At 47.4% G+C, this 568,976-nt stretch overlaps 9 protein-coding genes, 3 long non-coding RNA genes and 1 other non-coding gene across 42 annotated transcripts; 5 read left to right on the plus strand and 8 right to left on the minus strand.

The window, feature by feature from the left end:
• Positions 1-1,915: 1,915 nt before the first annotated feature.
• On the plus strand, positions 1,916-196,612 carry PHF21A (PHD finger protein 21A). Of its 18 annotated transcripts, none has more exons than XM_053899788.1 (19): positions 1,916-2,450; positions 29,978-30,018; positions 31,423-31,534; positions 37,149-37,292; positions 42,396-42,428; positions 44,759-44,824; positions 143,277-143,480; positions 149,928-150,179; positions 151,413-151,499; positions 155,319-155,612; positions 174,773-174,871; positions 177,412-177,463; positions 178,241-178,320; positions 178,785-178,845; positions 181,341-181,600; positions 187,934-188,089; positions 189,551-189,626; positions 190,235-190,338; positions 191,730-196,612. In XM_053899788.1, the coding sequence occupies exons 4-19, from the start codon at positions 37,239-37,241 to the stop codon at positions 191,985-191,987; spliced, it is 2,136 nt and encodes a 711-aa protein (XP_053755763.1). In that variant the 5' UTR covers positions 1,916-2,450; positions 29,978-30,018; positions 31,423-31,534; positions 37,149-37,238; the 3' UTR covers positions 191,988-196,612. The 18 variants fall into 18 exon arrangements, with proteins under 18 accessions (XP_053755763.1, XP_053755759.1, XP_019267834.1 ...); XM_053899784.1 differs by having other exon boundaries at positions 1,917-2,450; positions 31,408-31,534; positions 151,410-151,499; XM_019412289.2 differs by having other exon boundaries at positions 1,917-2,450; positions 151,410-151,499.
• Positions 196,613-196,754: 142 nt separating this feature from the next.
• Positions 196,755-202,559, minus strand: LARGE2 (LARGE xylosyl- and glucuronyltransferase 2). Of its 2 annotated transcripts, none has more exons than XM_053899796.1 (15): positions 202,286-202,559; positions 202,033-202,191; positions 201,825-201,934; positions 201,417-201,499; positions 201,055-201,148; positions 200,613-200,784; positions 200,381-200,485; positions 199,783-199,895; positions 199,582-199,707; positions 199,349-199,504; positions 199,059-199,219; positions 198,349-198,627; positions 197,844-197,993; positions 197,527-197,722; positions 196,755-197,270 (listed from the first exon to the last, which is right to left on the minus strand). In XM_053899796.1, exons 2-15 carry the CDS (start codon positions 202,127-202,129, stop codon positions 197,061-197,063), a joined length of 2,052 nt encoding a protein of 683 aa, XP_053755771.1. In that variant the 5' UTR covers positions 202,130-202,191; positions 202,286-202,559; the 3' UTR covers positions 196,755-197,060. The 2 variants fall into 2 exon arrangements, with proteins under 2 accessions (XP_053755771.1, XP_053755770.1); XM_053899795.1 differs by having other exon boundaries at positions 201,025-201,148.
• Positions 202,560-205,442: 2,883 nt separating this feature from the next.
• PEX16 (peroxisomal biogenesis factor 16) lies at positions 205,443-212,735 on the plus strand. 4 transcript variants are annotated; one of them, XM_019412308.2, is made up of 11 exons: positions 205,455-206,500; positions 206,700-206,735; positions 207,508-207,584; positions 207,901-208,034; positions 208,171-208,271; positions 209,197-209,367; positions 209,454-209,606; positions 209,708-209,780; positions 209,901-210,020; positions 211,888-211,952; positions 212,549-212,735. In XM_019412308.2, the coding sequence occupies exons 1-11, from the start codon at positions 206,389-206,391 to the stop codon at positions 212,605-212,607; spliced, it is 1,101 nt and encodes a 366-aa protein (XP_019267853.1). In that variant the 5' UTR covers positions 205,455-206,388; the 3' UTR covers positions 212,608-212,735. The 4 variants fall into 4 exon arrangements, with proteins under 4 accessions (XP_019267856.1, XP_019267853.1, XP_019267857.1 ...); XM_019412312.2 differs by having other exon boundaries at positions 205,456-206,426; XM_019412309.2 differs by having other exon boundaries at positions 205,472-206,500; positions 209,287-209,367.
• A 1,762-nt stretch (positions 212,736-214,497) lies between these two features.
• Positions 214,498-216,721, plus strand: FREY1 (Frey regulator of sperm-oocyte fusion 1). 2 transcript variants are annotated; one of them, XM_019412316.2, is made up of 3 exons: positions 214,509-216,087; positions 216,304-216,377; positions 216,564-216,721. In XM_019412316.2, exons 1-3 carry the CDS (start codon positions 215,984-215,986, stop codon positions 216,683-216,685), a joined length of 300 nt encoding a protein of 99 aa, XP_019267861.2. In that variant the 5' UTR covers positions 214,509-215,983; the 3' UTR covers positions 216,686-216,721. The 2 variants fall into 2 exon arrangements, with proteins under 2 accessions (XP_019267860.2, XP_019267861.2); XM_019412315.2 differs by having other exon boundaries at positions 214,498-216,377.
• Positions 216,722-216,794: 73 nt separating this feature from the next.
• MAPK8IP1 (mitogen-activated protein kinase 8 interacting protein 1) lies at positions 216,795-235,806 on the minus strand. Of its 2 annotated transcripts, none has more exons than XM_019412300.2 (12): positions 235,499-235,806; positions 224,919-225,024; positions 222,685-222,975; positions 221,018-221,099; positions 219,891-220,703; positions 219,636-219,711; positions 218,865-219,037; positions 218,552-218,661; positions 218,328-218,444; positions 218,164-218,234; positions 217,945-218,043; positions 216,795-217,617 (listed from the first exon to the last, which is right to left on the minus strand). In XM_019412300.2, the coding sequence occupies exons 1-12, from the start codon at positions 235,597-235,599 to the stop codon at positions 217,545-217,547; spliced, it is 2,112 nt and encodes a 703-aa protein (XP_019267845.1). In that variant the 5' UTR covers positions 235,600-235,806; the 3' UTR covers positions 216,795-217,544. The 2 variants fall into 2 exon arrangements, with proteins under 2 accessions (XP_019267845.1, XP_019267847.1); XM_019412302.2 differs by lacking the exon at positions 235,499-235,806 and adding an exon at positions 226,097-226,528.
• A 2,571-nt stretch (positions 235,807-238,377) lies between these two features.
• CRY2 (cryptochrome circadian regulator 2) lies at positions 238,378-272,300 on the minus strand. 2 transcript variants are annotated; one of them, XM_019412264.2, is made up of 12 exons: positions 272,060-272,298; positions 264,408-264,516; positions 261,488-261,630; positions 259,689-259,873; positions 258,861-258,949; positions 254,048-254,188; positions 252,559-252,870; positions 252,163-252,314; positions 251,838-252,040; positions 251,416-251,508; positions 250,068-250,209; positions 238,378-240,638 (listed from the first exon to the last, which is right to left on the minus strand). In XM_019412264.2, exons 1-11 carry the CDS (start codon positions 272,275-272,277, stop codon positions 250,070-250,072), a joined length of 1,785 nt encoding a protein of 594 aa, XP_019267809.1. In that variant the 5' UTR covers positions 272,278-272,298; the 3' UTR covers positions 238,378-240,638; positions 250,068-250,069. The 2 variants fall into 2 exon arrangements, with proteins under 2 accessions (XP_019267809.1, XP_019267810.1); XM_019412265.2 differs by lacking the exon at positions 238,378-240,638 and adding an exon at positions 249,358-249,772 and having other exon boundaries at positions 272,060-272,300.
• Positions 272,301-301,242: 28,942 nt separating this feature from the next.
• On the minus strand, positions 301,243-309,002 carry SLC35C1 (solute carrier family 35 member C1). Of its 3 annotated transcripts, none has more exons than XM_019470202.2 (3): positions 308,912-309,002; positions 306,747-307,273; positions 301,243-303,448 (listed from the first exon to the last, which is right to left on the minus strand). In XM_019470202.2, the coding sequence occupies exons 1-3, from the start codon at positions 308,941-308,943 to the stop codon at positions 302,889-302,891; spliced, it is 1,119 nt and encodes a 372-aa protein (XP_019325747.2). In that variant the 5' UTR covers positions 308,944-309,002; the 3' UTR covers positions 301,243-302,888. The 3 variants fall into 3 exon arrangements, with proteins under 3 accessions (XP_019325747.2, XP_053755772.1, XP_053755773.1); XM_053899797.1 differs by lacking the exon at positions 308,912-309,002 and adding an exon at positions 308,611-308,787; XM_053899798.1 differs by lacking the exon at positions 308,912-309,002 and adding an exon at positions 308,514-308,621.
• Positions 309,003-310,975: 1,973 nt separating this feature from the next.
• Positions 310,976-311,874, minus strand: LOC128776092 (ubiquitin thioesterase OTUB1-like). Its single transcript, XM_053899216.1, has one exon. The coding sequence runs from the start codon at positions 311,864-311,866 to the stop codon at positions 311,141-311,143; it is 726 nt and encodes a 241-aa protein (XP_053755191.1). The 5' UTR covers positions 311,867-311,874; the 3' UTR covers positions 310,976-311,140.
• Positions 311,875-360,604: 48,730 nt separating this feature from the next.
• On the minus strand, positions 360,605-363,493 carry LOC109279241 (uncharacterized). Its single transcript, XR_002086100.2, has 2 exons — positions 362,222-363,493; positions 360,605-361,141 (listed from the first exon to the last, which is right to left on the minus strand). It is a non-coding gene; the product is annotated as an uncharacterized LOC109279241 (long non-coding RNA).
• A 46,347-nt stretch (positions 363,494-409,840) lies between these two features.
• Positions 409,841-415,724, plus strand: LOC128776149 (uncharacterized). Its single transcript, XR_008421148.1, has 3 exons — positions 409,841-410,850; positions 413,266-414,959; positions 414,996-415,724. It is a non-coding gene; the product is annotated as an uncharacterized LOC128776149 (long non-coding RNA).
• Positions 415,725-425,889: 10,165 nt separating this feature from the next.
• Positions 425,890-443,418, plus strand: CHST1 (carbohydrate sulfotransferase 1). Of its 4 annotated transcripts, none has more exons than XM_053899801.1 (4): positions 425,890-426,370; positions 438,783-439,122; positions 440,019-440,115; positions 441,252-443,418. In XM_053899801.1, the coding sequence occupies exon 4, from the start codon at positions 441,294-441,296 to the stop codon at positions 442,527-442,529; it is 1,236 nt and encodes a 411-aa protein (XP_053755776.1). In that variant the 5' UTR covers positions 425,890-426,370; positions 438,783-439,122; positions 440,019-440,115; positions 441,252-441,293; the 3' UTR covers positions 442,530-443,418. The 4 variants fall into 4 exon arrangements, with proteins under 4 accessions (XP_053755776.1, XP_053755777.1, XP_053755774.1 ...); XM_053899802.1 differs by having other exon boundaries at positions 438,995-439,122; XM_053899799.1 differs by having other exon boundaries at positions 439,001-439,122.
• Positions 443,419-452,864: 9,446 nt separating this feature from the next.
• TRNAR-UCG (transfer RNA arginine (anticodon UCG)) lies at positions 452,865-452,949 on the minus strand. Its single transcript has one exon. It is a non-coding gene; the product is annotated as a tRNA-Arg (tRNA).
• A 21,157-nt stretch (positions 452,950-474,106) lies between these two features.
• Positions 474,107-475,892, minus strand: LOC128776093 (uncharacterized). Its single transcript, XR_008421022.1, has 3 exons — positions 475,744-475,892; positions 474,754-475,402; positions 474,107-474,448 (listed from the first exon to the last, which is right to left on the minus strand). It is a non-coding gene; the product is annotated as an uncharacterized LOC128776093 (long non-coding RNA).
• Positions 475,893-568,976: the final 93,084 nt, after the last annotated feature.

Genomic DNA, 568,976 nt, shown 5'->3' on the forward strand with positions numbered 1-568,976 from the left:
AAACACCTTCATATCCAAGGATCTCAAAGCACCTCTGGTGGAAACACATAGCAAGGTAAAGGACGTCTGTTTATTTTTAAATACTGTTTATTTCTTGGAGGAAATACTATTTAATGGGAAAGATGTGACTAGTAACAAATAGAGTCTAAGGCTATTTCTGGTTCTGTCAATGACTCACTTTGACTTTGGGCAAATCATCTCACCACTGTTGCTCTTTATCTGCAAAAACTGGACTTCATGCCTATGGGAGTTGCATGGCTAATCAATGCCTGGAAAATGCGTAGTGGCAGATGCTACAAAAGTGCTGAGCCTTAAAAACAAAACCACCCCCACCCCCCATTTGTATTCAGTTGAGGCTGGGGTTTATTGTTATTTAACATTCGAAGGCCAACACTACGTTAAGTCCATCGTGCTGCACAGACCAGATAATATCACTGTCCAGTAGGGATTTTTTCCTTTAATGTAGGATTCTGGACTTTTCTTTTTCTTTATTGTGGTTGAGTGTTATTTTAGAATCTAGTAGTATATCCACACAAAAACATTAAGCTTTAAGTTGAAAACTATCGATTTGAAAATCTAAATAACCCCCCACCAAAAATTAGGGGGGCCCCTCCCCTCCCCGCCAAGAAATCTCTCAAAACAAGAATTCCTCTGATGTTTTTTTTTTTTTTTTCTCCCTGCAGTTCTCCATGTTACAGTCCTTGGAGGTAGAATAGGCATAAAATACTTTCACTAATAAAATATGACAAACCGCCGGATTATACGTGGCCGATTCCCAGTGATTGCCCTGCTACACAAAGCAGAAAAGTAAATGCCATCATCCCCCTTAGAACAAAAGAACTTAGGAATAAAAAACATGGAGAGGGGGGAGAAAGCAGCAATAAATAAAGGTGAGGGAAGGACCCCGTCCCCCGCCCCTCCCCGACGCGAGTGTGGGACTAAGTGTGGCTAATAAAGTGGTTCAAGGGTAGTTATTTGGAAAGGGGGCGGGGTGGCGAGGGGAGGGAGCGGGCGAGCGGCGGCCGGGGATTGCATGTTGCATTCGACTTGAGGTTGCATCTTTCTCCTGTTGCCTGGACCACGCTCCCCCATTGCAGTGCTTCCCCATTGCTTCCCTTCGCTCTTGCCCTCGCGGCTTTTTTCCCCCCTTAAAACTGCTGTTGCACGGGAGGGAGTTGGGGCCGCTCCGGAGCCCCTTTGCAGCTCCTGCTGGCGGGAGGGGGGGAGTTGGGCTCGGGCCGCGGAGTTGGGGGGGCCGCAGCGGGCTCCGGCCTCGCCTCGGCTGCAGCTACATGGGAGCCGAGCTGCGGCGCTGCACGGGCCCATCATTGCGGCGGCCCCGGAGTTTGGCCGCCGCCGCTCCGTGCTCAGCCCCATCACCGCCGCCGCCGCCGCCGCTGCACTGGAGTTTGGCTGCTGCTGCCCTACTTCACTCTAGTTTAGTTTCACTCACTTTACATCCGGGTTTTTTCCCTAGGCAATGGGGGCCGCAGCACACCCCGTTCCTTAGGCAAAGTGAAATAAATTCGCCGCACCGACACGTCAAGTAGTCCGCCCGCCCGAGCGCCGCCGCGGGCCCCCGCCGCCCCTCCCGCCGCCGCCCCGTCGCCCCCGGGGGGGCCCGTGCGGCCCAGGAGCCGCCGGCGGAGACGCGGGGGCCCGGGCCGGCCGCCGTACAACTCCGCCCGGCGGCCCCCTCCCTCCCCGCCGTGCCCCTCTACCCCGGCGTCTCCTCTCCCCCCCCGCCCTCGTCCCCGCTTTCCCAGCCCCAGTCCCTCTCGCCCGGCTCTCGGGAGCGGCGGGGGCGCGCACGGCGGCGGCGGCGGCGGGCCGGCGGGGCCGCGCGGCGGGCTCCCGCGCGGGCGAGTGTGTCTGGGCCTGGGCGGAGGGATCCCCGGGCTGAGGCGGCGGAGGTGCTGCGGCCCGGGGCCGGGTGGTGAATGGGCTGGTGGTGCTCGCTGCTGCTGCTGAGAGGAGGAGGAGGAGGATGAAGAGTTGGGCTTGTTTGTCTCCCACAGTTTCTCTCCTGCTGCTCTGATTCCCCCCCACCCCTATTCCGGCCCGGGGCCTGTGTGTGTCTCTCCTGGAGGAGGAGGAGGATCCAGTTCCTCCCCCCACCCCCTCCTCCCCACCCCCCCTTGCCTGGGGAAGAGGAGGAAAGAAACAGCCCAGAGAGAGAGAGAGGGAGAGAGAGAGAGTGAGTGAGAGAGAGAGAGAGGGAGAGGAGAGGAGGAGGAGGAGGAGGGAGAAGGGAACAACCTACCATCTTAACACACTAATATCTAAAAAGTGCGAGAGGCCCAGAGCAGCAGCAGAAGCAGCAGCAGCAGCTCCAGCTTCTTCCCTCCCTCCCCATGAAGAAGAGTTCCCTCCTCCTCCTCCTCCTGCTTCTCCTGCTCAGAGTTCCTGCCTCCAGCTGCCAGGGGGGACAACCAGCCAGCAGCAGGAGGGTGCAGTATCCCAGCTTTTCCATTCTCTCTTCTCCTCACTCTCCTCTTTTTTTCTTGAGTAGCTCTCTTTCCCCTCCCTCCCCCCTTCCCCCTCTCCCCCTCTCCCTGTCTCTGTCTTGTCTCTGGTGTTTGTCTCTGGGAGGAACTGGGGCTGCCTGCTTGGAGTTTGTTGTGGGGGGGAGGTAGGGGGAGGGGAGGGGTGTGTGGGAGGGAGGAGGGAAAGGGGGGTGTTCTCGTCAGGACCCCTCAGTCAACTTGAGATTTGAGCAATAACTTCCCCTTCGGGGCGCCCCCCTGCGTGCCCTTCCTATTCCTCCCCCCCTAAAAAAAAGACAATGGAAAAACCTTGTCTCCCCCTTCCTTCCCTCTGCCCTCCACCCCTCCCCAGGATAAATTGGAAGTAAGTTTATGAGCAGCCTCGGGAGCCTGGGCGCTGAGTGCTGGGCCGAAGCGGGTGACAGAGGCGGCGCGCCGGGGGTGGCGGGGAGGGGGCGTCACATTGTCCCGGCGGGGGGCCGGGGAGGGGGCCGCCGGCGGGGGCGGGGGGCGCGGAGCCTCGTCCGCCCCCTCGGCTGTCCCTCGGCCCGGGGATGGTCGCCTTGGCTCCTTCATCACCCTGCCCCCCCCCCCCCCCCGGGATGCTGTCGGGGGGAAGTTTTTATTATGATTATTTAATTAATTAATTAATTTTTTTTTTTTTTTTTTTTTTTTTTTTTTTTGGAAAACCATCTTGTTTGGTGACTGAGGGATCTGGTTAAAAAAAAAAAAGCTGCGGCTGCTGACGCTGCCGGGCCCGACTGTGTGTGTGTGTGTGTGTGTGTGTGTGTGTGTGTGTTGGTGCATTTGTCTTGGGTGGCCGGAGCAGCGTTGGGGAAATTCCGCTTATTCTTCTTCTTCTGCAACTTGTTATTCCGGAGAGTCTGCCTGCACCCCTCACCCCGGGGCCGGCCCTCCCGCACTCGCCCCCGCCGCCTGCGGCCGCGGGGCGCCCCCGGGACCCCGCGCGGGCCGGGGCCGGCAGGCCGCTCCGAGAGGGGCCGCGGCCGCCCCTCCCCCGCCCGCGCCCCCGCTGGGGGGAGGGGCGCGCGGAGTGGGACTCTTTCCGTTTGGTCCAGCCCCGTCGTGCACGCAGTTCCCAACACTTCTCGTCATCCTCTCTTTGGTCTCTTTATTCTGCTGAGCGGTGCTGTTAGGATTTCTTTTTTTCCCCTGACCACGTTCGCTATGGTGGGTAGCAGCAAGGTGGCCCTGGTAGGGGAGGGGTTGATACCGAGATTGGGCACCAGGGGAAGAATGTCTCGGTTCAACTTTGTCTGTGGCTTGCACCCCCGGAGAAGGCCACACGCCGGTTGTAGGGTGCAGATGTGCTGAGAGTGATTTCTAAGTAGTTGAGTTGTTGAGATGAGGGTAGGACTGCTAATGGTAGGCAGGTTTTGTTTTCATTGGTGAATCCGGTGTCATCATATTCAGGGCATATGTTGAAATATTCTTTGTTTAGGTCTTGAAGTAGAGGATCTCACTCTGCACGTCCACATTGTGTTGTTTTTAAATGATGTCTGCAAGTGTGGCTTTCTAGAATTTCAAATGTGAGTTAAGGTCCGGGCGTGTGTGGGCCTCAGCATTGGCCTTGACAGTGAACTTTGTGGCTGTGTTTTGGATTTCAGAGATTTGCCCCATAGCCGGGATGTAAGCTGTACGTTTTTTGTTAATGGTAGGTGTCAGGAATGTAGATGCTTAAGCTGGGGACGTTAAAGGGAGAACATTCCTGTATTAATAATTGATAGCTGAATATTAGAATCAGATTAATTTGGGTTGTGAAAGTTTTTTTTTTTTTTTTTCTCTCTTTTTGAAGCAGCTGTGCACTCTAGGAAGGAAGCCTTTTCATAGGCACACTTTATAGGAGTTCTTTAGGGCAGGGAGCTAGAATATCTCCTTTTGGAGAGGATACTCATGAACGTCTCTGGCTTCATCGAGGGCCTGGTAAGGGGACTGAAACTGGGACTAAGACATCTAAGTGTACTTTTCAGTGTTTATGTTGTTTGTTTACATCTGGTGTTGTCTCACATTTGGGCACTAGAAATAAATAGGTCAGTTTTGCTTTTGGTTTTTGAAGAGTAGCCCCCCCTCCCTTTTTTTTCTTAAGTTTCACAATTTACTTGGTTTCACAGCATTGTAGGAAACTGTTACTACATTTTTACTGGAAATACTATTATTCATTTTGATTTTGGTAAGTTCCTTTCTATTCTTTTTTTCCTGTCTTCACTTGTAAATGGACTCTACGTTGTGGGCTTAACACTAGCTTATTAGGGGCTATTAAAAATGTCTGAAGAATACATTTTAAAATATCAAGACATACTTCTTGATGGAAGGAGGAAATTTTTGTGTGCAGTTATACTCCTGTTTCAAAAAATTTCTGTACTTAAAACTTAAGTAGATAGACAACTATCCTTAAAGGGAGCATAGTAATAGTGCAGAAAATTCTCAAAACACAAACTTCTGGCTAATATGTTAAAAATATTCCAGGTGCTTTTTTTTTTTTTTTTTTATCAGACTTTTGCTTTTGTTAACATAATGGTATTTGAATATGACTGGCATTGCTTGACTGGCCGTAATAAAGTCTTTTGCTTGAGTGCTTTTGAAGGCTTTTAAAGGTAGTTTGGAGATAATTTTGCAAGCTTTATTTAAGCATGTTGCACTTTGGACTCAGGCGGGTCTTTATGGAACCAGAATAGTGATAGATTAAAAAGAGTCGTACCAATGCCAGATTTTTCTCTTTAAGAGATATAAGTGATGGACAGGGCCCTCTTTCTTTTAGCTTTGAAGGGTTCATCCTTTTCCCCATTCAGTCATCTGGGAGAAGCTGCCTCAGAAATACTCTTCTTCTGCTTACATGAAGAACTCTAAATGCTATCCAGCAGGAGGTGCTACAGCAAGATAGAGCCAATCTCTGAATTCTGAGGGTCTTGCTACTTACTATAGCTCTATTAGCTTCAACTAAGCAGCAGGATTAACACTTTAAAGTTCCAGAAAGAACTTTGAGTAAGTCCATTTAAAAAAGTCCATTAATAAACTGTTTGTTATTTGATACTGAAATGTTTGATTGCTTTTTACCTGCTTACAATATTATGCAAAGTAGCTTTGTTATTGTGGACACACTTACGTACAGAGTGCTCTTAGAATTATTTTGATGATCAGTTAGTTTTGTATTGGTGAGTGGGGTGTTGAACACTTATGTGAAAAAATTACCGTGCACTGGCTATAAACAAAAGAAGTTGGTCTGACTTGGGGCTTTAGGTTTTTGTGTCATCCCTGTAACATTAATATATTTAGGATATTGGGTACTTGAAATTCTGGAAAGGGAGATACTGTATGGAAAAATTTTAATTTCTGTGTTTATGTCTCACATCTATGGACAGTAATCCTAATGGATAAATTCTTAGGCACTCACCTTCATAAATACATGTATGTGGTTGATGTCTTTGAGTTGGTCTCCAAAGAGATTCTTGAACTGTAAGTAAAGTTATATCTGTGAGTATAGGTCATTGCTGATATGTACATTAGTAACAATAACTGCATAAAGGTGAAAGTAGTTTCATAGCATCTACAGCACACGCTCCTTTGAAACCCTATTAGTGTTAGGCGAGTTGATTTATCCCTGGAAATATGCGACGGTGGTAACTTGCAAAGTTTTATATCAAAGTTTTAGAAAGTTAGAAATGGGTAGAAAATCTGATGAACCTGCTTTGCATTTCGTCGGTTTTCTAGGCATAATACTGTACTTTTTTTCTCAGTAAGATCAAATGAGATAATACATTGTAAAAGTTCTTTGTAAATTATCAGAAGCCATGCAGATGTTGAGATGGGTAACTAATTAATACGTGGACAGAAACTTCTGTCTTTAAAATGTTAACTTTATCCCCATGATTTGGGAAATGAGCACGTTAAAAGTGTACCCCCCAACACTTTCTGATTTTTTTTTTTTAATGCTACTGTGGTTACCAAAAAGCTCTTTGTTAACAGTCTTGAAGCTTTGTTTAAAAACTGCTGTGGAGGCAGTTTCTCATAATTAAAAAATAAAGATCATTTTTCTTTTTGTAGATCCTGTGAGATGTGTATCCTCCATTAAAATTTTCCTTCATTTTTTCATTGATGTGATAGTAGTTGATTTTAGTGAATATTTAAATTCCTGGATTCTTCTATAGACTCTCATTAACACACAGAGTAACAGATGTCACAGTTAAGGTTTTGATTGTTTTGAGGGATTCTGTTAACTTTCTGAAAAATTCGTACTAACTAAAGCCTTCAAGCTTGTTTCAAAGTGAAAAAGAAGTATATCTGTATGTATTAGTATTAGGTACATGTGTATATCATTTTGCCTCTTTTAGAGGGATGCTTGAGGAAATGACTACTCAAATCTAGAGGAGTGCACTGAAATGTTTTTTGCGCAAAAATAACCCCAAAGTTTAAAACTCAGAGCCTTGATTTGTAGCTTTTTTAATAGACTCTGCTCACAAATTTGTACTAAAATAAAATAAAATAGAGATAATTGGGAGTCCTGGTGTTTATGAGCATTTCAAAAGGTTTAGTATCTTAAATTTTAGAAGTGACTGCTCTTTATGAAATAGCCCCTTTAATTAGAAATTAAATATAGAAACTTGTTTCTGTGTGAAGTGAGAAAAACATTTGACTGTTTAGATAAAAATGAAACCTCCCAGGGTAGTATTAACTTTTTTATCCTACGGACAGTGAATGCTTAAATTTGGTTTTTTGTTTTTTTGTTTTTTGTTAAGGAAATACTGAAGTTAGGGTTATGGTAATATGCTTTTAAATTTTGTATTCTTAGTATTTTATTGCCGAAGTCTTTTGTATTTAATTGCTATTCGAAGGGAGAAAAGGAAGGGATTAAAGTTTTAGGTCTCTAACCTTTGACAGAATTCCTTCATATCTATATTCAGACTTGATTTCTTGAAGTATGTTTGAATCTTCATGTTAATTTGTCCTGGGAAATAATCGTGATTTTTGTTGACTTCTCAGGAACTTTTTGTACATAGGCTTTTCAGTAGGCTCTAAGTATTCTTTAGGAGCATAGCAGTATATTTTGATCACTTTAACTTTAGCAGGTGTGTATTTTTGCTGCTTTGAGATTTTTTTTTTTTTAAGGAGGTAATATGCTAACGCTGTTTTAAATTTATTGTAGATAATTACTTCTTAAATAGCATATGTTTTCTTGTTGTGTGTATATGTGGCTTGCTCTTTTTTAGGCTTTCATATAATTCTTATTTGTGTATTAAATTTTTGGAGTTATCTTTTGTGAGAATGCTGAAATAGATGTTTAAGAATAACTTTTGATTTACTTGTCTATCAGTTCAGTGTTAAACTGGGGGTGGTGGTGAACTCTTCCCTTTTCGAGATAATATATGAGGTTCAGTCAACCTTTGGGTTTTCTATAGCAACTTTCTTACACTAGACACTTGTGTGGCAGTTTGAATACCCCTCCATTTCTCTTCCTCCAATACATTGCAAGGCCTCCCCCTGTTTTAAGAAATAAAAAATAGCAGGTCTCTGTTGAAGGAAACTGTTCTTTCCTATATTTTGGAATCATCAATGGAAATGTTTTCAGTTTTTTTAAATAGACAAGTGAATCGGTAATAGGGTCTAGATAGGAAGGGAATGGGGCCTAACAGGTTGGTGATCTAGGCTTTATTTTGACTCTGTGGGCCTAGGGGACAAAAAAGAACTTAAACACAGAAGCCAAAAAGATGGGTTTTGTTTTATTGTTTTGGCTGCATTGAGAATACAAACTGTCAGTACTTGAGGAGAAGGAGCAGCAGAAAGGAATTGATTTTTTTCTGCTGCAGATCCAAGTATTGTTAACCATGTGCATCTCTAAAGCAGCATACTTGCAAATCAGACAGTAGTTGATTCATTCATTCAATTAACAGTCAAACCCTAGACTGTTTTTTTTTTTTTTTTTTAGATTTTTAAATAAGTACCAAAAACTTCAGAATAATGACAATAATTTCCTGATAAAAGTGGGTGATAGTAACCATGGCAACTGCTATCTCTGGCCTTATGGACAGTATGTTGTATTGATGAAGCTTCAGATCCTGTAGTAGCCTGTCACTTTTATGGTGAAATGTAGTAACATGTGTTGCAGGTGATTTTTAGCTGGATTGTGTTAAATTTGTGTGCCAGCTTATCTTTCCTTGTTAGGAATTTCTTGGACTGTATTCCACAGCATGTTTGTGAAGGTGCTGTTGCCTGAAAATAACCCACCACCTGTGTTAGGCCTCCTGATGCAGATTGCACTTAGTTTTTTCCCAGCCTCCTTCCTCAGTCTTGCAGAAAATAAGGATGTGTGTAGAAACTGTAAATACATAAATAATGGCTCAAAGTTACCTGTTTGGGTTTGGACATGTTATTGATAGGCAAAAAAAATCTTTTGTGTTTTCAGAAGAGGTCAGTGGATGAGAGAAATGAGTCTGTACTTGGAATATTTTTTTCCTAAGTGTTCTTTCTGGAAACGTGTATGTGTGTGAAATGAGGGGCTAGGAGTGGAGGGCAAAAATAATTGAGTAAGGACTTGACAAAAGAGAAACTTAAGTATTATTGTTTTTGTGTGTGTGATGGTGTTATGTGTATGTATTACTTTAAGAATATATTTCCTAATGTGCATTATTAGAGTATGGTAAATGTTTTTGTATGAGAATTTTCTGTGAGAAAAATTACATATAAAATATAACTTGAAAAACTGTTAAGAGAAAACCTGATAAAACAATTAAAACTTTTTTGGGGAGGGGGATAGAGAGCTTCGGTACTGATCCAACCAAACTTAAAAAAATGGCTTTGAGTATCATGGTTTAAAAATTTTTTTAATTGTATAAAACCTTTTTTTTCTTTTTAAGCATTTCTTTTATATGCTTATCCTGTATGAGGTTTTTCTAATGTGAAAATGTTGTTCTAAATATTGATACTTTTCCAATATGTACTAAAGAAACTGCCGGAGCAGAGAGCAAACAAGTTAGATCTGAGTTTGACTAGGCCCTGATAATAAGATCTCGTCAAATTGTGGTGGAGATAGTTCAGACTTTCTTGAAACTTACAGTGATAGAATGAAGTGGTTTACTTACTACAAGTCCCAGGATGCATTTCGGGTTTTTGCTTAACTTCGGATTAGAGCATTGCATGCTGGGACCTGTAGTTGATTTAAACAGCACAGAGAACCCTTCCCTCTTGTCTACTCCATTTTATACAAACAGCTTTCCAAGCCTCTAAGAACTTTCTGCTAAGTAAAATTTGATTGCTAATATTGTAATTATCATGGTGCTGTTATTCTAAAGTGAGTCTTCAGAAACACTCTGCTGTTTTAGTTTATCTTGGATTAGTTTGTTGTTGTTTTATCGGCTGCTGTAAGATTTACATGTACAATAACTGATACATGTGTATATGTGTGTGTTTATATATTTAAAACTTAGCAGTTGTAAATTTTTTTGTTGTCTGTGGTGGTGCTAGATCACTTTACAATTACAGCATATAGATTGCTCTTATGGGCATCAGGAGCTTATAATCGTAGGGCCTGATATATGCTGTTCTCTTTGAATGGGGCCAGTTATTCAGTGCCCGTATTTAAGCTCAGAGGTTTTTTATTATTATTATTCTGTCGTAATTGTCAACATCTTGCATCTTAGTATTTATTATTTTTTTTATTTAAAATTGTTTTATATTTATTTCCGTGCACATACAAGTGGGGGAGGGGCAGAGAGAAGGAAAGACAGACTCCCAAGCAGGCTCCACACCATCAGCGCAGAGCCCCACGTGGGGCTCAAACCCACAAACTGCGAGATGAGATCATGACCGGAGCTGAGATCAAGAGCCTGACCCTTAACCGGCTACGCCACCCAGGCACCCCTTGAATCTTAGTATTTTTAAAATGGAAGACAGATTCCTGAAACTTAATGTAGTTTTAGTGTAAATTTACCACTCAAAGATGTAGTCTGAAAGAGAAAAAGGTAAGGTTTCTTTAACAATTTGTTTATATTTTCAGTTGTGAGTTTAAATTCCTATTCTTTTTGTTCTTTAAAGTTCTGATTCTTTTATTAATGAATATCAGTATGTTGTTGCAGGGAGTAAATGTTAAGGTCTGTGAAAGCGCGTGGCACAGTGCCTGGCACATAATAAAGCCTCAGTAAATGTTCAGAAGTAGCAGTAGCAGCAGTAGTAGTGGTGGTTCTTGTTACTAAATAAACATCGTGCTTCCCATTTTCCCCTCTCTTTTGACGTTATTATCTGATTAGAAGCCTAGCCTGTTTCTGATAAGACCTTGAGATTTTTGTCCTATGGTGATGATGTGGCAATTCCTTAGAAGTTTTTGCTGTACGTAAAATGTCTTTGCACCTCAGTTTCTCCCTAAGTGATACGTGCCTCAAGTCAGACAACCAGCCAGTAGCAGAATTTTGACCAGGATTCAGCTCTTGGTCACTGTACCGCAGCCCTTGGTTGACTTTGGAAAGTTCAAAAAAATAATGAAAATTTCTTCATTCATAATGCGTGCACTGGTAAAATATCCAAAGTAGTTTGATTAAAAGAAAGTAAGACGCTGCAAAAATGTTCCTCACGTCACAGTGTAAGTAACCTTGGAAAAATTCTGTTGTGTTTAGAAGCACGAACCAATCCATCACCACAGTTCACGGTGTTACAGGATTGATGTATTGGAGGCCAGTGAGCAGCCCCGGAAAGAAAATGTAGTTTCAGGTCTGTGGGTTGTACTTAAAATGTTAGGTTCAAAAAAATCATAAGTCTTTACATTCTTTTTCTCTTTTAGGACACTAACTTCTTTTAGGCTCTTGAACTTGTAGGATATTTTTATCTCCATGGCTAGTCTCTTTTAGCTTTTGAGAAGGGAAAGAGACATCTGGGAATATTGTAAAATGTAAGCATAAGTTGTGATGTATGTGCTTTAGTTTGAGGGTATACGGAATCAAGATCGTGTCTTTCTTACCTGCCTGGCCAGAATCTATTCCAGCTTTTTCCAGCTTGAATGTAGTTCATGGGATATTATTGCTGAGCGCTGCTGTGTTTTTAAGGAAGATTCTGCCTTTAGTAGTAATTATTTAAGTACTCGTTTACACAACAAACCAACGCACTATAATAATACTAACCTTTTTTCTCTCATAAATATGAACTGAAATTTGTTAATATTTTGATTCTTTAGATGTGTCAAAAATTTGTGGGATCTGATCGGATATGCTTCCACATTATGAGTGGTTTTATTTATCTTATATTAACTTTTTAAGACCCAACATTAAAATGAAATAAATTTCAGTGGTTACAAAGAAGGGAAATACAAAAGGCTAAGTTTTATAAGGGGTAAAATAATCTCTAGTATTAATTGGCCAATGCAGGAAAGATCAGATTTGGATGAATTCTCCTTATCTACATTTTCTAATTACACACGTGTAATTTTTGAAATACCAAAGTCGGAAATAAGGAGAGTAAAACTGGGCAGCCGTGAGTAATCCCTGTAGAGTCCTCTGACACACCTACAATATTGAGCACAGTTTTCTGTCTTTTTTTAATGAAATGTCCCAGGCCAGTGGAAGTGAAACAACTGTGATGATGTCAGAGGACTTGGCTTTTGAGACCAGTCCTGTCACTAGCAGTGTGCTCTTGGGAAATTCAGCCTTGCTGGGCTTTAGTTTTCTCTGTGGTACAATGGGGATAATGGTAAAAGCCTGTTTCACTATGCTGTTCAAAGGACCGGGTGAGATAATACTTATGAATGTACTTTATAGACTAAAGTGGTATGTATAAATCGAGTTTTTAATCACTAGTAGGTGCCTGGATTTTAAGATGTTTGTCTATGTCGTGTTAACAATGTTAATATTTTTAAAAAATTTTTCGTATATGAGTTAGAGTCATCTGAGTACCCCCCTGTCCATGGCCAACAGACAAGTTCTTAACTTGTTCTAGCATAGTTCTTGACAGTGTGCCACTGATACATTTTGTGTGTGTGTGTAATATATATAAATATCATAAATGTACTGGTGTGTTGTTATGGTAATAAAAACTTTCAATTATGGGCTTTTATATTTAAAAGTATTTTTATACGTTAATATACAAACTTACACAGATATATGTATTTGTTCTTGGAAAAGTGGCATAAATATAAGACTCTTTGGCAGGTTGTGAACGGCTCTCATACCGTAGGGTTATTTGTTGTCTTAATAACAACAATAATAATAAGGGTTTAACATTTACCGAGTACTTATTATATATAGTGCTAAGCCTTTTTACATATAGGATCTCATTTAATTGTAATTCTCATAGCAGTGTTCTGAGGATTTACTGTTCTTACGCTACCCCCATTTTATAGATGAGGAAATGAAGGCCTCCCTGGGATCACATAGGTGTAGCAAATGCTACCACCTGAATTCAAGCCCAGGTTTGAGTCCAGAACCTTTCCTCTTAAGTGTCCGTAATATTGTGTTAAACTATGTAATAATTCCTGTTAAAAACCTAGAAAATGAATTACTAAAGAAGTTTTTAATTTAGTGAAATGGCCACAGCTATGCTATATCATTTTGAGAATGTTTCATGTTGATTTTGGTTGGGTTAGATTATTTTGGGAATAGTGAGCTTTGGAATGGAATGGAAATGAAGGCTTTTGAGATAGTGCCTGTCTTGTTCATCACTGTATGCCAGTTGTGAAGCACAGTGCCTAGCATGGAGTGGGGACGAAGATCTATTTCTTAAGGTTTGAATTTGAGCACTTTGGCATGGTAGGTTATTTCATACATTTTCTGAGTAAGTGCAAATATTTTACACTGGCGATTTTAATTAGTCCTTAGGTAACTGTCAGAGTTTTAGAGGGTTTGATGAGAAATGGCCTTTCTTTTAAGACATATTATAAAGGCAGTGCATCTGAGTTAGTCTAACCATATAGTTATTATAAAGTAGAAAATTAAAGTCATCCCATTCTACTTCTAAATTTTCTTGTGTTTTAAATATGTACTATATATATCCATTTCAAAAATAAATAGAATTATACCATGATACCGTCCTGAAGTTTACTCTTTTTCAAGTGGCTATTTAAAAAACTTGTTCTTGAAAATACTGCTCATTAGGAAGTGGGAGTGAGGTAGAAAGGAGAGAGGTAAGGTTTATACATTAAGGTTATAAACCTGCACTCTAGATTGATGGTTACCTATGGGGCAAAAAGCATTTTAAGTTCTTTTTACTTGGGCCAAATGCCTTAGAGATGGTCATTGTTATTTTTAAAACTTTCAAAAACGTTAACCAATTTAAAATGACAACACCATTTTCTGTCCTGTGCAAGTAATTTAGGAGACATCATTTCAGAATTAAGTTCTGCTAGTTTATTCTGGTAGCTACTATTTATAAAGAGATCAATTATGGTTTCACATAACTTTTTTTTTTAAACTGGTGGGCTCTCTTCTTGGTTGTTAGGAGACATTCATTCAACATTTACAAATCAGAATAGTGTTTTAAAGCTGAGGAAATAATTTTAATATTTTAATTAATGGAACCTCAAACCAGTACCGCTTAATCGGCACGTAGATAGGTATCCTGCATGGGAATTAGTTATGGTACTCTCATCTTTATGTGAAGAGTGTTGGCTGACCTTACTCCCATTCCCATCCCTACTCACTTAACCACTACCAAATGTTACACTGAAAACCCCCCATTTTAAAAAAAAATTTTTTTTTAATGTTTATTTATTTTTGAGACAGAGACAGAGCATGAACAGGGGAGGGCAGAGAGAGAGGGAGACACAGAATCTGAAACAGGCTCCAGGCTCTGAGCTGTCAGCACAAAGCCTGACGCGGGGCTCGAACTCACGGACCGTGAGATCATGACCTGAGCTGAAGTCGGACGCTTAACCGATCAAGCCACCCAGGCGCCCCTAAAACCCCCCCCATTTTTTAAAGCAACAAAAGAAGGAAAAGAAAAATTATCCGAGTGCCATTTGTTTTTCCGGCATTGTGTAAAGTAAGACATAGGCAAGGCCTTATAATCTACATTAAGGCTTTGAGAGTTTTATCTTGGTGCTAAGGTTATTAGTCATAATTCACCTTTGTAATTTTTAAATTAAAAAAATTTTCTTTCATAGGTAATAAACTTTTCCTTATTTAAAAAAAAAAGGCCTTCCTAGTTCTAGAATGCACTCCTTGTGTCTGAGGTGCCTTCATGCTTCTTTAGACTCATATTTAGTAGTGCTGAAGCTTGGCTTTAAAATCCAAGAATTGGATCTGCTAGGACATAGCAGTTTACTTTATTTATTTTTAATTTGTTTTTAAGTTTTATTTTATTTGAGAGAGACCGAGATGGTGCAAGTGGGGGGGGGGGCAGAGAGAGGGAGAGAGAGAATCTTAAGCAGGCTCCTCACTGTCAGCTCAGAGCCTGATGTGGCCCTCGAACCCACAAAACTATGAGATCATGACCTGAGCCCATACCAAGAGCTGGATGATAAACCGACTGAGCCACCCAGGTGTCCTGGGCAGTTTATTTAAACTACAGTATAGTCAGTTTTAGCAAGCTAGTTCAAGAGTTTTCTCATCGGTAGCATTCATATGTGCTTTTCACTTTGTGTGGCTCGGAGCATGCCCTCGAAAGTATTTTATTATTTCTCAAAATAGTCTTATAACTGTACAGAAGGCTCAGTTCATGTCATGGATGGTCAAACTGAGGCAGAGACAAGAATGTGAGTAAGTTAATGGCAGAGCCTAATTTTCCTCTCTTACTTTTGGCCTTTGTAGCCTCTTGTCTCCAAACTTTAAAAAATTATGACTACCAGTAAATGTATATTTGTATGTAATTTTCTGAATTACTGTTTTATGTATGTTATAAAACATACGGGAAAGCTGCAATTTAAAAAAGGCTGATACTGGGGCGCCTGGGTGGCTCTGTCAGTTGAGCATTCGGCTCAGGTCATGATCCCAGGGTGGTGGGATTGAGCCCAGTGTCGGGCTCTGCTATGATCTGAGCAGGGAGCCTGTTTAGGGATATCTCTCTCTCTCTCTCTCTCTCTCTCTCTCTCTCTGTCACCCTCTACTCCCTCCCTCCCTCCCTCCCTCCCTCTGCCTCTCTCCCCATGCTGGAGTATGCTTTCTCTCTGTCTCAAAGAAAAAAAGTTAAAAATATATATATATAAATATAAGTTGTAATAATTCCTTCCATGGCCCCCTTCCATGTGCAGGGTGTGGGTGCACCCACTTGGTGACTAGTGCTCCATTCTTCCGCAGAAGAGGCAGCCATGGGGACACCTGGAGGACAGTTGGCACAAGGTGTGGGGCTTTTAAGTTGGAGTGATCTTTTGCAGCTTTTTAATTTTAAAGAAACAGCCTTTCTTTCTGAGAAAGGCCGAAAGATTGAGAGTAAAGGCCTTGGGAGAGGTGAGCTTAAGAGACAGAAATATAAGCCTTATTTGTTTTCTTCTAGTTGACCAAAGGGAAGAGGCTGCCCACCCTGACAGCTCTTACTCCCACTATAGAGATGGCAGTGCCTTTTTCTGTTGTTGTTAGGCAGTTTATAGAACGCAGGATAGCTTGGTAAGCGTCTTCTCTGTGCCTGATATGACGTAACATTGTGGAGTATGCAGCATGCATGTTAAGTACAAGTGGTTGTATTTGGCTTGTTGCTGCAGCATTTTTGAGGATGTCATAAAAAGCAGTTCTCGTTCGGTGGAGTTGGATACGTGCAAATTATTGAAATCATCATTTCATGAAGACCAAACTTTGTCACTTGGATTATTCTATTTAGTATTTGTTTATTTCTCTCCTCTCCTTCCCCCCACCCCCCTACCAGTACTTCAGAGCAGAAATCTTTTTCTGAAAGGAACAGATGCTGTTAACTTATCAGGACCTGATACTAAAAAGCCTACAAAAATCTTTGTGCTGCTTATTTTCTTTATTTAATCTATATGCAAAGCATATTGTAATTATTGCTGTTAGAGGGTTTTAAACTGATGGTTCCCCACCCTTTTTGTGCACAGGGGAGATAGATGAGGAATGCCAAATGGACAAGTTGGTATAAAGAAATAATGACCACTGAAATAAAACAGGAGTTCAAATAAAAAGCAAACCACATACAAATGTAGAATGAAAATATCTTTTAGTAAAATGTTAGCATGCTGTACTTGGAACAGATGCCACATTAATTCAAAAGAGAGCCCAGAAAATGTGGCAACTTTACGATGTCAATGGAGGGAGCTGCATAGTTCCTTTTCTCATTGTGTCAAGTTCTCAGCACCTCTAGGTCCAGTCCTGTTCTTCTGTATTTATTTGTTTTTACCCATAACTTGTTAGTATACCAATATTAAATCCATGCTCATTTTTACTTATGTAATTAAACACATTGTCATAGTAGTAGATATTAGGGTGAAAAGCCCAGTAACTTGTAATGCAACAGCAATGATTTTTGTTTTAAATATGTGTATGAAAATATTCAGAATCTGAGGTAAAAATGGATTTTTCGCTCACCTTTCAAGGCACATTTATGATAATAAGATAGTCTTAAGAATTGAGACTTTCAAAGAGGGCTAGGCTTTTTTTTTTTTTTTTTTTTTTTTTGAGGCCCATCCTTTTTTGAATGTAGAATTTGGACAAGTTACAAAACTATGAGAATTTTGCATTTTTTTTCTCATTTAAATTTGTAGTTATCATTGGACATTTGTTATGATTTTTAAGTAGCTTAGATTCATTCATTCCTTTTGTGGTGTTTTTTATGGTGTTTGGGAAGAACAAGAAAGGGTATTGGAAGGGTACTACTATACACACTTGGATACTTCCAGAGTGACATTCATTTTATAGGAGATTGCACTGGGACATCTCTGAATTGCCTGTTCCTTGCAGTGCATGGTTAGCGTGGGTCTGAGTGTGGAGAGAGATGGGCTAGGGGCTCTTAACCAGATTTACAGTGTGCCACTTCCTGAGCAGTGCAATGATCTAATCACTAGGGGCGTATCCTTTGTGCCTATAAAGAGGTCTGGTGTGCATGCTTAGAAGAGTACTGCTACTTTTCTCTTAATTAGTCAAAGCACGAAGGCTTACAATTTAGTAATTTTGTTGGAAAGGTTAGAAGTTTTGTTTTCATGCCATTCGGGTGAAGGGACGTTTTTAGCATGGAAGTAAATGAAGATCACTGGTCAAGTATCAGGTAGACACAGTTTGCATGGGTTCAAATCCTGGCTTTGCCACTTTACAGTAGCTCTGTGATAATGGTCAAATCACTCACCCTCTGTGCCTCTGCCTCTCTTTCTTCATAAGTAAAACATGAATAATTAATAGTGCCCATAGCTCGAGAGGCCGTTAGGAGGAATTGGTAAGTTAATGTACAAACTACGATAAGTTCTTGACACATAGTGGTACTAAATAAATGGTAACTGTTGTTAGGTATGAGAACTTAACCTTAATTCCCAACTCCTTTCTTCGCTTCTCAAGGCCTCAGACAAATGTTGCATAGTGGGAAAAGAGCCTGAGCTTTGTGGTCTGACCCCTGGGTTGGAATCTCTGTACAACCGCTTAAAGTTGAGTGTGTGACCTTAGACTGATTATTTATGTTCCCTTCAACAAAGATGTCTCTTATACGAGCACTGTGCTGTTCATTTGGACTTCAGTTTCTTCATCTGCAATGTGGGAATGATAGTACCAACCTTCTAGGATTGATGTGAAGATAAAATGAGGAAATCTTAAGACACTTGATAAGCAATAGCTGCTGTTAGCAGTGTTATGGTTATAGTCCCACTAGAAGATTATGGGGAAAGAGTAAATATGGAGGGCTTAGCTGGAAAGGAGGGGTTTTTTTTCCCTGAAATGTCATGGTGAGAAGAGGTATGGATGGGAAAAGTGTATCTAATGAGTTCTTGTCTGTGAAAGTTCCGGGAGAACTAGAAAATATGTGGGAATATGTCAGTTTTAACAGACTTTAAAAAAATATCTCAGGGCACTTTATGCTTACTAAAAGACTTAGTGATATAAGCCTTTTTTTTTTTGCATCAACATAGTAATGTGGTTTACAATATGTCACTTAGCATGGAGTCAGTAGTAGACTAGGCATTATAACTCAAAAGTCTAAAGTCCTAATCAGCTGGTAAGTCCACTGGGTCGGCTGCTCAGGATAAATTATGTGTTTAACCCTTGAGAACACAGGCTTGGGTGGGATAACTAAGGGAAACAATTGTAGAGGCACACACACGCTTTCTAGTAACGATGGACATCATTTATTTGCCTTCTGATTTTGGGCATTTTGCCTTTGTGAAATTTCCTCTCATCTGGTGCCTGGTCTTTTCTTATGGTAATTGTTATTTTCTTTCTATATTTAATTGTCATATGTTACCTATATTGAGCCTAGAAACTGGGCCTAAGAATAAGCTGATCATAAGAAAAGCAACTCTTTAAGTTTCTTCCTTACAGTGATCTTAGAATTAAGATGTTTTTTGGTAAAGTAGTTGAGTTTTTAATATGTCCATTAGTGTGTGTGTGTGTGTGTGTGTGTGTGTGTGTGTGTGTGTGTGTGTATCTGTCTGGTAAGTGAAATTAGTAATTGAGGGAGGGGGAATGATCATTAGTGTGAAATAGAATTAATTTTATTCATTCACTACGAATTCGGATCTGAAACTTTTTGATCTTTGATCTGTAGAGTTTTTTCCCTAGGATTCAACAAATGTATTTTTAACAGCTTATCACAACACACTGAATATGGCATGTGTTACCACCGATGAGCATTTGAGTTAAAGTAGAATAATAGCTTCCATTAACTTTTTGTTCTTATTTACTCAACTGTACCAGTTCATAAAGGCCTAGTAGGTGGGTAGAAGCATTTACTAGATTTTATTTTGTCTGTGTTCCTAAAACAGTGTTTCTGCTTTCTGAGCAGAAATTCCAACAAGTTTGTTTTGATAAAGTGCTGTACTTACCGTATGGTTTTCTTTCAATTAAAAAAAAAATGTAATGTTACTTTACAATTGCTAGAGTGGTCAGTAAGTGAAGCCTTGTAGTTCTAGAATTAGCATAGTATATGCACAGTATTACATTTTATTCATGTAGGGCTTATAAAAGTTGGCTTCTCTTGGGTGAATGGAATTTTAGAAAGTTTAGAAGTGTATTTTCATCTTAATGAATGCAGGAGTTAGAAGTAGACCCTATGAGGTCTTTGGGGTTGATTTAAAGAATTGCACAGTTTTGAAAATCAGTCTGTCTCTACCCGATTTGTAAAAGGTGGGCCACTGCTGCCCGGGCTGAACTGTTAGACTTACGTGGAAACCTGCCTGGTTCAGGGGTGCGTTAACTGTGTTATAGAGAGGTGCACATCTATTACGCATACTCCCTCTGTTGCCTTTCGTTTCCCCTTTTCTTTACTGTCTCTTTGCCATCTCTGTGTACGCTATCCCGTCTGCTGTTGATCAGTCCCTCCAAAGCCACCACCATCTTATTCTGTCTCTCTTAAAAACAAAACGAAATGCTATCGTAATGATTAGTTTTTAAATGTTTTTATTAAATTTTTAAAAAATATTTATTTTTGAGAGAGAGACAGAGACAGAGCGTAAGCAGGGGTGGGTGTCAAGAGGGAGAAACAGAATCTGAAGCAGGCTCCAGGCTCTGAGAGCAGTCAGCACAGAGCTCGACAAGGGGCTCGAACCCATGGACCACGAGATGATGACCGGAGCCGAAGTCGGACGCTTAACCGTCTGAGCCACCCAGCTGTCCCTAGAATTTCTTTCTTTAGTCTGTAAAGTACAAAATGTGGCTGTGATGCCTTGTTTTTAGGCATTGTTGGCATTTCATTAGTTGGTAGTTGCAAATAGACCTTTTCCAGATTTCTCCTAGTGGTTTTGAACTGTTAACTGGATTGTTTTGGTAAGAAAAGTAAAACTTGGAAATTAGCTGTGGTTAAATGTTAATGGCTATATTGGATTTAAATTCAGTAGCTTCTAAGATCTATCCAAGGCATTTCATCCGTTGCATAGTTATACATACTGAAAAACATATTTGAGAAAAGAGTTTTCACTTTGTAGGATTTTTAAAAACCTCTTTTCATGGAAATTTAAAAACATATGTAAAAGCATAGTGAATAATATTAGCAAACCCCACATACCTCTTAACCCAACTTCAACAGTTATCATTTTGCCAATGTTTACAGTGTGTGAAACATAACAAGGAAAGTAATTTTATGTTTTTAAAACATGCAGTACAAGTAGATCTGTTGGTATACTGGAAAAAAATGTGTGTGAGAATGTTAACTCTTTTCATACATTGTAAATTTAATACTGGTAACCACACTTTAGGATAATACTGCTTTCATAATTTGTCTTTGAACTTATTAAAGACATCAGCCACTACTGCTAGAAAGATTTTAGTTTTCTTACCCCTTCTGTCTTTAGAAACTCTGGATTATTAGTTTTGAATTTACTATCCTTGTTAGTTTCATTTTATTTTATGTACACTTGCCTGTTGGCAACTTTTGTATGGGCTACCAGTAATGGTCTTTTCTAGAATATGTAGGGCAACTTAAAGTTGGAAATTACAAAATCTTGTTCTCAGCATTTTATCCTTTGAACGTTCTATTTCTGTGTCACCTGGTTCTATTTCATCTGCGTGTATGTATCAATTGACTAAGGAATACATGTTATTACTTGTTAAAATAGTTTGTTGAAGAGGGAATTTTGATTATCTGCTATCCCTGGACCTGATAACAGTGATTAGGAACTTAAGTTATTTGCTCCCTCGTTCGCTTCTCTTTGGAGTAGTAAGTTGTGCCTGTGCCTGCAGTTGTGGGGCCTGCTCATTTCTAGTCACTGCAAGGTGATGGTAGCCTTATTTCTGAATTTCCTTGCTTTTATTAGTTTAAATTAGACCCATAGGAGTAATTATTCTACCCCAATGCATGAGGAAGCATAGTCATTGGGTGTTGTGCATCTAAACCCGCATGCAGTGCATTGAAAAGGTATCTTCAATGTTATGATGCTGTCTGGCATATTTAGTTTAGTGCAAGGAGTGTACGTATTTAATAGGACCTGTAATAAGCTTCCTTTATACCAAAGATATATTTTTAAAAATTATACCTAAAGACGACTTTATAGTATTCCCCAGTAGAGTTCATCTAGAGCAGCAAAATCTTTCTAAAATAAAACTTATTCCTTTAACCGGTATTCATTTAAGTGGGTTTCTCTGTACTTGGTTTCCATGGAAATAGCGAATAGCTAACGTTATTTATAAGGTGAAAGTAAAATAGGGTGCCTAATGGGACCCCATGCTGCTCTGATGAAGAGACTTAGGAAAAAAATCCATGCTCATGGGATTTTTTTTTTTTAACAAGGTTAATGGAAGCCCTGATTTCAGTCTTCTGTAACAGAACATATTTTTGGTTTTAAAGGCTAGCATTAATATCAAGCAAACTTCTTTTTTTTCTTTTGGTGTATATTGCTTTCACTTTCAACTTTTAGGACCACTTACTTATCAGCATGATTGAGGCTTTATGCTTCAGACTCGTGCTTCTTTGTGGTTTTTGTTTCAAAAGTTAAAATCTCCAGCATATTGTAGCTTTTTCAGTTTCTCATTGACATTTCAAAACACAGATAAAAAGCTAAATGTTCATTAATGATAGCAGTGATGATAAAGAATCAATATGTTGGACTACATAGGTTTTTTTTCTTTTTTCTTTTTTTACTATGAGTGTTTGGAACCATTTTTAGTTTTCAGGCCTTAAGTCAGGGTTCTCTTTTATTTGTGTTGTGGAGCTAAACCTGTGTAGAGAGAAAAGATTCTCATTTTCTTTTGGGGTTAAAAACGGGGCAAATCTTAATTTCTCTCTCTCTCTTTTTTTTTTTTTTAAAAAAAGGATTGTTGCCAAAGCATTTTAATTGAAATGAATGTTAATTCTTTCAGTCTTTGAATGTGGATTTGGAGTAAACCTTTCCTTTTTCCTCATTTCTTCGGTGAGGCCTACTCTTAGTTTTCTAGGCCTACAGCAAAGCCTTGCATCTCTTAAACCCCTTCAAGTGAAAGAATATCATTCTCTTTGTGTTTGTGTTTGTGATTGGGGTGTGTGTGTGTGTGTGTATGTGTGTATGTGTGTATGTGTGTGCGTGTGTGTGTGTGCGTGTCACTAATTTTTCTATAGCCTGAAAGGCACCTGCTCATTTTCCAGCCTGGTGAGTACAGCACTGCTATATTGAGAAGTGAGGCAGTATGGAACACAATAAGGTGCAATAATTTTTATTTAGTTAGTTTTGGTCGTCCTTGGCAGCTTGTGATTGTTATCCGTTTGTCTGGAAGTACTCTGTGATTATTCCTGGCTAACAGTGCAGCAGGAGTTTTCTTCTGTGTTTCAAAAGCAAGGGTTGTAGTGTACTTAGGGCTCCATCAGGGGAGGAGTTTTTGTTTTGTTTGTGTGTGTGTGTTTCTGGCTATAGTTGGATTTACTGTGCTCTAATTTTTAAAAATTTGGCTGTTGAATTTTTGCAAGAGGTATTTTGTCCCCAGCAATTCACTAGTTTCTTCTGTGCATGTTGGTTGGTGCTATTTTATAAAATTTCCTCAGTGTGTCAGTTGTTGTAGTTTAGCCTTTTCCTGTATATTTTTAAAGTCAGGTGTTTACTGGTGACCTTCCTTAATGACTTCTGTCTGAATTATCTTTGTGCTTTCGAGACATAGGAATTTGGGTCTATTATCCCATTTCTGGGAGAACAAGTCCCAGTAGTTGCAGTTAGCGCAGTAGGAAGGGTTTTCACAGATGCAGTGCTGGGCATTGATCCTCCTCCTTGGTGCTTATGGTTTACACCCAGAACTCCCATTAGTGTTAATAGGAGACACTTGCTTAAATCCCTGTACACCAGCATAAACCCAAACTCCTTCGTAACGCCTTATAGATAGCTGAGTTGTTTTTTTGTTGTCGATGGCAAGAGTTTTGGTCCTGGGGTTAACTGATTATTAAGATAAGAGTTTGAGTTATCTTGGGATATGGGTGATTTACTAAGTCTGATCTGTAATTAAGAAGTTTATGTTATGATTAGACTCCAAAAACATTTACAGCTTTGTGAGCTGTGGAAGCTTGTGAATAAGGATTTTTGTACTTTATAGCATGATGAAGCAAGATTTCTTCTTCCCATTTATTTCTTCTAGTACTTCTCAGCCACAAAATAAATGATTCTACAGGTTTTTATACAAATTGCAAGAGGACTTGGTAAAAGTTGTGTTTTTATTTGTGAGCCTTCCCACAATTACTCTCTGACCTCTTAAGTCTTTTGTCAGCTAATGTTGCTCACATTTTCAAGCATATAGAAGCTAATAACGTGCACTTTCTTAGAGGTTGGACATTGCAATCACTGGTCAAGTATTAGGAAATCACTGTTTACTGTGCCTATATGTGAACTGTGGATTTTTATTACTTTCATTTATTTATGCACGGTGTAATGGAAGGATTCCTAGATTGAGAGCAGTAAATCTGGGTTTTAGGCTGGGATTTGCCTCCTGCTATCTTTGTAGCTTTTGGCTAGTCATCTAGACTTCTTGGATTGCTGTTCCCCTGTGGAATGAAGGAATGGTTTTGGTACTCTGGGGTGTCCATTCTAGCTGTAGGCTATTTGAAGGCCTACTTTCCTAGGTACTAAAGGAAATAGAGGACTAGAAGGCAACGATACCTAATCCTGGCTGCCCATCAGACTCTTCTGGGGGAAGTTAAAAAAAATACAGCTATCTGAGCTCTAAGTCAGACTACATGAATTCAGAATCATTAAGGGTAGAGCCTGTGAATTTATGTATTTTTTGAAATTTTAGAGTTATCCTGATCAAGGTTTGAGAATGACTTATACAAGGCATTAATTCTAGTCTGCTTTGTGTGTGTGTGTGTGTGTGTGTGTGTGTGTGTGTGTGTGTGTATAGTCAGGGAAATAAGACCTGTAAGTTACAATGTGAGACCGTATGTGGTTAAATTTTAAGATGAATGTGAGTGATGATAAACTATCTGGGAATTCAAAGAGAGGAATCGCTGGGATTTGGGATGGTTATAGGGAAGGTCTCCATTTATCACTGAGTCTTTATCTGGACCTGAATGACTGCCTGAGATTTGGCTAGGTGGAGAGAAGGTGAAAAGGGTGTTGTTGGTAGAAGAAAGAACATCCTCACAGAAGTTTGGGGAGAGGAACAATTCTGATGACAGTTGTAGTGTTTATTTTATTATTCTACTCCTGGAACTGCTGTATATTTCCTAAACATTTTGAAAGAGTATACCATGAAGATATTTGATAGAAGAGAGTGTTCCAGTCACAGGAAAAAGCAAGTGGAAGAGCCTTGAGAAGGGAACTTGTTTGGAGTTTCTGAAGTACAAAAAAGAGGTCAGAATGGCTGGAGCAGATTAAGCAGTGGGGAGAGGGGAAGAGATGGGGTCTGAGAGTAGCAGAGGCCCAAATCACTTTGAGTCTTGTGGGCCATTACAAAATTTTTTAAAATGTTTTTTTAAAATTTATTTTTGAAAGAGAGAGAGCATGCACGTGTGCAAATGGGGGAGGAGCAGAGAGAGAAGGGGACAGAGGATCTCAAGCAGGCTCTGTGCTGACAGCAGAGAGCCTGATGCGGGGCTTGAACTCCTGAACCATGAGATCATGACCTGTGCTGAAGTTCGATGCTTAACCTACTGAGCCACCCAGGTGCCCCTCTTGTGGGCTATTTTAAAGGACTTACGCTTTTTTTTCTGAGTATGATGGGAAGCCACTGGAGGATTTTGAATAGAGGAGTGACCAAATCTGTCTTGGATTTTGAAGAGGCACTCTGGGGGCGCCTGGGTGGCTCAGTCGGTTGAGCGGCCGACTTCGGCTCAGGTCATGATCTCGCGGTCCGTGAGTTCGAGCCCCGCGTCGGGCTCTGTGCTGACAGCTCGGAGCCTGGAGCCTGTTTCGGATTCTGTGTCTCCTTCTCTCTCTGACCCTCCCCATTCATGCTCTGTCTCTCTCTGTCCCAAAAATAAATAAAACTTGAAGAGGCACTCTGGCTGCTGAGAGAATAGACTGTGGCAAGACAAAGATGGAATTGGAGAAGGAGGTTAGGAGGCTATTGTAATAATCTAGGTTAAAGGTGATGGTGGCTTGGACCAATGAAGTTGTAGTGGAGGTGACACAAGTGGTCAAAGTCTGTGTATTGTTCAGGTAGAGGCAAGATGTTTGGCTGTTAGATTGGATATAGGATGTGGAAAAAAGAGAAGTCAACCATGACTTTAAGGTTTTGACCTGAACGGATAGGTAGTCCAGAATTTAGTTTTGAACTTGCTGAGCTTGAGAAACCTATTTGACAAGTGTTGAGTGGGCATTCGGGTGTATGAGTTTGGAATTCAGGGGAAAGGTCTGAGCTGGAGATAAAAATTTGGGAGTCGCCAGTGTACAGGTCCTTTTATAGCCATGAGAGTGGGTGAGATTACCTAACAGGAAGAGTTCCAAAAACTGAGCCCTGGGGCAGTTCAACATTTTGAGGTCTTGAGAGATGAGAACGAACCAGCATGAGAAATCCAGAAGAGTGGCCAGAGAGATTAGGAGGAAATCAAGATCAAGTGGTGTGAACATAGAAGTGAGGGATGAGACTTTTCTGTTGGCTGTAGCAATGGGGAGGTCATTGGTGATCTTAACGAGAATGGAGGGCAAAGCCCTAATGGAGTGAGTTCAATGGAGGATGAGAGGGGAGGAACTAGAGACAATGAGTATGGTTAAGTCTTTCTGGGAGTTTTGCTATAAATGGGCGCATAGACATGGGGCGGTAACTAGAGAAGGATATGGAGTCAAGGGAGACTTTTTTTTTTTTTTTTTTTTTTTTAAGATGGACGAAACAGAATGATCCTAATGAGGGGGAAATTGATGCTTCTTGAGACTGAGGGGAGAAGTGCTAGAGACATGTCCATGAGAGTAAGATTAAGAGGGATGGGGGGACACAGGGATGATTATGACATCGAGACCTAACGGACTAAATCTCATTAAGCAGGATTCTGTTTTTCCTTTTGAGTACTTACTTGCATTTTAATTTATTTCAAACTTACTATGCTTTCTGTTGGAAGTTAGGAAGGGCAGATAAAAAGCAGTAAAACTTATTGTATATAAAATCAGTGTATCAGCTTGGTGTAGTAGAGGAGAAGAGATTGAATCTTCTGCGTAAGGTGACATTTTAAAGTGTCTTTGAATGACAATTATCTGTGCTATTCTAGTCCCTTATCAAAATTTATGATTGAGCACAGACTATAAACTTAATTGTTCAAACTTGTAGTGGGGTGAATTTTAGCCTAATTTAAAACGATCTAATGTTAAACCTTTTTTCTGTAGAATTTGTTTATATTTTTCATATACAAAGGTTTTAGATATTTTTACAAAAGGTACTTAAGTTGTTATTAATCATCTCTGATTTATTGATGATATTTTAAATTTTACAACCATATTAGAAATCTGAATGATTCATTTCTTTACCAGCTCTAATTAAAGCAGCTACCTGTGAAGTTCTGGAGAGGTGAACCATCTCCAGTTTGCAAAAAATCATGGGAAGTTACGTTAGCAAGATAAAATTCATCTGTAAAAGCAAAGATAATTTCATTTAGTTCCACTTGTATGTTTTGAGTGTATTTTTTAAGAAAAAAATCTATATTTGAACATTTTCAGCAGATACGGTTCAAATTTGTAACTACCTTAGCTATGAGTGTCAAGAGTATGTGAGAAACAAATTAAGCGGACTTTAAATCAGCTTAACATGAGGAAATCAAACTTGCATTTCAGACTTAAATACATTTTACATACAGATAGTGTTAAAATACACATTTACATACACATCTTTTTTGCTCACTCTTACTAAATTATAGAAATAAAATCTTTTCTTTTTCATCAGTTTCCAAAGGGTAGTTGATTAATAATCAGTCTTCAGAAGAAACACTTTGGTAGTTGTGATGCGTAGTGTTTAAGAATCACTAGTCTAAAAATAATTGACTTTTTTTTTTTTTTTTTTTGGTATCTGAGCCTCTTTGTAAACCTTATTAAAGCTGTGGGTCCTCTTCCCAGAATTCTTACACATACAGAACTTAACATATAGTATTGTAGGGTTGGTAGACCACTCTGAAACCCATTCATGAGGATCCCTTAGGCTTAACAGAGCTCAAATTTTAAGACCTGCCCTACATAGCTTACTAATATGATTTTTCCTTAAAAATTTATATGGAGACTTTTCCAAAGATATTTTGCCAGGGTTTACTATAGTTTGTTTCTTAGAAGTGTTACTGCTGTGCCTGGTTAAGAGGCGGTGAGGTCTAGTGGAAAGGCCAGCTCAGTCAAAGGAATCTCCAGGTCTGTAAGCTTTTCTCCAGCTTTACAACCAATTGGTGTGTGACCTTCGGGGAAGTCACTTAACCTCTTAGGCTTTGATTTCCTATGTGCTATCTGCAGTCCCTGCAAGCAGTTTTATGAGTAGTTTTATGATACATTGGTTTCATGATGTCATGGTAAAATTCTTTATCAATTTGGGATTAACTCTGAGATTGATTTTTGGAGAAAATGCCCTAGAGATAAAGTGTACATCCATTGTGTCTTTTTACTAAATATGACTGTTTAGAAGAGTTGATGTGACTCTACTTTCTCAAATGCCACATAAGTAAAAGTAAAAATCCTAATTCTATCCTGATCACTTTGAGTTTCAGCATATTTTATATGTTCTGGTTATAAACCATTGTTATATGTGTTGGAATTGTCATTTCCAATTCTGTGGCTTGTTTTTTCATTCTCTTAATGGTGTTTTTTTTTTGATGAACAGAAGTTCTTAATTTAGTACAATATATCAATCTTTTCCCTTTCATTATGCTTTTAAATGGTAACATCTCTACTGTTTTTATCCAAAGTCATTCACTTAACAAATAATGCTGTGGGAGATTGATGCATAAGAAATTATCACCAGCATGAAAGAGCTAACAAGAAATGTTTAATAGGGAAAATAAGTGAAGAGTTAAGGGTCCACTCAATTCGCTCATTTAACAGATATTAATTGAGAATTTACTACATGCCTGGTACTGTTCTGAGTAGTACAGAATCCTGTAGGTACCATCTGTAATGTTAATAAATCCCTTTTTTTAAGTGGAGATATTATTGACTCATATAACATTATGTCAGTTTTAGTTGTACAGCATAATGATTTGGTATGTGTACGTATTATGAAATGATTACCACAGTAAATTTAGTTAACATCTAAACTTTTAGTTAACATTTAGTTACCACACAGTTACAATTTTTCTTTTCCTTGTGAAAATCTTTTTAATAACCACATCATTCTACAGACCTTTGCATGATTTTTTTTTTCATTGAAGTCATTCTAATCTTGGTGATTAAAATAGCCATTTATGTGGACTTGAGAACTTTCAGAAATACTGCTGCTAAAGAAAAGGCAGGATAAAACGGCAAATTGAATTTCTTTTGGAAATGTTAACTGCATGAATTGGGGCCCTTTTAAATTATCTCACTGTATGTTTGGTGTGACTATACATGATTGAATAAAAATTTATAATCTGGGTAACAAGATTTTTTGAAATATCCCTTGAAATGAGAACACTATTGGAGTAACATCAGTCAACAAACATACTGTGTTTAAAGCATGAGGAAGTTTCAGAGCATGTCATGTGGAATTTATATAACTTAATACTAAAATATTAGGAGAAAAGTTTTAATTTTTGTTTCCTAATTTTTTTTTTAACAAAAAAGAAGTTTGGGGTGGGGGTGAGTTAAAAATAAACAATATAGCCTGACTTGACTTTTCTAACTTTGAAGTCAGCTTAATGGAGTTTAGTTAATCTTAAAAAAAAAAAAAAACAAAAAAACACAGTTGATAAAAGCGTCATTGAGCATTAGATTGAGATCCCAAAACCTTAATTTTCTTTCTGGCTCTATCACTGATTAAACGTGGCATAGAGAAAGGCACGTTTGTGTTGTGTGGTTTACAGTCTGAAGTGGTGAGACTTGAAGGATGTGAATGAAAAGTGTAATTGAAATTACGATATGGGTAAAATGCTGTCAGTTTTAAAGGCTTATATAAGACAAGTCCATTTTGAGATTAATTGAAAAAAAGCCTTTTAAATAGACCAAACTAAGGGCCAGTGATGTTAGCTTCGTTTGCTGGTATAAAGCCATGAACAGTGAAGGCCATTTGTTGGAGATGAGCCTGTATTTGTGTGTTATTTAGATGAGGTACCTTTTATTTCTGTGTGTCTCTTAGGAAAGGGAAACCGTCAACTACTTTTCCTTGTCTTGAAAAAACTGTGGAAAAATGAAAAATGGAAAATTAGAGATTTAACTGCCTTTGAATTTTTTCCTTGCTGTGAAAACTATGTCTCTTCCGTTTTGGGGGATTGGGGGGGGGGGGTGGGATTGGTTAAAAGCTTTGGGGATTTTTGTGTGTTTTGTTTTTTTCTTCTTAAAATCTGATAGAAATCTTTTAAGTCTTCAGCTTTTGATGACATGTCCTAAATCTGTGTTTATAGTCTAATTCCATTTTCCCCTTCTTCTGCTGTAGGGAGCAAGAGAGCTGAAGGACAGCCAGTTTCCCCAAAATTGGTAAGTACTTTCTTGAGGCAGGCCTAGTGTGCCTGATGCTAGTTGGGTAATAATTCAAATGTTCAGTGATTTTTTTTTTTTTTTTTTTTTGCAAAAAAGCTTTCTCCCAGAAATGAGGCTTTACTGTTTGCACTGAGTGAAAGTGAATTTTTGTCTAATTTCACATAGCTATATCGCAAATGCATTTGTGTTTCTAATAATACTGCTAGGCTTGCATGTTCCTACATTCGATAACCTGTTAAAATGTAAAGGTCCCCTTTGCCAAAAATGTCCTTAATGCAGTGGTTAGAGCTGAAAATTCTGAAGTCAGGAATTTCAAAAGTTGAGGTTCCTATTGTGTTTTGTATTACTTAATATGCTGTTAAATTTGATGGCCTTCGTATATATGTGAAATGGCTAGGTTAATGTAACTATGGGAACCTTGACTTTGAAATTTGGGACTCCTAAGCATTTATATCCTTAAATTTAATGTTGGATTGGCTTCGTGTCTGACAGTACATTTTCAGTGTGTGTTGTTTGTATAATTCCAAATGAGGAAAGAATAAAAAGAGAGAGAGAGTGAAACGTAGCACTGTGAGGGCATAGAGGCAAACACATTTTTTCCTTAATATCTGCTTTAATATCTACTCTAACAGCTTATAAGTTGTCACACTTCAGTCATTTTTTTGAATGTCTCATTCAGGATTGCACATTGCGCAGGGCAGTCTAGTGACTAAGAATCAAACAAATATCAACCTTATTTGGAGAGCATGTATTATGATAAAAAAAAAATAAACAAGAGAGCTGGAATAGGATAGTTCCCTGATGCAAGGCTACTTCTTTTTGTTTTTGTTTTTGTTTTTTAAATTCTCTCTCTCAATTCATAATTAACTTAGTGGCTGGAGTAGATATTTGGTTAAGGCTTCGTTTTGATAATTTACTGTCCTTGAGGTGTTTCTCTTATCTTTTAGGGATTGGGCTTTGAACATGAAAGGGAGGCATTTGAACCAGTTAACCTTACATCTGACTACCTTTTTATTCTACTTGCCTTTCCCTCATGGAACATTTTTAAATAAATAATCACGAACCTATAGCCCTTTTCTTTGAGATGTGATAGAATCACAGAATCTTAGAGAAGGGACCTTAAGGGCTTTCTCTTCCAGCCTTTTACCAGTGTGGCAATTTCTTCTCCTGTGTCCCTGTCAGATTGTTATTCGGGTACATATTGAATACTACATTTTAAAAAATACTACATTAAAAAAAAAGTGTAGCTCATTATTTTCTGTAATGTATTCTGAGCAATTCTAGTTCCACAGAAATGAGTAAATATTATTGAGGTGGGGTGGGGGTGGGAAAAATGTTCTGTGGTCAAATAATTTGGGAAATGCTGCGTTAAACAAAGTTAAACAGGTTTCTTTACTGCAGGACTTCTCAGAACCTTTAATATGCTAATGTGCATTGTGAATCTCCAAGAGGGGGATATGATATGCAGCATTCTTGAATACTTCTAATGACAGGGAGCCCACTACCTCATAAGGTAACCCATTCCTTTTTTGTACAGCTCTAATCCTTAGCTCTTCCTTAAATTGATCTGAAATCTATCCTCCCATAACTTCCACTTCTATTAAATTCTTACTGGTTATGCCGAGACCACCACATACTCTTGTGTTACCCTTTGTGTAGTAAATATGTATATGATTCTGGCCAGGACTGTTTTTAATCATTAAATAGCATTCTAGTAAATGTGTCAACCAACTCTAAAATCTCGGCCTCATTGTCACTATGTTCTTAGACACTCCTCTCCAGCCTCCTTCATTCTGAATTTCTTTGAGTTTTTAAATTTACTCCCAGTGTTCTTGTTGTTGGGTATAGTTGGGATGATTTTAGTGGATGTGCTTGATTTCTGTAAAGGGTAAGAAATAGAAGAATGTGTGTGTGTTGGCTAGGCCTGGGCCTGGGAGGCTGAGGTAGAAACTACATATCAGAATGAACGTCGGTGGTAGGGAGAGATACAGACCCTGCAGTGGACCTGGGAAAGAGAGGGTGCTGTTGGGAAACCTGACTTCACCCTGTGTTGCAGTGGTAGGACCTGTGTAGGTATTCCTTTTCTTTTTCTAAATGAGGATCTAGCCTCTCCCCCAAAAAACCAAAGCACGGAGAGGAGAGATATATATATTCAAACACATTCAGACATTGTCATAAATCTAATTGTGTGTGTATGCATGTATAACTCTCATCCCGTGGTTAGGAAACATCAGTCTCACTAGCTGAGGTGATTTTTGTCAACAGCTATTAATACCAGGATTTGAGCAGAGGAACTTTGGCAGCTTCAGAAGGTAGCCTCTGAAATCAGGATTGCCAGGCTCTTTGTGCAGTAGCCTTTACTGTTGACATGTGGAGTGTCAGCAAAGAAATGCCACCATGAAAATAAGAAACAAGCATTGCATTGTTTTCTTAATGTAATTTTTATTCATATTAATAAGTGTTAGGTTTTTTTAATTAATTTTTTTTTTTTTTTTGAGAGAGAGTGAGAGCAGGGGAGGGGCAGAGAGAGAGAGGGAGACACAGAATCCGAAGCAGGCTCCAGCCTCTGAGCAGTCAGCACAGAGCCCGACACAGGGCTCGATTTCACGAACTGCCAGATCATGACCTGAGCCAAAGTTGGATGCCCAACTGACTGAGCCACCTAGGTGCCCCAGATGTTAGTTTTCAATAAATGTTTCTAAAGAGTTTATTATTTTTAGTATCTGTAATAACTTTTAGCACTATTAGTTAAAAGTTAAAGATATTGTATCTCTTAGCATTCTAGATACACAGTAAGAAATGACTATTTTGTACAAATTGAAACTTAATATTTTAGTATTAGACATATGATGAGTAAGGACACATAAATCTGTCAAGACTTTCTACTTTTTTTTTTTCTTAAAGTAATCTCTACACCCAACATGGGGCTCGAACCTAACAACCCTGAGAGTCGCATGTACTGATTGAGCCAGCCAGGCACCCCAAGACTCCACTTTTGATCTATGTATTACTCAGAATACTCTTTAGAGTAGGTTTAGTTAATTTTTTAAAAAAAGAAGTAGAGGGGCGCCTGGCTGGCTCTGTCAGTAGAGCATGCGACTCTGGATTTCAGGGTCATGAGTTTGAGCCCCATGTTGGGTGTGGAGTTTACTTTTAATCAAAAAAAAAAAAAGTGGAACCTTACACCAAGTAAATATTTGGTATAGAGAACATTGAGCTGTCCATTTTTAGGGAATGCAGTCTGAGGGCACAGTGATTTATAGTCTTAATGTTAAAGAAAACTTGATAGATGACTTGAGTTTTGATTGGAAAAAAGGTTTATTCCAATTCAGGAGCAGAGCATTGTTTCTTAGTAGTCAGTTCAGAGGTACAGCATCACTACATCATTAGATTGCTAATGAAAGACCTAGAGGTCACATATTTCTAAGCAGGACTATACCTGGTAAAATAGTTGGAATTCCCTTTCTTAGAGAATTGGATAACAGGAAACCCTACATACAGTCTTCTCAGCAATATACTGTTTTGAGAAGTTTATTACAAAGTTTGTGTGTATGAACAAGAGTTAAGTATGTTAAGAATAGTGTAGAACTTTGTAGTTTACAAAGGGCTTTTCATAGAAGTTCATCCCTTTTGAAACTTCTAATGCTTTGATGAAGTAGATGATAACTGTTCCCATTTTTCTGAGAACCCTGAAGGCTGAGAGTGGTTACACAGCAAGTAAATGAAATTTGTTTGTTTGTTTATTTGTTTTTTTGGGGATAGTGAGTGTTCTTTCCAGATAGCACAGCTCCTTTTTTAGTGGGATTTGGTTACTACTTTTATTTTGTTGGTTTGTGGAGTTTTTATTTGTTCATGTTTTTGTTTTTTTTGTTACTTGAAGGTGAGAGGCCGCTAGGTGTCCCAGTAGTTTGACATGTACCGTTTTGAAGGTAACAGATGTTGGTATATTGTGCTAGGCAATTGCCCTCTGTGATGGTAGCATTTAGAGCTTCTGGGTATCTCCATAGAGTGTGTCGATTACTGCTTTGTGAGTTTGTTTATATTTACCTTGTAGCAACTGGTTTGTTAGTTTTAACTTACTGGAATTGGTCAAAATATGATAAATCATCTTTTTACAAATTTAGTAAATAAAACCTTTTTTTATGATCCCATTAACTGCCCCCAAATAGTCTTCATATGACAGCACATAAGTTGTCTATGCCCCCAAAATATTTTTTAAAAGGATTTAACACATTCTTGCCTTGTTTTTGTAAGCTATAAATATATGTATATAATTTATTCCTAGAGGTTGAGACCAGTCTCTTAAAACTGCTATCCAGAAAGAGAACTTTTTGAAGAAGTAGGATATAAAATGAATCTTCTAATCCCTTTGTAAGTTTTTCTATAACAGGCCACTCACTTTTTTAACCCTTCAGTGTTATTTTGAAAGAAAAGAAATAATTGGCATTTAGTCATTGCCAAATAAAATTTTGTGCCTCTTTGTGTCTCTAATGAGCAGACAACAATCTGATGAAGGAATAAAAGCTGTCAGCTCCTCATTAACTTGAGTTACAGGCTTCATATCCTGCGAGGCACTTTTTGACATTTAGAGCCTTCAGGTTAAATCCTGGTTTTACTTTTTCTTTTCCTGAACACTTTGTTTCATCACTACCAAATTTTCTGAGGCTTTAGCTATCCTCAGTTAATTTTTTTTTAATTTAAAAAGAACTGCATATTTTCTGTGGAAAAATTTTAAAACATCAATACTCTGAAAAATTGAAAGTAAATAACCTTTAGTGCTACCACCCAGAGAAAACCAGGAGCAAATTATGAAAGTGCCACCTGACCTGTCCTCTTGACAGCTCAGAGTATTCTTATTTCTACAAGTCTTTGTCAGTTTGATAGACAAAACTTACCTTCTTGAAATTTACATTTCTGTGACTATTGAAGATGGATGTTTTTCATGTTTGTTGGCCCTTCTTATTCTTCTGAGTTGCTTTTTCATATTTTTAAAGTTAATTTGTGAGCACTCCCAATATATAATTTATGTTAACCCTTTGTTATGTATAAGTTTCTATATTGTAAATTTTCCATGTTTTTAACCTGCCCTTTGTTTCCAGAGTTTTTATCTTGACTCGAAGTGTGATGTTTTATGTTACTACCAGTAAAAGTAAATATGGCCTTTCTATTGTTGAAAATATCCCATTAACTTCAAAGTGATTCTTAATTTGACAAAAATTATAAGGAATCAATTTTGGACATATTTTCTGATAGTACCTTGCAAAAGTTAAAACTAACTCAACTAAATCAGGTACTGTTTTCAGGAATAACTCTAATACATATAAGTTACAAGTTTGAGTAGGGAGATGGTTTTTAGCATTTAAAATGAAACTGGGGGCACCTGGCTGGCTCAGTTGGTAGAGCGTGTGATTCTTGATCTTGGGGTTTTAAGATCGAACTGCACATTGGGTGTAGAGATAACTTACAAATAAAATCTTTATAAAAAAAGCAAAATTAGAGTGATAGTATAGTCTTAGCATTTGCTTTTGTATGTAAACTTACATGACAGCAAAAACAGTTATTAGTCTTGGTAACTTTATGATTCGGATATTTATTACAGCTCCTTAGATTTTCTAAGATAATAAGTAGCTAAAAAACTGCTTTTGTAGTTTGTTCATCAAAATATGTCTCCTTTTCCAAATTATCTCCCCTAAACATAATGCTTTTTTTGGTTGATAAGTTTTTTGGTCGATAGTATCATTGTACAGTGGTCCTTTCCTAGTCTCCATATATGTAAGTTTGAAGGAATTTTACATTTTTGAAACTTACTGTTTTTTAAGTTGGAGTATTTTGAGATTACATAACATAGCACATAAATCCTAGGGGAGAGATTGCCAGTGATGTTTTAAGTCTAGTGAGATTAAGCAAATGTAATGAAAATTAATGTTCACAGGAATATATTGTACAGTTAATGATTCTACTATAACTGTTAAGTCAGGGAAAACTTAGGTTGAATACGGACTTGATTCATAGATAAATAATTTTTGGAAAGTGCACAGATTATGAATCTTATTGAATTGGTTTAAGGAGTAGTGGTTCTTCTAAGTTCCCGATTGTTCCCTTCCTCAGTTTGTAAGAATGCTGAAAAGCTGCTCTCACTACTACAGGTTTTATAGTTACAAAGAAGAAAAGAGAAAGAAGTCAAGTTTAAATTTATTCCGGCAAAAGCAAACTTTTGCTTTGGGAGGGTACCTAAAATCACGTCTAAGGCCACATTCAAGAAAAAAAACGAAAAGAGAAATTAGCCGTTGAGTTCATGTAAATTGTAACAGTGATGAGCAGAGCAGAACGGGAGGGTTCACATTCACAAATCTAGACTTTTGACATTATCCCACTTGCAGTTACACACACAGCCACAAGAGATGCGCTGACGGGTTTGAAGAAGATGGTGTTCGTTGTCAAGCTGAAGCGTCTAATCTACTGCTAGACCACCACCTCTATAGATTTATTTTTTAACATGCCTGTCTTAACTTTGTGGAAAGCACAGTTACATTGCATTGTGCCTGTGTAAAGTATTAATTTGGTAAATGTAAACCTTTAAGGGACACCAGAATTTTCCTGTTTTCAGTTTTATTTTTAAAATAGTATTGAGAACCCATCCAGATGAAAGTACCCTGGCCTTCTTTAACCTCTGAGAGACCCTGAACTTCCCAGTTCACTCTGTGTGATGAAAAATCTAGAACCCTGTTGTTATGTGTCTCTAAGACCGTGTGTCCTGGGTGGTTGTAGTCTCGCCCTCTAGGTTCCCAGCTCCTCTAGGGCAGAAGTGGTCTTGTTCAGCTCTGTATCCTCAGAATGTGTATGTACCACAGTGCTGAGCATCTAAGCATGCTTAGATGCCTTCATGACCAGAGTACACACTTTTCCCCCCATTTCTTACTTATTTGAAGTGTTCTGTAGAGGAATGTTCAAAGAATAAAATCCAGAAAGTTTTGATACTAGTTCAGTATAAAACTATTCATTTTGGGAAGCAGTCTGTTTAGGAAGTGTCATGCCCTGTGTTAGAACATCAAATAATTTTCAACTAATATAACTTATTTAATATGAATATTTCCTTTGTTACCAAAAACATCTTATGATCTCTACAGCTGCAGTGAGAAGAGGAGTTTGTTATTTTAAACGGAGGCTGAAGAAACTGTAGACTTAGCAGACATAAGAGAAAGTGGAGAAGGTGGAGGATGGAGTTGCAGACTCTACAGGAGGCTCTTAAAGTGGAAATTCAGGTTCACCAGGTATGTTCCATTATTGGCTTCTCCCATGTTGTGTTATTAAGTAATGGCTAAGATTAGTAAACTGGCCCATCTCTGAATTTCAGTAGTTTTTAACCGCATTTCAGACAGTTGTCCAAGAGCCATGTCGTTGGCTTTCTATCACTGTGTAACAAACTCACTGATAATACTTTTAAGAACTTTACTTTAGGGGAACGTGAGGGGCTCAGTCAGTTAAGCATCTGACTTCGGTTCAGGTCATGATCTCGTGGTTCATGAGTTCAAGCTCTGCGTCGGGCTCTGTGCTCACAGCTTGCAGCCTGGGGCCTGCTTTGGATTCTGTGTCTTCCTTTCGCTTTGCCCCTCCACCTCTGTCTCTGTCTCTCTCTCTCTCAAAAATAAATAAACATTTGCAAAAAAATTAAAAAGAAAAAAGAACGTTAATAAAATATTCCTGACTTCCTTTCTAGAGAAAACAACGGCATGTTTTTTTCATATGCCAAAGGTGTTAAAAAAAAAAAAAAAAGCTATTTTTATCCTGTGTTTGGTTCATCTGAAGACTTTGTTCATGTGCCTTGACTTGTATGTTTTAAGTAATGAGACATGTTTGACTGTCATTTATACCAAAGTTTTTATGCATAACTCAGCTTTATGCCTTGATTCCAATCTCTAGTAAACAAAACATCCCATGTTTAAATTTCAAATTTCACAATTCTTACAATTTACCTCAGGTATACATAGGCTAAACAAATCTTAAAAGTATATAAGTAAAATTACATTAATAATTACTTTTATATAATATCAATAAAAATATTAAATATGTATATTTTATATGTATATACATCTTATTTAATATAACTGTAACCCAGACATAAAGCTATCCTTAAATAACAGCATCATTAATATTTATTTTTGTAAGCAGAATATCACTGTCTATATCCCTTTTCTAGACATTAGCTGAATGTGGTCCTAGGTTCAAGATAAATGCATACACACACACACAATTAAAAGTGGTAAATGATGATGAATTGACTACTTTTGAATGTTTGGGGCGTGGGAGTAGAAAGGAGAAGGGGACTAATTTTCTAAAGGTGTTTTTCCTAGGTATAGTTTCTCTTGTTTTACCTGAATAGTTTAAGGTTAACTTCTGAAATTGTTGGTAACACACCTTGGGGGTTTGATAACTACTAAATTTGCACATTGCTTAGATTAAGGTGGATGAGAATTTACAGGAAAGCTTCAAAGGCATACACACACACACACACACACACGCACACACACAAAGTCTCTGTGTATTCAGAATCCCTGCTGCTGCTTTGGATCTGTTAAACTCTTGCTCAGCAGTAGTCTTACGGTTTGCTATGTACAGGTGGGCTTTTCTGTGTGAAGAGTGTTTTGTTTTATGGTAATTGTAAGAAATTTAGTATATAATAAGTTATGCACATTTTATTTCATTTGGCCTTGCTTCTGTTAGTAATTGGGAATAAAAATCCGTTTATAAAAATAAGTTTGTCTTTTTCCCAGGTTGTAAGTATTTTAACCAAGAGGTGTGTGGAATACTTAATTTGGCTGAATGGAAAATGACAACAGTTAAATTCACAATTTGTTCAAAGCTTACATCATCACAGAGGAAATTGCTGGAGAACAATAATCAATCTGAAATTTGTATGGATCAAAGATATTTAATAAAGTTGTACATGATTTTAGGAGATAGTCCTCCTCTCAAGAAACAAATTGAACTAAATTACTAAAAATGAGAATTCTTAAATATTATTGGGGCACCTGGGGGGTGCCTCAGTGGCTCAGTTGGTTAAGCATCCTACTTTGGCTCAGGTCATGATCTCACAGTTCATGGGTTCAAGCCACATGTCAGGCTGTGTGCTGACAACCTGGAACCTGGAGCCTGTTTCGGATTCTGTGTCTTCCTCTCTCCCTGCCCCTCCCCTGCTTGTGCTCTGTCTCTCTCTCTCTCAAAAAAAATAAACATTAATTAAAAAATTACATATTATTTTGTTTTATATTTTCCATTCAAGCATAGCATTTTATGAAAATTACAATTATGAAAAAATTTAATGTTTTTTCTTTTAAAATCTAATTTAATTTGTTGGCTCAAAAGGGATATATATAATATTCTTCTGAGAGTTATCCCAGTGTCCTAATATTTACATCGCCTGTTTCCCCTTATATTTAACTATTTTTTAGCATAAATCGGAGCTTTTATAGTCATCCTTAATTATTACATATTTTGTTTGTACAATAATAATCATTTATATGTTGATGGATAATATTTTTAACTTATATACTTACAAAACATATTTTCACTGTAATTACATTTGGAATATTATTTTGGGAAAAAATTAAGTATTAACAGTAAATACAAGTGACCTGTCTTGTTTGTAAATCTGATGTTGTTATTCTGGTTAGGCATGTGTTAAGCTCCATGATCACTGATCATGACGAGTTCGGGAATGCCAGAAATGACATCAAAGTAGGCACTGGCTATTAGGCTGAGGCCAGAGCCAGGTCATATATTTGACTAAATGCCGGAGCAAAAACCACCCCTTTTGTATTTCCAGTAAGGGATGGAATTAGGGCTGAAACGGAGTTTACTGGATAGACGCATGTTAGGAAAATATTGCTGCGGTAGACGTATATTTTTGTTCTTTATGGACAGGGAGATGGCTAAGAAACTAGCAATGTACACATGGTTGATGGGGAGTAAATGTTTAAATCATAATGGTTTGTGATGGGCATCTCATCTCTTTTGAGCAATTGCCTTTTGATTATTCTCACACAGATTTGATAGAAGCCGTATTTGAACTTTTGGAGTATTTACTTTACATGAAACGGAGAATAGTATAAAGCAGAGGTTAGCAAACTTTTTCTGTAAAGGGCCACATGGTAAAATTTTTTATACTTTGCGAGTCATTTATGGTCTCTGTCACTACTCTGCTGCTGTACAGACAATGCAGTGTCCCAATAAACTTTATTTATAAAAACAGGTGGTAGGCAGAATTTGCCTATGGGCTGTAGTTTATGCCCACCTTTGGCATAAAGTATGTCCTCATAAAAATTGCTGCATTCTTGCAAAAGGAAGTAGCTTAACGTTGATAACACGGTGTCGGCTTAAAGTCACTAGGGATTTGGATGGTCTAGTTAAGTTGCCCAGCTTGTCCTGACCTGCCTCTGATTATCTCAAATGCAGCTTGACTACTTATAGATAGAAAAATTGGTTTATTTATTTCCTCCAAGAATGAGGACCTAATGTGGTTATCAGTTGGTTTTTAAGTTCCAGTGTCATGGAAGAAAACCTTTTTTTGGCTTTAAAAAGGCAACTTTAGTGTAGTAGCCAACTCTCTAGTAATTAAGGTAAAAAAAAAACAAAAAACCAAGGACCTTTTTCATTGAAGAGTGTGGCTACCCTTGAGGCTGCACTGGCAAAAATGTGTATGTATAAGGCATGTTTGAGTTTCACTGAACTCTTAGAATGTGTGTTATTACTGTTTTGTAGATTAAGGCCAGGATGTAGAAGAGTTACTACTGTCACATATGATATAGAATATAGTAACATATACCTTCTGTTGCCAACCTCGGCTATCCAGAATGTATCTTAGTACCTGAAGTAAGACTCTTGACCGTCTACAGTAAATATTAGAAGTCACTCACGAGAGAGTATACATTTTACTCAAGGGGCATTTCTTAAGCTATTACAACCTATTCGATCATCTTAGAATTAGTTCATTGAGCATATCACACAGCAGATCATAAGTAGCAAATTTGAGTTGGGGTTCAAGGGCTCTTGGAGGAGACATAATAATATTAGCAAGATTTGCTAGCTAACTCCTTGGCATTACAGAGTAGACTGAAAGGGGTGCCTGGCTGGCTCAGTCAGTAGAGCATACAACTCTTGATCTCAGGGTTGTGAGTCCAAGCCCCAGGTTGGGAGTGGAGCCTATTTAAAAAAAAAAAAAAAGTAGACTAAAAAACTAAAATGCAGACATGAGAACTCCTTAAATCATAGCAGTGAGGGGCCTTTATTGTAAGGACCTATTGTGTTGTTTATGGAATAGTATACTAATTGATATAATCATGCCTGTATCAATAAAAGCTGACTTTTGTTTCTATTTAAGAAGGCAGATTAAGTATATATTTTAGAAATATTTTATGACTAAAAAATGTAAAAGTACCTTGTCACGCAAAGAGAGGGACAGATTTTTTAGTTACATGAAAAATTCACTTAGGGAACAGCTTATTCCCAGATACTTTTAGGAATCAGCCTGGTATTTTTTTATCCTTCAAATTCTTCTCTCCCTGGGTATTGTTACCTTTGGGCAGTGATGCTTTTAGAGGTTGGATTAGGTCAACAGACATCCATTTTTCTTTCCTTTTCATTTATTTGGACTTCTGCTTTCCTAAGTAAAGGTCTTTCTCGTTAAGTATTCTGGTAGCACTCTCCTTTCCGGAGGAACCCAGGTAGGTACAGTTTTGTCTTGTTCCTTCACTTCCTTACTTTTAAATAAATACTGAGCATCACTGCTCCACTTAGTACACCCCCCCCCCCCCCCCCAGAGGATAGTGGCAAAGTCGAATCTGACACTAGGCTCCTTTTGTGGTTAAGAACCAAACCAACAGACTTGCCAAATCTGTACTTTGCTGTATACAAACAGGCCTGTTTTGTTATGGAAGCAGCTTCTTTCCAGGCCTTTTGGGACTCTAAACAATGACAACATTTTAAAGGGATGTTTGGCTTTTGGAACATCCAGCTTGCTTAAATTGCTTTTTTAAAGCCCCCATCCCCCACTACATCTCCAGTTTTGTTAAAAGCAGGAGGTTTTCACTTCAGAGTGGTAGTTTTATATATGTATAATATAATATAATATATTAATATGTTATTAATATATAGCAATATAATATGTTAATATAACATAATATATTAATATTATATATATGAGGAAGAGTATCTCATTAACCTTTTATATGGATCATAGACGCTTTTGGTCTATTCTGATTGCATGTTTTTCATTTTTTTGTGTGGACTTAAAACTTTAGATTTTGGGGGCCAAGTCTGATTAGCCATAGTGGGTTAATATGTAAGACTAATGGCTCTTTTTCTCTCTTTATCACCAGAAACTGGTTGCTCAAATGAAGCAGGATCCACAGGTAAAATACTACTTTTATTTTTTTAATTTTTAAATTAAAATAATTTAAAATAAAGTAGCCATAACATACTAAAATACAGACCAGCACTTAAGTTTTAAAAACGATCTCATCTCTGACAGCAATTATTTTTAGCATATTGGTTTTCATGTCATAAGGGTTGAGAAAAATCCAGTCATTCTATTATAGTGTAGCTATTATCATTTCATCTTTGTTTCACCATCACTTTATATTAATTGCTTTGAGTATTTGGGAGAAAAATTGAGAGTTAATACTCTTCATGTAGCTTAAATTCTATTTCCATAAGCACACTTATTTAGATTCAGAGTTTATGGGGCTTTCTGTAGTCTCCGAATTATTGTATATGGTCCAGAACCATTCTCATCTTGTCATAGTTTATAGTACAGAACACTTAAATACTTAACTCTATGGCTAAATAACTTCAGAATAATTTTTAAAAATCTTAAAAAAAATTTTTATCTTTGAAAGAGCCCTTAAAGAGGGTTTTAAAAGTACCTTATGTAACAATCCAGCAGATCTTACCTTCTTTCTAAATTCTCTTAGGAGTTTTTGACTTAGGCATTTTATTCTCTGTCCCTGAAGAGAAATCTTCCTCAAATGTTATCTGGTCTTTAGGGTGCCCGAGTGGCTCAGTTGGTTAAGCACCCAACTCTTGATCTCACCTTAGGTCTTGATCTCAGCTCAGGTCTTGATCTCAGGGTCAAGAGTTCAAGCCCCATGTTGGGCTCCGTGCTGGGTGTGAAGCCTACTTTAAAATAAAAAAGCTATCTTGTCTTTGATGATTATATTTATTGTTCAGGAAGTGTCTCCTTTGCAGCCGTTGTTAGTGGGTCATAAGTTTGGAGAGTATCAGACCCTCAGGATTTGTTTACCCATAATCTGTTTACAGAACACTTAGATCCATTATATATATACGTAAATATATCTATATATATATATGTAGATATTTTTAACTTGTTAAACATGCCATACACACCTTATTGTAAAATTAAGAAAATAAGTTCTTGGTTGAAGAATGGTACTGAAACAGATTGATTTTTGGAAGTGGGAAATATATCCATTTCTACAAAAATTTAGCAGCCGGTGGCCTGTCGTGTTTTAACATAATCCATTGACTTTGAGAGCTAGCGTTGATAGCCCATACTTAACTCCTGTTTGACAGTCCAACTTCTTTGAGAAGCTTTTCCATCTTTATTTATTGTTTAAAGTATATAAAAATTTAAATTAGATTTAGAGAATTAAGAGGCAGTAGACCTTAGATAAATAGTCTCTTTTATATTTAATATGGTAACCTACATTGTCAGCAACTGAAATATTATTAGAAAATATTAGCATTTCTGATATAGCTGGTGGTCCTGTAACAGAGCAGTCTTAACTCAGAGCATCTGAGGTGGGCAGAAAGTTGTTGAACAATCTTATGAGTGATCTCGTTAGAGAAGCTTTATATCAAATACACTTATAAAAAAGACAACATAGAGTAAACATAAGGGGGGGGGGGGGAGGATGTATGCCCTTACCCTGGCAGAAGACCAAGCAGGGGTGAATTGAAAGAAAGCGTACAAAACAATGAAGAAAAATTAGTCTTTTATTGGAGTGATATTTAGTCTGTTAGTAGGCTGTCCTTCTACATTAAGCATTTGAAAATTTTGATTTTGGATTTTTTCCCCCACTTGAATAGAAAGCAAGCATGTGCAGTGTGTATCTCATCTAAAATAGTATTCCTTTTTGATTCCTAGAATTTTAGAACTGAGAAAATACCCTTGTAGTCAGTGTGTTAATTTGAATGATGTAGTGTTAAGGCAGGTGCAGCACTGACAGCTTTTCAAACCTAGGCTAAAATAACAAATGTGCTCTATGAAATAAGAGAGAGGGCAAGTGGAGGAAAAACCCTTATCTTTATTGATAATACCATTAAGTATGCGGTGTATGCATACTTACAACTTCCATTTTCCTGCTTTTGTCTGATTAGCAAAGCTTTAGGTTTTTTGTCAACTGATACTTTCTATAAAGAATAACAATATTTCAATAGAAAGGAGTACTATTACTTTGCAAGATGCTAAAGTATAAAACTTCTTGTAGTTTGAAACAATTGCAAAGAAACTGCCCCTGTTCTAGTGCTAGGAGCTACATTTAGGATTTGTCCATTAGGATTTCGGTGGTAGTATGACTGCAGTTTAATGCATGGCAAAGTTGATTGGCTAAATGCTTAAGATTGCTTCTTCATTTGTAATACAGTGTGCATAAGTCTTCTTGCTACTATTCTGTTAACAAATGAAATATCTTTCTCACAGATATTTTTTCTTTCCAATCAGAATGCTGATTTAAAGAAACAGCTTCATGAACTCCAAGCCAAAATCACAGCTTTGAGTGAGAAACAGGTAGGGGAAAAAGGAGGGGGGGCATATTTTTAACATTGTGTTCTAAAGATATGTCTGCTCGAGGCTTCTAGGAGAACTGCTATTTTTCCTCATGTGTGAAAATAAGTGTGGGCAGCCAGACTCAGTTTTAATTTTGTTTGAGCTCTGTTTATCTATTTTTATTTTTGGTTGAAATCAGCGTCTAGAGTATCCCATGGGTATATGTTACTGGCAAATATCTAAAAGCAATGTGCAGGCTGCTGTTAACTGTGTTAATTAAACTCTATAGCTTACCCATAGGGGACAGAGGTAAAGAAAGTTAGTGGGAGTACGTGATAGAGAATCTTGTAGTTACTGGATGTGTCTTGTTAACCCGTTTTAAAGGCTTGAAATGACATTTAACTTACTGTGGAGAAAATGGTTGTAAATAAATTACTCTAATTGTAGGTCTCCTATTCTCGTTATCATCATACCTTTATATTCTTCTTTATTAGATAGTGACCTATTATGTAAAAAAAACTTCGGCGGAACCTTGTTAGATTTATTTATATAAAAAGCAAGAGAAGAGCATCTTGCTTTTTTTCCCCAGGACATCTGGAAAGTGTTCTTTGGGATTTCTTGTGTAATGACCTCTCCTTCACCAATTCAGGCAGCTCCTGCCACCAGGTGGAGTGTGACAATTGATAGAGCTCTAAGTAAACGTCCGTGGTATTCCGACAAAGCATTTGTGTTCTTATTCCTTCTCCACCACCCTCCCTTTGGTGAAAAGGAGCAGTTTTCTGTCTTGGAGTAGGTGACTGTGTGTGAACCAAAAGGATGAGGTGATTTGCAATCCATAGTTCCTGCTAGTGACATGTTACTGAAGATTTTTGACTGAATAGTTCTCAATAATTGATTTTTGTGTGGTTTTTTAAACTTTTATTTCGTGAAATAATAGTAATAAGAGTAATTTATTCTTGGAGATTTCTGATTGTGTTTGTATTGTGTGTTCTAAGGGGCGAAAGAAATTTTGAGAACTATGTGGAACAGATACGAGTCACTAATGGTTCAGAATAGAATCTTTACCCAGGCTGCGTGAACGATGGCTTTTTTTCTCCCCACTCCTGTTCTTCTGCTTCTGCGTTTCCCCATCTTGTCTTCTCCAGAGACAGGAGGTATTTTAGATTAGGGAATTGCCAAGCTAAAATTGGGAGGAGGTAGCATGGTAGAGAACAATTTGTAAGGAAAAAATATAAACAGAGTTCGTTAGTATGTATTTGGCTCTGAAAGCGGTTCAGTTCTCTAAAGTCAAAATGATGTGTGTTAGTGAAAGTGTTCTAGCTTTGGAATTCTGTTAGCACTGAGCCGCCTTATAGTTTCAGGGTTAGTTTGACAAGATGCCAATGAATGACTCACTTTTGCTGAAAAATGCACGTGTTCCAGCAGGGAAAGAAGGTGAGAACTGATTAGTGGAGTAGGGAGTGGGGGATGTTGTCACAAAGTTAAGACAACCTAAGGCTACATTTGGGGAAAATGGGGCAATTGAAAAATTGTATTTATTTGAAATTTTTGTTTGTCAGAATTGATGTAAAGATTTGGTTTATTTTTGTATCTTTTTATTCTTTAATTTCTTTTTCCTACTAGGGGCCTCACTTAATAGAAAATTGCAACCATTTATGTTTATGTTCAGTAAGACATTTCGTCAAATGGCAGACTCTGTCATCTGAACGAAGCTTGAGTTTTAGAAATTAGAATTTTAAAAAACGGGCCTGGCATCAGGAAAATCTTAGGTATAAAAGTAAAGAGAACAGAGTCAGAAGCTAAAATGCAATCTTGGCAATTTTTAAAAATTTGCTTAACTCTTAAAACAACCTTTTTGATAGAACAGAAAATATAACATTTTTAGGTAAGCTAGTTCTTGAAGGAAGCACAGCAATAAAGTTCAAAAGCTGGTCCTTCTTCAGACTCATATCCGACACGAAACATTGATAATTAGTTTCAGATAGTTTTATTTTACAGCAGATGCCTAATGTTGAATGCCTAGCATTTTTCTTTTCCTTCTTAAAAGATCTACTTAAGCCTCTGGCAAAACACTGATTTGCCTTTTACTTTAATAACTAAAATCTGAATTACCTTACTCACATAACAACTATTTTAATTTAATATTAATTTTTTTTGGTTGTGAGAGAAATGCTAAATATAGCAAAGTTCAAAGAGTGCTATATTCCAGAATTAACAACTATTAATCCTTTGTCATTATTTCTTCTTATTTTTTTATCTGCATGCACTTCTCTGCAGTCATTTTTTCTATATCCACTTGAAAACTTAATTTACACAAGAAATAGATGCATACATTCTTTTTTTTTTTTTTTTTTTTTTTTTTTGCTGTATTAAAAAAAAACCAAAACATTGCAGATAGTCATTAATTCTTATGCTGGGCACTTACTAGTTCTTATTTGTTATTGCTGCCTCAATCTTTGGTACTCTTTCAGTTTCCTCCTCAAGACTAATTGTGAAATGTTATGCTCCATTTGGGAAAATATGCTTTTTAGTGAGCATCTTTCATGACGAAAACTCAGTGAACTTCATTGAGTTCTTGGTTAGAAAGTTCCAGTGTTTTCAAACTGCAACTTGAGATTTCTGAAGAAACTCTCCATTGCAGATTTTGAAGTCAGCCCCTTGACCCGCAGGGCTTTAATTTGCGGTTGATAGTTTTAACTCAGGAAATCTCCTGACTTGATTGGCTAAACAAATTATATGTTATGGAACCATTAAAAGTCGTGGTTTCAAGAATATGTTAATGATCCAGAGAGTGCTCGTGATAAAGCAAGTGAAAAACACATCAGCTTCCTGTGCATCACGGTCCTGCTTTTTAGTGTGTTGTATGTATATATATGTATGGAGGCATGTAAAATACATGGAAAACAGTGTCATAAAACGTTGGGAGGTGATGAATTTACGGGTAGTTTATTTTTTCTTTATAGTCTTAGTATATTTGCTTTATTCTCCACAATAAATATGTTTTCTTTTTATAACCAGAAATAGACAAGAAACATTATTTTAAAAAATTTTAACACCAAACTTTTGTCTGTTTCAGGGAGAGTTAGCATTTAAATACCTAATGACATTCTCCTCATGGTATATGAACCACTCTAATCAGGGAATCCAGCTATGTCAAACACTAGTAATACTGAAGTGTGGAAGCAACTATTAATTTCCTTAACAGAGTTCATCCTCGTTCGGCACCCCTCCCTCCTCAGTTTGGCACGATGTGCGGTCGGTCTTTTGCTTGTCAGAATAGAGGTTCTGATATTGGAGTCCATCCATCTAGCTCCTTTACTCCTCACTCTGCTTTTATTCCGTTTCACTGTAGAAGCAGTCTTAACATCCCCAAATTTGTTGCTTGTCCCGGTGGTGACTCAGGCTTAAGTCATAGAAGTTGCGTCTTTGATTTCCCCTGCCTTGGACAGTTTGTCACCCAACCTCTCTTCACCTGGTGCTCTCCTGGCCGAGTGTTAGGTCACAGCTTAAATGTTACTGCTTCAGAGGACCTGTCCCTTAGACGCCTTCCTCCTGTCAAAATCAACTGTTTCTATTATGATCTCTTATTGAACCCTTCATTTTTCTTTCATAGCTGTGCCAGTTAGGATTAGGTTCAGCTGTGAATGACAGAAAACTAAAAATGAAAATGGCTTAAACAAGGTAGAATTTTCTTTCTCTCTTATGTAAAAGCGCTGTAGGTGTACGAGGACTGATGATAGTGGTTCCACAGTGTCAGGGAACCCAGGCTCCTCCTATTCTGTTGCTCTGCCACTCTCAGCGTGAAGCTTCCACATCATAGTCCAAAATATCAGCTCCATCTGGTGAGAAGGGGGAAAAACAACAAAAGCAAGCCCTTTATTTTTAAGGATGCTTACTGGAAGTTGTATATACCACTTCCAATTAGATCCCATTGGTCAGGGCTTAGTCATGCGGGCCCTGCTAGGAGCAAGGAAGGCTGGAAAGTGTAGTCTATTCCAGGCGGCCATAGGCAGATGAAATTCAGGAACTCTGGTACCGAGTAAGAAGGGGGAAAGAAACAATATTCTGTCACAGTAGCTTATCACCATTTGTAACTACACGTGTATAATAATTTCTTTTTTAAATATAGATCTTCTTCAATAGACTGTTAGTTTCGAGAGGTTTTAAGGAACAGGGGCGCCTGGGTGCCTCAGTTGGTTAAGTGTCCAACTTCGGCTCAGGTCATGATCTCACGTGAGTTCAAGCCTTGCATTGGGCTCACTGCTGTCAGCTCAGAGCCTGCTTGGGATTCTCACTCTCTCCTCTCTCTCTCTGCCCCTCCTCTGCTCGTGCACGCTCTCTCTCTCTCTCTCTCTCTCTCAATAAGTAAATAAAGTTAAAAATAATTAAAAAAAAAAAGAAACCGTTTTAGGGAACATGTTTGTCTTATTTACTTCTTTATTCTGAGTATAGTATTTTGTATAATATTTAGCATAAAATAATATTTAGTACAGAAAAGCATTTGTATTTCTTCAGTGAATTATTTTATCCACTTTATCTTTTTCTCTATTTTTAGATAATTTTTTAATTTTAATTTTTTATTTAAAAAAACTTTTTTTTGAGAGAGCATGTCAGTGGGGGAGAGGGACAGAGGAAGAGGGAGAGAGAGAGAATCTTAAGCAGAATTTATGGGAGCCTGCTTAAGATTCTCTCTCCCTCTTCCTCTGCCCCTCTGTCTCAAAAAAAAAAATAGTCTTGCTTTTTATGCCTTTTAAACTGAAAGTTTTACGAGCATTTTACGTTTTTGAGTATTTTTTTAACATTATTTTTATGGGTTCAAATATTTAGTGGTCTAGCTAGATTATAATTTAGTTATTCCTCTAATATTTGATGATAGGATGTTTCCAGTTTTTTTGCTATTGTAAATATTGCTGTGATTGACACACTTGTGTGTGAATCTGTTTCTCTCTGACTGCTTTTAGGATAAATTCTTAGGTGTGAGATTACTGGGTGTATTTGTCAGCTATTGCTGTAATAGTTCTGCATAACAAACTGGTGTTTTTTTGAGCGGCTTACAATACACTGGGTCTGTATATCACATGGGGTATCCCTGATCTAGGCTGAGCGTGGCTGGACACATCTACTTCAGTTTGTGGGTTGGCTGGCCCTCCCTCCAGGCTGCAGGTTGGGTTAGATCTGTTCTATATGTGTTCATTCTGAGGCCTACCACAAAGGGGTGGCAGCCACCTGGAGCATCCCTTTTCATGGTTTATCACCGAATACAAGAAGCAGGCCAAACACCCAAAATACATTTTAAGCCTCTCCTGGCCTCAAGACTGTTGACATCTCATTAGCCAAAACAAATCATGTGGCCAAGTCCTGGAAAGCTTCATGACAGAGGGTGTGGATGTATAATTTTGTACGAATATAAAGAATTGAGAACAATAATCCATCTACCATAGTTGGTCAAAGTTAGTATAAAAGAAGTTTAGTATATTTAAAAACAACAACAGACTTTTACTACTTATTTCCAGATAGCCTCCAAAAAATGTTGTGTCAGATTAACAGCATATATGAGAGTACCTTGTTTTTCCCAGGAGATACCCTGTAGGGGGAGAAAACATATTGCTAGGAAGATGGAGTAATAGGTATCTGATACTTCTCTGGAGGTGTGTTTTTCAAGCCATTTGTCCGTGGTATAGATATTCCATAGTATTCCTTACAAACATTGTAGTTTTAGGATTTATTTTTCTTTTACCCTTTCTCTTATTTTTCTTGTTCCTTTTTAAAGAGGTAGACACCTTTATAGTCTTTGGTCTTTGCTACTGGATTGTTTTTCTGCTTCTGTGTTTAAAAATTATAGTCTTTATTCCATACAGATTGCTTAACCTAATACAAGATGAAATACTTTTCTGAGTTTAATAAATAGTTGCCATGAAACCATTCTTATTTTAAATTTGAACATGTTTTACTAAAATGGATTCTGAAGCCTTTGGGAGAGAAGTTTCTGTTCCTGTCATAACTAATTATGTTTCTGATGCATAGAACAACATAATTTAAGCTAAGTAGGTGATTTGAACAATGGACTGGGGGGGGGGGGGTGAAACTGGGAGTTTGATTCTATTCCTGATTCTGTAACAGACTATTTTGATAGATTTTGAGTTAGTAATTTAATATGTCTCCTTCCTTATTTATGGAATGCTTGGATAGTGCCTTTTAGGAATTAATGAACATGTATATGTTTTGAATGTACTGAATGTTTTTGGAGGTAAGTTCTGTTTAAATGGAAATTGTTAGCTTTAGTCATGGTGGTTAACTTCATCTCATATGGAACACCTTTACCCTTACATGTCAAGTACTCCTTTTGTTTTCAGGTACTACTTTTTTTTAAGGACTTAGAACATTTAATACAGTCATGAGTAAGTACATCAGTGTAATACATAAACTGAGACATGGACTGTGACTTAGCTATGATTATATATATAATTAATCAGTATCTGATTCAAGACTAGAATCCAGATCACTGTATGTATTTTGTTTAGTTTTATTGAGTTAATTATATTCTTAAAGTACTCTGTGGACCCTTATCAAATGTTTTTTCAAAAAGGACGTTACTCACAATAGTTACATTGCCTTTACGTGTCATTGCCTTGGAGTCAAGTAGGTAAATTCGTTCTTGTTGTCTAATAATGGTAACCTGATACATGACTACCTCCAGCCTCTGATGCCAGTGACCGTAGAATGTTACCTGTTCTCATTCATAATCAAACTAGTGGCATATCACATTAAAATTTAAAGTTGTTATTTTCTTAGAGTAGAGATCCTTGAATTATGATGGGAATCTGACCTCATCTTTGTCCAAAGCTTAGGAGTTCCCTAGGGTTCAGTCAAGTTCATCCCTCCTGCACAATTATTTATGGGAAACCATTGGTCCAGTTGTTTGTTGAGTTTCCTGCCTCTTGTGTACATAGGACATCAGCTTCTTCTCCCTGTTGTTTTTTAAACCTTTATCTTGGAGTACAGTTGTCACTGTTGCCAGTATTGTACCTAACTAATCAAGATATGATTATCTCTTTAAGATAGAGAAGCTTGATGAAGTTATTCATATTTTAATAATGCGTGCCATGTTATTATAGAACATTTTACCTCAGTGTGATGGAGGAAATAAGTAAGTTGGTGATTTCTACCAAATGCAGCAGTCTGCTTCTCTTAGTAGATTAGGGCAATCTTCTCAGTTCGTTTAATCATTTACTTTTGATGCTGGCAAATGGAATGACTTTTTTTTTTAAGTTTATTTATTTATTTTGAGAAAGCACATGAGCAGGGTAGAGGCAGAGGCAGAGGAAGAGGGAAAATCCCAAGCAGGCTCTGTGCTGTCAGTGTGGAGCCCAGTGTGGGGCTTGATATCACAAACCACGAGATTGTGACTTAAGTGAAATCAAGAGTCAGATGCACAACTGACTGAGCCACCCAGGTGCCCCTAGAATGACTCAAAACAATTTTTTTTAAATGTTTATTCATTTTTGAGAGACAGAGAGAGAGTGTGAGTGGGGGAGGGGCAGAGAGAGAGAGACAGAATTCAGAGCAGGCTCCAGGTTCTGAGCTGTCAGCACAGAGCCCAACACAGGGCTCAAACCCACAAACCGTGAGATCGTGACCTGAGCCGAAGTCAGACGCTTAACTGACTGAGGCACCCAGGTGCCCCTGGAATGACTTTTTAAATTCAATTTGAGGGGCGCCTGGGTGGCTCAGTCGGTTTAAGCCTCCAACTTCAGCTCAGGTCATGATCTCACCTTTTGTGAGTTCAAGCCCCGCATTGCGTGGGGCTCTCTGCTGGTAGCTCAGAGTCCACTTCAGATCCTCTGTCTCACTCTCTGTCTCTGCCCCTCCCCTCCTCTAGCTCAGTCTCTCTCAAAAATAAAATAAACATCTACAAATAAATAAATTTGAAATTCTTAACGCTTGTCATCAGATGTTACATTAAACTTGACACTAAACTACTAGAATCTATTGTATTTTCCCCCTTCTTTGCTCATTTCTTAATTATCAAAGAACATTTGCCTCAAGCAGTGAAAGTCTAGTCAAAGTCGAAGTTTGTGGAACTTTTCCCAAACCCTGTATTTAGGGACTCTTTACTTTGACTCTTTGAAGAATATTAAGCTAACTTTTGACTGGTAGGATGTTGTGCACAACAAATGCTTATTTAACAGGGCCTTTGTCAGCATAATTCTGACTTCATTATTCTATATTAGGAAATTAATTTGTGCTTTTAAATATTCTGTTCCTTTCAATTTATTCCCTTCTCCCTAGGATCTGTGTTTTTTGTTTGTTTGTTTGTTTTTTTCAAAATGTCTCTATCATTCTAAGATTCTGACTCTTCTGTTTATTCTGCACACATTCATTGTGACTTTTCTATAGCGAAAAGCATGGTACCAGGTCCACGGAGGGTACAAAGAATGAAAATCTTGCAAATAACATACCCGATAAAGGGTTAGTATCTGAAACACATAAACAACTTATAAAAACTCAGCACCAAAAAAACAAATAATCCAATTAGAAAATGGACAGAAGACACGGACAGACATTTCTCCAAAGAAGATATCCAGGTGACCAACAGACACATGAGAAGATGCTCAACATCACTCATCAGGGAAAAGCAAATCAAAACCACAGTGAGATAGCACCTCCCATCTGTCAAAATGTCTAAAATCAAAAACTCAAGAAACGACAAATGTTGGTGAGGTTGTGGAGAAAAAAGAACCCTGGTGCACTGTTGCTGGGAATGTGAAGTGGTGCAGCCACTGTGGAAGACCGTATCGAGGTTCCTTAAAAAATTGAAAAGAGGATGACCCTGTGATCCAGTAATCTCACTACTACTTACCCCAAAATATGAAAACAGTAATTCAAAGATATATGCACCCCTGTGTTTACTACAGCATTATTTACAGTAGCCAAATTATGGAAGCAGCCCAAGTGTCCACCGATAGGTGAACGGATAAATATGTGGTTGATACATGAATGGATAAAGATGTGGTTTAAGCATACAGTGGGATGTTACTCAGCCGTAAAAAAGAACAAAATCCTGGCATTTGCAACAACATGGATGGACCTAGAGAGTATAATGCTAAGTGAAATAAGCCAGTCAGAGAAAGGCAAATACCATATGATTTTACTCATATGTGGAATTTAAGAAACGAGACAAAGGAAAAAAAAAAACAACAACAAAACAAGACCAACCAATAAACAGACTCTTAACTATAGAGAACAGGTGGTTATCATACGTGAGGTGGGTAGAGTAATGGGTGAAATAGGTAAAGGGGATTAAGAGTCCCCTTTGATGAGCACTGAGTAATATATGGAACTGTTGAATCACGGTATTGTATACCTGAAACTAATGTAACACTATGTTAACTACCCTGGAATTAAGATTTAAAAAAAAAAGTCTTGCAGTGTTACTTCTCTGTGATTGGCTATCACCCATAAGATGTTCAAGCTCATGAGCGGTGATGCCTTTAGCAGCTCATTCTTGATTGATTCTCTTGTATCCTTTCCTGCTTTATATACTCCAGAAATTCCCGGGTGTCACCTGTATTTACTGGGCTTACTCAGTTCTCTATGCCTTTATGTATGCTATTCTCTACAGCCGGAATTCTCTTTCCCCTTTACCTGGTAAATTCCTTATCCTTTGAAGACCCAGTGTAAGCAAAGATCCTCTAGAAAGTTTTCCTTGACTTCTTGCCACTCTCCAGGCAAAGCCAGATACCCCTCTTCTGTGTACTCGTGGCGTTTGTGTCCACCTCTCTAATTTGTACCCAGTGCACTGTGTTGTAAGTATTTGTAAGCTCCTTGAGGAGAGAGAATGTGTCCTGCTCATATTTGTACCCCTCAAGGCTAGCGTGGTAGATACGTAGCAGTTGTTTTGGAATGTATTAAATTGTTATGCTTTCAAGAAGCTAGCAGTCTAGTAAGGTGGCCTGTGATGTGATGGCCCAGTGTGATGGCCTGTAATGGCTAATGCATTTTACCATTAAAAGATTTCCCACTCAAATAGTTCAACTTCCTGTCTTTGAGAAAAAATATTCTCAATAGTCTCCTACCTGAATGTTTTAAGAGTATTCAATAACATGTTAAACTGTTTCAATTCAGAGCAGCTTTATCTTGGTTTCAGAAAAGAAAAACTTTTATAAAGTGAAGTGGTATAAACCAGTAAATGAGTCGGGCCATCAGTCTGGAAACCTGATCTATCTAGACAGTCTTCTCTGTGGTGTTGCTACAGCAGTTATCTGTCTGTTGTACCTTCTTTGAGTTCTCTTTAGGCTTTTTGTCCTGATCTTCTAAGACATGCTTGCATCTCTTTTATCCTCTTAAATAACAAAAATTCCTCTGTTTCTTAATTTCTTTCTGCAGTTGCCCTCTCTGTCCTTTTATTATTAATGTTCCTAAAAGTTTCATCTCTATTGTCTTTATCTTAGTCTGCATTTGATGTTGCTTTTTCCTAACTTCCAACCCTTTATAACCCACTGCAGTCAGTTTCCGTCCTCATTCTCTTCTAGTGAGCTCACTGAAACTTGCAGTAACAAAATTGCCAGATCTAAAGTACATTTTTTTTCACTTCATTTTACTTGAACTAATTGTAGCGTTTCGGATTAATGACCATTTTCTTCTTCAGAGAACCAAGAACCTTCCTTTCCTGGTTTTCTGACCTCTTTGAGTGCATCTACTCACTTTCCTTATTAGGTACTTCCTCCTCAGCCTACCCTTTAAAAATTTATATCCTGTGGTGTTTCATCCTTGATTTCTTTTTCATCTTGTTCTGTTTTCCCTCTGTGGGTGACATACAGCTTGAAATCACCACTGGATGACACCTCCACATCTTTATTTCTTCTTCCTCTCTCTCCAGATCGATGTGCATTGTCAGCTTCTGCCAATTGGATGTCCCAGAGCTCCATATTCTCCAGATGGAACCCCAAATCCACCCCCTTTAAATTCTGCTTCTCTCGCTTTTTGGTTAATGACACTCCATTTGTCCAGTGGCCACGCGAAACCTGGAAGTCATCATGGGCTTTTTGTCTCTCTCTCAGTCTCTCATCATAATTACAAAGTCCTATTTATTCAGTCTCCTTACCACATTGCCCACGGCATACTCCCTTTCCATGACATTCCCTTGTATCCAGTCCCTTTCTTTTATCATCCAGCTTTTCACTATTATCAGGAAGATATTAAATACAACCCTTGTATGTTGGCTTTTCTGCTTGTGATGCTTCAGTAGCTCCCTTTGCCTTAGGCTCTAGGAAAAAATCCAAACTCCTTATGGTGGCTCTGAAAACCCTTCATTATCTCACCCATAAGCCTCTCCATTGAAGTCATATATACACCTTGTCCTCCAGACTTGACACATACTTAAATTTTCTTGGTTATGTTCTATTGTTTCTTTGACCTAGAATATTCTTTCCTATCTTCTTTGTTTAGTACTAAATCTGGGGTAATCTTCCAACCTTTGATTTGGCAGGCTCCTTTACAGGACAATATAGTACAGAAATGCCCACACATGAAAAATTGGAAACAACTACAAATATATCAGTGTGCATTAGCAAGTAATACATAAGAGTTAACAATATATGCATATTATGAAGTACTTAACTGAATGGAAAGATGAATGGAAGATTAAAAAAAAGCAAATTGTAAAACATGTACAGTATGATTTATTATTTAAAATACAAAATACTAAAAAATCATTTGTGTATATGCATTTGTGGTCATTTATACTTGAAAATATGTGGGAAAAATTCTAGATTATCTAGAATGGTTTGCATTCTAGATAAATGGAGCTGTTAACAGTAATTTCCTCACAGAAGTGTGGGATTCAAGAAAGGTGACCAAGGTAGCTGGCACTTTTTAACTTTCTATACTCTTATTGTTTGTATTTTTTGTAAGGAACATATTAGTTTTTTGAACTATTGAAGTAATATAAGTGTAGAAAACTACACATATATGTATATATATTTATGTGTATGTATATATGCTCGATACATTTTTATAAGCTAAAACACCTGGATAACTAGCACCCATGTCAGTATCAAATGTTTTACCCATTACTACAGAAACTTTTTTGGGTTTTCTTCAGTTCACTCCAATTCCCTTCCACCAGAGAAACCACTGTCATGACTTCTAAGAGCATAGATCAATTTTGCCTACATATGAAATCACATAGGGTATACTCTTATGTCTTTCTCATTTTGTTAAACATTGTGTTTATGAGATTACATCCGTTTCTTTGGAAGTTTTTAAAAAAATGTTTGCTTTGACATATAAGAATCATATGAAGTTGTCCTTTGAAATTTTAGAGAGAAAAAGTTTAGGGGCGCCTGGGTGGCTCAGTCAGTTGAGTGACCGACTTTAGCTCAGGTCATGATCTCAACGGTTTGTGAGTTCGAGCCCCGCGTCGGGCTCTGTGCTGACAGCTCAGAGCCTGGAGCCTGCTTCAGATTCTGTGTCTCCCTCTCTCTCTGCCCCTCCCGCACTCATGCTCTGTCTCTTTCTGTCTCAGAAACACTTAAAAAAAAAAAAAAAAAGTTTTTTTTCTCCTGGATATACCCATCCCTAACATATTTTGGCATAGTTGAATGCTTTCTTTTGTGAATCAATAGCTCCTTGCTCTGTTCCTACATTTAACTGTATGTTTATCTCCCTTCTAGACTGGGAGTCTCTACGAACTGCATTCCTTTCACCCTTAAAACCCAGTGTATACCTAGTGCTTCACGCATAATGGAACTTAAACATTTGTTAGAGAAAAGCAAGCAGTTCTAATCCTGACTGTGCCACTTACTGACTGGCCTTGTGTCTGTTGACTTTTCTCTGAACTGGCTTCCTCATCTGTAATTATGGGCATTATAATTGTGTCAGTTCGGACGCTTTTAGCTGTATGTAACTGAAAGGCTAACTAAAAGTGGCTAAACAATAGCTGGACTTACTAATTCACCTAATAAGTTGCTAGAGTTGTCCAGTTCGGCAGCTTAGGAACACCGTGAGAACCCACGTTCTGGTCCTCTTTCTGCTCTGCCTCCGTCAGCGTGTCAGCAGACATTGCTCATGGTCATTGTTGTTATGTCCAGGCTTTATATACTCACCAATGAACATTCCAGGGCAAAACAAGGACTAGTTATTCGTAAGTGTCTCTTTTTAAGAGACATTTTTTAAGGCCCTTCAACAGACTTTGCATTTCATTGACCATTTTTGTCACATGCCAGTGACTGATGTATGTTCTAGAGCTGAGGATTCACCTCTCAAGCATTCTGAGGCTAGACACCCAAACAGAATTGGTTTTTGCTAGTAAGGAAGAAGGGATAGAGAATAGTGGATGTTGAAAAAGCAGTCAACAGTGTCTGTCTCCATCTATCACCGTAACAGTTTTCTCTACTAATGTAAATTAATAATAACGTACATCTGAAGATGTATGAATCCTCAAATACTATAAAGTTAAAATTTCCATTAATGCTTCTTACTGGTTTTGTGGATTATTTTTAGAGAAGTCTCCCTTTGTCACCCTAGCTGGCAACCTGCTTTAGGGCAACGAATACAAAAATAATTTTGCTCTTTGCCAAAGCAATATATTATAAGAAGGTAAATCTGTTATAGAAAATAATGTAATTTATTTCAAATGTGAGCTATACAAATTATTTTTGAAATTGTTTGATATTTAAAATACTTGTTTATAAACTATATCATCACCATTGTTATTAATATTGATATTCCATGCCTTTGAAGCATGGCAGCCTGGATGTCCCTTCGTTAACAATACTTTCACACCTATGTGATTTCGGAAAACCAAAGTTTGTCAAATCCCGATGGTACTTATGGATTTCAGTTTTTTAAAATGTTGAACACTATAAATGAAGGCCAGATCACAGATTCCTGCATTTCTTTTTCCCAGCAGATGAGGGTGAGAGAACCAGACAGAAAAAAGTAGTTTACTCTTACTCTTGGGCTGCTGTTTACTCATGGTAGCTGGTTAGAGAGGTGCCCTGTAAAATTATCTTCACACAAGACATGTTCCCCAAAGTTGATTTACTCTGAACTCAGGAAGCAAATGTTTGTGTGAATCAGCAGGGATTGGCTAACCTCTCTCTGGCTAGCTCTATCTGAAAATGACAGCGATTATTAGTTTCTGTCGGTTAAGCACCAAACATTCCTTTGCTCTGAAAAATGAGGCCTTAGAAATCTTCAACTGATGTGTTTAATTTGTCACCTTTTCTCCTACTCCCATCTCCATCACCTTTTAAAAAACCTTTCTACCTTTTGCCAAAACAAATTACATCATTTTGACTAAGAAGACAACTAAAGGTAGAGATCAATTCTGAACCTAGTTCTTTTAATGAGCAGTGAATGATTATTGCTGATCTCATTTTATCCAGTGCTTCTGTCATCTAATATAGTAATTGGAAAAGAAATTAGTACTCCTTTCCTGTGAAGTCAGGAAGCACAGATAAACTTATCCTGAAAAGTTATAATGCCTGAAGGAAAAGCATTCAGTGAAGTTGGGGAGTGTGTTAATTGACAGAACTTAAGATTTGTTTTCCTGAGCATGTATCTCATTTATTACAGATTGTAGTAATTGGTCATGCATTTGAGACAAATTTGTAGAAGATTGTGAGTTAATCCATCTTTTAATTAGAGGGGCACCTGGGTGGCTCAGTTGGTTAAGCGTCTGACTCTTGATTTCAGCTCAGGTCATGATCTCACGGTTCATGGAATCCAGCCCCACACTGATGGTGACAGCGTGCTAATGGTGTGGAGCTCCCTGCTGACAGTGTGGAGCCTGCTTGGGATTCTCTCCCTCTTTCCCTTTCCCTCTGCCCCTCCCCTGCTCACGCTCTGTCTTTTTCTCTCAAGAATATATAAATTAAGGAAAAATCTGGAGTGACCTCAGGCAAGAGAAACAAAAGCAAAAGTAAACTATTGGGATGACACTGAAATAAAACCTTCTGCATGGCAAAGTAAACCATCAACAGAATGAAAAGGCAGCCTACTGAGTGAGAGAATGTATTTGCAAATGGTATGTCCGATAAGGAGTTAATATCTAAAATACGTAAAGAATTTATACAACTCAACACCAAAAAACCAAAAAATCCCATTTAAATTGGCAGAGAACCTTGAATAGACATTTTCCCAAAGACGTGCAGATGGCCATCAGACACATGAAAGGAGGCTCAACATCACTAACCATCAGGGAAATGCAAATCAAAACCACAATGAGATATCACCTGATATCTGTCAGAATGGCTAGAATCAAAAAGACAAGAAGTAAGTGTTGGAAAAGATGTAGAGTGAAAAGAACTGCCTCGTACTGTTGGTGGGAATGTAAATTGGTATAGCCACGGTGGAAAAACACTATCAAGGTTCCTCAAAAAATTAAAAATAGAAATAGCATACAATCCAGTAATTCCACTACTGGGTATTTGCCCAAAGAAAACAAAAACACTAACCCAAAAAGATATGTGCACCTCTGTGATTATTGCAGTATTATTATGATAGGCAAGATACGGAGACAACCCAGGTGTCCATCAACAGAGGAGTGGATGATAACACACACACACACACACACTGGAATATTACTCATCCATAAATAAGAATGAGATCTTGCCATTTGTGACAACATAGATAGACCTAGAGGGTATAATGCTAAGTGAAGCAGAGAAAGACAAATACCATATGATTTCACTTCATGTGGAATCTAAAGAATGAAACAAATGAACAAACAAAAAGCAGAAACAGACCCATAAATAAAACAAACTGATGGTTGCCAGAGGGGAGAGGAGTGGGAGGCACAGACTTCCAGTTATGGAATGAGTAAGTCACAGGGACAAAACAGAACATAGGGCATCTAGTCAATGGTATTGCAATGAAGTTCTATGGTGACAGATGGTAGGTACACTTGTGGTGGGCATAGCATAACATATAGACTTGTCAAATCACTGTTTTAAATACCTGAAACTAATGTAACATTGTGTGTCAGCTATACTTCAGTTAAACAAATTTGGAGCAAAATCTCCCAGACTAGTACTCATACCTTAAAACCCCCAACTAAAGTCAAGGTAGGCAAAAATAACAGTTGGAAGCCATTTATAAACACCTGTCACAAAAGCTTCTGAAGACCTACTTTTCCTGCTCTGATTTCTGTTTGTCGTAGATGTGAGTTTATCAGACGAGACACTTTTTGCAAGCTGTCAGAAGTGTTGCCCCTGCTGCTAATAGCAGAACGCTTTTTAGGTTTTCGGTATCCCTTTTTCATGGCTCCCCTTTACCTTTTTATTTGCTTAACTGTCTTCTGTAGGTATAAAGCATTTTATAGCCATCGCTTCTGAAGAGAAATTGATTAGTTCTCCAAAGATGGAAAGACTAGTATGATTCTCTAGAGCAGGGATTGGCAAACTATGGCCTGCACCTGGGCCAAATCTGGCCGCCTGCCTGTTTTTGTAAATAAAGTTATTGGAACACAACCACATCTTTCATTTACATATTGTCTGTGGCTGCCTTTGTGCTACAATGGCAGAATTGAGTAGTTGTGGCAAAGACGTAGCTGTTTATAGAAAAAGTTTGCCAAACATTACTCTAGAGAAATTTAGCCAGAGAGAAACTTGATTCAGAGATACTAGGCACAGTAGAACAGTCTAGGGCAGGAGGGAGTGCGACGCTGAAAATGAGAAGACCCTCTTATGTCAGCCCCACAGTTTTCTTTCTTCTTCTTTTTTTAAAACTGTTTATTTTGAGAAAGAGAGAGAATGTGTGAGCAGGGATGGGGCAGAGAGAGAGAGAGAGAGAAAAAGAATCCCAAGCAAGCTCCACACTCAGCACAGAGACTGACTTGGGGATCAGTCTCACAACCATGAGATCATGACCTGAGCCAAGATCAAGTTGGACACTTAACCCACTGTGCCACCCAGGTGTCCCCAGCCCCACAGTTTTCAATTCATTTTTAATGCCTCATTTTTTTAAATACCTCTTTTATTTTGGATACTTTTTCTCTCTCTTATTCCCATTTTCCCTCTCTCTTCTAGATTTATTGAGGTGTAATTAATATGAAATAAACTCACACTTTTAAAAGGGTTTAGTTCTTGACAGGGTGAAACCATCAAATCAAGATAATGAGCATATCTGTCACCTCTAAAAGTTTCCTTGTATCCCTTGGTAATCTCTCCCTCCCTTCTTCTCACCCCCCAGCCACATCCCCAGGTAAATATTAGTTTGCTTTTTGTCACTATAGATTAAGTTTACGTATTTTAGAATTAAAAAAATTTTTTTTTAATTTTAGAGAGAGAGAGCAAGAGGGGGAGTGAGGGGCAGAGAGAGAGAGAGAGAGAGAGAGAGAGAGAGAGAATCTTAAGCAGGCTCCATGCTCAGTGCGGACCCTGACATGGGGCTTGATCCTTTGACCCTGGATCATGACCAGAGCTGAAATCAAGAGTCAGATGCTCGAGGAGCTGAGCCACCCAGTGCCCCCATATTTTAGAATTTTAATAAATATGCATATACAGTATCTACTCTTTGGACTGTTTCTAGTTTTTAGCTATTAGAAACAAAGCTATTATGAACATACATATATAAATAAGCCTTTGTGTGGAGAGATTCTTTCATTGCTCTAGGTGTGGCTGGGTGGTATGGTAGGTGTATTTTTAACTCTAAAGAAACTGCCAAAATGTGTACCATTTACATCCCCACCAACAGTGTATGATAGAGTTTTAGTTATTCCATCCACATCCTTAGTCCTTCTTAAATACAAACATAACAGCCAAGAATCCCAGGTATATAAGGGAAGCCACTAAAATGAGAATCAAAACACACCCAGAAAATTGGAAGGGACAGTTCAAAATAACTATGATTTTAGATCCTCATATCAGTAAGAGAAGATAATGCATCTTTGAAACAAGAACAGGATGTTAAGAAGAAGGGAACAATTAGCAAACAAAAAGAATTCTTGATGATAAAAACAGGTTTCAAAGATGAAATTGGAATAATTTCTCAGTAAATGGAAGAGATGAAGGGATCAGTGACGGAAGAGAAAAATTTTAGAGCATCGCACCAGAAGGTCTACTTCCTGACCAAGAGAACAGAAAATGGAGAAGAGAAAATTATCCAATAACTACTACGAGGAAATTTCTCAGAACTGAAGACCATACGTTCCAGATTAATAGAATTTACCCCCATACCGACAGGCGCATCATTGCAAAACTTATGAACAACAAACAGGAATAGGATTTTAAAAGCTTCCTCAGAGGGAAAAAACAGTTGCAAACAAGGATTGGGAATCAGATGACATCAGACTTCTCAGTGGCAACACAGGAAACTGGAATGTGGAATGATGCTTTTGAAATTCTGGAAAACAGTAATTTGCAATGTGGAATTCTGTATCCAGTCCAACTCTTGATCAAGTCTGAGGGCATAATAGAGACATTGTAGACACGCAAGGTCATAAGACTTACCTCCTTACAAGAAAAGGAACCTGTAAAGATGAAGCCGTGGATCCAGAAAACAAAGAATCCAATAAAAAGAGAGATGAAGAAAATCCCGTTGATGAATGAAAGACCCAGATGACTGTTACACAACAGGTTTAGAGACCCGCCAGTTTAGTTTGGACAGGGTGGAGGTCTCTGGGAAAGATGTAGCCAACGAAAAAAATAGACTGATACATTCTGTGATGTGGGTTTTTTTATATTTTTGTTGTTTAGTGTTTATTTATTTATTTATTTTTAACGTTTATTTATTTTTGAGACAGAGAGAGACAGAGCATGAACGGGGGAGGGGCAGAGAGAGAGCAAGACACAGAATCAGAAACAGGCTCCAGGCTCTGAGCCATCAGCCCAGAGCCCCACGCGGAGCTTGAACTCACGGACTGTGAGATGGTGTCCTGAGCCGAAGTCGGACGCTCAACCGACTGAGCCACCCAGGCGCCCCTGTTTGTTTATTGTTAAGAGAGAGCGAGAGGGGGAGGGGCAGAGAGAGAGGGAGACAGAATTCGAAGTAGGCTCCAGGCTCTGAGCTGTCAGCACAGGGCCCAGTGCGGGGCTAGAACTCAGGAACCTCAAGATCATGACCTGAACCGAAGTTGGAGACTCAGCTGACTGAGTCATCCATGTGCCCCTCTATGATGTGTTTTGAGCCATCAGTTAGAGAGGTTTTATAGCCTCTTTGGAGAGCATGGGGAAGAATTAATGATGGGAATAGAGAAAACCAAGCAAATAACAAAGCAAAGCATTTTCAGTTCCAGGAACAACACAATGTACAAGAAAAGTATAATCAGTGTATACTAATTGTCTCATTGATTAATGTTATTTACGTAATTCTAATAATACAAACCTTAAATATGGATTTAATTGAAAATTGTAGTATGACTGTAATGGTAGTAGGAATTCAGTAGGTAATGATAAACGTGAAAAATTGGGAAATCACAATGAGTATGTATTTTATTTTATTCATGTATGTATGTATGTATGTATGTATTTATTTATTTATTTATTTATTTATTTAAAGTGAGAGAAAGGAGAGTGCATGCACACAAGTGGGAGAGGGGCGAAGAGAGAGGGAGAGAGAGAGAGAATCCCAAGCAGGCTCCTCACTGTCAGCCTGGAGCCCAGTGTGGGGCTCGAACTTACAAACCTGCCAGATCATGACCTGAGCCGAAGTCAGATGCTTAACTAACTGACTGAGCCACCCAGGCGCCCCTTATTTATTTATTTTTAAGGTAATTTTTTTGAAAGTTCATTTATTTATTTTGAGAGTGCGGGAAGGGAAGGGGCAGAGAGAGAGGGAGAGAGGGAGAATCCCAAGCAGGCTCTGCATTGTCAGCGAACAGCCTGACGTGGGACTTGAACCCACAAACCACGAGATTGTGACCTGAGCTGAAATCAAGAGTCGGACGCTTAACCAGCTGAGCCACCCAGGTGCCCCAATGAGTATGTTTTAAAATAAGAAGATAAATACCTGAAGAAATCTCTTAAAGATTTGCAAGTGGTTTCCTGAAAGGAACAGAAGAACTAGAGATTTGGAGAGAGTTGGTACAAGGGACTGCTATTTGTGTTCTAAGTCTTGCATTGCGATCTTTTAAAGTTGTGTGTATATATTACTTCAATTAAAAAATTAGAAAAATGGAAGTTGACTCGGCATTAGATAGGATGTTTAGTCTTTGTGGGGTACCGTGGATTCCTGAGGCATATCATCCTGATTAAGTCTTTGGCCTTCCACTCGTCCCCAAACTGCTGGGGTCTCTGCTTGGGCCTAATTCTCTCTTGCCATTTTTCTTAGTACAAGGCACACACAACTCTGCAGTTTGGTTAAAGACAGTCCTTAGGAATTTACCAGAGAGATGAACACGTCCTTGGGTTGCGTTTCTCTTCTGGGTGGCGAATAGATGTCGGCTCTGATAATGATAATAATATAAAACATAATAAATGCCTGTTATTACTCATGAGTTTAGCCTCATGGGATATTCTGTCTCTTCTGCCCTTAAACTGATACCTTCTGGTACCATACTCGGCCCAGAAACTCTAAACTCCATGAGGCCAGGGATTTTTACTTGTTTGTTCATTAATGTATTGACTCTCAGTCAACATTTGTTGAATGAATGAATATTCCCCAAATTATTTACATTCTGGCAAATGTGTACCTAGAGCCTACTCTTGCTGAGCTTAGGCTTTTTTAGGGAATATGGATCTGTCAGCAATTACAATAAATTTGAAGTCAGAATATGCAGGTACCCAGAGAGATGAGATTCTTTGGGTGAGAATAACTTCTGGAAGCCTTCACAAATGAGCTGATACTGGAGTTGAGTGTTGAAGGATGAGTAGCAGTTTGCTAGGTGGGCAGATGTCTTCAGGCGGAAAGAAGGGAGCGTGCAAAGGTATGGGAACAGCGAAGCATATTCAGGGACTACAAGTAGTCAGGATTGCTGGAGCAGAGGTTCTTTCAGGTGAGGATTAGAAGGTGAGCTTGTATGGCTTGAAAACAAAGCACTTTGCACTATTGATTTCCTTACTTTTCACGTTTAACATTGTAGTGTTAGTAATAGTACAGTTATATAGCACTTACTATTTGCCAGACGCGTCTCTGTGTGCTTTAAACACGCTAATTTAATCATTGCCGTGACCCTAGGAGGTACAGGTATTGTTAGCCCCATTTTATGGATGGGAGGTTGAGTCACTTGCTCAGGGTCACAGAGCTGGTAAATGGTAGAGCTGTACATGAATCCGGGCCATATGGCCCAGACTGCTTGAATTTCAAATAACATCAAAGAAAAATATGAGGTTACCTTTATTCAGAGGGGTGGATGGATAGATTGTACTGGTTGAGAACATTATTACAGATTGTGAAGTGAGAGGGAGAACATTGGGAAGTATAAAAATAAGACAAACCTAGATCACAGGGGGGCCTTATATACCCATTTCTTTGACTTTTATTTGATCTGCTTGTTCAGGGCAGCTTGATTTCTGAAGCTTGCTCTGTCTGAATCTTTACTAAATTATAAATAATGACTGGGAGGTCATCTTTCCTTTCCACCTCAGTGGAATGAAGACCTTCCTCCTCAAATCCATCTACTCAAAAATAGTCTCTGTTGTTTAATATCACTGAGTTAATTGTTAAAGAAAAAAACTAGTTACCACAGTATAGCTGTGTGTGTGTATGTGTGTGTGCACGTGCACATCCCATAGCTGTAAAAGGAGACTAAAATATTGGTGCTGGGGGTTGTAGTCTATCATGTCTTTCAACATTTTATTTCATTTTTAGAAAAGTCATGAATGTTCATTTGGAAAATTCAGCAAGGAGAAAAATCAAATTTAGCTGTGATCTCACTTCCATGTTTTACATCCTTTTTTTCTTTTTTCTGTGCCATACATTTGTATTAAAAATAAAATTGAGGTTGGCATTATGCTTATTATATTTGAAATACCTATTTTTTAATGTGTCTTGTGCATTTCCTCACATTTTAAAATATTCTTCAAGAATATTAATTTTTAGTGGCTTGATGTTATCCTATCATATGGATACAGGTTTTCTCTGCTATTTGAAAATAGAGCTTTCCTGTGAAACCTTTTATAAGCCAAAATGATGGCATAAAGTGAAGCCTATCCCCTACTTTCTGAAAGTTTGCATTATACCCTCTTGATCTCATGAAAAAGACCTACATTAATATGGTAACAGCTTTTTTCTTAAAAGCAAAAATCCTCTTCGGATTTGTCTCAGTTAGTGAAAACAGGTAATAATATAGGTCTTTTGTGAAAACAAAGTGGTGGAACTCAAACTTTCGGAAAGTGGGAGATTATAGGATTTGTTTAGTTTTGGTTCATGATTTTTAGATATTTGGATTGTTCTCCGTTCTCCACTGTTTCACGTCTAGCTCTGCAGTATACATCCTGGGACATAAACACTCGCACATAATTTTGATTATTTCTTGGAAGTAAAAAGTGACAGGACAAGGAGTAAATAAATGTCTACATGTCTTTGTGAAGCCTTTGTTGTGTGTGAAGGAATCCACCTCAAACTAGCTTAAGCATAAAGGGGAATTTATTGGAACCATGTTAGAACAACTCAGGAATCCAGGAGCAGCTTTTGGGACTAGAACTGGGGAGTTTCTGTCTCTTGTCTCTCTCTGTTCTCCTCTGCATCTGCTGCGTTTCCGCTGTCTACAGACAGGCTTTCTCAGCTTCTCTGTATACTTGGCAGGCAGAGTCTTCCGGGCACTGTATATAGTTCCTAAGGTTGTATCTTTGGTAATGAGCCTGGTTCGACCAGTTATCTAGTCCTCGTCCAATCAGATTTGACCAGGGGACCATGTCCCTAGTACAGCCCTGGCTATATCAGGGAGTGCCTCTCAGAGAAAGGGAGTTGTGAATTAGGCTGGTACCCCGAAAAGTTTCCGAAGCCTTGTATATTACCTGCTTGCTCTCTGGCAAGATCGTGCCCATTTGGGGGGTTAGTTTCTTAAAGGATAAGCTATTTAACATGCTGCATGGAACTCTACCTTGAGTATAATGAAAAACTTTAACAATTCATTGATTTGGCAAATACTTATTGAGTCTGTTTCTTTATACCAGCTATCCCTCCAGATGCTGAGAATATTTCAGTCCAACAAGACTAAGTTGAGGCCTTTCTTTTAGTCACGTGTGAGAAGTTGGACATGCTTTGAGCTGACCTTCAAAATAGCCTTTTAGAGTCGTAATCAGATTTCATTTTACCAACAGTATAATAAATGAAGCATAGTTTAAAAAGTAAACACGCATAATGTTTTCTTTGTTGGATATATCCATTGATTTTTTCCTGAGTAAGTGATTAGAAGTTGTGAGGTTATGATACTTGACATCTTAGAGTTTTGACGATTTATTTAAAGTTTTTTTCAATATGTATTTTTGAGAGACAGAGCATGAGCAGGGGAGGGGCAGAGAGAGAGACAGAGAGAGACAGAATCCAAAGCAGGCTCCAGGCTCTGAGCTGTCGGCACAGAGCTCAACATGGGTCTCGGACCCAAGAACTGTGAGAACATAACCCAAGCCGAAGTTGGACACTTAACCGACTGAGCCACCCAGGCGCCCCAACTTTTAACAATTTAACCTTTAACCTCCTCCTTTGCTCACCCCTGTGGGAAGGCAGCAGTAGAGTGCAGCTAGGTGTTCAGGCTCTCTAGTCTCTGTTCTACACAGATTTGAAATCCTTTCCATTTAACTAGACTTTCTTATAGGTAAGATGCTGCAGGACAAGAGTTCTTCTCCAAGTTGGAAAATTAACTGACAAAAAGCTTTGCAAAGTAGGAAAAAAGGTGTGTTTGGAATTTCCATCAAAAATCGATTAGACTTTTTTCCAGATAGTGCTTTGTACCCATCAGTCAGGTTAGCAATTAAGCCACCCCGTGACAAACTTGAAAATGTGCTGTGCAAGCCTCGAGTTTTAGAGGAAAATTTCCCTAAGAATCCTATTTTTATGCTTTTCTGCTCTGAGTTGGGTTTCACCTGGAAAATCTGTGTTGTGTTTAAGCCAAGTTCGTGGGTAGTGCCTTCTCATAAGACCTGATCTCAGTTTGGATGGGGCAAACCTCCTTAAAGTGAGCTGGGACAAGTTCTAGAACAGGCTACTGATGGTTTGCACTTGTGAGACCCCTCACTGCTATTGGAGTTCGAGTGTTAGTTGGTTTTCCTTATTTCAACTTGAGCCATATTTAACATTTAAAAAAAATGTTTATTTTGAGAGAGAGTGAGAAAGAGAGAGAGCATGCACAAGCAGGGGAGGGGCAGAGAGAGAGGGAGAGAGAATTCCTAGCAGGCTCTGCATTTACAGCATGGAGTTCTGTATCACGAACCATGAGATCATGACCTGAGCTGAAATCAAAAGTCAGAAGCTTAACTGACTGAGCCACCCAGGACCCCCTCCTCAATCTTTGACATTTCTAAAGAGACACCAATTTTTTATTTTTTATTTTTTGGTCTACTTAGAATAAACAAAACATGAAGAACAAAAAGTGTTGTTTTCCTATGTAATTCAATAAATTTCATTCTTTTATACAGTTCCTAAACAAGACTGAGTTTGGTGGGAAAAGTAAGCCCTAATGTGCTTGGTTTCCATTATGTGTATTGAATTAATATTTTGATGGGACTAGAATGATAACAGTTATGTACTGTACTGTGGTAATTGAGAAAATAGTCACTGAAATAAGTTTTTGTGTTCTGTAGTTCAAATGAGGAATCTTGGGTGAGAATGGCTATTCTAAAGATGATAGGATACCCTGTCTTGTAAAACTGGGGAGATGCTCAAAGATTATAGCTGTGGGAATTGTGCAGTGATATGGTAACTGCTTATGTTGTTCTAAGATGGGAAACGAAAAGGCCTCAAGCATTAATAGCCCACTGGCCGTGATCTAGTGGAAAGAACTATTCTATTTCCTTTAATCAAGCACAATATGAACTCAGGAAAAATCCTCGGTTACAGTTTTTATGTAAACCAAAACAGATTAATACTAATAATAACTTTGTTTATTTTTGGTGCTAATGTTTTGGGGTTTTTTTCCAACACTTTACCCATCTTGATTTTTTTTTACTCTATTTAAAGCAAATAAAATCAGTTATCTTTGTAAGATATGGCACTTGATTAGTTTTTAAAATAGATAAGTAACAAGCCTATTGGCTCAGCAAAAAACTAAACTGTTTACACTTGGCAATAATGTAACTGTTTTATGGAACTGAGCCCTAAGGGTAGGGACAGCACGTGGTTTGTTTACTAACACAAAGTACAAAGATTCTGTAGCTAATCTTAAAGTTCCCCTGTCTAAATTTCTTTAAACAGGAGCATCTATGAAATCCACATTACGTGTTTACAGCTAATTCCTGGTTCATTGACTGGGAGAGCTGTTGTTGGAGAAATAAACAACACAGGTTAAAAAAGGTTTCATGGGCAATAGAAATGACATATCTATCTTGAACAAGTTTAGATTCCTAGAAATTGACAGTTGTTAACAAATTTATCCGTTATCTTTAAAAAATATGTTACCAAGGATATATTTTTTAATAGTCTAGGTCCTTGTTTTGAAATCTTGACTATGATACTAGCTGAGACTAATTTGAAAACAATCAAGGTTTACAGATCCTTGAAGTGAAAGTTTTCCTTTTGCCGTTGTCATTGCTTCCATATTTAACCTAGAAATAATTTGAATTAATTTGTTATGGATGCTGGCCCACATAGCCCAAGCCAGTGAAAATGCAAAGTCTATTTTGCTTTTGGAGTTTTCTGCCAGATGTCCCATGGAATAAGGTTGGAGTTACTAGCTTTGTTGGGAAAGGCTAAATTAAAAACAAAATTGCTGCCTAATCTAAAACCATTTTTAATAGTTCTGTTTTATTCTTATAAGATAAAATTCAAAATCTGTGGTTTTATTACCTGGGAGTAGGGAGCAAGAATGCTCTAACTTTATTAGAAACAACTTTCCATGGGAAACTTGTGTTTGAAAAGGTACCCCATTAGCTATAGAGAAGCAAGAATATTTTAAATCTTAAGACTTTCAATAAAAGGTACATTGTAGAGCCTCCTGGTGGCAGCGGTTCTTTGTTGCCAGAATGTCCTCATTTGAGACACCTGCCAAATGGGAGCTAATTCTGAATTAGCAAAACAGACCAATTCTACTTGTCTGTATCCTTTTGAGGCTTTTACTACCAAGGCTGTAAGTAAAGTAATGCGTCGAGCATTTAAAACATTCTGATTTTAAGCTCATCTTCTATTATATTTTAAATGGATCCCCTAATAGTTAACTTATAAATGCCTTCTATGTGAATTAGCCTGGATATACCTTGTCATTAAGAGATTCCATGACTCCTGCTTCCTGTGTACCTGATGGTCCACTGTTGATGCAATATACATGCCTGGTGATACTTTTCATTGGTCTCAGTTCAGATGATCTGCTAGTGAAGGGATGAATTGACTGCTCTGGGAATTGGAAAGGTCAGTGGGAAGAAACCTGTGGCTAGCATTTGTATAACAGTAAAAGCTCTATGCAGAGAAAAGTCTTAACTGAGTCACTGGGTTAACTGTCACTTGTCACTCCTGCTGATGCCTGTGGCCAGTAGGTTGCTGTCTAGGGTACTCACATATATTTCCCATCAGTTGTGGAATGCTCATCAAGAGTGAGTTGTGTTTGTTTCTAAACCTGTTTATGCCGTTTGTTCTTGTTACTGTAATTATGTAATTTAACTGTTACATAAACCAATGACTTCTGAAAAGGCAAGTTGTTCCCAAGAAAACGAAGTGAAATGTTTTTGGAAAAGAACAGATAAAGGTGAGTGAGTAAAAAATTGCTGCCCAATCACATTTGAGTAAGACAGCTGTAAAAGAATGGGGTATATAATAATTTAATTATTTAACAATACTTTAATTCTAGAAGGATTCTACATTCAGATTGCTTCAAAGTATTTGAAGTTCTCACCATAATTTAAAAACCACAAGTGGAGTTGGTGGGAATGCAAACTGGTACAGCCACTCTGGAAAACAATATGGAGGTTCCTCAAAAAGTGAAAAATAGAACTACCCTGTGATCCAGCTGTTGCACTACTAATATTCACCGAAAAGGGTACAAAAGTACTGATTCAAAGGGACTCGTGCACCCTGATGTTTATAGCAGCATTGTCAACAATAGCCAAATTATGGAAAGAGCCCAAGTGTCTATCATCTGATGAATGGATAAAGATCTGGTGTATATGTATACAATGGAATATTACTTGGCCATAAAAAAGAATGAAATCTTGCCATTTGCCAATGATGTGGATGGAGCCACAGAGTATATTGGCTATGTGAAGTCAGTCAGAGAAAGACAAATGGCATATGATTTCACTCATATGTGGAATTTAAGAAACATAACAAATGAACATATGGAGAAAAAAAGAGAAAGGCAAACCATAAAATAGACTTTTAACTATAAAGTGTATAAAGCGAGGGTTGCTACAGGGGATGTGGGTGGGGGGTGGGCTAAATGAGTGATGGAGGTTGAGGAGGCTACTTGTGATGAGCACTGGGTGTTATATGTAAGTGATGAACCACTGGATTCTATACCTGAAACTAATATTACACTGTATGTTAATTAACTGGAATTTAAATAAAAACTTGAAAGTACAAAAAAAGTCACAACTAAAAATGGTAGAGGATGCATTATGGAATAAGTTTTACAAATTTTTTTAAATTTATTTATTTTGAAAGAGAGAGGGAGAGAAAGCACATGCATGAGCGTGAGCAGGGGGAGGGGCAGAGAGAGAGGAGAGAGCGAGTGAGAGTTCCAAGCAGGCTCTGTGCACCGAGCACCTCAGTGTGGAGTCCTATTTGGGGCTCGAACCCACAAACCATGAGATCATGACCTGAGTCAAAACCAAGAATTAGCTGCTTAACCAACTGAGCTACCTAGGGGTCCCTTGAATATATAGATCCATATAAACAAAAGACCTGGTCCTGTCTTACAACATTAGCAAATGAATGTTCATTTAAGTTAAAATGCTTAGGTATGTGTACAGATTTTTATGTTTACTGATTTAGGTGACCCTTTTTTTAAAAAAAGTTTTTTTAATGTTTATTTTTGAGAGAGAGAGAGAGACAGAGTGCAAGCAGGGGAGGAGGGATAGAGAGAGAGGGAGACACAGAATCTGAAGCAGGCTCCAGGCTCTGAGCTGGGGCTTGAACCCACAAACCACGAGATCATGACCTGAGCCAAAGTCGGATGCTTAACCAACTGAGCCACCCAGGCTCCCTGACCCTTTTTTTTTTTCTAACTGGTCCTGACCATTATCAGTTTAAGAGAGTCTCTACCGTATTACTTCAAACTACTAAAACTGAAGTGTACTTTTTAGCTTTTAATTCATCCATCCACAAATATTTATGGAGCACCTGTTCATGTGCCAGGTATTCTGGCTTCAGTGCTGAGCAAGGCCGACAGGACTTCTCTTCTTAAGGAGCTTACCTTCTAGCAGCACATTGGTGGAAGTACAGAGATTTAAAGAGTAATGGTTTTTCTCAGCCGTTATAGAATAGTTACCAAAATAAAATCTAGTCTATAAATTGAAGGTCAGAGCCACATCTCCTTGTTGACTAGTGGTTTTCAACACTAGTTGGTACCCTAGGATAACCTGAAGAGTATTTGAAAAATACTGCATCTGGGCCCCATCTTAGACCAATTAAGTTAGAGTCTCTGGGAGTGGAGCCCATACACACAAAGATGTGTAGGAAAAGGCAAGTTGAGTTCAGTTAAAGTTTTTTGATGTTGTTCAAACTAAATCTGATAACCCTGAGCCAATTTGACATAGCATTTTTATTCCTGAATAATCTGGGAACAAATCTATATGGTGTTGGCTTGTTAGAGTTAATGATTTGTTTGACTTTTGCTAGAGAATAAACTTTACATAATATGGTTTGTAAGGACAATTATTATATCAATAGTCTGACTTTCAGCTTTCCCCTTTGAAAAAAAATTTTTTTAAATGTTTAGTTTTGAGAGAGAGTGTGCAAGTGTGGGAGAGGCAGAGAGAAGGGGACAGAGGGTCCAAAGCGGGCCCTGCGCCGACAGCAGAGAGCCCGATGTGGGGCTCGAACTCACGAACCATGAGATCGTGACCTGAGCTGAAGTCAGATGCTCAACTGACTGAGCCACCCAGGTGCCCCTGGAAAAAAAAATTTAAAGATGAGTTAACTGAAATTATTTTTTGACTCTTCTCTATAGTTGGAAGTGTACAGTGTTTACGAATGTATTTTAGCTTTCAGAAACATTTTAGTGAGTTAGAAACCTGAAGAAAAGCATCATATATTTTATTTGCTTTAAAATATTAATGTTCAGCTTACATGAAACATTAAGGTTAGAAAATGCTGAGCCTTGGGGTTCTTTTTACCAGGCATAGCATGTAGTTATAATTTTATGTATAATGAAAAAGCTAATTGATGTCAGAGGTATTGAAAATATCCCGAAATAAAACCTCCTCTTCAGAATGATTCCATTCATGCTTAATCTTTAGGCCCAGAAACTTTGAAAGTTGAAAGTGTAGTGCCTTCATTATTTTTATTCCTAGCTCTCGCGAATATAGTCGCAAAGCACAGTTGTGCTTTTCTTGTTTACTTATCTTCCCACTTCCATTACTCAAAAGAGGACTACACGTTAGTACTTTCACTTCTAGGTATTCGTTTCACTAATAATCCTTCTTTCCTATTGATGTTTTGTAGATCAGGTACATTTTTACAGAAGGCTTTTTATTCTTTTTGATATTCATGAGAGATGTGATCTAGTGTTCTGTGAAACCAAGCATTTATCAGACCACTACAACAAATTCCAAAATACACATTATATTTAATTATGAATTTTGACTTGAAAATGTGATCTTAATAGCTCAGTTTTGCTCTTAGAATACAAATGCTTCGGGGGAAGACGTGGCGAGGCACGTTAGTTGAGGCACTTAGATTTTCATCTTGTGTAGTGGTAGCTTCTTTTCATCCCTGATTTGCCTTCCTGTGAGAATTCTTCCTTTACCTCCTCTCCCAGTGCGTGTGTATGCATCGTCACTACACTCACGCGCACACATACACACATGCGCTCTCTCTCTCTCTCTCTCACACACACACACACACACACACACACCCCTTAAAGATGATACTGTTTATTTTCCCTTTCTGTGATCCCTTTGCTTATCCATTGCGGTAAGCTACCTGTTAGGTAGCTTGGTCAGAGATGTCCAGGAAGGTGGAAAAGTCTTGTCAGTTGAAAGTGAAGGGAAAATACTTAAAGATTTTACTAGGTGATTAACAGGGTTGATAAAGATTCCACAGGCCCCACCGGGGCAAATGATGAGAAAACTAATAGAAGTAGAATGTTATCTTATCAGCACTAGCAGCTAGGAGCAATTTAGCCCCATGAATATCTTATTTCTTGTATCTCTACTTTCTGTTTTAGTTAAAATATCAATGCCTCCTGTGTAGTACTTAGCAGTTTTCAATTCTATAAGGTAAACATGTTTTTTTGCCTCCTCCTCAGAGTTGAGAAAACTGACATACAATGAGATTGAATGCTTTGTCCAAGGTTATTTGGCTGGCTTAGTAATGTGAGGACTCTTGGTGTCAAGTGATAGAAAGTGAACTCAAAGTTGTTGATGCAAAAAAGAGAATTTATTGGTTTACGTAACTAGTAAATTGAGGGACGTGGCTGGATTTAGGGTCTTCAACTATGTTTTAGAACACTTTCTCCTTCTTTTGGCTCTGTTTGTGTATAGCCTATCTTGTGCTGGCAGTGCTTTTTTCTGGCAGCTCTGGTAGGTTACAGCCTACCATTTTGTCAACCCCAAGGAAGAGAGAACGCTCTTTTTCTTTGGAAGTATCAGCACAAGACATGGGCATGATTTTCAGTCCACAAACAGTAATCCTCCAGTGTGACCAGAGAGCTGGAGGTGTCTCATTGATCAAACCTGGGTCCCATGCCACTCCTGAAGCAGGATTGAGATCATTCTTAGATGAACAGGGAAAGAGTAGTTCTCCAAAAAGGTACTAGGCAGGCAAAAAATAATTGGTAAGTTATTGAACCTAGATTTCTGATTCAAAGCTGATGTTATTTTCTGTTTTATTACGATTAAAAATGGCAAGAAAAGTGCAAGCACAAAAATACAGTTGGCTGAAGATGGGGCATATAATCTTGAATTTTTAAATTGTTTAATATCAAAATCCATTGTCCTTCTTTGTGGCAAATTGAGTATCATCACCTCGTAACATCTTGGAGTCCAGATACTATTAAGTAATCTGATCTCATTTTGCTTATATCATAGGAACAAACTTTAGGAGACCGCCTTAGGTTTTTAATTCTACTACCAATCTGAAATACATACGGGGAAAGGAAGCTTGACAGAAGAGCTGTGGTTGGATTGTTTGAATGTTCTAGCATTGCAAGAGACCCCTGATTTCCAGACAGAAGGATTTTTCTTCCACCCTGTCTTCTCCTGCCTGTTTCCCCATCCCCATCATCCCCCTTTTCTTTTTTGGTTTCTTGGCTTGTGTCCATTCCTTCCTCCAATCCCCCCACCCCTAGAACAAAGACTGAACAGTTTTTCCTCTCCCCCTTGAGTAGAGGCATCATGACCAATCTCTTCCTTTAAGGAAAGTACTACAGAAGGGAATTGTATGTTGACATGGTTAAAGAGAACTCACTTTGTGTGGACAAGAAGTTTTGTGTCTTGAGAACCAAAGTCAGAGTATGCTGTCTCAGATACCCTTGGGCAGCTTCAACATGGGTATCTCTGGAGGCCCTAGAAGCAGCCTAGATGCTGGGGATGTAGGCTTATGGGCTTCTGTCAACTCTTTGGTGCCCAAGATGGCTATGAGAATAGAGGCGGGAGGTAATGTTAAATGCTCTGGTTTTCATTCCTGCTGTCACCAGAATTAAAAATGATCTAACTGTATTTTGGGCCCCCAGGCAGCACAGAAATGACATGCCACCTGCTGACCTAATCCATTTCATTTCTGGTACTAGGATAGCTAAAGCAATTTGCTCAATTTGCAATTGACTATTTACTCTAAAGCAGCAATGATTAAAATCTAGTGTAAGAAATCACATACTCTATTTATCAAGAATTAAAACTTTAAAGATGGAAAGTTATCCTTTTTTGGGGGAAACAGTCATTTAAATATGGTATACTTTACCTCATAGACGAACTATGCTTTTAGAAAACTACTTTTTGCTGTTGTTCCCTAGGAAGAAGTACAATCTGCTGATGAAACTTGAGATAACAGAAGTGTTTCTCAGTAGCAACTGAATGGAGCAGACAACTAGGAGACTGCTATATTTATCTTTAGGTAAATTTTGCAGTTTACTAGGGAAAAAAGTCTGAATAGCACATTAATTTGTGTTAATGCAACAGCTCCTTCTCTGGCACATAGAGGGGTTTGTTGCTGTAGTCCTGCACACACACTCAGGTGCTGGACATCCTTCCTTTGTCTCAGAAACTATGCCAAAAGCTACCTGTGCTGATGAGTTCCTGGTTTTTTCCATTTTAATTAAAAAAAAAAAAAAATCAATCCCATTTTTTTCTCTTCCCCCGTCAAGACGAAGTGATTAAAACTTTTCACAGTGTTGGTTTCCGGAGCTTGGAGTCTGGTCTTGATCACTGTGTTGAACAGTTATGTACAGTAATGCAGTTGATGAATTAGAGTTTTAGAGGCACCCACTTCAGTCCCCTCCCAGAGATCCTTGTATCGGTGAGTAACATGCTGGCAGAATTAAGGTGTCTGCTTCCAGTTCAGCCCTCTTTTCTTTCTTGTTGCTTTCTGTGATTCGGCAGCTATGGAATTTGCTTCCCTGCATGGGCCTCTCAGAAGCCAGCTCTCCTGCTCTCCCCAACACGCTCACAGTCAGCAGAACAGGGAAATCACACTGATCAGCACATCACTCGGTTGATCAAAGGAAGCCAGCCACTTTCCTTCAACAAGACCCAGCGGTGTTAGTCACTGCGCCTTCTCCTGCCGTGAGCAAGGCCACTGGAACTCTGCTGGCAGCATTAGTCCGTGTGTAAAAAGCTGCTTATATTCCCTCGCCTTGGCTTCTGCTTCGGCCTGGGAAAGTTGAGGAGAAAGAAAAATGCCCCCGAGAACCGGTATCTCTCCTTTCTAAAATTTGGTGCGAAGCATTTCCCTCTATTGGCAATCCCCCATGGCAATCCCTAACTCTGTTGGGAAAAGACTTGCTAATTTTCTTTTAATTGTAAAAGAGCAGAGCCCCACAGCATACTGAACGTGTGGTGAGTGTGTGAAATATATGACACATTACAATACATTGATTGAGTTAATCATAGGTCTGACAAATCTATAAAATTAAAATAAGCCATGTTTTTTTAGTACTTAATCTTTTGATTCTGTTGCTTTTTAATCTTTTCTGGGTAGTCTTACATTATTTTGTAGGGAACCTGTGGGTCTCAGTGCTAATTTGTTGGCTATAGGCAGCAGTTTACTACCCCTGGCTTTAACGTGTGTGTAATTCCCTTTCTTGTAAGCAGTTGGCATTTCAGTACAGTTTACAGTATGGAACATGGAAGGGACCCCCTGAGTAGGACAGTGGCTGCTCTTTGTCACTTGCAGCTGTGTGTGCAAGGGAGCGTGCTGGCAACCAGCAAGGAGAGTGCTGTGACAGGTGGGAAGAGCAAAACCAGAAAATATGCTTCTCCTTTCTCTTACCCTCTTTCCAGTCCCTTCTTCCCCCCCCTCCCCCTTTTCTACCTGACCTTCTGTTTTTCTTCTCTTCCCCTTTTAGAAGCCATCTGTTTCCCTCTACCAGTTCTGTTTGGCTTGCAGATGCCACAGGAATACACTGTGTTGGAGCTAGCGTGTGCTTGACCTGTGTTGAACGTATGTATTTGGGCTGGCCTCAGCCTGGTGCACTGAAGGGAATGCTGAGGGCCTGGCATACCAGATTTCATAAATTTTGCATACCAGTTCTAGAGACTTAAACGTATTTTATCACCTGGATCTGAGAGGTGATAGAGCGCTTTAAAAAAAATTTTTTTTTAATGTTTGTTTTTGACAGAGAGAGAGAGAGAGAGAGAGAGAGAGACAGAGCATGAGTGGGGGAGGGGCAGAGAGAGAGGGAGACACAGAATCCGAAGCAGGCTCCAGGCTCTGAGCTGTCAGCACAGAGCCCGACGTGGGGGTTGAACTCACAGACTGCGAGATCATGACCTGAGCTGAAGTTGGACGTACAACCGACTGAGCCACCCAGGTGCCCCAGTAGAGTGCTCTTTAAAGACTGGTTCTGCTTGGGGCCCCTGGGTGGCTCAGTCGGTTAAGCGTCCGACTTCGGCTCAGATCATGATCTCACGGTTTGTGAGTTTGAGCCCCGAGTCGGGCTCTGTGCTGACAGCTCAGAGCCTGGAGCCCGTTCCAGATTCTGTGTCTCCCTCTCTCTCTGCCCCTCCCCTGTTCATGCTCTGTCTCTCTCTGTCTCAAAAATAAATAAACGTTAAAAAAAAAAAATTAAAGACTGGTTCTGCAAGTTCTGTATTACTTTCTATTAGAGATGGGAGCAGCATTAGTCTGTGCTTCAAAAGCTGCTTTATGTACTCTTGGCCTTAGCCTGGGCCTAGGCAAAGAGGGAGAGATGGAGGACAATGCCCCAACAGCCAGTATTCTTCTTTCTAAAACTTGGTGTAAAACATTTTCCTCCTGTCGTCAGTAACACAAATGGTCACTGTGCGGAGCCAGTTTAGTTGCTCCCTGAGTGGGCACCCAGTTCATAGTGTCCCTGCTGTGGTCCGCCTTCAGTTACCTTCTCCTCAGGCCCTGCTGGTGGGGATGTGTGATGGTGCAGCCACTTCGGAAAGCAGTCCGGCAGTTCCTCAGAATCTCAATCTTGAGTTACCGTGTGACTCAGCAATTTCACTCCTAGGTATATATTCAAAAGAAGTGCAAACATACGTCCGAACACAACTTTTACACAAATACTCAGTGCAGCGTTATTCGCGATAGCCGGGAAGTGGAAGTAACCCGCTGCCTGATAGATGGCTAAATAACATGTGGGATACCCATACGATGGATTACTGTTTGGCAGTAAAAGGAATGAAGTGCTGATACATGCTACTACATGGATGAATCTTGAAAACGTTGTGCTAAGTGAAAGAAGCTGGTCATGGAAGGCCACATATTTTATGATTCCACTTATATGAAGTGTCTGGAATATACAAATCTATAGAGACAGAAAGTAGATTAATGGCTTCCTGGGTGGAAAGAAGTGTGTGTGTGTGTGTGTGTGTGTGTGTGTGTGAGAGAGAGAGAGAGAGAGAGAGAGAGAGGAAAGTGGGAATAGGGAGTGACTGCTAATGTGTTTGGAATTTCTTTTTGGGGTGATAAAATGTTCAAAAATTGATTGTGGTGGTGGTTGCACAAGTCTGTGAATATGCTAAAAGCCATTGAACCATACACTTTAAGTGGGTGAATTGTATGGTGTGTGAATTATATCTCAATAAAGCTATTTTAAAATTTTCTTTTTTAACGTTTATTTATTTTTTTGAGACAGAGAGAGACAGAGCATGAACCGGGGAGGGTCAGAGAGAGAGGGAGACACAGAATCCGAAATAGGCTCCAGGCTCTGAGCTGTCAGCACAGAGCCCGACATGGGGCTCGAACTCACTGACCGTGAGATCATGACCTGAGCCGAAGTCGGACGCTCAACCGACTGAGCCATGCAGGCGCCCCATCAATAAAGCTATTTTAAAAATTATTACCACATACTTCATTTAGTCCGAGGGCACTGAATTGTCTTTCCTAAAGTTGTAGAGGTTAGGAGAACCCGTATTCTCAAGAATATTGAGATCTCATAAAGGTAATCACTTATTTACACAGTGTGTCATTGTCTTACCTGTAGTCTTCACGCACTTTATCTAATTTGACCTCCACTGAACCCCGGTGTGCAGATGGAAGTGACACACGTGAAGAAAAAGTGACTTCTCTTAAGATTATATAACTAGTAAATGGCAGAGCAAGTATTTAATCTTAGGCTTTCTGATTCCTAGTTCACTGCACTCTTGTCAGAATAATGTCAGAATTTCAGAGAAAGTGATGGTGACCCTTGATGTTTCTTATTCTTATTGTGCTTAACCCTTTCACCTCTTGAATATGGCTGGAAAAGCCACTCACTCTCTCGTCTTGCTTTTCATAGCTGGAAAATGGAGATAAGAATACCTCCCATCTCAAAAACGTCACTGTCTTGGTTTCTTTCTTTAGAAGAGGGAGCTAGGAATGTTTCCTATCTCCTGGGCACATAATAAAGACTAATAAAAAATGGTTCTAAAACATCTCAGGCCATAAAAATTCTTCATAATAAACTATCAAAGAGTTGTTTTTATCTTTTTTTTTAATGTTGTACGACCTCAGAACCTCAGTGGGATGTAGTCATAACCACTTGTATCACTTTTCTCTAAGGAGCTCAAAGTACTTTACAGACATTATCAAATTAATCCTCCCTACATCCCTGTGAGTTACATAGGGAACTGGTATCAGAGGAGCTAGAGCACAGAGAGGTGAAGTAACTTGCCTGAAGCCTTTATCTCGGGCCGGGTTTATACTATACCGATTGCTCATTTATTTGCCCCTAGTGATATTTCTTTGGTCAATTACACTTATTCTCTATGAGTTTGTCACTAGTTAAAGATGAAAAAAAAATGCTTGTATAGCCCTCCTGAATCACTGTAGGTCAGCTTAAACTTTATTGGGGGTAAAGCTGTTTATTTTGATCTGTATCATCCTTGATCTGTACTAGAAAAAAAACTCAGAATTCCTGAGTATACGCTTTTGACTTCAACATTCACAATGGGGAACAGTGCCAACTGCGTGTCCTGCTGTGTAGACAGGAGACTTCCTTGATGAGTCTTGGGAAAGATCTCTCATTTGTCTGGACACTCTTCACAGAGTGAAGGCAGACTTCCTTCCAAGTCGTTGAGTTTTACAGTGTGTTTACATGTAGAAAAAGCCCATTTACCATCTGGATTGCAACCTAGATCTTTACCACCGCCATCATCATGTAATATTGTTTTGGTCTTATGGCTTAATCCCATTACCAACCCTTCTGACAGAGAATATATATGAAGGGAATGTGTAAGATGATTAAAAGGCCTGCATGAAACTGCCTTAGAGTGGCTTCTAATAACCCAGTAGAAAGCAGAGTAAATCTGATCCATACTGGGGAGACACTGGATTCTGGCTTTTCTCTTGTGTTAACGGAATCTCTGGCTTCTTGCTGAGGCTGTCCTGGCAGGGTTTTGGGTTTGGGTGTGTTTGGTATTTTTGGTTATTTGTTTTTTGTCATCTGGATGTCTCCCTTGATGGGGACATGCTTTTCCCCACCAGAAGGGGATTTTCCTTGCATATGAACCTTGTTGGTGTGCCACCTCAGGGGAGTCGGCCCCCGTACTATTGGCACTGTCCTGTGTACAGTTCGTTAAACCGCCTGCTGTGGACCTGGGTTCCTGCTGCCGCTGTTCACTGATGTGTGTGAATTGGGTGAAGCACATGTATACAAGCTGAGGTGCACTCGTGGAAACAAACCCTGAAAATAGCAAACGATAAAGGTGGGGTAAAGCCTTCGGCTTTTAAATGAGCTTGGTAATCTGGCTAAGCTGAATGCCAGAGCTCACAAAGCTGAGAATTGCATTTCTGAAGATAAGACAGCCCCTTTTTGTGTTTTTATCTTTTCTTCCCAAAATATATTGAGTTTTAATATGGTGCTTTATCTCTCTGAGCAAGAAAACAGAGTCCGTGGTGCACTCATGGGCCACTGAGTCCAGCCCAAAGAGGAGTTTCTCCTCACGTCTGTGGTAAGTAACTACATCCCAAGAAGGTAAACCTTGACCAGAGTCGTCTTCCCAAGACGTGTAGCTTCCGTATCCTCACTGCAGCGTAAAGGAATCAGGCAACTCACAGAAGGCGAGAGTAGGGCTTTCTAAAAGTCTGGTAGTCTGTACGTTTTAGAGAACAGGTGGTGGTTTCCTTTGAAGTTGGGCCCCTGCCCTTTTTCATTAACTAAATGTACAAAGAGAGAATCTTGATTTCCAACCATTCTTTTTTGAAATGCTTTGTAGTGCTTTGGATCTTTCTTGTGATTCTGTTCACTAGGACCTAAAATGCTTATTTAAGAAGCTCTGAACAAATTTTTTCTAATTCCTAGCTTTCTGACTTAGGTAAAGTATAGCAAGTGATCAAGTCGGGGTCATAGTAGAGTCTTAAGAACATATCAGGCAGTCTCTCTGTTTTTTCCTCCACCCATCCCGACTCCCCCTCAGCAAATTTCAGCTATGTGTATTTATATAGAAATCCATCACCCAGGAAGTGTTTTTTCAGCCTTTCTTTTGTGTTGGTATCTGATGAGTGTGCTAATACAATATGTACGTTCTTTAGTGTGGAGAAGGGAATAAACACACACGGTAGAACAGGACACTGTGTAATAAAAGTCAGTATGTGGTATAGATAATGAGGAGAGAGGGCAGGGAAGGCTTGAGAACCCAGGTGGGATTTGGATCCAGAAAGACAGAGAGAACGGAGGCATTCTAAGTCTGGGAAATCATGTGAACCAAGGCAAAGATATAGCAGTGAGTGATATGTAAGAATGAACCTAAGAACTTTGCTGCATGCTGAGAATTTTTCATAGTAAGTGTTGGGAAACAAACACGCCAAATTAAGATTGAATAGTTACTCTAGGGCCTGGTACTAGAAGGCTTTAATTGACTATGCTGTCCCTTGCCTACAACTAGACTTGCTTAGAAAGCTTTGATCAGTACCTGCCTTCCTGATCTTTGGTTACTACCTATAAACGCTTTAGCATTTGAGGGGTATAATAAGTTTGTATTTGGAGGAAGTAAAGATTTCATTGGCCTGTTTGCGTTTGTGTTGCTAAAACACTATAGTCAGGAAACTAAATCAATTAGCTATCTTGTAGAAAGAAGTAACGTCTATAGTTAAGAGAGCAGGCTTTTCTTCCTTAAAAGGAATTTTGTTTCCTAATTGTGAAATCTTGGTTGGCCTGTTTGTTTATAAATGAAAATGTTTGTGAGTGAGAAGGCAGGTTTAATGTTTAAAAGAGTTTGGATAGCTGTTGCAGAAGCAAAATTGATTTATAACATTGCTTCCTCATCTGGGATTGCCTGAAGGAGTAAGAGAAATCCTGCATTTACCTATGATAAGTTGCACGGGCTGTTACTTAGAAATGATGCTTGTTTGAAAGAGAAAATATGAGATCCAAATGGGGGTGGTAAGGGTAGGGGAGGTAGGAGTCCAGGAGGCCAGGGCAGTGTAAAGATTGGGAGTTTCTGTTATAATTACAGATTTGAGTAGGAACAGATGACTCTAAAGTTTTCAATGACATCTTTTGCCTTAATATGAATTTTCTGATAGTTATTTTTCCACTTATTTAAGGTACATTTCGTTTAATAATGTATTTTCAATAAAGCCAAAGAGAACCTATAGCTGTAACGTAGGTAGAATTTTGAATAGCAGTTTGATTTATTTTCCAGTTCCGTTTTGCTGTATCTTGTGTTATATTGATAGTTGCTATTATTTATCTCATTTAAACAGTAGTGCTTAGGTTGAAACTTGATTCTAGTCAATTTTATTATGATGGGTTTACCATCTTCTCAAATGCAGCACTCCTCTAATGCATTGTTACTATATCATGAAGGTAAAAACAAATTTACAGCCGTTATAACCACAAACCTAACCTTTCATCAGTTTGCTTGATTTACTACAAATTAAATTATATTATGCCTGATATAAATCATTAAATATATAATTTAAAGCAGTTGCTGTGATCCGTCTTTTACTCTTTTCTGCCCTCACATCCAAACCTGGAACTTGAAGTCTGAAAGGCAGTAAGATGATTAGAAAGCTGCCCTTCTGGAGTCCTAAGTGAGCATTCATTTCCATGTTGGGATATGACAGCGGGATCCTTTCAGCTCTGAGCTACAGATGCACACATTGCATTCAGGATGGAATGTTTGCTCCTTGACTTGTCTGCCTGATTTAAATATTCATACTTCACCAGAAGGAAAAAGCTGCTGACTTCTAAAAGTGGGTCAGTTTTTTTTTTTTTTTAATGGCCCTTTTGGCACTTTGTAATGTGTTAATACTGCCTTAGAGCTGGGGAATAGTTTGGCAGATCTCATCTTTATCACTTCAGGGGCCAAGGCTTCACTAGGCCACTGGAAGGAGAGAGCATTGCAGATATTAATAGCTAATAGACTATGATATGGGCTTTATTTGCCTTTCTGTTTGCTTTTATGGGTGTGGAATATAATATGTTAACCAGGAAGGATTAATTTGAGAAAAATCTTTTTATGTGTAGACAAATGATAAAGGTGATGATGTAAGTAAACAGCAGTAGCCTGTCTTCAGAAGCATAGTGTTTCGGAATAAATTCCACAATTGCATAAATTTGTTTTATTTGTCTGTTTGAATGTGATAACTTTCGAAAGAGGTCTTTGGATAAAATGAGGTCATTGGTAGGTTTTGAATCTTATTCCTACATCATTTATTTCAGCTTAACGACTATATAAAGTATACTTCATATCGATTTGAGTTTCTTGCATCTAAGGGACCCAGATAGCATTTTAAACATGAATGTCATTTTTTCCTCACAAAATTAAAAATGTAAATATATTTTATGGAAAGGAAGGGCAGGATGTCGGATGACAAAGGGAGGATCAGAATAGTAGGAGAGACCAGAAGGAGAGAGAGCTTCTGGAGGTCCCACCATGTCTTAGTCATGGGACATAGGTGAGATTGAGCGAGTTCAAATTACTTGTCCGGGAGAGATGTTACACATTTCACTGGTTTACTCCTTCACTTCCTCAGGATTTGCAAAACTGACTCCATGGTTTCAGGCCAGTTTTATAATGTATCCGTGGCCTGTCCTCTAGCTTACCCTAGACCAGCTCAAGTTGTAGTGGATTCTCCCAGAATTATGCTTCTCACACAGGCCAATATGGCTTCTTTTAGGATCTTCTTTTTTTTTTTTTTTTAATTTTTTTTTTAACGTTTATTTATTTTTGAGACAGAGAGAGACAGAGCATGAACGGGGGAGGGGCAGAGAAAGAGGGAGACACAGAATCGGAAGCAGGCTCCAGGCTCTGAGCCATCAGCCCAGAGCCCGATGCGGGGCTCGAACTCACAGACCGCAAGATCGTGACCTGAGCTGAAGTCGGACGCTTAACTGACTGAGCCACCCAGGCGCCCCTCTTTTAGGATCTTCTTGATCGTTGTCAAATTCTAGCTCCCACTTTAAAATGGCCAAAGACTTATTTAGGTCATTCCCTAAAAGTTTGGTTCAGGTGTTTCTAAAAATCTGGAATGTGCCCTGTTGAGGAATATGTTTGGTCATGTGTCTCTCTCCCACAAGTCTGAGATGTGTTTGCTTTTATCAAAATGATATGGACTCCATTTGGTTCCCTGACATCCTGAAAAATTCCAAAATATTATTGAGCTGGTAATGCTGAGGAATTAGTTGTTTACTTTTCTTTGGACATTAATTGTGTTCCTGAAGATTGGTTTGTAAATCTCAAAACGTATTAAATACTGTAGGGGAAATTGATATTTTAATAGTTAAACAGACTTATAGGATTTAAAAAATAAATGAGATGAATCCTGTTCTCAGAGATCGCTTACTGTAGAACTTTAAAGAATTCTGGGGTACATCTTTATTGGTAGGCACAGAATCTGTCTGTAATAGGAATGCCTACTACGGAAGTATATAAAGATTAAACGTCATGTTGTCTGCTTTCAGGTTGTTCATGGGGGGAAAAGGATACGTGATGATTTGGTGGAAGGTGGAAGGATATATAGATACTTGGTTTATTGAAGGGATCGTTGTACTGTGCGTTGAACTTTTCTGTGTGTTTGAAATTTTACAAAATAAAAGGTCATAAAAATAAGTGCTTCCTCATTTATTTTAAACCTGGGTCTTCATGGATTAGGCATGTTTATAAAGCAACAAATTGGGCAGAACCTGTACCTTTGGAATCCTGACATGCATGCTTCACTAAGTAGATCACACATCCCCCGAATGAAGCAGGTGATCTTGGCCCGCCTATAATTGGAACCAAGGAAAAGAGACTTCTGACTTTTTAACCCCTTGGTTGACATTTCCAAGATAAATTTGACCCAGGTGATTAAGAAATAATCAATTTTAAGCGTGTTTGGTAGCGTACAGCAAAAATGTTATTGCTAGAACGAAATACCACAAATATTGAAATCACTGTCAACATCATACTTTATCTGTACATCCCAGATGTTTCTAAGATCTCATTTGTTACTGACTTGTCTTTTCCATCCTCCTTTTTTTTTCTTTTTAAGTGACTTTTACCGTGTATTCTTAAAAGCATTTGTGTGTGTTGAGGAAATTCAATTTTTAAACATATGAACGTTCTATTTCTGTGTTTGAAACGATGTTGAGGGTGGGGGCAATGAGGAAAGAGGTGATGGAGAAAAGAGAGAACAGGAGATTGGATTTTTATATGTGTTTTAAAAGAGAGGGAGAGAGAGAGAAATAAGTTCATGTATCTAGTGCTCACTGTATTATCTTCACCATTAAAATTCAGCAGGAATGACCTATTTACTCTGTATAGGCATGTTCAAATCTAGTACACTGATAAAAGATGGGACCAACCTGGGAAATCCTTTCTCTGACTAGATCAAGAACCTTAATGTTGTGTATGGGTGTGTGTGTGTGTGTGCATGTGTATGTGTATATAGTGTCGTATGAGCTCTGTCACTGTAGTTCTAAGGTTGAATAGATTTATATTTAACCAAAGAGGAAAGGGGGAGCTATTCCTGGGTTACTATTTACTTACTTATTTTAAATTTTTTTTAACATTTATTCATTTTTGAGAGACAGAGAGAGACAGAGTGTGAGTAGAGGAGGGGTAGATAGAGAGGGAGACAGAATCTGAAGCAGGCCCAGGCTCCGAGCTGTCAGCACAGAGCCCGACGTGGGGCTTGAACTCACGTACCGCAAGATCATGACCTGAGCTGATGTCGGGCACTTAACTGACTGACCACCCAGGCGCCCCTTGGGTTTTTACTATTTAAATAATCAATTCATGAAAGAGAATTGGAGCTAAACAAAACAAAACAAAACAAAACAAAACCCTGCAGTGGTGTTTAAGCTTGAACATATACAGAAGCCTCCTCTCCCCAACATCGGATGCAGTTTGATATAAGATACTTCGGGACTGAATTGTAAACAACTATTTGTTACCAGCAGGGCCTCTTAATGAAGTCTTTTAGCATTTATTCTTATTTTCCATACACTAAATTGTATTAATTGCTAAACTCTAATTTTCTACTATGCCACAACGAGTAATCCAGCTATTTTACTCTCAGAGTCATCTAAGATTGTACAAAGCCCCAAGCCCTCACTCCTCCCTCGTTTTAAAAAATCACTATTCAGACATCATCTCTTCTACTTATAGATTGCTAAGTTATTTTGGGATTAAAGAATCCCTAAAAAACTTTATGTAATATGCTGTTTTTCTTTATTTATAACCATAAGTAGTATCATCACTCTGTAGTGTAGGTATTTCCTTCCACCACCACCCCACCCTGCCTCCATCCTTCCTCCGTTCTCCACTGTTGTGGGACCACTGAGTTTAATGAAATTCCATTTCCTATGTGACTAGTATTATGTTCTACCCACTATAATACAAGAGTAGAGTGAAAAGTCACTTGGGATTACTGCCAGAGATTGTTCAGAGGAAACCACATCTAGTAACCCTGTTATATCTGGCTGAGTTCATACTCAGAAGCCAGCACAAAAAGACTTGGAAGGTTAAATTCTCCTACTGGAACATTTTCAGTTACATGTGCTTTAGGCTTATAAAAGACCTAATCTCTTTTCAAAAAAAAAAAAAAAAATGCTGTTCCTATCAAATAATAGTAAACTTATTTGAGTGGTTTTTTTCATAGATGTGTTGCTTGAAAGTCTTGGGAATCTGCAGAAAAGGAAACAGATTGATAAGCACTCCGTATTTTTCATTCATGCAGATATTTTTAATCGCAGGAAAATTTTAAAATTATTTTCTCTGACTTTAGTCAAGGACTCTAGAAAGCTGCAGATTGTGCAGTTTTGACTGAGATCTTGATAGTGATCGGTAATTTTAGTTTGCTCTTTATAATATTGACCTTTTTGTCTTTACTACTGAGAAGGTTGGAATGAAATACAGAACTGAATTCAGTCTTTGTAGATCTATAGTTGAGCCTGTACCTATCCTGATTTTTGAGATAATTGACTCATTTCAAGAGTGTGATGATAAGAGAATAGGTCTCTAGGTTTAAGTTCGAGTTCTCTATGCTGGCTGTGCCTGCTTCCTGAGAATTAATATTGTAATAAAAATTATGGTGAGCTGCTTCAAAACAGGCCTTATACTTGTCTGTTTTCACACTTGCCCACACATTCACTTGCCTGGGACAAAGCCTTCTGGACTTTTCATGGCCAGAAAATATTGATTGTAACTAAAACTTGATTTGAAAGTATAAGCAGATAAGAAAAACTTACCAGTTATATGAAGAAAATCAGCAGCTTGAAGCTGAGCAGTCAAAACAAATTCCCCACCCCACCCTTACTAAAACAGGTTATGCTAGAAATGGGAGATAAGTTTTTAAATTTTTCATCAGTATTTTCAGTGAGGTTTGAGAGGATGTTATTTCATCAGTAAAACAAAAACAGGCTCACCTTCTTACCCCCTGAATAAAACGTCAAGTCCTTACAGTGGCCAGGAAGGCCTGATAGCCTGTCCTCATTTCCTGCTCTGCTCCAGCCACTCAGGGCTCCTTGCTGTTCCTTTAATGTGTTGGGCCGCGCCTAGCCTTCAGGATTTATAATGGCCATTCTCTCTGCCTGGTAAGTTCTTTATATAGTCGCACAGCTAACTCCTTTAACTCCTTCAAGAGCCTAGAATGGTTATCTGGCACATTGGTAGGTACTTGATAAATAGTTTTTGAAAGAATGAAATCAATAGGAATATTAAAAAGTAAACTCAATGGAGATAGTGAATAGCAAAATGGATTCTGCAAGGCATTGAATTAGTAAATGAGAAGAAAATTAAGAAATTGTATAACATAGCGAAGAGTAAAAGAGATGGCAAATATAAAGAAAATAAATATGGAGATTAGATCTAAGAGATTTAATATCTATATAATAGGAGTTTCAAAAGAAAAGCAATGATTAAAGAAAGTATAGCAGGAAAAAATTACTGAGCTGGAAGAAGCCTCAGATCTTGAGATAAAGCTCTTAGCATCAAGCAAGATTATTTGGGAGGAAAAAAAGTTATCCTACTGCTAGAAATTTTAAGGGTTTTTAAAAAAATGTTTATTTGGAGAGAGTGAGAGAGAGAGAGCACATGTGAGCAGGGGAGGGGCAGAGACAGAGGGAGAGAGAGAATCCCAAGCAGTCTCCACGCTGTCAGTGCAGAGCCCGATGTGGGGCTCAGTCCCATGAACTGTGAGATCATGACCTGAGCTGAAATAAACAGTCAGACGCTCCACTAACTGAGCCACCGGGTGCCCCTAAAAGTTTTAAGTTCTTAAATAAGGAGAAAAGTCACACAGACTTCTCAGTAGTTAATAACAACAACCAAAAAAGTTACTTATAAAGTAATGAGATAAACATTACAATTTTCATCAACAGCTCTGAATGTTAGAAGATAGTGGAACTTCATAGAATTCTGAGGGAATAGGATTGACACCAGAACTTTATGATAAGGAAAGGAATCATGTGGGTATAAGGATAAAAGAAAGGCATTTTTGGTCTCACAAAGTATACTTATTCATATAGCCTTTCTGAGAGATTTTGTGTCTGAAAAATTTTGGTTGGATGTGCTCCAACCAAATTAGTCAGAACTAAAGAATCAGTAAACAAAAGTTGATTCTTTGAGAAGATTGACAAAGTTAACAAACCATTAGTGATACTGACAAAGGAAAAAAAGAGAGAAGACTATTCTCGATATTCTAGGTAGTACAACAACACAGGAAAAGGAAATGAAAAACACTACTGGAACAATAGATGTATATTGTCATTATTTGCAGAAGATGTGATTGTCTACCTAGAGAAACCAGGAAAATCAGTGAACATTATTACAAGTAATGACGGTAAGATGGTCATATACAGGTGAAATCAAGAACTTTCCTTTATATCAGCCATATCCTTTGAGAAAATACTAATGGCAAAAATTGTCTAGTCACAAAAGAATTCTTTTAAAACACAGAAATAAATTTAATAAGCAATGTTTAATACCTGTACCTTTTTGTTTTTAGTTTGAGATTTAAAATAAATAAATGAAGACCTACACCTTCTTTATGGCTGGAAAGATTCAACATTTTAAATAAGTTAGGGGCGCCTAGGTGGCTCAGTCTGTTAAGCAGCCAGCTTCGGCTCAGGTCATGATATCACAGTTCGTGGGTTCGAGCCCCGCGTCAAGCTCTGTGCTGACAGATCAGAGCCTGGAGCCTGCTTCAGATCTGTGTCTCCCTCTCTCTCTGCCCCTCCCCTGCTCATGCTCATGCTCTGTCCCAAAAATAAATATTTAAAAAAAAAGTTAATTCTCCTGAAATCTATAAGTGTAATATTACTCCATATAAAAAAATTCCAATGGATATTTTGGGGAATGTGTCAGAACATTTTAAAGTTCATCCACATATAGCCGGGGAAACTTTGGAAAAGACAAGGAATGCTGCATTTCTGGCCCAGACCTGTAATCCAGCTGCTACCAGATAATTTCACTGGAATGTCCCACAGGCTCCTCAAATGCAGTGTATATCCCAAACTTGAATTCGTTATCTTCTCTTCACTTGTTTGCCACGATGTTCCTTATTGTAAATGTTACCACTGGCTGCTGTAATAATCACGCCTGAAACCTGAAAGTCATTTTTGACTCTGCAAGGCATCCTTGATTGTTCATCTCCAAAATTTAGTCGTTAGGTCCTGCCAGTCTTCCTCTTAAATATCCTCTCTCCAGGGATGCCTTGGTGGCTCAGTAGGTTAAATCGTTTGACTCTTGATCTCAGCTCAGGTCTTGATCTCAGGGTCATGAGTTCAAGCCCTGTGTCGGGCTTTGCGCTGAGCATGAAGTCTACTTTAAAAAAAAGAAGAAGCATACTCACATCATCACTGCTTTGTGTCCACACCGTCATCATCTCTTGTGTGATTTATTAAAAAAAAAAAAAAAAGCCTGTTTGCTTCTCTTTGCTTCCAGTTTTCATCCCTTCCAATTACTGTAGCTAAAGTGACCCTTCAAAAATGCAAATCAGAACCAGGGCTTAGCATGCCTCAATGTCTTTGCTTTGCTCTTAGGGCCAAGTCCAAAATCCCAAAATGACTTAAAAATCTGTATGATAACTACTTTTTTCACCCTCTCTTCTTTCTACTCTTTTTCTCTTTCACCTCAAACTCCAGCCATTTGGGGGCATCCCTAGGCCTTTGAACTTACTATTCTCCCTTCTGAGGTACTGTTCTCCCCATCTTAGTGAACTCACATCCATCCTGTAGGTCTCAGTTTAAAAACAACATCCTCCTGGGGCGCCCGGGTGGCTCCGTTGGTTAAGGGTCTGACTTCAGCTCAGGTCATGATCTCACAGTTGACGCTCTTGAGCCTCATGTCAGGCTCTGCTGACAGCTCAGAGTGTGGAGCCTGCTTCAGTTTCTGTGTCTCTCTCACTCTCTGCCCCTCCCCCGCTCTTGTTCTGCGTCTCTCTCAAAAATAAACAAACATTAAGGCAAAAACAAACAGGGGTGCCTGGGTGGCTCAGTCGGTTGAGCGTCCGACTTCGGCTCGGGTCACGATCTCGCAGTTGATGAGTTCGAGCCCCGCGTCGGGCTCTGTGCTGACATCTGAGAGCCTGGAGCCTGCTTTGGATTCTGTCTTTCTGTCTCTCTCTCTCTCTCTCTCTCTCTCTGCCTCTCCCCTGCTCATGCTCTGTCTCTGTCTGTCTCAAAAATAAAGGTAAACATTTAAAAAAAACCCACAAAAACAAACAAAACCCCGCATCCTCCTGGAGGCCTTCCCTGACCTCTAGATCAGGTTAGGTCCAGCTGTTGTATGTCCACCTAGTGCCTCCTATTTTCCTTTTAACCTTATATTCATTATATTTTAAAGTCACTTTGCATCTTTTCTTCTAGGTTTTAAACTCCATGAGAGTCAGGATATCATCTGTTTATTCAAGGCGATATTCTCCACGCCTAGCACAATGTAATATATTTAGTAAATATGTGTAGCGAGCGCATTAGTGGCCAGAGTCCAAACATACTAGCAAGTTACAATCGGTGAAACAGTGTGTGATGCTGGCAGGAACACACAAATCAGCAGAACAAAACCAACTCAAAACTGAAACTTTCATATAAATGGGAATTTAATGAGATAGAGGAAGATGGATTATTTAATAAGTGGTGTTAGAACAGTTGGCTCTCCACTTTAGGAAAAATATCAAGTGAGATTTCTACACCGTCAGAACTGTTTTGATTGCACATTACAAACTCAACTCAAACTAGCTTAAGCCAAAAAGAGGATTTATTGGAAGAATTTAAAAATATCCGTGAAAGGAAGGAGTAGCTGAACAACTAAGCTTCAGGAGTGCAAGAAGCAGCAAACTTCTTCAGTCCTCACAGACTCGAATGCTGCTAAAATATTATTTCTCTTACATCTTCTGTCTGATGTTCTCAGCTTCATTTTCTCCTACTGTAGACTAACTCTGTGTGGCAGGGGATGTAACCTACAGCAGTTTTCAGGACCAGAACTGTCACCTTTTGAAGGAAAGTGCTCTCCACTTTTACCTCCATGTTGAAAATCCCTGAGGAAGTACTTTGATTTGTATGTCTGGGTCACATGTTTGCCCACCAGCCTCATCTGAGGCTTAGAGCAATCACTGTGTCCAAGGAGACAGGGTGGGGTAAGCCCCTGCCTTGACTGGTGTTGGTTTCTCTGGGGGCATGTGAGTGTGTGCATCGTGGAGAAGATCATGGTGACAAGAAAGCCTCCTAAGAAAAGGAGGTGGGTAGCGCAGCCATAGCCACTAGGGACTTGTGATAAGTTGATTAGTTGGTGTTAAGTTTTGTCTGCTCTTATTTCACATCATGCTCAAAAAATACATTAAAAGTGGATTAGAGGGGCGCCTGGGTGGCTCAGTCGGTTCAGCATCCGACTTCAGCTCAGGTCACGATCTCGCGGTCCGCGAGTTCGAGCCCCGCGTCGGGCTCTGGGCTGACGGCTCAGAGCCTGGAGCCTGCTTCCGATTCTGTGTCTCCCTCTCTCTCTGCCCCTCCCCCGTTCATGCTCTGTCTCTCTCTGTCTCAAAAATAAATAAAACGTTAAAAAAAAAATTTAAAAGTGGATTAGAGATGGGGCTGGTGGGTGGCTCAGTTGGTTAAGCGTCAGACCTCGGCTCAGGTCATGATCTCCTAGTTCGTGGGTTCGGGCCCTGTGTCAGCCTGTGCGCTGACAGCTCAGAGCCTGGAGCCTGCTTCAGAGTCTATACCTCGCTCTCTCTTTGCCCCTCTGCCATTCAAGCTTTCTTTCTTTCTCTCTCTCTTAAAGGTAAGTAAACATTAAAAAAATTTTTAAAGTAGATTGGAGATAAAATATAAAATTATAAAAATACTAGAATAGACAGAGTTTTAGTGTTTTTAAAAAGTTTTAGACTTTAAAAGACCTTCTTTAGCATGCTAAGAAGACCAGAACCTACACAGGGAAAGGCTTAACATTAAGGGGAAAAAAAAGAAGAAAAACCTTAAGGCAAAAGCAGTAAAAATTGCAAGAACAACAATAAAAAAAACGAGAAAAATATTTTCAACACATGTCTGACAAAGAGTTTTTAGTCTTCATATAAAGAGTTCTTCTGAACCTCTAAGAAAAGGACGAGCATCCCAAGGGAAAAGTAGGCAAGGGACATTAATGATCAATTCACAAAAGAAGTGAAAATGTTAGTGTATGTCACAGAGAAGGAAACATCAATGAACAAATATGTGAAACTTCATCAGAGTTATTAGTATTTAGGGAAATGAGATTCAAAGGCTAGTGAGATACCATTTAGCGTCTGCCAGATTGGCAAAAATTACAATATCCAACAACAACAACAGTTGGCAAGGATAGATCAGGAAAAAACTGTGTATGTTGATGGATGAAATGTAAAATGGTTCCACTGCTATGGAAAGCAATTTTGGGAGCGCCTGGGTGGCTCAGTTGGTTAGGTGTCCGTCTTTGGCTCAGGTCATGATCTCATGGTTCATAGGTTTGAGCCCCGCATCGGGCTCTGTGCTGACTGCTCAGAGCTTGATGTCTGCTTTGATGCTGACTGCTCAGAGCTTGATGTCTGCTTTGATTGTGTCTCCCTCTCTCTCTGCCCCTCCCCCACTCACGACGTGTGTGTGTGTGTGTGTGTGTGTGTGTGTGTGTGTGTGTGTCTCTTTCAAAAATAAACATTTAAAAACAATTTTGTGGGGCGCCTGGGTGGCTCAGTCGGTTAGGCGTCTGACTTCAACTTAGGTCACGATCTCGCGGTCCGTGGGTTCGAGCCCTGCGTCGGGTTCTGGGCTGATGGCTCGGAGCCTGGAGCCTGCTTCCGATTCTGTGTCTCCCTCTCTCTCTGCCCCTCCCCCGTTCATTCTCTGTCTCTCTCTGTCTCAAAAATAAATAAACGTTAAAAAAAAATTTTTTTTAATAAATAAAAAATAAAAACAATTTTGTATTTTCTACCAAATTAGAAGATAAGCATACATTATGACCCAAAAGTTCTACTCTTAGATGTATACGCTAGAGAAGCACAAACCAATAGAAATAGAGCAGAAGCCACATATGTAATTTAAATATTTCTAGTACCTGTATTACAAAAAAGTGAGTAGGTGAAATTAGTTATAATTATAATTAATCTTAATTATATTTTACTAACTATACATTTTATTTAGATATAAATGTATCTAAAATATTATCACTTCAACATATAATCAGTATTAAAATGTTTTACCTTCCTTTGAAATCTGGTTTTTATATTTTACATGGACAACACATCTCAGCTCTGAAAGAGCCACATTTCAAGTGCTCAATAGCCATATGTGGCTAGTGGGTACTGTATTGGGCAATGCAGCTCTAGAGACACTCTTATACTAGTGTATTTATAGCAGCCTTGTTAGTAATAACACAAATGGAACCTATTTAGATGTCCTTTGACAAGATCGATAAATTACAATAAATTCCCACAGTGAAATACTTAAAAAAAAAAATGAATGAACTACAGATATACATATCAACATATACATACTGTGGAGGATTTCACAATACTGGGTAAAAAAGAAATACAAGTTGCAGAAGAATATGTAAAAACTAGTAAAACATTATGTATGGATAGATATATAAACGGTAAAGTTATAAAGAAAAAAAAGAATGATTGGGGCGCCTGGGTGGCTCAGCCGGTTAAGCATCCGACTTCAGCTCAGGTCACGATCTCGCGGTTCGTGAGTTCGAGCCCCGCGTCAGGCTCTGGGCTGATGGCTCAGAGCCTGGAGCCTGCTTCCGATTCTGTGTCTCCCTCTCTCTCTGCCCCTCCCCCATTCACGCTCTGTCTCTCTCTGTCTCAAAAATAAATAAACGTTTAAAAAAAAAAAAAAGAATGATAAAGTTCAGAATAGTAACTACCTCTTGAGTAGGAGAGGGATACAGTCAGAGAAGGGCTCACAGGGCTGCAACAATGCAGATAACAGCCTGTTTATTAGAAATGTATGTATGCACATATACATACGTGTATGCATGTGTTCATGTAGACACATGCACTCACACTCCTGTAAATCATTGGCCGTATTAGAATCATTAATGGCCAGTAAATATGAAGTGATCCTCAGTTTCACTAATCAAAGAATTACAAGTTAGTACAATAATGAAATATTTTTTTGCTTCTCAAACTGGTAAAAATTTCTAAAGGTGTCAAATCCAAGTGCTTACAAGGGATAGACTAGTAGGCAGTTCACCCACGATTGATGATAATACACAGCCCCTCTGGAGAGCAGTTTTGGAATAGGAATACAAGTTCTAAATTGGATTACCCGTTAGCCCAGCAACTTAACTTCTAAGAATTTATTCTTAGGAGAGATTCAGTAATGAATAAAGATATATTTACAAGGATATTCATTAAAGCTTTTTAAAATAATAGAGGAAAATTGAAAACATTCATTGTAGGGGATTGGTTAAATTAAGTATAGTGTATTCATGAGTGTATGTTAAGAAAAAGAAGTAGATGATACATGTACTGATGTGGAAACGTGTCCATGACATGTTGTTAAATAAACAAAATAAGGGCAGAACAGTCACTGTTCAGTATATAATCCTAATGCTGTTATATAAAATTGGAAAAATGAAACAACAGTGCTTGTCCCTGAGGCAGTTGGATAATTACACGGTATTTTAAGTTTTTGAAAAATTCCAAGTAAAATTTACTACATTTATAAATAGGAAATCAAAGGATATCTTTATCTTATGAGATTGGCATCATTTTGTGCAGTAGGATGCTAACGATACTGGATATTGCTCTGGGCTGATCGAAATCAAACTTTGATGCCTTTCCTTTTGAAAAGTGTATAGATTTAAGATAATTTTCTTTCTTTTTAAAAAATGTATTTTTATTGAAGTATAGTTGACACACAGTGTTACATTAGTTTCAGGTGTACAACATAGTGATCGACAGCTGTATATGTTGTGTCACGCTATGCTTACCGCAAGTGCAGTTACCGTCTGTTACCATACATTGCTGTTATGATGACGTTGACTGTATATTCCCTCTACTATACCTTACATCCCTGTGACTTATTCATTGCATAACTGGAAGCCTGTGCCTCCCACTCTCCTTCCCTCATTTTGCACAGCCTTCAGCCCCCCTGCCCTTCGTATTTGAGTCTGATTTTTGTCACTTTTTTTTGTTCATTTATTTTGTTTCTTAAATTCCACATATATGTGAAATCATGGTAGTTGTCTTCCTCGGATTTATTTCACTTAGCATTATATCCTCTAGGTACATCCGTGTTATCAGAAATGGCAAGATCTTATTTTTTATGGTTGAGTAATATTTCATTGTGTGCGTGCGTGTGTGTGTGTGTATACGCATGCCACATCTTTATCCTTTCATCTGTGGATGGACACTTACGTTGCTTCCATATGCTGCCTATTGTAAATAATGCTGCAGTAAACATAAAGGTGCATATATCATTTTGAATTAGTATTTCCATTTTCTTTGGGTAAATATCCAGTAGTGGAATTACTGGATTACATTTCTATTTTTAATTTCTTGAAGAAAGTCCATACTGTTTTCCACAGTGGCTGCACCAATTTATATTCCCACCCACAGTGCATGAGGGTTCCTTTTTCTCCACATCCTCACCAACTTTGCTTATTTCTTGTCCTTTTGATTCTAGCCGTTCTGACATATGTAAGTTAATATCTCACTGTGGTTTTGATTTGCATTTGCCTGATGATTAGTAATGTTGAACATCTTTTCTTGTGTCTTTATGTCTTCTTTGGGAGAATGTTCAGGTGCTCTGACCATTTTTAAATCGGATTTGTTTTGGTATTGAGTTGTATAAGTTCTTTATATATTTTAACTATTAACTTATTGGATATATCATTTGCAAATGTTTTCTCCCATTCACTAGGTTGCCTTGTTGTTTTTGCTGATGGTTTCTTTCACTGTGCAAAAGCTTTTTATTTCAGTGTCGTCCTAATACTTTGTTTTTGCTTTTGTTTCCCTTGCCTGAGGAGACTTATCTAGAAAAATGTTGCTAAGGCTGATGTCAAGGATATTATTGCCTGTGTTTTCTTCTAAGAGTTTAATGGTTTTTCATGTCTTACTTTTAGGTCTTTAATCTCTTTTGAGTTTATTTTTGTGTGTGGTGTAAGACAGTAGTTCAGTTTTACTCTTAAAGCTGTCCAGTTTCCCCAGCACCATTTTTTGAAGAGACCATCTTTTCTCCACTGTATATGTTTGCCTCCTTTGTTGATTAGTTGACCGTATAAGTATGGGTTTATTTCTCCACTCTCTATTCTGTTCCTTGATCTATGTTTTGTGCTCTTACCATACTGTTTTGATTATTATAGTTTTGTGTAGTATATCTTGAAATCTGGGATTGTGGTACCTCTAGCTTTGTTCTTTCTCAAGATCACTTTGGCTGTTTGGGATCTTTTGTGGTTCTATATAATTTTTAGGATTATTTGTTCTGGTTCTGTGATACTAGTATTTTGGTAGAGAGTGCCTTGAATCTGTAGTTTGCTTTGGGTAGAAGAGCATTTTAACAATATTAAATACTCTAGTCCATGAGCATAGTATACTTTTCCATTTGTGTTGTCTTCAGTTTCTTTCATCAGTGTTTTATAGTTTTCACAGTATATGCCTTTCTAAGTTCATTACTATGTATTTTATTCATTTTGGTACGATTATAAATGGAATTGTTTTCTTAATTTCTCTTTCTGCTACTTCTTTATTAGTGTTTAGAAACTCAACATATTTCTGTATATTAATTTTGTATCCTGCAGCTTGCTTGAATTCATTTATTACTTCTAATAGTTTTTTTGGTGGAGGAGTGTTTTCTTTTTAAAGCAGCATTTAACATTTGGCTTGTGATTTTGATTTAAGCTATCAGCCAGTAGAACTATGATTTTCATTTTGGTGTGGGAGAAGAGAGAGAAAGATGTGCATTGGCAAAAATTGTGTAACTGTGTCACCCAATCCAATTTGGGACCTTGGACCCATAATGGTGCTGCTAACTTTAATCAAACATTTGTGTCTCACCCCATTTCCACACTCTCTGAGTAAGTGTCACTCCTGAATACTTAAGAATAATTTCAGCTTTTGAGTATAGTGTTAATAAAGTCTCTGGGGAAAAAAAATAAAGATTATTGCTTTCTTTTCTGGACACTCTTAGGCCTTGCAGACAAAACCAGAGGAAGAGTCCCAGCCAAATCCTTTTGATTTGACCTGCTTCAGAGGGCCTGATAATCTAAAGAGAAAAGGATCTGCTAACTAAACAATCTAAAATATATGTTGCCTATGTGGATCCTGAGAAACTTAACAGAAGACCATGGGGGAGGGGAAGGAAAAAAAAGAAAAGTTAGGGAGGGCGCCAAACCATAAGAGATTCTTGAAAACTGAGAACAATCTGAGGGTTGATAGGGGGTGGGAGGGAGGGGTGGGTAGGTGATAGGCATTGAGGAGGGCACCTTTTGGGATGAGCACTGGGTGTTGTATGGAAACCAGTTTGACAATAAATTTCATATTAAATAAAATAAAATAAATATATGTTGCCTTGTTACCATGTTTATCATAAACTTTTTAGAAAGATAATGAATTTGTATAGTCTGCATGAGCAATTACATTAAATCCTACGAGACCTCTGCCTCATTGGGTCCTGAGACTGCCTTTGGGTTCCTGTTTCTAGGCTTCAGTTCCATTATCTTCCTTTTCCCTGTCTCTCAGCAGATGGTTTCAGGGACCACCAGGGCTCCTTCCAACTGTAACAGTCTATATGATTCTTGCTTTATTTTTTAAGCAAGAAGTGATATAATCAATCTGAGTTATGCTTTCATGAAATTAATTTGGCAGCTGTATATGGACAGGGAAAAATGGGGTGCTGAAGTATACTTAGAATTCTGTTCTTGCAGTTTAGGGGTAAGGAGGTTATTTCTGACAAGTGAGTAAGGGGCAGCGGGTATGAAGCGGGAAGCTTAGAATAAACGGTACTGCAGGTACAAGACAAGAACCTACAGGATTAGTAATTGATTGAAACTGGGCCACAAGGCAGAGGGGGAAGGAATGAGATGATTGTGAGACTTTGAGCTTGGAAAGCTAAAAATGTGTGGCGTGTGGCTCAAGAGCACTTGTTTTAGTGCTGCCCCGTGCATAAATTTCTTGGTAGAACTTCTCACTGATACAGTCTCTAGCTCCTAGGGTTCTGCATTATTTGCTATTTAAGACATTTATTTACTTGTGAGCAAATATGGATGGATGCTGCTGTGCTTTTTCTGGTCAGTCCTCCCATTCCACCCCAAAATAGCAGAAATTGCTAACAGAAACACACACACACACACACACACACACACACACACGCACATGCACGTGCAAAATGTGGCTCAAAAGAAATGATATTCAAAGTCGGAAAATTGCAAGTGTAAGAAATGTAAGCAGAAATAGTTGAATGAGAGCATAAAATATTACTTGAAAGCAAATTTGAGATTTAGTGAAAAAATTGGTTTATTATGTTTATGTTGCAATTGTTTCTTTAGAAGATCTAAGAAGAATGTCTTTGAAGGTTAAAAGATCTTTCCGAGTTTTGAGTCCAAGGTTGTTTAAAAGTTAATTAAAGACATTTTCTTTAGTGTTTACTCATTTTTGAGAGAGAGAGAACAAGCAAGGGAGGGGCAGAGAGAGAGGGAGACACAGAATCTGAAGCAGGCTCCAGGCTCTGAGCTGTCAGCACAGAGCCCGAAGCAGGGCTCAAACTCACCACAAGATCATAACCTAAGCCAAACTTGGACGCTTAGCCACCCCGACACCCTTAAAAGTTAAGTTTTAGTAACATTCAGGGAGTAGACTAACGAGAAAAGTAGCTTATTGATACAAAAAGAGTACTCTCTCCATCGTTTGTTTTTTTGCAGATTCTTATTTTGTTAAGTGCTAGTATTGAAATCAGATTTTAGTTCACACTGGTTGGTTCAGAGAGGAACCTCATGATTGTTAGACAAATGTTTAAAATCTGGGCAAATCATATAATTAGGATAAAAGACTTTGCAGTGTCCTCTTCTAATGAAAGAAGCATTCTTGATTGAAGCAAGAGGTCTTATGGAGAGAAGACTAATTTTTTTTTGGTTGTTTGACACTCAGAGAAGTCAGAGAATAGAAACTAAAATGTAGCTTGGTTGTACTCGCTGGATAGTTCATTTCAGAGGCTGAGATTCTTAACCTGCACTAGCTTTTAATGCATTAGCAAGATGTTCTCCAGATAGAGTCAGCAGTGTGCCCTATTGTTTAGTAGTTGATTCTTTGTCCAGAGCCTGTAATGAACAACAACTGACTGTATTAGTTGTATATGTCAGGGCTTTCTTCTTGCAGCAGAAGGTAGTGTGTTAACATTTCAGTTTTGAGAATAAGTTTCAGTGAGAAGGATAATTACCAGATCAAGTCATAAAACACCATCCAAAGTCTTTTAAAAACGCTTTCATAATTAAGAGTATTTTGTCTGTCTCCCCCTCCCCAATTCAGGGATTCACATTCCTATTTCCTTTTATGCCTTTCTTTTTATTTTTACTGTGTAACTGCAGGATAGGTAAGGTGGACTAAAGTTAAAATACTTTTAACTAAAAAAGCATTTCAGTGGTTGGGGCGCCTGGGTGGCTCAGTTGGTTGAGCTTCCAACTTCAGCTCAGGTCATGATCTCACGGTTTGTGAGTTCAAGCCCCACGTCGGGCTCTGTGCTGACAGCTCAGAGCCTGGAGCCTGCTTCGGATTCTGTCTCCTTCTCTCTCTCTGCCCCTCCCCACTTGTGCTCTGTCTCTCAAAAATAAATAAATGTTAAAAAAAATTTTTTTTAAAAAAGCATTTCAGTGGTGATTTGTTGTTTTTTTTTCCAGGTACACTATTGGAAATGACGTGGAATTTATTGCTAGGTTTTTAGGTTATATTTAAAGAAATACAGTTTAACAGTGAAGACAGTGAAGAACTTTTTGAACCTTAAAGGGACATGTAGGACAAAAACAGTCCGTTTTCAGAACAGTTACTTAGTTGGGTGTCTAAATACAATAGAATATTGTTTTGGGAACCCATTATGTGAGGAAAAATTCAACTCAAGTAATTGTTAGACTTTGCAGAGCTCAGTAAGTATCAAGCGGAAATAATCAGTGAAAGAGAATCTCAGAACATTAAGTGCAAAAAACTTGCTAAAGATTCTGGGACAAGAAGTTAACATTACCTTTTGGGTTAATACTTCGATTTCCCCAAAGTTTCATCCATCGTGGCAGACACCACTTCTTTAGGAGCTCCATTATGTTTTGAAAGGGTAAAGTTCAGATTAATAAACCATGATCACATCAGTTTTGGACTTTGGTTCAGTTTGGAGATCCAATAAGATTGAAAGTGCATCTAACGGTCTGCAGTCATCCTCTGTTTGTGTGTCCTTCGGGGGTGTAGTCATACCCACTTCAAGCTAATGACAAATTTAAAACACCTTTAAAAGACACGCTTTCGGGGTATAAAGAAAATATTTCAGCATATAGACTTTTAACATGAGCATTATAGGAAGTCTTAAAGTATAAGGAGGGAAAAGATTTTCTTTTTTACCAAAAGTAAATAGTGTAATTACTATTCTAATTATGAAAACAACATATTTTTATTGTAAACCTTCAACTAAGTCAGCAAAGCAAAAATTGCCTATAGGCTCAGCACTCAACTGTTAATATTTTGTTGGGTATAATATCATTTTTATCAAAATTAATGTGAGATGATTCTGAAAGAACCAAGACTTTACAGTTAAAAGTTCAGAGTCAACTGTGTGTGCATGTACTTGAAAATTGAAATAATCTTGTATCCTGACACCAAACAAATGCTGGAAAGTTGACATTTTCTTGATAATTAAGAAACAAGTATAGTTTTGTACAACTTTTTCAAATCCTTTTTTGTTACAACCCTCAAAGCCCACCCTTCAAAACAAAATTTGTCCCCTGAGATTTCCCATCTCGAGCATTTAGAGAATTAAATACCTGCCCATTAAATACTTCCAGCTATAGTAACTGTTATCCTGTATGTGTCATTAGGCTGAAGTGAACTAAATTCCTTATTGACAAGGAAAATGGTAGTTTAGGCTGCTTTCCTTCAGCATAATATAGGGTCTGTCATGGATAGGGATTGACATTTTTGTGGTAGCCAAATGGGATTTCTTAATGTACTTACTATAAACAAGAAAGTAATATATTGGCCACTTTGCTTATCAAGTATCTTCCCAATGTGAATTATATGCTGAAAGCAGGATAACGAGAGGAACGGAATAATTTTTTAAAAGGTGTCCCCTGCATACTGATTTCTGAGAAGGTAGCTTTTCCATCTGGGAACAAAAGATGTCTCCTCATAGCTTTGGCTGTTAGTCCTTATGTGATGGAAGATGAATTGGGAATGTCTTTAGCACCTGGGTATTTTAAAGATCTTAAGCAGTACATTTAGTTGATTGGTTTGCTTCATTCTCGAAAGAGTTGTATGCATTAAAGACTTCATCAAATTGCATTGTATTTTGTGTGTTTTCTGTACAGGCGTCTGCATTCAGGTGTAGGTAGTACTCTTTCCCAAGCCTAGAAAGGGCAGGGTGCTCAGTTGCCTTTATAAAGGCAATTTCTTGGTTGACTGCGATTGAGTGCCGAATTGTAATACTGAGGGCCTAATTTATAACAGAAAATGCAGGAGCGCAAACCTGTTAAACCTCTTATACATGTATAAATAAGGTAAACAATGGCAGATTAGCATGGAATATTGTTTGATGTGAATAATCTTAAAAACAAATTTCCTTGGCCCGTGCATGTTGTACCTGTTAGCACGGAGAAAACTTGTAGCAATCTGCGCATCATCTTTGAAATATAATAAAATCAAGGAGAAAAAGCAGAGCGATGTGAGGCAGCTGCTGCTTGGATTGGCAGCCTATTTATAATCTGGGAGGCGCGTAGCTAGATTGCTGTGCTGTGTGCTGTGCTCTCACACATCAGATAGGAATGATGATTTGCGTGCATATGTGTGTGTGTTCCTACTCTCAGACTTTTAATTTTTCAGGAAAGGCTTCCTTTTTCTGCATAGAAATGGAGCATGGCTAGCAAAAGCAGATTTTCTGAGTTCCAAACACTCAACAGTCTCTCCCCAAGACCTCTTGGGCATTTATCAGTGCTGGGGGAAAGACCTTTGGTGGGCTAGGCATTTCAAGATATAAGGCCTTCTCAGCATTCTTCATGAGGCTGCCTCTGCTGAGTGAGTCATGTGGGACAGAATGTCGCATTTCAGTACCTTTTGGCTATCTGTGCACGTTAGACAATAACGATTGCCAAGCCAACGTGTCTCAGGTTTTTTAATTACGGATTTAAATGCCCACAGGAGCACTGCTCATATGTTAATTCCACTGTTTGACTCTAAAGGATTTTTTTTTTTTTTTGCATTTTCTAATTCAGATTATAAAAGGCAGTCAGCCATTCAGTATGGAGACAGTTTACCACATAAACTTGTTTGAGGGGCAAACAGGGTATAGAAGAGGTAGCTAAAGCTTTTCCCTGTTTTTATTCTGAGAAAGGGATAAACGTTCCTCAGTACTCTTCCTCAGGTCTTATTTTAAAAGGCCAAAAAGAGGTATATTAATAAAAATAACCTCGACAGGTGTTTCTGCAAAGGATCGTGAAGCTTCGGGATGACGTTCTTAAATACACGTAGTGTCAGCTTTCAGGCACCTGTGTGTGCTATAGCTACATCATGGATTGTCTGCAACTGAATTTTCCACCCAGGGCCGTTTTCCCTGAGGCACACTCTACTACAAAAACACATCCGATGCCACAGAGCTTGGGTGTTTCAGAACACTCTAATGGAATTTTAATTTTAAAACTCGGGCAAAACACAATTATGTAGGTACAGCTGACCCCGAAAGCACTGGCCATTTAAAAGCCAAATACAAAAGAATTTTGGATATTCTGATATTGTGGTTTATCCTTAGTCCAGTTTGCTGACACAATCCTGAATAATCAGAAAGCTGACTTTTTCTGATGCCCTATCAGAGAAATAGAGAAAACAGGATACATTTAAATAACGTACCCGGCATCATCTGGGATTTTCTTTCGCTTAAAGGACATTATTGGGCCATTGGCAAAATCTATTTGAATAAAGTCTGTGGATAATAGTATTGTATCAGTGTTGATGTTTCTGGTTTTTTCCCTAACATCTTATTATGAAAAAATTCCAAACATAAAGTGGAGAGAAGTTTATAATGAACATCTAAACAGTTGTATGCCCGTTACCTGTCGTTCCATCACACGTGTCTTTGAATCCATCTTATTTATGTATTAGCAAAATAGTAGTAAACACATATCATACCTGCAACTTACTCGCAAAAGGCTCAGGGAAAATAAAAGTGTGTGTGGGTGGTGGGGGAAGAGAGAAGACAATAAAACAAATATGGCAGAGTTAATATTTGGGAAGTCTGGGTGAAAGGTATACAGGAACTCTGTGCCATTCTTATAGGTTTTTCTTCTAAGTCAAAAATTATGTCAAAATGAAAATTTTAAAGAAAAAATAAATTGAGATTATAAGAACATAATCAGGGCTCCTGTGTGGCTCAGTCGGTTAAGTGTCTGACTTCAGCTGAGGTCATGATCTTATGGCTCGTGAGTTCGAGCCCTGCTTTGGGTGAGCCTGCCCCCCTCTCTCTCTCCCTTTCTCTCTCTGCCCCTCATAGGATTCTCTCTCTCTCTTTGCCCCTCGCTCACTTGAGCCCTCTCTCCCTCTCCCTCTCCCTGTCTCTCTCTCTCTCTCTCTCTCTCTCTCTCTCTATATATATATATATATATATATATATATATATGAAAGAAAAAGAAAAACATAATCAAATCAGAACATTCTCAGGGTACCAGAGAATCACTCCTTCTCAAATAAAAGGATTTTTGTAGTTCAGAATTATGTATAAATGGTGAGGGGTGTATTGTCTTATTAGGAGGATGATATCACTACTAACTTAACCTATTATGGAAGGTGTAAAACTTAGTGCTAAAACAAGAATAAAGCGAATATATCTGTTCCATGAGCAAGAATTTGACTTTTACCTAAAAACCAACTGTAGTGTTCACCTGCCTATCGGTCATGTGTGAAGGGGACACAATGAGTTTGGGCCAAGAAATAAGTCCGTGGTGATAAGCTATACAAACTCCCCCCCCCCCTTTGTTTAATCTATTGGGAGATGGAGAAAAGTTTTAAAAAATAAACTTTATATGTGTGACTGAGAGAAAATTCTTTCCCTTCAGCATACCCATGCCAGTGTTCTCCCTTTCAGAGAAAACTCCTTGTGGGTAGGCAGTGTATACTTACTTGCGTAAAGTGTCTAGAACCACGACAAAGCTGGTTAGTGCTGTCTGGTGGTGACAGGACTGAGAAGCAGGAAGGGCACACCACATCATCATGCTCCTCTTGAGTAGCTTCTTGTGAGGAATTATTTACTGGAAGGGATGAATGTTCAATAATAAGGGATGGTGGCTTTATAGACCAGCCTGGAGGTAGGGAGTCATGATGGCAGAGAACAGGGAAATTAAAGAGCCATCAGAGCAGTGGGTTCAGTCTTAGAGAAGTCCCCAAGTCTTATACACATAAATTAAAGTGTAGAGTAAAAAAAAAAACAGAGGAGAATCTGAACTTAGATGATTACATCAGAGAGAAATTTAATATGAAGTAAAAAGCAATGACAAACATTGTTTAATGGAAGAAAAGTGATGTTGCTTATTCATAAATGGAAAGCACTTTTATGGGAGAAAGAGGACTAATAAGAAAAAGGGGGAGGTGGAAGGAAGAAAGGGATGTGAGGAGAGAGGGGAAGGCTTTGAGAGCCTAGATGAGTAAGTGGGAGAATTAGGAAAATCGGAGAAGATCATAATTTAATGGGAGGTAGATTTATGCCTGGATCAAGGCATAAAAAAGAGAAGAAAGAGAACAAGAAAGCAATCAGCATCTCAGTTGGCCCAATATATATAAAATCATAAAGTTGGGACACATCCCCAGACACCACCTTGTCCTTGTCTTCCTTTCACATTCAGGTGTACCTAAACCAGCATTTCCCAAACTGTGTTCCTTTGGTACATTAGTGTTGTAACGATGTTAACAGGTTTCCACGCAAAAAGCATTCTGTAATTAGAAAACTTTAAGAAATGTTAACATACTCTCTGCCTTTCAGAGATTCTTAACTCACATTATCAATTGAAGACTCTGGAATTCTGTAATAAATTGTTGGGGCACTTGGGTGGGTGGCTTAGTCGGTTAAACATCTGACTCTTGGCTTTAGCTCAGATCATGATCTCACAGTTTGTGAGTTCAAGCCCTGTGTCGGGCTCAGCGCTGCTGGTGGAGAGCCTGTTTAGGATTCTATCTCCCTCTCTCTCTTCCCTTCCCTGCTGTCTGTCTGTCTCTCTCTCTCTCTCTCTCTCAAAATAAATAAATAAACTTTAAAAAATTAAGAAAAATTGTTTAACTGTGTTTAACTTGATATTGGCAAACTTCTTTTTTTTCTTTTTTTTTATGTTTATTTATTTCTGAGACAGAGAGAGACAGAGCATGAGTGGGGGAGGGGCAGAGAGAGAGAGGGAGACACAGAATCCGAAGCAGGTTCCAGGCTCTGAGCTGCCAGCACAGAGCCTGACACAGGGCTCGAACCCACAAACCGTGAGATCGTGACCTGAGCTGAAGTCGGTCTCTCAACCTACTGAGCCACCCAAGCGCCCCTTTTATGTCATTTTCTCATTTGTTTCTCTCCTTACAGCATTTGTGTCTCTCTTAAGAAGATATCATTGACTTACAATTAATCTGTTTCACTAGCACACCCCACATGCACACACGGGTCTTTTTCATCCCATCTTAGTGTGATGCCTGCATTTATTTTCTTTTCTTGTGCTGGTTTTTTTCCCTTGCAAAAGTGAATTATTCTGCCCCTCCTGAGGAATTCTTGAAATGTGAGCTCAAGAAAGATAAAGGTCTCTGTCTTTTGACTGTTTTCTTTGGCACCTTCTGTGATGCATGGCCCCACATGACACCGTTCCCAGATTCATGACACTGATGGAGGTGGTGGTATATACTTGCTCATAGTTAAAAATTTGGTGAAGATGATTTAAAAATCTAGTGGTTCCTTTCGTGTATTTGAAATGCTTTGTTTAGGGATAATCTTTTTAAATTATGACTGCCATGAGTTCGGCACATCAGCATTCAAATCAGGTTACCTTTGAATTTGGGTGCAGGTCCTAAGACATAACTTAAGATATAGGGAGCTAGGAGTCATAGGAGTCATGTTCATATTAGAAATTTCATAACTTCTGGAGGTAAATAGGACCAAAGAGAGTATGATTTTATATTCTCGGTCATCAGACGGTGTTAGAAACAAGGGGGACAGAAAAAGTGAAAGTGGGAGCCAGTTGTGTTGAGGGCCTGCTTGAAAAGACATGGCAGTAATACACATGCCTCGTGAGACTCTCGCCCCCTGCATATGTACGAGGTACTTCCTTCCTGCTGCTGCATGAAGCCCAATCGAACAATGTCAGAGCCAGCTCTCCTGTTCCTTCGTGGCAGTTCTAATGAAAAATTGGTTTGCTGCAGGATATCAGCAGCCACTTAAGGGAATTCTAGTATTGTCCCCAAACATGTCACAGGATCTTACTCTGCAGATGCAATATGTGTGAATGAAATGCCATGTCTGAGAATGTCAACAGGGAACAAAAGAAGACATTAGGAAATGACTCCACTGATGGCCACAAAATAGAGACCAGATCCAAGAAAAAGTAACCATATTGCTGATCAGAGTATTTTTGAGGGGCAGAGTTGCCCGTTGACTGGTAATAAACAGCCAGGGTAAATAAAATAGAGTAATGGAAAACAGTGCTTTCACTAGAGGATCTTTGCTTTTCAAGAGTTGGCCTAAGTTCCTGTCATTCATGTTAAGCAACGTCTTCAAATTGATGGTCAAAAAAAGGGAGTTAAAACATTGAGAATGCTGGTATGCCTTTGAAGGAAAGGATTTGAGATGCTATGACATGAGAGCTAAGATTATTAGGAACCCTGAAAGTCAGGCATGCTGGGTTTTTTGCTGCTTACGGTTACACGGTCCTTTTCTGCCTGGGAGGTATAACTCTCACTTGCTTCTGTATTTCAATGTTGTGCTATCATTTCTAGAGCATAGCTGCTGCTTAACTCTCAAGCAGAAATACAAAAACAAAGGAGCCAGTCAAATCCAAACAGACTGATCAGACTCAATTTCATTGCTAAGATTGGAATGCAGTCTAACTGCCTAAGTTAATTCAAGAACGAAGCATTTAAGTCTCTAAAAAGTTTGTTTCAAGTGGATTGAGTGCCATTTATAGCATCAGTAAGAACACAATACTTTGTGATACCAACTCCAGAACTTATTGAGGAGTATGGCAGAGTGTCTTTAAATTCCTCTGATCCCTACTTTAAGCAGACTTTGCCTGGATTGGCCATCTACGGGTGCTGTGTGAGCCTGGGTTAATCCTACTTAGTTTATAAAGGCCATCTAACCTTTTGGCATGACATGAATATTTACCAATAAAAGTTAGCTTCTAGGCTAATCTAGGTCTCAAATGAAAAAAATGAAGATTGATTTGGTGTGATGCTTAATTTTGATATGACTTGATTAGAAACTCAGAGCCCAAATTCATCAAAAAGTGCTTTTACTGCCAAGTTCAAAGCTGACAGTCTTTTCTTCTGTCTCCTAGAAAGGCTTAAAAAGCAGTTCTTTCTTTTCCTCTTCAAAGGAGATAAAGCAAAAACCAGTAACTGAGAAGTTAGCCTCCACAAAAGTTTGAAAATAGAGTATGTGAGTTGCAAAGGCTCCAAATTAAAAACAAAAACAAAAACAAAACGCCAAAGTAGACTAAGTTTCCAGAATGGGAAGGGCTTATTTTATTCTTCTTTTTCTTGCCTTCTTTTTGATCAAATGAGTTTGTCTTTAAATACAATTTTAGCTTCTTACATGATTTGTGTGTTCTTGCTGCTTACAGTGATGATACGTTGATTTTGTCATAAGAAGTCTTGCACCGGGTTGCATCGCTCTGAGATGTTATTTTAGAAATTGGTGATGTGCATCTGTGAGAGTGTGTCGTGGTATGCAGTAAGCAGTGTCATTAAGCGGGTTATTGCCATCTGCTCCTACCTGCAGTCATTCTCAACACAGCAACGTTGTTTTTTTCCTACAAGCATCAATTGTTGTCTTTTTCATTTTCTAATATAATTTGGTGTCCATTTCAGGATCTTGTTCATATTCGCCAAACTGTCTATTTCCAAATCGTGTGATATATACTTGTAATTGTATGGAATCCCTTCCATAAGAAAATGAGTCAAATAGGTTAGTGAGATTTTAAAGGAGTTTGAGTGGACACATAAACTAAATTATGCACAGACAGCTCTTTCAGGATAGGTGTTTTCTCTGAATTGACAAGAGATCAAGTCCTCAGGCAATTTTCTTTCAATTTTAGAAGATTTTTTTTTTTCATATAGATTGTGCAGCTGGCCCAGTACATCAGAGGCTAAATGGTGATAGTATGTGTTCTTCTGAAGGTGATGATAAGCTTGAGCCCAGACCTTGAGGGTGCCCAACTATCAGGTCATTAGGGCATTCTGGGGAAGTAGATTTTGATACTTTCCTAAGGGAGCTTTTGGAGCATAGGACACACACATTTTTTAACCCCTACAGTTAGAGAAGTGAATTTAACTAACCAAAGTAGCAAATTTTCCTTTTTGCACCAGTTGAGATTACAAAATTGGAAAGGAAAAGTATAATATGCAATTCAGGCAGCTGATTGCATTGCACTTTGCTACTGGGTAGTCTTTTCTGTTGAACCCTGGCTTGTTTTTAAGGAAAGGATTAGTTTTTCCTACCGGTCTGCATATTTATAATTAACAATTTTCAGGGACAAAACTATTGGCATTCTGATTTGTGTGATATTTCTTAATTTTATAGAAATTATGAAAAAAGCGTTATAGTGAGTAAGGATGATAATGCTCCTTTGCTCAGTTTGGTGTTCTTTTTAAGAGCAAATCCTGAAGTGTTACTTATAAATCTAGAGTTCTTCATAGTCAGGAATTTTAGCTTACCAAATAGCTTCATGGAGGCCTGCCTCCATGCAGATAGACAGGCTATCCTATGTCCCACTCACAGGCAAGAAAAGAGCATATCCAGGTACTGTCAGCAAGGAATGGTCTGCATTCCCATTAGCTTTTAGTATCCTCCGACATCTCCTGTATCTTCACTCATTCTGAGTCTTGCTAAAAAAAAAAAAAAAAGGCTCATTTTTCACTGTACTAGAAGTATGAGACGATAGCAGATGTATTCTGCAAAAATTAACAAGTATACATTTTATTGATTGAAATATCAATTTATTTTTCTCTACATATTTCTGTTTGTTTAATTTTATTTTTGCTGATTTTTGTAGGCATCATGGTATTTCCACCCTGAGTAAATACTTCAACATTTATCTCCAACATAACCACAGTATCACACACAGGAAACTTAAGATTGATGCAGTACTATTCTCTAATAGAGTACTTCTCAAACTGCTTGTGGTAAACGATCTGTTTTTAAATTTCCAAACCAGGGGCCCCTGACTGGCTCAGTTGGTGGAACATGCAACTCTTGATCTCAGAGTCATGGGTTCGAGTCCCACATTGGGCATGGAGCCTACTTAAAAAAAAATTTCCCATCAATTGTTTATACTTTTGTAAAATCCGTTAAAATGCAATACTAGAAAAAAGAAACTTAAAAAAATAGCATATGTACAAAGTATCTTATTATTAAGTTTAACAGATATAAAATTACTTTGCCACATTTCTATAAAAGTTTCTAAATGTTTACCCTCGATTTTTGTACTTAACTCACTGCATATCAGTAACAGTTTACAGATCAGCATGTGTTCGTGGAATATACTTTTGAGTAGCTCTAATCTCATATTTACATTTTCCTGGTAGGCGACCATTATGCCTTTTTATTTTTAATCCAGGATCCCATCAAGGATCACACATTGCATTTGGTTGCCATTTCTTGATCTTTAACCTACCACAGTTTCATGGCCTTTTTGGGGGCAGAAGGTGGGGGTGATGGATGAGAATGTTTCATTTGTTGACATTTTTGAAGAGTCCAGGCCAGCTGCAGTACTGAATGCCCTGCAGTTTTATCTGGTTGTTTCTTCATGATTAAATCCACATTCAATGTTTTTTTTGGTGGGAGTACTGCTTAGAGTACATTGTGCCTTCTTCACAGCAGGGCACAACATGTCCATTTACCTTGGTAGTCATTCGTGATCATTGATCATTGGTTGGAATAGTGTCTGTTTACTTAGTTTTTTTAAGTGCTGTGGGTCTGCATTCTAGGTGATAGAATCATGTAACTGCTCTGTTCAGTTTAACAAACATCTGGGAGGGCTACCAAGTTCCAGGCAATGGACTACAAAAATGAGTAAGACCTAGACTCCCTTGTTCTCAAGGCACAGGCAGCATAGAGGAGACAGATGTTTAAACTACAAATTGAGGGGCGCCTAGGTGGCTCAGTCGGTTAAGCATCTGACTTCGGCTCAGGTCATGATCTCACGGTTCGTGGGTTCGAGCCCCTCATCCGGCTCTGTGCTGACAGCTCAGAGCCTGGAGCCTGTTTCAGATTCTGTGTCTCCCTCTCTCTCTGCCCCTTCTCCACTCATGTTCTTTCTCCCTCTGTCTCAAAGATAAATAAACATTAAAAAAAATTTAACTACAAATTGAAGCATAAAATAAATCACGATACATACCATCATAGAGTTATAAGCAGGGTGTTCTGCAGATATGGAGAAAGGAGATATTAATCCTGAGTAGGGGATAAGGGAAGGACTTATGTAAAAAAAAAAAAAAATCATGTTTGTTCTGGATCTTCAAGAATGGATGGGATTAGGCAGGTAGGAGAGGTGTTGGCTGGGAGGGAGGGAATAATTTAAGCAAAGGTGCAGACTCAAGAAAAGGTATTTCAGGTTCCAGAAATCTTGAATAATTCAGTGGTTGAAGGAATGGATATAGTGGGAGATGAAATACAATTGTTAAGGGTCTTTAATGCCTCACCCAGGAGTTTAGGCTTTATTCCATAGTTACTAGGGAGAAGACATGGGAAATTTTAAGCAGAGAAATGACAGATCCCTTTTTTTGAGAAAGACTGTTCTGTCAGCAAAAGGATCTATCTGCTCTTAGATGGGAGAGATGCCATTTAGGAAGATATTATCAATTGTCCTAGTAAGAGGCCTGAATTACAGTAGTGGGACAGAAGTACAAAACCGTGCAGGGACTAATTAGATGTAAAGAGTGAGTGGGAGGATGATGTGAACATGCCTAGGATTCCCAGCTTGAGCTATTAGAGTGTTATTAAGATAGGAAACTGCAAGAGGGGAAGAATGTGCTGTGTGTGGTTTTGAACAGGCCAGGCCAGATTTGAGGTGTTGGTGAGGCATTAAGATAGAAATGTCTGTCTTACACTTAGAAGGGGGTTTTGAGAGAGGCCAGAGCTGGAGATCCAGATTTTTATTGACCTCTGCTATTCCCAGGCACTGCGCTAGGCACTTTATATAGTGTTACCTCTTTTAACCTTCACAGCAGCCCTATGAAGTACATACTGTTATCCCCCTTTAAGAGGTGAGTAAACTGAGACTGAAGTTAATTAACTTACATGAAGCCAGCTGGTCATCCAGGCCAGAATTCTTTCCAAGGTATGTGGTCTTCCATTGTTCCATGGAGATACTTGAAGCATTGAGATTGAACGTAGTTACCCAATGAATAAATATAGAGAAGGAAAGAAAGAGGCCCAGGCTAGAAACTTGAAAAGCATCTGATTATAAGATCTAAATTTAAAGGAGCTTTCAGTGCCACGGGAAAGGGAATCAAGAAAATAATGACAAATGAGAGAGGGTTCCAGGAAGAGCATGCTGCACAAAGAGGTCCAGAAAGAGATTTGCATCGTGTTTGAGGGAAATTGATAGGTGATCGCATAAGGGCAAGTAGAAGGTAGGGGTAAAGATGGCATGAACGCAGCCTCCAGAAGTAATGAGCAGCTTGGGAGTAGGGATTATCAGGGTCGAAAGGAAGAGGAAGTCTGGTGAAAGGGAGGGCATGATGGAAGTATTTTACCACGGGTCCCAGGATGCATAGGAGGTCCTGAAGCTGCGACTGGCCCATAGTCTGGAAGTCTACATAAGGTGAAGGACCTGGAGTGTGCAGTTTGCTTCTAATTTTTGTGCATAAAGTTTAAAAAGTACTGCTATACTAAAGAAGCTTTTGGTCTTTCTGTTTTGCTGTATTGCATATACAGCTTTAAAATTAAAAGAAGGCAAGTGTTAATAGTAATTCCTTTACTTTTGAAGTCAGTCAGTAAATAAAAACTGTTCTAAAACCCCCCTCTGCCAAACTCATGGACATCCACATTTTTTGCTTTGGGGAAATTTTGTTAGCTAAAGACATTGCCTGAAATAACATCTCTATTCTGCAGAAGTCAGAGAAGAAAAAGGATCTCGGCCAAAACTCTTTCATGAATTTAGGAATGAAAAGCAATGTTTAGTACCAAGTGGGAGATGTCATGAAATACTCGACTTCAAGAACCAGAAGGTATCTTAGAAATCGCCAGTCTTCTTACTTCAACAATTGGTTCATTGAACGCTTCTTAAACACCCTATCACTAGCCAGGCTGAAAAGTGAAGTTGCCAGTTAAAACAGGTCATTCTTATCCTCAAGGAGCTCAAAGTCCAGGGGAAGGTTCAAAGAGCCCACTAACTCCATTAAGAAATTTCGTGAAGGTACTCAAATATTTGTTAAATGAATGAAAAAAATCCATATTTTAATTGATATCCTCAGGCCACATGGTTTTCAACTTCGGTGATTATATAATCCAGTACAGCTATCACATGCTTTTCTAATAAAAACAAAAAAGAAATTTAGGGATGATGGGGAATGAGAAGTATAATTTAGTGGGTGCCCATTTTTTTTTTTTTTAGGCACTCTGCTGATTGCGTATTTCATTTTCACCTCTCTGGAAAGAGGAGAAAGAACAGCAGACAGAGAGAGAAAGAGAGAGGGAGAGTTTTTTATATAAAGGAGATTGAACATGCTTATTTAGAGTTGGAGGGGACGGAGTCAGTGAAGAGATACTGTTCACTGTCTGACTGCCTTGATTGCTCTAGTGCAGCTGGCCTGCTAGCCTTACAGATCGGCTAATCGTTATTACCCCTCTGCCCACTGGGTTAGTTTAGAGTGGGAGGTTAGTTAGGGGAGGGGACAGTAAACTTCCAAAGTAAAGGGAAAAGAGAGGTGCAAACATAACATTTATTTTGACTTCTTGTTCTCTAATTCTGTAGGCCAAGGCTTTGCACACTAGCTTAGGAAATTTGCTATTTGTTTCTTCCAGAGCCAAGAGTATTTTTATTTTTGTTTTATGATTATTGCTGACTTGCAGTACTATAAATTACCAAAAGATGAGACCCAAAAAAGCATACCCCAAAGTCAAATATAATTTAATTTTGAGTTATCCACACCACTATTCCCAGCACTGTTGTAAAGCAGAAAGGAATGTCGGCATTAGAATCAGAAAACGAAGACTTGGGTCCTGTTTCTGTCATGTAGCAGTGTCATTTTGGACAAATCACTAAATCTCCTTGAGCTTCATTTTAGTCATCTTTAAAATAAGTATCTTCCCAGGATTGTTGTGAGGTACAGATAACATGTATTTAAAAGAAAAGGCTTTGTAAACTGTAGTGTCAGTCATATTTACAGGATGCTGACATTTTTAAAATAGTTGTATATCTTGGACTTGTGCTGTACCTGGTCCCAGAGGACTTAATCATGGAATTATTAAATCTCCATTATTAATTTTCTTTGCAGATACTCAAGAGTTTGCTTTGTGGATATGCATATAAATCTAGAGAGAGCTTTAGTTTCTGTCTTTCAGAGATTATTCGTATTCCTGCAACCAACTCTCAAACCAGGCACATTTTTTTTTGCCATTTTAAAAAGTAATTTATTGTTAAGTGACTACATGAATGTTCCTCGGACATCTCCAAAGTTTTTTATTCTGGACTAGAAGTAGGAATGATCTTTTATTGGAAGCTGACCAAACTAGGATATTTATTTAATGAAAATGCTGGAGTCTGAAATGCACTGTAAAGTTGAACTTCTTTCCCCAGATTATAGTGACTGATGGTCCATCCCGACTTTCAAGGAAACCCTGAGTACCTAATTGTATAGCCCAGAAAAACACAAGGTGGTAAAAGAGTTACGCTAGATGTAATGCCCTTATCCTCAGGGATCACACATTCTGGGTCAAAAGACAAAAGCATGTGTTTAAAACATGTAATGTATGGTAGATAAGAGTGTGGGCTCTGGAACCATACTGCTTAGAGTTAGAATCCTGCTTTCTGGCTCTGCCACTTACTACCTTTGGAACCTTGGGAAGTTACTTAACTTTTCTGTGCTTCAGTTTCTCTATCTGTAAAATGAGATACTAACATTTTACCTATTTTTTAAGATTCGCTTTACAGATTAATTCTGTAATACATATATGTGTAATATATAGCGTGCTTAGAGAACTGTGCCTTCCAGTAAGCATTATACAGCTGTTTTCAGCTTCTGTTACTGTCATATGCTTAGGTGTCAAATTGTATGGTTCAGATACTTGGTGTCCGATCATTCTAGGCAGGCAGAGTGAAGGAAAGTTTTATGGAGGAGATGGGACTTACAGACAGAGCCCTCAAGGATGGATGGACAAACAGAGGCAGAGGAGTGAAAGAAAGGTACTTCGGGCCCAGGGACCATCATCAACAAAAGCTCCAACGTGGGAGCCAATTTGTGAAGTTCACTTGAGCTGGGAAGAGACAGATCTTATTGAAGGATCTCATTAAGATGGAGGGAGAATATTGGTCATTTCAGTGGTGGAATGAGAGTAGATAAGGTAGACAAGATTATTACGCTGAAAATCGCATTTTTCAGTTTGCATTTATGTTTATTCACTTAAATTTAACTCTTACTCAGATATATGTAAGAGACATATACATTATGTTATTATTACTGTTCTTATTTTACAACCAGATACACAAATAAATATAGGTATATAGATACGAGAGATACAACCTTGTCCAGCAGCTTAAGATTTTCATACTCCAAACCCAGCCCCATTTCATCATCTCTCCCTTTAGTAGGTATACATATAGATTTGATAGGCAACCTAGCCAGTCAAGGTCGACACTTTCCCCATCTTCTACCTTTGACCCATGGAGTATCTTTCAGGCCATTGGCATTTTTCTAGTGAAGCAAATCTAGGTCAATATGAGATGTGTTATCACCCTTTTCGTGACTCCATCAGGAAAAGAAGAGAGTTTAGATTAAATTTAGCTAATCTTTTTAGAACCCAGGCAATATAAGGTTCATAGTGGCCCAGATATGCTTTACGGTATGGAATTCACTCTATAACTTTCTTTAATAAGGACACACATGCATCACATATGCGCGCACACACACACACACACAGAGCACACAGAATTTCCATGTCCTTGAAGATCCCACAAATGTTGCCAAATGTAATTGAATTATCATCTAAGCATTATTATATATTATTAGTCTAATATTTGACATGGTAGAGTATATGGGGGAGATGTGTAAACAAATACACAGTGTAGGGGAAGATGCTGAAATCTTAAAAAGTTAACATTTGCACTTGTAAAATGGAGTAGTTTCCTGAACATTACTTTATATTAATCCCTACCTACCAGTGAGTAGGGAAACAATGAATGCACTTTACTTGAAGTCCTTTTATGTGCTTACCTGGAGCATGGTAATCCCCAGAAGTTCAAAACAACTGGCATAAGCAGATACACTATTAGGAGGGTAAGTAACACGTGGTAACACTGATCACTGTGCCAGGGCCTGTGCCTTATGAGAGAGTCTGACATTCCACTGAGGAGCAAAGTGGAGAAGTCCATTTTCCTAAGATTTGCAAACGATAAAAATAAATCATATTTGTGGAAATTGAAGAAAGCATATTTCCATTGTTAGGTTATGAAGGGTACACATCTTTTTTTCTCATCAATTTTTGGTTTAAATTATGTAACTCAAAATTATAATGGATTTAATATTCATGTTAGCAGTTCATTTTTAATGTGAAGAAAATTAACAGTAAAACTGTGATAAAAGGTAGTTGTAAGTATCCTCTGTAAGGTGCTACCAGTTCCTGGCTCCAGAGCTCTCTCTGCCTGGGATCCTTGAAAGGCCAGGTCCCTTCTTCATCTCTTAGAACCTCATCATCACTTGACATGTTTCTGGGCACATGGTAAGTATACAGTGAGTTAGTGTTGGTAGATGAGACATTCACATCATAGTCATATGAAGAAAAATCACTTTTTGGATTAGTCACTTCAGATTTAAGTGTTATCGTAACAGGGAATCATCCGTAGAGCAACATTGCAAGATAGCTTTAAAGATGAAAACTTTGTGAAGTGCCTGGCATATTGCTAAGCACATAATACATAAATAATAGGGTTTTTTTTTTTAATTTTTATTGACTGGATGTTGTTTTGAACTTGGCTTTGCTTTTTTTCTGAGATCTTTGAGAATATATACCAGTAGTACATATTGATTAACATTTTGTGACTTTGAAGGAAAGAATAGAAATATTACTCCCTTCTAAGTGAGGATTGCTGATCTTAAAATATTTTTTGTGCCATTTGTATTGTAGGCAAGCTTCCCACATTCTTGTAGTAGGCATTCAAGATAGTACACTTGTTAATACAAGTGCATATTTTTAAAACAAGATATTTGACCAACTGAGTAGATTGTGGTAACCTGGAGTAAACTAGATTCAGTTGAAATCTCACTGATCCCACTAGATGGCGTTAATTCATTAAGTGATAACTTCATCCTCTGGCTGAGGCAGACAGCCGCCTCTGTGGTTGAACTGATTTTGAGTATTTTTAGAGGCTGAGTGTAGCAGTACATTCTTAGACTTCTTGCTGTTTGTGTAGAGTGATTTGTGGAGGTTATTCGGAAATATTAGGAAGATCGGAAAGCTGAGAGCAGATTTATTCAAACTAAAAAACTGTCATCTACAATATTTTGTTAGATGCTTGTGTTAATTCTAGCTTTGACTTAGCCTTTGCCCTAATTGTATATCCTGCTGAAAGATTCTGAACTTACTGTTCTCTCATAGTTTATTACCCTATTATCATACTTCTAGTTTGAGCTTCTGGAACCATTGGAAAACGATTGAAAACGGGAAGCAGATACTTCTTAAAGCTCATAGTTCATAACAGATTTAATGTTTAAGGTCATTTGATTCTAATTGATAGGAATCGGATCAACAATGACCCATGTGTAGGTTATTCTGGTTCTTTAGTCATAAATGTAAACAAAATGAACATCCCAGTTCTTTTAATTCTTTCTTTCTTGTTTGAATTTGAATTATTTATTATCTATAAAGACCCATTTTCTACTACACATTAGTCCATTTTCAAAGTTTAAAAACTGTGCTCTACTGCAGGCATTTGTAGGCTCTAAATAATGAAGCTCTTTAAAAAAATTTTTCTTTTAACATTTATTCATTTTTGAGAGGCAGAGACAGAGCGTGAGCAGGGGAGGGGCAGAGAGAGAGAGGGAGACACAGAATCCGAAGCAGGTTCCAGGCTCTGAGCTGTCAGCACAGAGCCCAACGCAGGGCTCAAACTCACAAACTGCGAGATCGTGACCTGAGCCGAAGTGGGACACCCAACCGACTGAGCCTCCCAGGTGCCCCTAATAAAGCTATTTTATTTGTATGTTTTATTTTCTTTCTGTTCTTGAGCGTTTTGAAGTGACATTTTTTAAGGAAATGATGGATATATTTCACATGCAAAAAAGTTGTTCCACATTTCATTAGAAGTTATTTTTTTTCTTTATGCTCAGATTTATACAGCTAGAGTAAAATTGTTTCCAAATTGACAGGATGATCTATCTTGAGCCAGAGGCTTAATTGTGCTGCAGATATTATTATTTTATTCATTGCTCATGGGGAGTAAGTGGTGGCTGCTGATTGTTCCCTTAATGTTTAGTTAAATATTCCGGTGTGAGGCAGTTCAGATTTCTTAGTAAAAAGATTGCCGATAGTTTCATTCACTGGTTGTAATGAAAAGCTGTGAACAATCCGGGGCTTTTGCCAATACAGTGAAAATAACCTGTTTTGTAAGTCAGAACAGGAAGGTCTGAATATTTGGTGCCCATTAATGAAATTAATAGCTCAAGTGAGGATTTTGCTTTTTCTTAGGATCTGAGAAGCTTTAACCAAAAAATAGCAACTGCTTAAGGTTATCTTAGGAATGTAGTATATACGTGGCCTATTGTGTGACTGATTTTTTTGTGACTTATAAAAATAAGTTCATTTCCTTCTAATCATACTTTATGCACATATTTGGACTCACAGATGTGGCACAGGCATGTATTAAAATTTAACTGCATAAAAAATTTAACTGCATAATCTCATTTCCCATGTTCAGAGAAGTTTCTCAGGACTGAGGAATACTGTTGTAAAGGGGAAAAGTAAATAAACATTGTTGCGTGGCACTCTACTTGCCTTTGTTTCTCTTTGGGAGTAGACATGAGAAAGAAGAGGAATAAATTTTGTATATGCAGGTGTATGAGAGTAGTGAAAAGAGGGAGCAGTCATCTTTTTAGAAGACATTAACTCTGTTTTACAAACAGATTTCTGGGTGGTAAGTCCCTTAGTCTTGAGGAGACAGTTTAATGGAATGCTCTCCAGCCCTGGCAGGATGTAGCACCAATCCACAGTAGAACTTAAGTACTATAACAAAATACATACTCCTGTGCCCTGCAAACCACTGTGAAGGAAAATGAATTTCTGTTGGGTAAGAGGTCAAATGAACACAATTCTTTAAAACTGTAATGTTGAAGGAAAAGATATAAGATGTTCTGTTATAGCCACTGATCAAATGTTTTAGTTCATGAAATGTCATCACTTACATGTTTTAAGTAGCTTTTAATGTAATCTTAGAACAAGGATTTCCTTCCTTTTCCTCTGCCCCTCGCCCTTAATGTCTCTTTTCTTTTTTTTTTCTTTTTAGTGAAGTACAACTGACAGATAACATTAATTTCTTATTTCTTGCCTATTAAAAGTAAAGTCCTTTTCCTTTAGTTAAAAATACAAATTTTTTGCTGTGTCCAAGGCATCTCAGATTGAATCACTCAGTTGTACAGCACCACCATCCATGAAGCCAGACCATTTCTGAGAATATTGACTGTTGTTACAAGCTCTTTTGCACTGAGTTATTTGATTTTTATGAAGATAAAATCTGATGAAATTTCTTACCGTATGAATAATTTGGTGATTTTAAGATTTTAAGGAAAATACATTTTTAAAATTTTAAGTGAAACAGGGAAGGGAGAACGTTAATCTTTGGTATGTCTTTTTAATTTTCTACTTTGTGACTCCATTAAAAAAAGAAACCAACTCTGTAATTTTGAAGTAGAGATTCTGAAATTACCACTTTTCTAAAAATACCACTTACAGCTGAAACTTAATATATCTAAGCATTTTAGTTCTGGGGATGATACATATTTTCATAAAGATGTATTTCCAAATGGAAATAGCACTGAGGCTTCTGAAATAGGGAACCTTTCCAAAACAGGCTTGTGGTTGCCTGGGTGAAGAATATTAGGTTGCAACACTCAAAAAGGAAATCCTGGCATAGGAAGCAATTGATGAAGGGCAAATATCCAGAGTCTAATGATGCTTTTAGAGGCACTTGTGTGGGCCTGCACGCAAGGCCTCGCCAATACCTCTCAAATTAAATAGCGTATGCCCCGTAGTGTGCTGCGCCATGCGTATGCTTCCATCTTTGTTTCTGTTCTACATAATCTATCATTCTTATTTTTAATCTTCTATAAGTACTAGTCATCGTCCTAGTGAGAATTGCAGCCTTTTCTCGGTCTGCCCTTTGTGAATATGTCATTATAATAAAGCAGCAGGGCAGCTTTATGGTGTTTTCAAAATCAAGTTCATCAGCACTTTTAGACCATCGGTTTATTATTTAGTGTCATTATTAGGACTAGGAATACTGAATATTTTATAACTCTAATTTTATGAAAGATTTTTCTCCTTTTTCTCTAAGTGTGGTCAGGGGTAGAGAGGTGGTATTCTCATTTTGTAACAGGAAGCTAATGCCGAAGAGAGGCTGCGTGAAGACTGGAGTCACATAGATGGGGGGAAAGGAAAACCAACATCCTGGTTTGTAAAGTTTTTTAGCCTTTAGCGCAAGTTCTTTCCTTGTACAACGGTAGAGGTACAATGTGTTCCGGGCTATTCTTGTTTAAATGGAACTCTTTATATACAGATTTTCTTTTCAAAACAAGAAACATCTGAGTTATAAAAAGGTTTGACCGAGGAAATGATTCTGGCCCTGTTTTTACAACTATCTCCGATCTCAGAATCTCTCAAAATAATTTTTAAATTGGTTTATGCCATTTGGGAGGAGAAGAAAAATTCACAGAAACAAACTTACCTGATTGTGCAAGTCCAAAAGAGTTGAAACTCACAGTATTCAAGCTTTAGTAACATTGCTGCAGCAGATACCTACTTATTAAACTATTTTATTTTATTTTAATTAAATTTGACCTCTGTTTTAAGTCAAAAGGTACCATCAGTCTACTTAATGTTGAAAATGTTAAGGTTTTTTTTGTTTGTTTGTTTTTTGGAGACTTCACTTATTACAAGTATGGAATTTTGGCTTTGGGGAAGAGGGGACCTGAACCAGGATGTGAACTAGATGCTACGGAGGGCATTCGGGGGAGGGCTCTAAACTCCCTGAAATATGTGCAAAACATTGGGGGGGGGCGGGGCAGGTTCTTTAGTTCTTCATTATGATCTCAAAAGGGTAAGTGAGACATACTCCCTCTCCCTAGTGGTAAGATCCATGAGCTAAATCAGTCCTTATATAAGGTTGGAATATAAAACATTGTATTTTCCCCCTCAAATGAAGAGGGCCACATATGAATCCTTTTCTTCAAAACGGTGCTTTAAAAGCCAGAAGTGTTTGCTGGGGATTGTTCTCAAACAGATCATAATTTATAAATGGAAAGAGATATGGTAGATTACTCTTGCATTCTGTCGGAAAGTTAATAAACTTCACAAGCTGTAGTAAGTACGGGTTACAAATTAGTTCCTTTCTGAAACATTAGCCATTTCACAATTATTTTTGAGGACTAAGTACTCTAGTTATAAAAGCCAAACATAGAAACAAATCTTGAGGCTGGAGCAAAGGGAAAAGTCCCTCAAAGGAGCTCAACTCACCATTAAAACCCAGCCAGTGTGCCAGATTGTAATGATTTAAATCACTAATGAAATTCATGTTATTTGAGACGTTTTTTTTTTTTTTTTTAACATTAAGTGTGGTAGTAATTTTCCAGTAGTCAAATTTAATGAAAACATTTACTCATGTAAATCGGAGCTTTATTTTTATATATTAGCTTTACTGTTTTATTTGTTTTTACTAAAAATAGTCACTCTCTTCTTTATATTTGCTCATGGAATCTTTCAGAACCACTTCTAGAAATGGCATCATTTTGCCATAAGTATTTTGTTTTCTCCCCCATCTAGTTTTTATGAAGTAGTGCTAACTCTGCCTTAATTTGATTTGGCATCCCTGCAATTGAACATTTGTAAGTATCGTGTATTATGGCCCATCTGGGTTGTCATAGAAACCAAAGACCTCCATCCTCTTCCCTCTAGTTAAAAATGGAATGCAAACAGGGCTTCAAAGTGACGTTTTTCTAGTACGAGTGACAGCCCTGTGAAGTGCAGAACAGAAAGGTTTCTTATTGGTTTTATTCTCCCATGGCCTACCGTACCGGTTAACTCTGATGCGCAGCTTTTCTCTTGAAAATCTGGCAAGATACTAATGGAATTTTTAAAATGTAAGCATCAGGGGGGGAACAAGAATGCAGTTAATCCTCTTCCTGCTCTTTTCTTAGACAAAAATGCAGTGTTGGCTGGCAATGTTTTTGTTTTCTTCTCTGTGTTATTAGCTGGTCTGTTGAAGCTGTGGGACACGTGGCGGAAGCACGGATTAGTCACCACAACTGCGGCTTTCATTATCAGGCTTGTTATTTATTTCTCAGGTCAGGTGAATGTGGTTTTCTCTCATTAGAACCTACAGGCCCATTGGTTAACTACATGGCAGTAATTTATTAGAGCAGAAATTTGTTGAAACGGCAGCTGTAATGGCCTGTCATTGGACCTGCTACTAAAATATCGTAGAGCCCCGTTTCCACCACCTGGGTAGTCACAGAATCCTTGCCTTTGATGGTTTTTCAACTTCTGCGTTCCCTTCAGCTTCTGTATCAGAGCAGAACGTGACTTCTGTGATGTTTTGCTCCTAAACAGCTGTGTTAATAAATTCTAGTGTGTGATTTCAGTTGTGTTAGCAAAATATCTGGGTCTGATGGCCAGAGAGACGTTGAACTGTTTGGTGTGGCATTACTCAGAGTTTAGAGTGTCAGATTCTTATTTTGACATAGGTTTTGAATTTAGAAAATGACACAAATAGTGACCTCTGACTGTGAAACAAATAATGAAAAACTGGCATCCAAATGTATATCCTAGTAGGAGTGTTGCAGAAACGTTGGACTAAAATAATTAGTTGCAATGGATAAGTTTTTGGTCCGTTTTAAATCTGCTTGTTTTCAGAAGTAAAACATTGAAGTCCTTAACATACAATTTGACTGTTAGCTAGTTTCTGGTCATTGTGTACTTTCTTATTTTTAGTCCCACATCTCAACTAATGGTAATTTTTAGCAATGAATTCAGAAGTGTTATGAGTATTATCATATATTGATGAAAGACACCCAGCAACTCCTAGTAGAGTATACGTAAGAGGTAGGGGTTTAGTGGCTATTCTGTCTAAAGGTAAGAGGATGTAGGGGCGCCTGAGTGGTTCAGTCATTACGCATCTGACTCTTGATTTTGGCTCAGGTCATGCTCTCACAGTTCATGAGTTCAAGCCCTGTGTTGGCTCTGCACTGATAGTGTGGAGCCTGCTTGAAATGCTTTCTCTCTCTCCCTCCCTGTCTTCTCCTCCCCATTCTCTCTAAGTGAATAAATAAACAAACAAACAAAATGAAAAAAAATAAAGGTAAGAGAATGTAGTTTCCAAATAACGCTGTATTCCTTGGCGTGTAGTGTGGAAGTGAATAATTTGTTTTCATAGCATAGAGTGGGAAATGAAGTAGCAGTTTCTTCTTGTTAAGCATGTTGCTTTCTTCTTTAAAGTTTACAGTCTTTGCTTATGATTTGATGATGCCATTTGTTTTTTGGTTTTGTTTTTGTCTTTTTGCAAGTAGCAAGTGGTTGGAAGTGTTAATATGCTAGCCTCAACTCTCCAGTCAATTTAAAAATTAGAATCTTCCCTCGATCATTATTTCCATTTATCAGGATCTGTTAAAAACAACAACAACAACAACAACAACAACACAAGACTAGGGATGTTGCCGGTTGTTTAGTAAATGTCATATTACCACCAGCCTTGCAGAAGGTTGTGACTTTGCCTTAGCACAAAGGAATGGGACAGGCATTTCTATTTACCGTGACTATGACTCATCCTCAGGAGAAAAGTTAAGATATTTGTGTACATAGGAAACAGTAGGGCCTTGAATGAAATGAAATGTGATGAATTTCTTATTCACTAAGAGGCAGAAATTCTCATGTAGGTATCAGTCTCTCCTCTCTCTCATCCCTCTGCTTTGTCATCACCGGTTACTGGTTGCTAATAAGCAACATAATACTTGCTTAATACTTGTCTGATCTGTGTTTTTAGGTATATTTTTGCGCAGTTCTCCCTTCTCTTAACCACCAATCTAGTAGCTGTTCAGCTCTTTTTACATTACATATTTTTCTTTCGGGTCCTGCACAGATACATTTTTTAATTTCCTTTCTAAAAATAGACATCCATTTTTCAAGTACAAGTATTAGAAACAAGATAGGTTAATTCTATATTTGATTCTTCAAGAGCAGTCTTCTAAAATGTAAAGAATAGGGCCCAATGGAAGTGGATATATATGACTTTCATTGGGTCCATATTTGTTTATCTTCATAATAAGGGGCCTATAATCAGTCACTAGCATCTGTGTTTGCCTTAGTCCATTTCTCCAAAGTAATAGTTTTAATTATTATTGATAGCCTATTTTAAAATAAAAAAAAATTTTAACGTTTATTTTTTGAGAGATAGAGACAGAGTGTGAGCAGGGGAGGGGTAGAGAGAGAGGGAAACACAGAATCCGAAGCAGGCTCCAGGCTCCAAGCTGTCAGCACAGAGCCCGACGTGGGGCTCAAACTCATGAACTGCGAGCTCATGACCTGAGCCGAAGTCGGACACTTAACCGACTGAGCCATCCAGGCGCCCCTGGATTTTATTTGTTTTAATTGTTTTTATTTTATTTTATTTTAATGTTTTTGTTTTATTTTATTTTAATTGTTTTTCTTCCCCCAAGATTTCCTTGGAGTTAGCATTGCTCAAAATGTACACTGTCCCGGGTTTGATCTTGTCCTCTGCCCGTGGCTCCACTTCTTCTGTTGCTTGCTCTCTGTTTACATATTTTTAAAAAAATCTTCCAATAATTTTGCTTATTAATATTCCATAAGAAATGTTATAGTTCTTTTGCACATACATCTTCTATTTCCTGAAACACTGTGTAAACTTTTGAAGACTATAACTTTAATATTATACCACATCAGCAGATACAGTCCTGTATACTCTGTAGGTAAGTTCAATAAATCTTGTCCTCAAACCTTATACTCCCCACCATCCCATTCATAGCCCTAACATCCTTTCAGATCTAAGATGAACGAGTGATTAGCAAAGTAAATACAAAACAGCAAGCAAATTGTTAGTTGTGTTTGATTCAAAGGATGTTCTGAGAACCTTTTCTAACACTGCTTTAAATGTGTGTGCTAATCACACAGATGGAAACCCATCTATGAGTAAGTTGCCTATCTTTAAAACAAGGAAGGCTAGAATGGTTTGTATTTGCAGTCCATGCCCTTGTCCTCTGTGATTCAGTCATCTTTTTAGCCTCTCACCACAGTAGTACATGTATATTCCTGAGCAGCAGCCTGATTGCTGCTGATGGTACTAAAATGTTTTGATAGGAGCAGAAATGCGCTGCCACCTTCCTCACGGGCCCAGCGTTCAGAGATGACCTGTTTGCACGTGGGCCTGCGGTGTATCATTTTTTTGTACGAGAGCAGGAGAATAAGGTGTGACTCTAGTTGATTGAAGTGGTAGTTTTAGATTCCAATAAGAGGACCTATTGCTGGTGAGGGAGGTTGAAATTGCAGAATGAGTTTGCAGCGTGAGGCAGGTCTGCCCAGCGGCAGGTTGATTTCCACCGGGCAACAAGCAGCACACGTAAACAGATGGCCCAACAATGAGTCAGAGCGACAGATCCTGAGCAGATACATTGGCTTTCACCTGATCCTTAACATGGTTATAGAGAAGGGAACTTTAATTTGTCTGCCACTCTCAAAACTGAAAAAAAGTACTTAGTGAATGAAATTTTATTCACTGGGAAATGGAAAATATGCATTAGTAGGCAGAGAAGAAATCTGATTGTCACTGGATCTGGACATTGAAAAACCAATGTTTTCAGGAGCTGCTTCCTTAGGACTAGGTTTGCTTTATCTTTCGGCATATCTTTTGGCATATTCACCATCATTATGCTGAATGCTTCAGCATGTAATGTGCAGCACGAAAACATTAAAACTGTACCTTAGATATTGGGTTTTAAGGAATTATGAACTTTAGTTGGAAGCACAAATCTGATACCTGTGTTAAGAAAAGCATTTTTAAAAAAAAATTTTAATGGTTATTTATCTTAGAGACAGAGACAGAGTGCAAGTGGGGGAGGGGCAGAGAGAGAGGGAGACACAGAATCGGAAGCAGGCTCCAGGCTCTGAGCTGTCAGCACAGAGCCCGACACGGGGCTCAAACTCATGAACCATGAATTCATGACCTGAGTCGAAGGTGGGCACTCAACCGACTGAGCCACTCAGGCGCCCCAAGAAAAGCATTTTTAAAAAGAATACTGTAATACTGTAAGTATCTTCAAAAAACATACAGTTATGTAAGTTTGTAATGGTATTAAGCAAAAGGAAAATATTAATGGAAAAAAACGTTTAGTTTCAAACATAAAGCATAGAAAAAAGGAAGAGGTATAGTAGAATTCCCAGATCTAATCATCCATCTTCAAAATGTAAATATAAACAATCATTTCTCTGCCAGACATTTTCAGAAGTACTAAGCATCTCATTAATTTTCAAAAACAAGATTCTGCTGTAGTTTTATAACTCTAGAACAGTGTTTTCAGTATAAGATTTGATGAAGGAAATACTGTACCACTTGAGTTCCTATGCTTTAATTCTCTCGTTATCAGGTTACACTTACCATAAACCAATCTTCAGTTGTATACACTTGCCACAGAAAGCGAGGTAGTAGTGAGTAGCATCGTTGGGATGTGAATAGCATCATTGACCTTCCTTAGGTCACTGTGGCTAGGGATGTACCCAGAAACACAAACTATCATGATGGAAACCTTATTCTGAGATGTGTGAGGACTGTGGATGCCATTAGTTAAGGCAGAGGTATAAATATAGCTACCTTTTGTTTCCCAAATAATTGGGATCCTATTCAAGATTAATTGTGCCAGCACCTACTTCCCCAATTGGCTTTCGGTTTATCTGCTCAAGCATGTAACACGTAGCCTTTGCTCAGCCACTAATCTACCTTTTTGCATATGGAAAGTAGCATTCCGGGTGCTGCATTAAAAACTACAGGAGAATGAATTATTAATGGAATAGGTCTCTTTCTTTCTCTCTCTCAAAAAGGGAAATCATTTATGTGGCCACTGTCAAGAAGGATAGAGATAGACTTAGTGCTAGTTCTTAACCAATTTTTTTTTTTAAATGAGTTAGTGGGGAATATGTAAGGAGAAATACCTTCGCACGTATATTACCTTCACAACGTGCAGCTTTGTAGACACCAGTGTGATCTAATTGTAATATAGATCACCCTGTTAATTGTGTCACCCTGTAAGCTTTATTACACCGAGTACATTTCTTACAGGATCCCACGTTATCAGAGGTTAGAAAAACAACAATAATAAACCTGGAGTTTTCATATTGTAAAGATGACCAGAGGATTTTCAAATCACTTTTGGTTTAAATCAGTTCCCATTATCTGTTTGCTGGTTTCGGGCTTTACATGTTCAGCTTGTTTTTGTCCACACATGTATAATTGAGCTGAGTATGTGTGCCGATAAGTAAAGGAGCCGTGGAGCTGCCTTGAGCTTCTGCTTAAGTCTGCAGCATTAAAGTGTTTCTTTTGTTGCGTGTGCTGGTCTTGCAGACTCTGTAGAGCCTTATCAAATGCAGCCAGTTGGTGCTGCTGGTATGAAAGCACAGGGGAGCTCTCATGTGGAAGGTTAATGGAGTGTAATTATAAAGAAAAATGAACTGCTCAACCACTCTATCTCACTCTACCTGCACCAAGAGTGACAAGTGCTCTGATCTTTTGTAAACCCGGGAGCAGAGGTTTAACTATCTAAAATTATGACAGTATAACTGTCACACAAACAAACACCCTGTGAAGTATAGGCATGCACCCCTGTGTGGGAATGATTCCTTCCTGTTACAGGGTGTCTCACTTAGGAAAGGAGCACCTTCAGCCACCAAGAAAAGCTGCATGTTAAACATTGTACTTTCGTGTCACTTCTTCTTTTCCAGTCAATTTGTTCCATTTTCCTTTCCTAAATATGCCTTCTCCCCTCTGATTAGTGGCAAGGCTGACAGCCTGCACACGAGTAGGTCCATTCCGCTGTATCCATCAGACAACAAATACCCTTGCTTTCTCCAAGAAGGCCCATCTTACCTGCCCTCACAGCCACCCTTAAAACAACTGGGTTCTTTTAAAGGAGATGGGAGCAGTCATCTCTCCTCACTCGCAGCTCCCAAACAGAGTAGGCTATAGGAAGTTCAAGTACCACCTGACAGGTCTTTCTCCCAGGATCTATGTGTGGCAGAGAGATTACACACATTTCTACAGGCTCGAGATGGAGTTAGACCCTTATGTCCTTCCGTTGAAAATATTTCACAGGAAATATTTAGTAAGGAAAATTGCAGCTGGGAGAGACAAGGACAGAGAAGGACCAAGAAGACATTCAAAGGGTGTGATGACTAGACAGATCTCTGTTACTCGTGTGTCACATTGCCAGTGAACGTTGCAAAGTCGTCCTGCTACTGGAACAGCTGAAGGGTAAGCGGAGCGGATTGCAGAGCTGGGTTGATTTAGTGCTTTTGCCAGCTCAGCACAGAGTTGAAATAAGGTGTTGCGGAACGATGCAACAACACAAAACCCCTGACACCTTGTTCTTACCAAGTCTGAAGCACAACCACTCTTGGCGAGGCCGTGCTGCCTACTGAAATAAGCAAATGCAGCATCACGTCCATTAGGCCTGTGGAGACTAAGCAGAAGTGATGGCTGTGTCACTTGCACAGCAGTCTTATTGACTGAGCCCTGGTCTTACACGATGGGTGGGGGAGGAGCATCCGGGATTCCTCGTAGCAGCTCTGAAAGCGGGGAGGCTGATTTTAAAACCTCTCTGTGTGGTTTATAATGCTGTTTCCCCAGTCCCTTTGCATCTGGGTTTTGATCATCTGTGCTCTGTTTTAAAAGCAGAATAGCTGTATGGTTTTTATGGCAGTATGATAAATCTGCTAGTGAACAGAAATTTTAAATCCAGCTTTGTATTAGTGGCTGAGGGGTAAAGTTTGCTGTGATATACTCCTTTAAAAACCCACTGGAACCCAACATTTAACCAGTTTAAATGTGGCCGGTGTCCATTCCGTTTATTAAATTGAAGTCATTGGTCCAGAAGTGAAGCTTTGGCTTGAGGTGGAAAGAAGGTTAGCAATAGAGTCTTAAAATTGTCCATCATACTCCATAGGTGAGGAAGCGTATTATTCTTGTTGGTTTGGCTTCAGCGTGTATCCGGTGTATGCTCCACTGCCAGAGAGAATATCTTTGATGATAGCAATACAATCTCTGACATTTGGGAGCAAGTTATCCAGCACTGCCCAGCTCGTTTAAGAACACTCCCAGCCTTTCCAAGTGCCGCGGGCAGTTTATAGGAAATGTGCCTCAGAGTGGGCACAGTCCGTGTAGTTGGCTCCAGACCGATCTCTTGAGCTGTCCATGCCTCACCTCTGGCGGTCCCATTTCCAACCTTGACTGCGTCCTACGGCTTCTCTCCTGCTTGGCGCCTCAGTTTGTTGCACAGCTTACTTCCTTGGCTTTCAACAGCCTGTCATTGTTTCCTGGCGGTTTCCTGTATCTAGAGACTGATGTCCAGCAAAGGACATCTCTCCCCCTTGGCTCATCTCCCCACACCAGTATATTCTACATTCAGTCCACTTGGATACCACCCAACCTCCTGTCAGCCCCAGAAGTGTTGGCTCAGACAAATGAGCTCCAGCTCTTTGTTCAGTGAACAGAGCTTCATTCAGACTAGTTTCCAGAGGATAAGGATTCCATATTCTAGTGCCTGTTTTACTATTAGGTAACTGTGTAACTTCTGGTGAGCCATTGCTCACCATATGCCTCAGTTTCTCTGTCTGAGTCCATGACGCTTGCTCAAATCCACCCTACCCTACACAGTTGTGAAAATCTTATTTGGTAAGAGGGTAAGAAGATGTACAAGTGTAAAGTGTTATGTACATGTACGAATGATTACTTCAGCTAAAAATATCACACCATTAGGAAAATTGTGGAAAGCGGTACCATCATTTTTCATCTAGGGTTCACTCAGAAAGTTAAATTCTTGAAAGTTTATTAAATAATCCGTATGTTGATAACGTGAATTCCTCTTTTCTTAATCACATAAATTAAATGATTTTGAAAAGTCTCAGTACTCAAAAACAAGAACCAGTCAATGGAGGAGACGTTTCTAGTGTTCTGGTTGGATTCCAGATACCAAATCCAAGTGATGATGTTTTGCTTACGATAATTCCCTGGACAGCTTCAACAAGGTAGTTTTCATTTTTCTGACCTCTGCAATGTGGCTGTTTTAAGCAGCTGCTTTCTTCAGCCCTGGAGACAGCCCCAGTTGGGTGGTAGAGAAACTGATTCCAGTGCATTCTTAGGTCAGTGTCACATGATGGGGAGAGGCTTAAATTATCTGTAAGGTCCTTTAAGCTGTTGTGATAAAGTTAGCACATTTATGGAACACATTATTACTAAATTTTTCATTCTTTTATATTTTGCAACATCATTTGTCTCTCTTCTGTCTTCAGATATTTTATCTTAACCATATTCTTCTCAGTGCCCATTGATTACTTGCTTCGTATGTCTGCACCTCTCCCCACAGACATCACACCCCAGCCCTTTTAAGGGGTAAGATTTTAATTAACCAGAAAGCCATTTTAATTTTCTGGTTATCTGAAATCCTTTTTGACTCCCCTCCTATTGTTGAACATTTTTCTGAGTAATGGCTGATTTCTCTCCTAGTAACTACAGTTTCAGTGAATGTAATTACTGTTAAGGGATTGAAAACCGGTAGCCCCTGGGCTTAATCTAACCGGCAGAGATACTTTGTTTGCCTGAACAGCATTAAAAGCAGTTCTTACATTAGTGCCTTTACAGGGCTCTCCCTCTCAAGTTGACCTTAGTCCCTGTCACTCCTTATTATCTCATAGCTGGCCTGCTTCGTTCATATACATTTACCTGCCTGTGAGTTTTCAGTCCCAGACTGGAACATTTTTTAATGATTTAGCTTCTTTGTAGTGTGTCGAGATCATCATTATGAGCATTAGTTTTCTGTGTATGGCACTTATAGAAAGTATAGATCAAGAGATTGTATTCTTGCCATTCAGAGATTCGTAGAATTTTAAGCAGAAGAGGATGTTGGAGACTGAGTGGAAAAGCTGAGCCTAAGAATAGGTAAATGTGTGTGTGTGTGTGTGTACAAAATATTTACGAGGTGCCTTTGTGGCTTGCTATACCAGGTAGTATATAGATGTGAGGGTTCCAAGTCCTTACAAACAAGTGAAATAATTAGGGGGCATGCGGGTTGGGTGTGGAACTAGATATGAGGAACAAGAAGTGTTTATTAAGTCTGACTCTACCCCTGGCTTGAGACTTAGGACAAGTCACATAGATGCTCAGAACCTTAGTGTGTCCTACCTGGCAGGCAATATCTATCTGACAAGATTGTGGTTTTCATTGTAACCATGATAGAACTCGCCAGTGCCACATTAGACTGTACCTAAAAGTCAAGAAACTGCTCTGGTACATCCAGACAATGGAATATTATTCAGTGCTTAAAAGAATGAGCTATCAAGCCACAAAAAGACATGGAGGAAATTTAGATGCATATTAGTAAGTGAAAGAAGCCAATCTGAAAAGGCTGCCTGCTACATGATTTCAACTACATGGCATTCTGGAAAAGGCAAAATTATGGGGACAGTAAAATGATCAGTGGTTGCCAGGGGTTAGCAGGAGGGAGGGATGAATAGACCGAGCTCAGAGTGTTTTTTTAAGGCAGTAAAGCTATTCCATAGGTTGCGATAATGGTGGATAAATGTCATTATACATTGGTCAAAACCCATAGAATGAATATACATTAAGAGTGAATCCGGGGCGCCTGGGTGGCTCAGTCGGCTAAGCGTCCGACTTCGGCTCAGGTCATGATCTCGTGGTCTGTGAGTTCGAGCCCCACGTCGGGCTCTGTGCTGACAGCTCAGAGCCTGGAGCCTGCTTCAGATTCTGTGTCTCCCTCTCTCTCTGACCCTCCCCCATTCATGCTCTGTCTCTCTCTGTCTCAAAAATAAACAAACGTTAAAAAAAAAATTTAAAGAGTGAATCCTAGCATTAACTATGGATTTGGGGTGATAGTGATGCGTCAGTTTAGGTTTATCAGTTTTAACAAATGTACCGTTCTGATGGGGATATTGATAGCGAGGGGGAGGGGGTACAGAGGGTATATGGGAATTATCTGTACTTTCTACTCAATTTCACTATGAATTTAAAACTGCTCTAAAAACTAAAGTGTGTTTTTCTAAAAATCAAGGGACTGATCTTATGTTCAGTACGTGTTCTCCTGTCTTCTGACCCTGCACCTCAGTAACTTTGTTGGATGTGGAAACTGGAGAACAGTAGAGGTAAGAAGGGTGAGCTCCACCTTTCGTACTAAGAAGCATGCTGAAAGAAGATAAGAGCAACAAATCATTTTTACTGCAGCCATTCCATCTTTTCTAAACCTTGGAGAGAGAGAGAGTGTGTGTGTGTGTGTAAAAACTAAATATTCGTATAGAGTTGGATTTAGTGGTTTTCATAGCCTGTGAAAACTGTTTTTCTTCACACTTAGGATTTAATAAAATACTTAAGTTCTTTAACCAAATGCTTTTTATTCATTCAGAGATTACTCATGCTTTTCTCCCATGTTGCTGAATCTCTAGCTCTCTTTAACAAAATTTCTAGTACTGACAAGTCAAAACAAAAAAAAGGCAAACCTGCTTGGAAATTCCGAAAGAGGAGTTCAAGTTTCTTCTGTCCCTGATGCAGAAAAGTCAGACTAAACCCAGAGTAGGGCACCTCCCCCTTTGTCACGAGTCTTGGAAGATCCAGTCCCTTGGAGTTACCGTCTCTCATCTTGGCGGCCTCCGTAGGTCGTGGCGTTGCTCCTCTGCGTTGTTTCGCGTGGGGTCTTGTCAGAAAGCAAATTCATAACGCTGTTCGTTTTTCTCTTCACGTGATTGTAACAAATACTTAGTGATAAGTTAAACTACTGAAATAGCGACTACTTTGTGAAATTAAGAGACACTCAGTAAGTAGCTTTGGAATTTTCTTTTAACCCGTGTGTTTAATGCTGTCATGGCAGATGATAACAGTTGGTTTTTTTTGTTTTTGTTTTTGGTTTTTTTTGTTTTTTTTTTAAATTTTTTTTTTTTAACGTTTTATTTATTTTTGAGACAGGGAGAGACAGAGCATGAATGGGGGAGGGTCAGAGAGAGGGAGACACAGAATCTGAAACAGGCTCCAGGCTCCGAGCTGTCAGCACAGAGCCCGACGTGGGGCTCGAACTCACGGACCGCGAGATCATGACCTGAGCGGAAGTCGGCCGCCCAACCGACTCAGCCACCCAGGCGCCCCGATAACAGTTGTTTTTAAACATCCAGAGTGTTGTTCAGGATATACTTTTGTTAAGAGATTTCCCAATTCAAAATGTCAGTGTTTAGTGATTGGTAGGACTTCCTTTTATCGCATGTAAGGAGAATATTACATATCCTCAGAAAATATTTTCTACTTGATGTGTCCTGACATAGTGTATTGTTATAATACTGTTGTCTTTTTCTCTCTTTTAAGAAAAAAAAAAACTGCAGAATTAAGGATTGTTAAAAGATCCCCGCCTTTACCCGTGATTGATTTGTGTCCTGGTACATGCATTCTGCGTAGAATTTGGTTATCTGTTATATTTACCTCTTCCGGCATCTTATTCTATCTTGTGTTTTTGTGGAAAGACGAATTCCTCTCTCGTTGTACCCGGGGCTTGCACAGAGGCAAAGCCATCTTTTAACTGAGCAGTGTCCCATAAAATGGTAGAGGTTTGGGGTTTTGTTCCTCCTTTTCCCTCCGCCCACGTAAGGATCATTACTGTACTTAAATTGTATTTTCATATCCAACTTGTCAGGGACAGCTACTACACAGCAGCCTCCAATCATAATTCTCCTGTGAGGAAAACCAACCAGAGCAGCTTCAGGACAGACCAAAGAGAATTTCTACAGTGTGTGGAACAACTCTGACACTAACAAGGCAATGCTGCCTTCTAAGTTGGGGGAGAGAGCCAGGGAATGATGAATGACAGTCTGCTGGTGTGTGGAGCTCTGTAACACATAGGTACAGAGGGGCATGCATTTTGATAAACTGGAGCCTAATTTGCAAATTAATAGCCTCCATGTCATATCTCGTTGTGGTACAAACACATAGATTCAGGCTCTTTCTTATATTGGCAAAGCAGCGAAATTGTGCAGATTATAAATGGTTCTCATGTGTTTTGTTTTTCTGCTATTCTCATTACTGCATCTAGGGTGTTTGCTGGGTCAGGTTGCATTTAAATTGGACATCTATTTTATGCATTCAGAATATGGCCCTGAACTGCTGTAGAGGTATAAGAAATCTGGGCTGGTACCTAGATTTCTGTACAGGGGAATATACAGGGAAATATTCCCTAATGTGTTTGATTTTTGAGATAAAAAGGCGACAAGTAGCATTCTGTTTCTTAATCCTGTACTTTTTTGGGTGATTGTCATTAAAAAACTAACAAAAATATTTGATTAGATGTTAAAAATCAAGTGATTGAAATACAATTGACATTGGAAGAGAAAGTCACATTTAGTTAGCTGTTGCTCTGAGTTAAAAATTCATACTAGACAAACTCTGTTGTTCACTGGTTACGCATCCCTTATTTTCACATTGCCCTCAATAGTTTTCTAAAGCATTCCCTTCCATTAATTCATTTGATCCTCAGTATTTTTCCGAAGTAGGCAGGACAGTATAGCTTAATGCTTCAAGAAACATGGAGAACTTAAATGTAAACCAAATGGGTTCTGATTTTGGCTCCCTTCGTCTTTTATTGTGGAGAACTATCTTACCGCCACCATTCCCAGCATGCAGGGCTCTTTTTAGTCTGTCTCTGTGTTTATACTATTTTGCCCTCACCTCTGGGTGTGTTACATATTGGAGAACCGTAGTGCTCCGGGGGCCACATCTCTCTCGAGTATAGCAACTACATTTTTTCTTATTTGGTGCAAATAAAGGCAGTTCCCAAGTTCTTAGAAGGGTCCCTCGATTTGGGCAGAGTTTGACTACAGCAGTCTTAGTCTTTTATAGTCACGCATGAGAAGGGGTGGAGTTTATCTGTTAGAGCATGAATGGACTAAGTAAGAAAAATGTAAACCGCATTTCAGTCAGGCTCTCAAATAAAGGGTCTAATCCCCTATGGAGATGGAATATAAATCCCATTGATATGAATAAAAGGTCTAATCTCCTCTGGAGATAGGACGTAAAAACCTACTGATGTAAATGTCTGTGTGTGTGTGTGTTGAAGGAAAAGTAAACCCCAAAGAATTTTTTTTAATTAAAAAAGTAAGCCAAAGTCTAATCAGTACCAAGACATGTGTACTCTCCACCATCTGTTAAGCATCCATGTAGAGAATTTTGAACTTTATTGAAAAAACCGGTAATTCCAACAGCTGCTGTTTCTTAATTCACGTATATTGTACTCTCCTAGTTCCGTGACACTTTGCAGAACTATGAAACGAGTATCAGTGTTCGCAACTCTCTAAGACCAAGCAGACCCTCTTTAGTACACAGCATAAACAGTTCGGTGTATAAGATGAGATGGTTGTAGATACTGCTTCTGTCAAACAGGTGGTATGCTTAAAGGGTATATCCCTTTTTAAAAGGTGTTTTAATAGGTTAGAAACTGTTTAATTTTAACCCCGAAACTGAGTATCGGAGAGTTTGGGGAAAACTTTCTAGTGCCTTACAAAAACAAATAAAATGCAGTTATTTTTAGTTGAGTATATTTTTATATCTGCTGCTGCCAATATTCCTCCTCCTCCTCTGTCAAAATCCTGTCCTGCACGTCTCCCCTAAACATTCCCTCTAATAACTTGAGTGCATATTCTTTCCTTGAATTGCACTTAGTGCATTAGAAAAGGGAGTTTATTGTCCTTTCCTTGTGTTCTTGTTCATGAAATGGTAGACCCTTCACTCAGAGTTCTGTGTGTTTTTTTTTTCCTATTTTCTTTTATTAAACACACTTTTTACCCTGGATTTGATTTTGTCATTAATTTTGTGTCAGTAACACATACACTATTCTTCAGAGCATAATCTGCTTCCTGTGACTTCAGTGTTGATGTATATTGGTGTTACTTATAAATGCAGTGGTTGAATTTCAGACAGTAGAAAACGTGTGTGTGTGTGTGTGTGTGTGTGTGTGTGTGTCCGAGTAAATTCTGACTTCAGCAGATGTAAGTTTCTCCGTGTTAGTTTTTCTATTCACAAAAATTTAGTAGCCCTTGTTCCCTGAGCAGTTGGTACCTGCAAAATTTTTTCACTGCATTTTAGGTAGGAAGATAGGTAAGATTTGTTCTTGACTTTCTGTATTTGTGAAAAGTTTCTGTCTCTGGCATGAAGGGTGCAGGTTCTGTTTTCATATTGTATGACTGATTCGCGCAGGGGACAATGGATGCATTTTTAAGGCAGTACCGTGTAAGATGTCTGAGTGGGTGTGGCCCTCTCATAATTGATATAAAACAGATAATGCAGAATGGAACACAGACAAGTTGAGTGACTGATCCCTGACATGCAATTATGGAGGGCAGGGCCCTGCACCTGGAGTTCCTTTGGAGAGAAGCTTTCTAAAATTCGTGTGACAATTTGATGGAAATAAAGTGGTGGCTTGATTGGAGGCGTGGGGGCTGTCCTGCCATCTCTCCATCTCCCTTCTGTATTGACTGGTGCCATGGGACTTGGAGTGATTGACTTACGTAGCTGAGACACGAACCCGAGTTTCTGTTGAGTTGGACCTACAGACTTCTGCGTTTTTCTTTGGGATCCGTCTTGCTGTTGTGGGAACACGTTGATAGTATCGCTGAATGTCACAATATTGATCACCGTGACTACCTGTCTCAGAAACTGCGACTTGAAGTGTTACAGGCTCTGTGAACTCTTCTGCCCGAACAAGCCTTGATAAAACCTAGTGATGAGAATGTCAAGGGAATCTGAGGCTTGGAATTACATGCTGGGTTTACGGAGCAGTTCTTGACAGATGAATTGATTGGAGGGGGCGGTCCTAGCCATTCTGGACACTGGGCCCACTGGCCTATTGTTACAGAAAATACATTAAGGAAAGAAGATGATAAGTTACTGACTTTTCTCCCTCCCTTCTGCCTTCATTCTTTGCCGTTTTTCCTTCCTCATTGCCTTCTCTCCCTGCTCCCTTTCCTTTTTAACTTTCATTAACTTATTAGTCAGTGACAAATGGCCAGTTTGTGACACTTAGCCTTTTTTCAAAGCTTCAGGTTAATGTTCCAAGATAATTAGCTACATTTCAAGGTCTCCTTTATATGTGAATAGCATTGAAAGTACCAAATTGTTTATTTTGTATAACCTTCACTAATGACCAGCAGAAGTCCTTGCCGAATCAGAAGTCATGATTTCTTTGTTTAAAACACGTAATAATAAAAGTATAGGCTCCTTTCCTGTAGAGATGAGAGGATGCTTAAGAACTTTGTTTGATACAGCATGTAGCTAAAATTTACGAAATTTGGTAGCAGTATGCTCTCACTGCCACCCAGAACTAGTACTCCTCCAGGTCAGGGTCCTGCTGGAGTTAAAGTGACTGGTGTGTTTGCCAGCACTGCAGGACTAAGCTCTAGAACAAGACTGGACTGTGGAACTTAGAGAAGCCAGCTAAAGTGCACGACAACTCTCCCTTTATTAGCTAGTCCTTAAAAGAGTATACAGGGCTTCTGCACACCTGAATGCCTCCACTGCTAGAGCTCACCTAACTTTAGATTGTTGGTTTTCAAAATGCGGCGATAGATGTTTAAGTGACAGAAGGCATCAGTGCTTCCCTCAGACCCTGATTTTTTAAAAAAATTTCATAGGCATACACAACCCCACACTTGGTATTCCTCTAATGCGAACATAGCAAGGAGTGCAGGAGCAATGCATTTTCTGTGTGGCACTCTGAAATATACCAGAATCTTCTTTCAAAGAAAATTTTGCCCAGTTTGTACGACCTGACCTGTGTCCAATCTGCAGGGCTTTCTTCTCTTCCTGGTTTTTTGTTTTTTTGGTTTTTTTTTTCCTTCTCTCAAAGACTAATCTAAGTTTGCAAGTATTTTGATCCCTATGCCTCCCCACTGGTTCTACAGGCTTTGTTTCAAGCCCTGGGGGAGGAACAGTTGTGAATGTACTGTGACTCACTGACTCCCACTTTCGTGATTCTGGTTCTGATTGGTCGTCACCTTGTTCTAGCCATATGGCTGCCTAGTACTCTAGCCTGCATCCCTTTCTCGTTCTTTCCCCTACTGTTCCCTTCTGTTGTACACAACACCGGGAGTGGGTTCCGGGCTTTGTCTCTTGCTTCTGGTTTACCCCAGTTAGGCAGTAAGTAGGAGGGTGCACTGTGTTTCCCAAGGGTGGCCGTAGAGGAAAAAATACCCTTTCCTTTTGTGCCTGGTATAGTAATTACTTCGTTTCCTGTGCTGTTTTTGTTCAAAGTTTATTTTTTGGCAGGTGTCACATTTGTGTTATATTACTTCCTCATGGTTTCTCTCCTTCCCCTGATTTAAGCTATTTTTTCTTTTTCTTTTTTCTCTTTTCTTTTTTCTCTTTTCTTTTCTTTTTTCTTTTCCTCCCCTCCCCTCCCCTCCCCTCCCCTCCCCTCCCCTCCCCTCCCCTCCCCTCCCCTCCCCTCCCCCAACTTATTTGTTACTGTGTTTCTTTAATGCTGGTTATATGTTAGGGAGGGGAACTGAAAGCAACTGTAAATAATTATTTAATTGTTACGTGTCTTACTGTTCTGGCGGTCACCGCAAATCTACACGTGATACTCAAAATTATCTGTAGCACCATCTCTACCACTTTTCCTTCTAAACTGTGTCCGTTCAATTACTCTTTCTTTTATACTGGAGAAATAGGATTTTGAAGACCTGAAAGTTAATTTTTTATAAGAATTTGATATTTTTATTAATTTGCATTTCTATTCTGCAGACGGCTTCTGCAAAGACTTTGGACTCTGCATCTTTTTTTTTTTCCTTTGTAATATTTAACTACTCAAAGAGGCAGTGATAGCAGAGTATAAAGTTTAGACTTTCCCCACCAAAAGTGGCCTTTATATGATATTTTCATTGTCTAAAAAGTGTGATAAAAGTATAAAAAAAAAAGTCTCTCAAGGACGTATTTTGTACTGGGGCTCCTGGGTGTCTCAGTCAGTTGAGTGTCCAAGTTCAGCTTGGGTCATGATCTCCCAGCTCATGAGCTTGAAGCCCCACATCAGGCTCTCTGCTGACAGCCCAACACAGAGCCTGCTTAGGATCCTCTGTCTGCCTCTCTTTCTGCCTCTCCCGTTTGTGCGTGCGCCCAAGCACGCACGCACGCGCGCTTTCTCTCTCTCAATAATAAATAAACATTAAAAAAAAAAGGATGTATTTTGTACTGACCTAAAGTTTTTAAAAATCCATTTTGTAAATATTTTAATATTCAAATATGTTAAGCAAATAACCTTACAAGTTTGAATTCTTGGGAGAATATGTGCAATGAAATTGGTTAGAATCATAAGCAGGAATTTGAAAATCAACCTGGCCATATGGTTTTACTTAATCCTTTATTTAAAGATCTTCACTTGCTTATTTTTCTCCGTTCATAATCTGTATTGGAAAATGGCAGTCTCTTTGATCAGAAATAGCAAATCTCAGCTGGTGAGCTCACTTGAACGTGTGAGGAGTGCCGTTTATACCTCCTTCCAGCCATTAGGGCAAGAGAAGCAGTCCAGGTCTGGCCCCAAATGGTTGTGTTTTGGTTTTGGTTTTGGTTTTATATTACATGTTCTCGGAGTCATTTGCTGGTCTCTGGTCCCGTCACTTTATACATCCTGTGAAGAGACATTTACTTAGCCGCATAATCCTAGCCCAGAGCATAGTTGTGAACAAAATGCCCTTGCTTCATGGAGCCTACGTTCTGTTGAAATATATTAGAGTAATGAAAGTATCCAAATACGCATTTTTCTGGGGTTGGAACAGGGTCTAGAAAATTCAAAAAAACCTTAGGTTTAAGTTTTTCATCCCACGTAAGTAAATTGCTCCTCTGCCTAAACAAACGTGTGTTTTCACAGATCCTACCCCAGCAAAGAGGTCCTGCTCACGCGTTACACATTTAAGTAATTTAGAATGACTATTGTTCGTGTTGCATATTTCTGGGATCAAGTTTTCTCTGTTTAAAAGTCTGCTTAATGTTCGAAACTGAGATAGAAACATGTCTGTTTGAATAACGGAAATTAGTATGGCCGGTGTCTGTTTTATCAGGTATAAAAAGTAAAATGACCAACAATGTACCAGTCACAGTTGTGAGTACTTTACACCCAGCAGCTTGTTTGGTACTCATTAAGAACCCTACGGATATTGTTAATCACCACATTTTACGGAACAGGAAATTGAGACACAGATAGGTTAGGTAACTTGATGAACATAGAACTGGTAAGTAGCAAAACTTGCAAAAGCAAATTTGTATCTCCAGAGTCATGTCTTCAGTGCTGTGCTGTCTTGCCTTTCCAGACTAGCATGCCAAGGTAATAACAGTCAAGGAATCTGAGCTCTGCTCTGTGATCTCCATTATCTTTCCTTCTCATCCATGTGGCTCAGTTTCCCTCCATACATAAACTGTTTCTCATGGCATCAGTTCCTCGTATGTGGACTCTGTGAATTTTAGATGTAACAAGTTCTAGATTAAGCTGGTTACAGAAAGACGTCAGAGGCGTATAGTTGCTGCACGTTTTTAGAGCTGATAGGACAGTATCCTGATAGATATTGTTTCTTTTTGTCTTCGTTGGGTAGAAAAGAGTAGTTGAACAGCTGCGGAAGAACCTGATAGTAAAGCAAGAACAACCAGACAAGTTCCAAATACAGCCATTGCCACAATCGGAAAACAAACTACAAACAGCACAGCAGCAACCACTGCAGCAGCTACAGCAACAACAGCAGTACCACCACCACCACGCCCAGTCAGCTGCACCCTCTCCCAACCTGACCGCTTCACAGGTAAAAGTGTGGATGGAGTACCGCGGGCTTCCTGTGGTGGGCTCATTTCCTCTTGGCCACGTAGAACTGGGGTCTGTGTAAGACAACACTGAGCCCCGCTTGGACTAGACAGAAGTTGTTTTGGTTACTTTTTTTTATACTATGAACCGGGGCCAAAATCACTTGAAATTCATTGGCGGAAGGGAATGGTGTTACTAAGGCGCAGAAGTTACATGATTGCCCACCTGCCTAAAGAAGAAGGGGAGCGTAGCCAGTGGCAGAGGAAAACCACTTCTCTGAATTAGAACAGAACTACGGTCTTACTTTGAATTTCTGGAAGTTTTTTTTTTGTTTTTTTTTTTTTTTGCACTTGTTCTAAAAGTCTGTGTGACTCTGCCTCTTCTGGAATTGTTTTTCTGGAATTCTTAGCAGTGAGATGTGGGAATTCCAGGAGCAGCGCCTTTGGAATCAGGTAGAAAGACATTCAGAAGAAGGGTGATACATTTCCATTATTCAGAGAAACAAAATGAGCATATGAATCTGAAGGAGATCTGAAATGGATGCTGTAGGTCTAAACTAGAACTAAGAACTGGAAGCTTACTCACATTCTAACTTGGTACAGCCCCGCAGATGTTTGTACTGAAAAGGCCATTTAAACTAGCGTGTAAGGATAGAAAGGCAATCAAGATACACAAAAGGGACCTATTTGCGAACAAGGTTCGGTTAAGAACACTACTCAGGCTTGATCTCCACACACCTACGTGTGATGTGGGCATACCTTTTAAAGTGGGATGGTCGAGCAGTGGCCCCTGATTCGTAGGGGTCATGACCCCTTTAAGACTTCGTTGAAACCTGTGGGTCCTCTCTCCAGAATGATACACATTCACACCTAATACACTCATTTTTGCACGTGATTTCGAGGACATTGGGATGTTCTGAAGCCTAAGCATGAGTACCTCTCACCCACCAGTATCAAGTCTTCACCATATCTTTGTATGTGGAGAAAAAGATTATAGTTTACCCGGTTATTCACTGTGTACGGACATTGGGCTGGTTCATCTGTAACATTTTGCAAGTGAAGAGTACATTACTTCTAAAAATACTAAAGACTATTAAAGAGAAGTAACATTTAGTGGAGGTTGCTATTTACTGCCATTCTCCTATATGCTTTACGTAAATAACATACAGAGTCCTTACCTGAACCCTAAAAAGGCTATTATTATTATTATTATTATTATTATTATTATTATTATTATATTTTTTGGAAAAGAAAACCAAGGCATAGAAAGATTAAGTAATTACCGAAAGTCATAGAGGTGGTGTATGTGGTAGAGCCAAGGTTTGAACCCAGCTGTTCCGGTGAAAAAGTCTGTCCATCCATTGCTCTTCTGTACTGTCCTATAATACCAAAAAAAGAAATGCCAATGTTATAGAAAATGCCAAAGTAAGAAAAAGAGTAATTCCTTTGTAAATCAGATAGCTGGAGTATAAATTTTACCATCATCTCCACTTCAAGGCTATTTGAAAATGAGGCATTCAGACCCACTTTTAAAACCCCCTGGCCAGGATTTGTATTTCTTCCAAAGGACTGCTTATCAGATTACTTTTGTTGGAGTTGATTAGTTTGTTCTCTTGGAAAAATACAGTTTGACCAGAAAGTGTTTACATGGAAGGAGTGTGGTAGAATTCATTGTTTCCTAGCATGTGGGAGTTTTCTCTCTTAACCCGGGAACTTTCTGTTCAAGTAACATTCCCTGTCCTACAAATCAGAGGAAACACTTATGGAATACTTCCGATAGCTGTTCCCTTCCCTAGTAATCTCAGTTCTGTGCTGCTTGGGGATGGTGAGTGACGGTAAGGGGGCCAGGGGCTATCCTCAAAACTGTTGTATGGCATCTCTCCACCTGGTAGCCCACCTGATATATTTAATAGATTTAGCTAAGCTTGTTTTATATTATTGTTTTGTTAAATGCAGACCTTTAATGTTAAAAGCCAAAAGACTCTCGAGTTTTTGGTTTCTGTCTTTACAGTAAACCGTCAATATTTGTTGGATGCTCTCGGTGTGCTAGATTCTGGTGGTCCTGGTCCCTGCCTAGAATCTAGTCTATTACCATCATTTTCATTCATTCTGTAAATATTTACTGGGTCTCTATTATATGCAAACACCGTACTAGGCAATGTAGAAGGTAGATTCACAAATAAGACAGAATCTCTGTCTTCGAGAATTTTGAAAGTTTAGAGGAGAGGAAAATGTAAACCACTAGCAAAGAAGAATAAAATGAAAGTACCAGTGAGGAACTGTGAAAAGACCACAGGACAGAGTAGTTTTAACTAGACGGATCAGAGATGCTTCATAAATGAGGTGGCATTTGAGCACGATGTGGACAGATGAATGCAATTTCAGTGAGGGAGCAGAGGGGGGAGAGCATCACAGATGTAGAGAACAGTGCGGACAAAAGCATGGAGTCACAACAGTAAATGCGTGCCCGAAGAACAGCAAGGAGGCTGATGTGGCTGCAGCATGGACTCTGGGAGAGAAAGGGAGAAAGGGAGAAAGAGGCTAGCTTGTAGAAGCCCTCCAATGCAGACAGAACCTTTGGGGTTTGGGGCAGTCATAGGGAGTCATTAAAGGTTCATGAACTCAAGGACAAATGAATGGGAGGTTGCATATGTCCTATACTAAATATCTAAATTCAGAAAGGAATGGCTATTAAGTAGCAATTAAGGCAGACAAAGAGGAGATGCTAAGAAGAGAAAGTTTTTTATTCTAGCATGGACCAAGGCATGGGGAGTGGGGGGACCAGCTCCCTTTACTCAGTTAACTCAAGCTCATCCTTGTATGTAGATTTTGACATTTTTTCAATCTATAGAAAAAAAAAAAGAAGAAGGAAAATAGAAAAAAATAGGAAGAGTTGAATGCAGGTATACCCTTCAACTTCTATTCAACTTCTCACAACCCTGTCATTTTTAACGATGTAATACAAATGTAAAGAAGCATGCAGTTAAAAAAACCAAATAGAAAATAAACCCTTAGGGACAAAAAGGGGGTTGGGGTGGTTCTATTTGCAGTCGTCTGTGCAACAGTTACCTTCCACTCAGAATTAAACGAAAAGAGTCTAAAATAGGTATGGAAGTTCATTAGAGCCCATAGTAATAATCCCTCTAACTTCTCATTTGTTCATTAGAGCCTGTTTTAAGTCAGTACCTCATGTTCTGCAGGTAAACGACAATAATAACTTGGTAAAAAATAAATAAATAAATAAGAAGGATTTTGCTTTTAGTGCTTCTTGGCCTGTATTTCGGCATTAACTTCCAGTTGGTGCACTTTGGCTTTTGTCAAAAGTAACCTCTTCATGAAACCGTGTGGAAACTGCTATCTTATCTTGAAGCTGATCACAATTGGGTGGCATCAGCCAGCCAGACACTAACCACAGCTTCCGGAAAAATAATTTTATTTGTTGTTGGACACCTTTCCTCTCTGTGTCTTCTCTTCTTCTTGCCAAGAAGGTCAGAGGTTTTCGTTAGGTTTGGATTTCAAAATTCTGGATTCTCTTTGTCATCTAAAGTCGAACACTCCCAAGAGTTGTGTGTATATTTCCAGGTACTTAGAATACAGTAAGCACCAGAATGGGGTAGAGATTTAAGCAATACTTGTGTTAATACCTGGTGTCAATAACTAGTTAGTGAATATATTTTTATTTTTTTTAAGTTTATTTATTTATTTTGAGAGAGAGAGAGACAGAGGGGTGGGGGGAGAGAGAGAATCCCAAGCAGGCCTTGCACTGCCAGCGTAGAGCCCGATGTGGGGCTCGAACTCAGGGGCTGTGAGATCAAGACCTGAGCTGAAATCAAGAGTAAGACGTTTAACCGACTGAGCCACCTAGGCGCGCCCCACAAATACATTTTTCAGAAAGTTTTCACTGGTGAATATAGCACCAGGTCTTGTGCCTGTGTATACAGAGGATTATGTAGATGCTAGAATACATGTTGTGAAATTGGCTACAAATAAATATAAACTAGAATAAAATGCTAACCTAAGATGCGAACAAACAAATTTGTTAGGTTTCAGGGTTTTTTAAGTGTTGCGGTTAATGGTAAGTATTATAATTCAGGTGAGTTTGAGGTTTTGCTCCGTTTTTTAGCATAATCACTTTAGGATTATTCAAAAATATTGGTGATAATTTACGTGAACCAAGGACGCCTCAAACAAAATTACATGACCTCTTTCAAAGCAGCGACAGTATGCACCACCATTTTTTTAAAACCCATGTCAGTGAGTTCTGCTGATTAGAGCTTTTACTTCCATAACCTGTGCTGGGAACAAGATGGAATGTCATCTGTGTGACTTGCTTACCGCTTGAAAAGTTCTTTGTGTTTTAATGTCTTAAACTGAAAGATAGGGCTGATACCACACCGGGTTATGCTCTGTCTCTCTCTGTCTCAAAAATAAATAAACGTTAAAAAAATTTTTTTTGTTTAATAAAATAAAAATAAAAAATAAAAACACTTATTATAAATAGCTGGCAATGTAAAGTCAGTCCTTCCTGCTACACTCCTGTAATACTTCTTTTTTAAAAAAATATTTTAATGTTTATTTATTTTTGAGAGAGAGGGAGAGACAGAGAATGAGCGGAGGAGGGGCAGAGACAGAGGGAGACACGGAATCCAAAGCAGGCTCCAGGCTGTGAGCTGTCGGCACAGAGCCTGACGCGGGGCTTGAGCTCACGAACCACGAGATCATGACCTGAGCTGAAATCTGACACCCAACCAACTGAGCCACCCTGGCACCCCTCCCGTGATATTTCTAATGACATATAGCATTTAGCTTTGGTTTGGTTTTTATCCTGGATAGATAGCAGATGACCCACTACTTCCCAGGATAAATATCAGCATTCCCCTCTTACTCCCATTTCACCTTTGAGGAGGTGGTGGCAAGGACAATGAGATGCGCCTGTGTTGTTGACTACAGAAGAGGAAACAAAGATTTGGGTGATTTTAATTACAAGCATTAATAAGGATTGCTCATAGGCTACGATGGGTTAGATGAGGCGAGGTCATTAATTGTTTTCATTGAAAGAAAATAATTTAAAAGATAACGTACGTGTGTGTTTACAGCAGAACATAGAAATCATTACCTAGAAAAAAACAACTTAATACACAAGTTCTGACACAGCCACTGAAATAGAAATGCACAAGGGGATTTGTCCAGATCTCTTTCGGGGACAGCGGGGTCCTTTTCACTGGTCTGGAGCAATGCTGTCCAGTAGAACTTTCCGCGGTGTTAGAAATCTTCACTGTCCAGCTTGGTAGCCACTAACCACAAGTGGCTCTTGAACACTTGAAATGTAGACAGTGTGACTGAGGAACTGATGTTTTAATTTTATTTTGCTTTAATTTGAATTTAAATAGCCATGTGTGGCCGGTAGCTACCAAATTGGACAGTGCAAGTGTAGAATAAGAAGAAAAAGGTGGAGTCGTGTTAAAATCAGAACGAGCATATTGGACCAGATAAACTTTCACGTCCCTGAAACGTTTGGATCTGGAGTGAGTAGCGGCACGAGAGAGGCATGTATGCCACGTAGCAAGGTTGTTTGCGTTTTCTTGTTTCATAGCTGGCCCCTTTAATTACTCTAGTCAGAAGTCTGGAAACTGCGGCTGCAGAGCCACAGTGGCACTTCGGGGAGCATCAGTCAGCCCCGCCACCTCTGTTCGTCCTCTGATCTATAAGCCTTTTTGAAACGCAGGTGTTTGTTTCCACCTTGTCATATCTCACTGGATCTTTGATCGCTTCTGCAGCAGTCCTCCAGAGAAGAAATGGTAGTCAGTGACTCACATCCCTTTGATATCGAGAGCTGGTGTTTACAAAACTAGTCGGTCAATAGGTTTTCCTATCTAGAGTTTGGGATTTACTGCCTCTGAGGCAACAATTGTGCAAATCCTCACGCGAGTTTCCCTTCCTCCTCTCTAGGGTGACACTCGAATGAAAAGACACTGTCCTTTCATCCCAGCTTTTGTGTCACAGGAGGCAGATAACCAGAATTATATGATGGCTTTCTTCATATTGATGAGGTTGTAGCAATTAAAGATAGACATGGTGTGTACCTCATTGATTTGCAACTTCTACAGAGTTTAAATTAATTGAGAGCAAGAAAAGAATAAAAAACCAGACTAAATAGGTATACTCATATTCTTTATCTGTAAACCCACCCCATTCATTGTTGAAAATCCTGTGCCCATATCTGTCTGTAGTTATTACTATGAACTGGAAGCTAACTTTGAAAACCCTGGCACAAACTAGAGATTATCCTTCCCTATAGTAAGAAGCGTGCTGTGCGTACCCATAAGAAATGTTCTAGTGAGAAACTTGATCATGAGAATCGTTGCATTGTTTTCTTCTGGGGATTAGCAGCATATTGTTTAGCGGGGTCACACTTCAGTGTCCTAATATCTGTTCTCCATGTCTCCTAGAAGACTGTAACTACAGCTTCTATGATTACCACAAAGACACTACCTCTCGTCTTGAAAGCAGCAACTGCGACCATGCCTGCCTCTGTTGTGGGCCAGAGACCTACCATTGCTATGGTGACCGCCATCAACAGTCAGAAGGCTGTGCTCAGCACTGATGTGCAGACCACACCGGTCAACCTCCAGACGTCTAGTAAGGTCACTGGGCCTGGGGCAGAGGCTGTCCAAATTGTGGCAAAAAACACAGTCACTCTGGTAAGCCAGCAGCTGCTACTCATGTGTGCCCACATGAGAGGGTTCAGGATATGCATTTGTAGAGTATATCCATTTTATGCCCCTGCTGGATTTTTTTAGTCTCCGTCATTCAACCATACCAAGTTTTGCCTTTGGGGCTGACAAGGGAGTATGGCATTCCTGCCGGGTGCTCAAACAGCTGTAGAAGTGTCCTCGACACCAAGGACCAAAACGCATGCAGTGCGTTACCTGAGGTCAAAGCATGACCTGGCTTGTGGGGGAACGTCCTTCATAGCAGCATGCACACTGTTTCATGTATCTCTCTCCATCCTGTTCGCAAACCTTCCTGTGATACTCGAATGCTTACACTCTCTGGTTCTGTATTACCGATTTGGGGAAAACTCCCTGCTGAATTCCTTTAGCTCAAATTTAGTTTAGTTGAAATGGGCTGCACCCAGGAAGTCCCAGAGCAAGCTGAGGCGCTTTACAAATATTCGAGAAATCCAAAAATTAACAATGTCCGTGTCCAAGGTCCATCAGAAAAAAGATCCCTTGAAGAAGAAGTACTTGAACCAAAATTGTCGATGAGAGTCTAGGGTAAAACCATTTAGAAACTGATGCTCTCTGAAGCTTGGGGGAAATAGAACCAAATTGTGGTTTGGAAAAGTCCTTTCTTAAAATGCCAGCTAAGAGCTCTTGGTGGTTTTTGAATGATGACCAGTGACGAGTGAAACTAGATAGCAGTGAAGTGACGCTTCAGCACTTACCAGGAATCTTGAGAGAAGCAACCAGCTATCTCAGCCAAATGCTGAGAGTTAGAGAGAGTTCTCTACAGGAACAAAGCTATTCACCGCTAGATAAAGCTCTTCTATTAGGAAGAAGCCCATTTGGCCAGGCAGCAAGTTTGATTTTACTTTGGATCCAGTCTTGATTTTTATAATACGTACATGCAAGGGTTCTTGAATGTCAAAGGAAATTGTCTAAGATTGCTGAGCCTGCTGTGTTTTACATGAGGCAGGTAAGGAAAATGAAATGCGGTTGGTTCATTTTGTAGGCTGGAGCATGCAGGTGAGAGAGTAAGACAGTTTTCTCAAGGCAGAGTCAATTCAGATGGGTAATTCTACAATGAAAACTTTTAGAAAGGATTATCTGACCCAGATAATAGCGATGCTAAAATTACTTGAAGAACGCCTAAGCTTTGATATTGAACAATTATTGTCCTCTGGTTCATTTATGTTTCCCATTTTTTAGCAGGTTCAGGCAACACCTCCTCAGCCCATCAAAGTACCACAGTTTATCCCCCCTCCTCGACTCACTCCACGTCCAAACTTTCTTCCACAGGTGAGTAAATTAGTGACAGGCCCAATGATGGGTTAGCCGAGACAGAAGTCCTCATGGGCCCTTTCTAAGCAGCCTGAAGTGTGCTTATCAGCTCAGCTGTGTTCAGATCTGACTTGGCTGAAGATTCTACCTGCTGATTTCTGTACCATGAAGAGGCGTATTTTATCACCAGGGTTTCTAGGCAATGACCAAAGGCAGTAGCAGAGGGATGAGAAGAAAAAGAAAATTTAAGATAGCACCATTATAAACCTTACAATGTTAACTTACTGGAAATTTAACCAAACCTGCCTACCAGTGGGGAAGGAATATAATTACTACTTTTTTTTTCCCCATATGCCAAAGAGAGTAGGGAAGGAAACAGTAGCCAAACTAACTCGTAGAAACCATTTAGTTTTACTGTGATAGGTGATGGCATTAAGCATCATACCTAAACACAAAGCCTTGCCTATAGAGGTTTAGACTAGGGGTCTACACAGGGAACTTTCTACCTGGGCTCAAGCAGCTCTGCTTGCCCATATTCTCCTGATAATCGGACTGAACTCACCATTCTCATTACAGAATGTCAGGATTGCCCCAGTCTGGGTTTTGAGGGGACTTGACTAGAAAGGGGACTGGAGGGGACTGGACTGGGGACTGGAGGGGACTGGAAAGGCTAGGAGTTCCCATCTGAGGCCCCATGTGGCAGGCAAAGAGAGAAGAGAAAAGAAATTCTGTGTTCAGTGGCCATAAGTGGTTTCTGAATTGCCTGTGTGGTAGGGATGGGCATTGCTAATGTGAGAGAAGGTGATTTCAGTCATTTATCAGGTAGATCCTTAATAAACACCTTGCATATCAAAAAAGGCACTAAGCACTGTGGATATGCCAGTTTTCAAGATAGCCTGTTCTCTGTCCTCAGAGAGCTTCAGACATGTGTTCAGACAATTACAGTGGCCATTATGGAAAGTACAGTTGAGTCTGACCACATGTGGGAGGGACACCCAACTCATTCTTAAGTTTTATAGGAAGTTTCATGGAAGAGTTGGCATTCAGTCTAAGACTTAAAATCCTAGTAAAGTTAGCCTGTCCAAATTTTGGGGGAAGAACAAAAATGTCCCAGGCAGAGGGTAGAGCATATATGCAAATCCAGGATGGAGAGATACATGTAAGCTTAAGGAACCAAAGGAGATTTGGTGTGGCTGGGCATAGTGGGCCATGTGGCTGACTCAGGCTAAGGCAAGAGGTGAAGCTGGAGAGGTCCATTGTGCCAGATCTTGTGGCCTTCTAGGCTGTGTAGGAATTTGGGCACAAGGCCCTGGGATAAACCCAGGAGCAGTGGGGATCCATGAAAGCATTTTTAAACAAATACTTGAAATGATCAGATCTTTGTTTTAGAAAATTCCCTCTTGCCACTGTGTGGAGAATGGATTGAAGATGATCAAGACTGTGGGCAGGAGGTATAGTTAGGACATCATCAACAATAATAGGAGCTAATGTTTAGAGACTCCCGCTATGTGCCACCTACTGTGTTGGGCACTTTTTATGGGTTATCTATTTTAATCTTCACAATAGCCTTGTGAAAGTTAGGTATTACTTTTTTTTAGACAAGGAACGTAGGGCTTAGCCCATGTTTTCCAGACGGTGGGTCATGACCCATTAGTAGGCTGTGTGAAATCAGTATAATGTATTGTAACCAGAGTTTTTAAATAAAATCAGCAAAACAGAATGTGAAATGGTAGAGTACCTAGCACACATGTAATGTTTCGTGAAGTTTTGGTTTTGTAGAGATACAGATATATGTCTATATGTGTGTGCTGGTTACAGTGTGAAATGTATTCCCTACTGTGTGTCTGCAGCAGCCACCACCGGCTCTTCTTTTTTTTCTTTTCTTTAAAGTTTATTTATTTTGAGAGAGAGAGAAGGCGCACGCGGGGGAGGGGCGAAGTGAGGGAGACAGAGAATCCCAAGCAGGCTCTACGTTGTCAGCGCGGAGCCCGACGCGGGGCTCAAACCCACCTACCGCAAAATCGTGGCCTGAGGAGAAATCAAGAGCCCGACACTCAACTGACTGAGCCACCGAGGCGCCCCACACCACCGGGGCATCTTAAGTTCAGCTAAATATTCAGACTCACAAGACTGCCCAGGCCCATACTTGGTACCAGTGTGCTTGGAACAATGTGAGACAGAAACCAGGGCTTACCAGCAAGACAGCGTCAAGACATTTTGCTTCAGCCCGTATAGCAGTCTCTGCAGCCGTCTAGTGATTGCTGAGATGCGGGGACATGAGATCCTGAAGAAGACCGTGGTAGAGCCAGCCTGGCACAATAGTCTTATGCTTCACAAGAGCCAGTGTGTCTTGTAACAACTCTGTAGGCATGGCTTTCAGGGTCCTCCCAGTGGACGTGCCCAGTTACAAGAGTCACCCCGCTGCATGAAGCCCAAAGCAGAGCGTCCCATCAAGTATTTATAATGCTCCCTGTTCAGATTCAGTTCGGATTCAGTTTAGCAGCGAGGGATCATTTTTACCGTAAGCGATGTTGCCTGGTAACATAGTTGACATTCTTACCCTTAATCAGGTTCCCAGGGGAACAGAGCTGGAGCGTTAACTGAAGGTCAAAATTTCATGCATTGGGGGAAAGGATTTTGCCCATAGGGTCACTGTATAGAAAATTTGAAAAATGCTGGCTTAAATCAGGTATGTTACTGAGGCTACCTGGCTAGTAAGTGGGAGGAACCAGGATTTGAACCCAAGCAAGGCTGACCTCGTGTTTTTCATTGTAATTTTTGTTACTGTTTCAGTAAGCCAAACATAAGTGGCAGTAAGGACCTAGGAAGTAGCCATAATTGAGAAGGATTTAGGAAGTAGAGGTGAAGTAGGAAGCATCAAGAATGGTTCTGAAGTGTATTTAGCAAGAAGGCCACTTACCAAGGTGATGGTAATAGGAGGAAGAGAGGGTTAGAGGAACAAACAGGTGAGTTTTAGACATGTTGATTTTGTTGTAGATGTTGTTTTGAAAGATTTTATTTTTAAGTAATCTCCACACCCAACATGGATGGGGCTAGGACTTAACAACCCTGAGATCAAGAGTCTCATGCTCCACTGACTGAGCCAGCCAGGTACCCCTAGACATGCTGATTTTTAATTTCTTATGAGATTTCCAAGTAGAGATACATGCCAGGAAGTTGAGTATATTCGGAAATGTCTGGTCCTGAGATGCAAGTGTGGATGGACGTCTTCAGTACATATAGATGGTAACTGAAGCCATGAGATGGGTGAAAAACCCCAGGAAGAGTGAGAAGATTGGGGAAAAAAGAGGTTCCAGAACAAAACTCTGAGAAATACTTAATGTTTAGGATTGGCCAGAGGAAGAGGAAGTCCACAAATGTGACTTAGAGAGGGAGTGGCCGAGACCAGGGAGTTAGAGAGCAAGGAGCTGGGCTGAACTGAATTCATGGACATGAAGAAATTTAGAATGTGAATTAAGATCGATGGCCGCATTATTACCATACTGGGCACAAGTTCTGGGTGAGACCAGTCTCTGGATTAGGCATTTGATCTCAACCTGAGGAAGCAGCATGGTATGGGAGAAGGAGCTAAGGTTTGGATCCAGAAGAACCATGTTGTAGGGTAGCGTTTGGACACCGTTAAGAGCTGACGAGTCTTCTATAAGATTATATATCCTGATATGTATAGGACTAATAACACCAAAATGAATATTAATAAATATTGGTACTCAATACCATTTCACATATATAGTATAAAAGACCTGGCAATGTTTTAGACTTACAAGGCTTATGAAATTTCTTGAAGTAATACAGTAATTGTTCTCTCTTTCCCCATAGGTTCGACCCAAGCCTGTGGCCCAGAATAACATTCCTATTGCCCCAGCACCTCCTCCCATGCTTGCAGCTCCTCAACTTATCCAGAGGCCTGTCATGCTGACCAAGTTCACCCCCACGACCCTCCCTACCTCCCAGAATTCCATCCATCCCGTCCGTGTCGTCAATGGGCAGACTGCAACCATAGCCAAAACGTTCCCTATGGCCCAGCTCACCAGCATTGTGATAGCTACTCCAGGGACCAGACTCGCTGGACCTCAGACTGTACAGCTTAGCAAGCCAAGCCTTGAAAAACAGGTACAGGCAGAGTGTGCATCTGCTTGGGGACAGTGGCCTTGCCATTGAGGCCGGGCTGTCTCTAAATACATTCTCTCAAGAACTCTTCTCTTTATCTCAGCACCACTGTCCGTAACCTGTTGCTTATCATGTGATGGTTTATCCATAATGCAAAAGGGCCAGTCTTACTGAAGAAAGTTGGGTTGTTTTTCCCACCATCCCTGCGCAGAGGGATTCAGATTCCCGTGTGAGTGAGCTCCCCCTGCTGGTTCCGAAGCAGAAATTCACAGATGGGTTCTGCTGGTCTCAGTCAGGAAGCACAGAGATATAATGCAGAGAAAATGCCTTATTAGTTTCGGCCCAATAAGAATCCAGATGAAGATACGGCTGTGAAAGTCAGGAAGAGTAAACAAAACAAGGGAAAGGATTTCATTTGAAAGATTTCCCCTGGTTATTACAGATAATGAAGAGCCAAATGAAAAAATTAAAATTTCTAAAAAGCATTTTTTAACTCTAGAGAATACAGACATTTTATTTTAGCTCAGATGTTGAAGCCTCTCGTTTATATTTCTAAAGTCAGATTTTCTCTTAAGAATTCAAGGCTAGAGAAATACAAGTAACCTCCAAAAATACTTACGAGTTCTGTAACAGAAGACTTCTAAAAACAAGGAAAAGGATTTATAGGCAGTTACCATATTCTATTTAAAGAAAGACCAGTGATGAGAAAAGAATTTTGCAAAGAAAAGCATCGTCTTTTAAGAAAGTTGCTTTAAAAAGTCATTGACCTATTTCTAATTGCTCAGGCTTGAGTTCTCATTCATCTGAAAATAGTCTCTAGTGATCCTGAATCTTCTGCTTCTGGATGGCTGACCATGATTCAGAGAGGCTGGCCAGATGGTGGGGTATGAGAGGCTTCCTGCTGCCTTGGCCTTCTTGAACAGAGGATCCTTATGCATAGAGCACCCGGCTTTCTATCCAGACAGCTCATAAATGCAGCAGACCTTCCACTAAAAAGCTAGGTATTAAAATCTTGTGCTCAGAAAACACAAGGGAAAACACATCTGTTTTCCTGGAAAGCTTACTCAGACCCCAGAAAGTGCTTTGAGGAACATTTCAGAAATAGTTACACCTTTTTAGATACACCGTGTTAGATAATGAGCTTTTAAACTCATTATCGGCAGAACTTCATTATTAAAACATAAAAGTAAAATACTGAAGCTGACAAGTTTGGGTAGGGGCATGTCTGGAGATCATCTCCCCTCGTGTCCCGTGCTGGCTCTCAAAGAACACGAGGGGCCTTAGAGTTCCAAAGAAGGTGGTTTCAAAACACTCCTTTAGATTACTAAATAGTATTTTTCTTTGACCTCTCTTTCGATATAGATACTTTTGGGGGACCTTTTTTTTCAGTTTCCTTTTATTTTTGCATTTCTTATTTTTTCTGATCACATCTGAGATAATGCATATTAATTATGAAAGAAAATTCTAACATTCTAGAACTATATAATGTACAAAGTGCATCCACCCCGTAATGTGTGGGAAGAGTAAACTTCCCCATAATTCTAACTCCTGACTCTTGAACAGTATGAACAGTTCAGATTATCTTCCTCCATATTTTCTCTAATACATTTTTAAAGCAAAAAAAACAATCTATATTTTGTAACTTGCTTTTTTTCACGTTAGATGTTGAATATCTTTTCATGTTTTGGACTTATATGTTAATAGAGCTTTTAATTTTAATTATAATGCTGTAAAAAGGTTTTCAGGAAATCTTGAAAAAGCTTTTCTAAGCAGTAAATTCCATGGTCTCTCTTTTTGTTCATCTAATAGAGGAATCAGCCGTTGCTATTTTAGTTTAGCAGACCACCTGCCATAACGGGCTTGCAGGTTAGCAAGCTCAGTCAGCAGGGGTGCTCTTTAGACTGGACTCCATTCTCAGAATTTTCTTACTTTAGATCTTTCTGCTATCCTTCTTTTCTCTTCTGTGTTTCATTTCCAGTATCACATTTATAGCCATTAGGGGATCTCAGAGATGGGCTAAAGAGTAAAGCAATGTAAATATGTAGCCACAGAAGTACTACTCAGCGTCTGCTCACAGAGTTACCAGAACCTGCGTCCAGCATTCTCTATGTGACAAGGATAGATGGGTTCCTTTCTGCTTTCTTCTGTTTCTTTTAGAAGATTCGTTCTTTTAGAACGAATGATAACATTCATTTAATAAAAATACGTTGATTACGTGCCAGTTGCTATGCCGAGTGTGATGCCTAAATACAAGGGTGGATAAATGAAAGCCTATACCCTCACAGAGCTCAATCTGTAGTGCATTTCGAACAGGTATGGAGGCTGTGCCTCCGGGGGAGGAAGCATGGCAAGTTGTATAGTTTCAAAGGCCTCCCACCTTGGCATAGAAAAGGAAGAAGGGAGTGTCAGTTACAACAATAGTGCCTCACTTCTTCCCCTGTCAGGCGTTGCCAACTTCCTTCAGCCCAGATAAGAGCTCCCTGTCTTACCCTCATTAGAAGCCACATTACACTGCGACTCTGAGAAAATGAGTGCTAGAGTTTGAAGAGCTTTGAGGCTGGAAACATGTTCTAGGCAGAAAAGTAGATGGAACCAGACAGACTTACAGCCCCCATACCGCTGACTTTTATGTCCCTGTCCTCTCTAGCACTCTACAAAATGGGGCTAAACACCTGTTAATGATGGAATGAGCTAAAGCATTTAATTTAAAGTCCATTAGACTGCGCCTGATGCAGTTAGTTCTCAGGAATTATGTTCATTTCTTAATCCACCACGCCCACCCCTGCAACAAAGACCTCTGTGTATGTCCCCAAGGCTAAGCTACTGAGAAAAAAGTGCTGGGTTCCCTGTGTGTCTTGGATAGGAACCTACACAAGATCCTCTAAACAGGATCTAAACAGTGCTTCCAAGATGAGAATATTATCCAACGTATTCTCCTCAACTTCCATTCTTCCCTCTTAGTAAACGTGAGCTGGTAACTCTTCACCTTCCATTTTAACACTGGTGCTCTAGCAGGGAAAAGAGGTCCGAGTGACCAGAGATGGATTTTGCTTTGCCTTCTTCAATCCAAATTTATTCAACCTCGATTGGTGAAACTATTTGGGCATGTATTTATTTGCAAGTGACTAACTTTGATTATTCGTGCAGCCAAGTCTCAGAAGGTGAATTTGGAATTCAGGGTGTAAATGGTTAACCTAATTCTAATCTTGTTCGGAGTGTTTGATTTCTATCTTTGTAACCAAAAAGAACCAGATTTCTAAATTCAAATAGTCACGAGTGTGAAGCAGTAAATACAAATGAGTAAAGCAGGCTGGAAGTAAACACATGGACTTTTATTTTTCAATTTTCAGTGGGAGCGTGAGTGTAAGAGATATCCCACTTTTATTCTTAGTTTCTGTTTAAAGTAGTGAGGCAAGCATGACAAAATTTAAATTTGGCCTTGGTATCAGGAAGACCATAGAATGTGGAAGAGACTGTAGTCAATGGGAAAGTAATACCGTCTCAGGAGGCAACTACTGCTTGATAATAGCCAGTTTTTATCCTACAGAAATATTTCCAAGAATGGCCAGAGATCCCGATGTTTTGAGAAGTCACCTAGTTTTAAAAATACTGGTAACTGTTTAAACACTATGTAAAGCAAAAAAATATCTGCCGGGCAACTTCATCTCTGGACAATAGTTTGTAATCTCTGATAGAGACCAGACTTTTAGCTTACTCCATTTTTGGTTTTTTGTTTTTTGGTTTTGGTTTTCCCCCATTTTTTTTTTAACTGAGGTGAAATTCATACCACGTAAAAATGAACATTGAAATGAACAATTCAGTGGCATTTAGTACATCCACAGTGTTGTGCAACCACCACCTCTGTCTAGCTCCAAAACCTTTTTATTACCCTAAAATAAAAACCAGTATCTAGTCAGTAATTATTCTCCATCCACTCCTCTCCCTCCCACTGGCAGCTGCCAGTCTGCTTGTTTGTCTCTCTAGATTTACCTATTCTGGGTATTTCATTTGGATGGAATCATATAATATGTGACCTTTTGTGTCTGGCTTCTTTCAGTTAGCATAGTGTTTTCCAGATTCATCCACATTATAACAGGTATCAGTACATTTCCTTTTAATGGCTGAATAATAGTCCATAGTATGTATATACCATAACTTGTTTATCTGTTCATCCATTGATGGACATTTGGGTTATTTCTACCTTTTGTCTATTGGGAATGGTGCTCCTGTGAATATTTATGTACAAACATTTGTTTGAATACCTGCTTTCCATTCTTTGGGGGTATATACATACCTAAGAGTACAATTACTGGATCATGTGACGATTCTGTGTTTAACTTTTTGAGGAACTGCCACACTGTTTCCACAGCAGCTGAATCATTTTCCATTCCCACCAGCAATGTGTGAGCCTGCTGTTTGCTCCACATCCTTGGTGATACTTACTGTTTTCCCTTTTTAAAAATTATAGCCATCCTAGTAGGTGTGAAGTGGTATTTCATTGTGAGTTTGATTCGCATTTTGTTAGTGATAAATGTTGTTGTTGGACATCTTTCATGTGCTTTTTGGCCATTTGTATATTTTCTTTAGAGAAATATCCAAGTTCTTTGCCAGTTTCTATATTGGGTTGTTTGTCTTTTTGTTGTTGAGTTGTGAGGGTTCTTTGTATAATCTGGATACTAGACTCTTATCAGATACATGATTTGCAGGTATTTTCTTCCATTCTGTAGGTCGTCTTTTCACTTTTTCTTTTCTGGAAGCCTGTGTTGTCTTCATTTTATGGATAATGTACTTTGATGCCCAAAACGTTTCAATTTTGATGAAGTCCAGTTTATCTGTTTTTTTCTTTTGTTGCTTGTGTTTTTGGTGTCCTATCTAGGAATCCATGCTGACATCTAAGATAATGAAGATTTACCATAACCTAATTTTTCTTCTAAGAAGTTGTACGGTTTTAGCTCTTAAATTTAAGTTAGTAGTTCATTTTGACTTAATTTTTGTATGTAGTATGAGATAAAGGGTCCAGCTTAATGATTTCACATGTGGATATGCAGTTGTTCCAGCACCATTTGTTGAAGATACTGTTCTCTCCCCATTTGAATGATCATGACACCATTGTTGAAAACCAATTGGCAATTGATGTGTGGATTTATTTCTGGACTCTCAATCCTATTCTTTTGGTCTGTAGCTCTGTCTTTGTGCCAGTACCTACCACACTCTCTTAATTACTGTAATTTTGTAGTAAGTTTTGACATTGGAAAGTGTGAGTCCTCCAACGTTTTTCTTTTTCGATATTGTTTTGGCCATTCAGGGGTCCTTGCAATTCCTGCGTGATTTTGAGAATTGGAAAAGCCGATTCTTCCGACAAGAAAAAGCTGTTGGAATTTTCAATTCTTGAAAATGGATGTCTTTCCATTTATTTAGTTTTATGTCTTTCAGCAGTGCTTTATAATTTGCAGGGCACAAGTCTTTTGTCTCCTTAGTTAAATTTATTCCTAGGTATTTTATTCTTTGGGATGCTATTATAAATGTAATTGTTTCCTTAATTTCCTATTGCAATTGTTCATTACTGTTATGTAGAAATACAGCTCATTTATCTTGTACCTTGCAACTTTGCCGAATTTTTTTATTAGCTCTAGTAGTTGTTTTGTGGGTTCTTGGAATTTCTATATGTAGGATCCTCTGTAAATAGAGATAGATTTACATCATCCTTTCCAATTTTGATTCCTTTTATGTCTTTTCTTTCCTAATTGTTCTGACTAGAACTACCACCACAATGTTGAATAGTCATGGTGAAAGTGGGCATACTTCTCTTGTTCCCGATCTCGGAGCGAAAGCATTCAGTCTCTCACTGTTAAGTATGATGTTAGCTGTGGTTTCTCATAAATACCCTGTATTTATAAAGTTGAGGACGTTTCCTTCTATTTCTAGGTTTCTGAGTGTTTTATCATGAATGAATGTTGGATTTTGACAAATGCTTTTTTCTACATTTATTGAGATGATCATGTGTTGGGGAAGAGTTGCCCTCATTTACTAATGTGGTATATATTACATTGGTTTTCTTACATCTTTCGTTCCTGGGATAAGTTCTGCTTTGTCATGGTGTATCTTTTGAATATACTGTTAGATTCAGTTTGCTAGTATTTTATTAAAAATTTTTGACTGTAGGGCGGAGCGCCTAGGTAGTTCAGCGGTTAAGCGTCCGACTCTTGATTTCTGCTCAGGTCATGATTTCACGGTTTGTGGGATCGAGCCCTGTATCTGGCTGTGTGCTGATAGTGTGGAGCCTGCTTGGGATTCTCTCTCTCCCCCTCTCGGCCCCTCCCCTGCTCACATTCTCTCTCTTTCTCAAAATTAGATACATTAAAAAAAATTGAAAGAATGTTTCACTATATTCATAAGGGGCATTGGTCTGTAATTTTCTCTTTTTGTGGTGTCTTTGGCGTTAGTATCAAGGTAGGGCTGGCTTCATAGAACAAGTTAGGAAATGTTTTCCTCCTATTTTTTGGAAGATTTTGAGAAGGATCAGTGTTAGTTCTTTAAATGTTTGGTAGAATTCACCAGTGAAGCTGATTCTGAACTTTTCTTTTTGGAGAGGATTTTGATTACTGTTTCAATTTCTTTAGCTGTAACAGGTCTGTTGAGATTTTCCAGTGCTCGAGTCAATTTTGGTAATTTTTATATTTATAGGAATTTGTCCATTGCATCTATATTATTTAATTTGTTGGTAATTCTTCATTGTACTCTCTTCTAATCCTTTTTTTTTCTTCTGTAAGATAGGTAGAATGTGTATTCTGTGGTTGTTGAGTGGACTGTGCTTTATATGTATGTTAGATCTTGTTGGTTTATAGTGTTGTTCATGTTCTCCATTTCCTTATTGATCTTCTGTCTACATGTTCTTTTCTTTCTTAACTTTTCTTTTTCCTTCCTCCCTCCCTCCCTCCCTCTCTCCTCCCTTCCTTCCTTCCTTCCTTCCTTCCTAAAAGAATTTTAAGTAATCTACACCCAACGTTCCCACTTGTGTTTATGATTTTTGTTATTTGCATTTTGTTTTTTTAGTCTGTGCAACTAAAGGTTTCTCAATTTTGTTGATCTCTTCAAAGAATAAACTTTTAGGGCACCTGGGTGGCTCAGTTGGTTGAGCATCCAACTGCGATTCAGGCCATGATCTCAGGATTTGTGAGTTCAGGCCCCGCGTCGGGCTCGCTGCTGTCAGCTAGAGCCTGCTTCGGATCTTCTGTCCCCTCTCTCTCTGTCCCTCCCCCACTCGCTCTCACACATTCTCTCTCTCTCTCAAAAAGAAAAAAAAGAAAAAGGAATAAACTTTTGATTTCATTAATTCTATTGTTTTTCTGTTCTCTATTTCACTTATTTCCACTGTAACTTTTATTATTTTCTTCCTTCTGCTAGCTTTGGCTTTAGTTGTTTTTTTTCTGGTTTCTTAAGGTTTTTTTAGTTCTTTAACATTTAAAGTTAGGTTATTGGTTTGAGATCTGTTTTTTTGTTTGTTTTGTTTTGTTTTGTTTTTAAGTAAACTGTTAGAGCTATAAATTTCCTCCCGAGCACTGCTTTCACTGTATCACATCAGTTTTGGTATATTATGTTTTCATTTTCATTCCTCTCAAAGTATTTTCTAATTTCCCTGGTGATTCCTTCTTTGACCCATTGGTTATGTAAGAGTGTGTGTTTAATTTCCACACGTTTTTAAGTTTTCTAGTTTTCCTTTATTACTGATTTCCAGCTTCTTTCTCTTGTGGTCAGAGAAGATGAGATACTTTGTATGTTAAGTCTTCTGAAATTTATTAGGATTTGTTTTGTGACCTCAAACATGATCTGTTCCAGAGAATGTGTCATGTATACTTGAGAAGAATGTGTATTCTGTTGTTGTTGAGTGGACTGTGCTTTATATGTATGTTAGATCTAGTTGGTTTATAGTGTTGTTCACGTCCTCCATTTCCTTATTGATCTTCTGTCTACATGTTCTTTTCTTTTTTCTTTTTCCCTCCTCCCTCCCTCCTTCCCTTCCTTCCTTCCTTCCTTCCTTCTTTCCTAAAAGATTTTTAAGTAATCTACACCCGGCGTGGGGCTCAAACTCATGACCCGGAAATCAAGAGTTTCATGCTCTACCAACTGAGCCAGCCAGGTGCCCCTTCTTTCCATTCTTTAAAGTGAGGTATTAAAGTCTCCAATTATTATTATTATAGAACTATTTTATTTCTTCATTCAGTTCTGTCAATATTTGTTTCATATTTTAAGACTCTGTTGTTTGGTGCATATATATTTAAAATGTATCGTGTCTTCGTAATGAACTGACCCTTTTATCAATATATAATGACCTTCTTTGTCTCCTGTAACAGTTTTTTGACTTAAGGCAAACCATTAGTATAGCTATCCCTGTACTCTTTCGGTTACTGTTTGCATGAAATATCTTTTTTCATCCTTTGCCTTTCAACTTTTTTGTATCTTTGGCTTTGAGATGAGTCTATTATAGATAGCGTATATTTTGGATCATGTTTTGTTAATCCATTCTGCCACTCTCTGTCTTTTAATTTGTGGGTTGAACTCAGTTACATTTAAAGTGCTGATAGGAAAGGACTTATGCCATTTTGCTATTTGTTTTCTATACGTCTTATGTCTTTTCTGTTCCTCAGTTACTCCAATACTGCCTTCTTTTGTGTTTGGTTTTTCTTTCTAGTGCATACTTTTGATGCCCTCATTTTCTTTTCTGTGTACATTTTAGTTATTTTCTCAGTGGTTACCATGGGGATTGCAGTTAACATTCATAAATCTTTAACTGTGTCGTTTGAATTGATACAAGCTTAGCTTTAATAGTATACAAAAACTCTGTTCTATACAGCTCTGCCCCTCCTTTCTGTTGTCACAGATTTACATCTTTTGTACATTGTATGCCCACTAATATAGATTTATAATTATTGCTTTATGCATCTCTTTTCTAACTCATACAGAAAACTAAAAGAGAAGTTACAAATCAAAGATACAAAAATACTGGGTTCTGTTTTTACCTGTGTAGTTTCCTTTACTGGAATTCTTATCTCTTTGTATGACTTGAAGTTACTGTCTAGTGTCTTTATTTCAGCCTGAAGAACTCCTTTAGCATTTCTTTTAGGGCAGATCTACTAGCAATGAACTTCCTTAGGTTTTTGCAGGATATAGCATTCTTGGTTGATAGTGATTTTCTCTCGGCACTTTATGTAATCCCCCTGCTGCTGGCCTCTGGTTTCTGGGGAGAAGTTGGCTGCTAACCACATTGAGGACCTTTTCTGTGTGATGCATCACTTCTGTCTTACTCCTTTCAAGACTCTCTCTTTGCCTTTGTCTTTCAACAGTGTGACTACAATGTGTCTCACTGTGAATCTCTTTTATTTTATTTATTTTTAATCATTTTTATGGGAACACACATTTTATTTTTTTTATTTTTAAAATTTTAATTATTTTATTTTTTAAGCTTTTATTTTAATTCCAGCTAGTTAACATACAGTGTTATATTAGTTTTAGGGGTACAATATAGTGAGCCAACAGTTCCATACATCACCTGTTGCTCACCACAAGTACACTCCTTAACCCCTTTCACCTATTTCACCCATCCCCCACCCACCTCCCCTCTAGTATCCATCAATTTGTTGTCTATAATTAAGAGTCTGGTTCTTCATTTGTCTCTTTTTTTCCCTTTGCTCATTTGCTTTGTTTCTTAAATGCCACACATGAGTGAAATCATATGGTATTTGTCTGACGTATTTCGCTTAACATTATATTCTCTAGATCCATACATGTCATTGAAAATGGCAAGATTTCATTCTTATGGCGAAATGATATTCCATTCTGTGTGTATGTGTGTGTGTGTGTGTGTGTGTGTGTGTGTGTGTGTGTGTACACACACCATATCTTCTTTGTCCACTTATCCAACATAGGGGTGTATGTATCCCTTTGAATTAGTGTTTTTGTGTTCTTTGGGTAAATACCCAGCAGTGTGATCACTGGATTGTAGGGTAATTCTATTTTTAACTTTTTGAGGAACCTCCATACTGTTTTCCAGAGCAACTGCACCAGTTTGCGTTCCCACCAAAAGTGCAAGAGGGTTCCTTTTACTCCACGTCTTCGCCAACACCTGTTGTTTCTTGTGTTATTGATTTTAGCTTTTCTGCTAGGTGTGAGGAGGTATCTCATTGTAGTTTTGATTTGCATTTCCCCAATGGTAAGTGATGGTGAATATCTTTTCATGTAATGTGTTGGCCATCTGAAAGTCGTCTTTGGGGAAATGTCTCTTCGTATCTTCTGCCCATTTTTAATTGGATTATTTATTTTTTGGATGTTGACTTTTATAAGTTATTTATATATTTTGGATACCAGTCCTTTATCAGATAATCCTTTATCATTTGCAAATAGTGAAAGGTTTACTTCTTCCTTATCAATTTGAATGACTTTTACTACTTTTTGTTGTCTGATTGCTATGGCTAGGACTACCAGTACTATGTTGAATAGAAGTGGTGAGAGTGCACATCCTTGTCTGGTTCCTGACCTTGGGGAAAAAGCTCTCTTTTTCATATATGGCTTTTATTGTGTTGAGGTATGTTTCCTCTAAACCTACTGTGTTGAGGGTTTTTATCATGAATGGATGTTGTACTTTGTCAAATGCTTTCTCTGCATCTACTGAAATGATCTTATGGTTCTTACCCTTTCTCTTATGATGTGATGCATTACACTGATTAATTTGTGAATATTGCACCACCCTTGCAACCTAGGAGTAAATCCCACTTGGTTGTGGTGAATGATTTTTTTAAAGTATTGTTGAATTCGTTTTGCTCTTTCTTTGTTGAGGATTTTTACATCTAGTTTCATCATGGATATTGGCCTGTAGTTTGTTTGTTTGTTTGTTTGTTTGTTTGTTTGTTTGTTTTTTAGTGGTGTCTTTATCCAGTTTTGGTATCAGGATAATGCTGGCCTCATTTGGAAGTTTTCCTTCCTTTTCTATTTTTTGGAATAGTTTGAGAAGGAGAGGTATTAACTCTTCTTTAAATGTTTGATAGGATTAACCCATGAAGCCCATCTGGCCCTGGACTTTTGTATATTGGGAGTTTTTTGATTACTAATTCAATTTCTTTGCTGGTTATTAGTCTGTTCAAATTTTCTATTTCTTCTTGTTTCCGTTTTTGTAGCTTATATTTTTCTAGGAATTTATCCATTTCTTCTAGGTTATGCAATTTGTTGGCATATAGCTTTCCACAATATTCTCTTATAACTGTTTGTATTTCTGTGGTGTTGGTGGTTATTTATCCTCTCTCATTTGTGATTTTATTTATTTGGGTCCTTTCTCTCTTTTTCTTGGTAAGTCTGGCTAAGGGTTTATCAATTTTATTGATTTTTTTTTCAAAGAACCAGCTCCTGATTTCATTGATCTGTTCTATTGTTTTTTATAGTTTCTATATCATTTATTGCTGCTTAATCTTTATTATTTCCTTCCTTCTACTGGTTTTAGGTTTTGTTTGTTGTTCTTTTTCTGGCTCCTTTAGGTGTAAGGTCGGGTTGTTCATTTGAGATTTTTCTTGCTTCTTGAGGTAGGCCTGTATTACTGTAAACTTTCCTCTTAGAATCTGTTTTGCTGCATCCCAGAGGTTTTGCACCATTGTTTTCTTTTTCATTTGTTTCCGTGTACTGTTTTGTTTCTTCTTTTATTTCCTAGTTAACCCATTCATTGTTTAGTAGCACGTTATTTAACTTCCATGTATTTGTGATCTTTCCAGGTTTTTTTCTTGTTGGTTGACTTCTGGTTTCATAAAGTTGTGGTCAGATAAGATGAGTGGTATATCTTTGATCTTCTTGAATTTGTTGAAGCTTGTTTTGTGGGCTAATATGTGGTCATTCTGGAGAATGTTCTGTGTGCGCTTGAAAAGAGTGTGTATTCTGCTGTTTTAAGATGGAATGTTCTGAATATATCTGTTAAATCCATCTGTTCCAGTGTGTCATTCAAAGCCACTGTTTCCTTGTTGATTTCTGTTTGGATGATCTGTCTGTCAATGTAAGTGAGGTGTTAAAGTCCCCTATTATTATTGTATTATTATTGATTAGTTCCTTTATGTTTGTTACTGTTTTATAGATTTGGGTGCCTCTCTGTTGGGTGCATAAATATTTACAGCTGTTATATCTTCTTGTTAGATAGTACCCTTATTATTATTATTATTATTATTATTATTATATAGTGTCCTTCTTTATCTCTTGTTACAGTCTTTGTTTTATAAATCTATTTTAGGGGTGCCTGGGTGGCTCAGTCAGTTAAGCGTCTGACTCTTGGTTTTGGCTCAGGTCATGATCTTGCAGTTCATGAGTTCGAGCCCCACATCAGGTTCCACTCTGACAGTGCAGAGCCTGCTTGGGATTCTCTTTCTCTCCTTCTCTCTCGCCCCTCCTCTGCTTGCTCTCTCAAAGTACATAAATAAATTTAAAAAAATAAAGTCTATTTTATTTGATATAAGTATTAGTACTCTGGCTTTCTTTTGACCTCCATTTCATTTGCATGATAGATGTTTCTCCATACCCTCACTTCCAGCCTGTGTCTTTAGGCCTAAAATGAGTCTCTCATAGACAGCATATAGATGGGCCTTGTTTTTTAAATCCACTCTGTCACCCTGTTTCTTTTGATTGGAGTGTTTACTGCATTTATATTCAAAGTAATTATTGATCGATAGATATTTATTGCCATTTTATTACCTGTCTTGTGGTTATTTCTGAAGATTTTCTCTGATCCCCTCTTGTCTTTCTTTTGCTGATTTTCTTTAGTGACATATTTGGATTTCTTTGTCTTTATTCTTTGCATATTTATTAGTGGTATTTGATATATGGTTACCATTAGATTTGTATATAACCTCTTCTGCATATAGTGGTCTGTTTTAAGTTGATGATTGTTTAAGTTTGAACCCATTCTTTTCTACTCTCCTACCCACATTTTAGGTATATGTCATTATATTTCACATCCTTTTTTTGTGAGTTCCTTGACTGATTTTTTTAATAGAAATATTCACTTTTACTTCTTTTGTGTTTCCTACCTCTGTACTGTCACTTTTGGTCTCTCCTTCTACTCAAAGAGTCCCCTTTAATATTTCTTGCAGGGCCGGTTTAGTGGTCATGAACTCCTTTGGTTTTGTTTTTTTAGGAAACTCTTCATCTCTCTATTCTGAATGATAGCCTTGCTGGATAGAGTATTTTGGGCTGTAGAATTTTCCCGTTCAGCACTTTGAGTATATCATGCCACTCCATTCTGTCTTGGAAAGTTTCTTTGGAAAATCTCCTGAAAGCTTTATGGGTTTTCCCTTGGAAGTTACTGACTTCTTTTGTCTTGCTGCTTTAAAGTTTTTTTCTTATCACTATTTTTGCCAGTTTGAATATAATATGTCTGTGTATGAATCTGCTTTTGTTGATTTTGACGGGAGTTCTCTGTGCCTGCTGGATCTGGATATCGGTTTCTTTCCCCAGATTAGGGATGTTTTCAAATACTTTTTCCTCAAATAAGTTTTCTGCCCCCTTTTCTCTTTCTTTTTCTGGGACTCCTACACTATGACTGTTACTATATTTGATGGAGTCACTGAGTTCTCTAAGTGTATTCTCATTTTGCCTAGTTCTTTTTTCTTTCTTTTGTTCAGCTTGATTATTTTCCATTACTCTGTGTTCTAGGTCATTAATTCATTCTTCTGCTTCTTCCAGCCCTCTCTTCATTCCATCAACCTATTTTTCATTTACTGAGCCCTTTATGTCTGCTGTGTTATTCCTTATCTCCATGTTAAGGGTCTTCCACTCTTTTCTCAAGTTCAGCGCGTATCCTAATAATCATTGCTTTAAATTCTTTGTCAGACATGTTACTTATATCTGTTTTGCTTACATCTCTGACCATGGCCTTGTCCTGTTCTTTCATTTCAGATATATAAATGTCTCTCACTTTGTCTGCCTCTCTTTTTCTGTTTCTGTGTGTAAGAAAGTCAGCTGTGTCTTCTGCTCTTGAAAGTAGTGACTGTATGAAGAAGAGGTCCTAGAATGCCCTCTGCAGTGCAGTGTCCCCTGTTCACCAGAACCTGGCACTTCAGGAGAGTATCCTGTGTGTTGCTTACGCCCTGCTGTTGTGTCTGAGTCACTTTTCCTTTCACTGCAGTCGTCTGTACTGACTCTCCGCCTCTTGTGGGCTGTGCTTGCTGTCTGTGGTGTTTGTGGGACCCAAGCAGACCACATCTGAGAGGTCGTGCCCTCTGGGGAACTTGTGAGGGGGATGGTAGTGTTAGCACAATTTGCGCTGGGCCACTAGTCCTGTCCTATGGGGAATCTCCCAAAGCATTTGGGGACTGTGTGCCAGGCTGGCCAGGGGAGTGAGGTGGGCACAGCTGGGCCTGGTGCACGATGGCAAGGGCATGCTGTGGCAGCTGTGCACTCAGTGGCTGGGCGGGCATGTACACTAACAAAATTTGCCCTGAGCCCAAGGCCAAGGCTAGCAGGCTTAGAGTGGATGAGTCCTCTGGAGAGCTCGTGGGTGTGGTGCCCCTGCCAGCTGGTTAGGTAGCAAGTGTCTATGCAGTGCTGCCTCCTGCAGGTGGCTCTGTTTATGCTGTGGGTTGGCGGTGGTGGGGAGAGGCGTGGAGAGAATGGCATCTGCCAGCTCCCTTGTTTTCAGAGAAGTCCCCCAACACACTTCAAAATCAATGTGAACGGATCTGTCTCCCATTTGCCCCCAGCGTTGTGTTGTGCAAATTGCCGTTTTTATGTTTTCTTGGCTCAGCCTGCTCTCTTTAAGGATGGCGACCCAGCTTTCATTCACCCTCACCCTGGCTCACCCAGTGTTGAGTCAGCTGACTTTTAAAGCTTCAGGCTCCAAGTCCCACTGGTTTTAAAACTCATGGAATTCAGCCCTGTTTTTAAAGCCAAATGTTATGGAGATCATTCTTCCACATGTGAGCTCCCTGGTACGAGGGCCCATTTTTCTCTCTCCTGCACACAGCTCTCTCCCTCCTGCCGGCAGCCTCCCTCTGCCTTTCTGACCTTCCTGACCTTTCAGGTGCAGCTTCTTCTCTATATTTAGTTGTAGAATGTGTTGCTCCAGTCTTCAGATTGCATTCCTGTTTATTGACTTGGATGTAGTTAAAATCTGGTTGTAAATGTGGGGACAGGGAGAACTCAGGGGCCTCCTGCTCTGCCATTTTCCCACATACTGTGAATGTCTTTTGAGTTTATTCTACGTGGATGTCACTGAGCTTCTTGGATGTGTAGATTTCTGTCTTTCATCCCGTGTGGGAAGTTTTGAGCTATTAATCCTTCAGGTATTATCTCTGCTGCTCTCTCTCTCTCTCTCTGCTTGTCCTGTCCCCCTGGGAGTCCATAATGCATAATGCATATGTTGATGATATCCCACAAGTCCCTTAGGCTCCATTCATTTTTCTTCATGTTTTTCCTTTCTGTTCCTCAGACTGGACAATTTCCGTTGTCCTGTCTTGGACTTCACTGATTCTTTCTTTTGCCTGAACCCTTCTAGAGAATTTTTCATCTCAACTTGTATACTTTTCAGCTCCAGAGTTTCTATTTGGTTCCTTTCCATAATTTCTATCTCTTTATGGGTAGTGTCTTTTTTGGTGAGAAATTGTTCTCCTGGTTTCTTTCAATTCTTTGTCCATAGTTTCCATTAGCTCTGTGAGCATATTTAATTAGTTTTTTTTCTAGAGAGTCCAGGGCTGGACTGGGCTTCCTTAAGGCCAGTTTTTGTTGATTTTGTTTCCCTACAAATGGGCCATACCTTCCTGTTTTCTTTGTATGCCTTCCAATTTTTTGTTGAAAACTCTTCATTTTGAAATTACAATGTGATAACTCGAGATTAGATTCTCCTCCCACCCCAGGGTTTGGTTGAGGACTGCAGTTATCTGTTTAGTGCCTTTACCAAACTGTTTTTGCAAAAACTGTATTTCTTGTCATGTACAGTCACTGAACTCTCTGTTCTGTTGTCTCAGTGGTCAGCTAGTGACCTGACAGATTTTCTTAAACAACTGGAGCCAAAAAAACCAATAATAATAATAATAATAATAATAATAACAACAACAACTAAATTTTTTTTAAAAAGACACAACACAACTTTCCCAGTCCTTGCACATTGGCTCTGAGCAGGGTTACTTCGTCAGTTCTAAGCCAGGCCATCTGTAACTCTGCCTTAGCCTTCACCTCTTCCTTGGATACAGCTCAAAGATCAGCCAGCAGTGCAAACCTAGAGTTCTCTCACATCTTTTCTAAACATGCATCTAGCCCTGGGAATGTGCGGTACATTCTGGATGCCCCAGTATATGTGATAGCCCTTGAAAGCCACCACTCTTCCAGGAGTCGTCTTCTTCAGCCTCCTCCTTCCCAGGCCTTTGGGTCTGTCTGCTGTATATTCCATCCACCATCTCCCTTACACCAGGTGACTATGGGTAACATATATCTTTAGATGCTTTCATCAGATGTCACCCCGAAAGCCACTTTGGCCTAATAAGGTGGGCAACACAGAGGTCAGCCTCTGTACCAGTCCTCAGGGAACCACCACACAGATCAAAACGCCCAACCACGGGTGTTTTAGAAGGTCCATATTGTTTCCCTTAGCACCAGCAAGCCACGCTGGGAACACAGGTTGCCATCTGCAGAGCCTCTGCCCAAGCTGTGGAATGGGGATTTGTAGATAGGTAAGGAAAAAATGCTTTCTTAGTGAAATTTAGCAGTTTCTTTCTTCAGTCAGTGTCCCCCTGGTTGCTATAAGGTTTTTATTAGATTCCAGAATTCTAAAAAGCGGATTCTGTTTTTGCCAGCTTAATGATTGCTTCAGTGGAAGGACTAATTCTTAGAGCTCCCTGTTCTGCCATTTCTGTCACTCCCCCAGCCCTAATGTTTTTGGTTTGCTTTAAGCAGCTTAAAACAACAAATATTTTATTATTCCCTATAGCTTGTGAGGGTCAGGAATCAGTTTGCCTCTTAGCTGGGTGGTTCTGTCTCAAGGTCCCTCACAAGTTTGCTTTCAAACTTGTACGCCAGGGCTGTAGTCCTCTCAAGGCTCCACTGGGGGCTGGATAATTCACTTCCCAGCTCAGTCCCGTGGTTGTTGGCAGGTCTCACTGCCCGCTGGCTGCTGGCTGGAGCTTCGTTCCTTTACCGCACAGGCCTCTGCGCAGTGCTGTTCACAGCATGGCCTGGTTTCCCCCGAGCAGGAGCTCCATGAGAGAAAGATGTCTCCCCAGTGTTTTTTATTGTTTTAATTTTGTTTGGATGCTTTTGGTGTTTTTTATCCAACCCTGAGATAATTGTACTCTTCTTGAATGAGAGAGCAAATTTGAACCCAGATTCAACTGGGTTGAATTCAACTCCCAACTCTTAGTGGAGAGGAATTGGCTTGTCCTTTCCCAGAGGCATTGCCACTGTGTGTGTCACTCAGCCTTAGAGGTGGAACCAAGAGACCCCCCAAAATTTCACACAACCTTGGAGTGGATCAGCAGACCCTTCCAGGTGACCTTCTCTTATCTCCCCTCCCTCAGACTTCCTGCCCTTCCTCACTTAGAAAGCTATGAAAATAAGCTTTCTGGACACCCAGGCCCTTAAAGATGACACTATAACCTACTTCCCCATCGTGTACCCTTATAGATGTATTTGGTGGTTTGTTTTATGGAGGAAATGTGTCCTTTTTGGTTAAAAAAAATGTGAGAGAGAAATACGTGATTCTTCTGGAAGGCATTGTACTAGGTAGGCACAGAGGACTGCAAATGTGTATAGAACAGTGTCTTCTCTCAAGTAGCTTATCATAGAGAAGGAAATAGAATAGGGCATTGGTAAAATATAAAATATCATGGGGCACCTGGGTAGTTCAGTCAGTTAACCTTCCAGCTCTTGGTTTGGGCTCAGGTCATGATCTCACGGTTTGTGGGTTCGAGCCCTGCATCGGGCTCTGCACTGACAGCACGGAGCCCACTTGGGATTCTCTGTCTCCCTCTCTCTGCCCCTCCCTGCTCACACATGTCCTTGCTCCTTCTCTCTCTCTCAAAAATAAATAAGTAAACATTAAAAAAAAAATCAGGCAGCATTTGCCCCAGAACAGTGGTTGCCACAGTATTGATAATGGCAGATGCTTACAGTCTCCTAAAATAATAAATATGAGAAGCAGAAGGAAAATATGGAAGTGGCTAGGAAAGAAAGTGAAAGATCTTTGTGATTGTATGTGTTCTTCAGATCTAGTAACATATTTCACGACATAATGATTTTTGAGAACTTTTGCTGTCCTGCTCACAGGACAGAATCCTACTCATTAATAATCACACAGTTTTACCCTCATTTAATTTCTTGTTACCATACAAAAAGACCATTAGCATCCACGTGTTTTTTATTTGAAAAAGTAAAGTAGGTTTGTGTTCACAGTTTTTGTATCCACTTTTCTAATATCATTTCAGTATTTCCAGAGGGGTTCGTAAAATGAATTAGCCATTGGATCATAATAAGAATAGTAATGCAAACTGAGCCTACCAGTTTGCTAGGTGCCATTTGTTCTTAAAGATGATAACGATACTGGTGTTCTTTTGTCGGAATGGATGCATCTGGAAGACAAAGTTGGGGGTAATCGGATTGTTAGCTTCTTACAAGATGACCTTTTCTTGGCAAGCGCATCTCTCCTCTAATGGATGCTACAGGCAGGTGTTAAATATCCCAAGTGAGGGTAATTCTGCCTCTTCTCTTAGGTGATGATCGGAATTGGAAAGAGAAGAATGTGTACGCAAGATTTTTTTTTTTTTTTACGTTATTCAGATTTTAAGCTTGCAGTGGACTGGAGCTTGACCTATGTGTAATAAGAATGGGCTTGCTCTGGAAAACTGTCCCTACATCCTAAAATACATTGAAATCAGAGCAGCCTATATTCATTTTCATACAGAGGAATTAAAGTGTGGATTTTTCTTTTTGTGTAGTTTAGACTATTACAGTTATAGATTAATATCTACTCTAGTTAAACAATTTAATTATTTCAACTAGGGCCTTCCAAAATATAATCCATATTATCTCTTTTATTAATATGTTTCCAATTTGAGTATGTTCTTTTTTCCTTCTTTGTTGTCTACAAACTATGTTTTCATTTTTTTAACGAAAAGCGAATTCTGAATTTTCATTTACTTTTCCTTCCTTAGACAATTAAATCCCACACGGAAACCGATGAGAAACAAACAGAGAGCCGTACCATCACTCCACCTGCTGCACCCAAACCAAAACGGGAGGAGAACCCTCAGGTAGGCTTAGCCCTCCAAAGGCATGGCTCAGTCTATGAGATGTGACTTATTCTCATAAACCAGGAGAGACACCTGCCCTCTCAATCACTTGATTTTCCTTTTCTTGTGCTTCCACACGACTCAGTAATGTTATTGCCAAGTCAGTTTGGCCTAAGGTAGATTAAGAGTGGGTCCTGGCGTGTCCCTGAGCTGGCATACAGACATTTCATGCACATGTTACAAATTTGAAACGTAAGATTAGTGATCATTTTCCCAGGTATCCCATTGCATTCCTCATGATAGTTATGTGTTGTCTCAGCCAGCATTTCTAAGAGGTCCCTACAGTTCACTCAGCTGAGGTCTGCTTATGTTATTGATTATAGTTGTTACATGTGCACTTTTGTTACTACTGTTAAATTGCACCAGATTCTCAAATCCCAGATAAACCAGTAGCCTAAAAGGAGTTCATTGAAGCATAAAAGTAGGGATGAAAATAGTAACATATGTACCATAACTTAGGATAGAATTACAGAGTCACATAGTAAACAGGACTGGTACAAATACAGAATGTAAATTCACGTGTCCCCTTAGACGAGGGAATTTTTTAGTTTGGCTTTTGCATAAGCAGCTCTAAAAGAAAAATGTGTGCAGGTAATACGATGATGAAGATATAATAGTTGGATTTTATTAGACCAACACTCTATTTCCCTGTATCCTCAGTGCATTCTTTTTAATGAAACCATTCAGATCGTGGCAGGAAGCCATCAAAGCTTCATGTCCTTTTTTTAAAAGCAGTGATTTATTGGGTGCAGGTTTTTCTAAAACAAGTATAAATTATAATTCTTTCTGATATGAAATGGATTAATTTTTAATACATCTTTGAAAAAGAGACCAAAACTTGAGCCAGAAAGAAGGACCAGTGATGCAAATTGCTGAGGACCTTACGAAGTCATCCAGAAAATTATCAAAGGAAACCAAAGGATATCTTACGTTAGTTGCCCAGTGTGGGCAAGCAAGTACCACCATGTGTAGTCGTGTATATTTCACCTTCTGACTGGTGAAATCACTACCATAAAGAGAATAAATTAGTTCCTGGCACACGTGTGATACACAGATGAGGCAAAAGTTCTTGACAACTTTTTATTCTCTTTATCACTGAAAATCTGTTCCAGAGGAGAGGAGATTTTTTTTTTTCACTTAATAATTTTTTGTGAGCTTGATCTAGACTGGCAAAGATGAGTTGGATGTGACTGGCCAAGACGAGTACTGTTACTTGATCAAAAGAAGCTGCCTCTGAATGTCAGTCCACATACTGTTTTATTAACAGAGAACAGTTGGCAGACAGCCTCCTAATCTTGATTAGGTTGTGAAGAATATTCGTGGAAAGCAGGAATGTAGTTAATTGGCAATCACAAAATGTATGCTATTTCAGCATGGCAGCAAGTCCCAAGAGTGCTTTTCCTTGCTGACGTACCCTGGCTGTCAGGGGGATAGGTGCCCACCTGTTTTTTAAATAAGAAATAAAATAAAAACATTTCTTCAGAACTCTGAGGATACCACTAAAGGACACTTCTGTGTTCTCAAGTGCCTTGTTCAGGGACTGTTTCTTCCTAAAACACTCAGTATCTTAAATAGCTTGAACCTGTCACTTCAGGCCAAAATATCATTTGTATTGAATGTTGAGGGTTGAATAGATCTTGTTGCTGTTGAATAGGTCGGGATTTTTAAAGACCAAACTATGATATAAACAACTCTACAGGAATATGTCTCCTAACAACTGCTGATGTTTTCTGTTATCTGTGAGAGAAATTGATGATGTATTATTTGGCATAGATAGCAACCACAGGCAAAGATGTGCTTTCTAGACCACATGTAACCACAGAGCAAAACAGGAATCAGTATGTTGCTCCCTCCAACTTTAAGCATCTAATGCTCCAGCTTTGGGGTTCAGTGTTCTAATCAATTTAACTTCTGATGGAGCCCTGAGAGTGGTCTCCAAAGAGAGACTGCTCTGTAATTTTTAGGTCCACGTTTCATTTAAAAATCATAGTATTAAGCAGAACCATCTGCTGTTGTTCCTAAAACTCATTTAGCCTGAAGTTAGCACTGTCCGGTCATTGGCAGTAACAGTGTCAGAACCCTTGACCTGTCAGGACAAGTGAAGTACTTGGAATTTGGAGCTTGTTGTATGGGAAGCTCTTTGTAACCCTCTGCATGTTTTTGAGTGTGATATCGTCTTCCTATCTAAGAGGCTTTTTTGGAAAACAACAGCTACAACAACAACAACAACAAAACTTAGGTCACTCAAAGATACTGATCTCTGTCATTGAGAAAGTGGAACATGCAGGTCCCAGTCCTTCTCTTTTGATCCCCGTAAGACCAGAAAGCCTCCAGAGCGGCTCTAGAAGGTGTTTGTTCTTTGGTCACCTGATCTCGGCCTCCTTCAAGTGACCAGCCAGTCCAAGCCTGTTGGACTGGCTTTGCCTAGGAGTCTAACTAGGAACATGCAGTTGGCTTTGTGAGAACCCAAACTGAAACGCATTCTTGTTTCTCTGGCACAGAAACTTGCCTTCATGGTGTCTCTAGGATTGGTAACACATGACCATCTAGAAGGTAAGAGAAGATATTTGTGGTGCTGCCTTATTTCTGGCCCAGAGCTTTATTCTTGAAAATGGGGTTGACTTAAAAAAAAAAGAAAAGAAAATGGGGTTGACTTTATTGCTAAGATATATAGAACACTGAAACGCCAACAGAGTATGATTCAACTAGTGTGGACTTTATTTCCTTTGGAGTCCAACTTGCCTTTCCTCTATCTAATATTCATCCCTTCCCCTCCCTGTGGTGATCCACGCTGCTGTCCAGGGGAGACTCCCCACTTGCCTGGATTAAAGCGACTTTTTTTTTTTTTCCTGACCGCATGGAGTATCAAATGCCCCTCTGACAAGTCTCTGTCTGTATTTTTCAGTCACGCTAGGTTATCAGAATCCTAAGAACAGTTACCAGGCTATACCTGTCCTAGTCATTTAATTCAAGAATGGTGAACTATGGTTATTCAGTCCAGGTCTATGGATAAAGTTCATCCACCCCTATATTAAAGTGACCTAAAAATAGATGAGGATAGCTTATTTACACACGCTGTCCACTGTTAAGCTCTTGGTCACAGAGAGCCACATTATAGGACAGCATGGTCTCGCTTTCTGAGAGGTGAGCATAGATGGTCCTACATTATTTGCTCCCAGTGGTATGCTTGCCTCTGCTGAGGCTGCAGTGAAACAAAGAGATTTGCCCCATTTCTGATTTGTCCTGGGAAAGCCAAAAGATAAAAAATGAAGTTAAATTTTTGAGGCTCTCCATATCTCTTTTCTAATTCAGACCTTTTGCTTTCCCAAGAAATCCAAAGCAAGAGGCAAGAGCGAAAAAGAAGAACAACAGCCAATCCAGTATACAGTGGAGCAGTCTTTGAGCCAGAGGTATTCCTGGCCAGAGCTTGGCCCTTCCTGTTCTAGTTTTGTTTATGATTTTTTCCATCACCTCCCATCTGAAAACCTGCTGAAGAGCAGTACCCTGATTGTACTTGGCCCGCTTTGCGAAATGATGGGTTTTTCTCCAGCTGATCATCCTGTTTCATTTTTATTATTCACTGCTTTCCCCTTAGTTTTTTTCCTAAGTTTGAGCAAATACAGACCCACCTTAAAAATGTAACTCCTCTTGGCTTCAACTCAGCCGTCATCTGAAGCAGAGGCAGACCTCTCTGGAATATTCTCTCAGAGCCAAGTATATATAATAAAGCCCATTTAGCACTGAGACCTTGGGTTGACTAGCACTAACTCGTTGGCATGTTGACAGGCGTGCTACGCCTGGTCTATAGCTTGTGCCAGTATCGGTGGTAACCGTGCTATTCAACCAGTTACCTTTCCTTCTTCAATCCTCAAAGCGTAAGAAGAGTGCAGTCACATACCTGAACAGTACAATGCATCCTGGGACCCGGAAGAGAGGTGAGTACCTTTTTGTAGCTCTCCCTTGCTGTTGCTTCTGCTTTCTGTGTTGTGTTTCTCCCCCCACCCCCCTGCCCCTTCCTCCCCTTTGTCCTAGAGCCTAACTCCTAAATCCCTTGAAAATAGTTTTATTATTGTCATTCTCTGAAAATGGGTGGGGGGAAGACAGTGAGATTTCTTATTAGAGTTCTGTATACTGAATCAAAAGTTGCCTTTCCTTGGATTCTGGCAAGGCTGACTCAAGGAGGTGGCTTAATACAGCATTTCTGCCCCAGGCCCACCAGGCTGTCCTTGAATAGCACAGGGAACAGAACATTGTGCGAAAGGAAGCATTTTAGCATCATTGAGCATAACAGAGCACTGCTGTTGCCAAGGTGCTCTTAGTAGTGTCTAGGTCATCCTGCTGCCAGCGAGACCAGAGCATGACTCGAGTTTCCATGAGCCGCAGACTTTCCAGGAAGGAGAGAGGTGGCCACACCAAGAACTTAGGATCTAGGAGTTGAGGGCATCTCCAGCTAAGGAAGAGAAGGTCGTTGTCAAAACTGGCTCCCCGAAGCAGAAGTTTCTAAAGAGCTCCATCCCCATATTTCAGACCTCCCAGGGTGGGCATTGCACCTTAACTCGTGGGCAGAGGCCGCAACACCCTCCATGCAGGTCTAAATAGGTCTTAATAGCTCAGAGTTTGAGCTCATAAACAAGGTTCTGAAATTGTACTTTGATGTCAGTAATACATCCCAAGGTCCCTTTCTCCACATGATAATGTGTCCCTGAATTATAGTTCCAGGCTAGAAAGGTTGCAGAGTGAGTGGAGTAGCATACTAATTTTCGCATATGCACACACTGTCTCAGGAGCGGTTGGAAGCTTAGGAGGTCATCCACGCTCTTTTCTTTTGTCTTCCTTAGTCAAGGCTACAGCTGTACCATTACCACGTCCTTACCCGAAAGAGATAGCGTACCCACCCTCAGTGACCCATTCTAACGTTTCATTAGCCCTGTCCTTTAAGTAGCCAAAAATATTTCCAAGGGAAACCCCAAGTCATTGCCTCCTGTCGATTCCTGGGTCACAGTAACCAGTGCCGTGGGTTATTTTTTGTGGTTTTAATTTTGGCAATTTTTAGTGACCTCTGACCCGGTTCTCAGAAAGGAGCCCTCAGTCCGAAGCCTCAGTTAATTGGTCTGCCGGTGGGGAGTATCTGCTAAGAGGACGGGGGTTAAACAAGCCAGAAAGACCTTGGCATTGCTTGCCAAGGTCAGAGGATGAAAGCCTGTATTCACAATGCCTAGGATGTGCTTCTGAGGGTAAACAAAGAACATTCATCTTTTACTTCCCTTTTGGGCAGCCCTGATTCCCTAGGAAAGACAGCCTGTATGATCTGTCTTTGTACTGCAGACATCACCAGTTTAACATAGATAGGTAATATTCGTGTAATGTCTGACAGAACCGTGGCTCTGATGCATAGTCCCGATATAATTTATAGCTGTTGGTAAGGTTCTGATCCTCTGCACCATTCACTAGTGCTCGTAGGCAGTTGTGAGCCTCTCTGGCATTTTTTTTTTTCCTCCTCTTTTCCCTTTGGTGTGCTGAGCATATACTTTTGATCACCCAAAGCTTAGAAGCTCTGATCCTGGCCCTTCTGACAAGGATCCTGGCTTGGATGTACCATAAGGCAGGAGTGAGTAGTTGACCAGTCTTGCCATAGCCAGTAGGGTCCGTTTATAGATCCTCTGGAGCCATGAGGCTTGATTCCCAACGCCCTGGGTCAAATCCGTCTTTCAGCAGTGTTGCTGATGGCAGGGCCTTTTCTGAGCTTTGGTAATAGACCCAGGTCCTTAGACATGCAGTTTACCAGAATGTTTGTGATGGAAGCGGGGAGACAGTTTTTGATCAACCGGGGATGGTATCGGACTCCAGACACCCTTAAAATCACTGTTAAGCTCAAAACATCTTTTTAGCTTTTAGGTTCCATCTAGTCCCAGCATATCTTTCCCGCTAGCTTGGCCAGCAAGGGGTAAGAATAGTTAACTTGAATTTTGCCTCCTGTTTGCCTTTCTCCACCCTCACAGGCAGTGAAATGACCAAAATATAGATAGGAGAGAAAAGGAAAAACAGAAATCTTAAATATATCTATGAGAACTGGGAATCACTAATGATTGTGAGAATGATGGTTACAGAGAAACCTTGGAGACCAATACTTAGAAGGTGTGGAAAAACAAATTCTTATTCCTAGCTTTGACCCCCGTTGAACTTTGACATCTTGTTCTCACATCAGAAATCTCAAATTGTAATAGTCCAGGAACGTCACCATGATCTGCCCCAGGCGAGGTCCTTTAACATGACGCAGCCACTCCTGTCATTCTCCAAGGCTCTCTTATCCTCCTTTCTTTTGAGACTCATGCAGTTGTTTCTAATGACATTTAAATCTTTGCTTCCCTTCCTCTCTTTGGGACTGTTGTATTAACCTCTGTCTGCTACCTCACTTCCTTTTCCATGCTAGCCAATGAGGAACACTGGCCAAAGGTATGTAAGATCATTTTTCCCCCTTTCTTTCCCTCCCCCTTTTTCCCTTTTGTTCCCTTCTCTTGGTATATAGGTCGTCCTCCAAAATACAATGCAGTGCTGGGGTTTGGAGCCCTTACCCCAACATCCCCCCCATCCAGTCATCCTGACTCCCCTGAAAATGAAAAGACAGAGACCACATTCACTTTCCCTGCACCTGTTCAGCCTGTGTCCCTGCCCAGCCCCACCTCCACAGACGTAAGTAACTTGGGAAAAGCACGCTGTCTTCCTGAGAGCTTAACTTGGGGAAACCGTTGTCATATGTTGTCTGCTTACCAGCTGCATCTCCTTGACTAACCCTGGAACAGCAGTAATCCCGACAGGACACGGTATATCGTGTAAGGTCCTGCCATGTCCTTGAGAATCATGTACAACATCAGGAGGCTCAATCAGTTTTTAAAAATGTGGATTTGATCTGCTGTGAATGAGCTCTCAGGAAGGGGGATGGGGTGGGAAGTCAGCTCATAAAATTGAAAGGTGCTCAGTTTTCCATCGTCCGTGTTTTGGGATGAGGAAAATGAACAAGGCCTACGTTCCCCTAGCAGTCCTTGTTTCCTGCTTCAGGTAGAATTCAAGAAGTGGAAAACTTTTCTTTCAAGTAACTTTATTCATCAGATTTGATCAAACAGGTTCCTGAAAAAGTGTCGGATATTTAGTAGCTCATCATGCAGATAGTACAGGATTGTAAACGAGTGCCCTAAGATTTTATTTTTTTGTTTATTTTATTTATTTTTAGGTTTTAAATTTCAATTCCAGCATAGTTAACATGCACTGTTATATTAGTTTCAAATGTACAGTATATTCTGTGATTCAACACTTCTATACATTACTCAGTGCTCATCAAGATAAGTGTACCCTTAATCCCCTTCATCTGTTTCACCCATCTCCCCCCCCCCCCACATCCCCTCTGGCAACCATTAGTTCTCTATAAAGTGCCCTAAGATTTAAAAAAAAAAAAAATTTTTTTTAACGTTTATTCATTTTTGAGAGACAGAGAGCGTAAGCAGAGTGGGGCAGAGAGAGAGGGAGACACAGAATCCGAAGCAGGCTCCAGGCTCTGAGCTGTCAGCACAGAGCCTGACATGGGGCTCAAACTCAAGAGCTGTGAAATCATGACCTGAGCTGAAGTCGGGCACTTAACCGACTGAGCCATCCAGGCGCCCCATAAAGTGCCCTAAGATTTTAAATGAACATTTAGAAAGCAGTGCATTCACCCAGCAAATACTGAGCACTTTGCTGCGCAAGTGCTATTATTGAGGCTAGGGATAGAACATCTCCCTGCCCTCAGGGAGCTCGTATTATATTATACATATTATGGGCAGGTGATAAGCAAATGAACATGTCAAAGGTAGTGATAAGTGCTCTAAAGAAAAATGGGACAGAATAAGGGGGATAAGGAGTTGTAGCAGCAGGTTCCTATTTTACGGAGAGTGGGAAGAGAAGGCCTCTCCAACAGGAAGTGAACTGTGTCTGGGGGAGCATTCCATGCAGAGGGAACAGTCTCGCAGAAGCCCTGAGGTGGGCGTGTACGTGGTGGTGAGCCAAAGCAAGAAGGCCCAACAGGGCCAGGATGGCTGGAAAGAGGGAGCGGTGAGATGGCGGGAGAGGAGATCCCAGAGGTGACAGAGTCAAGGGTGCAGGGCCTTGGGGCTTTTGCTCACAGTGAAATGGGGGACCGCTGGAGGCGTTTTAAGGAGAGGAGTGACGTAATTTTTCAAACCTACGAGAAGTTGCAGTAAAATACAAAAGATAAATATATACCTTTCGCGTAGATTCACTGTTACCGTTTTGCCACATATGCCCCCCACACACACACTTTTTTGCTGAATTAGTTAAGAAGTTGCAGACGTCATAAATCTTCGTCTTAAAAACCTTCAGCATATATCTTCTCAGAACAAAGGTATTCTCTGATATAGCCACAGTTGTCAAATTGAGGACATTTAATATTAAGTAAATATTATTATATAATATATAGTCGATATACAGATTTCTCCGGTTGTTCAATAATTGCTTAAATGGCACTTTGTTTTTTCTGCTCCAGAATCCAGTTTAAGATCCCTCTTGATATTTGTTGTCATGGTATTGTCTCTTTCTTCTCCTTACTCTGGAACAGTTTCTCGGCCTTTCTTTGTCTTTCATGACACTGACATTTCTTAAAAGGTAGGACAGTTCTGTAGTGTCCCTCCATTAGGATGGGATTGTTTCCTCAGGAGTAGATTCAAGGTTTACATTTTTGTAGGAACACTAAGTACGAGGTGGTGAGTCCTCGGTGCATCACAAGCGGCGTGTGTTGTCGGTCAGTCTGTCCCATTGTTGGTGATGTTAGCTTTTATCTCTTAATTAAGATAGATCACATGAAATTTCTCCACTTGTAAAGGTGCTTATTTTCTCTGGCAGAGATAGCTTTGAGTCTCCAAAACATCCAGTTCTCCAACAAACTGTTACCCGGTGGTTTTACCATCATTTGATGGTTCTTGCCCGCATCTACTATTTTTAAAGGTGTTTAAAAAACCAGCTTGGGTTTTAAAAGGACCACTGTGTCTGAAACTGGGAGAAGAGACTGTGGAGAGGAAAGGATGGGAGCAGGGAGACCAGCGAGGAGGCTGGGGCGGTCATCCAGGCAAGAGCCGAGGACGGCTTGGCCTGATAGGGTGCTAGAAGGAGAGATGGAGACACATGGCCGAGTCTGCATGTAGTTCGAAGAGCCAGCAGGATTAGATGATGGGCATGAGAAGAAGAGAATAGTCAAGTGTGAAGCCAAAGTTTCTGGCCTAAGCACCTAGAACTAAGATGAAACTGTCCTTTACTGGAGATGCCAAGAGGGGCAGGTTCGAGGAGGGAAAGCCAGAGTTTCATTTTGTACATGTCCCATTTCTTGTGTGGATTACAGAGCTTGTCTTTAGGGTCATCTTCAGGTAAAATGTCCCTTGAACTGGAAGGTTCTCAGTGCTTACTAAAGGTCTTCCCTTTGCCAAAGAACAAAAGAATACCATATGCACGTTCTGAGTGAAAATTCCAGAAGCAGCAAAGGAAGAGTCCTCTTTGGAGGACCAGGTCATACTGGAGTTCTGTTCCTTGGCAGGCTTCCTTCCTTGGACCTAAATGGTGACTACAGGCTCATTCTTGCTCTCGACATTCAGCATTTCATCCAGCCTGTCCGACTTTTTGGATTAGTAATGGATAAAGGTGTTCTGCCTGCCCTGCCTCATGAGTACCAGGAGTCCCTGTCAGAAACCTTGTTTGCTGGCACCAAAGATTGTCCCAACTCTTCTTCAGCTGAAGCGTTGCCAAAGGGATTGCCAGCTCATAAGCTCCCGGCAGGGGTCTCCCACAGGGTGGTGTACAGATGCTGGAGGACAGAGGATTTTGTGGTTCTGCCTGTGAGTCTCTTTCCTAAACGTTGTTTTGGTTTTTGTGCTTTTTGGCTGGTGGGGGTTTATGGCGTTCTTTGAGAGACTGAACCCAAAGGATCTACTCATCAAATCACAAAGGAAAAGCTTCTGCCAGGTTTCGTCTTAAAACGCAAACACTGTTCTTTTGAGAAATCCAAAGGTAAAAGAAAGCTTTTCTTAAACCACTAAATATGTTAGAATTTTCTAAGTTAAACCTAGTGGAATGGATTTTTTTAAAGATAATTGACTCCTACTTTTGTCATATCCCAACAGTGGCAGTGATTAAAATCAACACACTGGACTCTGTATGTTTGCTGCTGGGTAGCACAAGCCCCAACAACATTAATTAAACAATCACAGTTGAGAGGCAAGCATTTCCTGAGGATCAATAACCATCTAGAAGGACTTGGAGTACAAAACCCAGCCAGGCACTAATCCTCAGGATATACCTTGTTGCCACTATCATTTTAGGAGCAGGGAAGATGTGTTGACTTTGTTGGAAAATTCTTTTAGCAAGTGACGGAGTTGCAATTGATCTAGCCAGGGTGTTTCCAAACACCATATGTCCTCAGCTCCCAGCAGAGTGCCCTGGGTCAGCCAGCTTTCAGTTTAACGTTGGGTTTATGGTAGTAGTTCAGTCACCAGAGCCTGAGCCTTTTTACCTAGGGCAGCACCTCCATGGGAATCCCCTGCTCTCTTTAAGCTAAGCAGAGAACCAATTCTGGGTAGATAAAGTCTGTACGTTGGCATTTTATTATTCATTTCTATGGGCAGTAGTTCTCGAAGTGTGGTCCCTGAGACTCCTCGGGGGTCAAAACTATTTTCATGATAATATTGAAATATTCTGTGCCATCTTCATTCTCCTTCTCTCAAGAGTAACCGGTGGAATTTTCCAGATAATATATGACATGTAACTATGTCATAACTCTGATGGCTTGTGGAGTGTGCACTTGTGTGTTCTGGGGCTTTATAATTTTTCAGCATCCTAGTTTTGTAATGTGCTGTGATTCTATAATTATTTCAAAATTTGAAAGTTTTAGAATTTCTAATATATTAAATATCAACAAATATAATTCACATAAACAAAAGCTCTTTGAGGTCCTTAGTAATTTTCAGAGTGTAACGGGGTCCTCACAGCAGACAGACTGAGAAGTGCTGCTCTAGAACATGGAAATGGGATCAGAGGTTCTTTCCTGGAGATTATTTACCTACTCTCTGCTGTCCACTCCTTGACATGCTCCTTGCTCGAGAGCAAAGGGAAGTGAGCAGACTCTTTACCCGACAGAATGAGATGTCCAGTTTGTTTTGCTTACTTTATCACTCATGGTGTATCTAGGATTTACCTAAAACAGTCTCTGAAGCCTTAAAATTTTTATACACTTCATAAAGATGCAGACTGACACAGGACTAAGGTTCAAGAAAGACCGCTTCTCTAGAGAAGAGTGTCCTTCAGCTTGATTTTAAGAATGAGAGAAGAAAAGGGGTGCCTGGGTGGCTCAGTCGGTTGGGTGTCCGACTTCAACTCAGGTCATGATCTCACAGTCTGTGAGTTCAAGCCCCGCGTCGGGCTCTGTGCTGACAGCTCAGAGCCTGGAGCCTGCTTCGGATTCTGTGTCTCCCTCTCTCTCTGACCCTCCCCCATTCATGCTCTGTCTCTCTCTGTCTCAAAAATAAATAAACATAAAGGAAAAATTTTTTTAAAAAAAAAGAAAGAAGAAAGTTACCGTTAATCGAGGGATGGGACCTTAACCTCTTTTGTTGCCTCAAAGCTGAACTGTGAGGGTGCATTCTCATGCAGTATTTTTGCTCGTATACTGAGGGGTTTTTTTGTTTTTGTTTTTTTGCCCAGAGATAACATTTTTTTTACTAAGAATAATTTAAAATCTGCCCACACCGATTATCTTCCAATCTATTGCAGCCAGTTTTCTAGGCTATGGATACCCTAGTGAATTATAGAGAAAGTTTTCTTTTCTTGAGAGAGAAATTGTAGGCCTGGGAAGATATGTGCCTTCAACAGTGGTGGTTGAGGGGGTTACACATCATAGAAAAGAAGAAGTGAGCATTGCTGTCTATATCATTGCTTCCTGTGTGGATTTTCTGTGTTAGGCCTGCTGGCAGAATAGCCTAGAAATCTAAACCAACACACTGGAAGTGAAAAGGGGTCTGCTCCAGACTATGGCGCTGCTCTGCTGGCTAACCTCCAGCACATCCCTTCTTCAGTGTTCTCTTCCCTCCTGTCTTTATCCATCCCGTTCTCAGAACAGGCCAGGGATTGACCTGCTGAAAAATACTTTTTACCTAAATGCCTTTTTCCCCCCTAGTGTTCTCCTCTCCAATTTAAGTAGATCTGCTTTTTTTCTGATGGTGCCTTCTGTTCAGAGGGCTCTAGCAGACTTACCTGAGTACCAGAACTCTCCATGGTGAGGGAGGGGAGACAGGCAGCGTGCACTGGGGGCTGCTCATCTATTCCCATGTGATGACATATTTTATAGGGAGAAATAAAGCCTCCCAGAATAGAATGGTCCGTTGAACACCAAGTGCAAATACCGGTTTTAAGAGAACATTGTCAGCTGTTGCTTTGGCTTTTTAAATTCATGTTAGAAAGCTCACTCGAGTTTAATTTGTTCCTGACTTAATCTTTTCCCATTGAACTTGCACTGTATTTTTCCTCCCTGAGCAAGCAGAGTTTATTAAAATTCCATATTCCGTTCCTTGTCTGTCCTCTTTCCCAATCCTAAACTCCCCTGAAAAATGGTGGGTAATGAGAATTGTTTGTATCATATCGTGGAACACTTTGATGAATGGATTTCAGTGTCTTCAAACTTTATGATTTGTGGGTCGGATTCTATCAAAACATAATAAATGCTGAGCTATCACCTGTAACGTTAATTTGGGCCTAGGTGATTTACACAGCTTTTCTGTAAACTCTAAGAACCCCGTCCCTGTCAGGGAACCTCAGCTTATATGGAGTAGGTGGGGGCTGAGTCATTAGTAATTCCTACTTTCCTTGAATATTTTGGTAACATGTTGGAGGGGGCACAGCTGATTGTCCTAAAACACATGTATCCAGAATGTGCATGTTAACCTGCAAATTTTTCCTTTTTTGTCCTTTCTCTTACCTTTCCTCTCAATTTCCTAGGGTGATATCCATGAGGATTTTTGCAGCGTTTGCAGAAAAAGTGGCCAGTTGCTTATGTGTGACACGTGTTCCCGTGTGTATCATCTGGACTGCTTAGACCCTCCTCTGAAAACGATTCCCAAGGGCATGTGGATCTGTCCCAGATGTCAGGACCAGGTATGGACTATGGGTGGGTCAGTCAGAGAGACAGGCTGAGGAAGAGACAGTGCGGTCAGGAGGACCTCTGTTCCCCTCGGCTGTGGGGGGAGTGGCAGAGTCTCTTCCCTCTCCCGGTAGTTCTGCAGGCCACCTCTGGCCTGTTCATGGCACCGCACCCACCCACACGGTGTCCATCCTCTCAAGGATCTCTGTCCTGTACTGAGGTGGTGATTCTTGTATGGGTGGAAAGACCCTAACTGCTTCCCTTTGTTCGAAATGACTTATCTTCTCATGACCTTGCCCCGTCAATGCCATAAGACTTTCTGCCCCTTTCTCTAAGAATGTGGTTTTGAGACTCTTCTTTTAGAAGTAAAACCCTTACAGGAAAGTCCCCAATTGATTGTTTAATTCAAATAACAACAGTTTCACCTTTAACCTGTGTTGTCACCAGGATAAGAGAACTCACCGTAGAGTGGCTATTGCATGGACTTGAAAGCAAACATTAACTGTCCTAGCCTCTTCCCTTCTTCTCTGTTTAGTTTCCGGTCTCTTTCTCTCAACTATCTACGTACCTTTATGTTTTTATTATAAGCTGTCTCAGCCTGTTTTGGAAGTCGGCAAAGCATAAATAATGAACAGGCCCAAAAGCTCAGCGAGCTTTGGGATGCTTCTTGGTTCTTTGGAATCCTGTTTGGGAGAATCCTGGTTTCCCGCCTTTAATCTTGGTCCTCCTCCTCCTGTCTTCGTGACGTGGTGGAGACCGTTCTCTTTTGTTCTCTTCCCGACACTGCTCTGTGACCCTCTGATAATTTTTTACACAAGATCTAGATTATACTTAACTATTTGGAACTGATATGTAATTTCTTTGGTCATCCTGCCTTTGAGGGAAATATAAAACTAAAATTGAGACAGGAGGGGCACCTGGGTGGCTCAGTCGGTGGAACATCCGACTTCAGCTCAGGTCATGATCTCAGGGTTTGTAAGTTCGAGTCCCATGTCGGACTCTCTGCTGTCAGCAAGGAGCCTGCTTCGGATGCTCTGTCCACCCCCCCCCCCCCCCCCGTATCTCTCTCTCTCTCCCTCTCAAAAATAAACATTAACAAAAAAATTGAAATTGAGACAGGCAGATCAAGGCCGAAACTGCCAGTGGCTGTTGCCATTGTGCAGGCTTGTAGCTTATATGCTGGTGGTTCTGGTTGTCAGAGCACTTGGGTGTTGTGTGGCACATATGAGGAGATAGGAATGCCCAGCCACGTCCCAGCCTCTTTTTAAACTGGGGCTCGGGTGGCTTGACTTCTTCCCACCATTGAACCTCATTCTGTCAGACTGGTATCTAGAACTTCAGGGGTTTTGCAAGCCTGTCACCATAAATCCTTCCTGGATTTTGTCTGCCAATTGCTACAGACATGTTGCTTGTTGCTGCACAGGGGATGTGTGTTTATACCTCCTTTCAAGGTAAAATTCTAAACTTCATTTCAGATGCTGAAGAAGGAAGAAGCAATTCCATGGCCCGGAACTTTAGCAATTGTTCATTCCTATATCGCCTACAAAGCAGGTAAAGAATCATCCACATCCCCTTTTGTGGTAAGCCTCCCCTTGCTTAAAAAAATGTACTAGAAGGCAGCGTTTGTTTTGTTTTCAGAAGGAAATTTGAGGTTAAAAATGAAAAGCTTTTACTGAAAAAACTGAAAAGCTTATATAGTACTTTTCTTGGGGAGGAAAAATGAGAAAGCAACATCTTATTTATGTACAGCCAAGCCCACACCACTGCGATCTGTCTTAGCATACCTGTACGCATAAGAAGGAGGGTCTGGGAGTGCCTGGGTGGCTCAGTCTGTTGAGCATCTGGCTCTTGATTTTGGCTCAGGTCATGATCTTGTGGTTTGTGGGTCTGAGCCCTGTGTCGGGCTCTGTGCTGACAGATGGATCCTGCTTAGGATTCTCTGTCTGCTTCTCCCCAGCTTGTGCACACACTTTCTCTATTTCTCTCAAAATAAATATTTTTTTTTTTTAAAGGCAAGGTCTAGGTGGGCATGTTCTGCACAGTGTCTGTGGAGGTCAGGGGGAGCTTTGGGCAAAATACCTTCTTCGGTCAGCATTTTGAACACAGTGGCCTTTTCAAAGAATGTATTGTTAAAAACAGTTCCTTTTTTTTTTTTCCAGCAAAAGAAGAAGAGAAACAGAAATTACTTAAATGGAGTTCAGACTTAAAACAAGAGCGAGAACAACTAGAGCAGAAGGTGAAACAGCTCAGCAATTCTATAAGTGTAAGTAAAGTAAGCTCATCCCTTTGGTGGTGGGCGCAGATACGGTCCCTTTCACCCGCATGACAGTACTTGGGGCTCCCAAGGGCCCTTTCAAGGCCCTCCAGCTTGTCGCCACAGTTAACTTGGGCAGACACCAAGTTTGCCTCCAGTTACGGTTTTGGCCCTGAGGACAGGTAGCCGGTTGGTAGATGGTGCCCTGGAACCTCCTGTGGGCTTTGACCGGAGAGTGGATTTTCAGTCTCCGGGCTGAAGATGCGAAGCAGCAGCTCCCGCAGTATGGCCATCAGCCCTGTGTGTTCCCGAGCGGAAGGGGTTTGGGAGGGGTATGGAGCCTCTCCCGATGCCGGGCCGACACAGATCCGGCCCCTGCATAGAAGCCTTTCTCACCGTCCTAGTTAGTGGTCTTTCCGCATGGCCCTCCCATCCCGTCCTTTCTTCCACACCCTGCTGATTGCGTCTCCAGGTGTTGCTGACCCGCCTGAGGAAGAGAGGATCCTGGAGACAAGTACTGGAAATAAATATTGCCCAGCCTGGCCTGTCCAGGTGGGAACCAGGGGTGTATTTGCAGCGGAGATTCTGAGGCCCCTCCAAAGCAAGTTTTATTTCTCAATGAGTAGGTCGCCCTCCCCTTGTTGGAGTGAGGTAGCTTCAGCCCTCACGGACACCAGGTAGTACCCTGAACTTGGTGACAGTGGAGCTGTCCCATTCAGCTGCTTTCCCCTCATCACCATACTACCCATGGCATGTAGCTTTCACATCCCTTTCCCTGCCTAGAACAGAAGCCAGCAGCTGTGGGAGACCTTGGGCAAAAGGACAAAAAACCACAAGTCCGTGACCGAGCCGAAGGGTTTCTGTTGGCTGTAGTCTCTGATTCTCCCAAACATCACCGTGCTACCCCAGGCCCTGCCTCTAACTCCTTGCTGACCGGGCCATCCTCAATAGGCCCTCACATTGGATTCAGACACCACCATTGGCTCGTTCCTTCCCTGTCCTGGATAGCTCAGTCCAGTCCTGAACGTATTAGCACCCATTTGCATACCAAACAAAACCTGCCCAAACCAGCTTCAGCGCAGCTCTGGGAATGTTGTTTTGAATGACTTTTATTTTGTAGTCTTAGAGCGGCAATTCACATGGGGTTTGAAGTCCTAGTGTCAAGCAGGGTCGGTTGGCTTTTAAACCACTCACTTGCCCTCTCCCTCCCGCCCGTGGGGCCTCCTCCTCCGTGGGTGTGGGTGGCGGGTGGCGTGGCGGCAGAGGCCCCTCCAGTGCAGCGCAGAGCAAGGGGCAGGGGCTGCGCCCAAGCCAGCAGGTTCTTTTACCCGGAGAGGGCTGCCAGGCCTGTCGGAACAGCCACAGAGGCTCAGCGCCACTGCCCTTCTCATTTGCTGCAGAAATGCATGGAAATGAAGAACACCATCCTGGCCCGGCAGAAGGAGATGCACAGCTCCCTGGAGAAGGTAAAACAGCTGATCCGCCTCATCCACGGCATCGACCTCTCCAAACCCGTAGACTCTGAGGCCACTGTGGGGGCCGTCTCCAACGGCCCGGACTGCACCCCCCCTGCCATTGCCGCCACCTCCACGCCGGCCCACTCCCCCTCCTCCCAGAGCTGCACAGCGAACTGTACCCAGGGGGATGAGACTAAATAACAGAGCCCCGCGAGGAGAAGCCACGGGATCCCGGCGGCAAGGAGAGCAAAAACACTGAAGACTCTAGAAAAGCAAAGCCGGATTTCTTCTGGAAAGTACAGAATTCTTTTGGTTCTTTGGTTCCAGAGAGAGAGAAGATGCTTGTGCCAGGTGGCACCAGAGTTTGCCAATTGATCCTTCTTGTTCTGTGTGTACATGCAAAGATTGGACCATGTTACATGAAATAGTGCCAGCTGGAGGTTCTTTGCCAGCATCATGCCAAGTGAAATAATATATTTACTCTCTCTATTATACACCAGTGTGTGCCTGCAGCAGCCTCCACAGCCACCATGGGTTTGTTTCTGTTTTGTTGGGTGGGGAGCAGGGACGGGCGGAGGGAGGAGAGCAGGTTTCAGACCCTTATTTGCGGAGCCGTTTGTTTAGGTAGAGAAGACGAGTCCAAAGAGTGTGTGGGCTTTCCTGTTTCTAAACTTTCACTACTATAAAACCAAAAAAAAAAAAAAAAAAGGAAATCGAGATTTAACCAACCCCAGTGCCCAGAGGAGGGATGGGAGGGAATGGGAGGGAGCCAGGGTGGGAAAAATATATCAAGTAAGCAGTATTTCCTATCGCCTGGGGAGGGGCACGGTACACGGAGAGGTGGACGGCAAGAACAGCCACAAGGTTCTTCTCCCGCGCACTCTGCTTCCTTCCGTGGGCGCCCCCACCGCTCCCCGCGTTCCTTCCCTGCTTTGGCAAATTGGCGCGCATCCCCGTGGATGATCCGGTTACCTTCCCTCTCCAAGAACGAGCAGAGCAGGCCCGGCCTCGGCTGGCCATTGCCCGGGCAGGGAAGAAGGGTGTGTGTGTCGTCGAGGAAGGAAAAAAGGTGGATCAGTGATTTTTACTTGAAAACAAGCTCCATCCCTTTTCTATATTTATAAGAAGAGAAGATTCTGAGCGAAGCAGCACGCGACCCAGGTGTGTGTGAATTGAATGGAGATGTTTCTTTCCTCTTTTTTTAAGTTTTTGTTTCTGTTTTTGTTTTTCTTTAAGAAAAAGTTTTATTTTGTTGTTTACTTTACTTTTTTGGTAACAAAAACTAAAATAAGGAATAGAAAAGCTGTTTTTCAGGCTGACAGTCAATTAAGGGTAGTCGAGGCCGTGCATGGTAGAATAGGAATCATAGTGTCAGTGAGGTCCAGTGAGTCCGTGTGAGTCCTGTGTCATCGTTCGGGGCACTGTTTTTATGCAAGGGCAAAAATCTTTGTATCTGGGGAAAAACAACAACAACTTTTTTTTAAATTAAAAAGGAAAATAAAAGATATTGAGGTCTTCCTAGTGTTACTTAAATTAAGATCAAGGTAAGAAACATTGTAAAAAAAATTACAAAAGTGCTATTTGTTTCCTAAAAACAGTGATTTCTATTAAAAAGGTGTCAGAACTGGAGAAAATGCTGTGTAGTTATAATTTTTTAGCACAGAACCTGCTGATCATGATGACATTTTGCTGTGTTTGTGTCTCAAGACTGGTGGGCTAGTCTCCATGACTTCTGTCCTCTGGACGCTGCGGCCTTGAGGGGCAGCACGAGCCCTCCCACCACTCTCCCCTCCTTGGAAAGGACTGTCCTCCCTTCTTGGAGCAGGGGTCTGGGCTTCTGTTTTCAAAGCTCAAATGGAGTGTGGACGGTATCAGGGCCCTACCCTACCCGTTTGTCTCCTCGGATTTTGCTAGAGCAAAAGGCTGGTGCCTAAATAAGATCCCTTCCTTTGGTGCTGCTTTCAGTCTTTCAGCCACCAGCATTGTGAGTGCCTGGGGGACAACTCTGAAGGACTTGGCCAGTGACTGCTAGCCTTGGCGAGGGAGGGTGCAGGGGGCAGGCTGGCTGCATCAGCCCTTGGTGCTTAGAATGAACAAAGGAGCGAGGAGTCTTGAGGGTGTGTGGTGTCTCTGAGACAAAGAGCCCCAGGGTGGCCTTTGTGTCTGTCTTGCCTTTGGAGAGGTCTGAATCTCCAGCCGAGTTCTCTGCCTGCTGGCTTCAGGTACAGGAGACGGGTTTACTGCCCTTTGCACATTCACAAGCTTCCTGGGTGACCTGTGGCTGGAATCCCTGTGCTTGCCTTGGCTCGGCCGGTCTCCTTGAGAAAACCAGGGTTCTGAAAGACTTGGATCATGTCTGTCATCTTGCCTCGTGGGAAGTAAATTTGTCACGTGTGTGCTCCCGCCGGAGATCGTGGCCCCGTCGCATGCCTGGGCCAACAGAAGGAAGGCAGGCGCTCTGTGCCCCAGCCCTCCCGGGACCTCTTCTCTCAAGCCCGCCCCCTACTCCATAATGGCCAGGGTCTAGGAGGGGCGGACGAGGCCATGTTACTTTCTCCCTCACCCACTTAGGCCCAGAAATCCCAGTTAGAAACCTGAAAGCAAATGCAAGAGAAAGAGACACTTCTTAGGTCAAATATGCCTCATCCCTACTGGCCATTTCATCTTCCCAGGAGTGTTAGGGGGTTAAGGGTGGCTACACAGGCCTCAGAGTCCGACCCTGGCTGCAAAGTTGCCTGAGGGGGACGGAGGAGCTCCCTTTTCTCCTGCAGAAACCAAGGTGCTACGACTAGTCGGGGAGCTTTGGAGATGCCTGGACTAGTTGGAGGAATAGTTGGCGGAGGTTCAGAGCCCAGCAGCAGGCTGTGCGCCCGCTCTTAAGCTCTCGCATTGGACTTGTCTGGGCCACACGATACCTATCCTTTCTTGAAAGAAGTTCGGAAACGATCATCACTAGGGGCCTTTGCTCAGGAAGGAGCCGCCTGAGAATTGTCGGGGTGGCAGGGGGGACAGGGGTGAGGGTAGAGCTAGGAATCGACCAGTATTTTGCCTGTTGTGAGTACTCACACTCTCGCCTCGTCCGGGGTCGGGGTACGGATTCTTCCTAAGTGCGGCTAGGAGCTGTTAGTGTAGAGTACAAAATGCAACCCTGCCCCCAAACCCACATTCTAGACTCAAATTCCAAAACTCTACTTACTGCCATCAAAAGGCCCCGGTCACCCCATCTCCTTTTCCTTTATTGTCCTGCCAAGAGAAGACCTTCTCTGTGTCCCCCAGACCTGTGGGTGCTTGTGACGACCTGAGACACACGGTCATGACTGCCTCACCTGGGCTGTCTCCACTTCCCTCTTTTCTCCTTCCCTCTGCCGCTCGTTCCCCATGACCGGGTCTAGCTGCTCACAAGACACATCTCAGACCAGCTGGCTTTGCAATCACTTCAGGGGCCAGGGAGTGGCTGGTCTGGGACTGGGAGGAGGCTTCCCTCGAGCCGTTGGCCCTGGCCAGTCCGGTGGCATGGGCACTGCACCCCGGAGGCAGTGAGGTCATGTTGCTGTCATTTCCCACCTCCCAGTCTTGCCAATGCCGCCCGCGGGGCCTTCTTCTTTCATGGGGCCTGCTGGGTCTTGTCTCGCCTCTGCTGAGCTCATCCAGAGTTCTGTTTCTCCCTTCCTTATCAGGCCCTTGGGGGCAGCCGGGCTGGGGGCAGCCCCTGGTGGGGCCATCCCTGTGTGGTGCCGCCACACTGCGGCCGCAGCCCCCAGCTGGCACCCGTCCGAGTGCCCGGTTGCCCTGCAGGGCCTGCCTGTCCCTGCTTCTTCTTGGCTCAGGCTCAACAGGCAGCACGAACGGGCACAACTAACTGCCGCCCCCAGGCCTCTCCCCGTAAAGGAGGGTGACTGTGTCCAGCTCACCCAGTCTGCGTGTACAGCTGCCCCTCCGGCCGTCTCTGATACTTCCTCTTGGGACCAGTGGAGCCCCTCTGGGCTCTCGCTCCCAACCTCTACGCGGTTTCCTCCCTTCACTCCCTTTTGGGGTGTGGTCTTTCTTATTTATCCAAAGGGCTTAATTTAGGAGACTTTTACCCCAGGGGTAAAAGGCTCTTCTGGGTAGTAGGATGGACGGTGGGCCCAGGTGTTTTCCAGGCCCTGAGTTCTCCAGATTCCACGGCTTCCGCTGGATGGGGGCAACTCTGCTCTGCGTAAATGACTGTGGGCCTCACCCCCACCCCTCAGCTGGGCACCCTTGGCAGGAAACAGGAGACCCATTTTCACCTTGACTTACAGCCGTCCTCAGTGCCAGCTCCTCTCCAAGGGAGGGGGCGGCCCCTGAGAAGATTCCTCTGGCCCTCTGGCGACAGTGAAGGGGAGGAAGCTGGGGGTCGCCCCCTCCAGAGAGCCAGGGTGGAACTCTTAAAAATAGCCCTCGTAGAGGAAGGGCAGGGCTCACAAATTCCACTTTGCTCCCCCCTCCCAGAAGCCCTTCCTCCCTGAGGACTCCGCCATCCCCCACAGCAGTCTCTGGCCCCTGCACCTCTGTGTCGTTGGGTCCTCAGCCCAGGGTAAGCTGCAGTCAGGCAGGACAGGATGGGCAGCCAGAGGTCAGCAAGCTCCGAGCAGAAAAGAGCCAGCCAGCCCCCAATCCTGTCTCTTGTCCACGCCCTTTGTGATTTCAGTCTTGGTAGAACTTGTATTTGGAGTTTTGTGCTTCAAAGTTTTTGTTTTTGTTTGTTTCATTTTTGTTTTGAGGGGGTGGGGGGGGATCCAGAGCAGCTGATCAATTTGTATTTATTTATTTTAACATTTTACTAAATAAAGCCAAATAAAGTCTCTCAGCCTCATGGTGTTGGGTCTGGGGCAGGGGAGGGTGGGCCGCCGGGGGAGGGTCCGGGCCCCACTGCGACTCCAGGGAGACTCCGCACCTTCCCGGCTGACCCACACCCTCATGCCCCCAAACCAGAAGGAACGTGCAAAAGGGCTTTAAAAACTTTTAATTACGAAAAAGAGATGTACAGATGAAGCTAGGGGAACCAGCCCCCAAACCACTGGGGCAGAGTGAGACTAGACCCCAGCCATAGCAGCACGGGAGGCCCCCAGGACCCACCCCACAGGTGCTCCAACTGAAGCCCTTTCCACTGAGACCTTCAATAATTTAAATAGCAGGGAGGGTGGGATGGGTGGCAAGGCCGCTCCGGTGTCTGCAGGGAGCATGTGAAAGCCAAGGTCGTTGGGGGGGGGGTGGGCAGGGGTGAGCCGCTGCAGGCCCAGCCTGGGGGGGTCAGGCGGGGCCTGGGGGTTGCTGCAGGGCAGTGAGGTATTTGAGGGCAGCAGCCCCGTAGTGACGGGACAAGTCCTGGTGGAACTCGTCCTTCAGGGCCTGGAGGCAGTCACGATAGGCGGGGCTGGAGCGGAAGCGAGAGATGTCCAGGCTCGGGGCATGTGGCAGGTGGATGGTGAAGGCCTCGGGCAGCACCAGGAGCTCATATTCCTGCAGGGGTGGGAGGCAGATGGACATTCTGGGCTGAGGGCAAGATTACAGCTCTGGGGGGATGGGGGGGGCAGGCTTATTCAATAGCCCCTTACAGCCAAAGGAAGGGTCGAAGGGCAGACGATTTGAGTTCTACCCAAAGGTGGAATTTCTAACAGTACTGCCTAATGGCGCACTTGCCGCGCTGAGGCATAGTGAGCTCCCTGGGCCTGGAGGCATTCAAATTGAAACCAGAGGCAGCAAGGCACGCCCTCACCTGTGCATCCAGCTCCACGATGTGGGCCACCTTGTTCCAGCCGAACCCCACAAATCGGGGGTCGTACCGGGGACAGTCACGAGGCACCACCACGTAGGGCTCATAGTCAGCTGCCCACTGCACACGGTACGGGGTCTGAGCCTCTCGCCAGCGGGCATAGTCTGTGGGCGCGTGGCCCCGGGGCCACTCGTGGTACCTGCGGAGCAGGAGAGGGCAGAGAACCAAGCTGAAACCAGGAGCTCAGTGAGGGGGTAGGGGGAGCGGTGGGGTGGGGGGGGGGGGAGAACGGAGCCGAGCAGAGCAGTGGCCTCTCCCACCTGAAGGTGTAGAGAGAGCCCGAGTCCAGCAAGGCCAGCAGTTCGGCCTTGGAACTGGGGAAGCTGAAGCGGTAGTGCAGGGTCTCGAATGCCGGCACCACCAGGGCCACTTTGCGCTCACTGTCCAGCTTCAGCTGCTCGATGGAGGCCCTGTCGGGGGAGCACCCATGAACAGAGAAGAGGGAAGCCTCTGGGCCCAGCGATTCCCTTCCTTTTCTTAGCCGCAGGCCCCAAAGCTGGCTCGCCCAGACGCCCCGCAGGAGACGGACGGAAATGGAGCTGCCATGGGAAGCGGGCCCCAGCCTCCCGCGCTCTCCTACGGCAGCCCAGAGAAACGAGGTGGCCCCCCTGCCCCAATACAAACCCCATCTTACGGAGGAAACTGAGGCCCAGACGTCTCCCGGGCGACGACATACTTGCCCGGGGTCCTGCGGGTACCCCCCCCCCCCCCCCGCCATCCACACCCACCCATACACCGTCCCTCTCCCTCCCTCCTCAGGCCCACCTGAGGTAGTCGTAGAGGGAATAAGCAGGCAGAAAGTCAATGTCGCTGAGGAAGACGTAAGGCGTGAGGGCTTGGGCCAAGGCCACGTTACGAAGCTGGTTGACAGGGTAGAGGGGACCCTCACGATACACCACGTGGTAGGCCACGTCCTGCCGGGCGGAGAGCACTGCCGAGGCCTCGACGAAACGCAGGAACTGCTGGGCCTCTGCATCTGTGAGGTACAAGGCCAGGCTCATGGGGCCTGGCCAGTGTCTGCACAGGGCTTCCAGCATCTGCAGCCTGGGACAAGGGGGGTGGTCAGCCCAAGGACGGCTGGAACCACCGCCCCCCCCCCCCCAGGTCAGCCGCTGCAAACACCCCCTTCAAGTGACTTATTAAGCACCTTCCCAGTGCTCTTTAAGCTGGTCTTAATCTTCACAACTACCCCACAAGGTGGGTCCTTTCTCACAGAACAAGAACACCAAAGGCCAGAGATACTAAGACTTGCCCGTGGTCCCACAGCTACAGAGGGCATTTCCAGGCATTTCCAGGCACCTACACGATCCCCAAAACCCAAGCTCTTAACCACAGCCAGTGTCTCCAAATCCGGGAACTCCTCAAGCACCAGGCAATGAGAGCTCTCCCCTCCGCCCATTGAAACCGTCCTCTCTGGAGGAGGTTTCTGGAAATTCCCAGGCCTTGCTCCCTGGTGCGGTCCTTGGCACTCTCACCGGTCCATGGAGAGCTGGGCCACCAGGGTGACGTCGTGGGGCCGGGGAGGCAGCGGCTCATGGGGCAGGAAGGAGATGTGCACCCGGTGCACGGTGAGCTGTTGCTGCCGGAACTCAAAGCAGGCATCTTCCTCGTCCAGTTGTGCCAGGGCCCGCTGCAACTGGGGACATTGAGGGGAGAGAAGGACCGGGGCTGGGGCAGGAGGATAGGTCCCCAGGCAAGGCCAGGTCCCCCCAGAGCAGAGAGGGGCAGAGCCTCCCCAAGGCAAGGGAAGGCGGCTCCCTCTCACCTGCTCGGTCCCCGGAGGGGGCGGGCTGGGGCACCCGAAGAGCTCTCTCCGCAGCAGGTTCCCGTCATACTCCAGGAAGGTCAGGTAGAGGTTTCGGAAGTATTCCACGTGCTTGTTCTTCACACGCAGCTTCTTTGGTGAGTTCCAGTGGATCACCTGGAACCCAAGAGGGTTTTGTTGCGGGGCTAGGAGCAGGGAAGAGGAGCCCACCGCTCAGCCCCCACCCCATTCACCTTGAGATCAGATGCCTCCGAGTAGCAGCGCTCAGCCAGCGTGTGGTCTGACAGCTGAACGTTCCAGACGCAGGGCAGGGGCTGCACCAAGCCCGGGTGCTCCTTGATTACGGCATTGAAGATGTCCTGGGCGGAGACAGCCATCACGTCCCGGCCCAGAGCCTGCCCCACCCACCCCCCCTTTCAAAAGCTCCCACAGACCTGGTCTGCCAGTGAGGTGGCGGGCAGGGTGAGGAGCTCGCGAGTGGCGGTCAGCTTCCACATCTGCCCCCAGCCGGCCTGCCGGAGCCTGTCCAGCCGCAGGAGGATCACACCTGCCCAGGGGAAAGGCTGTCATGCCCACCTGGGCTAATCCAGCTCCTGGCTCCAGGGGTCATGAAGGCGTCTTTTGAATGGTTATTTTTTGACCCATTGGTTTTTTCTGTCTGTTCAGACATAGCGTGGACCACCTCGGTCAATAATTATTCCTCTTGGGGGTAAAGGGGACGCGCTGCACAGCTTACGGAGCACCTCCACAGCCATCTTCTCACGCTCAGTGATCCCAGGGCTGATAAAATCATCCCCATTTAATGGATGAGAAAACTGAGGCCCAGAGGGACCAAGTGGCTTGGCCAAAGTCATCCAACACAAACAGCCATGGTCGGAACTGTTTTCTGGCTCTTCTCCCAATGTTCTTTCCACAGCACTATTCTTCCTGGGGGGGGGGGGGGGGGTGTTCCTAGCATTCTGTGCCCTGCCCAGTCCCTGGGGCCTGAGGACAAGTGGCCACCCCTCCTGCCTCCCACCACCACTGTCCCACCTGTGTTAAATCCCCGGCCCAAGGCAGGCCAGGGCCTGTGATTCCTCCAGAGGTTGCCCAGGTACCAGTCGCTCTGGTTCTCCACAAGACCGATCACTTGCTTGTCTGGGAGGGGAGGGCACGAGGCAGCTGCCTGAGGCTGCCACAGGACCTCGGCTCAGGGCTAGGCCACAGCGGGGCCTGGACAGGCCAGGGAGGGGGGCTGGCTGGGGCTGGGTCCCAGACCTCTCACCAGAAAAGTGAGCAAAGAGCGCCCAGAGCTCTGCGATATCAGAGGCGAAGGTGACATCTGTGTCCAGCACAATGACACGGGCCAGGTCAGGGGGCAGGGCACCGGGCAGCACTAGCTTCATTAGGCCATACAGGCCAGAGTAGTGCTTGTTGGGGATCCAGGAGACCTGGGGCTGCGGAGGGTGGGGGGAAGGACAGGGCATGAACCTGGCAGAGAAGGGCCTGTGAGTGTCAGAACGCACCCAGGAGGGGTGAGGGATTTGAGCTTCTGTAGGTGTGATGGGACGGGGGCGGGGGGGGGGGGGGTCCCAGGCAGCTCTAACCTTTCCCCCACACCCTCACCCCGATGCCCTGGGAGGGAGGAAAGGGCTGTGCGCAGCCAGAAAGGAGTGCAGAAGGGCCAGGGCTCCTGCCTTGAGCTCTTCCAAGTCATAGAAGCTGACCCCGACAGCAGGCACCATCCACGTGTGGAAGAGCATCTCCAGAATGTTCCTGGCCACAGCATCAGTCACCAAATGGAAATGCAGTGGATTTTTCCTTGGGGAAGGACAAGTGAGGAAAGCTGATAGGCCCGAGAAGGGAGAACATGGGACAAGACCCACTGGAGGGGCTCAGAAGCGGCAGCACTAACTTCTGCAAAGAGCCGGTCCATACCCGGCTTAGGATATTCTTAGAACCACCTTCAAGGGAGGAAGGGACACTGTCCCTGTGGCGCAGATGGGGGAACTGGAGCTCTGAGATCCTGCCCAAGACTTTGTTCCCCCCACTCCTGCCTCCCCACCCCCACCCTGACAGCTGGTTATACCTGTAGAAGAGCACAGATTTCACCAGGGTGTTGAGGTCTCGGCTGGAGTTATGTCCCGCGCACACGATGGCCACGTGCAAGAGCTGGGGAGGAGGCGCAGAGGTGGGCAGCAGCCCCTCCCCCACTCGAAGGTGAGAGCCCACGACTGGCCTGGCCTGGCCTAGGGTAGTGTAGCCCCACCCGGCAACAAGAGCTAAGGAAGAATGGGGTGGGGGGATGTGGAGTAGGAGTTCACCTCTATTTCACAAATGGAGAAACCGAGGCGGGAGCCCGGGGACGCGTCGTCCCCGGCTGGGTGGTCAGTGTCTGGGCCCACGCCAGGTGTCGTGATTCCCACAGGTGCCCGGGTGGCCCGGCTGGGGCGCGGAGCCCCGGAGATTCCCGCCGCCAGGGGCCGCGCGCGCCTACCTCGCACTTGGGCGGCAGCGGCCGCGGCGGGACGCAGTCCGAGAGGTTGTGGCCCCCGCGGCCCGCCGGCGGGTCTCCGTCGAGGGCAGCAGCTCCCCGCGGTCTCTCGTCTGGAGGCACACGTGGCGTCAGCGGACAGAGGAAGGATCCCGGGGCCCCCCCGCCCCCCCCCCCCTCCCCCGCTCGCCTCCTCGCTCGCCGCGCTTACACTCCAGGTCCCCGCCGAACAGGAAAAATCCGATCAGAAGCAGCAGGAGCAGCAGCGCCGCGGCCCCCAGCGCCCGGGGGCGCCCTCGGGGCAGCATGGCCGCCTGCGGGGGCGCTCAGGGCGGGGAGCGACCCCGGGCTGCGGGCTCCATCGCGGTCCCTGCGGACCCGGGAGGGAGGCAGGAGGATCAGCCTCGGGCGGCGGGGCCCGACGGCTGCCCGATCCTCCCTCCCGCACTGAGTCGCCACCTCACCTGCTCCAGGCGCTCGGGGACCCAGACTTTCCCCTTCCAGAAGCCGGCTGGAGGAAAAGGGGGTGGAGGCGCAGGCCAGCCCCGTGAGGAGCAGGAGCCAGCCCCGCCCCCAACCTAGGTTCAGGTTTCACCTCTGCTCCGCGGAGCCCGTAGGGGCGGGGAGACCCCTGGGGACCTGGCCCCGCCCCTGCCTCGGCATCCAACGGCTCCCCCAGCCCTGGGAACGAGCCGGATGGCTGGAGGGAGCCGGGGCAGCCACCCAGGAAGGCCTAGTCCCCGCTACCTGCCCTGAGCCCATCCCCCTCTTCCCAGCTCTGGGGCCCCATCTCTTCCCCTTAACCTCCCACCGTTGGGAGGGGCCCGTGACCCCCGGCCCCGGATCAAAGGGACGGCGGGGGTGAGGAGGAAGAAGTGGAATGCGGGGCCTCGAGGGTCAGGGACACCTGCTCTGGGGACTAGAGGCCGGGCTGGCGGAGACCTGCCCGGGAGCCGCGGAGCACCTGGAGCTCCAGCTTTTCTTCCTGCTCCCGGGCTTTCCACCCTCCCCCCGCCCTCCTCCCCCCCCCCCCCCCCCCCCGCAGTTCTGGCGGCGCGGCCCAGACAAAGCCACCTCCAGGTCTACTCCTGCCCAGGAGCTGGCAAGGGGCCTCACCGATGCCAGGAACCCCCACCATTGCCTAGACCCGCGCATTGTGAACCGGGGCTGGGGCTGGATTTCTAATTATGCCCCACCTTGCACCACACAGCAGGCCGCAGCCTGGCCCCCTGAACCACCACGGTGGACTGAGCGTTTATTCTGCGCGCCAGGCCCCGTGCTGAGGTTTGACAAGCCTCTTCTCAGTCACCCCTACCCCCAGCCTGTGACACACACGCATTCTTCTCGTCTGAGAATTGAAGTGACCTGTTAGAACACTCTCCCACCCCTTTCCCAGGTCCCTTCCAGGCTCTTCCCCGAAGGCAAAGTTTCCTGCTACTCTTCTCTAAGGGTTTCCTGCCTGAGGTCTTGCCCTTGATATTCCTTCTGCCTGCATTCTGCCAGATTCGCACAAGGCCGGCTCCTCCTCTACATCCCTTGGTTTATTTTATTCCTATAAAACTGACCTTGCTGACTTGTGTATAGCCGGTCGCCCCCCTGGAAGAAGGCTGCTCATGGGGATAGTGGATGGGAGGCATCAGGCCTCTCCGTGACACAGGTCCTTTAGCCCAACTTCACCTATAAAAAGTGAGGGCTGAGAGACCCTAACCCCCAAAGAAGCTGTGGAAAGCAGCCCAGGCTGAGACCCCTCAAGTCTCCTCCTCCAAGAGGCCTTTCTCTGAGAGATGAGGGTCTTCCAGGAAGGTCCAGTTTTGGAGGCCAGGGGCGGTGGTTGCCATGGAGACTTATGGTGGCTCCCTGCACATCTGGCAATTAAGAGGAGATGCAGGGATGCAGGGGCCATTCTGGCGTCTGAAGCTTTGAGCCTCCACACGAGCAGGAGTGGGGTTGGGCAAATCCCTCCCCAACACCCTCAGTAGCCACAGGGCGGGCGGCAGGAGGTGAGGGGACGGTATAAATGTGAGGGAGAGGGTAGAGCACACAGTCAGGGCCTGTCCAGGGAGCTTGTGGGGGACCTGGGGCTGTAGAACTTACTGTGGCTATTCACAGTGCTGGCCGCACCCCTCTCTTAACCTTACCGTTCAGAGAAACCTGTCTGATGAGATGCTTGCCAGGCCTCCAAGAGGTTGTTCTGGGACATCCAGGGGGCATGGGAGACAGGTATGGGCATATGAAAGGTTACTGGTCTTCTAGGCCTGAGACGTAGTTTGGCCCATCTCTGCCCAAGACTTTGCTGTGTGACCTTAGCCTAGTCAGGCTCCCTCTCTGGGCCTCAGTGTCTTCCTCTGTACTTGTTAGACTAGTCTAGCTCTCTTCTCCTGTGGCTCAGGGCAGACTAGAGGGAGGGAGGTTCTGGCCCAACTTGCCCAGAGGCCCTTCCAGCCCAACCAGGTGACGAATTCCAGGCAGGGACCCAGCAGGGAGGGGCTGTCCTGGGTGGCTCCTGCACTCACGGCCACTCTTTGTTTCTGGGATCTAATCGGCAGCGATCTGGAGAGGAAATTCAGGCAGCAACTGGTTGAGCCCATGAGCCCCTCCCAGTCCTGAAGGGAAGGAAGAGAAACAGGCGCCAGCCCCAGCGCCCTTCATTCTGTCCGGGGGAGGCAGTGGCTCTGTTCTCCACACTTTGTTCCTCCCCAGAACCACAGGACCATCAGCCCTGGGAGTATCAAAGGAACCTCACACACTCCACACTCTCTCTCCACAGCTGCTGAGGGAGAGACTGGAGGAGTGCCCACTGGTGAGGTTGGGGGAACAAGTTCATTAAGATGGTGGGGTGCAGGGAGAAAGAGCCCCATACTGAGTAGCCTGAGTCCTAGTTTTAAACCCAGCTGCCAATTTGAGTCAAGACCAAGTGGTCTCGATGCACCACCCTTCCTGGGCTATGGGCAGCAGGGGAGAGGACAGTGCAGTGGGAGGCACACATGGCGGTCCATTTGGCCAATGCCATGCCACGTGACCTGGGACAAAGTCCTTTTCCCTACTTGGGTCTCTAATTCCCCATCTGTGAAAAAGAGCTCATACCGAGCTGGCCAGGTTGCCAGGAGAAGTGGTGTATGAGTGAGCCTGGCTCCCAGGAGGTGGTGAGAAATGTTGAGAATGCCCACGACCCCCTCCGTTCTCCAAGACCTTTAGCCTCTCCTGAGGCCCCTGGACACATCTCCCCGAGTCATCGTTGCTTGGCATGAGTCGGGAGGGCAGCTATGATTCCCCACTTGATATAGAAAAAAACTAAGCTGGGGAGGAGGGGGAAGGAGGGGGTAGCGAAAGGAGGGCAAGTGAGGTGTGTTGCTTAAACCGCCTAGATTCTGTGGTCAGACTAGACCAAGATTCAAATGTGACTCGGCATTCTTAAGTAGATCCTTTCCTCGCCTGCAGATAATAAGCGGCAGAGGGAATTGGGTAAAACACTGTATTGCTACTCTCAGGGTAAAAGGACTGGCCAGGTCCCCAAGGGCTCAGCAGCGCGACCCCACCCATGCCCCGCCCCCTTCCCCACAGCCAATTAGTGGCGGCCTCCCCAGAGCATCAACCTCTGGCCGCTCCTCTCCCATCACAGCCCCTTTCTGGGAGGCTGCCCCATTTGGGAGGAGATTCCCAGGAGTCTCCCCCATCCCTTGGGGAGCAGCTGAGGACCGGGAGGTGCATCCGAGGGCCGAAAAGAGCTCTGAGATTGCGCCTGAGTTCAAGGACCAAGTCTTTCCTTAAACCATTTTACAGATGGGGAAACTCGAGATCCAGAAAAGGGAAACACTCGATCAGGTCACCCCGAGCCAATAGCAGAAGTCCGAAACAGTTTTCTCTGCGAAGATGGGAGTGAAGGTCCGCACAGTCGATGCGGGAGCTGTGGCTGAAGCCCAGCACTAACAGTGCTGACCAGGGAATCCAGACTGCGTGGAAGGCTGTACTCTTCCTTGCCTCAGTTTCCCCCGCACTACCTCGGGGAGGACGGCAGACGAGGCAACTGGTCAAACGCGCACCTGCCAAGACTCTCCCCGCGCCTCCCAAGTCTGATGGAAGTTCCTTTTGCGAGCTACCTCCCAGCCCTTTAAAATCCGGTCCTCCAGCTCGAGCCTCTCGGCGTTCTATTGGAAAGACTCCAGGGTCCTGGTCCATTCTCTAGGATGAACTGCTAAGACTACCGCGGGAGCCTTCCTGGAACTGCTAACTGCGCAGGCGCGAGGGCAGCCCACCCGGAAGGCGGAAGAACCGGGCCCCAACTTGTTGGGTGGGTCGGGGGCGGAGAGTGTGTTAACCAATGACCTGAAGGATCAGGGAGGGCAGGTTTAGGCCCTCCGTTGCTAAGCGCTATTCTAGTGGGAGGTGATTTAAGAAATGGGGTGAAGGGTAGTCCCAATGGCCCTTCACGTCAACATCCTTCGGGCCCGCGGAAGTTAAGCAACCAAGAGGCGGGCCTAGGACCGGAAGCAGGAAGGAGGGCGCAGGAAGCAGGGCGCTGCAGCCAGTCGTACTGTCGGTGCGTGAGTCTGTCGGTTCCGAGGGCAGGATGGAGAAACTGCGGCTTCTGAGCCTCCGCTACCAGGAGTACGTGACTCGCCACCCGGCCGCCACGGCCCAGCTGGAGACGGCAGTGCGGGGCCTCAGTTACCTGCTGGCAGGTGCCACCCTGACCTATCTATGCCCGATCCCTTCGAGGCTCTGACCCCACTAGCCCCGTCCCTTCGGAGTCAGGGTGGTGGTCGCTGTGCTCGAGAAGTTCCTTTCAGGTTCCCACAGGGCATAGGGAGGGGACGTCCAGGGCCCGAAGCCGCAGGCTGAGTCAAACCCTTACCGTCGCCTCCTGTGCCTTCTCCCCAGGTCGCTTCGCGGATTCGCATGAGCTGTCAGAGCTGGGTGAGCGGGGCTCTGGGGAGGGTGGGGGGCGGCGGGGCTTCCGAGAGAGGTGACCACCCGTAGGTTTTCCATTACATCGTCCTGTGCTGTGACTGAATCGGACAGAGGTCCAGCGTTCACCGTCTTGGGCCCTCCATGTCCCCATAGTCGAGAGACAAATCTGGGGACCTTGACTGGTCAGGCGGCTGGCCCAAGCACTTTTCCTGCCTTTGCCCAGTTAATCCCTCCCCTATAGTCTTATGAGGTGGGTACCGCTACCGCTCTCAGTGTCCAGTTAAGGGAACAGAAAGGCAGTGAGGTTAGGGAACGGCTACCGATGATCCCAGAACCAGGATTCAAACCTGGATTTCCCACATTCTAGGATCCCCAGGCTGTAACTGCCTCAGTAGTGTTTGCCCAGGGAGCACTGGAGGTAGTGAACGGTAGAGGTGGAGCAGACTTTCAGGGACGGGCTGCAGAGAACTAAGGCCAGGAGGTGAGACCACACATCTGTGGCTGCTGAGAGCGATGGGCAGTTCTGGGCGGCTGGATGACCAGTGCTGTCCAGCAGGGTTTGTCACGAGATCAAACTATCCTTTCTTGTGCCAACCGCCCCCACGAGGTCATACTGGGGAGTGTGGAGCTCTGAGGAGGTGGGTGGGGAGGCAGGTTGGTTTCCACAGAGTGGTTGGTGGAGCCCAGCAGGTGACAGGTGAGCCCTGCGGCTCTGGAGAGAAGGGGAGGGCCTGGAGGCTGCCACACCAGCCCCTCAAGGCTGCGCTCTACCCCTCAGTGTATTCCGCCTCTAACCTGCTTGTGCTGCTCAATGACGGGATCCTGCGGAAGGAGCTGCGGAAAAAGTTGCCTGTGGTGAGGATTCTGTCAGGAGCCGAGGGCGGGAAGCGTCGGGATTTGGGAGTAAAGTGGTAACAACCAGCCCGCGTGGGTGGCAGGTGTTTTGGTCTCAGAGTATGAGCTTTAAGCCGTCTGGTAAGGCGCAGGGTCGAGCTGTTAGCGTCCCCCTCTCTGAGTTCCAGAGACATAGGGTAGCCTGTCTCCCGTGGAGAACGCAGGCCTACGTGTGCAGCCTTAGGGGAAAATCCGTATCTCCTGTCAGAGGAATCCTCTAGGGGGAGGGCCTGGGATTGGGGCCCCTCCCTGACCTCTTGGCCTGGGGTTCCTGCAGTCGCTGACCCAGCAGAAGCTGCTGACGTGGCTGAGTGTGCTCGAGTGCGTGGAGGTGTTCATGGAGATGGGGGCCGCCAAGGTGTGGGGTGAAGTGGGCCGGTGGCTCGTCATTGCCCTCATCCAGCTGGCCAAGTATGTCGGGACTGAGGAGGGCAGGGCCTGGGTGGGGGCATCTCAGGCCAGCGGTTCGTATGGGGTTCAGCAGAGCACCCCTGACCCCCTGCTGGCTAGCCACCTCCCCCGCAGCCCTGCCATACTCCCAACCTAGGGCTGTCCTACGGATGTTCCTGCTGATCTGGTTCAAGGCTGGCCTCCAGACCTCACCCCCCATCATTCCGCTGGACAGGGAGACCCAGGCACATTCCCCGGGTAAGGTGCTTCCATGCTCTGGAGTGGCCTGGGACACGGGATTAATTTGTGGGTTGAGAACCGGCCACCATGAGTGGAGTGTTGTCTGTTTAAAACGAAATTTTTTTAACGTTGGTTTATTATTGAGAGACAGACACAGAGCATCAGAGCATGAGCAGGGGAGGGGTAGAGAGAGGGGGAGACACAGAATCCCAAGGAGGCTCCAGGCTCTGAGCCGTTAGCACAGAGCCCGACGCGGGGCTCGAACTCACAAACTGCGAGATCGTGACCTGAGCCGAAGTCAGTCGCCCAACGAACTGAGCCACCCAGGCACCCCGAGTGTTGTCTGTTTATGGAGCACATCTGTCCCTATCAGCTCAGTTTGCTCTCGTCACCCTGTATTGTACAGAGGAAAAGAAGAAAGGTTAGGCTAGGGGCAGAATCAGAACTTGAACTCAGGGCTTCTGGCGCCAGAGTCCTCCTTCTTTTTGGTGGGCAGCAGGAACAGGGGACGGCTTGAGTAGGAGACAGAGGTCCTGCCAACCATGTCTTTGGGCCTCGTTCTATCTATCAAGAGGCACAGCTTCATGAGGCAGGGTACCTGGCAGATCTGTCCCTTCAGGGCTTTGGACTCCTCACCGGTTGGCCTCCAGGCCTGACTCTCCTGGCCTTGAGTGGGGACAGCTCTTTGCTTCTCCTTGTGGTCCTACTGAAAGCCACGGACTGAGAAGACATGGTCGTTCTGGTGCTGCGGTCCCCACAATTGTGATTGGGCCGCTTTAGTCCCTGGGAAGCCTGGGTTCTTGGCTGGCTCGCCTGCCACGGGTGATGCTGACCTTTCCCCCAGGCCAGGGAGAATGTTGAGCCGCAGTGCCTGGCTACGGTGTCCTTGCCTCAGCCACGGCCTTAGTACACGCTTATCCGCGCTCATCCGTTCTCCCCTTAGCCCGCGAGCCTTCACTGTGCACCTGTTCTTTGCATGCCCTCCTGGAAACATGTCCCTCTGACAGTACGGCCTTCTGTCTGTCCGTGCTAGATTGTGACCAGAGCCCCGGCAGCCAGGAGCAGTCATACGTTGGGAAGCGGTCAAACCGAGTGGTACGAACCCTCCAGAACAGTAAGTGTAGGATGTAGCTGGACTGGGAACCTCAGTGCTCAGGTCAGCCTGGGCCTGACTGCTCATCTGCCCCCCCTGTGTTCTAGCTCCGTCCCTGCACTCGAGGCACTGGGGAGCCCCCCAGCAGCGGGAGGGACGACAGCAGCGGCAGCACGAGGAGCTGAGTGTCCCCCCCACCCCGCTGGGGCTGCAAGAGACCATCGCAGAGTCCTTGTATATCGCCCGGCCCCTGCTGCACCGTATCCTTAGCACGGGGCTGGCCGGCGCTGCGGGGTGGGCTGGATGGGGAGTGGGCGGGCGGGCCACGCGCTGGAGACGTCCTTGACACCTTGGCCGTCAGTGCTCAGCCTGGGCCTGTGGGGTCAGCGGTCGTGGACGCCCTGGCTCCTGTCTGGTGTCGTGGATGTGACCAGGTGAGCCTGGGCCCTCCTGGGGGCCCCGCTCCCTCTGCCGGGCTCTGGGCTGCAGGCCTGTCCTCACCCGAGCCGTCTGCTTCTCTTGCTGCCCCTGACCGTGTCCCCTCCTGCCCCCAGCCTGAGCCTCCTGAGTGACAGGAAGGGCCTGACCCGGAGGGAGCGGCTGGAGCTGCGGCGCCGGACCATCTTGCTGCTCTACTACCTGCTGCGCTCCCCGTTCTATGACCGCTTCTCCGAGTGAGGACCGGCCACCGCAAGTGGCAAGGCCCACCCTCGGCCGCGTGGAGGGGAGGGCAGCAGGGCACTGGTGTCCCAACCCCCGAGCACGTCTTCTCCCCTCCTCCCTCCGTCCTCCATCCAGAGCGAGCACCCGCTGTGTGCCGTCCTGGGTGCGGCCACTTCCTCATCAGATGCCGGCCCGCCCAGCCCTGCCTCAGAGCCATCAGCCCAAGCGTGCAGGAGTTAAGGGGTGTTAGCACGCCAAGGGCAGGGCCACTGGGATGGTGGCGGGTGTGGGCGCGATGGTTGAGTAGTTTGGATCCCCACTTGTCAGAAGAAGCCTTTGAGATTCAAAGAAGCCGGGCACCTGAAACAGAGCCGCCCAGCTGGCCAGTGGCAGATCCGGGTGCCACCTCCATGCTGTCTCTTAGCCTGCCCCTACCTCGCCCAGCCTCTGTGCCGTCACCTGTGAGCGTCCTCAGCTGGACACAGGGCTCCCTGGCAGCAAGTAGGGGGTGGCTTGGGGCCACGCTCCCCAGGGCCTGCCAGGCGACTGCCCCAGGTCACACTGAGATCCGAGGCCCCTGTACAACGACTGGGGCCATGAGACGGACCGGAGGCTCCCCAGACCCCCTCTGTCTACATCTTAACAAGGAAGACTGAAACAGTAACTAGAATTACATTTAACATTATGGCCCCACAACCTCCGGCTCTGGTTTGGCTTGGTGTGTTTTTGAGGCAACAGGAAGCAGGTTTGGGCCAAACTTAATACCACCTTGGCGAAAATAGCTTGGCCTGGCAATTGCTGTTTTCAGATAAGTTTGGAAGCTCACGAGGTTCTAAAGCCAAGTCGTATTCCTTGCTCTAGAGAAATATTCCAGAGACTTACGTGGACCGTGTGACCTCCCCCCTCCCCCTCCCCCACTCCCAGATGGTCTGCACTTTGCAGAGAAAGCATAGCCCCCCAGGAACCGAGGCATTTTGGGGCAACAGTGACGGCAGAGGGGGCTCCCCAGGCTGCGTGCCTCTAGTGTGGCGTGCATTCCTGCAGAGACCAGACCAGCCTCGCACCCTCACAGCAGTGGCCCAGACTGAGAAAGGTCTAGAAACTTATGCCCAGTATGTAGTAAGCACTTAGTGAGTGCCGGGAATCTTATCACTTCTTTTTCTTTTCTTTCTTTTTTTTTTTTTAAGTGTTTATTTATTCTTGAAGGAGAGAGAGGCAGAACGCAAGCAGGGGAGGGGCAGAGAGAGAGGGAGACACAGAATCCAAAGCAGGCTCCAGGCTTCGAGCTGTCAGCACAGAGCCCGATGCGGGGCTCGAACTCACAAACGGCGAGATCATGACCTGAGCCGAAGTCGGACGTTTAACCGACTGAGCCACCCAGGCGCCCCTTATCATTTCTTATTATCATCCCCAACACCATCGCCTCACCCCAGGTTCTCCTGTGGGGAAGCCCTGTCTCTTAAAAAATAGGGCTTCGGCCCTTGTCCCTTCCTCTGAGTGTGCCCCCCCTCAGACTGCATGCCCCGTTGGGGCCTGGTCACTCTCAGCGTGGGCCTGTGAGGTTTCAGTGTGGCTCAGCTCTTCTGGCTTACTGGGGGCTTCTCAAAGGCAGGGTGGGACTGTCCTTCCCTCTGGGCCATCTCTGTCCCTGCTTGGGGCTCCATGAGTGTTTGTGGGCTCAGGAGAAGGAAGGGCAAGACGAGGGAGAGAGAGGGGTGGGAGGCGGTGTCTGTGGGGTGCTGGGAATATGCCACCCGTCCGCGGCTGAGCTGTGGGCGGCCCAGGCCTGTGGCCCAGAGCTCTCATCCTTTTGTGTCGGGGTCTGCAGGCACCCAGACCCCCTCCTCAGCCTGCGCCTTGTTTATCTTCTCTTTGCAGGGCAAGGATCCACTTCCTTCTCCAGCTACTGACAGACCATGTCCCGGGCGTTGGCCTGGTCGCGAGTAAGTGTGGGATGGTGGGATGGTGATGACTGGGTATCACAGATCTTGTGAGTGGCCCACATCCCTGACTGTTTTCTCTTTATCTCCTTGCAATCTGATTCTTGACAGGAGAGAGAGCCCAGAGGTCGGATTGGGTGGGTGACAGCTCCTGGGCGTGAGCCAGGCTGGCCTGTAGAGCCTCAGGGGTGGCTGGAAGAGGGCGTCCTGTCGTGGGAGGAGCGTCAGGCCACATTGGGCTGTCAGCCTTAGTCCTGCCTCAGCATCCTGGAGCGATGTGACACTGGCTTCTCTGAGTGGGGATTCTATGGCCAGGCTGAAGCCCACTAGACTGGAGCTCGTACCTCAGCAGACAGGCTGTCGCCATCCATAGCTGGACAAGCCATATGGCTTCTCTGAGCCTGAGAATCTTTGTTAAGGGGGACGGGGATCACCGCGATGCTGCCTCCTTATGGGCTGACAGGTGGGAGAGTCAGTTGGGCTCCTGGCTGGGCAGCTGTGGGCAGCTGTATTGGGGCAGCAGTGGCCGAGACAGGCCTCAGGTAGAGCAGAGTCAGGCTGGAGTCTGGCTCTCAGCCCCGAACTCTCTCTCATTGCAGGGCCGCTCATGGATTACTTGCCCACCTGGCAGAAAATTTATTTCTACAGTTGGGGCTGACACACCCCGGGAGCGGGTGCAGGGAGGGGCGGGGTGGCGCGCCCTGCTGCTGGGGGCAGGGGGTGCCTCGGCCCTTCATTCCCCCGGGGCCCCTCTGCTATAATAAAACTGACTCCGGCGGTGTCCGAGCATGTGGCCTCTTCATGCCCACTGCCCAGGGCACCTGGCACTCCCATGTGGCCAGGCCCGGCCCACCGCCCGGCCACCAGGGCACCCCCCTAACATCCTCTCAACCCTTCCCTCTTCGGTGATGGAGCCGCTGCAGCCCGTACCTCGTCACAGGGCCGAGAAGCCTCTGCTGGGACTGGGCCCCGCTCTCCTCCAGCCACAGAAAGCTGGGGTTTAGCCCCATCGCGTATAGGGAGCCGCTTGCTGGCAGCTGCAGAAGTCAACTCCGCTTCCCTGTCACCGGTCCGTGTTGACAACAAACAAGGCCGAACCTGGGCGGTGGATGACATCGGCCCGCGTGTCTGCTGGCCAGAGCCTCTGCGTGTCCCTTCCCTGCAGGACCGTCTTGCTCCCGCTGCCCTTGGCGGTGGCCGCCTGTCAGCCTCTGTGCTGGAGCCTGACAAGTGGTGGGCCCGGCTTGCCGCAGAGGGGCACCTCAAGCCCTGAACCCCCGGTTGGCGGCAGCGGGCTTCTCCCATAGGCCAAGTAGGTCAGCCGCCAGCCGGTACTGGGGCTGATGCTGGGAGCCTGAGAGGCTCTGGGGGAAAGCCGGGTTCGGGTTCAGGGGGTGTGAGCTGGGGTCTCCTCACACTCTCCCTGCCAGCTCCCTCCGGGCCGAGTTTCCCAGGCCCACACTCGCTGCTGGAGAGGGTGCAGGGACCCAGACTGAGCGACTGAAGCCTGGTCTTTGTGCGTGTTCTGTCCCCAGCCTCAGCCTCCGTTTGCCCTGTGAACGGACCATACCCTCCTGCCGCTTTCTAGCCAGATGAACGGCCCTTTAAGTTCTGAAGGTTCCATCTGCACAGGTGTCCACCCTGCCTCACCTCCTCTGACACCCTGGGGGGAGCCACTGTAGGAGGGGCCAGCCTGCCTCTGCTCCCCCCCCCCCCCAGATCCTTCTGGGAAAGGCACACCCAGGTCCTGGGCCGGAAAGTGAAGGGACCAGTCTTCAGGTAGTCACAGCTTGAGGCCCTCGACCTCGTGTTGCGTAGAATGACTGTGGCCAGGCACTTGCCCTGTAGCGGCCCTGGGCCTGGTGCTGTGCATTCCGCAGGGAGTAAGTACAGGTCTCCTTGTCGGCCGGCTCTCAAGGACCGGCGGAGTCACGTGTAAGTGCATGCGGCGTGCCAGGATAGGTGGGCATGTGGACGTGCGAGTCTAGGTCATGAGAGCTAGGTCGGAGGTGGGCGAGTGGGGGATGCTTGCTGCCTAGACTGGCGCCTGCGGAGAGCGCACCGGTCGAGGAGGCCTCCCTTCAAGCAGGCTTTCAAAGCGGTAACGTGTCACAGTCACAACAGTCACAGCCGTGTGAGCCGCTGCTGGGGTGGAAGGGATGGGAGGGCGGGAGCAGAAGGGATGAGCGGGAGGGGAAAGGCAGAGCCAAATCCAGCAAGCCATCGCAGGCCGGGTGAGAAGCTCGGACCTGCCTCCGGAAGGCGGGGGGGGGGGGGGGGGGCGGGGGGGCGGGGTGGGCCACTCTGAACCTCATCCCGGGGGGCACCTGGGTGGCTCGGTTGAGCGACCAACTTCGGCTCTGGTCATGATCTTGCGGTTTGGGAGTCAAGCCCCGCATCAGGCTCACTACTGTCAGTGTGGGCCCACTTCTGACCCCCCCGTTGCCACCCCCCACCCCGCTCTCTCTCAAAAAGAAACTTTTGTTTTTTTTAAGTTTACGTATTTTGAGAGAGAGGACCCGTAGGGGAGGGGCAGAGAGAGGGGTACAGAGTCTGAAGCAGGCCCCGCGCTGACAGCAGAGAGACCGACACGGGGCTCGAACTCACGAACCGTGAGATGGTGAACTGGGCCGAAGTCGGACGCTTCGCTGACTTGAGCCACCCAGGAGCCCCAAAAAAGAAACATTAAAGAAACCCCGAACAGACCCAGTGGCCTGGTGCAGGGGTGCTGGTGGCAGACCGTGCTGGAGGGGGAGCACGGTGACCCTGGCGGCAGAATGGGGCCGGACTAAGGCCGTGGCAGGGCGATGGCAGGGTGTAGGTGGAACCCAGGCATGCCTTGGGACCCGTTGTGGATAGAGGGGAAGACTGGCATCTCAGAGGCAAGGAGTGTGCGCGATGAGGGACTGAGTTGGGCAGTGTCCAGAACCCGTGGTTCCCAGCGGTGGCGAACTGTGGTGAGGACGGAGGGTCCCGGCACAGGTTTGTGAGGGACCGTTGTGTGCAAGATGCAGAAAGGGAGATGACCACGGGGAGCTTAGTGTGTGGGCTCAGCACACGAGGACAGTCTGGACTGAGACACCAGGGCTTGTCAGCCTCGGGGCACTGAGGACCAGGAGCCCAGGCCGTCCCTCTCTGGGCCTTGGGCACCTTGGCAGTTACCGGGGTGGGGCTGGACCCCCAGTAGGTCGCCGTCTTAGAAGCGGCCGGGTTTCCAAAGTGCAGAGCCCCACTCGGCCCTCGGGGTCTGATTCCACGGGTCTGGAGTGGGGCCGGGGGTCTCGTGTTTAAAGTCTCTGAGATTGCGAAGTGAGCCGGGTCTGCGTGGCACTAACGGGGCTGAGCGGGAGTCAAAGAAAGGGCCCCATGGCGGGCTCTCAGCCCGAGAAGAGCCTGTCTGCATGCTGTCACGCTGCATTGGTTCATTCAACACATATTTATTGAACGTCCGCCGGTGGTGGTTGGGGGTCCTGCAGTGAACAAAACCAGTTCCTACCCTTGGCAAGCTTCCGCTCCGGGGCGCAGGTGGCAGGCTTTGCCACCAAACTTGGACCCTCCCTGCCCGGCCTCGGGAGCGGTGGCAGGACCCGTGGAGCCCTGGGGCCACGGCGCTGGAAGCTTTGGGGAACAGTGGGGAGGTCCCTCGGAGCGGGCTCACTGCCAGTGGCATCTCTGAGCAGGTCGAGCGGCCCGCTCTGGCTGGCAGGACAGTCCTGGCATCGCTGAGGGAGAGCAGGTGGGGACGGCCGGGGCTCTGCGTGACCTCCCCGTGTGCCACACGTTGGGCACATACGTAGGTACCTCACCTCACAGGTGAGGAAACTGAGGCCCGCAATTGTGACATGTCCACCTAGCAAGAGGCAAGGCTGGGGTTTGAACCGAGATCAGACTCCAAAGGTTTGTGCCCTGAACTCTTGGGCAGTGACACCGAGCCCTGGAACTAATCCCCTTTGTGAGGTGGCCCTGGGAGTTGGCAGTGGTTCCGTCCTGCTGGGGGAGGGGCAGGCAGAAGCCAGGGTCAGGGACCTGAGGAGATGGTTCTCGCCATGCTGGGGGCTCTGTACCCGAGGGCCGGGCTGAGCCTCTTCCTCCTGGACCTCGTCTTGGCAGCCGCACTCCTCGGCCCCCAGCCACCGAGGTATCTCCCGGGGTCAAAGGGTCAGGGGTCCACAGGGCCGGGGGGCCTGGAAGGTGGGTGGCTCTGCCATGCTGCCTCCCTCTCCCCTCCCCTGAGGACAGGCTGGTGCCATTATGCTGGGCGTCGAGGCTCACCCTGTCCCCTACCCTGGGCCTTGACAGGGGAAGTGGTAGTGGCTTTTGGGGCCAGGGCTGAGCACCCCAACATCTCCCACAGGCCTCAGCGATCTGTTCCTGAAGAACTTTCAGGCCCTCTAGAAATCTCGCAGCCATTTTCCGGCCTGGTGGATGGTAGTATCTTTCAGCCCTGCCCTGCCCCGCCCCTCCCCCACCCCATGCGGGACACATGCCCTAGGGGAGGGGCCCCCCGGGTCCCTCCTCTAGGTCCTCTCATCCGTAACAGCTCTGTTCCGGGGCGGGGGGTTGGGGGGACTTCAGTGGAGTCCTCCTACCACGCACGCCCTCTTCTCTTCTCAGACTATGGGATTCGACCCAAGCACCCCTGGCCACGAGGGCCTCGACCCCTGCTCTCCCAGGCCCAGCAGCGCAAGCGGGACGGGCCAGACATGGCAGAGTATTACTACGACGCACACCTGTGACGGGAGCCCCTTATAAAGCTATTCTGGGCAGCAAAGGCTCGGCCTTTCCTGGGATGGACACCACCTGGGCGAGGGAGGGGGCCCAGGCAGACACACCCACTGCGGTCCAGACAGGAAATGGCACTTTAATAGTTGTGGCCAGGGTGACAGGACCAAGACGGGGCTACAGCTGGGGCAGCCAAGAGGCCCTGGCTGGCCCGGGCCGGTCCAGAAGCCTCCTCTTCCCGCTGGGACGGGGCCCCGCTGCAGCTCTCTCCTTCCCTGGTGAGGTCCCACACGTGCCAGGGGCCAGCATGACAGCCACCCAGAGGCCACACAAGTGACGGAGCTGGGAACAGGGACTGCACCCCCACCTGCTGCCGTTTCCTTACTGTGAAGTCCTCGGGAGGTGGTTGGGCTCAGCCTGAGCTCAGGGCCTTCGGTTGGGGCTGGGAGTTGGGGATGGGACGGGGCGGGCACCAGCAGGTGGCACGTGGGCTTTGTCGAGGCAGGAGTCACGGCCAGAGAGCCAGAGGCCCCGGCAAAGGAAGTGACGCCAAGGACGGGACAGAGCCCTCTGCTCCTACCGTGGGCATCCTTCTTGGCTAGAGGCCTGACACCCCTCCAGCCCCGCCCCTCCCCAACCCCCGGGCAGCCTGCTCCGTCCTCCATAGATGAATCTAGTCCCATATATTACAATAAACTGCGTTCGTCTCTCCCCATAAACCCCGCCCTCCCCCACCCTCTGCCAAAGGCCCCCACTTCCCCACCCTCTGGTGGTGATGGGCCCCCCTCCTCGAGCAGTGCCGAGCCCCGTCAGCAGCCAGCTGGCCCGGTGCTGGCCCGAGGGCCCGGGGATGTAGAGGGCGGGGCAGCGCCGCTACTCCAGGTAGATGTCTTCCGTGGGGCAGGTGTACTCCACGAACTGCTTGTAGAACTGCTGGAACGCTCTCCTGGGAAGCAGGCAGACACACAGGTGACGGGACGAACAGGATCTCCACCCAAGGTTTTCGGGCCGGAGCCTCGGGGTCCCCGGGTAGGGATCCAGTTCCCCCCGGCAGAGCTGCTCTGCTCTGTCGTCTACACACGGAGCTTCCCGGGTGCCGCTTCAATTCAAGGAAGGGTCCAACCGCCAAGAAGTGTGGGAGCCACTCCTCGACACCACCCAGCCCTGACTCCAGGCCACGAGGTGTGCAGGGCAGTGGGGACTGGGGTGGGCCAAGCATGAGGGGCGCGCTCTGGGGCCGGGTGCTTGGCAGGATCCATACACGCGGACGTACCCCACGGATTCCGCCAGGGCTTTGGTGGACTCCTCGGACACAAAGACGTGGCAGGCAAACCGGTGGTCAGCAGGGTGCTTGGTGATGAACCCAAAGTACCTGTGGGAGGACAGGACGTGGGCTCAGCCCCCCTCCCCCCACATACTCGCAGGCCCAAGTCCTACCATGATAGCTCCAGGCCACCCCTTGACATTTCAATCTCTGTCCCTTCCCACTTACTTGTTGTTCTTTGGATGGTATCCACAGAAAGAGATGTTTTTTAACTGGAAAAAGTGGCTACATTTATTCCCCTACAGAAGGGAGAAGAGAAGCAGGGGTCAGTGGCATGCAGGGGCTACAGAGATCTGGTGGGGGGGCCTGGGGGCTGGGACCGGGGAGGTCACCTTGGCCTCCTGGGAGTCATCAGCCTTGACGCCTATCTTCACGCCCCGCACGCTGATCTCCAGGACGCAGCTGGATGGCGGGTTAAAGTGCACGGTGAGCCGGCGGGTGGTGGCGATCTGTGGGCGAGGGATGAAAATCAGGCGCTGGATGTCCCTCTCCCCAGGAGAGGACGGGGACCGGGCTGGGGATGGGCGCCCATCCGAAGGGAGCGGGGAACAGGCACCTTTTGCATAGCAGCACAGAGCACGTCGTTGCCCTTGTGATAGGGGACCTGGACCGAGCCCAGGAACTTCACCCGGAACTGGTCCACCCAGTCGCTGTTTTTGGTCAGGGCTGGAAAGCAAGCGGGAAGTGAGGAGTGGCAGAGCCAGCAGAGGGTGCCACAGTCTGCGGACGTCCCAGCTCAGCTGGGCCTCGCTCTTCTCCCGTTGTGAAAGGGACCGAATGTCACCTCCGCGAGGGCCCTCCCCGGTGGGTCACATGGGGCCAGGGCGGAGGTGGGGCCTGGTGGCACCGAGTAGGGGAAAGGACGCTACCTGCCATGTGTTCAGGCTCCTTGGTGACCTCGATGGCATAGTAGGCGGGAAAGACGCCCCGGGCGCCTGTGCGCATATTGTAGGCCTCATACCAGTAGTCCTCGGCCTGCAGCTCCACCAGCAACGGGTCATCCACCTCCAGCTCAAGTTCGTCTTCGTGTCGAGGCACAAACCTGTCCCCAGCAAGGGCACGTGAGGAATTCACCACCAGGGCCTCCCCAGCCGGGCCAACAGTCTACTCCCCACCCCGCTCTGGGGTCAGGCGCCGCAAGAGCAGCATTAATTCAATAAACACGTGCAAAGTCTCCTGAGCGCCTGTTAACGGTGCTGGTCCCTGCGGAAGAGCGAGGTCACGCAGACACACACCTGCCATCGAGGAACTTGTGGGCTAAGGGAGGAAGTGCCCAGAGCCATTGGTAAAACAGAGGGAACAGGAAGTGAGCACTTCTCTGTGGAGGAGGCTGGGGGGTGCGCCCTGTGTGCGGTCAGGCACGGTCTCTGCCGGGCACCTTCCTGGGCTCCTGCCCCCCCAGCCAGACTAGGTGCTCCGTCCCCGGGCCTGGCAGCGCAGCACTGCGGAGGGCCATGCCGTGCGAACCCATCGCACCATCACCCTGCTCGGGAGTTCCGACACGGTGGACGCCATCCCCCTGGGGCCGAGCGGAGGGCTGAACGCCAGCTCCAGGGGCTGGGTCTAGGCACACAGTGACGGCAGAGCAGGGAGGGGGTGTCCCCGCTGCCGCCTGGCCAGCCCGACCCCTCTGCTCTTACCTGAATATGGCCCGGTGTGTCTGCTCCTGCTCCTCCCCGTTGATGACACAGGAGAAGAGCCCGAAGGACTCCGCACCTGCAGGTGAGGGGGATGGGCTGGAGGAGAACGGTCCCACCTCTAGCCGAGGTTTAGGGGGCAGGTGGCAAGCTCTTGGTCCTGACGCCTTGAAGCAGATGGGTGAGGCCACCTCCAGGAACACCCTCGATTCGCCTCTCCCCCTCCCAGGCCCCCCACCGCTCCTGCTGCAGACTCACTGGAGGAGCGAGAGCGGCCACTCATGAAGACGTTCAGGAACTTCTTGGAGAAGTGGACGTCGGGCTCGTCGGGGGTGGAGTCCTCGGAGAGGCAGGCAGCGGGCCGCGGCCGGGGGGCCTCCTCATATTCCTCCCCAATGGCTGACTCATAGGGCGAGGAGGCAGAGGCGCAGTTGTCATAGACGGTGGCCGAGTCGCTCTCGTCGCTGTAGTCTCCGAAGCACGGCCGCAGGCTCACCAGCTCCAGCTGCGCGTGCTCGTCCACCACCAGCGTGTACTTGACCGAGTCGTAGGACAGGGCGCTGGTGTCCGAGCTCAGCGAGGCCCGCGGAGGCGGCGGTGGCTCCCCCAGGCTCCCCCGCCACCCTCCGCCCGGGGGCTCGGCCCGCTCTGGAGACGACAAGCAGTCGAAGCCCTCGTCCTCCTCACTGATGGAGGGGTGCGGCCGCCCTGCAGTGGAGGGGTAGGCGGCAGGGTCTGGATCGGAGCTGACCGACATCCGGCTCTCAGCCGGTGGCAGGAAGGCGGAGGTGGGCTCTGCAGGGTCCGGGGGCCTCTGCACAGGCGTCAGGTAGATCTCCTCGGTGGCCTCTAGCCGCACGTCCGCCTGGTAGTGGATGCGGTCTCGATGCGAGTGGCCGCGGCTGCTCGGTGGGGCAGCGGGGGGGCCACCGGGAGGTGCCATCTGTGTGGCGGCGCTGCGGCGGCAAGGGCTGTCGGTGGAGGTGCCTCGATCCTTGGTGGTGGCGGGGCTGCTGGGGGGCGGCAGCTCATCGCTCAGGCAGATGTGTTCATGTGGCGGCGTCTGCTCCCCTGGAGGGCAGGCGGGTCAGTGTCGGCGGTAAAAGCGGGGAGCTTCGCCCCTGACTCCCAGGCCACCTGCCCCCTCCACTCAGCATGCGGGACACGGAAACCAAGGTGAAGGCTCCCCGGCAGGAGGCCACGGTGGACTCTGGGGCCGGTCCTCTCACTGCCACCCCAGCTGACTTCAGATGGGCCCGCTCAGGGCTACGGGACAGGCAGTTCACCTCAACTCAGCAAGACGGAAACTGCCGGGCTGGCTCTCTAGAGGGGGAAGTGAGACAGGGTAGGTGGCGGTCCAGGTACGGGAAAGGGTCCTGACTTACCTGTCTTCAGGGGTGAGGATGATCGAGACACCCGATCCTGCCAACTGTGCTTCTTGCCCAGAGAATTATTATTCAGTGTGTCCTGTGCAGAAAACAAAAGGCCCTTGTGACAGAAGCAGTCAACAGTGCCCGGCACAGGGAGGCCCCGGCCCTGCCCCCATCAGGCCATCCCTAGGCCATTTGCTGCGCACGCACCCCCAACCCTCCTCGAGCAGGCAGGAGGGGTGGCCAAGTCCCAGCCCTCCCAGCCAGACCTACTGGCTCTAGACGGCTCTCCCTCCTGGCTCAGGGAAGCTGGCCCTCGGGGGAGATGCTCTTATCAGCCTCAACAAAGGTAGTGATGGCCAATATGTGTGGTGGTGAGTGGGGGAGGAGTGGAGGAGAAGCAGGAGCCATCTGGGGACAGAGCCAGACCCCCAGTCCCAGACACTGAGGCTATACATATAGATGCTCACTTCCAGCCAAGTCCTGGAGCTCAGCAAGCTATAGCTTAGGGAAGGGACAGGGACATTCTAGTAGAAGCTGGAAAAAGGATGAGGAAGGGTCTCCCAGCAGCTGGCCTGGGGAACTGGGATGAATCATGCAAATGATGAATCAGTAACATGGTTCCCAGACCCCTCCAGGAGCACATGACTGAGTTATGACAGATGTAGCTGTCAGTGGCCTGCCTTCCTGGATCTCCAGGGCTGCCCATCCCACATCATTGGTGCCCTGGAACCCCTCTCCACAATGCCTGCCAACGAGGCTCCCCACAAACTATTTAGGCCTTCTCCCCTGGGAACACTCTCATAGGCCCTCACATTCATGAGTCTGGCTGCCAAAATCCACCCCAGAGGATTCTGGGAAAGGGACCAATCCTTTCCCTGCAGCCCCTGCACCCTCCACCAACAGCCCCACCTCCCTGGGCCCCTCCTCTACACCTCTCCAGCCGGGGCCTGGAAGACAAAGGGCCACAGCCGGCTCTCCCCCACCCTATTCAACCCTCCTTGGCATCCAGCCACCCAGCCCAGGGGCCCCAGGCCCCCAACTCAGCCAAGCAGCTCCACCTCCCATGTCTCTTCCCTGCCTTCTGGGAATTCCCAGCTGCCCACATCTCAAACTGGCGGCTGCTTCTGAGCTCCCCATCCCCACCTCTTCACAATTCCCCATGACCTTTCCCGGAAACGACCACTTTAGCTGCTCTCTTCTCCAGGCCCTGCTTCTGCCCTTCACCAGGAGCCCCACACCCTAAAAGGGAAACCCTGCTCCAGCCTGAGGTCCAAAGCTCCAAATCCCTGCGACCCCTCAAAGCCCTGTTCTGCTCTCCTAGGCCCCCACTGCTCTCCTTACCCAGATCCTTCCACTGTCCCCCTCGGCTCCTTCACTCCTTCAACCCTCTACGAGGCTCCAAACCCTGTCGGCCCCACCTGGCTCCTCTCCTTTAGGGCAGATCCCACCTGCCCACCGAGACCACCTCCCCTGGGGCCTCCCACTTGGGAAGTCTCACCAGGCCGACTTCTCCCAGTGCCGGCCAGCAGGTCCCTCTCCCGCAGCCTCTCTTCGCGCCTCCAGCCTGCCGGCCTGCCCACCTTCCTCCTCCGCGAGTTGCTCTGCGCCCCCTACGCCTCGCGCGCCCAGTCCCCGGGGCACCACCCCTTCAGCCCCGCCCCACGCTGCTCGCGCCTCACCTGAGACCGCGGCACCTGCGGGAAGAGGTTGAGCGTGGTGGGCCGCTTGGGCCGATATGTGTCCCCACTGCCCTGGCCCTGGCCCTGGCCGCGGGGCGCCGGCTCTTGGCGGGGCTCGGCCTCAGGCGGCCCCGCTCCCGGCCGCCGCGCCGCGCGCTCCTCCTCCTCGTCGTCGTCCTCGGCTCCGGGAGTGTCCCCCGCCGCGTCGATCAGGTCCATCTGCAGCATCTCGGCCTGCAACCGGCTCCCCGCGCTGCCGCCGCCCCCAGACAGCAGCCCGGCGCGCGGGGGCTGCGCCGCACGGACGGAGGGGCGTCAGGGGGCGGGGCCGCGTCGGGGCGGGGCCGAGGCCGCCGCGCACCGCCCCACCGCCCGGGCGAGTCCATTCCGCGGCCGCAAAGGGGGAGGGAAGGGGACAGGGGCAGGTGGCCGGCGAGAGGGGGCCGCGCCCTCCCGCCCCTCGCCCCTCGCCCCTCGCGAGGACTCGCGAGGCCGACTCCTCCCCAAGCTAGTCGGCGCCTTTGGCGGTCTATGCCGCCCCCCTCCCCGCGCTGCCCCCTTTCCTGACTCTCTGCACCCTCCCGTTCCCTTGGCAACGGCCGGTGACCTCACCGGGGTTGTAAGCCGAGCCCAGAGTGAGGTCACCGCTGTTGCCATGGGGACGCAGGGTCGCCAAGGAGTTCGGGCCCCACAAGGGATGGAGGAGGGGGAGGTTAGTATTTGAAGGGGGCAGTGAAGAAAACTGGGAAACCAGTCCCAGCCAGGCGAAGGATGGAGGAAAGGCCGCAGTGCAAACAGAAGAGGGATGCAAGGGGTGGGGGGTGGGGTGGGGGGTGGGGTGGGGAGGGAGGGGGGAAGGGCAGGTGGGGGCACCGCCACGCGGCACCTCTCTACAGTCCGAGGACCCTCTAACCTGGGTTTTCTCTCAGGCCATCCTAACCTTGATCATTCAGAGCCCCAGTCTAGTTTCAGCTTTGCCACTAACTCCTTGGCACCTTGGACAGATCCCCTGACCCTTCAATTCCCTCTCCAGTTAACTGCCTCCCAGCTTCCCAGAGAGGTGAGGGCTTACTGGCAAGAGTGTGTGAAAGCCCCCTAGAACTTGTCTAAGTCCCCACAGGGTACACCTCTAGCTAGTACTGCCTCAGGGCCCTGGCTGGTGGCAGGGACCACCCTCTCCCGAACTCTGCTGGTGCATGTTGGGTGAAAGGGTGGTGTCGGATTCCGGAACAGGTGTATGACCTTAGGGAAGCTATGTCAAGGCCCTGGGACCATTCCTCATCCTTGCTGGCCTGGCCGTGGGGGTACTGGAGGGTTATCCTCATCCCTTGGTTTCCCTTTGCCTGGCAGAGCTTACAGGATCTCTGTAACAGGCAACAGGAGTTCAACCCAGAGACAGGCACCCCACCCAGCTCACACCGCAGCTCTCCTTTGCTAACCATTCTCCTCTAATACCATCTCCACTTTAGCCACCCATCCTCCTGGGTGCTGACAGAAGCTCTGGACTCTGCAACCTAGTCCCATGCTTTGCCTCCTATTTCCTGGCCAATGGTTCCTTTCTTCCTGTTCTGAAAAGACCTAGGGGGATCCCTATCTGACCCAAATTACCCGCATGCTGAGGACCCCCTGGCAGGATTCAGAACTTAGGGAATGGAGAGAGCCATCTGTCCTATGATAAAGCCAGGAGGCCAAAAGCAGCAGCAATGCTCGGGTAACCCTCCAGAGGATCCTTTAGAACTGCAGTCCAGGGAGGGTCTGTGGGGCTATGTGGTGTGATTTGGTGCAATGGCAGCCGAGGGAGTGCCTTGGCTCTTTTTTCCTGTCCCAAAGCACTGCAGACTCTAACAGACTCCACCCTGCTCTGCCTCAGGCCCTCTGCCAAGGCTGCTCCGGAAACGGTTTAGGGTAGTGCTGATCCTTCCCTTAACTCTAGCCCTAACTGCTACTGCCCTACATCTGAAGACCTCCTGTTCTCTCCCTTCTTGCGGGCAGTGGAAGGAGCTGCCTCTTGCCTTAGCCCCTGGCCCAAAAAAAAAAAAAAAAAAAAAAAAAAATTCTGATCGAGCACCCAAGATGTGCCACGCATCGTACTGGATGTGTTTCTTGGATGTCATTTCATTTAATGGGATGCCATACAGACCCTGAAAGTCCTTTTGTAGATGTGGGGATGCCTTCACTCCTGTCCCTACCCATCCTACCATCCCACTCAGGGACTCCTGAAAGCCCACTCTTACCCGCAAGGACAGGGTGTCTTTGCACTGCAGGCTGATGCCACACTCCTCGGTGATCTCTGAGAGGTCTTCATCCTCAAACTCCTCCAAGCTGATGTCGTGGGTGAGCCTGGTGAGGACAGGAAGCCAAAGTTACCAACCCAGGAGGACTACTTAGTTCACTGATGTCTCCCTAGTACCTCTTCCAAGGGGCAGTCCCTCGAAGGCAAATCACAGCCCCCAGAGGATGGAACTTATCCACATGAGCCAAGACAAGGGGTAACAGGCAGAGAGAGGGGAGGCTCCAGGCTACTCTAGGTTATTCCATTTGGTTGCCAACCAGGAGGCAGTGCCTAGAAGGCCCAGCTGGTCAGAGCCTCAGTTCTGCCAGAGAAATGCCTCCCAGGGTCAAGGCAGGTGCCAAGGCCAATTCACCCATGGAGAAGGCAGAGGTGAGAAGCGACAAGGGATGCCTGGAGTAGGAGGGCTCCCCGTGCAATCCCTGCAGCGACAAAACCTGAGGTGCTGGCAGAGGCCCCTCCCCAGCCTCAGAGGAGTGCTCCATGCCCCCAGCCCAGGAAGACCGATGCCTCGTGAGCCCCGGGAGCAGGTGAAGGGAGATCTGGTGTCAATGTGGCTAGTTTCAGCCTGTTCCAGGAGAAACTACAACCCCATTCTGTGTTCTTCATCTCATCTCTTCAACCACAAAATCGCCTTGCCCAGCACACAGATCCTGAACAGAAGGCTGCAGAGGGTCAAGGAAGGCCTGGGGCTGGGGCTGGAGGTGTCGTGAGCTCAGGAGACAGACCACAGCACAACTCTTAACTGGCTGTACTAGAACCCTCTACCCCCAGGCCAGCCCCCACCCCACTGTAGTGACTGTCCGCTTGTCCCCTACACTGGCTCACCCCTAGCCCTGGGCACTCTACATGGCTTGGTGTGGGTGGGACATGTGAGAGAATTCTGTTGTGGAAGTTGGGGAGAATTCTGAGCCTTTTCCTAAGTAAGGGAGATTGAGGCACAGAGCAAGGGAGACCCAGGAGTCCAAGGTCAACCAGGAGAGGTGGTGGCCCAGCCCCCAGCCCCAGCCCCAGGCCCACATCCCCTGCCTCTTGCCTCTGTCAGACCAAACAGAAACCCAGAGCTCCACGGAGCTGCCCCCTAAATGTCCCCCCGCCCCCACCAACCCCTCTACCCCCTACCAGCGCTCCCACTGGTCCTCCAACCAGCTGTCATTGTCTGGGCTCGAATCCATCTTCGGCACCAGCTTCATGGAGAGCCCTGCCCGGCTGGGGGGCTGCAGGGCCCCAGGGCCACCCTCTCATGCCCAGAAGGGTTGGGGGGCTAGGGCTCAGGGCAGGGCTGGGGCCTCGGGCCTCCACTGCCGGGGCCTGCCTTTCTGCGTCCTGCCCGCAGCAGAAGCCTGGGGAGCTCATTAAAAATAGATGGGCCAGGAGAAGAGGCAGTGGCTGCCGACCCAGGCCCCAGCCCCAGCGCTTCCCAGCCCAGCCCTCAGCTGCGGGCGGCTTCCTTCCCGGCCTGGCCCGGCAGTTGCAGTTGCGCTGAAGCCGCTGCGTTGCCGCCTCCCCCTCGGGATCGGATCAGGTTACTGCAATCGATGCCACCTGCCCTTCCAATGCCCCTGTCGGGGGCTGGGGTGGCCCCCCTCCCTGGACCAGGCTTGTAAGCAGATGGCAGAAATCTGGGATGTCTCCCCCCAAAAGCCAACCCTGATCTGCTTTAAAGGGCCAGCGCCACACTCAGGGCATCTGGTGGTGCGATGGGGTGGGGGTGGGGGGGTGCTTCTGAAATTCTCCATGAATGGATGCCCCCACCCACACAGCAAGGCGCTCAGCCCTCACACCTCATCAGAGAGGCTTCCGTGGGGCCAGGCAGCATCCAGACAGTGCTGCCCGAGGTGGGTCCGGGCCGCCTCTATTGACAACCTGGATGCAGGAGAGAACTCTGTCACCTCCCGGGGGTTTCATCTTTCAGCACTCAGGAAGCGCCTATGGGTACAGGAGGTTCCACGGCCAGGGCTAAAGGCAGACCCTGTATGGACCCCTCCCAGGGGGGCTGGAAGGTAATGAGCTTTCTGCCACTGCGGAGTGCCATAAACAGAGGCTGGTAGGCGCTGAGGGGACGGCAGAGAGGGGTTCTGACCAGGACAAGGGAGCTGGACAGACAAGGTGCTCTTTAAGGCTTCTTCTGACCTGGAGCCTGAGGGTGGTAGGCTCTCAGGGCTGGGGGATGGTGTGGTGTGGAGGTGGGGGTAGGCTGCGGACGATGGTCTGGCCCAGAAGCCACGGCAGCCCCGTTGTCTGACCAGTGCGGCGCGACACCTCGGGCCTCGGGACGAGAACCCAGCGGCCGGCGCTAAGTAAGTGGTCAAGACACATCGGCTGCCTGGAAAGTCACAGAGAAGACCCACTCCTGCGACTCAGCCAGCATCAGAGAGCTGCAGGGCGCCTGGGCATCTGACCCAGAGGTGCCCTCAGGCGCCCTGCTCTGCCAGTAATCCTTACACACATCCGCATCTCCTCCTCGCTGCCGGGTCCCAGCCCAGCTCCTGCCTCTGCAGCTCCAGACCTCCCCACTGGCCTGCTTGCCTCAGTGTCCCCATGCCGGGAGCGCTCCACCCCACCGACCATCAGGGGAAGCTGCCAGAAACACCACCCTTCTGCCCCTTACTCAAAGCCCCCTAAGGTTCCCTGCTAGTGGCAGGCCCCTTGGCTTGGCATTCAAGGTCTCCAGTTCCGCATGTGACTGCCTGTACCTCCCGCACTTGCCTCCCCAGGGGTCTAGTCCAGTGCTCGGATGGAGCACCTGGCAGGCAGGCTTCTCAACCTGTGCTTGCTGGGAGAAGGCTCGGTTAAGCCCACTCCTCTGGGAAGCCCTCCCGGTCCCCCGTCATCCCTCACCTGTGCCTGGTGTCACCACCTGCGTGGATGCAAGGCAGTGTGGCGGGACAGACAGGACCAGGCCTCCCTCAGACAGCCCGCCAGGCTGCTCCAGAGGTGGATGGAGCTCACATCGCCCACCCCTGTGCCGAGCAGGTGATGGCACACGGGTCCCCACCCTCCCCGCTCCATCTGGACTGTATGCTCCTGGAGGGTAGAGCTCGTGAGGTCACCTGGCACACACGAGGCCCTCAGGACACGCCTGCCACGTGTTTGTCGAGGGACATCCTTAGCGTCCACCTGCTTCTCTCAGGCCAGAGTGTTCAGGGCAGGCCCGCAGCTCATCTCTGCACCCCCCGGCGTCCCACTGTATCCCACTTCCGGGGACGGCGGGTCTGGGGGCTGGCAGGCCCAGCCGTGAGGCCAGCTGTGGGACACGGGGGGAAAGAGCACCGGGCCGGGCTCGAAAGTCTGCACTGGTGTCCTGCTGTGGTGGGGTGGGTGAAGGGAGCTGCTTATCTGACCTCTTCCTCCTCACGGGGCAGGATGGCAGAATGGTCACCATAGCAGGCTTGGAGACAGGAGGCGCGAGACCAGGTCCTGACTCCGTCACTGATGAGGCTCGGGGCCGCCAACCCTCTTCGTGCCCTGCATCTCCCCGAATCCTCACTGCAACCTTGGGAGAGGGTTTTATTTTGCCCCTTTTCCAGATGAGGAACCCTGAGGCGCACACGGAGGGCGCCGAAAATCTAGTTTCCCCACATGTAAAATGAGCACCACCCCCCCCCCCCCGCCCCCGCCCCGACCTCAAAGGTGCTGCTGAGGTTGAACACAGTGGAGCGTGTGGATTGCAGAGCGCTGTGAGGAGGTCACGACCAAGGAACGGTGGACAGACAGGTCAAGCAGGCCCCTTGGTGAGTCACCCCCGGCCCCTGCCCTTAGCTCCCGCTCCTCCGGGCACCCATGTCCCGGGTCTCCAGAGGAGGCCCTTTGTGGAGGGAAAGCTTAACGGACCCTTGGGCCCTCCAGGTTCAAGGAAGGCAATTGTCGGGAGGAAGGGAGATGGAAGGAAAAGCTGGCGGGGAGGAGGGAAGAGGAGAAGGGAGTAGGCCCCCAGATCCGGCGGCCTTGGCGGCTTCCCTCCAGAGGCAGCTGCTCTTGACCAGTCAGGCCTGCTTTGCCCATTCGGGTGAGATGGTTCCTGAGGTCTCATCCACAGTAACATTTGGTGACCCCGTGTCATGGGTTTGCTCTCCGGAGACCTCCCTGACCTTTGGAGTCTATAGATTTGAGGCCCCCCTCTTCCTGTAGTGCGCTCCCCCAAACGAACAAGCATGTCTTTGTGCTCTGGTGTTTATTACGTGGCCTTCTCCCTTCTACGTGCCGTCTTGTCTCCTGCTCTCCTCATCCCGCTGATGGCAGCCTAGTCCTCTCCCGTTTGCCGTCGCAGCCGGGCAGCAGGCTGAGTTAGGAGTGTGCGCAAAGTAAGGGTTAAGTGGCAAAGTGCTGAGGCTTTAGCTGAGCAAGGCCAAACCCGAGCCAGGGCCAGGCATGTGGCTGTCCGGAGGCCATTCCTGTCTTCCCCTTCCTGGCTCTCTGGAAGTGAGGGAGGGATGCCAGCGGAGTGACCTTGCGTCCTGGCCATGGTGCCCCACGGGCCCCTCTCACAACAGAGAGAATCTGTGGTTCAAGCGCCCAGCCTGTCTCTCTGCCGCCCTGTGCGTGCTGGGCAACTAGCCGGTTCCCAGTAGTTCTCAGTTAGGCTGGTTTCCCATTTCCCTCTGGCTCCCCTACAGGCCATTCTCCACTGGGCAACCCAAACAAGCACATGACATGCAAATCTGGTCTAGAAACCCCTCCCCAGCTCAGAATCCCTTAATAGCTTCCCCTGGCACTTAGGGAAAGGGGCCAAAATTCCCTGTGGCCTGAGGCTCCTTAGGGCCTCCCCGAACTCTAGGGTATCATTGCCTCCCCTACCCGGGTCCCTCGAGGAAGCCTTCCCTGACCTCCCTGACTAGGCCAAACAGCCCTGCTCCTGGCTTTCTCAGGCTCACTTACTGGTGGTTCTGGATCACTGGGATTAGACCTTTGGTTTCTGCGATCAGTGGGGTGGGGTGGGGGGCTCTACGGGGCGGCGGGGGAGGGCTCCCCTTAGGGGCTGTTGGTCCACAAGGGCAGGACCGTGTCTGTCTTGATCAATGACGTGGTGCCTGATAGGTACCTAATAAACGTTGGCTGAATGAACCACTGGCCTTTCTGGGTTTTCTCCTTAAAATTCTCTAAGTCAGGTGCCCTTTCAACTCAACTTCCTGTGGCCCACCGACGTCAGGATCTGGGGCAGAATGTTCAGGCCCCCAGGGAGGTGCTGGCTGAAACGCTGGGGTGGGGGGAGCCAGCCCAGCACCCTCAGAACTCCCACCCCATGCCACCGCCAGCTCTGGGGGGGGGACACTGGGGCCAGCTAGCTTTGTTTCTCTCGTCTCTAATTCCCTCCCTGACCGTGTCCACACTGTGGACACCGGTGAAAAACGGAGTCCAGCCCAGGAAACAAGTCCTATGGGACAGTCCCCAAGTATGGGGTTAGAATGTGTCCGATCTGTTTGAAGCTCTCGGTGCTGATACGTAGCCGGGACTCCGGGATCTGGTGATTTGACTTTTGAAAAGCCGCCCTGAGAAAACAACCCCTCATGCGGAAAAGGATGCGTGTACACAAGGATGCGTATTTCTCCTAACAGCAAACGAAAACAATTAATAGCTCAGCACCAGCGGGCTGGTTAAACCGTGGCCACCCAGGGCATGGAATAGTATGCGGTCTTTTTGTCGGATATTACGGAGTCTGTGTGTGAATGCAGAAAATGGCAACTACTCTAATGAGCAAACGGAACATAATGACCTCATGGCTTCACATGAGGAATCACACGCAGGAAGAAACACTAACACGGACGCAGCCATGAGACATGGTGGCATCTGGGGAGATCTTTTCTCCTCCACTCCCCTGGATAAATTTTCTGTACTAGGTCAGACCAGCCTAGCGCCAGGCTCTTGCTCCTGATTCTGGGGCTGCTGGCCTTGCCATGGAGCGGTTTCCTGAGGGCAGGGGGGTCATCGTGTTCAACTGGCACCAACTCCCTACCCCTGTTCTAATCCATGCACAGAGCCCAAGACCTCGTACACCGTAGGTACTAAATAAACGTCTACTGAAGGAAGTGCCACGGCACCGGCAGCTCTGGGCGCCAGAACGCGGCAGGGCCTACAGTTAATGTTGGTAGAGACTTTTTTGAATGAATACAAGGGTAGGGCCACGGGACAGAGGTGACATCCTGGAATGGGTAAGAACCCCTAAGTGCGGATGGCGGCAGTGACCCCACTTTGTGGGATCCATGGAGGGCTCAAGCCAAGAACTCAGAGACCAACTTTAAGGCTCTGCCATCAAAGAAGTGGGGGTGAAACCCTGTCGTGGCCATTGTCTGCCCCCCACATTGGGGGTTCACTAGGAGCCAGGGTTGGGGGGGGGGCTGCCCAGGCCTTAGGGCTGGGGGAGGGTGGCTCCAGCAGCAGCAGCTGTTCCGTTTTCCCTCCTCCCACGGAAACGTCTGCCGGAACAGGCCAGGCTCCGGGGCCCTGGGCCATCTCCCTGCTCTCTGCTGCCCCTCGGGTAGTGATGTTCTCTCTGAGGCTTCAGTGGCCTTCTCTCGAGACTCCCAGGGTCTCTGGCCCCAGCCCAATCCTCTCTAGTGATGCCAGGCCTAAAAACAACTGCCTGTCTGAATGCTCCAGCTGGGTCCCCAGTGGTCACCAACCTCAAGCTCCGTAGGCCTCCTACTAATTTCGCCTCCCTGCCCACCAAGCCTCTCATCTCCCACAGGGCACCCCATCTCCAGGGGGCCCAGCATCATCCTGGGTTCCTGCCTCCCCCACCCCTTATGCCAGATACCTCACCAAGTGAGCTAACCCGCCCCCGAAATATTCCTCATGTCCTCTCCAGCCCCTCCTTGTCACACACAGGATGGCCAGTCTCCCAGTGGTCTCCCTGCCTCCCTGTCCGCTCTCTACCCAGCAGCCTGAGTGACCGTCCCAAGACAGCGACCCAACGCCGTGGTTCCTGCTAAACCTTTGCCGCTTCGCACTGACCCGCTGGCCCCGGCAGCCCTGGGCCTCTGACCTCAGCCACCATCACACCAGCCAGCCCGTCTGGTAAGACCTTGTCTGTCTCCCCTCTACACGGTCACCTGCGTGATGGCCAGGCCCGTGTCTGTGCCTCTGGAGCGTCTCCCCAGGGAGCCCGCCAAAGCGCAAATGTTTGTTGAGTGAGAGATAAACGAGGAGGCCTCTGCACCTCTCAGGTGGCCGTATCTGTCATCCCCAAGGCGGCGTGGTGAGGTAAAAACCACGGCATCCAGACAGTCATGAGGCCTGGGTCCTGTCACTCACCTGCTCTTCTCAGGGCAGCCACTCACACTCTCTGGTCTCCTCCTCAGTAAAAGGGAAGGGGGTTTGGATGAGCTGAGTTTTGAGGCCCCTCACCCACAGCTCTGCTCCCACATACCCAGGGTGAGCCGCTCGCTGTACTTTTCATAAGCACCCTTTGTCCCTCCCACATGGACTGCCCCTCTGTCCCTCTCCTCTATCCCACCTACCCAGCTCCGTGTAGCCACTGGGCATTTTTCTAAAGTCTCTTTTCTAGAGTTTCCCCTAGAATGAACATGAGCCACTTTAATTTTAAATTCTCTTTTCTAATGTTGTAAGTTACAGAAGTAACCTAGGCTGCTTGTAGAAATGAGAAGTCCAATAATAACCCAAGTATGTGACATCAGTGACAATTCCTCCTCTGATACCACATCCAGAGGTAACTACTAGTAACTGCTTGGAGCATTTCTATAATCAGAAGGAAAAAAAAAAAACCACCAAACAGAACACTTATTTAAACCAACTACCAACAAACAAATGCTCTCCACCTCTCCATGTCCACACCATGCTTTCTCCCTGCACATGCTCTCTCCCTCAGGGCTCTCTCTTTTCAGGGTGGCTCTGAAATCAGACGTCCTGAACTCAAACCCCATATCTGCCATTTACCTAGTCTCTTTATGCCTCAGTTTCTTCATCTGCAACGTGGGGATAATACTCTCGCTCTGCTTCTATGGCTCTGGCGAGCATGAAACGCTCTTGCGCAGAAACCAGGTAGAACAGGGCTGGGCAAAGGGAGGGCCTCCCGGGGGGCTCAGCACGTCCCACCGTGATTCTCTGACAACATGTTCTTCTCTGAGCTCCAGGAGGACAGCACACAACTTACCCTTAATAATCAACCAAGAAGGCATTACTGAGCACCTACTCTATGCTGGGCAGCGGGCAAACCAAAGTTCAGATGTTGACTCCTTATGCCTTCTGGAAGCTGACAGTGGTGCTGGGGGCACACGTCTAGTAACAATACCAGCCCTGCATGAAAGCAGCTCCCCGCAGCCCCTGAAACAGTCAACGCGTGTTGTCCCATTCAGGTCGGCCTGAGTGATCCACCTCAGGACCACCCTGAGCAGGAGCCAACACTGGCATCGGGGAGAAGAAGAAACAGAGGCGCTGGGAATGAAGTGCCCAGTCTTGGGGCACGCAGCTAAAAAGGCTGGGCCACACTGCAAACCCAGACCGGCTGGATCCATGACCCCACCAAAGAGCCATGAGAGAGCGGTGACCATCCAGGGTTAACCCGAGCTGGGTGAAGGGCTATGCAAGGCAGAACAAGGGAAAGGTCAGCAGGGGCTTCTGGAGCAGGCAGGGCAGACCATGTGGGGCCGGAGACACTGCCTTTATTATTCCCACGTGCTGGCCTTGTCCCCACAGCCAGGCCACAGTGTCCTGGAGGGCCAGCCCACGCCTCAGCCTTGGCACACTGCCGTTCTCGCCCACCTGGCCGGGACTGGACACTCGCCGGCTGGCATCCACCTCGTCAGTTCCTCTCACTAAAGCATCCATGCTAACCTGTCTGCCGGGGGCAGGGTGGGGTGGAGGGCACTGTCACCCCGGGATCTGGAAGCAGGTAGAGGGAGGCAAAACTGTTCTCTGGGCCAAAGACAGGGCCTGGAGGCAACGTGGACTGAACACACACAGAAGGCCCCAGGCTCTGACTTCCTCAGGGTCCTCAGGCAAGTCACTGCCTCCCTGAACCTCAATCTTGTTATCTATAAAATGGGCAGACCAATACCCATGCCCGTGAGGGTAAATGAGCCTGCTCTAGGAATGCTTTGAACAGTAAGGAGCCATACGGAGGACGGACAGCATGGAGGGTGGACACTTGTTGAATACCGACTTCATGCACACTAAGGAATCAATATTAATTAGCTCGCCTAATAGATGGGATTGTCAGGTCAGCCAGCTAGAAAGTGGTGGGGCTCAGATTTGAACCCAGGTTCCTCTAAGCTGTTCCACTGTGGAGGGGCCTCCTGGTACGAAGGCAGTATTTGCCCCCTGGCTGGGCGTGTTATACCAGGTGGAATTGGTCTGGGACCTCAGCCGTTACCCAGAGGCACTACCCACGGAAGCCCCCGCCCTGGAGCCCTCACGCTTGGCCTCCTCCATCTGGTCCCCTCCCTCTGGTCTTCCCGGTTTCTGAGCTGAGGGCCTCCGGGGAGGTTTCTAGTGCTGATGATGCCATTAGAGAGCCCCAGGGGTCTCCACACACCTGAGGGCCAGGGAGCCAGCAACCCCTTGGTCAGAGAGAGGCTGGCGCCAGAGCCCAGCTGGGGCCTGGCTGGGGTGGGGTGGGGGGCAGGAGAAGGGAAGGCGCCAGCTCATTAGATAGAGAAACAATGGGGTATATGTAGGCCTCCTCCTAGGCTCTGGAGCAGTTACACCCTCTGCTTCCCCCTCGCCAAATGGGCCCAGGATTATGGTGGAAGGACATCCACCCTTTGCCCATAACACCCGCTGTCCACTTATCTAGAATCCATCTCCCAATTGCCTAACACCAGATAGTGGGCAGAGAGAGGGGTGAAGGGGGACTCAGATCACAGACCTGGGTACTTGCTCCAGCAGGGACACCTTCCACCCAGTGTCCTTGGCTGCTCCAGGTATGCTCAACCCAGACCTCCCCCAACTACAGCTGGGCGTAGTGTCTCTAAGCCTTCTGCACGTGCACACACCTGGCCAGGTCAGTGCTTGCCTAATTCTATAGAGGGTCCTGGCCACGCCAGGCCTGGGAGTTAGGCCCCTCTGACCGGGCAGGGCTGGGGGAAGGGCCCACGGCTTCCTCCTTCCAGCACCAAGGTTGCCAGTTGCCCCAAGAAACTGAGACCCACGGGGCGCCCCAGCCTGCTCCCATCTCTATTCGGAAGCTTTCCGACTGGGCATAGGCAAAGCCCTAGCCTGCCTGCCTCCTCTGGGATCTCAGTCCAGACCCCAGGCCCTGCCGCAGTACCAAAGTGGGGGAGAAGGCGGCCTGAGCGCCCCCTCCTCCAATTCCAGTTCTGAATCTCCTAGCCTAGGGCATGGAATGGCGGAGGGAGCTGCACCACGGCTATGCAGCAGCTATCAGCCTGCACTTGAGGCTGAGGGGTTTTCTGCGGACCCTGTCCAGGGAGGGAACCCCATCATCACGCCGCCCTCCCGTTCCAGGGGTCAGGGTGTCTGTGCTGGGGGATGGGGGTGGGGGGTGGGGGAAGCCCGGGCTCCTCAGCCCCGGCTGAAGGGCGGGGCGCGGCGGCCGGGGACTCTCACCTGAAATTGGGCGGCGACGCGATGTGTAGCCCCAGGAACGGGGAGGCGGCAGGCGGGGACGCGGCCCCCCCGCCCAGGCCGCCGCTCTCTCGCTCCGCCATTCTCCGGCACAGCCCTGGCCATCCGGGCGGAGCGCGGCGCAGAGGCGGCGGCGGCGGCGGCGGCGGCGAAGGCGGCGGCGGCGGATGGGAAGGAGGCGGGGGCGCGGCGAGAGGCCGCCGCCGCCGCGGGGCTCCAGCTGGGGCGGGTGCGGCGGACGCACCTGCGCAGGGCAGGGCGCGGCTCTGGACCGCGCGCCGCTCTCGGGACTGGCGCGAGCGCCGCCGCGCGCCCCCGGGCCCTGGCTAGGGTCTCGTGCGCCCCGCCCCCGCCCCGCCCTCGGCCCCGCCCCTCCGGCGCTCTCCGAGGTGCTGAAATCGCGGCCCCCGTGGTCCCTGGGCTCGGCTCAGCCGGGCTGAGTCCCACACTGACTCTTGTGCCCTCTTCCCCCTCGCTCAAAATCTTCGTGCCCGTGGGGGCTCTGCCCCTCGGGTGGCTCTAGCGCTTGGGTATCAGGGAACTAATGGCGGGACCCTGGTCCCCAGGGCCCTAGTTGGTCCCCAGCAGCAGACAAAGAAGGCGGACAGGAAAAGAGGGCCGTGGAGGAAGGCAGAGAACGGTGAGATGCTGTCGGGTGTGGGCTCCTAGAGCAAGGCAGGTTTGGAGTCAGATGGCGTGAAATCACAGCCTGGCTTCCTAAGTGAATAGGTGGTGTGGCCTTCCATCAGTGCTTTTACAGTCCTAAGTTTGGTTTTCTCATCTGTGAAATGGGGACAATAATGGCCCCTCTCATGGTTGTTGTGAGGATGAAAAGTAGTACAAATATGTCGTCACCAGAGGCAGGGAACACCCCACCTCCTCACTAGGATCCGGGTCTTACCCAACCCTGTCCCCTTACCTCTCATGGACTCTCCCTAGAGGGTCTTCTCTCCAAAGATTGACCCAAGCCCCACCTTTAGCCCCAAACAGCTATTAATGGTGAACTGAACCTTTCCTCCTGGTTTTTCTGTTTCTCCTCCCTCACATCGGGACTTTCTCAGATTTCTCTCCTTCTCACTTGTCATCCCAATTTCATTTCCTGCAGAACACCTCTCTCTTGCATGCCATAGCTGGCTTCTCACATTCTTTATTTTTAATTTATTATTATTTTTTTTTTAAAGCAGGCTTGCCCAGCGTGGAGCTCAATGCAGGGTTTGAACTCATGACCCTTGGATCAAGATCTGAACTGAGATCAATAGTCAAAACACTCAACTGACTGAGCCATTCAGGCACCCCTGGTTTCTCACATTCTAAGACTAGGAGCTGGCCTTTCCTCCTGCTGCCATAATTGACTTCTTGGGATTCTTCTAATGGTTCCTCTGTTCCCTCCAGCACCTCTACCCCTGCTAACTTCGGGCCATGGCTCCCTCCCGGTCTCTCCCCTAAGAAGTCTAAGCCTGTGAGTTATTTTACAGAGCATGGACTGCTGGACACTCAAACTGCTGGCCAAGCCTAGGGCCCCAGCTTTGGTAGGTCACAGAGCCTCTGACCAAACCTCACTGGTTTCTCTGGTCTCCTGAGAACTGCAGAGGTCCTGTCCTCTACCCCTGTCCTTACCTCTCTTAGAAAAAGGGGCAAACTATTTCACAACTTGTGGGATCCTATTTGCAAATCTGGACAGCCAACTGGTCAAATTAGCCCCTTTTCCTTTAATGTAGCTCCCAGAAAGCTCTGTAGAAACAACTCCCCCTCCAGCACCGAGAACATCCCGTTACCGAGTGCCAAAGGTCTTTTCCCTGCCTGTGGGCCTAGAGGAGTGGCCACTTTACCTTTTCTGCTATCTTAGCTCAGCCTCCTTTCATAGGACCAAACGGCAACCACCTGCTGCTCAGATGCCTGGCTTTTGCTCCCAGGAAAGCAGTCATGTCATAATGGCTAATAATTGTTGCTTAAGAGTGTGTGCTTGCCTCAACTAAGAGCCTCCTCAGGTCAGGAGTGTGCATGTGTGAGACAATTCCATCTTCCAGAATCTTTTGCTCAAGAACAAAGGTATCTTAGCTCCTGAGGCCAAGCCAGAGACACATTAGAGAGAAGCCAGGAGACGGGAGAGAGGGAGGGACAGGTCCAGGTCTTGGTGGGAAGGAGTTTCAAAGCAGAGTTAAGAATGAGATGAAACCCAGGGCCAAGTTTCTCTCCTTTTCCACTTTCTCACTCTGTGCGGGACAGCTTGTGTATTCTTGGGCCCTGCCTGAGCCCCTGCCCACGAGAAGCTGGTGTGTGGTGTGGGCTAACAAAACTCTTCCAGTGATCCAAGGCTAGAAGTCATCATAGGAAAGCCCACACACACTGCAGAGAGGGGCCACTCTCTGGCCAGATGGCATGAGGCAAAAAAGCCGGGCAGATGCTGATCACCTGGTTAGAGTCAGAGTTCTCGCTGCCTGCGTCCCCTTCACACCACACAGTGCTTAAGTGGCTGAGTCAAGATAAAGGATGGACTGAGGACCTGGAGAGAGCCCTGCCTGGACGGACTGATCCTCAGCCCTGGGGGGCTTAGGTGGGCCAAGAGGCTGAGTCACTGCAAGATAGAATCCTGGGCCTGGAGTGCTCTGTACCCTTCTAGGTGACTGACCCCCCAACTTGGCCAAGCTGTGAAACTGCCACTAGTCTGCTCTGGCCACTCACCTAGGGACCTCCCACTTCCTCCATCTCTACCCATCCCTCTCCCTCTTGCCAAGTCTCAGGCAGGGTGAGAAGCTCCTGGTTCCAGCACAACCAAGATGGTCTGGCCTAAGGCTTCATTCAGGCTCAGGCTCACTGATTCCTGGTTACCGGACCTCCCACAAGATTGACAACAACACAGCTTTGCTCAGACAGTATCAGACATTTATGAAACAAGTGAATATTCACAAAATGTGGGAGAAACACACCTTCTCAGTAAGAATAAAATCTCTGTATAAAGTGCATTTTGCCTGCGACCATCTCTCCCCCACGCTGGCCCTTGGATCGGGATTTGGGGCAATACGCTGTGGCAGCCCTGCGAACACCTAGGCCAGAAGAGGGAAGGCATGAAGCCATCTCGGAGCTCGGGGCCACCAGACGCACCCTCTCCTCACCCTGACCCTCCCAGCTCCAGGAGTGAACCACTCTATTCCACTGGGGATGGGCCAGCTTGCCAGGGATGGTGAAGTAGGGGGAAGAGAGCCATCATCTAACAGGCAGGAAAAGGGAATCATCCTCATATTTGAATGTGCTGCTAAATAAATACTGACTCCGGCCTTCTCAAGTTCTCAAAACAGCCTTCCAAGGCTCGCTCTACTCCCCTTCTGACAACAACCCCGAATTCTCTTTCCTCCTGGTTGGGGCTGGGGAACAGAGAAGACCCCAACCCAATGCTGTGAATATACACCATCACCTGTGCCTTGCTTCCCCCACAGGATTACGGGACATTTGTAGTGAGGGTGACAGACATACAACAGTTGGACTCTAAAGGCAGCTCTCTGGCTGAGAAAACCTGAGGACATCTCAGGAAGAAGCCTGTCGATGTGCCGGACAGCTGTAGGAGACAGAAGCCTGACTCCAGGGTTCTGGTCCGAGGACAGAGGAGGACAGTGAGGGACAGGGCTAGGGCCAAGGGAGTTAACAGCTATGAGGCTAGGAAAGGTCACAGGGGAGGTAGAGAGGAAAAGGCCCAGAGGCCAGCCTAATGTTACAGGTGAGGACACAAATCCATAGAGGAATTAGCCTCTCAGTTACGCACGCACCTGTACACACACACACACACACACACACACGCACGCGCACACACACACTCTCACTTTGTGGCTCAAGTGCAGGCCACAGGGTGGAAGGAAGACTTGCTCTAGCTGACCACACAGTCCTTTTCATTATGTCTTTCTCCACAGGCCTTCAACAGTGGGAGGGTTGAGGTGGGAGGCCAGGCCACTTCTGGAATGCAAGGCCTTGGCTTCTCGGGGTCAAACCTCCCACCTGCTGCTTCTGGAAGGGTTGGTGTGCTGGGTGGGGTCTCTACCTGGACATTTCCCAACTGTCCCTGGCAGTTCCCACCTGAGTCTACCTGCCGGGGTCCTTGGCATCCAGCTACTGCGAGAGCTGACACAGCACTTGGATGCTGACCAGCCCCAGGCAGGCCCCAGAAGCCTACAGACCACAGGATAGAATGGCTTTCCTGGCTGTCAGCTGACCTCAGGCAGCACTGTGGTACAGCCAGGGGAGCCAGGGGGCCTTCTATCACCAGGAACCTGGCTTCCTCCTGGTGGAGGCGCTGACTCCACAGTCAGCACTCGGGCTGGCTCTCAGCTTCTGAGGAAGGAAGAGTAGAAGCTGGGATTCCGTTCCGAACCTTAGGTTTTCAGCCCCAGAAAGGCAGATGCTCTTTTTAGGCTACCGTCTCCAGTACTATGTATATGGCACATCAGTCAGGTGGCTGGTTGTACCTCCCCATGGTGACCTCAAGTTTTCAGATCTGTTTACAGCCTCATGCTCAGTCCCAGATGCCCAAGGAGGGGTCTCGAGGAGCCAGTGGCAGGAAATCTTAAAATAAGAAAGAAGCCGGGCCAGGTGACTGTGTCTGGACAGCATCTGTCCCCTCCAGCCTGCCCAGCCTCCAGGGTCATAAAGCAGGAACTCAGCAGGGCTGCTTCTAGGATCCCAGGCTCTGGACCAGAGCCAGCCATGTTGCCCTCCCGCTCGCTCCTCAGTCTGATGTGACGAGAGAGGGAGGGAGGGCTCAGGGTCGGGGTGGGGGCAGAGGCCAGGATCCCAGCTAGGGTCCTTCTACTCTTCTATTCAGACAAGGGAGCTGGCTCACAGGGACAGGTTTGGCTGAAAGTCACTGCCATGACCTCTAGCCTGGTGTCTGGAGGCTGAGGTGAAGCTGCTATATGTATTCCTCCAGCCCCAGCAGCGTTCGGAATCACAAGAGTGTAAACAGAGGCATGCACACGCAAACAGGCACACCACTCCATCCTCCGCGCACGCGTACACACATGCACACTCGCTCTCTCAATCTCTGTCGGTGATCAGCTTTTCTGCAGGTCGCGCTCTGCTGCCACGGTGGCTGCTCGGGCACCCAGGCTTCGCTCGTGGAGCTACAGCGCTGCAGCTGAAAGAGAAAAACAAATGCAAAAAGGAGCATTCAGGAGGCCGCTTAGTTGCCCAGGGACACAAACTCCTCTGTCTGCTTCTCGGGGGACACTCAGGCTGGGAACTGAGAAGAGCCTAGAGTGAACTGCACAGGCCTGGGGACGAGGCTGTTGCTGGGATGCCACCGGGTGCCTGAACACTGCCCCTCTGAGGTGATGACACAGAACCAGCTATCCCCTGTAGACCCTCTGGGCCTCCTTGGCTCAGGGCAGGAAAGGAGGAGGAGAAGGCTCTATGAGACTCAACCGAGGCCTTGGATGACACTTGCTCTGATAGGACAAGGGCAGTTTTCACAGCAAGGCACAATGGCTGCTGCCAGAGATATTCAGAAAAATATGGCTGGAAGAGAAGCCAGCTGGGACCAGTAATTTGAAGATGAAGACAAAGACTGAGTTTAGAATCAGCCAGTGAACAAATTTCCACATATAGATAAAAGAACCCTGGCGAAGTGCTAGAAGATGGGGGGGGGTGGGGTGGGGGTGGGGGTGGAGACACCAGGAAGAATCATTTTAAATATTTATGACATTCTGAATCTGGGGCAGAGAGAAGAAACGGACTCATGTCTGCTAACAGAGGACAGGGTAAGCCTGTCTTAGTGCTGGGCTGCCTATTTGAATGGGTCCAGTGAACCTGAGAGTGCACAGAGACATGCAGGGTTCCATTAAGAGTTTGTACAGTTTCGGGGAGCCTGGGTGGGTTGAGCATCCAACTTTGGCTCAGGCCATGATCTCACGGTTTGTGAGTTCAAGCCCCACATTGGGCTCTGTGCCGTCAGGGCCAAAGTCGGACGCTCAACCAACTGAGCCACCCAGGCTCCCCGTGATCCTGTTAATCCTGAAGACATGGCCTCCAGTTTTACAAATGAGAAAACAGAAGGTAGACAGGATAAGTTGCCTAGGACGATAGCATCAAAAGGGGCAGGGCCAAACCATGAAACCCAGGTCTGATGCCGACACCTGTATTTTTGCCATTAAGTAATCTCTATGTTCTAGTATTGCTCATCAAGACTTTTAGGGACTATAAAAAGAAATTCAACATGGGAGCATGGAAACTAATATGCATCCAAGCAATATAAATGGAAGTTTAGAATTTAACGGAAGAGGGAAAATGCTCTGAAGAGTCAAAGATTCAGAATCAGTCTTCTGACACATGCAACTCTTTTAAGACAAATGTTAAATCTGAAGATTTTATCCAGATGATGATACGTTATCCAGAAGCTGGGTGAAATAAAGAGCAAATGTAAGAGTGATACCTGAATGAGTCAGTACTGAGTACCCCACTCTTTTTTTAAGTTTTACTTACTTATTTTTGAGAGAGAGTGAGAGAGAGAGAGAGAGAGAGAGAGAGAGAGAGAGAGAGAGAGAGAATGCGTGCATGAGTGTAAGCAGGGGAGGGGCAGAGAGAGAGAGAGGGAGAGAGAATCCCAAGCAGGCTCTGTGCTGTCAGCACAGGAGCCCGATGTGGGGCTCGATCTCACGAACTGTGAGATCATGACTTGAGCTGAAATCAAGAGTCAGACACCTAACTGACTGAGCCACCCAGATGGTCTGAGTACCTCATTCTTTAAAATGTACATTATTTTCAATAATTTTTCCTTTAAGCTTGTACCAAAATGACCTAGCCATATTTTTCCTAAAAATAAATGTATTTGTTTCTGAAGTATACATGTTTATTGAAACATGCTGTGATATATATTTTACACACAGGTCTCTCTGTGGCCCCTGTTAAGCCAGAGATGACTTTTCTTCTGAAACTGAAAAACTCGGGATTTTTCCTGAATGGAATGGAGAGTGTACCATACAGGTCCTCTTACCCAATACCTCTTTTTATCTTGTTTTCTCCACCTTTAAGGGATGGGGGAGGATAAAGAGTGCATGAAGATTCCTTAGAATATGGGCTCTAACTCTGGGGTTCTTGGCCCCTTTGTGGTCCAAGGATAGGATTAAGGGGCAGTCCATGAGGACCCTGAAGTTCTGTGCACATTGTTCTGTGTGTATGAATAGCTACAACTTTCTGGGGAGGATCGATCCTTTTTTTTGTTTGTTTTAATTTTTAAATGTTTTTATTGTATTTGGCAGAGAGAGAGGGAGACAGAGTGCGAGTGGGGGAGGGACAGAGAGAGAGGGAGAAACACAGACTCTGAAGCAGGCTCTAGGCTCCAAGCTGTCAGCACAGAGTCCAACGCGGGGCTCGAACTCACAGACCATGAGATCATGACCTGAGCTGAAGTCAGACACTTTACTGACTGAGCCACGCAGGTGCCCCTGGGGAGGATCCATCCTTTATCAGACTCTCCAAAGCATGGGTAACCCAAAAAAGGGTTTACGAACCAATGCCTATATATGGTTGGAAAAAAAAAACATTTTTATTAAATTAATTTCACTTTTTCTTTTTACTTTTTAATGTGGTTACTAGAAACTTAAAATTATACTTGTGGCATGCATTGTGTATCTGACAGGACTGTTCTAGAGTTTGAAGCAATGAAATCTTTGTAACGGGGAGAGAGAAACCCCCCCCTTTTCCAGATTCTCTGATCGAACACTAGGCAGCGTAATTGTGTAAGCAAATTGCTTAATTGTAACCAGTGATCGTCACAGCTTCTGGCAAACTTGTCTCTAAGTACTTATGATTGTTGCTTATAGAGCTAGGGCTTAGCAATAGAAGATGAGTGAGTGCCTTAGAGGATTTGGGGTATGTATTAAGGGACTAAGGATTTCCAGGCTCCCTCTCCATCTTGACCATACAGGGAGGAGACATGCCCTTATTTCAACGGGCAATGGCACTCCATAGCGGTTGTCCAGGGTCTATGGGGCCTTTATGGAAGAGTAGACAAGAGCCCTGCCTTCACTCCTGAGATGACCTGAATAAAGAATGGATCCATGTACTTGCTAACAGCATTGACTTGCTTTTGGTTAAAAAAGCCCTTTTCAGGTGCCTGGGTGGCTCAGTTGGTTAAGTGTTGATTCTTTTAAAAGAATTTTTTTTTAACATTTATTTATTTTTAAAAGAGAGAGAGACAGAGGCAGAGTGTGAGTGGAAGAGGGGCAGAGAGAGAGGGAGACACAGAATCAGAAGCAGGCTCCAGGCTCCAAGCTGTCAGCACGGAGTCTGACGTGGGGCTTGAACCCATGAACTGTGAGATCATGACCTGAGCCGAAGTTGGATGCTTAACTGACTGAGCCACCCAGGCACCCCCAAGTGTCTGACTCTTGATTTCGGCTCAGGTCATGATGTCATAGTTCGTGAGTTCAAGACCAGTCTGCTTGGGATTCTCTCTTCCCCCCTCTCTCTGCCCCTCCCTTGCTTATACTCTCTCTCTCTTAAAATAAATAAATAAAACTTTAAAAAAAAATGCACTTTTCAGTGACAGGTTTAATTCAAATGCTTAAACTGTCTTTTCATTGCAAAGTATCAAAATCCTTTCTCTCTCTTTTTTTTAGCTGCTTATCTTCATTATGTTTTCTCAGGGGATGGCCTAAGACTTCCCAAGTCACCATATGTATAGAAAACATTATTTTGGAATTAATGTGACTTTGCAAGTATCTTTAATCAAATTTATAAGATTATTTTCTAATATGCTTTGCCTGTCAACCTTCTTAATGATTGTTTTACGCCCCACAGCGACAATGACCCATCATACAATCTGTGGATGGCATTCATTGAATTAGAATTAGGCTTATAATAAATCTCACATAAAGTACAGTAATCAAGAGGATATGTTATTTAATGTGCAACATTTCCTGTCTGCATCTGGTGCACACTGGCAGTGAGTGGGTATTCCAGTCTGCTGTGACAGCATAAGATATGTCCTGTTGCCTGCACATCTAAAATCTGAGCAATGTATTTGTCAGCTCCTCAATTATTCTGCATCACAATTAAACATTTTCCAAAGGAAAGCAACAATACAAAGAACCAATGCCTAGAATATAAGTAGTCAGGTGGCTATAATGCTAGCACTTCAGACCTATGTAGACTTGGGCGTGACTTCGCTATGGGGCAGGCTCAGGAAGGGAGATGGCAGCGTGTGGGCCTCAGATAAGCCCCTGTGACCCAAGTCCCTCTGTGATGGGTTCAAAAACACAAATACAGAAAACCAAGGTTTGGAAGAACCAGGATGTGCTTGTCCACGAAATCAGTCAAAGGCCTGGTCAACTAGTTACTCAAGCTCCTTGATCAGCAGGTAACTAGGTAGTTCCTGTGCTCTTGTTCTCAAGCCAGGGCATAAGTCTGCAGAAAAAAACGTGGGCTGGGGAAATCAAAGGAGGCCCTGCAAGAAAATGACGACTGCAGCATTAAAAGAAAGGGAAGAACAGGTAGGGGGAGGCACCAAGGGAAAAATCAACTCATAAAACATGCACTGAAAAATCAATCTCTCAATTGTCCAACTCTTTCAACCTGTCATTAAATGTAAGAAACACAGAAGCAGCAGCTGAACACAAAGTAAGTTAATGACTGCCTCCCTCAGTGCACCCGCTGTTCGAATTACCCCCAGGCTACCTGTGAGCCAGATGTTAACAAGAAATCCAAGTCTGTGAGTCTACCCTTCCCCTGACCCTAGCCCAGAAGGGGCGTGTGGATGATGTGCACGCAGGAGCTTACATCAGCAGAGGATACCCCAACAGCTCAAGGTTGGCGGAAACTTTGGAGCCTGCAACCAGGTCTCGGTGCCCAGGAGTTTGAAAGGGGCAGATGGTTTGCCATCAGCTCGCAAGTTAGGAAGAAGGAGGAACAGAGGCGCAGCCGGGCTTGGATGGGCTGAGATGGGCTACAAAGCAGGGCTCTCAGCTCCGTCTCATTTCTCATGTCAGTGACACCCTTGCCCTTCCTGCACCATACAAATCCTGCAGCAAGGGGAGGGGATGTCAGCCAGCCAACAGCTACTTGGTTGGGAAAGTGCAAAGGGACACTGAGTCCCAACTTCTCGTTTCCAGGTCAGGAAGTGAGAAGTGGAGAGGTGAGGAGAGGTGAGGCAACTCGGGTGAAGGCTCCCAGGCAGTGAGTGCAGGATGGCAACGCAGACACTGGTCTGAGCGTAAGACCAGAGTACCACTGTCTCCACATCTACTGTGTAGCATTTTAGGTCACCCGCTGCCTTTCCCATACGTTGTTTCACATGAGGGACACACAACAGAAGTGCCAAAACGACAAGGAAGAGATTCCAGACGTCAGGTTTTCTGCAGTGAAGCCCCAGGGCTAACCAAGCTTGGTGACCTGTGGGCAGGGGAGGGGAAGAGGTGACCCTTGGCCAGGAGACTTCTGTATTCAATTGGGGCTTCTCTCAACAACCACTGTGTGCCAGCCGATGGGCAAATGGATCATGTGCGCTGCTCCCCCATGACAAAGCAATTGGACCAATAAGAAAAATCTGTACACAATTCGAGGCTCATGGAATCCTGAGCAGTCAGCAGCTTTAGGGATTATAGGGAAGCCTCTGAAATGATAGCTATTTGGAGACTGGCTTATTTTTCAGTTTAGTGAACATTGTACAATACCACCAAATGCAGAACAGACACTGGTGTGGGTTTTAGGTAAGCATGAAACCTACTGATATCAAGGCATGTTTTACACTGTAAATTGTTGTCTGTCCTGTGAACTGCCATAGCTCTGAGGCATTAGAAATAATGGAATCACAAAGCCACAGAGCTCAGAGCTAAATGGGGCCTCAGAAGATTCAGGATGGAGCCTTCAGGCTGGTGAAGAATGATTAGTCACACCTTACAGATGCAGTCTCAGAAAGGCCAGGTATCCTGCCCCAAGTCACACAACTAATGCTGACCAAGAGAAGAGGGGAGAAGGGTAAGTCTCCTGCTTCTCAGTGTCCCGTGTCAACTCTGGCCACGTGGCCACAGCTCTGTGGTTCACTTAGCCCGGAGGGCTGCCTCTGGCTAAAGTAACAATAACACAATTCAAGACACCCTGAGAAGCATGTACAAGATGGTAATGTGATTTCATCTCCATGGTGCATTTGACCTTGTTCAAAGGCTTTTTTGCACATACGGGTTTTCATTTTCTTTCCCTAACGTGTGCTCGATTGGCAGGGCAGGTGACAAGATGCTATTATCACTGTTTTACAGATGAGGATGCTGAATGTCTTGGGGGCCAGGCACTACCACCAGCATCCAGTGAAACCCAAGTATACTCTCTTCTCTCAGGGTTTTCAAAGAATACGTGCATTCTTCCCCAGTCTGTCTTGTCCTCTGACCTCCTAGCCCCCCACTTCCAAGCAATTAGCCATGATTAAGGGCATAGTAAATCTTGAGAATCAGTCCTTAAGATCCCAGTTGGCCAACGGATACTCTCCTGGGTGGCCAGGCCAGAGACAGGCTGACGTCCGCACCCTTGTAACGTTTTTACTTGGAGTCACTGCTATCGCGTCTCAGCTGGCTCCCCCACTGCCACTGTTTCCTCTGCAGACCCCAGCCCAATGCCTTCCAAAAACGCCTGTTTGATCAGTTCACTCTCCTGTTCCAAAATGCTCCTTAGTGTCCAGAGTACAAGGACTCACCTGCCTGACATTTAAGACCCTGCAGGCTCCAACCCAACAGTAGCCTTATGTTCTTCTAAAATAATAGTGATGATATCTATAATAATAGCTACCATTTACTGGATACTTACGAGCCAGGCATTGGGCTAACTGCCTTGCCTATTACCTAGACGCTGTTAGCTGCCTACCAGTACCCACACTTCCTAGCTACCAAAACCCTGATTCTGTTCAGTGGGTCACGGACCGGCACAGACAGTGGCTCATGATTGGTCTAAGTCAGTGAGTCTCAAAGTACAGTCCCAGAACAGCAGCATCATCGGCTGCTGGGAACTTGTTAGAAATGCAAATTCTCAGGGCGCCTGGGTGGCTCAGTCGGTTAAGCGTCCGACTTCAGCTCAGGTCATGATCTCACAGTCTGTGGGTTCGAGCCCCACATCGGGCTCTGTGCTGACAGCTCAGAGCCTGGAGCCTGCTTTGGATTCTCTGTCTCCCTCTCTCTCTGACCCTCCCCTGCTCATGCTCTGTCTCTCTCAGTCTCAAAAATAAAAACATTAAAAAAAAAGAAAAAAAAGAAATGCAAATTCTCAGGCCCCAGCCCAGACCTACAGGATCAGAAGCTCCGGGGGTGGGGCCCAGCAATCTGTGGTTTCACAAATCCTCCAGGGGATTCTGTTTCTCACTTAAGTTGGAAAACCAATCCTGATAACCTGGATCCCTACTTCCCACACTGGAGGTGGCCTTGTGACTCAGCGTGGGCTCATGAGACCAACATGAAAAGCTGGGAGAAGGGTATTCTGGGAAAGCTTTTATTTTCTTGATGAAAAGGGAGAGAGGCATCCCCTCCCAATCTTTTTGTTTGTTTGTTCTTCTCCAATCTTAAAATTGCAACCCCCCACTGTGGGCCAACCTTTACTTTCTATCTTCTTACCAACGTTATTTTTTTCTTCATACCACTTAGAGCCTCTCGACTATATCTACTTGTTTACCGTCTGTCTCCTCCCACCAAGATGCACCCAAGAGGGAAGGGCCTTTGTCAGTCTTGTTCAGCACGTCTCAGTATCCTCATGTGCACAAAAGTGTCTGGCAAACTGCGTTCACTTGGTGTGTGTTTACTGATAAATGAGCACAGTGGTCTCTTCTTTCTTGCTTTGGATGAGAAATTGATGGCTGAGGCTGTGGCAGCCACCTTGACACCACAGAGCAAGAGAATCTCAGAAAAACTGGCTCTGACATAGTTGAACCAACTCAAAACCAGCAAGGCGCGCATTAGGGCCTCCTGTTAGGTGAGAAAAACAAACCCCTGTCTGCTCGAGCCAGAGCAGACAGCTTTCCTACTCCCAGCAGTGCCCCGCGCTCCTATCAGACACATAAATGTAACCATTTAGCCTTTGTAACAACCTACTTTATAGGTAAGGAAACTAAGTCTCATAACAGTTAACTAACTTGTACAAGATCACATAATCATTAAGCTATTTTTCTTGCCCAAAATGCCCTCCTTGTGGTCTAAATCCAACTTACCTTTCAGCCCCAAGTGTAAACTTCTGTACTGTATTCCCTGATCACTCCAGCCCACCAACCGCTGGCTTATGACAAGCATGTAGAGTCTATATCATCTGTCTAGGAATTAGGAGTTATTTGCCTTCTTTTTCTAAGCAGACTGTTAAATGCCGGTGGGTGGGCATCATCACATATCTTATATGCATATACTCCCCTACCTCACATAGCTCCTGGCAATAATTTCATGCTGAATTGGATGCCATTAGCTTACTGAGCAACCTTGATCCAGACATTTAACCTCTCTATTCTTTGATCTTCTCACCTGAAAGTCGGGAGTGACAGCCTGGCAAGGTCCAGATTTGTAAGGCAGAATGAACTTTGCTTAGTATCAAAGAGCTAAGAGATAACTAAGAGAGTAGTATCTAAGCCTGCCAGTGCTTCTGGAACAAGCCAGCACAAATCTATCAGTGACGTCTATGACCAAGAGCCTCACAGGGTAAAGGGCACAAGCATCAAACAATCGTTGTCTCACCCAGCACTCAAGCTTAGCCGCTCAAATCAGATGGCCCCACCTGGCCCTGAAATGGAAGGGCGTGGAAAAAAGAATCCATGGGCTCCATAGAGAAAAAGCATCCTCTCCAATCTAATGACGCAGACATGACACATAAAGAACAGCCTGGGATGATGACTCAAAGAGAAGAGTAATTTATATTTCCCCAAGAAAGGCATAAAAGTCCTTTCCTGCTCTGGGGAGGGAGCCAATTTTTATTTTTTAAATGACATTCAGGGGGCTTCCAAGAAAGCTGAGTGCTGACAGGGAAGTGCAGAGCCAAGGCCAGGAGGAAGGTGAGAACAGAGGAGTGGCTTCAAGAGGCAGAGACCATGGGCAGCCAGACTCTACTGGTCCTCAGGCAGGGCTGGGCCTGGCCAGCAGTGCCCAGCCCTCTGCTTGTCTTCTGAAGGTCAGTGCTGCCCTCCACTGGCCTGCCTACGGAACACAGCCCATCCACGAGGGCAGAAGGTCCAGGAGCATCCTCAGATCCTGCCATGGGGCCATTTCTCCTACAGCTTCCTCTCCGGGTCTCTGCTTTCTTTTTGTGGGATTTGCCTCACTTTGATAGGTAGAAAGAGCCAAAGGGGGGGGGGGGGGGGGAAAGAAAGGTTTTTCCTTAGCTGGTAAAGAAAGAAAAACGCTTTACTTTTAAATTTCTTTTTAAAATTTAAGAGGTATAGAAGTCAGAATGGAAGAAATTTAGAGCTGAAATCCTAGAAAAAATCATGCAGTCGCCACCAGGTTTTCATCTGGTTTGCTGGGTTTTAGCCTTCAGCTGGCAGGGCAGTAGTTTTCCAGACCCCTGTCCACCTCTCCCACCTCCTTCCTCCAGCTGAATCTGCGCTGTCACTCACTCTCAGACGTCCCTGCTCGGCAGCTCTGGGGCGGGCAACCCTGCCACCCTCGCCCGTTTGCTGAGTTCTTCGCCCGGTGGCTCCTCGGCTGCTTCCAGCTTGCGTTTCGGGGACGCTGGGCCACTCGGTAGCGGTCTTGGGCCTGTAGAGAAGCAGGTCAAAGTGTCACAAGGACCCTGCATGGAGCCAAGAGGACCCGACACTGTGCCACGGCAGCTCTTCCAGGGGCAGGGAGCCTGCCTCAAAGCCATGCCAACGAGTTGCTCCTCAGGTCCGCCCCTCGGTCTTCTCTCAGCAGCGACCTTGCCTGGAAATGTCTAAGGAGGGCATGACCAGGCCTGCTGGAGGCAGGGCCAGCTTCTGGGCCCCAAATCCCACGGGCTCCAGGCCACAGACTGCTCTGGCGTGTCTGCTGCCCTTGCTCTGAAGGTCAGGCATTCCCTCGGAGACGCTGGATCAGCCTCCTGAAGCAGGAACAAGCAGCACCCTCATCTGTGGAGCTAGCCTGGCTTGGCAAACTAGAAAAACCCCTGGAGCTCTTGCTGGTCTCTTACTGACATTGATCCCAGAGCTGAAGGGAGGAGGTGAAGAATTCGGCAAGACTGCCTCACCTCTCTTTGCTGCCACCACCGGACTGTGCTGCCCCCTCCTGCCTGGACCACCACGGTTGCCTCCTTTCTAGTCTCCCTGTCCTTGGGCCTGCCCGCACCGCACTGTCCCTTCCACACAGCAGGCGGAGGGAGCTTTTGAAAACACAGGTCAGGTCACACACCTTCACCCTGCTGACCACCCCTCAGTGCCTCCTCAGTGCGCTGATGACACAATCCTACTCCTCCTGGGGGGGGGGGGGCATGTGACACCGCTCCTGCCACACCTGGTCCCCATCTCACTCTAGCTCCTCCCTCGGGGTATGCCAAGCAGCACGGGCTTCCCTTCCTCTGTGCCTCGAATGGGCTAAGCTCGTTCATCTCTGGGTCTTTCCCTGCTATTCCCTTTGCCTGGAATGTTCTTCCCCCAGTTCTTGGAAAGCCTGGTTCTGCTTGTTACCAGGGTCCTGCTCAGAAAGGGGTTTCCTGACTAATTCTGTCTAAAGAGCCTGAAGGAATCCCCCTTCCCCAGCCCCTCTTTTACCAGGTCATTCAATTTTATTTTCCCCCAAAGCACTTCTTATCAAAAATGCTCTTACACAGTTCCTTTACTATTTGTCTCTGCCAAGAGGAATATAAGCTCTCTATAAGGGCACAGATTCATTCCTGCCTCTGTCCTCAGTCCTCAATGACTGAACTGGTGGTAGTTCTGCAGTGTCCTCCGGGTGGACACGGGCCCCAGGAGGCCAGCTGCTACTCACCTGCACTGCTCACATTCCCAGTCTGGCTTGAGCTGGGCTCTGCCACCGGGTTGCTGAGGTCTTCCACACAGGAAGGGACAGAAGCCAGCAGACCTGGGAGAGAGGCAGGGATACGATCAGAATGTAATCTCGCAGGACTCTAGAGGGCCACCAGGCGGTTGAAAACAAGATGCGGTGGTGGGAAAGGGGGTGCTGGGCCATGACACTGGGGCTCCATCGCTTTCCGCTGTGGCCACGACGAAGAGAGGCCCCGTCCAGCCTGGCCTACAGTGCCCTGTGCCCTGGGAAGTCAACTTAACAGCTCAAAAGAGAGCACTCAGTCTCCCTTTGCAAGTATCTGGAAATCCCCTCTGAGCCCGCAGGTAGGTGCTGTCCTGCCCCTAGTGAGCTAGGGGATGGTGGTGGGAGTAGCGGCTCCTTACAGAGTCCCCGGTAGCGGGAGAGCTGCTGATAAATCTGCTTCATTCGCTCAATGTTGAGCCGGCTGGTCTCAGCATGGTTGACAATGGGCCGGGGATAGTCCACACCAATGATGCATTTGGCTGCCTTCTGAATGGACTCTGGGGCATTCCAGGGCTCATAGATGTATCGAGAGGGGAATCCTTTCAATATGGGCAGGTATCGCCTGAAACACATACATCGGACAACCGGTCAGCACACTGGCACTCTCCTTCAAAGGGCCAAGGCTGTCTCATCCTAGGAGCGGGCCACAGCAGCCAGAGCAGAGAGCCTGGACCGCATCCTCACCTGATGTAGTCTCCACTGGGGTCCGTGCGGCGGCCAAAGCCTACAGGGCAGTAGCAGTGAAAGAACTGTTGGAAGAAAGCGCTGCAGGACAGCCACATCCAGCTGCCCGCGTTCACACTGAAATCTGCATCCAGGAGCAGCTCATCAAATACCTAGATGGGGACAGTGTGGGACAATCAGCCACCTTGAGGACCTCCTGCCATGATTCTCCCCAAGTTACCACACATCTCCCCATGGAGGAGAGCCAAAGCCCTTCTGTGGAGGGCAAACCAGAGAGGATTTGGAGGGGATGCCCAGGATCCAGGGATCCTACCCCATGCCCCAGCCCAGAAGAGGGCTGCCCCTGCTGGGCCTGACAAGAAGGAACAGGCCAGCTTCCCCCGAGAGAGCACTCACCCGGACCCCGCTCTCCCAGCTGACCCAGAGGTCTCCGCGGGTGAGGAAGCAGGCCACAGCGTGCCGGGCCAGATGGTGGATCCAGCCCTCCTGCCTCAGCTGGGTCATGATGGCGTCAATCCAAGGGAAGCCTGTCTTGCCCTCGGCCCACTTGGCCAGGGCCTCAGGGTTGCGGTCCCAGGGGATCTGGATGCAGATGGGGTTCCCCTCCATGCGGTCAAACCTGGGGTTGTTGGTGGCTGCCGTGTAGAAGAACTCTCGCCACAGGAGTTGCCCAAACAGGGAGAGGGGGGGCGTGCTGTTCCGCTTCACCTGGGGTTGGGGGTAGCATGTGGATGCAAATACCCACCCGGCTCTCAGCACCATGTCGCTCAGGCCTCCCCCACAAGGGAATCTGGAGCTGCCACGAACGTGGTGGCTCCAAACCCCGTAGACGTGTGGCGGGACTGTGCCTTAGCAGTGGTCCAGCGTGCCCACAGGCTGAAAGCCCAGGCCCTGGCTGTGCCGCTGCTCTGCGCGGTGACGATGGCTGCAGAGTCAGGCAGTGGGGAGGGTATTGCCACAGGGCTCTGCACCGGGAACCAAATTCCCCAGGCCTGGGCCATGATCCTCATCCTCAGGGGTCCCTGTTTGGTTCCACTTTCTAGAGTCAAAGGGAGTTTTCCTATCAGCACACATATAAAATGCTCCATCTAGATGTTGGTTAAACAAGTTACACACACTGGCCTGGATCTGGGGATGTGAGGGAATGAAAAGATCAGACCTCCCAGAAAATAGTGACCTTCCTGAAATCACAAGATTCCAAACTGACAAAGCCACCCCATGCCACAAAATCCCGCCACTGGCAAGGACACGGAAGCAGTGTGAAAGGACAGACAGAAGGATGATCTGATGAACGCGGATAGTTGGGTGGACAGTCAGATGTATTGCCCTCTTTCCTTCTGGGCGGTGGGGGCATGACCACAGGGTCACGTGCCTACCGTCCACATGGCACAGCCCTGCACTCAGCCCTCCAGCTCATTTCCTCATTACTGGTAGGCAACGGCTGCTCGTGGACCCCCCAGCCCACCCACCGGACACAGCCCCACAGAGCGCTCCCGTGCTCTTCGGCTCAGGACTGGCTCCGGCCCTGCCCTCCCGGGCTCCCAGCCGGAGCGCCTGCCCCTGTCCACCTGCCGGCAGCAGATCTGCCACCTCAAGGGCCACACCCTGAGGTCAGCTTTTCTGCCTGACCTGTTCTACCTGGTAACACAGATTTTATTTAGATCGGCGGTCTGGGTGGCGCTGGGCTCCGCCACCTCCGGCATGTGGACTCTTCCCGACCTCCTCTGGACCGTACACAACCTGAAGCACCTCCAGCATCCACAGCCCAGTCTTCATCCCCAGGGTCAGAGGGAAGGGCCCCTTTTCAGGTGCGTGACTGGCCCGGAAGCCCTGTTCTGCTTGGCCGTGACCGGGCGCAGGGTGCACTGCCCTCCCCGCCCCTCACCTTTTTGTACAGGTCCCACAGGCGGTAGTAGAAGAGGCGGCACGAGAGGCAGCCAAAGCGCAGGTAGGGGCTGAGGCCCGTGGGGCTGGCCAGCAGGGAGTTGGCGTTCATTCGGGGTCTCTCATAGTTGGCAACCCAAGCCTGCAGTGGGAAGAGAAGGCGAAGAAAGGAAAGGCCGGGATGCTAGAGAAAAAAACCCCGAGGCGCCGGCACGGAGCGTGACTTCAGAGCCCGCTGTCATACACGTCCTCCCATCTGATCTGAACCATCCTCTGAGGCGGCATTTCTCAGCGCCTCCTTTTGGAAACGAACAACGAAGCCCAAAGGGTGATGTGCCTCTTCTGGGGTTACAGAGGCGGTAAGAGACAGGGCTGGGGGGCACTTAGCTTCTGACTCCAGACTCCACCGACATCTAGTAACTATTTTCTCTTGCTCCACGCCTAGAACCTCTTTCTCTTCTTGATGACTCTTTCACAAACTTCACACCCTCTTCAGACCCCCTACGCCACACTTCCCCGCCACCCTCCAGCAGACGACTTTCCTTCCCAACAATAAGGAAACGGAAGCCCTCAGGAGAAAAGCTCCTCAACCTTTAGCCACCGAATCTACAAACTCGCCTGCATCTACGCCTACCCCCTCTTGTGACCCTGCCCAAGGCCAAGGCCTCTGCCTGGCTCTGGAGCCCGCCCCTCTTCCCTCTCTTGCATGTTCCGTATCTTTCTCTCCAGTTTCTACTCCAAGAATATTGGGGAAGTCATCTCACTTTTTCGCAAACCAAAGAAAAAAAAAATGAAGGACTCATCGGGTCTGGCTTCTGCCCTCACCCACTCCCACCAAGCTGCCTCCCACCAAAGTCTCTGTGGTTTCCAGGCCACTGAGTCCTGCAGGCACTTCCTGTCATAGTTTTGGACCTCTCGGCACATCTCACCCTGCTCCCGTCTCCATAACCCTCTGTTCTGTTGGCCTTTGGACTCCACACACTCCTGGCTGCCTCCCCTCCCAACCCCCTCAGTGCTGGCATCTCAGGGCTCTGTGCTGGGTCCCCTACTCAACTGTGTTCCTGGGGGAGAGCGTCCAGTCCCGTGGCTCCCAACACCACTTCTTTACGGAGGATCGGCATGTCCGTGGCTCCAGCCCAGGATGCTTAGCTGCTACTTAGCTGGATTCCCAGATCACTCCATCCACCTCCCTGCCAGGATTTCTACTTGACTGCCCTCCAGGCCCCTGGAAGTGTAACAACTCTTTTCTTCAAACCACCCTTCCACGGGCATCCTTATCTCGGAAGATGCACCGTCATCCACCTGGGTGTCCACGCCAAGGCCTGGCCATCACCTGTGACTTCTTTGTGGCCAAGTCCTGTCAATTCTACTGTTCAAAGATTCCTCAAATCTGTCCTTTTCTTCCCATCACTCTTGCCACCAACCTGGATCAGGCTAAGATGTAGACTCGACGACTGTGACAGGCTCCCAATTGATCTCCCTGCATCTATTCTGGTCGCCCTCTAATCCCCTCTCCACACTGGGGGCAGAGTCACTGTTATTTAAGTTTTTTTTAGTCTACATACTTCCTGTCATTTCCTTCTTTCCCTTTAAGGTTCTCTGCGAAGAACCCAGGCCATTTGACTTGTACTGATTCCCGCAGTCTACATTTTGCTGATTGCACACGCACAGTATATTGCTGCAAACTGGTGGCCGGTACCAGAGACTGGGTTGGACTCAGATTTGACTTCTCTGGCAAGACTGCGGGGGGACACGATGCCTGACTGTCTCTCTTTATGGGGTTAGTAGTCATTGATGCACAATGAGTCATCATTGAAGGTTGCAAAATGTTCCATCATTCCTTTCTCATTTAAAAATAGGGATACTGAGGGGCACCTGGGTGGCTCAGTCGGTTAAACGTCTGATTTCGGCTCAGGTCGTGATCTCACGGTTCATGGGTTCAAGCCCTGCGTCAGGCTCTGTGCTGATGGCTCAGAGCCTGGAGCTACTTCAGATTCTGTCTCCCTCTCTCTCTGCCCCTCCCCCACTCGCACTCTATTTCTCTCTCTCAAAAATAAACATTAAATAAAATAATAAAATAAAAATAGGGATAATTTTATAAAGACATGCTTGCCCTCATCTACTATTTTGGGGAACCAGGGATAAAGATCACACACTGTCTCCCCTTTTTGGTGACAGCACCTAGTTTCCTTGCAGTGATCCAACCTGCCCTAATCTCAGTCCAACTGGGTAAAGTGGAGCCGAGCTCACCTTCTGACTCTGGGAGTAGTCTGACAGGGAGACACCCCTTCCTCGGCCGTGGTGATTGAGTCAGGGACTGTCACACGACCCGATCCAGAATGAAATGAAAACACTCCTCGGGACTTTTCTCAGAGCTTTTAGAAAAGAGGCACACTACTTCCTCTGGTGTGCTTAGCAGACCGAAAATAAGCTTCTGGTGACCACTTTGCCACTGCTCAAGGAAAGCCTACCTCAGAGCTCAGAGATGGAGAATGTGTTCCTGGTACCATTACTTGGACACCTGGATCCACCTAAAGGCTACACCTTGGACTCCTAGTTAACGGAGTTCAAAAACTCCCTTTTTCAAAAGCCAACTTGCAAATACAAACTGATTAATAAAACTCCCTTCCTCTTTGCTCCCCTAATACTCTGAACTGCTCTTTTCCTAACCCTCAGAGTACGCTGTAATTCCTTGTTTCATGTCTATCATCTACAATAGACTAGTTCTGGAAGCGGACTCTCTGCTTGCCTCATTGGGCAGTCTTTTTAGTAGCTAGGCCATCCTGACACAAGTAGATGTTCACCTCAGATTTGGAGAACTGAAGACTGAAATAAACCTCCTGAGACAAGGTCACACTCTGCTCACAGGCACCTTCTCTTCTCCTAGAATGTAGGACACAGTGTTCCCTCTGACCACCACTGAGTCTGAAGGGTCCTGACACAAGGCCCCACGACAGACCACACCCTCCAGGGGCATGTGGAAAAGGACCCTGACTTCATGATCTAAGGGGACAGCCCTCCACAAAATGCTTTTAAGGTGATGATAATCCATGAGATCATTAAGTTAGCTCTTTATGCTTGTCAGTCTTATTCTAGTCCTGCCATCCCATTTGTGATCTCTACCACTCTGCCCCCTGAGCCCAGCCTGTGTTCTTGTGTACCCAAGGATCTTTGGGTAAAGCTCCTTATGTGGACAGGGACAGCTGGTCCTCCCCATAGCCCTTGGACATCAGTCTTATCCTTTTAAGTTGGTGGGGCTGGCTGGGGTGGCTGACGGTAACACGAAGATAGGGCCATCCCAAGGGAGGTGGGTCCTGTGGCACATTTTCACTGCTGGTGAGGCACCTCCAGGGCTGGGAAGCATTCTTCCCTTGTAGGTCTGCCTTAGTCTCCTTGTTCCATTGTTATCACCTGGCTCCTGGGCCAAATGCCCACCCATCTGAGAATACAAAAAGTTGAGAACCAGTCTATCAGTCTATAAAACAGCCGCGGTGGGCAGGAAACCAGGAGCTGACTCAATCATGAGAACCGTCTCTGCTCCTCTAGTCCTAGGGTCATGGAAGCCGTGTGACATTATTAAGGAGTGCCTTTGAGGCCTCCACCTCTTTCCTTCCCCTTGCCAATTCCCACTTTATTGGGAGGTGGACCATTTGTTCTCTGTGTCCAAAAATACAGAAATCAATGCTGAGGGGGCCCAGCAAAAGGTGAAGATGGGACACAGAAACACAAAGTAATTAATCTTCTGGACTTCACTGACCAGACACCCTCTCAGTAAGGGGAGCCTGTACAAAGATGAAAGAAAAGCAACCTAGTATAAGTTTTAGAATCACGTAGAACAAGATCTCACTCCACTACTTGTTAACTGTGTGACCTCAGGCAAGTTACTTATCCTCTCTAAACCTTAATCTCCTAATCTGTAAAATGGAGAGCTTAACACCTACCTTGCAGGGATGTTGAAAAGAAAATAGGAAATAATGCAAGCAGATACTTAACTCAGAAATACTCAGCCCAGTGACCAGCATGTGGTAAACACTCATTAAATGGTAGTTGTTATTATTGTTGTTACTGCCATCAGGAAGATTTTTCTTTTTCTTTTCAAAATTTTTAAAGATTTTTATTAAAAATTTTTTTTACTGTTTATTTTTGGGAGAAGGAGAGACAGAGTGCAAGCAGGGGAGAAGCAGGAAGAAAGGGAGACACAGAATCTGAAGCAGGCTCCAGGCTTCAAGCTGTCAGCGCAGAGCCTGACACAGGGCTCAAACCCACAAAGTGCAGGGTCATGACCTGGGCCGAAGTTGGACGCTTAACCGACTGAGCCACCCAGGAGCCCTAAAGATTTTTAGTTTTTAAATTTTTAAAAAATTTATTTATTGAGAGAGAGAGAGAGAGAGAATGAGAGAGAGAGAGAGAGAGAGAGGGAGGGAGGGAGGGAGGGAGAGGGAGGGAGTGCCCATGCGCACAAGCTGGGGAGACAATCTGAAGCAGGCTCCCCACTGAGCATGGATCTTCAGACCGTGAGATCATGACCTGAGCCGAAATCAAGAGTCTGAGGCTTAACCGACTGAGCCACCCACATGCCCCTAAAGATATATACTTTTAAGTAATCTCTAGGCCCCACGGGGGGCTCATACTCACAACCCCGAGATCACAAGTCACATGGTCCACTGACTGAGCCAGCCAGGTGCCTCGGAATATTTTTCATTTTCAACCACTCTGAGGGAAGAGGCACTAAGGGACATGAAGCTGACTCTCATATCCTCTGCTGCCTGGATCCTGGCATCTGAAGTTGTGTGTCACAGAAACGGGGGCCATACCTTCCGTTCCAAATGCTTATCCAGGCGGGCCAGAGCTTCTGTCTCTCCTCCTTGCCAAACAGCCGGGCCAAGTCCTTCAGTAGGGAACCCTACAAGAGGAGGAGCAGGTCACGGAACCAGAGGTCAGGCCGTTCCAGTGACAGCTCAACAAGTCTCGACACATTGTGTTCTTTGAACCTTGTGGGAACTGAACTATGTGTTCTAGGTGCTGCTGGCGCTGAGATCATCCTAACATTTCAACATGGCCAGGTCATCCTGGTTCTCTTTCCACTGTCACGTTTTTATCTCCTTTCCCTTGCCTTCCCTATCCCGGCCACTCCTCATTCAAGACAGATGAGAACAATCCTGTACAGCTTGCCCTATCAGGTTGGCTGGAAATGACTGTGGTTTTTAGGTGAGAAAGGCTAATTTTGTTCGGATCAAAAAACGCGGGATGGGGGAGGAAGGGGAGAAAGGGTACAGTCAGTGACCTGAGGGGCTGACAGACCCCCTTTCAATGGAAACGATACTAGTTATCTTGGTGTCGGGGAGCCCACTGATGCCAGCACTAGACTGTGCCTGTATGTTCTGAGAGAGAAAAGTACAAAAACAGGAGCATAACATAGGATGATGTATATGAGTAAGAACAGAAAAAAAGACTGGAAGGACATGCTCCAAAATCAGTAGTGGTCATCTCTGGGCAGGGGGGTAACAGTGATTGTTATTTCCATTTTTGTTTCACTGTTCCTTCTATAACATCTGTAATAACACGCATCACTTTGACAGAGGAGAAAAAACCCAGTAAGTTATCTTACAAAAAAGAGGAGGTTTGGGTCAGGAAGTACGCACCCAGCTCCTCCAGGGAGGGCACGCCATAGGCTTCATCATGGTTCTCCTGGATCTCGGCCCTGCAGCTCTCCATCTGCTGGCTCGTGACGGAGCCCACGGGCTTCCTGGGCAGCTCCATGCGGCTGATGATGGCCTGAAAGCGCTTGTAGGTAAGGGGTGGCTTCTGCCCGTTCAGGTCGATAATCCTGGGAATCCCAAGGCACACCTGATGTCACGCATGAGGCCTTTCACTTCAGGTCCCTGCCCTCCCAGAAAACGGCCCAGACTTGAAGGGCTTGGAAGGTGGCTTTCCTCATCCACTCACAGGTCCCACCCCTAAGTGGAAAGGAAGGGGCAAGGGAGGCTACATCTCCATTTTACCGAGAGGGAAAATGAAGCCCAGAGAGCTGGAGCAGGTGCCTCAGGTAATGGAGCAAGGCGGGGCCAAAGCTGGGACTCAATTCCAGGTTCCCTGGTGTCGACGTGGAGCCTCCTAAAGACAGAGACTGACCGGATCTCTCTAATCACAGAAAAGTCCCCACTAGCCTTCTTGGTACTCAGCCTGCGTGTGCACGCCATGGGAATCCCCACGGCCCTTCCTGTCTTTCCCGGCATAAGCCTTCAGGAAGTCCTTTGACAAGAACTGCAAGCATGTTCTTCTGTTGAAAAATCATTCCCTTCTTGGTCCCAATTTGTTAGAACAGAGACATGGAGAACAGACTATCTTTCCTAAATCAGAGATCGGGGCTGTGGTCAATAGCAGTAACTATTTAAAGGGCGTTTGGCAGTTCTCAAAGGTTTTTGTTGTTGTTGTTGTTGTTTTCACGAGCAAGGGAAACAGAGACAAACTCAGGTTAAGGAAAGAAGATATAGGACTGAGGAAAACTGAGGCCGTTTATACAGAATGCATTGGGGTGGCCTGGAGCCAGATTCCCAGGGCTCTTCCTGTTGGCCAAGAAGCAGCTTACGCAAGAACTGGCTGGCTGGGTAGGTTCGCTGGGGATGTGAGGTTGGCTGCTGCCCCTGCAGTCACCTCCCCTTCGGCTGGCACGTGGCAGGAGGAGGAGCTCCACACCCAGCCGCTCCTCCTGAGAGCTAGCTCACGTGCAGAGATGTGTGACCTGGCCTCCTGGCAGCCACCACTAGCTTGGGGGGGGGGGGGGGCAGGGAGCAGGGATGGCTGCTGGCTTGGCAGCAAAAGCAGCGGCAGCAGCAGGAGGGTGACAGCTCTGCCAGGGAAGGGGAGGGGAGGGGAGGGTTTCCTCCTAGACACTCTGAAAGCACACAGGCCTGTCCCTAGGGAAGGAGGCTGCTCTGTAGTTATCAGCCCCCCGCAGGGATCTCTAGAGCCTCCTGCACAACATCTAAATACATGGCCTGGAAACCCAGATAGCCAGGGGAGCCCGGGGAACTCACATTAGATACAGAAATTGGGTATATGAGAATAGAGCTCTGTCAGGAAGGTTACCAGGTGGGGTCCATTGAGGTCAGAGGGCAGCCTTTCAGGAGCAGGACACAAGTGGGAGTGCGAGTGGACGGGACAACAGATTAGGGGCAGATCTGTGAAGACCTTGCATGGGGATCCTCACTGCTTCCATCCCTCGGCCTTAGTGAGCCTCTTTGCACCCAAATCGGGTACAGCTCTTTGTGATCTGTTCCACAGGCCCCAACTCGGGCCCATTCTCTTCCAGATTCTAGAAAATGCCATACCTCATGTGCAAGGTGGCTCTATCGGTAAACCTCCCAGAGTTCTGCTCAGCAGGGGCCAGAACCACCAACTCCCATAATTGGCAAGCTGAGCCCAGGGACCCATTTCTCACCTGTCCAGGTCATAGAGAGTGTGAGAGTTCTCAGTCACCACCTCCACACCGGCCTCCTTGGCCATCTTCATGATGGCTGCGTCACGTTCTTTCCCAAAAGGTTCAGAGTCGTATTCAAAGGTCAAGCGGGTCACCCCCCATTCCTGTGGGGAGAGAATCTGTTATGCTAAACACTGTTTGGGGAGGAAAATGAAGCAGAGAACTCTGCTCCTTCCTTGCAGGAAACAAATCTGGAGACCTGTCAGAGTGAGCTGCAGAACAAACTAGGGACAAAGATTTGAACTGGAAAGCCAACAGTCTGAGGTTCACAGGTTTGAGGAGAGCAGGTCTTTGAGGTGAGGCCAACAGCATGGCGACAGTGGAGCCCGAGACTGGTGGAATCAAGAGAGAGGTGGGTAGTCCTGTATGCTTGCTGGGTCCTGGGGGTAGGAGATTGCAGCAAGTGGCTATAAATACAACGCTCCCAGGGGAGGCCTACTGGTGGAGACAGCGCCCAGCATGCCTTTCCCGGAGCTCCTCAGGGCCCTGCAAACTTCTGGCTTGGTTTTCTTGGCAGACTTGTGCTATGTGAAGTGTCCTAATGGTTTCCACGGCAACACTCCTGAGGCCAGTAGCAAACAGAGCTCACAGGCTCTACCCAGCTCTCTCAGCAAGTCGGGGAAGGAGGCGTAATTCTTAGTCCAGAGGTCAGAGAAATCAGACCAGAGGGGCCACATGCTAAAAAATAAAGGAATTCTTTTCTAAGTCTTTAGTGTTTTCTAGTAGAATTTTCTAGATTTCCTTGCAATACTGGGAGAAAGCTGGCCCAGTAAAAGATTGTACAGATAACTCACAGAAAGCCCTAGAACATGACTGTCAAGAAGAAATCCATATTCCAACCAAAGTCTCTGGCCATGGTCCCTTAAAACTCTAACCCCCCAGGGCAAATGCCCTTTCCATAAGGGACCTGACTCAGCTCTGTCTGTGGTGTGGGTCCTGAGAGGGCTGACTATCCCTCATCTAGGATAACAGGACTAAACATTTATTGAGCCTTTACCATGAGCCAGGTACCGTGTTTAGCAATTCATATAGATGACATTGCTAAATACTCATAACTCTGTGGATAGTAATAAAATATTATTAGATGCCACCTTCTCCAAGCAGCTTTCCTTGACCTTCTCTTTCAATAGGATTTTCCCGCACCTGGCGCTTTTTCCATCACAGCATTTACCATATGGCAATGAAGCTGCCCATTACTTGTCTATTTCCCACATTAGCGTGTGAACTCTCAGAGCAAGAATGCTGTCTCATTCAGCATTACCGTAGTACCTAGCAGGGGGTCTAGGACATACTAGAAGCTCAATAAATATACTGTAGTCACCTCTGATCTGAAGGGGATGTGTTCCAAGACCACCAGCGGATGCCTGAAACTGCAGATAGCACTGAACCCTACATATAGTACTGTTTTTTCCCGACACGTACTTACCTATGATAGAGTTTAATTTGTAAGTTAGGCACAGGAGATTAACACAACAGTAACTAATAATAAAAGAACAATTAGAAAATATACTGTAATAAAAGTCATGTAAACGTGGTCGGTCTCTTAAAATACCTTATTGTACTGTACCCACCCTTCTCTTTGTGATGATGTGAGATAAAATGTCTACATGAGATGGAGTGAGGTGAATGATGTGTTAGGCGACCGAGTGACCTTCTGACATACAGTCAGATCATCTGCTTCCAGACTACAGTTGACAGTGAGCAACTAAAACAGTGAGTAAGGGGAAGGAGGACTATTATATGCGGAATGGCTCAATGAATGATCTGTCTGAATTTCTGGGCTATTGCTGGGTTGGCCTCTGAGGTGCTAGGAGGAGAGGAGACAGGGGACACAATGCAGAGCAAGAAGCGAGGCACATGTGTTTAACGGTGTGGGGGTTAAGAACACAAATCTGGAGTCTGAGAGCGGGGCTCAAGTCTTAGATCACCACTTAGCTGCATGACCATGAAGTTATTGTTCCCTCATCTATAGAACAGGGACAGCAGCAGGTACTCTTAGGCGGCTATGTGAATTAATACATGTAAAACACTTAGAATGCTGTTTGACTCACAGTCTGCCCTCAATGAACGCTATTTTCAGCACTATGTGATTTGTGTGTGTACGTGTGTGGGATGCGGGGAGGTGAAGTGAATGAGAAGGTATTTAGTAAGCTGCTTATCTTGACATGAGACCTCTCCTCTGGTCTTACCCCCCAGGAAGAGTAGGGAAGGGAGCTGGGGTGGAAAGGGGCATAAAAACAATCCTGCCCTGCTGTGGATGAGGACAGACTGTCCTAGAGCTCTCTGTCCGTGAGTACTTGTGCCTCTGTTTGGACCTTGAAATGTGCTTTAAAAAGAAAGCGGCTGGGGGTGGGGACAAGTGGACTGGCTACCTGACAGAACAGACAGAGGCCTACATGGTACCCAAGTGAAGATTTGTATCAATCATTTGCCCCAGGGGAGGCAGGGAGCTCCCTCAAAAGGGCTGATTTTGTTCCCAACAAGAACACAGCAAGACAGGAAAACACCCTGTGCTAAATAAAAAGGAAAACTTGTCTTCAAACTCCTGGCATAGGAAGAGCCCTAATAAATCTTGCTGGCTTGAGCCAAGAAAACATCTAAGGAAGCCAGTGGCATCCGGGGTGGAATAACTTGCCACATCCCTTGTCTGGATTGAGCTGGGAACTTTCCAACAAGACAGTGGTTTCACAGAATTTTTCCTTTAACACAGTTTCCATTCTGTCGGCAAGCTGATTGGCTTTGCTCCCAACTTCCCTAGAGGCAGCAGTCAGAGCACGCTGACCGGTTCCATTCTCTCAGTCAGAACATCACCTCATTCGGTCTGCGGGGACACTCTGGAGAACAGCATCTCACCGTCTTCTCTAGGACTCTGCACACGTACCTTGAATAGCCTTGGGAACACGTCAGCGGGCTGTCCCCGGACTACAAACAGGCGAGAGTTCAGTTTCCTCAAACTTGTATCCAAATCTTCCAGAGACTGAAGTAGGAACCTGCAGAACCCACACAGGCCTTTTAGAGGTGACATAATGAAGAGGCATTCTTTTTCCTAACAAAGCAGGGAGAAGCTTACACTATGCTGAACAAGTAGCATCATTAGTACCAGGACCAGAGAGACCCGGGCACTACTCCAGCCATTACTTAACCTGTTCAGCTTTTTTCTTCTAATCTGGAACATGGAGCTGATGTTGGTACCGAGCTCCTAAAATTGCTAAGAAAAGAAAATCAAATAATGTGTGAAAAACATTTAGTGCAGTGCCTGGCTTATAGAAAGGCTGGGACAGATGTGAGCTGCTCCTCCTCGGGCTGTTTCTCTGTGGATCTGAGGGAAGTCACTTACTCCCTTGCAGCCTCGGGCCCTGTGTATGAATATTCACCCATTGTAAGGCTGCTGTGAAAATCAAAAGGGAGAACAGGGGAGAAAGCCATCTGAAAAATAAGAGCAATATTGTGTGGAAGCCTGAGGTCTTACCAGAGAGGAACAAGACTGCGAGAGCCCTGGCAAACCCTACCTCCCCGGGCCCATCGGACCCCTGCCTTGTGCATTCATGCTCTGGGCTGCACCTGTCTACCTCCGCAACCCCACAGCCTGGGCGGGTCCCCAGTTCTCAGGGTTTTGTTTGGCAGGTGGTTCATTCTCCAGGCCTCCAGCTGCCAGATTCTCACCCTAAGAGAGAGAAGGCCTTAGAAGGTACTTCTCTATAGGATACCCTCACATGCTTTTGGGGGTGGGGACCCCAGATACTCAAGAGACCTAGTCTTGAGAGCTGGATCACCACGGGGAAGGAAAAAGCATTTGCTGAGTGCCTTCGGTGTTCTATTTATTATTATGATGTGACCGCAAACATTTATTTACTGTTCGGTTAGGCACAACCACCTTTCTGAGAAATCTATCAATACCTTTTTATGACATGTGTGTGTTTTTTTTAAGTTTATTTAATTTATTTAGTAATCTCTATGCCCAACATGGGGCTTGAACTCACAACCCCAAGATCAAGAGTCGCATGCCAGCCAGGCACCCCTGACATGTGTTTTATTTTTAAATTAAATGAAATCAACATTTTAAAGATAACTATGTAATTCAAAATTCAAGTTGTAAAAAGTTTACAGGGTAAAAAGTCTCCCCTTTGTCCATGAGGGATTTAATTCCCCTCCACAGAGACAAACAATGTCATTGTGTTATTATGTATCTGTTATGCTTTTTGACGTGTTTTCTTTTTAATTCTCTCAATACATTTTGAAGGGAAATATCTTCATTTTATAGATGAGGAAAATGAGACACTGAGAAGATAATTAATTTGCTTAAGATCATAATCGTTAAGTGACAAAGCTGGGATAGGAACCTGTGCCCCATTTCTAAAGCCTTTTAGTGACACGCCCGACACTCTTCCAGGGGCTGAGATGCTGCCAGACCTCATGTGTTCGGAATCTCTCTGACAAACACAAACCTGACTTTAGGCAACTCACTGACACTCTGATCTTCCTCAGGAACTAAGCCCTGACAGGTCAGCCTGGTTCGCAGATACCACTGCTATCTATATTTTGGTATCTCCCACCCATCTCTGTCAATGACGGAAATCACTAGGTTTTTTTTTGAACGCAACGAAACCCTGTGCCTCTTCCGCAGCACACATCACATCCCCTGACGACTGCAGACTTAGAGAAGCAGCCACCGTTCCCAGGCTGCCAACTAGAACCAGTCCCCACTGCTGAGTCTGACGTCTGCGATATGACACTCCCATGGCAGCGAATGCCACAGGCCCAGATTCCAGCATGAGCAGAGTCCTGGGCTCAGCCCAAAGCATCATGCCAGCTAGCAGAGACTCTCCAAGGCGATGGGAATGGAGACTGTTGCTTCATGCAAACCCAAAGCTCCGCCTCTGTGAATTTCTGTTTTTGAAAAACCGACGCCCTTAAAAAAGGAAAGCTAAGCCGGGAGTGACGCACTTGTGTCGGCCTCCTCCCAGGCTGCACCATTCCTCTCAAGAGGAAGATAGGAGAGACCGATGTAAATAGCCTCGTGCCACCTGAAACCTGGGCCCTGCCAGCGAGAATGCTGCAGGTGACTGGAGACCTAAATTCCACAACCTCAGGGCAGAAGGTCCTTCGTCTGCGGCTCCCAGGAATGTCCTTGCCATGCACTTCGGTGGCCTCCTCCCTCACAGTCCCCCAGGCTGCACAGGCTTTCAGTCTGAAGCTATAAATAAGGCTGACATGCACACGAAAGCTAGCTTCCAGCTGTTTCTACAGAACTTTATTTCCAGACCTCATTTACTGAAAGGAGAGATTCCTTGCAGCGGCTCTCAAGGAAGATAACCCCACGAGAGCCCTTTTCTTCTTTGACATGAGATGTCTACAGCTGAAGCAGGAAGCAGAAGGCCCAATTCTGAATTCAGCAACCAAATGATAATAATGATGACAGCAACAACTAACATTTGATGAGCATTTACAATGAACCCAGCACCAGTCTACTTATTTTACATACATATTCTCATTTAATTCTCAAACTGACCTATGAGGTAGATACTATCATTATTCCCATTTTATAGATGAGGAAACCGAGGCACAGAGTGGCCAGAATTCAAACCAGGCCGCCAGGCTCCATTGCTTCTTGACCAGGACTTACGATGTGAGTGCTGAGGCTGTGCTGTTCAAGACGCAGCCGTCAAGGAGAACCACAGCCAACAACTTTGCTACCAGATCCTTGCTCCTCTGAGGATCAATGGCTGTGAATCTTCCAGAAGCTTGATGAAATGCAGAATCCCAGACAGACCTCCAGGATCAGAATCTGCATTTTAGCAAGAGCCCCTGGTGATTCCTTTGCACACGAAAGTTTCACAAGCACTGTTCTAGAAAGCTGAACTTCACTTCTAGCTTCTGTTTACAAGTTGCCTTTCTTTGCTTCTAATTTGTTTCTACTAAACTTTCTCTGAGATCCTGGTTTCTGCCTCTCCTTTGGTGCTCTAGATATGCTTTGCTACTTCCAACTTCCCCCGAGTCCAGCCCTACAGGGCTTCTCCAGGAAGGAGGTTTACAGGATGGCCCCCATAAGAGGCAACAGGCCCCCAGGAGCCCCAGCCTCCAGGCAGCCAGAGAAAGAGAAGCCACTGCTATGGTGGCTCACCTCACCTGCCAGGTGACAGCTTTGCGTAACACCAAAGAAACAGGGAGCTGCACTGCTACTGGGCAAAGGTTCACTGGGGCCGGTGTGTCCATTCTTTCACTGGAGAGAATTTTGGGCCTTTTGCCTTCCTTTAGAGCCCTCCTCTCCACATGGCCAGTTTCTCTTTACTCCAATAAGGGTGGACTCTAAAGAAAACTGGCCTGTGCACTGGAGATACCAGTGTTGGGGGCTGGCAGCTCACCCTTGGCAGCTCTAAGCTGAGCTCACATGGCCGAAATTTAGAGCACACGGTCCTATGTGAGCAGTTAAAGCTCACCCTTAGGATTAGATAACACGTGCAACTGAATTATATTACGTAAGTCCTCTGGAGCTAGAGGCAGACAGAACTGGAGAAGGCCAAACAGGGACTTCCAAAAATACAGAAAGGACTCTGTAATTCAGGGACTCCATGGGGCTAGCATTTTAGAATAAGACAGGCGGATTTTTAGAGAAGACCTTCCCCAGAGATGGAAGATTCTGTGTTGAGGAATATTTTATTTGTTGTTAATAGGAGGAGGGAGGATGACGGTGAACTCTTTTTTGGGTCCAGATTGCCCTTGACCAAATTCCTCTGCTTCAAGCCAAGGTTATCTAACTACATGATGATATCATAGGCCTGCCCAGACTGACTACCTAGGATATTAATAGAAATTAATTTATCCTAAGTCAGAGAGTGTAAGTCCCATGGAAAAGGATAACCTAAATCCACAATCCATAGCAGGGATTGATCTCTCACCATCACTCTGAAATTAGGAAAGAATAAATATATTTTTATCTGAGAGAAAGATGAAGGTTTTTATCCCTTTTCCGGCAAATGGAAACATTTCCTCAGCAGCAGAACAGTAATGTGACTCGCTTGGATACCAGTGTGAAGAGCTCAGAGAAACTCACATTTCTCCCCCAGTAGACTACAATGCTCAATCCCCTGCTTGCTGACCGAGTTCCAGGGAAGAACCGGCTAAATCGACAGTCTCACAGTGATTAGCTCCCAGCACTGGGATGAGACACACTTGTTCTCATCAGGCATGCTGGGGAGGTTCCAGTTCACCTCACTTATTAATTCTGAACTATACAGGCTTATATCGTATTTCTACCAACTCCCCCTGTCCCAGAAGCTCCTGAATGCACCTGCAGCACAGAGCTAGGGAGAAAATGATTTAAATAAAGGTTTTAGTGAATTGTTGCCAACACCCGATCTAAGTTGCAGGAGCAAGAGGAAGGCAATACCCATTTTTAAATCCAGAAGCTGATTACCACCCCCCCCCCTTTTTTTGGGTGGTCCTCACTGCAGAACCTCCTTCCAAATGCAGCAAATTTGGGGAAGGCAGGGCTGGGGAAAATGGCAAAGGATTAAGCCAACTAGCGCTTGACGAAAAAAAAGTCCTGAGGCTTATTGAGCTAGAATTAGCCCATCAACTTCCCACTACCACCAAGGCAAGGAGTAGGCTAGCCCTTCTGCTATGCTAATAAATATACAGATTTCTTGGTTGCCTTTCTCTGTCCTGTTTTACTCTTAGAAAGTGCCATTCATGGTTATTTTAATCTGATTCATCTGCTGAAAATGCTATGCGGGAGTAAGTGTAGGAAGTGCAGGAAGAGAACAGAATCTCAGATCTCGATTCCCCCCACCTCTTGCAGATGGCCCACGGCCCACCCTTTCTCGGGAGGCTTCTCTGAGGCAGCAACTGAAGTATCTGCAGAGCCTGGATGTTATGCTGCAGCACAGTCCTCCCAGACGACTCCCAGAGCCAGAAACAGCCGCTGGAAGATTACACATATTGAAGTTACGCAGAGGTACAGCTGGCTCCATCACTCTCCCAACCCCCAACCGAGTGTGTAAAACAGTCCCACAGCTCTGCCCTGGATCTGACCACGGGAGCAAAGTGTACGATGGGGGTGGCAGCAGTGCGACTGCTTCCAGGTCCAGGAGCAGTTATCGTATTCGATCTGTCTTGTGTTTTTTCACCTCTTCCTTCTGAATGCCAAAGCTAATTAGCCTCCCTGCCAATGCACTGCAACACATCTCCCAAGCTGTCGGGCTTGAGCCTGTGGTTCTCAGGCTTCACTGCACATGAGAGCTTTAAAAACCCTGATGCCCAGGCCGTAACCCAGAACCATTAAATCAGAATTGGGGGAGAAGGAAGTCCAGGCATCTGTTAAAGATCTTTTAGTGATTCCCATGTTCAGCAAGACAGATGCTGCTCTGGTCCGTCCCCCTATTTTATTTATTTCGTGGCATTCAGTTCTCCTGAATCGCGATTGTTTACTTGTCCTCCTTCACTAAAATGTAGGCTCCAGAAGCTCTGGACACCACAATGGCTTGTTCATTACTATGTCCCAGCAGCACCCAGAGCGGCGCCTGGCAGATTTTAGGCCCTCATTAAATCACTGTTCGATTAATATCTACATGCCTACACGGCCTTTGACTTCAGGATTTAACTCGGGCATGCGAGCTGGCACGTTCCTCTTCTCCTTCACTTGTTCAAAAGCACAATCACAAAAGAGTGACCCACAAAAATCCATACACACCTAGATCCTAGCAAACCTGCGTTTAAACAGCAGCAGCGGTTTTGGTGTTGAGTTTTAATCTCCACTACCACATACGTGTCAGCAGTCTTATGCGATGTCCCCCAATATCCGGCAAAATGAAACGAAACAAAACAAAACCTCTTTCATGACCACGCAGCAAGTAGGCGGTCAGACTGTATTTACTATGCTCTAATCGGCACACTGCCATAAGGAGAGGGGCAAAGTCTGAGGCCTTGTTTAACGTCCATACTAGGGACGGTCATTTGAGGATGTTTGTCAAACCCAACCTCCTATCTATAGAAACTGGAGCAGAGGCAGAGCAATAGAACAGCCCTGAAAACTGTGTGGGCAGGCTCTCCACAGGACTATCTTTAGTTGTTCTCTCTACATAAATGGGGCAGGAGGGGGCATTTAATAGACCCACTGCTAGGGGCACTCACTCTCCTAGCAGGGCACATGCCTTGGAGAGGAAAAGAATGGTGAGCTGACAGCCACTGTATCTTGGGGATAACGCTGCCCACCCGTGCAACAAGGCCACAGGCAAACATTCCCCAGAGCAACGCAAACAAACCAAGGGACAGCTGCGGGGTGTTTTAAAGAGAGACGGGTACACGATGTCTCAAAACCTCTTGGTTTTAAACCCTGGTTACAGAGAAAAGACATCAGCTACCTATCTGTTAATCGTTCCCCATGATTCTGTCGACTGCATCTTCCTGGGAATCATCAAAGAGGGGTCTCCTTGATATCACAGCTATCCTGCTCCCTAACCTCAGCGCATCAGTGGATAAAAATCCAATGTATAGAGGCTCAACTGTCCTTTAAAATTAATCTCATGAGAAGAGGAGGAAACAAGTGACACTTTGTTTGCTTCTCCTTCCTTCCTTCCTTCCTTCTTTCTTTCTTTCTTTCTTTTTTTTTTTTTTTTATCCTAGCAAGCTCATAGCTAGCAGCTGAGGGAATTCTCCAAAATGGGTTAGCATTTATCTAATGCTAAGCCAGAGCATTTGGAACGTGGCAGCTCGCATGGCCGAGTTAAACCCTGAAGTCAAAGGCCCTGTAGGAATGGAGATATTAATCGAACAGTGATTTAATGAGGGCCTAAAATCTGCCAGGCTCTCTAGCTCAGGACACAAAGTGCCTCTACCTGGACCAGCCCTTGGCGTTTTTATCATAAAGGGTAGACTGCACCTGCCTTATCTAATGCTAAGCCAGAGTCTCTAGACACCTCCAGAGGCAGGAAGGTTTTGGTGGAGGGAATTCAAGCAAGCCAGCTTAGAGATGACCTTCAGGAGCCCAGCAAGGGGCTCTTTACTTGAAGAAGGCCAGAGCACCTGGTGCACTAGGACTCAGAAACCCGTCCTTGCCCTCACATCACAGTATCTGCTTTCTTCCCCTCCCAGAGCACACCCCTAAGAGCCCTAGACCAGGAGTCCCTGCTCTGCCACTCCCTGGCTGCCAAGTCTTTGGGCAGGCCAACTTGTGTCTCTAGGCCTCAGGAGTCCCTGATCAATGGAGGGAGAGCACGATCTCTGTCCCGCAGGAATGCTGTGGGGCCCCAAAGGGGCCAACACACAGTGCGAACGCGGCCGTCAGAGGTCGAGCCCTGGCCCACCCAGGCCATTACTGAGATGACGAATTGCTTCCCCAGCCCTGGCTTCTCCCTTCTGGAAACCCGGTTCCGTCTCCCTGTCCCACCTCCCGCAGGCCGGGGTCTTCCGGCCGTGGGGACTGAGGGGCAGAGCCTCCCTGTCTATGGGGCGGAGGCGACCCGGGCTGTTCGCGGGCGCCCTCGGAGCCAGGCCGCTGCCCCCCGGGCCCCGCGACCCGGCTCTGGACCCCCTTACCTCCAACGATTGATCCCCACTGAGGAGGAGGCCGCGAACCAAGGGTCCAGGATGTAAACGCAGCGTACGCAGCGCGCCCCGCGCACTGCCGCCAGCAGCGCGGGGTTGTCGTGGAGCCGCAGCCCTTTGCGGAACCAGTGCACTGAGGAGGCGCCATCCGCTCCGGCTGCCGGCGCCGGGGCCGCCGCCGCCGCCGCCGCCACCGGGGCCGCCGACATCACTGCTCAGACTGCTCAGGCCTCCGCCGCTCCGCCTCCGTCGGCGCCGCGGGCCCCACCTCCGGCCCGCCCAGTGACCTATGACGTCGCCGCTCCTCACTGTGGCCCCGCCCCCGAGGCCCTAGAGTCCCTCTCCCATTGGTTGGGCGCCTCCCGCCGGGCGATTGGCCCAGCGACGCCGAGTCCGGCACCGCCCCCTCACGTTCCCACCATGTGTCGGTCGGGCGCTTTGGAGGCGCCGGGCTGGGCTGGTGACGCAGGCTGGAGATCCCTGCAGAGGTCTGGGCGTGGAAGGAGTCTCGAGGCCCAGCGGATTTCTCACATGCGTCCTGTTCTAAACCTGCCGCTGGAAGCGGTCTGGGCTGGTGGGGAATTGCTATGACTCCAGCCAGTGACTTAACCAGCATCATCTGCTTCTACCTCTGTTACATCATCTGCAACATTCTACTACAGGGACCATTTATTGAGTCCATTTTATATACCAAGCAACGTGATAATATCCCTACATAGACTATCTCATTCACTATTCTTAACGCAGCCCGGTTGTGTTCACTCAACAGACCTCAGTGAATGAGCTGTTACTATTCTCAATTTAGAGGCAGAGAAATCTGAGGCTGCCACAGTGGAGTCACTTGCTTGTATCATAAAGCTAATAAAAGGATCCCACCCAGATTATTCTGAATCCGAAGCTTCTCCTTTTATCCACAAAGCTCTACTTTTATCTTTGTGAAGCTCTTTGGCATTTGCAAGTGACAGACTCTAAAGAGGGAGGGGGAGTGCCCTGGTGTGCAGCAGTGGAGGGATTGAGAGTAGGGACTGGCAGTGTGGAGGATGTGGATTGAGATAGTAATTATGCCATGAGATGAATTTTTCTTTTTGTTCTGTTTAGTAGAACAGAGAACAATGGTCCCTCTTGTGCTCACAAAGCACTGAACTGGATTCGGTGTGGGATTCAGAGATATGGAAGACACTGTCCCCATTCCTCCCCTGGGGAGCCAAGTGGAGCCCTCTTATTCTTCTGGGGTCTAGCGCTGACCTTGATGATAGACTGATGAGTGGCAAGAGAAGCATATGAACACCTGCAGTGAAGTGTTGATGATGGGCTAAGATAGTCTAATTAGGCTGGGGCTCTGTGATTATCAAGTGAAGAGTTTGTTTGAATTTGGTGCTAGGTTGTGCCCATACTCACGTCCCTTCCTGAATTTGGGAATGAGCAATGAGATAATTCAGCAATTTCGTGGCATTAATTGGCACAACTCTACAAACCACAGAGTCGTTGCAATCCTAGGTTCTCATTTCTAGGGCTTTGCATAAGCTGTTCCCCCAAGCCTGAATACTTTAACTCCAGCTTGTCCTGTTATACTATACTTCTCAGTATAGATGTCGCTTTCTTGCTGTCTGGGCCCAACTTGTGCGGTGCCTATCTCATTACGTACCTTCTTATGGTCACTCTGGCTTTAGTACATAGTACTGGAATTTCTTACTTGTCTTTCTGTGCCATTAGACTATAAACTCCTGGAGGGCAGGGGCCATCGCTTATTTACAGTGGAATTTTCAGAGTTTAGCTCGGTGTTTGGCACTTAGTGATTCGAATGGTTGAGGATAACTTGAGTAAAAGTTGCACAGCAACTAGTCTCAGTTGGCAGAAACCTTAAAGGTCTATCCAGTCCTGACCTTGTCCCAGAGAGTGTAAGGAGATAGTTCTTCCCCCTACCCTCTTTTTCTCCTCTGAATTCCTGTGATACTTTCTGTATACTGTGGGTCCATGAGGTCAGGGACTGTGCTTTTCTTGTTTGTCAGTGTGTTCCCAGCACCAGTCTGGGCCCTATGTGTGGTAGTTGCTCAATAAATATTTGAAGAATGATTGAATGTCATTTACCTCTCTCTATTAGGCTATCATGACAGAGTGTAGTATAATGGTTAAGCCCAACATCTTGCACATTTGGGGTGGCTGAGTTCAAATTCTGGTTCTGCTTTTCCTCTCTGTGACCTTGAGTAAACTAGCTGATCTCCCTGTTCCCCACTTTCTTAACGTGTACAATAGGGGCGACAATAATAGTGAGGCTATAGTAAGCATTTAATAAGAATTAGCTACTATTTTTTTTTCGGAAAAGCAGGATCTATGTCTGCTTTTGTCTTCCTTGCATCACCTGGCTCTTGGTCTTACATATGATGAGCACTCTGTAAGTTGCTGAGTGAATAGAAGATTTTAACCGTTTTAAAAAGACCTCAAGGGGCGCCTGGGTGGCTCAGTCGGTTGAGCGTCCGACTTCAGCTCAGGTCACGATCTCGCGATCTCGCGGTCCGTGAGTTCGAGCCCCACGTCGGGCTCTGGGCTGATGGCTCAGAGCCTGGAGCCTGCTTCTGATTCTGTGTCTCCCTCTCTCTCTGCTCCTCCCCCGTTCATGCTCTGTCTCTCTATCTCAAAAATAAATAAATGTTAAAAAAAAATTTTTTTTAAAAAGACCTCAAAATTATGCAGTAATGAAAAACAAACCAAAAAAGTAATTTGTTACCAATCCCCCAAACCAAACAAATCAATTTTTTTAGATCTTCATGTTGCCTACTAGATTTTGTCCATAAACTTTTTTTTTTTCTTTTTTAGTAATCAAAGCAGAGGGGCAGTGTGGATACATTTTGAAACAAAATGCTAAGTATATTCTATATCGCTATGTCCTTGTCCTTGTGTTTGTTATCTTGATGACTATATAATCCTTCATCAAATTGATAAAGAGGAAATATTTTATTGAATGATTGCGTATGGTTCGAGTATAATAACAGGGTAACATTCAAGAATCAATGAGGAAGTAACTCTGGCATAGAATACTGGAGTGCAAAGTCCGCTTTTGGATTTTACACTTTAACAGGCACTTGGAGAAACTGAAGAGAGACTAAAGAAACCTGTAAATTGCTAGGGAGGTGAAATGTAATCTTGTACTATTGTATCTTTGAGAGAGATGAGAACGGGAAGCTTCCCCTCATAGCTCTCCACCTGGTAATTTACAAGCATCTCTGAGCGTGGTTGCCCTGAGGATGCCAAACAGTTGCTCCTTGTTTCCATTAGGGATAGAACGAAAGACTAGTTAAAAGAAAAAAAAAAAAAGAATTTAGTTTTTGCAAGGAAGAGTAAGAGGTTTAAGGAGGGGCTCAGTATACATAGTGGTTTAAGAATGAGACAAATTAGGTAGTGGAGGTTTCTTTCTTCACTGAAGATATTTAAGAAGACAGAAATGAGTACTGGGTTTGTTTTGTTGTTGTAGTCTTGCATGGAGACTGGTTTGGGCAACTTTTTATATTCTCTTGGACTGCGCTGTGTGTAAATATTTGATGATTGGTGGAAAAGTAGCTAGGGGCGGGAGGGGACGGCCCCGGCGAGTTTAAGTTACCCGCGCCCTCTAGTGGTGGGACTGGGAAAGAAGCGGCTGTTCAGTGTCCAGGCTGACCAGGGAGCGTCAGGATCCTACCTTCCTCCCTTCAGTTGCGGGGACCCATGCAGTGTGCAGCGGCCGCACAAAGCCTACTTTGGTGTTCTTTGAACCCTTCATCTGGAGAACCTGTAAAACTTCCAGAGACTTGTAGACCGAGAAGTCAAAGAACTCGTAAATAAGACATGGGATATGTCAACCACAAATGAAAAGATTGATAGATTGAACTGCATTAAAGTTATGAACTTCTTTTGTGGTCATTTTTTCTTAGTTGAAGCATAGTTGACGTGCAATATTATATTAGTTTCAGGTGTATAGCAAAGTGATTTGACAATTCTGCCCATCATGCAGTGCTCACCACAGAACATGTAGTTCCCATCTGTCACCATACAAAGTTACTACAGTATTATTGACTATATTCCCTATGCTGTACTTTTCATCTGTACTTATTTATTGTATAATAATAAATAAGTACAGATGAAATAAATAAATTGGAAATTTAGCCTCTTAATTCCCTTCACCTGTTTTGTCCACCCACCCCATCACCCTCCGCTCTGGCAATCACCAGTTTGGTCTCTGTATTTATGAGGTCTGTTTCTGGTTTTGTCTGTCTGTTTGTTATGAACTTCTCTTTATCAAAAAACATTGTTTAGAGAGTGAAAAGGCAAGCCACAGAGTGAGACAAGATTATTGTGATACTTAAAATTATTATTATTATTTTTTTTTTTGGGTAACACTTAAAATTCTTAAAGAGAATTCAGATCCAGAATAAAAAAGAAAAAGAGAGACAGGCAACCCAACACGAAACTAAGTCAGACTTGAACAGGTGCCTTCTCCCCTACAAGGGACATGCAATTAGCCAATGAACACGTGAGAAGGTGCTCACCTGCGTTCGTTCATTGGGGAAATACAGATAAAAACCATAAGATACCACTATAAACCCAGTAAAATGGATAAAGTTAAAAGGACTGACAAAACCAAGATTGGGGGAAGATGTGAGCAATCATACGCTGCTGTTGCGAGTGTAAACTCATACAATCACTTTGGAAAACTGTGTGATGTTACACACTAAATTTGAAAAACCAAATACCCTATGGATTGCAAACAATATACCCTATGACCCAGCATTATTTTTTTTAGGTTTATTACTTTTTTTTTTTTTTTTTTTTTTTTGAGAGAGAGAGAATGAGCAGAGGAGGGGCAGAGAGAGAGGGGGACAGATGATCTGAAGCAGGCTCTGCTCTGACAGCCGAGAGCCGGACACAGGGCTCGAGCTCACAAACCATGAGATCCTGACCTGAGCTGAAGTCAGACGCTCAATCGACTGAGCCACCCAGGGGCCCCTGTGACTTAGCAATTTAATTCCTAGCACATACTGGGGCACCTGGGTGACTTAGTCGGTTGAGCGTCTGACTTCAGTTCAGGTCATGATCTCATGGCTGGTGAGTTCGAGCCCCGGGTTGGGCTCTGTGCTAACAGCTCAGAGCCTGGAGCCTGCTTCACACTCTGTATCTCTCTCTGTCCCCCCTGCCCCCTCACTCACTCTCTGCCTCTCTCTCTCTCTCAAAAATAAGTAAACATTAAAAAAAATTTAACTCCTAGCACATACCCAGCAGAAATTTGGGCACCCGTACACCAAAACACATTGTCAAGGGTTCAAAATAGCCAAAGTAAAACCAATGAATCACTGAAGTAGTAATTAGTAAAAATTTATTGTGCATACAGCAAAAAGACAGCTTGTAAACCAGAGCAGTCAGAACAGAACATGGAATGAGGCTCTGGGGTGTATTGTCATAAAGCAGTTTAGACAGTGAGAAAGCAGTGACTGTTTATTCTCGGTGATTGGTTACAACATGACAATTTTCAGTGGTTACCCTGTATTAACCTTGGGAACCAGTGCTAGTTTTGCTAATCACTTCCAGAGGCAGAAGCAAGACACAATCCAGGTCATGTGAGTGCAAAATAAGCTAAATTAAGTTTTGTCTGCATGACTAAACTGGTTCTGTCATGCTCAGGGAACCTTCAAGGCTGATCTCTGTCTGTCCTCGATTTTAACACCACACGCAGAAATATGCATGGTAGGAGTGTTATTAGTAACAGTCCTAAACCAACAACAGATCAAATGTCTGTAAGCAGTAGAATGGATAAATGAGTGATGGTGCATTCAAACAAAGGAATACTGCCCGACAATCACAATGAAGAAAACATAGCTACATGCAACAACAGGGAGGAATCTAACACCATTTTTTAAAAGACTTTATTTTTAAGTAATCTCTACGCCCAGCGTGGGGCTCAAACATAACAACCCCGAGATCAAGAGTTGACTCTACTGACTAAGCCAGTTACGTGCCACCAATCTCACAAGTTGAATACTGAACAAAAGAAGCTGGGCACAAAAATATCCACCATATAAAGTTCAGAACCCGGCAAAACTAACATATGGCGTTAGCAGCCAACGAAACAGAAACAACCCAGATGTCCGTCATCTGGTGGATGGATAAACAAATGTGGTATATCCGTACAATGGCATATCACTTGAAAGAAGGGAGTAGAGGGGTGCTTGGGTGGCTCAGTTGGTTAAGCTGAACTTAGTTAAGCTGGTTAAGAGTCTGTTGGACTCTTGTCACTATCTCACAGTCATGAGATGGAGCCCTGTGTCCAGCTCAGAGCTGGGGGTGGAGCCTGCTTAAGATTTTCTCCCTCTCTCTCTCTCTGTCTCTCTCTCTCTCCCTCTCCTTCTGCCCCTCCCCTGTTCACGCACATGCATGCACACACACTCTCTCTCAAAAAAAGGGAGTGCTCGGCAATCAAAAAGAATGAAATCTTGCCATTTGCAACTACGTGGATGGAACTGGAGGGTATTGTGCTAAGTGAAATTCATCAGTCAGAGAAAGACAAAAATCATATGACTTCCCTCACATGAGGACTTGAAGAGACAAAACAGATGAACCTAAGGGAAGGGAAACATAAAGAATGTAAAAACGAGGAGGGGGACAAAACAGAAGAGACTCATAAATCTGGAGGGTTACTGGAGGGGTTGGGGGAGGGGGGATGGGCCAAATGGGTCAGGGGCACTAAGCAATCCACTTCTGAAATCATTGTTGCACTAGATGCTAAGTGATTTGCATGGTAAGTAATTTGCTAAGTAAGTAACTTGGTAAGTAATTTGGTAAGTAATTTGCATGCTAAGTAATTTGCTAAGTAAGTTTTTGTAAACTTAAAAAAAAAGGGGGGGGGGGAGTACTGACAGATGCTTCACCGCCGATGAACCCTGAAAACATCTTGCTAAGTGAAATATGCTAGTTACTAAGTACCGCCTATTGTAGGATTCCATTTATTTATTTATTTATTTATTTATTTATTTATTTATTTATTTATTTAAGAGTGTTAGCGGGGGACAGGGGCAGAGGGAGAGAGAGAATCTTAAGCAGTCTCCATGCCCAGCGTGGATCCTGACACGGGGCTCCAGCTCACAACTGCGAGATCATGGCCTGAGCTGGAACAAGAGTCCGGCGCTTAACCAACTGAGGCACCCAGGCGGCCTGTGGGATTATATTTCTATGAAATGAACACAAGAGGCAAACCCGTAGAGACAGAAAATGGTTTTCTAGGGCTGAGCGGGCTGGGGAGAAATGGGGAATAACAGCCTAATGGATACTGAATTTTTTTTTGGGGGGGGGGAGTGGGTAATGAAAATGTTTTACAACTGGTTTTGACGATGGTCACACAACCCTGAATTCAACGATGGGTGAATTCCACGGCACGTGAAGTGTATCTCTGCAAAGCTATCATTAAGAAAGAAAAATTAGGGGCGCCTGGGTGGCGCAGTCGGTTAAGCGTCCGACTTCAGCCAGGTCACGATCTCGCGGTCTGTGAGTTCTAGCCCCGCGTCGGGCTCTGGGCTGATGGCTCGGAGCCTGGAGCTTGTTTCCGATTCTGTGTCTCCCTCTCTCTCTGCCCCTCCCCCGTTCATGCTCTGTCTCTCTCTGTCCCAAAAATAAATAAAAAACGTTGAAAAAAAAAATTAAAAAAAAAAAGAAAGAAAAATTATAGAGCATTGTAAATTAAAAGTAAAATAAGCCTCAGCCCCAGAGTGGAACTTTTATTTTTATTCTATTTTTTTTTAAAGAGTTCATTTCTCTCTCTCTCTCTCTCTTTTAATGTTTATTTATTCTTGACAGAGTGGAACTTTTAAAAGACAGCTATTGTACTTGGAAATGCCAAAGTAAAAAAGCGTTGTTTATATCAAATTTGCATATAGAAGCACGAGTTTTTCATTGATGTTATGGTGTCTTTTATTTAACTGAATGTATACGTTGGATTAACATGTAGAGTGTTTTAAACAGATGGGTGGCTTGGTGTCCTATTAAAAAGATCTTTAGTTCATAAATTAAAAACAAAACCAAACACTAACCTAATTCATGGCGTTAGGTAATACACATCACGATGGTGGTGACCGTTGACTAGCAGGGAGGGATAGAAATGGGAGAACCTAGGGGAGTTTCTGGGGTGCTGATAATGTTTTATTTGTATTTCCCTCAGAGCCTTTCCAGACCGTTCTGCTGGTCAAAGGAGTTGAGGGAGCTGGACCGGCAGGACCCGAGTTCTTACAGACACACCCGAGTTTCTACCTGAGCAGGAAGCAGCCAGTATCATCTTTTTTTTTGAGTCCTACTGAGGCCACACCATTTGTCAAATGCCAAGGGAGAAGTCGGGCTTAACTTCCTGCTAGCCACCCCAGAGACTTGTAACCTTGAGCAAAGGACCAAGGAAATGGGCGAGCGAATGCTCTTCTGATCTTTCCCACAGCTGACCAAGAGCATTCAAGACGTTCAGGTTGAGGTGTGGTCCTTGGGCCAGTGGCCGGTGGGGGATGGACAGGTAGCTATGCTCAGATCTCCCGGGGCTGAGATCTCAGTCGCCGCCAACACTCAGGAAAGCTGCGCCCCATTCTCCCCCAGAGAGGCAAGGTCCCGGCCTAGATGTTGGACCACCCAGTAAGAAAGAGCAAACGCAAGAAAGAAAAACCAGGAGGAAGGGCTCCAACCAAGAGAAAGGGGGTATGTAACTTTGTTTAACTTCAAAACTGAAATTTCGTAGGTTCTTGCTCAAGAGAACAGCAGCCACCGTTTGGGCTCAAGGGAAGGAAGTGTGGTGCCTGTGTTTGCAGGTCTGCCTGTGGCAGGGATGAAAGGGACAAAGTGCACATGTGACCTGAGCCCCTCAGCCACCAGGAAAGTGACCTCACTTCTGAGCCTTTTTCTGCTAAACTATCTCTGGGGCCCAGGGAGAGATGATGTATTTGAGGTGACAGATTGGCAAGGGACTTGCCTCAGCTTGCCCTTAATTATAAGCCTCTGCTGGAGACGTGGAGCCCCCAGCACTGCCACCCCCAAGAGTGAGACTTTGGCCACTAATGTAGAATCATGGTCTTCCCTGAGATATGAGCACTTTTTCTCCCTCCCCTCCATTCTGGTAAGTACTAGAAAATTTTTTTTAATGTTTATTTATTTTTGAGAGAGAGAGAGAGAAGAGGAGGGGCAGAGAGAGAGACACACACAGAATCCCAAGCAGGCTCCAGGCTCTGAGCTGTCAGTACAGAGCCTGACGCAGGGCTGGAACTCACGGACTGTGAGATCGTGACCTGAGCCGAAGTCGGACTGACTTAACTGACTGAGCCACCCAGATGCCCCTCTGGTAAGTACATTTTTAAATTTAGAAGAATAAAGTGCTAGAAATGGAACCTTCCTTCTTGAGGACATTGGAGATTGGCTCCCTTCCGTGAAAGAAGCATCAGTGAATGCTTGCCTTATGTGTGATGGGATATACTTTCCAATGAGGGTGGGACGCAGGGTGGTGGAAGGAGCTCAAATAGCTGCCATCCTGTGCCCCGGCCCCTTCGTCCCATGAGTCACGCTGGGAAACTGTGTGTATATGACCTTGGTCCAACTCGTGCTGGTGTCAGGAAACCAAAACCTTTGAGCTAGCTTAAGCAAAAACCAAACATACATTGGAACATTTCGTGGGACCCCAGGGCCTAACAGGCATCCTGCTTTACCAGAATTCAAAGTACAGTCATTAAAGCCACTGGATTACAGGGCAGCCATCCTCCCTCTGTTTCCTTCTGTCTCTGGGATCCCGTGGTCTCCTGTTTGCTTCTCTTTGGAATTTTCTCCATTTTCTTTCTCTGAAGACCAGTTTTCTCTGCGGGCTGTGGGTATATGTACAAGGCCAAACATGGCTACCCTGTATATTCTACCAGTACCTCTCTGATCCTGATTCAGGAATGGCGATGCGCCTAGGACATTGGTCTAGTCAGCAGGTGCAGGGGACAAGAGCCTGTGGTCCAGAAGTGGAGTGAGGGCACACTCCCATGAGTGAGGGGGGGTCTTAGAGATGAAGGACTGTGTGCTAAGCAGACTTTAATTATGCTTTGGGAACATTGCACTTGCTTATGAGGGTATTAATCATTCGCTGAGCAAAGCTGATCAAGTGCCTTCTGGGCCAGTCTCCAAGAAGATTCTTGAAAATGCAGGGCTGAGTTAGACGTAATTCTTGCCCTTTGAGAAACTTACAATATAGTGAAGGAAACAAGCATATTAGCATCTTTCCTTGTTTTAAGTTTCACGAGAAGTACAGTAATAGAGTTTTGTGCAAACTAGGATCATAAGAACACAGAAGAATGTTAAGAGTAAAAATTTGTTGAGCTTTGCTCTGTGCTAGCCATTGTTCCCTTAAGCCTTGACATAACTTTATAAAGTAGGGTCTGTTATAGTTACCCTTATTTTAGCAATTATCTCCATTTGCCAATGAGGAAACAGGCTTGGAGGGGCTGAGCACCCCCTAAGTGACAGCCAGGAAGTGGGGAGCAGGGATTCCAATGCAGATCTATCTGAGCACAGAGCCTAAGGTGTTCTCACTCCATCAGCAGAGATTTTAGAACATGCCAAGGAATTATATGTCAATCATATTTCAATAAAAAAAATAGGATAAAACTACTTTAAATTTAAATTGTAAAAAGAGCAAGCTATGAAATAATATGTTCAGGATGATCCTATCTTATTTACATATTTGTTTGGAAAAGGGTTACATGTGTCTCTAAATTTGTAAAAACAAAGAAATAGGGGCACCCGAGTGACTCAGTCAGTTAAGCATCTGACTTCAGCTCAGGTCATGATCTCGCGGTCTGTGAGTTCGAGCCCCGCGTCGGGCTGTGTGCTGACAGCTCAGAGCCTGGAGCCTGCTTCGGATTCTGTGTCTCCCTCTCTCTCTGCCCCTCCCCTGCTCGTACTCTGTCTCTGTCTCTCTCAAAAATAAATAAACATTTAAAAATTTAAAAAACCCAAAAAGGTTATAGGAGTTGGGGCGCCTGGGTGGCTCAGTCGGTTGAGTGTCAGACTCTTGATTTCGGCTCAGGTCACGATCTTGAGGTTACTGGGATTGAGCACTACCCACCCCCCACCCCTGCCCCTCCCCGGTTGGGCTCTGCACTGACACAGCACAGAGCCTTCTTGGGATCTCTCCCTCTCTCTCTGTCCCTCCCCACTTGCACGCTGTCTTTTAAAATAAATTTTAAAAACTTTAAAAATAAAAGGTAATAGGAATCAAGATTGGGGAGAATGACATAATTATGTTTTCTGGGATGGGCTACTGAGGCAGGGGAGGGATGGGGTAGAGGGAAGATTGACCCTATATGTTTCTGTACCATTTGAATTTTTAAAAGATGCATCATTCGATTTGTGGTTAATTAATAATTTTTTTCAAAAGATACAAAGTTAACAAATTAACTCAAAACAAACAAAAAAAAAAAAGAAAGAAAGAAAAAATGCCAAAGACAATGTCCTTGCTTAGTCCTCATGCAAAGTTAACATCCTTAGCGAAAGACTTATCAAGGGATGAGGACTTTGCCTTCCTCTGCTCCCCACTGCCTTACTCCCAGAAGCCCCATGGCCCTGCCTCCTTTTGCCGAGAGAGAAGAGAGAGGGCAGTGATAAGGCCCTTCCCAGACCTGTCAGCAATTGGGTGGAGTCCAGAAACAAGATGCCAGCCTCTCCAGTGGAGGTTCTCAAATGCAAGTGTTCCTCGGTGTTGAAAATGCAGATTCCCTGCAGAGTCTTGACTCAGCAGGTCTGGGGATTCGCATTTAGAACCACGGCTGGGCTAGGAGCCCTAAGGTTAGGCATGCAGCCCTAAGATGCAGGGGGTTCTGCAGGGACCACACTCTGGAAAATACTGCCCTAAGCCATGGGTGGGGCATTCTGGGTTCCAGGGCTCTGAGACCCCTCCATCAAGTGAGGGGGGACAAGCAAATCATATTGGGGGGGGGTGCTATTGCGTTTCCCAGGGCCTCTTTTGATCCTACTGCCATTCCTGCCCCTCACTGACACTCAGGAGGAGACACACTGGGACCTGAGGGAGGGGAAGTCAGCACCCAGGAGAGTGCTCTCACTCTGCCTTGGGGCATGGCTGGGGAAGGTGACCACAGTAATGAGAAAGCATCATAACACATGGGGCTTGTTCTATGCAAGTTCCTCAGCTAAGCAACATTATGTGAATGTATTTAAGATCTTACTTATTCTTAGAAAAACTCATGAAGTTGATATTATTATCTCTTCCTTATAGAGAAGGAGGCTGGGGTTCAGAAAAGTTGAATAATTTGCCCAGGGTCAGCCAGTGGCAGAGCCAGGATTTGAACCTAATTCTGTCTGACCCAGGGAAACGAGCCATAGCACTGAGACTAGTCCTGCCAGGGGTTGTTAGATGTCCCCTGGCAGCCGGGGCTCCAGGAGCTGGTCCATTCGTGATATAGCTGGATTCCAACCCCTGAGGAAGATGTTACATGCATGTTGGTGATTATTATTAGAATCTGTCTTCTTCAAGTGCCAGAGAGATCCTAGCCCAACCACAGTGTGATATGACCATTTGCTGGTAGGGAGAACTCATGGGATGAGCCTGGGGACTTTGGGGCCTTTAATGGGATTTGGAGTCGGGTAGACCTAGATTCTAATCCCAACTCAGATACCTGCTGTGTGACCTGGGGCAAGTTACTTAACTTCTCCGGACTGCAGTTTCCTTATCTATAAAACAGATATAATAATCTTCCTTCCCTCTCCGGGCAACTGCAAGGATTATGTCTGCTAAGTCCTGGAAGGCACCCTGTACAGTGCCCTTCAAACAGAAGACTCGCACCCAGTGATGATTTGGACTGATTTTATCATCATTGGCTCAGGCACATGCTTTGCTCAACCTTGGCCTTTTGAACCAGATAATGCTTTGTTGTGGGGGCTGTCCTGAACACTGCAGGATGTTTAGCAACATTCCTGGCTGCTGTCCACTAGTTGCTATAACAACTCCTCAGCCGTGACAGCCACATGTCCCCTGAAAGGCACTATCCCCCTCCCCCACCCCCACCCCCAGCTGAGAACCACCGGGCAAGGTTGAGAAAAGCATGCGCCTGAGCCAATAATGATAAAATCAGTAGTCCAAACCATCACTGGGGGACCCCAGCTGAGCAGAGAAGGGGTGGGCTCTGAGCAGAAGGGGCCAGAAACCCCTAGGGATGGTAGAGGCAACTGCTGCACCTTTCTTTGTTTAACAGAATTTTGTTTTTCCAGCTATGAAAGGATACAAGTACATTTTAGACAATTTAGAAAGCCCACTTTCCGTGAAATGAAGATCTCAAGTCATCCCAGCATTTCACAAGGGAGTCTGAAGTGTTCGTTCCTTCTCTTCATTCAGAAACATTTATTGAGTGCTCACTGTATGCAGGCACTGTCCAGGTGCTGGAGGTCCTGGGGGTGTCTGTGTGGGCCGCTGGGGCCCGTTGGCCTCTTCCAGCAGCCCCTCCCTTGGAGGGTCTGTGTAGCATCCTGGCCCTGGCTCTCCTGGACCTGGATCTTTCTGGAATCTGCCCATTTCTCTCCGTCTTGGAGGTCTTGCTCGCATTGCCCCAGCCCCCTTGCCCTCCTCTTCCCACGCCCTTGCTTGCTTTCTGTGCACCAGCCACTCTAGTGTTCTGTTTACTGTTTCATTTTCTTTTCTTGTTTTAGTTTTTTTTTTTTTTTTTAAAAACCGGGGTAAGATAAACATAACATAAATATAGCATTCTATGATTTTTAAGTGTACAATTCAGAGCCATTAGGGACCTTCACAATGTTGTGTGACCATCACCCCCACTGTCCCTTTCCAGTCCTTTAGAAAGCATCCCAAGCAGAAACTCTGTACCCGGAAGCAGTAACTCCCATTCCATCTCACCAGTCCTGGGTTACCTGTATTCTACTCTCTGTGTCTCTATTAATTTGCCTTTTCTAAGGAATCCTATTTGAGTGGAATCAAGCAATATGTGTCCTTTTGTGTCTGGTTTATTTCACTTAGCATCATGTTTCTAAGGTTCACCCATGTTGAAGCATGCATCGGAATTTCTTTCCCTTTTTAAAGCTGAATACTTCTCCGTTGCATCCGTCTACACCACGTTTTGTGTGCCCATTCGTTTGTCCATGGACCCTTGGGTTGTTTCCACCTTCTGGCTATTGTGAATAATGCTGTTCTGGACACTGGAGTACTCTTCTTTTTCAACAACAAAAAAAATGCTTTAAGTTCATTTATTTATTTATTTAGAGAAAGACCATGTGCAAAGTGGGGGAGGGGCAGAGAGAGCGAGCAAGAGAGAATCCCAAGCAGGCTCCCCATTGTCAGTGCAGAGCCCATCGTGGGGCTCAGTCTCACAAACCGTGAGATCGTGACCCGAGCCAAAATCAGGAGTCTGACACTTAACCGACTGAGCCACCCAGGTGCCCCCCTTTTAAGCAATTTTATTGAGATATAACTTGCATACCAAAAAGTACACCCATTTAAGTGTACAATTCAATGCTTCTTATTACATTTACAGAGTACACATCTACTACCACCGTCTAATTTTAGAATCTTTTTCTGACTGACTCCAAAAAGAAGCCCCCAAACCCATTCCCTCGCCCCCGACCCCAGCCCTAGGCAGCAGCCACTAATCTCTTTTCTGTCCCTAGAGATTTACCCATTCTGGGCATTTCACATAAATGGAATCATACGTGATGTGGTCTCTTGTACGTGGCTTCTTTTATTTAGCAAAAGTAAAATTTTATTAGAACCCAGCCCTGCTCACTTGATGACATAGGGTCAGCGGCTGCTTTGAGCCACAAAGGCAGAGTTGCCACAGACACTATGGCCAGAAAAGCCAAAAACGTATTGTCCAGTCCTTTGTAGGAAAAGTTTGCAGACTCCTGACCTAGGCCCTTTGAGTTTGTGTTTTGGTTTTGTTGTTAGTTGTGTATTTTTGGGGGGTGGGCTGGGGGGAGGAGCACAAAGAGAGGAGAGACTGATGCCAAGAACCCAGGTCAACAAAAGCCACCCCTCTTGGGCCCAAACTGTAGTGCAGCCTCCCAGCCAGCCAGGCAGGGAAACACAGGCGGGCAAACCCTCATGGCCTGGGGACCGGGAGGCCAGCCACCTCAGTGGGAGAAACGGCCTTTTCTACCAGGTGGTGATAACCTTGGGGCCTCAAACTACAGGGGAGAGGCATGTCAGGGGAACTGCATTGGCCTTCCCCGTGAAAGTGAGTGAAGGCTCTGTTAGGGGCAAAAGCTGCTGTGGGCCCCAGATGCTGAAGCCAGGGAGGCGGCTCTCTGGAGAAGACGCTCGATATGGGGGCAAAATTTGGAAGATCCTGAGAAAGCAAACGATTCCCCGGGGCCTATGCCTCATGCTCTCTTATCTTCTGCCTCTGATGCTATCAGCTGCTTGCAGGCTGGTGTTCATTTAAACATTTACTAAGAGCCTTATTTTTTTCCATTTTTTAAAAATATATATATATATTTAATTTTCTTTTTTAACGTTTATTTATTTTTGAGACAGAGAGAGACAGAGCATGAACGGGGGAGGGGCAGAGAGAGAGAGGGAGACACAGAATCGGAAACAGGCTCCAGGCTCTGAGCCATCAGCCCAGAGCCCAACGGGGGGCTCGAACTCATGGACCGTGAGATCGTGACCTGAGCTGAAGCCAGACGCTTAACCGACTGAGCCACCCAGGTGCCCCTAATATATATATATTTTAATGTTTGTTTATTTTTGAGAGAGACAGAGACAGAATGTGAGTGGGTTAGGAGCAGAGAGAGAGAGGGAGACAGAATCGGAAGTAAGCTCCAGTCTCTGAGCTGTCAGCACAGAGCCCGACGTGGGGCTCAAACTCTCGAGCCGTGAGATCATGACCTGAGCAGAAGTCGGGCACTCAACCCACTGAGCCACCCAGGCGCCCCATTACTAAGAGCCTTCTATGCGGCAGCTGCTTTCCTAGGACTGGGGATCCAGACATGAAAGTGAATAGGGGCTCAGAGATCATGTCACAATAGCTAACGTTTATTAAGTGGTAACTGTGTACCAGGGACCAGCTCAACTCCCTTGATCCCCATGACAATTTGTGAGATAGATCGTTTTATTATCACTGTTTTACAGATGAGGAAACCGAGGCACAGAAAGGTTAAGGAACTCATGTAAGATTGCACGGCTAGGCAGAGCTGGGATTTAATCCAGGCAGTCCGGCCCCAGCATCCAAGTTAGGTGGTAAAGGAGGGCTTCTCTGAGGAACTGATGTCGAGCAAGCTCACGGTTGGCCATTTCTTGCGCTCTGCTTTATCTTGACCAAACTTTAGTCAGGCTTCTTTTGCCTACAGACCCGTGAACTCTGTTTGTCTGGAATGTGCCCCCCTTCTGATCAGAGCCAAGACCCTGCTCCTATCTGACCCCTCTGGTCATTTCCCATTGCCTGTCTGGAGACTCTGCTGGCCTCCTCCTTTTATCCTGTAAAAGAAAAACCTTTTTCTGCTGCAGATTGAGATGCTCACAGATTTCTGAGACAAAAGTCTTATCTCTTCTGCAATAGTCTCTTTCTAATTTCTAAGTGCCTCCCTATCTTTGTCCAGATTTGTTTTTGTTGGACGATGTTTGAGCTGAGACCTGAGGGGGTAGCAGGTGCAACTTTATGAAGAAAGAAAGAATAGTGTTGCAGATAGTAGAGGGAGTAGCATGTACAGGGGTCCTGAGGTGGGTGGAGCAGTGAGCGCTTGAGGAACTGAAAGATTAGATGCTAAGTGAAATAAGTCCCAGATCGAGCACCCAGGTTCCCAGGTCTTTCTCCTCATCTGTCCTCAGATGTTGGCTGCTTTCCTCATGGTGGCAAAATGGCTGCAGCAGCTCCACACACCTTATGTAACAGAGAGAGAGGTCTTTAGTGAAGCGCCCTGTCAGACCTCCCCTCGGGTCTCACTGGCCAGAATTGCACACGTGCTCTTGCCCAGACCAGTTCAACTGACTGAGCCACTCAGGTGCCCCGAGAAGGATGATTTCACTGGGACAGGCAAAGGGGCAATCCCATTAGCTCTGGCTCACAGGGATACCGCCATCTTGGCCCGTGGATTCTGTGTCCTATCAACCTCTCACAGATGTGACAGGCCGCTGAAACAAGTTATACGCCAAGAAAGAAGTTGTGAAAGATGGCCTGAGGCTGAGTCTGGTCCATGCAGCAGCCACAGAGGTATTTTATAAAATCTGAGCCACTGTTTAAAAAGCGGGAGATTGCCCATAAAGGTTCGGATTTCCGGCTGCTTCAGCAAAATTAGACATCCTAGCAATACACCCCCAAATGGCAAAGAATGATGGGAACTTAGTTGTGAATCCCTGTTCAGTTCACCACAGCCCCCCTCCAGCTCACCTTCTTCCTTTCTGTTCCTGGTTTTCCCTGTTGGTGTTTTTCTGAGGAGTTCACGCCTGTGATAAAAAAAGGGTTTTTATCTTCCCTGCAAACACAGCAGGAGGGAAGGAGCAGAGATCCATTTAGCAGATGAGAGCGGCAGGGATGGAGGCAGCACAGACTCCTGGCATCTCTGACTCCTGCTGGGGCAGCTCTCTCCCACCGCAGGCAGGAAGGCTGCTCTGGGCCAGGCCTGGGAGCTGACCCCACAGGCAGAGGGGACAAAGTTCCACCCTTGTTTCTGCCGTGAGCTTCCCTCTAGCGCTCACATCTGCTGCGTCTGTCCTAGACGGGGTGCTAACCACGTACTCTGCATGGTCTCATCCAATTATCGTCGTGCCCTCTGGAGTAGCGACTGTTATCATCTTCATTCCACATGAGGCCAGCAAGGCTCAGGGACGTCAAGTCAGTTGCCTAGGGTCACACAGCTGGGTGTGGACCGGAAATCGAGGTTTCTGCAAAGCTAACTCACTCGGGTGAAGGCACACAGCCAACAGATGGCAGAGCCGGGGCTCCAGCTCAGGGCCAATGGACTCCAAAGACTAGAAGTTGAAAGCTGGTGGCCCAGCAGTATTTTTGGAAATTAGGAATTTTCTGCCCTTGGCTGGGCTTCCTGGTCCCCAGTTTGCCACAGGTCCCACCCATATACCTGTTGACTCACACCCTGGCTTCTTCCCTCATGCTTGTTAGTTGCCTGGCCTCTGGAGAAGGTGACAACCTTCATGTCCTTTCCATGTCCTCTTGCCTTCCTTCCTGGAGTCCAGCTCAGATGACTTTGAGCTCCTGGTTCTAGCACAGAGCTGGAGGTCCGTGCTCGCCTTTGCTGACCCCACCCCGCTAGGCGTTATGGGAGTTGAGGGCAGAGCTCAATGAAATATTGTTCGAGTTCAGGTTCAGCTCCATGACCATGATGCTCCATGCCTCGGTTTCCCCATCCGTGAAATGGGGATGCTCACCATACCTGTCTCAGATGTTAATATATGTGGTGTTTAGAAGAGCACCTGGCATGCGGCGAGTATCCAACAAATGTTACTACTACTGATGATAATAATAATGGTCATTCTTTAAAAATTAATATGGTGGTTCTCAGTGGAAAGGGCACTGGCCTGGGTTCTGCCCCGTGACACTGTGACCTTGGGCAAATCAGTCACGCTTTCTGAGTCACAGGCTTGTCTGAAATCTGGAGCTGGACTCTGATTTCCCTTATAAATTCCCCACGGGGGGCTCAGTGACAGCTGCTGTTGCCCCCTCCCCCGCCAAGCAGGACCCCCCTCCCCCACACCCACACTCAGCCTTCCTCCACTTAAGCTCCCAGCACACCTGGCCCAGGGGCTCCAGCACAGCAGGCTCCACTGTCCCCGGTTCAGCTGGTTTCAGACCCTAAATTTAGCCCTTCCGAGGAAGCTGCAGTTTGTGGTGGGGGGAGGGCGAGGGTGAGGGCTGTGTCTGGGGAGGCGGCTTCCCCCCTGCTGATTGGTACCGTGGGAAGCAAGCAGGGTCAGGAGGGCTGAGAGCCACGCTCGATCTTGTCATTGGCGCAGGCAAGTCATTTGACCCTTGGGGGCCTCAGTTTTCTCGTCTAGTGTAACTTTCATGTAGGTTGACTCCTTAAATCAAGCTATCTCTTAAATGAAAACAGTTTTCAGGGCACCTGGGTGACTCAATCGGTTAAGCGTCGGACTCTTGATTTCGATTCAGGTCATGATCTCGTGGTTGGTGAGATCCAGCCCCACAATGGACTTGGAGCTGAGAGCATGCAGCCTGCTTGGGACTCTCTTTCCCTCTCTCCCTCTCTGCCCCTCCCCTGCTGTGTGCACGCGCACGCCCCTGGCGCTCTCTCTCTCTCCCTCTCTCTCTCTCAAAATAAAGAAATAAAACATAGAAAAAAAAACAGCCTTCTTTTCTTTCATATGAGGAAATGATCAGAGAGGTTAAGTGATTTAGCTAAGCCCACACGACTAGCATGTGATTTGAGTCATCTTTTAATCTCAATATGTAGTCTCCTTTTATCTTTAGATGAAAGATAAAAGCATGATTTTATGGTTGAGAGACAGACTGCGTGGGTCTCAATTATAGTCTGCCGCTAATTAGCTGTGTGACCTCAGACAAATTGCTCAACCTCTCTGGGCCTCAGCTTTTCTCATCAGCGAGATGATATTGTACCCACGTAGAGTTGTTATGAGGATTAAATAAATTAATATGTGTAAAGCACTTTCAGCAGCACGTGTCATTTAGTAAAATTTATTTAACTGTTGCTGAATTAATAAAATAGCTTCCCTACCAATCAGGTGCATGATTTCAAGCATGTTAAAAACAACAACAACAACAAACTTTGGATTAGGACCAGGAGACTTGTGTTCCACTTTGGGCTCAACTACTAATATGCTCTGTGCCCTCAGAGACTTCCTTGAACATTTCTATGCCTTAGCTCCCTCAGCTACAAAATAAGGGGCTTGGACAAGTTCCTTGATGAGCAGCATTTTTTGAACAAAAATAAAGTTGAGAAAAAAAACCCGAAACTTTTTGGGTCACATTTTCTTATCTCTTTCAGTCTATCGGGGAGAATATTCCAGTGCCAGCCCAGTGCCTGGGCTGCTGTCTGTCCCAGCACTCCTGGGGACCACCCATGGGCCCTGTAGCAATGGTCTGGATGACATATGTGACTTTCCTGGACCCAATCGTACCCTCCTCCCAGGAATTGGGGAAGCGGACCCCAAAGGGAGTCTGAGCTGTATCACAGGTAGCGCTCAGGCAGGAAGGTCATGAACCTGGCTCAGGTAGCCACAGGGTTGTGGTTCCTACTCTTTCCGAGGCTTGGCCTCTCTTGAATTCCTGAAACCCTAGTTTCCTTCAAATATCAGCCCCTCCCCCACTTACTTAGGTTAATGTATTAGTTATCTATTGCTGCATGGTCAACCACCCCATAATTTAGAGGCTTAAAAAACCAATTTCCTGTTTCTCTAGATTCCGCGGGTTGACTGGGTGGCCCTTCTGTTGGCCTTCCCCGGGGTCACTCATGTGGCTGTACTCACCTGGGGAGTGGGCAGGGGCTGTTGGCTGAGGTGCCTTGGTTCTCTTCCCTGTGGCCTTCCCATATGGCTAGCTTAGGCTTCCTGAGGGGGTTCTCAGGGATGCTAGGGGGAGAAACAGAAGTCCATCCAATACCTGGCCTCAGAAGCCCCAGAATATTGCTTTTTCTGTATTTTCTTGGTTAGAGTAAGTCAGCCCTGATTCAGGGATTCAGTAGACCCCACCTCCTGATGGGAAATGCAGTATGTGCATTGGGGGTGAGAGGAATGGAAGGTGCTGGGTGTGCAAATACCACAGCGAGTTTCAGTGGATTTCTTGGTGGCAGACACAGACACACACAACCCCCCCCCCCCCATAATAGATCTTACGACTTACATACTTCCACTGAGCACACTCTGATTTCATTTCTCACCACCTCCCAGCCACCCAGGTCTTGCCTTTCCTCACTCACCAACCACTCTCCCACCCCAGGGCCTTTGCACTTGTGGATCCCTCTGCCTGGCACATTCTGACCCCAGAGCTTCTCCTGACCTCTCCTTTGTTACATTTAGATCTTTACTCACATTTTTACTCAGAGAGGTCCTGATCCCCGAACTAGTCATATGCCTGATGCTGCCAGTCCCCTAATTGGGCCTTATCTTCTTTGTGGCACATTCTATGTATTCTTTATGTGTTGTCTTTTTGTTTGCTGTTGTTCTTTTCTCCGTAAGCTCCAAGAATGCAAGGACTGTGGTCTGTCTGAATCTCTGATATATGCCTGGCTCACGGTAGGTACTCAAATCTTTACTGAAAGAATGAATTTCATGTTTTTTAGATATTATACCATTAATATTCAAAAAGTTGTGATTAGGGGCAGCTTAAGTGCCATCACAAATGATTCCAGGAAGTGATGCAGGGAGCTCATACCTAGGCTGGGTAATCTCAATCACTATAATCCTTTCCAGTTCTGCTAGTCCGTGACTATAAGCACTATTAAAGTGCTTTGAAAATCTAAAGGCATAATATAAACACCTAGCTATTACTACTGAGAGAACATACTGGGAGTCATACAAGGATGGGTCTTGGGCATTCATTTTACCTATGATCAAATGGGGTTCCTCACTGAGCTACAAGGAATAAACCCATATGTGCGTCATTTGTATTTCCTACACCACATGGCTTAGCAAGGAGGTGTTATCAATGGACAGCCGTAAGAAGTGCTGTGTGGTGGTAATACATATTCCCAAAGGTCTTAGACTCTCCTCCCATGGGAAGTGGGGACTCTCTCCTCCCCTTGATCCTGAGTGGGCTTGTAATTGCTTGAACCAATGGAGAAAGGCAGAAGTGACACTAGGTGACCAGGTCAGAAAAGGGCGGCTAGCATCTACCTACTCTTCTTGGGACCTGAACTCTGGTGGAAGCCAATAACAGGTAAGGGGGCCAACTACCCTGTGACCACCACGCTGGAGAGGCCATGTACAGATCAGTAGTAAATGGAATAGGCTGTCTCTTTCGTGCTTTCTTCTTCACAGAAACTTCCAGAGTCCTAATGTCCCAGACTCTACTTGACATGCCTACTGGAAGATGTCTTGTTCCAACCAACCATCCGACATCTTAAACTCTCACCCCTTAGTCTTCTCTGTCCAATAAATGGCACCTCCTTCCCCAGTTCTGTAAGCCAGGGTCTGGGCATTGTCCTGGAATTCTCCTTTTCTCTCAACATCACATCCAATCTCTCTGAAAGTCTATTGGCTTTACCTCTGAAATGCATTCTCTCTCCATCTCTACAGCCACCACCATGATCTAAGCCATTGTCATTTCTTGTCTGGCCACCATTACAGCCTCCTGGCTGGCCACCCTCACCTTTCGTGCCCATCCATTCTCACAACAGCCAGAGGGATATTTTCTAAGTCCTATCTATCTATCTATCTATCTATCTATCTATCTATCTATCTAATCATCTATCTAGTATTTTAATATTTTTAATTTTAACTCTGGTATAGTTAACATACAGTGTTACATTAGTTTCAGGGGTACAATATAGTGATTCAACAACTCTATATACTACTCAGTGCTCATCATGGTAAGTGTACTCTTAATCTCCTTCACTTATTTCACCCATCCCCCCACCCTGGATTTCTTAAGATATAAATCAAGTCATGGCGCCCCTCAGTGGCTGACTACGGCACTGAGAATAAATCTAACCTCGCTGTGGTCAGTATAATGCTCCCTGGCTGGAACTTGGCCTCTGACTCCTCTCTCTACTCCTCCCCTTGGTGAGTGGAACCAAAAGGAACCCGGTTTCCAACTAATGTCAGGAGGTTGTTAAATCTGTCTCTACCCCGTTTCCTGTTTCTGGGATTATGTCTTCCCCTGGGAGGAGGAACCCAGTGGGAATAAGAAGCTGGGTTACCCAACTCTGCTCCTGTCACCTTGGCCTTCACTCGGGTCCTTGACTGCGCCCAGCTCTTTTCCCTCCTCAGGTTGTTTACGAGGTCCATAAGCTCTGTCTGAGCACCATTTCCCCAACTTTTCCTGTGGCCGGCTCCTTCCTATCATTTGGGTCTGAGGTTCAAAGGTGTACTCATCGGAGGCCTTCTCTGACTATTCTATCTAGAAGCTTCCCTTCTGCTATTCTCCATTTTGACTTTTTTTTTTTTTTTTTTTTTGTATTCTTCATCGTTCTTACTGCACTGCATGGATCTGATTGTTTACGGTGTCTTTTCCACTGCTTGTCTCCCTAGTGCGTGGGGCAGAGTTAGCACTCAATAAAGGAGACGGTCGTCTGTTGATGTTGATAATAGTGTTAAAAAAAGAAAACCACAGGCCCCAAATGGTGTCCCAATCTAACTGCATTCCCCCGCCCCCACCGCCTCCCTCCCCCCCCCCCCCCCCCCCCCACGGAAATGTAGCCTTAACCAGTCAGGAAATTGTTCTTTCTGTTAGTGCCAATTAGTCTCTGGGTCCTCTCCAGATCCCAAAGAAGAAAGGTTATCTGCACGATAGGACACTTTGCTTTCCCCTTAGCAAACAGCTTCCTCTGGAATACTCCTTTTCCTTTGCTAATAACCTTCTTGCCCCACCCTCCACCTCTCAAAACTTTCCTATAAAAACTTCACCTATTCTGCCCAATCCCCCCACCTGGGATTTCTTAACATATAAATCAAGTCCATAAAATACAGCTCCTTGGAGTGCCTCCCTACTTGCTAGATGGTGTGCTGCCCGATTCACGAATCATTTTTTAAAATTTGTTTATTTTTTATTTTTTGAGTTTCTTTATTTTGAGAGAGAGAGAGAGGCAAGCGAGCATGCGACTGAGGGAGGGGCAGAGAGAGAGAGAGAGAGAGGGAGAGAGAGAATCCCAAGCAGGCTCCGCACTGTCAGTGCAGAGCCCGATGTGGGGCTGCAACCCAAGAACCGTGAGATCATGACCTGAGCCAAAATCACGAGTTGGACACTTAACTGACTGAGTCACCCAGGTGCCCCGGCTCCGATTCGTGAATCATTTAATAAAGCCAGTCAGATCTTCCCATTCACTTGATTGAATCTTATGTAATAAGAGTGATAACCCACTGTATTCCCGGGACTATGCTGAGCAGTCATTCACCACCATGTTGTGGGGCAGGAAGGACAGGGGTATCCCGGATCTCGGATAGGAACAGCGAGGCCCGGAAGCATCGGGCCAGCTCACCGTTCCTCAATTTTCCAACTTCACCTGCCAGTGTTTTCCTGGGAAGTCCAACTTCAACATCCCTGTCTTCAGAAAGGGATGAGAAGGAAGGGGGACCGTCTGGGGTCTGGGATGCTGGCGTGTCCCCTGCCTTCTTGCAGGGGACACATTCCTGGAGGCCGTTCCGTTCCCTTTAAATACCATAGAGATGAGCTGGGGGTGGTGGGGGTGGTGGGGTGGGACACTGGAAGACTTGCCTGGGCTTCATCTGCATCCAGGTTGGGGTCTGTGGCCGCGTGTGCCTCCAATCCCATCTACACACACTTGCAGGTCTTTGTGCATGCGTGTGTGGGATGTTGTACAGTGAGGCGGGCTGTTCAATTTGTGCCGAGAGTTGGGGTTCCCCTGAAAACTTTTTTTTTAACTTGTGAATTAGTTTGATACTTGAGATGAAGCCGGAGGCCATGAACCTTTTAATGTGCGCTGCAAAATCTGGGGTAAAAGTTAAAGTAAAATTTCCCTTGATTTTTGTCTAAGAAAGTACAAGTAATATTAAGAATGTCTTGATTTTTTGAGCATACAAAGGATGCAGAAATCACCGTGTCCCTTCTGTTTAAGGAACCTGGCGGTGGCTTAGAAATTGATAGGATCGGGGCGCCTGGGTGGCTCAGTCGGTTGAGCATCCGACTTCAGCTCAGGTCACGATCTCACGGTCGGTGAGTTCGAGCCCCGCGTGGGGCTCTGGGCTGATGGCTCGGAGCCTGGAGCCTGCTTCCGATTCTGTGTCTCCCTCTCTCTCTGCCCCTCCCCCATTCATGCTCTGTCTTTCTCTGTCTCAAAAATAAATAAACGTTAAAAAAAATTAAAAAAAAAATAAGAAATTGATAGGATCACGTTTAGGTTGACCATTGCATTCCAGGCCAGAAAGACTTCGTATAGAATTTGATTTGGGAAAGTTTGTCTAAAATATAAAAATACTTCGTACACTTGCCTAAATAGGATCACAGGTTATTATGAAACAATCCTTGGTTATTTATTTAACCAAAGCGACAATAAAAGATTTTAAAGGCAAGTATGGAAGGTTATACATTTGTGAGTGAAACTTGACTCTTTTATAACGTTTGTGTGTTTTTGAGAGAGAGAGAGAGACAGAGACAGAGACAGAGACAGAACATGAGCAGGGGAGGGGTAAAGAGAGAGGGAGACACAGAATCCGAAACGGGCTCCAGGCGCTAAGCTGTCAGCACAGAGCCCAACGTGGGGCTTGAACTCACGAACCGTGAGATCATGACCTGGGCTGAAATCAAGAGTCCGATGCCCAACAGACTGAGCCACCCAGGTGCCCCATCTCTCCCCAAGTTTTTTGTACCATTTTGTCCTTTATTTTCCTCTTCTTCCTCCAGAAATAAACAGTTTTACTTTAGGACAAATTTACTTTCTTTTCTCTTAACAAAAATGCGTCTCCCTATTTCATACTGTCTCTTAGCCAAAAACACTTCTTCCTCTTCTTGAAGTTTCTCCTATTATTTCTAGTAGCTTGAATTGCAAATATTAATTAGAATTCTTAACCCTTAGTAGCTTTAATGTCCAAGGAAAACTAAGAAGGTTTTCATTGTCAATTGTTACACCAGCGTTCTTTAGATGGCAATTTTGTGAATACATTTCATAATGTCTAGAAACCAACATTTCCTCACAACAGTTTTTCAACGTGGCACAAGACAGGTTTACCAACAGACTCAAATATCTTCAGTGCCTCTGGAATAACAAGCCAAAAGTAGGTAAACTTAGGGTTGGTTAGGAATTAATGATTAATGTTTCAGTATTTTATCTTGTTTGGAAATGATCTAGACTTTAAATGAATTCCCGTCATTTAATTTAACTTAGCAAAATTCTAAGGATAAAAGCCACCAAAGATTTGGGCAACTATTTTTTAGTAAACATACTGTAATACATGATTATTGCTGGAAAGTTAACCCAAAACCTCGTATCCCACTTACATCTATCAAAATCTTTCTTCCAACAATTATGTTTACACAACCCACAAAAAACTTCATTAGATACTAGACAAAGTCAGACATCATCCCAAGCTACTTTTCTTGCTGACAAGTTTTGCAAGAGATAACCTGAACTTATTGGACCTTTAGTAAACCTAGTGAGAATAAAAATATTGTATTTAATGCTGATAACTCTCAAGACATATCTGTTTTAATTAAGTAAAAAAACTTGAACTAGGTTTTATTTACCAAATATCCTAGATCACAAGAACTTGAGAAACATTTGGGTTAATTTCTCTCGTATTTCTGAGAGTTTTCAGAATCCCTAATTCATATAAACACTTGTTTTTTAGCCAACCGAATAGATCCCTTTACAAATTAATTTTAGCGATACCAATAGAGGTAGAAATATATCTCACATTTACAACATATATAGATCTATAGACACAGAGACCCTATAGCACGTGTTTTAAATTTTTAATCGTTGAGGTGAGTATAATAAAGCAAAACTCATGAATTTATAAAAGAGCCGCTTGGATCCAAATTTTGTTTGGCAGTTGGAGTAAGTGTTCACCTGCTCAGAGGGCTAAAGCTTTTTACTAATATTTGTGGAGAGGATATTTAAGATTTGTGTTTACATGTCAAAGGCATGGTAAGATTTACTTCAAGGGACAGAGAGAGAAGGTAAGTTTTCTTCTAAGAGATTTTGCACCTTTGGATGGTTACCACAGTCCCAGTAAAGAGTAGCAGTGCTTCCCTATAATTAGGGGAACGCCCTGTAAAAATAATTCTCTGGGGGCACCTGGGTGGCTCAGTCGGTTAAGCATCCAACTCCTGATTTCAGCTCAGGTCATGGTCTCATGCTGGTGGGATTGAGCCCTGCTCAGCATGGAGCCTGCTTGGGATTCTCTCTCTCCCTCTCTCTCTGCTCCTCCCCCTTTCTCTCTTTCTCTCTCTCAAAGTAAATACATAAAAATTAAAAAAAAAAAATACATCTTGGGCACCTGGGTGGCTCAGTTGATTGAGCATGCAACTCTTGATTTTGGCTCAGGTCATGTTCTCACATAAGTTCGAGCCCCATATCAGTCTCTATGCTGACAGTGCTGAGTCTGCTTGGGATTCTCTCTCTCTCTCTCTCTCTCTCTCTCTCTCTCTCTCTCTCTCTCTCAAAATGGATGGGTAAATATTAAACTAAAAAGCTCTATGGACTCAAGGTCAAATAGGGCCTCTTTAGGGTTGGAAATGGAAGAGGGAGTCATTTGGGCCATTGCGGTCATGGAAATGATAAACCCATTGGATCATGCCAGTTTTGTGCGGCAGGAGATGGGCATCATCTCAATATTTTCCACGCATTGGGAGCCTTAACAGGGATCAGGGTGGTAGAAGATGAGCCTGACACCAGGCCATCAATATCTAAGTGAGAAGAGGGTCCTGGCCCCAAAATGGGTAGCTTTAGGGGCCTTTGCCTTCCCATTCTCTCTCCCTCCTCACTAGGGGCCCCGATAACCCTGCCAGCTCTCCCCTTGGTGTTGGGGACACCTCACGAGGCATGCTTTTAGCCCTGCCCAGTTCAGGGGAAAGCTGAGGGGGCTCAGGATCTCTGGTGTCGCAGAAGAAACAAACATACAGCCAAGAAGGCTCTTGAAGAAAGCTATGGATTTTTGGGTTTTTAGAGATATCAGCCAGTTGACACATTTTGACTGCTATGAGTCACAGTTCAGAGCCTATTCCAAACAAATCAGAAAACCCACAGGAACCAATCAGTTCCCCTCTCTCCTTTTGCATAAAATCTTTAACATAAAGGTTTGAATTTCAGTTAAGGTATAGCTTTTGATGTCAGTTTCTGCTTCTTTTTTTTCTCCTATGCCCTTGACCTTACTTGTCGTTGCTGGAAAATTTTGGATGGTGTCACAATGAACCCTTTTCATAGGTGGCCACTTTCCTTTCCGGGGTGTCCTAAGAGACCTCTCCAGGATTATGATCTGCCTCCACTGGCACAATATACACCAGGTCTTTGGGAAAAGCCCTCAGGCCTCAGGAGCCCAATGGCAGTCTTGCTTGCTGGTTCACATGGCACTGAAGAGAATAGAATATCTAGCATCCATGAAGTTCTGCATTTGTCAAGGAGCTGGGGTACCTCCTCAGGGCTCTTAGGAGGCACTGGAACCAGATGTTGAGATCATTTATCGGTCCATTATTGTTTTTAGTAACATCACACTGGGGATTGGACCCAGAATATCCCATCAGATCAGGGGATGAAGAGTGACAGAGTTGAGTGAACTGGTGACATAGACACCATAGCATCAATTGCATTTTCCCTCCGGTGGTGCCATTGATTTCTGGTTGCAAGGCTATCGGACTCTTCTGGGTTACAGCGTGCAGTCCATGCATGACCCACAGACTTGGTGGTCACCAGTCCTCCTCACCTGCAGGAACGTTTTCCTAGTGTGTAGCCCAAAGCCACTCCTTGGGTATGACAATAGCCTAGCTACCCAATCTACCCTCCTTGGCTCTCCTTGGCCTTGAGGACCCTTATACACATGAATAGTCAATGAAGGCCTTTGTAATTAGTGGTCTAATTGTCTCATTAGACCATATGGTCTTGATCATGTTGCTCTGGGGAGATCATTGGATAATCACAGCAGCTGTAAGCTTTTGGGTGGGATCCCTCAGGCAACATACCACAGAGGCCATATGCAAAAGCACAGAGCAGTGCGACAGACCCCCAGCAAGCTGTGTTCCTTTTCCAGATGGTGTCACCCACCTGACTTAGGTGGTTCGTAAGCAAGTCGCAGGTAATAAGGGCATTCCCCTTGGTTGACTGTAAGGGCCATCATGCAATTCTGCCAACTACACTGATTTGTTTGGTGCTGGTCCCGGCCTGTCGATAAGCAATGAGGACGGTCCTTGTGGTTCTTAACGATTGCAAGACACCCTTCAGCAATAACCATCAGGAAACTTTGAAAAAATAAAGGTTTATTACTTACAGGATCTGGAAATTACACAGCACACCTGGGGCCACACAGCGATGTGGGGGTGGTGGGGGGAGACTGGAGAGGGAGGGAGAGAGAGAGAATGAGAGCACACACAGGCCTGGGGATCTGCTTTTATTGGGGTCGAGGGTTTGCAGGCTCACTCTTTATTGGTGAATTCAAAACACAGGAGTGGAAATTTAAAGTGTAGGAAGAGAAGAAAAGAAGTGGCCCAAGTGATCGGTTACTGAAATCAATCAAGGTCTTTAAAATGAAGGGGTCTCAGATGGGGAGGCAGCCTGGTTGTGTGTCCGGCGATCTCTGAAGTGGATGCTTCCGCAATCAAAGTTTAGTCAGGCACTAGCTTTGCAAGAAAGAAAAGAACCCCAACTGTCAGGGTTTCCACTACAACGTCTCATTCCCGTTTTTAATGAACTCACACACAGTTCAGAGCATCAGGCCAGACTAACTTCATTAGAAACCACTGCGGATGAGAAGACCCACTCTCCCCAACCTTTCCTTATGGGGACAAAACAGGAGGAATTATCCCAAGGAGATGGGTGGGACAGAATGCACAGCCGAAGAGACAGGGTTTGTGAAGGCCGTCCTAAGCCCACGGGGGTGGGGGTGGCGGTGGCGGTGGGTGTGGGGGCAGGGCATTGGTAAGGGGAAGAGAAGGTTCTTTCAGCCCTAGCCTCAGGGAAGAAACATAATTGTTACTTTATCACCTTCATCAGAGTCAGGTTCCAACACCCAGGCAGGGATCTGGCTCAGGGGAAGGCACAGCACCGCTGAGGGAGAAGGTTCTGAGCCAGGACCCTGGCTCTACCAGTCCTCTTGGGGATGATGCTCTGGGAAGCCAGAGTTAGGAGGGTGACCTGGCTGCACCTCCGGGAGGTCTTACCTGAGTCAGGTGCTGGGAAACCAGAGGGCTAGCGGCTCCTCAGGAGGGGAGGAATGAGCTTCTGAGTGTCAGGGACCGGGGGAGGGTGTTAATGACCCTGCTTAACCTGTAAAAGCTGTGTGGCTCCCCCATGTCCAAAAGCTGGGAGCGTAGGGTGCAGATGGTGGGAAAAGGGCACTTTCCCACGATGTGCCCCATTCCCAGGCCAATTCCCAGCAGTCCTTGGGGATTCCAGAGCCAGGCTTGGGTGCAAATGATCTTTCGTGCCCTTCCCTGGGGACTGGTGGTCTTGGCGGAGAAGACCAAGAGGGGACGCTTGTCTGTCACCCCTCAGCCCAGCCCACAATTTCCTCCGGAGGGAGGCTGATTTGCGGCGTCAAAGCTTCGCTGCCTGCTTGGGACCCAGAGATGTGAGGTTTCCCAAACCCCTTCATTTGGCCTGTGGTGGGGTCATACCCCCATCTCCCCTGAGTATAAGTGAAGACTTACTACTGTCCCTCAAAGCTGTGGCCCGTCCCCAACCCCAAAGGTCATGTGGAGGTAGAAGGCCCCGGAAGGGGGACAGGATGGGGTGCTGCCCTTCTCCTACTCCCCGAAAGCGAGTGCTCTTCCAGAGAAACTCATTGGCTGTTCCCAGGGGGTCCTGCCTCCCTAGGGGAGGACAAAACTCAGAAACAGGAAAGGCGGTCGAGATAGGTTTGGCAACTTTCCGACATCATTTGAAAACACTGGCTCTATTTCAACCACCCGATTTGTGAGCAGGTTTGTAAACAATACCCCCTCCAGACTACCTCTCAGGGTCCAGAGAGCGGCCCTGGGCATTCTCCCCCACTGGGCCATCCCCAGGTCCCTGCAGGAGCTCACACCCCCATGCTGCTCTTCTCGTCCTCTTTGGGGCTGGGTTCCTCCTGAATCTTCTTCATCTCCCAGCCCCTGACCCAGGTGTAGGCAGAGGAGCCCCCCAGCACCATCATGTTGCTTGTCCACCAGAGGAAGCTCTTGGTCTCCTCGTAGTAGAGCACAGCCAGCACCGTCTGGGCACAGGCTTTGGTGGTGCCGGACACGTTATGGGTCAGGGGGCTGGTGAACTTGATCTGTAGTCCCGTCACGTAGCCGATGGCAAAGCCGAACAGGCCGCCCAGGGTCATCATGCCCCAGAAGTGGGCGCTGCCCAGCTGGGAAAAGTCACGGAGGGTCTGAAGCTCCCCCAGCAGCAGGAACAAGGGCAGGAAGAGGACGCAGGCATTGACGTTGTTGTAGAAGGTCAGACGCCAGATGCTGCCATCCACGGCTGGGAGCACCTTCTTGGTGTAGATGGCGTTGAGCGAGACACAGAGGCTGGCGAGCACGCCAAAGAGGGTGCCTGTCCAAGACAGGGTGCCCTCAGCCCCCTCCTGGTCCACACCAAGCCAGAAGCCACCTGCGGTGGAGACAGGAGAGGGGCAAAGAGGATGAGGACGGGGAGGAAGAAGGACAGAGAGTTTTGCCACCGAAGGTCACAGACCGTAATGCTGCCCTCACTGTCCCGTCCTCCAGGCCCTCTCTGCAATAAACATGTCCAAACTCTCTACTACATGCAAAGCACCATACAAAGGCTGGGGAAGTGGCCCAGGACATGAATGCTTTCTCGGGAGCTTACATACTAGCAGAGGAGAACGACGTTAAGACGATTCATTTCGCAGTTATTTCTTTAATTACAATTGTAATGAGGGCCATAAAACAGTGCAGCATGCTGTGAGCACCCATAACCAGGGCGACTGTGCTGGCCTGGGGCATCTGGAAAGTAGTGCTGGAAATGAGCTCCAAAGGGCTGAGTGCTTAGTGGTTAAGGTGACCTTGGGCAAGTGATTTAAGGTCTCAGAGCCCTGGCTTCCTTGTCTGTAAAATGGCCTGAGCCTATAATGAGTTAGAATCACTTGTGGCCTGAGGTCTTTTGGGACAGTCACTCTTTCTGCCACCCTCATCTTGTGTCACCTCCTGCTCACAGAGCCTCCATGGTCCCTGCAAGACCCCTTGCCTGTCACCTGCCCATGGGGACTGTCCCATCTCTTTGGCTACACCCCACCTTCCCAGGAGGCAGGGGCTGAATCTTACACGTGCTGTGCCTCGTGCCACAGCATCTGGTAACATGGGGGAGTAGGAGAAGTTTTGGTGTCAGAGAGATTTGGGCTCCAATTGGGTTCTGCCATTTAGAGGCTGCATGGCCTGAGGAAAGGTGACTTAACTTTTCTGAGCTCCCATTTCCTTCATCTATAGAGACCCGGGTCACTTTCTCGACCCCCTAACTCCAACCACACTACCCTCCACCTTGCAACTAGAATGATCTTCCTAAAGTACGGATAGATCTGCTCAGGTCCTGTCCTGGCTTAAAGCCCCTCCTCACCTACTACCTTCAGGAAACCTTCCAGACTCACTTAACTTGGGCAAGGCCCCCGATGGCCCGAGCATGAAGAAACACACAGGTACTTTCTTCTGCCTAGAACACTGTGTCCTCACCCCTTCCTTATACCCATCTAGCACTTCCTCCGGGACGCCTGCTTAGATTACCCCATTTCCAACTTTGCTTCCCTCCCCACCCCCACCAGGGTCCCTGTAGCACCTTCTATTACCCCAATCGCAGCCTCACCCCTGCAGCATAACTCACTTACTGCCCTGCATCATCACCATGCCCTCCGGGAGCCCAGGAACCCGGTCCCCTTTGGCCGAATTTGTATCCCCAAAGTTTGGCCCAGTCTCTGGCACGTGCCTGGCCATCCGTTCATATTTGTTGGCTGCCTGAAAGAATGCATGAACACAGGTTGTTCTGGAGGTGGCTTTGGGGGTTGAAGGAGGTAAGGCCCCTCCTATGTTGCAGGCACATTCTGGGTCTTGGCAGGGCCTTTGCAAACAGGTATCTGTAGACCTGCTCTGGGGGTGTGGAGGGTTAGCCAGAGCGCCCCCAGTCCTCCGGCTCGTGACCTTCCAAGTCCAGAAGGGACCCCCACCCCAAGGCTCCACACCCTAGAGGGAACTCACACCCAATACTGGGAAAGGAGGAAGGGCCCCGGAATAGTCACCTGAGACCCATCTTAAGGGGAAGCGAAGCAGAGAGGGGGCCGGGGCCCCTGCCCCATCAGTGTGGCCAGTGAAGGCACTTTCTCTGATGCTATCACACTATCAGCTACTTTGATTACTTTTAGGACTTGGGCCCAGTTTCCCTAGCAACTTCACCTTTCTTCGTGCAAATTCTCGCATCAGGAGGCTCCCCTCTCCCTGCTCCCCCTCCCCCCTTCATAGGGTCCAGTGAGGCTGAAGTGGAGACCCCTGAGGTGTTTGGCTAAGTGAGGCCTGTGACTCTGCATCAGCTCTGGGCAGCGGTGAGGTGGGGTGGGGCGAGGGGGCAGCTGAAAATCCGCCAGGGGTCTCAGCAGCTCCTTCTCCTCTAACCTTGGCCTTCTCCCGTCTCCCATCTTGGACCTGGACTGAGCAGCCCTATATCCAGCAGTTGCTCAATGAGAGTAACATTTTCTAGGACAGGTGGCATGGGATGGGCCCCTCCCCTGCAACCAGTGAGACTGGGCCTGGGACTCGGAGACACCAGCGAAGAATACGTAGGTCAACCAACACGAAATTTACAGCCCCAGGAAAAAACGTGAACAGGTTCAAAGAAAGACCACATTCCTGGATGACAGAGCCCTGCGAGGATTCTGAGGGAAGCGGGTGCACTCTTACCCAGAGTGCTGCAAACACCCCTTCTGTGATGATGGAAATGTTCTATCATCTGCGCTGTCCAATATAGTAGCCACTGGTCACATGTGGCTACTGAGCACCTGACACGTGGCTACAGAATGGGGTTGTTAACACCTGCAACTGAGGAACTGAATTTTTAAAATGTCATTGAATCTGAATGAATGGAAATGGAAATAGACACGTGGTTGGTGGCTACTGTGTTGGACAGTGCAGCTATAATCTCTAGGGGACAAGAGGAGAGCAGGGGGGGTTAAAAGCATAGACCCCAGAGTCTGGCCAATCTGGGTTTGTGCCCCAGCTTGGCGACTTTCTAGCTGTGTGGCCCGGGGCAAGTCACTTAACCTCTCTGAGCTTCAGTTTCCTGGTTTGTATGGAGTTGATCAAGGTGATGCTACCTCCCAGGGGACCTCTGGGGAACAAAGGAGATGCTAAATGTGAATGCTTGGCACCATGTCCCCGTCAATAATTCTTATTTTCTAAGGGTCAAGCGTGGGAAGACAGCTAAGACCTCTCAAAGCTTATTTCTTGCCACTGTCTTAGCCATCACTACGAGCCTACAAGGTCAGAGGGTGATGGTATATTTATCACAAGATGCATTCTCTGGAAATAGCACTGGATGGAGAGTCAGGACACTTGAGCTCTTGAGAAGCAACACAGTGGTCAAGCACAGGGGGCCAGACTGCTTGAGATCAGATCCCAACTCTGCCACTTATTAGCTGTGTGATTTTCAACAAATTATTTACCTTCTCTGTACCTTGGTTTTTTCCCCTCTGTGAAAGGTAGATCTAATCCCATCTTGTTCTGAGGGGCCCTGGGTGGGCCCCTGACTTGCTGGGTGACCTCGGGGAGCTTACTGTCTCTGGGCCCCAGGCTCTTCCCCAAGGGAGCTGGGACAGATAAAATCCAACGATGCCTGGCAGGGTTGATCTTTGGGGTTTGGGTCCCTGCGCCCCACCCCCCACTCCCCGTGGCCCTGGCTGGCCACTCACCGATGATGATGCCGCAGGTGAGCAAGGCATAGAAGGAGGTGGTTTGCTTGAGCAGCAAGTAGGACAGCAGCACATTGAAGACAGTGGTGAGTGAGCGGCCCACGTTGTAGAAGGCCACGCCGACGTACTTGAGGCAGAGGTTATTGAAGGTGATCATGCTGATGAAGACGACGGACAGGGGCAGGACGCTGCGGGTCACCCTGAGGTCCAGGCGCAGGGTGGGAAAGTCCATGGCACCGGGGCAGCAGGCCGCCAGTATGCTGAGGCTCTTGCACAGCAGCGTGGTCACCAGGCACTGGTAGAAGGTGACGAAGATGGGGGTGTCCAGCTGTAGGGAGGGGCTGCCCAGCAGGTACTTGTTCAGGAACACCATGGAGATGGAGGTGACCCAGTAGAGAGACACCACCAGCGTGATCTGGAACGCCCGCAGCAGAAAGGGCTTCTCCTTGCTGGCCTCTGCCTCTCCGGAGGGGTCGGAAGCCCCCATCAGTGCCATGTGCAGGATCCTGGACCGCTTCAAAGGGGCCCTGTTCATGGTAGCAGAGGAACTGGGTCACTCTACAGCCAGAACTGGAGTACAGGGCAATCAGCTCCTGTCTTTCTGCAAGCCGCAGCCCTCAACTGTCACATGGGGGATGGCCTAGAGGCCCCTCCACCGAGAGGTTCTGCTGTGGGGGGAGCCTCACAATCTGCCCCCACTCTGAGGTGGCTCATGAGACGAGACACAGGGAAGGGGTGAGGGACAGGCTAAGGTTGGACAGAAGAGGCCTTGGAGGGATGGGTCTCAGGAAGAAGGGAGGGGAGAGGAAAGGAAGGAGAGGGGGAGGGGGAGGAAGGCAGGGCGAAGGTGCTGAAGGGCGGAGGACAGCGCGGGGAAGCGACGCCGGGAGAGGGAGGCATGGGCGAAAAGGGTTTGCAGGGGTAAAGGGGAGGCGTGCGGGAAGATGAACGGAGGGAAGGCGTGCGAGGGGTTTGGAAAGAGGGGTGCAGGGAAGCTCAGAGGTGCTCGTGGCGGGGGCCCAAAGGGCGCGGGAGGAGGCCGGGCCTGCCCAAGCCCGCGGCGCGCAGCCCTTCGGCGCATAGGCCGCCGTACAGCCCCGGTGCCTCCGGACAGCCGAGGCCGTTCTCCCCCGCGAGGCGGGCCCAGGACTCATTTCCTGACACGCCCCCGACCCCTCCTTAAAGGGCCCGCACGCCCGGCGTCACCCTTAAAGCCACAGCCGGCCAGAAACATCCTTCCGAGTCAGGCTTGCGTCTGTGTCCCCGCCTCCTCTCCGCTCCGGTGCGCTCCCGGCCCGGGGATAGTGGGGCGGGGGGGAGTCGGCCCCCGCGGAAGGTTCCTATAGGTGCTTGAGCCTCGGCCCCCTTTTTGCAATCCCCCCTCCCCCACCCCTGCCCAGCTCTGTCTTGTCCAGACGCTAACTGTCCCCGACTCCGTACGTCCTCTGCGCCCCTCATCCCGGGCCCGACCGCACCCCCAGAGCCTTGGCGGCGCCCCGCATCCCTTGGCGTCCAGAGACCCCCTACGAGCCCTCCCTCCCTCTGCTAGCCCCACCTCACTCTCCCATGGTGCAGTCCCTTCCTATCTCCCCCATTTCCAGCTCCCCCATCCCTCTTCCAAGCCGGAGACGATCCGGGACGCTCCCTGAGGCCCGAGGCCACACTATCCCGTCTGGATTTCAATCAACCCTCGCGATCTGCCCCCCCCCCCCCCACCCTCATTTGGGCACAGCCGGATCTGAGCCTCAAGGCAACAACCACGCTCACCCCTCGGGCTCCTTCCCCCTTCCAAAATGCCTCCTCCTCAAGGCAGGCCCAGCCGCTAGCTCTGGCCCCGGGGCCTCGGTGGCGACCCCGCGCTCACCTCCTCCTTTGCACTGGCGGTCCGCCCGAGCTACCTAGCGCCGCACCTGCAGCACCGCACCTAGGGCCGCGCCCACGGAAGACTACTTCCTGCTCCCAGCCCCGGGCGTGGATGCCAAGCCAACCTCGCTGGCCCGCTCCCCACGTGGAGCCCGGAGGCGGCGGCAAGCCACCCGGGACCCAGCCTGACCTTGGCCCTGGGTTGTCCCGCCCCTCGTGGGAGCAAGCATCTTTCTGTTTCCAAGGCCACCCCGGCCCTGGTACCCCGCCCCGGCCCGCCCGGGATCCCTCGCTCCAGTTACCGCCTCCTGCATGTCCAGGGACCCGGCTTCATCCCTGGCCCACCGCGCACCCGTCCGGAGCTAACAGAAGTGCGTTTGAGAACAGCCCGGATTCTTCCTGCGGGTAGTGAGCGGCGGGGGGGGGGGGGGGGGGGGGGGCCTGGGCAGTCAGTCACCAGCCAGAGTCTGTCTCTCATCAGGCAGCCTGGAGGGCCGACTTCTCCCTGGTTTGTGCTCTGGCACCACTCTGGACGCCAGGGGTTGGCGTCTCACTTCTGAGTTCTTTGTTGTAAAAAAACAAAAAAAGAAGGGGGTTGGCGGGACTATACCAGGGGGGTCCCAACCTTCTTGCTCATTAGTCTAGCTGGTATGGTTGAAAGTAGGGACTGCCATCTGCAGTATTTCGAACACTGTTTAATTAGTACCATTTACTGTACAGGTGAGATGTCTTAGATTTGCTTTAAAATACTCAGAATACTTACCAAAGAGAGAGGAAAAAAAAAGAGGTGGGTAGCTAGGTAAAATTAGATAGGCAAAATGTTGATAATTGTTGAGGCTGGGCATAGATACACGGGGGTTATAAGAGTCATTTTGCTTTTGTGTACGTTTGAAATTTTCCATAATAAAAGGGTAGAATCTATGGAGTACATTTAAAGTTTCACAGGCTAAGGGCAAAACCCTGACCCCAGCTTAACACAGCCCTTGGTGGGCTCTGTGGAACTGGAAGGGTTAATAACCCCCAAGGCAGGTGCAAATTTCCCGGAGTGAGCTCCACCCCAGGCCTATTCTTTTCCACCAGCCCTCTGGCCTTTGCTCTAAGGTACCTGCACTCCTCCTTCCTCCAGAGAGGGGACTTCCTGCTACTTAGTTATGGGCTAGTCTCCAGCTGGAGAATGCCACCTGATCACCTTGTTGCCTTGGGGATCAAATTACCCTTTTGAGAACAGAAAGACTTAAAGGAACTGAGCTGGTCATCAGAATCTTACTTGGAGAGTCTCATTCCAGGGTCAAACTTTGAAGGCTGTGGGTTTCAGTTTGTTAAGGGCAATGGCTATTTGCTCTTGGGCCTGATATTTCACTTTGACAAATAATTTAATGACAAACAGGGCAAACTTGTCTGTAAGAGGCCCTGGTTTCCTGGAAGGGCCCTGCTCCTTGTTACATAAACAGAATTAATTTATCTAATGAATGTGCTGCCACTTTGCACCCCTAGGGAAGCAATATGTGCTGTATATAGGCCAGATGCCCTTCGCTGAGAGAGACCAGGGGCAGTCCATGCTGGGTACGTGGGGGCACAGTCTGGGCTCTCCACAGGTGACCGAAATGTATTCCTGTCTCCAAACGCTCCCCTTCCATTGTACCTGAAATTCCACCATTAGCTTCACTCCCCTGCATTAAGGTGGTAACAGGCCAGTACACCGAGTTTCCCAGATTCTAATCCTTTTTGTTCCGCATGAGGGAAAGGGGGAGGGATGTGTTTCTAAGGGGTCTAAGGCCTCAGGAAGTGTGCACTTCGCACAATCGGTTTGCTTTTGAATTTTTCTTAAGGAATCTTAGTTGTTTAAAGCATTCATCAAGGGTGGGGTTTTAGGTCTCGTCAAGAGTAATTACCTAGTGTGTGAACTTGATGTGGGGCAGAACATAAGGTCGTCATCCTGGCAGGTGGAAGGCTGTAATAATCCAGGAAGGAGGGCCCTTTATGGGTGTGGTTCTGTTCTTGCCTTGGCCGGGAGCCACTGATGACGTCAGAAGGCGATCCCTACGAGACAGAGTGAACAAAACTGACCTCCCAGGTATAGGGGGCAGTGGATGTGTACCAGTAGGGCCCGAGTTTCGGGGAACTCAGAGAGGTCAACTATCTCACCTCTGAGTTCAACAAGGACTCATGAACCTACTTTGCATGGTGGACACTACTCGTTGTCTACCCAAATTCAATCTCCCATTTGTCCCAAATCATTGGATGGTAGCTAGTCATGTGGTTGCTCAGCCAGAGACTACCTTTCCCAGCCTCCCTTGTGGGTAGGTGAACCATGTGACTCAATGGATGATAAAAGGAGGTGATGCATGTCCTTTTTTTTTTTTTTTTTTTTTTTCACCACCAGCACCCCCTTTAATAAAATGTGGAAGGTCGTGTGACGGGGGGAGGAGGGGAGTGAAGTATGACCATTTACAACTACAAAAAACCTCTGTACATGTCTAGCGCCTGGCAGAGGGGAGGGCAGGCAGGGCAGTGGCAGGCCAGGGCCAGCCCTATTTGTAGAGGATGTCGTAGTGTCCAGGCCGATAGAGAAGGTAGACCTTGGGCTCGGAGCCCTCGGGGAAGATGTGCGGGTTGGTGGTGCCGCCCTCGCCTCGGTCCATGTATTCCACCTGGGTGGAGACGCTGAGGGCCTGGGCCAGCGCGATGATGTGAATGTGGTCACTCTCTTTGCACGTGGGCTCCACCTCCTGCTGACAGAACTGCTTGACGGTCCGCCCACCCTCGATGAAGTGCTCGAAGAACTTGCTCTCGCGCTGCAGGTAGCCTGACGTGAGCAGCCGCAGGTACACCACCAGGTAGTCCGAGGTACTCTGGCCATTGAAGGAGGCCAGCAGGTCGGCTACTGAGGTCTGCTTCTCCACCTGCTCGATCAGGTCCATGAACGTGTTGTGGAAATCCTCAACTGTGAACTCGGTGAAGCCCTGGGACACCAGGTCCTCTTTGCTCTTGGCAGACACGGCCTTAAACCGTTGCAATTCCCTGCTGTCATCCAGCAGCGCCTCCAAGTGGGAGAATCCAAAAGCTCGGTAGAAGCAGTTTCCATCAGGCCTGGTCTTGCGGATGTACGAGTCCTTTTTGTGGAGGTCCTTGATCTTCTGTTGATAGATGTTGTCATCCTCAGCATACTCCTTGTATAAGACCGAAAGCTCCAGACGCTCCGAGACCAGAGGGTTCTGCACTGCAATCTCTTGCTGAATTCGGTCCTGCTGAGCCATGATGGCTTCATCATGGTGTCGAGCATCACCCGTGTCCCAGCAGCCCCAAGTATGGTTGCCATCTTTTGGCTGAAGGGTGCCGCTGGGGAAGTAATAACAGAGTATTCAGCCCCAGTGTCAACCATGAAAGTTATTGTTCGGCCCCCTACCTGTATTTCGACCGTGGGCTCATGGGGGCCAAGAATGAAAAGAGCCTGGTCCCCCTTAGTCCAATTCTATCCTGGCCAGACCGACGAGGTTCTTGCCTTGAGGTTCCTCCCGATACCGGCTGGGTTTTGAGGGCCCCTTCCGATTCGGACATTCATTCTTCCAGTGTCCCTTCTCTTTGCAGCATGTACATTGGTCCTTTGCTAAGGGGGCTCTGGGCTTCCCCCCTTTTGGCGGTTGGGGTCTTCCCGTCTTTGCAGCATCTGTTTCTTTTAGTGCTGCGAGAAGGGTGGCCTTCTCTTTTAGTCTTCTCTCCGCTTCTCTTTCGGCTGTGACTTCTCTGCTCATGAAAACTTTATTGGCGACCTCTATCAGCTGAATGATATTCATCCCGGCAAAGCCCTCCAACTTCTGGAGTTTTCTTTTGATATCTGGGGCAGCCTGTGCTACAAAAGAGGTATTTACCATCTGTTGACTTTCTGGTGCCTCGGGGTCAAACGGGGTATATATACGGTATGCTTCACATAATCTTTCATAGTAGTCTCCCGGAGATTCCCCAGGGTGCTGTTTGACTGATGATATTTTAGTCATGTTCATGGGCTTTTTGGCTCCAGCTTGGACTCCCCGAAGGAGGGCTTCCTGATATCGTTGGATGTGGGCCTGTCCTTCTTTTGTGCTGAAATCCCATGTTGGGTGTTTTTCAGGTACAGCAGCTTAACCCCAGACAGCAGGGTCATTGATCCGCGGAGGTGCGTGATCTTCTAGGTACTGTTGTGTTTCTCTCATTATTATTATTTTTTCTTCTGTATTAAACAGAGTACAGAGTAACTGTTGACAATCTTCCCAAGTCGGTCTGGAAGAGGGACTTCATCAAGTTGACCATTGCTTGTGGCTTTTTAGAATATGATGGAGTGTTGTGTTTCCAATTGAGGAGGTCGGTTGTGGAGAAAGGTTGATAATACATCAAGGAACGGCTGGGCTGGACTGTTCTGTCCTCATTCTGTCTTTCAGGCTCTCTCGTCTCCCTTACAGGCATTTGGAGAGCCTTAGGTCTGGGTCTGGGGCACAGTCTGGCTGTCGGCCCCTGTGGGGTAGGGTTCTCCGGGTCTGAGAGGGGCAGGGAGATGGGTGGTGGTGACTGTGGAGTCTGAGAGACAGATGGGGGAGGAGTTTCAAGTTCAGGGGGAGGGGTGAGGGAGCTTGACGAGTCATAAGGAGGCAGAAAGACAATATCTTCCTCCATGTCTCCTTTAAATATTAGAGGAGCGGTGGGTTGCTTCTTTGGCTCCCTGGGTGAGTCTCCGGATAAAGTGGCTAAAACGTTTGCCTGACTCTGCTTGCTATGGATGAATCGCACCCAAGGTGGGGGGTTTCGGGCAATTTCAAGCCAGGAGTCAATGTATGGAAATTGATCAGGGTGGCCTGGGTTCCCAGTGACTATTAGCCAAACCCGCTGCATTATTTGAGCATCTAATGTCCCTTCTGGGGCCATCCTACATTGAATATGGGCCATCCTAGTTCACAAAAAGTCCTTAACTTCCTGGGTGTCATTTTCACCCTGTAATCGCCTGAAAATCCATTTTTAAAATATTTGAACACGTCCTCTAAAATCGTAGGCTTACTCTGTGTTGATCCCATTATTAATTCCTTTCTTGTGTTTGTGTGTTGGGGAGACAGACAAAGGGAGGGTATCCTTTTGGATGAGAGGACCAATCATATACTCCACTGGTCACATTCCCGAGGGAAACTTTGGGGGAGGCTTGGCCGTAGGGGACTCAGCTTTGTGACTTGTGATCAGAATCTGATCCAATACTGCTCTAGACCTTATACTCTCACCACGACACAGGAGAGCCCATTCAGACTCCGTAGACTTTTGGGGACCTTAAAGGTGCCCATCCGTGGAGCCACAAACTCAAACTCAACTGGCAAGCCTGGCTGAGCCACACATTCTTACACACACACACACACACACACACACACCAGAGTCTATTACATTCCCTCCCACAAAATTTTCTACCTGTGAGACCATTAAGGCCTCTGGAGATTGATCACGTCCCCCTTCCACCCTGTTGGGTGGGCCTCACTTCTTTGGGGCCCTGGCCTTACTGGTTCCCACGGTGGGTCCAGGTCCTCACCTCCCAGGTCTCTTTGAGTCCGGCCAGAACAATGGAGTGGGGCCAGCCTGAGGCAACTGAGAAGAAGACTGTTGAAATTCAGGCAGGGGGCACGCCTTCTCCCTTGCGATCCCTCTCTCCTTCACCACCTTGCCGTTCTCCCAAACCGGTGGCCACAATGGGCCAGCGGGGTTGGGTTTCCCAGTCAGGGAACCAAATTTGTTATAGAACTAGGCTGGAACGCTGGCGGAAAAACTAAGCGGCACTCGGAGATCTTGTGGATCAGAGATTTATTTAACACCGGTGGGCTCAGAGGAGACCGTTTCTCCAAAGATCTGAGCTCCAAATTCAAGTGGGGAGGGTAATTTATAGTCATCAGCTTCCATATCTGTGGGGGGCGTGCAGCAAATAAAGGAAGAAGAACACGGAGGAGGGGTCTCTAAGCTAGAGACCAGAGTTTGTTTTAGACCCATTGGCCATCTTGGGCATACTTTATTCACTTCTACAACAAGACAACCAGAAGAAGTGCTTGAAAATAAGGGCCAATTTAAGGCCCTATGCCCTGAAAGTTTATGAGGCTCCTTATTTATCCCCTATGTAGCTCAGAATAAAAATGATCACGAAACTGTAAAATAAATGTAAGCAGAGAAAAAAAAGTATTCTAATTTTTCTTGTGAAGATTGGGATGTTCTTTGGAAAATAATACATTCTTTCCAGAAAAAAAAAAAATTAGGTCTTTCCTTTGCTGGTACTTGTGGTAGACACTACTAATTGTCTATCTCAGGAGTTGGCAACCTTTTTCTGTCAATGACCAAAAAGTGGGTATTTTAGACTCTGTGGGCCATATGGCTTCTGTAGCAACTACTCAACATTGCTGTTGTAGCGTTGTAAACAAATGTGTGCAGCTGTGTTTCAGTAAAACTTTATTTATAAAGGCAGGCCATGGGCCAGGTTGAGTTTGCTGCTTGTAGTTTGTTGACCCCCGTTTTACCCTATATTAATCTATCCTTCTTTCTTACTAACATTACCCGTCTTTTTTTTGTATGTCAATGTGTCCCCCTACGAATACTTACTCCCCAGACTCCCTTGTAGCTGGATGTGACCACGTGACACACTTTTAGCCGATGAGTCATAAGCTGAGGATTTCTGGGAAAGCTTTGCTTTCTTGATATAAAGATAGTCTTTATTGCTTCTTTATCTTCTATGTTCTGTCTTCAATGCACATCTGAGGTCTGGAAGGGCAGCAGCCATCTTGTAACCATGAGGCAAAAGATATGAGGAGGAAAGCTTGGGATGGCAGAGCAGAAGCCTGGAGATGAGCTGTCATCACAGCCCTTGGCTGCCTATTCCTTACTGTAGGAGGTGAATAAACCCCTATCAGGAGAAGCCGTTGCATAGTGGTATTCTATTTTTTGTAGGCAACCACAGTCCCAATTGAGACAGTGCTCTAATGGGTAATTCATTGTTGCTGGAACTCATGCGTAGGGTTCCAGGAAGGCTTGGGACTGGCTGGGACCGGCTCTGAGCCAGCAAGGTAGGGGATACAATTGTCAGGAAGTGAACTCTAGCTGCCGAAAATTCAGAAGGCAGGACCTATTTGCCAGATAAGGATGAAAAGTGGGAGGGTCAATGTCAGGATGGACAGATCCCAAAGCATGGCATGCATGGCCAGGGACAATGGCTTGTTAGCAAAAAAGGAGTCCCAATGGGGGGAAAGAGTGGGAAAACAGCAGAGGATTAGCAAAGAGCTAGCTGCTCTTTAGCAAAGTGTTTATGTTAGCAGAGACCTCACCTTTATCTCCTGGTCTGGCTTCTGTAAAGCACCTAGCCCTGGACTGTGCAGCTCTTTTGGTTTGTGTGAGATCTAGAATAGCCCCTGTAACATGCATCTGGATAATCTACGAGCAGGAACAGTGTTTACCCCAGATTAGCAGCGAATCTGTAGGGATTGAGTAACTGTGTCAATCCCTCTTGGCAGAAGCATGTTACTAACAACTAACACGATGTTGGAGGATGGCTTCAGGCCAGATGTTTTATTTACAACTTGTCAGTGCTTGCGACCATGCTGTGAGCGGCAGTTTCATTATAATCCCTATTTTACAGGTGAGGACATTGAGACCTCAGAGATGTTGAGTCACTAGCCCCAGGCCACCCCGTGAGGAGGTGAGAACCAGTTTGACTGCCGACCTAAAGTTCGTCCTGTTGCGTGGGTTCAGCTCATCCTGAGCCCAGGTCTTCCAGTTGGTTGTCTGGGTCCCTGGGCCTCTGAAGTGACCCTTCTGGTCTCAAAGGTAAAAAAGGCTCTGATTCTCATCCCAGATGGTGTATGGAGTGGCAGGGGAGAGCTTGTTGAAGCAATGGTATTTACTGGCTCATGTCACTGAAAAGTCCAGGGAGAGCTCTGGCTTTAGGTGCAGCTTGACCCAGCAGCTCAAAGAATGTCATCCAACAAATCCTGGTCTGGGCTCTTCTCTAAGCATTGGCTTTGTTCCTCAGGCTCCATTTGATAACAAAATGGCTTCAAGCATTCCAGACCTTACACTATTCAGGGTTTTGTGGTTGTTTGTTTGTTTTCCAATGTTTATTTATTTTCCGAGAGAGAGAGAGAGAGAGAGAGAGAGAGAGAGCGAGCGAATGAGAGTGCATGAGCAGGCAGGGGCAAAGAGAAAGGGAGAGAGAGAATCCCAAGCAGGGAGAATCCTGTGCTCACAGCATGGAACCGAACGCGGGACTCAATCCCACGGACTGTGAGATCATGAGCCGAATTCAAGAGTTGGGCGCTCAACCGACTGAGTCCACTCAGGCACCCCTGTTTTTTTGTTTTTAAATAGACAATTTTTTTTAGAGCAGTTTTAGGTTGACAGCAAAACTGAGCCAAAGGTCCAGAGATTTCCTATACATCTCCCTCCCCCACCCCCATTCAGGTGTTTTAGTTTGGTGGGGAAAAAAAAAATCACTCTCTGAAGCCTTGAGGTTTACTCTGAGTGGTTTGGCTCAGGTCATATAATCACTCTTGACCAATCATTGTGGTCAGTTGAATAAACCCAGCCTCTGGCTTCAGCCCCGCATTGCAAGCTCTGCCCCTGGACCCAGAGGGGGTGATGTGAACGTGGGGAAAGGGTGGCTTTGGAAATGAGATTTAGGAGGTATTTGTCAGAAGAAGGGGGATGGATGCTGGCAAATGACCAACGTCCACTGTGAGGGGCCTGTCTTGGATGGGGGAGAGGGTATCTGGAAGGTTGCATGGACCTCTTCCCTCCTTGTTTGCTGTTGTGGTTCCGCTTTGTCCGGTGCTCTCCCACATTCACCCCTAAACCTGGCTAGCTTCCTGTCCTTCAGGACTCAGTGCAGACATGTCGTCCAGGGCACCCTCCAGTTAGATTAGGTCTCCCTGATATGCACTCCTACCGCTTCCCTTTGTCAATGAGATGTGAAGAGTGTAGACACAGGAAGCAGTGAGTCTCTTTTCGTGTAAGTATGTCCCATTCTCTTTTTAGGAGTGTCTCCACCCCTCCCCTCCCCCGCATCAGCTTTTGCAGTCTTTGGGGGGCCATCAATCCACATGGTTGCTTCCCCCAGCCAAAGGGGTGTGGGTACATGACACAGGCCAGGCCAATGAGGCTACTGATTACTTTTTTTCCCATCTGAAATGAAATTTGGAGCAGAAACAGCCACCGCCACAACAAAACTTAAAATTGGCCGCGGCCGATTCATGGTCACAACAATGTCCAGAAAGCCTATTTTCTGCCTCAGAGCTGCCCAGCTTGCTGTTCCTTTCCAACCCTGTTCTGCTTTTTCCTTGGCTCTGCAAGCAACACTGGACTCTTGCAACGACCTTTGTACCTGAATTCGCTGGAGTCTGTATCTGTTGCTTGCATTCAGAGAACCCTAGGTGCTACTGTGGGCATTTCCTTCTGTCCAAGAAAAGTAGTCAGGGTAGGAACCAGCCAGCTCCAGGGAATAAATCTAGTTTCCACAGCCCGATTTCTCTCCAAGTGCTGGGGTTCCCAGAGCAGGGCAAGAGAAAGGAAAAGGGCAGGGCAGCAGGAAGTGTAGACCAGGATGTGTAAATACTGGTGTGTTTTCAGAAGGGCTGCCAGCAGGTGGATGTTGTCAAGATTGGCTTCTTTCTCTGGTCTTTGCTGTGAACCTGGCAGGGGGTACATCGCAGTGGTGAAGTGGGCTGGTGTGGATACCATGGAATTTGAAATTGGTTTAACAAAAATCTTCTGAATGGTCTTTGTGGATAAGCGCCCCCCCCCCTTTAAGTTTATGTATTTATTTGAGAGAGAGAGAGAGAGAGAGAGAGAGAGAGAGAGAGAGAGAGAGAGAATTCTCCGCACTGTCAGAGCAGAGCCCAATGCAGGGCTTGAACCGAGAGACCATGACCTGAGCTGAAAGCAAGAGTCAGACGCTTAATGACTGAGCCACCCAGGTGCTCCCTGAGTCCTTTGCCCTCTTCTGTCGGCCGGACTCACTCTTCAGTTCATATGATTTATGAGACACTTTATGCTGGTAGGCTGATGGCACAACTGGGGCACTGATGTCGTCACATCCATCCTGCACACTACAGTGTAACACGTTCCTTCTCTCTCTCTCACCAGACTCTCGTTTGCCACCGGATCCCTAGTGCCTGGCACAGAGCTTGGCATGTGGTGGTGTTCAATAAAGGTGCGTTGACTGAGTGAATGAATTGCTGGGCTGTAGAACTTCCTGTAAGAGACGTCCCAGTTCCTGTGAGAACCATGGTAAGTCAGCGAGCACCGAAGTTTGGTTTCAGCCTTGCCACTCAGCCAAACTCCTATTTAATCTGGGCTTCAGCCTTTGGAAGGTCACGTAGTTGAATGCCTATTTTAGTGTCATTCCTGAGATCTCTGAGCCTGTGCATGACCAATGTTCCTGTGATCAGGAGACAGCCATCGTGTTTAACCAATATAATTACAGCAGGAGGACAAAAAGGCGGGCCATTTGAATCTATTATTAATAGCTGAACATTTTCAAACATACATAAGCATTTTCGAAGTAACTCAGACAAAAAATCTTTTGTGCTTTATATATTGAAACTATCTCCATCAGTTTGTGTATACGCATATATGTATTATTCTAGGGCAAAATAGTACAGTAACTAATGATAATTTTTTTACGTGCAAAATAATTGCTAAGTTTCAAATTATTTAAATACATAGGAAAATAGATTCATGTGCATATTAAGAGAAGCGTTAGCTAGATAACTTTAGGAACATTTTATTCTTTTGGAACCAATAAATGTTTATACAAATTTAAATAAGAGGAGTAGGCAGAATAATAGAGATTCAATTATCTTTTATAATTCCAGTCTTTATGGAATTGTTTGGCAGAATAGCATTTTTCACATTAAATAAAGTAACTTCTAAGAGCTGTATTTAATTTGTAGTTATTTAATTCCACTTAGACTATTACTCTTTCAAGAAAACGTCAATTTGGGAATTATTCATATTTATGGCATCAATTAAAATCAAAATGTCTGTTTTGCCACCTCAAAGTTTTACAAGAAAAAGTCTGAAATCAAATACGATAAAATCAATTTCCATTCAGACATGATAAAGAATATAAAGAGTGTAGAGGAGAAAGGAAGGTGGTTAAAAATAAGGAGATATCGGGACACCTAGGTGGCAGTTGCTTAAGTGTCCCACTTCGGCTCAGGTGGTTCTTGTGGTTCATGAGTTCAAGCCCCACGTCAGGCTCAAGATTCTGTGTCTCCCTCTCTCACTGTCCCCCCCCCCCTTACTCTGTCTCTTTCTCTCTCTCTCAAAAATAAATAGAATATTCTAAAAAATAGGGAGATATCCCCCTCTTTTGTAAATACAAATATCTTGCTCTTCTGTTAACCTCAGTTGAAAATGAGAGACTACTTCGTGTAGCAAATGTGCAGGATATAATTGGAAAAGCAATGTAACTGCTGATGATACAAAGTAGAAATCCTGCAGGTGATATCAAATTTCTCGAAAGTTGCCTTTATGAAGGTGTGCGTCACATTCAGAAAAATCTATCATTTTCGGTGTACGGTTCTATGAATTTGACAAATGCATACACTTGGGGAACCACCACAATGATCAAGATAGAGAACAGTTCTATCATCCCAGAAAGCTCCCTCTGGTCATCCGCGAACTGGTATCTTCCCTATCGTTTTGTTTTTTCCCGAGTGTCATATAAATGAAATCACAGAGTAAATAGCCTTTTGGGTCTGACTTCTTCCACTTGGCATAATGCTTTTAAGATTCCTCTATGTTGTTTGTATCAGTCGGCTCGTTCCTTTTATTGTGTGCCATGATCTGTTTATCTGGTCACCAGGATGACGGACTTCTGGGTTGTTTCCAGTTTGGAGGGGGCTATTAATAAAACTTCTATAAAGTTTTATCATAAATCTTTGTTGGAGGTCTGTTTTCATTCCTCGTGGGGAAATGCCTAGGAGTGGAATTGTTAGACCTTTCTTTTTTTAAAGTGTAGCCTCTTTGCCACAGCATGGGCTCGCTTGCTTTATTTATTTATTTATTTATTTATTTATTTATTTATTTATTAATGTTCATTTATTTTTGAGAAAGAGAGAGGCAGAGTGTGAGCAGGCGAGGGGCAGAGAAGAGAGGGAGACATAGAATCCGGTGCAGACTCCAGGCTCCGAGCTGTCAGTACAGAGCCCAATGTGGGGTTCGAACTCATGAACTGTGAGATGATGACCTGAGTTGAAGTCGGATGCTTAACCAACTGAGCCAGCCAGGCACCCCTGGAATTGTTAGAGTGTATGGAAAGTGTATGTTTAACTTCTTAAAGAGGCTGTCAGTTTGTTTTCCAAAATGACTGTGTCCACCAGAGATGTATGAGAATTCTAGTTGTTCCTATATCTTTATCAGTACTTGATATTGTCAGTTAAACATTTTTATCTTTTCTAATAAATGTGTTGTGATCGCTTATTGTGGTTTTAATTTGCATTGTTTCAATGGCTAGTGATGTTTGTTTTTCTTATGTACTTATGTGCCATTCATATTCCATTTTTGGCAAAATGTCTGTTCTCGTGTTTTGCCCATTTTTTAATTGGTTGTTTGCTTTTCACTACTGAGTTGTGAGAGTTCTTTATATTTCCACATAAAAATCCTTTATCAGATATGTGCATAACAAGTATTTCCGCCTAGTCTTTGACTTGCCTTTACATTTTCTTAACAGTATCTCATATTTTAAAATTTGATCATCCAACTTAATGATAGTTTTTGTGATTTGTGCTTTTGTATCCTACTTAAAAAAATCTTTGCCTAATCTGCAATCAAACACGTTTTCTCCTTTGTTTTCTTCTAGAAGTTTTGTAACTTAAGGCTTTCCATTTAGATCTATGATCCATTTTGAGTTAATTTTGTATATGGTGAGAAGTGTGAGTCAAGGTTCTTTTTGGTTTTTCTGTTTGTTGTTTTTTACACAGGTATGTTGAAATTTTTTAGCATCATTTATTGAAAATACAATCTTTCTTCTTTGAACTACCCTGGCATGTTTGTTGAAAACCAATTGACCAATTGATATGTTGGTGTATTTCTAAACTCTCTTCTGTTCCATTGATCTATATCTATCCTTTTACCATAAATATAAATAATAATAATATAATTATATTTATAATAAATAAATACTATAAAGCTTATTTCTGTAGCTTAATATTAAATCTTGAAGTCAGGTACTGTGAACCCTCCAATTTTGTCTTCTTTTTAAACAAGGCTTGACTCGCCTGCATCGTTTACTTTTCCATAAAGTTTAGAATCAGCTTGCCAATTTCTACAAAAAAAAATTGCTGGCATTTTATGGATTGTATTCAATACATAGATAAGTTTGGAGGGAACTGACATTTTAACAATTTTAAGCCTTTTGATCCATGACCAGCACAGATTTTTTCATTTATTTAGGTCTTTGTCTCATCAATGTTTTATGGTTTTTTAACATAGAAGCCTTGCACATATTTTGTTAAATTTATCTCTGATTGTTTCAGGTTTTCTGTTACTATTGTAAGTGGTACTTAAAAAAAACCCTCAATTTTCACTTATTTATTTTTCTATATAGAATACAATTGATTTTTGTATATTGATCTTGTTTTCTGCAATCTTGTTTAACTCACTTAGAAGCTTTAATAGCTTTTAAAAAATGGCATTTTTGAGATATAAATCACACACCATACTATCTACCCACTTAGAGTGTACAATTCAATGGTTTTTAATATATTTACAGAGTTGTGCAACCATCACCATGATCATTTTACAGCATTTTCATCCCCCCATCAAGAGCCCCTAGGGGCGCTGGATGGGTCAGTCGGTTAAGCGCCGCTTCAGCTCAGGTCATGATCTTGCGATCTGTGAGTTCGAGCCCCGCGTCGGGCTCTGTGCTGACAGCTCCGAGCCTGGAGCCTGCTTTGGATTCTGTGTCTCCCTCTCTCTCTGCCCCTCCTCTCCTTGCTCTCTCTCTTTCTCTCTCTCTCTCTCTCTTTGAAAAATAATAAACATTGAAAAAAAAAAAAAAAAAAAGCCCCTCACATTCCTTAACAGTCATTTCCCCCCACCCCCTCCATCCTAAGCAGACAATAATCTATCTTCTTTCTGTATAGACTTGCTTATTCTGGGCATTTCATATAAATGAATTCATACAATATGTGGTCTTTTGTGATTGGCTTCTTTTATTGAAGTTAATCTTTTCAAAGCTCATTCATGTTGTAGCATGTATCAGTACTTCATTTTCTTTTTATGTCTGTGTATTAGTCAGCGTTCCCAAGAGAAACAGAACCTATAGGGTGTGTGTGTGTGTGTGTGTGTGTGTGTGTTTCATGCATATGAAAGGAGATTATGAGGAATTTGTTCACGTAATTGTTGAGGCTGAGAAGTCCCATGGTTTGCCATTTGCAAACTGGAGATCCAGGAAAGCTGTTGGTGTAATTCAGTCTGAGTGTGAAGGCCTGAGAATCAGAGAAGTTGATGGTGTAAATCTCAGTCTGAGGGCCGAAGATGACTGTGGAAATCAGTATAGAGGTTCCTCAAAAAATTAAAAATAAAAATACCATAAAATCCAGTAATTCCACTACTGGGTATTTACCCAAAGAAAACAAAAACACTAATTTAAAAAGATGTATGCACCCCTATGTTCATTGTAGCATTATTTACAATAGCCAAGATGTGGAAGCAACCTAAATGTCCATCAATAGATGAATGGATAAAAAAGGTGTAATGCACACACACACACACAAGAATATTACTTAGCCATGAAAATAATGAGATCTTGCCATTTGTGACAACATGGGTGGACCTAGAGGGTATTACACTAAGTGAAATAAGCCAGACAGAGAAAGATAATACCATATGATTTTACCTGTATATGGAAGATAAAAAATAAAACAAATGAATAAACAAATAGAAACAGATTCATAAATACAGAGAGCAAACCGGTGGTTGCTAGAGATCAGGGGTGGGGGGATGGGCAAAATAGATGAAGGGATTTAAGCAGTACAAACTTCCAATTATATAATAAATAAGTCATGGAGATGAAAAAATACAACGTAGGAAATATAGTCAATAATTTTGTAATAATGTTGTATAGTGATGGATGGTAACTACACTTACCATGGCAAGTATTACATAATATATAGAATAGTCGAATCACTATTTTTTTAAAGTAGGCTCTATACCCAATATGAGGCTTGAGCTCATGACCCTGAGATCAAGAGTCACATGCTCTGCTGACTGAGCCAGCCAGGTGCACCTAGAATTGTTGAATCACTATGTTGTGCAACTAATATAACATTGTGTGATGCTATAGTTCAGTAATAAAAATTTTAAAAAGGGGGTAAATTCTTCCTTTCTCCATCTTTTGTTGTATGCCTCAATGGATTAGATGCTGCTCATCCACACTAGGGAGGGTGATCTACTTTACTGAGTTGGCCAACTCAAAGGCTAATCTCATCTGGAAACAGCCTCACAGACACATCTAGAAATAATGTTTTAACTGGACATCTTGTGGCCAGTCAAATTGCCATCAGAGGCTGAATAATATTTCAGTGTATGGATATATTTCAATGTATCCACTCATCAGTGAATGCACAATGTTTGATATTATAAATCAGGCTGCTATGGACATTGGTGTTCAGTTTTTGTGTGGACATATGTTTCAATTTCTGCAGCTGGGTGGAGTGTTCCCATAATTCAGTTATATCCAATTGGTATATGGTGTTAGATAAGTATTGACTCCCTTATTAATCTTCTGTCTAGTTGCTCTATCCAATTTGATAGTGGAATATCAAAGTCTCCAACTATTATTCTAGAACTGATACTATGGACTGAATGTGTCCTCCCCTCCATATCAGTATTTTGAAGACTTACCCCCCCCCCCCCACCCCCGCCTCCCCATTATGGCTGTATTTGAAGATGGGCCCTCTAAGAAAGTAATAAAGGTTAAAAGGGTGATAAGGGTAGGGCCCTGATCTGGTAGGATTAGTGTCATTTTAAGAAGACACTGGACCGCTCCCTCTCTCTCTCTCTCTCTCTCTCTGGATGCACACAAAGAGGTCATGTGAACATATAATGAGAAGGCAGCTGCCTATGAGCCATGAGAGTAGGCTTCAAAATGAAACCTACTTTGCTGGCATCTTGATTTTGGACTCCCCAGCCTCCATTATTATGAGAAATAAATGTTTGCGGTTTAAGCCACCCAATCTGAAGTATTTTGTTATAGCAGCCTGAGCAGACTAATACAGCTATTTCTCCTTTTAATCCAGTCAGTTTTGCTTGATATATTTGGGGCCCTGTTGTTAGACCCATATATGTTTATAATTGCCATACCTTCATGATGGATTGACTCTTATCAAAACGTAAAGTCCTTCTTTGTCCCTTGTAACAGTTTTTGTCTTAAAGTCTATTTTGTATAATATTAATATAGCCATCCCAGTTGTATTTCCTGAGTTGCTAATTTTAGCCATTCTGACGAGTGTGAGGTGGTATCTCATTGTGGTTTTGATTTGTATTTCCCAGATGATGAGTGATGTTGAGCATCTTTTCATGGGTCTGTTAGCCATCTCGATGTCTTCTTTGGAAAAGTGTCTATTCATGTCTTTTGCCCATTTCTTCACTGGATTGTTTGTGTTTTTGGGGTGTTGAGTTTGATACTTTATAGATTTTGCATACCAACCCTTTATCTGGTATGTCATTAGCAAATATCTTCTCCCATTCCATTGGTTGCCTTTTAGTTTTGCTGATTGTTTCCTTTGCTGTGCAGAAGCTTTTTATCTTGATGAGGTCCCAATAGTTCGTTTTTGCTTTTGTTTCCCTTGCCTCTGGAGACATGTTGAGTAAGAAGTTGCTGCAGCCGAGGTCAAAGAGGTTATTGCCTGTTTTCTCCTCTAGGATTTTGATGGCTTCCTGTCTTACATTTAGGTCTTTCATCCATTTTGAGTTTATTTTTGTGTATGGTATAAGAAAGTGGTCTAGACTCTTTCTTCTGCATGTCACTGTCTGGTCCAGTTTTCCCAACACCATTTATGGAAGAGACTGTCTTTTTTCCATGGGATATTCTTTCCTGCTTTGTCAAAGATTAGTTGGCCATATGTCTGTGGGTCCATTTTTGGGTTCTCTATTCTGTTCCATTGATCTATGTGTGTTTTTGTGCCAGTACCGTACTGTCTTGATGATTACAGCTTTGTAATACAACTTGAAGTCCGGAATTGTGATACCTCCAGCTTTGATTTTCTTTTTTGACATTACTTTGGCTATTTGGGGTCTTTTGTGGTTCCATACAAATTTTAGAATTGTTTATTCGAGCTCTGTGAAGAATGCTGGTGTTATTTTGATAGGGATTGCTATAATGTGTCTTGATGTGGATGCCTTTGATTTTCCTGCTTAGAGTTCAGTAGATTCTAAGGTTTGTAGATTCATATCTTTCATCAAATTTAGAAAGTTTTTCAGCCAGTATTTCTTCAAATATTATCTCTGCTCCTTTCTCTCTCTCTCTCTCTCTCTCTCTCTCTTTCTCTCTCTCTCTCTGTCTTTCCCTTGGGACTTCCATTATGCATGTATTGATATGCTTGATGGGGTCCCACAGGTCTTAGACTCTGTTTGTCTCTCTTGATTCTCTTCTTTTTCTGCTCTTCAGACTGAATAATTTTAATTGAACTATCTTCAAGTTCATTAATTCTTTTCTTCTGCCTTTTCAAATCTACTTGTGAATCTCTCTAGTGGGTTCTTCATCTCAGTTATTGTATTTTTTCAGCCTCCAAATTTTTATTTGGTTCCTTTTTGTAATTCCTGTCTCTTTATTGGTATTATCTCTTTTGTGATACATCATTCTGGCTTCCTTTTTTTCTTTGCCTATGATTTTTGTTAGCTGTCTGAGCAAGTTTAAGACAATTGACTGAAAGTCTTTTCCTAATGGCTGGATTTTCTCAAGAATAGTTTTCATTAATTTCTTTCCTCTGAATGGGGCATAGTTTCTTGTTTCTTTAGCTGTTTCATAGTATTTTTGGTTGAAAACTGGATAGTTTGAAGAGTATAATGTAGCAACTCTGGAAGTCACATTCTCACTCTCGCTGGAGTTTGCTGTTCCTGCTTGTTATGGATGTGGTATCTCATTGTTGTTTTAATTTGCAGTTCCCTACAGACATATGATGCTGAGTATTCTTTTCATATGCTTATTTGCCATCTGTGTATCCTCTTTGGTGGAGTAGCTGTTTAAATCTTTTGCCTGTTTTTAGGTTGGGTTGTTTGGTTTTTATTGTCTTTTAAAATTTCTTTGTATATTTTGGGGGCAGCTGGGTGGTTCAGTTGATTAAGCATCTGACTTCGGCTCAGGTCATGATCTCACGGTTCATGAGTTCGAGTCTTGCATCAGGCTCTGTGCTGACAGCTCAGAGTCTGGAGCCTGCTTTGGATTCTGTGTCTCCCTCTCTCTCTGCCCCTCCCCTGCTCACATTCTGTCTCTCTGTCTCTAAAAAATAAATAAACATTAAAAAACATTAAAAAATTCTTTGTATATTTTGGATAGAAGTCTTTTATCAGATGGGTGTTTTGCAAATATTTCCTTCCAGTCTGTGGCTTATCTTTTTAGTTTCTTAACAATCTATTTGGCAGAATAGAAGTTTTAAATTTGAGTGGAGTCCAAATTATCAATTTTTCATTCATGAGTTGTGCTTGTGGTGTTCTGGTTTTGGTGAACAGGGATTCCTATCCACATTTGATTGTTGAAAAAACAGGTTTGAAGTGACCTGCTCCGGGTCAGTCAGTGCCTGTACAAGAGCCAAAGTCCATCCGTGTTTTCTCATTCAGGGCATTCTTCACATAGGAGGTGGCAGGAGTGCTGTGTGTGTGTGTGTGTGTGTGTGTGTGCACGTGTGTGCACACATTTGATGTTGAGATAAAAAGCAATTTGGTTGAACAAGGAGATACAACTTACCACTCAGAACAACAACAACAACAACAACAACAAATTAAAAAGCTGACAGTGTAAGACATTTGCCAGAATGGAGAGTAAATGAGATTTTTATACACTACTGGGGGAAAGTAAAATGGTACAGTCACTTTGGAAAATAGTTTGGAAATTTCTTATATAGTTAAACAGACATTTTCCCACATGACCCAGGAACCTCACTGTTAGGTATTTACCCAAGAGGAATTAATAATTACATTCAGACTAAGACCTATGCAAAAATCTTCATAGAAGCTTTATTCATAGGAGCAAAAAATTGGAGACAATCCAAAAATCAATCAAGAGATAAATGGATAAACACAGTGTGGTAGTTTTATACAATGGAATACTACTCAATAAAAATGGAAGAACTGCTTGGTTCATGCAACAAAGTGGATAACTCTCAAAAACATTGTACTGAGTGAAAGAAGATAGACATAAAAGGATATGTACCATATGAGTCCATTTATAGGAAATTCCAGAACAGACAGACGTAAACTGTGATTATAGGGAGTAGATCATTGGTTGACGGGGAGTGGGTGGGTTGATTGCAAAGAGGCATAAGGGAACTTTCTGGGATAATGGATGTGTTCAGTCTCTTATCAGTGTCAATATTGAACAGCACCTTGACCATATGGTTGTTATATGGGTATATATATTTGTCAGAACTTAAACTCTTGCACTCAAAAAAACCTGTGCATTTTATCATATGCAATTACACTTCAATAAAGCAGATACAAAAAAGGTTGGCTGAAACAGTATTTCTGGCCTGTTTTTTAAGTATTAATTTTTATGCACCATGGGGTAGACCTGAAACTTTAAAAGTATATTTTAGCTTTTGTCGGTATCTCTTTATGTTCCATCGCCACCTCCAGTCTTTTGGGATTTTAATTTCTAAATAATTTTCCAGCAATTATGCATTTGTCTGACAAAGTTATAACACATTGTAAAGTTTTTTTCCCCTAGGTTCGAGTAAATCAACAGAAAGGAATTCGGTTGGAAATGAATGTTTACAGCCATTAGATCATGTCTTGATAAGGTCGTTGCACCCTGGGGAGATTTTGCAATTTTCATACGCATTTTGAAAGCATTTCTGTCTGCTTTTTAGGTTGTTCCATTTAAAAAATTTATTTTCAGTCATCCGTGTCCATTTTACCTATTTAGCTCTGTTTTCACAAATTCCACAGAACATTTCTACTCTCTTAGAGAGGAAGACAGAACTGACAGCTCACGAAACAAAAAGAGCATTAGGAAAAAGAGATTAGGACGTTAAATTAACAAACAAAAATCCAAGGTCTGAAAGAGGGCTATAAAAATGCAAAAATATTGCAACACGAATGCATAAAAAGTGGTTTCACAAAGTTCCCAACTACTGTCACCAGCTTGCTTTGTGACCTTGGGCAAGTTCAACAACCTCTTTCAGCTTCGTTTGCTGGCCCGAAGAGTTGGGCTAATAACGGAATTTACCTCGTGGATTATCACGGGGCTTACAAGAGATCCTTCATGGGAAAGCCTAGAGCCCATGGCCAGGAAGAATAGGCATTTCATCAAAATTTGCAGTTATCATTATTGTTATTACCTCCATGGTATCCAATTACATTGGGAAAAATAAGTGAGTGGACATAGTGTTAACCTTTTTTATTATTCCACCCAGGGTCATGCTGAGCGTGCAGCTGGCTGGCTGGTGGCTTAGAAGGTGACGTTGTTACTGGGCTGGTGGAGGAAAAGGGAAGGCAGTTGCGGCACCGAGGGGGCTCAGAGGCTTAATTCTGAGAATGCCTTATAGCTCACGTCCCCGAGTTCTGAATTTGGTCATTTTAGTCACTCAACAAACCCACTGACTCCTCAGTGTCCCATGAATGTAGGCCTGGCGTCTGGCTCACAGGCCAGCGGGGAGGTGACACCCAGAGTGGGTTGGCCTAAATGGCCTCTAAGCTCGTGGCCAGCCCCCAGGTAGAAGAGGAGGTCCCAAAGCTGAAAGTGACTTGAAAGACAGCTGAGCAAAATCAGGTGGGAGCTGCCCCTGGGCCCCAGGCTGACCCATGCCTCCTGTGATCCGGGCAGCCTGTGGCACAAAGTGTTTTTGGGGCAGCTCTAACAGGGGAGCAGACGCTTTCACCTGGGAAGTCGTGGCATTGAGAGCTGGCAGTGACAGATGCGGAGCATTTGGACACCGAGGGAGGAAGGACTCGTAAGGTGGCAGAGCGCAGAGGCTGGAGAACAAGAGACGTATCTGGGAAACATCCGGTGCCGCTTCTTGTATTGCGGGACTTACCCCCTCCCAGCCCAGAAGGGCTTCCTGGAGGAGGAGGAAGTTGAGGGCTGACACCAAGATCTGGGTGCAAGGAAACCACACTTTACCGTCACTGGCACGGCAGGTGTTTCTCTCCTCAGCTCCGTCTCTTCTCCTCGGGCACGCTTACTGGAACCTGGCGCTTCTCATGACGCAAGTAACAAAAGACAGTCTTTAGAAACGTAACTAGAGGTGGGGAGGACGCATATATTCTTGGGGCAGAATTGGATATGAAAATGGGCAAGCACGTGAATTTCCCTGAGGAGAAAGTTCGGAATGATTCTTAGACACTGTGCCCAGAAGCCAGACCACCGAGAGGATCCTACCTTCTTTCCTGTACCCTCATGATGCCAAATTCCTGCCCTCCCTTCCCCATCCCCGTTCCATAGCAACTCAGAAAGAGCCTGAAGGGACCGGCTCTCCAGCGGGGAGGCTGGACACAACCGGACGGGGTCTTGCTGGCGAGGGGAGGGAGGTAAGAGATTAAAAGGCCGAGAAGCTGAGAAGAGAAGGAAGAGAGAGCCAGGGGAGAGCCCAGTGCTGCTCCTTTCTTGGTGACACCGTTCAGTCGTGCATGGACACTTGGGACATGATGAGCAGGCTGCAGGCTGGGACCCTGTTACCATCATGGCACCTGCACCGGGAACACCCAATCCAGTCAGGAAACAGGTCCTGGCTTGCAGGTGCTGGAGACACAGAGCGGAAAGCCCTGGGTGCCCCTGGTCCTCAGGAGCCCCCTTGCCTGCTAGGAGATAAGAATGGGGATTGATGGTTCAAACATAGCAGGAGCAGGGCAAAAATGGGCCGGGAGTGTCGCAGAGCTAACCTAGTTAACCCGGGGCTGGGCACGATGGAGCGGGGCCGTCACACTCTCTCCTCCTCAAGACCCTCCCCTCTTCCTTCACCTACTGTTCTATGGGGTCCCCGCTCTGGTGCCTGGGAGCTCAGCCAACACTGGCCTCAGTGTCCCCGCCCCCCGCAGCACCCAGGGCAGCAGAGGAGAGAGAAAGAAAGAGAGAGAGGGACCAAGGAGGAGGGGTGAGGCAAGGTCCTGGAGTGGCGGTGGGGAGCAGAGGGTGGAGGTTGAATTCCTACATTCTGAGGAGGCTTCGCTGGAGGAGCTGGAGAAGCCCAGGCTGCCCATTTTTCAGAGGGGAAAGCGGAGGCCCAGAGAGAGCAAGAGATTGTCCACTGTGTGTAATATGGGTTCCATGGAGGAAAAGGGAGCTTCCTGGGAATGGGCGGGAGTCCAGGTTGGGACCATTGCCCGTGGGCCTGGTGACTCCACCATCTCCTGAAGGGTAGGAGGAATGGGGTTTTGAGTCCCCCTGACTTACTCACCAGGCAAATTTGCAGATTTGCTGGCTGGGCCAGGGGTGGGGGTTGGGGAGGGTCGGGTAGGGTGGCGAGGGTTGTGGGGGGTATGTGTGTGGGGGTTGGAGAGAGTGGGGAAGGGGGTGGTGGAGGGGGAGGGCAGGCCCTGTGGGAGGTGGGGAGGGGCTGGTCTGGGCTGAGAGGCCCCCAGGCTCCTCTCCAGGTCCTTTAAGTCTTAGAAACAGCCCAGAGGCAGAATGACTTGGCAGACAAGTGTGTAAAGCCAGAGCGGGGACCCCCTGCTTTCCATCAGCAGAGCAATGGAAATGATGAACTTGTGAATTAGTGGGAAGGGTCTTCCTGGCTGGGTCATTATCTCATTTGGGGCCATCAATTCTCTGAGGGGTGGGATTTCCCAGATTCTGACACCGGCCCTCCCCCTCCGGAGACAAGAGGGCTCCTCCCAGGGGAGCCCCCTTTTCCAGACTTCAGGAGAAGTAGATATGGTGGGTGGCTGGGTGGGTGGGGGCACCCAACTAGGCCTCTGCCGTTGGTGCCTCCGAAGGGGCCCTGCGTGGGTATGAGGTGAGGGGCTGGAATTTCTGAAATCCACAGCTGTGACTGTTGGGTGTGGTCATTCATTACCACCGTTCTGGGGTTCAGGACCTAGCAAGGGAGATCACGCAGGGTGAAGTCACAGTTAGAAGAATTTCAACTATGCGGCTTTGGAAAGAGGCCACATGAAAATGCTAAGGGGATGCCTGGGTCGCTCGCTCAGTCAGTTAAGCTTTGGCTCTGGCCACGATCTCACTGTTCCGGGTTCGAGGGTTTCAGCCCCTGCATCGAGCTCTGCGCTGACAGCACGGAGCCTGCTCGGGATTCTCTCTCTCTCTCTCTCTCTCTGCCCCTCCCCCACTTGCGCTTTCTCTCTCTCCCTCTCAAAAATAAGTAACCTTAAAAAAGTGCTAATAAATGTTTATGCACGAAGCTGGAAATAATGCAAAGCCGCTCTGTTAAAACCGAGTGTCAGAATCACACAGTTTCCTGGAGTCGGAGAAGGTAAGTGAGTTGTTACCTGGGAACCGTAAACCAGCCACACGGCAACGTTGCTTTGGTTATTAAATAGAATCTACATGCACGCACTGTTCGCACGCGCTCACGTCTCTTCTAACTTCTGTGGGGGATTCTGGAGACATTTGTGCCGTTTCCCCAACATTCACGGTTATTGTAACTTTAAATCTTTTATCTGTATCCTAAAGCCGTGCCAGCCAAGCGTTCTTTAAGCGGCGGTGCTGCGACACGCACCCGAAAATCAATAACGTTGGGAAAGGAAGTGAGAGGGGATAACATGCTATGAAGAAGGGCCAAACCACCGGCGGGAAACGTTGGGCTGTTAATCTCGCAGAGAGGGCTCCGTGAAGTATTAGAGCTCATGCCAGGAAAATAAAAAGCAGCATGAAAGCAAAAAGATGCCACGAGGGGGGAAGATTTATGCAACACCTCCTTTCTACTATGCATTCCTTTCCACGGTGCAATTAGTCTGGAAATATGCACGTTTTGGATTATGCAAGGTCTTCAGGAGCACGCGCTTTTGCGCAAGGTAAGACCGCCCTGTTGCTTATCAGTGGGTGGTATAATGGGTGACAGTTACCCTAGGGTTTTCTTAGGCCAGTCGACTTTATCCTGTGGCCCTGGCTTTTGCCTCGGTGACTCCATCTTTGAAATGGAACAGTTGGACTGGTTTATCTGGCTCTATTAGACTTTGTAGAGAGAGCCACCCTCGTTATGTTTGTCCTGGAAGTGTCTCTTCCAAGATGGAGCTGACAATCAACATCATCTTTATGAATTGTGAGGCTGGCTGGAGACAAGATCGCTTTACTTCCACAGACAGGGGCCCTGGTGACGGGTGGAAGGTTAGAAGGCCCACTGGTGAGCAGGAGAGAGCCAGGTGCGATGGCGACCACCGCCACCAGAGGGCAGCACCAGCACACGGCTGAGACAGCCTCTCTCCATTGAGGTGCAGGGAGAGCCTACATTCCACTCTGGGCAGCATGCCAGGCCCAGGCTACCCAGAGGGGTGGCCATGCTGGGGGGCTGGGAGGAGGGTTGGGGAACAGGACACCCCAGGTCCCTGCTCCTATGAGGTTTATATTCTCCTGGAGGAGACAAAATGAACTCTTAAGTCCTTTCTTTATTTTCCCCTGAAGATTTAGTTTTTTTAAAGTAATCTCTACACCCGATGTGGGGCTTGAACCCACAACCCCGAGATCAAGAGTCGCACGCTCCACCGACTGAGCCAGCCAGGTGCCCCTTAAGCACATTAGTAAAGGAGACAGTTTTAAATAATCATACGTGGCAATATTTTGGTGTAGATAAAATAGTGATAGGGTGGGGTGCCATCAGGGGAGGCCTGTATGGGGAAGTGACAGCTGACCTGAGACCTGGAAGGGTCCTGAGCGGCTCCCTCACAGAAGAGAAAACAGGAGGACAGAGCACTTATTCGGGGTCACGGTACATTTTGTCAGCGTCTGACAAAACCTGAGAATTTACTTTCTATATCGCTAACTTTCCTTGACCCTTCCTCTCCAACCCACCTCTCCGGGTGACAACAACAGGTTCTCCGCCACTCCCCATCCCTGAACATCATCTCCGTAGCGGGACCGGGAAGGGGTCGTTGGCCGTGAGCCGGAACAAGTCATTTCCTCCTCTGGGCCTCGGCTTTCTCAGTTATCAGATGCAGGGTCCCCCAAACCTCTAAGCTCTGGATTCTACAGAATCAGCTCACCAGCGACTCCTGAATTCTAGTTCCTGAGCGCCCTCTTGTGGACATCTTTGGAAGCACATGCTCAGTTGGAGAGGATGGTGGGAAAAGGGTCTCGGGCCAATATCCAAGAGACGCCGCCACCCCCCACCCCACCCCCCCGCTCCCGGCTGAAGAGCATTTTGCTCTTGATCTCGGGGTTATGAGTTCGAGACCCACGTTGGATGTACAAAAACAAAACAAAACAAAACACCAAAAACCAGGAGGGTGGTCGATTCTAAGGCATCACTGAGTGAGCTTGCACGTGTCTGTGTCTTTCAAAGTGTGCTGTATTTGCATACGCATGCGTGCACGCACCCGCGCGTGTCTGTGTCTGTGTATGTGTGTACATGTTGGCGACGATGTGCATTTCAGCAGCTGGATCACACAAGGATGATATGAAAAGCTCTCAGGCTTTCTCACAAAGTCCTAACCACTCTCCCTGCAGCCAGCTTCCTCCTCCCCTCTGTGCCCCCTGTACCAGCCGCTGACTTCTCCCCTTCTGGGATCTTGGTCTCCTCCCTCACTTCTCCCCTGCACTGTGCCAGCCGACTTCTTTGACGATTTTTCTCTTTTGTATCACTTGAGGCTCATTTGAATGTCATGAGCCACATCATGGCTCAAGGAATAATTCCTTTCTGTTCTACCCACTCAGACCATTCGATTTGCACCCCTTGAGTGGGGTCGACCACCCACGGCCCTACTGCAGGGTAGCAGACGCCTGGGGACTTGAGCGCTGTGGAGTCCTGGAGGGTTCAGCAGAAAGCCAGGCACGGGTAGCTAAGGCGCAATGGCACGTTAACAAAACGCTCTGAATTCCCCACGCACGCGTGTGTCATCTTGTTTGACTTACTCGATGATCCTTCAAGCCTAGGCAAGGCAGGACTCGTCCCCATTTTACAGATGAGGACACTGAGGCCCAGACAAGGAGATAATAAAAATAGCCCCGGAGTAGCTCTGGAAGCAATAGGCAAGCTCTCTTACCCAGTTTTCATGACACCCGACGAGGCAGTTGTTATCAATTCCCTTCTTTAGCAGACAGGGAAACTGAGGCTTTCACATTGGGTGGGTGCCTGACGCTGTACGTACGTGAGGCCCGTCAGAAGCCGAGGCAGGATCTGAACCGTGTCGGGAGGTTAAAGCCTGACGGCTCAAGCACAGTGGCCCCCTGTGAGGACTTCCCCACCGTCACTGGCTCCAACTCTTTCTGGGGCACGCCGTCCCCTCCCACGTCTCTGGGGCTCCTTTCCTAAGAACGTTCTCCTCAGGGCCCCAGGTGGGGGCAGCCTCTGTCTGGCATCCTTGCTCCTCCCCGGAGTGGGGGTGGGAGAGGCGCGTTACCTGCACCACTTTCTGAAGCTGCTGGATGGGGGCTGAGCATTAATTATGCAATAACCTCTCTGTGGTGTGCCTAATTGCCTGATAACCATAATTGAATCTTATGGATTACACCAACATTATTGCAGGAGGCAGTTAAAGCAGTTAATGGGAAGCTGTACCTGCATTGTGATATTTGCTTCTTATCTCCCTGCTGGCCCTATTGTGAGCCCTTTCGTGGGGGCTTGGGGAGTCCTGGGGGCGAAGAGGGTGAGAACTAACACAGATATCACATCCCCTTACTCCCGGAGGGCACTGTATTCTTTGCCAGGAAATGTCTGCATGGCAGGTGAACTTGTCATTTTATAAATGAGAAGACGGTGTAGGAAGGTTGAAATTTTCCCCATTTCATTTTTTTTTTAATTTTTACCTTTTTTTTTTTTTTTAACACTCAGTTTTGAGAGACAGAGAGAGAGCACGAGCAGGGGAGGGGCAGAGAGAGAGAGAGGGAGACACAGAATCCGAAGCGGGCTCCAGGCTCCGGGCCGTCAGCACAGAGCCCGACGCGGGGCTCGAACCCACGAACTGTGAGATCATGACCAGGGCCGAAGTCGGACGTGTAAGCGACAGAGCCACCCAGGCGCCCCCCAGTTTCATTCTTGATCATTACTACGGGGCCTTACCAGCATCACCTGAGACCTTTTGGAAAAGCGGACTCTCAGGCCCCACCCAGGACCTATTGAATCAGGATGTCCATTTTAAGAAGATTCCCAGGTGGTCCATGTGCTTGGCGTAGCTTGAGAACAACGGAGAGCTGGTTTGTTCACTTATTTATTTATTTTGCCTACAGGGGATCCATTGCTTCTTACTGTGGTAGCAGCACCTTGATTTTCCTTTGGGAAACAAGCTTCCCCCCACCATCCCCCCCCACCCCACCACCAGGCCACAGAAGTTGCTTCAGGGAAGTGCCGTGACCCCACACCAGGCCAGTGAGTCAGTTCCAAGCTTTCTGAGGCACTGTTGAGGGAGATACGTCTGATCAAATTACCTGGTGACCGTCTTTCTTCCCTCCCTGTGCCTGCCACGGCTCGCTGTGGGCCAGTATTCTTCCCACCCAAGCGATGGTGGCCTTGGTCAAAGGCCAAAGGTCAAAGGCCATGGTCAAAGGAATGTGAGTAGAAGCGATGACGTGCCCTGTTTCCAGCCAGGCCTTAAAGGGGTACCTCATGTTTCCACTCGCTACTCTTGAACTCCTGGCCTCCACCATGAGAAAGGCATACCCCGAGATGGCCATGACCTTCATCTGCAGTCCCAGCGTGGAGAGTGTGGAACAAAGGGGACCCAGCCTGAAGACCGGAGTCCAGCCTAACCCAGCTAATACTTGCCACCCCCCAGCTAACCTGCAGCACGATGAGTTTGAGATGAATGGTTGCTACCGTAAGCAACTGAGATTCTCAGTGTGGCCTCTTAGACGGCATCATTGCAGCAGACAGGTGACTGATACAAAGGAGACGCTTTCTTTCCACAGAGTTGCTGAGCTGAATCTGGGCCAGGAGGGCAGGGCCTGACTAACAGTGAAACCAGCACTGAGGGAAACAAAACTAAGCAAGAATGAAGATCCTAATAATGACGACAGCCTTTGTTTTGGGGGATGTGGCCTTACTTGAGTTAGTCGAGACTGCTTAGTCCACTGACCTAAACCAGAGAGGGACTTAGTGGCTCACGTAATGCAAAAGTTCAAAGCTGGGCAGGTTTCAGGTCGGGTTTGATCCAGTAGCCCACTGACGAACCAGTGTCTCTGTCTCTCCGTTCTGTTTCCTGGTGGGTTCGTTTCACCTGGATGCTGGTTCCCCTCCTTACATAGCATGACGGCTTCCTCGTTCAGGTCTAATAGGAGAGAGGGTTCCTGCTGGAAGCGAGGAAGCTTCTTTCCTGGGAGCTGGAAGCAACTGTCTCCTCAAGTCTCACTGCCTCACATTGGGTCACACACCCAATCCCTGAACCATTCTTCGAGGCTGGGGAGATGGAATGTGCTGTGACCTCACTTCACGAACCACATTTGCAAAGAACCTGTTTCCAAAGTCACATTCTGAGGTTCCAGATGGATGTGAATTTTTGGAAGAACGCTATTCAGCTTAGTACAGAAAACAATCAGCGAACGCTCACCCAAGATTATAATTCCTTTACACAAAAATAGGATTATAAGATCCATTCTGTTCAATTTTTTTTTATTTTGAAATAATTATAGACTTACAGACAAGTTGCAAAAATAGTACAGAGTACCCTTAATATCCTTCACTTCGCCTTCCTTCATGTTAGCGTCTTGCATAACCATAATGCAATTATCAAAACTAGGAAAATAGCACTGGTATAATACTATTAGGTAACCTACACACTTTATTCAGATTTCTCTGGTTTTTCTATTAATAACCTTTTTTTCTGTTCCGGGACCTTATCCAGGATTCACACTGCACTGAGCTGTCAGGTCACCTTAGACTCCTCTGGTCTGGGCAAGTGTCTTGGTTCTTCTTTGTTGCTTACAACCTTAACACTTTTGAAGAGTACTCATCACTTATTTTCTAGAACATTGTTCCATTTGGCTTTGTCTGCTGGTTTGTTTGTTTGTTTGTTTGTTTGTTTTTTTCATGCCTGGATTGAGATTGTGCCTTTTCGGCAGGAATACTCTGAAGGAATGTGCCTTTCCCAGGGGGTACACGATACCCACGGGTCATATCACAGGTGTCGTTAACCTTGATCGGCGTGGTTTGGGTGGTTATCTGCTGGAATTCTGTCCTGTAAACTGACTCTCTTCCCCTTTGAAATGAATAGATATCTTGGCGGTGGGGGGGGCGGGCGGGGTGGAGATACTTTGAGACTAGACAATTTATTAGCTGGACGTCTTCTGTCACAAAGAAGTTATGTTTTCTCCCCCATTCACGCTGTGGCTGCAGCTTTCCTCCCACTTCATACTGACTCTTGGATACCGCCATTTGCCCAGTATTCCATGTGCGACTCAATCATGATTATTGCTTAATTGTTTCTCAATTGCTAGGTATTATTTACTCATTTTCTCTCAATTACAAACCACATTGTAATGAGTGTACTTGTATTTATTGCGACCCCCCCCCCCTTCTGGAAGTATTTTTTTTTTAATGTTTATTTATTTTGAGAGAGAGCACGCGCACACACGTGAAGGGGGGGGGGGCGGGAGGCAGAGAGAGAGAGAGTCCCAGACAGGCTCTGTGCTGCCAGCGTGGGGATCCATTTTACAAACAGTGAGATCATGACCTGAGCCAAAGTTAAGAGTCAGGTGCCGAACTGAATGAGCCACCCAGGCACCCCCTTCTGGGAGTCTCTTTGAAGGCTAGAATTCCCAAAACAGAAAGTGTGAGGTCAGGGGTATGAGTACTTTTAGTTTCTAATAGATATTGCCACATTGCCCCTCAAAGAGATTGTACCAGGTAACAATACCATCCACAGTGCCTAAAATCATTCATTCATTCATTCATTCATTCATTCATACGTTCACTCATTCATTCATTCAAATGGCTTGCCCAGACCCATAACAATCTTAGCTCCCTCCTCCTGGGAGCTTTATGGCTTCTCCTGTCTCATCTTCTTTAGCACGAATAAATTCCATGTGTACAATGTTTCAGGACCGCATCTTTTTTTGAGATATAATTCATATAAAATTCACTCTTAAACAGTACGATGTAGTGGTTTTTTTATTAAAAAATTCTTTTAACATTTATTCATTACTGAGAGACAGAGCACGAGCATGGGAGGGGCAGAGAGAGGGGGAGACACAGAATCCAAAGCAGGCTCCAGGCTCTGAGCTGTCGGCACAGAGCCCGACGCGGGGCTCGAACCCACAAACTGTGAGATCATGACCTGAGCCGAAGTCGGACTCCCAACTGACTGAGCCACCCAGGCGCCCTGAATACAATTTAGTGTTTTTTCATGTACTTACAAGGTTATGCAATCATCACCATCGTTTAGTTCCAGAATAGTTTCACACTCTAGAAAAGAAATCCCATCCCCTTTAGCAGTCACTCTCTATGGCCTCCTGCCTCTAGCCCATGGCAAACACTAATATATTTTCTGCCTCTATGAATTTGTCTGTGCTGGACATGTAAATGGAGTCACACAATATGTGGCCTTTGATGACTGGCTTCTTTTCATTTAGCATAATATTTGCGAGGTTCATTCATATCATCGCCTGAATCAAGATTTCATTCCTTTTTACGACTGCATAATATTCTCATGCATGGCGATACCACATTTTGTTTATTTATCAGCTGATGGACATTGGATTGTTTACACCTTTGGCTATTGTGAATAATGCTGCTATGAACATTCGTGTACAAGTTTTCATGTAGACGTGTATTTTAATTCCTCATGGGTATATATATATATATATATATATATATATATATATATACACCTAGGAGAAAAAGTACTGGGTCATATGGTAATTTTGTTTAACTTTTTGAGGAACTGCCTGTTTCCAAAGTGGCTGCACCATTTTACCTTCCCACCAGCAATGTATGAGTTCTGGTTTCTCCACATCCTTGTCAACACCTGTTATTGTTTGTTTTTTTTTATCGTAAGCATCCTAGTGGGTGTGAAGTGATAGCTCATTGCGGTTTTGATATGCATTTCTCTAATGACTAACAATGTCGAGCATCTTTTCATGTGCTTGCTGGCCATTTGAGTATCTTCTCTGGAGAAATGCCTGTTCGAGACCTTTGCCCATTTTTAAATTGGGCTGTCATTTTATTGTTGAGTTGTAACAGTTCTTTATATATTCTGGAAACTAGACTGTTGTCAGATGCATGATTTGCAAACATTTTCTCCTGTTCTGTGGTTTGCCTTTTCACTTTCTTAATAATGCCCTCCGAGACGCAAGAGTTTAAAATTTTGATGAAGTCCAATTTATCTATTTTTTCTTTTGTTGCTTGTGCTTTCAGCGTCATAGCTAAGAAAACATTGCCTAATTCAAGGTCATGAAGATTTACGACTATATTTAGAGCAGTGCACTTTTTCAAAAAAAGTTTTCATTTGAATTCCAGTGAGTTAATGTACTGTGTAATATTGGGTGTCCGATGCAATGATTCAATACTTCCATACATCACCTGGTGCTCATCATGACAAGTGCACTCCTTAATCCCCATCCCCTAGTTCCCCCATCCCCTCGCCCACTCCCCTCTGGTAACCACCAGTGTGTTCTGTATAGTTCAGAGTCTGTTTTTTTGGTTTGTCTCTTAGAACAGTGTACTTAAAAGAAATTTTTTTAATGTTTATTTTTTGTTTTTTTTTTTTTAATTTTTTTTTTTAACGTTTATTTATTTTTGAGACAGAGAGAGACAGAGCATGAACGGGGGAGGGTCAGAGAGAGGGAGACACAGAATCTGAAACAGGCTCCAGGCTCTGAGCTGTCAGCACAGAGCCCGACGCGGGGCTCGAACTCACGGACCGTGAGATCATGACCTGAGCCGAAGTCGGATGCTTAACCGACCAAGCCACCCAGGCGCCCCAATGTTTATTTTTTGAGAGAGAGTATGGGAGAGAGAGCATGAGCAGGCGAGGGGCAGAGAGAGGAGGAGACACAGAATCCAAAGCAGGCTCCAGGCTCCGAGCTGTCAGCACGGAGCCCGATGTGGGGCTCAAACCCACGAACCTTGAGATCACGACCTGAGCAGAAGTTGGATGCTGAACGCACTGAGCCACCCAGGAGCCCTGAAACCTATGCGTACTTTTTAATACAACTTTTTTAACCACTACTCATGGGAAGAAAACAGCATGTATTGCGACCCAGAATTCCCAGAAGTGCGTATATTCTCATACACACATATATATTTCATATTTCATAAAAAATTCATAAAACAATATTCTTTCTATTCCATTCTGTTTTGTTAAAAATAATGCTGGTCAGGACCCACTAAATTGATCTTGCATCCCATTTATTGGCTGAGACCTGCAGTTTGAAAAACTACCGTTCAAGGGTTTACAAAGTGCTCTTGTGTATCTGACTTCATTTTCTCCTCAAGGCAAGTGTGTGGGGCAGGCGATAGTGTCTGTTTTGCAGATGAGGAAACTGAGGCTCACAGAGGGTAAGTCTCTTCCAGTCACATTGCTGACCCCGACAGAGCTGGAATTCAAATGCGTGCTTGCACGTGTCCATCTTTGCACTCAATCTCCCTGTGATGGTTCCCACACGTTAGTGTGCTTAAGAATTCCCTGGGTGGCTTGTTAAAAATGCAGATTTCCAACCTTTACACACAGAGATTCTGACTGCATTTCTACAAGGATGTCCCGGAATGGAAGACAATGAGAATCACTGGGAGCTTGTGGAAGGGGCACTGAACTAGGGCTCAGGACACCTGGTACTCCACTTGATTGGCACTGGTGTGATTGGCACTGGTATGGACGTCCATGGATGTTCCCTACAACCGATTGAGCACTTACTGTGCTGCGTGGGGAGACGGCAGGGGACAAGAATGCAGCCAGTCCTGGAGCTCAGTGAGCACATTTATGAAGTGATGGGATTGGATTTTTAGAGGTTGCTGACTGTGGTCAGTGGGCTAGAGCCAAGAAGCTCTAGCTTGCCTGAGCAATGTTTGTTCATTCTCTTGAACATTGAGCCAACATATACAAATAGGAAGATTTCATGCGATAACTTGATTTCTGGGATTTCTTGAACAGGTGAATGACCTGGTGAGCTGGGGCTGTGTTCTGCATGCCCAAGGTGAGCTCGGGTTGGGTTGGGTCTGCCCCTGCCCCATAATCACTGTCTCCACCACTCCCTATTTTCTTCTACCCATCAACTCATTCACAGGCTGCCTCACTCCTGTGGGCATGTAAGAGTGTGGCCCCTGAACTCCACGGTGCCTGAAACCCTCCCGGCTCTCGCTCTGAGACAGTAGATTTTCTCCAGCTGCCCTTGACCCACAGTTGGGTACCTCTCAGCTTTCCCTCTGTCCTCTTCCCCATGCTCTCTCTTTGTTCCCATTCCCTTGGCCATGTGCTTTTCTCGAAAAGATGACTGCAGTGATATAGAGGGCCCACAGGCTCTGGAGTTAGCCCTGGGTTTCAGGGCCAACCCCATTGTTTCCTTACCAGTTGATCTTGGGCGAGCTATGTAACCTTTCTGGTAGGTAACCCCTGTTTTCACATCTGTAAAATGGGGAGAATACTTCTTACCCATTCCTAATGTTTCCCCGCCTATAGAGGAAGCATCCATTAGAGTAACATTCTGGGCTTACCTTATCCCACCCCAGTCTCCCCCAGGGAGGAGGGGTGACATACAACCAGTGCAGAGGGGACTAAGTTCCTGCTGCGTGGGGCTCCTGCCTTTCTCTTTGGGGGTCTGCCCATCTGTAGAGAGCATGGGTCTTCTGCATGCTCCTCCTTCTCCTTCTCCTTCCCCTTCCTCTCCTTCTCTTCCTCCTCCTTCTCCTCCTCCTTCTCCTTCTCCTTCTCCTTCTCCTTCTCCTTCTCCTTCTCCTTCCTCTCCTTCTCTTCCTCCTCCTTCTCCTTCTCCTTCTCCTTCTCCTTCTCCTTCTCCTTCTCCTTCCTCTCCTTCTCTTCCTCCTCCTTCTCCTTCTCCTTCTGCTTCTTCTTCTCCTTCCCCTTCCTCTCCTTCTCTTCCTCCTCCTCCTCCTTCTCCTTCTCCTTCTCCTTCTCCTTCTCCTTCTCCTTCTCCTTCCCCTTCCTCTCCTTCTCTTCCTCCTCCTTCTCCTTCTCCTTCTCCTTCTCCTTCTCCTTCTCCTTCTCCTCTTTCCTCTCCTTCTCTTCCTCCTCTTTCTCCTTCTCCTTCTTCTCCTTCTCCTTCCCCTTCCTCTCCTTCTCCTCCTCCTCAACCTCCTCCTCCTTTTCTTCTTCTTCTTCTTCTTCTTCTTCTTCTTCTTCTTCTTCTTCTTCTTCAGTTTATTTATTTTGAGAGAGAAAGAGAGAGAGAGAGAGAGAGAGAGAGAGAGAAAGCACAAGTGGGAAAGAGGCAGAGAGAGAGGGAGAGAGAAAGTCCCAAGCAGGCTCTGAGCTGTCAGTGCAGTGTCCGATGCAAGGCTTGATCTCACGAACCATGAGATCATGACCTGAGCCGAAATCAAGAGTTGGTGGCTTAACTGACTGAGCCAGTCAGCTGCCCCCTCCGCATGTTCTTCTGTGCCTCAAGTTTTACAGGGGCCAGCCCTGTCTTCACCAGGGGAGGCTGAGTGATGGGGTGTCCACAGTCTGGGAATGAGTGTGTTCAGAATTAGGAAACTACAGACCTAAGACATATTACCCCCAAATGAGCTTTACCCGTAGTGAAGAGGCCATTCATCTGCCTGTGTCAGTCTTTCTGTTGGTTCTGAGCAGGGGCTGGGAAGAGGGGTTCTCTCTCTCTCTCTTTCTTTTTTTAAAAAACACTTGACATTTATTTATTTATTTATTTATTTTTACTGTTTATTTTTGAGAGAGAGAGAGACAGAGTGGGAGCCAGGGAGGGGAAGAGAGAGAGGGAGACTCAGAATCTGAAGCAGGCTCCAGGCTCTGAGCTGTCAGCACAGAGCTTGACGTGGGGCTCGAACTCACGGACAGCAAGATCATGACCGGAGCCAAAGTCGGACGCTGAACCGACTGAGCCACCCAGGCGCCCCAGAGGGTTTCTCTTTAGGGAGTCCCCTCAGGCCCCCTCAGACAGCAATTCCTTGGAAGTTATTGTGAGGGGCAGGGCCTAGTACATTGTAGGTGCTCAATAAATGGCAATTGTTATTTAAAAAAATATTATTCGTCCTGCTTTGGTTCCCACATTCAGAAATAGGAAGGCAGGGCCAGTGCCTGGGGGTGGGCTCAAAAGAACAGGAAGAAACAGAGAGATAAGGAGGGGAAGGCAGTTTTGATAACACTTCACTTGAAAATTGCCTTCCAGGTCCTTATAAGTGTATGCAAATGACATGCAAATCTCATGCATATTTATTAGCAGCCAGCCCTCTGCAGGAAGGCTGACTGGATGGGGCCCTGGGGAAAATTTGGGTGGAGGTCACTGAATTCCAGGGAGTTTGTGGTCAGAATCAGGGGAGCAGTTGCCTGGGAACAGCGTGGACGGAGGGCAGAGGGGAAAGGTGGCGGCGGGCAGAAATAGTGGGGGTGAGTAGGGTGGGGGCTGGGATCTCCGTGGGGGAGTGGAGGTGGCGGTGGGTGGTGGGGGCATGGGAGGAGGCCACTCAGGGTGGAGACAGAATCCTGTGGGAGGAGGGAGACCTGAGGGAAGGCACCAGCTGCCGCCGTGGCCGGGGGTGGCTCGCAGTCCCCTGCCCCCTCCACCAGCCAGCAGCGGTGGGGCTACTCCTGGGTCCCAGGCCACCCCTTCGCCATTCCTGAAGCTTAGAAAGACAGTGTGGGATGCTGGAAAGGGCCCTGGGGCTTGGCCTCAGAAAAATCTCCTTTGCCTCCAGCTGTGTATCACCTCCAGCCGGGTGACTGTGGGCCAGTTACTTAGCCTCAGTTTCCTCTTCTATAAAATGGGTTAATAACACTCTCATGAGGACTGCATAAGACAAGGAGCAGTGAGGCCTGGGAGGGAAGATAGGCAGCAAGCGTGACTTGAGAAGCGTAATAGCGTAATAGCTTCTCCAGAACCTTCACAGCCCAGCTTGGAAACCCATGCTCCACACGCCCTCTCTCCATTTAATCCCGATGAGCTCCCTGCGTGGACACACCCCGGTGCTCCCATTTTCCAGATGATGCTGGAGTCCGGTGAGGCCGAGAGCAAGGGCGGAGCCAGCTTTGCGCCTGAGGCTGTGCTGTGCCTCACCTTGCTCTACTGTCCCCTCCCCGGAGACAGGAAACCTCTTCCTTTTATAAACGAAATGAAGCCCAGAGTGGTTGGGGGACTTACCTGAGGTCATTCAGCCTGTCAGAGGCACAGCCAGAGCTGGACTCCGGTGTCTGGACTGTGGTCGTGTTTTCTTGCTTGCACATCATTCAAGACCCACCTTCTTAGGCGGCCCAGCCTGACAACTTTGGGGGGGTCCGGTTCCCCTTCTCTGAGCACAGGAGGCCTGTGTCGCTAATTGCATGGCATGGATGCTTGGCGCCTCTGGCACCACGGTCTTGTCTCGCCAGGGGGGGATTTCAGGTCCTAATGGCCTCCGATGGAGGCCCGCTGGGAGCTTTTGAGGGCTTCTCTCTCACCTCCTCTTCCTCTCCCCCTTGGTCTCTCTGCCCCCGCTCATCAGCTGTCCCTTCCCCTTTCCCAGTCCAAGGCTGTCAGTGTTTGGGGGAGATTATGCAGTGTTGACATTGGAATATGAATTAGGTGGGAGCAGCAGCCAAATATTGGAATTAGGCAAAGCAGGAGCCCAGGCTGGGATCCAACAGCGGCTGGAACATCTGTGTCTTGGCTGTTCCAGATGCCTGACCCCGCCGCCCACCTAAAAACGACTGGTCCCAGAGCCACAGACAAGCTTTGCTGCAGCCAAGGTTTGGCCCTCCGTTTGCCAGCCAGGAGTCCCACGGACCTTGGCCTCATCAGCATTCTCTGTTCTGAGGCTGGGGAGGAGGCAGATGCTTCTGTTGTGATTTGAGGAACAGTCGGAAACCTGCCCAAGAAACTATCCTTCGTTTGAGCGTCTCTAATCCCACCTTTAGTGCTGTTTCTATTGGTCAGACCAGTATTTGTCAAAATGTGTTTCATGGACCCTGAGTTCTGCAGACTGTCAGTAAGTTTTCTGCGAAGGGGCGCTTCATGGCCACGTTCACGAAATGCTGTGTGAAACGGAATGACTGCAGGGCTTCTCAGAACCTTTGATAGTTTAAGAAGCAAATTATGTGATTTTGCAAAAGGGAGACAGAGTTTGTAGTATTTCCCAAATTTGTTTGATGAGTAACCCTTTCCTCATGCAGAAATGTCTGGGCCAGTGTTAACAGATCTTACTCTAGCCTAGCAGCTGCTGGTACCACAGTCCAGGGCCTGGTAGGAGGTAGACACTCAATGCATATGGGTTGAATCCCAATCTTTTTGAACGGGTTTCTTGCATCTATAAAATGGAATAGCTGCACCTGCCCTGGGTATTTATTTTTTAGATCAAGTGAGAGGACATCATGTGTAGAAGCACATTTTGAACTGCACACTTGTACACATTTCAGGGATGATAACGATCAGCGCGGTTTCTTCTTTTAGCTAATCTAATAAAAGTAGACACTTTGGCAGCTTGGCGATAATGCTCCCCCCGGGGCTTTTCCACTTCCGTCTCCAGGAAGAGGGCCATGTTTAACGCAGCATTTCTCCATGTGAGTTCTGAGCCTTCAGTAGCCTTCTTACATGGGGTCGTTCCGTGATGAGCTCAGGGCCAGCTTACTGAATGGCAGGACAGGAAGGCACTAGATTCCGGGGCTTGACTCCTGAGTCCAGAGCTCTGTCTGAGCCACTGTGATGCCCGTCTGCTGGCATGGGGCAGGGCAGCAGAGAGCCAGTGACAGAGGCGCCTCCTGGACCAGCTCTCGGGGCCACCATGGCCACTAACCAGTCATCCTTCCCAGTGCCCAGCACTGCCCTAGCCTCCTGCAGACGAACCATGTTTGAGTCTGTTGCCTCGAACACTCCCCATAAGGAGGCCCAGATCTCTGAGTGAGACCTTTGCTGCCCAGACATCAAAGGGGTTATCCTCTCCCTCCCACTCTTCTTCCCCATCCCCCCTCAATGGGTATCGTCTGAATTAGAAGCTAAATAAGGCCACATTCTAGAAGGACAGAGACGCCTCCTCCAAGAGGCCCAGAGAAAACTCAGTCATAAAACCAGTGGCCTGGAATCCCTCATTTCTCCTATCCAGGCCTCAGTTTCCCCACTTGTAAGTTGAAGAGTCCCATCTAGCTCTGGCAAAATGTAAGTCTATGGATTGATAGACATCATAATCTTCTTATTTATGAAATATCTCCTTAATTCCCTTTCCTACCGTCTGCCCTACAATGGGGTCCTCATCATATCTCCCCTGTGGGATTCTAGCAGCTTCCTGGGGTGTCTCCCTGCCTCTGGTACTTGTCTACCCACCACGCTGGAGCCAGAGAGATCTGTCTGGGTTCTGTTCTCCTCTTTTCCTTCTCCTGCTTTCAATATTGGGATGGCTTCCTATTGCCCCGGGGAAAAGTCAGTGGCTGCAGCCCATTTCTGCCACCTCTGCACCATTTGGCATGACTCTAAGCCACCTGAATTCCCATGCTTCCCATGCTGTCCCTTGGGCCCAAGATGCCTTCTTCTTTCTCCTTATGATGAAATTGTGGGCGACCTTCAAGACCCCACTTCTTCCCACCCTCTTTTCCTTTCTTCACCTCCCTAGTGCTCCTGTTATAAATGCCTCTCCGGTGTGGTCACACTGCATTCTAAACAGACGTCTACACACTTTTTGCCTCCATAAAGCTCATTATAGTGTCAGCCATCCTACACAGTCCCCGGTATTTAGTGTTTTCTTTAAATTATAAAAATAATACATGCTCTTGCAACATATCCTAATGGTTCGGAAGTGAAAGTGAAATTCCCCCCTTTCTGTTCCTACTGTCAATTTTGCTACTACTACTAATATTTCTTGTGGTTATTCCCCATGTATTCATCTGTATAGTCAGCATCTACGGATGCCCCCAAATCTATTTAACTGGCTTCCATTGTTTCCCATTCCTCACTGCTACAAATATCACTGCAATGACCATTTCAGATGCAAATATTTCTGAAGGTAAAGTCTTAAAAGTGGGATCACTGGATCACAGAGTACGCACACTCAAAATTGTAATGGCTACTGCCAAACTGTCTTCGGGGAACGTTGAACTATTTACCCCTCCCGGCAACAGTCTTGCACTGATGTTTCAATGTCTGTCTCCTTCACTTGAGAACAAAGCCGGAGTCTTATTATAGTGTCCCTGGCCCATAGTAGGCCCGGTAAATGTTTCTTGAGTCAGTCAATGGGTTGCCAAGCCCTGGACCTCTTTTCAAAGAAAAGTGGATGCTCCTCTGTCTCTAAAAAGTCTGTGAAGTCAACTGTGGGACCAGGAGAACTTGACCATTCTATTCGGCTCTCTGGATTGCAAAAAGAATCTAAGGAGTCCTGGGTACTTCTTTGATAGCGTGGAGTGTGTGGTTTTTGTCTTCAGAGCTGGCCTCAAGGATCTTGGTTGTCATGGCAACTCTTGAGTAAGGCCCCCTTTTCTCTTCCCTCCATCTTGGGAGCCCTGGTTGCCATAACAACCACTGGTTCACTCCTCTTCCCTCAACTCTGCCACAGGGGCTCCATCTTCCCTGTGGGGGTGCCACTGTTCTCAGGTCTGGAACAACCTCAATACCACTTGACCCATGCACACTGAGGTCCTCTTGAGAGGAGATCTGAGGTGGATCACTCCTGGGGAGGGGTGGTAGCAGAAAGCAGCATGGTCACTGTGAAGGGGAGAGGGAGGGCCCAGGTGAGGGAAGAGGGAAGGACTTGCTCCTTCCAAGTCCAGTAGAGTCACTGTTGCCTGGTGACTAGAAGATGGGGCTCAGGGGCTCAGGGGAGGTCAACAAGTTCCCGGGGCTGTGTAGCCGAGCATGCTTCCTCAACATTCCCATTTTAGGTGACAGAGCAGAATGGACACCACTGTCTTGGGCCCACGAGGGGTCCTCAGCCTTGGAGGGAGCAGGAGGCCTGGGCCATGAGGCCACTCACAGGCCCTGCCAAGAGCACCTTGGAGTTTATTGAGGTCCCCATTAGAATGCTTGGAATAGAGAGGCCTGAGGAAGTGAAACATGGAGCATTTGTTAACATGACGGGATACTTTGCATCCAAATTAAAGGGCTTTGGAGGATTCTGTTGACACTTGGAAAATACTGCTAAGAGAAAAAAGCAGGACCCAAATTGCCATGTGGATATTGACTGCAACTACATAATGCCAGTATGGACTTCTCAGAGACTGGAATTTGGAGGAATGCAATATAAATGCAAATATAGTGTCTCCACACTCGCCTCTCCTCCAGCGTTCCCCCCTCTCTGTGAACAGTCTTGACACCTGCTCTGTTGCCCAAACTAGAAACTTGGGATTCAAACTAGGCTCCTCCCACTGCCCTCATGCCCAATTCCTATTAGTTACAAGTCCTGGTGATTCTGTCTTTGAGTAGTTTTCATGTTTATTCCCCCTTACATGGTGACGGCCTTGAGTTTATCTCTTTGCCATTTCTCACGTGGAAACCACTGTCCTATTCCCCAGTGAGTTTCCCTCCTCCCAGGTGTGTCGGCCCCACTTCCTCACCACATCTGCTATGCTGCTCCCTGAGTGGCAAATCTGGTCATGTGACTCCTCTGCCTCATGCTCCCCATTTGCTCCCAGATCAAAGACAAAATTCTTGGCATACTCCAGTCCTTCACTTTCTCAGCGCCCACCCAGCCTCTTCTCCCCTGAACCTTGCTTCCAGCCATGCAACATTGTAAGCAGTTTTCTTTATTCTTCTTGCCTATGAACACGCAGTTCTCTCTGCCAGGAATACTCTTCCCTGCCTTACCTGCCTGGTCAGCTTCTGTCCACCTTTGAGATTTAGCTCAAGACTTTTCAAGATGTGGAACAAAGAGGTTTCCACTCCATTTTCCTCCTAAAATCTATACAGAAACCACCAGAAGAGGAACAAAAGGCTAAATTCTGTCTTTGAGGGAACTATACTCCCAAATCTTAATACATGCAGGGGGAAGCTGCTAGTGGAAGGATAAATGACTTAGCAGAGAGGTGGAAGATCAAACCTCTGGATTTATGGGTAGGGAAAGCAAGCTGATTTCTTGTACAGTAGCCCAAAGAGGGTTATGAATTAGAGGTACCAAGTGCCACAGAAAGTGGGATAGAGATAGGAGCTGACAACAAGGGGTTAGTTTTGAAAGTCTGTTAAGGGGCGCCTGGGTGGCTCAGTCGTTAAGCGTCCGACTTCAGCTCAGGTCACGATCTCGCGCTCCGTGAGTTCGAGCCCCGCGTCGGGCTCTGGGCTGATGGCTCAGAGCCTGGAGCCTGCTTCCGATTCTGTGTCTTCCTCTCTCTCTGCCCCTCCCCCGTTCATGCTCTGTCTCTCCCTGTCCCAAAATAAATAAACGTCAAAAAAAAAAAATAACAAAAAATAAAAAAAAAAAGTCTGTTAAATCTTATAAAAAAAGATTTATAAGGGGAAGGGGTGAGTAGTCCTACCAAAACCAGGGGAATTGGGTCTACAGAAAAACTGAGAGACTCCTAGTCCTATCCCCCACCCAACTACAGAGCACCAGAATCAGGCTTATATTTGTACTCCATCCCCTCCCCCCGCTAAGCAGAGAGAAGAATATTTTCTTGGAGGCACTAAACAGCCCCAAAGAAATGACCAATAGATGCTTATATTTAGGGGTCTACAGCAGATAAGCTTGTGGGAGCAATCGAATGTCCTAGGATAGAGCTTATCCCACCAACATGTCAAATTCAAGCACTTAAATTCTCTGATTGGCCTTTTGGTGGTATACTTTTAAATGTGAACACACAGCCAAAGATCACTGATATGAGGGAAGCTTTCCCTCATTTTTCCCTGAGGAAACATGAACCAAAAAGAAATGGAGATTATGTAGTGAGCAGGACATAAGGTCAAAGAAACCATAATTAATATCTTTAGGGAGATAAAAGAACATGCTGCATCCATGGAAAATTAATGGAATGGAATTAAAAGGAAGGATCAGAGAGCAAGAAAGAACTCTCTTAGAAGTCAAAACTCTCTGGGGTGGCTGGGTGGCTCAGTCGGTTGAGCCTCCGACTTCAGCTCAGGTCGTGATCTCACAGTTCATGGGTTCTAGCCCCAAGTCGGGCTCTGTGCTGACAACTCGGAGCCTGGAGCCTGCTTTGGATTTTGTGTCTCCCTCTGTCTCTGCCCTTCCCCCGCTTGTGCTCTGCCTCTCAAAAATGCATAAATGTTAAAAAAAAAAAAAGAAGTCAAAACTCTGATAGCAAAATTTAAAAAATATCAAGAGTTGGAAGATGAAGTCAAAAAACTTTCTCGGGAAATATATAGAGATGGGCTAGAGAGGAAGCATAAGAACTTAGGGGATCAATCCTGGGGGCTAACATTCAGCTAACAGGAGTTCTAGAAATAAAGGAGGGAATGAAATTGTCAAAGAAATAATATAAGAAAAATTTCCAGAATCAAAGGACATGAGTTTCCAGATGGTAAGGTCCACTGAGTATCCAACTTAACTGAATGAAAAAAAAAAATGCCACATCCAAGCTCCTTATATTCCAAATGCAGAGATCAAGAGTAGTTATTCAAAGGTTCTGGAGAGGAAACGGGATTAGAATGAAGTATGCGAGCTGCTTGCCTTGTGTGCAAATTTTAAGAGGGCACCAAAAATAGTAATCAAGACTAAAAAAATTAATGCACTCCTTAAAAAAAAACAATACAGAATAATTAATGATGAACAAAATAGCAAAATTTAAAATAAAGTCAAGATCCAGCAGGATTGGGATTTGGGTGAGGCAAGCGAGGTTTCTCTGTTTATTTAAGACTGATATTTTGTTCATCAGGATTTTTTTGCATTAAGTTTGATTTTTAAAAATATGCATTAAATATACCTTGATCATCACATTTTTGGTGCTCCTGAAATTTGATGCTCCCTTAAATTTTCCTCTGGAAGCCAGTGCTTCACTCACCTCACCCTGGTCCCTGCCCTGCACAGGAAGGAGGATTGGGAACAACAATGCTTTCAAACTTCTCAATAGCAACGTTGAAAGTTTAAAGACGGTGGAACCAGTGCCTTGAAAAATTCTGACTGGAAGTGTTTGTCTTCCTAGCATTTTATACAACTCAGACTATCAGTTAGATATGGGGGTGAAATAAAGACCTTTCTGGACATAGAGTGTCTGAAAATAACTTACCCTCCTGTGTACCTTCTCTTACAAAACTACTGAAGGATGTACTCAATTAAAACCAGGGAGCAAATAAAGAAGGTGTGGGGTGCAGAAATGGAGACCTCAGCACAGGAGACAGGAAGAAAGGGAATTCCTTGGGTAATGGCTAAAGGAATATTGGGAGGACAGCTTTGCCAGAGAGCAACCAGACCCGATCAGCAGGAAGTCAGAAGGCTCTAGGCGGGGAGGGAGTTTGTCCCTGGGGAAAATAAATGGGACTGACAAATTATCCAACAGGTTTGGTCGTGTGGAAAATTATACTGAGGGCATGGAAAGTTTTAGTCAATTGTTTTTAAAAAAACAAACCTAAGTTGATGAAAACTGAGGTAGTGATTAACAGGAAAAACAAAAAAGAAAAGAAGCAGGGTCGTAGTCGACTACTTGACCGAGGAATAAAATCTAGATTCATGGTCATAATTGTGGAAATGTAGAATAAGAATTGAAAAAAAAAAAAAGAAAGAGATGTAAGTATTTGGGGAGGATTCGGGGAGGGGAAGAGGGAACGGAAGAAAAACTTCTTGTCTACCACATTAAGACATCGATGGATGTTTAAGATGATGACTCAAGCTATCTAAGAATAGTGTTATTTACAAATGGAGTGGTAAAGAAGAAACAGCTTTCAAGAGAAGAAGGTGAGGAAGATGGGGTGGGGGGGGGCTGCTAATTTACTTGTAAGTCTTTCTTACACTTATTTGGCTTTTCCAAAGATTTATAAGTAATACTTTGATTGAAACAAAACAATGTGGAAAAACAGGTTTGGTTCCTGGTATTTCTGTTATTCCTCTGTAAGTCTTTTTAGCCTCTTCCCTCTGGGAGCTGCTTGAGCATTAGAGCTTGTGTCTCCAGCACTGACATATAGCAGTGGCTTGGAAAGGATTCTTGAAGAGTAAGTGAATTAATTCTTTCAAATACATTGGTTAAGTTCAGAAGAATTAAAAAAAAAAAAAAGAAAAACGTTTGAAGAGGGTAAACTAGGGAAGCCACACTAACAGTGAGAAAGGTGTGTCTTTCATTGGCTGTCTCAGATGGTAATGACACATTTTTTTTTCTTTCACTTCTGGGGGTGGGGTGGGGTTGGTCAAGGTCACAGGCTGGATGGGAACTGATTGGGATTTAGACACAGACCCATCGAGGTGCCTGTTTGGCTCAGTCAGTAGAATGCACGGCTCTTCAACTCAGGGTCATGAGTTGGAGCCCCACGCTGGATGTAGAGATTGCTTCAAAGTAAAAACAGTAGGGGGAGGGGGAATAGAGATAGATACATCTGGGCCCCAACACTATCTCCAGCATTCGCTAGCTGTGAGTTTGAGGCAAGTTACTTCACCTCCCTGAACCTTGGTTTTCCCATCTGAACAGTGGGGAGAATAATGGAGACAAAAAATACTTGTTCTTAAGGATTAGGAAATATAGGCAAAGTGCCTAGCGCACAGTAGGTGCTGGCTGAATGGTGGTTGGTTTTCATAAGCTGCAGGATATTCAGGGACAGTGGCTTTTTCCTCGACCCCACTTCCTGAATTCCTGTCCTTACAGAACCTCCAGGAAACTCCAGCCATTGCGTTACATGCCCTGGACACTGGGCTGGGTGGACAGACCATGTATCAGCAGAGCGGTTCCGAGTATCTACGCGTTTTCAGGGACATCTGAGTCATTCCATTTTGGGAGCTGTGCTGAGATGGATTCAGTGGTTTTGTCTGATTTCTAAACAAAAATTATTTAGGTGGGAACAGATTCAAGTTGAGGTTTCCATGATTTTCACATGACCTTTAAATACCCTGGATTTGAAGTTTCGCTCTTTCCCTAATGAAATTCTGGATCATCTGGGAAGAAAGAAACTTAATTCGATGCTGTTGCCCTGCATGTGTCCTAGCTTCCCTCTTCGTTTCCTTGGCTCCAACAGTCTCTGGCCTCTCTCTTGGCTCCACCCACCCACTCAGCAGGCAGTGGGCCTCCATCCATCCCTCCCTTCCCTCCGTGGGAACTGCTGGCTCAGAAACCCCCAAGCTCCTCCCACTGGCCACAGTGAGAGAGCTTCCGCAAGTTCCTTCTATGTTTAACCCCCCCTTCTCCAAACATTCTCCTACCTGGGCTAGGAACAAGGAAGGAGTCCCCTTATTTACTTAGTAAGATATCTTTATCGTTACTCTTGATTCAGTGATCATTCCCTAACATCCAGTCCTGTTACTCTATGGCCTTTATTCTCGGGACTAATGATCACCTGTATGTATGTGGGTTGTTCCCTTAGCTCTCCCCTTTCCATTCCAGTCCCTCCCTGGAGTTCTACTCTTGAATCTCCAGTGGCCTCCTGGACATTTTCCCTGGGATGTCACCTCTAAGACAGACCCTCCCATCTGTCCCACCTTCTCACTTCCTTGTCTGAGTCAGAGGCTCTTGAAATCCTAGTGTCATTCTCTGCTTCTCTCTTCTTCATTCCTCCCTGCCAACTGCCCCCTTCAGCTTTACTTCTTAAGCCAGCCCTCTGATCTAATCAGGGAGGCCTCCACACTGTCCCCAAACATGTGGTCACTCCTCTGTAATGCGTATAATAATGCCTATAATAACATCTGGGAGGGCACACCAACACAGCTGCTTTTTTCTACAAGTCTTAATGGGCCAATTACATATTCCCTCGGAGCCCAAGGATGTCGCAAAGCATCTTGTCCCAATGACGAAGTTTACCAGTCCCCCAAACCGAGTCACAGACAGTGTGTGGCCTCATCGCTGTACAGAGGCTCTGTCCCTGAGGGACAAGCTCGTGGCCTCTTCTCGTCATTTACTGGAATAGAGATGTGTGCGTGTGTGTGTGTGTGTGTGTGTGTGTGAAGTGGTTCTGTGAGGTTTGATGTTCAGAGTTCAGCGCTGTCCTTAGTCCTGGCTCCACCCTGCAGGGGAGTGTTAGATCCTTAAGAATTTAAATTCTCCAAATTCTTAGAGCATGTCTAAGACAAATCAGTTATTCTCTCACTTTCTCTGATGCATTATTATGCTAACAAAGTCCCTGTCTTTTTACTTAATCTTGCCAAGGAGACTGTCTCCTCAAGAATGGGGAGGGGATGCATATCCTTCCCTGCCTCTCATCTCACATTCATCCCTACCCTACCTTCTTTTATGTGGGTCATCTCCTTGGGACGTCTATCTACTTCTGTTCCATTTACGTAGGTACAATCTACCTATTCTCCAAGGTAGGGAGGAGGTCCCAGTCACTTTTGTGTCAGGGACCCCTTGGCGATCTGATGTAAACTATAGACTCCTTCTCAAAAAATATGATTTTAAATACATAAAAAGGATTATGAAGGAAACGGATTGTGACGTGTTTATTAAAATATTAAAGCAACAAATTGTGATATAGCAATACTCCGATTCTTTGCTAACACATTAAATAACCACTATAATTTCAACGCAGTGATGAACATAAGTGATACTTTGAGATGTCTGCAATAGTAGATATGATAGGAAAATATCTGTTACATCTACTTCTGTGTTGCGTAGCCCATGTTTATAATGGAAGGCAATGCTAAGTTTCACTTAGAGATTAGTAAACACAGAGATGTAATTTTTCCTTATCCAGGTTCCCAGGTCCCCAGAATTCTGACTGTGGATTCCATGAGTTCTTACTGTGAACTCTTATTGTGGGCCCCGGCTGAGAACCTCAACTCCTTCTTCCCGTATGAAGGTCCCTTTGACTATCACACTTCTATTCGAGTTTTCCCTCATGCTGAACTCTTACAACATTCATTCATTTTTTTAGAGTTTATTTATTTTGAAAGAGACAGAGAGCAGGGAGGAGCAGAAGGAGAGAGAGAGAGTGAGAGAGAGAACCCCAAACAGGCTCTGCAATGTCAGCACAGAGCCCGACTCCGGGTTCCATCCCACGAACCACGAGATCATGATCTGAGCTGAAATCAAGAGCAGACACTTAACCGACTGAGCCACCCAGGCGCCCCCAACCTGTAACATTCATTCATTTAACATTTTCCAAGATTCCTTATATTCATGTAAGTCATGGTACCTGGTGTTGGAGGCCCATAGAACAATAAGCAAGACCCAGCTTTATAATCAGTGGGCACAATGGACGTATTCCCATCCAAGTATAACCCCAAATGTAACATGAAAAGCATCACGAGAGAGCTTTAAACAAAAGTCTGCAGTATCCCAGCGGAGGCAGAGCTTAATAGTTCAGCTTGGCAAGGAGATGGGGAAGGAAATGTTACGAAAGGAAGGTGGCATTTGAGCTTGGCCCTGTAGAGAGAATAAAATATAAGCGATTTCCACATGGTTTAAGCAGATCTTGCTGGTATTTTTATTTTGTCTTTCCAGAAATAAATATGAGTCTCCAAGCAGGTAGGAACCATGTCTTATGTGGTTTTTTTTGTATATCCCAGAACCTACGACAAGAACTGAGCATGGCTACTCAATATAAGCTTGTTAATTAATTAATGGTGTTTCTTTTTAGTCTCCATATCAGTTAGTGACTGCTGTGTAACAAATTGCTCCAAACCCAATGGCTTTAAACAACAGTCTGTTCTTTCTTGTGGGCCGTTCTGCTAATCTGGGCCAGGACCAGCATGATTTTCAAGTTGTGCTTGCAACAAGTTTGCTGCTGTTTCATTAGCCAAAGCACATCTTAGGGCCAGAGTCGATGTGGAGGACACTACCCAGGGGTAAGGATACAGGGAGGCGTAGAAAATCTTGGCCATTAACATAATCAATCTACCATAGTTTTCACAATTAAACAATCAGTGTCAAATTCTTTGTGGACTGGGACAGATCTAAATCAATATATAAATGCATAAATAAATTAAAGTGTAGAGTGGCAGTTTATAAATTCAACTGGTGATGTGGTCTCTCCCATGGCTACATCCTAAGTGTTTGAAGAATGTTATCCACAGAGACTGGCTGGGCCGTCCTTTTATTATTATTTTTTAACTGGGATGCAAACCCACTGAGTTGTCCTTTCATGTTGGATATTCCATCAGTTAAGCATCCCACACAATTTTTCACAGAGATGTTTTCTTTCCCCCTGAGGACATCTGCAACAATCCAGAACACTCTTTCCTTGGTACTTGACTCTGAGTTGCTATAAATATCAGACGTTCTGTCAGCAGCTCAGGGTCACAGCTCAGGTTTCCTGAACCAATATCACTTGCCCCTCTGCCTTGAGTTGTGTTTGTAGAGGCAGAGGCCAGGTAGGCAAACTGAAGTGGAAAATACAGATCAGAAAACTGAAGTGGAAAATACAGATCAGAAAACGTGCTCTCTGAATAACTGAGGCAAAAGTGTGTGTGTGTGTGTGTGTGTGTGTGTGTGTGTGTGTTTCCACTTCAGAAAACTGAAGTGGAAAATACAGATCAGAAAACGTGCTCTCTGAATAACTGAGGCAAAAGTGTGTGTGTGTGTGTGTGTGTGTGTGTGTGTGTGTACAGGTTTATGCATATAATTGCTTTTAATTCTCCAGGCTTCAATGCAGGTGACAGCCCAATTTGAAAAAATATAAGGGCAGTGTGGAACATATAAAACATGGTGTGTGTGTGGGGGGCGGGGGGGTCGGGGTGTTGCACATACCTGAGTGTGAATCATCTCACCATTTATGGGCTATGAAGCCTCTGGCAGGTGGGTTCGGTCTCTGGGCTCCAAATTTCCCTTATCTGTAAAATGGAATCCTTCATATTCCAACCTCGAAGTCTGTGGTGAAGATGACACGAGCCGCCATGCTTATGAGCATTCAATGAAATGTCGATGTCGTTTCTTACAGATTAAAAAAACCCTGAACTCGGTTACCAATAGCAGGAATATGGTTCTTGGTTAATTTGGGAGAGAGCACGTTGGAGGGCTGCATTCGAATCCCAGCCTCGTCACCAACTAGAGGGCCACACAAGCCTTGGTCTCCTCATTCGTTGAACAGAGCAATTAATACCATCCCACACGGGATCCACAGCCTTGTTTTAGCAAGCAAATGGCATATTGTACGGGGACCTCTTTTGCAGAAGTAATTTGAAATCTCCTTGAATACATCTGAAGAGATGATGCAGTTATGGGTCCCTCCCACATGGGATTTTATGGAGCGCATACTCTGTGCCCAGCACTCGGCATTGCCCCTGTCGTTAGTGGTGATGCAGAGGAGAAATTGAAATTACAAGCGTGTTTCCTTCCAGATGTTGTTGCTACAGGCTCAAGGTGCTCTTTTAACTGGGACATCAGGCTTTCTTGAAATAGGCAAGAATTCTAGAAACATGACATTGTGCCTGATTCATCGCTTAAACTTGTCGCTGACTCATTCTCTCCTTGATAGTTTCTTCAACAGTAATTTTAATTACATCATTTACTTATTGTTTTCTTTTTTTCCCTTGATTTATTCCCTTCTTCACAATTCTTGTTTGTTGTCTCAGTGATTGGGCTGTCTCACCTCTGAGACTTGTGTAAACCCTTTGGATCCTGGAAATAGAAACCGAGTTTTTCACGTACCTCTCATAATGTGTATATGCACCCCCAGGCTGGTATACATGATATACATCAGGAGAAAGAATACTTTTGACTTTGTTAGTATTTCATAGAAATTATCTTACTGAATGCTCTGAGCCATCCCACCAAGTGGATATAACCCCATTAAAAAACTGCAGGAACAGGGGTGCCTGGGTGGCTCAATCAGTTGAGCGTCTGACTCGATTTCGGGGTTGTGAGCTCAAGCCCCATGTTAGGTGTAGAGATTACTTAAAAATAAAATATTGGGGTGCATGGGTGGCTCAGTTGGCTAAGTGTCCGACTCTTGATTTTGGCACAGGTCATGATCCCACAGTTCTCAAGTTCGAGCCCTGTGTCGGGCTCTGTGCTGACAAGTGAGGAGCCTGCTTGGGATTCTCTGTCTCCCTCTCTCTCTGCCCCTCTCCTGCTCTCTGTCTCTCTCAAAATAAATAAATAAACATTTTTAAAAAATGCAGGAACAGAGGCTCTAAGAGGGGGCTCTAACTTGCCCAAGGTTAGTGGATAGATTGCAGAAGTGGTCACAAATCTTTATCTTTCCCTGCACCCCACCTTTTGCCACGTCATCTGCAATGTTCATCTTCTCTGACTCTGGGCTTGGCAATGTACCTTGCTCAGGCAAATGTGATGTAAGAAAAAGCTTGAAAAGTACTTGTGCCATCAGTCTGGTTTGCTTTCTTTCTTGTACTCTGCCACTGCCATGGGGACATGCCTGGGCTGGCCTAATGGAGAATGAGCGACATGTGGAGTGGAGCTGAGTGCCCCCAACTGTTCCAGCTGAGACAGCCTCCATCACTCAAAGGCCAACCAAAGTGTAGGCATGTTAGTGAGCCTTGCCCTAATCAGCAGAACCACTTAGCTAACCATCCCAGATGGGTAAGCAATACGTGCTTATTATCGTATACCCCTGAGGTTTCATGATTATTTGTTTCACGATGTTATTGTAGCAATATATAACTGATCAAATCGGTAGACAGGAAAGAGCAGATCCTAGGAATTGGGCAGGCCTAGGTTTGAATTCCAGCTCTGCAATTTGGCATGCATTTCTTTTTGAGACTAAATTTTCTGATCCTTAAAATGAGGTATTAGTCCTGCCCTCATAGGGTTACTGGAAGATTAAACACGAGATTAAACACAAGATTAAACTGGAAGATTAAACACAAGATTAAAATAAATAAAGCCCTTGGGACACTGTGGATCGTAGTTGGTGTCCAAAAAATGGTGGCTTCTCACAGTGATGCTCCCAATCACCTCTGGGGCTCTGGTGCTCAGATCAAGGACTGTCCAAATGTGAAGCCGGAAATTTCACATCAACTCAAAGGTAAAACGAAGGCCAGATGGCTTGGTGCTTTGCTGACAATGACGTGCATCTTCCCTGAATCGTCCATTGCAGTATATTGAGCAGCACAGGATGTAAAAAAAAAAAAAAAAAAAAAAAAAAAAAATTACTTAAATTGAGGGCACTGAAAATGAAAGGCCAATCTAACGTTTTCCTTTGGGCCTGTGGGTTAGCCAAACAGACGGTAGTGAGATGGGAAAGGGGTGTTGCTTTTGCCCTGGGGATGGGTTTGGTTCAGATCAACTCAAAGCACTAGTGGGTGCAGAGGCCCACCTGGTAAAGTTTGCCCTGATGCTCGCTCGTGCCCTCCCACCTGTGCACGCAGTTTTGATGACAGATCATTCAAGAAATGTGAATATTTCCCTAGGAGGTTTTGCTTTGTCGCTTGGCCTTCTTTTCTGAGCCCTTTCCCTTCCTTTGAAGCCATTGTCTAACCGACATGACAAATGTACTCAGCTAAGCTCATGGCTAATTATCTCAAGGGGGAAGGAAAAATAAAACCAACCCAAGGTTGAAATTCAGGGCCATTAACTCTGTAAACTCTTAGAAGTTGTGAGATGCTCATTGAAAATTAAAAAAAAAAATCATACACATTCAAGGAATAATTTTTTTCCTAAACAGAATTAACTTGGGACATTTTCTATAAAATCCAACTCTTTTCCTCTCTCCCTCTTCACTCCTGCCCTGGATAGCTCACTTCTCTTTATCTTCTCTGGTGGTGGCGATAGGGTGGCCACAGTTAAACGCACCGGGCTCTGCCTCATTGTGCGACCTTGGATACATCACATGGAATCTCTGAGCTCTAGTAAAATGACAGTTCTGTAAGATTTATTTACAAATATATTTTTAGAAGCATAAAATAAGAAATTGTTATTTCTTACAGTTCCACAGGTTGACTGGGCTCATCTGGGAGACTCTTTCTTGGGATTTCTCAAGTGGTTGCATCAGGTAGTGGTTAGAGCTGGAGTCACCTGCAGGCTCCATGGGGCTGGATGTCCAAGATGGCGCACTCTCAGGGCTCGCAGCTGATGCTATGAGCTGGGAACTCGGTTGGCCCTGGCAAATGGAGTACCTCGACCTGGCTTCTCCACGTGGTTTGGGCTTCTCATGGTGTGATGTCTGAGTTCTGAGAGGGAACATTCCAAGATCAGTTGTTCCAAGACACCCCACGTGGAAGCTGCAAGGCTCCTTGGGATTTAGACTTGGAAGTACCAAGATATCACTTTTGCTGCACGATTTTGTCTTTTGATGCTAGAATTTGATGACTTCAGGACCTGGATCCTCTGTCCTCTGCTACTGAATCAGATAGTAGTTCATGATGCCGAGCAGAGAGCCAGCTGGGCCTGGGCACAGAGGGGGCTGTGTCTCATGCTAAAGGTGTACGAATATAATGGCTGCATCGTTCCAATTATCTGGGAAGGGAGCTCAGGGTAGATTGTCATCTACCAGCACCTGCTGCATTCTTTCTGTGCCCATCCCCGGGTTCTGAATCTCTGCCCCTCACTCCACCTTGCCACTCCCCTCCCTCCCCCACCCCGCTGGGTACAATTACAATGTTAGGCATGTGATAGGCACATAAGGGTGAGAAGGAGAAGATACAGTTCCTGCTTGTTATCTAGATGAGAAGACAAACTACGGAGGGAAAAGATTGCTAAGCAGACAGTGAGCGCTGGAAGCCAAATCAGTGTCAAAGTTAGCAAGTGCTAACGGTGTGTGGGGGAAGGAGAAATGGGAGATGAAGGAGGGAAGGCTTCCTGGAGACAGGAACACAGCAGCTCAGGAAGATAAAGGAACTTTACTAAGGGTGCACAGCTTGCTAGCGACCCAGTCAGGATTTGAACCCAGGACTACCTGCTTTCTCAGCCCAGTCCCTTTTCCACCACAGCAACTGTGAGCTAACTTCAGCTGCTTCCGCTGGGTTTCCCAGTGCCCTCCCCTGCTTCTCTGAGGCTCCTGGCAGACTAAGGGTGTTGCTTTTCTGCACCATTTATTGTAATGACTTCAATTAAACCATCTTGTGCTGGATCAGTGAGCAGCTCTAGGGAATCGATGAGCAAGGCTGGCTACCAGAAAAGCACAGTCTCCTCCCCTTGTCCCTGCCAATCCCAGGGCTGTGCTCCTGTCCCCACACCTGGGGAGGACTCAAGAGAGGAAAACGGGGGCCAGGGGGCAGGCACAAAGAGACAAGGAAGCAGGTATCTATTACCTTCTGGACATGGAGGGTGCATGGCCGGCCCTTGGGTGCTCATCCTCCCTGGTGCTGCCTGCTACCTTCCTCTGGTTAATTTGGATTTGCGGCAGCAGCTCCAGGATGATGGGCTGTCCTCACTTGGCTGTCTTCAGTGCAGGCCCAGTCGGCAACGAACCCAGACCCCAAAGGAGAGGGGCCTTTTCCTCACTTGCTACCTGACCTTGGCCAAGTTGCCTCCTCTCTCTGTTCTTGTGGGAAGAACAGTAGGGTGGAAACTGAGACCGATCAGGCTGTTATTCTCTGTTTGTCCCTTCTGATGTAGGGTCTCCCCTTCTTTGACCTGCTCTGTGCCCCAGGAGGCTGACCCCTGTGAAACAAATCAATGGGCGCCCTTGCCAGTTGGCTCCAGTCTGGTCTGGCCACTGGTAGAGGAGATTGGAGGGTGGGAGGGGAGAGGGGAGCTCTTTGCAGCCTCAGGAGTCTCTAGCACCCCTTCCTGGGTTCTTTCATCCTGCCCATCTCTCTGTAAGTAGTCCCTCCTCACTAAAGTCTCTTCAGGTGACCCATTTGAGTTAGGATCTGTTTCCTGCAGGGATGCTGACGCAGCCTCTCAAAGCCCCTTCCAACTCCAAAATCTGATGGGCTCGTGAGGGGGAAGATGCTAGGATCTGGCTGACTCTCAGGGCCCCTCAACGTGGGTTCTCCTGTGATGGGGGTGGGGGTGGGGCGCCCAGGCTGAGGCATCCCAGCTCCTCCAAAGCTTTTCCTTCTCTTCCTCCAGTCTCAGCAACCAGGGCCTCAGCTCAGATCCCCATCATATGCTTCTCATCTTCATGCAGCTTCATTGCAGTGTAAGCTATGTGCACTGCCCTGCACCCACTGGGGGCAGTTAGATGGGTGCCCATCCTTGTGGCTCAGGTCTGTCTCCAGCTGGCCTCCAGCCTTCATTCTCATGCCTGTGAAATCACAATCCTCGGGTCACATATGTCACTCACGGCTCATGAGCCTTGACTGGCACTTCTGTGCCTTGAGGCCAAGCCCAACCTCCTTTGAGTAACATACGAGGCCTTCATGACCCGGATTGGAATGCTCCAGGCTCAGCCACCACCACTTCCCATGGATGTTCTGGCCACAGGGAACTTCTTGAGTCACTCCTGCCAAGCTCTCCTTTTGCACGAGCTGTTCCCAGACCCGAAGCACCCTGCATCCTTACATCGTTGGTCCTCAGTGTCCCTCTGTGCCTCACAAATCCTCTTTGCTCTCGAGCATCCAACTGAAGCATGGTCGTCCCCCGCCCCGCCACGATGGCCAGTGTGAGCAGGGCCCCATCCCTGTGCTTCTAGCCCATTGAGGGTGTTTCTGCTATTACACTTATCCTGAACCATAAATGGTGTCTGTCTCTCTTATTAGAGTGTGATCAGAGTCTGCCCGTCATATCTGCACCCCCAGCTACTAATTCCCTACGTGGTACATCATCCATCATTCATTCATCCATTCAACACATGTTGAGTGCCTGCTATAAGCCAAACACTCCTCTGGCATGGGGGTTAGGGAGTGTACAAGACAGGTGTTCTGGTCATTGAGCTATTGCCCCCCAGCTCCAAATCTACCTGTTACACTCTGCTGTGTGACACTGGGTGGGGACCCTACGAACCGTTTCTCCTTTGTCGCGGGGCTTCCTTTTTCTGCCAGCTGTGGCACTAGAGGGAGGCGGAAGGCAGGAGGCGGAAGTAGGGACCTGCCCCATCCTCGTTTGGCAGCTGGATCCCATCAGGATTGCCCTCGCATTGGCCCTTTGTCCTGGTGGCAGCAGCTGGTCGGTGCCTTGCTAGAGGGGCGGGGCCTCGACTCTGCAGGCTCCTCCTCCGAGCTCCTGGAATCCCATAATCCCACCGTTTCTTGTGGTTGCTACCTCCTCAGTGCTCCCTTTACATTTTCTCTCCTTCTTATAGGTCTTTAACTGATGTCTTTCGGTGAATTATCACCATTGAAGTATCTAGCACAATTCCTGTTTTCTTAACTGGACCCTGATTGATGCAGTGGGGAAGATCCCTGGTCTGTAGGCCTCAAACCAAGTTGGGGAAGGCAGAGAACAAACCGGTGAAAGGGCAAATGGTAAAAGGTATTGTGATGAAAAAGAAGGCAGGGCAATGCAGGGAGCCTGGGCTGTTTTTGATTGGGTAGCCAGGGAAGGGCTCTCCAAGGTGACACATAAACAGAGAGAGAAAGGCTAAGTTTCCCACCCACGCAAACAGCCGGGGAGGAACGTTTCAGGGAAAGGTACCAGCCAGTGCAAAGGCCTTGTGGAGGGAGGGAGGGGTGCTGTAGACCATGAGGTCAAGGCAGGGGCTAGAGCGTGTGGACCTTCTTAGCCACCGGACTTTTTTTTTTGTTTTTAATTCTGAATGTGTCGGGGGTGCCTGGATGGCTCAGGTGGTTGAGCTTCCGACTTCGGCTCAGGTCATGATCTTGCCGTTTGCGAGTTTGAGCCCCACATCAGGCTCTGTGTTGTCAGTGCAGAGCCCCCTTCAGATCCATTGTCTCCCTGTCTGCCCCTCCCCAGCTTGCATGTGCCCCTCCCCCCCATAAACATTAAAAAAAAGTAAATTCTGAATGTGTTGGAAAGCCTTTGGAGGGAAAACATGGGAAATGACAAGATCTGACTTCCATTTTTTAAAAAATGTTTATTTTGGGAGAGAGAGAGAGAGAGAGCACATGAGTGGGGAGAGGGGAAGAGAGAGAGAGAGAATCCCAAACAGGCTCTGCACTGTCAGCACAGAGCCGGATGGGGGGCTTGATCTCACAAACCACGAGATCATGACCTGAACTGGAATTAAGAGGTGGACGCTTAGCCGACTGAGCCACCCAGGTGCCCCAGATCTGACTTACATTTTAAAAAGGTCTCTATGTCTGTTGAAGAGGGGACAGTCTGCAGGGTGCAAGCACAGAAGCTCTTGTTCTCCCAGAGCAGGAGACAGGCGCCTCCCAAGGACGAGGGCACTGATACCGAGAGAGCTCACAAGACTTTTCCTCAGTCGCAAGTTTTCGCACTTTGGGCTCCTAGATAGTTTTCCTTTGTGGCTACCCATTCTCTAAGTAAGGTGGACTGATGGAGCTCCAGGAAGAGCATCTCAGCCTCACCTGGGAAGAGGGCAACACTTCCTGGGGAGCCAAACACATGCTCTTAACCGTGTTCCTGCTTTGTGGAAAACCCCGTGGCACCGCCTCGTGGATCATCCAGGCTGTGCTTTCCTGGTCAGTTGTAATAAGGGATGGGGGCGCCTAAAAAAAGAACAAGGCTCCGGAGGGACTTCTGTAGACGCAGGCATGAGTGAAGAAGTCCTAAGGGTTACATTCTTCTCCTTTCTTCTCCCGGTCTGTGCAACAGGTCCTTTTGACTCTCCCTCAAACCATTTCCTGACTCTGGTCACTCTTCTCCAGGGCCACCAGGAAGCACACCTTCAGGAAACACCATTTCTGTTCTAGTCCAAAGGGCACCATCCACCTGGACCAGAATGTGAGATGCCCTTTGGAGTTGCACAGAGGTCCTGCCTCTTTCCACCTGCACTGCTGTCACCCTGGCCCGGCCGCCACCCTCTCACTGTATTTCTGCAGCTGAGACCTAGGCCTTATGCAAGGGAAGGCCCAGGCCAGGAGGGGCCTCACAGCAAGAGTGAAGGATGCCTGTGAGGTTTGGGGATTTACCTTAAACAGGCAGTAGGGGCATTCCGGGTAGAAGGGGGGGGAGGTCCCTTTCTAAGTAGGGGTGGGAGTAAGAGAAAAAGATTTCTATATGCTTCAGGCAATAGGTCTGTGCTTTATTGAAACAATCCTTCCTCCTGTGAATAATATAATCTGACATTTAGGGGGATGGGAGGAAATGGCTGGATGGGTCCCCGGAGCGCTGCTGACGTGATTTCAGCCGTTAGCGTTTTTTTCTCCACAGCTTGGACAAAAGAGGAGGGTGGAAGACTGGATGCCACTGAGAAGCCCTTCCATGCCCAGGAGCTGGCGCGGCATGAACTTTGGGAGGCCCCAGAGCCTCTGACCCCCCTTCTAAACCAGCACCGTATTCTGATTGGCTGTCTCTGCGTGCCTCGGTTTATTCTTCTTACTGATTGACCACCTCCTTCCACCGTGTCAGATCTCTGTTCCTACTGGGCCAGTCCCCCCACCTGCCACAGGGTCACCCGGGATGGCCTGGGTTCTGCAAGGCCTCGACGGCTTGCCTCTTGCCACCATCAGATTCTTCCTCATTAAACAAATGAATCACAATCCTAATTAATTTGAGCAACAGAATTTATGTAACTACTCCCAGCAGGATGTCTGCTCTCAGTCGGTAGCAAGATTAATTCCTCTCTCTGGGAAATTCCAGCCGTGCTGGTCAATAAAGCTTTAATGATGACTGAAATCTCCCATCTGTCTCTGCTCAGGGCAGGTAACCCCTGCTAACCAGACACCCAGTGGGCTTGAGGCAGTATCCCAGACACCAAGAAGGCAAGGACAAGAACTGCCCGGCCTAGATGGGTCCTGAGCCATGTAGAGCTCACAGTAGGTGTTCAGTTAAGGATGGGGGACTGCCCATTCCAGGGATGTTCTGAATCTCTTAAAGCCCACAGGAGGTGTTCGATTCCTATTTATGGAATGAACGAAAGAGACTGTGTGTTGCTCATGTCCTTCGTGAAACAGCCTCAAGCTCCTGAATTGCAACCAAGCCCCTCTCTGGCTCTTTCCACCATGTACTCCCATTACTCCCCATGACCATACCCACGTCAGTCTTTTTCACTATTTCGAACTTTCTGGACTCAGAGACTTGGCTCTTGATGCTCCCTGCCCTTGAACTGTGCCAACCCTTTCTCTCCAAAACAGGCCCCACGCTGGCTGCATGGGAGGGAAGGGTAGTGAAGTGGAAAGTCTTCCGGAATTAGTTCTAATTCTGGCTCTGCCACTTACTCCTTGTACTTCACCTCTCTGTTCTTAACCTCTCCCTCCTATGTGAACCACATGAGGTACTTAGGAAGATTAAGTAAGAAAACAGTGCAAATGTATCGCCTGGTACTTGGCTCATTTAATGTCAGGCACTGGTGACACAGCAGCACTCAAGACAAGATTCCTGCTCCCAAGGAATTTAATTTCTTGGAGACAATAAGCAATAAAACAAATATGTAAGTTTAATTAGGTGCTCAGAGAAAATAAAAGAGAAAAAATGTTATGGAAAGTGACTGAGGGGGACCTCTCTGAGGGGATGCCATTTTTGTGGAGACCCAAAAGCCAGCAGGAAACAAAACATGAAGATCTGGGGGCACAGTGTTCCAGAAACAGGGAAAAGCAATGGCAAAGGCTCTGGAGGTACAAGTGACCTTTGTTTGATTAATGGGCTGAGGTTCTGGAGGATTGAAGAACTTGCCCAGTTACCCAGCTGGGAGGTGCCAGGGTTGGGATCTGAACCCGCGTCTTTGGGCTTTAAGCATGGAGTGTTTATCACTGCGGCACAGAGAAAGGGTAAGAGAAAGGAAGAGTGAAGGGGGATGAGATAAGTTAGAATGTCTCTTGTCTTGTCCTCCATCAGATCTAAATCTGTGTCTTCCTTCGAGCCTGCAGGATTGTAGGATCCTGGCTCCCATTAGGAACTTCCGTCCCCACTGGCCCAAGGTGTCATGGCGGGGACCACCAGCCTTATCGGCTTCCTCAATGGCTCAGTGCCAATCCTTTCTTCATTTACGATCGAGCAGAGCCAACTACTTTTGCGTTTTTTTTTCCTGATTATAATACATGTTCATTGTAGAAAACAAGAAAGGTATAACAAAGTAAAAATCAGCCATAATTTCCACCTTTTCAGGAATTTTTGTTATTTATCCTTGTGATCAGTTCTATGCACACAGATGCTTTATATAAGATTATGAACATAGTGCACATACAGTTTCAGAATTCCCTTTTTCCTCTTGTCATGAAAAAATGTTTTCTTTTTTTTTTGTTTGTTTATTTTTGAAAAAGAGACAGCATGAGCAGGAAGCAGGGGCAGAGAGAGAGGGGGACAGAGGATCAGAAGCAGACTCTGCCCTGACAGCAGAGCTTGAACTCACCAACTGTGAGATCATGACCTGAGAAGAAGTTGGACACTCAACTGACTGAACCACCCAGGCACTCTGAAAAAAATGTTTTCAAATGCGCTTTTTAACAGCTGCTTAATAATTGACTATAAGGACCAACTGAAATGTAACTATGTTAGGGTTTTTACTATTACAAGTAACACAATGATCCTTCTTACCTGTCAATCTTTGTTACATGATGTCCTACAAAGCAGGGGATATGTCCCCCTACCCGAGTGCTGTGTCCTGTGCTCAGCGAAACCGTCTTCTGTTAGGGGAGCAGGGGCCTCTGCCCATGAGCGTGTAGCACAGTTCATGGTTGCTCTCTACTGAGAAATTGACACAGTCATGCTTTCCCCAACTTTCCCTTCACTCTCGACCTGTCCCTATCATTTCGGTCCCAGGAAGGATATGATGGGGGAAGAGGAGGAGAAGGAGGGGAAAATGCAATTTAATGGTATATTTTGAAACAATAAATACTGAAATGGTATTTAGATACAAGAATTCTATTTAACAATATTTTTATTGAGTAATCAACTGGCAGGAAGGTGAGGCCGACAGGGTCAGGGCCTGGCCTCAGTATGCCAGAGTCTAAAGGTGACCATGTTTTGCTTCTGTATGGGCCTGCCACGCGGTGGGCATGGGAGAAAGGAGTTCAGGGTTCTAATCCTTGGGGATATTGGGTTAGAGTGTGGGGCATCCATCTGTGGTAGGTCTGGAGGACACATGTGAAACCAAGGTGGTGCCTAAGAGAGCATCTGAAGACCCAGGTTGTGGGGCAACATTCACTCCCACTAGGGTAGGGGGGTCTGCCTCCTAAGACAGATGCTCAAGTTAAGGCTCCTTCTTTGGATTACCACCATCCCCACATCTTCTCCAGGTTCCTGTTTAGCCTCAGAAAACAAAAGGGGAAAAAAGATCAAGCCAGAAAGAAAGACACAAGAGAAGAGACAGTAAGGATAACAGAGTAAAAACAAGAAAAATGAGACAGAGGGAAAATGAGACACCCTCTGTGGGGAGACCGATGGTTTGACAAGTAGAACCCTTTTTGGTAGAAGCTTAAGCAGCAAGAGTTACTTTCGGTCTGGACAAACTTATTACACCTCCATAGCTAACAATTTCTAACTCACAAGGGCCAATGTCAAGTACTCACACCCTGTGGGGCAGAGCAATGACTGCCAACTGTACTCACTAGAGACTATCACCCTAAACTGACTGGGGTGCCCGCCCTCTTGCTGAAAAGCAATTTCTCAAACTTTCTGGAAGCCAACTGCTTCTCAGTGGAGCAGACAATGGAGAGCCCATGCCAGGGAACAGCGCTTCCCGAAACATGCCTTAAGACCTCCTGAGTTTCTAGGGGAGGGAGTGAAAGGTGGAAAGCGGAGTGGATTAGAGTCAGCAGGTGGCAGGAGGGAAAGGCTGGACAGAAGGATCTGGGGACAAGAAGAGGAGTGAGGAGGCTGGCTGAAGGAGGAGTTCCACTTTCCTTACCCACACTCACCTCCTGCCTTCCCCCCCAGGCTGCAAGAAATGGCTTCTGGCATCCACTGGAAAAGCCCAACGGTCATTGTCAGCTTCTGTAGGTGGTGTTAGTTGAGAAAAGATGGCAAATGCAGGGAACTCACTCTTATTGTGGGTACAGATGCTTGTTCGATATGGCCAGTGGGAACTTTTCAAAAGGACCGATTATGGGAACTGCAGGAAAGAGACAAAACAACCCATACACGGGGTCCGGGTTAGGGGAGATGCTTCAATCTCCTTTAGATTCACCCCCAACCCTGCTTGAGTAGACGCTAGCCAAAAATACGTCCTTTCTTTTGAGTCCACACTCAGAGAACCTTGTAGTAAGCAACTGCCACGGACCCTGATTCACCACCCCGCCCCCCCCCCCCCCCCCACTTCCTGTGCCAGGGCCGAAAAGTATCCCTAGCCTGGAGGGCATCCCTCCTTCATTCCTTTTGAGTAGTCCCTTGGCTCTGGATCGTGGAAGTGCTTCTTCACCTCTGACCCACTGCCTTCCCTCATGTTCAATTAACTGGACTGTGGTTAGTTAGGACAGGCTCTCTTCCTTTCTTGAGGCAATTTGCCTTCCAACACATAAAAAAGAAAAAAGGATTTGAGAGATCATGGAGAACCAACCAACTCTTTGTTTAAAAGCAGCTGAGGACCAGGACCCCGGGGAGACTGACCCTAGGTCACACCATGAGGCAATGCCAGGGGTGGGGCAGAATCTAGCCAGTGCAGCCTCTCTAATACTATCACTATTACTAAACCCCAGCATTCAGTTGAGGCTAAGCTTGTTTCCCTTCTTCCAAGGGCCCGAACCTGCATGTAGGTCTAGGCAGACTTGACTGCCCCCTCCCCACTACCTGCTTGCTCACGTTCCACAGCTCCCAGCAGCCAGGGCAGCATGTGAAAGGAACAGGGAGATCTCCATAGGCTCTAACAGCCAGGGAAACCACTCACCTGCCCTCCAATCTGTTTCCTGTGAGGCAGTGCTGCTCATTGGCCCAGCAGAAGTGATTGACAGATCAGTAGTCCAATGAATGATGAGTCTGGGTAGGGCCGGTGGCAGTTACCCGCCAGTTCCCTCATCTGGAAACTGTACGGGAACGGTTGCTGCAATATCCGTTAAGCCATTTTTCATGCTCAAAATCCAGCGTCGTTTTAGTAGAGTGAGAGGCAGTTTTCTCCCTCAAAAGAAGGAATGTATTTGGGGGTCTAAAAATCCAAAATGAATCTTCCAAAAGAATGTGGTTTTGCCATAGCGAATGAGTCACTTTAGTAAAGGGGGACTTGATTAGTTAACAAATTGGTGGGAAAATGAGCGGGTCAGAGGGAGGAATGGTGGCTGGGAGTGAGGACACTGGTAGCCCTCAGAAAGCCGGGGTTTAAGGTGTCTTTTGCAGCTTTTGTAGAATGTGAAAAGCTGAGGCTATTCCTGTGGCCTGGATAGGTTCTGGGACCTAGGTGAAATGATGGGGTCACTGCTGGGGACCCTAAAGGCCCAGGGGATAGGGACCAGGCTGGCAGGCACATGAGGCTGTACTGTTACTGCACATGGAAATGGTCTCTCTGCAAAGGCTTGGAAGTAAGAGTTGGCTTGGATGGTAAAATGGAGGCCTGGACTGTGAAATGACTCCTTAGAGTATGTAGGGTTGGTTGGAGCTCAGGATGGAATGGCCCATCCTCTAAAGGTACAACCACAGAAGAGTGGAAGAGTGGCAGTGGGTCACCACGTAGCTTTTTAGAAGAGGGGGAGTCAGAGGTGAAGAGAGAGACAGGGAGTTAAAAGAGATGGAAAATGTGGCAAAATAAAAGAGAGTCTGTGGAAGGGATTTATAGCTGACATCCCAGAAACGCCGAGCAAATACATGCTTGCCATATAGTTGTCCCTCAGTAAGTGCTAGCTATTATTATTGGCCCTCTTGGAAGGCCGAGCGAGAGGCTGCTTGAGTCCAGTAGTTCACATGGAATCGGAACTGAGAGAAGGAAAAGGGAGCCAGGGAAATAGGCCATTCCAGCTACTTTCTCTGGCTCCCCTGTAATTATGAGAATTGCACAAGCTACCCCTCCACTGGGGGATGAGAAGGGGGGATTGAACTAAAGAATAAGGGTGTTGGTAAGTGCTGGAGCTGGGAGCCCAAAGGATGGGCTGTAGGAGTGAGGAGAGATTATCCTTCCCCAATCGATCTTAAATAAGGCCTGATAGAAGTGAGGTCTGAGAGAGGGACATGCAGGTGAGAAGGAGAATGGGAAGTAGTATGGGCAGGCACTGGGTGAGATGACAGCTCATTGCATTACAGCTGTTGTGGTTGCTGGGGGCAGGGCTGGGGGAGCAACGCACCTAGTCATCTCTCCTGGGCAAAGGGAATGGTGGTAAGATTCAAGACTCCATTAGAAATTCCCATCCATCATTATCACAAGGGTCCACTTTCTCAAGGACCCCTGGTCTTTGAGGGCTGAGGGGGTGAGGCTCCCCCAAAGAGGTCCTGAGACAAGAAAACCATTTTCTATTTGACAGGAAGGGTGCCCATCAGTGGAGGCTGCTGAATACTCTGGGAGTACATGGTGCCATTCCTAAAGGTTCTGAACAGAGAAAAGGAAGCACTCCATTTCTTTCAGTCTTTTCCTAGCCGTACAAGTTTCTGTGTTCCCCTTTATCAAGCCATTGAATCAGAGGCATTAGCTGGGGGCAGGGGGAGGTGCGGCGTGGGCAGCGCTGAGGTAGCTAAGAGAAGGTGATGTTGGAAGAAGAGTGAAGGATGCTTTTGAGTCCCCAAATTACCCCTAGTGTGCTGAAGGGTGGGGGAATCTGCTGGCTCACAACTGAATTACCAAGATACCTGGACTACCCACCCAAGTGAAGGGGCTCTGGTCCATAGTGTCTGGGGAGAAAAAAGGGTAGGAGAGATATAGGAGGAGGTACGAGGAGCTACAGAGAAGAAGACAAAAAGGCAACGATGAGAAGGACTGAGGCAAAATGGAGACCCAGTGGCAATAGGTACTGAGCCAGGACTGAGCGAGCTAAGAGAGACAGCCCGGAAAAGAGATTAGCTAACTTAACTGCCAAGTCTTCAAAGTCTTTTTTAGCTCGATTTCCACTGAATATGGTTCTACTAATTTACAAAGAAAATTTATAGAGTTCTCAGTGTCTCCCTCAAGATTCCAGAAAGCACTGCATTTACGAACTTATACCCATTTTGTATAAATGCTTCAGAATCTTACTGATGCTCACAGGCCACTCCTGATGATCTTATCACGGTGTTCAAATCTGGGCAAACGAGATAGGCGATGGGGTACTTGTAAGAGCCAGATCCAGGAAATCAAGCTTCTGGAAGCTGCTTTCATTTTTCACCTCCGTGGATCCAGAGCTAGACGTTAAACGGTGGAATGGGTGGAGTGGAATGAGCTGCTTTGGAGCAGTGATGTTTTTGTCATGCTGGGGTGTGACCAGGTAGTGGCATCGCAGTGGGGGCACTAAGTGATTTAGTGCCCATCATGAGAGGGTTCTTGGCCCAGGAGTGGAGTGGAGGTGGATAAGCATTAGACTGGCCCTCACTGAAGGCTTGTTTCTGATGATCTTGGGTGGTTTGCCCATAGTCAGTGACTAGAAATGCTCCTGATGAACTGAGTTGGGACCCAGGCAAGACGTTGGGCCAGAAGCAAGGCCTGGGCAAGAGGGACACAGCTACTAAACAGGGCCCTGGAAGCCAGCTGCTGCTGGAGAAGGTGCTCTCCCCTCCCCTCAGAGGGAATCCAGATAGGCCAGAGAGGGTCAGGAACAATTCAGAGATGGAGAAGAGGAAATCAACAGAGGGGCAAGAGGCAAACCAATGTGCTAGAAAATGCCAAGAGGGGCAGGACCCCATCAAGCTGCTGCTTCTCTGGGGGTATCTAAGGTTTCTTTTTGCTCCTTGCTCTCAGATGGTGCTAATACAACCCTGCGAATGTTTAGAATGGGCCCAGGGTCTTCTGGGCTTCAGAAAATGACCTTCATCCTCTGTAGTACGCACTTCGGCTAAACCCTCTCAGTGTGGGGGAAGTCTGTACGCATCGGAAACTGGGTTTTTGGTTGGGAGGGCGAGCACGGTCCCTGAGCAGTGGCCTCGTGCACTCCCAAATGTGGGAAGTGTCCAAGAGGAGGGGGGTTGGTTGGCTGTCCAGGAGGAGCTAATTATCCCCAATCTCACATATCTTAACCAAGGTATTCCCTCCTACCACAGGAAGTAGTGGTGGGGTCTGATGGTCATGAGGAGGTTGTGAGGAACTGAAGGGGAAGTCAAGTAGGCAGAGAGGACTTATTTTGAAGGAGAGACACAGTCTATGGACTGGTAGGCAGACAGGCACACAAATCCCCTCCCTTCCCTGTCCTTCCCAGGCTATGTCCTGCTGCTGGCCTATCTGTGACACTTGACTTCCCATCCTTCTCGGCCTCTCTGCTGGCTACCTATCATGCATCTTACAGTATGTCTTACAGTAAAATGAGGAGCAGGGAGGGAGGGTGGGGAGGAAAGGACAGGAGAGAGATAGGGCTGGGAAGAGACTGAGCCATGATGACATCACACACAGAGATGGAAAGACAGATACCACTGAAATAGTAACAGACCCTCTGCATCTCCGCTAGTGCTTTCCATCATGCTGGTTATGCTTGTTCTCAAGAGATATTTACCTCTTCGATCAGGACTTCAGAGCCCTGTGCTCTGACCATAGTACATACTGAGCTAAATTTGCAGGGGGGGCAGGAGGCCTCTACATGTTAAATAATGGTTGCTCGGCTTAACGAGGAGTTGAAGTGATTCAGAGACTGTGGCTGGTACTAGTTTCCTGACAATGAAAAGCATTTCTGGGGGACAAATCATGCCAACCGCCACCTTTCTCTTCCACATGGGCAAATATGGAGAAAGATAGGATGGGGGGTAAAAGGTGGAGTAAGGGGCAGGAAGGAGCTGCGAGACCTTCCCCCTAAATCTGTTGGAATAATCTGGTTGGGAGAGAGGAGAGGAGAGGAGAGGAGAGGAGGGGAGGGGAGGGGAGGGGAGAAGAGAGGAGAGGAGAGGAAAGAAGAGGAGAGGAGAGGAGACGAGGGGTGGACCGGAGCAGATAGAAGGGGTGATGAAAATCAAATTGGAATGTGGACAGGGTAAGGGCAAAGGGCTGTCACGTGTCACTTTGCTCTTTCGGTGGTTGTGTTATGAAATCTCCCCCAAGGCCGCAGATACAGAGCTGGGTACTGGATGCTTTTAGCATCCAGGAGTGCTGTTTTGGGTGAATTGTTTTCCTATTTGAGGATGAGAGGAATACCATTTAATATGTTGTAAGTCTCAAAGGAAATGAAAACTGCCTGTCCTTGGGAGGCATTTGCTTACTATTGTCCTTCTCTGTCCAGCTCTTTCCTCCCCCAAAGCCTCTCTTCTGAGAAGTGCACAGCAGGCAGGAGAGGGAGTGCAGGACTTCTACGATGCCAAGTTGGCTGCAGTGTGATTGCTGCCACGGGAGTGAGTAGAGCTCTTTCACCATAGCAGCCTTTGAAAAGACTGGAATTTTTCAGCAGGAACTTTTTCAGGGAAATAAAAAGTAAAACAGACAAACAAAAACCAACCCAAATAAGAAAACGTGAAAGATGGAAGATGAGATCTTTTTGATCTTTTGCAACCCACTGTGATCTTACGCCATTTGGCTCTATTGGATTCCAAACCTGTGCTCAGGAAATGGATTCTTCCCAGACCCCGGGGCTTGTCTCCACCACTGTAGTGTCTCCTTTGCCCTTCTTGGGTGGGGCCAGCCTTCCCTCGTCTGCCCAGGAAGCTGATCTTTATATAGTTTTTTACTTCCTGTCTCCTTGATCTGATTCTCGATGGCCCCTCTGGTTTTTGGGATCTTGGGCTCTAGCCTAGACTTCTCTTTGCCAACTAGTTGGGGGTGCAAAGCCCTGTTATCCTTCAGTTCTAACCAGTGGAGGGGCTGTTTTGGCAGGGGGACAGGAGTTAGGCTGTCAGTGTGACAGGCAGAGCACAGATGTCAGGTCCAAGCAAATGCTGTCCAAAGTTCACATTTCCATCTTTGTTCTCTTTTTGAAGACTGCTAAAACCCTTTGCCTCCAATGCACGTTCCCATTCCCCCAATGCTTGCAGAAGCTAGTTTTCACAGTTTTCCAAAATTAACACTGAAAATACAAGTACTGTTGAACGAATTATTCTCAAAGGAAAAGAAGGGTCATTTCTTCCCAGGAAAGATGGGCTCGGAGTCTAATAATACAAATCAAGTCTCAAAGAAAATATCAAAATATACCATATTTAATCTAGAAGTACACATTATTTATGTTAATATTATCTATAAATAAAAGAATGAATTTGTGCAAGTGTGAACATGGCAGGCAAGCAGGTGGTAAGAGAAGGGTGGGGCAGAGCAGGGGCTGCATTCAGCAAGCTCTGGAGTCTAGTTGTCTGTTCAGGAGTCATCTTGAACTTTGGCAAGCTTATGGGCAGGTGGCCAGGGCCTCAGGGTGTCCTTCCAGGACAGTGGGTGAGGGCTCTGGGACTCCAGGGTAGCTAACATACTCTGTGACTGATGAGGGTCACTCTGCCTGAGGGAGGCTTCCGTGAAAAGACCGAGAACTGAGTGTCTGTGGGTGTGAGCACTTCACAATGTGCTTCAAAGAAAACTTCCTGGAAGTGGAGAGGAGAAAGGTGGAGAATGGCATACCTCTTGAAGTGGCTTGAGTGTGTCCTGGGCTGGTGGCAGGAGTACCAGGGGGAACCTGGGAACCCCCCCACCCCAGAAAACCAAGCGTCCCACTGTTAACAGCACTGTGGGGCAGAAACTTCTAGGCCCATGCAGTTTATTGTCGCGTCTTGATAGAATGAGGCTTGATGGTGGTTCGGGGTAATTTACTGAAGAAATAAATAGATCATGTTCCCAGATACAAGTTACCCTTTTAGGGAGGTTGAGCAAGCAAGAGGGACTAGCATCTTTGTTCCTCGGCATGCTTGAGGAAGTAAGTGGACACTTTCTGCTTCTCATCTTCTTGATTTGATTTCTCTAGTCTCCAGAGAGTTTCCAACTCTTCCCTTCCATCCTTTGGCTCCTCCCTGATTATTGGGTCAGGTGAGGTCAAGTAGCCAGCAAGGGAGATAGTGAGGAAAGAGACAGCTTCACTGACGGACACTAAACCTTCCTGTCCAGAACTTTAAATGGAACCACTGAGAACATCGACAGGCTAGATGACCCTTAGTAAGGCAGCAGGAAGGGCAGGGTCATGGTGGCCCTCAGCAGGCTGGAGTCTAAGGTGCCTATGTTTGGCTGCTATAATGGACCTGGTAGGCCTCTAGAGTTTGCTAGAAGAGTGTTGGAAGGGGCTCACCAGGGTGGGCCTGAACTGTGCATGGACACCTGAGGCTAAGGGACTGGTGAAGCTCTTCTGAATCTCCACTGCCATCCACACTTCCTTGGCTATCCCAGCTCTCTTGAGGGGGGAAAAATGCCAGATGGGGGGCGGGGTGGGACGAAAACAGTGAGACCAGAGGAGAGAGAAAGAACCATGGAACGAAGTTAATTTAGATAGAGACAGACAGTCTAGGAAAAAGTGTCCACCAAGTTTTTGTGTTCCATCAAAAATAGTTCAGCTAATTGGCAGAGCATGGGGAGAGTGTTCCCAGATCACTGCGAGCCTCAGGAAGAACTGTTGATTTGCACTGTGCATCTCAGATAAATCTTTCCAACTCAGAGGTGTTCACTTTCACAGAAGCAGGCCTGAAACCTGGTCAGGATTCATTACTTCTGGTTTCCAGTCTGCTCGGGGGAGATGGGGGGGACAGGAAAGGGGCGATTGAGAGTGTGGGGAGGGAGAGCTCCCTCCTGCTAGCCGCCTCCTCCTTTGCCTCTCTTCCTGGAGTCTAACATAACAAAGACAGCCCCTGCACTTTTGTGGGGAGCCCAGAAAAGAAGGTCGTGAAGGACAGAGGGCTTGAGTGTGGGAAACGCTGGGTCAGGAGTCGAGTGTGAGTGTGGAGAGGAAGAAAGGGAACAGTTGTACCCCTCTGAGTCAGCCCTAGTCTGATCACCAGTGTGGGGGAGGACGTCAGGGAACAGAGTGGGCTGGGGGGGTGGTGGGCAGGGGGAGAGGGACAAGGAATGGGAGGTGAGCAGAGGAGGAAGAGAGTTAGGCTCTTCCCACGTCACTTAGAATTCATTCTTATATGAGTTGTCTTCACTGTGCCTTGATCCTGGTGGGAACGTCCCACTGCAGTGTCTGGGGACATGGTGGACATAATCACAAGGGAGTTGCCCAGGAATGGTGTTCAGGTATAGTGTCCCCCGCCTTTTTGTAGTTCTGAGAGAAGGTAGGCACAACCATCTCTCCTTTGCTAGCTCCTTCCTGATCTCTTTGCCATCCCAGCTCTGTTTTTCTCTCGTTAGCCCTCTCTTCAGATGAGTGGTGTTAGAAGAATGGTGGGTTTGGCAAAACCAATGCAGATGGTAGCAAAAGACAGAGGTGGCTTTTGTGGGGTGAGGAGAGCTTTGGGGGTATGAATCTTCCAATTCGACTTGAGTTGGTGTCTAATAACTACACTGGTGAAAAATTAATAAATATGGCAGAGGGCGGCTGGACGAAGAATGGTAAATGCTCTCCTTTTACAGGTCAGAATCTAAGGTGAGTGTACAAGGGCATGGTAGGTCCTTGGGTTAGTTAAGTGAGGTCACGGGTGAGGACATTATGCAGATTGGGTGACATGGATGGGCCTGGGTCATTCTCCAGAGATGCTACATGGAGAGTTTCTGATGAATCGGAAAAACATCTTTTGAAAGGTGTAGATTTAGAAGCAGGATCTCCAGGTGAAGCATAATATGGTCAGGGTGGCTCTCCTACTCTCTCAAGCCTTCCCTCATCGGTGGGTGGTGGCAGGTTGCTTGTGCTTTTTGGAGCTTCCCAAGGTTCATTTCCATCTTGAGGCGGCAAAAGAATCGGATGAGTTGAAGGAGAGACACAGAAAGAGAAAACCAAATAGTGACTGAAAGGCAGAAATCCAGAAAAGACTATATCTACCCAGCTGTCAAGTCTTCCCAGTTACCCCTCCTATACAAGCTGCCCTTCAAAAGGATTCTGCTGATCCAAAGTCATATTTACCACGTCAGAAAGGGGGAAAAACAACTAGAACTATACAAAGCCGCTTTTACTAAACTTTCTAAGCTTGCAAGAGGCACCATCTTGGTGAAAATCTATTACTCATCCCATCAATTACCCATGGGACTCAGGTTGGTGTGTGAGAAGAGGGGTAGAAAATGGAGAGAATTTGAGTCACAGCCAGGTAGAAGACTTCTTCTTCCCTTGGTTCCCTGACTCCCTCATGGCAGAGAGCAGGCTCTTTTTATCTCTGTGTCCTGAATGTCTAGCATATTGCAAGAGCTCAATAAATAGGTATTTACAGAATTGAAATGAATCATTTGTTGAATTTCCACGTGGGTAAATACACAAAATGAGCTCCTGCTATGGAACAAGGGACCATAGAGGTAGAGGGTAGAGCATGAGATGGTCTGAATTTGGAAATCCAAAAGAGAGAAGCAGAGTATATCCCAAATGACCACTAATCAGAATTGGATAGAATGGATATTGAAAAAGGGAGAGAGGAAAAGGAGGCAGAGGAGAGAAGAAAAGGGAAGGGCATAGCTGAGGTAGCCTAGTGCAAGGGCTTTGTTGCTTTGGGACCTGTGTATACTTCTTCCTCAGAAAGTCCTTAAGTCTTGAGTCTTTCCTGTCAGTTGTAGTTCTGGCAAGTAGGATGCCTGGACCCAACTAGAGAACACAGCATAGCCAGAGACTACCATTCACTAGCACTTGGGAGGGAGAGAGAGGGGGGGAGGATAACTCCCCAGGGCAGGGGGAGAGTTGAAGTTGGGGGTGTAATGGTGGACCCAGGAAGAGTTAAAATAGGGGTGCAAGTGAGAATTCCTACTTAAATGAAAGATAACTAGTATTGCCAGCAGCATATGAGATTCGCCATCTGTAAAATCTCTTCAGATTGACCCCTTGGCTCAGAGCTGATTTGTTACATGTCATAAGTGTCATGAAGAGGCCTCTCGAGTTCATCAGGGACCCAACAGCCTCAATGTTACTCCACAGCAATCTGTCATCTGGGACATACCATGGGTTCCTGGGAGGAGGTTTGGTCATGATTGCAGAAAAAGGGGAGTTGGCCAGGAAACCCTGCCTCTGACCCACAGAAAAGAGGGAACTAGGAGTCTGGAATGCAGGTCCCGGTTCTTGGAAACATATGTGTTGGAAAGTACCTCGAAAGCCTTCTCTCCTGGCAGTTCCCAGGCCTGGATTCACAAATAGCAAAATTTCCCCTGCAAAATTTAGGGGGCTAGCAGTTTGTTAGGATGGTGAAAATCTAAACATGATCTACAGTTTTTCATTTTACAAAAGAAAGGCTCTTTTAACTCCACAAAAAATAGGAAGGATATAATCTCAGAACAAACACTGGTTCCCAGATGCATTTCTGGAAACAGACTGTCCACCACTGGGGCTGAGAAATCTTGAGCCAATTTATTTCTCCACTGTGCTGCCTTCCCGCTAACAGCAGGGTGGGCCAACTTGAATGGCTCGTACCTGGGACAAAACGGACTCCTGGAGGGAGGCTGTGCAGTTGATAGAGATGCCAGCCACAGCCACCATTGCTTCTAATCACTCTGGACTAGTTAGTCCTCACTTCCTGCGTATGCTGGGGAGTTTCGTGCCTCTGGCTGTTTTTTATGCTCTGTCATCAGTAGGGAATCGCTACCTTCCTCTCCTTCACATTTTCCAAGTGGCAAAATCCTACTCCTCCTTCACAACCAGCTCAAGTGTCATATCTCTACTGCCACATCAGGAAGGGATTTTTGACTGCTTCTCTGTATTTCAGTAGTTCCATACATTCTAAGTTTTCATTCATATGCTCTATTCATGGCATGGATGGTGTGCTAAGACGATGATTTCCTTGCTAGACTGGGGGCTCTTTGGGGGCAAGGAGCATTTATTTTTTGTATCCTCAGTGCCTGACATATAGCAGGTGACTTAAAGTCTAAGTCTTCAGGAGCTGATGGCAGGGAGTTCTGTTAGTTGCTCTCAAATTGATGGCCAGGCCTGGTAACAGGTCTCTTGGCAGTAGATAAAGCATTCATCCAGACCAGCAGCTATTTGATTTGATGCCTTGAGGGTTTGACAGCCATTCCCTTGAGAGTGGTCTTGGAGACTTACCTATAGATGTTGGGGTTCAGACATAAGATTCCAGCTTAAGAAATAGTGGACAGAATGGGAAAAACAAGAGACCAGCTTGCTCTTGAGGACCAAGAGGCAAAACAGTGACTTCAGCTATTGAGGAAATGACATGTTCATCATGAATAGTGTCAAAGGCCCAGATGCTAGAACCCAGATTCCTGGGTCAGAGCAAGACCACCAGCAATTTGACTTGATCCAACACCACTGGAGGATTCTCAATAGTTTTGTTATGAAACTGACCTTGGTCTCTGAGTTGGAGATGGGGGACGGTGTGCTTCTTGGCAGATAGTAACAGTACTGGGGAACTCTCAGCTTCATAGGGTAGTTTATTTTGATGCAGGATAATTGCAATTATTTTTAAAGTTATTTTTGTTGACCTGAAATATGCCTTCCATATAACTAGGACCCACTGGTTCTACTTCAGCCTTTAGTATCCTGTGAAAGTCCAAAATCTCTTGTCTACATAAATATCTGAAGAAAGCAAACGATGTCTCCACTGTTTATTATAAACCTTATTGGCTACTTCAATCATTCTTTTTCTTCCCCCCTGCCTCCCTATAATTCTTCATACAATATATTTTTAAGTCCTGCTCACCCTTCTCAGTCCCTCTTTTTTCTTTTAAACGGGATTTTTCTTTTTTAATTTTTTTAATGTTTATTTATTTTTTTGAAAGAGAGACAGAGCGTGAGCAGGGGAGGGGCAGAGAGAGAAGGAGACACAGAATTTGAAGCAGGTTCCAGTCTCTGAGCTGGCAGCACAGAGCCTGATGCAAGGCTCAAACTCATGAACTGTGAGATCACGACCTGAGCTGAAGTTGGGCACTTAACTGACTGAGCCACTCAGGTGCTCCAACGTCCATCTTAAGTGTGGTACTGCAGCTAGTACGTAGCTGGGCACAGAACGTAGAGTTAAATCTATTCCCTGGATATTGTAATTCTATTAATACAGCTGGAGGAGGTTGCAGATGATAAAAGTCCTGATCTCTGTTATCTTCCCCATTTTTCTTAAAATTTGAACCACTGTTAAGCCAGGTTCTCCATTTTATACTCAGCGCAACTGATTTAAGTGCAGGATCTACCAACTATCCTTGGTAAATTTCTTTTTTTTTTTGGATTAATGCCCTATCTGTTGAGATAGTTCTGAGTCTTAGTTCAGTCAAGCGATATTAGCTATGCCTCTCTATTCTGTGATATTGGCATATATTGACAGACACCGCTTTTATGTCTTTTGTTTCCATAATTTTAAAACATGTTGAGCAGGTAATGGAGCCATGCAGAGTACGACTATGGTGAATCAGACAGTGACGGGTTCACCTACTTGTCCTGTCATCCTGTACACATATCTCCTGCCTGGCTGATGTAGATATTATGAGACACTTTGTCAGACACTTTACTGGCCAAGGTGTATAATGTTTCTGTCGTTTCCTCCTGTTCTTAATCTTAGTCACCCTATCAAAAATGGGAAATTTGATTAGTGTAGCATGACTTGGTATCAGTGAGCCTGTGATAGTTTTACACTGACAGTTGTCCTGGACTGGAGAGGGAGAATGCCAGTCTCTCTATATATTTGACACTAATATCCTTTGAGCAAGACACTATTTTCTCCTTTCTATTTCGGTGTTTACCAGTAATATTCTACTGTGATCTTTTCGTTGTGCTGCCTTTCCAAGAAGGACATGTCCCACGTAGAGACCTCAGGCTGGCAAATTGATTATTGCAAAACGATTAAGTAGTCATTAAAATCTGTTTCTTAGGAACTTGATGAGTGTGAATCTGTTCACTGGAGCCTGACTGAGGAAATGATAAAATCAAGTTTGTAATACATATTCTGCAAATCCTGAGACTCAGTGGTTCCATCAAAGGGTGGCTGTCCAGGGAAGTTCAGCCTAAACAAGCCAAGCAGAATTTATTTTTATTCTATTTTATTTTTTGCCAACCAGAATTTAGATGACAGAAATCGCTTGTAGGTTATATGGTAGGGATTAGGGAAAGCTACCTGGAAGGGTGAGAAAAGAGAAGTCTGCTGTCCTTTGGTGTTCTTTGTTATTTATCCCTTAACCCTCCTAGATTCTAAGAAGGGTTAAAAGGGAAGTCCCCCTCACTCCATCCCCCACCCCGGCCCCAATCCTGCCACAGTCAATTTGTCAGTTTGCTGTATCATAGGTGGCCATGAGGCTTTTAGTGGAGTTATGTAGGTTTATAAAGTCCAGTAAGAATGTTGTCTATTCAGGATATGCTACTAACTAGTTTTTCAGGTCAGGTGGTAATAGCTTATGTTTGAGACTTTACTTTTGAAATTCAACCTCAGTCATTCTTGCAGCTCCCTACTATCGCATGGTTCTAAGGGCTTAGCAGGTCAAGGCATTGTGACTCGTCAGTCACAAAGTTTTCCAGGTTAGGACCACTGGCCATTCTTCTATCTCATGCTTGGGAAGGAAAGGGAATAAGATTTCTTGTTCCTTTCTTGGCTTTTGCCCCTTTCTTAGTGTCTTGCTGGGGAGCAGGGTCTGATCCCTCTTTGCTTGAGAGAACATCAGACCTTGCCCCTTTCTAGACATGGAAAATGTCCTTTGTCACTTTCTTGCTTCTCACAGGCATCCCCCCTCCTTCCATTACAATTGACTGAGTGGATGGGGGCTTTCACCAAAACCAAAGAGTTCATTTACGTTTGCTTCAGCTTTCTGCCACGACAACGTCCCTGCAGCAAGGATTTAAAAGCTGAAGGTTACCAGGTTGAAACTGGAGGGAGAGGCAGGAATACAAAAAGCCACAACACAAAATTAATAATATCTGAAAGAAATCCTGGTACGAGTTCGCTCCTAATGCCACATATGGTCCTCATGCCCTCCTACTTTTTCTTCTCTGCTCTCTTGTTCCCTGTACAGGCTCCCTCAGTCCTTCTCCTCTCCCCGGCTCTTGATTTAGTACTACTTTGTCTATCTGGTTAACAAATCCAACAGGGCTACAATAGGGACAGCACCACTTATCAGGATTCCACCCCCCCTTGCTTTTTGTTGATCAAATAACTACATCACCATGGTGAGATGCTACTTTTAGATTCAGAGAACCTCAGAAAGCCCTAGCCCTCCATGTGTACCTAATCTCGCACGAGCTTTTTCACATAAGCTGCTTTGCCAGAGGCGGTGTTAAGTGTGCAACATCGGGTCATTTCTTTAGACCTTGAGGGTTCCTTGTGTTGCGATGACTGGTGGGGCTTCTGCAGCAGCTCAGGGGCAGAGGATCAGGAGAGGCAGGGTAAAGGGGGTGGTTGGCCGAAGGGTGATGATCTCTAAACTATATTAGAAATACGCCCACAACTTACTGCACAAATTCCACCCCACCCCGTTACTATTATGAAGAAAATTCAGTAGTGACCGCCTGAATCCAATCCCAGTGAGCCTCAAGGATTGCTCCTTTGAGACTACCACCAGTCTGACAGGATTTACCCTGCACACTTGTGTTAAGGGATAAAGGGAAATATCAGGTATGATCCTCTTCTTTCTCTTCTGTCAACACTCAGAGTGTTTTGCCGGGGACACTAAATGCCATTGGGCAGCTGGCAGTCTGTCTCTTGCAAGTCTTATGTGCCAGACTTGAAGCCTCTTAGAAGTTGAATAGAATACAAGTTCAATAACCCCTAGGTTGTGTCGCAGCCTATGTTTAAAGATCTGCTGATCTGCACATGAAACAGAAGGGTTCCAACTATTGTGTTTAGCTTTAACTTTCTTTGTCAGTTGATCTGTGTTCTGCTTTTTTTTTTTTTTTTTTTCCTTTCCATACTCTTCTAATCTCAGCCAGACTCGTGATTTTGGATTATATGCCAATGACTCCCCAAGTTTATATCTCATGAGGTCCAGATTGAACTTTAAACTGTTTGGGTATCTAGCAGGAGTTTCATACACATCATGTCTGAAAAAAACCCTTGATTTTCTTTTCCAATCCCACCCTCAAATTGTTCTTACTATATCTCCTCTGTAGTAATAATGGGACCTGTGTTTGTTCAGAGGGCTAAGACTGGGTTTGTGCTTGATTTGTCTGCTTTCGTTATACCTCCACGTCCAAGTCATTATCAAGTCCTGGTAATGCTTCCTCTAAAATAATGTTCCCAGCTTGCCTGCTTCTTCATTAGCTCCACTGTGACCACCCTCAGGCAAGGCCACCATCATTGCCAGCCTAGATGATTGGTCAGGACAGCCTCCTAACTGCTTTTGCTCTGCTCCTAGTTCTACTCTGTGTACAACAGCGGAGTGATCGTTTACAAACGTAAATCACTTCTGCCTTACTTAAAACCTTTCTCTGGTTGTCCTTTGCGCCTGGAATAAAATCCAACCTCCTTGCCATTGCCTGCAAGATGCAGAGTTCACTCACCCCAGCCTACCTTTTGGGCCTCACCATCTGCCTCTATCTCTGCTCCTTGCATTCTAGCCTCTAAAAACTCCAAATGTATCATTGGTCTGTCAGAATCTTTGCCCGACTGTTGCTTCTGTCTGGAACGTTCTTTCCTCTGATCTTCGGTAGGTCTTCGTTCCAATGTTGCCTCTTCAGAGAAGTTTCCTTGGGTCATGTACCTAATACTGCCTCTGCTGCAGGACTCTCAGTCGTGGCCCTCCACCTTGTTTTCATAGCACACATCACTATCTGAAATTATCTTACTTACTTCCTTGATTACTGTCCACGTTCCCCACTGACAAGCAGGTTACCTGAAAGCAGGAACATGGTCTTTCAAATATTCCATTGTATCCCCAGCATCTGGCACCTGGTAATTGCTCAGTCAGTAGCTGGATGAATTCGCTGAATTGTTGAGTGTTGGATGAGTGAATGTTGAATGCATTGGCGATGCCTCTGCAAACAGTGCCTTTGTAGAGGTCCAATTGTCTTCTTTCACAACCCATGGTCATTGAAACATCTACATTTTCTCAGTAACAAAGTCTCAATCAAGGTGACCACCATCTCTCCTTTCCGGGTGGAATGAACTTACCCTCACTAAATAAAAAGGCCAGCTATGAATTGACCCACGCTCATGAGCTGAACCTGCTAAGTGGTTAATAGCCTCCCAGGAGTTTTACTTCCTACTCCAATGCCTTTAACGATTTTTACATGTTAACCATATCATAACAGTCTCAGGAGGCAGAAAAGCTAAAAATTAAGCATCCTTTAGAGTTTGTTTTTGGGTCTGGTTTGGTAGGAGGTGAAAAATGTGCAGAAAGATATGCAAATCAATGTCCTCAGTGTTGCTATAAAGATCATAGGGCTTAAAATGTGCTAATAACATATAAATGAAACTGACTGGGACTGCACGTTTATTAGGCAATTTACCCCACTTGTGGCTCCTGGCTCCATTCAAACCGTTTCACTTCAGGTCAGACTTAACTCGGAGAACCTAAATTTTCCCATCAGCTATGGCGTCTTCCTCACTCATGCATGTCACTTTACCCAAGTGTGTCCTTACTTGTATCCTTACCTTTCCAGGCGACCCTCTGCCCCCAGACATACCTGCACTTGGCACAGATGGGAAAGATCTTAAATCTCCACAGAAAACTTTATTTAAATTGTGTTTTGTGTGTTCTGTAAGAAGAAGAAGAGGAAGGATTTATCAAGTACCCTTTATATCTTAAGCAATGTTTTCACACGATGTTATCTCATGTAAGGGATCTAGAACCGTTAATAAAATAATTCTGCAAAAAAATCTTTCTCTCCCCTATGTCTGATGGCATTGCTGGTAGTAACAGGCCACCAGAGAAGGGGACTGGCACTGCACACAGATAGCATTGCCTCTTTAGTCCTAACTAAAGAAATTGCATAGCAGATAAAAAAGGGGCTGGCTATATTAGTCAATGAAGAAGGCTTCTTATCAGAAATCTGATCCCAATTACAGGGGGATATGAGATCCTAGAGGAGAAGCACTGACATGGAGGTTGAGGGTGATGAATCATCTTAGGAAGTCCCAATCTGGAGACCTTATTTGTGAAACACAGAGTTACTGAGAGCCCACTCTGAAGGAGGCTCTCTGCTAGTGGCTGGAGATGTGTGTGAATAAGATGCAAGGGTCCTTGTCCTCATGAGGTTCATTACCAGTGAAGATCCTTCTTTGGGGGATGCTCAATGTTGATTATGGGACACCTGGAAAAGATAAAGGACTGATACTGTTAACATTGAGCCTGGAGAGCATATCTGAATTTCCTCCAGGGTAGACTTAGGTCTTACCCTTAAGGAACCTGTAGTCTGGAAGGAAGGACAGACAATAGCTACTTGTACTGCAAGGCAAAAGTGCTAACAGGCTCTGCTAATGCCACAGTAATTCAGGGAAGAGAGGTTCTTCAGACTTGGGGTGGAGGCAGTGGGAAGATCCAGGAAGACATTTTGGACAAGGTGGCATTCAGTTAAGCTCAGTCTTGCACTAGGGGTGACATTTCAGGGTGTGGAGATTTGTGGAGTGGGAAGGCCCTGCCTGGCACAGGACAAGACTAAGTCAGGAGAGACATCATCTCCAAACAGCTAAATAGAGACAGCCTCACAGATGAAACTTCATGGTTGGAGGGTCAGGTACAGACTGCTCCACACTCCTGCTGTCTCCTGCTCTGCGAGGGGAAGGAATTCAGGAGTTCTGGAAATCTGAAGGTTTAAGGACACATTAAGACTTTCCCTCTAATTGACTAACTGACAGCCTCAGCATGGGGGACTAAATAGTTGGGGACAGAGAGGGGTCACTGAGAGAGGAGCAGCCCGGAGGAGGAGCAGGGGTGGGTGGGGTGGGTGGCTTTATGAAGGTCAGGATCAAGACAATGGCATCATCAGCTTCTGTCTCCAAACAAAAATTCAGGGTGAGCTGATGAAGAGTTTAGGATTCTTGAGAACGGTACTGAATTTTGTAACCTAGGCATTTAAATGCGTAAAACATGTGTTTATATAGTTTTAAAAATAAGGGTTATGTGATGTCTACCCTTGCATTTAAGTATTTTGATAAGAACACGTCTCTTTAACAAATAAGATGTGGGACATTCCTGGATACATGAGAAGGGCTAAAGAAGAGAGGAACCAACATCTGGAACAGAAGGGGAAGAGCCACCACACTGGGTCACATAGCTGTGGAGTTTTTCCTTACAGGTGTCAGAGTATCTAAATGTCAGAGCTGGTGTGGTTGCCTTGTTCAAAAGATAACGGAAAAAAGAAAAAAGGTTAATGGAGTAAGTTACGCGATGGCTCACATCTCCCGAGTCTCATCTGTGAAATGGTGAGATGGTGACAAAAGTTGTCGCCCTGACAAGGACAATGTGAAGATTAGATGAGATAATATCTGTAAAACACCTAGCACCCAGAGGCGCCTGGGTGGCTCAGTTGGTTAAGCACCAACTTTAACTCAGGTCATGGTCTCACAGTTTGTGGGTTCAAGCCCTGCATCAGGCTCTGTGCTGCAATTTCAGAGTCTGGAGCCTGTTTCATGTTCTGTGTCTCTGTTTCTCTCTACCCCTCCCCAATTCGTGCTCTCTCTCTCTCTCTCTCTCAAAAATAAATGAACTTTAAAAAAAAAATTAAAAAAAACACACCTAGCACCCAGCATACAGCAGGTGCTTAAGAAATGTTGCCCGTCTTTTCCTGTCTGCCTTTATGCATGCAATCAGGAACTCAGCTACCTTTCAGTTCTGATACCCATTGGAATTTTTCCTCTTACGGTCCCTTTTTCCTTCAGGCTTCCCCACCTGCTAAAACTGTTGTCAATCGATGCCAACCTTTCCCCCTTCCCTTCCTTCTTCCTTGTCAAGTTCCACCTTGAGACCCTCCTTATTACTACGACTCCCTAGCTGTCCCACTGAGATGGACACTCCAGATCATGGTGACCATCTTTTAGGATTACTGGAGTCAACTATTCCCATTCATTGAAACCTAGAATCCGGGACTGTAATGCTTCTGGTTTTGGAAATGGCCAAGCCGGAGTATCTTGAGCATTTCATCCTGGGCTGGAAAGGAGTGCCTGATGGGCTTACAGAATGTGCCTGCAGGGACATGGCCAGGCGGAAGCCATTGGCTTTTGGGGCCTGAGCATTAGCTTGTCTGCTGCCCTTCCTCTCTCCACCTGCTTTTCCGAACTGCCATCCCCACCATCAACATGGGAAGCCCACAGATATCCTTTCTTTCCTAGTTAGAGCCTCATTAACATTCAAGTAGACACATAAATATTCTTGCTCAATTTCATGCTTAGTGAGCTTGTTGAGGGCCCACTGGTTGCCTATTGTAAGGTGGATTGTGGATTTCTTATTAATAGCCATTCAGTGCTTCCTCCTTACCTTTAGGGATGAGGCAGCAGCAAAGGGGGAATTATTATTAACTACCATTTATGCCAAGCACTTTACATAAGTTATTTAACATAATCCTTACAAATTGGGAATAACCCTATGAGTGAGGTATCTTGTCCCCATTTCACATACAAGGAGACAGAGACTCAGAGAAGTCAAAAAGGTAAGGAAGGGCCATAGCTAAGACTTTAAGTCTTTGTCTTCAGAGCTTATGCTCTTTCAAGTCCTACCGCTTATTCTTCTGGTAGTATTGAGGGGTGGGCTGGCCCTGTTTGCATATAACCCCACCAGTGTCAAAGAATGCAGTCTGGAACACCACTTCCCCATGCTGGCTCTCTGCTCTAAGGCACAGCCACTACCCTCTCCATTTTCAGAAGGACTACCACCCGGCAGGATTGGAGAGGCACCACATGGTCTTGCCTGAGCTCAAATATGGCCCCTATTGATTTATATATCCTACTGCTTTCCTCCTTCCCATCTTCCTCTCCCAACATCCAAAGCATTTTTGTATCTTAAGATCTCACTGGATCCTCAAAATAACCCTGTAAGGTAGGCAGGGCTGAGATTATTATTTTGAGTGTAGGGATGAGGAATTTAAGGCTCAGTCGACCTAAATGAGCTGCCCCATTTTACACACAGCAGCATTTTGGGTATAGTGTCTCTTTCTGGTTGCTAAGCCAAGTCATTCATTCCCCAAGGGGGCTGACTGGCTTGGGGTTTTCAGTTGGGAGCCAGCTTTTTACAGGAAAGGTTCTTTTGTACTTAATTGACTCAACAGGTCCTGGGGAGGGGGTTCCTGACTATTTGGGAGGACTTCTAGACCAGTTAACCCTTTGGCCTTCCCTCTCTTGGTCACACTCCCTCTATTGGCTTCTTTTCTTTGTGTGTGTGTGTGTGTGTGTGTGTGTGTTGGGGGTGGAGTTTGTACATATGTGATTTCATTCTGTCTTGTGTCACTGGCTGGGTGACGGTCTTCCTCCCCATTGCCGGGGTAATGAATAGTGTTAATTCTTAAGAGAAAATCGTAGACAGGAGAACAAGCCAGGATCCCTTGTGGGCGCACCAGCGTAAGAGGAGGTCAGTATCTTGCTGGGACTCATTGTATAGCTCATCTTGGGCCTGGAACAGAGGCTGCTGTAGGAGCACATGGAGTCATTCTTTTCTTTGTAGCTGAAGGTGCAGCTGGGAGTGGCAGGTGGGGAGGTGGTTCTCAGGGACAGCTCCAGATCGGTCTGGTTGGAGGAACAGAGTGGATCTGAGAAAAAAACAGACTTTCATGAGTCTTGGAGGGGAAGATGGGGGAAGGATGGACTTGGGTCCAAAATGGGCTGGACCCAAAGGCTGAGAGGCATGCAGAATGCAGAGACTTAACACAAAACAAAGCATACTGAAAGGCAATGTTTTGGCATGTGGGAGTAACTCAGGAAAAGCTAATATCCTTTTTGGTGGGGCAAAACCATAGCCAATCCAAAACCGACCATGCACTTTTCATTCACAATAGAGTTTGTGCTGTCGTTGCTCCTTACATCCCGACTAAGGTAGACAGGACCAGACAAAGGCATCCGGTGTCAGAACTTGGGGAGTCAGTCAGATTGGGGTTTGAGCCCTTTGTGCTGCTACGTGACCCCTGGACAGAGTCATTTCACTTCTCTGAGCTTGCTTCTTCATTTGGAAAATGGGGATCATACTTTTCTTTCAGGGTTAGAGCTATGTATCCGTGAAATAAGGTCTTAGATGCTCACTAATGGAATGATACAGTAGTTAAGCTGCACTCAAGTGGACTGGCCTAAGTTGCTGTTGAGACTGGAGGCAGACCAGTTTATGAACCGCCCCAACTCTGACTCCAGGGCCTGTGTTGAAGGCTGCATCTCAGGCTGGGTATCCTGGGGTGGCAATCCCATGGCGGCTTAGTGTCAGGAATCCTCATAATCAAGTCTGGCATACGACCTTAAGGGGTCGACATCCGCCACGAGGAAGATTTCTGAGTCCTTTGTCCTGAATCCCTGGGGATATAATGAGCCTCCAAGGTGGGAGGAAGCTGTTTGGACCCGTAGAGTTTTGGCTGCTAAGACATCAGAATCTTCTGATGTAGCGGCCACGCAGATGTTATGACGTCAGGCTTCTGGGGCATCTGCCCCATCAACCCATAGTCCTTATTAGGCCCTGATGCTACCCTCCAGGTTTCTCACACACTTCCTCATTCTCAGGACACTCCTTCACCCGAGTCCAGGTGCCCGAAGCCAGCTTGCTGGATTATGCTTCTGAACTCCGCCACGACTGGGATTAAGGGAATCGAAAAACTGCATTCTCCCCCGGAAGGCGATTGTGCTGGCCCTTGGGGAAGCAACTCTCCTGTTGGTACTTTTCTGAGACAAAGCAACAGGGGTGAGGACTCTGGACATTTGGGAGCTTTCTGATTTGTTTTCTGGGGCTTTCTGCTGCTGATTCTTCTTCCAGATTCTTCCCCAAATCCTTTCCTCCCCAGGAAGGACCCAGGCATCCTCTCTGTAATCAGGGTCAGGGGTCTCTGCTTGGGTCTTCCTCCTACCTTTGTCTCATCTGCCTGCGGAAATATTCCTCAGGCGCGCTCCTTCCACCAGTCCGTCTGCTGCGATGCATTCTCCACGTTGCTGCCCGAATTTGTTTATTCCAGCAAATATCCATCATCAAAGAACCATCGAGTGCACACTGAGTCCGCCAGCTTTGGTCTCCTGGAGCTTACAGGCTAATTAACGACCTTCTCTTGTTTCTGATTCCGCTTTTCTTCTTGCCCTCAGGTGCAATATCCCCAACCATCGCTCCTGTGGTCAGGAGCCTCGTGGGTGCCCTTGAGCCTCCGGAGGCAGGAGTATTGGAGGCAAAACCACTGCCATGTCTGCGGCCACTTCAGACCCGAGTGTCTTGGCATGTCGCCCCCCCCTCTGCCCCCCCACTCATGCTCTTGGACTTGTCTTCATCTTTCCTGATCCCCAGACATTTGCCCCTGGGGCTCACCTCCTGGGGCTGCTTGGGAATATGATCATCTCATTGCCTGTTCCCCCTTTCACACCGTTTGCTCTCTGACCACTTTCTCTTGTGTCTTCGAGCTGCTTCTGGAATGCCTTTGCCCCTGCTTGCTCACCTTGCAAATGGCTGCCGCTCCTTCCAGGCCCAGCTCAAATGTTACCTCCTCTGGAAGCCCTCGTTGGCTCTCTCGGGCAGAGCTCCGCGCTCCTTCTCCTGGGCTCCCTGCCTTGGTGGCTCACATTTACTCCCATTGCTGCAACTGCCTGAGCTTTGTGGCTTTCACTAGACTGTAGGCTCCCTGAGCACAGGAGCTGTGGTGACGCTCGTCTCCCTGCGACCTAACTCAGAGCCCAGAACGCACTTAGGGAATGAGTTCTCCTGTTTAGCTGAATTCTTCCTCTTCTCCACCTGGGTCTGAGACACCGGGAGGGAGCAGGAGACGTGGGAGGTGGGCTGGGGGAGCAGAGCGTACAATGAAAATAAATAGCTAATTCCTCCTAATAATGCCTGATTTCCTGATTTGATATTCTGCATTAATTATAATTACTTGCTAGGAGATAGGGTATTAATCACCGTGTGTGGCACTTCTGCAGAGTTGCAATACGGCTCCCGGCTGCCCTGGCGGCTGGTATGCCCGAAACACACCGATGAAGACAGAGCAGGGGTCAGTCAAAATTCCCCAGCGGTCCCCTTACGCCCGGGCTAGGCGCCGTGACAGTACCAAGACCGGTAGGAAGTGGACTTCTGCCCCAGAGAGCCTCCCCGGGGGAGCTGGCTTGTACATATTCCGAACAATAAGGCCAAGTCTGGTGATAAAGCCCTTGACCAGGAGTCAAGAGGACAGGTTCTTGTTCTGACTTCACTACTAACCGGTGGTGTCACTTCAGCAAGCCCTTCTATGGGCTTCGGTTTCCTTTCCTGTGAACACCAGGGCAGGGGATGGAGCTAGACTCCCAAAACATGAAAGGTGGAAGCTCTCTGCTTGGAAATCTCTCCTTCTCCCATCTGTGGCTGTCAAAATACCAGCCATGCTTGAAGGTCAATCTCCATGCCTTGGTCTCCGGGGACCTTTCATTGTTTTGCCCGGTAGATAGAGGTGCTCCTTCTTCTGAACTAATTCCATTAGGAGTTGGTGTGTGCTTCCCTTAACCTGGATATGCTACTGCCCCAGGGCCTTTGTACTCACTGTTCCCCCTGCCCCCACCACCCCATGGAGTGCTTCTCTCCCAGGTAGCCACACAACTGGCCACTTCACTTCTTCAGATGCCTATAGATGTCTCAGTGGAGTGTGATGCCTTCCCTAACCATTCTACGTAAACCAGCCATTCTCTCTCTCCACGCTGTGCTTTATTTTATTTTATTTTATTATTTTTTTTAATGTTTATTTCTGAGAGAGAGAGAGAGGCAGAGCACAAGTTGAGGAGGGGCAGAGAGAGAGGGAGGCACAGAATCCGAAACAGGCTCCAGGCTCTGAGCTATCAGCACAGAGCCCGACCCGGGGCTTGAACTCACGAACCGTGAGATCATGACTTGAGCTGAAATAGGATGCTTAACCAACTGAGGCCCCCGGGCGCCTCTATTATTATATTATTATTAATTATTTTAATAGCACTTATCCCTGCTTAGTGTTTCCACCTGTTTGCTGTCTCTCCTCTGCTCCCCTCTGCAGTGAGAATGAAAGCAGTTACCTCCTTTTGTTCACCGTTATTCCATGTCATGACACGTAGGGGGCACTCAGGAATAATCGTTGAATAAACGGACTGACTGAGTGAACTGTCCTCATAACCCCTTTGTCTGTAAGAATGATTTTTTGAAATAAAGGGAACCAAGATCTGTGGCCCGAGAAGATCCTGTATTTTTATGCAATTTAAGGAGACCTAACTACTTTTTTTTTTGAAATAAAGATTTTTTTTTAATGTTGATATATTTTTGAGAGACAGAGATTGACAGAACGTGAGTGGGGGAGGGTCAGAGAGAGAGGGAGACACAGAATCCGAAGCAGGCTCCAGGCTCTGAGCTGCCAGCACAGAGCCCGATGCGGGGCTTGAACCCACGGACTGTGAGATCATGACCTGAGCTGAAGTCGGATGCTTAACTGACTGAGCCACCCAGGCGCCCCAGAACTAACTACTTTGTACTAGACATCCGCTACAAGCCAGAAAGCGTTTCAGGGTTCGACTTACATCTTCTCTCTTTTAGCTTTCACGTAATGCTTTCAGGTGTCAATCCCTCCCGTTTACAGATGGCAAAATGGAGGCTTAGAGAATTTAAGTAATTTGCTCAAGATCACACAGCTAGGCAGCAATGGAATCGGGACGAGAGTCCAGGATGTCCAGACCTAAAGCTCTTTCTGCTTTCCACGCCGCTGCATCCCTGAGGGTGGGGAGAGAAGAAGCTGCCCTCTGAGCCCCGGGACGCACACTGCCAGCAGATGTGACATTACGGACGGCGACCTTGCTCTGGGAACCCACGGCCCTATTTTCCATCTTGCCCATCTTCCTTCTCTTTATCCTCTCCTCCTAATTTTTACCAGGCCTGGGGGGACTTGAGAGTAGGATAGGCATTTCAAATTCCAGGCGATCCACTGGAGTTTGGTAGGCCTGTTCTTCTCAGTCATTAATCTTAAACTGCTGGGTTGTCAGTGAGGGATGGCAGGGCCTGGGTTTAACTATGGTGACAGCTTGTCTCAGTGACGCCAGGGCTGTCACTCCTGCAGCCACACCCAGGCCGGAGAGCCCAGGAAACATAGCTTCGTCTTCTCATTGGGTTCACTGCGCCACTTGGACTAAGGTCCCATCAGTGATGTGGGCTCCTCTGGGGCCAACTGAGGACAAAGCAGAGGAAAGGTGGGGAGGAACCAGTGTCCGCATGGGGGTGGAGGGGTGGAAGGATGGAATGGGTGCTGATAGGAAGACCCCTGAGCCCCTCTCCTCTCTGGGACATCTCTCCTTCCTTGGGATTCCTACTCCTATTGCGGGATGCTAGGTGGTCTCCTGAGCAAGAGGATGCAAAGGCCAGGCAGCAGCAACCCTGCCTTAGAGTAGGTACACTTATGCCATTTGTGATTGTTTGGAGTTTGGGGATTTTCTAGGACGCTCAAACATTTGTAGTGCGACTATCCTTTAGTGCCAGCCAGGAGAGTTAAGTTAGAATTGGAGTTAAGCTTTCTTATTCCTTTGGGAAGGGTGATGGACTTCAAAGGGAAGTAATGGGAGAGGATGAGAGCTTCAGGTGGCCCTGGTGACTTGGGGATGGAGGCATGTCCAGAGGGGGCTGGCTTATGGGTCAGGTTGGCAACCTGAGTCTCATCCTGGGCTCTAGGACTATTTAACCCTCTGTGGCCATCCTTGTGACTTACCTGCGCAGAGTGGATGGTCCTGTGTGGCCTCCCGGAGCACTCTGGACCTTGGATCTTGTGTAGAAAGAGCAGGCTGGATCCTGCGGGGGCAGGAGGAGGGCTGTGGTTGCTATCTCTGCCCCAGGATCTTGGGGGGGGGGGCGGAGAAGGGCTGGAGGTGGGGGGCAGGCAAAGGGGGCTGGCCTAGATGTCTACTGGGGTTTCTTCTGACTGTAACCGTTTTGGGGTTTTTAGAAAAAGGCTAGAGAGAAGGGCAAAGTCTATACACTCTGTCTCTTCAGTTCCTACTTTCCAAAGACAGGCACTGGATGCACACAGCGTGATAAGGAGTCAGGCCCTGGAGACTCTAGAAATTGAAAGGGGACACTGGTGGAGGCCAGAATGGGCAGCAGGTGGTGCTGAGAGATAGCAGATCCACTAGACCAGGAATGGTCCGCTGGGAACTGGACCCAGGGCAGGAAAAAAAAAGAAACCAGACCCAAGGACCTGAGGGTGGAGACTCGGGCGGAGGAGGAGAGAGGGAGAGACGAGGTTGCCAGCTTTCTGGACCGGAAGCTGCTTGCTTCCCAGACAGCAAGCTCCCTTAACTGCCCAGCCAATTCCCCCTTTTGCAGCCTGAGGAGGAGGGTCTAGAGATGAGACCACCGGGCTGTAAAACGGCTGCGTGTGCACGTGTGTGTGTGTATGAGTGTGTGAAGAGCTTCTCCTTAGGGATGTGCTCTGCGCAGCTGGGCACTGGGTCTTGGTGACGGATGGCATTCTTGTCCTAGCATGTCACAAAGAGGAATAGATGCTGGGGCACAAATGCTGCAGAAGTGGGGTCCGAATCTTCTCCTGTTGCCCTCTCCCTTCAGCTTCCCTCTAGACTTGGGAATAGGCCCTGGCTACCATCTTCCCGCCCTCACCTGTGATTCAGCACGTCCTTATGCTCGGCTTGGTAGTCTAGTCCCCCCCCCCACCTCCACCTCCACCTCCACCTCCACCTCCACCAGCCGAGTGGGGTCATGAAGGCACCCTGGTTATTTCTCATCACGGCACTCCGTTCGGCCTCCCTCTGCCCATTCTTCCCTCTAACAAGGACCCTCCCTTCCCTACTTCTCTCCTTGGCTTCCTTTTTATATGGTTTCCATGTTATAAAAGGAATGTAAAGTGGTTATAGGAAACTTGGGAAAGCTCTCACACAAAAAAAAATGCCTAAGAGAACAAATGCAGAAGCTCCCTGTGCAGGGACAACACTGCACTTTGATCTGGTTTCCTTTCCCTGATCTGGTGTTTTACACCGTGAAGCTTGTCTATACTGTGTATATGGTGGTGCATCAAGCCTTTTCTCTTAATAGTGTGTGCATTTCCCTCTGCCATTAAAGGTTCCTCAAATAGATTATCAATAATAACCTATCCTAAGGAGTTGCCACTGTTTATTCGATCATCCAACTTTTAGCAGGCAGTTAGTACATTTTTACAGTTTTTCATCACTGTAAATTACACTGTGATGAGCCTCGTAGTACATGACTCTCTGTATTTTGGATAATTATTCCCTCCATTCATTTTTGCCTGGGAAGTGTTTCTACCTAACGGAGGGTAAATGCTAATCTAGACAGCCACCTACAAGTCTAGCTCTGGACAAGACTGCCAAGAGTATCCAGTGCTTTCCTGTGACCTGTCCTTCCTTCGGCAAGGAGCCAAGGAGACCCTTTGGAGAGGGGGTTCTTAGAGCTCCAACTATGGCCCCCCACCCCTCACCCCCACCCCAAAAAACCCAACCCAACAAAATCAAAAGCTTTTTGACTTTTGGTTGAGGTCGGTTCTCTTGGCTCTCATTCTGTTTAAGGTGGGTTGGTTATATTAACTATGACCCATCTGCCTCGGGCCCTGACCAGGCCCAAAAGTCTTCTGTGTAGCTGAACTGATGGACCACAGTGAGGCAAAGGCCACAGCCTTCACTCGCATCCCATGCTGCAGGGGGAGGCTCTTTCCCGGTCCTCCTGAGGAGCTGCCGATGGAGCAAAGCCCCACAGTTGCCTCTAGCGGACCCTGGGTTACAGGTCAACTGGGAGGGGCTTATTGTCTACTGGGGAGAGAGATATATACATTGTTAGCAAGAGGCTTGGGGTCCAGATCTAAAGGGCAGGAAGGACACCGCCCTGTCCCGGGGCGCCGTGGAAGGGTCTGGGAGTCGGGAGTCCTTGGTGCAGAGAAACGCTCGGTCCGGGTTCATCAGGGAAATAAAACGTTGCTGTTTTCCTATTTCTGGGGCTATTCTTTTGCTCTTTCCCATTCATTCATCAAACATATATGGAGTGACTACTCTGCATCCAGGCCCCGGGCTAGATTATGAGCAGGTTTAGGAAAAGTGTATGACCTGGTTTCTCTTGAAGAAGCAGACAGTTGGATGGGGGAGTGGGAGGCACACAGATTCCTCAGGTAGAACCATGAGATAACCATGGGGGTTCGTGGGAGCGGGTGGTTCTTTCCAGCTTGATGGGGGAGGGGGGGAGTTTCTTCTGTTGAGAAAGCATCTGGATTAGAGTAGGGCCTGACGCAGGAGCAGGGGTTTGAGTTGAAGAGGTATGAGAACAGGCATTCCAGGTGGTATGGGCCAAGGCACGAGCCAAGGTGCTCTGGCGGGGGTGGGGGGACCCCGGGGGCTTTCTGGGTGTCACCTTGAGTCCTTCCGGTGACCCACCTGAGCCCCGCTTCACACGTGGGGAAGCCAGGGCTTGAGGGACACGGTCTCACAGGTGGACCCAGGTGGCTTCTCAGGCCCACACGCAGGTCATTCCACCGTAGTGCCTCTCGATCCGGTTGGGAAAAACACGCTCAGAGAAGCCAGGAGAATTAAGGTCACAGCAGGTGACTTTCTGAACGCAGTGCTCTTTACACCCAGGGCAGGTGGGTGGGAGAGAGGAGGTGAGAGCAGGGTCCACGAAGAGAGAGGAAGGGAGGAAAGGGGAGAACACCAAAAAGCTTTTTCCGCACGTGACGATGTTGCCAAGGGCTGAGGCCCTACGGTATCTGTCCCGGAAACATGTGCCTGTCCACGTTCAGTCTCCTCGAACAAAGGCCACACCACTTGATTCTGGACCTCGGAGAAATGACAGTCTCCATGAGCCTTCCATAGAAGTAGTATTGCTTGCCCTGTGGGAGGGCAGGGTGGGGTGAACCGCACGGTCTGGGAGGGTGTCTTCTCCGAGGGGACGGGGTTGAGACAACTGCAGCCGAGAGCGTGGTTTCGTGCACTCGGCTTGAGTTCGAGTCCTGGCTCCGCCACCCGGCCAGCTCTGTGGGCAAATTATTTCGCCTCCCTGCACCTGTTTCCTCATCTGTAAAATGGGGATAATAGTACCTACCTATTGGATGCGCACAGAGATTAAACGAGCTAATGCGTGCAGGGTGCTCGGAACGGTGTTTCCTGCCCCGGAGTAAATGTGTGAGCGTTTGCTGTGACTTCCCTACTCTGGCTGAGTGCTTGCTTCTTGTGCAAATACCCTCAGGTTTTTCCAGCTCTATGTGAAACTGAGACCCAATAGCCACCTTCAAGGTGACTGATTCCTTGCCCTTGCCCTTGGGGCTGGAGCTCCTTTCACCCTGCAGCCCTCTGTCCTGAGCTGCTGCATCAGAGAGTGAAGTTCTCCTAATTCCAGACTCTTAGACCCAAAGGTTTCCCTAAGGTTATCTGTCCAAATTCTGTGGTCTTCAGAGAAGAAGATGGGGACATGACTTCCCCAGAGATGCCCAGTCAGCCCTGGGGCTTTTGCTGCTCTAGGCCTTTGGGTTCTTAGTCCCTTGATGGTGCCCTCCCCCCACAACCGCAGACCCTTGGCATCAGAGGTGCCATGGGGCACTGCGGGTCGGAGGCCTCGGGTTGGAAGGAGGCTGCCTGGGTAACAAGCAGAGGTTCAATTAGGTAAAGTGGGCCACTGAAAATGCTCCTCACGTCGGTTTTATAAGGCACCTTAGCATGCGGGTAGGCAGGAGGAGAGGCCGAAAGGGAAGTGGCAGGTTGTGGGGGTGCGGCCAGGATGGACCGTGGCTCCTCTGGCATCGTGATGTGCTCACAGGAAGTTGGAGATGAGTGCCAAGGACTGGCAGGGACGGTTAGCATGTATTGTTATGGCTCCCCACGCCCCCACCCGTCTTCACCCCAGGCTGCTCAGGGGAGCCGTTACAATACTCTTTGTTGCCAAAGGGCCCCTGCTCCAGAGTCTGTGGAGTTTGAGGCCAGAACATGGGAGCCCCCTGGAATTAGAGCTGCCCAGGGGTTCTGATTCCACAGGTCTGGGGTGGAGTCTGGAAACCTGCATCTTTAACGAGCTTGCTGGTTACCTATTGGTAACCATGGACCACATTTGAGAAGCCTGCTTCTGGAATCTGTAGTGTCAGACAGACTCTTTGGGGGAGGGCAGCAGGCAGCTGATTGGAAGGAATGATGGGTGTTTATTCAACATCTCATGGTCAACGTTTGTTGACCCTGGGTTTCCTGCTCTGCCCCCAAGGAGTTTGGAGATACACTGTGAGGACAGACCAGGACCAAGTGACTTGAGTGTGACTTAGAATGGGGTAAGTGCTGTCAGAGATGGACCGGCAATGACGGGGCTTAGGGCAGAGTGTTGGGGAGGGGGGGCAGCGTGGAGGCACGGGAGGGATCTGCTCGGGGAAGCCCGGGCTGCGGGGCTGAGGAGTTGAGGCTTTGTTCTGTGGGAGGCTCAGAGAGGTCAGACTAAGTCCCATGGAGGTCAAGTGACTTGCCCAAGGTCACACAGCTAGTTACTAGACTCCAAACCCACTCCTGAGAAATCTCTCAAGGGATTTCGGTAGGGAAAAGATAGGATTAAAAGGGCTTCGAGACCTTCGTCTTGCATGTAAGATGGATCAAGTGTGAGCGTTTTTTAAATTATCATGGAGGACGGGCCAGGGGGGTGATGGCTACTTTAGGGACCGATTGTAGACGCGCACACGCTGGGGCATTGGGCTATAGCGGAGGGATTCCAGCGATGTTAGACTTCTTTGAACCGCCTGGTAGTACCTGGTAAAGGACGAGTGCCACCCAGCCTTTGCTGAATGACTTTTTAATAGAATCTGAAGAGAGATCTTGGTCTCTCTTGTTTATTGGTGGTGACGAGAACAGGTGGCCTGGAACAGGTGTTGCTCCCACCCCCACCCCCATCCCCACCCTGCGCTGCTTGTGACTCTGAGATCAAAAGCAACTTTCTTCTCTGCCTGAGACATCCACCCCTCCCCCACTGCTTCTCGCCCCAATTCATCCTCAGTGGTTCACTGGGAACTCTAGAAAATTCATGCCTCATGCTTCACGCCCTGGGAATCCACAGTCTCTAGGTGGAATATGCATGAACGAGGGAGAGTGGGCCTCAGTGGTAAAGAGTTGGGCTGCTCACTTCCTCCCTCCTGTCCACGGTCCCAGGCAGCTGTGCAGATGTCTGTGGAGAAGGGGACAGTGACGTTTTCCTCTTGGCTATTTGGAGCCTCTTGCTCACCTTCCAGAAGAGCCTTGGTCACTCGGTCAGTACCTTACTAGGGCAGCAAGGAGGTAACAAACGCCCTGCTCCTACCATCCCTAGGGGCAGACAAACTTGTTAGGGGTGGCTGGGGCCAGGCGGGGGGCGGGGGGATCCTGGGCCTGGAGCGGACCCCACAGCAACCAGAGAAGTCAGCTCGTCCTCCCGTTCTGAGTTGAGTTCCGACAAAGAGCCCTAACAGGTGATTTGGGTTTGAAGACTGCTCTTGGCTACTAACTAGCCGTGTGACCTTGGGCAGGTCGTTTGACCTCTATGGGGCTTCGTTTCTTCCACTGAAAACATTTGAACAAAACAAGTAGTACTAAGAGGGAAGCTCGGGCCCCCTTTCTCCTTCCCGAAGAAGACGGGCCCCACACGCAAGCTTGGAGGTAGGCTTTGGGAGCTCGCGTGTGAGGGGCTCCGGGGACTGGCTCGGATTGGTTGGAAAGGTGAGATGCTTTCTCCCAGGAGTCTCACCTCCTGATCAGGGGCCTAAAGAGGAAAAAGAAAAGGAAAAAAAAAAGGACTTGGAGATTTTCCTTCTGACATGCCAGTCTTGAGCCAAGGCCTCCAGCTTTAGCCTTGTGCCACACTCTCCCTACCCCTGTAAGGCTCGTGCCTTGGGGCTCTGGTGGGGAGGCATGCGGAGGGGATAACGGGAAGATGGGAGGGAGGTCAAGGTGTAGAGTGAGGGTGGGGTCAGGAGCCCAGTGCCCGCGAGACCCTCAAAAGCTTTTTCTCACCCGGGACGTGTGTTGGTGCAATAAGGGACCTTCCGACTGCTTCTGAGTTTACTCTGCAAATCTATCCTGTGCACCACTACCAGGTTCTTCTCAAAGCCCTGCTTTTATGATGAACCTCCCCCCACTCCCCCACGCACACCAAAACGTTTTCGATTCCTTGCGAAAGCAAAACAAAAATAACCTGTTCTGGTTCACGGTGCCCGACCCTGAACTTCTGAAACACTTACTGTCTGTCTCACTGGTTTGGCACCTTTCTACTCTGTAATCTATAATTGTCTCTTCGAGGTTGCCGGGGAAGTTGGAAACCTATTGATTCATTTTCTTATTCGTTGCCTTGACAAACACGTATGGAGTCTTTCCTGGGTGCCAGGCAGGGTGCTCTGCGAAAAATGCCTCCTTGTGCTCGAGGAGTAGGTCTCATCTCGAAACGATGACAGGCACGCCGCGAATTAGAAAGTAGTGTGTTGACCGGTGCCCTGCAAGGGGGCGCGCGGGACGGGAAGGGTGGCGGAGGCTGAGGCGTGTGGTGGTGTTGACGGAAGTCTCGAAGGGGAGATGTTGGAGCAGGGCTCACCTGGAAAAATGCATGGGGACTGCCCAGGTGGGGCAGCAGGCAAGGGGCGGGGGCTTGGTAGCCCAATGGAATATTCAGAGGCATGGGGGGAGGGGGTGAGAGAGAGAGGGAGGGCATCAAAAAGGAATGGCAGATGTCTGCAGCATGGCTTCTAAATGACCGTGGCAAACAATGAACCCAAAGAGGCGAGGAGGGACCACATTCTTAAGGGTGGGTCTTCCTTCCCCAGAGCTCAGGTTCTGAAGGCAGTGGGAGCTCGTGAAGGGGCGTCTTCAGTTGGGTGTCGGGTGGGGGTTCTGGAAGTTCATCCAGTCCAGGCTTCTTAGTGGCCCACTCTAGTCATCGAGGCCAGACATGATGAGGGTTTGAACCACCTTCAGCTGGGGGCAGGGAGGGGCCAGGAGGGGCCCGATGGCAGGAGTCAGTCTGACAGAAAGGCTCTGCAGAGCTGCCTCCTCTTTGGAGCCTCTCGTCCTACCTCCTAATCCAAGTCGTAGTGTCATAGAGACAGAAGGGAAGCTGGGGACCATGTGGACCAATTCCTCTCCCATTACACAGATGGGGAAAATGGAGGTTCGGTCAAAGGACATGCTTCAGCCAAGGTTAAGAAGAGAAATGGCTGCTGGCATCGCACGGGGCCCACGACTGTGTGCTGGCTAGATCTGGAGGTTGAATCTACCCACTGGTGACTTTGCATCTGAGGGCCGCCTCCTCTCTGGTTCTTGAAAAAGAGACAGGCCTCATCCTATTAAGTGGGTAGGAGTCCGTGTTAGGCAGGGTCACAGGAAGCTGGGGGTTGGATAACACTGAAGTTGCTCACCTGGTGATGCCATAAAGGTAGCATCCTATCTTCCTTCTTCGAAGAGTGAGGCCCAAACTCAACTTTAAAAGGTGACTTTAACAGAAAGTCCCCACAGCCCTTTAGCTCTGTCTGGCCCTAGGCACAGCAATAAAAAGGACAAGTTTGAGCTTTTGAAACAACCATGTAGAAATGCAACCTGAGGTCGGTCAGATACCTCCCGAAAGACAATCTGGGGACGAAAAACACAATGGTTCCCCGACCATCCACCGCCACAAGAGTCGGGAATTTCAAAGGGATGCCTCAGCACCCTGCCGTAGTCTGAGCGCGTTGGAAAAGACATTCTAGAACCTAGGTGGTCACTGGCTGTCAAAGGTACCTGAAATAGTGCTGCGGTGTGAGAAAAATCCGGGCTGGCGTGTGGCTTTAATGAAGGCTTTAAACGCCTGTAAGGCGTGAATGAACAGAACTCTCAGAATCCCTGGAGAAGGGTTCTGGCCCACCCAATGATTTAGTTTCTTGATTACCGTAATTACGTATCCATAATGCATGTTATAGGAAGGGAAAAAGGCGGCCGGGGTCCTGGACTATAATAGTCTAGGTCGGTGTAAGCTGGGCACAGCCTCTGACATGTTTCTTAATAGCAAAGGCGTTGGACACACTGTAGACTGCTTACCTAGGCTTTAACCCGTGTTTTTTTTTTTTTTTTTTAAGCCAGTTGTTTCCAACTGTGTTACAACATGGCAGAGAGAAGGGGAGCATGTCCCCATCTAGGCCCTGCAGGTTTTAGAACCTGTAGTGGAGCTGGGGGTATAGGAACAGACACACAAACAGGGGATCTAGAGTTAGAGAGCCCGGACTGGACATTCCAGATGTCGCCCGTGGGCTCGCGTCGCTAGGCCTCAGTTTCCCCATTTGTGAGACAACCGCTTGTAAAAAACGAGAGCGCCTTCTGCTTCAAGGTCATTCGACGATCACGTGCAGGAATGCTGTAGGATTTGCAGCATTTTTAGTGTTTGTCAAGGTGAAGATGAAAACCGGATGAAACATGAGGTGGGCAGGTCAGCAAGGGGGGTCTCGCTGGGTCAAGTGCCTGGTGGCACTTGGGTGGTCAGTGAGTTGTGCGGTGTCTTGGCTCTTTCCGCAGAGGAGAACTTTTTGTTTGGTTGATTTTGACCTGTTCTCTTGACACCGCGGGAGGCATTATTCCCGCCCCCCCCCCCCCGGCCGCACCCCCCAAATGTGTTCAACGTGCTGTCATCGTGATAACGGTTTTTTCCGTTCTTTTCAAACGTGCTCTCTCCTCTGTGCCCCTGCATGCTTCTGGTAACCTTGTTACCTCCTGCTTCTCAAGTGCGGAGCCCTGCAGCCTCACTCCCTGTCGGTCCCTGTGCCGGTGGAGTGTCCCCTCTCTGGCAGCAGCCAGGGGCAGAGGGGCAGCCGAGGAGGCCGATGGGCTGCCACGCTCATCTGCAAGACGAGCTAGCGGGTCCGAGGGGACTGGTCAGACCAGGAGGAGAGCAGAAGGCAGTCCTGCTTGGCCCTGAACTCCCTGAGCCCTCGGGCTCCAGCCCTTCCCCAAGGCATCCCAGGCGTTGCCCTCTGTCCAGATTCCTTCCAAGCACTGCCCTAGGCTCCCTCTCACTCCCTCTCACTCACTGCCAAGAATGTCAACGCTGACAATGTCTTCCTCTTCCTCATTTCTAGTTCCCTAATTATCTTGCTGATCAAGACATGTTTTCTTGGCTGTCTGGATTGTGCTCAGGTAGCTCAGTCTCGTCTCCTACTTCTAAACAAAACAAAACAAAACAAAACAAAACAAAACAAGACAAAACGCAACTTCTTCCTGCCCCAGCACGAGTGATCGTATCCAGAAATGCTTACGAGATACCTTTTTCATACACAGTACTTAAGGACTCCTCTCTATATCAGTAACATTTCCCCTTGGGCGAAGCTGTGTCTTATAGCTTGTACCGGCTTCTGTCTCTTGTCAGTTGCTTATTTATACACTGACAGTGTCCCTGTCCTCCAGCCAAAGGTCACCAGAAGCACACCTCTGGTGGGACCAACTTGGTTTATTGACTCACTCTGCCGCAAAGGAGAGATGCGCCTTATGGGGAATCAGGGCAGTTTCAGTAAGAAGATGTTAGAAAGGACTTATTACAGGATCTGGGCTTGTTTAAGAGATGTGGGGAGGAGGGTTCACGGAGCGGGGTGGGGGGGCGCTTTGCTTTGCATTCGATGCTGTCAGAAGAGACGTTAATTCTATGATTGGTGTCTTATTAAACCTGATCTAGAAGGCAGGGGGAATGAAGTGAGATTCGGACCATAATTGGGGTAGACGCAGCACTCACTCGTATCAGCCACAGGAGGATGTCTGGTCACTGCTGTGGCTTGGAGAATACAAAGGGCTGAGTGATGTTGCCAAGACAGGAGCCGTCAGGGGCTGCTCTGCCCTTCCTTAGTCCTCTCTTTTGACCAAGGGCAAAGGAAGTTTGTGAGACACTCATCTATGATCTTCAAGTCTTCACCATTGCCAAGATTTTGCTGATTAGGAGGCTGTTTAGAGAATGTACTCTGTGGTTGGACAAGAGTTGGTCTCTCCTACTCCTTGGTGGCAGGGAGAGCTTCTTAATCTTCTGATGTGACAAAGACTGCATAGGAGCTTTGAAGACTGCACAGAATACACCGGGCAGCTGTGCGACAGGCAGCGACTGGAAACAAAACTTGCTGTTGGCTCTTGTAATTGGCCCCGAGGACAGGGGGCCTGGATTATCAAATCCAGGCAATGCAAATGTGTCCCAAACCCAACTTTTTTTTTTTTTTCTAGGTATCTGGGTGACTTTTTCTTTTAACCTACTTCTAGAGTGTTCTACTTGAGCCTGTAGTGTTTATATAGGTGCAGCCAGAGGGTTTGCTGTAGTGTAGATTCCCCTGGGCTATCAAAGGAGAAATTGAGGGCTGTGTGATGACCGTGGCAACTGTGGCTAATACCTTTAAGTTTAAAATGGTTGCTTTGGTTTCCAGAGCAGCGGGTGTATAACTGATGACACCCAGTGGGGTCAGGGTAGGTTTCAGACCATCTTTTCCAGCTGAACCATCCCTACTGTGGGGATCGCGGTGCGCACAGTACGCGAGGAGAACGAGTCTGTTGTCTCTTACGGCAGTTCTCCCAGGTAGTTTGTGTTCGTCTGTCTTTGGAAGTTTCTGGACATTTCTTTTCGGGGAACATGATCCTCTGGGAGGCTGGTGATTTTAAACATCTGAAAGCCTCTAAAATTTGTCTGGAAACAAGAAAACTTAGTGTGTGGCAGGTGGTATAAACCTGATGTCCACATAAAAAGTAATGTCCCAGTGGGGCACGGACCATATTGGCAATGCCTTTTATCCCAACGGGAGACAGCCACGTATTTTTTTTTTTTTTTTTGCCCTCAGGGTGGGAAGCTTTCCTGAGTGGAGTTAAACAGCTTTTGCAAAGCAGGATGGAGTGTCTCTGGAGAGAACAAACTGTTGCAGCAAAAACATGCCCGATACTCGTTTCCATTTCTGATGGTGTTGTAATGACCTAAACAGAAGGGTATTCCTGGTCGGGGTCAAGGTCTGATTAAAAAAAAAAAAAAAAAATCTAAGTTTGGGATTAATTATATGAGTATTGGAAGGACTTGTAGAAGAAAATCTACCTTCTGTAGTATTTAAAGGAACAGTTATTAATTGTTATCTATCATCAGCAGGAATTACGGGCTGAGGACCACACGAGAGAGTTTTATTTTTTTCTTCAGGGGCAGAAGACCTCAGGGGGTCAAAAGTAAGAGGATTTAGATAGGGAGGCCTTGTTGAGATGTCTTTTAGTTAGTTAGTTAGTTAGTTAGTTAGTAGAGAGTGTCAAAGTATAGTCCCAGACGAGGTTAGGGGTAGAGGGAAAGAAAAATGGCGCTGAAGGATCAGGATTAATCTCTCTTGGTGTCTCAGGTGGAAATTCACCACTTCTCTGGTCCGCAGCCCATCTGTCGTCTAGGCAGAAGCTCTCCCTTTTCTGCAGGCAGCTTTTTCTTGAGGTTTCATAAGAACCCTCAATGGGACGTCTTCCGATGGAGTAGATTAGTTGCCCAGTGGTTTGGTGACGTCTGTCTTTGTAGTTGGGAAACGCAAAGCCGGTGACCAACAGCTTGGCATTTTCCTGCTGTGTTAGTTGTTAACAGTACTTGATAAGGTCTTTTAAGGCTCCAAGGCTGTCTTTGTCCAGCTATTTCAGAATCCCAGCACCCCGGGCCTCCTGGTGTGCAGGTCACACAGAGGTTGCTTAAGTGGGACCTCACCTGGGGTGAGACCAGGAGTCCTAGCGGTATGCCCTATTATGGAGTCCGGGATCCTGGGCCAAGGCAGTGAGTGCTTCAGCTGAATCTCATGGGAACCTCTATTTGAGTTAATACCCTGTCCCCAGCATACAAAGTTGGGTATCCTGACTCGTTGCAGGGAAATAGAACCCGCATCACGGACAACCGTGGGACTTGTCGGTGGGCTTTTCTTCTTTCCCAGAAGTTCTCCTTGATTGATCTGGAAGCTTCGAGAACAGAAGCTACGTGTGGTGTTCCTCATGGTGTCTATTGTTGCAGCTGGCACAGCAGTTGCCCTTTAAATCAGCAGCTGGGTATGGACTGAAGGGATCTTAACCTGTTAATCTGGCAGAGCTGAGCAATTGCCGTCCCTCCTCCTCCTCTGGAGGCCACAAGGGCTGAAAGGAAGACAGACTCGTCGGTAAGGAGGATGAAGATAACACTCCAGAGGGAGCAAATCCCAAACTGGAACTCTCTTTCTGGCTGTTTTCCAAGAGTGAGAAGTTGGATTTCTACTCCTGGACTGACTTGGGACCATGGAGACTGTGGGGGGGGTGGGGCTCTTCTGGGAGAAGGGGGGCGGTGCCTGAGACGGAAGAGAATTCCCAGAGCTGCCTTTCTGGAAGAATTGCTGTGATCACAACTGCAAGGGTCATTACAATATTGCTCACTTGTTTGTCTCGGTTTCAGTTGCTCTTTCTTCTTTCCCCTCCTCTGCTCTTGAGAAACAACAATGCCGTAAAACATTTGTGGCACTTACATGCCAGGCATTGGGACTTGGGTCATAGAGATGAGCAAGGCGTGATGCCCAAGGCTCACTCTTCCGTGATTTATGGGGTTGGGGGCGAAGGCAGAGAGGCGACACCCAAAGTACAGCTCCCTGTTCCAGACCCTCTGAGCTCCGGATGACTTTCGGCTCCTCCTTTGGGCTCTACGCAAATACACAGAGAAAGAGGCATCACTTTGCTCCTTGAAAGCCAAGGGGAGAGGCCCCGGATAGTTACCTGTGGCCATGTGGAAGGAGAGGGGGGGACTCACATACCGGCGATGTGGCCTCCGCCAGCCAATTCCAGGGGCCCAGCACCCAGGGGTCTGCCTGAAGGGATAGGATGGAGACAGGGTTGGAACAAGGAGTAGAGAGGCTCAGCGGTGGTTCAGGTTGAGCCAAGGCCAAGGTCATTAGGCTGGGAGTGAAAAATGGGGCAGCAAGAGTGGTCTGGCAGCTAGTGGAAGAGGGCTCGGTCCCAGCAGCCCCACAGGACCCCTGAGCCTGTCCTGATCCTCCCCCGCCCCCCTGAAATCTGGAGAAGCTGAGCCTGGGGGCGGGGCACATTCCCTTGGGCTGAGCTGGCTCCTCTCCCCATGCCCTGAAAGACCCTCGCGGGGCCCCTGGGCTTCACTTTCTCCCAGGGCAGTCGTGTCCCTCCTCCCCACCTTCTCTCCCTCCAAATACATCTTCATTAGTAACCATAAACGTCAGAGTCAGAGCCGTTAGAAGGCTGTTCCTAGATAAATAATGCTTTTCATATTTAATTTATGAGTAGTTCTGCAGCCTCTTTGGGGTGTGCTGGGTTAATTAAGAGCTGAATTAGATGGAGCTGCATCTCCCTATGGAGACTCAATTAAAGTCTTTGTGACTGAGAGACAGAGAGAGAGAGAGAGAGAGAGAGAGAGAGGGAGAGAAGGAAGTGTAGTTGAAGAGAAGTGTCCATTGGAGAACACCCTCTCCGTCACAGCCTCAACTGAGGGCCGGTTGGAGGGGAGCTCAGGATGCTTGTAGTTGAGCCTTCTTTTACAGCTTGGAACCTTCTCCAGCTCCCGAGGCAGGTGGTCCAGCGTGTGGGAGGTGCAGGTACTCAGCTCCGGGAGCCAGGTCTGCTCTCCTGGCTGGCGTGGGGTTAACGCCCTGTAGCCAGGAAACCGGCCTGGAACTGGGCCACTTGCCCATCAGACACCGCCAGGAGCTGGATGTGGTGCTGGGGGAGCCGATCCCAGGTCTTGGGCCAGGACTGTGGCTCCGAAATGTCAACCCCCTTACCCCCCCCCCCCCATTCCCAGTCCCCTTTGCTGGGACTGAGCGGATGAGGGCCGTGTTTGTGCCGAGCATTTCATGGGCAGTTGAGGAAATCTCCCAGAGCTCTGCTCCTCCCTGGGACGGCTGGGGTTCTCGCTGCTAGGGGAGGCTGTTATGACAGGGGCTGGGCATTCCCCCGCCTCCACCCCCATTTCGTGGGATCAGGCTGCAGGGCTCCAGCAGTCTGGTCCACCCCTCCCATTCAGGGGTGAGTCGGTATAGAGGGGGACGCAGAATCCTAGGCTGCTGCCTGTCACCCACGCCCTCAAATATGCACGTGTGTGCGCGCGCGCGTATGCACCTTTGCACACCCCCTTCACGGCTCATGGATTCACAGAAGGCTCTTACACACCACGAATCTGGCACCCTTCGAGGAGCTGCGGGGACAGATATATACACCCCTGGACCACAAGCACACTCTCCCAGTCTCCTGTTCATACTCGCCATACAGGGAAGCGTGTCCCCACATCCCTGGAGACCCTGTCACATCCCGTGTGGCCGGATAGAGTCTGCACGCTTTCAGAGTAATAAACCCTGGCAGCACCCCCTACGTCCCCAGACACGGTCACCAAGAGCCAGACCATCGCAGCCTGTCTCCAGACCTCTTTACACGCTCACCCTCCTGCTATAAACCTCCGGCTGCGAAAGCGGTCCGTCTACCACACGCGCTCGTGCATGCGTGTGCACAGGTGTGCATGCACGTGCACGTGCCCACACACAAACACGCTTCAGCACAGGGCTCGAGTCCAGACTGCTGCTTCGCTGTGTAAAGACAGATGGAGCGCTCTTCGTGACTGTCCCTCCGCCTCCTGAGCGGTTCATTGTAGGACCTGCAGCAAATGGAAAATGAACCTTCTCGTGAAGAATAGGAAAAAGCAGCACGAGCGGGGCCGAGCCCTCCGCACGAGCACGCGTGCTCCGCGGACTCTGAGAGCCCGCCGTTTGCTCCCTCATCCGTCAAGCCCGCCAGTGCCACATCTCGTACCCCGGGGACCTGTTTCCCTCAAAGGGCTCCTCCCAGCAAACCGGGCCGAGACATGGCCCCTCCGTGGCCCTTTACCTTTGCCAGACCTTCGTCCTGTAGCCAGACGCGAAAGCTTGAACAGGTGGAGCTGGAAATCTCAGACGTGGGCGGAGGGGCTTCTCTGGCGCTCTCCGCATTTGCCTGGTTGCTGATTTGTAGCTTCCCTCCCAGTTTCACGGCCAGGTTCACATGTGGGCACAGATTTGGCTTCTCTGGCTAGTCCCGTGGGGCTTCTGCGCGGGCCCGGTTTTGTCCTTCCCCTCGACGCCTTACAGGGGCTCACCTGGGGCTGGGCTCCCCCAAAGCAGTGTTGGGGACTTCAGTTCTGACCTGAGGGCTGGGAGGGCCTCAGAGATTGTCTCTCTCCCCACCCTCGTGTACAGAAGAAGAGGAGGGACTTGACTGTGACCCCACGGCAGGTGAGGGGCAGACGGGCTCCAGACCCAGGGCTCCTGGCCCCTGCCAGCCTTCTTTCCTGCCCTTGGCTGTACCCGCCACCTTTGCTTTTCTTTCCTCGCCTTGTCTTTATCTCATGTAGGTGTATCTTGCTTTCTACAACAGACAGGTTCTTCTAAACGTTGTCTGTGAAGCGAGATTTCCACATCAAATCACGTTATAAAGTGCACCTTCCCTGCCCCTAGGGGAGTTTGCTCTTTAGGCCCTGAAGTTTGTAGCGCTGTAGTTTGAAAGGGGCTTTACATATTTCCTTTGATCCTCCGGAAGAGTCCCGGTGATGGCAGGGAGGGCTGAGAAGTGACCCCAGAGAGCTACACCTTCTGCCTCTCGTCTGCTTTTTGGTGGGAAGTCTCTGTCTCTCTCACCTGACAACTGAATTCCTCGTGAGATGAAACGCTCAGCTGGGAGACTGGATCGCTTAGTTCTATTTGGTGTTTTCCAAAGCATGTTCCGCAGACCATTGGTGCTGAGAAATCTCTGTGATGAAAGGTTCCTTGGTCAAACCAGTTTGAGAAATGCTGCGTATGGTCCCTTCCCCTTGGAGACTTGCCACACATATGAGCGCACGAAAAGCTCTGGGAAGTCCTGCTATAGAAACCTGCTTAATTCTGCCTTTTCTGAAACTTCTTTGGCTATAGAATCCTTTATTTCTGGTAACACCTGTCACGTGGAACAGACAGTAGGAATGTTGGTCTGGTTTATTGTCTGTGTTATTCTGGATTTTTCACCTCTCGAGTTTAAGCGCCGCCCACTCCCCTTGCTGGGCTTCGATCCCTCGCTCCCTTGGGCACCCTCGTACGACCTCAGGGCAGAGGCTGTAGCTGTTTTCTCTGGCTCCTTCAGAAGGGGCAAGAGCAGGGAGGGCTCACCGTGGGGCTGGACAGAGTGACCTGGAAGAGGTCAGGAGACTGAAGATGGACGGCAGGCCACTGGAGGTGAGACCAAGCCATCCTGGGGCAGTGGAGGGGAGGCCCGGGTCCAGCTTGCTGGCCCCGAGTGTCTGGCTGTGGCCCCTGATCTCATGCACTGCTCCCACCCCCTGCTCCCACCCCATCTGCCCCCCCGCCCCCCGCCACTGCCCCGTGTGCTGAGCACGCTTGGTCATCGTCCGTCATTCTCTTGGGAGCTGTTAGACACGTCTTAGGGGTCATCCTCTCCTCTGCTCCTGTCTTTATCACTCCAGTCATAGCTGGAATTTCTTTCTTTCACCTCCTGCCTGGACCTGTGGCTGGGGTGCTATGAGAAGTCAGCCTTTCCTGCCACCTCCTTGCCCTTGATCCCGCTGTTCAATCCCTCCCCTACAAGGTCCCGCCCACCCTGTCCTGTCCTTTGAGTGCCTGACCGAGGCACCTGTTGGATGATAGGGGTCGTGCTCACTTTGTGACTCTGGAAGTGAACCCAGGACCGGCTGTGCGATCTGCCCCTAGAAAGAAGGAGTGGATGGTCTCACATCTTTCCTGATATGTCTCTTTGAGTGCATAAAGGCCAAGCAGACCTCTGCTAGACCCCCTTTATTGACTGATCGGAACTTAAAGCCAACCTGGGCTCCAGGCTTCTTTAGGGTAATGTCTGCCTGGCCCTTCCCAGGGTGCCTGCTGTTGGCATTTTGAAAGCAAGGGCAGGAGCCCACTTTACCCTGGTGACTTACGATGGTCAGCCCACTGTCCCCTCCCTGTCTGGTTCCTCTACTGCCTCAGCCTGGCCGTCCATCGCGACGTATGAGAGGGCAGCAAAGAATCGTGGATGTGACACCAGACAGTTTGGTCTTGGAGAAGCTACTTTATGCCTCACAGAGCCTTAGTTTATTAATCTTAAAAATAAGGGAGACTGGGGCCTTCCTCACAGAGATCTAGTGAGAGTGAATGCAGTGATGGGTGCAAACAGCACTTTCTAAACTTCAATAAAATAAAGGCAGCTTGTCAATTCCCCTGGCCGGAGAATGGAGGAAGCCACCTTAGAGGGTTCCCGTGCAGATGAAATGTTGACGCTTGGCCATTACAGGTGTTCGGTAAAAATGAACTTCTTTCTTTTGTTCTTTCAGAGTCTTCCTCCTACTTGACATCAGTCCCTGGAAAATCCTGGTCTCCGCCTCTGACCAGAGGCAGCCTCAAGTGTCTGTGCATGCTTTGCCGAAAAGCATAGCGAGATTCAGGTCCCAGCTGCTGCCCTCCGGAAGCACAAGCTGCTCACCTCTAAGACTGTGCCTGTCCCCTTGGACAATGACCCAGGGCCGGGACTGTGACCCCTCTTTGGGCACTTCCTCTGTGTCGAATGTGTGAATGATTCATCCTGAAAACACAGTGCCCACTTCCTGCCCGAACACAGGGTCCTTCTCAATTTTTCAGCCCTGGGAATCCCAGAACCACCAGCCGGGGCTCTTCTTAGGGAAGCAGTCTGTGAACTTGGGGGCCACGCTTGTGTTTTCTCTTGGGTTTCACCCCAGCCTTATTCCCCCATCTTGCCCTCGGAAACCCCCGCCTTGTAGGAGCCTTGTCCCCTCTCCCTCCCTGCCTCCTCCTGCTGGTTTCTGTTTCTGGGCAAAGGGTATGACCCAAGGTCGGCACAGGGCAGCTAGTCACCCAGCCCCTAGCCCACCTCCCGCTCCGCAGGTGGGTCAGAGGCCAGCCTGGCAGGCTCAGCCCCTGCAGGGAGGGTGGCAGTGTGGGTGAGTGAGTGCCGTTTGGAGAACTGGAGCCTGCGCGGGGGTCGCTGGGGCCTCAGAAGGACAGCAACACAGACGCTGGCATTTGGGTCTGTACCTTTTCTGTCTCCCTGAAATGAAGGAGGCAGTGGTCGGCGTGGTGAACAACAGACGTGCTCGTTTGCAGTCCTGGGTGCAGGGTTCTGTCCCTGGGACAGGAGGGTTTCTCCCCCAGCAAGTGTCAGGCTGGGACTCTCAGTGCCCCGAAGGATGGACAGACGGCAGGGTGTGCTGGTTCGGACCAGGGCTTGAGTTCCCAGTGTTCTGCTTTGGGGTCAGTTGGAAAGTCTCACTTACCAGGTCACGTGGACCTCTCATTCTGAGGTCATGTTCCAGGTCACTTGGCGGGTTAGTGCCTGCCTACCATGAGCCCCGTCCTGAACTGGGCCTGGGGTTTCCAGAGATGAGAAATAAGCCCAGGGCCCTGACCTCCAGATGCTCCTAGTCTAGTGGGAGAGGCAGGTGCCCAGACATCGAAAGGGGCAAAATGGTAACAGAGGGGGGTGTGCAAGGTACAATGAATGCTACTCAGGAGGGAGCTGGGGCAAAAGCCTGGAAGGGGAGGTGACCCGAAGTGAGAGATCAAAGCTGAGTAGCTGCTCTCCAGATGGATGAGGGAGAGGTAGACACAGCGGGGAAGTTACCAGGCCAGGCTGCGGGGCCTGGGTTGACACAAGGCAGGGGTGGCCTGGAGCAGGAGGCGGTGTAGAAGAGCAGTGGGCCAGCCCAGACTCAGCCCTGAGCCAAGGACAGCCCTGGGGGCTGTGTCAGGGTTAGCCCGGGGTCAGAACAGGTGCCAGGGTCACTACTGAAAGCCAGAGTGCTCAAGCTCGAATTTTAAAAAGGCAGATGGAGCCTGAGGGCTTGCCTGTCGTTTATCCTGGTCCCTGGGCTGCTTAGCAGGTGAAATGGGATTTAGGATTTGGCCTTCTGGGGGATGGTGGCCTAGCAACGGGCCCTGGGGTCCCTGTGCTGTCCCAGAGCACCAGAATGCGAGCAAACCAGATGGGAGGCAGCTCATCCTGCCTTAAGGAGTGTGCCCTGAGGGGTTTCCCCCCTGCCTCCTCCAGACGTTGTTGGAGCGATGAGAGCTGGGCTTGGGCTGGGAGGCTCCAGGATGGTCCCTGTCACCAGGCCCCTCGTTCTCTGGCCGTCCCCAGCAGGTGCTCACAACTCTCTCTGCATGACCATAACACGCTCCTCCCTTGCCGAGGCTCACTTCTTTTCTTTCCCCTCCCCGCGGGACAGACTTGAAGCCAAGGCCTCCACTGGCCGCGCTGGAGCCCGCCTTTGTGTGCGCCTCCTCGGACCTGGCTTTGACTGGTCTTCGAATTTTGTGGCCATTTCTCTCCCACACACCTGTCTGAGCCCCCGCGCTGCTCACCCAACCCCTGCCATGCTGGACGCTGGCCCTTATCTGCTGCCTGCAGCGGTCCCTGGGGACCCAGCCTCCCTCTTTCCCAACCCCCTCTCCTCCACTCTCCGCTTTTGGCTCCAAAGGCCTTGCTCATCTCCACGCAAGGCCTGAAATCCCCATCCCAGAGGCCCGGATTTCTTGTTTGTTCGTTCGTTTGTTTGCAAGGTTGAGCAGACATGTCACTGGTGGGGGGGTGGGTGTCCATAATTGGGAGGAAGTGGGGAAGGAGGTGGCGGAGAGACGCTTCTCAGGCAGTCCAGAAGCTAAATAATAAAGCTCATAATGATAATAACTGGCATTTCTTGAGTATCTGCTCTGTGTTTGCTAGTCTGCTGAATGCTTTATTTAATACACTTACTTCCTTTACTCCTCTCAACAACCCAAGGAGGTACATACTATTACCACCCCATTTAAAACGGGGGCCCAGACGGGGTGAGAAGAGCGAGCTGTCTACCTGCTTCCTTGCGCAGGGGAGCGCTCTCTGAAGGCCCGTGAGGGCCTCCCTCTGCCTGCAGCCAGGACTGCCTCGGGAAAACCTGCTGGGGAGCGCTCTGGACCAGGCCGAGGGGTCTTGTGTAAAAGCGGTTTCTTCACTCCTTTTTGGTGTCTTGCTCTGGGTCCCTGTCAGAAGGTTGTTCTTGTGGCCTGACACCCTTCTCCCGCCTCCCAGTATGTTCCCGGAGTGCCAGCAGGGCCTGAGTTGGCCACTGGAAGGAGGGACAGCACTTTTTTCCGTTAACAGGTTCTTGACTTAGGTCCCCACCTGCTCAGTGGGTGGCAGCAGGGGTCTGTACCTCAGAAACCTTTCCCGGGGACCCTATCTCAACGCTCTTCCTTGGGGTCGCCCCTTGGCCCCGATGTCCTCCTTCTGCGGCGGGAGCTGGATCCCAGGCCTGGGGCGTCCCGTCCCCTCCACACTCACGGGCCGGCCAGGAGGCCAGCAGTGCCTGCTCTCTGGCCCGAGGACTTGGGCGGGGAGCTGCTGGGGCACTCTGTACCCCAGAGTGGGTGCCTCTCTGCTGTCTCTACAGCCTGGCTCAGGGCCCCGCGGGCTGCGGTTGGAAGGTTTTGCCCTTTAAAAAGATGTCTGTCTTTGAGAGGGTGAGGAGGCAATCATGAACGTGAAGAGACCCTTCTAGGGACAGATGGGTTCTGGGCTTGCTCAGAGACTGGTTGAGCAAAGTTGAACCACTTCGGAGAGGGGCAGAGATAACTCACCTCCAGGGGAGATTTTTTTCTGGAATATCCAGAAAACCAGGTGGGCTGGCTGCAATAACCCTGGGTGTTTGCCGCTCCCCCTGCCTCTTGGACTCTAGGGGGCTGCTTAGACCTAGTGAGAGAGAGCCTCCCAGGGGCTAGGCACTCAGTGAAGCTTGATGATAATCATAACAGGGGTCTTTTGGAGACAGCATTTCTAGAGTGGAGTTGAGCAGGGGGTGGGTAAAGATGAGAAGTGGGGCTGTTTTATGGCCTGGGGAGACTCACCCCTGTGAAGGGACCGCCAACAGCTCTCACCTGCCAAGGAATGACCTCAGGTGGTGGGAAGTTCTTACCCATACAAAGGAGGCAGGGCCTGGCCAGTGACAGTTGGGGGGAATGCGGGGGGGGGGGGCATCCTGGGGTGGGGATGTACCAAGTGTTGGGGAGCAGCCTGTCCTGGGAGTGGGGGCTCTGGGCACCTATCTCTGTGATGAGCTCCCTCTTGGAGTCGTGGGGTGCTTACTTATAAAACAGAGGTGTTATTATTTGGCCCTCCATCCTGCCTCCTCTTGTGGCTCCCGGAGATGACATAAGCCACTGACTTGACACTCAGAGCAGACCTGCGCCAGGGAACTTGGGGACCCCTTTTCTTAGCAGAATGAACCTCTTTCCTCCGTGTTCCACTTTTGATCACCATGTGGCCTGGTCTGTCACTTTCTGGCTTGTCCCCGTCGTTTAGGGGAGCTCGTTCAGGGCAGGGCTGCCCCCTGCCTGTGGCTGCCTCCCCTGCGCCTGGCATACACCCTGGACAAGGGACGTGGAGGTGACCAGTCCTTAATGCTGCCCAGTGAAGGCTGCAGTGGGCAACGAACTCCACCTCTTACAGGGATTAGATCCAGGAGCGAGGGAGGCGGGACACCTGTGTGATCCTTTACAGATAGTAAAGATGGGGTTCAGAGATCCAGTGACTTTCCCAAAGCCACTGAGCTTTCGGTCTAGACCTGCCCAGGTCCGTCCCAGCCTCAGGGGTCTAATGCGGTGGGGGGGTGGTGAGCAGCGCCCAAAAACCCGGAGTGCAAAGGATCAGGTAAGACAGGGAAAATCAGGTGGGTGACACTGCTGAGACACCACACTGACACCTGTCCTGCCTTTTCTTCCTTGTGGTGACCCTTGGAGACCTGAAGGTGGCCCCAGCGCCCCATGAGCCTTCCTACCTCTCGGCACTGAGATCTGGAAACCAGTTTTCCAAGCCCCTCGACATCCTCCCTCTGGGTCACCCCCTTCTGGGAGGCACTTGATAGCTTTTTATACGGCTATGCCTGGATGATGCCACTCAGTGGTGGTGAGCAGTTCTCCTGTTGCCCCAGGCTCAGGGCTTCAGCGCCTCCGCACCTCATTCCCCCCACAATCATCCTGACGGCCAGGACGCCTCATCGTGTTCCATTTCGAAGATGAGGAAACTGAAACACAGAGCGATGAAATGACTTGCCTGAGGTCCCACATCCAGGAAATGGCAGAGCTGGGTTTTGAACCCAGGCACTTTTGGAGCCGGCACTGATCGGCGGCAGTGAGCCACAGCCTTGCACTTCACAGAGGGCTGCCTGTCGCTGCCCTCCTGCGGCCAAGTTGGGCAGACGACCTGGGTGCACCTGTGGGCCTCCTTGGGCAGGGGCCTTCCTGGGTTTCCCTGGAGACGCTGTGGAGTGGAGCATACGAGGCAGCGACAGCAGAGGGAGGAGATAGGGCCGGGTGGGGGTCTGGACAGGAGCCCTCAGCTGGAGGGCAGGCCTACAGCACCCAACCTCGTTCAGGGGCCAGCGGGGAGCTGGCCTCTGTGATGTCAGCTGCCACTCTGCAGCCCAGTGGGGCCAGCCTCCTGACTCTCAGGCCACAGCGGGTTTTGCACAGTCCATGGTGGAGCCCAGCCATGAACTTTCCCCAGCTGGGCAGCCACAGCCGGCTGCAGTCTGGCAGAGTTGGAGGAGTGGAGACAGGCCGGAGACAGGGCCGTTTGACTTTGGAATTAAATGCACCGAAGCAACGGACGTAATCAGCAACTCTGGCGCTCTTATGCCACTTAATTTCTCTCGCTTTTTGAGTAAGTAATGCACTCCCGAGGGGTAAGAAAAGGGTTTATTGCGAAAGGTCTTCCTCCAGCCTATGTGTCCAGCAGTGTGACTCCTCTTCCCAGGGGCAGCCGTGGTTTCTGTGTGTCTCCAGAGATGATCTAAACACACACAAATGGATATGTATAGAGAGCGTTTTAAAACATGCTTGCGTACTATCTGGGAAACATTGTTTTGCCCTTTGCAATTTTTCATTCAACGGCGTATCTTGGCAATCTATATTGGTATACAAAGAGCTTCCTTAGTCTTTAGTTACAGTGGGTAATATTCCATTCTATGGATGTACTTCCATTTAAAAAAATGAAATGTAATTTACATACAGCAAACTGCACAAATCTTCAGCGGACACAGCACAACGCATGTTTGCATATGTCTACACCCGTGTGATCACCACCCAGAGTACTTTCCGTTGTCCTGACAGTTCCCTTGGGCCCCTTCTCAGTCAGTACCTCCCCCCAAGAAGTCCCCATTATTCTGACTTCTAACTTCTCAACTCACCCCAGTTTCCTTATCTTTAAAATGGGCTCGATGTTGGAACTTGCCTGGCACAGGGTAATTGTCCAACAAAGGAAGGATGTCAGGTAGGGATTCTTTCTGTCATCTCTGCATGGGCTCTCCAGTTACCTTCGGATTCTCTCTCTCTCTCACACACACACACACACACACTCACTCACTCACTCACTCACACACTCACACATCGTCTAGCCACAGAAACAGACCAAGAGGGTCATTGTGCAAAGTCCAGGCTATGTGAATGGCTCCATTGTTCCAGGTCTGAGTTCCCAGAGCCAGCCGGTACGGCACTGACCAGGGCTGGGCTGTCCAGTGGGAGGTGCCCATGACCAAGGGCTGACCACACCTGGCAGGACACCCACTTCCCCTCCTTTGCCAGAGGGAGGAGGGAAAGAACCTCAGTTTGATCTACCGTGGTCAGGGGGAGCCTAGAGGATGCCTCCCATTCTCTGCTTGGCCTCCTGGCTCTGGAATGCCAGTGCCTGGGGCACCTGCCGATGTACATTCTGAGCTGGCACCTTGGCTCCATGAGGTGGGGGCAGATGAGGGATGGGGACAAGGTGAGAAAAGGGAAGTGGACATTGAATGCTCACTTGCCCTTTTTCCCTTCTTGGTGAGCATGAATGTGGGCATCCTGAGGGTCTGGGGGATGAACTGGCCCATAGGGAACCACCTAGAGGCAGGCCTCCCCTGCCAGGTGGCTCACACCCCAAGAACTGGTCCAGGAGGCAGGACTTGTGGCTGCCTTTGAACCAGACTTCCCGGTGTAGGACTTCTGTGTGCTGGTGTGAAAGATGAATCTGTACACCTACCTGCTGGGCTTCTCCTAGATTCCACAGAGGTGGCAGTCTTGGCTTAGGGACAGTCTTGGCATCTATCTTTTGACCTTATGCCTGTTAATGCCCACCTGTGAGATCCAACGTAGGGCCCACTCTCTCTCTGCTTATCACCATCTGCCTGCAGGGAATGTGCCAGAAGGGCTTCCTACTTTCTCAGCACCAGCTAGGGTTGGGGAAGGGGTTGCCTTGGGGGCCAACATGAAGGGAACCCCCATAAGGAAGAGGTAATGGGGGCTGCAGGAAGAGGGCAGGTGAGGGTTATGAGGATAGAAGGCAGAACAGGGAGGGGCTGGCCTGGAGGCAAGTGAGGGAGCGGGGTGGGGGTGGGGGACCTGGAGGGTGGGGGCAAGGGTTCACCAGACAAGGATCCAGGCTTCCTTGGGGCTTGATTTCTTCCTGTCTCAGTTAAGAGACCACACTGGAGTTCCTGGGTATGTTCTAGGCAGCCCTCGTCCCTAGAGTCTGGGCCAGGTTCCTGGTGGTCTCCCAAAGTCCCAGCACATACCATCAGTTGTTTCCTGGGCCCAGACACCTGCCTCACAGGGCTTGGGCCTCTACCTGTGCCTTGCCAGGTCTCAGCTGGACCACGCACCCTCGTCTGAACCGTCTGATCCAGAGGCTGAGGCTTCTGCGGGCAGGAGCAGAGGAGGGAGCCCAACCCTGCCAAGATCCTGTCTTTTCTGGGCCAGCCTCCCTTGCCATGGAAACAGCCCAAGAGAGGCCTGGGAATTACCCAGGATGGGAGTTTTAATTGCAGCCCATGATCCTGTTCAACCCGCCCCCGACTCCCACCACCTTCCTAGCCCCAGGGCCTGTGAGATATTCCCTGTGCCCTATTTTTAGATCAGACACAGGGTCCGTAGCCCTCCTTAGGCCTTGTTTGCTTTTGGTCTGTCTGTCTGTCTCCTCGTAGTTCTGTGGCCGAGTGTCTTGGGTGGGGTGCCCTTGGGTGGGGAGCCTGAGGCGGAAGTTTGCAGATGAACACGGGCCCTGTGGCCATGTCTCTGCTCCCCCAGCAGGCAGGCTCTGGGAAGCACCGGGGCAAGCGCGGGATCTCGAAAGCACCACCTGAGTCTCCCCCAGCCTGGGCCTCCAGGGTTGAGCGTGGCAATGGCCAGCAGAGTGGCTTAGGGAAAGGTCAACATCTATGCTGGACCTCTTCTTCCTCAGAGGGCAGCTGGGACAGGCTCCTCCCTCAGCAGGAAATGGACATCTGGCCTTCTCTGACCTCTCCTTCCTCCAGGAAACTTTGGGAGACTTGGATGAGACTGGCCTTGGCAAGACCTGGGCTGGACCACATGAAGCCAGAGGAAGGACGACGAAGCCTGGGGGAACTGGCCGAGGACCAACACAGACCACTCCTGCCTCCCACCTGCCAGGCCCAGAAGGCCCGGAGCCCTGGGCAGGCGAGGGTGGTCTGGGCAGCAGGTGTTTTGTGGCTTTTGGCTACTTATCAGAAGTAAATCACTTCGTTTCCCTGTTTCCTCCCCTCCACCAAGATTTGTTGACATCCTCTAATTTACTTGGGGCATTTTGTTCTGTAACTGGAGAAGGAAAGGGACTGTCTGCTGGGAGCATTTCCAAGAAGAGAAGGAGTAAGGAGGGAATGGTGCCCTCTTCCCCGGCCCCTCGGCCTGCATTCAAGGCCAGTGGTGAGTGGGACACCAGCAGGACAGCGTCTCTGTTGGGAGGTCCTGAGGCCCAAGCAGATATGCGTCAGGGCCCTGGGACCGAGGGCCCCTGTGTTGGGAAGACGCTGCTTTCCCAGCCTCTGACAGCCCAACGTCTGGGGCTGGGGGTGCATCAGGAGTCACCCGCTGGCCTGGACATTAGCTTCCCCTCCAGGGTTATCGTCAGGGAGGTATGGCAGGGGGTGGGGCATTCTTTCTGGCCCCTGGCAAGTTCTAGAGCGAGAGCAGGCAAACAGGTCAGTGGTGACTGCAGCAGGTAGGCTGGTCTGGGAGCAACACGACATCCTTTTGAGGGATTTACAGAAACCCTGGGAGGGGAGGCCAGCGGGGGTGGTGGCTTTTCCTAGGGGCTTCGGCTAAGGACTTGATTGGGCAGGAAAAGGCAAGAGCAGGAATTTTGAGGTTTTGCCACAATAAGGTGTTCTTTTGCATCCAGGAGCTGGTAAGGCCTGGCAACATCTGGGCTCAGTGACCCACGGGGATCTTATGAGGAAGAAATGGGTCATATGTAGCTGAGGGACCAGTCCAGCATCTGGCCTGAGGTAAGGTCCTCAAATATTTGTTTCATTTCAACCACAAAGAAGTCCAGGTCCCTTGATTTATCCAGAAGAGGGATTCATCCAGAACACGGCAACAGTGGGGGATAAGAGGCCTTTTTCTTGAAAAGTGGGGAGACCCAACCGAAGGCGCAGCTCATTTCCTGTGTGGCCTTGGGGGAGTCTCTCCACTTCTCTGAGTCTCAGTTTGCTCATCTATGAAATGAGGGGTTGGGTACGCTTGCCTCGGAGGGCTCCTCCCCCTGTCTCTTGAATGGGCCTCCTCAGCAGGAGGGTTTCCACGTGATCTGTAGGGGAAACCAAGGCTGCAGAGGACGGGTCCACTGGGCCCCGTCTACCTCTGCCCTAATCTTCTCGTCAGAACTTTCTCTACAGGTGCTGTGGGGTCCCAGGCCTGCTGTCCGGGGAAGAGCCAGGAGCCATCCTCTCTGAGCTCGCTGCCTTGTCAGAGTCACTGGTGAGACGGGGGGAATTGAGGACCACAGCGGTACGTCTTAAATCAAAGCCCGGGCCATCAATCTCCCAGAACAGACTGAAATCACAAGGTGGGTGGCCCAGACTGCCACTGGATGGACAGGCAAGCGATATTAAAAAACTGGAATCTTGAGCCCCCAAATCCCTTAACCAATTTCCAAACACCCCAGGGGCCCACACGCTGGGGAGAGGAAAGGGCATGCTTCTTATTAGAGTCCTCCAGGAGGGTCTGGGGGCTCTATTTCAGAAACCATTCCCCACCCCCCCAATCTGGGGGCTTCTGAAGGGCCTCCTCCCTGGCCCACTAGACCTCCTGCTCTTCCCTGCAGGCACCCCCACCAGCCAGACTCACGGAATGTGGCACAGCAGAGCGGTTAGTGTGCCTAGCCAGAACTGCTCGCTCAAGTGTTGGCTGCATTGCTGTTCAGCTCTGCGGCCCCGGGGCGAGCTGCTTAAGCTCTTTGGCCCTCAGTTTCCTTATCTGTAAAACGGGACTGGGAACACCCCTTTCATAGGGTTGTTTTGCAGGTGAGACAAAACAATCTACCCAAAGCAAACAGCACAGTGCCTGGCACAGAGGTAAGACCTCAAACATTAGTCGTTAATATTAACCTTCCTATTATCACACAAATCAGCTCAATTTGGCGGTGGCGGCTGCTTCTCACAGGCTCCCCTGGTCTTTGCCTTTTTACACCCTATCCATCCCTCAAGCCTCGGTTTGACTGCCACCTCCTCCAGGAAGCCCTCCCTGAACAACTCTCCAAGGCTTCATCCTCCTCCGGCTTTCAAGGCTACCCATTTTGTACTTGATCTCATTTGCGGCAATGGCTCTTTCCCCACTTCACTGTGTGGGATCCAAATTCCCTGAGCAAAGGCCTCTGCTTTAGTTTTCGCCCTCTTCTTTTCCCCCTACTGCACTCGCCACAGTACAGGGCACACAGTAGGTGCTCATGAAACAGTGCTCATGCTTGTTATCAGCTGGGACATTTCGGGAAACTGGAAACAGAATCCTGGTGGTCCTGGGACCAAGACCTATGTCTATTTTTAGAGCTTAAATATTCTTCAAAAAAAACCAAATTCAAATTCCACTCCATCTTTACATTACAACCACACCGATCTTTTCACGTAGGCCAGATGTACATTTCCCTCCTTTCTACCCAAAATACACCAGAATTTGAAAAATGAGGCACTGGATCTGGAAGTGTGAGATAGAGAAGGTGTTCTCTAAACCCTGACTATTCTTGTCAGGCCGAAGTCTTGGGGAGGGATTAGCTCTGGGTGAAAGGGAAGGTTCTGATGGCTCAGCTCCGGGGTGTTAGAGGTTGGTTTTCTACGGAGGGACAAATGGGATTCTGAAACACGAAGTCCTTGCTTCTAGAAGGTCAGCACTCTTGTCAGGCATCCCCCAGCACTGCCACTCCGTGGGGGGCAGGCTGGGAAACGGATCTGGTCACCTTGCAATCACCACGGAGGATTGGTGCTGCCCTGGCTGCCGTGGGTGGAGGGCAGGCAGGGCAGAGGCAGGGCGGGAAAACCCACTTAGAGGTGATCTCGGACCACACCGGGTCCCACCCTGGCTTGATGGGGATCCGCTGCCAGGTTCGAGGCGGGGCAGGGGAGTTTACAATGAAGAATTTGCAGTTGTATCCAAGATAAGTGACCATTTGGTCTGGTGAGGCCCCGGGGTGGGGCGGGGGAGGGGCCCTCCTACCATCTGGTGCTGGGTGGAGAGAGTTTCTTGATGGTCTGAGTCCTGAGTCCCCCGGAGAAGTACAGGACCCACATTATCCTCTGGATGAGGGAGTGATGGCTACCCCGAACACCAACCTGCCAATACCAGTAACAACACGGTGCAATTATTAAGCACTTACGATGTGCCAGCAGCCCCTGTGCTGAGTGCATTTACATGCATTTTACCATCTGGTGTTTCACAGCAGCCCGGAGAAGTGAGGACCAGTATCTCTGACTTAGGGATGAAGACAGGCCCAAAGCCTTTCTCAGGGTACCTGAAGCTTACAAGTCCTCCATGGGCTCTGGGGCCAGGAGTGATGGGGCGGCTAGGGCCGAAACCGGAGGTTCAGATATGGGTGCAGGTGGAAGCTGACTGCTTTTCCTGGCCTGAGAAGATAATTGTTTGGTCAGAGCTGAGGAGCAGCAGGAGTTCGGGCACCGCAACCACCTACCCTCTGCAGATAAGGAAACAGGCCTCGGTGGTGACCTGCCCTGGCACCGTCAGACCCGGTGGCCGTGGCGGCGGAGCAGGGATTCTCTGCGGTCCTCCTCCGCCCAGGGGCCGCTGATCACGTGGTACTCTGCCTGCTTACGGTGCTGCTCCATTCCACTCGGAGAGGCCAGGGGTCCGTTTGTCTTGTCACCAGTGAGTCCCTGGTGCCCACGTAGGCCTGGCTTGCGGGAGATGCTCCGTCAATATTTGTGCAAAGAACGACTGAGGTGCTTGGCCTGCAGCTCTGGCCGTGAGGGCAGATCTCCCCTCCCGATGGGCGGCAGTGGCTTCACGTTGCCACCTAGGAGTGCCAGTGGTAGGCTGGTGGGAAGGGGGTGGGACTGGCCTGGAGACGGTCCCCAGCAAATCCACCTAGGGGAGCCCTCCCCCCTGCCCAAGAGACACAACTGGAACAGGGCAAATGATTCGTTTCCACATCTGAGAAGTAAAGATGGGGGGCAATGGGCTAGGGGTGTGTTGGGGGTACTGGCCCCTAAAGGTGGTTGGCTCCCGTTCTGGGTTCTGGAGTCCCTCCTTTGCGCTGGCCGGGGAAGGGGTAGAGGACATGTGGGCTCGGGGCCAGGCGGCTCCGGCGGACTTCTTGGGGGGGCGGGCGGCACTCCGGATGAAGGCCCTCGATGAGCGCGCCCTCGGTGGGAGGGCCTGGAGGGTATGGGAAGAGGTGCCAGTGGGCAGTCTGCGCCCTCGCTGACCCCCTCAACCCCGGGGTGTGGGTGTGGCTCCCTCCAGGGGAGCGGGTGGGGGCTGGCACGCGAGCCGGCCGGCGGAGGGGGCGTCCGGGGCGCCGGAGGCTGGGGCAGCGCGGGGCGGCGCGGGGAGCGGGAGGGCGCGCGCTGGCGGGGTGGGGAGGAGAAGGGGGCGGGCGGCCGCCGAGGGGCGGGCGGCTTCGGGGGGGTGGAGCCCGGACCGCAGCGCCCGCCGCTCGCTCGGCGCTATAGCCGCCGCCGCCGCCGCTGCTCCCGGCTCGGCTCGAGAGGCGGGCGGGCGGGCGGGCGCTCCGCGAGGCTCCGGCGCCTGCGGCTGCTGCTCTCCTCCGGCGCCCGGGGCTGCGGCGCGCCGGGTCCCGGCCCCTGGCCCGGCGCCCCTCGGGCCCTCGCGACCCCGTCCCCGGTCCCGCGCCCCTGCCCGGGAGAACGCTCTGCGCTGGCCGGGCCGCCCCGGGCTCGCGCCCCCAGGCCATGCAGAGGGGCCCGTGAGGGGCGCGCGGAGGCGGTGGAAGAGGAGGGAGGAGGGAGGCCGAGGAGGAGGGCGCGGAAGGCGGAGGATGCCGCCGCCGATGCCGCCGCCGCCGCCGCCCGCCGGCCCCCGGCGAGCCTGACTCCAGACCCGAGGATGGAGCCGGCGCTGGGCGCTGCAGCGGCTCCCGGTGCGCCCCCCCACCAGGTATCGGCCGGGCGCGGCGGGCCCCGGGCGGGCGGGAGCGGACCCTCGCCGCAGCAGCGGGAGGGGCGCGGGCGCGGTGGGAGACGCCCCTCCGCTCGAGGACCGTCGCTACCGGCGGTGCGGGCCGGGGCGGGGGGGGGGGGGGGGGAGCGGCGGGAAGGACGGCAGCGCGTTGGGCGCAGGAAGGGCTCCCGGCGGGCGAGCGCCGCGACCACCCCAGCCCTCCCCGCCCCCATTCGGGGAGGGCAGCAAACTTGAGACGCGCGGCGGCCCCGAGGCGCCCAGCTCCCCGCGGCTGCGGAGCGCACTCGGGGGCTGCCCCGGGTTTACCGTCCCACAACCTGCCCGGCTCCGGGCTGCTGAGACGCCTCGAGACCCCGAGGTCCCACGCCTGCACCAACTTTCCAAACCAGAGCTGCATCCAGAGGCAGGGGGCTGCCCCCTGCTTCCTGAGCCCCCCCCCACTCCCCGGCTTGGCTCCGAACCCGCACCGATCACCCTGTGATGAGCCGGGTCCCCGTAGGGCCCCGGCCGCCGGATGGTGCAGAGCCCTCCCCCCCCCCCCGCCCCCATGGGAAGGCAGAACCACCCTCTCGCTCTTCTCTGGGTAGGACCCCGGGCACAGCCTCTCCCAGGCTCCAGGAACCCAATGCTTGTTTTCACAGTTAACAGCCCAGAGTGGCCCTGGCTGGGAAGCTAGGGGTTAAAATGTAAGACCTGAGGATCATCCTAGGGTGGCACCTTGGCCTGATTTGCCATGCCACAGGGTGCCCCCTCCCCCCATCCCAAGCCTGCCATTTCCCAGGATTAGGTACCTCACCTCTGGTGCACGTTTCCCACCGATGGACTTAAACACTGGTCCTAAGCAGGACAGACTTGAGCCTGGCATCTTTTGGATGGCTCATAGGGCAGAGAGCAGAGAAGGGACCTAGGATTAGGGGCAGGGGAGTAGGCACTCTGGTTGGGAAAGTAGTTGCTTTGGCAAGCCAAAGGAAAGTGTAGGTATTGAGAGGCAAGCAGGTGGGGACTAAGGTCCCAGGTATCCGCCTTCAGGGCTTTCTCAACCCCTTTCGATTGACGGGGCCAGCTGCCTTAGGCAGAGACCTTACCTGGGCAGGCGGTTCCCAGGCTCCAGTCCTCAGCAAGCGGGGACGCTCAAAGGCATCACCATGACCCTGTTTCTTTTTCCAAGTGTTCTCACCGTCATGACTCACACATTGGATTCACCAGGGAGGTATCAAGCCTCCAACCTGTTCTCTTCCCCCTCCCTCCTGGGTCTTCAGGGAGCTGCTGGGGAAAGGAGGGGGCGGATTTGCCTTTGGGCCTCAGCCCCCTGTGGGAGGCCAGGAGCCTGCTCTGTAAACTTTGATTTCCCGGATACTGTCTCCATTAGGGCAGGTGAGCTGCCCTAAGCCAGGCCAGGGTGGGGGGCTTTTGAGAGGAAGTTTCTGCTAATGATCACCCCAACCCTGCTGGGGCCTTTGAAAGAATAGTCATGCGCCGCCCCCCCCCCCCCCCCCCGCCGCCGCCACCCCGGGCACATATACTTAACACGGCCTCCTCATCTTAAAGCAGAAACACATTTCCCCCCCTAAAATCCAAATTTCCCTCTTTGCTAAACATTACAGTGCTTTTGGCCAGAGGTTTCCTCCTCGGCGTTGGAAGTCGAGCTCCTCTTGCAGACAGCTTTCCTCCTTCCTGGCCTCTCAGCCCCCTCTGCCATATTCAGGGCCCGAGTAGGAACGATGCAGATCCCCCTTACCTCCCTGCCCCCACCCACAGGATCCTAGTTCCGGAGAAAGGGTGGTGCTCATGCTGCTGATGTAGGGGCTGCATGTGTGCTGGCTGCAGACGCACAGAGGTACACATCTGTGCTCCACTGAGTCTGCAGAGGGGCCCAGGAGCCAGGCTTTCATGGGCGGGGGTGGGGGGGGTGAGGGGGTGGGGGAACAGACTTGTACCCCCCCGAGTTCCCCTTGCCCACGCCTCTGTCTCCTTCCCTTGCCCACCGTGGCTCTCTCTTTACTTTTCTAACTCACTCTGCATTGGTGCGGGGAGGGAGCATTTGATATTCATAATCTGGTTCAGAGAAGGTCCCGAAGCCCTGAGTCACTGTATGGTTTCCATGGAAACAGACTTGTTCTGAGGACTCGGTGTAGCGCGGCGGTGGTGGGGGAGAAGGGAAACATATAGTAAAATCGGGCTCCACAAGTGTGGCAGGAGTTGGGCCAACTCCCTTTGATGGGGGTGGGGAGAGGCTGGGCGAGGCTCTAGGGTCCCTACAGGAGGGGCTGCCTCTCCCCACCCCCTGCGGTCCTCCCATCAGGAGCTGCTCAGCTTTCCTTGAGGCTCTTGGCCGACTGCTCCTTCTCCCTTGGGCCTCCTGACTCCGTGCCAAGGCTCATCGCTGTGCCTCTGTTTCGTCCTCTGTGAAATGGGGAGAAAAGGGCACCTATCAGCAGGGTTGCCGTGAAGGTCAAATATGTTAATACAGGGAATGCACTTGCAATGGAACCAGTGGAACTATTAATAATAATTCTGGGGGTCGGAAGGAGCACCCCCTGTGTGGTCACCTGGGTCTATCCTCTGTGCAGGTGATCTTGACATCTGGTAGGGCTGGCCTCTTGCTTTGGAAGAGCCTCCCCCAGCCGCCCCAGCTGGGAACCAGCCATCCATTTCTTCCTCCCACAAAGCATTTATTTAGATTGCTGAGGGCCCGTCCCCGTGCTAGGGAGCCCTGGCTCCTGTTCAAACCCCACCTGTCTAGGAGCCTTGTGGGAACAAATCCTCCCAAGTCCAGATGGATGGGCAGCTTTCTGCCTCAGCCTCCTTGGGACTGGGCCAGAGGGAGAGGGACAGGACAGGTCCAGGCTCCGAGGACTGTGAGAAGAGATCGGGGTGGGGCAACTTTTCCAGATCCTGGAGGGGCCTCTCCCTCCTGACGAAAGAGGGATCGGGAACTCTCCAGAAAGAGAACGGACCCTGCCCTCCTCCTCCTGCCCCCAGGTTAGATCTTCTATTGGTGAAGTGCTCCCAGCACACCCTCCAAGTCTGGACATCTAGGGGCTCCAGCCTGAGCCACCAGCTGATGAGCCCAGCTGGCTGGGAGAGGGGCCTGTCCTTACCCTGCAGCACCGGCCTCGGCCTCGGCAGTGTCAGAGCGGCGCCTCGGGGACATTTTGGGCACCAGTGATGGCTCAGCCAGAGTCTCCCTCACCAGCCAGCCCTTCTCTCCGTTGCCACCCTCTTCTCCCTGGCCTGCAGACAGCCCCTCCTTCCCTCCTGTAAGGTGGGCTTCAGCCCCAAGCTCCCTAAAGGCACTCCCTCTCTCATATCTCATCACTGCCAGCTCCACACCAGCCCCGGGGATGCCTTCCCCTCTTCCCTGGCTCTCCAGGTAGCCCCAGATGCTGCCCAGCCCACAGGTCCAGCACCCTGCCCCCAGCCCCCGCCAAAATCGCAGTTTCCTGCCAAGGTTCTCCCCCACCCCCGCCACCCAGGTCTCTCTGGACCACTTTGCTGTCCTCATTGGTGTTCACAACACCTTCCAATTTAATATCCTCTGCAAATTTCATTAACGGACTGTTTACTCCCTCTCTCAGGATCATTAATGAAGACGTCAGATAAGATCTGACCCAGTGCTGGGTCTGGGCAGCCCTGCCCCCACTCCCAGACCCCATCCCTCCACCCCTTCCCCCTGGGGTTGCCTCCTCCACTCAGGACCCTTGGGACCTGCCCCCTCCTGCTTTCGGCCCCATGACAAGTGCTTAGGGCCAAGTCTGTTTGAATTAATTTTGTAAGATTACTCGCGGCGCTGTATCAAATGCTTTGCTAAAAATCAAGATATATTACCCTGCCTGCATTTCCTTCATCCACCAGTCTTGTAATTCCATCAAGTTTGTCAGGCATGATTTGTTCTTTATAAATCCCCATGGTGCCACGTGGGGCACAGAGTTCCCGCGTTTTCTAAATGTTTAGAGATTCCCTCTTTGTGTTTGCTCCTTGATTAGAGCTGGAAGGCTGTGAGCTGGGAATTGGAGGGAGAGCTCATCTCCTCCTCTGGGATGGGGAACGGGGCACAGCTCTCTCCTTCTCCGGCTCTCTGCGGGGGGGCCAGCGGCTTGTTTAGTGCCCCATCAAGTCCTTGCCACGTGCTGCGGGCCCCCGGCTGGGCACCGAGGGTGGGGATTGACAGAGGGCCTGGGGCTCTCCCTCGGGGATTCTGCAGGCAGACGAGGGAGGGAGGGAGGCGAGGGAGGCAGACAAGTCTGAAGCCAACGTTCTGAAGGTATCGTTTTAATCGAGTGATTGCCTGGAACCAGACACAATACAAGATCTCATTTAAGCCCCTCACCTGCCCTGGGAGGTGGGTGTGGGCTCCCCTCCCCGGGTACCTGGGGCTCAGGGACGGTAAGCCTGTCCAGGGCCCAAGGTCTGGGTTTCGCCTTCTGCCGTGTTGGCGTGAGTCTAGGGTCAGGAGAGCTAAGTGGGTTGGTTCAGACAGGGTTTTAGGAGGTCAGAGAGGGCAGGAGGGGAAGCCTTCAGGGAGAACCCGGGAGAGGTGAGGACCTCACACACCATGCGCCCTGAAGGCTGAATCCAGTTCCCCATCCTGCCGCTTCTGAGCTGTAGGAGCAAGTCACTCAACCTCTGTGAGCCTCTGTCTGTCACGGTGATGTGGATCCGGCTGTAGTCCTGACTCCCAAGCTTGGGGAGAGGGTCAAATAAAGTGGTGCATGAAAGGCTCATAACGTAACGGTAGACCCTCAGCGAGCAGCCATTGTGGCTTGTCGAGGCCCCTGTCGATGTGGGGGCAGAGACACTCATCCGATTTCACGCTCCCAGTGGGTGGCTCTCTCTAACACTTCTCATCCAGGAGACAGAAGGGTGACAGGTCGAGCCACACCGGCATCCTGGCATTGGTGGGGGCCGGGGAGGGGCGTCCATGTAACCAACTGTGGGCTGGTAGTGAGTTCTGGGATTAGGGAGCAGGGAGACCTTATCCTGGTCTGGAGCCCAAACCCTAAGTTCCATTCCAGACCATCTCAGGCCAGGTAGTAATAAAGACAGCCTTTGGTGTCCTCTTGGCTGCACGGGATTTGGACAGTCCTGAGCTTTTGGGCCCAGGACATACTCACACCTCCCTCTCCTTGCCTAGCCAGAGTGTCTGTGGCACCTGCTCTCTCTCAGGTGCCACACTGCACCAGGCATGTCCACACCCATCATCTCTTCCAGTCTTCCTGATAATCATCCTTTCATTATTCGTCTGGGGAGGGAGAGCCCCCCCCCCCCCCCCCCCCCCCCCCCCAGCCAGGAAGTGGCGTGACGGCACAGACCTATTTGCTGTGCTTGGGAATCAGGCAGGCAGGGCCATAGGCAGCCCCATCCCTCCAGCTGACACCCCAGGGACCTGATCCTTAGAGATGGTCAGTAGGTGTTGGATGAGCCCCTGTCTGGGTCAGGGTGAATGCCTGGGTCCCTGGGGGCCACCTTGGCCCCAGCACTCCCTGCCCCTGCCCTCTAGTCTCCAGGTACTGGGTGATGCTCTTACTCTCGGACGAGGCCTGGGGCCTTCTGTTTTGTGGTAAGGGTCCTCAGAGCTGAGCTCGAACCCTGACCCCAGCACAGACCAGCTTCGCACACTTAGATGAACGCCCTCACTTGCCTGTGCCTCGCTGCTCCTCACGTGGGAAGGATGGTTTGTAGCACCCACTTGATGTGAGCCAGGGCTGGAGTCACCTCTGGGTGTCTGCTCCTGCGGCCCCTCCATCCTGTGTCAGAGGCTCAGGGGAGCCTGTCCCATGCCCAGCCCTCATCCTCAGGGGCCAGCCGGGGTCCAGGCTGGAGACTCCCCGATCTGGAGACAGGTGGTGCCCCCTGCCAGCCCCTCCAGCAGCAGCTGCTGGTGCTTTAGCCTCTGCTGGACGTTTCCCGTCCTTGAAGCTGGGGGGATGGGCCAGAGCCCGGTGTCCAGGGGGTGGGGCCTCGGTACTGTTCCTTCTCTGCCTGTGGCTGTTGCGGAGGGGTGGGGGGGGGGACAGGAAACCGGGGCCTTTCCGCCCAATGTCGGGGCAGAAGGGTCCGCCTACCACAGGCCGGGCTGTGGTAGGACCGGCCTGAGGGAACCGGGCCCTTCTGACTCATCCTTCCCCCGTGAAGCTCTGGGCACACTGGAGCCTTGTGCCAGGAGGTCAGTCACTCTCCCCACCGCCGGAGAAAACTTTCCTCAGGACGGGCCAGGACCCCGCCAACCCGCCGGGCTCACAGAAGGACCGGGAAGCAGTCTCTGCAGCCCCCACAGCAAGTGTCTTCAACCACACAGGCCGTGGGAGCTTCGGGGGGGAGGCTGTGGCATCTGTTCGGACTTCTTTCCACATTTGTCAGGCCATTACAGCCGGCCTGTAGGTTTGAGTCGTCCCCGCAAATCACACTCACGGTTCTTACTTAGTGAGTGAGTAGTTGCTCTGTGCCCGGGCTGTGCTAGGCTCTGGGTATTTTTCAACCTGCTGTCTCACAACCCGACTATTTGGAAGGTTCTGTGACCGTCTTTCCCATTTCGTAGATGAGGACAACTGAGGTCTAGAGAGGTTAAGTGTCTTGCTCAGGTTCTCATAGCTATTTTTTTTTTTAAGTTTATTTATTATGAGAGAGAGAGAGAGAACATGAGCGGGGGGGGGGGGGGCGGCGGGAGAGAGAGAGAGAAAGGGAGAAAGAGAGAGAATCCCAAGCAGGTTGTGCTATCGGCACAGAGCCCGACACGGGGCTCGATCTCGAACCGTGAGCTCATGACCTGAGCCGAAATCAGGAGGCGGGCGCTTAACCGATTGAGCCACCCAGGCGCTCCTGTGGGTAACTTTTCGAGGAGGCTTGAGACACTGATGGGTGTCCCCCCGTGTCATTATGTACGGACATTGGAGTGACCTGCTCCGGAGATACGAGAGCTCATAAAAGGCAGCTGAGTGTCTCTGCTGAGGGTGAAAGTTGGTGGGCACTCACTCTCTGGAACCTTGGCTGCAAGAACTTGACATTGTCAAGGTGCCTGACAATGCACTGGTTCTACCTGTGGGGTCTGTGGATAGCTATGGGGCCCAGGGACTCTAAGGACTGTGTACAAACACCCTGTCTGTGTTGGTGCAGATTCTGGGGAGAAGGTCCATTGCCTCCCAGTGTTTCAACTCGAGGAGGCCTGACCGCAGAGAGAAGAGCTGTTGCCTCCGATCTCCCTTGGGCTGACCCAGACCACAGGGGCTGATTCTGGACCCCAAGAAATCTCCTCCCCCTGGGAGGCTGCCCTGGCTGAATTATGGGTTGGCATGCTGCTCCCCTTGAAGGATGTTCTAGAACACAGCCCCAAGAAACTTGTCCTCAGGCTTAGCAGGTACGAGGTCTTGAGAATGGCAGGCTATGCTCAGGGTTCTCTAGGAGAGTCAATGTCAGGAGTAGTCAGGCATCTCTTGAGCAGATGTTTTCATTTTCATCTCATGGCTCCTATGAAACATGAAATGAAATATTTCCCTTTTCCCATTGGCTGCCGGGTAGCCCTGATCCCCATGCCGGCCCAGAAGTGTCTTGGCTCTTGGATGCTAATCTGGCTTCTGGTTCTTTCAGACGTTCGTTTGTACCCTTGTTTTTCCACTTGCTCGTTTCATCACCTCACTCTTTTAAGGAAGAAAAAAAAAAAACCAACCTTGCTCTTTTATATGTTTTCGTCTTAACTAAACAAACATCGATGGTGGGTCAGCGCTGGCTACCGCAGACCCAGGGATTAAGCACTTCCTTTCTGCAGGCTCTCCCAGAGGTCTGTGTGCCAACTCCTCCCTCCCTGTCCAGTTCCCCCGGCCCCTTGCTCCAGTTCCTGGGGCCTCAGAGCCTTGGGGCCCTCCATCCTGGCTCCCGGGGCTGGTCAGAAATACGACGTTCAGGATCTTTCTTCTTTGCTCTCCCGATCTCCTCGGAGCTTTGCAAACTGTTTTCGGGAAGAAAAAGCTGGGAGGGGAGTCCTTTCCCCAACTCAGGCTTCGGTTGCTCCCCGCAGCCCCGGGTCCCCCTGGAGGTCTCCCTCTTTGTCAGCGCCTGCCCTGTCTCAGCAGCACCAGCTGACTGCTCCCCTTAGCGGCCTGCCTGAACAGACAGAGCCAAAAGGTAGTGACTTTGACCCCCCCCCCCCCCCCCCCCCCCCCCGCTGCCTTGGAAGTGGGGGAGGGGGGAGCTGGCAGGCAGTGCCCTGGGGGCAGAACAGAGGGTGCAGGGAGTTACCAGTGTCCCACCCCTCCAGGTCTTGCCTGGCATGGCTTCGCCCTACTCCGCTCCGGTCTCCTAGTCCCTCCGGCAGGGGCATCTACAGTTTACCAGTTCAGTGAGAATCCTTTCAGTGGTTGTATACGCATGTGTATAAACACCCTCCCCCCCCCCCCACCTCATCCCCTTTTTACAAACAAGCCGTAGTATATACTGTTGCACATGTGTTTTCTGGCTCTAGCTTCTTTATCTTGGGTGATAGCCCCATATCAGTATATACATATCTGTGGAGGCTTCTCTGGTATGGTCAGCTGGGAAGAAGATCCTGGGGCAGGGGAGAATGCTGCTCATAGAGGGGGTGAAGCCTCTAAGGGGCCCATGGGTGGGCTTTAGGGGGTCCTGGAGCCTTCTGCTTGTGTGTGTACAATTGTGGATACGAAGGAATCTTTGTGGAAAGAGGGACTGTGTCTCTCCAAGGGGCCTGTGGCCCAGAAGAGGCAAATGCCACAGCTCTGGGTTGCATGGGATTTTCACAGAGCAGGAGGCTGGGGGCGAACTCACCAGAGGGCAGAGCCCCTTGGCTCTTAGCCCCCGCTGGGGCTGCCGTGGACCAAGTTGAGGGGGATGGGGCCCAGCTGCCAGCCCTGATATCCTCTTGGAAGATGACTGGGGCTTTCCGGCTCCCAAAGGAGCATCCCTCTGCCTGCAGCCAGGGTGGCCCTGACTCTGAAAATGGAGCGCCAGGCCTTCCTAGGATCAGAGCTGGGAGGCCCTTAGAGTCGCTGGATCTATGGAAGAATCGAGGCACAGAGAGGCCAGGGGATAAGTCCAAGGTCTCCCAACCAGGGAAAGCAGAGGCCGTTCCCGCCTGTGATATTAAGTTCAGCGTTCCTTCCCCTGCCAGAGAGGCATGAGAGGCCCTCTGGATGAGGTGAGGACGCTTGTTGCTGCTTGTCTCTTGGGGTGAGGGTGAGGAAGAGAGGATGCACAGAGCAGAGGCCACAGCTCAGGTGGGGGTGTCCTCATCGCACCTCACTGCACCCTGCAACATCACCTCCCGCGGGCTGAATCCTCCCATAAAGCGGCAGCAGCCGGCCAGGAGTTCTGAACACACACAGCAAGGACGCGGCGCTAAGAGGCTGCACTACAGGATGTGGCCACTAGAGGGCAGCAGGCAAGCCACTGCGGCGGCTCCGCGGCAGAAAGTTCTCAGGCTGGGCGAGGAGAGGAGGGAAGAAGGGGCCACGTGGGCAGAGGCCTGCCTGGCAGAGGTCCGGACACCGCAGTCAGGGAGAGCGTCTACCTCACTCTCAGAATCAGTGAGATCTGTTCTGAGGTGCTCAGCTGAGACAAAAAGCAAACAAGACATTTCATGATAAGAGTATCGTTATTTATTGAGGGCTTACTTTATGCCAGGCACTGTGTTAACCAATGAGTCCTGACAACAGCCTTGTTACAATTGTCCCCATTCTTTGGGTGAGAAAACAGAGGCCCAGAGAGATTAAGAAACCTGGCCGCCAATGGGGCTCGTGCCAGAGCCCGTGTCCCAGGCATGAGGTCGTTATTCTACGCCTGGCATTGACTCAATGCTTGGATTCTTACAGTCACTACTATGGCTATACCCACTTTATGGGTAGGGACACTGAGGCCCAGAAAAAGCTAGTGAATCCCGGTCCACACACCTGCTACGTGATAATCCAGATGGATGGGATTCCGTGGCTTGAGCTCTGAGCTCTGGATTACAGTTCTCTGATGTAGACGCATTTTTCACTTCCACCGTGTGCCCTTATCTGTGCCCTAATCTGACGGTGGCTGACATTGAAATCTGAGCTTCCTGCTGGGACTTCATCAACTCCCCTGCCTTCCAACAGAGGTTACAGATTCTGGGCTCCTGTGTCTAGGGTTTGTCTGGATTGTGACTAACCAAGGGTGGAGGAAGGCCCTGCTCAAAGCCCAGGGAGGGGCCGTGGGGCTCACAGTCTGGCTTGGAGGACAAGGGCGTTGGAGAGTTCCTTGCAGTGGCCAGGGCTCCCCTGGGAACAGTGGGACCTGGCCCTGGGGCCTCTGGTTTCCAGGGCAGATGCCTCCAGCATACCAAGGAAGCTTGGCCAGCCCTGAGCCCAGTTCTGCCAGGCTGGCAGGAGAGCAGGGGCCTTTCTAGGAGGGTCTGACTTTCTTCATCTTCCTGTTCCCATGCCCTAGCTTTGCCCTCCTGGGAGACAGGGGAATGGCCTGGGGCTGGGACTTTGAACGCATTCCCCTTGTTGGTGCTATACCTGCGACACTGAGTCCCCCTTTCTTAGGGATTTGTAGCGTCGGGATGTTTCAGTTACTTCTGATTTATTAGCCAAGGTAGCAGTTGCTAATCCTGGCCTTAAGTTTCTCTGGGGTGGAGTGGGGGGGAAGTTGTGAGGGGAGAAACCTAAATGGTCCCCTCTACGGGTGACCTCTCCTTCTGGTGCCAGAATCTTAGAGTTAAGTGAAATCTCTTCAAGACGTCTGTTTCCTGCCTCGGTGGGGACCCCAGGGGTTTAATGTCATGGGACAGGGAGGAGGATTCGAGCGTGGGCTCCAGGGAGTAGTGCCTGGGCTAGAATCCTGGCTTTGCTCCTTACTCGGAGTGTAAGCTTGGGAAAGTCACTTAACCTTGCAGAGCCCCCGCTTCCTGATCTGTAAAATGGGGATATGGCAACGTCGACCACACAGGGTTGGCGTGAAGGCGTGAGGAGCATTCGCCTGGAATAAACATCGTGAATGCCCAGGAAGTGCTTGCCTTCATGCTTTCTCCCCTCCGTGATTCCTAGAACAGAGCCCGGACCATGCTGGATATCTGGCAGATCTTCACGGGTTAAGAGCAAAGGGAGGGCCACCTAATGCAATGGCATTGCAACTGCAGACCCTTAAATAACTTAAAACTCGTACCGAGCAGGGGCGCCTGGGCCGCTCAGTCGGTCAAGCCTCTGACTTTGGCTCGGGTCACGATCTCACCATGTGTGAGTTCGGGGCCCGCGTCGGGCTCGCTGCTGTCAGCACGGAGGCTGCTTCAGACCCTCTGTCCCCCTCTCTCCCTGTCCCCCCTCTCTCTGCCCCTCCCCTGCTTGCACACACTCTCTTTCTCAAAAATAAGTTTAAAAAAGACGTCAAAAAAATATTACGAGCACTGTTATTAATGGTATTCCCTACCTGTTCTTTAAAGGCATTTGTCTTGGGGCACTCAGGCAGGGTGGGCCTGCATTTTGTAGGAGGATCTAATTTAACGCAGAGAGGCAGTTCTGCTGGGCACCTCACCCAACCTTGTTGATGGAGTCAGCATTCTCTACCGCCGGCGGGGAGTGAGGCGGGCCGGGGGTGGGGGGATGGGGTGTGGTCAGGGGTGTGGTTTTTCTCTGATCACATTGGGGGTTCGCAAGAATCTAGACTGTGTTCTTCTCCTATTTACTGCCACCTGGTGACGCGGTACTATTCCCTGTACGTACTAAGTACCCCCAGAGCCTCAGATGGCCCACTGTCACCTCAGCCCAGCTTCTGTGCCCCTCCCTGAGGCACCCAGACTCTTTAGGTCTGTTTCTACTCCGCTAAGCTGATGGTAAAGGGTTCAAAGCAGTGGCTTAAGAGTCTGACACAGGGGGATTTGAGTCTTTGCTACTCCTTATTTCCCATGCCCATTTGCTTAGTCTTTGAGCCCGAGTTTCTCCATCTAAACAATGGGAGTGAAGACCCTGCCCTCCCAAAGGGGGCTGTAAGGAACCGCATGGTGTTCAGAGTTGGCCGAGCCAGGCAGCACGGCAGGTTTGGGACGTGAGGATCCGCGAACCCCTCCCCCAAAGGAGTCATGCCAAATAGCGGGATGTGGGCAGAATATTCACAAGGCACAAGTTCACCCCCTCAGCCACGAGCCAGTAGATCAACAAGACCAGACGGCGAAGGGAAGGAACATGCCGTAAGTCTTACGGATCGTCTGTACCCTTCTTATGCCCCGTCTCTCTCTTGCCGATTCACAAGTGGGCTGGGGACGTTAATCGAATGCATGTTTGAAGGCCAAGTGCGCGGAAGCTGGAGGAACAAGGTCAAATCTCCTCAGAGGGAAAGAGCGAGGGCTTTGGGAACCTGCTAGATGTGCGTTAAGCCAGGCACGCGAGCTCAGGGGGGGTGACTCCACCTCTCTGTGCCTCAGCCTTCTCCAGTGTGAAACGGAGCTAAGAATTGGCTTCCACGGGAAGTTCCTGTGAGGAATACACGCGCGGATGCAGGTCAAAGGCTTGGCACTTAGGAAGTACTCCGAAGATGCTAACCGAAACAACGCTCGCCACGGTGTTGATGTTTTAACTTAGAATCCGCGAGCAGCGTCAAGGTCAGGGATGCTCCCTGGTCCACTTCTGCTTTGAGTTGTAGGTAGCCGCTCTCCTCTCCGCTGTGGCTGGAAGAAGAACCTCCCTCCCCGGCTGTCCCTTCCGTGCGGCCCTCGGCGTCTGGGCTGTCTAGACAGAGCTGCCATTTCCACCGGGAGGTCTGAGGTGAGCCCCCCGGCGGCCCTGTTGACTTCTCTAAACCTCTCTTGGGGAGTCACTGAACGAGTCAGATTTTGAAGGGTCAGGTGGTTCTGTCGATTGAAAATGCAGAATCAGGGGCGCCTGGCTGGCTCCGTCGGTTAAGCGTCCGACTTCGGCTCAGGTCGTGATCTCACGGTTCGTGAGTTCGAGCCCCACATCGGGCTCTGTGCTGATAGCTCGGAGCCTGGAGCCTGCTTCAGATTCTGTGTCTCCCTCTCTCTCTCTGCTCCTCCCCCGCTCATGCTCTCTCTCTCTCTCTCTCTCTCTCTCCTCCAGAAAATAAATTAAAAAAAAAATAAATAAATAAAATGCAGAACCAGCCGGGGCTGTGCTCCGGCCTAATTCTCTGGGACAGCTTTGACTCTGTCGCCGTTCCATTCTCGGGTGCCGGGCATCTGTCTGGTGGGTCAGTCTGGCCACCAGAGCTGAACAGAGCTAGCTAGGCCTCGGGGTATTTGTGGCCAGTGGATTTCTTTGCAGCTGCCTTGGGTGATGAGTTTGGGGGTCCTCCCTGGGGTGGTTCCCCATGTGGGGCACCAGCTCTTGGTCAGCTGGTGATGGAGGCCTGCCCATCGGGTCGTGGTATGAGGGACAGTGACTTGCTAGGAGAGGATGGCTAGGGGGTGGGGAGGTGGGTGGAGGGCCCAGGACTCAGGGCCAGATCTAGGAGATAAAAGATGGCTCTAGGATATTTGGAGGCCTGAGTCAGTGATCTGGGAGAGCAGCCAGGGCCCTTGTCCCATGGCCTTGGAAGGTAGTCTGTGGGGGCACAGGACACAGGACAGAAGGGGTGAGAAGGGCGGTGCTGACAGATCAACCCCCCCCCTCAGAACCCCTCCCCTACCTCTCTCTCTCTGCAGTCTGCTGGCCACAGGGCATCTGCACAGGCTGGGACCGCCGGCTAGGCCAGGAGCCCCGGCAGCTGTGGACTCCCTAGCTCGGAGCAGCCCCTCTTTGGTGAGTGGTGGAGCCCTCCCTGCATTCGCTCTTGGAGCGGCCCCAGCCCTCCCCCAGGGCCTGGGAGCTGAGCCAGCCTCTCTTGGGGGGGACTTCCAGATGCTCAGGCTGGCACCTCGCTCCAGACCTGTGACACCCCCTTCATTTTCCCTGCTCTCCTGTCCCCACCCCACCCACTTTCTCATTCCTTCAGGTGTCCCTTCTGTTGCACCCCTTCCTCTCCTCTCTGTCCTGCCTGGTTCTCTGGGGCCATTGCTGGGTCACAGTGGGGCCTCTGAGCTCCCCCTGTGGACAGAAGGGCTGAGAGCCTAATGGCGGAGGCCCTTGAGGATTGGCTGGGATGGGGGGCCCGGAAGAGCCGGTTCACTCTGCTGTCAGTGGGGGTCATCTGCCCTCTGCCCGGACCCCTCCCTTGCCCCTGTGGCCAGAAACAAACCTGGAGTGTGCTGGGGTCTGGGTAAGGGATGCTATTCAGCAGCCCTGGAACTGTCCTGTTCTGGGCCAGTTGGCTCTCCTAACCCGGGGGATCCCAGGAGTCCTCAGCTAGAGTAAACCGGTCACCTACATCCCTAAGTTGGGGAGGTGGGCTTGACACACTTGTCCCCCTTTCCTGGGCCCAGGGGGCAGAGGTGAGTGGATACTAGGGGTGGGCAGGGGCCTGGAGGAAAGATGCCCACGTGGGGGGACCAGGTGCCTGCTCACGGGGGGTGGAAGATGCAGGCGGGCCCAGGAGGTGCTGGCAGGGGTGACAGGCAGTGGCAGGGGAATGGCTGGAGGCAGGGACTGGTGGGCTCCTGAGTGTGTGAGCCGGGGAAGTCAGCTTCTGGCACCGCGGAGCCCCACTAAGGAACTCAAGGGTCCCGGCGGGAGTCCCCTGCAGCATTCTGTAGGTTAAACCCCGGGGGTGTGGGGAGTCCGTTTGTTCAGTGCCCAGAAACTCCCAGGAGTCCCCAGAGTTTGGAAAGTCTAGCCTGGAAGCTGCTCAGCCCTTAGGTGTGTGTGTGAGCACGGGGCAGAGGGAATCAGGCAGGTCCCAGGGCCCCCCCAGGAGGCCAGCCCTTCTAAGGCGCCGGCCGGGGCCCAGCGAGGCACCCACGCCTGGCTGCTTCCTGAGGGGTGCCCACCTTTGCCCGCAGACCCCGCATGGTGGAGAAGCAGCCCCATGAAGGTGCCCAGCCATGCAATGTTCCTGGAAGGCTGTCCTCCTCCTTGCCCTGGCCTCAATCGCCATCCAGTACACGGCCATCCGCACCTTCACCGCCAAGTCCTTCCACACCTGCCCGGGGCTGGCAGAGGCAGGGCTGGCCGAGCGGCTGTGCGAGGAGGGCCCCACCTTTGCCTACAACCTCTCCCGCAAGACCCACATCCTCATTCTGGCCACCACGCGCAGCGGCTCCTCCTTCGTGGGCCAGCTCTTCAACCAGCACCTGGACGTCTTCTACCTGTTCGAGCCCCTCTACCACGTGCAGAACACGCTCATCCCCCGCTTTACCCAGGGCAAGAGCCCCGCGGACCGGCGGGTCATGCTGGGCGCCAGCCGCGACCTCCTGAGGAGCCTCTATGACTGTGACCTCTACTTCCTGGAGAACTACATCAAGCCGCCGCCCGTCAACCACACCACCGACAGGATCTTCCGCCGCGGGGCCAGCAGGGTGCTGTGCTCTCGCCCCGTGTGCGACCCGCCGGGCTCCGCCGACCTGGTGCTGGAGGAGGGGGACTGCGTGCGCAAGTGTGGCGTGCTGAACTTGACGGTGGCCGCCGAGGCCTGTCGGGAGCGCAGCCACGTGGCCATCAAGACCGTGCGGGTGCCCGAGGTCAACGACCTTCGGGCCCTGGTTGAGGACCCCCGGTTGAACCTCAAGGTCATCCAGCTGGTCCGGGACCCGCGTGGCATTCTGGCCTCCCGCAGCGAGACCTTCCGCGACACGTACCGGCTCTGGCGCCTCTGGTACGGCACCGGGAGGAAGCCCTACAACCTGGACGTGACGCAGCTGACCACGGTGTGCGAGGACTTCTCCAACTCCGTGTCCACCGGCCTCACGCGGCCCGCGTGGCTCAAGGGCAAGTACATGTTGGTGCGCTACGAGGACCTGGCCAGGAACCCCATGAAGAAGACCGAGGAGATCTACGGCTTCCTGGGGATCCCCTTGGACAGCCACGTGGCCCGCTGGATCCAGAACAACACGCGGGGCGACCCCACCTTGGGCAAGCACAAATACGGCACCGTGCGAAACTCGGCGGCCACGGCCGAGAAGTGGCGCTTCCGCCTCTCCTACGACATCGTGGCCTTTGCCCAGAACGCCTGCCAGCGGGTGCTGGCGCAGCTGGGCTACAAGATGGCCACGTCGGAGGAGGAGCTCAAGAACCCCTCCATCAGTCTGGTGGAGGAGCGGGACTTCCGCCCTTTCTCGTGACGAGGGCGCCGTGGGTGGGGGTGAGGGGCACGTGGTGTCGGTTTTGATAAAATGGACCGTTTCTAACTGTTGCCTTATTTCCCCCTCCCGCCCCCACCCTGCCTTTGTGTCTGTCCTTCCTGTCCCCTGCCCACCCTCCACTTCCTTCTGCCCCCTTTTCGTCTCTGAAATTTGCACTATGTCTTGGACAGGAATCACTGGGGCAGAGGGGACGTGAAGTGGGGTGAGCCCCCACCCCGCCCCATTCAGACACACGGATGCTGGGTCTCTGCGTGGATGGTGACAATGTTTACAAGCACCACACTCACACATTCACATGTGCGCGCGTGCGCACGTGCGCGCACACACACACACACACACACACACACACGGGCGCCCACGAGGAGAGATACGTGCCCCAAACCACAGAACTTCGGAAGCTTCTCCAACGGACGAGTGGTCAGGGTATGGTAGTTTTTGAACTGTCTTACTTCCACAAGGTAAGAGGTTAAAAACAAAAAAGGCCACCTCTCTCTAACTTATGAATGGTGTCTAATCCCTCCCCACCCTGCTGCCTGCCCCCAATGCCCGCTGCCCCCCTTGGAGCAGAGAAACTGCCCCCTCCTGCCCGCCCTTGCCTGTCGGTGAGCAGGTTTTTACTGTGAGGTGAATGTGGACCTTGTTTATTATTTTCCAGTCTGTGGCGATGCTGTCTGTCTGTCTGTCTGAGTCTCGTGGCTGCCCCTGGACCAGTGACGGCTGATAAATCTTAGGGGTTTCGGATTGATCTTGGGGTCCATCAGTGATATTTCTTTGTGCCAAAAAGAAAAAAAAAAGAGTGGATCAGTTTGCTAAATGAACATTGAAATGCTTTATCTGTGTTTTCTGTAAATAAAAGTGTGCAATAATATCTGGGTGTGATTGTGGCACATTCTGAATCGGCAAGGGCAGGCCTTGGTGGGCCAAGTGTTTCTGGTTCGGGGGAGGAGAGGCAGAGAGGGACACAGGGAGGTGGAGGAGGGGACTCAGCGGCCAGTGTCCGCCTTTCAGATCTCCTGCCACCCTCGTCACCCTCAGTGCTGACCTCAGTGGTTCATTTCCATTCAGTCAGTTCAGACCAGGCACCTGGTGGCCAGGGGTCAGGTTCAAACCATTTAACAAGCAGTAGGGCTTGCCGAATCGATGTCCAGGGGTCAGGATGAGGTCCTGGCGACCCCTTTCCGGGCTGGGCGTTGCCCCTTTAGCTTCTGGGTCTGGGGCCTGGAATAGCCGGGGAAGGGGACCCTTCCAGGGGTGGGGTGGCTCAGGGCCGGGGCTGCTTATCAGCTGGCCTGGAAGAATTTCAGCGTTTTAACAAGTCGTGCAGGTGCGCCGGTGTCTATGCTGGTGGAATATCAGCTGTGTTTATTTTTCTTCCTATCCTTGGCAATCTAGCAGCTTCCTCCGAGCAACTTCCCCAGCTCTTACTTCAAGAAAACAGCTGGGCCCTGGGGTGGAGGTCACAGCTCTGTTGTCCTGGGACAATGAGAGCCCCTGGGGTTAGGCAGTCCCAGTGGTCCTGGGCTTCCTGAGGAAACTCACTCCTGGGCTATGTGGTGGGTCAGGAGGATATGGATTCAGTGGCTGTAGCAAATAGCTTAGGTAATAGTAGCCTCAGCGAGACGGGCTGTTTTGTTATTAACAGTGTGTGCAGCGTAAGCCGGTCAGGGCTGATAGGGTGGCCCCAGGCCGTGCGCCCGGATATGAGGGGCCCAGGCTCTTTCCATGTTGTTGCTTCTCCATTTTTCTGAGGTGTTGCCCTCGGCTGTGTTGTCCAAGATGGCTCGCTAGGCCTTGGAAGGAGAAGAACAAGAAAGGAGGCCACAGCTCTGCCATTTGGGAGCAAACCCCCAAAGTCATAGACATCACTTCGCCTCACGTCTCATTGGCTAGAGCTTGGTCAGCATGGCCGCCTGTAGCCACGAGGGAGGCTGGGAAGGGTAGTCAGCTCTCTGGGCGGCTGTGACGTCTGAAAGGGGCCGATGAGTCAAAGGCTTATCTCCCTGGGCTTCAAGTTTCCTCCCTGCAAAAGGGAGACAGCGTGATTTACACTCTCAGGCTCCAAGGAACAGTAGGCTAGTTTGGAAAAGTCTGTCAGCACTGGTGGGCGGGGCCTGGAGCTTTTGAGGCCCTCTTTTCAGCCCCTGGTTCACAGGCTCTGCTTCTCCAATCTGTGGTGAGTGAGCCAACCTATGAATTGGCTTCCGGGCATCAGTGCTCTGGTGATCAGTACCTCCCTCAGGGCCCCCGGCCAGCTGTTCTAGCACCCGGGGAAGGCCTGCTCCAATGGAGGCCATGGCCGGCCGGTTCTTCACAGTAAATGGTGCTGTGGCACTTTTCTCCCAAGGAGGTCACTTCCCTTTACTTTCCCACCGCCCTGCCTTGGATTGTCCTAGAGCTGGGAGGTTTCTCTCTTCTGGAAGGGTGGTTTCCTGGAGGAACTGGAAGACACCAGAGCTGCTGGCCTCGTTGGAGAACCTTTCCCCTCAACTGCTGTGACAAGACTTTCATAATGCTGACCGGGGCTTTAGAGGAAAGTCCTGCTTGGTGACAGAATCACTCATTCATTCGAGTATTTCTGACTCTTCTGTGTACGGGCCCTGGGGTTGTGGGTATCCCTTCAAGAAAAACAGGCTAGTGGGGGGCACACACATAAAAAGATGGCTCCAGAATTGGTAAAGCATTGTGCCCCCAGGCGTGTGCCCCACAGGCAGGCCTGGGCCCCATACACACTTGGTCCTAGAAACCACCAGGCCACTGTACTAAGTGACAGGCTTATTCCCTAGGCCTTAGGGTGTCATTTGATGTGTATTGGGTCTTGGGGACTTAGGGAAGTCAAGGAGGGTTTCTTTGAGGTGGTGTTACCTGAAGCGAGTCTTGGAGAGGCAGGCACCGGCCCAACTCGGGGTGTGAGAAGATCATTTCCAGCCGAGGGAGGAGCAGGTGCAAAGGCCCAGAGGTGAGATGGGATGAGGCATTTACCGCAGTGTGGGCTGCGGGCGGAGATGTGGGGGGGTAGACGGCACTCCACATCCTGTCCTCAGCTTCTCAGGCTTGGAAAATCCATTTTACTAGTTCACCCAGGGCAGTTCAGGCTTCGGGGGATTTATTTATGATGACCAAATACACACGACAGAGAATCAGGAAACAGAGGGCTCGCCTGCTTTTAGGGAAAAGACCAAACTCCTCCAGGGCTCCGGGAGGTTCTGCGGGTCCTGGCTCCCCCACCCCAGCTTCACCTCCGCACCGCCCCCCCCCGCCCATGCCCTCCTTCACTCTCCGCTCTTCCTCTTTCTTTCAATTCCTTGAACACACTGAGGTAGATGGTTGCGGTTATAGCCCCTAATTTGTTCACACCTGACTCTGGGCTTAGCCGCGTGCCTCGCTTTGGCCAATGAGACAATGATAGCAAGCGTGATGGGAACAGAGACATGGAACGTATCTGTCCGTTTTGGCTGCCCGGTGGGAGCCTTTCGCTGCACGCGAAGGAAGGCCCAGCATAGCTCGCTGGGGAGCGCAGACCACGGAGGGAAGAACCACAGCTTCCCGGGCAAGGCCTGTCAGTTCCTCAGTGGCTTGGCCGCTGACTCAGCTGCACGAGACAGTCTTCGCCAAGATCAGCCACTCGATGACCTGGATCGTCGGAACCATCTGGCTGAACTCAGCCCGGATTTCTGACCCACAAGACGGTGGGTTAAAAAGCAAAAAAAAAGTGGTCGTTGTTAAGCCACTAAGTTTTGGAGGGACTCTCTATGCAATAAGAGTGAACGCTGATCTCTGTCTCACTGTGACGTTTGCACAGACCTCTCCTTACGCCTGGGTCACTCCTGGTCCCCTGTTTTCCTAATTAATGCCCACCCATCCTTTGCATCTCAGCTTAGTGACCGGCCCTTGCTTGGTTTGACCGGATCAGTTCTGCTGTCTGGAGTAGAGGCCGGTATGTAACTGACTATATATCTCATGTTTGTCTATCCTGATTCTAGCCCTCACGGCGCTCTGTGCTTCTCCTGTGCGGTGTTTGCCACAGTTGTAATCACGCCTTTTACGACGCGACCTGGCACATAACAGGTGTCGAATAAATACTGGTTGAGTGAATAAAAGAATGAACGAGACAGGTGCTCCCCACTTAACTTGCTTGCCCGGGGTTCTTCATGAAGCATTGAGCAGGGCCTCCGAGGGATCTGCGTGGCAGGTGGAGAGAAGTTATGGTGGGGTTGGGGGGGGGAGGTTGAGCCGAGTTTTGTTCCAGGAGTCCACGCCCAACCTTTCTCCCTCCCCCCACCCCCCCCCCCCCGGGCCCCAACCCTGGTCAGCAATTCTTTCTAGCTGGACATTGACTTTCCTGTTTCTTTGTTGGGGTGCCTCACCTGCCTGGCCACCTGTTACAATTTCCAAGGTAAACGGCTCCTAAGGAGAAGAACAGTGAACAAACACGTGCACAGAAGTTTACACTTTACAAAGTGTGCTTCCCTTCCTACTAGACTGATCTCTACAGCGCTGTTTCCTACCGACGCAGAGGCACGCTTTCCTACCCGGGAAAGGGTGGTCAGAGCACCACGTAGGCAGGACTGGCCCTGCCCCACCTCTTCTGCGCGTAGCGCTTTGATGGCTTTGGTCCTAAGGAGTTACTTCCTGGTCTCGTCCCCATGCTCAGGGCCCCCACTTCCCTGTGGCTCTAGGGGACTTGCCTCGTCGATTCTTTTCATCACGGCTCGCCTCTGTTTGGGTGTTCCCACCTGCTCACTCGTTTCTCTTCTCGCCAACAGCAGGTGCTCTTGGGAGCACCCTGGGCTCCACTTATCATCCCAGAGGGAACTGTCTAGGAGAAACCTGCCCTTCCTGGCTCGTCCCCTCCCTGGGGAACAATTTCTCCCTGCTGAATGACTTCCCTTGTCGGGAAGGGAAAGATGTGGAGGAAGCACGTTCACAGACATATTGGGAATGCACACACATTTCTGTTTCCTGTGGGCTGGAAAAGAGGTTGGAATCAAAGCCTCATGGGCAGGTGGCCAAGGTTGGGACCCATCAGGGAGTCTGGCTGAAGCTGTGGGCTGAGCGGCCACTGGGGCAGACTGGGCTTCATGTGTACGTGTAGGTAAGACTGGGGAACTAATGCCCAAGTTGAGGACCCGGCTGGGGTGGGGGCCTGCAGTCTGCCTGCTCGGGGCACACGCAGACAACTAGCAAGGCTTCACAGAGCCCCAAAGCGCTCCATCGAAACTTCAGTTCTGCCAACCTGCCTGTCTCCCCCTCTACTGTCACTGTTTGCATCCGGGAATTGCCACCTGCTGGTGACTTGTATTTGCTGTTGGGTGGTACTCACCTTGGGGACCATGGTGATAAAAAGCGTGGTTCTAGGTTCCAGTCCCATCTTTGCCCCTACGTGCTGTGTGACCTTACGCACATCGCTTAACCTTCTGAGCCTCTGTGTCCTTATCTATACAGAGATAATCATTGCAATACCTGCCTCACATCCTTATCTATACAGAGATAATCATTGCAATACCTGCCTCACAGGACTATTGGGGAGATTGCATAAGGTAATGCATTCAAGTGCAGACTGCAGCCTCGTGCTTTGATATACAGGGAGTGCCCAAGAAATGCTGGCCGTTAAGGATCGTCACCATCATCATCATCACGATCATTACCATTTTGCCCACAGTTCCCAGCAAGGTGCCTGGAATACAATAGCTGCTCATTGAACACTTGTTGGGCAAATTTATTTTTTTGGTAAGATCTTTTAATTTGAACTGCTACCAACCAATGCACAAAGTTACACTTTAATAACATGTCTTGGGAGCCAAAGCTGTCCTCTTACCAGCCAAGGCCTGGAACTGAGGGCTGATGCCAGGGAGAGAAGTGAGGGATAACCAGAAATGCCCACAGAATGGCTGCTAAGCACAGGGACAACTGGCCTACCCACAGGGCGGTACCAGAAGACTCTGGGCACCCTTGGAGGAATGACCCTCAGGAGGAGAAGTTGGGTGAGTTGCCCCACCATCTTGGGCTGTATTCCCAAGATCATCTAAATTCCTGGGAAAATGGCTTCCTGGGGATGACCCCAAGCCAGCTGCTCAGCCACCACCTCTAGGTCAGATGGACTTGGCCTTTCTGCCCCGTTTAAGGTCTCTGCATCCATGCTCTTTTTCCATTCACAAAGGGCCATTATTAGCATGGGGACCCAGAATATTTTCTTTCTCTGGAAGGCCCAGGGAAGCCCACTGTCGCCAGTGATAAAGGATATAGCGTTTTCTTAAACCTGAATATTCAAGCTTCCTGGAGGGGGTCTGGGAACCGCCTGACAACCACACCCAGCTGTTGAAGGCTTCCTCCTCTGGCAAACGATAGTATCACAGCCGCAGGCAACAATACCTTCTTAAGGCATTGCTTCCTGCTTTCTTCCTTCCTTGGTAACACCTCAGCCTTCAGCAATGTCACCCTGGCCTTGAGCTGGCTTTGGGAAACCGGATATGGCTTTGGGACAAAGCCCTTGCATGGGGGGCGGGGCGGGGGGGGGGGGTGGTGGAGCAGGAGACATTTAGAACCATCCAGGAAAAGCAGAAAATTAAGGATTCAGGGACAGGAGACTCAACTTGAGACCTTGTTGCCCTGCATCTTGCTGGACAAATCAGAAATTTACCCTGAGCCTCAGTGTCCCAGCTATAGCCTGAGCACAATGATCAAAAAGAACATGGCTTCTGCAATAATTGACAATGTGGATTACATATGTCCATCCAGTCAAGTTAAACATATTGGCCAAATATCTTTCTCGACTAAAAAAAAAAAAAAAAAAAAATCTGTTAATTCTAGTGATTACTGAGAAAGGTTAATGATTTTACCCTATGATTGTGGGTTTATCTATTTCCACATAAGTTCTGTCATTTTTCTTTCTTTATGATTTTTAGATTGCATCTTTAGATGTTTACAATTCTCAAATCGTTATGCATTTCTGGTGATCTGAACCTTTTATCATTATGAAGTGTTCCTGTTTACCAGGCAATGCTTTTGCTTTGAAGTCCATTTTGTCTGATGTCAATAGAGCAACGCATGACTTCTTTGGTTAGAATTTGTTTAATCTACGATTCCAACTTTTGGCTCATATACATGTCTTGCAGTTGCTGATATGTTTGAATTTATAGCTACCAGCTTATTTCATGCTTCCTGTTTGTCTCACCCATTATGTGTGGGGGTTTTTTACCCCTACTTTTGATTCAGTATATATATATATATATATTTTTTTATCTATTTTATCTCTTCCCCTCCTCTGAGTAGAAAAATACATATCTGTTTCTATTCTTTCAGTGGTAACTTAGAAATAACAAATTTTTTTCTCAGTTTATCCAAATCTGAAGTTAATCAATATCTTTACTCTTTTCTTGAAAAACACACTTAATCCCTTAATACGCTTTAATTCCATTGGCCCTCTTTTTAACTTCTCTGTGGTTGTTGTGATGCATGTTTTAAAAAAATTTTTTTTTTTAACGTTTATTTATTTTTGAGACAGAGAGAGACAGAGCATGAATGGGGGAGGGTCAGGGAGAGAGGGAGATACAGAATCCGAAGCAGGCTCCAGGCTCTGAGCCGTCAGCACAGAGCCCGACGGGGGGGCTCAAACTCATGGACCGCGAGATCATGACCTGAGCCGAAGTCGGATGCTCAACCGACTGAGCCACCCAGGCGCCCCTGTGATGCGTTTTTTAAAACGAAAGCATTACATACGGTTTTCTGTATTGATGTAAATAATCCACTTTATTAGGTTATCATTTACAACAATAAACTTCACTCATTTTAAGTACCACTTGAGAAGTTTTGACAAATGTGTAGTTAGGCAACCACAATCACAATATCCCAAACTTCTCCATCGACCCAAAAGTTCCCTTGTGCCCTCTTGTAGCCAGTTTACTCCCTCTGTTCCCAGCCCTTGGTAACCATTGAACTGATTGCTGTCATTACAGTTTTTTTACCTTTTCTAGGATTTTATGTAAATGGAATCATACAGTATGCAGCCTTTTGCGACTGGCTTCTTTCACTTAGGTGACACTTGAGAGTCATTCATGTTGAATGTACCAGTGGTCTGCTTCTCTTCATTGTTGAACATTCTTCATCCCCTTGTACAAATCCAAATTTCCACCTGGTATCATTTTCTTTCAGCCTGAAGACCTTTTTATTTAACACTCTTTTTTCTTTGCACTGGAGGCTAATGGGAAATTCTCCCAGATTTTGTCTGAAAGTATTTTTGCCTTCATTTTTGAAAGATAATTTGCATCGGCTTTAGAATTCCAAGTGGGTAGTTTTCATTTCACCAATTCCAAGATCTTGAAAAAATGTTTAGTTATTTATTTTGATAGAGAGCGTCTGTGCGCGTGGGGGAGGGGCAGAGAGTGCAGGGGGAGAGAATCTTAAGTGGGCTCCTTGCTCAGCTCCATGATGCAGGGCTCAATCACAGACTGTGACATCATGACCTGAGCCGAAATCAAGAGTCTAATGCTTAACTGACTGAGCCACCCAGGCGTCCCTCAAAGAGTTTGACTCATTGTCTCCTGCTTTGTATTGTTTCTGTGAGAAGTCTTCCATAATTCTTAATTTTTTCTCCTTTGCACATAATATCTCTTTTCTCTGGCTGCTTCCTTTAAGACTTTCTCTTTATCACTGGTTTTCAGCAACTTTGATCATGATGTGCTTTGGTATGTTTTTCTTTATTCTGCTTGGGGTTCATGGAGCTTCTTGATTTGTGGGTATATGATCTTCATCAAACCTGGAAAGGTTTCAGCCTTTTGTTTCTTCAAAAAAATTTTTTTCTTTCCTCTCCTTTCTGAGACTCTGATAATACATATGCAAGCCACCCTGACATTGCCCCATGGATGACTGATATTTGTTCATTTTTTTCCCCTAGCCTTTTTCCTCTCTGTGCCTCTCTTTGGATAGTTTCTAATGCTATATTCTCAAGCTATCTAATCTTGTTTCCTGCAGTATCTACTCTATTGGTAATCCCATCCAGCATATTTTTTGCATTTCACATTTGTATTTTTCATCTTTATACGTGGCCCTTGGGTCCTTTTATTTTATAAATTCTATTTTATATCCTCATTGTATTCATGTTTTCCTTTACGTCTTTGAACATTTGTATAAGATTTAAAATGTTTTAAAACCCTTGATGTCTAATTCTATCCTCTCAGCCACTGCTGGGTCTCTTTTTATTAACTAATTTCTTTTTCTCCTGGTTATGAGTCCTATTTACTCAATGCTAGCTTTTTTTTTTTGTATGCTGAGTAACTTTTGATTGGATGCTGGATATATCAGCCAAGGGCCAGGCAAAGACAGAAATCTCATCAGTAATTTGAACAGGGTTAGTTTAATATAAGTAATTATTAACAAGTCAGATGTGGTTAATTACTATAAGGGTTACAGGAGACCTCTAAGGAATACAGGAATAACAAATACAGGAAGCCGTTCTTCCTCTAGGGCTGAGGGAAATTAGACAGGAAGGAATTAAGAGCTTGAAAGAGACAACTCCAACCCTGCCCCCTTCAATGCAGACCTTGTTGGAGAGGGTGTGGCTGCCATATGAACACACAGCCTTGCCAGTGGAGAAGAAACTTGCCAGAGGGTTGGGCCACAGACTTCCATTGCAACAACTTACCTGATGGCTGAGACATCCATTAGAGGATGCAGATAGGTCCTAGGTGGTCTGTAGGGTCTACCTGTCAGGTAGCCAATATGCCAGGGTGCCAGTGGGCCAGTGCTGGTTCAGGAAGTCATCTGTTAGGTGTTTGGACAACTTGGAGAATGAGTGCCACTAGGCCTCCTAAACAACACTGACATGTGTGGAGATAAAATACACCAGGGCCAGGAAGAGAAACTTCTTCTGCAGCAATGATCTTGCAGTGAAACCTCCCCACTTGCCTCAGCACGTTTAAAGACGAAGTTTCACATAGCACCAAGTATTCAATTCCCAGCTCCAGTGTCACAAAGCGGGGCAAAGAAGGGTGCATTTAGAGCCAAGAAGCAATAAACTGGCATATGGACATTATGTGTTTTCTGTGTTGTTTCTGTTGTTGAATGCTGGATTTGGGTGGATTCTTTTATAGAGTATTGGAGTAAGTTACTGGGGATCCTTCTGATCCTTTCAGGGCTTAATTTTTTTTTTTTTTTTTAAACCATAGATTTTCAGGGAATTTATTTATTTATTTATTTATTTATTTTTAACATTTATTTATTTTTGAGACAGAGAGAGACAGAGCATGAACGGGGGAGGGGCAGAGAGAGAGGGAGACACAGAATCGGAAGCAGGCTCCAGGCTCCGAGCCATCAGCCCAGAGCCCGACGCGGGGCTCGAACCCACGGACCGCGAGATCGTGACCTGAGCCGAAGTCAGACGCTCAACCGACTGAGCCACCCAGGCGCCCCTCAGGGCTTAATTTTAAGCTTTGTTATGGTTGGCCCAATAGTGCCACTACAAAAATGTGACCCTTCCAAGGACCCTATCCAATATCTCATGTATTGTGAGGTGTCACCACTCTGGGTAATGAGAACATGAACTCTTCTCCTCTCTGTGTGGGCTCCTTTGGTCTGCTACTTTCCAGTGGTTCTTTCTTGACCTTACAGAGTTTCATTCTGTGCATGTGCAGATCAGTACTCATTCAAAGATTCAAAGAGACCTCTCTACATTTCCCTGAATCTCTCTCTCTCTCTCTCTCTCTCTCTCTCTCTCTGTGCATGTCCCTTTTCTCTGGCAGTCTGCTTCATAAATTTTAGCCTCAGTTATCTTCTTAAACCCTGATATCCCTCTATTCAACTCAGTGAGACCACTGAGCTTTGTTTGCAATACCTGTCCCCAAACTGCAGTCTGGAAACTGTCTCCAGACAGTTTGCTGGGACAGTCATGGGGCATATATCTCATTTGTTTATCTTCTTTCAGGGCATAGTTCTGTGCTGTTCCAGTGTCTGAAAACAGTTGTTTCTCTCTTTCTTTCTCTCTCTTTTCCCCCTCTTTTGGTATATTTTCCTAATTGTTTATGGTGATGGAGAAAACCCTGAAGCAGTTTAATCCTCCATGAGCAGAAGCAGAAGTCCCTTTCTGTATCATGTATTTTAATTATGTCTTTAAAAAAATTTCTTGATACATTACCTTTTATATGTTTTAGGGTAGTCAGTATTTGATTAGATTTACCCACACAGTTTTTTCTTTCCTCGCAGAGCTTCTGGAATTCCTTTTCATTTTCTCCTGTTATACAACTTTCAGTAAGGGTCTGCTAGTGGCAAACTCTCAATTTTTGTATATTTGAAAATGTCTCTATCTAACCCTTGATCTTTCAAGATATCTTCTCTGGGTATGGAATTTTGAGTTGACATTTATTTATTTTCTCAGCATGTTGAAAAATAACATTCTGTTTTCTTCTGGTTTTCCATGGCTGCTGAATGAGAATCAGCCATCATCAAGTGGTGCTCCTTTCAAGGGCAATCAGTATTTTCTTTCTGGCTTTTAAAAAAATCTTCTCATTAACTTGGGAGTTTGAAGGTTTACTAATGAGCCTAAGTGTAGGCTTCTTTTTATTTAATCTGCTTGGATTCACTGGGCTTTTGAACCTGGTGTCTTTCATCAGTTCTGAAAAGTTCTCAGCTATCAGTTTTAAAAATATTGCCTCTGCTTCATTCTCTTACATTTCTCTTTCTGGAATTCTAATTAGCCACACATTACACTTACTTACCCTGTCCTTCATTCTTTTTTTTCCCTTTAATATTACATCTTTTTGCATGTTGTGTTTAATCGTGGCTATTTTTTTGGTAATTATTTTCCAGTTCACCAATTCTCTCTTCAGCTGTGTCTAATTTGCAGTTAAGTACTTCATTTCAGTTGTAATAGTTTTCATTTCTAGACATTATCTTTGTTTCTTCCTCAAATCTGCTTAGTTGTTCCTTACTGTTTCTTGTTGCTTGCACATATTTTCAAGATTGTTTTTTTATTTCTTGAAAAAATAGCACACATAATTATTTTACAAATTCTATGATAAGTTCAGTACCTAAAACCCTTGCAAGTTTGTTCTTTTGCCAGTTGTTTCTGTTGGTTCTCAGTCATGACGCCTTGTTTCCTTGTGTATTTGGTTAGTTTTATACTGTGGTTTGCTCATTTTCCTTGGATTTCTATTTATGGAAATTTGTGAGACCTGGGATTGCAGAACGTTTTTCCAAAGAATATTTGTTTTCATTTTTTGGCATCTGCCAGGCCACTGGGGGCACTTACTGGCAGAAACCATTGTAAATAAAATTCTTGGTTTGTGGAGTTTGGGGACCACCCAGGTTGTATGAATTCAGGTTACAAACTTGTGTAAGGAATGACTGAAGCTTCCAAATTCTCAGTAGTTATTTTTTCTATTTTCTACTTAGTGCTCAGTTTTAAGACAATCCATTCTTCTTGCAGTCCCCATGGAGGGGATTGTTGGTATTTCTCCTTTGTCCTTAACCTGAGAGGGTAGCCTTTTGAAGTCTCAGCTATTTGAGGGGAGAAACCCCTATCAGACTCTGCACCTTGGGCAGTCCCTGGGCTTTGTCATCTTAGCTCTGGGACACCAGAGAAACCAAAGCTATGTTTCTCAGGGTTCAGTGAATGCCCTCTGGGTAAACACAGCTGCGACTCTCCTTATCTGTTTTGATTCTTGCCTTCATTCCCTGCATTTTTTGTCTTGTGCATTATTTATTTTCTTGCCAGCTTATTTTACATTCAAGAAAATTTTTCCTATTTTATAACAGATATTTTGGTTGTTTTCAATGTGAGGGTCATCCCAGGTATTTAGTACTTTGTATCACCCCAAACTGTAGTGCTGAGGTTACCCTTAGCATCCTTCCTTAGTACCTAGAACACAGGTTCTCGGGCATTATTTGGCAAATAAATGAATGAACAAGGGAACGAATGAAGACATATGCACACACTTTGGTTGCATGAACTGTTAGTCAGTTTAGAAACACCAGGAGGTCAGGGACCTTGCCTGATGAGTTCACCATTGCCTAAAACTTTCTGTAATGACTCATGCCAGGGTCCATTTGATGTCAACTGATTTTGACACAGAGCCACCTAGGGTGATTTTGACACAGAGCCACCTAGGGGTAATGGGAGATGCATCCTCACAAGTGACATTTGCCTAATACAGAGAGCAATTTTCCAAATCCATGGGCCTTTGGGAATACTTTTCTTTTTTTTCTTTTTTTATGTTTTTATTTTATTTTTGAGAGAGAAAGAGACAGAGTGCGAGTGGGGGAGGGACAGAGAGAGAGGGAGACAGAATCTGAAGCAGGCTCCAGGCTCTGAGCTGTCAGCACAGAGCCCCACATGGGGCTTGAACTCACAGACTGCGAGATCATGACTTGAGCCAAAGTCAGATGCCCAACCCACTGAGCCACTCAGGTGCCCCAGGAATAGTTGGTTTTCAAATGGAGGGGAAGGGTTTCAGTGGCCCTTCTTCTTCTTCTTCTTTTTTTTAAAGGGCTGAAATATTCAGAAGATTTTTTTTTCTACATGTTTATTTTATTTTGAGAGAGACTGTGAGCAGGGGAGGGGCAGAGAGAGGGAGAGAGACAGAATCCCAAGCAGGTTCTGCATTGTCAGTGCAGGGTCTGATATGGGGCTCAATCTCATGAACTGTGAGATCATGACCTGACCTGAAATCAAGAGTTGGATGCTTAACCTAATGAGCCACTCAGGTGCTCCTCAGTGGCCCTTCTCTTCTCTCTTGCCGGTTCTTCTGGGGCTGCTGTCCGCAAACATCCGCTCACAGTGATGGAATCGTCTTTGATTTCAGTGTTGTGACCCAAGCCCTTGAAGCTCAAAGTGTGACCCACGCACCAATGGCATCTATATCACCCGGGCATTTGTTCAAAATATTTTGAACAATATAGGCACCTGGCTGCCTCTGTCAGTGAAGCATGTGACTCTTGATCTCGGGGTGGTGAGTTCAAACCCCACGTTGGGTGTAGAGATTACTTAAAAATAAAATCTTAAAAAAAAAAAAAAGAAAGGAAACGTAGATCTTAAACCCCACCCAGACTCCTGATTCGGAATCTTCATTTGCAATAAGATCCCCATGTTATTTATATGCACAGACATTTCTCTTACCCAGAACTCTGCAACGTGTGTGTGCGTGTGCATGCATGTGAAGAACTGATTGTTACAGCCTTCAGGTAGCTCTGCAGGATGACCAGCTCCTTTCGGATTGCCTGGGGCTTTCCCAATTTTTGCACTGAAGAAACGACATCCCTGGAAACATCTCAGTCCCAGGCAAACTGGGATGGTTGGTCCCCTTACCAGACAGGGCACCCTGGTCTCCCAGAGGGAAGCAGAGAAGGGCCCTGCGGTTCTGGTAGGCTGCACACTGAGGAGCGACATCTGGCACCATGTTGGGCCGGGCATGGCTTAAGAAGTATTTTGTCACTTGCACACCTGTATCAGCAGCCAGCTGCAGAGCACTGTGACCCCCTTTATGGACAAGGGGTCCTTGGACTCACAAGAGAAGTTCACATCCCTGTGTCCTAGAAGCCCAGTGTCCAGTCCAGTGCGGGCCAAGATATGAAGGGGGCGATCAGGAAGTTGGGCAGGATCTCCAGGGTGGAGCTGCTCTGGGAAGAAGGTTCCAAACCCCTGTCTTTATGTAAGGTCGTCGCTTAAGCCTATTTGCTGGTAAGGTGCCCTTTCACTGGCATCCACATTAGCTGCAAGGAGAGAGTTCTAACAATACATGTACATTCTGCAAATTAGAACTTCATCATTATTTTGAAATACTGGGTATGAAACGTTTGATTGTATTCGCAATCCATTCACATTATCACAAGAAATTCCAACATTCCATTTGTCAAAGGAAGAAAAGGAAGAGCTGTTAGATTCTTTTAATATAATTTCAAGTGTTACACATTTTTGAATGGTTATAAAATGCTTTTACATTTTTTATCAGGTACTGTGTGAACAAAAGTTTCCTGTCGATAGTGACTTCCGAGAATTTCAAGAGATCCTCATTAAAAAGCCGCATCAAGAATTATGTATGGCCATTTCGTGCGTAAAGCCTGATATTTAAAAAAAAAACCCAACAACAAAGAAACCAAACTATGTTCATGGAAGAAAGCGTAGGTTCTCATTAAATTTTTTGCAAAGGATTTATTGGGAAGTTTTATACATATCCAATATTTAACATTCCCCCTATTCCATCGTACTTCTAACAAAATTATATAACAGAAAAAAAAGTAATGGTTTTTTCCACCTCGTTCCCTATAGACGCTTGCAAGTTACCTCCCGTTTGCCCCAGGACCCGGTGCAAATTTGACCACCTTCTCTGTGTGCCGAAGCGTGAGGCATCTGGGAAGACTTGAAGTAACCCTCTGTATTTCCAGTTCTCCGAAGTGACTGGGGCCCCTCTCCCCCTCACTGGGGGTGACAAGGTGAATCACCACACCCTCCAAGACTTTGCTTCCTCACCTCTCCCCGCTGCCACCTTCCTCCCTTTTCTTCTTTAGTGAAAATCCAGCCGCCTCAAATGGTTGCTATGGCAACCCTAGGGCTGGCTGGAGCAGGGCTGTCCTGACTGGGGGCTGGGCTGCCATGACACAGCTGTCCCTCCTTTTGGGGGCAGAATTATGATGGTGGGTAGATGGGGTCAGAGCACTCAGGGGCTGACCCAGTCTTCTGGATCGTGGGACCTCTGCCCTCAGAGCAGCTGGGGACACGCCCTTCCTTGGGGTCCCTCAGACACCCGGTTCTCACACTTGACATAAAGCCTCAGGGTCTCTCCAAAGGTTAAGCCATCCTAAGGCCACACTCTCTGATCACAACTGGTTTCAACTGGCATTTCTTCTAGGGCCTCAAGCAAGGTACATCTGACCTCACCTCTCGCACAGTTAGCAGCTAGAACCTGAGTCTGGTCTCCAGAGTTTTGTTGTGTGACTTGACCGGTGTGGGTGGTGTGGGGCTTGTGTCCAGGCTTTGGAGTCAGAAGGATGTGGGTTCAAGTCCTGGCTCTGCCACTTTCGAGATCTGGGAGATTGGGCAAGTCACTTCCCTATACTGAGCCTCAGGGGCGCCTGGGTGGCTCAGTCAGTTAAGCCTCTGACTTCGGCTCAGGCCATGATCTCGCCATTTGTGGGTTCGGGCCCCGAGTCTGGCTCTGTGCTGACAGCCTGGAGCCTGCTTCGGATTCTGTGTCTCCCTCGCTCTGTGCCCCTCCCCAACTTGTGCTCTGTCTCTCTCTCTCAAAACTAAACATTAAAAAATATTTTTTAAATAGATAAGCGTTAAAAAAAAAAACCTATACTGAGCCTCTGTCTTGCTTGCATTTCTCTTCTCTTCTGTTTATTTTCTTTACATCAAATCCTGCCAGACACCTGAGGTTCAGGTGGCTGTGACCTCTTTACCTCTTTGTGTAAACCTGACTCTCAAAGAAAACAGTATCCCGAAGCAGAAAAAAAAAAAAGAAAATCAAACTTTGTGCACCTAAATCAATAATTCTGCACAAAGTGAGAGTAATTAATAAATGAAACCACTGGGAAATACCCAAGAGAGCTTATTACAGAAAATAACACTAAACCTATTATCTAACGTTCAGAGCTGCATACGCCCGGGTGTACTCAAGGGTTTGAAGCTGTGCTCGGTCGGTCAGGGGCATTTCATGGCTGACCCTGGCTGTTCTCAACGACTGCTGTGGCTACAGGGGAATTTAGTCTGTTAGTTCTGATGTTTGTTATTTTTTGGCCGCAGACTAATAATAACTGACCGATAACAAATAACGTTGATGTTATTGTTCTTGGTACTTTCTAGGCCGGTTTTAATGATCAAATAGCGCCCGCTGGCTCCTCCAGGACGTGGGGCTCTGAGACAAGTTTCGTGTGCAGGGTGTTTATCAGGGAAGGTCTGTGGGATGAGAACGGTTGGGGAAGGAGGGGAGGAAGCAGGAAGCAGCAGAGGGAGAGGTCAGGCTGGGACAGCCCAGGCCCACCCCCGAGGGGGGCTCTGTAGCTGATGGTGGCCCATCAGAGCTATCTCAAGGGGCCAGGATGGCCAAGCCTTTCCCCCACCAGCCTCTTTGGTCAGGCATGGGATGTGGCCACCCTGGGAGGGGCGGGTCCTCGCATGATGGCTCTTTGCAGCTGAAGGGAATGCTCAAGGGGCCTCAGGGACACCACACCCTTCCTTGGAGGAAGGCCTGGACTGCACATGTCTGTGTTCATCACAAAAAGTAAACTGAGGCTGGGATGGGGGCCTGGAGCCTTGCTGGGTCACTCTGGATAGTGTAGAGGCTCCTTAGGCAGATTCATGGAAGCCCCAATTTGGCAGCTCGCCCCCCCCCCCAAATTAGAGCTCAACCTTCTTCTTCCATTGATTAGCAAATGAGCTCAGGTTGGGAAGGGGCCTGCCAAAAGTCCCTGGGGGGGGCAGAATCACTCAGCCAGCCTGTGCCCCTTGTTTGGGTCTCTGCTTGGATGTCATCTCCTCCAGCAAGCCTCACTGACCCTCTGGACTGCATTAGATGCTCCTGTATGTATGCCCTGAGGCCTGGTTGCTTTCCAGACTCCCCATCAGGCCCCGAGTTTGCCAAAAAGCAGGGACAATGAACGAGACAGCTGTGTTGGGAGTCCTATCCTCAGGAAGAAAGGAGTACACAGACCTAGTTAAGATCCTTAACTGGCGCACGGAATCTGGGCCCATCGTTGGGCACTCCTGGAGAGGGATAACAGGGCCTTTCCTCTTTGAGTCCTTGGTCCCTCTCCCTTGCTCCTAAGTGATGAACCTCCAGGCTTCCGGGCCTTCCGTCTCAGGAAACTCAGAAGTGATTTAAGCCTACTTCTCGGTTCCTGGTGTGCATCGTCGGCCCGTGCAAGGACATCTGAGTGGATTTCTCTCTTCTTTCCCTGTTCCACTGCTGGCTCCTTCCTCTGCACCCGGTATGCTGGGCATAATTGCTTTTATTTTTATGATTTTAGGAAACCTATACTATTTTATGTGCATGGATTTTAATTTATGTAGATAGTGTTGTGCTAAAAACCTAATTCTATTCCCCACCCCCCTCAGCATTTTATGTTTTTAGAGATCTATCCAGGCTGCTGTATACACCTCAAGATTGTTGCTTCTAATTGTTGTATCTATACCGCATTTATCCATCCCTCAGCAATGGAGGCCTAGTTTGCCTCCTCTTTCCCCATCCCCTGCCTCAAAAAGCCCCACAGCAGAGACTCTCATCCTCTCCTTCCAGATCTGCGTGACCATCTCTCTTGAATCTATATCCAGGGGGGAGTTTCTGGTAAAGGTATGTATGCATGCTTAATTTGCCTAAATAGACTCCCATTTCCCACTCTGAAAGGACCAAGTACTCATCAAGCCCCGGGGCTCACTAGACCTTGAAATCTCTTAATTAGAAGATGCTGGAAAATAATTTAATTTTTTTTTTTCCAGGCGAAGCTCCTTGCCAGCCAAACAAAGCACAGGAAATGGATTCAGCCCATGGTCTCCAGTTTATAAACTGTGAATCGGAAGCCCAGACCTGAAGTAGCCTTCACCTTGGCCTTTGCACGCAGAGGGCACGCATTCCTGACATCTCCTTTGTCTCTCCAGGGCAGAGTCTGCATTCACACTAACCAGCCTTGAGCAAAGCTTTGGCCCCTCTTCAAACAGTCCCTGTGTCAGAGGCCACACACACAGGTTCTGTGTGTCGTGAGGAAGAACGTTCGTGGCCCAGCTGACCTTACCTCTCTCTCCAGCCCCAGTCTTCTGGGACCAGCAGCTGTCAGAAGAGATGGGGTTTATCTGGGGGGTGGGGGTGCTCCCTACCTGTGCTGCCCTAGACAGCCGCAGCTTCCTGCCGCCAGCCCCTCCTCCAGCCGATGAAGGTGGAGGGGAGAAGGCCCGGGGACGGGGGAGCTGTCTTGTTTTGGGGTGCTATGACAAAATGCCATCAATGCTTGCAAATAACAGAAATTTATTTCTCCCAGTTCAGGAGACCGGAAGTCTGAGATCAGGGTGCCAGCACGGTCAGATTCTGGAGAGAATGCCCCCCTCGGGCTGTGTCCTCACGCGGCAGAGAAAGGGGGTAAGCTAGCTCTCTGGCCTGTTCCTACGAGGGCACCGATCCCATTCCTGAGGGCTTCACGCTCTTGACTTAATCACCTCCAAAGACCATCACACTGGGCATTCAATTTCAATATATGCACTTTTGGGAGGGACACAGTCCTTCTTTAATAAGGACCCCTGGTGCTTGCCCCAGGCCCTCCAGCAAAAATAAAGATCACTGTGGCTCTGAACCTCTTGAGTTTGAAAGAGCCCTTGATAGTAGTGGGAATGTCCAAACCATTGTGTGGTCTTACACAAGAGCTACAGGTGTTCAGAAATTCTTTGTAACATTCTCTTTTTTTAAAATTATATTAAAAATATTTTTTTAAATCTTCATTTATTTTTGAGATTGAGAGAGAGAGAGAGAGAGGCAGACAAAATCTGAAGCAGGCTCCAGGCTCTGAGCTGTCAGCACAGAGTCCGACCCAGGGGCTCGAACCCATGAACCTCGAGTTCCTGACCTGAGCCGAAGTTGGACGCTTAACCGGCTGAGCCACCCAGGTGCCCCTGTAACATTTGCTTTTTAGAAGAGAAAAGAATATTAGCTTTAAGTCTCCCTGTTTTCAATCAGAGCATCTGGGGCTCCAGCCTGTGTGGCTATTAATCCCTACATCTCCAGGAGGGCTTACAGGAGTTGGCCATGTTCCCCTGCTGGCATCTGGACTTCCTAAGGCCAGATGCCCACCTCCCAGCCACGCTTCGCACAGCAGAGTGAAGCGGGCAGGATGTTCAGGTTCTGGAGTCAGACGGTCCTGGCGACAAGCCTGACCCTGCTGCTTCAGACTGTGACCTTGGACAAGCCGCTTCACGTCTCCAAGCCTCAGTTTACTCACCTGCAAGATGGTAAACGCTATTACCCACTTCACAAGGTACTGTGAAGGTTAGATGAGCCAGTGGTCGTAAAGCCCTCTAGCAGAACCTGGCACACGAAAAGGATGTGATGGATGGGAATCTCAAAAAGCAGCTCAAGGGATCCTGGGATGCAGGCGAGGGGGAGAAATGAAACAATCAATAACTATTTCCTTGCGCCTATCATGTGTCAGGTGCCACAATGCCTTGGGCTGTGTCCTGCTTGCATTGGTGGAGGCTGTCGAGGGACTCAGGCATCTAGCGATGAGGCAGAGAGAGGCGGAGGGGCCAAGACCCTACACAGAGGAGACTCCTCTCCAGCCTCGAGCGTGAGAGGTGATTTTTAAAATTTTTTTCTTTTTTCCAAGAATTTACTGAGTTGCAAATATTGGAACCCACTAGGGCTAGCTTAAGCAGAAAGGGGATTTATGCAACTGTATGAGATAACGCACAGAGTCACTGGGAGGGCAGGAGCAACAGACTTGAGGCGAGGCTCCCAGAGAGACCCAGAATTACGCTGCAGAGCTGGCTCATTGGGGGAGATGAGGGCAGCTGCGGGCCGGGAGCCGATTTCACTGCAACCACGATCTCTTCTGCCACCAGAAGGTGACCTTATAACTAAGACCACCCGGAAAGCTGGGCCATAAAACAGAAGTTTCTGCCCAGGCTTCAGTTCTGAATTAGGGACTTTCAGGGCAGAGCCCAGGCCACGTGTCTGCGTCCTTGCTGCAAGGGAGCCTGGGAACTGAGTTCTGAAATATACTGGGGAAGACAGAACTGAGAGGGAATTTCCCCAAATGAAAAGCTTTGCAGAGGATGCAGGGGCGCGACCACAAAGAAGGCAGATGACCCTGTGTCCCTACCCAAAGCATCATGTAGGGAATGTGGGGGCATGGCATGGGAGGGGGGTTAGACCCAGCTCTTGGAGGTGCTCACTGTCTGGTGGGGCAAACATCTGCATAAGTAACACTGCAGGTGAATGGAGGGGCTTCCGGGGGCATGGACCACCCGTCCATCCACTGCATGTTTGTGCCCGGCTCCAGTGACCTGGTTGGTATGACAGAGAGCACATTTGTGACCTCTCCAGTGGTGATGTGGGACAGTGGAAAAGGGAGGGTCAGCCAGCCTGGAACCAAGTCTCAAATTTCTTACTCATTACCTATATGATTTGGAATTTCTTAATTTCCCTGAGCCTCAGGTTCTTCATATGTAAAAATGAGAACCGTCACCGCCCCCCCCCCCCCATCCTGCCTCCCCTGCCCCATTTAAAGGCTGGTGTTGGCATTAAAGATAATGTATGTAAACTGCCTAGTGTAATAGATGTCCAAAGAAGGTAGTTATTTTATGGTTATTGGCATGAGCGTGGTAAGAGAGGCTTCTTTTGGTGGGGGCCTGGATGCAGTGTTTCAGGGGGAAGAGGAGAGGTTGAAACAGACAAGGGGGTCCGGGGCCTGTCTGCCTTGGGCATTCTGGATGTGTTACCCTTGGCTGATAAAGGCATCCTGGGACTAACAGAACAAATGTTCATTGTTAAGCTTCAACTTCGATTGTCATTAAGTAAAAAAAAACCAAAAAACAAAACAAAACAAAAAAACAAGACAGCCCTTTCGCTCTAACAAAGGGTATCCTGGGTGCTTTTCTCAGAGGCCCTATTTGAACAGGACAGTGAGGAACTGGACTTTGGGTTCTGGGCCCGTGGCTAGAAGGTGATCTCTGTCCTACTTCTGGGGATGGCCAACCAAGAGCTTTGGCTCTCTGGGTGGGAATGGAGGTAAGGGAGTGATATCCATCCAGGGTAGGAAGTTTCTCACATGGCCGGGTCCCAGGTGTGGAGACAGGTAGGGGTGGGGGTAAAGCAGCCAGCAGCCACATTTGACCTCTTTTCTCTGGTCTCCTCCGTGTTTCTGTAAGGTATCAGCCATAGGCTCTGTGCCCCTCAGCTTGTCTGACACTGACAGCTGACTCCACAGGTACAGGGCAGGGACAATGTGGGCACACTCCCAGACGTATGCATCTGGGGTATCTGGGTCCCAAATTGCTTTCGTATTCCATGGGGAAACTGAGTCAACCCCTCCCACCCTTTCCTTAAGCTCCCACCTGCCCTCATGGGCTGCTTCTCAGAACTTGACCCCGAGAGGTGCCCCAGAGTGTCTTCCTAAGGAAACAGTAGCCCAGAGGGGAAAGTTTAGTGTAGTAAAAAGAATGGAGAAGGTTTTGGAGTTGGGCAGACTTGCTTTTGATCTGTGGCTCCCTATCTTATCTTTGGAGTGATCTTGGGGCGAATGACTTACTGTCTTAACCTGTAAGATGGACATTTAAATATTTCTCTGATGGGGTTATTAGAAGATCAAGTGTAATGACATATGTACCTGGCAGAATTTCCTGGTCAAGGAAGCCTGGCCAACTATTTGTATTCTGATCTATTCTCTGTCTGTCTGTCTCTCAGAGAAACAAACAGCTGCAGAAGAGCCACCCTGAGTCAATCCACAGAGGAAAAACACTGATTTAGAAAGAGATTTTAAACGTTCCGAAAAAGATGCAAATGATAGACAAATTTGGTGAATGATACAAATGATTCATGGCATTAGATCCTGAAGGGAAGAGTGGTTAAAAAAGGGTTTTGAAGTTCTAAAAACTAAGCAAAACACACTTTAGACCATTCGATTCCACATAATTCAATGAAGTTGAAAAATAACGATGTCTACAGGCATTAGGCTTGAACGGTCAAGTTCAAACTGGGGAGAAAAGATACAAGTAAACAGAAAACCCTCTTCAAGCTGGATTAAAGGAAAAGGGACTTTGCCAAAAAGTGAAGAGGTATTCTGGGTTCAGGGATGGCTGGATTCAGGAGCTCAAATGATGTCATGGGGCACAGCATAGAAGTCTGTGCTGGCTCCATTGTCACATAGGAACTTCTTTTATGATGGCCAGAAGGCAGCAACAGTTCCAGACTTACAGGCTCCTAGGCTCAAGTTCAGCAGGATATGGAGACCAGCAGTCCTGGATTGGTTTTTGTAGCCATTCCTGAAAGGATCACTGTGGTCAGGGGATGCAATGCTTTTATTGACCAGGTTGGGCATCCCATGCCCACCCTGCGGATGGGGACAGGGTGAGGTCAACACCAGCCCTCTCCATGAAACGAGAGTGGGGAAAGGTACCCCCCACCCCAGAAGAAAATTAAGCACCATTACCAAAAGAAGGCAAAATGGATACAAGGTGGTCCAAGAATCAAATGCCCGCTCTGTAGGTGTGAGTGGACAGTTTTAGGAAACAGAAGACCAAATGATCTAAGTCTTTCTAAAAAACATCAAGGATAACAGAAAGGAATTTTTGTGAAATTTACAGCAAAAAAGAGAATCAGGAATAAATGATCTACTCCTTGAGTTAAAACGATATATTTAAAAGTATTTCTAGGGGCGCCTGGGTGGCTCGTCGGTTGAGCGTCCGACTTCGGCTCAGGTCATGATCTCACGGTCTGTGGGTTCGAGCCCCGCGTCGGGCTCTTTGCTGACAGCTCAGAGCCTGGAGCCTGCTTCCGATTCTGTGTCTCCCTCTCTCTCTGGCCCTCCCCTGCTCATGTTCTGTCTCTCTCTGTCGCAAAAATAAATAAAAACATTAAAAAAAAAGTATTTCTAAATGGTGACTTTTAAAATTTGTTTTTTAAACTTTTATTATTCATTTCTAGTTTTATACATGAAAGCAATCTGTATGCTTCCAGCTCTTTGGAATTTACTAGAGTTTGATCTCTGACATGGTACGTGGTATATAATCAATTTTGTAAATGTTGCACAGATAGATACTTGATAAAAAGATACAGTCTGTGTGCAGGACATAAGTTCAATGTCTTAATAGACATTAGCTATTAATTAGACATTCAGCTATTAATGCTACAGTTTGAATCTCTTATTGCTTTATTAAGTTTGCCTTCTTGATCTTACATGAATTGTGACAAGTATGCTAAAGTCTTCCACTGCAATTGAGTTTCTGTCAATTTTTATTCACACTTCTAAGAGTTTATGCTTAATATATTTCAATACTATGTTCTCCGGTCCATTAAAGTTCATGGACCGGACTATGATTTCATTATTGATCATAACTTTTATCAATATCAAATGACTCTCTTTGCCCTATTTAATGCACCTTGCCTCGAATTTTACACTGTCCATGTTCTGTATTGCCTTTTTCTTTCTTTGGGGCCCCATTTCTCTGATATATTTCTGCTCTAGATTTGGTGGAGCTTGGGAAGATGGTATAATGTCTTTTGGGGATGGACGAAACAGAGCTCTTTGTCTCCTGTTTGCTCCCATCCCTTCTCTTTGGCAATACAAACATGGAATGGAGGCATGAGACAGGTGACAGAGTTACTCAGACTCACCTGGCTGCTCTGGTTCCATGCTCCGGGCTGAGCAGAGAACTCATGGTCCTAGAACACTGGCGGAGGAGATCACGGAGCCACCGTCTCTGTCCTTGGGAAATCAGAGTAGCCAGTGTTTCTGAAGATGGGCGAGGGGTGTATACCATTCTGTCTTTCAAAGGAGGGAATAATGTGGACTCTGAAACTACAGACCGATAGGCTTTTCTTCATGGCAGATCTGAAGATGGATTATTACATCTGTGGTTTGTATCTGGAAAAGGAAGTGAGCATCATTGGGACCCAACATGGGTTCACTGAGAACAAATCTCATCAAATAACATAATTTCTCCATCTGACAACTCTACGGGACTTGAGCAAGTTTTTTTTAAACTTCAATTTTTAACAATCAGAAAACATATAAAAAGAGAATAGCATAATGAACCTAACATATCCATCCCCCAGCTTCAACAATTTCTACATGTGGCCCATCTTGTTTCACTCCCCACCACACTCTTTCCCTCCACCCTTATTATTTTGAAGCAAATCTTAGACACTGTATAAATATTTCAGTGTCCCCCAGAAAACCATAACCATAACACTATCACAGTTGTCTATTGCTGCATATAACACAACACCATGAAATGTCGTGTCTTAAATGACGGTTAGATATAGAGACTTGATCGGATTCAGGTTCAATTTTCTTTCTTTTTTCTTTTTTTTAAGATCAAGTTTTGGCAAAGTCCCGTACCATTTAGGGGTCCTTTAGGGAAAACAGAAACCACACCGGGCATTTCAGCAGAAGTAATAATTGTAGGATGCAGTCACCGTCCCTAGGGAGAAGGAGCAAGGAGAAGAGATTGGGATGACAGAATCTAGATCTGCAGAGCTGGGGCTCTGATTTCCCGGGGGCCACCACCCGACTGCTGCTGCTGCGTCCTCTGAGGGGGGACAATGAAGGGTTAGTGCCGGAGCGATGGTGTTAGAATGCAGCAGGCCAGCAAGGAGTAGTAAATTCTCTCTCCCTTATCCTGCATTCCAGTCTCTTTCAGTGTCTGCCCGGGCAGAGCTGAACATAAAGTCAACCTGTAAAGAAGAAAGGTGATTCCCAGAGATCCAGTGCCGGCTTCTCAGAGCTGGGAGGGAAGGGGTTTGGAGCTGAGAGATTATGGCTGAATAACTAGCATCTTCTGCATAGGCAGTGTTATGTATTCATCAGGAGGTACATAATGCTTGGACGATTCTCTTTTATATGTTATCAGTTGTTGATAATGATTACCTTAATCCATGAGTTCATTTGGGATTACAAGGTCAGCCTAGTATTTGACAAGATATGTCAGGATATCTCTGTGGCCCAGATGGAGAGATAGAGAATAGACGGGAAGCTCTCTGGGTGGGGTAATAGTCAGATGAACACCTGCAGTGTTGATGAAGGGCTCAATGCCCACCTAGAGGGAAGTTTCTGGTGGTTGGGTTTTTGTCCTTGACCCTGAACTATTTAGCAGTTTTACTAATGACTTGAATGAAGACAGAGTATGTGGAAGTCATTCAAAGCTTTTTGTTGAGGGCAGCATTGCAGACTTCCCCGCTCCCCCCGCACCCCCCCCATCATGACACTGATGGAAATTGTTAATATTTGTACAGTCTGCTAGGGAAACCCTGGGAGATTGCTCACAGCCTCAGGGGGCTGGCTTGGAATCTGGCTGTCCTGGGCTCTGCTGCTCTGAGGACTGAGGGGATCAATACCTCAAGGCCTGAGGGGATCGATTTGCCAGACACACCCAAAACTTACTCACAGCTCACCAGCTTGGAAGCTCTGGTCTAAAGAGGTGCTTATTGGCCAGAAATCTGCCTCACATCACAGCCAGCCTCCCCGCCTGAGGGTCCCAAGGGAGGAAAGCAAATGGGTAGTCAAATTATCACTTTATAATTTGCTGTGTTGGTGTCTGAACTTCCAGTGAAGAGCTCTCTGACAATTTGGGCTGGGGCTCACGTTATCATGGAGTAAACTCAAGGCTTAAGTGGAGTGGGTAAGGAGCTTTCCTTCTTATTAAACCCCAAACTAGAAAGTCACCTGAAACCAGATCCAAAATGTGCCCGAGTTCTAAAACATACCTAGGGACTAAACCACCTCCCATGAAAGAGAAGGTTATAACCTCTTGCTTCTGTAGCACAAGTGGGAGGAGAGGAGAGCCCCAAAGACAGAGCTAGAGGGTCTGGCCCCCTCCCATAGTGAGGCTAGGGTGAGGGCAGGCAGGAGGGAAAGACCCTAGGCTAACTGTGCAGATACATGACTGAAAAGGAAGAGAAAAGAACTAATCCCCTGTGAGTAATCTTTTAAAATGCATTGTGCCCATGTTTTGGGATCTGCAACCTGATTGTCAACTCCTCCTCCCTGTATGCAAGTGTATTAGTTACTCAGTGCTACGTAACAAAATTACCCCAAATGTAGCGGCTTAAAACAACAAACTTGTATTATTTCACAGTTTCTGAGGGGCAGGAATCTAGGAATGGCTTGGCTGGGTATTTCTGGTTCTCTCACAAAGTCACAGTCAAGATGTGAGCTGGGGTTGCCATCCCTTGAGGCTTGCCTGGGGCTGGAGGGTCTACTTCCATCTATATTTACCCACTTGACTGTTGATAAAGGTTTTGGTTACTTGCACTGTGGGCCTTTCCATGGGACTGATGGGGCGAGAGAGAGAGAGAGAGAGCCCCAGATGGAATCTCGGAAGTGAAATATTGTCACTTCTGCTGTATTCTATTGGTCACACAGACCAATCCTGATACAAAGCAGGAGGGGACTATACAAGGGTGTGGATACTAAGAGGTGGGGATCAGTGGGAGCTATTTTGGAGATTGGCTACAACAGGCAGTTAGTAGGCAATGGGGAGATGATATGCCTCCTCTGGAGCCCTTAAAGCGTATGGCAGTCCCATCAAATTGGGGGAAGACAGTGCTGGGAGACATGATGAATTCCACTCATAACAGAACCAGGATCTGAAAAGACCTTTATGGCATTAAACCAAACAGGATAAAATTTAACAGAATCAATGAGGGGTCCTGAAATTGCAGTACTAAATAGGAGGATAGATAGATCATCAGTAGCAAATATAAAAATGACCTAGGGTTTTTGCAGTCAGCAGGGTCATAATGAATCAATAGTATGATATGGCTGGCAAAGCTGCCTCCATGGTCTGGGTCTGTATTACAGCAGGATAGGGGGAGAGAGTTGTGCTTGCCTCCAGTCTTGTCTGCCTCTCTGGGAGTCCTACTGCCTTCCAGAAAGGAGATGAACTGGAACGTATTTAAAGGAGGGGCCTAGGATGGCCAGGAGATAGGAAACATTGCCTTAGAGAATGAAAGAGGGTGCGTGAGGTACGTGGCTCAGAGAAGAGGTCGTGGATGATACTAGAACTGCTTCTGTTTTTAAGAGGAAGCCAGCCTGCTTCTGCACACAAGCCCCAGAGGTGAGAGGCAGGAAGGCGGAGTAAAAGGAAGAACTGTTCAACTATTAGAGCACTTCTAGGATGGAAAGCTTGCCCAGGTAATTTCTGGGCATGTAGTCACTGGGGCTGCATGTGAGCTGAGGCTGGGAGGCTGTGCAGAGGGCTCACACACGTATGGGGAATTCAGCAAGATGACTTCTATGCTTCTCTCTGATCCTCACCTTCCATCATCTCCAGGCTCACAGCCCTGTAAGGAAACACGCCTAGCGTTGGAAGAGGATCCTACAGGGGGAGGAAAGAACCTTAAGCTAGGGTGAGTGTGGCCCAGGGGGAGGGGAAAAGACAACCGTCCTTGGGGCTCCTGTATCCAGCCCTGGGTTTGTCCCCTACTTCAAATACCCGTGGGTTCTGTTCTGCTGTGCATGAAGGCTGCCCCCTCCACCCTTTCTCCCCCACCTCCAAAGATGTAGAGCAACAAGCTTCTTTGGTCAGTGTCTTGTCGTCAGTTCTTGATAGATGGCCCTGATCTTTGGCCCCCAATTGCTGTCTGAGGCCTAAGTCTACCCTAGAGTGTTCCTCACTGCCTGGGTCACAGACAGGGGCAGCGGGGTGGGGATTAGTTGCAGAAGCCCTTAGTATAAAGAATGGCTTTGTGCTGCAATGGACAACAGAAGCCAGTCCTGTCCCTCCAGGTAAAAGGATAACATAGCCTGAGAGAGTACTTGGGCTTGGCTTTCAGTAGAAGGAGGAAGCCCTCCCCCTTCGCTCCCCCCAATCCCTCCTGGTATTAGTCAGACTTGTCTTTCCTCTTGGCAGTGCAGGGACTTGCCTTTCACAGCAGACCCCTGGTGTCCGTGTTGCTGCCGACTGCTCACTTGCTGATCTCCCCACCTTCATGCTTGTCATGGGCCAGTGATCACATCTGTCTTAATAAGTTACAGGCATTGTCTGTAGATCCAGGCAACAGTCCCCAAGAGCCTCTCACATCGTGTGGTGATGCTTGAGCTTTCTCCTTCACCCTCTAGATCATGTCACTTGCTAAGGTTGCTATTTGGGCTTCTTCCTTAAATCTGCCCAAGGGAAGAGGAAGAAACAGGCGAATCACTGGGAGGATCCAGTTACTTAAAGGACACGAAATGTTGAGAAAACATCATCTATTCATGCATGCCTTGCCAATAATCTACCCAACCATTCATCATCCACAAGTTCATGTATTTATGAATTCATCCATCCATCACCCACGCATCTGTGTATCCACCCATCCATTTATTCATCCATCCATCATCCAGATACCCGTTCACTCAACTATCCATCCATCCATCTTTCCGTCCATCTATCCATTCTTCATCCATCCATCCATCCCTCCATCCAGCACCTAGGTGTTAATTCATCCAGTCATCCATTCACATGCCATCTATAAACCCATCCTCTATCCATCCAATCATTGATCTACCAAACTATGTATTTATCCACTATCCATCATCCGTCATGTCCAGCTGTGGTGGACAGTGTGATGTGCTGCCCAGATCCCCCTGCAGTGAGGGACTTGTTGCCTCAACTGCTAGCAGTGCTGGTGTTAAGGAGCCTTTAGAGGTCATTTCCTTCGAGGATTATCTCAGCTACAGACAGCTGCCTTGCCAAAGGTCACGTCCCCTCCCAGGGCAGCTCACATCCAATGACTGATGGATGCATGGGTATTAAAGGCTCACCATCCTGGCCCATCAGAATAACCACGAGTTCTTGCTTCAGGCCTCCTCATGTGTCAGCCAAAGCTATTTTGGGGGGCCTGTGTTGCAGCTTGACTTCCCTTCTGCCCAGTCCTGCTTCCTTTACCTCCTTTCCACAGGTGTGGATCCTTGAGGCATGCTTTAATAAACATCCTGCACATTCAACTCTGCCTCAGGGTCTACTTCCTGGGGAGCTCAGCCTAGGATAGATGCCTTCCTCCACCCACATGTCCTTCTATCCAGTCAATAAGCATCTACCTTGAACTTGCTATCTGTAGGGAGTTATACAGGATACAGACATGACTCAAACATGGGCCCTACTTTTCAGAGCTCACAGTCTAATAGGAATGGTTGGATCCATCCACCAATAGTTCCAACAAGGAAATCAGTATGAGGAGGGGTCTATTCAGGCTGAGAGGATCAGGGAAAACTTCATGGAGGTGGTAGCACCTGAGATAGGCCATGAGGGATGGGTGGTGGGAAACGGAATTTGGTTACGAGGAATTGAAACAAAAGTGGCTTTTTATGTAACAGGAATAGTCTGTGCAAAGGAGTGTAGTGTGCAAAGTGAGAATTATCTCCCCAGAGGGAAGAGGCAGGTATGACAGCTGGGTGCAGCTGGACCTTGGGTGACCTCATGATGTCCACTTCCTCTGCTCCCCACTGTGCCTCTCTCTCACAGAGCCCTTCCTTTGCTCCCAGCTCTTCCTCCCACCTGCCTCCCCTTTGTACCCACAGGAAACATGGCTCGGTCACCAGCCAGTGCTTTGTGGTCTCGCCATGGGGGAAGGGCTTGGAGGCCACCGTCAAGAGGAGGGCAGGACACTCTCCTGGCTGCAGGGAAGAGGAAGCGATGACATACTGGGCAGGCCGTTTTATCCAAAGCTGCCTGCTCCCCAGAAGGCTGCTTGCTACATCTCACTTTTAGATTAATAAGAAACCAGATGGGCTCAGCTGGTTGGTGAGAGTCGCGTGCTAATGAGGCCAAGGTTGCGGCATGACCCCTGGAAGGGCCTGGAAGCTTTACATGCAGAAAGTCTGTTCACAGATCTCTGACCCAGGCACAGATGGTAACCTTGACCTTGGCCAGGTACACAGCCCCTGAGCTCTGCCATCAGCTGAGCCTTAACCCTGAGCACAGACTGAGCCCTGGGTCTGGCTGCAGAATGAGCCCCAAATACCAATCAATCAATTAATCAGCCCTCTGACAGCTGTATGTGGCAGAACTTCTAGAGCTGCTGAGTCCTATTCCAGGATGATGGAGGATGAAGGCATCTCCTTGGGGCTGCAGCCCAGCAGGCACCATGCCAGGCTCCATGAAGTCCCAGGTGGCATACCTGGGTCCAGGGAAGGCATGCTCCGGGATGCCGGCTTCTGCTCCCTGTCAGGAAGGACTTTCTGTCTCTCGGTTCCCCCACAATGCAAAAGGCTGCTCCTTCAGAGAGAGCGTTCAGCAGTAGCTGTCGGATAAACGTCCCTCAGCGACTCTTAATGGAGGGGGGCCCTCCTTGGGCACACTATTTGCTGATTGCGTGACCTGGGGCAGGGGTCTGTCTCCTCAAAGCCTTGATTTCCACACCCGTGCAATGGGGATAAAGAAGAATGTATTTCCTGGCCCTGCAGGGAGTGCTCCGGGAGACTGTGCATATGAAGCACCAAGCGCGGTGCTCGGTGAGTGCTCACCACGTCATAGGCATCGTTATTATTGCCCTAAGATTATCCCAGAAGGAGGACTGTCGGGTATGTGTCTCAGGCATTTGAGAAGGGTCACAGTCATTCTTGCCCCTCTTAGCAGACAGCCAGGGTTAGGGGGTGAGCCTGTGGCCTAGAGAAGGGGCAGGGTCATGGACCCAACAGAGCTCATTCTGTAAACCCCAACCCCTATCCCATTACGCTCGTCACAAGCCCGTGGGCCCTCGGCCTTTTGTCCTGACAGGTGAGTGGGGCCAGGACTCTCCATCCGAATGGGGAATGCCAGGATACATTCCCACCCTCCCGCCCACGCTCAGGCAGGATTAATGTCATTCTGCAGCCTCAGCGAGAATCTCCGCCACCTCTAATGGTTACCATGGCAACGCTGCCCAGGGAGGAGCAGGGCGGGCCTGAATTGGAGCTGGGAGGCCTGAGTTTCCAAGGCAGCGCTGCGGTCTGGTTTGCGGTGCCTGAGCCAGCTGTGGGGTGGGGGGGTGAGGCGAAGGTCCAGGGTGCTAAGGGACGACCCAGCTTTCCCGAGGCCCGGGACCTCTGTCCTCGTTGCTGCCGGGGTCCCCCCGCTGCCTGGCTCTCGTCCTTCACAGGTCTCTCACCAGGAGCCTGGCTGTGATCTGTCCTTCCTCCTGGGTCCCTGCTCTGTTCTCAGACCTCGCAATGATTTCCCTGTGTGTCCTCCACAGCAACTCTGACTCAGGATGCTCCCGGAGCCCTTCCGAACTGCCCTCGTGCCCAAGATGCTGCCAGGGAAAGAATGTGAGAGGAATGAGTTTACTCAAATTCAAATTTGATCAGGTGTCTCCTCTATTAGAAACCTTCAATGGCTCCCTAGTGCCCTCAGGATAATAGCCAACCCTTTATCACTGCTTACAGACTCTTGGCACCTGCTCCCTTCTACTCCCTCGTCTCCTGTCCTGCCATTTCTCACCTCACCCCCTGGACTCTGTCCATACCAAGAGTCTTAGTGCCCCTGGAGGGGTGCACACTCACCCCTGAGCCTTGGCCTGTGCTAGTTCTCTCTTCCTGGACATCTCTATGTACTTACCTGGCCGCCTTCCACTCATTCCTCTTTTCTTAGCCTAGATGGTGTGTTCCCTGGGAAGCTCATGGAAGGATCCAGAGCCCCTCTTTGCTCCCTGCACACGGTCTTCTCATCAGGCTACGTATCATCCTAGGTTAGAATTGCCCCTTGACTTGTTGCCTTCTCCCTCCGGGGGGCACCGCACCTTCGGTGTGTGGCTTGGGTCTGGGCACAGGAGGAGTTGTGGAATGAATGAGCGAATGAATGAGGCCCCCATCTGTCCTGGGCCAAGTCTCCTGGGGGAGGTGGTGACATGGGCAGAGTACGGCGCCCCCAGAGGGCCGGAGGGGAGGCTGGGAAGTGGTCGCTCTGACAGTGTCTGCTCATCAGGTTTCAGAGAAAAACTCACACGAGATCCTAGACAGCTGGGTCCCCTACACCAGTGAAGAAGCTGGAAACCATTTAAACATCGGGCCTTTGGGCATTGGGTCAGCCAGCTGGGTCTGTCCTCTCCATGGAGAATTATGCGATGATTGTGCCAAAGGGAAAAGCAGCCCAGGAGATCGTAGCTATGACGATGCAGACACATGGCAGAATGTTGGGGTAACGTGAAAAAGCAGAACGTGAAATCGTGTGTGCCCCGGGATTGCCTGTGTGCCTGGGCAGTTGAGACCTGGGAGAGGAAATAAAGAGCCGGTGAACAATCCACCCGCGTTAGAGGCTAGCAGAGACAGGGGCCTGCCTGAGGGAGGAGGCAAAAGTGAGAGAAACAAGGGTGGCTTCCCAGCTCTTGGGAGAAAAGGATTCGCCCCTAAGAGGCCAAGAAAGAGAGAGGACACAGGGAGGGAGGGAGAGAAGGGGAGGGTAGCGGAGGGAAGGAAGGATGAGAGGGAGGGAAGAAGGGAGGAAGGGAACAGGGGGAGGGAGGCTTTGTTTCCCATCTCTCCTGCCTCTACCCTTCGACTGCCTTAGGGCCCTGCTGGGAGGGGCAGCCCACATTTCCCCCCTCCCTACCTGGAGAAGATATTGTGAGCAGGCCTGGGGAGTTCTGGGGTGGGACACACGGATCCATGGACCAAGGGGGCTTCTTCCCTGAATCCAGGCTCTGTCCCTGCTGCCCCCAGCTCCTCTGGCCCTGAGAAAGGAGTGCTGGGTGATCTGAACTCCTCCCTGGGGCTGGCTGGCTTTGTTCTGGCTTCTCTCCTTCCTGCCTCAGGCCTGTCCGGGCTCTGGCCATCCCCACCCCCACCCGCCTGCCCAGCATCTGCCATCCACCCACAGAGGGCCGCTCTGAGGCTCGTTTTCTCCCAAGAGCCACCCGCTCCCCTTCCATTCCTGCCCTCGGTCCAGCTCGTCCTGACACTGTCACGGGGCAGGCGTCCTTCTCCTCCTCCTCCCTCTCCCGGGGAGCAGATGGGTTCCACCCCAAGATCCAGGTAATAGAGACCATGGGTTTGGCGTCGGATAGTTCCGGACTTGAGTCCAGACCCCACTGTTGACCTGCTGCGTGACTTTGGGGGACCTCCTTCTCCCGAGCCCGATTTCCCCATCTTTGTCACGTAGTCAACAATATCTGTGTCAGAGTTCTTCTGGGAATGAAATGCGTCGCCAATTTTCTGCGCTCAGCACGACGGTGTCTTCTTTTTCCACGGGGAGCAAGAAAAGTTGCTTTGTAAAGAAAGCCCCGCGTGAAAAACCTCTATTCAGATAACTGTGTTCCAAGCCTCAAAGTCTGACTTGAAGGACGATTTCCTGGCCGGTGTCGCAGATCAGTCCTCCTACCCTGGTGCCTGCAGGTGGACGGGGCTGTCATCAGGATGTGGGTGTGGGGGCTGCTGGTCTGTGGTTGGTCTGTGTCGAGGTTCTGTGATGCCTCCCATTCCACCTGCCGACAGGACCCACACCGCTATGGGCAGGAAATGTTGCGGCAGGAGCAAGGCGGCCTGGCTGAGAACCCCCACGCGTCATTTGGATTCCACAGGATAGGGAGGAAGGGAGAAAAGCATCAGAAGCTATGGCCCCAGACCTTCCAAATGCGATGAAAAGTACATATCCGTACATCCAAGCAGTACGATAAATCCAAACAAGACACACACATGCACGTGCACACACACACACACACACACACACACACACTTATTGGTATATCGTTATCAAATTTGTCAAAACCAGTGTTAAAAAGAAAATCTTCAAAGTGGCCAGAGAACAAAAAAACAGAGGAACATGATAAAAACGATCACAGACTTCTGGCCAGAAACTATGCAAGTCAGAAGATAATGGGAATTGCGTTACCTAAGAGTTGTACAGCCCTTGAAAACATTCTTCAGAAACGGAGGCACAAAAAAGTCTTTTCCCGACATACAAAAGCTGAGGGAATTTGTCTCTGGACAACCTGCACAATGAGAAATGTGTTAGAAACTTCTTCAGGTGCGAGAAAAATGATGGCAAAGCTGAGCCACATAAAGGAACCAAAAGTGTCAGAAGTGGTAACAATATGGGAGGGGCTCCTGGGTGGCTCAGTCGGTTGAGTGTCCGACTTCGGCTCGGGTCACGATCTCACGGTTTGTGAGTTCGAGCCCCACGGTTGAGTGTCCGACTTCGGCTCGGGTCACGATCTCACGGTTTGTGAGTTCAAGCCCCACATCGGGCTCTGTGCTGACAGCTCAGAGTCTGAAGCCTGCTTCGGATTCTGTGTCCCTCTCTCGCTCTGCCCCTCCCCTGCTTGCACTCTCTCTCTCTCTTTCTCTCTCTGTCTTTCACTCTCTTAAACATAAATAATAAACATTTTTAAAAAATTAAAAATGTTTAAAATATGGGTAAATATAAGGTTTTTTTTTTCTCATTTTAAAATTTCTTCAGAGGATAGTTTATATCGGGGTGTTTATAGTACAGATAGAAATAAAGCGTTTTCAGCAACAGCCTAAAGGACAGAGGGAGAAATGAAAGTGTATTGTTTCAAGCTTTCTTAAACAAATGTAAAGCTATACATTTTAAACCTGAGAGCAACCACTGAAAAGAAAACAAAGAGGTATAGCTAATAAGCCAATGGAGATAAGATGGAATAGAAAAACCCTATTTTTCTCACCTAATCCGAAAGAAGGCGAGAAAAGAGGAAGGAGGAATAAAGAACGGACGAACATTTCACTCAGCATTCCAGAGACTATCAGACTGGATAGAAAAACAAGACCAACCAATGCCCTGTGTACAAAAACATTATTTTCGGTAAAAAGACACAGGATAAAAGGAAAAGGATGAAAGAAGGGGTGCCGCGCAAAAACTAATTGTAAGAATGTTGGAATGGCTATATTAACATCAGGCCAAGTAGATAACTCATTCAAAGTCAGAAGGAAGAATATTACCGGGGATGAAAGAGGGACATTTTATAACAATAATGGTTTGATTCTCAACTCTGCTTTTCCAGTTGGATGACTTGGAGCCATTCTCTTAGCTTCTCTGAGCCTCAGTTTCCTCTTCTGTAAAATGGATTGCCTTCCTTGCAGAGTCAACACTGGTATAAAGCTCCCAGAGCGTGTGCCTGGTGTCGTGTGATCTCCACGGTTCTTACTGTTACAGATGAGTCCCGGGGTGGCGCCCACCCCTTCCCCAGGGCACAGTCCCTTCTCTTTCTCAGGCCTCTCACCCTGGGCCGCTTGACGATTATTTACACCAGCAGTCACCTTCTGGCGCATGAAAAAGGGTTGCTGACTCCGCGGACTTTTCATTGATTCTAGAAGGAGGCTCTTCTACAGCTAGTGGGAGCCCAGGCTGGTGAGTTATGATCCAAGCAATTCCTGGCAGTGTGGGCAAGGCTTGTGAGTAGCTGGTCACAGGAAAAGTTTAGGGGATAATTCATTTGCTTTCTCTGAGGTCCTTGCAAGGGACGTGGAGTCAGTCTCTCGGGTTTTCAAGACTCAATGGTTACCTCTGGACTTGGATTTTTTTTTTCATTTGAGCATGAATTTCTCATCTGCGATGGCCCAGATATATGGTAAGAAACAAAACCCCAAATAACTAAATTTGAAGACAACTTCAAAGGACTTTTCTATGGGGGCGCCTGCGTGGCTCAGTCGGTTAAGCATCTGACTTCGGCTCAGGTCGTGATCTCACGGTCTGTGGGTTCGAGCCCCGCATCAGGGTCTGTGCTGACAGCTTAGAGCCTGGAGCCTGCTTCAGATTCTGGGTCTCCCTCTCTCTCTGCCCTTCCCCCTCTCGTGCTCTGTCTCTGTCTCTCAAAAATAATAAATAAACGTTAAAAAAGTTTTTTTTTTTACAAAAGGACTTTTCTATTGAGAAATTATTTGCCAATAATAACAATTTTACAAATACGGGAAGAAGGACATTTCTGGTGCAATGACAAGATTTCTGGGCTTCAGAGTTGTGTAGACACTGCATTCATTTGTTCTACAAGTGTTTACCGAGGATCCCAGGTCCTGTAGGGATTAGAGATGCAGCAGGAAACAACAGGCACATCGTCTTGTTTTCATGGAGCTTCTATTCTGCTGAAGGAGACAGTAAATAAATAAACAATAAACTAAATAAATCATTGGGCATAGTGGAAAGTTTACGAAGGAAATAAAGGAAAATAATGGAATGGAGGGTGTGTGGATGGTTGGGGAGGCAGGATCCCTTGGGAGTTAGGAGTGGTACCTGAATGAAGGCGATTCCAGCTAGGACAAAATGAGTGAGAAAGCAGAGAGAACAGCAAATGCAAAGGCCCTGGGGTGTGGTTGGAGGACAAAAAGGGAGCCGGTGAGGTTGGAGAGAGGGGTGTGAGTGAGAGGCTGGGCCATGCAGAGCCTCATAGGTCATAATATGGTAGGCAGTGGAAATCCTCGGAGGATTTGAAGCAGCCACTTACCAGCTGGGTGTCTCTGTGTCAGCTATTTAATCTGCCTGAGCCTTAGTTTCTTCATCTGCACAGTGGGGTGACGCCAAGGCCATTTCATGGTATTGGAGTATCGGCCAACACAACGCATATAAAGAACTAAAAAATGGCACATGAGACCTTGCAGGTACTTGACAAATGTTAGTCTTCTTCCCTCTCTGAGCCTCAGTTTCCCAGAAGTGGAAAGGGTAGGACTTGGTGGTTTCCGTGGCTCCATCTAACTGGAACATTCTTAGTGCTTACTAAAGGAAGGGGAGTTCTAAAACTAAAATGTTAGGAACATTACTTCAAAATGAAGATAAAGTATCTCAGAAATAGTGTTGTAAATCATCGCCGAAATAGGATTCCATTTATAAAAATTCAATTTGAGTGCAATTTTCTCAGGAACACACACTTACCGTACAGAGTAAGGTCAACCTGTGAGCAACACTCTCCTTTCCATTCTCCCCTGCATCTTGGCACAGGGCCTGGGGCAACTTTGGGATCGGCTACAGGTGACCGTTTGAGGTCCTTCCATTCAAGAGCTCACTCTTTTTGCGTTCTGACTGGATGACCTTGAGCCTCCGGGTCAGGCAGATGCCGGCAGGGGTGGGGTGGGGGGGGAGAAAAATCTGCAGGGGAGAGGGAGGTCTTCTGAGAGGTCCTGGCACTTCCAGGGGGTTCACACGAGTCCCCTGAGCCAGTGCCGCTGATTCTTATGGTCCACGTAACTCTATGTGCTATAGATCTGGGGAAAGGTATAGCCGGGTCACCTTCCCGGGGAGCTCAGATGTAGTCTCAGTATCCTTTTCAGCAATCTCTCCAGGCAGTCTCCACCAATCATCTATTATTGACAGGTGAGTAAATCTCTTTGCCATCCCTGATCTAGTCTTATTTCCTCAGATTGGGCAAACTGCAGCCCAGAGAGGTGAAGCGACTTGCCCAAAGGCACACAGCTAAGTGGCAGAGCTCAGTCTCCTGGCTTTCCTCTGCCACCTGCTGACCCCAGGGTGGGAGAGGCCATGGTAGAGGGTCTGCTTCACCTCCACATTGTAGATATGGCCGCGGAGATGCAGGGACGTTGGTCCAATAGAACTAACAGGAGCTTCTAGGACTATAGTCCTGGCTTGGTCACCTCTCCCTCTGGTGCCTCTTTCCCCTCCATAACCAACAGTCCACTGACATTGTGTCAGAATGTCACTGACCCCCAGAGACTCACCGGCCCCCGGCGTCAAGGGTGGGCCCTGATGGACTTCAGGTAATCAGCCATCCCCCCTCCCATGGCCACAACGATTTGTTCGTGATGGACAGTCAGGTCGGTCAAGGCCAAAGGGAGGCCGCTCTGGGGCAAGTTCTGGCTGTAATTTCGTTTGGCCTCCAATTTACTGTGTGATCTTGGGCCCATTGTTTCAGCCTGAGCCTCCTGAGTCCAAATTTGAAAAACGTTATGTCCCGGGGGATCGGATGGGAGCAAGACTGCAATTTTCACACGGAGGTCATAGAATAGCAAGGTGGGGTCTCAGGGCATCGGGGAGCCCCTACTTCCTCTCCCTTCCTCGAATTTACCCAGACCTATTCTTCTCTTCTCTGGGCTTCTGAGGAAGGTTTGGTTTGAGGAAATCAAAGGCTGACAAAGTGTGGTAGCTTTAGGGACACAGGTGCCTTCTCAAACTCCTCCCTGCCTGCCCCACCCCCAACATTCCAAAACTTAGGCACCTGTGCAGGAGCTGAGAGTCTGGGGGCACTGTGACCCCATTTTCAAAAAAAGATCAACAAACATTTATTATTCACTAAAACACTATTGAGTGACTATGCCAGGCCAGTTGAGTCTGTCTGAGATAGTATGTTTGTTCAAAAGGAACATTGGCACATGCTCAATGGAGAAAATTTGGTAAACAGAAAATCACTAAGAAATAAGTAAAATTCATAGATAATCCCATCCAAGCACATCAACTTCAGTGAGTCATTCCTTTTCCTCTCTTCCTCTCTGTCTCTCAGTGTTTCTGTCGGCAAGCCCAGTTTTCAATCAGGACCCTAGTCCTGTCCTTGGTCCTCTTCCCCTTCCAAATTTTCCAGAGAGAGACCCAACTTACAGGTGGAAAAAACACTCTGATTTCCTCTTCAGTTCTTGCGGAAGCCACTCTCAGTGTTTCAGGGCCTGGGCACGTAGGGCTTGTACGTCCCTCTTTCCGCAGAGGCAGAGATCTGAAATTGCAGGCTAAGAGGAGAAGGTCCTCGAATGCCATAATCCAGTCCAGTAGGAGTCGGTGGGCAAAGGACATCCACATTGGTGAAGCAGGCATAAAATAAAATACCTTGAAAGGCACTGGAGAGATCCCGTGGGAGGAAAATCCCAGCTCTCTCCAGGGGCCAATGCAGAGAGAGACACACATCCTTGCAGAAAGTTAAAGATCCCAGATGATATTAGTCATTTACACATTAGTATGAATGAGGTCCTTAGATCTTCCTTGTGGTGGGATGATGTCTCAGGCAGTGGGCTATCCTATGTCCCAGAATCACCATCCTGGGTGATCCTTCCTCTATTCTTCTGTTCCCCCTTCCTCCGTTATTGCTTCTGTCACAGTGCAACAGAATTTAAATGTCTGCCACGTTCATGAGGCTGAGTTGCTGAGTCTTCAATCCCCAGTGGCTGGGCCAAAGTGAACATCACGAGAAGCTCCCTGGATTAGCTCTCTTCACCTCACATTGTGCCTCGCCACTGTTTTGTCACTACATATCTCGATTTACAAGTTGGGATCATACATCTGTGTCCTCAAGGGTTCATTTCCTGCTGTCTCTGCCACCAGCCTGTAAGATCTATGAGAGTAGGGGCTGTCTTAGCTTGGGTTTCCCCCAAAGGTAGAGCCTGAGACAAGGACTTTTGTGCAAATATTTTATTTGGGAGGTGATCCCAGAAGGACTGTACTGAGGGAGTCGGGAAGGGAGGAAAGTCAGCCAAGCATCTGTTAGTCAGGGGGTGACTGCTGTGGGCAGCTTGGACCTCAGTCTCGTTGGGAATCCTCCAAGAGTTTGCAGAACTCTCCCTAAATTCTCCCTAAAAGCAAGGCAGCCAGGATGTTTATTCATCAGCTCGCATGCCTTGTTAGTTGAGGGTTATGCCTGGGGTGTTAATGCTGGCCTCTGGCTGGGGAGAACGTGCTCCCATAATTGGAAAATGCGTTCAGGCAAGGCGAGGTGGGAATAGGTAGGGATACATGGGAAGTGAGGGCGTAGGGTGGGGACTCACAGCATCTGTATTTTGTGCACCTCTGCGTACTCTGCCTGCAGCCCAGTGGCTCAGACGCGGATGGTTTGTGGTCCTGGAAGACGTGTGGAGTGACTCAGTGAGCAGGAAATTTCTGTCTTCAGGTAACATTCACGGAGCAGAGAAGTCTGGAGCTGAGTGAGCCCTTAAAAAATCCCTCTCTTCCAGTGTGTCCCAAATTGTACCACACCTCTTGGAAAAAAGGGTTTTGTGGACATGAAGCCTACTGTTTATTATGATCACCTTTGGAGAAATATAATGCATAGTAACATAGTTAATGTTCTGAGAAATCCTACAAGAAAGAAACCTGGTCAGCTCAATGGTTCCAATCACTTTGGTAGTTAAAACTTTTTTTTTTTTTTTAAGTGAAACTCCCTCCCATTTCCCCTTGAACCCATTCTGGGAGCCGTGGCTGGTCCAAGGCCCTCGCTGCTCAGATGGAAGGCTGAGGTCCGGAGAGGGGAGAGGACTTTCCCAAGGCCAGGCACCCGGGCCTGTCGACTCCCCGCCCTGACCACGCTCTGTGGCACAAGACACTCTTCACCTCTCTCCACTTGCTTCTTGACCTCCTGAGCTTCAGCTTCTGTAACAGCATCAGTGGCGCCCAGAGTTCTGGGATGGGTCCTGGCCGACCATTACTCATCAATCGGCCCACCACACCAGGAGTCCTGGATTTTCCCAGGTGGCCTGGGGGAGTTTCCTTCCTGGTAGGATGGGGCTAGGTTCAGGCCTGACGGAGGGGCTAGGTTCAGGCCTGACGGAGGGGCTGTGAGAGCCAAAGAGGACAGGAGACTCGAAGCGGGCCAGAAATTTCCAATATGTTTACCCAAAGCTTAGGCTGAGTCTCAATTTATTTACATTGAACATTTCGGTAACCATCTGCTCTTAAACTAAACGGAAAATTATCCTTCTCCTACTGTGATGGCAGCTCCCTCGGATGTTTTTAATAAAAAAAAATCTATCATTCTAATGCAGACAGCTCAGCTAATAAAAATGATCTGTGTCATTAGTAATTATCCCACAAATACAATGCAAACTCACAGAGACGCCTGCAGCCCCCCCCCCCCCATGCCTGGAGCTGTTCCTCCCTGGGCCTGGGGCAGGGTGGAATGGCCCAGCGCCTGTGGGAGAACAGGTGAGTAGGAGGAGGGAGGACCCTTGGAATTCAGACAAAGACCAGCACGGGGCGTACCCACAGAGGGTCTGGGCAGGCCTCTGGTCCAGACCTGCAGTGTTAGAGCAAGAAAAGGCAACAGAGGCAACAGAGGTAACATATCCCACTGGGGCTTAAGGATATGAATGATAATTACTCGTCTCCCCCCCCCCCCCCCCCCAGTTTCTCCCATGTAACACTGTGAACCAGAAATCATCAACCATATCAACCAGTCCTTCCACGGGAAAGGCAGCTGGAAGGTCTCAACCAGGGGTTGTACACTGGAATGCCTGGGCGGGGGGTGGGGGGGGGGTGGGGGGGGTGTCCGCGTGTAATATTCATGTGTGGAGCTTCAGAGGTGTAGAAGAAATGAAATTGTGGGCCCTTGGTTAAGCCAGAAGATGCATTTCTCACCTAAAGACTTTTGAATTGAAAAAAAAAAAAAAATTAAACAGAGACCGGGCAAATGAAGAAGCATGTTGCACGTTGGATCTGGCTGCGGGCCACCCAGTTTGGGACCTCCCTCCCCAGAGCCGGGGACTGTCTGCACCTCTGTATTCCAGCTACGTGCTGAGAAGCAAATGGAGCCGACGCCAGGGTGGAACTTGGGGACCGACAATGAATGCATCTTGGAAACTGAGCCTGAGGTTTCCCAAGTCCTGAGCTTTTCCATGCAGTTGGATCCAGGAGCTGGGTAGGTAGGTGGCAGATGTGAGGAAGGAAGGAAAGGGATGGTTGTAGAGTTTCAAGTCCAAGTTGGGGAGTGTCCCAACCCCAGGTAGCTGGATGGGTTAGTTCCAAGCGGTTTAGTTGCAAGGGATACAAACTCAACTGGCTTAAAAATAAAAAGGAATATTTTGTTTTGTGTCACAACGACAAAGCCTAGGAGGTAGTTCTGGGTTCAGGCACAGCCGTATTGAGGGGCTCAAATGATGCCTTCAGAAATCTTTTTTTAATCCATTTCCCAGCTCAGCTTTCTTCCAGGGGGGTGTCTTTTCCAGAGGTCACACGTCTCTTGGGATAAAATGGCTGTCACCGGCAATGAGCACTTACCCGCCCCCTCAGCAACCTTAGCAAAAGCGGCAGGCAAGATCCTTCCGAAAATAACAAAGTCCTGAAGTTGAATCCGTTTGGCTCTGATTGGCCCAGTCGGGACACACTCCCATCTCTGAACCAATCACTGTGGCCAGGTGATACCACACTCTGATTGGCCAGGCCTTGCTCACCAGCCCTCCTTCAGGGGGCGGGGTCAACTCCTGGGAGACCCGAGGGACTGAAGGCTGGGGAGGGGCATTTCAGAGGAGAGGGGTGAATGGATGCTGGGCAGATCCCACCCCACAAAGGATGCCGGGCAGAAAGGAGAAAACTAGAGATGTATTGGCTGGCTCTTGTATGCCAGAGTGGTCTGTACCCTGTACATACATGATTTTATTCCGTAATCCCAGGAGGTAGATATTCTACAGTCAGGTAACAGAAGAAACTGGCGCTCTCAGGAGCCCGGTACTCACCTGAGATTGCCCGGCTGGTGGAGAAAAGATTGTGCTTTGTAGTTGGCATTGAACAAAAGGGCCTCTGGCTTCGGTGTGCGTAGCCAGCCCATGTACTGTACTGTGTCCCTCCATGCTCGCTCAGATCCTGCAGGCTGTCTGCTTGTGGCCGTTGTCCCTTTTCCTGTTGGGGTCTGTCTGTGCCTTTTCTTTATTGACTAGTAGGATAAAAAATACACAGCTATAGTCAGCTGTAGGGGATCTGTAATGAGAAGTGCCTGTGACTGAATGTCTCCCTTCCCCATCTGACTGAGAATTCCTAGTAGGACAAGGATTATGTCTTACTCACTTTTGGCTCCCTAGGTTCTATCGAAGCTTTGGAATGGATTGGGGGTGGGGGGTGGTCAGGAGGTCTGAAATTCTGTCTTGAATCTGCAACCCAATGCTTAGCCTTCTTGGCCTCTCTGCTGTCCCCTGGGGCACCTGACCCCTAGTGTTCCCCAGCTCAGAGTTTTGGAACTGCAGTGGGGGTGGGGGTGCTCACTGAGGGAGTTTTTGGACTTTAACATTCCCTAGGCTATGCTAAGTCAACTCCTGGTTGACTGTTTATGCTGGTCTTCCTGTGAATTCCAGAGCTTGTGGCCTTCTGTGATGGAAATTGCTCTAGACAAGTGTTGGTTCAGGAAAGAGTCCAAGAGGAATGCTTGTCTCATCTGAGAAGTCCAGGTGTAGAAGAGTGGGGCGCCCAAGTTCCTTCTCAGACACCTTGCCATGTCCCCTCCCAAACTGCCATTGGACTGGCCTGCATGGATCCGGGGAAGTGAGTCCGAGCCCTCAGTCAGGCTCAGTTCTCCCTTCTCGGTCATCACGCAGATCACTTTCGATCTAGCCGTGACAGCTACGCAGACCTCTCACTTCCAGGCAGCTCTGGAGGGACAGGCAGGGGCAGGAGGGAAGGGAGGCTGCTCCAGCCCCACAGCCCCCTCGCAGCTTCCCAATCACGTCAAAAATTTCTCTTGGCATTGTTTCCAGTCCCATTAATATTCATAAGCGACTTTTCTATTGTGTTTGCAATTTTCCCGCAGACAGACAGGCCTGCACTCCCCTGTGTTAATAGGATGCAAAGCTCACCAACTCAGATCTTATTAGCAAATCTCCATTAGATACCACGGCCCTTCTGGGCCGCGTGATAGGGGAGCTTTCCACCACAGGTGACAGCTGGAGCAGGTCTTAATCCAATATGACTTTGCAATCCCCACTGCAGAGACAAACCCGAGGAGGAGCCTGAGCCAGGAGCGGATCAGGCTGAGCTGGGCATCCTATTAAGTGGTAGAAATGGAGTAACTGGAGTAGCCAGAGCAGAGAGGCTGGTATGGATGGGCTGCCTCTCTTCCTAGAAAGAGGCGCTTTATTAATCTCTTCTTCCAATCACTTGGGCTTTAATTTATTCAACAGTGTAATCACTGAGCGCTTCCCCTGTGGCCTGGCCTGGGCTGGGTGGTGGGATATGCGTGTGACCATGACCTCTTTCTCCCATCGGGGGCTTTCAGAGTAGTGGGGGGTAGTTGTGCTTATGCACAGTTTCCTGGTAGCAGGTGCTAAGAAGAGATATGGTCAAGGTGCTTTGGCCTCCAGAGTGGGTGTAGCCAAAGAGGCAGGGCTTACCATCCTCTGGGAACAGGTGAGCAGAATCTGGGAAACTAGGTGGGGAACATAGAGGCTGAGAGTCATTCCCAGCTCTGCCGTGAACTTGAAGGCACTTACTAACTCCATGACCTTGGCCAAGTCTCTTTACTTCTCTGTGCGGCAGCCCATCTGTAAAATAGGGATAACGGTACTACCTTCCTCCTAGAGTTGATGTCTGGATTAAATGGTGCTTGACACATAGGAAGCAATGGGTAAGAATAGCTATTACTATTATTGTTTATTTGGGGAGCTCCAGGTTGCTCCCGGTTTTAACTTACTTCAACTGAGCCTCAGTTTCTGTATTGTGGGGAGTAAGGCTGACGTATAGGACAGTGCCCGGCTCCGTCTCGGCACATGGAGGCCCACATTAGCTTTGTGGCTGCTTGTTGTTGTGAATTTGGGGCATTCAGCAGGCACTCAGGGATGCTGTGTGGCTCCAATCCTAAACTCATAAGCCATCGGGGCAACCTGAGTGTGGATGAGGAAAATCCAGGTCCTGGATGAAAGGTGATCAGAATCTGTGAAATCACGGAGTTGGAGTAGATGGCATGGAGGGAGTCTTTCTTGGTCTGAAATGGATTCAAGCCCCATGTGAAGGCTGGACCATTTGACCCTAAAGTCTCTAGAAATTGTGTTGAGACTCTGGGTCCTGGGGGAGCTTTGTTATCCTAGGGTCTAAGGCTCTTGGGCTGGCCAAAGAGGTGGTAGAGTGGCCCCTCTTTCACCACCCCTCCTCCAGTGAGGGAGCTGTGACTCCTAATTCTCAGACCCACTTTGGCAGAATGCCCAGACTCCCCTCCTTATGGAAGGGGAATTGCTGGCTGATGGATGGCCAAGCTCACGGGCCCACTTCCGCAGTCCAGAATGATCTGGAGCAGTTCTCTGCTCATCCTGGAGCCCCAGGTCTGCCCCTGGTCCCCCTTCTCTGCAGGCTGCCACAGCTACAGTGGATGTGGCCGGCCACCTCCGAATGCCTGGGGACAAAGAATGGGGCTAATCACACACCTGTGAGAAGTGAGACTTTCTCTAAACTCCCTCAGTGGGTCTCAAAGCTGAAGATTTTTCTCACCCCCGAATCTCTCTGTGTTCTCGAAGGCAGCTGAAGCCTGGATGCTTTGCAGTCTAGCAGCCCAGGAAGGGCAACTCTGGATTTCCCTCTGTAGCTGAGGTTTGCCAGGGAGAGGTCACAGCTGAGGAAGTGGGGGTAGCAGATGCTGAATGGGCAGGGCGACTTGGTTGTTGGGGACATGGGCTTTCTGAGTCACAGACACCTGGGCTGGAACTCTGAGTCAGCTGCTGGATAGCTGTGCGACCTTGAGCCTGCCCCATAACCTCTCTGAGGCACCCTGGGGAGGTTATGGGGACTAAGCGAGCTGGTGCATGGAAAATGATCAGTAATGAGCCTGCCATATAATAGGCCCTCAATGAATGAGAGCTGTAATGATTGTTTCTGCTATTTTGGGACGAGCCTCGTAGGGTCCTCAGCTGGTGGACAGCTGAGCTCTTCCATCTTTCGGAGAGTAGGTGGAGCATAGCTCTGCCCTTTGACCTCAGGCTGGACAAACCCAAAGAATGTTAGGCAGGAGACTTGGAGGCAGTACTGAGCCGGCTGAAAAAAGAGAAACACAACCTCCCCAGACAGCCTCATCGGATTGGCAGTTCCCAGCAGGCTCTGGGGCGGGTACACGGAGCCTCTCTTAGGGGCCAAGGGTCAGGCAGTCCTGCCATGCAGAACTGAAACAGCAACAGGGTCACAGCTGGCAGGAGGCTTGGGGTTGTGCAGGCCAACGTCATCAGTTGTTGTTTTTTTTTTTTTTTTTTACCTTTTTATTAGTTTTTTATTGCTGCTGTAAAAAAATTACCACAAACTTAGTGTTTTTTTTCCTATTGAGTAACGTTATTATTTTTTAAATGATTTATGTTTATTTTTAATTTACATCCAAGTTAGTTAGCATATAGTGCAATGATGATTTCAGGAGCAGAATCCAGTGATTCATCCCCTACATATAACACCCAGTGCTCATCCCAGCAAGTGTCTTCCTCAATGCCCCTTCCCCATTTAGCTTATGCCCCCACCCATAACCCTCCAGCAACCCTCAGTTTGTTCTCTATATTTAAGAGTCTCTTATGCTTTGTCCCCCTTCCTGTTTTTATTTTCTTTTGCTTTCCCTTCCCTTATGTTCATCTGTTTTGTATCTTACAGTCCACATATGAGTGAAGTCATATGATATTTGTCTTTCTATGATGGAATAATTTCACTTAGCATAATACACTCTAGTTCCATCCATGTTGTTGCAAATGGTAAGATTTCATTCTTTTTGATGGCCGAGTGATACTCCATTGTCTATATATACCACATCTTCTTTATCCATTCATCGGTCAATGGACACTTGGGGTCTTTCCATACTTTGGCTATTGTCAATAGTGCTGCTATAAACATTGGGGTGCATATGTCCCTTCGAAACAGCACACCTGTATCCCTTGGGTAAATACCTGGTAGTGCAATTGCTGGGTCATAGAGCAGTTCTATTTTTAATTTTTGAGGAACCTCCATACTGACAAACTTGGTGTTTTATACCAGTACAGATTTATTCTCTCATGAGTTTGGAGGCCAGAGGTCCAAAATCTGTATAATTGACAGAAATAAAGGTGTCAGCAGGGCTGTGCTCCCTCTCGAGGCTCCAGGGGAAGAATCTGGTCCTTGTCTCTTCCAGCTCCTGGGGGCTGCCCACCTACCTTGGCTTGTGGCTGAAAATCTTTCCAATTGCTGTCTCTGTGGTCACATGGCTCCTCTCCTTCTGTCTGTGTCCAACTCCCTCTGTCTCCATCTTTCTTCTAAGGATACATGTGATTCCACCGAAAGCCCACCTGGATGATCTAGGATAACCTCCCCATGTCAAGATGCTTAATCATATTTACAAAGTCCTATATTTGTTTTTGCCATATAGGGGAATATTCACAGGTTCCAGGGACTAGGGCATGAATATCTTTTGGAAGACCGTTGTTTAGCCTACCATATCATAACATTTTTTTGGAGATAATTTTAGTCTTACAGAGCAGTTGTAAAAGTAGTACAAAGAGTTCCCATATGCCCTCCACCCAGTTCCCTCTTATGATGATCTTACATAATCATGGAAGACTTATCAAAATTAAGAGATTCGTCTCGTTACAATATTATTCGCTAAATTCCTGAGCTTACTTGGATTTGACCAGTTTTCCCACTAACACCCTCTTCTTGGCTCAGGATCCGGTCCTGGATCCCACATTGCATTTAGCTGTCATGTCTCCTTCATCTCTGATCTGTGACATTTCCTGTCTTTCATTGTCTCTTACGACCTTGACACTCGCGAAAGGTCCTGGGCAGCTATTTCGTGAATATTCTTCAATGTGTGATTGTCTCATGTTTTCCCGTGACTATATTGAGGTTATGCGTCCTGAGAGGGATGCCCCAGAAGGATATGCTTCCCCAGTGATCATACTGGGGGTACATGGTGTTGGTGTGTGTTCGTGTAACTAGTGTAACTTCAACACATGGTTAAGGTGTCTGCTAAGATTCTCCACTCTAAACTTACTGTTTTTCTCTTTATGATTACTCATTATTTGAGAAGAGATACTCTGAGACTATGCACATACGCTGTTTCTGCTTAAACTCTTGCCTGCTAATTTTAGCATCCATTGATGGATCTTGTCTGCAGCAATTATTACAGCGGTGCTCCATTTCCCTCATTCCTTCTACACGTATTACTTGGAACTCTTCTGGAAGGCGGAGTTATATCTTTCCGTCCAGTTATTTATATCTGTATGGACTTATGGGTAGGTACTTTATTCTTTGGGTTAGAATCCAATACTATTGTGATCTACCATTTTGTTCAAATTGTCCCAACTTGGGTCATTGGGATCTCTTTCAGGTGGATTCCTATGCCTTTTTGATAAGCCCCTATCCTGTCTGTCTGTTTTCTTCCTTTCTTTCCTTCCTACTGATGGTGGGCCACCTCCTGTGAATATAACATATGGCCTCACATAGGCTTAGAAATTCGTCCCAGCATTTCTGAAGATGGCCTGAGTGTTTCTCGTGAAAAGGGTTACATTTCTACTTCAGAATTTTCAGCACTTAGGACCTGGCCCAAAAGAAGACATACTCAAAACACGTACATTTTTTTTCATTCTCTTTTCCCCTCGGTGCCTTCCCCCTAGTCTTGGGCACCACAGTTCTGGCCTTCTGTCCCAGAGCTATGTCCTGGGAGGCAGGGGAATGTCTTGTTAGGAATGTGGGCTTTGGAATAACATCTGGTTCAAATCCTGTTTCCACTGCTTCTTTGCTATGTGACGTTGGGTAGCTGACCCATCCTCTTTATGCCCCAGTAAAATGAGGAGCTCAATCTCAGAAGGCCCATGTAAGGATTGCAGATATGGGAGATGCTGGAGAGCCATGACGATGGCTGCTGCACCTCCATACTTGGAGAAGAAAACACAGGCAAAGTCGGGGGGAGGGTGGGCGCTATGCTGGTCAGCCCTATTTCCAGGAGCACCCCAATTTTACATATTCATATTAAATAGAAGAGATTTTCTAAATCCATAACAATAGGTGATTTAAAATATATAAATCTGTGAGCCTTTGCCTATAAACGTTTTTACAGATAAGAATAACAAGATCCCTCAACAGGCCATATGTCTTCTTTTTCTGTTTGCAAGTCAGGTTCCCATGCTTTTCATGTTGTCATGCCCAGTATGCTCTAGTTCCTGGGATTCAGAGACCCCCATCTACCTTGCTGAGCATCCGTCTGCCTTAGCCCAAGGAAGGTGAGCAGCGGGCAGACCAGAATAGCTTCCTTCCTGATTGGAAGAAAAAGCCTGATGTATTAACGATCACACTTAACATGCCTCAATTTTAATCCCTGCTTTAAATGTGGCATAATTGTTTTTACAATAAAGCCTGATTTTTTCCACAATAGGGTGCTAAGGGTATGTGTTTTCCATTCAAGCACAAAGAAAGCCCACTTTACTTTCTAAAAAAAAAAAAAAAGAAAAAGAAATAAATAAGAATCAGCTTTTGTTGTACTAGAAATTCACAGATTCAAGCCAGATGCCTGACTGTTCAATAACAGCCTCCCCCCACTTCTTCCACATCCCTCTCAGCCCCGCCCTACTCTACATGCATTCCTGAGCACCCACTGTATCCCAGGCATTATCAGAAGTGACCAAAAAGAGGCCTCAAAGGAAGGTGCAACATGGGGCAGAGAAGGGCTCAGGTGGGGCTCACCTCCTTGGGGAGGCTTTCTTCCAGCCTATCCTTGTCTTTTTAAAGGAAAGGATCCTGGTCCCTCTGTGGCCCTAAATATATGTTTGTGGTTTGTGGTTCAAGGGATTCCCATGCTGGTTGGGGAGAAAGTGGAGAAACTCCTTAGTCTCACTGAGAGTAGAATGAGGTAGGGGCTTTATCAAAGCACATGTGATGCATCTAGAAGGAAATGTGATGAACTCTGATGGGTAAGCAGGGAAGGCTACTTGGACAAAGTGGCATTTTAATAGCACCTTGAAAGATAAGATGGGCAAAGCATGAGGCTCAAGGCATTCTTTCAGGGTGTCCAGAGCCTTTTTCTAAGGAAAACTCTAGGATCTGGAGTCAGAGAGACCTGGGCTTGATTCCTGGTTCTCCCTTAGACTAGCTACATGACCTTGGATAAGTCACTCTGCCTTTGTTTCCTTGCCTATAAAATGGGCAATGAGGTGGGGGGCGGTCTGTCTTGCTGCCTTCTGCAAACTTGGGGGGCAGACTCTCCCCACAGTCTAATTGGTGAGAGTCCTTCCATTTCCCCACAGCAAGTGAGAAGCTTTTCAGGAGATCAGTTCCAAGTTGCAATGTAAGGAGCCATGGGGCTTAAGGCCCTGTCTTGGGTGGGTTCTCTAGAACTAGAGCCTGAGATGGGGCTTCTTAGGCATGTGTTTTATTGAAGGAGGACTCTGCGGAGAAACCTGTAAGGAAGGGAGAGAAGCAGGATATGGCAGAAGAAGCCAGGCAGAGATGTGGTTTCTGGAGAAGTTGCAGCCTGATCCCACTGGGAACTCTGGAGTGGGAATTGCATCATATTTTTTGTCCCATTCAATGGGACAATTTGTCCCATTCAATGGGACAATTTGTCCCATTCAATGGCAAGAGGGCTTCCCTGTTAGACCCCCACATCAGGTGGTCATTGGCTATGGGCCACCTCCGGGCTGGAAGAAGGTAATCTCCACACCATTTCTGCACAAGGCAGCTCACATACCCCAGAACAATCCTTTAGAAAAGGGTGTGGGTATGAGCATCGAAAACCTAGGGTGGGGGGGAGGGGGCACCAGCGGCATCTACCGGAGGCCCCCCTGCTTTGGGGAGATGGTAGCAATTTTCTCCCACTGCTGTGGCTTCCAGTCTTATGCATTGTGTTGGCCTGGTGAAGGAATAGACCCAAGGGAGGGCTCAGGGCCTTTCCCTGTTGGAGAGGGGGACAATTGGGGTGACATCCTGCCATACAGTGGGCTATGAGCAAAGAGTGGAAGATGGGCATTGGCACAGCCAGGCAAGCATGTGGCTGGTAGGACCCAGTGAGCCCAAGTTTTCAGTAGCCCATAAACCAGACAAATGAATATTTGATAGAAATATAATTCCAGAGAATTGAGGGCCCCTGTTGGCCTGATGGTGAAATACAGTGGCTGTCTGACCTCTTGCAGGAATAAATCTGCCCAGTGGTGCTTTCCAGCCTGAGACACGGAATCCCCTCCGATGCGGCTTTTTCTGGAAGAGCTGAAACACTTAGCATGGGGATATTTACTGTCTGGCGGGACAATGGGATTTCAAGGCCATCCCGGCCACGGCTCCTCACCCTGCCCCAGGCGTGCCTCTGTGCCATCCTGGTGCCCTGGGGTTGCTGCCACTGTGGGGCTGGAGTGATCAGAAGCCAGCATTGGGAGGGAGAGGGAGGAGGCACCTGCCTCTGCCTCCTGGGCCTTGTTGAAGGAAAGGGGCTTCCGGCACGGGGAGGCGTTGGGCAGATCTGGGTGAGAATCCTGACACTGACACCATCTAGCTGTGTGACCTTGACTAGGTTACTTACCTTCTTTGGACTCAGCTTTTTAATCACAACATGGGGCTAATAGTAGTGCTCAGTTCATGGGGCTATAGGATGAGTGAGTGGGCCGGTGCCCCAAAAGTGCTTTGCAGGGTCCCTGGCATACATAGAAAGTTGGTACTCAGTGAAAGCTCAGCTGTCTTGACAGCTTAACAGTAATATGACTCTAGGCTTGCCACTGGCTGTGTGTCCTTGAGCAAACCATGTAAGCTCTCTGAGCCTCAGTTTCCTCATCTGTAAAATAGGTCTAAACATACCTATCTCATCGATGTGAGGATTGTAAGGGTTGCACACAAAGTTCTTGAGGTATGTAAGGGCTCTGTAAATAATATTGGTGGTGGTGGTGATGATGATGATGATGATAAAGCCAAAGACAGATTTTAATAACGTGGGGTTGACCTCCCTCCTGCTTTCTGGGCCACCTTGGTGCCCAGCAACCCTGGACAACAGGAAAGGGGGCTGCCAGAAGCTATCCTACCCTACCTCTACCGGTCCCTCCAAGTGAAGATTTCTGCTGAGGCATGGGAGTGAGCCCCAGGTTCTGGATTTCAGATGCTGGGATGGCAGAGGGGCAGGAAGTACTTGGGGTGAGGCGTCTTCTTTCCTCCTTACCACGTGCCCCGCCCACTGGCTCCTGCTGTAGTCCTTGCCTGGAATACTCTATCACCAGTCTTCTGGGCTCCCTCCTAATTATCTCTGGTATCACACTCCGGTCCCTATGACCCCCTCTGTGTACTCCCTTAGGAACCAGGGCATTCTCTAGCATTACCCATCACACTGTATCAATGAACACTTATCATGTGCCCAGCACCAGGCTAAGTGCGTCATGTGCCAACTGCCCTCTCAAGTCCCTGAAGGCAGGGGCCATGTCTGCCTCTGATTACCTGCTCAGCACGTGGAAGATGTTCAGTAATTATTTATTAAATGAAGAAATGAATAGACCCAGCATTGGTGTGTTTCGTCAGCAGTGGAGACTATATCACCCTGGCTCATCAACTCCTTCAGGCTAGGAAACTGTGGATGAGGAAGGGAAAGAGACTGTATCTTTTGCTTCTCAGGGGTACTGAAACCTGAGTTCCCTCTAAAGAGTGTAGCTCTTTGATGCTCTCCTGTCATAAACCATTCCCAGTGCCACGTAGTTCTCCCTGCTTTACCAAGTGCTTCCCCATCTCACCTGAGCCTCCCCATGACATTAGGAGATTGCAAGGACAGTGGTATAGTTCTAGTTTTATAGATGAGGCTCAGAGAGGTTGAGGGTCTGGCCTAGGATCACACTGCTTATGGTGGCAGTGCGGGGAGCCAGGACTCCTGACTCCTTGCTGAGGGTTCTTTCTCCTCCACTCCACTTTACCACCTCCTGGGCCACATAATCATGACATCCCAGAGTGTCAGAGTTTGTTGAAGTCTTAGAGATTGTGTCACACAGATGGGAAAACTGAGGCCCAGAAAGGCGGAGGAAGCTGCCCAATTCTCTATGACTAGCGAGTAGTGAGAATGGGCTAGAACCCAGATATTTTGGCTGGAAGCCAGGTCCTGGAGGGGGTGGGTTCATAGTTAGCAATTAGCCCTCTGGTGTGGCCAATTTGGGACCCACCACAAGAAGGTTCATTGTCATAGCCTGGAGGTTATTTTCACGGACAACTGTTATGATATGTTCTTGGCCTAAACACTTTCCAAAAAATCTTGGCCAGCTGAGCAGACGGGCATCTGTCATGGGCTATAATGAGGAGGCCGTGGGACTCACTCATCAGGCATCCCACTTAGAAATGGCTTAGAACACCCAGGCAGAAAAAAAAAAAACAAAACAAAACAAATATGCTGGGGGTGGGGCAGAGCTCTCAAGGGAAGGAACAGGGAACCCAGGACGTGGGCTGAACCAGACACCATTTCAGCACTTGGGACAGTTCCACAGAGGGCAGTTACTTAGGCGCTGGAGCCCAGGATCCACAGAATCTTATGATCACAAGACTGGTCTCCAGTGGGATGGGCAGTGGTTTTTTAATGGAGTCACTGATTTTCTGGAAAAAAAAAGAAAAGAATCCAAGTGTTCACTGAAGCACAACCTGACTTAATTTTGTAGAACTGTGTGGCTATTCGGGCTTTCAGAAACCAAAAAAAAACCCTTTGAGGTTAAGAAGCATAATAACACACGAAGAGATGAAATGATTTTTGAAATGTTTGAAGAATGATCATGCACACTCCCTCCCCTCCACATTATAGCCAGTAGGTGAAAGGAGAAGGGAAGATGCAAGGAGGCAGGATGAGAAGCAGAGAGGAAAACTAAGGGATCCACAGAGAAGAGCTAGAAGCACACAGAAAAGAAGGGGGAAGAGAGCCCAGGAAGGATAGAGGGCACTTCTGTAAGTCTTACAGTATCACTATATTTCCCCTCCTCTTCCTGACATTGGCATGGGTCCCAGGCTGCTTGGTAGGATTCCTTCTTAAATGTTCCTAGATGAACCACTTTTCGGTGTTCTCCAACTTCTTTTTATGCTCAAAGCTTCAGAAACTCTATACTCTGATTGGAAGCATTGTAACAGTCGATGATGACGATGGTTTCCCTGATGCCACGATCAGCAAAGATTTTAGTGAGTGCCCCAAAGACTCAGGACATGTGGTGGATTTAGCATGAATCTGTGACCCTTCATTTCTGATGAGGAGACGCTGATCCATGGGGAATCTGATGTCTGAGGGCTGCACTGAAGAGGTTGGAGAAGAACCCTCCCTATGGGCCATTCAGCTGAGGGGCAAATGGGCCAAACATCTCCTTGGCCCGAGAGACCAGCACCCAGCTGTGGTGATGCCCGTCCCAGCGGTGCCAGGGCATCAATCTTATGGATTAAACGGCATTTGAGAGTCTCCGTTTAAGAAGGTGGGAAGGTCTGAAACATCCTCTAGAAACATTCCCATCAAAATAAGCTAAAAAGGCTTGAAGGTGTAAGTTTCTGTTGTGTGGAGAATTCGCTCATATGTAACACTTCATTGCCCACTTACGTTGGACAATAAGATACCTTACTGTACTCTTAGCCAGAAAGACTCATCCTATTATAATGAATTATAATGAATTAATCTGAGTGGTAAACTATAATAATAATGCAACATGGTATGCAAAGGAATTCATATTCTGAGTTTCTATCACAGCAACCGGCACAGTGCCAGGGGCTTTACACGCTGTGATAGATTGGATTACTCTTCATCAAATATTCAAATGTTCACTCTCCTCTCCTTTGGGGCAGTGCCTTTCCCTCACCCCCTTATGTTGGCCTCGGTCTTGTAATTTGGTTTGGCCAGTAGGAGCTGGGTGGAAGTGACCGTGGTCCAGTTAAGAGGCGTGGTGTATTTCTACTCGTCCCTTGCACAGCAGTGGGATCCACCAGGAGGAGAGCTGGGCCCGGTGTGAGCATACACAGGGCAGAGCCACGCCCAGACCACAGCCTGAAGCAGGGCCACCTAGCAGAACCCAGTCTGGATCTGCACCTTGGTCACCCCACAGACCGGTGAGTCCAAGAATAAACGCCTGTTGGGAGCTACTGAATTTTGGGGTCATCTGTTTTTCAGCCTTGTTCTGTAAGAACTGACTAATACAGTGTGCATTGCCTTTATTCAGTCTTTGCAACAACTCTATGAAGTTGGTACCACGTTTTTTCCCACTTTAAGGAAACTGAGGCCTAAAGAGAGGAAATGCCTCACGGAAGGCCGCAGAGTGAGTTGCCTAGTGACAAACCCACGCTTAACTCATCCTTATTTGATAAGGTAAGAAGAGAGTTGCTTGTCTTTCCCCACTGGCCCCTGTGTGCCTCTCCCATTCCCCAATCCTTCTCCTGACTCAGAGCTTCAGGGTGGGGGTGGGGTGCTGGGCAAGCCACAGGGGGAACTTCTGAAGCTGCTTTCAATGAGCCAGCGAGCCGGTGGGGGTTCCCCCGCCCCATGGCTACTGGAAAAGGTCACATTTGGCGATTCAGCCCACAGAACAATGACATTTCAAGGATCAAAGAAAAGGTTAAAATATTCCTATAAATCTATTCTTGGGACTTTTAAGTATTTCCAATGTAAAGGGAAAATGTCATTTCTTTTTCCCCCAAGAGTGGTGGAGGGTGGATTGCTGGTAATGGGTCTGCTCTCATTTCTCTGGCCAGGATGAGCAGGGAGGAAGGAAGGATTCACACACATGCCCCCTGCACGCCAACGAAGGTGCAGTTAACCCCAAACCTCATTTGTTTATGGAAATTGAATCCCAAATGGCCCCCAGAGGAGCTTCCCCAAGGAGAAAGATGGACAGGGCCAGATTCCAGTACTCTCTCACTTCCTCTCTACAGACAGGAGACCTCCAGACTCTCAGGGCTGGGACACGAGTGAGGCCAGGCAGGGGCCCAGTGAGGGGGTGGGGAGGGGGGCTGATGACCCGGCAGATCCCCTCCCAGGGTTTCCAGTCCTTCTGTCCAGCTGCCTATACATCCGCATGGACGTGCCTCAGGCTCTTCAAGCCCAGCGGGGCCCAGATTGACTCACCGCTTTCTTTCCCTGGATTCCACATCTTGGCGGGCGGCCCCACCCTCCTTCACTCATTCATTCAGCAAACGTGTGTGGGTGCCCTTTGAATGCCAGGCACTGTACCACGTGCTAGGATAACAACAAGAGAGGGGACTCCTGCCCTTGGGCAGTTTGTGGATTATTTGGGGAGACAGACCAAGAAAGGGACAAGGTCTCTATCTGCCCCTCCCCAGCCGGTGGAAGGACTAACACATCTGTGAATTGGATGCTGATGAAACCCATCGGGGAGCTGGGAGTGACTAATTCTGTGGGGTAGTGAAGGAAGGCTTCCCAGAGGAGTTGGTATTGAACTGGGACCAGTCCAAAGGGGCCCTCCAGGCAGAGGGAGCGGGCACAAAAGCCTGGAGGCCAAGAAGCCATGCTTGTTGGTGACTTGGGAAATGCTATGTATGGCAGGGCCGCCGGGGTCTCCCCAAGGGCCTCTAAAGCCACTTTCCATCAGGGGGCTGGGTTGCCGGCATGGTAGGCTGCACCCCACACAACTTGCGAGAAGACACTGTTATTCATAGTCCTCAAGCCATTGCTTGCCTCCTACGTCCCATCAGTCACCAAGCCCTGTTCTCATTTGCCTTCCAAACACTTCTCATGGCCCCTCTCTCCCTGCCCCCAGCTTCCCCAGCCTCTCTATGGGATTGTGCCACAGCCTCTGAGCATTGACTGCCTCTGCGGGCAGCCTCCCTCCCGCCCCAGCACACTGAGCTGCAGCCAAAACAGACCTTCGGGAACATCAGCCTTGACATTTGACTCCCTTGTTGAGATCCCTTTGATGGCTCCCTGTTGATGCCCGGGGGGGATAAGGTTCTGGAACCTGAGCGCTGCATCCAAAGCCCTTTGAGGCCAGAATCTCCGCCTCTCCAGCCTCGCTGGGGGCCCCATGTATCTTATGCCCACCGCAGCCTCTCTGAACACCAGCTGCAGGAACTCTTCAATCCCTTCCTGCCTTTGTGCATGATGTTTCCTCCACCTGAAATTCTCTTCCCTTGTGCCTGTCTGCCTGATAACTCCCACTTGGCTTGGGAGACTCGGATGAACAAATAATATAATAGTAATGAAAACAATAAGGACTACCATTTACCCACCACCCCCTTGGGTGCTCCTCTATCTCGTTACATTGCTTTATTTTTATAGTATCTGCAATAGTATTTTTTATTTATGACTTTACTGTCTGCTGTTCACCCCTCCTATCAGAGTGAAGGCTCCATGAGGGCAGGACTTCATTTTCCTGTGTCTTCAGTATCTGGGGTCCTGGCTGGCACAGAGTAGGAGATCAAAAGAGCTTGTGGAATAAATTAAAAGATGACTCATTACAACAACCTGATGAGGTGTCGACCATTCTTATCCCCATTTTAAAGATGAGGAAGCTGAGTCTTTGGCGACAAGGGCTTTGGCAGCTACCTCAGTGATCTGTTTCCAGTGATCTGTTTTTCCTGGGAGCGCCCCAGGGGCAGGGGTCATATTTAATTCTCATCTGGACCCCTTTGGGTCTGTAGAAAAATTCTGCAAGTGTGTGTGGATGGCTCCTGTCAGTGATGGGAGGCTCGGTGATTTAAACAAAAGGGAGTGTCGGGGCACTTGGGTGGCTCAGTCAGCTGAGCATCCAACTTTGGCTCAGGTCATGATCTCGTGGTTCGTGGGTTCGAGCCCCACACGTCGGGCTCTGCTGAGAGCTCAGAGCCTGGAGCCTGCTTCGGATTCTGTGTCTCCTTTTCTCTCTGCCCTTCCCCGGCTTGTTCTCTCTCTCTCTCTCTCTCTCTCTCTCTCTCTCTCATAAATAAATAAACATTAAAAAACAAGGCGGTGTCTGGGGTAGCTTGTGGGGAGGCAACTCAGTTGAAGCTTGGCTTCCCAGAGCCTGGGAATTAAATACACTGATGGTTCCCACTTTTTCCTAATTGGCACCAAATTACATGGAGCAGGCTGGCTGTGCTGCCTGGCTCCACTCAGCAGGGGCCCAGGCGGCAGCTGGTATCAATAAAAGAGCTCACGGCAGGGTGGGGGGAGGTCAGCCTCATGGAGGCAGCATGGGGTTGTAGAGGGAGCACTGAGCTGGGAGTCCTTAGTCCTCAATCTGGGGCAGTGGTGAGAACCCAGGATTTGGGGTTAAGAGCAGCCCAAGCTGTGTGGCCATTCATCTTTCTGAACCTCGGTTGCCTCAGCTGTGATATGGGAATGGTCACCACCCCTACCTCGTGGGGCTGGAGGGCGAAGATTGTTGCTTTTCTGTGGGCCCCATGCCTGTCGGCTCGGGGAGGGAACGCTTCAGACCTGGAGGGGAAGGTGGGTGGTGTCAGCTCCCTTCCTGGGTTTTTACCCCCAAGCTTGAGAGCACAGTCTTTGCCAAGACCTTTGAGCCCTGGTGCCTCTACCTGGAAGATCTGAGGGCAGGGCAAACGGACCCCTCTTCCCAATGAAGCCACTTTGCCAGTCGTAAGAGGAAGCGTGGCACACGGTGAGGCATACTGCCTTTGGAGTCACGGACCCGGATGCGAGTCCTCTGCACCCTTGTGCCATCTTGGGTCACCCGCTGCTCTGTGTCTCAGCTCTCCTGCACGTGAAATGAAGGGCCTGGACGGGATGATCGCCATAGGACCATGCAACTCCGATTGAAGTTAATTCTTTATTTCTGTCCATATTAAACTCCTATTTCCTGAAAGTGGGCCTCTGGGAGGGGCAGAGATTACACAAAGGAAACCTCATGAGGAGTGTTTGACTGATGGCGTCTTGCAGGGGCATCTGCTCCGTTTTATTTCAGAACGGGAGATTCTTGACCTAGGGGTTACCAGCGAGGGAAACAGGAGCATGGAGGGCAGGGGAGTGGGGCCACGCAGGCTGCGTCAGTGACAGCCATGGCTGGAGAACAAGGACGGTGCCTTACAGGCTCCAGTGTGAGGAGAGCTGTCCTGCCTACCTGGTAGGATGTTATCGTGCAGCACAGGGGGTAAGGGCATAGGCGCTGCAGCCGGCCTGGCTTCCGGTCCTGCCGCTTACCTGCTGTGCAGCCTTAGGCCAATCACCTCCCCTCTCTGAGTCTCAGGTATGTCATGTTTAAAATGGGGGCCGATGAGGGGCGCCTGGGTGGCTCAGCCAGTTAGGCATCTGACTTCGGCTCAGGTCATGATCTCACGGTTCGTGAGTTGGGCTCTGCGTGGACAGCGTGGAGCCTACGTCGGATTCTCTGCCTCCCTCTTGCTCCCTGCCCCTCCCCCACGCCCTCTCCCTCTCAAAAATAAAGAAACAAACGCTAAAAAAAAAGAAATAAGACGGGGCCGACAACGCTAAGGACAGCCACCTCATATGACATTAACAGACGTGGAATGAATGTACATAACGCAGCCACACCTGCACTGATATGACGCCCACTTGGTTCATGCGACTCTCGAGCACTTTGAAATGTGGCTCATCCAAACTGAGACGTGCTGTCAGAGGAGAATAGCCACTAGATTTAGAAGGCTCAGCACAAGAAAGATAGTGGCACATCTAATAATTTTTAGGCGGACTACATGTCGAAATGATAATCTTCTGGATATATCGGGTTTTATTAAATATATTAAAAGTAATTTCACATCTTTCTTTCTCCTGTCTTTACCGTGGCTACCAGAAAACTGAGGTTGCATGCATGGCTTACATTCTAGTTCTCCTGGTCAGCGCTGATCCAGAAGGGCGCTAGACACGTAGCAGGGGGCTAAGGCAGTATCTGCTGCCGTTAGCATCAGCTGCTGGCTTCGAGGCCCGGATGGTCTCGCGAAGGCTGTTTAACTTCTCCAAACCTCAGTTTTCCCCTTTGTAAAGTGGGACTAAGGGGTTTAAAGGAAATCGTGCCCGTAAAGCACTTTAGCAGAGCGCCTGGCACATAGCGAGCACTCCATCAATGTTAGCTGTTGTATGGTTAGCCTGGGGGACCAGAAGTGAGCGTTCCCACTCTCCGAGATGGGAGAGGGGCTCATGTGCTACCCCTCAGGCAGTGGGGATGGGCCCGAGCCAATGGAGCTTGCTTTCCACACAAATGGGACCTGAGTTCTGAGTAAACTCTGCCTTGAGCCAGAGGTTGAACTGTTTGGCCGATTATATTAAGGGAAGGGTCAATAACACATTAATGGGATCAGTGGCCCCATTAATCTTCCTCTAATGAACAGCCGTTCAAGCCAACCTGTCTTCCCCAGATCCTGGAAGACATTTTGTATTGGCAGGAAACTCGCCGGGTAGAAAGAACCTCGAATCCTATAAAAGTGATTTAGTGGCTTTGCTGGGGAAAGGCGTGCTGCGGGCGCAGGACAGGGGAGAGCGGAAACGGCAAAGTCATAGCAAACTTCTCCCTCTGGGGCTCTAGATCGAAATCCCAGAGCCAGCGGTGGGGGGCTGGTAGAGGGGACTTTGGTGAGGGCTGGGGGTCGGGGGAGGGTTTAGCTCACCACGTGTGGCTCAGACACCCTCACCTCTGAACCAACCGATTGTTGGGATGGCCTGGAGGACCTGGAGGGGCGTTGATGGGGAGCGGGGGAGCCAAGATGGGCACCAGAAGTCCAGGGTTCTGGTCCTCTTGATGGTGGGGTTGAGCTGTGTGACTGTAGACAGTCATCCCACTTTATCTTCTATGGGCAGGGGGTCTCACAAATGACGTCAGAGCAGAGCAGCCTTGCTGGGAGGTGAAGAGATTGTGGGACTCAAGAAGGTACGGAGCTGGGGTGGAAGGTACGAGAGGAAATGGGCAGAGGTTGAGAAGGACCACGTGCAGGTGGTTTGACTTTGGAAACTCTTTGTCCTCTGCCCCGATATCTCACCCTGTCTGCTAGAGGATGTTGTGGTTCAGCCATCAATCAGCATGTCATTCCTTGGGGGTGAAAGAAGCTTCTTCTGGGCTCCAGGGTCCTGTCGGAATACACAGATGCCCCTGGGAGGCTGCCCAGTTCTGCTTGTCCGTCGGTCCATCTACCTGTCCATCCAGCACCTGATGAAGGGAAATAGAAATGAACATAACACAAAGCCCACCTGCCTTCTAGAAACAGCATCTGGAAAGGGAGATCAGATGTGAACCCACGTGACCGAGTTGGGGTAGCGAACGACCTATGCCATAAGAAGGCTCACACAGAGCACTGTGCGGTTTCAGAGGACAGGTGACTGCTTTCATCTGGGTGGTGAGTGTGGGCTTCCTGGAGGAGGTGGCATTTAAATCAGGCCTTGGAAAAGACCTTAGAGATCAGCAAGGCCAACTCTCTCTTGTTACAGATGAGGCGATAGAGACCCAGAGGGGACACGTAGCTCAGTGTGACTGCTGCACTAACCAGGGTGTGCAAGATTTGGAAAATCAGGGAGGGGGAAAGGCATTCCAGATGGTGGAACAGCTTCAGCAAAGTCCTTGGGGAAGGAAACCAGCACATGTAGAAAAGGCACCAGGCAGTTCCTGGCGACTAGAAGCTGGGTGTGGGGGGAGCAGGGGACACTGAGGCAGAGGCCACCAAGGCCTCAGCCACCAGGTGGGGTAGGGGTAGAAGTCCCAGAGGCTTGTGGAGAGCTGTGGCCATGATCCACCTCCGTGGTACCGTGGGCTGTTCCTCCTCTCACCAATCCCATAGAGCCTGGCAGACTCCCTGGAGATGTCCCACCCTCTGAGATGCCCAGCTCAGGACGGAGGGAACCTAGTTTGCTTCAGGTCCCTGTGGAGGGCCCTGTGGTGGCTTGTGGCCCCAGAAATAGCAGGGCGACTATCTGAGTGGGCCCTCTTGTCGCCGAGTCACCCGATCTCCTTGGGCCTCAGTTTCCTTCTTGTGAAACGGGACCCCCAGACTGCCTCCCAGGGTTCTCTGGGTCTCCAGGAGCATCAGGTACAGACCGGTGCTCGGGAGGGGGCTGATCAGACGCTCATGTAATTACGCTGGTAGCTCGCGTTTATCCAGCACGTGCCGGGTGCCAGGCGCTGTCCTCGGCACCTGCCACGCATCTCATTTAGCCTTCAGACGCCTGTGCAAGGTGGCCGTCCTTGGTATCTCTGTGTGGCAGGAGGCGAAGGCTGAAGCACGGAGCAGTGAAGTGACCTGCCTTGAGTCACACAGCCGGGCCAGGCACAGGCAGCCTGGGCTCGTGCTATCGTCCTTGCACACGCACACGCTCATGCGCCACGCGGGCGCACTCTGCTGGCTTTGGCGCTGGGCTCAGTGCGGAGCCTGGAGGGCACATGCCTGGAGGATCCTCCAGAGGCTCTCGGGCAGCCCCTGGGCCAGGATGGCACACACTCTCACGGGTCGAGGTGACCTCTTCGTGGCGCTAACTTGGGAAAAGAGGCCTAGGTGGGCAGGGCGGCACAACGAAAGCCCTGGTAAGCTAATGGCTTAGTGAGCAGGTTCTACGATCTGTTCGGAACGAGTCAAGATCAAGTCGAGCCCTTGTTTCCCTCTTTTGAGCCCAGCAAGGTCATCCATCCTGTGCCTCGATTGCCTTCCAGGAAGGGGATTATTTCTTCGGTAGCCCTTTCCCGGACTAGCTTGGACGCTTATAAACCTCTCCCTTCTGTGGACTTGTACTCACCCTTTGGTCTCCCCACCTCGGAGCTGGAGCTGTCTCCTGAGTCCCTGCGATCAGATGATCCCGACAGACCCGCAGCTGTCTACAGACACTTACCACACCCTAGAGGGGTCCCAGGCCCTTCACGGCTCCCCTCGCCAGGGCTTGTGCCCCTGGCCCGCTTGTCACTCTCACCTAAAGAGCTCCAGGCTGGGGTGTAAGGGGTGGTCTTGACTTCCTTCCCCTTCCTGGGCTGGTTCATCCTGAAGCTAGAGTAACACCGAGCTCCAGGCAGAAGGAGGTAAATGCTCTTTCAGCAGGATGGCAGTCGGGAAAGACCGGAGGGAGGCTGAATCCAGGCCACACGGAGGAAATCACCCACCCCTGTCTTTCTCCTCCCCCACTGCCCTCTAGGACTTAGAGCTCCTCCCCCCATCTCCAAACCCCAGCCAACAATGGCACCAGATGCGGTTGAGGGAAAAACTACAGGAGAGTGTCCAAAAGAGGTGGAGAGGTAGGAAGCGGGGGTCTTCATGCACCTGTATTTGACTGACTGACGGGTCGTGGACAGACCAGTCTTCCTTTTGTGATAGAGAAGGTGGAAGAGGCCAGACCTGGGCACGCTGCCAGGTTTATAACAACAGGAGTGGGAGGAGACGATCCCCTCCCCTCTTTTGAACCTCATACTTCTGTTAATGCAGCCTAAGAACACATTGGTTTTTTGGGAGCTGCACAATCCTGCTCCCCTTTCCTTACGCCTACCCTGGTGCAGTTGTGAATCGGGCTACCCAAATCTGCAGGGCCAGACGGGATGGAAGGCGTAGCCTTGGGGCTCCCCACCTGGGACTTCTCTTGAGTGCAGTGGACAGTCATGCTGCTTGAAGCTCGGGCCACCACATCTCTCTTCCTCCTGCCCAGCCCGGCCCTATCCCTTCTTCCTCAGTGGGCCGCCTGGAAGAGAGGACCCAGCCTCCTCCTCTTCTAGCGTCATCCATCTGGGCATGAGCACAAGCCCCTGAGAGCAGAGGCAGGAGGGGAGACAGACAACACTGCTGTTTTCACTCTGACATTTTCCGTTCCTGAGAAATCTCACTTGAAGCTCGTTCCGACGCTTGCTATCTTTTGAAGGGGAAGGGCCCCTGAGGTCCCTTCCGCCCTGGGCCGGATTCCTTATGAAACTCCCCACTTTACCATCCCGCCCCCCCCCCGCCCCCCGCCAGCCCCTTCTTTCTAAACTCTAGGAGGAGAGGAGTTATGGAAAAAAGAAAAAGAAAAGAAAAACCAGAATTAGCCCTAGATTAGACCCACCAGGAAGAGTAGGGCCAGGAGATGGGGAGGCCCAAAGGGGTCCCCGGAGCGACCCGCAGGCTCCTCGGGGAGATTGAACTGGACCTTAGTGGGTCCCCTGAGAATCTTCTCTTCTCCAGAGTCTTCAGGGGCTGCAGATGAACGCGGCAGCTTTCCATGCCTCCCGGCCCCAACCAAGGAAAGAGGCCCCTCTGGGGAGAGGGGCTCGGCCCAGAGACCACAGCTTAGAGACTTTAATTAGGGCGTTGGCATTTTATTGGAAGGTTAGAATGATTTCCACTCCTGGAGACATTAGGAGGCCCAACAAATTCTATCACTGTTTTAGAGTTTGGAAATATAATATAGATTTTTATTGCGGGCCTCGGCATCTTCTTTTAAACGACTGCACAGCCTGATTGCAGAGAAGCAGATATGTCTTTATATATCAACAAGGGGCTCTCTGGGAAGGCGTGGCCTTTTCTGCGGGGAAACACCAGATGCCTGGTTAACCTGTTGGACCACACAGGTAATTGGGAACGTGTTTCTGAAAACTTGGCCCAGATTTGGGACCTCGAGAGGCATCGAGGAGGGTCCCCTTCCTTTTGAGGGTTTATTTGATGTTGTTACACAGCTCTTTACTGAGTGTCTACTTCGTGCCCAGCCTGCAGGAGGGATTACGATGAATAGGGCCCTGTCCTTGTCCCCATGCAGCTCACAGTCTGGAGTGGGGATGAGCGGGGAAACTGTGAGTGATAACGTTGGACACAAGCAGAGGGCAAAGAAGGTCTCAAGGGGCGGCAGCGTAGAGGATAGAGGGGTGAATTCTGACCGGGAAGTGTCTGGGAAGGTATCACAGAGGACATGATGTATGAGCAAGGCCACGAAAGGCAGAGAGGTATCGGCTGATCTCCCCTCGGAGGCTCTGAACTTGCTTCACCTTCTGTCCTCCTCATCTTAACTCAGAGGCTCTGCCACCTGCCGCGTCCAAGCCAGAACCCCGAGGGACTCGTCGCCAGCATCCAACCCGGCACCAAGTCCTGGGGATTCCGCCATCAAAATATATGTCAAATCTGTCCCCTTTTCTCCACTTCTCCTGACACTGCCCTGGCCCATGGCACCCTCAACACTTGCCTGAATGTCGCAGTGTTTTCTCTAGTGGACATTCGTCATGTAGGCCCACCTGGCTCCCTCTGCCCACGTTTTCCAGAGGAGATCCTGGTTTTCATCTGGGATGGACCTCTTCCCCTCCGAGGCACGTAGTTTCAAGGAAGCTGTCTCCACCTCTAGCTCCATGGGGACAGCATGTGGCCCAGGTCAGGCCACTTGCTCTTTCCATTCCTCTGGCCGAGGTGATTGGTTCAGGGATGAGCACAAGACTGAGGCCAGGCCAATAAGAGTCAATGGGATTTGATTCCAGGACTTGATTGTGCTGCTAGGGAAATAGACTCAACTCTTTTCTGGCTATGTCTGGACAAGAGCAAGTGTGGGACTGGAGCTAGGCCAGCCACCTTGCCCCCCATGCAGTGTGATCCTAGGGGAAAATGGAGCCAGCAAAAGGAAGGAGAGGCAAGAGATGGAAGGAAAGAAACCGGGTCATGGCAACATTGTTTGAACCTTGATCAAGCCTTGCCTGAATCCCTTCCCTGTCCTTGGGCTTTCAACTATGCTCGTTAATAAATTCTGTTTTTACTTGAACCACTTTGGGTTGCATTTTCTGACATTTGCAATCAAAAGAATGATGTAGCTTCTTAGAATCTCCCCACATCCTCTCCCCTGTGCCTCCCCGCAAATGTTTTTCTTGCTACAGACTGTAAAACCCTTTAGTGACTGCCCACTGACCTAGGGATAGATCCCCAAATCCTTAACATGGCCCATGAGGCCCAGCAAGATCTGGACCCAGCCTCTTTCTCAGTCTTATTTACTATAATCCAGTCATGCTGACTTCTACTCAGTTTTTCAAACACGGCTCTTTGCTAGTTCAGAGATTTCCCATACAGCATAGCCTCTGCCTGGCTCTCTCTCTCTCTCTCTGTCCTAGTTCTCCACCTGATGGGTTCCTACTCATCCTCCATGTCTCAGCTCAAAGAGGACTGCTCTCAATGCAACCAGTCCCTGTTACGCTCTCCCATAGTACCTTGTTTTTATTCTTCATGGCGCCTAACAAGTACCTTGTTTTTATTCTTCATGGCGTACATGACTTGCAGTCAGGTACGTGCACATGCATGCGTGTATGTGAATGTTTGTATACTCCACGAGGCCGGGAGCCATGCCTGTCTTGTTCACCATGCTCTGGCTTATGGCTGGAAGAGTTCCGGGTACATTTAGAGGCTCAGTTAATATTATTTGACTAATGGAGTGAGGAATCGGTAAGGATTAGGTTGGGTTGGGCAATCCTGCCTGAAATTATAACAGAAGCAGAAGTTCCAGATCTGAACAGAGAGTGTAGTGAAGGGAGTGTAAGAGCCCCACAACAGAGGCTGGATTAGGAAAGGTGGGCCAGCGCCAGACCATGGGGGCCTTGAGTATCTAGCTGAGACATTTAAATTTTTTTTAATGTTTATTTATTTTTGAGAGAGAGAGAGAGAGACAGAGTGTGAGCAGGGGAGTGGCAGACAGAGAGGGAGACACAGAATCCAAAGCAGGCTCCAGGCTCGGAGCACAGAGCCCAATGTGGGGCTTGAACTCACAGACTGTGAGATCATGACCTGAGCCGAAGTCGGCCGCTTAACCGGCTGAGCCACCCAGGCGCCCCTCTAGCTGAGACATTTAATATTCAGTCTCCTAAGTGTTTCATGGGGAACACCGGTCGTCACAGATGCTCTGCCAGAAGAAAAGACCAAGTGGATCAGAGGCTAAATAGAAAATAGATTCGATTCTATTCTAATAGACGGATGGAAAATAGATGGATTTTCTAAGACCCTCTGGAAGAAGCACAGCACAGGTGATCATTCCAAGGCTCTGACAAGTCCCGCAGTGGCAGAATCTTAGGTTAAGTGAGTGTTGACTATAAAACTTCTCCCGTCACCAAAAAACAGTTACAACTGTAGGGTGAATATTTCCATATTTATGAGATGGGGAGTGTCTCATAACCGATATGCACATGGGAATATAGGGTTACTTTCAATTCCCTAAACGCTGTTTATTATTTATTTATTTATTTATTTAATCAATCAATAGGGCTTCTCATAACTGACAGTCGCTTAGAATCGAGGCCATATGGCATATCTTGCAGAAGTAATGATCTATGGAAGCCACTTGTGAAGAAGAAAGGGACGTATCGTAACTCGCATTTGGGGGCGGCCATTGCTACAACAATGTGAGTGGATTGCCGGGTGCCAGCACAGGTTAGTTAGAGGCATGAAATCGGGACCTCCCACCCCTACTAGGGTTCCCACTGACAGGTCTTGGTGAGCGAGGTGCGGACTTTGGTGCCTGTGAATAGGAGAATTTAATTAGGACGCTAGGGTATTGTTGAAAGGTTGGATCAATGCCCCCCCACCCACCCCCAGCCCCCTAGGAGGCCTCCTGTCTTCTCATGTGAAAAGACAATCCAGAAGGTGCCTATTGCTTTCATACAGCTGTCCAGAGATGCCTCTTGAGGGTGTCTGGGGGCTGAGGCTGTGCATGGAGCCTTGGGGCAGGCCCATGCTTTCCTCCCACAGCACATCCCGATCTGTCAGGAAATCCTGTCGGCTCTGCCTTCAGAACATATCCAGGGCTGAGGCACCACAGCTCTTCCCCTGGGTAATTGCAAGGCCCTCCTAATTGGTCTCCCTGCTCTGCCCTTGCCCTGTGCAATCTGTTCTCAACCCCACAGCCCAAGAGGTTTTTTAGAAATTAAGTTAAATCGTGTCACCCGTCTGCTCAAAATCCTGTGACGACCCCCATGTCGCTCAGCAGAAAGCCTGTGTCCTCTCCATGGCCTACAGGGCCCTATAGCGTCTGACCTCATCCCCTGTGACTCTCGCTGGTCCTCGCTGTTCCCTCAGCCTGGTGCCTGCTCCCCAGAGAGCTCTGCGGCCCACTCTCTCCTCTTTTGTGTCTCTGCTTGAATGCTGCTTCTCGGTGCTGCTTTCCCCGACCACCTGCTAAGGAGGTGTCCCCCCGGCCCTGCCCCATTCCTGCTCAATTTCTTCTTATCACCTGGCACCTTCCAACATACCGTGGTGGGCAGAGCTGAAACCCCCCCAGAGACTCCAGCTCCCTGGCCAGCATACACTTTCTCCTGGGTGTTCAATCAGACACGGATCTAAATGCTGCTGTGAAGGGATTTTGCAGAAGGAATTAAGGTCCCAAATCATTCGTTGACTTTATTAAAAGGGAGATTATCCTCCAGGGGCCTAACCTGGATTAGATGAGCCCTTCAAAGGGACTGGGCTTCCCCTGGCGAGGGAGATTCAGAGACGAGGGGGTTTCTATGGGTGAAAAGCCTTGGGCTTTGAAGATGGAGGGAGTCACATGGCTAAGACCTGGAAGTGACCTCTAAGAGCGAAGGGTAACCCCCCGCCGATAGCCAGCGAGGAACTCAGCTCCTCCAGCCTCCGTATGAACTTGAAAGGGGACCCTGAACTCCAGAGGGGAACGTTGCCCAGCCCCTAGCCTGATTTCAGCCACGAGGGACTGCAACACCCTTGTGCCTGGACTCCTCGTCCATGGAAATTGTGAGATAATTAGTGTGCGTTGTTTGAAGCCACAGCAATAGAAAGTGAAAACAGAGTGCTACGTATTCCTCTTATCTGTCTCTTCCCGCTAGAACGTATGGGAAGAGATACTGAACTCTTTTGTTTACTGCTCTGTGCTCAGTGCTTAGCACAGGGCCTGCCGTATAGTTGGTGCTCAATAAAGATCAGTTGAATGAGTGAGTGGGAGTGGACCCCAGCCTCAGCACAGCCTTGCCCCCCAGGAGCTCGTCGTCCGTCAGAGGAGATGCGTCCCATCCATAAACACCAAGGTGGGAAACGCTAATGGAGCGGGAGAGGCAGAGCGCTGTTTGTCTGCCATAAATCCAGTCCGGCTGCCCAGCGATGATCTGTATTTTCCCAGCCCTACAAAGCACTCTGCTCCGAGGGGAGCATCTTTGGGCTATTAGTGCACGCCTCGGGTAATTAAAGCCAACCCGGCCCCACCTCCCCCTATGCTCACCGCGAGGTTGCTTGGAAAAGCCTGGTCACCCCGTGGTCGCCCTGTGCTGAGAAGGACGGCTTCCGGACACCTACCTGTCTAAGCAATTAACCTATTAAAATGAAAGCGATAAATCCTGGTGCCAAGGTGCGGTGTGGGGGCGGGGCCTCTGTTGTGTGTCTTTCATTTAGATTTCAAAGCCCACGTCCCAGCCACAACGGCAATGAGTCTGTGCGCCGTCTGGCTGCTGGGGAGCAGTCACTGTGTCGAGGTCTGCGATGGGGCTGCTGCTCCCCAAACCCAGCAGCCCTGGTGTGGGACTAGCCCACGGTGCCCTTTGGATGAGATGGGTCAAGGTCACCAGCGGCTTGGGGAGGAGATTCTGGACCCCTCTCTGAGATTTCCATGTTTCCTCCCAGGCTCCCACCCCTCTCTCCAGCCAGGCAAGGGTTGGGGCTGGAAGCCCAGGATCTTACATGTTTAGAGCTTCCACTTTCTGGTTGCAGCTGGAGCCCTGAGAGCCAGAGAGGGTGAGAGATTTGCCTGAGGTCAAACAGCAAGTCGAAGGCAGCCTCTGGGCTGGAACCCAGGCTCCACCCACACACCGACTGCTTGTGTGTTTGCCTCCCTGAGGGTCTCTGGGTTAAGTTCACTCCATAAAGGGGAACAAGATCTCTGCTTCCGGCCCTCTGAGGGTCTGTTTATGGTCCCTGAGACCAGGCTTACAGATGCAGGCTGATGTGAGAAACCGAACCCGAGGAGGGGGCTTAGATATCGTGAGCCCCGCAGACTCCAATGAACAGAGGAGGGAACAGGGTGGGTTCAAGGCCTCCTGGCAAATCAGTGGTGAGAAGCCAGGAGTCCCAGCTCCCAGTTACTGTTCCCTCTTCTGACTCCCTCCAAATTGTCTCTCCTAATAGGAAGGAAGTGGCCTATAAGTCAGAAAACTTTGAGGAGTTGACGAGGAGGGAATTCCAGGCGGAGGGGACCGTTTAACACCTTGGGAAAAGCCACCTCAGTTTGCAGAGCCTCAGTTTTCTCACCTGTAAAGTGGGGATGGCTGTAGCTTTCCTTAGGTGGGCTCACTAAATACCACCTTTGTGCTGGGGACACCCGCATTTGTATCACCAGTCCTGACCCTTCTCTCCCCCACCGCATCAACTATATGATTGCGGAGCCCAGTCCCGAATGAAACATCAAGAATTTCGAGACGGCAAATGCCGGAACATTAGACCAAGAATGGGGCTCTCTGAGCTTGGGTCCCTGTGCTGCCTGTCTGTGCGCCCTGCTCTCTGGAGCTCCAGACCCCCACGCCCGCCTACGGATGCCTTGACCCGGAAGCCTCACCGGACTCTGCAAACTGACCTCCACCAGATCGTTGCTCTGGACACAAGCCACGTGCTCACCTCTGCCCTCCAGGCTCTCCCGTGGCCCCTGTTCACTCAGCTACCTGAGTCCGAACCTGGCAGTCACTCGATTCCCTCGTCTCTTAATCCCCAGGTTTAGTTTATTATCAAGTAATTCCCCTCCTCGATTGTCTTGATTCTGTCTGGTTCTTTGAATTTCCATCGATGGCCCCATCACTTCCCCTTTTCCTCTCCCCCTGATGTAACTCCCACCCCCCACCACCCCACTCGCCCAGCCCAAGTTATCTTATAAAAACAAATCAGGCCAGGTGACTTCTCTGCTTAAAAACCTGTCGTGGTTCTTTTTTACATTTAGAATAAAATCTGTTTAAAGAACCCCTTCCTGGCCGGCTGGTGCCTTCTTCTGCTCACCGCCCTCCAGCTGTGCTGGCCTCTTCCCAGTTCTTCGAACCCTCCAGCTGGGTCCTGCCTCAGGGCCTTTGTATGTGTTGTTCCTTTTGCCTGGAGCACTCTAAAATCTGAGTTTTAATATTCTCGCCCAGACCCTCTTCCCCCTTCCCGACTATACAAAGCGCTGTGGGACTACAGAGAAGAGAACAGCAATGAAAGTGCTTATAGTGTTAGTGCCTGTCAACATTTGTGGAGCCCTTACTACATGCCAGCTGCTGTTATAAGTACTTTATGCATAATTAGCAGAGTCGATCCTGGTGAGAAAACTGAGGCACAGGGAGCTGATGTCAACCTGCTTCAGTCACGTGGCCAGTCAGGTAAGGTGTGGCTCAGAAAGCTTCACAGAGCAGGGAACATCTGGGCTGCGTCCTGTCTTAGCCTCAGACAAGGACTTGAGTGAGGGTGTCTCTCCGGGGAGGCGAGCCTGGGAAGCAGGAGGTGAGGGGTGGGATGGGGGGGGAGGAGGGAAGCCCAATTTGAGGATGAGCGATTGAGCTGGTTGGTCCTGCTTTGGGCAACTGAGGCTCAGTCCTGCCGGGGCTCTTTGAAGGACAGTGTGGAACGCACCTCAGAATTTCACTTCAGAGGGCAGGTGGCTGGGCATTTACCTAGAGACCGCTGCCCGCTTTGGTTGAAGGTTGAGCCGGGGGACACGCTTCCTGCTGGGTCTGTGCTTGGACTGGGTGGCCTCGGAGAGGGCACCGAGGCGGGAAGGCGGAGAGGCACCATGGAGACTTGAAGCAGGACAAGCATAGAGTGTCTTCCACAGCTACACTGAAATCAGGAGGTCTGGGGGCGGTGACACGGGACACGTCAACCCTCTGCTGCAGGCCTTGAGGGGTGAGTAGAGGTTTGCCGAGGGACACGTGATGAAGGGACACGGGGGACAGTGTGAGCTGAGGGGTGCTCTCAGGCCCCCGCCTGAGTGTTCTGTGTGGGTTCGGCCTGATGGGGTGTTTCTTCCCCGGCTGGACTGACAGAAGCCCGTGGAGTAAGCCCACGGCTCCCCGCCGGTGTTGGAGGAATCACCTCAGGCCATAAAACCCTGTGCAGAAGGCCTTGGACTTGAGAAGCCAGCCGTTGACAACCTAGGTAGCACCTGCTCCCCACCCTGTCTTCCCCACGGTGACCGTGGTCATAATTCAAAGTCCACCGATGGAGAAAACATCCAGTGACTAAAGCTTCGACGGATTCGGCCACGTCTAAAGAGAAATCCGTGTTTCTTTGTCCTAACCGTCTTGGCGAGAGAGAAACAAAAGAGAAGCCCATGAACGTGCTGGGCGCGATCTCGTCTCCAGACACCGGTTGGGGGCGTGCGGGTGTTGAGGCTTCACCCCTTACTCTGCCCGCCCCTGGCTTGGGAGTTTCATAGTGCATTTGCCTTTTCTTTCTGGCCTGGGAATGACCACAGAAACCACCGGTGTCATAGGGCAGGTGAGAGGTGATTATCCCCATTTTGAAGACGAGGAAACTGAGGTCAGGGGCCTCATCGTTTCTCAGACTGCTCGGACGTCCTCTGGGAACCCAGACAGTGTTGAGTAATAAGCGAGTAATCCCCGACTCCTGGTTTTCATCCCGGCTGCTCCAGCCGCCAGCTTCCCGGCTCTTGGGGAATGTTACTAACCTCTCTGGACCTCAGTTTCCCCATCTTAAAACCGGGATGCTGGTATCCTTGTAGGGCTGTGTGCGGGCCGAATGAGCTAACCCAGGTGAGCGTTGAAGAAATGCTAGTTCCGGCCAATGTCACTGTCACGGCCAACGTCACCGTCACCGTCAGGACTGAAAGGGCCCCCGGAGCTGAGCCCTGCCCCCCCACGGCTGGGGCGCCGGAGCTGAGCCCTGCCCCCCCACGGCTGGGGCCGCCCCTCCGCAGCTCCTCGGGCCCAACTGAATCTGAAAACAATGAACCAGCCTCTGGAAGTGTTTCCAATCGTGACAATCAGAGGAGGAAAAAAAAAAAAAGAAGAAGAAGAAGAAAGAAAGAAAGAGAAGAGAGTGAGACCAAATTGTTTTCTTCTGGGAGAAAGAAATCTCATTTGGAGGCGCTCTCCGTGGCAGGGAGGCTGCTGTGCAGGGTGTAATACACGATCTGTCCATCTCCAAGCGGCTCCAGAATTGCTGCTGGCATCTCGAGTAAGAAGCTGCCACCGGCCCCACTCCCTATAATATACTAATTAAAGGGCTGTTATTCATATAGGAGGCGGGGAGACCAAGTGACAGGCTGGTGGCTGACCATGTCCGGGCTGGGAGCAGAGGTTGGAGGCCAGGAGGGGATGCCTGACAGCTCCCTGCCTCCCATGCCCCCTGCCCACCCCAGGGCCCAGAGCTCCCAGCCCGTCGCCCCCTGCCCTCGCCCACCCCAGGCCTGAGCCGTGGAGCTGGAGAGCAGAGAAGGAAGGAGCAGGGGAAGAGACTGGACGGAAGCCGAGTGCCCACCAGGTACCAGACCAGGCTCTTGGTGCTCACCGCCTCGCTGCCCAACGTGTCCCTCTTTGGAAGCGGGTTCTGTGGTGAATCCTCTGCGGGAGCCTCAGTTTCCCCACATGCAAAGTGAGAGGTGGGTGGGGGTGGATGCTGGGGGACAGATGAGGTATGAGTGTGAGGGGAAGAGAGAGGGAGGGAAGGGAGTGGGCGGAGGGGAAAGGCGAGGGGCCGGGGCGGGGAGGGGGGAGGGGATGCTGCCGCAGCTGGACCACTGGCCTTGAGGGACCACTGGCCTTGAGGGATCACTGGCCTTGGGGGACCACTGGCCTTGAGGGATCACTGGCCTTGGGGGACCACTGGCCTTGAGGGATCACTGGCCTTGGGGGACCACTGGCCTTGAGGGAGAAGGGGCTTCGGAAGGAGAAACTCCACGGATGCCAGCGAGTTCTGTATACGCTTTCCCACAGCCAGGAAGTGGGGGAGGGAGGCGGCTGAGTCCCCCAGCGCAATTTTGGCAGAATGTTCCAGATGTTCTGAGGGGAGAGCAGAGTCCTCGGGACGCGGAAACAGCTGTTAGTGCAAGTTGGGCTTCAGACTGGGGGTGGGGCTGGGGCTGGGACTGGGGGTGGGGCTGGGGCTGGGGCTGGGGGTGGGGATGCGCCCTGGAAGACCAGCCTGTGCGTGCGCGTGCGCGTGCGCGTGCGTGTTTATAAACCTGGTAGCAGGTGATTGGCGCAGGCCTTCTCCTCACCCTTGGGAACTTTCTAGCAGACACTGATTTGGCACCTTGAGAGTGCCTACTGGGTGCCAGAGCCCGAAGGTGTGCTGGGCATTCTGCGTGCCTCATCTGCCTCATTTCCTCGATTCCCTCCTCTTTGGAGCAAGAGGATGGCAGGAACCGGAGGCTCCGAGAGGGTACCCCCCCCCCCACCTTGAGGATCACCCCACAGGTGACAAGCAGCCCAACTGGGACGCTCACCTCAAAGGCAGCCTCTTAAAACCGGATGTCGAGCTGCCAACTCGGAGCCCAGCTCTGGTGCTCCGGAGCCGGAGCCGGGGGGTGGGGGTGGGGGGGGGGGGGAAGCCACCCTCCCTGCCCTCCAGACATTCTCAGACCGATGGGGAGGCAGAGTCAGAACCAGGCAACGTGCTAGGGACAGGGATAGAGCCACGCCCTGGGTACCCTGGGCCCGGTGGAGAGGCACAGCCTAGCTCGCAGTGAGCAGAAGAGGTTCTGAGTCATCCCTCCAACGTGTCAGGCAGCTTGCAAAGCATTTGCATCTCGGGTATCCCCAGTGCTTGTCGCAGCAACCCCATAGCTAGGTTTTGTGGCTCCCATTTTACAGAGGTGGAAATCGAGGCCCCCAGGGATTGCAAAATATGCTTAAGGCCACACAATTGTGTAGTGGCAGAGCCAGGATTCAACTCTGGCCAACGCTGCCTGACTCTAGATGCTGATTTAAAAAAAATTTTTTTTTTCATTTCATTTATTTTAGAGAGAGAAGGGGAGTGCATGAGCAGGGGAGAGGGGAGAGGGAGAGAGAGAGAGAATCCCAAGCAGGCTCCACTCCCACGACTCTGGAATCATGACCTGAGCTGATATCAAGAGTCGGATGCTCAATTGACTGAGCCACCCAAGTGCCCCTGATTTTTTTCTTACACCCATACCTAGCCCCCCATCCCACCCCCCCCCACCCCCCCAGGAGCAACACCTGCCAAGGGGCTCTTCCCAGACTTTGCTCTCTACCTCAAGATCCCCTGCTGTCTCTAGAGCTGGAGGATAGAAGGGAGCAGGTTTGGGACCTCACTCTGCTGGGAAAAGGCACCAGAGCTGGGACACAATGGGGGCAATGTGAGGGTGTAGGGGAAGGAGGGGGAGGAGTAATGAAAGAAATGCCTCTGAGTCATTATTCCCCTGAGGGCCATCCCCACGAGGGGTCCCTTTGAGATGTGTTCTTACCCCATCAGCCTCTGGTTAAGTGATGAAAGATGAGACCCTGAGGGAAATAAGCTGGGGGTCAAGAGCCCCCAGGGTGTCTGTTACCCCTTTGGAAATATCAGAAGGACCCCTGGGCACCACTTCCTCCCAGGCAGCCCCTCCCAAGGTTCAGGCTGGGGGTCAAGAGCCCCCAGGGTGTCTGTTACCCCTTTGGAAATATCAGAAGGACCCCTGGGCACCACTTCCTCCCAGGCAGCCCCTCCCAAGGTTCAGGCCTTGAGTCTGAGGTTGATTCCCCACAGTGTGGCGAAGGATTGAAGGAGGGTCTGGGGTATGATGCTGCATTCTCTTTGGCCTTCAAATCTGGGGCCTCGGTTTTCTCATCTGCAAATGGAGCTCATAGTGTCCGCTGTTGGGACCTCAAACGTTGGCCATGAGGACCCCTGGAAGTGATGGCTAGAAGAAGGACCCAGTGCAAAATGGAAAGTCAAAACTCTTGGTAACGAAGCATCAAGGCATCTCAAGACTGCACCAGCAGAGCATTAGACCAAGCATGGTCCCCGGGGACCGTAGGGTCCCATGCCCATGAAGCTGGCTGTGTCTAGAAGAGCTGTGGAGGAGCAGGGGTTTCCACCTGATGCCTGGGCTCAAGACCAGCTCCTCATGGGCCTTCAGCAGGGGATTCCAGGTGGGGCGGGTGGGTGCAGGGAACTATGGGTAGTTGGGGGGAGCAGGGTGGGGGTGGCTGATGCAGGGCTTAGAGGGCTGAGAAAGGAGGAGACACTGCAGGTGTGAACACAAACCCTTAGTCCCCACAATTCCCTGGAAGGACCCCACGCCTTTGCCCCAGGAAAGCTAGGCAGAGCCAGATGTCTGTGGGTGCCCTGGGCCCCTGGTCCAGTGGAACCTTGGAGACTGCAGCCCAAGCCGATGCACCTTGAGTGCAGCCACAGACAGACCCGAGCTAGAGCGCCTGCTTAAACTGTGCCTGGACTCCCATACCATCAGGACCGTGAGATAGTAACCGTGTGCTGTTATAAGCTGCTAAGTTTGGGGGTAATTACAAAGACATCCCATGATAGTAATAGCAACAGGGCTCACTCGTTCGTTCACTCATTCATTCGTGTCCTGATCCTTATTCATCCATCCATGCATCCACTCACCCATTCATTTGTTCATTCACAGAACCAGCAACTATCCATTAAGCACCTGCCATGTATCAGGTGCCAGGGTCACGTTACCATGGACACTAGACAGGTGACCAGCGCTTTACAAGGAGCCCTTTGTGTGCCATTTATTCTCACACTTCAGCGGAAGGGGATCCTGGGGCCCCTCAGGCCCATCCCTTGACGAGGCCAGCCCTCGGTTGTGACTCCCCTCCCACCAGCAGCTGAGGGTGTGAGCCCCCCTGGCACCCCCCACTCCCCTCCTGGCCTGTTTGGTTCCCAGGCACTGAGGCACGGTCTGTTCAAGGCCAGCATGACTGCCTTGATGGAGTGGGGTTGGTTCGTGAGCTTCCAGTCCCCAAAGATTCAAGGGTGAGAATCAGAACCTTCTAGACCACTGCACAAAGGAGGCATCTCCAGCCCCTCTCTGGCTCAGGGAAGTGATTTTCCTAGACTCCACACCTGCCCAGCACTCATCCTGGGGATCTGAGATCTTGGAGGGGTGGTGGTCTTCCCACCTGCTTCCAGCCCCTTGGATGTGGAGGAGAGAGCCCTGGTCTGGTCCAGCCCCATCATTGACCCACATCTGCCCAAACCCGGGGGCAGGGGGGAGGGGGGGCAGGTTAGGCTGAGAAACCGAGTCAGCTGGGATGCTTTCCTTAACAAGCAGCAGAAGACCCAGCTACTGAGCATAAACAATAAAGAAAGGATGTTATGAGATAAGGAGTCCCTCCATTCGGTGACTCAGCAACACCACCCAAGGCCACGAATTACCCAAGGCCAAGATTCTTTCCTTTTTCTCACTCCGCTGGCTGCAAAGTGGGCCATTCCCTCATGGTCGCGAGGTGGCTGTGTCGGTGCCTCACACAGCTGTAACCAGAGGCAGCAAATGACCTGCTTCCTGTTGCTCATTTCTTCTTAAGAGCGAGGAGACCTTTCCCAGAAGTCCCCGGCAGCATCCCTTTCTTGTTTTCCTGGCCAGAATGGCACCGCATGCCCTCTGCTCCCCAGCAAAGCACACTCACCGGGGTTACTGGGACTGGCTTAGACCGATAGTGATTCACTCCCCGGGGCTAGGAGGGGCTCAGCCTTTCCCGGCCTCTGAACAACACTGGGCTCTGTTAGCGAGGGAGCTCCTCGCTGCCCCTCCCCTTCCCACGCTGGGCCCCAGCCATCGGGAACCCTCTCCTAGCGCCGCGCCCAGGCGCCTCGCCTCTGGTCAGCCAAGGACAGGGGAGGATCAGAGTTCTCCTGAGACAGAGGACCCAGTGTGGGCTAGAGTCCTGCGCTGACGCAGGAAGTTGTCACTGTCCAGCCCCCAAATCCCTGGGCTGCTGAACTCCCAGCTCCCCTGGCCCCAACCCATCACAGAACCGACTCCCGCTAACACTTATATCACATTTATCAGGCTCTGTCCTAAAACCTTTACACAGGTTAATTATTCCTTACGACAACTGTGGAAATAGTACTGTTATCACCCTCATTTATCAGAGCCGGGAATGGAGACAGATCACGCAGCTAGAGCTGGGATAAGGACCAACGCCGTCCGGCTCCAGAATCTTCCCTTGTCACTGCAGCCCTACTGCCTCCTAGTCCTGGCTCTGTCCTCTTGGTGCAGGTCCCTGGATTCCTGCCTTTCTGGGCTGGTTGGGGCCTCAGGGGCCTCGTGAGGCGGTGGGGCAGGGTGGGGGAGGCCAGCCGCTCCGGATGGATAGACCTGGGCTGCTCATCTTCCGGCGGCCGTGGAAAAGTCATGTGGCCTCTCTGAGCCTCCGATTCTCACGATGGAAAGGGAAATCCTAGATACTCACATCGAGGAGAGATGTGAAAATTAGAGATCGTATTTGTAGATAGTAGCAGACGCCCCATAAATAAGCTGTTATCATGTGAAGCCAGAGAGAACCGAGCTTAAATTCCAGCTCCAAGTTTCATAAGCCGCGTGACCCCGGGCAAGTCGCTTTGCCTCTCTGATCCCCTCTTGTCTTCATCAGTAAACTTGAGATAATAACGTTGCCCTTGCAGGGCTGAGTCGAGGGTTAAATGAGGCACCAGCAGCGAAAGCACTTTGTAAACTGTAAAGGGCTCCTCAGATGTGCCGTGTGGTAATGATCTCCTGCCTACCGGTCACCTCTCTTCTGCTCGGGCCCCTTCGGGGACACTTTCTCTCAAAGCAAGAAGCTACTTGTCTAACTCTTTCCTTGCTGCTCTCTGCAGGTGCCGGCTGAGGGTCCCGGTGGATGCCAGCTACCGTCATCTGTCCGTGCGTCCATTCGTGACTCATTCAACAAACACGTGTTAAGCTGCCATTGCGCCTGGTGATAGAAGGTCAACAGAGCAGACGTGGAGTCTCGAAGCTGGCCGTGCAGGGGGAGAGACAGGTGCTAGCCCAGTCACCACACAGAGAAGTGTATTTTACAAACTATGAAGGGGCACAGCGAGCTAGGGACATGTGGTTCAGGTAGGAAGATCATGGCAGGTCTCTCGGAGGAGGTGACACTGAGGCTGAGACACCATTCTTGCCGTGACGAGAATGAGGATGTAGGCTGGGTCGGGGACTCCCTCTTGTCCCTGCGGACCGAGGGCTGTGTTCCAGCCAATCCCGGGTGCTGCCGGCATGAGGCTGACCACAGCTTGCCCGGGCTCCTTCAGGGTCTGCACCCTCACCTCTCTGCCCCAGTACCACGGACCCTCCCGCAGCGGCCACAAGAAAGACTGAGCCTTTCTGGTCCCCGCAGCCCCAAGTCTGTGATGGGTCTTACGCTCTCCTGGACCTCCCCCAGGAAAGCCGGAATCTCAACTAATGGGTCCTCTTGCTCTGGAGGAAGTTTCTACGTTCACGTGAATGTACACATGGGCTGGGCCTCAGTTTCCTCATCTGTCTTATGGAGTAAGCATTCCCCCCGCCCCTCCCCGCGCTGCATGAGAACAACGGAACTTTGGGCTGGAGGCTTCGCGAAGTCTGAGAAGTGCAGGCTCACATCTGAGCCTTCTTTACCTCATTCCCTTCCAACCCACGCCCCTTTCGTTTCCTTCGCTTCCCCCACCCCTCGCTTTCACAACGGGGAGAGTGCGTGCGGGTGCAGGGGATTAAGCCCAGGGTCCCGCGGCTGGTGGGGAGGTTGGGGCTGGCTGTCTGGCCCCAGAGTTCTGGTCCTCGTTCTGGGCCTCTCCCAGAGCTGGGACTCCAGGGTAACTTCTCAAGAGAATGGAAGGGTGGAAGAAGGGTGATGGACAGACAGACGAGGGGAGACAGTGGGTGCTGCCCCCTCTGCCTGGAATCCGCCTCCCCAGATGGGCACATGACTCCTCACTTTCTACAGACCTCTGCTCAGAGGCCGCCTGCTCAGGAGGTTTGTCCCGACCACCCATAGGAAATGGGACGCCCACCGGGCACGGCCTCTTCCCCTTACCTACTCCATAAGTAAAGAAATATGGACTCAGGAATGTGGTTATTGTCCGTCTTCCCGGACTGGAATGTAATTCCAGGAGAGCTGGACTTTTTATCTGTTTTGTTCACCGCAGTGTCTCCACTGCCCCAGTGGCACCTGGCACATAGTAGGTGTTCAGTAAAGAACGGCTGGATAAAGGACTGAATGAATGAATGAACAAATGGATAAAGAGAAGGATAGGATGTCTCATTCTGGGATTTGAACCCTGGTTTGCTAAGGGAAGGAGGAGGCCCGGCCCAGGAGCCCTCCCCACCCCATGGCTGCTGTGCCTGGAAGGTCACTGGTGTGCCCAGGAGTTCTGGCTCCTTCTTCTCTCTTTCCAGTGTCCTGCCCTGGATCCCTGCCCTTCTTAGGCACAGGGGCTGGTTCTGGAGCCTGGGCTTGCTCATACCTCTCCTCATGGATGGTCCATCCAGTTTTTGAACGTTAGGAGCACTGGGTCAGGAGCAACTCCCACCTCTGGGGCTTCCTTGCTGAGTGACTTTGGGTAAAGTGACCTCACCCCTGAGCCTCTGGTGTCTCGTTTGTAAAATGGGTATCATCTCCAGTCTGACCTGCTCGTGCTGTCGGGAAGACTGAGCCAGATGATACGTGCAGAGTGCTCAGCTTGGCTTGTGAGAAGGGCTTACGAACCAAAATAACACTTTACTGATCCCCACCCTGCACTATGCATGCTGCTAAGTGCTTCATGGGCACTTCTTTCTATCACCCACTGCCTGGGGCAGTTACTAGAATTATTCCCATTTTACAGATGGGAAAACGGAGGCACTGAGGTGTTGAGTTACTCGCCCGAAAGCACAGAGGTAGTGGATGGCAGAGCGGGGACTTAGACCTTAAAACCAAACAAAACGGAGGCAGCTGAGAACAGATATGAAATGATGGAACAGTGAAAGGCGCTCCCGCCTAGGGCCGGGACAGCTGGTGCTGGGTCCCTAACTTGCTGGGTCACCCAGGCTACTCCCATGGCCAGGTGCTGAGGAAGCCCTGGGGAGGACAGGCTCTCAGCGAGGGGGTCTGGGCAGCAGGGCCATGAGTCAAGAGAAGAAGTTTTGCTTTGTTCCGTTTTTAGAAAATTTAGGGGGGGGGGAGAGCGGGGAGCTTCTGGTTATGAAATCAACACATGCTCATTTCAGAAAACATGGAAGTGACTTAAAAGTATAAAGAACAAGATAAAAATGATCTGACGTTTCCCTACCCTGAATATCCTTGCTGGCAGCTCAGTGCATTTAATTCTTTGCTCAACAAATGTTTATTGTGTGCCTCCCATCAGCCAGACGCTTGTTCTGGGCTCTGGGAACCGTGTGAGAACAAGACGGACCTGGTCCCTGCCCCCTCGGATCTGATCAGCAGCAAAACTGACTTGGGGCAGCATTTCCGGGCGGGGGGAGGGGGGGTGGCGCGTGAGGGAGAAACAGGCTCTGGAGGTGGGGCTGGGGCTGGATGTGGATGCCCCAAATCAGGACCTCGATGATGGTAAGGCTTTGTATTCTGCATTCCCTGCTGTTAAGAGTCAGTGTTCTTAATCGGGAGATTTAAAAATTCAGCTCCGGGTGGAGAGGGTCCACCAGGCAGAGGGACCAGCGTGAACAGAGGCGCAGCAACCCCTTGTACTTTGGACCGGGCCCTGGGACGAAGGCCTGGTTCTCCTACAGGAACCCTCTGACCTAGTTTCTTGTCCTCCTGAGTGTTTGCGGCCATCAGAGCCTGGACTCAGGCCTCACCCCACCCCTGTGGCCCAAATCCCGTGATGACGTGAGTCATGGAGGGGGACTTCCTGAAGGGGGGGCCTCCGAGGTCATCCAGTCCTCCCGCCTCACCTAGCTCAGAGGGGGCAAGGGCTCTGCCGAGGCTGTATAGCAAGGTCGGGCACGGCCATGGCCAAGGTTAAAGTCAGGCCTCGTATCTCCTGTGTTCTCTTCCTGCTGCCACCCACCTCCGGCCTGAGCAGCAAGGTCTGGAGGCAGGCTAGGTCCACCTGGCTGGGGGCACTCTGACCTATCTCCTGTCCCCTCCCTTTCTTCCCCTACACGGGCAAGCTGGAGGAGTGGCATCGCCCCTCCTGACGCCATTGGCTGTCATGGTGATCTTGGAATACACACAGGCGGATGATGGCTCTGCCTCGGCTTGCATTTTCTTTGAGAGCCCAGGAGGGCACCGCGAGGCCAGCCTGTCCCTCCGGTCTGCCCCTTAGCCCTTGAAAGTCCTCTGTGTCCCTCCGCCTGGAAGAGGGACCTTGGCTGACCCACGGGTTTGCTCACAGATGGAACGAGGTCCGGGCCAGGGTGGGGACAATGAGGTCACCTGGTACCTAATGTCCCCTCCCCGCCCAGGTGAGCTGGCCCAGGCATGGAGTCAGGTGAAGAGCCAGAGTTCTCTTTCTAGTATTTATTTTTGTTTTTTTAGTGTTTGTTTTTGAGAGAGAGAGAGAGAGAGCAAGAGCGAGAGCGAGCTCATGCAGGGGGAGGGGCAGAGAGCGGGGAACAGAGGATCCCAAGCTGACCCTGCGCTGACAGTGGAAAGCCCAGTCCCAGGACTGGAACCCACGAACCATGGGATCACGATCTGAGCTGAAGTCGGACGCTTAACCAATTGAGCCAGAATTCTCTTGTTTTACGAGGAGGTCAAGGGAGGCACTTTGTTTTGTTCCCAAAGCTGGAATAGTGCCTGGTGCATAGAAGGTGCTAGCTAAACATCTGTCCAAGGGTAACTAAACGAGTGATTAAAGGAATGGAGTTACTTGTGTGGCCCGTGGACGTGTACGTGCAAAGTGCATGGGGACGAACCAGTGTCCTTTTCCATGCGTATGTTAGACGCATACACATACCCGTGGACACCGGCCCACAGATGTGCACAAGGAGAGGGGTGCACAGGTATTTTGTGGTCGCTGGGGTTGATGTGCCCGTCTATGCATGCATGTGCATTTGAACCTGGGACTATGTGGCACATACCAGCACACACAGGGAGACTCATATAAGCTAGCCACACTCCTAGTGGTCTTGTGCACACGTGTGTGTAAAATTTAAGAATGAGAGGGATGCCTGGGTGGCTCAGTCAGTTAAGCTTCTGACTTTGGCTCAGGTCATGATCACACGGTTTGTGAATTCGAGCCCTGCATCAGCCTCTGTGCTGACAGCTCGGAGCCCGGAGCCTGCTTCGGATCCTGTGTCTCCCTCTCTCTCTGCCCCAACCCCGCTCATGCTCTGTCTCTCGAAAATAAATCGACATTAAAAAAAATGATTAAGAAAAAGAATGTCTAACAATATTGAGCATGCCCCTCGCTCTGATTCCTGTGCTAAGTGCTGGGTGGGACTTAGGGATGGCAAATGCGGAGAAGGGCTGGGCCGGGCACTGTCCTCAAGATGCTCGTAATCCGTGAGGATGAAGGCCACTTATATAAACAGACCATAAGGGAGTGAAGGAAACCGAGTAGGTGGTGAGGGTGTGTTTGTATATGTGCGTGCACGAGCCCAAGGGACCCTCGAGCCACCAGAATGCAGAGTCGGATTCCCGGCGCTGTGTCCGGGCCACTGACGGACCTGAGTGGAAGCCCAGGAGCAGAGATGAGAAGGACATGGCTCATACAGTTGATCCTTGAACAACCGTGGGGTAGTGATGCCGGAAAGCCACATAGAAGTCCTGACTCCTCAAAATCCGAACTGCTAATAGCCTACTATTGACCAGAAGCCTTACCGATAACACGAGCAGTCAATTAGCACCTATTTTGTATGTTATCTGTATGATATACTGTCTTCTTACAATAAAGTGAGCTAGAGGAGAGAAAACGTTACTGCGAACATCATAAAGAGGAGAAAATGCATTTACAGTCCTGTACTGTAAACAATCCACGTAGGAGCGGCTCATGCCCTTCAGACCGTGTTGTTCGAGGGTCGGCTGTACTCCCTTGCCCGTGCGTACACGCGTGGAAACACCTGCACCCATGTGCACACAGAAGCACATGCCCGTGGGCACACGGAACACCCCCACAGGTGTTCACACATCCAGTTATGCACGCATATCCCACAGGTACTGACAAGGCCTGCAGATATCTCTGACTCCTCCTGAGTTGAGGAGAGGGTGCATTTAGAGACCCCCCCTAAGGATCTGGAGCTTAGGGACTCCTCTAAAGAGTCTGTGACATGGCCCAGCTAATCCACGGAGGGTGTGGGTGATGGATGTAGGCTGCATCCTGGTGGCAGGAAGAGGTTTGAAACGTGGCTGAGTCTTAAAATTGGCCCCAAAGGAGGAAGCTTGCTTCAGGCTGCCTTGGGGCTTGCTCTTGTCCCTTTAACCACACCAGGCTCCACATCCGGTCCAGAGAAGCTGAGACAGCTTCTGAAGTCCCTGAGGTCAGGACGGGAGCTTGACTACAGTTGCATGGGGTTCACCCATGAATACCAAGGCTGACTGAGCAAGTTGAAGATCGGTTACTCAAGGGGGAAACTGAGGTTCAGAAAAGGAAAGGGACTGTCGATACTACCCAAAGCAATCTACATATTCAAGGCAATGCCTATCAAAGTAACACCAGCATTCTTCACAGAGCTAGAACAAATAATCCTAAAATTTGTATGGAACCAGAAAAGACCCCGAATAGCCAAAGCAATCTTGAAAAAAAAAAACCAAAGCAGGAGGCATCACAATCCCAGACTTCAAGCTATATTACAAAGCTGTAATCAGGTGCTGGCACAAGAACAGACACTCAGACCAATGGAACAGACTAGACAACCCAGAAATGGAGCCACAAACGTATGGCCAACTAATCTTTGACAAAGCAGGGAAGAATATCCAATGGGATAAAGTCAGTCTCTTCAGCAAGTGGTGCTGGGAAAACTGGACAGCGACATGCAGAAGAATGAACCTGGAGCTCTTTCTTACACCATACACAAAAATAAACTCAAAATGGATCAAAGACCTCAATGTAAGACGGGAAGCCATCACAATCCTTGAGGAGAAAGCAGGCAAAAACCTCTTTGATCTTGCCCGCAGCAACTTCTCACTCAACATGTCTCTGGAGGCAAGGGAAACAAAAGCAAAAATGAACTACTGGGACCTCATCAAAATAAAAGGCTTCTGCACAGCGAAGGAAATAATCAGCAAAACTAAAAGGCAACCGACAGAATGGGAGAAGATATTTGCAAATGACATATCAGATAAAGGGTTGGTATCCAAAATCTATAAAGAACTTATTAAACTCCACACCCAAAAAAACAAATAATCCAGTGAAGAAATGGGCGAAAGACATGAATAGACACTTCTCCAAGGAAGACATCCAGATAGCCAACTGACACATGAAAAAATGCTCAACATCACTCATCATCAGGGAAATACAAATCAAAACCACAAGGAGATACCACCTCACACCTGTCAGGATGCTAAAATTAACAACTCTGGCAACAACAGATGTTGGCAAGGATGCAGAGAAAGGGGAACCCTTTTTGCACTGCTGGTGGGAACGCAAGCTGGTGCAGCCACTCTGGCAAACAGTATGGAGTTTCCTCAAAGAATTAAAAATAGAACTACCCTATGACCCAGAAATTGCACTACTAGGTATTTATTCAAAGGATACAGGAGTGCTGATTCAAAGGGGCACATGCACCCCCATGTTTATAGCAGCACTATCAACAATAGCCAAAGTATGGAAAGAGCCCAAATGTCTATCGATGGATGAATGGATAAAGAAGATATGGTATATATATATATATATACACACACACACACACACACACACACACACACATACACAATGGAGTATTACTCGGCAATCAAAAAGAATGAAATCTTGCCATTTGCAACTATGTGGATGGAACTGGAGGGTGTTATGCTAAGTGAAATTAGTCAGAAAAAGACAAAAATCATATGACTTCACTCATATGAGGACTTTAAGAGACAAAACAGATGAACATAAGGGAAGGGAAGCAAAAATAATATAAAAACAGGGAGGGGGACAAAACATAAGAAACTCTTAAATACAGAGAACAAATAGAGGGTTACTGGGGGGAGTGTGGGAGGAGGGGTGGGCCAAATGGGTAAGGGGCATTAAGGAATCTACTCCTGAAATCATTGTTTCACTATATGCTAACTAATTTGGATGTAAATTTTAAAAAATAAAAAATAAAATTAAAAAAAAAAAGAAAGAAAAGGAAAGGGAATTCTCCAGGTTACAGAGAGGGGGCACCAGCCAATTTGAGACCAGAACCCAGGTCTCTGGGGCACTTAGTATATACAACCCTGAGATGCCTCACTTGGGGTCTGTGGTTCTCAGCAGTCCTTCCTGTCCTCTCAACACAAAAATCAAGGTCTCCTGACAAGATCTTGGACCTTGGGCTCCTAACTCCACTCTGTCTGCCCCAGCCCCTTCAAGCTGTAGCATTTTATGACAAAGCAGGGGGCTGGACCCAATGACCTCCAGATGCTCCATGGGACAGCGCTGCTGGGGGTGCTGAGCCTGTATCTCACATCAAGATGCCAAGAGAGGAGGGGAGATCCTGAACCTGGCGTCGGGGGCCTTGATTTCAATCTTTGAACAGCCACTTCTAGCTATGTGACTTCAAACACGTCATTTAACTTTTTCTGTGCCTCAGTTTCTCACCTGTATAATTGGGACAACATTCTTTCCCTCAAGGCCTGGTCTGTAGATTAAACGAACAAACGCACAGAAAGTTCTTAACTTTGTCAGGGAGGTCGTTGTTAGCAATTATTCGTCCGGGTAGAACAGCAATTATTAGACTTGTCTGTATGGCCCACAGCCTGGCATAGGCCTTGAGTGTAGTAGAGCCCTAAAAAGCAACTGGTTATTGCCCAAGGGGCTGGGCCTTTACAGCTATAAGTTGTTACCCTGCAGTGGAAATTTGGGAATGGTTCTGTTCCAGTGCATGCGTGGTGCGTGTCTGAGTGTGGGTACGGGGCTGGCAAATGCCCAATGTATTGCAGCTTTGCCCAAAAGAGGCGACTGATCCCCCTAGTACGTTGGCGTGAGGAATGAGTTTCGACTTCCACCTGCCTGTGATGTATGGGTGTGCTCGCTCAGGGGCTGCGGGCCGGAAGTTTCTAAGCCTGGTGTTTAGGGGCGCCTGGATGCTGCCTCAGTGGGCCCAGCACCTCACCCAACCGCTCTGGGAGGGACGACTAGGGAAGGATCTCAGGGATTTCCCGGTGACGGCTGCAGCACTGGGAGGCCCTACAGGCTGTTGGGAGGTGGGATGTCAGGGCTGAGGGCAGCCAGGGGGCCACCTCGTTTCCTTGGTCCCTCTGGGTTTGAGGAGCCGGGCTCAGCCTGGGAGACTGAGAAAGCTGGGCCGAGCTGGGGGAGATCCTCCCCTGGGCCTAAGGTTGCCAGACTCAACAAATAAAAATACAGAACGCCCGGTTCAATTTGAATTTGAGATAAAGAACAAATACTTTTTAAGTGTAAGTATATCCCAAATATTGAGTGAGATATACTTATACTCAAGAAATTCTGTTGCTCTGAGATTAGAATTTAACTGGGCATCCTGTCTTTCACTTGGTAGCCCTATGTAGGCCCCACTGGTGCCAGCCGCATGACCTTGGGCGGCTTGCTTCCTCTCTCATGTCTGTGTTCCCTCCTGCACAGTGGGGATGAACTATTACACTCACAGGCTTGATGTCAGGACTGACAAGGCTGTATAGACAGGCGACAGACGGTGGTGATTCAGACAGGGAGCTCTAGAGCCAGACTGTTTGAGTTCAAATCCTGAGCCGGCCATGTCCTAGCTATATAACCCTGGGCTTGTGCCTCAGTGTCCTCTCTTCTGTACAAAAAAAAAAACAAAAACAAAAAAAAAACCCACTTTTCTCAAAGAGTTATGGGTAGGATATAAAAATAAAACACACACATACATAAAGTGTTTATTATAGTGCCTGGCACATAATAAGTGATATATAAACGTTAGATACTACATTATTATGAGCATTACTATTATTCTCATAATTTTTTTCTGTTCTTTTTTTTAAGTTTATTTATTTATTTTGAGAGAGAGAGAGGGCAGAAGAGGGGCAGAGAGAGAGGGAAAAAGAGAATCCCAAGCAGGCTCCATGCTGTCAGCCCAGAGCCTGCTAAGGGACTCAATCTCATGAACCATGAGATCATGACCTGAGCTGAAATCAGGAGTCAGACATCTTACCCACTGAGCCCCCCAGGCGCCTCAGTATTATTCTCATCATTATTGATTGTTCCCTGCTCCTCAGTGGCCTCCAAGGCTCTTCCTTCTCGTTGGCCATTTTCACGTTAGTATGAAATAGGTAATAATACATTTTCCAATAGATTAGTCACGAGTGCAGGCTTGAGGAGGGGTGATCGGGAGACAGAACCTGGTGTCCAGAAGGAAAGGGCACCAGAGACCATCAACCCCCACCTCACACCTGACCCTTTGGAGAAGCCAGCTGGGGAAGAAGTGGGAGCACTGGACTAGGAGTCAGAGAACGTGACTCTGCTGTGTGATCTCTTGGTCTCTTGACGCAAGTGGCCCGAAGGCCAGGTAAAATGAGCAGAGATAAAAGTGGCCAGCCTGGCTCCCGAGCTCAGAGGTGAGGATCCCAGGGACCTCGAACAGGCATCTCAAACCTGACTTGTCTCCCACCACACTCCTGGGGTCATCCCCCCACCCCAAACCTGATCCTCCCATAGCCATCTCCATCTCAGGTGAAGGCAAGACTCCTTCCCCGGGGGGTCCGGTCCCAAAGTTCTGCCCTCCCCTTGACTGTGCTCTTTCTTCCATACTCCACATCCGAATCCATCAGGAAATCTCATGGCTCTGCTTCCTCCTGGAAGTCTTCCTTGACCATCAAGCTGGAGTATGGACTGAGACCATACTCAGAAAATGCGCGTGGACTGGAGCGTGCCTTTGCAGGGGACAGTTTGGGCGGTGGGGGGCGGTCAGGCTCAGGTTGGACCTGGGCTCTGTGGAGAGGTGAATGGAGACAAGCCACCAGCCTCTCCAAGTAGCTTCTCCATGAAGAAACCAGTTTTGCAAACCACCTTTTAAAAAAAGTGTATTTATTTATTTATTTAGAGAGCCACCAGGGAAGAGGCAGAGAGAGAGAGAGAGGGGGAGAGGGAGAATCCCAAGCTGGCTCTGAGCTGTCAGCACAATGCGGGGCTTGATTCCACGAGCGAGGAGAGCCGAAATCCTGAGCCGAAATCAAGACTTAGATGCTTGATGGACTGAGTCACCCAGGCGCCCCTCAAAGCACATTCGTTAAAGCTGGTGGCCGGGTCTCTGTCAGCAGCACTTAATTTATCAGCCTCTGCAGGACAGAGGCCTTCTCAGAAGTCTGCGGGCTTCTGTGCCGTCCTGGGGGTCCGCCTTTTTGGGGAGCCCGGGCAGCGGGATTACGCTGTCTCTCAGTCTCCCCAGTTTAGGCCTATTGTATCCACACCTAGGCTAGAAGCTTGGTAAGAAGGGCTGGGGCTGATTTTAATATAAATGGATCTCTCCTTGTTGCTTTCCAGCAGCCTGAACTGCTCTAAAAGGATAATTAATTGGAATGAAAACGCCAGCTTTGGCTCCTTGGAGCAGCTCCTCTGGGGGTGGGGGGGGGGGGATTCACAGTTCTCTTCCTCCAGCCTGCGCCCCCCCTCCCGCCCCCACCCCTCAGGCTCCCCGTGAAGCCTGCAGAGGGACGTCCGGGTCCTGTCCCCCTGTGGGAGAGGCCATGGCATTGAGGGCTTCTTACTGAGTGGCCACGGGCAGGTCAAGGTCAGGAGAGAATGCCAGCAGTGGTCGCGGGGGGCTGGGGGGAGGGCAGTTGGCTCGACCCATGCCATAGGCACTTGGTGGCCCTTTACGACAGACAGAGGCACCTCTGCTGGCCCAGCCAATTTGTCTACTTCTGTTCCTCAGAGTTAGGCTGATAGTGAGGTTGGGACATGGGTATCGACAACGACTTCACAACCGACTCTTACCAGGTGCTTACGCACCAGGCACTTTGCAAGCATTCAGTGTGAATATTGACGGCTTCACAAGAACCCAGTGAGCTGGGTGCTCTTATCATTCCATTTCACAGGGGCAGAGACTGAAGCACAGAGAGGCTGCGTCACTTGCTCAAGGTCACACAGCCAGTGCGTGGTAGAAGCGGGATGCAAGCCAGAACACGTGACTCCGGAGCCCTTCCCTGTGGCCTGGTGCCCGCTGGAAGGTAGAGGAAAGACAGAGTTCACGTGCCCAGTTTGCACCCATCTGCCAGTCCCTCTCTCCCAGTAATGGCCCCCCTGTAGCCCTCTTCCCATTGCTATTTCCTGCACAATCACATCCCCTCTCCCGGCTCTCTGTCCCTCTCTCTTACCTGCTTTCCCCCCCTGCAAATGGTCCCAATCACGGCTGATCAGCTCAATTGTGAGGATACAAAGGGGACCCTGCATTCTGAAGTGAAATTAGCCGTAATAAAGAACAAGAGTGCTCAGCCTCAAAAGCCCTTGAGAAATCCCAGAAGCCCACTTCAGAATCGCCACCACAGGCTTCGTTTACCTCCTGGGCCTCCCCTAACCCATCTGCTTTCCTCCAGGCACCGCCATCCCACAGGAAAGCACACCCTCCCCCCCAACTTTGTGGTGGACGTCACTGTTTTCCTGTAGGGTTTAAAGACGATTTTTGAGGCTGTGTGGCACCTTATGTTCTCTAAGAAAGAGAGAATTTGTTTCGGAGCTCCAGGATTGCCCGAGCAGGCTTTTGTGGGCTAGCCTGGGAACCAGTCTGCCTTTACGAATATTTTTTCTGTGGAAAATGCTCCCTGGGTCCCAGACACCTGGCTTTTTCACTGACTGGGGTGGACACGGCTCATCAATTTAGCTTCTTATAATCTTAAAATGCCTTTGGCATCAGAGAGATGAGCTGCTTGGAGGAAAAGAAAGGCCTCAATCTGCCCTCATCCTTCCCTACCCTAGCCCTAAAAATGTTAAAATGCCCATCCCAACCTCTCCCTCCCAGAATGCACTTTTTAACGCAGGGTAAACAATGCAGGGGGAGGGGATGGGAAAGGAGGGAGGAGACAGCTAGGTAAGTTGCAGAGAAGACAGCAAGGGGGCAGCTGTATCGATTTCCTAGGGCTGCCTTAACAAATGCCACAGACTGGGGGCCTTAAACAACAGACATTTAATTTCTGGAGGCTAGAAGTCCAAGATCAAAATGTGGCCTCCCTCCTTGGGTTACAGATGGCCGCCTTCTTGCTGCGTCCACACATGGCCTTCCCTCTGTGTAGTCTATGTCCCTGTCTCCTCTTCGTATAAGGACACCGGTCATCCTGGATTAGGGCCCACCCTCATCACCTCATTTTAGCTTAATTACCTCTTTGAAGACCCCATCTCCAAATACAGTCACATTCTAAGGTACTGGAATTAGGATTTCCACACGCACGTTTGGGGGCAGGCTGCGTCATTCTGCCCATAACGGTAGCCATTTGCCCATGTGAAACTTTGAGCGGCCTGTGTGGCCTGGTGGGGGATGTTTCAGCTGGGCATGAGGTGGTCCCCACAGGGCATCAGCCATAATAGAAGGTGTGATGGCCACCTGCTATCCTCCCACATTTGTAACCAATTATTTGGGACCCCAGAGCAATGAAATATAGGTAGAGACTGATTGAGTTCACAGCATCTATAGACATGTGATTGATACCAGGATGCTGCCGTCATTTTGGGAGCACGCCAGGGGTGTTTCAAATTAGTGCAGAGGAATTTGTTGAGAATATAAAGTTGAGGTTTAGGCTACTATCGGTCAAAAAAGCCCCCTCCACTGCAATGTTTCTCAACCCTCATCACTACGTGGCCAGGACAAGTGGCAGGTGCTTTATAGACAGAATCAGGGTGAGCAAGCCCTCCAGTGTCCTTTCCACCCCCAACTTGAAGAGGTTTGCCTTTTGTGTCTCGCCTCATAATCTCATCTCCCTCTGGTGACTGGCCCATGCATCCTGAAACATTTCCGGGTATATCTGGGATTGACTTGACATGATGGAAGCAAGGGTATTGATTGGGTCATTTGATATCAGTAGGTCAAAAGACACCCAAAATGGTGGAAAGTGTACCTATCACCTACGGGAAAGGTGAGACTTCTAAGCCAACAGAGAGCCGGTTAGGCCCAGGAGGACTCTTTTATTTGATGAAAATAGAGGGCAACTGAGTCCCTGATCCCAGCAAACAAGTCAGGAAGAGTAGAGAACAAAGGAGATTTGACTCCAGGCTTTTGCTGCTAAAGAGGGAAACCTACCATAGCCACCTTCAATGGGAAGAGCCTAGGATTTGGGGTCTAGAAGACCTGGGTCCACATCCTGGCTGTGTGACCCTGGGTAAGTCACTTAATCTTTCTGGATCCTCAGTTTTCACATCTGTAAGGTGGGGATGACTGAATGACATCATCTATAAAAGTGATGAGCCCAGCAGCTGGCACATAATAGTGCTTAGTACATAACAGCTCATTTCTCCTCCCAGTCTGTGTCTCTGGGTCTTTCCACACTCACCTTGCCCAGGCAAGGTGCCTGTCACATCTTTTCTTGCCCCTTCTCTACAAGGTTAGTTATATAACATGACAAAAGAGGCCTGATATATGCAGTATAATTTGACAATTCCTTGGTTTTCCAACCTGTAAGTGAGTGGGTTGGATATGGTGGTATCTGAATTTCTTCTCATCTCTGACTTTCAGGAATGTTATACTCTATGGGGCTGTGAGACCTTGACCTTGGAAATTCTGTTTGGGGCATGTTGGGACCCAACTCATCCTGATGATGAGGCTGGCCTGGGTTCTTGGGGGACAGCTCCAGGCCATACAGACCTCTCCAGCCTTACCATGAGGGCGGGGTGGGCAGGGCTGGCACTGGCGACAGAGCTAGGGGATGTTGCTGGAATTAAAACACCAAGTCATACATTGAGTCTATGCTGATACTTTTCTGCGGTGTCTGGGCTGACATCCATGACTTATAAGAATGCTTTATCAAAATAATTTTTTATTAAAAAAAGAAAAATCCATTAAAAAAAGAAAAACTGACTGGGTGGCTGTCAGTTAAGCATTCAACTTTGGCTCAGGTCATGATCTCATGGTTTGTGAGTTTGAGCCCCGCGCTGGGCTTTTACACTGACAGTGCAGAGCCTGCTTGGGATTCTCTCTCTCCTTCTCTCTCTGCTTCTCCCCCACTTGCTCTCTCTCTCTCAAAATAAATAAGTAAACTTTAAAAAAATTAAAAAGAAAAAAGAAAACTTGTTGCCAAACAGCAGAGCCACATCGTCCAGGGCTCTTTGAGGAAGAACTGGCTCAGAATGAACTCCGAGCAGGGAAATCTGCCTGTTGGCCTTGAGAGACAAAGAGCCAGGGTGGGCCTGGACTCTGAAGGGTTCCTGGTTCCAAGTCTAGTACTCCAAGGTCAAGGTTCCACAGAGGGGTGTGGAATAAAAATGCTTGGAGGCTGGAACTCTGGTCCAACCCAGAAGGGGACCCAGAAGGGTCCAACCCAAGGTCTTGCCGCCTCTGGGAGGGCAGGGCTGGAGCTGTCTTCCTCATGACTGAGGCACTGTAGAATGGAAAAGTCAATGGGCTCCATGGTGTCCCTTTCTTAGGCTCAGTTTTCTTGTTTGAAAAGTAGGGATAACAATGCCTAAGCTAGGGGTTTGTAAAGGGGGTTAGATGAGATGGTATATGGAAAGGTGCCTGGCTCAGTGAAGCTATGGATATAATTCCTGAGAGTATTTTATGGAAGGGCAGAGAACTTGGATTCAAGAGGCCTGGGTTTTGGGCCTGACTCTGTCCCTTGGGTCAGTCCTTTGTGTTCTTTGGGCCTCAGTGTACTCATCCACATAATGAGGATAATAGTGCCTTGCCTGTTACCCTCACAGAGCATTATAAAAAATGACCGAGGGGCCTCTCTTCTGAACAGTGTAATCCTGTACTCCACCAGACAGGAGTAACAACAAAAACTGGGGTTTTTGGAATGCTTGTTAGGAAGCAAACAATAGTCTTTCCATTTTATTGATGAGGAAACACAAACACAAAGAGGTTGAGTAACTTATCTGAGACTGGGTAGTCCAGGCAGCTTGGTTCCAATCTCTCTGCTCTTGACTATTGTACCACATTGCCTCTCTAGAAGGACCATGAGCATGTATAATATTAACCCAGAGCATCCCAGGCCTTCTGCACCATGAGTCTGTCTTAAAGACTCAGCTCTATGAGGACATTCTACTCACAAAGGAGGCTCTGGGGCCCACGAGCAGCTGACGGTGTGGTCCTCTCTCCCCAGTCCTACCCCGGGAGCAAAGACGTGCAACTTCTGGGGAGATCTCTGGGTAGAAGAGCCACACTCTGGGCTCTGAGCTGGTGGATTTCTCCCTCCTAATGTATTAACCTTTTTGCCTAACTGCCTACAAAACAGCCTTGCTCTCCTGGGCCCTGAGGGAATCAGGCTGAAAGTCGAAATGGTGGCTCTCCCACCATCCCCATGAAGCTCAGGATAAAATAGCATATCCCTTCTCCTGGAAGATCTCAAGACCTCAGTCTCTGGGTCACAAAGCCCTAGAGGCTTCTGGATCATCTTCCCAATGACTTGTGAGAAGGCTTTACGGGGCAGCCTGGGTGTCTGTGGATGATAGCCCAGACAGAATTCTGGGTGAGCCTAGGTAAGGGCCCAGCAGGTTATAGGCTGGGCTGGGTGCAGAGAAGTCAATGGCATCTTGAGTCCTCATTGCAGCCACAGAACAGGCTTAAGGGGAGACATGGGGGCTCCTGGCATCTCTAGACAGCACCTACTCTAAGCTCCTCGGTTTTGAGAGATGGAGACTGCGGTCCAGAGATGGGAAGGGAGTCAACCCGAGTCACGCAGCAAATTGTTTGCCAAGTTGGGACTAAACTAGATCTTTGCAAACCCTATAGGCTGCATGTTTGCACCTCCTGCCCCCAGTCAGCAACATAAGACAAGAAGGATAGAAGCCTGGAGCTGGAAAAGGGGCTTGTCCTTTTCTCTGAGCTCTAGCTGCCCTCCCAGTGCCTTTATTACTTAGCATTGCACTGTTTGACCAGCCAGGGCTCCAGGTTTGGGAGGTCAACCAAAGACAGAGGGGCCAACCCTGTCAGAGAGGCCTTAATCAGGGTTCAGCTTTATAGGGATATGTGCCATTTCCCTTTAAAAACAACATTCAACTAAATGGCATCTGGCCCCTTGCCCATGGTCTTTCTTGTGCCAAATGACCCAGCCAGAGATGTCCCAGCTGGAGGTTTCCTAAAACAAGAGACACTGCAATTCAAGAAGGGAGGGTTGCTGAGGAATTGGCTTTAATTGGGCACTTACTATGGGACAGGCATGTACTGAAGGCTATATATAAGCCTTCATTTAAATTCTCATCTAAATCTCATAAGAGTGGTGTGAGAGAGGCATTATTTAGTTCCCATATTACAGAGGAGACAACTGAGGCTCAGAGAGAGGAATCTGTTTGCCCTACGACACACAGCTAGTAGACATCAGAGTCAGGATTCACAATCAAAGCCCTACTTATGGCGTGGGCATGATACTCATCTCAGTGAGTCCGTGGGGCTAAATGTACAGATGACGACACTGAGGCTCAGAGAGGCCTGTATACCAGTTCAAGGTAACACTGTGTTTGGGCCACAGTCAGAACTTGAACCCAGGTCTCTGGTAACTGGGAGTCACGTTGGTTTCCCTATTCCAGGGAGCTGTCCCTGGTGCTGACCCTGGCTCCACACTGTCTAGCTTGACTTAGCCTCCTATCTCGCTTAGATTCCAGCACTAAAGGACCCGTAAAAGCTTCTTTTGATAAAGAAAGACAAAGCCCTGAGAGGACAAGTGACTTGTCCAATGTCATATAGCAGGTCCCTGTGAAACCGGAGTTACCTTATTATTAACTTGATTTCTTGAGGACTTTGCATTTCTAGATTGGCATTTGAATTTTTCTTATCTCCTGGGTTCAGCTAAAATGCTGTTTAAGACCAGACTTGAAGCTTGTATTGGTCACTAACTCTGCTAAAGTAATGGAAAGAAATATCTTACAAGTTTGTGGTATATGCTAATTTGCAAGATGCTTTCACTTTGAATTTTTAAAATAACCCTTAGGAAAATAGACATAGGAAAGATTCAGAGACGTCGAGTGACTTTATTAAGGTCACCCAGCTAGTGACTGGTAGAATCAGGAATTGAATCTAGCTCTTTTTTCTCCTGATTCTGATGTCCCTGAATTTAGGGACAAAATGGGGAAGGAATCTTGCTGGTTTCAGACCTCTGCTTGACTGGACATCCCTCCATCTGAACCTGTGCCTCTACCTTATGCTTCAGCTAGCTAGTTTCTTAGCCCCTCCTGGGGATCCTGACTCACCGGGCCTTGGACAGTTGCCCTCTTTACTGTCATGACATGAGGGTAAGGGAGGTAAACCATTCACAGCCCATTCCCACCTTCTACTCTTCCTGAGTGGTGTCAGCCTCAGGGGCTCTGGCCAGGAATTCATATGCATACTGGATGGGGGCCCACAATCTGGACCAAAGAACCTTCAAAGACTGGAGAATGAGTGTGAAGGAACCCTGCTGGAGGCTGGGAGAAGAAGACTGTGGAGGCAAATAATAGGAAATGAATGAAATGTTGAGTACCCACCCACACTTCATTCAGCCTGGTGTTCACTGTCATCAGAGGGCAGCATGACCACAACACTCTTTCACAGTGTATGTGGACCTCTTTTAGGATGGCAGGTTGCAAAGATACCTGCAAGGTGGTTGTAGCATATAGATTCCACTTCAATTATGGGTCCCAACCAGGCTATATAGAAGTCTCCACTTATAATCTGCTCTTCTCTATTAATAAGTATCACTTCCCAAAGTGGGATTAGTGACTGTAGCCACTGTGTTTGCAAGTATGTGTGTGCATGTGATTAGGAACCTATCAGTCAGCCCTTTATCTCTTTTATCTCTTTCTTTTATTACCCTCACCCATCTCATCCCTTCATCCATACAGCGGTGGGTGAGGACCAAGTGACCTAGGAGCCCAGGGGATGATGGTGGGAGCTGGAGGGGCACTGGGAGTAAGGAATTTCTTCTCATCCAATCAGGTGATGAAAGAAAGAGCTGCTTCTTCCCTCGTTGCCCCTCACCCCACCCTTTATCTGTAATAAGCTCCCTTTTCCCGGATTGCCACGGAGGAGGAGGAGAGGGTGGAAAATTATTCTTGTTCTGCTCCTAGAAAACTTTAAAATGCTATCACCATGGAAACTGCTCTCGAGCAGTTATGGAGCATGCTTGTGGGAGAGGGTGAGGCAAGAGGACGGAGGTGGGGGGAGGATGAGGATGATGTTGGAGTGAGATGCACAGAGGGGTCTCCATACTACCTCGGCTCTGTTTGTTCTTTTGGTTTAGTTGATGCATGATGGAACCAGGCTATCTGGGCTGAGAAATCTTTCTTGAAGATGAGTGTGCACAGGTATCTCTGGATTGGAGGAGTCTGGGTCACTGGGGATCTATTCCCTGGTGTGTGTGTGTGTGTGTGTGTGTGAGAGAGAGAGAGAGAGAGAGAGAGAGAGAGAGAGAAAGTAGGGGGCGGGGTACAGAGATAAAACACAAGCTCTGCCCTCAAAGGAATTTGATAATTAGAAGGAAAGAAAGAACTATCTTCTCCAGAACTTACTACATGCCATGCATTTCATGATACAACTTTTTTTTTTAATCCTTGAATTGACCATGCCCAAACATCCATTGTAACTCCCATTTTACAGAGAAGGAAACTAAGGCTCATGAAGCCAAGTGACTTTTCCAAGGACACACTGCCAGTCAATGGCAGAGCTGGATTTGAGAACTGGTCCTCTGGCTCCAAAGGATCATGATCAGTTATTGTTTATGTTGTGTCTACTATGTGTCAGGCACTGTGCTGGACACTTAATATATTTATAATTCTCATAGGCATGTGAACAGGGAATTTTAACCTCCAATTCACAGAGAAGGAAACTGAAGTTCAGTGAAGTTAAAAAAATTTCCCAAGGCCACACAACTAAGAGGTGACACAGCCAAGATTAAAAGGCAAATGTGGGGGGGGGGCGCCTGGGTGGCTCAGTTGGTTAAGCGTCCGACTTCAGCTCAGGTCACGATCTCGCGGTCCGCGAGTTCGAGCCCCGCGTCGGGCTCTGGGCTGATGGCTCAGAGCCTGGAGCCTGCTTCCGATTCTGTGTCTCCCTCTCTCTCTGACCCTCCCCCGTTCATGCTGTGTCTCTCTCTGTCTCAAAAATAAATAAAAACGTTAAAAAAATTTTTTAAAAATAAAAAAATAAAAGGCAAATGGGGAAGCCAGGATTTGAACCCAGGTGTGCTTGATGCTGAAAAAAAAGCCATGTCCTTTTCACTGTATTTTGCAACCAGATGATATAGGTGAAGGGAGTGGTCGAACGCTGATAGTGGACTGGGACTAACCTGCCTTGCCTCAGAGTCCATCATGAAGACAGGTGTCACAACATGGGCGTATATTGTCTCTAAGGCCCAGTCAACCCCAGAGAGGTTGGTCCACACATGGGAGGTGAGGAGAAGGCTCCATGATGTGCCCAGTGAATAACTCATCCTAGGGAAACGGTCAATGGCAGAAGGTCCTACCTCAGAAGAAGCAGAGAGTGGGCTTCGTGGAAGGAAATGGTTGAACAGGAGGGCAACTGTGAAGGGCAAAGCCCATTGCAACTTAATTGGGAAGTTCTTCTTTTCCTAGAGGGAAAGGGGAAGGAAATATATCAATCAAAATGGGTTAAGTTATCCTGTGGTAATGAACATCCCCAGAGGTCAGTGGCTTAATACTCTGAGCTTTATTTTACATTCATGCTACGTAGTATCAGTTAGCCTTTGTTGAGTAGCAAACCACTCCAAAAACCAGGGTTGGCTGGGTAGCTCTTGTGGAGTGTGGCAATCGAGATGGAGCTAGATATAAGCCACTCACATGTTTGGGGCTTCAACTGGGACAGCGGGGGCCTTTCTCTGTGAGGTCTCGCTTCCTCCAGAAGGCTAGCCCTGACTCATTTACACGGTGGCTGAGTTCCAAGCCACAAAAGAGAGTAAGCTTCAGTGTGCAAGCACTTCGCAAGTCTCTGCATCACATTTTCTAATATTCCACTGGCCAAAGGAAGTCACACAGCTGAGCAGGGAAGGGATATAGAAATAGACTCCATCTCTGGATGGGGGGAGTAGCAAAGTCATATTGCAAAGGAAAGCACACACGGGGACGGGAGGAATATTGCAGCCGTCTTTATAATCTGCCACATGTTCCTGCATCATGGGTCAGCTGGAGGAATCTGCCCATGTCTTCCTCATTCCAGGACCAGGGCTGTGTGGCTCTCCCTTATTGCTGCCATGACTGTGGAGGCCAGAGAAAGAGAGCATGGTGAGGTGCACATGTGCTTTTAAAGTCTCCCTCAAGGGTAATACACCACTTCTGGGTCTCATTTCATTGGCCCAAGCAAATTATATGCCACATCCAATCTCAAGGAGGGGAGAAGTAGGATCCTGCCATGTGCTTGGAAAGATAACTGCAGACATTTGGGGAACTAATGACTTTAATAACTATTGCAAGCTTCATTTACTGAGTGCCTACTGTATGCCAGGCAATTTAAGAATGTCTCAGAGCGTCGTCCTGGCATCTTTCTTTCTTTTTGTTTGTTTTTATTTTTGAGAGAGAGAGACAGAGAGAGACAGAGAGACAGAGAGCAAGTGGGGGAGGGGCAGAGAGAGAGAGAGAGAGAAGGAGAGAGAGAGAATCAATCCAAAGCAGGCTCTAGGCTCTGAGCTGTCAGGACAGAGCCTGACGCAGGGCTCAAACCCAGAACCCAGGGATCATGACCTGAGCCGAAGTCAGACGCTTAACAGATTGAGCCACCCAGGCGCCCCTGGCATCCATCTTTCTGAAGTAGGAAGTATTATCCTCATTTTGCAGCTAATGAAGCAGGGTGGTTGATGAAGCAGCACTAGGACCCAGGTACTCTGACCCCGGAGGTGATGTGCCTTCCAGAATGTCATACTCTTCCTCTAGCTCCTCAGAGAGAGGACAGAGGTGATATTCCACAGGTGACTCTGGTTTCCTGCAAGAAACGTGCATGAGCTGACCTTTATATCATTTGTTTACTTAGACATTTGTTCATTTGATCCATAACTATTTAAGTGCCACCATGGGCAAGAAGAGACTGGGTCCCTGCCATCATGGAGTTTGTGATGTGAAACTCCCACTTCTGATCCCAAAAGTCAACTGTTTCATAAACTGTCAGCTTTAGAAAATGGGGAGTTTCCAAGATTGAGGAAGTTCACAGGGTCCCTATCCTAACAGAGGTTCCCCAGGGATCAGAGGGGTGTCACTTCTTGGAAAGCCCAGGGAGCCAGCAGCCTCAGTGGTGCATCTTGAAGGAGCCACCTATATGCTCAGTGAGGAGCAAACAGTTACTGAGGAACGCAGTCCGTGAATGTGGGCGGAGCCTTTCCTGGCTGTTTCTTGCATCCAGAGAAGTTGGGCTGAGGCCCGAGCGGGAGCCCACGCAGGTGAGTTTCCTGGCAAATGAGAGCTGGAGACAGAGGTCATGGTCTTGGGAAGCCACCACGGTGCTAAGATTTCCCAGTCTATGTAACCCCAGGTGTAACACGGGAACCCAGAGAACTTTGGGATCACCTGATCCAGCCTCCTCTATGCCCCCACCATGCTTCAGAGCATGCAGCTTGGCTGTTGTATGCTCGTCACATGGTCATTTAGCTCCCCCTGGAACCCCTCCAGGGATGAGGAACTCACTACCTCCAGAAGCAGTCTGTTCCAAAGTCCTTCTGATTCTTTGGCTACTTTGCCCAAAAGCCCACACAACCCACATGCCATCAGCTATGTAGAGCCAGCACCTGCCAGGATGCTGTGTGTCCTGGGTGCAATGGCGTTTTCGTGGGCGGGTGGGCTGCTGGTGGGGCGGGGATGTTATGTGAGCCTGCATGGCCCCAGGCAGATGGGCCTGGCTCTGCCAGGCTGTCATTCAGAGATGCCGAAGCCCCAGCTCACTCTGGCTCCCTGCAAAGACAACAATTTATAAAAGAGGAGGTTTGCCAGGGAACAGGGAGAGGCTGAGACACCTGCTCCCTCTGTCCTGGTGGCCAGCCATGCCCCTCCCAGCCTTGTCATTCTGATTGGAGGGGCCCCAAAGGTCCCAGCCCACCAGCTCCCAGTGAGCCCCACCAGTACCACCTCTCTGCCTCAAATGGACCATCTCAGGGATGGGCCTGGGCGTGGGGGATGATGCTCTACTCAGAGTGGCAGCTCCCTTGTCCAGCCCCCTTCCAAACTCAGCTTCTGGAAAGGAGAGGGCGGCTCCTTTGGGAGGGGTGAGGCTGGCCCACCCCTCTGAACAGGCCGCGGTATCTGTTTCTCTTGTGCAGCCGGCCTCTGGCCACCTGGGCTTACTTCTCCTGTGAGACTGGAAGCCTCTTGAGGGCAGGGACCACGACTGGTGCTTTTATCCCCTGACGTATGGCTCTCGGGATCCTGCAGGAGCAGATATTTGCAGCGCGATGGGTTTGGAGCTGGCTTGGGGGCAGTTTGGAGCCGGGCCAGAGACGTGGGTTCAAATCCCGACTCCGCACTTGGCATTTTCTCACTTGCCAGAGAGGGATGAAGGGTTATCTACCTCTCATGGTTGTAATAACGTTGCATATTACCTATCGTTATATTTTTCACTGTTTAATGAATGACTGAGTTCTGGACTGTGTAGCGAAATGGATGGAGCAATGAATTACGAATCAGGAGACCTGAGTTCTGCCGCTGTCAGCCCAGAGCAGTGTGATGTTGGGCCCTAAGTTCCTCCTCCCTAAGCCTCAGTTTCATCATCAGCATGATGGGCATGATAATGTCAATGACATCCGTCCTACTTCTTTCAGGGCTTGTTGCGAGGTGGAAATGGGGGAAAACCAAACCATAAAGCCCTTCAAGTGTTTGTTCCAACGACAGCCTTGTCAGGGTGTGACCCTGGGAAGCAACATGCCCTTGTAAAGGGTCGGAGGGTCGAGGGAGTCAAGACAGATGGGCTTCAAAACAATGAACGGGTCCCGGGTGTGGGGCTTCATTCAGCCCCCTCACTCACAGTGCGTTGTCCTTGGGGCAAATTGGGTCCCCTCTTGTGCGTGTGTTTCCTTATTTGCAAAATGGGAATAACAATATTTCCTTCGGGAAATGCTATGAGGAAAACCAAGTTTCCTGACTTTCTGGAGACGGAGGGAAAAGTTGGAGTGTCCTCGTCGGGGGGAACTGCCGGCGAGAGGCTTCCCTGGGAGGAAAAGAGTGATGGAAGGGGACAGTCATGGCCACTGCTTGTGGGGTACGTACTGCATACCCTTCCAGGGCTGTTACTGTGTTATTTCTAGTACAAGAATTCCTCCATGAGCACATTACCTTCTTCATTTTACAGGTGGGGAAACTGAGGCACAGAGAGTCATCTAATGTCATAGGTTTGGCAAGTGGCAGAGCACAACGACTGAACCCCATCTTCCTGGCACTGGGGCTTGGCTTCTGCACTCACATCATGCTTTGCCCACAGAGACGTCCGAGGGCCCCTCCATAGCTCATCATGGAGGGCCTGAGGGTAGCTGGGCCATTTTCCAGAGGGTCAGAGGGCTGGGGTGAGTGGGCAGCTCCCCAGGCTCAGGCTGCTAAAGTCCCTGAAACCCCTTTTAGGTTTTCAGGAAAACCTGAATGATTCTGTCCCAGAGGCAGTTCGGCTTGGGGCGTGGTGGGCAGGGATCGGTGACCCAGGGGGTTAAATCGCGTCCCCTAAAAAGGTATGTCCAAGTTCTAGTTCCCAGCACCTGTGAATGTGATTTTATTTGGAAGTAGAGTCTTTGCAGATATAATGAAGTTCAGGATCTGGAGATGAGATCATCCTGGATTTAGGGTGGGCCCTAAATCCAATTACTGGTGCTTAATAAGATAAAGGAGAGAGAAATTTGAGACACATAGACCCAAAGGAGACCGGAGGCAGAGGCAGAGGCTGGAGTTATGTATTCATGAGCCAAGGAACACCAGGAGCCCCCGGAGGCTGGAAGAGGCAGGGAAGGATCTCTCAGATCCTTCAGAGGGAACGTGGCCCCTTTGGCGCTTACATTTTGGGCTGCTGGCTTCCGGAGCTGTGAGGGAGCACACTTCCGGGGTCGTTAAGCCTGTCGGTGGTAATTTGTTACTGCAGGCCTAGGAAAGTAACACAGGAGGCAGGAAGATGGATGGAACTTGGCAAGTGGTCTGGGGTCTGGGGAAGGGAGCTGGTGGTCTTTGGGGTGAAAGGAGTGGGAGGGGTGCAGGGCTAGGGTGATCAAGGCACACTTCCTGCCCTAAGATGCTAGGGTTGTGGGGCCAGCCTTGGGCTGAGAGAAGAGAGGAGCGGGTGCCGATGGCCGGCTGACTCCCTGTGACATATGACTGCAGGTGCACCATCGATTGTGCTGGTCTTCCCTGCAGTCCTGGATGACCTTGCTGCTCAGAGATCTTCTATTTTTCCCCCCCTTCACCTGAGGCCCCAGGTGAGCATTTTGTTCCATCAGGGACCCAGTTTCCCCATCAGTCAGTGGAGGGGTCAGCTCCCTCGCACAGGTCCTGGAGTCAAAAGGAGAGTGAGGGACAGGAGGTGGCCCCTCAGAGTTTCTCTGCACCTTGGGGTTGGACTAACGTGGAATGTTCTTGGCAGGAGGATCTGGCCTTTGAGATTTCAGGGAGATGCAACTTTTAGCTAGAAGAAAAGGAAGGGTATGGTGTGCTTTGTACCCAAAGAGCCTCTTAGGGTGACTTTGCTAAAGAGCAGGTTGTTAATCTCACAGAGGATGGAAAGAGAAGGGATATTCGTGGATGTGGGGAGGAGGGATACTGGTGGGTGTCATCACGTGTTGGATGGGTGGGAGGCTCTAAGCCTGAGCCTGATGCTCAGACATCCTGGCTGGTGGGGAATTGCTTATCCTTAGCCCTAGAGAGTGGAATTAGTCTTCAGCTCTCAGGACAGTTTTATGCCAAATCCCACTTATGGATGGCAGAGGACTCTGGGTTGTGCCTGGTGTTCAAATTAATCATGACGTGGTGGTGGTAGGGGGGCAAGCTTGTGTTGGCCTTGAAGGATGGGCAGGCAGAGGGAACAGTGTGGAACAAAGGTGTGGAGGTACGAATAATAATAATAAAAAAAGCGTTTCTAGAGAAGTGAAGACCTCCCATCCTGGGTAGCGTTGAGAATGTTTGTGTAGCTCATTGGGAGGCAAGGCTGGGGGGCGGGGGAAAGGTAGGGGCTGTGGATGTGGCTGTTTCCTGTGGGTTCTTGTGGTGCCAGCCTTCACCTGTCTCTTCGCATTGTATCCTTGTCATAGTCTTACAAGATAGGGACTGCGATGCCCATCTTACGGAAGCGAAAATGGAGGCTCAAAAGAGTTAAGTAAATTTCCCACAGAGCCTGTTGGTGGGAGCTGCCAGACCCACGGGCAGGCAAGGTTTGGAGGCTTTTGAGAGCCAGAAAGAGACGTTTGGACTTAAGGCCATAGGTAATAGGGAGCCATTGTCGATGTCTGAACAGGAGCGTGGCACAACAAAGGCGATGCTGACCGAGACCTGACAGCTGAGTGCAAGACTAGTCATAAAATAACAATACACAATAATAACCATAAGAAGAAGAACGAAAGGCTCAGGAGTACCTTGACTGTCTTAGCATCCTTGTTTCTTAATCTGAGGGCCCCTGGAGGTAAGGCTGAAACAAAAGCATAGCTGGGGTGGGGAGGGGCTGGGAGGCAAGACTGGGTAGAGTGAGGGAAAGGGGAAGGTGTTGGGGGAGCAGGGAGAGAGGGGACTGATGAGATCAGGTGGCTCAGCAGGGAGAGAGGACGGGTAGATGAGTTTTAAGGGAAACTTGGGGTATGGCTTTTTCTACCAATGTCCAGGCAGGGCCAGAAGGGCAAGCACATCAGCCTAGGCTTAGGCTTAAGCACAGCAGCCACTACCCTGCTGTGTGATCATGGGAAAAGGACTTCATGTCTCTGAGCTTCTGTTTCCTCATCTGTAACATCCAGAGAATACATCCACTGCCCCCACCTAAAAAAAAAAAAAAAAAAAAAAGAAAGAAAAGAAAAGAAAAGAAGAGAAGAGAAAAGAAAAGAAAAGAAAAGAAAAAAAAGAAAGTTCTGTTATATTGTTCCTCTCTCCGGCCCACGGTTACTTCTTAGAAGGCAGCTGCGGGGAGAACATCTCAGTCCCTCCAGCCGCTTTCTGCAGACAATGGGGGTAGCTTTCCTTTGAAGAGGGCATCTGAACTGGCCTTGAAGGCAGGGATGCAACCACTGGGGAAAATGGTAGGGAAGAGGCGTTCCTGGCAGAGGGCACAGCAGGAGGAAAGAGCTGAGACTTGGATGGAATTAGCTTCTGAGGTCTTGGCTACTATCTCATTATTTGTGCCTCTAGTGGGTCTGTTCCTGTACACACTCCAAGCACTGATGGACTCCAGCCAGTACTTAGCGAACACTTGCAGGTGGGGTTTGCACCCATTTCTCGGTTGAGACAAGTTGAGGCAGAAAGCACATCGCTGCTAAGAAGGGAGAACAGAACGCTGAGCCCCCGTCAGCGCGGTGGGTGGTAACGAAGCTGTCAGGGAGCAGGCTGGGAGGCGAGGGTGTGACCGTAGTCACATTATTTTTGCACCCAAATTGAAATTAAAGATCATTTCGACTCCAGATGCTGCAAAGGCCTGGGTTCATTACTTTCTAGGATTTTGTCCATGCTCTCGTTCTACATTCAATTAGAGCAATTTGAGGTAATTAATTAAATTTGTTATTTGATTAATAAAGATAGAAATTCAGCTAAGTTGCTGCGAAGGAGGAAGCCAGGTTGGGATTTGCTAGCAGAGGTTTGGGGAAACTCCTTCCTGCCTCCTGCTCTGCCCCCTGGTACCCGCCATATCGTCCGCGGATGCCCTTCCCTTCCGGCTTGAGCCAAGGAGTCAGAGTTTCGGCGTCAAGTTCCTATGTGTGGTTGCGTTCTAGAAGGAGCAGGGGGGCTCGGGTGGCTGGACTAGTGTGGCCTACAGTGGAGAGGTAGGAGATGAGGAAGGAGCGATTAAGGCATTGCTTCATCTGCAGGGGACAGGGTGCTGAGAAGAGACCAGACACACAGCTTGGAGCAGGCTGGGAAGGAGCTGGACAGACAGAGAAGTCGGTGGCTGCAGAAACCCAGGGCCAAAGTGCTGCGGTACAGGGCAGGGAGGAGGCGGAGAGCCAAAGCCGGTTGGAGCCGTCCAGAGGCTGGATGCAGAAAACAGGTTCCAGCACGGGCATTTCCACAGAGGAAAAGTCCGGCCTATAGACCAACGTGAGGAGTTAGTGTGGGTCAAGGTTTGAAATTCAGAGGGTTTCTAAGTATGACCAACCCTAGAAACCCCAGAAACTCCAGATCATTTAAAAAAATCTACATGGAAATAAGTCAAAAATTTAAAAATGAAGAAAAGAACTGGGGAAAATGCTGACGCCTATATCACAGATAGAGGCTACATCTTAATTTGTAAAGAGTTCCCATAAATCAATAAGGAAAAGACATACATAAGAAAATCTGGGGAAGGTTAGGAACGGACAGTTTGTAGGAAGAGGACTAGAAATGGCTCTTTGGCATATGCAAAGTTGCTCATTTTCTCCCATAATAAGAAAAATGCAAATTAAAAGTGGGAAGAGGGGCTCCTGGGCGGCTTAGTCAGTTAAGCATCTGACTCTTGATTTTGGCTCAGGTCGTGATCTCACGGCTCATGAGTTCAAGCCCCCGGGGCTCTGAGCTGGCAGTGCAGAGCCTGCTTGGGGTTCTCTCTCTCTCTCTCTCTCTCTCTCTCTCTCTCTGCCCCTCCCCTGCTTGCACTCTCTCTCTCTCAAAATAAATAAGCTTTTTAAAAAAGCGGGCAGAGATATAATTTTTATCTATCAGATTGGGCAAGTTCGTAAATATTCTACACCAAGTGGAGATTGGTATGAAGAAGCGGGCACTCTTGAACTATGTTGGTACTACTTGCATGGAGGGTATTTTGGCATCATGGATCAAAGTTATAAACACCCATGTCGTTTGACGTAGAGATTCAGCTTCCTGGAGCTTCTCTGACAGATAACACGAGGATTTATCGTGGCACTATTCCAGCTTGATGGGCAACAGCAGGAGAGCCCATGACTAGGAAGCCGGGAAATAATGATGGTAGAGCCAGGTAGTGGAATACTATACAGCCACAAAAAAGAAAGAGGCGGCTCTCTATGGCTTAATGAGGGCAGACCGTTCTTGGGAGAAGACAAAGCAAAGTCCAGAACGAGGTGTATAGGATGCTGCTATTGATGTGGAATAGAAAAGACTGTATAAATACACGTGCGTTTTTGCTTATAAAGGTGTAGACTAGGGGCACCTGGGTGGCTCAGTCGGTTGAGCACCCGACGTCGGCTCAGGTCACGATCTCGCAGTTCGTAGGTTCGAGCCCCACGTCGGGCTGTGTGCTGACAGCTCAGAGCCTGGAGCCGGCTTCCGATCCTGTGTCTCCCTCTCTCTCTGCCCCTCGCCCACTCTCACTTTGTCTCACTCTGTCTCTCAAAAATAAATAAATGTAAAAAAACAAAAACAAAAACGTGTAGTCTATCCCTGGATCACTAGATCACTTGAAACTGCGGGCGGTGGCTGCCCTTTCGAGAGGGGAACCGGGTGACTGGGAGACAAGAAAGGGAGGGACTTACTTTCCCCTGTCTTTACCCTTTTATGCCTTTTTGAATTTTGTCCAAGTATATGTTTCCTATTTAAAAGAAGAAATAAAATCACAATTAAAAGATCAACCCTGCAGACGGTGACATGGAAGGGTGTGACAAAGTGAGGGTCAGAGATGCACGGGAGAGGTCAGGGCCGAGGCGATCTTTAGGCCCAAGGAAGGTGGGGAGTGGCCTCATCATTACCCTGCCGGGCCTTACCTGCCGGCCCTGGCGACGAGGCCTGGAGGGAGGTCTGGAGTTCGAGCCCCGCTTCAGGCTCTGTGCCGACAGCTCAGAGCCTGGAGCCCGCTTCGGATCCTGTGTCTCCCTCTCTCTCTGCCCCTCCCCCGCTTGTGCTCTGTCTGTCTCTCTCTCTCTCTCTCTCTCTCTGTCTCTCAAAAATGAATAAACGTGATCCCAAATTAAAAAAAAAAAAAAAAAAGAAGCTCTCACTGCATTTTCTCACTTAACGCCTCACAACAGCCCTTGCGACCACCCCCATTTTCCAGATGGGAACCGAGGGCTGGGAGAGATGAAGAAGCCTGCCCAAAGTCACACACCTAGTAGGCGGGGCGTGTGGGGTTCAATTCGGGGTCCAAAGGACTTTGGGGCATCTTCTTTCCTCATGGCACAGTCCCCTCTTTGTCTTTAGTATTTATTTATTTTTGAGAGAGAGCGCGGGCGCCAGTGGGGGAGGGGCAGAGAGACGGAGACAGAGTCCAAAGCGGACAGGTGCCTCTTTCTAGTGCATTTCTTCGTGGGGGGGGGGGGGCGCAGAGAGGGGCCTCGTCACAGCCCGCCTCTGGGAGTCAGACCTCTCCATCCTCGTTCTGTGGATGCTCAGTGAGGGCAGGCCTCAGCTGGGCTCTCCACTGGCCGCTTCCACCCCTGGCACTCCACGTGGGGGCGTGACATTTGCTCCCTGATGCCCTTATCGTTAGCCCTGGGGAGGCGTGGGCCGCTGCCTTGGCCTCCCCCTATTCCAAGCCCTTCCTTTTTCCTCCTGACGACCTACCGGCGACCTCGGGTCTCCTACGCTGGCTGGGCATGGCTGAACCGGCTGTCAGGCAGGGTCAAAGGGCACGGTGTCTCCCTGTCCACAGCCTTGCCCAGTTCCCGCCGTGACCTCGCTGGCCATCCTTTCCCATCACCTGCCGTCTCCAAGACGACCGACAGCTCCTAGTGGGCAGTGAGGGGAGAACGGGGCGGGGACAGGCAGGGTCAGCTCAGCAGCCAAAGCTTCCCGGCTGGGAGGCCACCTGTTCTGTCTGAGAATCTCGGGGGTGGGGGTGGGGGTGGGGGGGCGGGAGGGAGAAGATGAGGCCTTTCGTGAAACACGAGGAGGCCGCGGGGGACCTCCGAGGTGCTGATGGAGAGGCCGTTTCATAAACCAGTGCCCCCGGCTCTGGCTGTTGCCCAGCGTTCACAGAGTGACGGGAACAGCATGAATGTGGAGTCAGAGCTGGACTGGATGTCCCCCTCCAGCTCCGACGAGCCGTGTGACCTTCGGTAGGTTCCTTGCTACCTCTGGGCTTCTGTTCTGATTGGTTTATGGGCTCACTAGGGGCCTGCAATAAAGCGAAATGTGCTTTGTTAACAGTGAAGCTTTAGCGGCTAAGACCATGGGCTCTATAGCCAGAAAGGCTGAACTTGAATCTTAGCCCTACTCTTTGACCTTGACCAAATGATTTCACCTCTGTGTCAGGTGCTTTTGCTGTGTAACAAATACCCCACAACTCAGTGGCTCAGTGCAATGACCATTTATTTAGCTCATGGTTAGGCGGTGAGCAGTTTTAATAGGGACCTGCTGAGATGGCCTTCCGCTCACGGTAGGGCTCAGCCGATCCTGGCTGGGGCCCTCTCATGTGCCTGCTGTCACTTGGTGGTGCCCCTGGTTAATTTGGCCTCACCTAGGATGACTGGAGCTACAGGGCCTCTCTCCACGAGGTCTCAGCCTCAGCAGGCTGGCCTGGGCTTGTTCTCAGGATGGCTAAAAGGCTTGGAAAGCAGCAAGAGAGCAAGCCCCAGTGCGTAAGCCCTCCTCAGGTCTCTGCGAGCATCGTGCTTGCTCCTCATTGGCCAAAGGAAGTCACACGGGCAAGCCCTATGCCAGGGTGGAAGGACACAACCCAAGGTAGTGCCTTAATTCCCCGCCTGGAGGGAAAAGAGTGCCCTTTGCAGCTCTGGATAGAGATTTGGGCTTTGCACGTTCCAGAGCTGGTCCTGGGGTCCTGCCCCCGAACCCAAAAGAATACATTTGCTCCTCCCACTTCCCTTCTCTCCTCTCCCCACTGGGCTCAGGACACTTCTGGATTAGGAAGAAACTGGTCTGGGCATGTGCTCACCTGTAAGTGGTTGGTTTTGGGAGGGACTTCCGGCAACTGTTAAACTGGGATCCTAAACCTTCTCCCATCAAAGCTCGCGTGGATCACCAGGGAACCCTATGCATCACGCACCCTGAAATATTTTCTCTGCCACAGTCCACATTTGCAGGATAGCAAATGACCTTCACATGCCTGCTGGGTGCAAGGTAGAGACTAGAAATACTGGGCATGTGATCTGGAATTGGGGTTGGGGATCTGTGATGCCACCAATAGCCAACCAAAGTCCTTTGGACAGTTGTTACCACTCTGGGCAAAATCAAAGGGGCTTCCATCTTGGCACGCTTGTGGAAGCCGTCCTCAGGTAGGGGGAGGGAGACGACTTCACTAGATTTTTCTAAAATCTTGAAAACAGGATTTACACAGCTGCCTTCACAGATCCCACCTTGGCAACCACAAACCTGGTTCACTCCATGATTCTAAGGGTCTATTTTTCTTTCCTTTCCTTTCCTTTCCTTTCCTTTCCTTTCCTTTCCTTTCCTTTCCTTTTCTTTTTTTTTCCTTTCTTTTCTTTCCTTTCCTTTTTTTCTTCTCTTCTCTTCTCTTCTCTTCTCTTCTCTCCTCTCCTCTCCTCTCTTTCCTTTCTTTTCTTTTCCTTTCCTTTCCTTTTCTTTTCTTTTTTCCTTTCTTTTCTTTCCTTTCCTTTTTTTCTTCTCTTCTCTTCTCTTCTCTCCTCTCCTCTCCTCTCCTCTCCTCTCCTCTCCTCTCTTTCCTTTCTTTTCCTTTCCTTTCCTTTCCTTTCCTTGTAGGCTCTATGCCTGTGTGGAGCCCACTACAGGGCTTAAACTCACGACCCTGACATCAAGACCTAAGCTGAGATAAAGAGTCAGATTCTTAACTGACTGAACCTCCCAGGTAGCCCTTAAGGGGGTCCTTTCTGAGCTCGCCAGGGAGCCCCGGGAAGGTGAAAGGCCATTTCTCATTCATCTAGTCTTTGTTCTCCCCTGTGTGTCAGGCCCTGTCCCAGACACTGGAGATAGGACAGTAAGCCAACTCAGATGGGGTTCCTTCCCTCACGGAATTTATGGTCTAAGGGAAACAGATTCACTGATCACAAGGATAAATGTAAAATTGTATGGCCAGATGGTTTTCTTTCTGAAGAATTAATCTTGTTTCATAGGGCAGTGGGACTCGGGACATTCACTGCCACAGGGAAGGAATGACCGGGCGGAAGTCAGGAGTCAGGGTCAAAATTGAAGCTTGGGTGTGCGTGGGTGTGGGGGGGGGGGGGTGGTGCAGGGAGGACAGAGAGGACCAAAGATTTGGAAAGTGTGGGATGCTCCAAGGCTTCAGCTCAGAGGCTGTGGGCGGCAGTGTGGGGAGGAGGCCTGCTGGGTTTGACATTGAAGATGGGCCACATGCTTACTCTGACTCCTTCCTGTGCCCACCCAAACAGGGCTGGAGGGCCTGGGAATGGAGAGGACCTGTGTCGCCATCCCCAGGGTAAAGCTTGGGGAGGGGGAAAGACCTCAGACTCTTCTCTGATCCAGTGTAGCCCAGACTACGTGGTGATTCAGAGCACAGAGTCTCAAGGCAACCTTGACTCTCCTGGGGGCAGGGCCAGCTTTCCCACCCCCCAGCTGAGGGTCACCCTAAGAGCAGGGGTAGCCAACCCTCCCACCTCCCCCTGTTGCTAGGCTTTTACTTGCTTTACTACATGAGTTGTGCTTCTTTTGTTTTGGGGTGGAAAAAGTTCCTCTGAGTGTGACGATTTTTTTTTTTTCAACACAAGTGTATTTGTCACCCTGGCTCCTTGAGCTGGGCAGCACCTGGTATTGTTTGCTGACCTCCCGACCTACCCATGCTCGTTCTCTGAAAGAGGAGCCTCGGTGTGGGACCTGGGGGGGGGGCCGGGGGAATTGTCACATATGAGGAGGGAGCAGAGGAACCATTGGCTTGATTCTCAGCCACAGCATCTCCCCAGTCCTGGAGCCACTGCTGGCTGGGCCACCCACTGGGGTCTGCCTTGTGGGTGCAGGGAGAGCCCGGAAGCAGGGCGGGGATAAGACTGGCCACGCCCCTATATGATGGGCACAAGCTGAGCTGTCTTCCCCACGCCTGTTTCCTCATTGGAAAGACTAGAATGCGGGCAGGGTCGCTGGGTGAGGTAAACGCTGGAAAGCCAAGGCTTATCATCACAGTAAGGCAAAGAGATTGCAGAGCGGTTCCTGGGCTAAGAGCTGGGCACTGTGGTCACAGCCAGCCTGGGTTATTGTATTTATCCCTCCCACGTCCCCTTGAGGTGGACATGGCTGTTATCCCCACCATTTAGATAAGGACACTGAGGCCAGAGAGCTCAAGGAAGCTGCCGAAGGTCACACAGTATTTGGCAAAGCTGGGATGCCCCTGTCGGCTGTCAGATTTCAGAGCGCCAGCTCCACGCCGTTTTCACCCTGTAGGGCATTTACAGAGCTTTGCCGGCAGGTGGGGGCCCAAAGCGCCTGTGAGACTATCTCCTCCACGGGCACAAAAGGAGATTTGAAGCTCCGAGAGAGGAAAGGACTTGCTTAAGATCCCATGGCATCCTAGACACTGCACTGACTTGCGTACAACGTCAAACGCTACGCGTAGCTTTTGGACAAAGGTGTTTGCGTCTCCAAAAAGGGCTTTCTGAGGATGTCAGAAGTTCTCGAAATGGAATATATCCTAGCTCTGAAAAGTGCAGGTCCTGGGGAAGGCCTGTGGTGAGAACAGGGGAACACTTGGGGGCCTGTGAAGTCCCCTCTAAGCCCTCTGGAGCAAATGGAATAAAATGGAACCACCACATCCTTCACCTGCCTGGACTCGACTAGAGAGGGAACAATCAGAGAGGTGCTGGGATGCTGGACCTCATATGCTCACTGCGGCACAGCCTCCAAGAAAGAAACATCTGAAGCTGCCTAAATGTCTGACAAAAGGGGGTTGGTGGATGGGGCATCGCAGGAAGGTATTTGCTCTTTGTCCCTGCTTCCTGCCACAGCTCTGAAGTCCCTTGTAATTTTTTGAGTGTAAGATTGTAGGGGTGTCTTTTGTTCCACGAAGCAACTCTTGGCAGGTCCCTAGACAGCTTAAGGATGTGGGCTGGTTACCAGAAAGACCAAGCCTTGATTAGAAGCCTGGAACTTTTGGCCCCAGCCCCAACCTCTGGGGAGGTTGATTGAGTCAATCACCAATGTCCAATGATTTAATCCATCGTGCCTATGTAATGAGCCCTCCATGAAGACCTCTAAGTGATGGAGTCTGGAGAGCTTTCTGGTTGGTGAGCACCTCCGGGGACTGGGAGGATGATGCTCCTAGAGGGGGCATAGAAAATCTGCACCCCCCCCAACTGCCCTGCTCCCCTCAATACCTTGCCCCTGTGCGTTTCTTCCAGAGTCGGAGAAGCGGTGTCGGAAAAGGCACCACATATCTTCTCGGTGTCAGGGAGGCAAAAGGCGAACAGTTAAATATCCTACTGTGGTTTGGTTTGATTCTGGAATATAAGACAATAAGAACTGTCTAAAATGGCATTCTAGGGGCGCCTGGGTGGCTCAGTCGGTTAAGCGGCCGACTTCGGCTCAGGTCACGATCTCACAGTCCGTGGGTTCGAGCCCCACGTCGGGCTCTGTGCTGACAGCTCAGAGCCTGGAGCCTGTTTCAGATTCTGTGTCTCCCTCTCTCTGACCCTCCCCTGTTCATGCTCTGTCTCTCTCTGTCTCAAAAAAAACAAAACAAAAAAAAAAAAGTTAAAAAAAAATGGCATTCTAGAAAAAAAATGTCTCATGGCATGGGAATCTTTTCCAGTATAGAGTTAAGAATATAGTAGGTTATAGCATAGGATGCACCATCTGGTCGCCATTTGGGGGGGAATAAAAAAGAGAATGAAAGACAGAAAGGAAGAAAAAAAGAAAAGTAATATGTATATGTGGTGATAGCTTATTTTCACTTCTTTATGCTTTCTTGCGGTTCCCAAAATGTTTAAGAACATCTATGGCTCTTGTGAGCAGATCCCCATCACGTTCTATGCATTAATACGATTTCTGTAAAACAAGGAGGGGGCGCCTCAGCAGGGAGGGGTCTGTCCCTGCAGGGCTCAGAGAACCTGGCTGGCCGCCTGCCAGGGAGGCAGGGCGACCACACAAGCAGCAGACGGAGGCAGGATGGTGTCCACAGCCCTCCCGGGGACCTCTGAGCCCTTGGCCGGTATCCGAAATGTTTTCCCAGATTGAGGACTGAGACTCCAGACCCCAGGCATCTGCTATGTGCCAGGGTGGGGCGGAAAGCAGACTTGCTCCCTGGGGAGCTTGTCGGTGCCCGCTGGCACCAAATAAGCCACTGGCTCGTTCATTCACTCATTCATTCATTCATTCAACAACAATTTACTGAGCACCTACGATGTACCTGGCAAGGCAAGCTCATGGGGCTTTGTGTTTCCTTCAGAAGGCACGCAGGGCGGCTGGCTCCAAGTTTGGGTTTGTTAGCAGCTGTGCACGTTCAGTATCCAGATGCCTTCCTCCGGGAGGGGCTGCAGATCGGCGAGTGCTAACCCGATCATCCCTTCCGCCTTTATTAGCTGAGATACTTCTGAAAAGCAGGACGTCCCTCCTCTACAATTTTGGCACCCAGCGGCACGGTTTGTATGGGAAAGAGGGGATAAACGCGTGGTTCTTTCTTTTTATTTACCAACGAATTACCTTTTTATGGCGTGACGCTAACGTTAACACTTGGAGAGCACCGACGAATCACCAAATGCTTTTATCAACACTATCTCATTTAATGATCACAAAGACCCTTTGAAGTAGGCACGACAGATGGTGTTATTTTCTTATCTTTTATTTACTTATTTATTTTTTTGCGGATGAGAGAACTGAGGCCCCGGAGTAGTTAAGTGACTTGCTCTAGCTCAGAGAGCTACTAGAAAAATCGTCGCCAGGGCACCTGGGTGGCTCAGTCCGTTGAGCGACTGACTTCAGGTCAGGTTGTCTCTCTCTGGTCCGCGATCACACGGTTTCTGAGTTCAAGCCCCGCCTCAAGCTCTCAGCTGTCAGCAGGATGCCGCTCTGATCCTCTGTCTCCCTCTCTCTGACCCCTCCCCCTCTTGCGCTCTCTCTCAAAGACATAAACATTAAATTTTTATTTTTTTTAAAACTAGAAAAGTCACCAACAGACAGGGAACCCTAAGTCCGCGTCAGATGTTGTTCTCTGTGAATTTCTGCGTTTGCTCCTATGAGATAGGAAGGGGCGGTGACCCTGCCCATTTTACAGATGGGGAAATCCAAGGCCCAGAGACGTGAGCTGACTTGCCGGAGGTCCAATGATCACAACGGTGCTTATTATTTATTGGGTGCTTACTGGGTGCCAGGTGCTGAGCTGAGTGCTTACCACAGAACACAGCATTCTGCCACCTGTTGGCTAATGACTTCTTGCCACATGTCAGGCACATTGACTTTTCATAGCAACCTTATGCTAAGCCTGCGTTATGATAAGCGGACTGAGGCTCAGCGTGGCTGGCCCTGCATGATGCTGCCTCAAGCCAGTGCACTGCCAGGACTGGAGCCTAGATCTTTGTACCCGTGTCTGCGCTTCCTCTTCCCCTTTCCAGCCTCCACAGCATGTCTGGCAGGGAAGAGGGAGCTTTTCCCGTGGGCGAGTAGCTGCCTCCTGCCTTCTCCACCCTCCGATCACCCACCAGAGAGAAGCCAGAGACCGGCTGCCGCACTTGGCGTTAACTGACAAGGAGAGAGCGCGCCCACAAGAAAGGGAGAAAACCTCATTACCTGGCAAAAGAATGAGCGCTTTTAGTGCCTACACAATGCCTTCAGATGTAGCCGACTCGGGCCTCTAATTGTTGTTCTTCACTTTTCTTCCAGAACCAGGATATTAAACCCGTTCAGCCACACAGAGATTGAAAGGATGCGGAAGCCCCAGGGCCTGCCCGGAGGAGGAGGCCCCACCTCTGTCACCCGGCCAGCCTGGGTTCCCTTCAGACATCATCACAGGGCCCTAAGTCATGATGGCCCCAATAATAGTTGTGATCCCGGGGCGTGTTGCTGCCGCCGCAGGCTGGCACGAACGGTCGTGAACGTGAATCCTTAAAGCCACGCTCCATCCCTTAATGAGATGCTGCGGCCCGCTTCCCGCACAGAGAGGGGCCCTTTGGCAGGCAGAGGAGTTGGGGGAGAAGACGGGAGGAGGAGGAAAAACAGGAATCCAATTAAACCCTCAATTCGAGCAGAGTAAATGAATTTGACTTTAGGTGATCAAGAGGGAGAAAACTTCTAATTAGACGCACGGCAATCCTGGGGCTGAGCACGCTCATGACCCGCCCTCATGCCCGCCCCAGTCACTTTTTAGATAAATGTTAAGGATTAGAACGAGATGTAATTAAAATCCGTCAATGCCACACACTTGCTGCTGATGGGGTTTGACGACCGCTCACCCACGTGCTGGGCAGGAGCTCCCGCCCCGCGCCGAATTTCTGTGTTCTGATTGGCTCTTGTGGCCAGCCAATCCCTTTGGAGCAGGAGGAAGGTCGGGGGCGGGGCATGGGGGTGGGGCAGGAGGGGCAGCCCCCTCCGGGTCCTGCCCTCGAGAGGGCGGGGCCTCTCTGGACGCGGGCAGATTGGCCAGAGGTTGCCCCCCAGACGGTGGCCCGCCTACACATGAGCTTCTAGAATATGACGTGCATTTCGGACACTGCCAAATCTGAGCATGTCGCATAAATATTTAGGTTTTCTGGTTTCTTTTGAAACATCAGAGATCTGGCAGTACCGGGCCTGTGTTCTCACACAGCGGACAACTGGCTCAGGCCGACCCACAGCCACCATTTGAACAGGATGTTTGTGCCCCAGTTCATGACATCTCCGGGGTGGTCTGATTCACCCATCAGTGTGGCCGTTGAGCCCCTTGAGGCATTGGAGTGTGCAGGACTCTGACCTAGGCCTTATCTGTAGGGGTCAACTCTTATCCAAAGGTCAACTCTGAATCCCGCCCCCTCCAACACCCCTTTGCTCATGCTGGGCCCTCTGCCTGGAAAGCCTTTCCTTACATGGAATCCGGAAGCACCATTCAAGGCTCTGTTGAAATGCCACCTCACCCAGGAAGAATCTCCTGTCTCCCCAGTAGGGATTCATCTCTCCCTGTGCTGGCTTTTGGAGCTCTTGGTGCCTGCCCCCAGGCGGCACCTCTCCGGCGTGTCATGGTGAAAGTACTTGGCCCAGTGGGCTGTGACCTTCTGAGCAGAGTCAGGCCTGATTCACCCCGTCCCCCTCTCGGTGTCCAGCACAGGGCCTGGCCCAGGGGAGACCCCCAGTGAGCGTGAATGGAGGGAGCTGAGCCCATCCGGGGGTTAGCACCAGCCTGGGCCAACATGGCGGGACCAAGGCCATCTTGGCTTCTTTTCCAGGCCCTCTCTGCACCTTTCTTGTCTCCCTTACCTCTTCCCTTTGCAGGCCCCAGACTCCCTGGCTGGAGACCCTTTACAGGGAGCTGTTGGGAATTAACGCTTCGCCACGGCCAGAGAATTCACCTTGCAAATGAGAACGAAGAGAAGCGGCTCCCGACATGACAGAAAGACGGGCTGGTGGTGGAATGATAGGCACGTGACGGTAAAGAGGTCCGTGGGAAAGTTCCTTTTGGAAAGCGGAGGTCTACCAAGCGACACATACAGCCCATGATTTGTGTTACAATCTACTTCCCTTACTCCGCTATGACCCGGTGTCACAGGGCAATTCACTTGACCTCTCTGAACTCCAGTGCCCTCGCATGAAAAATGATGATAACAGTACTGCGGTAGAGTGCCCGGCCATTAGTTTTTCCTGATTGCAATGTAAGTGCCTGACATTAAGCTTTTGATTGCAGAGGCAATCATTTCAAAGACATCCATCCAGAATAAACACAACTAGATAAAGAACCAGCCCTTCTCCGCGCACCCCCCGCCCCCGCCTCGACACCACGAAGTCTCCCTTCTGGAAAGCCCTGGGTGACCTACAGAGCTGACTGCTGGAGGGGACTTGTGTTTTCCTCCTGACGCTTTCATTTACGCTTTTAGGTTTTATTTATTCATTTAAAAAAAATTTTTTTTAACATTTATTCATTTTTTTTTTTTTTTTGAGAGACAGAGAGCGAGCAGGGGAGCGGCAGAGAGAGAGAGACACTTAGAATCCAAAGCAGGGGAGCGAGCAGGGGAGCAGGGGAGAGAGAGAGACACTTAGAATCCAAAGCAGGCTCCAGGCTCTGAGCCGTCAGCACAGAGCCGATGTGGGGCTTGAACTCACAAGCTGTGAGATCATGACCTGAGCCGAAGTCGGAGGCTTAAGTGACTGAGCCACCCAGGCGCCCCTCTGCTCTTAGGTTTTAAGTTCACCAATAAAGAGTGAACCCACAAAGCCCTAGGCACCCCACCCTCAACCCCAATAAAGGCCAGGTCTACACGCTCGCACTGTCCCTCTTCCTATGACTCTGCTGTGTGGCTCTGGGCACACGATGTGCCCTCCAGGGCTTGTAAGTAACGAACCTTGTTTTCAGGGTTCCCTGGTGGTTGTTGCTGAGGGGAATCTTGCAATTGCAGAAAGAACCCCAAGGGCTGGTGCAGCCGTGACATTGGCTGCCGTCAGGGAAATGGCTGCGGTCACCACAAGTAGCCTGGGGCCCAGGGGTGGCCTCCGGGCATTCTTAGCTGGTCGTAGTGCTATGGATAGGCTGACGCCCGCACAAAACAAATGCCTTGTGCACATTTCCTAGAGAGTGAAACTCTCCCCGCCACCCAGCCACCCCACTTCTACCCATCTATGCGTGAGGCACTGAAAACCTGTGTCACTCAAGGACTCACACAGGAATGTCCACAGCCGGATTATTCGTGCTTCAGAACAGCCCCAAATCACAAACACAAATGTCCACCAACCGGCGCGTGGATAAGCAAACTGTTGTATATGCCTGCAGTGGAATACTGTTCAAGCCTTAAAAAGAAACAAACGACTGTATACACCAGTAGATGGATGAGCCTCAACACGTTATGCCGTGTGGAAGAGGCCAGAAACAAGAGGCCCCAGAGCGTAGGATTCCATTTACACAGACCGTCTAGAGAAAGCAAATCCACAGAGGCGGAAGGAAGGTTAGCCCTTGTCGGGGGCAGGCAGCGGGTAGGTCGGGGATTAGCATCAAATGGGCCCGAGGGATCTTTCTGAGGTGATGAAAATGTTCTAAAACTGATGATGGGGGTCGCACTCTTCTGGTAAGTTTACGAAAGACCATTGCACTGTGGGTCGATTTTCTGATATGTAGGCTACTCCTCCATAGCGTTGTAAAAACATCACGTTTGCACGGGACAGTGCTGGAACGTGCAGAAGACAGCACACTGGTGGTGCCCGTGACCGTCCCCAGCACACCCCAGGTGTTACCGTTGTCCTTCTTCAGAGCTGTCTTTGATTCCGGATGGTTTCAATGACTGGGGCCAGACAGCTTGTGAGTTCTGGTTTTCTTCTGGGGTGATGCCTTTTTTTTTTTCCAATTTTTATTTATGATTGAGACCCAGAGAGAGACAGAGCATGCGCAGGGGAGGGGAGAGAGAGAGAGAGAGAGAGAGGGAGACACAGAATCCGAAGCAGGCTCCAGGCTCCGAGCTGTCAGCACAGAGCCTGACGCGGGGCTCGAACCCACAAACCGCGAGATCGTGACCTGAGCCGAAGTCAGTGCTTAACCAGCTGAGCCACCCAGGCGCCCCCGGGGCACTGCCTTCAGAACACTAAATATCTAGATGTCACCGGTGCAGGCTTCCCTGGCATCTGTGTATGGCCTTTGATGGCCTTACACCTGCTTCCTAGGTCACTGGGGTAGCCTCTGGCCAGGCCTCCATCTTGCCAGGGGTTCTGCGTGCTTCTCTTTTCCTGCACTTGCTGCCAGGCTGCTCTTCAAGAGGTCCTGCGCTCCCAAACCTTCACTGGCTCCCAAGTGCCTGAAGGAGAAAATGGAAACCGCCAGCCCGCAGGCTCTGCTGTGGCTTTCCTCCCGCTCTGGGATGCCCCTTTCTGCTAGTCCACCTTCAGATAACTTTCTCCCTGGCCCTGGGACCTGACTCCCTGGGTTCCAACCCTGCATTGCAGCTCAGGCTGTTCCTCCTGTCTTCCTGCTGTCCCAGTCCTGAGGCTGCACCCTCCTCTGAGCACGGGACGGGATGCAAGCCACACTCATTTGGGAGGAGGAAGGAAGTTGGGAACCAGGCAGACCCAGCTGGTTCTAGGCCCGGCTCTGCCACCTAGTGGCCCAAACACCTAAATACCCCAAGCCTCAGTTTCGTCGTATGTAAAATGGGTATGGTATTGATATGTAACATACGGAGCTGGTTAATGTCTTTGTTATTCGCAAGATCGTGATGTCCAAGAGTGCAGGGATCATGAACTACACGCCTCCCTGCCCCCTCCAGAGTGTAAGCTCCTGGAGACCCTAGGACAGTGCCTGACTGCTACAGGGCTGTCTTCAACGTCTCATCTGTGAAGGAGTGAATGGATATTTTGGTTGATTTTTTTCTAGGGCCTGGTATGTGTTCGGTAAATGCCCCTCCCTCCCTCTTCCCTGCCATTCTTCCCGCAAGCATTTTTTGGGTGCCCACCATATGCTGGGTGCTGCGTGTGGGGTTCAGGCTGCAGGGTAAGAGCTGGGAGGGCTGTCACTCTCCTCTCCTCTGTCTGTCATTGCCTTGCCCTGACCGCCAAGCCTCCAAGCCTCCCCTCCAAGCTGCTTCTGGCCCTTGGGACTTGGTCTCCTTGGCGTTTGACTTCTTGGCTTTCCAGTGTGGAGGCAGACCGATATAGTCATTCATTCATTCATTCATTCACTCGACTCACAGTTCCGGGAGTCCCGCTTTGTGCCAGCCAGAGCAGGACAAGCATCCCTGCTTTCAAGAGCTATTTTCCAAGGTGGGGAGAAAGAGACACAGTAGTAATAATAACTAAATAGGCTAACTATTTTTTGGAGTATGAATGCTACAGAGAAAATCAAGCAGGGAAGTGGGTGGTGGTGACAATTTTGAAGAGTGTCAGGGCGGACCTCGCAGAGAAGACAACACAAGAGCAGGTGCTTGAAGGAGGAGCCAGGCTAATATGTGGGGGTACAGTGTTCCAGGCACAGGGAAGAGTAAAGGCAAAGGCCCTGAGGTAGGAGACTGCCATGTCAGGAGCAGGTGGAATGGGGGGAGGTGAGGATAGGGGGGTGACGGAGGCCAGATGGAGACCACGGCTGGGACTTGAGCCTTTGCTCTGAGTGGAGAGGAAGCCATTGGATTGTTTTAAACAGTGAGGTGAAGTGATCGGACTTAGCATTTTCAAAGGATTCCCCTGGCTGATGTGTCGACAACGGCAGCTCATGTGATCGAGTCCTTTCCCCTTTTCAACTCATTTAATCTTCTGAATACCATAAGGTGGGTGTTATTATCCCCATTTTAGAGAGGGGGACAAGTGAGGCTCCAAACGACAATCTACGCAGGTTCACACAGCCCCGAAGTGATAGGGCTGGGTTGGAGTCCAGACAGCAGTCCGGCCCTGGCACTCGTGTGCTTTACCACGGCTTTGCTTTGCCCCTTGTGTGGGTAAGAGTGCAGCTGTGAGTTCAGTGATGGACTTGAATGCAAAGCCTTGTTCTCCTTCCTAGCCGCATGGCCTGGGGCAAGTGACGTAGGCTCTCTATGTCTTAGTATCTTCGTCTGTGCACTGGGCATCACAATACCAACCTTAGAGGTTGCCAGGATAAGACCCGCTCCTGGGGGTACAGTTCTTTGTGTGGCGGGGTAGGCTTTCCCTATGAGCTGAGAGCTGTCGGGCCACTCGGCCTGACCCTCCCATCCCTACCCTCACTGCCCCTCCTGTCGCCAGCAAGGGATGAGCTGACCTTTGAAGATGGTTTCTCACTGTGAGGCCTTGGCCCGCTCTCTCCCTTTCCTGGGGCCTCTGTTAGCCCTTCTGGAGATGCGGTGCTGGCCTATATCTCTCTCATCTCTGCAGCTTTAATGATTGCCCTTGGGAGCCTGGGCCTCCCCTATTCCCCCCACCCCCCCGGCCCCGCCCCGCCCCTGCCTGCCCCCATCCCTGCAGCTCGGTGCCAGGGCTCCAACAAAGCACGCAGACATGGAAATAGAGACGTGATCAAGTCCCTAGCCCCTCACCCTGGGCCCTGCTGCTGGGGAGACAGCCTTCTCACAGGCTGGAGAACGTTTAAACCCTTTGCACGTAGGAACTTCACTGTGAGAGCTGCTGCGTGGTCGGGTCGGGAGCAGCTGCACTGCCTCGGCCTGCCCGAGACCCCTGGGGGCCTGAAGCAGATGGCTTCTCTCAGAGTCTAATTATCCACCCGCCCAGAGCCCCAGACAGGCCCTCGTGTGACAGTCGTCCGTCTTCCTTGCCCTGGAGAGGGAGCGGAGGAAGGAAGGAGGGCAGTGTGCAAGCTGGCCCGCAGAGGTGGCTCTGAGTGAGAGAGAGAGAAAGAGAGAGAGGCCTGGGGAGCTGCTGATGGGAAGGATCATCTACCGCTCAAGCTCACCCTTCTATCACAGCACCAGTCATGCCGGCTTATGTCAAGATTTCCATGTCTGTCCAGATGCCCGAGAGGCCCGGAGCTGTGTCCAGTTCATCTAGTGTCCCCAGTGCCCTGCACACAGCACAGTACATAGTTGGTACTCCATAGCTGGTTGCTGAAATGAATATGTGATAGCAACATCTTGCCACTGAGTATTTTCTTTCCTCCCAGGTTGTTGTCAGGGCTTCTGCTTGGCAAAATTGAGATGAATGAAGTTCACCTTAGAGCCCTGCCCACTTTACTCTCCGAGTCCTTGTCGCTTTTTATTTGGCAACTTCTGTCTTCTATCATCAGTCAGTTGTCATGGAAAAAAAAAATGATCAGGGTATCTAATTTATACTAAAGTGAAAATGGCTGATAGGACTCTCCGTCATTCTTTACATTTCTCTAACGGACAATCTAAGACATAGAGAGCCTATGTAACTTGATCTGTAATGCAAAGGGATGAAACTTAACGGCCAACCGAGGGCAGTTCAGTGCCCGCCTCTAGCCTGATGTCTTAGTACATACTCAGTTTTTAGCTCCTCCCAGTTTCCCTATCTTGTGCATTTCTGGTTCTCCCATACCAGGTAGCTCAGTGGCTCATTGGAACTTCAGAGATGATCCCAGCCATGCATAGTAGGATGGGTGGTCCTCTAGCTTCTGCTTGAAATCCCCCAAAACAGGAAGCACGAGTGAGGGGGAGCTCACTACCTTTAAGGCAGCCCATGCCATTATTCTGCCAAAGGCTAAAACTTCCCGCCATTCGTCCATTTTGCCCCTCATCTGGCTTCTGGAGCAAGAGTCAAATGGGGTAACTCTGTCCCCTTTCATATCATAGCCTTTCCCCCAAATAAAAACCTCTGGACTTGCTGCTTCCCGAACATACCCTGAACGTACTTTCTTCCCTCTGAGCCTTTGCTGCCTCTCGTTCTGTGCCCTCTGTCTCCCGAGGTCACTTTCTAGTCTGAGGACATAGCTCACTCTCGGGTTATTTGCAGAGCAGCTATGATGGACAGCACCCAGAGCCCAATGACCTTGTGATTCTTTCCCAGCTCGAGTTTTCAGAAATCCTTTGAGGAATGGGTTTGGGGAGTTCTGACTGTTGGCGTTGGTGAAATAACGACACGACCGCTGACTGTTTTCCATATGCCAAACGCCGTTGGAAGGAGCCTGTCCCGTACCGTCTGAGGGAATCCTCTCAGCAATGCCTCGAAATAGGCACGATCATGATCCCAACTTACAGACGGGGAAAACTGAGGCACAGGAATGCTCTATGATGTGTCCCAGGTCAAATAGCTAAAGGCAAGGGAGACAGGATTAGGCCTCGGGTGTCCGATTTCATAGACTATACTTTGCCCCCCGAGATCTGCCAAACGTGATCTTGCCACCACGCGGTCTGTGCGTGTGTGTATACACGTGACACCACACACACGCACACGCATCACACGTATACACACGTGTGTTAGGAGGTCCTTCTCCAGCCCTGCTGCAGTGGCCGAGGCAATAGCAGTTAGGAGACCAGGCTCCAAACTGTCTATTCTACCCGTGGTGCCCATACAACTGGGACTCATGCCCTGTGCTTACCTCAGGCTTATCTTTCAGTTCCAAATGTTCTGCTCATTTTATTATTATTTTTTTAATTTTTGAGTTTCTTTTTATTTATGTTTTTAAATGCTTATTTCTTTTTGAGAGACAGAGAGAGAAAGCGCACATGTGGGGGAGGGGCAGAGAGAGAGGGAGACACAGAATCCGAAGCGGGCTCCAGGCTCCGGGCGGTCAGCGCAGAGCCTCACGCGGGGCTCGAACCCACGAACCGCGAGATCGTGACCTGAGCCGAAGTCGGACGTTCAACCGGCTGAGCCACCCAGGCGCCCCTTAATTTTTTAAATGTTTTTAAAATGTTTATTCACTTTTGAGACAGAGAGAGAGGGAAGGAGAGAAGGCACAGGGAAGGGGCAGGGAGAGAGGGAGAGAGGGAATCCCAAGCGGGCTCTGTGTTGTCGGTGTGGAGCCTGACGCAGGGCTCGAACTCGCAAACCATGAGATCATGACCTGAGCCAAAATCAAGAGTCGGATGCCCAACCAACTGGGCCACCCAGGTGCCCCTTTTCCCGTTTTTACTTATCTGGCCAATTCCTCCCCAGCCTTCAAGATTCAGCTCAGATGCCACCTCTCCCAGGAAGCCTTCCCAGAACCCCCTCTTCTAGGTGCTGCCCTAGAGTCCTCTGAATACCCATCCTCATGGCACCTACCGCATGGTCCCCAAATTAGCTTCTCAAGGGCAGGGTGCCTTGTCTGATTCTCTTTTGTTCCCCACGGCCTAGAATAGGGGCTGACACACCAGAGGTGCCTAATAAATGCTTGGCCAATTCAGCTGAAGCCACCAGCTACGGACCGTGGGAAATACCTCCAATCCTCTAAGCCTTTGTTTTCCCATCTGTACATAGGGAATGATGATAGCTGCCCTCTTTACCCTGTAGGGGTTTTGCGAGTCTCCTACATAAGTCTACATGTGAAGGTCCTTTGTAAACGGCAAAGCCTGAGCCTAAGTAACGTGTCAGGGAGTTGACGGCGAGTCTTTACCCCAGGTCCTCTGACCCAGCCCGAGCACCTCTAGCTCTCTGAGCCTCGGTTTCCTCATCTGTAGCACGGGCCAGGCTCTGCTAGAGGCACAAGCGTGTCGAGGGCCCGCTGGCACCCACGTTCTCCTGTTGGGAGCTCCCAGCTGGAAGGCTGGATTGTCTCCCACTAGCGAAGGAGAGGAAGGTAACTTGCGTCAGCGTGGACGGGACAGCCACCTGAGCAGAGGCATTTTGCTCCTGGTCTTTTGAGATGGAGGGAAACAAAGAAGAAAACAGAGAGCGGGACAGAGAGAGAATCTCTCGCTCTGTGGTCGCGGCATTCCCGAACAGAGGCGCACGTGCACGTGACAGGGGCACTGGGAGGTTCTGGGTGATCCCGGAGCTTGGTGCAGCCAGAGAAATCTCAGCGGGGAGCTCACGCCACGCGGGAGGAGCCCTGAGGCCTTTGATGCCAAAGTCGCCTGAAGTCACAGAACCAGAGTCTGAGCTGGAAGGGACACTGCCCTCAAGCCCAAAGAGGTCAGGCGAGGTGTCCCCACTGCTACCTGACCCATCACCTCCTCCCTGACCCAGCACCGCCCTCCTCAGAGCCCTTCCTGGCATTTACTGGATATAACAGAATTTTGTTCCACGTAGAACCGAAGACGGAAGGCGCTCGTCCCAGTGCTTTGTGAATGTCAGCCGGCTCATTTACTCACCATAATCCAGAGAACTGCTGTCATTATCGTCTCCAATTTACAGATGAGGAGACTGAGGCCCGGGGAGTTTGCACACCTGGGGAGCGACTGAGCTGGGATTTGAACGCAGGTTCCAGAAGGAGGGGTAGCACACTGCTCTGAACACTGGAAGAATGGAAGGGGTCAGACTGCCAGCCCCGGCAGCCAGAGCAGGGGGGGGAAACCGTGCCTCGGGGGCCGACACAGTCCTGGGGGGAGTTCAGGGCTCAGAGTGGAGACTGCGTAGACCTTGCTTCCAGGCTTAGAATGGGGGAGCCCCCGAGAAGGCAGCGGGGGCTCAGTCATGTTATGAGCTCGGGACCAGCCAGAGCGGTGAAGAGGCTGGAGGTCCCCGTGGGAAGCCACTGTTGCCCGGGACAACCGGACACCTGGCCCAGATCAGACGGAGGCTTGGGGCGCTGAGAACTGCGTCCTCTGACTTCCCCAGCTCCCCTCGCTGTGCTGTCCCCTTGTCGCCCACCCCTCCACCCCCCCTCAGGGCCCTGACGCACCTGGCTTCCTCTGCCAAGATTGTTCATCCCTCCCCCAGAGCCCACCCCCCTGTGC

The sequence above is a fragment of the Panthera pardus genome, unplaced genomic scaffold (assembly GCF_024362965.1).
Source record: "Panthera pardus isolate Hobbes unplaced genomic scaffold, ASM2436296v1 HiC_scaffold_12, whole genome shotgun sequence".
NCBI classification, from domain to species: domain Eukaryota; kingdom Metazoa; phylum Chordata; class Mammalia; order Carnivora; family Felidae; genus Panthera; species Panthera pardus.

What these genes read in the sequence shown, in the direction of transcription:
- MAPK8IP1 (XM_019412300.2), bottom strand. Translation starts at nt 235,599, where the DNA reads ATGGCGGAGCGAGAGAGCGGCGGCCTGGGCGGGGGGGCCGCGTCCCCG. An exon ending in TGGCCGCTCTCGCTCCTCCA is followed by an intron (nt 219,712 to 219,890) that starts GTGAGTCTGCAG and finishes CCTCACCTGCAG; the next exon opens with GTGCGGAGTCCTTCGGGCTC. An exon ending in ATGACTCCCAGGAGGCCAAG is followed by an intron (nt 218,235 to 218,327) that starts GTGACCTCCCCG and finishes TCCCTTCTGTAG; the next exon opens with GGGAATAAATGTAGCCACTT.
- CRY2 (XM_019412264.2), bottom strand. Translation starts at nt 272,277, where the DNA reads ATGTCGGCGGCCCCGGTGGCGGCGGCGGCGGCGGCGGCCCCGGCGCCG. An exon ending in GCCCTCCCTGGAGGAGCTGG is followed by an intron (nt 258,950 to 259,688) that starts GTGCGTACTTCC and finishes CTCCTCTTGTAG; the next exon opens with GGTTCCCTACTGAAGGACTT. An exon ending in ATAAGCATTTGGAACGGAAG is followed by an intron (nt 254,189 to 258,860) that starts GTATGGCCCCCG and finishes TTCCCACTGCAG; the next exon opens with GCTTGGGTTGCCAACTATGA.
- LOC128776092 (XM_053899216.1), bottom strand. Translation starts at nt 311,866, where the DNA reads ATGGCTCAGCAGGACCGAATTCAGCAAGAGATTGCAGTGCAGAACCCT.
- SLC35C1 (XM_019470202.2), bottom strand. Translation starts at nt 308,943, where the DNA reads ATGAAGCCGGGTCCCTGGACATGCAGGAGGCG. An exon ending in CCCTGGACATGCAGGAGGCG is followed by an intron (nt 307,274 to 308,911) that starts GTAACTGGAGCG and finishes TACCATGAACAG; the next exon opens with GGCCCCTTTGAAGCGGTCCA. An exon ending in CACCTGCGGCATCATCATCG is followed by an intron (nt 303,449 to 306,746) that starts GTGAGTGGCCAG and finishes TCTCCACCGCAG; the next exon opens with GTGGCTTCTGGCTTGGTGTG.
- FREY1 (XM_019412315.2), top strand. Translation starts at nt 215,984, where the DNA reads ATGGTTCTCGCCATGCTGGGGGCTCTGTACCCGAGGGCCGGGCTGAGC. An exon ending in ATTTTCCGGCCTGGTGGATG is followed by an intron (nt 216,378 to 216,563) that starts GTAGTATCTTTC and finishes TTCTCTTCTCAG; the next exon opens with ACTATGGGATTCGACCCAAG.
- PHF21A (XM_053899784.1), top strand. Translation starts at nt 37,239, where the DNA reads ATGGAGTTGCAGACTCTACAGGAGGCTCTTAAAGTGGAAATTCAGGTT. An exon ending in GAGCAGTCTTTGAGCCAGAG is followed by an intron (nt 178,321 to 178,784) that starts GTATTCCTGGCC and finishes CAATCCTCAAAG; the next exon opens with CGTAAGAAGAGTGCAGTCAC. An exon ending in GTCCCAGATGTCAGGACCAG is followed by an intron (nt 188,090 to 189,550) that starts GTATGGACTATG and finishes ACTTCATTTCAG; the next exon opens with ATGCTGAAGAAGGAAGAAGC.
- LARGE2 (XM_053899795.1), bottom strand. Translation starts at nt 202,129, where the DNA reads ATGCTGCCCCGAGGGCGCCCCCGGGCGCTGGGGGCCGCGGCGCTGCTG. An exon ending in GTTCGGCGGGGACCTGGAGT is followed by an intron (nt 201,935 to 202,032) that starts GTAAGCGCGGCG and finishes GTGTGCCTCCAG; the next exon opens with ACGAGAGACCGCGGGGAGCT. An exon ending in GCCCAGCTCTCCATGGACCG is followed by an intron (nt 198,628 to 199,058) that starts GTGAGAGTGCCA and finishes CCCTTGTCCCAG; the next exon opens with GCTGCAGATGCTGGAAGCCC.
- PEX16 (XM_019412308.2), top strand. Translation starts at nt 206,389, where the DNA reads ATGGAGAAACTGCGGCTTCTGAGCCTCCGCTACCAGGAGTACGTGACT. An exon ending in TGCGGAAAAAGTTGCCTGTG is followed by an intron (nt 207,585 to 207,900) that starts GTGAGGATTCTG and finishes GGGTTCCTGCAG; the next exon opens with TCGCTGACCCAGCAGAAGCT. An exon ending in GGTACGAACCCTCCAGAACA is followed by an intron (nt 209,368 to 209,453) that starts GTAAGTGTAGGA and finishes CCTGTGTTCTAG; the next exon opens with CTCCGTCCCTGCACTCGAGG.
- CHST1 (XM_053899801.1), top strand. Translation starts at nt 441,294, where the DNA reads ATGCAATGTTCCTGGAAGGCTGTCCTCCTCCTTGCCCTGGCCTCAATC.